The 576,716-nt window shown below is 34.6% G+C and overlaps 2 protein-coding genes across 4 annotated transcripts in view; both read left to right on the forward strand.

Moving 5' to 3' along the window:
- Window positions 1-5,337: 5,337 nt before the first annotated feature.
- On the forward strand, window positions 5,338-354,507 carry LOC149785045 (MAM and LDL-receptor class A domain-containing protein 2-like). The gene is made up of 172 exons (XM_089931272.1): window positions 5,338-5,477; window positions 6,745-6,903; window positions 9,900-10,159; window positions 13,504-13,594; window positions 16,207-16,368; window positions 17,532-17,788; window positions 18,411-18,501; window positions 21,728-21,865; window positions 26,953-27,212; window positions 28,166-28,250; window positions 29,395-29,487; window positions 34,370-34,510; window positions 37,432-37,694; window positions 39,026-39,110; window positions 40,967-41,158; window positions 42,892-43,046; window positions 44,726-44,836; window positions 51,447-51,537; window positions 54,840-55,148; window positions 56,777-56,956; window positions 59,537-59,746; window positions 62,692-62,960; window positions 65,000-65,084; window positions 65,797-65,967; window positions 68,077-68,274; window positions 69,845-70,000; window positions 71,350-71,493; window positions 74,950-75,209; window positions 76,804-76,891; window positions 79,680-79,802; window positions 80,564-80,704; window positions 83,331-83,596; window positions 87,148-87,235; window positions 88,268-88,435; window positions 90,031-90,287; window positions 92,661-92,751; window positions 93,116-93,259; window positions 95,722-95,987; window positions 97,827-97,998; window positions 103,690-103,830; window positions 104,424-104,683; window positions 107,909-107,993; window positions 109,688-109,843; window positions 111,258-111,409; window positions 112,606-112,722; window positions 114,873-114,963; window positions 115,692-115,832; window positions 117,120-117,461; window positions 121,559-121,630; window positions 122,556-122,693; window positions 124,788-125,044; window positions 127,170-127,257; window positions 128,154-128,309; window positions 128,838-129,032; window positions 132,219-132,377; window positions 133,896-134,033; window positions 137,160-137,416; window positions 141,969-142,131; window positions 145,084-145,218; window positions 145,796-146,061; window positions 146,694-146,781; window positions 147,616-147,783; window positions 148,982-149,250; window positions 152,239-152,326; window positions 155,024-155,161; window positions 157,117-157,280; window positions 158,115-158,307; window positions 160,753-160,824; window positions 161,265-161,417; window positions 162,617-162,964; window positions 164,439-164,585; window positions 165,421-165,677; window positions 166,997-167,237; window positions 168,403-168,537; window positions 169,022-169,146; window positions 169,966-170,050; window positions 173,155-173,232; window positions 174,479-174,625; window positions 176,502-176,662; window positions 177,766-177,961; window positions 180,111-180,257; window positions 181,640-181,899; window positions 183,826-183,916; window positions 186,997-187,137; window positions 188,244-188,506; window positions 189,085-189,169; window positions 190,394-190,465; window positions 191,107-191,253; window positions 191,837-192,099; window positions 192,626-192,716; window positions 197,009-197,152; window positions 198,026-198,379; window positions 200,386-200,526; window positions 201,569-201,822; window positions 204,025-204,109; window positions 205,325-205,417; window positions 206,636-206,779; window positions 209,106-209,374; window positions 210,999-211,092; window positions 212,380-212,807; window positions 215,095-215,185; window positions 217,726-218,150; window positions 220,564-220,681; window positions 224,061-224,201; window positions 225,246-225,502; window positions 226,915-227,023; window positions 227,652-227,789; window positions 229,510-229,766; window positions 231,974-232,202; window positions 233,287-233,412; window positions 235,680-235,943; window positions 239,779-239,925; window positions 241,101-241,357; window positions 243,070-243,160; window positions 245,587-245,727; window positions 247,232-247,488; window positions 248,557-248,785; window positions 249,912-250,186; window positions 251,331-251,418; window positions 253,261-253,377; window positions 255,229-255,375; window positions 255,930-256,055; window positions 258,490-258,620; window positions 261,483-261,567; window positions 263,507-263,626; window positions 264,347-264,496; window positions 265,006-265,124; window positions 267,051-267,215; window positions 269,938-270,031; window positions 271,099-271,254; window positions 272,059-272,193; window positions 273,583-273,714; window positions 277,190-277,323; window positions 277,793-277,907; window positions 279,214-279,348; window positions 282,033-282,295; window positions 284,530-284,620; window positions 285,440-285,574; window positions 286,960-287,213; window positions 288,523-288,751; window positions 290,380-290,502; window positions 292,708-292,835; window positions 293,405-293,540; window positions 295,592-295,744; window positions 296,640-296,801; window positions 298,250-298,374; window positions 299,155-299,245; window positions 300,452-300,592; window positions 302,206-302,462; window positions 305,630-306,852; window positions 309,628-319,088; window positions 319,860-320,482; window positions 322,057-322,225; window positions 323,619-323,716; window positions 325,840-326,016; window positions 326,298-326,385; window positions 328,099-328,251; window positions 329,151-329,291; window positions 330,075-330,422; window positions 330,782-330,907; window positions 335,415-335,585; window positions 338,465-338,610; window positions 339,174-339,375; window positions 340,260-340,424; window positions 343,620-343,886; window positions 345,019-345,138; window positions 346,053-346,122; window positions 348,068-348,147; window positions 350,308-350,404; window positions 350,776-350,851; window positions 351,750-351,806; window positions 354,190-354,507. Exons 1-172 carry the CDS (start codon window positions 5,429-5,431, stop codon window positions 354,274-354,276), a joined length of 38,931 nt encoding a protein of 12,976 aa, XP_089787398.1. The 5' UTR covers window positions 5,338-5,428; the 3' UTR covers window positions 354,277-354,507.
- A 34,659-nt stretch (window positions 354,508-389,166) lies between these two features.
- Window positions 389,167-576,716, forward strand: part of LOC149785046 (GATOR complex protein Iml1-like) — a 219,312-nt gene continuing 31,762 nt past the window's right edge. For 2 of the 3 annotated variants that reach the window (XM_089978764.1, XM_089978765.1), the window contains exons 1-36: window positions 389,167-389,402; window positions 395,850-395,937; window positions 399,151-399,200; window positions 403,469-403,554; window positions 408,802-408,885; window positions 411,551-411,600; window positions 414,725-414,794; window positions 419,996-420,136; window positions 422,111-422,180; window positions 423,487-423,559; window positions 428,433-428,620; window positions 431,309-431,443; window positions 433,406-433,467; window positions 435,464-435,537; window positions 441,010-441,088; window positions 446,827-446,869; window positions 451,354-451,468; window positions 455,123-455,370; window positions 459,985-460,203; window positions 466,402-466,502; window positions 481,583-481,659; window positions 486,937-487,061; window positions 489,172-489,270; window positions 509,535-509,648; window positions 527,293-527,437; window positions 529,910-530,003; window positions 536,396-536,542; window positions 538,084-538,169; window positions 548,002-548,176; window positions 548,703-548,788; window positions 553,014-553,131; window positions 554,779-554,852; window positions 556,756-556,824; window positions 563,422-563,554; window positions 565,661-565,769; window positions 570,425-570,709. In XM_089978764.1, coding sequence (XP_089834890.1) covers window positions 389,351-389,402; window positions 395,850-395,937; window positions 399,151-399,200; window positions 403,469-403,554; window positions 408,802-408,885; window positions 411,551-411,600; window positions 414,725-414,794; window positions 419,996-420,136; window positions 422,111-422,180; window positions 423,487-423,559; window positions 428,433-428,620; window positions 431,309-431,443; window positions 433,406-433,467; window positions 435,464-435,537; window positions 441,010-441,088; window positions 446,827-446,869; window positions 451,354-451,468; window positions 455,123-455,370; window positions 459,985-460,203; window positions 466,402-466,502; window positions 481,583-481,659; window positions 486,937-487,061; window positions 489,172-489,270; window positions 509,535-509,648; window positions 527,293-527,437; window positions 529,910-530,003; window positions 536,396-536,542; window positions 538,084-538,169; window positions 548,002-548,176; window positions 548,703-548,788; window positions 553,014-553,131; window positions 554,779-554,852; window positions 556,756-556,824; window positions 563,422-563,554; window positions 565,661-565,769; window positions 570,425-570,709 — 3,964 coding nt within the window. In that variant the 5' untranslated portion in view covers window positions 389,167-389,350. The remainder of the gene's footprint in view (window positions 389,403-395,849; window positions 395,938-399,150; window positions 399,201-403,468; window positions 403,555-408,801; window positions 408,886-411,550; window positions 411,601-414,724; window positions 414,795-419,995; window positions 420,137-422,110; window positions 422,181-423,486; window positions 423,560-428,432; window positions 428,621-431,308; window positions 431,444-433,405; window positions 433,468-435,463; window positions 435,538-441,009; window positions 441,089-446,826; window positions 446,870-451,353; window positions 451,469-455,122; window positions 455,371-459,984; window positions 460,204-466,401; window positions 466,503-481,582; window positions 481,660-486,936; window positions 487,062-489,171; window positions 489,271-509,534; window positions 509,649-527,292; window positions 527,438-529,909; window positions 530,004-536,395; window positions 536,543-538,083; window positions 538,170-548,001; window positions 548,177-548,702; window positions 548,789-553,013; window positions 553,132-554,778; window positions 554,853-556,755; window positions 556,825-563,421; window positions 563,555-565,660; window positions 565,770-570,424; window positions 570,710-576,716) is intronic. The other variant, XM_089978767.1, reaches the window with a different exon arrangement.

Here is a 576,716-nt window from a genome sequence, read left to right on the forward strand (position 1 = left end):
TCAAACCTTCTTTCCTATTAATTGGATTTATGTTTTTATTGAATCGTTGCAGACTGACATTTGAAAGCTGACGTGATGTTTGAATTGTACCTTACTCCTTCTTCGTACTGTACCGTTTTAAATAACCGTGTTATCACGACCTATTTCTATTATCATCCTTAAATGTGATCTGTACATCTACATCTTATCTACACATTTCAAATTATATTTCAAGTGTTTGAAATCTACAAATCAACATTTGTATTATCCTGTATGGGTTTTTCTTATATAACATACCTACATTTGATCGCAGTTTTATTTCATGTAAACTCCTAAACAAATACACGTTATCTCTTAATGCAGACATTGTTGATTTTATGTTAAGCTCACATTAGCAGATAGGAGAGGCGACTTTTATCTCACTTGTGATATTAAATCATGCATACCTCTATGTATGGTCATGGCATGGTTGCAATCACATGATGATGATGACGATGATGATGATGGTGATGGTGATGATGATGTTGTTGATGATGATGATCATCATCATTTATCATTATTATTATTATTATTGCCATACTTTAGTGGAACAATATTGTGACACCTTCGGTCCTTCCGTCTCTCATAAATATATCTCCTCATATACGGCAGAAATTCATGAACTTGATTAATAGATTGCCATATCCTAATTTTCTCTGAGAGAGGAATGCTGACATATTTTATATATAATGGTGTAACTATAATGTCATTTTTGAAAAACAGTCAGTTACATTGACAGTTTGGAATGTTTTCATGGCAAGCGTTTTAAATAAATTACGGTATATAAATGGAATGGCATATGTATGTATTGTATGTATGTATGTATGTATGTATGTATGTATGTGCGTGAATTAACAAATTAATTTGTTAAAATAGTTTTCCAAAATCTGGTTGCCCAGGAAATACCTCTAGTGATTTGATTAAAAATCTTTAATTACAATGGTGAGTCCTCCATTGTCCGTAATTTATCTTTGGATTTCTTGTAAGTTATGTAAAAATAATGACTCCTCTTTTCATTTAATATATACTGCCCACTTATTACTTTTGCATCATAGCAAAAATTATCATTATTATTATTATAAATTATTATTAACTACAGGTGAGCTTCTACAATATTTTCGGTGTTGTATTTGTGTCAGTGTTTCATACACTGTGTGTTTTACATTCATTACAGTGTGTGTATTTATGACTAAGTCAAAGAAAGTCACAGTGACTTACTTGCTTCGCTTCAGTGGTCATGTTCACCTTGTACATTTTGACCAGTTACGGAACATCTGTTGCTGGTACTGTCATCAAACTTGATATGTGCTTGCATTCTAAAAAGCACTACACAATGATATAAAAGGTCGGTCAATGTGACATACTTTGTTCAGGCTCCATTCATCATGTCATCTTTGTATGCTTATGGCAGTTATTATTATTATTATTATTATTTTATTGTTGTTGTTATTATTATTATTATTATATTTATTATTAATAGTAGTAGTAGTAGTGGCAGAAGCAGCAGCAGCAGTAGTAGTTGCAGTTGTTGTATCGTTTTCGTTATTATTATTATTATAATTATTATTATCATTGTTGTTGTTGTTGTCGTTGTTGTTGTTGATATTGTTGCTGCTGGTGCTGGTGCTTTTGACCGCCTGTTTGTGCACAAGCGTATTCAAACTCCACTGTAATACAAACATTTATCATTTGATTGAAATCAAATTTGATGTGAAACTTCCAATTGCCGAAAGCTCGGATGAATTTGCAGATTGTGCTTTTAATGTTAAAAGTTGTTGTCCCTGATTCTCTCAGAATATGAATTAGAATAGCTCGCGAGCACTAGCAGTAACTTTTTAAATTTTTTTTATTTTAACCAATCTGTTGTGACGGTGTATCTCAATAAATACTCAATGAGTTTGGCGATGAGGCGATTTCACTGGTATCGTTTAGAGCAGGGGTGTCCAAACCTTTTGCAAAGAGGGACAGTTTTGATAAAGTGAAGATGCCCGGGGGCCAATCGTTCCTTCTGATTTTTTTTTAACCCCAAAAGTTATATGCAAATATACACTGTTATAGAACAATAAATGAATTTAAAAAAAAAACAGCTGTGGAGGAGCATCATCAGGGTCCAAGGAGAAGGAAGAAGATAAAAGCAACATGTCCTTTTCAATAACTGCAAAATCCTGAAAGTGTTTGTTGAATTCCACAGAAAGAGATGCGATAGCTGTTGCATAACTCTTCATTTGCACACCGATGTTGTCCTGTGGGAAACTGTCAATTACCTCTTTCAAAGCTGGGAAGTGCGCGGTGCAGGGCTCTGTTTGGGACAAGTGTCTTTGGACAAGTTGCTGCTTCGTTCCAAATTCCTTGACGTGAGCGTAAAGCTGGCTCACCACTGCATCTCGTCCTTGAAGATTAACATTCAGCCCATTCAGATGCTTCGTTATGTCAACCAAAAAAGACAAATCTGCCAGCCATACAGGATCGGACAGTTCCATCTGTTGCCCCTTTTCACACAAAAAATGTCTTATTATTGAGCGGAGAAGGGTTCGCATGTTAGAGGGACATAAATAATACATTATATGACCGAAGCTGCGGACCGTATGAAATCTTACCGTGGGCCGTGATTGGCTCGAGGGCCGGACTTTGGACACCCCTGGTTTAGAGTTAAAGCCTTTTTATACTCAGAATAGCCATCCAAATAACGTGTGAGTAATACATCACGCACGCGTTTTACTTTATCTAAGTCCAATTCACTGTCGAGCTTACAAGGTCTCGAAGGAATTCAATGATGGCCGGATTTTGACCATATTTTAAAGAGTTGAGGCCCTTGAGCTACATAGAATGTGAATTTCACTGGCTTATAAACATCAATTACACCCGTTGAATTTATTTCCATTAACTGTGAAGAGTCACCTTAAAAAGGTCTCAGATAAGTTAGAATTGACTATTTCTTAAAGAGTTATGGCCCTTGATTAACTTATAATAATCATTGCTATAATTTGTAAATATTAGCACTGAGTTCAACAAAATTCGTAGCGACACTTTACTTCAATAAACTATAGGATTTGTTTAAAGCTGGCCAGGTTTTCATCATAAATGACAGAGTTAATGCTCTCGAACTATTTATCTTTCATGTCCAATTTGGTTGATTGGATTATATTTTACAGAGTTATTGCCCTTGAACCCGTTATCGGAATTCACATTTATTATTTGCTTTAACCCATGAATTTGGTTGTGTACAAGAGTTATGACCCTTGAACAACTATAAAAGTCATTCCACGGGCCTGCGCAAACTTTAGCATTCACTTTTTGGTTCTTTTGAACCATGTTTGCTAATAATTTTTCTTCGCGAAGAAATTAGTTCCATAATTACAAGATTTTTACCTTGTTTTACAGAGTTATGACTCTTGACTGACTTGGAATAGCAATGCATTCCGGTGTCTTTAAAAAAAATCAAACATACGCGTCTTTTGTTTCATTTTAACCACATTACCTGAAAGCTTTACATCAACAAGAAATAAGGGCACCGGGTGGCCGAGTGGTGTTTTACCGATCACCTCTGTCCGCATGAGTTCGAGCCTCGGGCTCCAACCTCTTATATGAGAAAGCTTGCCACTAGCTTTCCGTGGGTAGGTGTTTTATTCCCGGGTTCTTCCTCCACAAGTTATACTGGTCGCCATGCTTAGCCTATCGTGTGCTGAAAACTGTCGTTGAACCCTCTACAACAACATCAACAAGTTATCAAATATGTTTCATGATCAGCCGAATTTGACAATAGTTTGCAATGTTCTTGATGAACTTAAAGTAACAAATTTGCATGTGAAAACTAGAATTTATGCTTGTATTTAGGGTTTATTATTAGCAATGGATAATGTGTATGTGTGTATGTGTGTATGCGATTTGTATTTGTTAACCTAGCTTTAAAAAGAATTCAGTCACATCGCTACGATGTCTCCAGTGTGGTCATTTATAGTGATGTCTAGCACCGGGGCATCATGCCGCAGACGTGTAGCATTATGTCCCACGCTGTCACATTATTTCACCAGGCTGACCAGTCCAACCTCTCAGTGCCGAGCGCCATGCAAGGAGGCAGATGTTAGTACCATCTTTATAAGACTTTGGTATGACTCGGTCGGGCTTCGAACCCGCGACTCCCGTATCCGAGGCGAACGCTCTAACCATTTATGCCACCGAAGCGGTTCAATGAATAATGGACGGTAACAATTTCAAGAAAAATTGTTACTTGTTGCCCATGACAGACTCGGTATTACCCTCAACTCGTGGTCTGCAGCCTTTAAGTGGGAGACGGCAAGAATCAGCGTTCGTGTTAGTAGTAACTTGTTATTATTGTTATAATTGTTTCCATAATCGTCTTAGTTTCATAAGACCCTGTTTCATAACAAATAGAGGACTTATCATTTGCAGCCATCAGCATCACAAATTTTGCACCCGGTTGAGATAGCTGATACACACTATCTTTGTGAACGAGGAGACAGTATTACGGACAGGTACCACGAGATATACCATATACCGTATATTTCAACTTGAGTAAACACTTTTAGATATGATATATTAGAAAATACATTCCAAATATACCGTATATGTCAACCTGAAAGTACACTTTAAAATATTGTAACTTGGAACTTGGAAGATATTTTCCCAAAGTTCCTGAAATAAAAGATCACGAAGCTATCCTTCCTTACTCGCTTATAAAACGAGTCCAACTTCAAACTGCACAGACCAAATCCCCCCTCGCATAATGCGCCGGCACATCTGGATCTGTACAGTTTGTTAGCACTAATCAGCAGAACAAAATAACATAGATCCTGATCGGCAATGATCTTTGTTGTTTTCAGTCGTCTTATAAGCGAGTACAAACGGTAACAATGTAATCCATGTCATAGAGACTACATTTGTTCTTTAGTTTCGTTTCTCTTTTCATTTGTTTCATACCGGCCTGTGTTGTATTCCAAATATCGTGCAAACTCGTTTTCTTAGGTAACATTGAAGAAAATGAACTTTTTTCAAAGCATTGTAAAAAATTTTTTAATAAAAGTTATATATGAATGAAACTGATTTCAAATGTATTAAATTTTCTTGAGGAGTGTTATTTTAGCCTTATGTACTATGTATCGGTCAAACACATCGTTGAAGAGGCCACAATATGTATATCGGGGTGAAATGTTCAATATAATCAGTACTGGTACTTATTGCACTGATATTGCTTGACTTTGATCGTGCAAAGATGTACCGACTTACATGTACGAAATCTAAGATTAACGCCGGTTAAAAGGTGCGAGGTCCACCCCTCTCTATCAGTTTCTACCCGATCAGCTTGCTGACCGTGTTTACGAGACTAAATAGTATACGAGTTAAAAAAAATTCTCTACAACAATTGCATGATTGATTGACTTGGAACGGACTTATGAAGCCAACATTATTGGCTTTTGTGCTCTTGGTGGCGGATTTTTCTGGTAGGTTTTTTGATATTTAATTGTATTTAATATTTGTTAAAAAGATTTGTCGACTCTATTAATTTAAAAGGAAGTAAAACAAAATGAGCATATTTGTCTTTAATTAATATATATATATATATATATATATATATATATATATATATATATATATATATATATATATATATATATATTACCGCGTAAAAATGAAATACGTCGCATGTTACTGTTCTTTCATCGAAGTTTCGTTGTTATAAAAAGAGTAATGTTGTATTTTTTTTTCTCACCACACAAATGATAATCATTTTTGTTTACTCAATTACTAAGCAAAATATTAACAAAGACACCACGCCTCACAGTTATGTATTGTTCACCGTGACTAAAGAAATGAAGGAAGGAAGGAATGGATAAACATGAATGAATGAAATGACTAATTACAACTGTCATATATATTCAGTGCATGTGGTTCGGTAGATTTCTTATAATAGGAATTTAATAGGTCTGAAAGTGTGAGATGTAAAGATTAGCAAATTCGTATGAAAATCGTGATTACAAATGGTGTTTGATCCTCCACCTTTTCATGACGGATAAATACTTTTTAAACACGTGCATGCTTAGAAGTAGCTTGAAATTGGTTTTGACACGTAACTGGTTTGCGTTTTGTTCAAAGATTTTTTCAAACTCTAGAATATACATACATTTATCTCGAGTTATTTATTGTCCAGGGTTAAATTGTGATCTCTCTCTCTCTCTCTCTGCATTTGCGCATGTGACAAGGACTACGATGTTAATAATAACTTATCTACTGTACGTTCTGCTTATTACAGTATGGACCGTTTCTAACCTCATAGGTTATGCGAGCGAGCGAATATTGCAAAATGATGTAATTTTTTACAGAAGAAAATGACTGAAAAGTGTGCCACTGTGGTGCAGTGTCAATCGCAAAGGTCTGACCCTCGAGTGTATTATCCTGCCCATAGGAAGTTAGGCCGATAAATCAGCCATTCACCCGTGATAATATTGATTTTCGGGATGAGGCACAACATCGTCCATCAGTATCAACAAAGATTTGTGGGGTTGATTTATCGGACTAGGTAGTATGCCCATTCTGTTATTCACAGAGGAAGCTGGGCTTTGATCCGAATGAAACTGTAACGACTTAGTTTTGTTGCCAATGGCGCTTCGCCAACGGAGGAAGTATTAACTCGCAGGTGCAGTCGCTTGCAACCAATTGTTTTTGCTTATTTTAATTATCTGAAATTATTGTGTCTTTGTTTTTCTTTAGCCACCAAAGCACAGAATTTAAACTGCAATTTCGACGGCAACAACCTGTGCAGTTGGCAGCAGGTTACAGGAACCGACAAATTAAACTGGCAACTTCAGAAGGGATCTACAGCTACCCCTAATACCGGACCCACTTTCGACCATACACAGAACAACACACGTAAGTTACCGCGCGATTGTTCAAATTATTTTCAAAGGATATACACTCCGCAAATATTTTCAGTTTCTCCGACTGTTAATGGTTTTTAAAAAAAATATTCCTAGACGATATATTCGATGAAGTTTTACAAGTCCATTAAAAAGTGAATTTAAACTAGGCCTATATGACATCTTCGTTCCCAAAGTGGGTAACTTCAACGTCTTTTGTACTGTGATAGTAATGTTGATGACTATGTGATTATCTACACCAGGAACACATCTGTTCCTCAAAATAGGTAGCAGCTTTCGTTGAGCAACTAACAATGGTGTATCTTGTTTTTTTCATATTTTTGATGACTGCCATCGTTGCCTATCGTGTATCAAAGGGGCTCGTATCGTTGCTTACAATTGACCTGTCATACATGTACTATATAATAACTGTACCTATTATATAGCACATGTATGACAGGTCATTTGTAAGCAACGAGCCATTGTGTCGTGTATTAGGTTTGTACATGTATCGGTCAGTTTCTTGTAGACTATTACATGTACAGTCATAAAACTGGATTGATATTTATGTCATGGAGGGTACTACTCAGCTCTGGCAAAAGTAGGTCTAAGTGACCTACTTTATGTTCATTTTTTCACACAAGTTTCTCTGACAAATGTGCTTATAGTTATGAAATTTGAAGGGTGTATTCTTCATGAAGGCACTAATAATGGGTAAAAAGTATGTCATGGTGACCTACTTTTCACACTACAGTGATTGTACTAAAGTATTGCATTTAGCATGTTTCTTCAATACATATATAGTCATTCAATTTGATTGGTGAATTAACTGTAGATAATACTACTAACCTAATTTTCATGCTCCAGTGATTTTATTAACTTTTGGCATTTTGTTCAATTTCTTTGATACTTGTATGGGGTGGGGGCCAAGTGGTCTAAAGCACTCACCTAACTGATCACTGACATTACATCTGTTGTCGTGGGTTTGATACTCTGGCTTAGCCAATGTGGGTATGTGAGAAAGCTGCCAGTAACTTCCCTTCAGTCTGTGGTTCTTAAGAGGGTTTTCCTGGGATCTTCCTCCACAGTTATTTTTAGCCTATCTTATGCTGAGAAATGGTATTAAACCCAACAAAAAACAACTGACACTTGTATATATAGTCATGACACATGTTTGGGTTATTCATCTTGCATGATGTGACATTTCTGTGACATTACATATGGTTGGGGTGGGGTGCTCCCAATATTTAGTTAAACTATTATCCAGGCTCTATTTTGTTGGAAGTTAAATTTAATGAAAGATAGATGTAAAGCTCCAAGCCAACAGTCAGTCCACTTTCTCCAGACTCCTTCTCCTCCTCCACTTCTCCCCCATGACTACACTTCTGTCGACTTCGACTGTCTCAGCTACAGTCTCAGTTCCATCTCCAACTCTTGAAGACTTGGGGCCCAATGGAACCGGAAGTTCTCTGTCCCCTAGAAAGCTTCCTGTGAAAACACAGGGATGGTACAATCTTTTCCTAAGCCCTCTTATCTCACACTACACACAACCTATCATCAGATAACGGCTATTCAATTTCTTAGGTCATGCATTCATTCACATCGAGATACCCATAAGATCTTGTATGGTAAAACAAACAGCATAATACAGCATGGTATCAGTTACTTCTTATACATACATCAATAAATTCCGTCACATTAGTTCATATTCCTAATCCCGTTACACTAAACAATATTACAATAATCAGACACATTTCTTTACCTTACAACTCATACAAAGTACACAAATATTCAAATATCTATGCTCTGATATATGCATATGTCCATAGTAACTAACCTTACATACTTCAACCATGTTTCCAAATTCACAATTCAAGCATGTCTAAATTCTAACATGACAAATTAATAAAGGCACTGTTTACTATAAGTAACCAAATATCGAATTACAAAATTAATTCTGACCACAAGCTGACAATCTTCATAATTCTGTCTCACTTCTAATAATTCTCCATGTAAGACTCAAATACGCATGTAAATGAAACATACAAAGGTAATTCTACATACTAAACGATCCTAGTAATTAAGTGTACATACAAAAATAATTACCATTATGGTGCTATAATATTCTGCAAAATTGAGCAAATAACCTAATGACCTGTTTGAAGCTTTTTCTTTCCTTAGAATCTACCTCTAAGTTTTCCCACCAAATTACGAGTGGCTTCTTCTTGGAGTAAACCCTATTGATCAGCAATCTGTCCAGGCAAATTCTAAATTACTCTTTACGATTTAGAAGGTATCAAACTTAGCAGATAATGTCCCTCTTACTGTGTGTCAATATGGGGACGGATAAGAACATGCCCCATTCACCCTGTGGACTTTCTTTGATCCAGGAACCGTAACCATTAACATATTGGTGTGCTATCAGCAAGCCTTTGTTCAGTGGCGCGAGTGGTTTCCTTCACTGACTCAAGTTTTCCCATCTCTGGATGGTCATGGTAACCTTGTGTAAGAGTTCAACACTAACCCCCATGGCAATCTTTAGAGATCAAACACAAGGCTGCTTTAAACTTCCCAAGACAGGTAGATTATAGCTTATACATGACTTTATAGCGGGGGCTTAGCAAATGTGACACATGATGATATTCCCAATAGGCAAAAGCAGGTCACAATAACATACTTTTTTTCCTCTAGTAACTTTGGTAAGTTCGTGGATTATCCATGTATTTTGTGCATCCAGGTACTTTGAGTTGATCCTTTATGTGCATGAAAACTTGACCTATAGTCTTGTGAATATTTCACTTAAGTATGTTCTTCTCAGATGTCAGATTTTGTAAATGTCTTTGCTTTAGATGACATTTGTTAGTCAGCACATTCACATTTCCTTTGCTTTAATGAAAATAATACTTCTTGAGTAAAGTTTAATAATTTCAAATACTAATAATTTCAAAGACTTTAATAATTTCAATGACACTTTGCTTTCTATACTGTGTTAATTTTATTTTCTCTTAGAGGGATATTACATTTACCTGGAGTCATCATCAGGTAGTAATGGTTTCACAGCTCAGTTGATCAGTCCCGCAGTCTATGTGAATTGGAGGCAGACAAGCTGTCTATCCTTCTGGTACCACATGTACGGACAAGATATCAACACCCTGAATGTCTACTTGAAGCAAATGACACGTCTGGGACAGGCAGTGTGGACACGCTCTGGGACGCAGGGAAATCAGTGGAGACAGGCCCTCATTGTCATCAATAGCACAATGGCACAGGTTTCATGTGTTGATTTATTGTCTTATTACATTACAGTTCTTTATATTTTCTATTAAAAGATAGTCTTTTGATCTCTTAATTTCCCCTCAGTGCTTGGATAATTATTGGCATGTTTGATGTCAATATACTCCATGCATTTGATGAATAATAGATATTTAGGAAAATGATTTTTTGAAAAAAAACTTTATTAACCAAATTCGATATGTACAGTTATTGACCACCCAACTGTACAGACCCTGATTTGTTATACATAATGAACCAGTACATCAGGCTCCAAATTGGTTGATGGAAATCATGAGTTAGCCAAATGTATAAATCAGTGGTTCTTAACCTTTTTGGGTGGCAACACAAGTTAGGTTTGTGGTCTTAGCCTCCTGACCCATCAAATGCTTAAAAAAGACTTTGGATGGAAATTTTAAATTAAGGTTGATTTTGGCAATGCACTCAAAACAGCAGGGTAACCCAGTTTTGGGTCATGAACCATGGGCTAAGAACTACTGGCATGTAAATGTTAAACTTAAGATGCATTATGTGACATCAGATCTTGGTTTGTTTTATTTGCAGTTGAGATATATTAAGTGTACTGTGTTACCTAATACTCATACAAGGAATCATGTTATATGGAAGCACATAGTTTGAGACCATTTGGTCTGTAGATGACATATTTTTACCATTATAACGTCTCTGCTATTTGGATCTACCATAAGTGCTTGCTTATGGGTTGAGTCAAACTGCAGACAGTAAAGATTCTGATCAGTCAAAGCATTATGCACCCGAAGATCAGAGTCTATGTTGTTTGTTCTACTGATTACTTCTAACAAACTACCTGGTACACAGTTCCAGATCTGCTGGTGCATTATGTAATGGCAGATCTGGGACTGTGCAATTTGCAGTTGGACTCGTTTTAGGAGCAAGTATGGATGGCACTTGGTGGTTGTTGCTTGAGGTCCTTAACTTTGATCATAAATCCAGTTTTACTAAAGTGCTTTTTTTTAAAGACAAAAAATATTGAACATGAATATGTATTAATGAAGTAAATTTGAATCACTGCTCATTAGTAACCCATATAAAGCACTGTCTAGGTGATGCTGCTGGTGTTGGTGTCATTTGTCACTTTTTATGATAGGTGGCAGGTGTTGAATCTATCCTACAGAGATAAATAAGTCAAAAAAGTTGGTATTGGAGCTAGGAATAGGGCTGTGAAAAACAGTGTGTGGGTAGACCATTTTCCAGTTTATTGCCAGATTGATTTTTAAAATTTGTTAAAGGGCCCAGGAGGGCAATGTGGTCTAAGGCACTTGCCTTTACAAATCTTGCACATCTCACCTTTGTTCATACGAGTTTGAGTCTTAGCTTAACCATCATGGGTATGTGAGAGAGCATGTCCATTGGTAGCCATGGGTCAGTGGTTCTTCCCTGTTTTTTCTCAACTAAATATACTGGCCACCATGTATATCTTATAAGGTGTTTAAAAATGATGCTAAACCCCACAAAAGAAACCAATAAAAAAGTTCTAAAGGGTAAGAGTTATCTTTCTTTGCATATGATAATGGAGAAGGAGGAGCAATACTTTTTCTCCTGGACTAAGTATATAAATTTTATAAAAAAATTTTTTGCATTATTGTATATCTGAATTTGATTCAGATCAGGAAGTGTAAAATATCTTAAACTTGTGTCAAGTTGTATGCTTATCCTTGAAATTTGTGTCTCTTAGTGGATATGATAGATTTTACCCTATTACACCATGTAATGCATGTTGGTTGTAGGTTTGCTGGTTTCATGCATGTTTTTTTTTGTCTTCTGTCCTCCAGAATTTGACCTTGTGCATCAATCACATGCTATTGTTATCACTAATAAATAAAAAGTATGCCTCCAGCTTTTCTTTAGTAGATGTATATCAATGTTTTGTTGGCACTTGTAATGGCCAATGTCACTAAAGGTGATCAAAACTGTAAGATGGCATTGAATACCATGTTATCTAGTAATGAAAGATTAGATTTCAATATTAGTGGTATTTGGCCATAATGTAATGTAAAAATGTTGTGGAATCCAGATTTTGGAGTGTGGGGGACACAGCGTCCCCTGCCCTTGGGATCCTAAGTGCAAAACTGTACTGGGGAAAAAATTATTGACAAAAGGCTCATAAGAACTGTAATCAGCAGGGCATCCTGTTTTTGTTGTCATACTTGAATACAAGTAATTTTGAAGGTAATATTGAAAAATTGCCCCACCCTTGAATTTGATTACATGTTCTGATTTAGAAGCTCACAGTAGGCACTTTGTGCAGTGTTCTTGCTTTTATTAAAGTTAGAATTTTGTTCTTTAGGCATGAAACTTACTTGTACACACACATTAATTATCTGTACAGGGCAGTTGCAAAAACTGTTGCACTACACAAACTTATGGGAAAAACAACCCAGATGTTAGGACAATTTACAAATACAGATTGTTTTTATAAAAGACTCTATAATTAACGCATGACATGAAGTCATGATAACAGTTCTATTGTATACATGTACTTCTCAATGAGCAATAGATAGGAAGGAACTTGACTTAATAAATTCCATATTTTATAACCACACTTTTTGGCCTTCTTATAATCAAAAGGGATGTCAACATTTGAATTTTCATTCTTGTGGACCTATGTTATTTCAGTAGTTTATTTTGATGCATCATAACACAGACAGGGACATAGTTGTACCTCATCCATCCCCGTGTTCTTCCATTTGAGTTTTGTGTTGAGGTCAGCATGGTTTGGACTTTTGTTCTATCATGTTCCATGAATACACGAAGCCACAGTGGAATCGCAGTTACGGTATTGGGATTGTAACTTTAGAGGCGTGGGTCCGATTCCTAATGTTAGATGAACCCACATTGGCTGTAGTGGTGCCTCCTTGTATGATATAACCTTCAAAGTGTTGTTATGCTGTAAAAATTCAAACTAATGAATGCATCTTCAGTTTTCTTTTACATTTTCTTGGCACAGCATATAGTGTTACACTTACCAATCAATCAGATTGGTTAGGTTTTGCATTTAGGTCAGTTTTTTGGGGCACTGTGCTGAGGCATCTGCATAAAATAAAAAATGTTTCAGTTATTACAGTATTTATTACTGGAATATGATAAGACATTGCATATTATTTTTATAAAAAATTGCTATCAAAACAAGGGTCTGGAATTATCATGGGAAAGAACTCTCAACTGAAAATATGGCAGAATTGTGCAACATTGGGGAATGGGATTTTTATCAAGTGCAGGGCTAATTTCAGTGTTAATTTCAAGATACAATAGCTGCTAACTTAGCATTCTGCTGGCCATTCAAATGAGATGATAATTATTGCAGGTTGTCATAGAAGCTGTAAAAGGACGTGGTGACCGTGGTGATATAGCTGTGGATGACATCACATATACCCAAGGAGCCTGTCCACAACCTGGTAAGTTTAGGGTTGCTTATTGAGCCATCAGTATGTAGCAGGCTGGCAATGCCAGCAAAGTTACCATTAGGGGTTAAGATGGAAAGGGCTTTGTGTTTAAGGATATCATGTGTTAAAGTGGGTGATCATGTCTTAGAGTGGCAGATTGTGTTTAGAGTGGCTGATTGTGTCTTAAAGTGGCAGATCACATTTGAAAGTGGGATCTCATGTCTTAAAGTAAGTGATCATGTGTTAAATTGGACTTTATGCCTTAAAGTGGCAGATCATGCGTTAAAGAGGTACATATATGTTAAAATGGGGGATCATGTGTTAAAGTGGTAGATCGTGTCTTAGAGTGGCAGATCGTGTCTTAGAGTGAAAGATTGTGTCTTAAAGTGGCAGATTGTGTCTTAGAGTGGCAGATTGTGTCTTAGAATGGCAGATTGTATCTTAGAGTGGCAGATTGTGTCTTAGAGTGGCAGATTGTGTCTTAAAGTGGCAGATTGTATCTTAGAGTGGCAGATTGTATCTTAGAGTGGCAGATTGTGTCTTAAAGTGGCAGATTGTGTCTTAAAGTGGCAGATTGTGTCTTAAAGTGGCAGATCCCATTTGAAAGTGGGATCTCATGTCTTAAAGTAAGTGATCATGTGTTAAATTGGACTTTATGCCTTGAAGTGGCAGATCATGTGTCAAAGAGGTACATCATATGTTAAAATGGGGGATCATGTGTTAAAGTGGTATATCATATCTTAGAGTGGCAGATCGTGTCTTAGAGTGAAAGATTGTGTCTTAAAGTGGCAGATTGTGTCTTAGAGTGGCAGATCATGTCTTAAAGTGGCAGATTGTGTCTTAGAGTGGCAGATTGTGTCTTAGAGTGGCAGATCATGTCTTAAAGTGGCAGATTGTGTCTTAGAGTGGCAGATTGTGTCTTAGAGTGGCAGATTGTATCTTAGAGTGGCAGATTGTGTCTTAAAGTGGCAGATCATGTCTTAGAGTGGCAGATTGTGTTTAGAGTGGCAGATTGTGTCTTAAAGTGGCAGATTGTGTCTTAGAGTGGCAGATTGTGTCTTAGAGTGGCAGATTGTGTCTTAAAGTGGCAGATTGTGTCTTAAAGTGGCAGATTGTGTCTTAGAGTGGCAGATTGTGTCTTAAAGTGGCAGATTGTGTCTTAGAGTGGCAGATTGTGTCTTAAAATGGCAGATTGTATCTTAGAGTGGCAGATTGTGTCTTAGAGTGGCAAATCACATTTGAAAGTGGGATCTCATGTCTTAAAGTAAGTGATCATGTGTTAAATTGGACTTTATGCCTTAAAGTGGCAGATCATGTGTTAAAGAGGTACATATATGTTAAAATGGGGGATCATGTGTTAAAGTGGGAGGTCATATGTTGAAGTCAACATCTTGGATAGCTCCCATTTCCTCTGTATGGCATAGCCAGTAATGTGTATAAAGTGCTGTGAAAAACCAACCCACCATTTGATAATATTTTTGAAATATAGAAACTGGTAACCTTGTACATGACTGTGCAGTTGGTTAGTTTTTTTCTTAAAGTATGGATGATTTTCACATCAAATGGGACATCACTAGGGACAACAAATGGAACATCACTAGGGACATCAAATGGAACATCATTAGGGACATCAAATGGAACATCACTAGGGACATCAAATGGAACATCACTAGGGGCATCATATTGGGCTTCACTAGGGAGATCAAATGGGGGCATCACTAGGGACATCAAATGGAACATCACTAGGGACATCAAAATGGAACATCGCTAGGGACATCAAATGAAACATCACTAGGGGCATCAAATTGGGCATCACTAGGGACATTAAATGGGGCATCACTAGGGGCATCACTAGGGACATCAAAATGGAACATGAGTAGGGGCATCAAACTGGGCATAACTAGGGGCATCAAATGGGGCATCATTAGAAAAAAGTCAAAGCTAATGAGAATTGGCTGTAGTGCATATTTCACTTATCTGTCATGTTTATAATCATGTCAAAGTCACTTGGTAGCACATGTCAGTTAGATACTTGAAAACTACACTGGTATTATTTTCCTTCACTCTCCATCTGTAATGAGGTCATCATTGCAGGACTATTGAACAACTCTAATGTGTTAAGAGACTTGAGTTAATTAAGCACCTCAATCATTAGGATGAATTGGTTCAGTTGAGAGAATACTCACTTGGTCAGAATGGCTGATTCTGAAACAAGTGAGTTTATGCATTATTGAAGACAGAAAATTAAAGAAGCTGCAAGTGTTAACAAACATGTAATTTTTGAGAATTGATAATAAGTATATTGAATACTGAAATACATTTTATTGTGATTTAAAATTTTAAAAATGAGGAATGTAATATTGTAAGATATTTTATCAGGGTAATTAAAAAGACTTATTTAGGATACAAAGAATCAGTTGAATCTTGCTCATTTATTTATCATGTGGAACATATTTTTGCATGGTCATTGATGTGGGTGGGAGTGATACTACTTATGCATGTGAAGGACACTGGCCAGTTTACTGAGATACCCTTGTATTTACAAGTAATATATAGGTTATTCATCTAATGTGATATTTCAATTTCACAAGACTTTACAAGTTTCTTTTTGCTCTTTTTTACAGGAACCAGCTCAGCAGGGTCTGTCTCATGTGACTTTGAGAACTCAGATCTCTGTGGCTACACCCAGGATAAAGCAGATAACTTCGATTGGACAAGGAAAAATGGTGGCACTGCAACTGGAGGAACTGGGCCTGATAGTGATCACACTTACAGAACCGCAGCAGGTAATAAGGACAGAGATTGTTTTATGTCTCTACTGCTTGCAGTGATGGCATCTTGGTTTGGTTATGTCCCTTTATCCATCCAGTTGTCAATTCATCCCAAAAAGAGCTCACTGGAAAGATTGAGTTAAAAAAAAGTCTCTATTTAGACAAAGTTTGACAGGAACATTTTATAGACATGTAGATGGCCTGACTAGATTTTCAAGTCATTGCAGCATTTGTTCAGTTTTGTTAAACACATCAAAAACTTTTGGACTGAGAAATGAAGTTGGTTGTTATATGTTATCAATAAAATTTCTTTCCTGTATTAATACCTAATATGTTTTATCTTGTGGTACAGAAATATGACAGTACATTTTTTTGTACCATGCAATAACATATCCAGTATTAACTCATTTGCAGTAACATATATTCAGTATTAACTCATATGCAAGTACATATATCCAGTATTAACTGATGTGCAATAACACATATCCACTTTTAACTGATGTTCAGTAACACATATCCAGTATGAACTCATATGTACTAACATATATCCAGTATGAACACATATGCACTAACATATATCCAGTATGAATTACATATGCAATAATATATATCCAGTATGAACTACATATGCAATAATATATATCCAGTATGAACTACATATGCAATAATATATATCCAGTATTAACTACATATGCAATAATATATATCCAGTATTAACTACATATGCAATAATATATATCCAGTATTAACTCATACAGTGGCAAGATCTGTATCCTTTTAAGTATGAATGCAGTTGATCACATGACTGCCTTGTTATTCACATTAATAAACAAAATTTGTAATTTCTGACATATTGCATTGCACACATGTAATGTTACCTCATGAATGTTTGAGGCATGTGCTCAGAAGTCAGTTCTTTAAAATGCTTTTACTGTTTGAATAAAATTGATATTATTTTCATGTGATAAACATTGTCTTACAATGCACTCATTTAAAATGAATTTTGTGTAACTTAGACCTGCAAAGATATAAATAATTTAACCCATTTAATAAATATAATTTGAAATCAGCACACATTTAAAATCCTCTGTAATTTATTTGTTAAGTATACAGTAGGTTCGATTCCATTCAGTGGGTACAATAATTAATTTCATGTTACCTTTTTTCCTTTTATTCAGGGCACTATATGTACATAGAGGCCACTGGTGTCCGACCAAATGCCATTGCCCGACTAGTTTCTCCATCAGTAACCAGTAGCAACAGTAAATGCCTGCAGTTCTGGTACAACATGCATGGGCAGCATATCAACAGACTCAGTGTCTATGCCAAATCAAATAGTGGACTTGGTAATGCCCTGTGGTCATTGTCTGCCAACCAAGGATTGGGGTGGCAAGTGGCACAAGTACCCATCAGTGGAGGATCTGACAGTTATCAGGTATAGTTGAATAATGATGATGAAGATGATTATGTGGGTGGGATGAAGGGTGAGTTAAATCTTCTTAGATTTGAGTCAGGAAGGGGGATATATATATATATATATATATATATATATATATATATATATATATATATATATATATATAAAGAGAGAGAGAGAGCTGTCAGTGCATAGTAAGCCATTTGGGTGATAATTGTGGGGCATCTCTTGGCTTACTGTCAGTTACTATATTCAGGAAAATGTTAATTGTGTTAGTGAAATGTAATTTTAAAAAAAATCTCATTGTTGATATGATATCAAGCATTTTTTTAAAGTATTATTATGTAATTCTTCCTCACATAATTTAGAAAAATGTGCTTGTCAAAATGTGTGAGTCATAGAACTAATATATTTACTTATAAACTTACATACTTACATTATCACTTACAGAAATAATCAAGGGAAAAATATTTATTTTATTTAATCAATTGAGCAATTAATTAATTGCTTAAAAGTTTAATCAGTCAAATAGCTAATTAATCATACAGTACCAGAAAGGATGCATTCATTGTTAATGATCATTGTGAGAGTACTCTCTTGATCTCTGAAGTACATCTGTTCATTATTATGAATATTTTAGGTTGTTTTTGAAGCCCTTCGTGGCAATGGTGATGTTGGAGACATTGCAATTGATGATGTAACATTGAAAGATGGAGGATGCCCCAGTCCAGGTTTGTTCATGTTATGTAATGCTGGTACTTAATACTTACAGCATTGTCTGTTATATGCCATATAAAATTAAAATACTCATCTTTCTGCTTATTTCCATTTGCATTGAAAGATTATTTTATGAATCATTTTTTTCTAACCTGTGAAGCATAATTGAGATGTAGGTATCACTTTTCCAGTGATGTTGATATAGGTGTATGTGTCAACATTATGATTTTGCAGCTCAGTTTTTCTGACACTGTTGCTTGTACATTCATGAAACTTGATGGATATATTCTTCTTGGATTGAGTCACTTGAAAAGGTCACTGTGATCTGCTTTATATGCTCCATTCACTTTGCTAGGTACACCACTCCCTCGATAACTTGTGCCCTGATAACTTGCAAACCCACTTATAATGCGGGGTCATGCGTGGATCACATTTTTTAAACCAGAAAATACCCCAAAAATGTATCACTATTTGTTGAACTTGAAGAAAATGGCGATCAAAATTGGTAACAGAAACTTTGATATATCGCTCATTTTATTGTCAAAAACAGTAAATAGGACCTGGACATTTTAATCAACACTATGAAATATAAAATTTAAAAATAGGTCAAATAGTTTTTTACATTTTCTTTTCAAATGACATTCCTAGTACAACACAATTAATGATATGTAAGGAAATTTCGATAATGAAAATGTCACTTATGCCGAGTGGAGGCAGTACTTTAATAAATAAACACAAATTAAATAATTTTATCAATTGAAATTTGTATTCTGGTTCTATCTTTTAGTTCCTTTTAAGTGTAATCATCATAAATGCAACGTGTCCTCTTGTAATAAAATGTGTCAATCTACTGTAACAGCTATATCCACGAGCATTTCTCTGAGAACCTAATTAAGTGCCGACCGTGTTTTGATAACTGACTTCCAGAAGTATTTGTTGTATTGTTGCACTGAATTAAAACTCCTTTGTATTATCACGCTAATCATGTCTTTTGAATCAAATAAAGGAGGTGGAATAAAAGAAAAGTTAAAAGGGACAAAATTCCTACAAACTTAAAATTTAGCGGCCCCGGTCGTATGTCGGGTGAACTCACTTCATTTGATCAATCGAACACTTAAAAATGTTATTGTGTATGTAACATGAACTACCTTAAATTAACTGACTCTTTCATAACTGTGATTAAAGATAACAAGGCAGCCAATAAAATAAAATAAAGAGTTTGATTTCACAGACATGGATCATTGTGGGAAAGCAAGATTCAGATAATTCTTGAAACGGCACATAGAGATATCCTCAAGGATAATAAGAAGTTTCATTATTACTTTCAATATTGTACTAATTGAACAATACAAAAATTTGAGTTTTAACTTAGATGATTGTCTCATGAAATAAATGTCACGTGTTTTTGAAGAAAAGGAATCTTGTTTGATGGTGTATCAACAGTTAGTCTAGTTCCATGCAGTGTGGACTCCCAATTTGGCAGGATAATATTAAACACCACTACAGGAACCAGACTCGTCAAGAAAACAAAAAGCAGTGACATAATACACAGATTTTCTATGCGTACACATGATGGTTGTTGAAACCAGTTGGAACAATCTTTCACATGTTGGACATTTTGAAAATAAATTTTATTTAAACAGAATAACAAACAGCTTCATTAGAAAAAGCGCGTTGTTAAAAATTATTATCGACGTGATTGTAAAATGAGGATTCAGTCAATAAACAGCCCAGTTCCCTAACGCCACTCCCCCATATGGTTTTCTCGATGTCAAAGCAATTTTTAAAAAAATTTACAGGTCCCTCAGTAACTTGCGCTTTGCTTTTATTGCTGTCTATGCTTGTGGACTCCATTGTGCGCGATTTATCGAGGGAGAGGTGTATATGGATTATGCCATGACACAAGGAGAGGAAATATGACATTCAGTTTAATTTTTTTCATGCACTCTTATTATTCACCGTTTTGGGTGAATAAAAATTAAAATAAAAACTAAATTATGATTTTTGGCTCATTTTTGAGTATGAAAATGTATCATCTTTTCTCACTACAATCTGCTGTCTCCATCATATCACTTTACTCCCTCCAAAGTTGACTCAGAAATAGTACGACAATTGAAAGGCTGTATTTGCACATTTCTGTTAGTCTTAGAGTCTGGAATAATAATTACCCCCAAGGTTGACTTGAGTTTTATGGAGAAGAGCTGATGATTACTGAGAGGACTGGACGGACATTACTAGAACTCTTATGATCAATATTAAATATATAAAGTTTGATTTAATCAACTATTCACATTTTTCCATTCTGCACACCCTTAGGGATAAATATTTTAGACTATATTTAGTCCTTTATATCAAATTCTCCCAAAATGACTTGCATAAAATCTTTCCAGTTTTCAGATCAAATGCTTTCCAGTCTATCCTGCATGCTTTATTGAAAATCTACGTGCGAAAATACAGGATTGATCAGATTTTTTAAAAACAGACTGATTTGTAATAAGTAATAGAACAATGGCTTTGGCCACATGTTGAAGACTGATATGTAATAAGTAATAGAACAATGGCTCTGGCCACATGTTGAAGATTGTGATTTGTAATAAGTAATAGAACAATGGCTCTGGCCACATGTTGAAGACTGTGATTTGTAAGAAGTAATAGAACAATGGCTCTGGCCACATTTTGAAAACTTTGATTTGTAATAAGTAATACAACAATGGCTCTGGCCACATGTTGAAGATTGAAGGCATAAATGGTAACAAAATAGTCTGAAATAAAATTCTGTTTTCTAATCTCCATTTATTTTACAAGATGAAAATGTCAAATTTTTGGAAGTTTGCCAAATGTTAAACATTTGAGCATGAAACTATTCTGATCAAAACGGTGTCACTTTGTGACCCTCGAGAAATATGCCCTAAAATTTCATAATTATTTGATTCATCTTGCAGTCAGATATGTTGCAATAATTTCATATATATAGATTATTAATATTTGTTGCCTACAGAAGATTAGAAACAATACATTGTTAGCTGTAAGCATTGTATATGTTACTAAGATCACACAGTTAATGAGGGAGAGAGAGAGAGAGAGGGAGAGACATATTATTTAATCTTTGGTCTAGCACCTACATGAAAGCTAGCCAGAATAGTGCTTTTGCAGCATTCTATTTCTTTTTATTTTCAGCTTTTAAGTATTGTTTATAAAATCTTAGTATGTATTTTCATTGTCTCAATTTTCATCATACAGGTGTCTGTGACTTTGAGCAAGGTTTCTGCACATGGACAAATGATAGAAGTGATGACTTTGACTGGATACGACAATCTGGTGACACCCCATCAGTGGGGACTGGCCCAAGTACTGACCACACTTTACAGAATCGAGGAGGTACACATATGTTGTGAGAGATAATGTCTTTCTGACACTGACTCCTGACTTGTTTGCATACTTAATGCCACTGACTCCTAACACTAAAGTGTACTGTAAACTCATTTGTTTTTATAGGTTTAAATTTTATGGTTTTGCAAAATTTATATTTAAGTAACTACTAAAATTCATGGATTGGATGAGAGTGTCTTGTTCATTTCACAAATTATGATCTTTTTGTTTGTGCCTTAAATTTCATTGCTTGTGGCAGCTGCGTAATCCACCAAAATGGGTACCCCGAAATAAGGTGAATTCTTAGTATCACATTTTATTTGGCATACAACTTCACTGAGTACATGACTCCCCTTGGACATGATGCCATTCCATAGCAGGCAAACTTCCAAGCATATACTTTTCCAAACTGATAGTGGAGTTTATTGGAAAAGTAGACAATTTCTGAATTACTTGCACTTTGAAATACCCCTGGTGTACACTGTCTTTTTGGGGGGACAGTAACAACCAATCTGCTTAGTGTTGCTCATATATATATATATATATATATATATATATATATATATATATATATATATATATATATATGTCCATTCATGCCCTATATTAAGTGTAGTGTCAAATTTGATTTACTTTCTTCTTTGGTAAATTGTGGGCTTGATAAAAAAGGGGTCTGTCATTAACGTATTTGTCATTATAAAATAAAGAAAAAACATTTTAACAACTTTTAATAAAAATAATTAACTGAATTTGACACAATTTAATTAAAAATAGCATTGCATTAAAGTCTTTAAAATTTTACTAATGATCTGCCATCAGTTATGGCTAGGGTACACAAATTAGAAAACCTTTCTATTGACTTCATTTCTTAAAAATAATGAAGTAGATTTTTACCAGATTTCACAGAAAGCATCCACACTAAATCCACTGAATGATACTGATTCACCTAAAAATGTGGCCACCATTACTAAGAATAGAGCACAACTTTATAGGATTTTTTTGTTTTACCCCACACAAAAAATGCTCAGCATAATTTGAGGAGCTGTGGTGGCTGTTGGACTCATGATCAGAAGGGTATGATTTTGAATTTACTTGTCTCATTATGATGTAACCTTTAATGTGTTGCTGTGCTGTACAAAAACTCGAACCAATTTGCAGAATGTGACCAAATCAGACAGGAAATATGTTGGTATAAAGATCTTTAAAGTTAATGCAAATGATGCTGATTTGCTTTTAAATATAGCCACCATTATTACAAAAATAAAAATCATGAAATGACTTCTCAAAAAGACTGTTTGATTCTATTTGACCAAATTTGATAGGAAACATTTATTTGAAAGTTTAGTAAAATATACTTAGAAGGAAACTGCATATTGAGTTTGCATTGATTTTGGTTCATACTTAAAGGAGACCAGAAACCAATGGAAATATAGAATAATAATAAAAGTACTATGGCAGAAAACCTTATGGCAGTATCATCTGCGACCGTAATGCCAATATTTAAATATTGGCCTATCTTCTTGGAACTGAATTTCCGTTACCTCATATGCAAAATTTCCATGCCTATTCGGTTACTTTCGGGATGTGACGTCATAGTAGCGACTCCAGCAGCTCAAGTGGGAGTTGCCAGAGCAAAACAATACCGTTTTGCGTTGCTTACGGGTGTAATAGAACATTAAGAAAAGCCTGTTGACATAAAAAAAATTCTTTTCCGAAAGATAAAGGCATAATGAAAGAATGGGTACATTATTACAAACGAGTTGATTTCAAAGCAACACCATACAGCACTATGTGCTCGTTACATTTCTGAAAGGAATGTTACGAGAGGTATCATGAAAAAATAGCAGCTCAAAGATACGCAAATGCTAGGCCTAGACTAAAAGTTGGCTCTGTTCCAGACATAACTTTGGACATTTTAAATCCTGGGAAAAGTGTTAAATGTGTGAGTTCCGACAATAGGCAGAAGGATGAGTAAGTGACCACAAAATGCAACAATCAATCCACATATCTTTCATCTAAAAACAGCAGTGCTAAAAACAAATCTGATAGCCCGACACCCTGGGCCCCTTCTGGTTTTAGTTCCGACCCATCCTGTATTCAAAGTGAGGTGCCCGTCAGGCTTGTCGAAACAAAAATTGTCTGCCTGAGAAAACTTTGATTGCGCTGGTGAAATGAGTAAATGTATTTTCAAGATGTTGACATACATGCCTTAACACGGCACAATCTAAATCAAATCACCACTGTCCTCGGTGAAATTTAGATTTGATTTTAATCAAATGGAAGCTTTGCTAAAAATAAGATTCTAAACCTGTCGTGTTTCGAGAAAACACAATTTTCAATAATCGTATAAAAATTAAAAATTTTAAAAAAAATGCATTGTATACATGTAGTATGCATAAACGGTAATCTGTAATAATTGGAGCTGATATAAAACTATTCCTTGGGCAGTTTAAAAAGCAGCGATTAAAAAAAAGAGGTCAAAGATTCACATTAACTGTCTGACAATAGAACGGGGGGGGGGGGACTATTGACCCCCTCCCCCTTGCCCCAATGTGCGACCGCTCATTTGACGTGCCTTTTCTCCCTTATTATTCGCCCATGACAAAACCCTTTTGCATATTCTGGTCAGTTCTGGCTAAATTGCAAAATAGCTAAAGTTTTGATTTAAGTACGCAAACGATAAAGCCGGTGTGACTAATGAACATAATCCTTATCCTTGCATTGATCTTGTGAAAAGGACTGCCCTTCGGACATACTTCAAAGTAACCATGTTTGACAGTGTATGTGTATGCATAAGCACCAGCAATTGATTACCAAATAAATGATGCCTATTTTGTTGTTACTTGCGATGCCATGGACTTCATTTTAACAGTTCAAATCTGCAGTCACAAGCTACTGTACTTGTGGCAACTGTTTTTCTCACGTTTTATGCCCCACCTTATTTCCTTAGGTTTAAGTCTTAATGCATGTAACACTGTTTGCTGAATAAAATATTTATTCAGAATTAGTTCTTTAGGGCCACATATACTGCATGGTATATATTGTTTTATTCCTTGTAATTTAATCATGATAATTAAACTTTTCATATACGGTAGAGGAATGTCAGGTGTTAACTGGCCGAGTTTCTTTGGCGGAAATGGAGATGCGATTTTGTTTGCAGAGAAAATTTCAAAGTGATCATTCATTTAAACTAATTGGTGACAATTTGATTCTTTTAATTTTTTTAATACTATAGTACTGTTGTAGTTGTTTAAAAAATCTGAAATTTACTTGAATAATGTTTAATCTTCACGTTCTATTTACTGAAGAAGAAAAAAAGAAGAAAAAAACTGTTGTATCATATTAATTATTTCGTCCAGTGCCGGTTTAGACGTGTGTGCGTGTGATTTGAATTTTTAATGTAGCTTTAACAATTTTTCAGTCATATCGCTACGATGTCTGCAGTGTGGCAGTTTAGACTGTGGATTGCATACGTTATATTTAAAAATGGTTTGGTGTTAGGTTTTTTGCTTCTGACAAATGAAAATTGACAGACATAATGTAATAGTCGGGACTTCGCTGCGCAAAATTGAGAGATATTACGAGATCGGGAGGTAGATGAGGAAATACCCCCAAAATCGGGAGGTTTTTCTCCCGGCTTGAGAGTTGACAGGTATGAACTGTCTGGGCTTGTGGAATTTCATTCAGGACTTTTGTTTATTTAAGTTACCAGCCCGGGGCCTGTGCCTAACAAATTTCTTTTAGCACTTACCAGTACAGTACATAAACTATTATATCAGACTGCAGATTCAACTTTTGAATGTGCAACCCAAATCTGGTCTCCTGTCTGCCTTGCTCGCCAATGTTTATGTTTGTATTCGAGGACTGGCTAGTATAGCGTCACGGTACCACGTGATCTGTCATCTCATCAAAACTCGGAAAAACTCGGCAATTTACGGAATCGTGGTATCTTCCACGCAATATAATCACTACCCGCTTACAATATTTAATTTATAAACATTGCAGTCGAATTAAAATTTGTAGAGAATTACATACGTAAAAGGAAAATTTTGATTTCTAGTCTCCTTTAAGTGAACTTAAAAACGTAAATTACAGCATGAAAGAAATTTAAGAAAAAATGCATTATGTATTTATTGTGATTGTTGTTTTAAATCTGTACATGAATTCATTAAAATAGTGATCAATATCTGTAATTTGCATACAACCAATCAGAAGAAGGCTTGTTGTTTCATGACAATCTGTCATTTGCATACAGCCAATCAGAAAATGGCTTGTTGTTTCCTGATAATCTTATGTTAGGAAAATCACCATTGTAGAGCTTCTGTCAAAAGATAAAGTCAAATAAAATCCATCTAAATGTACATAAACTGCTAAATAATTTTCTGTTGGTTTAATTTGTGTGCCAGTGGATATTTGCTGATACCAATGTATGGGAATAGTACCAACCAAATTAGTGATCTTTGTTTAAGATAAATACTGTATACATCATTGCCTATCAGAAGACCCCTTCTGACCAATCCGATTGATCAGACCCTAACAAAATTCTTTGGTTCATAACATTATGAACTGAAAAATTTTCACTGGTACAACATTTTGGACCTGTCATGGATAAAATAAATTGCCATCAAAATATAGTTGAATATACATGTCGAATATGCATACAATAGAGAAAATTTGAAAAATTTGCTTTTACAACCATTCCACAGATTTTTAGGAAATCTTTTCATAACTGTTTTCATAAAACATTCTATTAACCTAGGCTTCCTGGCCCAATTTACTTGCGTTCAGCTATGAGGCAAATGTCAGCATTGCAGGTGTGTGCTCAGGTCCACCAACTTAGGCTTCTTCCTTTTTTAGACTGGACTGTATCTTGGAAAATGTTAGTTGATGGGGACAAGTTTTTACTTCATTATAGTTAAACATACAAATTGAATCATACATTTTGATCCTCTGTGGACATGTACCTTTTACAGAGAGGTTCAAAATTTAAAGGAAATGTAGACATCATGTACCTAGTTGTCCTAAAGAGGTGTTCTTAATTGGAGGAGTCTGATAAACAAGGAAGCCATTTTTAAGGCATTTTGCTCTCTTTTCAGGACATTACATTTATATTGAAGCAGACAGCCCCCGCAGACCAAATGACAAGGCAAGGATTATCAGTGAAGTTTTCCAAGGGAGCTTAATGCCACAGTGTCTTTCCTTCTGGTACAGTATGTATGGCACTGATATTGGAAGCCTGAAAGTATACCTCCTTGTCAGAGGAGTTCAAAAGCTTGTGTGGATTCTCTCAGGTAATCAACAGAATCAATGGATTCAGGGAAGAGTTCCAATCCTTTGGCAGACAGACAACTACCAGGTATCATTAATATATATATATATATATATATATGCATGTGTGTGTGTGTGTGTGTGTGTGTGTATGTATGTATGTATGTAAATTAAAATAGTACAAGATGAGGTATGCAAGGTCCATTTCAGTTTTTCCTGTTAGATCAAAATACCATAAATCAATAAATCATTATATTTTAGCATATTAACCTCAAGACGACTATAAAACCCTACAGTACAGTAGAATGCCAGTTATCCATGTTGTTCACTCGTATGAACTCCCACCATATATCAGAAAATGTATATCTTTCCATATGGATTAATAATTTTCCAAATTTAAATCTTGGTTTTCCATGGGTCAAACTTTTACTTAGTATATTTTTCCTGGTACTCAGCATAATACATAAATGAAAAGCTTTATCAGAAGAATGTAGGGGTTACCAGGCACATAAAGAATTTTTATAAAATCTAACAATTTATTTTTTATATATAATGATGTCTGCACTTAAGAAAAAGACAATAATATTTTTTTGAATTATTAAACACTTAAGAGGAATCACTATGACAAAACCCTGCAGAACAAAAAAACCTTAGTTTACCCCCCCAGCTAAATGAATTAAAATAATAAAAGAATGAAAATGTTCTTTGGTATTTTATAGATATAAGAAGACCACTAAATTAATATGAGTGGTTTTGTTGGAGAGGTTGTAGTGGAAAAACAACAATTCTTAAATAGCGATCAAAGTCCAAGATTTCAGCTGCATTTTTATTTACAAAGATTCATGTAGTGCTTAAATGTATAACGATCAATTAGCATAATTACATGCACACAGAACAACATTGTCAGTTTAGTACATGATGAAACATGCATATAGTTTTTCCAACAGAAGTATTTTTTGGTTTTTGGAAGTCATTTGTGTACAAGAGAAGTTTTGTTTCATTTTTGATTCTATTGATGCACATTCACGTTTCTTTCTTTAGATCATTTTTGAAGGTGTACGTGGCAATGGCATCAAGGGTGATATCGCACTTGATGACATCAGAGTGGCGAATGGATTATGTGGCTGTGAGTATTTAAGATATATGATAGATAAAGATTATCATAAATCTTCATTTCTAACTGGGAGAATTTAGAATAAATACCACATGATGGCACATAAAAAAGTGATTATATATGGTTGTTAGGGGATATTTCCTAAACAACAATTATTTATCCTTCCAATTGTAATTTTCTTTTTTGCTTGGTAATTTATTTTGGGCATGGTGGAATATGAATCTCTACATATCTATGGCACAGTATCCAGACTCTTTTGCCATTTGTATTTCTAACAATAGCAACAAACCCTACTAATATTAATAACAAAGTTCCATGACCTTTCAAGTTAGTTTTATCTGTCAACAACTGCAAAGTTTAGTTAAATGACTAGAGTTTATAGTAGTAATCTCCCTTTTTACATTATTTTGCTGATGGTAATAATGGAAGAAAATGCTTTAAAAATGAAATCACAATAATTCCACAAGTAATATTTCAATTTCAGATATTAAAATAAATTCTCTTGTGATGGTATGAAGGAAAGAAAAGTTAGAATAATATTATAAAGATTATATGAGGTGGTCTGTTTATGATAGTACATTGGACCATAAATAAAGCAGCATATCGGGGTTGTTTTCTTCCATCTGATCTTATAAACATTAGTATCACTTCAGTTTATCTTCCAGCTCATCAGTATTTTCATTACTTTGATTTTTTTATCTTGCTGCAAATTAGTTCACGATCCTCATACTGTTTCTAATATTTGATACCTCACAATTTATTTTTAAACAAAACAATTTCCTAAATTGCATAGTGCTTTCACTAGATCAGTAATTCAATCCACGTGCATAAGAACCTGGTTTAAAATCCATACTTCATTTATTGTAATTTCTCTCTGTCCAAATGAGTTTTGGGGAACAAATCTTCTGTAATTTTTGGAAGGGTTCATTGGCTTACCACAACAGTGGTGGCTCTTATGTTATCCTTGTCTGTCTTACATTTAAACTTTGCATTTGTTAAATTTCTAGACTCTGTGGTGGAGCATCAGTGTTCCTTAAATGCATTTCTAGCATTGAAGAGAAACTTAGAAAATAAGAATACAGTTCAACACTTTGTATAATGCTTTTTTGAAAGAATATACCTATGACTAACAGCCATATTTGATTTTTTTCCCCAGATTCTCCAGGTAATGCACAGCCTTCTCAAATTACCATTCAAACAACCAGGCCATCAGCTGCAACAAGTCGAGTAACAACTGCTGTACCTTCAAGTAAGCTTGTATTATTGCATCATGTTACTCATGATTGCATGTATTTATCAAATGAATGTTGGTGTTTTAAAACATAGTAACAAATGTAAGGAGGGAAATAATGGTGGTTTTATGGATTTGAAGACGCTTAGATTAAATGATGGTTGATTAGTTATATGGATCATGAGCAATAAAAGCTTAAGCGATGGTCTGTTGACCATTGTCTGTTGACCATTGTCTGTTGACCATTGCCTGTCAGTCCATTAGCACAAGTTTATTATCACTGTACCTCCAAACTACTTGCAGGATTGCCAAGAAATTTAGTACGCATATTTGCCCCATGGTCAAATATGTCCTCAATGAAAATGGTGCTGCCTGGAAATCTAAGATAGTAGCGATCTTGAAAATCTTGCTATCACTACTGCTCCTGAATGGATGGGCATATCAAAATGGGGTTTTATCTGACGGACTTCTTATGATATCTGGTTGGTTCTAAATAAAAATAGTGCCCCTGTAATGTCCAGTATGGCCGCCACAACAGCAATCTAGAAAATGTTCTTATTGCTACTACTTCTTGAAAGTTACATTGACATGGGGTTTTTACAAGAAGACTTCTTATGATGTCTAGTTGATCCTAAATGAAAATGGTGCCTATCTGATATCTAATATGGCCACCAAAGCAACCATTTTTAAAATCTTGATATCACCACTCCTCAATTGGGGCTTTCGCTAAAGGTGGCGCTCACCAGATAATATGTACTTTTGAGAGAGTGACGTATGTAAGGTGAAGTAGTTCACATTTAAAACATGCACAGTGGAGAGAACGTTTGCATACCTCTATGCTACATTAATGTAATGCGGATGATATTTCTTTTGGATATTGTACTTTTGGAAATTTTACATGATTTAAGCACACTGCTAACTAAAATGACTGCTCCCTTGTGTTAAAATATCAGTCTGAATTAGTCTAAAGTACACTATACATAGCAGCTATTAAAATAGGGAAAATGAATTTTGCCAGACTAGACAATACCAGCTTCTGAAAGTGCAATGAATGAATTACCAAATATATAAAATGTAAAAAAAGTTATCGGCTCTTTTTTATACAATTGACCTCTGAAGTTCAGGAAGTGAAAATGACCAAGTAGAGCTAGCACTTTTTTGAAAGGTGCACATTTGAAGTAAGGCCAAGCTGTATGCTCTATAACCCATAGTACACCCATCAATCATACACCAAAATAAAGGGAATTAAAGGTTTTTTGCATTATACCTAAGATATACAAGGTCTTTTTTAAATAGCCAGTATAACCAGTGAAGAAAGCCGGGGACATTCTTTTTCTTTAAATTCCTAACCCTATGCAAAATGCGAAACTGTATAGCGCCACTTTAAAGAAAATAAAAAAATGTTTGCAATTATTTTTTTTAATTTTCATATAATTATGTATGATGTTCTGAATAAAATGGTACATTCATATTGCATTTAAGCATGAAAATAAGCTAATTATGATCATTTTTCTCTTGCTTACATAATTTGCCATGAGGTATGTTTGTGTGAGTAGTGACCTTAATTATGGGGAAATTAGAAGACTTAGAATATAGGAATAGAGTCAACTTAAATTTAAAACTGTTGCAATAAGTGACAGAAATATATGGTGAAAACGTTTCTTTTCATTTATTTGCAATGAAATAAAAAAATAAATGAATAGAAAGTGAATTCGCTTCTTCCATATTAAACAATAGGCAAATATTTTACACTTTGACCTTTGACCTTTATGAAGCTGATGAGTTACCTCCCTTTTCTAATTGTAAAATTCATTGTTGATATCTCAGAAATAATTCTGGCTAGTTTCATGTTCCTGTCATTCAGCATAACATTGGTTGCTATGTTTACAAAATGTAATGTGCATTCTTAAAATAGCTCACTTTTATCATGGGGGGGGGGTAGGCTGGACTTGTTAGAGACTCTGACACTCATAAATACTGTTCTGTGGGGAAAAAGGCAGGAGAATTATTCATAAGGATTGTTTCGATGCTTGCGACTTAAATGTTTCAGCCATATAAACATAATTAAATCATAAAAAATAATACCTACATCTTCTTTATGGTGGCGCTCACCAGATAGTATGTACTTTTGAGAGAGTGACGTATGTAAGGTGAAGTAGTTCACATTTAAAACATGCACAGTGGAGAGAACGTTTGCATACCTCTATGCTACATTAATGTAATGTGGATGATATTTCTTTTGGATATTGTACTTTTGGAAATTTTACATGATTTAAGCACACTGCTAACTAAAATGACTGCTCCCTTGTGTTAAAATATCAGTCTGAATTAGTCTAAAGTACACTATACATAGCAGCTATTAAAATAGGGAAAATGAATTTTGCCAGACTAGACAATACCAGCTTCTGAAAGTGCAATGAATGAATTACCAAATATATAAAATGTAAAAAAAGTTATCGGCTCCTTTTTATACAATTGACCTCTGAAGTTCAGGAAGTGAAAATGACCAAGTAGAGCTAGCACTTTTTTGAAAGGTGCACATTTGAAGTAAGGCCAAGCTGTATACTCTATAACCCATAGTACACCCATCAATCATACACCAAAATAAAGGGAATTAAAGGTTCTTTGCATTATACCTAAGATATACAAGGTCTTTTTTAAATAGCCAGTATAACCAGTGAAGAAAGCCGGGGACATTCTTTTTCTTTAAATTCCTAACCCTATGCAAAATGCGAAACTGTATAGCGCCACCAAAAGAATTTGTAATGATGTCTGGTTGGGCCTAAATGATAATAGTGCCAATCGAATGTTCAATATGGCCACCACAGTGGCCATCTTGAAATCTTGTTATTGCTTCTCCTCCACCTGCCAAGCATTACATTTTGAATGTAAGTCTCAATGAAATTACCCTTAAATTGTGGACTTACTGAATAGTAGCAAAAATGCAATATAATAATCTTGTGATTAAATCCAGATATTGGATTGTCCATATTTGATCTGTGTTCAGACTTAGATTCAGTGGAGTTGGTCAGGGGAACCAGACTGACATGACATGAGTATCAGAAATGCTGGAATCAGTCTGTGTTCTTAACGTAAAATGAATTCCTGATCAGGATTATGTTTCTAGCATTTTATCAAAATGTCGTCCAGCAACCAAAAGCAATGTTGAAGACGTAATTGACAATCAGCTTCTTAACATGTTCAAACAATAGCACAGAAATATGAGATGGAATTTTCAGATTATTGGGACAAGAAAATAGGAGAGGCAGCAATTAAATTTTTTGGATATCAGGTGTTGATTTGATTGTGTCTCATGGCTGGATAGATGATTATCATTGCCACATGAAATTGTTAAAAAGTTAATGATTATGTCCAGTTGAGAGATCTAGCAAATAGCCATTGAGTTCTGTGGGGTTTGGAACTGCAGTTGTAATAAATAAGGCCTCAATGTCCTTTACAAATTTTATGTTTTACATTATGTTTGCCTTCACTGCATCATATCATACTTCTGAGTTTTTCAGATGCATGTTTTCTAAATTGACAATAGCAGTACATTATACTTTTTTTCCATCTCACTGAAAATTTATCTAATTTACGGAAAAAATGTCATAAGCCTTACTGAGGTCTTGTTGAGGTTAGCAGATCTTCTTATGAACAGAAAAGTAATATTGCCATGTTTTTCTTTTACCAGAAGACTATTTATGATGTCTATAGTTAGTCCTAAATGAAAATGGTGCTGTGTGTACATTCAAAATGGCTGCAGTAGTGGTCATCTTTAAATTAATTGTATGGCTACTCCTGAATGGATAGCTGTATCAAGATTGGGTTTTTACTAAATTACTTATTATGATGTCTAGCTGGACCTAAATGAAAAATGGTGCTGCAGAAAAATCCAATATGGCAGCCACAATGGCCATCTCAAAACTCTTGTTATCTTTACTTATGAACTAATGGTCATATCAACATAGGGTTTTCACTGAAAGACTTCTTATGATGTATTGTTGGTCATAAATGAAAATGGTGCCAATCTGACTTCCAGTATGGCTGCCACAATGGTCATCTTGAAAATGTTGTTATTGCTACATCTAGATGGCTGGTCATATTGATAATATGCTTTCACCAAAAGACTTGTCCAGTTGGACCTAAATGGAACTCGTGCCAATCTGATATTCAGTAATGCCACAATGTCAGTCATCTTGTTACTCCTTCAGAATGGAACTTTGCATCAACATGGGTTTCCACCAGAACACTTCTTATGATGTCCTGTCATTCTAAATAAAATTAGTGCCAATATGACATCCAGTATGTCCACCAGCAGGTATTTTGAAAATGTTGTTATTGCTGAAGAATATCAGAGATGGTTTCAATACTTAGCAGTCAAAAGGAAAAAGTGATCTTGTCTGGAATTATTTGAAATTCAGTAGAATGTCATTTCCTTCTAGGGACTCTTGTTACATTTTTTAAATGATCAGTGAAAATCAGATTAGTGGAGCCTTAATTGTCCATTTATCAGACAAAATAGCATGACTACTTTCTTGCTGCTGTTGTGTTTAATCAACTCTGACTTTATTAATCTGACTAGTTTATCCATTTGCATCTTTTCATATATTTCATATATTTAGGTTCTTGATGCTTTTCATCTTTAAAATTGGTAGGAGGTAAAAGCTGCCAGCGGGGAATAGGCAAATATTATTGTGTGGATTATGGCAGTCTTTGGGGGTGGGGGGTATTTGCTAATTTTTTGACTTTCTACATGGCTTAATGTTGAATAAAAAACCCATGAATGTTCACGTGTGTGTATAAAGAAATGCATATGTAAATGTTTAGAAAAAATCCACTGAAAGAGGTTGGAAATGTTTGTGGTTGGAATGTTCTAACTATTGTTGAATTTATCCAACAGACAAACCAACTGTGTCCTGTGATTTTGAATCTGGCTTCTGTGGATGGACCCAGTTGTATAATGACCAGTTTGACTGGATAAGAATCAGAGGTTCCACTCAGACGACTAATACTGGACCCTCCTTTGATCATACCACTGGAAGTAAGCACTTCTTATTTTGTATGGCTTCAAAAAATCTAGCAAACATGTATTTTTGCTAATATCTTATAACCACGTCTGTTTGCTAATATCTTACAACCATGTCTTGTTGCTACCTCAAATAATGAAAAAAATGCTCTGATATTGCATATTTAAAAGTTTTTCAAAACCTGCATATATATTTTTGTCAAAGTTTAAAAATATTGAAGAGTATCCATTTCAGCAGGTGTATTTTCAGTGTGACCAAACAGATGGCTTGGCCTAAGTTACAATTCAGTTATTTGGGGATCAGTTCATCTAAAGTCTCAAGAGGAATCTATTCATTTTTGTCATAACCAAGGTCACCATACACCAGAACAACAATTAAAGGTGAAACAATTATTTGATCCCTGTGCCAAAACACATCATGTGTGAGTATGCTCCAGAGGACCCAGCACATTATTGGAAGAAGAAGAAGAAGAAAGTGGGATTAGTAATTCTGACAATGAATATGTGGTTTGATATTTAAGATATAGTCAAATTCTGCCATTTAAAGTAATTGGGTTGGATTCTTCACTTTCCAAAATGAGGCCATGGATTTCATTCAACACTTTTGCAAGTTAATTCTGCCATTCAAAGTAACTGGGTTGGATTCTCCACTTACATTAACTGATTCATACTAAACCACTGTCCACAAACATTCACAAAGTTGTTAATTCTTCAAAATTTCATGTTTAAACCACTTTTTTATATATAAAAAGTATCTGCCACCTACTCAAATATTGTAAGTAAAAAGTGACTTTTTTTTGTTTGTCTGTCTCTAACTTGCTGCCAAAAAGGACTATATCTTTTTCATAAAGCTTAACAAAACATTTGTAAGTTGAAGATTCAGCTGTTAGGTTCAAGTTAGTCTAATTTAGAGGTAACAGTCTAATTTAGGGATAACAGTCTAATTTAGAGGTAACAGTCTAATTTAGAGGTAACAGTCTAATTTAGGGATAACAGTTTAATATTTGACAATTCTAACATGACCTAGTTCATCTCCTTTTAATACAAACGTAAGAAGGACTTTATCTAACAGTAGATTCGTCTTTGAATATATATGTCACCAGTAGTAATGCTCAGTGTAACAAAACATCCGTTTAAAAAGAAAAATATCTGCTTTCAGTGTTGAATGTTTTTTGAATAATTGCCTCATGATGGTATTTGGCGAGTATTTAAAACTGCAACATTAACAAGTATTTATCTGTTGAAATAGATACAAATTTCAGAGTTAATATTTCTTAATTTGATGGTTTCAGCAGTCTTACTTACTGTCATGAAATATGTTGGAACAATGTCAGTACAATTGATATTTGCAGCAGTTAAATCAATAGTCCTAACATACAAAAAATTGTTACTGGCTCTCTCATGCATTTTTAGACACATGATTTGGTTGATAATAAAATTTAAGTTTGAATAATTCTGTGATGCTATAAATGTTAATATGTCCCAAAACCATCAACATTTCCTACTTTTCACTGTGAATGTTAGTTTTGAAATTTATGATACTCAGCCAGTCATATACAGTGGTTCCCCTCTTATATGCCCACCCTTTCTGCACCAGGAAAGTGGCCTTATAAGATGGGTGGCCATTCCAGAGGGGGACTATATTTTTTGTGATTAATATATATAATGTACATAGTAAGAAAGCTACTTACTTCAAAGTACACAATATCTTCATTTAATATCTTCGTTTAAAGGTAACATTAATTATTAAAAGGTTCTTCTTGTTATAAAAATAGACTTGTTTCGACTGAATATACATTAATAGTTCTTATTCTTGGCATTAGAGTGATATGCAAGTGGGTATTATTGTCATGCACATTGTAAAACCATTCAAAAACGTCATTTAAATCTTGGTGCATACATAGATCTCTTTCCATTTGCTCCATTTTCCCATTGCTGCTGAATAACTTCCTTATTGGTTATGATGTTGTTTATTTGAGTGTTTTTCAACATAAAATTGTTTTATTCCAGTCTTTTCTAATAAAATTGTTTGGCAAGTCCCCTCACCCAATGCCATCGAGTAGAATAATCGACTTTCCTCTAAAATAATACATCTCCATTTACCGGATGACATGTTAATGTTTGGTAATTATTTATTCAGATGTTGCTAACTGTATGAGATTTAATTATGCAGATGAAACTTTTGTTGAGTGGGTTAATTTGTCTGTGTGTGTGTTAATGCACAAAATCTATTTTTAGCCTATGCTGACCCTGTTATGATCTTGACCATTACGTCTGGTTGTAATCATCAAAGAGAAGAACTCGACAGATGCGTGAAGCCCCAAAATCTGTCATAACATTGTTGATCCCATTTCCTGTAAATGTTGGCTTTTATAGACAATGATATAATATTAATCCTACTGTTACATGTACATTAGTCAACACTTCTTTCAGTAATGCAAACTTGACATTGGGAGACATGTATCGATGCTAGAGATAATCTGATTACTGACCTTACGTCATGATATGAATTAACTATTGGTTCTGGACATATTTGAAATAAAAGTGTCTGCTTGTTAGGGGAACATTTTACATTTTTGTACTAATATGCTGGCCGCTGGTCATGTTAGAGGGGTGGCCATTCTTGAGGGGTATTTTTGAATACAAACTTGTTGATGCCAAGAGATTCTGGCTGTAAGAAGCGGTTGGCCGCTGGTCAAGGGGCCTGTTCAAGACGGAGACTACTGTAATGTGTTACATTTGATATACAGTCGTACCTGCTTTAAAGGTAACAGCTAAGAAGCAGTCACAGCTTTTAACTACCATTTTTGAGTTTTCTTCAACCAAAATTATTGTAAAGCTCAAATAAACATACATTTTCTTAAGATTCCATTGTTTTTACTTCTAAGGGGTGTCTGTATAAGATGTATTTTAGAGTTAACCTTTTTTGTTTTCAGATGGCTACTACATTTACACAGAAGTGTCAAATAGACGTGCAAATCAGACTACTCGTATCCAGAGCCCCCTAATAACCCCTGCACTTGGTCAAGTTAGCTGCCTGTCTTTCTGGTATCACATGTATGGTGACAATATTGGCACCTTTAATCTGTATCAGCAGACGAGGCCACGGCTGGATTCGCCACTATGGACACGCTCTGGATCCAAGGGGAATCAATGGCTGAATGCTCAAGTGACCTTAACCACAAATGTGCCCTACAATGTATGTATGTTATGTGATTAGTTCATTGACATGAGAATATTTTGTTGCTTCAACCATCTATAGCACTAAATTTCTTGATTTCATTTTTTACAAATGTGGCCTACGATGGAGGTATGTAATGTGATCAACACCACATTTAAATTAGTATATTTTGTTGCTTCACCCATTTATAGCACTAAATTTCTTGATTTCAATTTTTCATACAGCTATTTCATCTGCTAGAAACTATCTGTATCAACTGTTTCTATGCTAAATGTTTGCCTACATAATGAAGATTAACATACAGAATGTTTTACTCAGTGCATTTTTCTTCTTCAAAAAATATCACTGGATCATAATACCTTTGAAATTTTCTGTGTAAAAATGCAGTGGTTCAAAATTACAGCTGCTGTAACAGTTGTTAATAATTTTGTGACTACAATATGAGCACCACTATCCTTGTAGGTCATGGCCAAGAATATTGTCCAGTTGTTAGCTCTAGATATTAAGCTGTGTTATTATTGGGTTTAATGTGTAAAATGTATCAATTATTACATTAAGACATGACAATATTGTGTTAGTGGTGTTGGTGGTGGCATCAACCATATTAAATTTTTTTTTTGTAAACCCATAACTCAAAAACTGCTTGTAGAAAGTTGTTGCTTGTTATACCTAAGAAGGGAATTTTTTGGCATCAAAGTGAATTTCTCTCTATAAGGTGAAGAAGTGGAAGTGGTTAGAGACCCTGTCTCAATTACTTCATATTTTGATAGAAATCAATAAACATTGTCTCTGAAGTATACTTTTATCTATCAAGTATTGCATACATAGTTGACTTTCTTTAATACAAGCACCTGTCTAGGTCATGCAACTGTGTCTGTCTCATTCATTTCAGATTACTGTCCATGGGTATGAATTAGGACTTTCTTTAATACAAGCATCATGCCTAGGTCATGCAACTGTGTCTGTCTCATTCATTTCAGATTACTGTCCATGAGTACAAATTAGGAAACTTTTGTGATCCCAACTCTATAACCAAATGTACACACTTTGCATGACAAGGTTAAGATGTAACCCGCATTGGCCTCACAATCTCTCCCTACTCGCTACCCAAGATGACTCTTGGGTCATAACTTAGAGAATTTAGAGAATTTTGGATTGTCACTCAAAAATTATTCATAAATCATATACACTTGTCATAAGAATTATAATTAATTTGCACAGATAGCTTTGGTTTTTGGATCTGTCTTTACCCTTTGTGTACTAGGGTTAGGGTTAGAATTAGGGAATATGTAGGGGCAGAACAGGTGATGGTCTCAGCAATATTGTATGTTATTATTGTTCCTTTGCAGTTGGTCTTTGAGGGAGTTGTAGGCAATGGTTACCGTGGAGATATTGGACTGGATGATATTAAATTTACAAATGGATCATGTTCTGGTAAGGAATTCTTATCTACAAGTTTTAAAGACATTTTCAGAGTTGACATTTTCAAAAAATGTTTGTGTTTTTATATTCCAATAATATGAGAAAATACTCCATTGCATTTTGGAATGAAATGTCAGTGCACTTATTTATAAAAAGCAGTAATATTTAAAACAAAACAAACATACCAATTTTTGTCAGTTTATCTCTCTGTCACTGTCTTTGCTTTGTTGTCTTGTCCTTTTCTCCTTTTTTGTGGCCTTTTCCTCTTTTTGTTCCTTCCTTCTTTTCATCCTTTCATCTTCCTCTTCTTATTTATGTCCTCATCCTCCCTCTCCTTTTTTATATTAGCACCATTCCAAAATTTCAAAAATATCTCTTGCCAAATGTTCAAATTTATTTTCAGTCACCTTTCTTTTTGAAAATGTAACTTTAAATTTGTTTTTTTATACACAACTGCCTGCCTTATTTTTAAATTTCAGTTCAGTGAATAAGTTTTATTTTCATACTTGCTGCATGTGAAGTGCATCAGGGATGACTAATGCCTTAGTGAACTCAGAGACTAATATGTAACCTGACCATCCAAAAGAGCCAATGGTTGGGTTTCTTGAACTAGTCATGAGCCTTATGTAGAAGGCTGGTTATTTCTCCATTATCTTAAGACCTATGAGACATGTTGAATTTAAAACTACCATCCAAGAATTCAGATTTTGATAATTATGTCCATAACAATGCAGGACTGAGCAAATCATATAGTCAGACATTAAAAAGAAGTGAAATTTTTGGTCAGGCTAGTGAGAACATCGTTTAAGGGTCTTTTCCAGGACATGTAAGATTCTATCAGTATGGAAAAAGTGCTGTTTCACAGCTAATGTGCAAATTAATCTAAATTAAGTCAGTTGCTTTCACAGTTAAATTACATAAGTAAAATGACTACATTTTTCAATACAAGCTGATTATCGGCCAAAATAGCTGTCACCAGCACTCATAGAAACACCTGCCAACATTGACATATAGAGCTCTAAGTCACACTGGCATTGTTGTGACTGGCAGCTGCACTTCTTGGTAAAGATCAGAAGTGTCACTTAGCTACTTGGCTCTACAGAGATGCTGTCACTTAACTACTTGGCTCTACAGAGATGTTGTCCCTTAGCTACTTGACTCTGCAGAGATGTTGTCACTTAGCTACTTGACTCTGCAGAGATGTTGTCACTTAGCTACTTGACTCTGCAGAGATGTTGTCCCTTAGCTACTTGGTTCTACAGAGATGCTGGCCTAGACTAATAACTAATTGTGTCATACCTTATATAACCATGTACAAAAAGTACTTTACTAATTATGACAAGGAGTAGACCCCAGATAAAAGCAATGCATAAGGTTTTCTCTGTATTTTGCATAATTACCATGTGCTTTACAGTGTAATACATGAGAATATATATAGTGAGTCCAATTAGATCCCGTGGAGATTAGGAAGTAATATACATGCAATATTTGGATTATGCTGAAAATCTATGCTTAACTGATGTTGTCAAGAGTTTGATTGAAATGAAATTGATAAATTACATTCAGATATTTTGTGTGTATCTTTCAAGCCAGATTTTTTATGAGACAAATTTTGAAAATGCTTGATTGGCCCTGTAACTTGGACTGATTTTGAAGTGTTGGTTAGCACTCATAAGATTGCACTGACAAGCAACGGAATATCAACACATTTACTAGGAGTTATTCTAAACCTTTGCTAAGCCTATGAACAAGTAATAAAGTCATCATGTTTTTGTTTAAATTACAATCCAGTAATTATCATTTAAAAGTACATGATTTTTCAAATCACTATTTCTTTGTGCAGTCAGTATTCAGTTCCTTTCCTTCAGGCCAGACAATTACAGGGGGAACAACTCCACAACCTGGTACATCAGTGTTGCACCGGTGTGATTTTGAAGACAAAAACATTTGTGGCTACACCCAGGATGTAACAGATACTTTCAACTGGAGCAGAAACTTTGGTGCCACAACAACATCTGGAACAGGGCCTGCTAGTGATCACACATATGGAACTACTAGAGGTTGGTAATGTCACTGTATAATACAATATTAGTCACTGATGTTGAAAAACAGAGGTTGCAGTATAATATGTTTTACGGTACATACCTTTTGCTAATTTCTTTGTTAATAAGTAATGATGATCTGGACTTTTTCTCATCCCAACCTATTGCTACCTTAACAAACACTGCATTTGAAAAAATGAAGAGAGTGATTTATTGTCAAATTTAGCTCTTACATGTCTCAACTTGAGAGGAAAATACAGTGTGAAAAAATTAATTGTTTACAGTTCTAATGGCTTCATCTACACACAAGCATCCAAAATCAAAGAAAGAAAGTACATCATTAACTGAGTCATGACATTTATTATATTCTGTGCTACAGGACTGTCAATGTACTACTTTATTATTTGAAATATCAGTATTGTAAACAATGTCTCTCTTTATAAAACATAGTGGTTTAGCTAGTGTCAAACATTCTCACTTTATTTACAGAGTCTGCAGGAAGTAAATTTTTTGTTTCAGAACAAAAAACAAACAAATGGAGGCATGCAAAATTAATTATCTTCATTGTAACAGTTGACAGTTTAACTAGTTTAAATTAGGCAGTAGAAATATAATATTCTATTAATTTTAAATATATGCATTGAGTTCGACATGTAGAAACATAATATTCTATTCATTTTAAATAAATGTTTATTGGGTTATACACATAAAAACGTTCTATTTATTTGGAACAAATTTTCATTGAGTTTGGCACAGAAAAATAATATTCTATTTATTTTAAGTACATTTTCATTGAGTTTTACATGTAGGAATAGAATATTCTATTCGTTTTGAAAACATTTTCATTGAGTTCTACATCTAGAAACATAATATTCTATTCACTTTGAAACATTTTCATTGAGTTCTACATGTAGAAACATAATATTCTATTCACTTTGAAACATTTTCATTGCATTCTACATCTAGAAACATACTCTATTCATTTTGAGCACATTTTCATTGAGTTCTACATCTAGAAACATACTCTATTCGTTTTGAGCACATCTTCATTGAGTTCTACATCTAGAAACAAACTTTATTCATTTTGAGCACATTTTCATTGAGTTGTACATCTAGAAACATACTCTTCATTTTGAGCACATTTCATTGAGTTCTACTTCTAGAAACATACTTTATTCATTTTGAGCACATTTTCATTGAGTTCTACATGTGGGAACATAATATTCTATTCATTTTGAGCACATTTTCATTGAGTTCTACATCTAGAAACGTACTCTATTCATTTTGAGCACATTTGCATTGAGTTCTACATCTAGAAACAAACTCTTCATTTTGAGCACATTTTCATTGAGTTCTGCATCTAGAAACAAACTATTCATTTTGAGCATTTATGCATTGAGTTCTACATCTAGAAACAAACTATTGATTTTGAGCACATTTGCATTGAGTTCTACATCTAGAAACAAACTATTGATTTTGAACACATTTGCATTGAGTTCTACATCTAGAAACAAACTATTGATTTTGAGCACATTTGCATTGAGTTCTACATCTAGAAACAAACTATTGATTTTGAGCACATTTGCATTGAGTTCTACGCATTACATTATACATCTTGTGCTTAAGCATTTTTTATTCTCATTTTCTGTTACAGTCATCAAATTAAATATTTGTGTATATGATATGTAGAGCTTTCATTCTGTGTGAACTTTATGGAAATTATTCAGTAATATCTATCTTATTCCCTTCAGGTTATTACATGTACATCGAGACTTCTCAACCACGTAGACCAGGTGACATAGCCAGACTTATCTCCCCTAGGTACATTGATCCAAGTATGCTGTGCCTACAGTTCTACTACCATATGTATGGAGATGGCATTGGCACTCTCAATGTATATGCCATGGTAAGTTTACAATGATGAATTCATATATCATGGAGATGGCATTGGTACTCTCAATGTATATGCCATGGTAAGTTTACAATGATGAACTCATAACATGGAGATGGCATTGGCACTCTCAATGTATATGCCATGGTAAGTTTACAATGATGAATTCATATATCGTGGAGTTGGCATTGGTACTCTCAATGTATATGCCATGGTAAGTTTACAATGATGAATTCATGTAACATGGAGATGGCATTGGCACTCTCAATGTATATGCCATGGTAAGTTTACAATGATGAACTCATAACATGGAGATGGCATTGGCACTCTCAATGTATATGCCATGGTAAGTTTACAATGATGAATTCATGTAACATGGAGATGGCATTGGCACTCTCAATGTATATGGCATGGTAAGTTTATAATGATAATTTCATCTAACATGGAGATGGCATTGGCACTCACAATGTATATGCCATGGTAAGTTTATAATGATGATTTCATTTAACATGGAGATGGCATTGGCACTCACAATGTATATGCCATGGTAAGTTTACAATGATGAACTCATAACATGGAGATGGCATTGGCACTCACAATGTATATGCCATGGTAAGTTTACAATGATGAACTCATAACATGGAGATGGCATTGGCACTCACAATGTATATGCCATGGTAAGTTTACAATGATGATTTCATCTAACATGGAGATGGCATTGGCACTCACAATGTATATGCCATGGTAAGTTTACAATGATGAACTCATAACATGGAGATGGCATTGGCACTCACAATGTATATGCCATGGTAAGTTTATAATGATGAGCTCATATAACATTTTGTGTCAGTGATTGCAGTTTCTTTCCTTTTTAGGAGACCAATTGCAGTAGAAGCCTTGTTAGTGCAGACAAAGTTAATAGAATGTCTCAGTATATGAACAGCAATGGCTTGGAATAGATTGCCTCTGTAAAGTGATTTATTTATCCAAAATTCCAATTAATCCTAATGAAATGTTTGATATAAAATTCTTCATACCTGTATTTCAGTACCAACATTTAAGTCTAGAATCCAGCAATCTGATTGGATGAAATTAAATTTTGAATTAAAATTGACCAATCACGTGTCTTAAGCCTAGACTAAATAGTCAAATTGGAGTCAGGTTAATAAAGTTTCACAGTACATAGAATTAAGTTTGGTTGATCTGGATAGAATTGTTGTTACTGATAGCATAGAGTTATCTTGATTGTTGGGTAAAAATGGGATGTTCCATGGTTTTGTGTAAATGGATTGATGGATAAATGTGGGATATTTAAAAAAAAAATATTAAGTTACAGTTCATCATATTGCATAAAGTGATTGTTGGGTAAATGTGAGATACATTTTTTTAATATTGAGTTACAGTCAGTAAATGATTTCATTCGCTGTAATTTTCACAATATTAACAGCAAAATAATCTTATAACTATTCTGACTGCTGTAGAGATAAAGAGTGTAGTAATCAACATTGTACATAGAAGCAAATTGACATACTTTACTTATTCAGTATTTAATCTTTTTAAAAAATATTTGAACATACAAACTAGGTCACTATTATATTTTAACATGCAAAGTAGGTCACTACACATGCTGCTTCTATAACAAGCAATATATAATATTTAAGAAAGGTATAATGAAGATTTTTGTTATTTTTTAGGATCGAAACAACCGTGGAAGACCAATTTTCACTCAGCATGGTAACCAGGGCAACAGATGGCTTGTTGGTAGAGTTACAATTCCCCAAACAACAGCAACAAGAGGCTACCAGGTGATTTTCTTCAAGCCAATGTTTCTGACAATTTATTTTGTGTAAAGTAGTGATATTTGATAAGGAAAATCCACCAACTAACAAAAGCTATTATGTTTAAGAAGGAAAATGTACATTTTGCTTCTTAAATATCAAGGAATACTGCTGAATTGTATATATTTTTGGCAGCAAAACAACATGGTTATGGTTATACCATACATGTGATTCTACAGGCAGTAGGACAAAATACTGTTTCAAAGGCCATCTACTGCACATACCATTTTATAGTCGAAATCTGTATTTAAAAAATAAAAGATATTTAAAAAAAGATATTTAAAAAATATTATTTTAAATATAACAGTTTTTTTTGCATGTTCTATGCACACATTACAGAAACCAGTTGGAACATGGCTTTTCATTGCCCAGAAATGTTATGCCAGTACAAAAGGATGTGGAGTAGTAATTGGCTTAATAAGGTTAACATGTGTACACAACAAGTTAGTAATTGATTACCTTATTGTTGTAATCTGGAGAGTTTATTTCAAATAAAAGTAACAGAGATCAATAGGACAGGTCACTATTATTTTTGCCCAAGTTATTGTTGATCTAAAATAGACACATCAATATTCATCATCACAATCAAAAGAAAAAGATATGATCAGGATGAAAAGTTTAATATGTAAAGGACCATAAGTTTTAAGAGCAAGTGATCCTACTAGTCCTGATAGCTGAGTCATAACATAATATTGAATGCAATGTTTTATGACTTATTTCAAATTTACCAACAGAAGAAAAAACTTTTGTCTGTTCATGTCGACCGTGTGGGATGTAATGAACATATACATTCCTCAAAAGCTGAAACTGTGGTAAATAGCAACACTGTTAATACTGAGTTGCAGAGTATCAACAAGGAATATGTAACTGTGACAATGATATTTATGTATACCCATCAATACACATACCTACAACAATGATATTTAGGTGTACCCATCAATACATGTAACTGTGACAATGACATACAGGTATACCCATCAATACATGTACGTACAACAATGATATTTAGGCATACCCATCAATACATATACCTGTAACAATGACATATAGGTATACCCATCAATACATATAACTGTGACAATGATATTTAGGCATACCCATCAACACATATACCTGTGACACTGACATATAGGTATACCCATCAAAACATATCACTGTGACAATGATATTTAGGCATACCCATCAACACATATACCTGTGACATTGACATATAGGTATACCCATCAAAACATGTACCTACAACAATGTTATTTAGATATACCCATCAATACATGTACCTACGACAATGATATTTAGATATACCCATCAATACATGTACCTATAACAATGATATGTAAGTATTCCCATCAATACATGTACCTACAACAATGATATTTAGATATACCCATCAGTACATGTACCTATAACAATGATATGTAAGTATTCCCATCAATACATGTACCTACGACAATAATATTTAGATATACCCATCAATACATGTACCTATAACAATGATATGTAAGTATTCCCATCAATACATGTACCTACGACAATGATATTTTGATATACCCATCAATACATGTACCTATAACAATGATATGTAAGTATTCCCATCAATACATGTACCTATAACAATGATATTTAGATATACCCATCAGTACATACACCTATGACTGATATTTAGATATACCCATCAATATATGTACCTATGACAATGATATTTAAGCATTCCCATCAATACATGTACCTATGACAATGATTTATAGGTATACCCATCAATACTTGTACCTGTGACAATGATTTATAGGTATACCCATCAATATATGTACCTTTTCTGCACTGAGCACTTGTTCTAAACCACTTATATTATCAGGTACCTGAAGCTTAACATTTTAGAGAGAAAACATGTCACCAAGATGCAGCACGGGTGTTTGATGTTTCACGGATTAAAAACTAAGAATAATTAAGAAAAAATGTAATACTTGTAAATATCTACAATTAACTGTATCTATGGTTTAAATATATTTATAATAATAATAATAATAATAATAATAATTCTGGCATAGATATGGGTATTTCAGTGTTTGTTTAACTTTTCATTATTTTTTTATGCAAGAAATGCCAAACTCTTGTGGATGCAGTGATCTTAACTTACAACTTTGATTAAAATGATTGTAAATATTTACAACTGCTGAACAGTTGCTAAAAACTTTAATATTGCCATGCCAGCTCCCTCTGCCAACTATCTCCCCATGCTGCATTCAATAAAATCAAATGTCCACATCAGAAATTTTCCAGACCAGGTAATAAATATATGTTGATGAGTTTATGTCACATATAAGAATGGGCTTTGTCAGATTATTATTTTTAAACTGGGTCTATTCCATGTTTACTAATTTACAGATCTAGTTTTGAGTTGCACTGAAAACTCATATTGGACTCAAGTGAATATCCTTAAATTGCACGATTGCAAGTTCAGACATGAAGCTTTAGGTTATTTTCTTTGAACATTTAAAGGATGTCAGTTCCTTTCTTTATAAATCAGGCATTTTTCATTTAAAAAATGAATGGAATTTATGCATATTTAAATTTCTCTGGTAAAACAAAGCAATAATTACTAACATCAGTGTGTTTCAGTTATTGCCGAATCACAGCAGTTTTGCCCTTAGAAGTAGTATAATTCTACTTGAGGTGCCTGCAAGAAGTGGTATTATTCTTCCTAATGCACCCTCAGAAGTGGTATAATTCTGCCTAATGCTCATTCAGAAGTGGCATAATTCTACATAAAGTGCCCTCAGAAGTGTTATAATTCTATTTCAAGTGCCCTCAGAAGTATAATTCTACCTAATGTGCCATAGAAGTGGTATAATTCTACTTCAAGTGCCCTCAGAAATGGTATAATTCTACTTCAAGTGCCCTCAGAGATGACATAGTTCTACCTAATTCTACATAAAGTGATAGAGAAAGTGCACTTTGTATTATTTAATGGTTCAAGGAGAACACTGTTATTTTACTTGCACATGTTTGACGCATAAAAGGAACTAATTTTTTTGTTATTATATTCTTACAGATAGTGTTTGAAGGCATTGAAGGGAGTAATTTTTCTGTTATTTTATTCATACAGATAGTGTTTGAAGGCATTGAAGGGAATAATTTTTCTATTATATTCATACAGATAGTGTTTGAAGGCATTGAAGGGAATAATTTTTCTGTTATTTTATTCATACAGATAGTGTTTGAAGGCATTGAAGGGAATAATTTTTCTGTTATTTTATTCATACAGATAGCGTTTCAAGGCATTGAAGGGAATAATTTTTCTGTTATTATATTCATACAGATAGTGTTTGAAGGCATTGAAGGGAATAATTTTTCTGTTATTTTATTCATACAGATAGTGTTTGAAGGCATTGAAGGGAATAATTTTTCTGTTATTTTATTCATACAGATAGCGTTTCAAGGCATTGAAGGGAATAATTTTTCTGTTATTATATTCATATAGATAGTGTTTGAAGGCATTGAAGGGAATAATTTTTCTGTTATTTTATTCATACAGATAGTGTTTGAAGGCATTGAAGGGAATAATTTTTCTATTATATTCATACAGATAGCGTTTGAAGGCATTGAAGGGAATAATTTTTCTGTTATATTCATACAGATAGTGTTTGAAGGCATTGATGGGAATAATTTTTCTGTTATTTTATTCATACAGATAGTGTTTGAAGGCATTGAAGGGAATAATTTTTCTGTTATTATATTCATACAGATAGTGTTTGAAGGCATTGAAGGGAATACATTTTCTGTTATTATATTCATACAGATAGTGTTTGAAGGCACTGAAGGGAATAATTTTTCTGTTATTATATTCATACAGATAGTGTTTGAAGGCACTGAAGGGAATAATTTTTCTATTATATTCATACAGATAGTGTTTGAAGGCATTGAAGGGAATAATTTTTCTATTATATTCATACAGATAGTATTTGAAGGCATTGAAGGGAATAATTTTTCTGTTATTATATTCATACAGATAGCGTTTCAAGGCATTGAAGGGAATAATTTTTCTGTTATTTTATTCATACAGATAGTGTTTGAAGGCACTGAAGGGAATAATTTTTCTATTATATTCATACAGATAGTGTTTGAAGGCATTGAAGGGAATACTTTTTCTGTTATTATATTCATACAGATAGTGTTTGAAGGCATTGAAGGGAATAATTTTTCTGTTATTTTATTCATACAGATAGTGTTTGAAGGCACTGAAGGGAATAATTTTTCTGTTATTTTATTCTTACAGATAGTGTTTGAAGGCATTGAAGGGAATAATTTTTCTGTTATTTTATTCATACAGATAGTGTTTGAAGGCATTGAAGGGAATAATTTTTCTTTTATTTTATTCTTACAGATAGTGTTTGAAGTCATTGAAGGGAATAATTTTTCTGTTATTTTATTCATACAGATAGTGTTTGAAGGCACTGAAGGGAATAATTTTTCTGTTATTTTATTCATACAGATAGCGTTTCAAGGCATTGAAGGGAATAATTTTTCTGTTATTATATTCATATAGATAGTGTTTGAAGGCATTGAAGGGAATAATTTTTCTGTTATTTTATTCATACAGATAGTGTTTGAAGGCATTGAAGGGAATAATTTTTCTATTATATTCATACAGATAGCGTTTGAAGGCATTGAAGGGAATAATTTTTCTGTTATATTCATACAGATAGTGTTTGAAGGCATTGATGGGAATAATTTTTCTGTTATTTTATTCATACAGATAGTGTTTGAAGGCATTGAAGGGAATAATTTTTCTGTTATTATATTCATACAGATAGTGTTTGAAGGCATTGAAGGGAATACATTTTCTGTTATTATATTCATACAGATAGTGTTTGAAGGCACTGAAGGGAATAATTTTTCTGTTATTATATTCATACAGATAGTGTTTGAAGGCACTGAAGGGAATAATTTTTCTATTATATTCATACAGATAGTGTTTGAAGGCATTGAAGGGAATAATTTTTCTATTATATTCATACAGATAGTATTTGAAGGCATTGAAGGGAATAATTTTTCTGTTATTATATTCATACAGATAGCGTTTCAAGGCATTGAAGGGAATAATTTTTCTGTTATTTTATTCATACAGATAGTGTTTGAAGGCACTGAAGGGAATAATTTTTCTATTATATTCATACAGATAGTGTTTGAAGGCATTGAAGGGAATACTTTTTCTGTTATTATATTCATACAGATAGTGTTTGAAGGCATTGAAGGGAATAATTTTTCTGTTATTTTATTCATACAGATAGTGTTTGAAGGCACTGAAGGGAATAATTTTTCTGTTATTTTATTCTTACAGATAGTGTTTGAAGGCATTGAAGGGAATAATTTTTCTGTTATTTTATTCATACAGATAGTGTTTGAAGGCATTGAAGGGAATAATTTTTCTTTTATTTTATTCTTACAGATAGTGTTTGAAGGCATTGAAGGGAATAATTTTTCTGTTATTTTATTCATACAGATAGTGTTTGAAGGCACTGAAGGGAATAATTTTTCTGTTATTTTATTCATACAGAGAGTGTTTGAAGGCATTGAAGGGAATAATTTTTCTGTTATTTTATTCATACAGATAGTGTTTGAAGGCATTGAAGGGAATAGTTTTTCTGTTATTTTATTCATACAGATAGCGTTTCAAGGCATTGAAGGGAATAATTTTTCTGCTATTATATTCATATAGATAGTGTTTGAAGGCATTGAAGGAAATAATTTTTCTGTTATTTTATTCATACAGATAGCGTTTCAAGGCATTGAAGGGATTAATTTTTCTGTTATTATATTCATACAGATAGTGTTTGAAGGCATTGAGGGGAATAATTTTTCTGTTATTTTATTCATACAGATAGTGTTTGAAAGCATTGAAAGGAATAATTTTTCTGTTATTTTATTCATGCAGATAGTGTTTGAAGGCATTGAAGGGAATAATTTTTCTGTTATTTTATTCATACAGATAGTGTTTGAAGGCATTGAGGGGAATAATTTTTCTGTTATTATATTCATATAGATAGTGTTTGAAGGCATTGAAGGGAATAATTTTTCTGTTATTATATTCATACAGATAGTGTTTGAAGGTATTGAAGGGAATAATTTTTCTGTTATTTTATTCATACAGATAGTGTTTGAAGGCATTGAAGGGAATAATTTTTCTGTTATTATATTCATACAGATAGTGTTTGAAGGCATTGAAGGGAATGATTTTTCTGTTATTATATTCATACAGATAGTGTTTGAAGGCATTGAAGGGAATAATTTTTCTGTTATTTTATTCATACAGATAATGTTTGAAGGCATTGAAGGGAATGATTTTTCTGTTATTATATTCATATAGATAGTGTTTGAAGGCATTGAAGGGAATAATTTTTCTGTTATTTTATTCATACAGATAGTGTTTGAAGGCATTGAAGGGAATGATTTTTCTGTTATTTTATTCATACAGATAGTGTTTGAAGGCATTGAAGGGAATAATTTTTCTGTTATTATATTTATACAGATAGTGTTTGAAGGCATTGAAGGGAATAATTTTTCTATTATATGCATACAGATAGTGTTTGAAGGCATTAAAGGGAATAATTTTCGTGGGGATATTGCCATTGATGACATATCTTTCTCATCTGGATCTTGTGGAGCACCAGGTAAGTGGAATATTTTTGTCTTGCCTGCTTTAGCAAAAGGAAACATAGGTATTGTTTTTTTTTCTGGTTGACATGGCATCACCATCTGTATTTTCAGTGTCAAGCTTTGATGTTAAAGTCTTTTATTTAAGTTTTTGCAAGTCAGATAAAATGATGTTACGTCATGAAGTACAGGTAAAGTCTTGTTTCTCTAAACCCTTGGCATAATTTTGTGATCCATTTCTTACATATCATCCGAACACTGGTAGGAGAGCTTAGCAAGTGAAATTATCTGATACAAGTTCAGTAAATCATATCCCCAGATCTGTGTTGATACTGATGGAGAATTTGTGGGTAAATCATACCCCAGATCTGTGTTGATGCTGATGGATGATTTGTGTGTAAATTAGACCCCCAAATGTGTGTTATCTTGATGGACATTTTGAGAGTATGATAACATCTATTCATAAAATTGAGGAACCATTTGCACACATACCTGTCTGGAACATATCAGTGTACATTTTAGACACACGTATTTCTTGTATCTCTTGAGTTACTGTTGGTTTGAAGCGTTCTTTTGGTAATATGTACATAATATTTTTGGATAAAATCCTATGCTTGACAGCTTGTTAAATCCATGTGGAATAACACAACTCTATGTCCAGTGGCCATTTTGAATTTCATGCTAGATGTGGCTGTTACTAAATACTGGTAAGTGTCTAAACTGTACGCAGGTTTGGTCCGGAAATATTTGCATGTGGCAAAATGCAGTTTTAATGAACAGGTGTCATGATAGCCAGAAATCGTCAGTCAGTATCGACACAGATTTTGGGGTCTGTTTTTGTTAGACTGTTCTGTTCCCAGCAACTCTACTATGATTACAAGTCAGTTTATTATCTTGCCAGTATCACTTTTCTGTCAGTTTTGTGTTTCAGTTTCTTTAAAGTTGTATATCTTCTACATCAATTTTTGCAGTAAGTTACTATATCCCCAAAGTCAGTTTCCCTCAATCCTAGGGCTTTCTGTTGTGCCTATATTGGAAGCATTGTCCTTTTGAATGTCAAGACCTTGTGTCAAATGTGTCAAATACACAGTACCTGTATATGACAGATCTTACTCCATGTTAGGGTTGTTTAAAGTTCATTATATTCTATGTCAGTCACTAATATTGGACTGTCAAAAATTTCAGATAATTAGCTGATTTAAGCTTTTTTTCTGAAGATAAACTTATAAAATTCTGCTTAGATGTAAGGGGTGATGGTGGTATTTGAGCTATTTTATGACAGTTTTCAGCTTTTTTCCATATCACTTGATTTCATATCTGCTATATACAACTACAACTTTGGAATGTTGTTACAATATGCCTGAAGTTTGTATCCTATGATTCCAGTGTTTTCTGCTATTCCTGTGTAGAAGGGAGGATTGCCTTGTGAACATTAAGATTATGTCAGAGTTGTTTAAATTCACTTATCTTTTTCATCAATTGTTGTATTCAACTGAAATATTGTTTGTAATGTCATCTTATGCTCAAAATGTTACCCCGTGGCACTAGGTTTCATGTTTCACCTGCTCAGGTAGAAATGTGCATTATCATAATGCCATTCAAAGGCATGGCATAATGTTCCATTAAACCTTGTTATGGAAATGGTAGATCCACTGTTGTGCTTATTTATAAATATAGCAGAGTTTTAAATTTACCTAAGTGCTGTCATTGAATTATTTCACAAATTCAGTAATTTCATGAACATTGATTGATTAATTGATTGATTGATCGATCTCTGTTCAGTGGCATATCAGTGGATGACTGATTATGTTCAGTACCAAGGCAATGGGATTTTAAACCAGTAATCAACTGATGGTGTGCCAAAGTCATAATATAACATTATAATTCATAATGAAATAGCATACTAAGTCATGATGATATAGAATACTAAGTCATAATGAAATAGCATACTGAGTCATAATGATATAGCAAACTAATTCATGATGAAATAGCATACTAAGTCATAATGATATAGCATGCTAAGTCATAATGAAATAGCACACTGAGACATAATGATGTAGCATACTTAGTGATAATGATATATTATACTGAGTCATAAAAATATATTGTACTGAGTCATAACGAAATAGCACACTGTCATAATAAAATAGCATATTGAGTCATAATGATATAGCATACTAAGTCATCATGAAACAACATACTGAGTCATAATGATATAGCAAACTAATTCATGATGAAATAGCATACTAACTCATAATGATATAGCATACTAAGTCATAATGAAATGGCATACTGAATCATAATGATGTAGCATACTAAGTCATAATGAAATATCATACTGAGTCATAATGATATGGCATAATAAGTCATAATGATATAGTATACTGAGTCATAATGAAGTAGCATACTAAGTCAAAATATAGCATATTAAGTCATAATGAAATAGCATACTGAGTTATAATGATATAGCATACTAAGTCATAATGAAATAGCATATTGTCATAATGATATAGCATATTAAGTCATAATGATATGGCATACTAAGTCATAATGAAATGGCATACTAAGTTACACACAGTTGCTAATTAAATGATTAAATGAATGAAATGCCAGAAGACCAAAAGCTAATTTACTGGAAAACTGGAAATTCTTGGGGAATTAATATTTGTACTGTATTCTGTATTTTTCACATGAAAAGCCATTGGTGGAAGGTATGGCATGGGGAGCCAGTCTCCAAAACGTTCTGAAAAGATGAGGATGTCATTTTATTGGTTAAAACATCATTATAAATAAAATTTGATGATGTATTCAAACGATGATGGTTTTGTGTTTTCCTAAAGTCACATATGGGCTTTCAGTAGATTTCTGGTATCTTAGGTTTTGATTCCCAGTGGAAAATATTATATCATCCTGCATGTGTAGGTAGCTGATCATAGTTTAATGTAAAGTCCAGATGTAATAAAACCCTGGCTTCACCCCACCAATAGCTGAAAAATAAATTGTCTATAATTTTGGAAGGGACTTTGCAATACTCTTTGTAGTATATATTTTATCTGATTATATAATAAAAGGAGTTTACCATATCTTACCCTAGCAGCAAATTGTTTTTCTTGCACCAGTAAATTTGTTTTTGTTGAAATTCTTCTAAATAGCAATTTGCTAGCCATATATTTTGCTGCTTAAACATAGTTCTTCATTTTCAAAACTTGGAAAAAGGTACAAGATTTTGTGTTTGTTAAATTGGTTTTCACTAGAATTGTGCCACTTGATTATTTGCTTAAAAAAGATGAGAAAATCATGAATCATATTTTTTCTACAGGTGATTGTGACTTTGAAAATGGACTTTGTACCTGGCAAAACAGTGTAACTGGTGATAATTTCGACTGGACACAGGGAAGTGGTTCCACACCAACTATTGGCACTGGACCACAAAATGACCACACCCTGGGCACTACTTTGGGTCATTACATGTACATTGAAACCTCTGCACCACGTCGAGTAGGTGACAAAGCATGGCTGGTTAGTCAGTTGTTCAACTCACCAAGTAATGGAGGAGGGTGCATACGATTCTGGTACAACATGAATGGACAGACAATAGACACTCTGAATTTAAAACTCAGAGTGCTCGGTGAGTTATTCTAAATTAAAGCATCATTGTGTCTTATAGCTTATTTCATTTTTCATGATTTATTAATAACATTTATGTTCAGCTTTTAACTCTCTTGGTCCAACGTCCATTATGCACCATGTTTTTTTAAAATCGGTTCAGGGTACAAACAGACATGAGGGTGCGTGTGTACTCTAACAATTTGAATAGAATGTATATTCAACTGAAATTGAATACATTGAAATAATTAGCTGTTGAATAGAATGTATATTGAATGAATACAAATTGTAATCATTGGTTATTGAATAGAATGTATATTCAACTGAAATTGAATACATCAGAATTGTTGGCTGTTGAATAGGATGTATATTGAATGAATACAAATTGAAATCATTTGCTGTTGAATAGGATGTATATTGAATGAATACAAATTGAAATCATTCGCTATTGAAAAGGATGTATATTATATGAATACAAATAGAAATCATTGGATATTGAATAGTATGTATATTGAATGAATACAAACTGAAATCATTGGCTGTTGAATAGAATGTATATTGAATGAATATAAATTGAAATCATTGGCTATTGAATAGGATGTATATTGAACTGAAACTGAATACACATTTAAATCATTATCTATTGAATAGATTGTATTCTGAAATGAAATTGAATACACAATGAAATCATGAGCTATTGATGATTATGATCATATTGAGAAAAAACACATACCAGCATCCTTCATAGACAACCATGATCGGATAAGATGTTTGTGTACAGCAGTAGTCAAGTCAGTAAGTCCTAATGCATGCAAGGTAGTCTCCAACAGTATAGGCAAGTCAGACTGTGTCTCTGTTTTTCCACCGCAACTGGAGAATCACTCAGTATATCAAGAATTACTTGTAATGATTCCATACACATTAGCATAGTGTTACAGAAATACAAACTTATTTGAAAGGGAAACAATCAAGAATGAATTCTCTAGCCTGATTTCTTCCCAGGCATATTTGGTTTGAATGGCAATTATAGATTATAGGTGCATAAAACTTGTGTGAATTCATTGTGACATCACTCATTGTACATCTCAAGATCCCACTATAAACACCGAAGGCAATCTAACAGTCAAATCATCTTGCTAAAGTCACATCCCAAGATTCCTGCTTTAAACACCGATAGCAACCTAACAGTCAAATCATCTTGCTAAAGTCACTGAATGGCAATAAATATAGGGTGTATATAATTATTTACTCAAAACTGTTTTCAGATGCAGTACATACACGTGTAAGCAAATTCAGACATCATATTAAAAAAAGTATGATGATATTTAGTGGAAATCGGGCGAATGTGATATTAATGATCATTTAGGTCTTCTATACTCCTCATCAACACTCATTGGCCATATGTGATGATTATTTTTTTACATATTCTTTTCTATACTTTGAAGAAAAAAATATTTTGTATGAGCAAAAAGTATATAACACATATATGATACATCACTATAAACTGCCACACTGCAGACATCGTAGCGATATGACTGAAAAATTGTTAAAGCTACGTTAAAAATCCAAATCACACACACATATGATACATGATGACATTAATTTCAGCAATGTAATGTATTACATCATGCTGATGATATATGTTTGCAGGTCAGTCCGATTACATCATCTGGCAACAGAAGAACAATCAAGGAACACAATGGCTTCAAGGTCAGGCACCTTTCAGCACAAACAAAAATTACCAGATCGTGTTTGAAGGTATTCGTGGCCAGAACTTCACTGGGGATATTGCTATAGATGACATCTCCTTCTCTAACTCATTATGTGGATGTAAGTGAAGATTTTCTTAATTTTTTATACAGTTTTTATTAAAACACAGTTAAGCCAACTTCAGTGAACACTTCCACATAAAATATAATTGCTCTCATGAAGTAGAAGATCTATCTTTCTTATCTTTATGATTATTGAAAGAGAAACCAAGGACTTTTTATTGCTTCTCAAGTGTCTTTTATAGACAGGTTTGACTATAGTATTACAGAAAGGTGAGAATAGATATAACAAGTTCTTCAGTATATGTTATAACTAATTTTTTTCTTCTTTCTTCAATTTAAGGTGAGAAAATTAAGATGACCCCATTGTCATATTTCTCTGAAAAATGTGGAGTTTTTGCAAGATGTAGTAGATAACAGCCATCATTTGGATTTGTTGCGGAAAATGGACACAGTTGATGAAATTGATCTTTGTCTTGTTTACAGATACCTTTGAATCTGTTGCACTAAACACCTTGAATGCTTTTCTCAGTGATTGGGGTTTGAAATATATGGCTACACATACATGTATAATGTACATTTGTTATGGACTGTGCACCTGTAAAAAAAACTCAACATAAACAGCCTTGTGTGCATAGTATTTAATAATTGTATCCAATATATGAAGTTAGTATAAAGGTGGCAAAATTAAATTGTACAGCAATTAGAGACTCTTCATTTAAATCCAAATTTAATATTGTAATATTTACAGTAAGAATACACTGGAAAGATGTGCATCCAAAATGTCATTAAGTAAAACATGTTAAAGGTTTTTGATTTGAGACTCTAACTGCAGAACTGTATCTGATCAAGATTATTAAGAAATCTCCCACTTAGTCTTGCCTAATGATCCACATCGTTGATAGGATCAGATCACTGTGATCAGATACCAAAAGCTTTTAGTTTACTATGAGTCTGATGATAAACATTTTTCGTAATATCTGTTCATGGTGTGATTACCCTGATGATGATGATGATGATGATGAGTTATTTTGATTATGACATTTTTGTTCATAAATTTTGTTGGAGGGGTAAGAGTACGTTTTTTGTCAGAAATCATTAATTTTAGGGGAACCCTATGTGAATTTTCTTTGCAGTTTATATTTATCATCTACCCCCTACTATATAGACTTCATTATCTACAGTATGATCTCATTTGTCATCTGCAGTATTAACTCTTTATATGTAAACTACAGTATATTCTGCAGCATAAATTGTGTCTGTTCTCTGAACTATCAGTTATCAAAATTTACTATAGTGTGTTTTTTTTCTAATTAGGGGACCATTCTGTAGGAATAACACTTCGGTAAAATCATTCCTTCAACTACTTGTGCTTTGATAACTCACAAACCTGCTTATAATGATATCTGACTTGTGGAAGTATTTGTTGCATTGTTGCACTGAATCAAAAGCTGACCTCCTTGGCATTATCAAGTTAATTATATTTTTTTGTATCAAATAAAGGGGGTGGAATAAAAGAAAATTAAAAGGCATGCAAATTCTATCTGCATTAGAGCTAGTAGCCAAGTGGTGTGTCAGGTCAATTCATTTCAATTGATCTTTCGATATAAATGTTAATGTGTAGTTAAAACAATTAAACCACCTTAAATTAGCCAACTCATTCATAAATGTGATCAAATATAGCAGGGCAACCAAGCGAAATAAATACTTGGTGATATAAAAAGTTTCGTATTGTTCATTGTGGAGAAGCTGAGTTTCAGAGTTTGTAGTTATTTTAAAATTCCTGAATTGGCACTCAGAGACTTCCTCAAGAATGAAAAGAAATTTCACTATTATTGCAATGAAATCATGGGATCACTATTATTGCAATGAAATTTTGGGACCGGTATTATTGCAATGAAATCATGGGATCAGTATTTTAGAACAATTACAAAAGAGTTTCAACATTGATGGTTGTTTCATGAAATAAATGTCCTTAGTTCTTAAAAAAGGAATCTTGTTTGTTTGTGAATTGAATCAACTAGTTTGGTTCCATGCTTCCTATTCTCTCTGCATTTTGCTAATTTATAGCTTAGTGCAATGCAGGGAGCATATAAAGCTGATAACCAGACTAATCAACAACAACCAAACAATGTGATATAATACACAGTCTTTTCATGTACACAAGAAGGTTGTTGAAACCAGTTGGAATAATGTTAACAATCATTATGATGTTGAGCATCTTAAAAATCAAGGTAATTAAAATTTCATTAGATAAAGCGCTTTATTGACAATTATTCCCAATGCAATTATAAAATGAGTATTCAGCCATTAAACAGCTCAGTTGCAAACACCCCCTTCCTTATGGTTTTCTCAATTTCCAGCAGGTATGGCATCACTCCTTATTTTTTGGGAGGTCCCTCAGTAACTTATCCCTCACTTATAGTGTAGTCTATGATTCTTTACCCTATTGAGGGGGAGGTGTATCTTGAAGTAGTAAGTACATGTACAAATAGTAAGTTTGGAAATGCCTATGATCATAAAAACTTAATAAACATCAAAACTTTATTTTACAAAGTTTGCTAAATTATTAACAAAAGCAACAAAATATATCTTAAGTCGCTCCTTAAGGGATTCTGAATTTAATATTTTTTTTTGTAAGTGAATCCTCCCAATGCCACACCTCCAAGCCAGACAGTTGTCATTACGACACCCCCTGCTGCCTCTACTGGACCATTCAACTGCAACTTTGATCAGAATCTGTGTGGCTGGATGCAGGACACACAGGATACCAAGGCCTTTGACTGGATCAGACAACAGGGGTCAACAGCAACCGCCATGACAGGGCCTACTACAGATCACACTTCCTCACGTAAGTTGACATATAACCCTTACTGTGCTGATGTGCCCTTAAACCCTATTACATACATGCATGCACATTATTGGTTAGGCATTTATTAACTCTTCATTGATCCTCTGCAGTTTTACTCGGGTCTCTACCTACTATAATACACTTTGAATTGTCTGTAATATTGACTCTTTACAAACTGAATTATTGACTCACTACCCTCTGTAATATTGACTCTTTGCAAACAGAAATATTAACTTTGTACAAACTGAATTATTGACTCACTACCCTCTGTAATATTGACTCTTTACAAACTGAATTATTGACTCACTACCCTCTGTAATATTGACTCTTTGCAAACAGAAATATTGACTTTGTACAAACTGAATTATTGACTCACTACCCTCTGTAATATTGACTCTTTACAAACTGAATTATTGACTCACTACCCTCTGTAATATTGACTCTTTGCAAACAGAAATATTAACTTTGTACAAACTGAATTATTGACTCACTACCCTCTGTAATATTGACTCTGTACAAACTGTAATATTGACTCAACAACCTTCTACAGTATTAAGTTGCCACCAACTTTTTGCAGTATTTACTTGTTTACCTTCTGCAATATTGACTCATTATTTGTATTCAGTAATATTGCTTTGGCGTCTGTCTTCCTAATTATCTAATTTACATCTGTCTTTGCTGTTTTGTTTTGATGTCTGCCATCTTAAATATTGATTTAGCATCTGGAGTCTGTTATCTTGCACTAGTTTTTTTCTGGCCTAGACTTAGATGAAACAAATACAATATAGTAATATAAAGTAGTTATAGTGAACATAAAATATCTCAAAGTTCTACATTTCACAATGCTAAAATGGAACAACTGTGTGCTAACACTGTGGTACAGAACTAGTCCCTAGTAATTAGTTAACACTGTTAAATTATTAGTCCATAGCAGTGTCCTAATACCTTTACAGAACTAGTCCCTAACAACATGCTATCATTGTGGTACAAAACTAGCTCCTAACAACATGCTAACATTGGGGTACAGAACTAGTCCCTAACAACATGCTAACTTGGGGGTACAGAACTAGTCCATAACAACATGCAAACATAGGGGTACAGAACTTGTCCCTAACAACATGCTGACATTGGGGTATAGAACTAGTCCCTAACAACATGCTAACATGGGGGTACAGAACTAGTCCCTAACAACATGCTAACATTGGGGTACAGAACTAGTCCCTAACAACATGCTAATATTGGGGTACAGAACTAGTCCCTAACAACATGCTAACATGGGGGTACAGAACTAGTCCCTAACAACATGCAAACATAGGGGTACAGAACTAGTCCCTAACAACATGCTAAAATGGGGGTATAGAACTAGTCCCTAACAACATGCTAACATGGGGGTACAGAACTAGTCCCTAACAACATACTAACATTGGGGTACAGAACTAGTCCCTAACAACATGCTAATATTGGGGTATAGAACTAGTCCCCAAGAACATGCTAACATAGGGGTACAGAACTAGTCCCTAACAACATGCAAACATAGGGGTACAGAACTAGTCCCTAACAACATGCAAACATAGGGGTATAGAACTAGTCCCTAACAACATGCTAATATTGGGGTACATAACTAGTCCCTAACAACATGCCAGCATTGGGGTACAGAACTAGTCCCTAACAACATGCTAACATAGGGGTATAGAACTAGTCTTTCTTCAACATGGGTGTTGTGCAGCCTGCCAGCAATCTGCTTTTGGGATGCTTTCTCTCACATTAGGAATCTGTCCACTAATTGCAGCAGGAGTAGTTTGATTTGGACCTTGCTGACAGTTTGTATGTTGATTCTGATAAGCTTTTTAGTAAATGTTACTTGGCATAGACAAATTAAATTTGGCAAGTATTTTTGTATGTATGTTTAGATGGCCTGTTTTAAATTTTCAGGCTATAACAGCAAATTTAAAATCCATTTATAATTTTTTTTAATAGGACTTTGACATTTTAAAGCAAAATCATGATATCACTTTCTAGTAAAAGCAGCAGAAGGTAGACAGGTGAAATTTATTACACAAAATCTGTTGTTGGACATAGATGACCTGTTTAGATTTTCACAGTGAATTTATTAATCTTTTTTGTTGAATTCACTTTACTTTTTGACAAAAATCAACAGATTTTTTTTTATTTTACAGTTTGTTGTGCAGCTTGGGCATATGTGTTGTAGAACATAAATCTATTTTTTTATGCTAATAGTAACACCTGTCATCAGTAGGTGAATATATGTTTTCAAGTTTTGTTGTAAATTTATACATCTGTGCATCATTAGATTGTCATCAGACTATAAACAGTGTCCGTCATTATAACGTTGTCCATAGAGTATGCCATCTTATAGTGAGACTGACTTATAATGACATACATGACACAAACACAGTACTCCCTCATAATACCACTGTCCTTAGAGTATTCCATCTTATAGTGAGACTGACTTATAATGAAGTACTTGATACATGTACAGGACTCCCACTTTATAACACAGTCCATAGAGTATACCATCTTATAGTGAGACTGACTTATAATGACATACATAATACAAACACAGTACTCCCTCATAATACCACTGTCCTTAGAGTATTCCATCTTATAGTGAGACTCCTATTGTGAAGTACATGTTACATATACAGTACTCCTGCATTATAACACTTCATGCAAGCCAGTACCCCAAAATATATGGAATCATAAGTGAAATTTTTCAATTGTTTAACTGCTCAAATGTTGTTTTAATTTCATTAGCATGATATTTAATTTTGAATTAGCAACAAAGTAATGTTGTTAAATTTTAAAGATACAAGATTCCTACAGCAGTATTTGATGTTGGATACACTAGATTTATGAGATTAGAGAGATCTGTTTTTATTTGACTGCACAAATGTATGTCGCATCATCTTTTGTCCTCAATTTAGGTGGGTACTACATGTACATTGAGACATCTGCTCCAAGACAATTTGGGGACAAGGCACGACTCATCAGTCCTGATGTACAGCCTGGACCAGGTGGACAAAAATGTCTGACATTCTTCTACCACATGTATGGCCTGAATATATACAAGCTAAATGTTTACATAAAGAGAGGTCTGGCCTTACCCCCTACCCCATTCTGGAGTAAACAAGGCACCCAAGGGAATGCCTGGAGACAAACTACGCTGACAGTCACATCACCCACTGTTTTCAATGTAAGTTTATTGAGAATCATGAAGATTGTTATGCTCCACCACGACAGTGGTGGAACATTTAGTGTTACCTTTGTCCATCCATACGTCAGTGTCATTCACACCTTGGTTAGGTTTTGCATTTTGGTTATGTAAGGTGTTGTGGTGGACTATCCATGTTCAGTGAATTCATTTATAAATGTGTTCCCTGTTTAGCACACAGGAGAACAAAAGTATTACATTTGGCAGTGGTGTTGTTGGCACAATATCTTTTTCAAAAGTTTAATGTTATTATGCTAAAGATTTTTAGCCCTACTATTCTCAGAAGAGAAAAGCTATGCAGTTGCCTGTCATCCAGCCATCTGTTCATCTTTCATGTGTTCATTGGCACAAGTTTGTTATTGGTACTTCCCTTAAACTACTGGAAGGACTGTAATTAACTTTTACACACACATTCATCCCAAAGTCTTAATGGTCCTAAATGAAAATCATGACCCTCGGACATCCAATATTGGCATTACAAAGGCCATCTTAAGAATATTATTATTTCTACTTGTCCAGAATTGACAGTAACAGTGTTAAGGGATTTTCACTAGAAGACTTCTTGTGATGTTTTTTTTATCTTAACTGAAAATTATGCTGGTCTAACATCAAATATGGACATGAAATGTGGACTCCAGTGGTCAGCTTGAAGATCTTGTCACTAAACTTTCTGAATGGATATTCATATCACCATTTTGAACTAAGAGACTACTTGTAATATCTAGTTGATCCTAAATGATATTGGTACCTCTTAGACATCTAATATGGTCTCCATGGTGGAAAATCACTATTCCTCTAGAACAAATGGTCATATCAAGTTGGGTTATTCAGTAAAAGATTTCTTATGATGTTTAGTTGGTTCTAAATGAAAATGTTGTCCCTTGGACATCCAATATAACTACTATAGTGACCATCTCCAAACTCTAATGACTTCTTCATCTGACTTAATGGCTGTGGTGACATCTGGCTTTTACTAAAAATACAACTTCATATGATAATTAGTCGATTGTAAATAAATATGGTACCAATCAGACTGTCGAAATAGCTGCACAGTAAATTTATTTCAAGACTATTATGCCTCAAGGTCATTGAGAAAAATTGGACATCATTAAGGAAAACACATTCTCATTTCTTTTATCATACATCAGTTTATTTTGCATAAAACAAACATAAAGCAAAACATAGATATCTCTTTCACATCTGTGAAGGCAATAGTCGCTTCATCATTCACTTTTCATATTAAAGAATTGTGTCAAAACTTTTGTAAGTCAGACACAGTATGATGCATTGTAAAATAGTTACAGGTAAGACATGTCACAGAATATCATTTGCATTTGAGATATGGAGTTCCACAGAACATGGTTTGCTGGTGAGACATAATATCTCACAAGACATGGTGTACAGGCAGAAAGACTGTTTCTCATAAAATATAGTTGGATGCAAGACATAGTGTCCCATAGAACAGTGTACAGTCTAGTCAGTGTCCAGTATGACATATTTTGTATGCATGTCAGTGTCCCATAGAACAGTTTGCAGTCTAGTCAGTGTCCAAGAGGACATAGTTTGTAGCAAGACATAGTGTCCCATTGAACAGTTTGCAATCTAGTCAGTGTCCAACAGGACGTAGTCTGTATGCAAGACATAGTGTCCCATAAAACAGTTTGCAACAAGGTCAGTGACCAACAGGACATATTTTGTATGCAAGATATAGTGTTCCATAGAACAGTTTGCAACCTGGTTAGTGTCCAAAAGGACATAGTTTGTATGTAAGACATAGTGTCCCATAGAACAGTTTGCAGTCGGGTTAGTGTCCAACAGAACATAGCTTGTATGCATGATGTAGTGTTTCACAGAACCCATGTTGAAAGTCATTCTAAACTGATCTAATTTGTCTGACAGAACATTTCTAGTTTGTTGCATTAAGAGCAATAATTTTAAGCATACAAACATTTTTTGTACAACTTTATTAGCCTCTAAAAATGATACATTTTTTTATATTCAATTGCTACAAAATGTTTTAGGTTGTCTTTGAGGGGGTGAGAGGCACTGGTTACCAGGGAGATATTGCCATTGATGATGTCAGCATAGCAGATGGACCCTGCACAGGTACAGATTAAAATAAATGACATTGTTTTGAAAATCAGATTAAAGTCAATGACTGAAAATGTTTTGAAGATCTTTGATCACTCTCTCTCTCTCCACACATATACATTGATATATGTTGTGTTAATTTCTAATCAACAATATTCTAATGAACAACAACGAATTCCTGACTTATTTTTGTTCTGAGTGGATATTTCTTCTAAAATTTGGTGATTTTGTTATAAAGAATTTAATTAGCTTGTTATGTTTGAGATATTGTAGATCCATATGTGTTATACAATTTAAGGTGGTAAATTTAGATGGAATTTATTATGTGATTCCACTCAAAGTCTGCTAAATCACAAAACTTTCTCTACTCCTAAAATTTCCAGCTATACAGTATATATTTACTCCATATGCTTGTACAATTTCTAAGACATCTGTCCACATATGATACTATTTTGAGGACCTGTAGTGTTTTTATTGAAAGGTTTTGCTGTATTCTGTATTAGGCTATTGGTTGTGACAAGTGGCATGAATTCAGATATTCCTTGTAAAGTTAATAGTGTAACCAATATTATGATTGCTTGACCTGTTATATTGTTTCCAAAGACTAATATCTACTTTATAAAATGTCTTATATGTCACATAGCCAGGTGTGTAAAAACCTGTTACAGATGGATGATTAAACATGAACTGTATTTCCAAAATTATTATTTGTTGTTTTATTTTGCAGGTGGCCCTTCAAATGCTTCTACAGTTGTCACGAGCTGTGACTTTGAATCCTTGTCCATTTGTGGATTCTCACAGGACAGAACAGACAATTTTGACTGGCGACGAGATAGCGGTGGTACTTCCACTACCCTTACAGGCCCAACAACTGACCACACGCTGGGTACTGCTCAAGGTAATATCCTATTATTCATTGATTTTTTAGTTTTCATTTTTGTTTATTCCTCATCTTTGTTCTTGTCAATTCATTTAAACAATAGCAACAAAATGTACCAAATGCAAAAGTTAATGAGGTCACACGTGATACTTGCATCATCTGAAACATGCAGTATCTGTGTACCATGGTAACAGGATCATCACCTGGTGAACTTTCTTACGGAAGAGCATTAACAACGAGAAAAGGGTCAAAACTAACAATGAGCAATCAGCCATATTAAGTATGCAAACCTAGATGGAATCAACTGTCATAGGGGACATTGCTGCCTAACCCCCAATCCACTGGAAATGAATTGCATGATACCAGCTGCTACCAAAAGGTAAACTAAGGAGTTTAGCATCCTCCATTGCTTTTTTGCCATTGTTAGAGCTACACATGTGTTGCATAATGCAGGAGGCTTTGATGCACTAATTATGTTTTGGGGCTATTTCTGCAATTATGTCCATCTCACACCTCAATAGTTAATTTTTACTTTAAGTTGGTGGGGGGGGGGTCCTGCCATTTTTAGGTAGCCCAGTGTGTGTATGTTCCCCTGTACGTCGGAGCATGGCCTTTGGGCCTGTACGCCTTGGTATATAGAGTTTTTTGTTGATCTTAAAGATCCATTCTGTCATATGATATTGATGTTTGATGCCATTTTGGCTGCCAAGCAGCATGTCCTGTCAACCGTACCTACTGCCCAGTGACTGTAGATCAGTCAGTTAGGTATACAATCCTACATTCTGGCCAATGGAACTGGAATGTGGAAACATAAGGGGATCTTACTGATAGATCGGTATGTTTTACCATGTCTTTTGCATGGCAGGTACTGGAGCTGACTGGGACACTGTCCACCCAAACTGACCATTCAACTAGCAAGACAGCTGTCCATACCCGTAGGACAGATCTTTCCAGTTGTTCATGGCATTATACTGTGATAACTTCAGGTCCAATGGTGATGCCTCATCCATGCCTCCGGACATGGAAGTAGAGGTTGATGAGGATAATTTGCACAGAGTGTGAGGATAAACTTGAAGTCTTAATGCACTCACATCCAACATTGGAAAGCAATTTTTTATGTTTAAAGGTGTGGTGGAAGAAATTTATCAGGTTTTGTTGGTTTTTCATGCCCTCTACCCACTATGGCCAGTTAGGCCATTAAAATCAAGGTATCAGTAAACTCAGATTCTTCGGAGGAGAATTCATCCTGCCACCTTCATCTGCAATATTCAAAAAGTAAAGAAATTTCAGATCGTCTGTTTAGCAAGATCTGTGATCAGGGCAATTTAAATGCTTTCTTCTCAGATGCTTAATCACCAGAGACGTTTTCATCTTGCTGGTACAAAACTAATTCAGACACATTTAATACTAATCTTTGACTTTGGACAAGAATACTGAGGCTGTAAATTTAACTTCTTTATTCCTTAAAGTCAATAAAAAAAATGTAGTAGCCATGTCATTGATGTTATATTTAGTATCAGTTAGGTATTTTTTTGTCTTCAAAATTCACTGGTGAATCCAGAGGTTGTGTTGGTTTAATTGGGTCTAATGGTCATTTGGACTGGACTAACTAGATTCAGGTTTTGTCTCTGGAGGTAAAACCCTAATATAAAAACTGAAGAAGGCCGACACATTCTGTAGTGTCTCAGATAAAAATGTTGCAATCTAGCACGAGGCTTGAAGATATTGATATAAATTCATGAGCTGAAATCCTCATTAGCTAACCATAATCTTTTGAGGCATCAGGGTTTTTCAAAGTGTATAACTTAAGCCATAAGTTGGTGACACCTAATGGTGGCATGGGGAGGTAATTTGCAAAAGTTATTGCCCCTTGTCTAATTTTTAAGACAAAAAAGATGAATTTTGCTATCTTAGCTGGGCTGAATTTGAGGGTAGCAGGCTTATCTCAGGCAAGTATTCTTGGAGAAACATAATTTACTATAAAAATTTGCTTTTATGTAGATATGCAATGTTACATCTGCTACCTCCAAATAATTTAAATGTTTTTCAGGTTTAAAGAAAACAGCAGGATAGCTTAGATAGATATACTTTCTTTATATTGTATGTAATTTTTTTCATTTAAACCAGGCCACTATATGTATACTGAGGCATCTTTACCACAACAACCTGGTCAAAAAGCAAGACTGATTAGTCCCATATACAGTGGCCCATCTCAGACATCTTGTCTCAAATTCTGGTACAACATGTATGGTGTAAATATTGGCAGCCTCAATGTCTACATAATTCAGAGAGGCATACTTGGACAACCAGTGTGGAGCAGAACAGGTAGGTCACATATAGCAAAGTGTATTGTCTTTCATAGGTTCTGATGTGCTGTCACATAATGTGTCAGCAGATCTGGATCTGTGCAGTTTGGAGTTGGATTTGACTTATAAGTGAGTGCATATGGTAAGTTATTCAACTGGTTCTTAATTAATGGTTCAGATGCTTTTGTGATTTGGTCTCATATGTGGAGGAAACTGGAGAGGCTTATAGAACCAGTAACCCAGGCATGTCAAACTCATTTGCTATTACAGGCCAGATTTGATATAAATGTCCTTCACCTGGGCCATACGAATCATGATAATCATGCAAATCTGACACTAACAAGAGACTTGGTCAGTAGGCCAGACTAATGAGTCTGGTGGGCCGTTTGTTTGACACCCTTGCATTAACCTTTGATCTGCAGCTGCTATTTTTTGTGGCACTGTGTCCGTAAAATGATAAAATTATCATTTAGGTAAATTTCATGAAGTTAACGCTCATCATGATAAGCACACACCACTGATGTCATAAACCATGTCCATTTATGAATACTAGGACAGTTAACTCCCTTTGGAATGTGAGCTCTCCAATTAGGAGGTTCATTCTCTCTCCCAGCATGGTCACATCCAATCAGACGTGTGTAAGTTCCATTTCTGAGACTGATTTAAATCACAGCATTGAGAGGCAACAAGACAACAGACAGATGTGCTAAAGAACATAAGTTTATGCCAGTTTTTACCACAAAAGATTGGTGCACTTTTTAATGCACGTAAAGTTTTCACAGTAGATATGATATTAACCTTTAGATGTGTTGGAAACATGGATTGTACTTGAGACTTCTGTGGCGCAAAATGAGAATGCTACTATTTTAGAATCTAACCCCCAATCTGAGATGTAACTTGAATTATAATAGTTGTTGCTTTAGATTGTGCACTTCTGTTTTGATCTCACAATATATTTGTGTAAGCACTTTGGTATTGGCTTGATCTCACACTATATTGTGTAAGCACTTTGGGATAGGCTTGATCTCACACTATATTGTGTCTGCACTTCTGTGTTGAGAAAAGTTGAAGAAGAGATGGGAATGTTAAGAGAAAGGAGCAAGAGTCCATGGGTCATGTATTTATTTCTGTATCTTCCATGCTTTTGTCTTTTCTGCCATGAAACACCAGTATGTGTATACATGGTGAGGAATATTGTATCCTTGTTGTAACAGCTTTATCTTAAAAATTGTGAAACTAAGCTTTGATGTTGGATACATACATTTCATGTTTGTAAGGAAATTTGTTTTCTCAAGTTCTGCTTAAAATTTATAATTTTATAATATATAATTTTAACATTATTAAAGTACATATATTAATAAGTAAAATTTTATATAAATGTATAATTTGATATGGTGCAAAGAATTGGAGAGAATAAAAGTGATACATCAGCTTAAAGTCTGTATAACAGAATTTGGTTGAAAAAAACCCACAATATGCATGTTAAAATGTGCTAGATAATTCAAATTTGTGGATATGCACTGTGATAGTTATATAAAAGGATGCTCATTTTATGCAAAGTGTAGACAAATCTTTTCCTTATTTTTCAGGAAACCAAGGCCAGCAATGGTTCATTGCATCAGTAAACATACCTGCCACAAACAATCCATACCAAATTGCATTTGAGGGAGTGATTGGTAATGGTATTCATGGGGATATTGCCATAGACGATTACAGTCTCACAGCTGGGTCATGCCTAGTTAAAGGTAATTATGCATGCAGCCTGTGATTGGCAAGAAATAGGTATCATTTCCAAGATGGTGATGGCATTGTTGGAGATGTAGTCAAGGTGTAAATTCTTTGAAAGTCATATAACCTTTACAACAATGATTGCATTTAACCGGAACGTTAGTAAACTTACAGCCTGTCTAAACATGGTACCCTAAAATGCCTGAAGCTTCTGTCTTGTTTTTGTCAACAACAGTGTTCACCCAACCTATAAATTTCACTCTTCATTGTGTGTCAATATATTTCTTTTTGAATCACAATACATACTTTATGAAATACATTAATATGGGAAACTACAATACCTACAAATAATGATCTTGACATCTAAGTTGTACACAAGGAGCTGAGTAGTTTCTAAGGTTAATACAGGATTGAAATATTTTTAAAAGTATCACATGACAATAATCACAGAACTGATTGCTACAGCATATTAAATGTTCATTTTTGTTTAGTACGTTTTTATCACATGGTTTTATTCATTTTATTATCATTTAAAACAACCAACATTCTATAATGTAATGACTTCACTAATATTATCATATGAAACATTTGTTTGGATTGTAGTTATGTCTGAGGCATCCAAATGTACCTTCAAATCAAATACTAAACAGTTTGTATCCAGGTAGTGTCTGAGGCATCCAAACATATCTTCAAATCAAATACCAAACAGTTTGTTTGTATCCAGGTAGTGTCTGAGCATCCAAACATACCTTCAAATCAAATACTAAACAGTTTGTATCCTGGTAGTGTCTGAGGCATCCAAACATACCTTCAAATCAGATACTAAACAGTTTGTATCCTGGTAGTGTCTGAGGCATCCAAACATACCTTCAAATCAAATACTAAACAGTTTGTATCCTGGTAGTGTCTGAGGCATCCAAATGTACCTTGAAATCAAATACTAAGCAGTTTGTATCCTGGTAGTGTCTGGGGCATCCAAATTTAACTTTAAATCAAATACTAAACAGTTTGTATCCTGGTAGTGTCTGAGGCATCCAAATGTACCTTCAAATCAAATACCAGTTTGTTTGTATCCTGTTAGTGTCTGAGGCATCCAAACGTACCTTCAAATCAAATACCAAGTCATATGTTTGCATCATGATACTGTCTCTTCAAATTAAGTATTACAAAATTTATTTGCATCCTTCATGTGTCCAAGGGATACACATATCAAATACCACACAATTATGGTGTTTATTGAACAAATCCTGCAGTTCCTGATGTGGTACTTGTAGAAAAGTGTAGTCTTTTGCAAACCTTGGAAAATATTCAGTTTCTTTTGTTTATACAGTAGAATTCAGACTTGTATAAGAATGTTATTTTCCAGGGCAGTGTGATTTTGAAAACAACACATTCTGCACTTGGACTAATGACCACCTGAATGACCAGTTTGATTGGGTAATACAACTAGGAACAACATTACCCTGGCAGGTCGGACCTTCCACTGACCATACAAAGCAGAATGCTCAAGGTAAGGTGATAACCAGTGTTATTTGCAGGATTTTCACAGGCTTGTTGTGTGTAACCTTGTTATGCAGTCATGGTTCATTACAGCTATCATATAAAATATGCACCTCTTTTGTTCAAGACTTTTATTATTTTTATTGTTGTTGTTAATGTTATTATTTTATTATTATTATTATTATTATTATTATAATTATAAGTATTATTCCCCCTTCCAATATGTAAGAGCCATTGCTGTCACTGTTTTTCTTCCTGCTCTCTGTAAACATCTTGTTTCTGGTGAAACTTGGTACACATATTGGACTACTGGTCCAAAAATGTGCCTTTAACTATTCACAATATTGCTTTTGTCCAGTTTTTCTGTCCATCTGTCCATCCATCCATTATTCACACTTTTCCTTCTAGAACATAATTCTTAAATGTTCCACATATCCCTATAAAACTTGGTAAATGTGGCTAATGCTTCAGATGTGCCTCTTCAGTTTCAGTATATTTTTGGTTCACATTTCTCTCAGTCCATTCATCTATCATCAATACTTTTGTTTCTGGAGAACAACTATCAAATTGTCCAAGATACTCTTGGGAAACAAGGGCAGAACTTTAAAACCATGTAAAATATCTGCTTTGCACTTGGCACAGTCAAACCTGTTGTGAGCGACCACGTGTCATTTCCAACCATAATCATAATACACGGATCAATTTTATTATATAAATGCTCTGTCATGAGCAACCACCTGCTGAATGTGCCCAGTGACCACGATGTCTTGGCAAAAAATGAATTTTGCCACTGCTATGAACAACCACATCACAAAAATGGGGATAAAGTCCACCGACCTTTATTTAATCCCTGTAACAATTATCGCTTACACTGTTCTAACCTCCCCACCACCACAAAAAAAATAGGCTGGGTACTTATTTTAGGTATGCTTATGGTGTTTATATTTTCTATTGTAAACCAGACTGAAGTACATGTAGATTATTCCAACCTTAAGCTTGGTTCCTGGCCTCTCATTGCTAACACCCATATGTATGAGTAAGACCCAGTATTCCTATGAACAACCTTATCACGAGAATAGAGACAGACATTACTGATCTTTATGTAATCATTTGTAACAACGTCTGCTTGAATAGTAAAGATTGCTATGATAAAAAACAAACATAAAACCCCCCACAAAAAATGGAGTCTGGCTACTGGTTTGTATATAGTGAGAGATGGTACAATCTGTAAACCAGGCTAATGTACATGTTGCAAATTGCCATTGTAGTTTTGACATGGTTGCATATATTGTTTTTTCTTTCGAGTTAATCTGTACTGCCTGAGGGTGAAAAAGGTCTTTGTCTATTAAACCAGCAAGTGAGAATCATTTGGGGGATTCGATTAAAAGTGTTAAAAGGCTTGTGATGTTTGTTGTTTTTTTTCCCCCGATGTTATAGTGATTACATCCGAGTCACAAAGCTGTCATCTATTCAAGTTGGTGCAACTGGATTACACACTTTGTTTATGGAGTTAATCCCTGTATGTCTTCTTTGAATTAAGTCGATGACTTTTGTCTCTGAGTAAATAATTCTGTTTCTAGATGAGATAACTGTTTCTTTTTATTTCATTAATTGTTAGATATGCAGTGTACATATATTTTTCATATTTCCCCAATCCGAGTCAAAACCGTCATTACAGTCGATATTATAACTGAGCACCTATAATGTTAACACCTTGTACCTTAATAACAATGGAAGTACCTCCAGTTGAAAGAGACAAATTTTGTTGCTGGAGAAAAAAATTATTGTAACTGAAAGAAGTGAAAAAGAGCAGACCACTTGTAAAATAGTGGTTTAAACATTGGTAAAACAAATTTAGGGTATTGTAAAAAAAAAGGAGTCAACCAGAAATGATTTAATATGCTAATACATGTACATGTGATCTTCAGATGTGAGTATATCTTTGTTGCTACATAATTTTGTTTTCAGATGAATGTATACAATATTTTAGCAAGAACTATTAATTAAGAATAGAATATGTATTCAGTGATTGTAGTTATTTTTCTTTAAATTTTTCTGAAACTGGACCTTGGAATCTGGTCTTTTTCGTACAAACCTTTTATGAGAGACCATTTTTTGTTGGCAGAACGGGTGTTCTCTTATGACAGGTTTTACTATACCTGTCATATTTCTTATGTTTTTTATTCTCATTTTCATTTGTTTGTTTGTTCATCTATTCACGCATCATGCACGCATTATCCTGTTAATAGTCTTACTCATTAGAATATCAACTTCTACAACAATTCAGTTTTTCTTCTTCAGAATTTAAACATGTACTTCACTAACACTTTTGGATATATGGAAAACACAACTGAAGTCAGACTAAACATAGTAGAGTCATACCAGTTTTAATTCCTATATGTTTAGTAAAATCTATCAGTTAGTCAAAGTTTCTCTGTTTGATAACTTTCACTTTGGCTTGGTTGCCATTTACTTGATTCATGTCCATGAGGATGACAGATAAGGTGCTGTAAATCGACAGTTGTCATAGGGTCAGTCATTTGTGATTGGTCTTCAATGTAAATCAGAATACGATAGCATCATTATCTTTCTGCAGATTTATTAAATCATTGTGATATAAAATTTATAAGATTTTCTCACTGTTAGTATTGTCTATATTCTTATCAGAATGAATCATTTACAAAATAATTGTAAATTTCTTTGCTAATAGCATATAAATGAAACCATGATCCATGTAAAATTTGTGGCATATACCACCTTTTTCCTGCTCAAGTTCAAATGTATTTGAAATATGAATGTATGTTTCAAAACAAAGCAATTTCATTTTCTTTCAAATGCAATTGAAAGATAATAAAATGGCACTAAAATAACTGCCATGTAAAGTTAACCCTAAACAGGAATTTCCATTTCTGGTTTAAATTTGACAATTCATCTCATTTAAAAGGAATTTGGGCAAAGGCTGAAGAGGGGATTTGTTGCTTTCTGTTTCAGTTTAATCTAATTCTTTGCTTGCCCCTCACAAAATATTTTTACCATTTAATCAGGAATTAGTGAAAACCATACAGTAGCCAGTTACATATGTCAACTATTGAAGTGACTTGATGACTGTCTGATAATGAGACACTTGCAAATGCAAACCTTTAACTTCAAGCATTTTTCTCTATTTCCTCCCCAAGCCTTGCAAAATAAGTACTGTCAAATCAGAAATATTTGTGGATAAAATTGTATGGTTTGGAAGACAACTTGTGATTTTGGAGAAAATCAGTTTCATGGGGTCAAAAAAATTGTTTACCTTAATACCATTTTTAAAAAAATTGTGGTGGATTGAATTTTATAGATAATTATTACTTTTAACAAAAACAGGAAACAAAACCCTTCATGAAAAACTCTGATTTTACAGTATTTTGTAATGCTTTGCTGTGATTCTACTGAGATGCTGCCACTGCAAATAATTTTTTCTTCTCAGGACGTTATGCAGTTATCAGAGCTTCAGATTTGAGAAAACCAGGGGACCGAGCCTGGCTTGTGAGTGAGAGTTTATCCCCATCTGCTCCAAACTGCTTCAAGTTCTGGTATGACATGTATGGTGACAATGTTGGGACATTAAGGATTTGGGTTCAGCCACAAGGAGTCAATCCAATCCCTATCTGGGAGCTCTCTGGATCCCAGGGACAGACATGGTTACAGGGAATTATCCAAATACCAAATCAGACATCCCCTTACAAGGTATATGTTGTTTATCTGTATTTCTTTCCTTTTGACAGATTGTATAAATTTTGGGAGGTGGGTTTACTTATTGAATTAGATTTTCAGCTTGCGAGACAAATGTACCATATATACTTGCTTATAAGTCAAGTCAGACTGTAAACAAAAAAGATCCTGATCTGCCATTGCATGAAGCACCTGCAGATCAGGGTCTGTATTGTTTGTTCTACTGATTACATTGCAGACAACTTCACAGACCCAGATCTGCAAACACATTATGTGATAGCAGGTCTGAGTCTGTGCAGTTTGCAATTGGACTTAACTTACAAGCAAGTGTATATGGTATTGTGAACTGCTTGAAGAAACTATGAGGACATGCCACCCGAGGAAATCTTGGAGTCTTTAAGGGAATGCATCTGTAGCTCAAAATTTAGTCATGTTTTAAGGAATTCTGTCAAGTCATTTTGACATTTTTCAGACTTTACATTTTGTTGGCACTTGTTTGCCACTTTTCTGCTGAGGTACTATATGCATACCTTCATATGTAATTTTAATTAATCTACATTTTATCTTGTTTGTTGGACCTCTCAGATTTTGTTTTGATCAGTCCTCCATTTTTTCATGCAAAATTTGTTAATCTTAAAGGCCTAATTGAACAGTCCCCACCATCTGACATTTTTTAAAGAAAAAGATTTAAATTTGTAATCAGTTTTAACCAAACATTTGCTCCCTGCAACAAAAGCTTTTATCCCCAAAGAATATTCCATATGAGCAAAGTAGCTGAAACTGAAATTTTTTACAATATTTTCTTAATTAGTTTGAGAGGTAAGTGATGTTTAAGTTGTTACATAAACTTAGTTTTCATATAAATTTGGACCAGAGTTGTTCCATGTTAGCTGATTCATGACTGCTGACAGTGTTGATCCACGTTAACTAATTCGTAACCCCATTGGAGTTACATGATAGCACTGTTTTCCTGTGCAGCATTTCATTAAAGCTCTCATTATTATGCACATTGTTATAACACAATTCCAAATATAACATGGTACTATGCACATTGTTATAACACAATTCCAAATATAACATGGTACTATGCACATTGTTATAACACAATTCCAAATATAACATGGTACTATGCACATTATTATAACACAATTCCAAATATAACATGGTACTATGCACATTATTATAACACGATTCCAAATATAACATTTTACTGCTATGGACCATATTGACCAATATTAAACCATTGTATTTGAATCGGTTTGTCAAATGTGTGGTATCATAGATCAAAATAACATGAAGCTTAGTATTATATCTTCTGATTCCTTTTTTAGACATTATATCCCAAAATGTGATCATTCCTTCTATTCATTTGTTGATTATGTGGTTGTCACTATAGTGCAGTTCAATTTATAATGCTATTCTCATAATACCACAGTTTGGTACATAATGTGCCTGGCTGTTATGCCTTATGAGGCGCATTATGGAATGTGAAATTTAGGACGTGTCGGTTAATAAGCTGCAAGAGACATTGGTATTTTGGGTGGATAACTAGGTGGCAGTGGAGTAAAATGGCACTAGTTACTGACTGATGTTCTATAAATATTTCCAGATCATCATTGAAGGTGTTAAAGGGCGTGGCTTTTCAGGATATATTGGAATAGATGACCAGAACTCTGATACTTCAAATCCATGTAACCGTAAGTTTTCTTCATAAAGGTACTTTATTTTGATGGTTTGATTTATGAACCTTTGGTGACCTAACCATAAATTGTGAAAATTTAGTACTATATAAACTGATGAAAATTGCTGGCTTTCAGATTTATAAAAAAATGGCTTTGGTTTTGTGGACATCTGTTTTTGACTATATTTAAATACAAACAAAATTTTAAATGTGTTAATAGGATAGGAATTTTATTAAGTGGGGTGAATATTATTAAGTGTATCTGTCTGAAGTTGCTTATGGTGAGTGGCATATTGTATTATATGTCCACAGTTACTGGCAGAATGTCAAACTTGTTATCCAGGGTTTATGGGTTAGATACCAGCTAGGCAAGCCTAGGTTGAATTGACTGCTGGTGTGCCCTTAGAATGGCACTTAGTTCCCATTTCCTCCCTATGATACAGTCAATAATGTCCTTAGAATGGCACATAGTTCCAATTTCCTTCATATGATAGTCAATAATGTCCTTAGAATGGTATTTAGTTCCAATTTCCTTCATGTGATACAGTCAATAATGTCCTTAGAATGGCATTTAGTTCCAATTTCTTCATGTGATACAGTCAGTAATGTCCTTAGAATGGCATTTAGTTTCAATTTCCTTCATGTGATACAGTCAATAATGTCCTTAGAATGGCATTTAGTTCCAATTTCCTTCATATGATAGTCAATAATGTTCTTAGAATGGCATTTAGTTCCAATTTCCTCCATGTGATACAGTCAATAATGTCCTTAGAATGGCAGTTAGTTCCAATTTCCTTCATGTGATAGTAAATAATGTCCTTAGAATGGCACATAGTTCCAATTTCCTTCATATGATACAGTCAATAATGTTCTTAGAATGGCATTTAGTTCCAATTTCCTCCATGTGATACAGTCAATAATGTCCTTAGAATGGCAGTTAGTTCCAATTTCCTTCATGTGATAGTCAATAATGTCCTTAGAATGGCACATAGTTCCAATTTCCTTCATATGATACAGTCAATAATGACCTCAGAATGGCATTTAGTTCCAGTTTCCTTCATATGATAGTCAATAATGTTCTTAGAATGGCATTTAGTTCCCATTTCCTTCATGTGATACAGTCAATAATGTCCTTAGAATGGTATTTAGTTCCAATTTCCTTCATATGATAGTCAGTAATGTCCTTAGAATGGCACATAGTTCAAATTTCCTTCATATGATACAGTCAATAATGACCTTAGAATGGCATTTAGTTCCCATTTCCTCCAAATGATACAGTCAATAATGTTCTTAGAATGGCATTTAGTTCCCATTTCCTTCATGTGATACAGTCAATAATGTCCTTAGAATGGCATTTAGTTCCAATTTCCTTCATATGATAGTCAATAATGTTCTTAGAATGGCATTTAGTTCCCATTTCCTCCATGTGATACAGTCAATAATGTTCTTAGAATGGCATTTAGTTTCCATTTCCTCCATATGATACAGTCAGTAATATCCTTAGAATGGCACTTAGTTCCCAATTCCTCCATATGGTACAGTCAATAATATCCTTAGAATGGCACTTAGTTCCCAATTCCTCCATATGATACAGTCAATAATGACCTTAGAATGGCACTTAGTTTCCATTTCCTCCATATAGTTCAGTCAATAATGTTCTTAGAATGGCACTTAATTCCCAATTCCTCCACGTGATACAGTCAATAATGTGCTCAAAGTGTTGGTACAAACCAACCAACAAAAACTGTCCTGTAACTGTAGAAACATTTTATAGTGCTGCAGCTACATGTGCAAACTTTGCACTTTGAACCCAGACTTTCCTCATCCAAGGCTGACCGCTCCGGTGGCCTAGTGGTTAGAGCATACACCTTGGATGCGGGAGGTCATGGGTTCAATCCCGGTTGAGAGGTTAGTGTTAGGACTGGTTGGCCTTGTGTCAGGATAATGTGACTGGGTGGGACATCATGCTACATGTCTACGGCATGATGCCCCAGTGCTAGACATCACTATACACTATCACACTGCAGACATGGTAGCGATATGACTGAATTTTTTTTAAAGCTACGTTAAAAATCCAAATCACACACACACACATCCAAGGCTGCTTTGTACCTATATGGTCCTTGACTTGATTTTTAGATCAGTGGATGTCCATCCAGGATCAATGGTTTTCAGTTGCAGTTGCTGCACAAGACCACACAATGCTAACATTCAGCAGGGTTCATATGCATCCTTGTAGATCCTGAAGTACTGGATTTTGGCTCTTTTAAATTCAAGGCTTTGAAATCCTTGACATTTTGTTTTAGGTTTAAAGTCCTTGAAATAATTATTTCCTTCAGATATTATTTTGGACTATTTTTTGGTCAAATGGTACTTGGTATATTGGTATGATTAGCTGACTCACGATTTTGCTCTGTTGTGTATCTGATCTCTGATGTTCATGAAAATGTTCTTGAACTTCATTTGAGGGGAGTATACAACACCTGATTCAAGTTGTCAAGATTATATTATAAAGGTTCTGAGAACTTGTTGTGCAATCAGCATAAAATAATAAAGTTTACAAGAACTTGGCAGTACTTTGTGGTGATGTTGTGTGACAGGATTTAATTTTTGTGTCATGGTCTTACACATAATACATGTCAGTGTTGTGCAATCAATCATTTGATTACGAATGTCCTAGAGAGTGTCTGGTTTGCTCATAAATTGCTAGAAATAGTAGTATCTAGACATTTGTTAATTATTGTATTACTGTAAATATGTATTCTAATCTCAATCAATATAACACGTTTCTTCAATATTCTCAGGACAACCAGCTAGTTCCCTGCCCACTGTGACCCAAGCACCTGCCTCTACAATTTTGACAACTGCAGCAACCACTCCTCGGCCCACTACTTCAACAACAAGGGCAACAACAGTTAAACCAACAGGTAAGCAAAGGGACACCAACAGGATTTACTGTTAAATCTGTCTTTTATTGGTCATTTTAACTTGGTAGGTGTTTGGGTAGGTGGGGGCAGTGGTGATTTTTAAACAAGATTTCACTCCTCAATATTCTCAAAGGGATGTATTTGTTTATCTCTTAATGCATGACAACATACTTGTGTTTGAGTAATTGTTTTCTCATTTATGCATACAGATTTTTGTTTCCGTCAGCATGTGCTTCTTTCAAATAAATATTGAATTGATACTTAATTTTTCTATTAAAATAGTTATCTTGTATGGAATTTGTTATTTTCATAGTTATCTTTCCATGAAAGATACAAAAATATGAATGTTTTTTTAAATTCTTTACTCTGCACAGTGATTCACAGCAGACATCATTTATGTTTTTGAAACAGAGTATGTGTCAGCAGTATCAGGGAAATTGTATTCCAAACTAGCAAAGTAAGCTTTCGGAATTGCTGCCTTTACTTTTCATATTATGTAGATGTGGAATGTGATTATCCCTGTGCCAACATCTTGGCAAGTCAGTGTTTGGAAATTGATTGATATTTAATATTTCATTGCTATATGATCTCCTCAGTAGTAATGGAGATGATCTTGGTCCTATGGTCTTCCTGGTCATATGACTTTAATTATCACCTATAATCCTTTAAGTACCATGCTTCGCTGGAATTGCAGTTGAACATGAGCTCACATGTAACTCTTGCTTAGATTTGTACTTAATTTCTGCTGTTTTTTTCTTCAGGTGGAACAGGTGTGGCATGTGACTTCACATATGACACATGTGGCTGGATCCAGGAAAAAACTGACCAGTTCGACTGGACACGAAATCAAGGGAGAAGTGGGACCTTTGGTACTGGACCTTCTGGAGACCATACCACTGGCAGTAAGTTTTGAAAATTAGTTGGCTACATCAGTGGTAAGCCATTTTGTTTGTAATATTGAGGACCCATGTTTGATATCAGGACAGGGTTTGACACAAAATTGGGAAGCTTTGTAAAATTGGTTGCCCAGTAGATATTTCTGGTTGCCCAGTATTTTACTGCAATTGTCCATATTGCTGTAATTAATTATTCATCATTATTGTATTCCTATAAATCATATGTGAAAATGTTTTCTTGAATAAATATTGTTCAGACAAAATTGTTCTGTAACTTTTGTCGTATACATAAAACATACAATACTTGTAGCTCAGCATCAGTCCTGCTAATGTAAAGTGTCACATAATTAATCTGGTTGAGATGAGCAAATAAAAGATAATCTAATGATTTCCATTTTTAAATGGTGTTTTAAAGTCCAATAAATTAAAAAACGTACAGTCCAGTAAAACTTTTATCATAATCATTTTTTAATAATAATTTTTTTGTTGCCTGACTGGGGTTTCATGCTGGAAAAATGTTTGTTTATTATCATTTTATATAATTTTTTGTGTGTGAATGATTGACTTTAATTCCCCCAGCCAAATACTTAATTCCTATGTATACCAAAGGCTTTGTTATAACATGTTTATCACCTGATGTGCTGATAAACAATGGCAGTCATTTAGATAAGAAAGTTGTAACAACATTGGTGATGGGTAATGAAAGCATCATCAAAATCAGTAGATAACAAAGGCCTAACAAAGATGCCAGGTAACCAAGGCATGATAATCACATGTCATAATAGTCAGTAGATAACAAAGGCCTAACAAAGATGCCAGGTAATCAAGGCATGATAATCACATGTCATCATAATCAGTAGATAACAAAGGCCTAATAAAGGTGCCTGGTAACAAAAGCTTAATAATCACATATCATAATAGTCAGTAGGTAATAAAGGCCTAACAGAGATGCCAGGTAACAAAGGCATGATAATCATGTGACATAATAGCCAGTAGATAACAAAGGCCTAACAAAGATGCCAGGTAACAAAAGCATAATAATCACGTGTCATCATGATCAGTAGATAACAAAGGCCTAATAAAGGTGCCTGGTAACAAAAGCTTAATAATCACATATAATAGTCATTAGATAACAAAGGCCTAACAAAGATGCCAGGTAACAAAGGCATGATAATCATATGACATAATAGTAGATAACAAAGGCCTAACAAAGATGCCAGGTAACAAAAGCATAATAATCACGTGTTAATAGACAGTAGAGAACAAAGGCCTAATAAATGAAGGGAAGATTCTCATTGGTCAGAACATAATAATGTGATCAGACTCAATTGCGTTTATTTCTGTATAAACTGTACGGAGAACTACTTTATACTAACTTCTATAAATAAAGTCACATGCAAGATAACTAACGTACACACTGAATGCCTTTAAAGCAAAATAACAATGGTGGGTTTATATTTTATTCAGAAAACTGAATAAATTTATTTGACAGAACAAAATAACACATCTTTGCTTTTTTCTGAATATAAATAATTATTTTTTTGACTACATTTGAAAAAGAAAAGCTGGGAAACCCAAAATCTGCCAAGAACATTGGGGCTACAGCACTTTCACTGCAGCTTGTTACAAATGAATTTAAAACTATAGGTAAATGGATATAGGGATTGGGAGGAGTGGGGTTCAAAGACTAACATTATAAAAATTGGCTTCACAGTCCTGTAATGTAAGACACTGATCTTGATAGTTACCATGTGGAGTGGGTGGGAGATTCGCTACCCTCCATAGTAACTGTTAGTGTTGATGTCTTGCACTGTTTGACTGTTGGACCCCCATCACTATAACCATTTACCCATCATCTTAATTTCATTTGTAATTAGCCCCCGTAGGTAACCTAAACTGTTAATAAACAGGAAAATAGATTTAAAGATGCGAAAATTGGTTACTCACATGTCTGGACAACACTTATTCACAAGTCACAATGAACTCATGATTGCATCAGATCCAATAGTCATTCATATATCAAACAAAACAACACATCCTCTGCTTTGAATATTGAATTTCTACTCAGAAAAAATATGCTAATTTAGAAAAAAGATTAAGACCATACTTTGGAAAGTTCAAAACCTTAGATCGCGTACCATTGGTAGAAGTTTTTGTTTGATATTGATGTAGCTATTACGTTGCAGATGGAGAATTCCCTGTTCTATAAATAGCTACATAGCATGCGCCTCCACAGAAATTCATATGTTTAAACAGGCTCTTAAACTGATAGGAAATATCTTCAAAAAGTAAGTAAATAAATTAAAAAATAAAATTATAAATAATTGCAATTATAAGGTTTAACATTTTTTCTGAGTTTATCATGGTATAAACTGTCAATTTAATGTTTTTTCTGAGTTTATCATAGTATAAACTGTCAGTTGCTGACTCACACAGCTTACATAATATCCTCTGGGTGTTATTTGCTGTGTGATTTGGCAGCTGACAGTTTATACCACAATAAACTCAGAAAAAACAACATTAAACTCTTAAATGACCTTATCTATACCCAGTACTGGAGAATATTGAATAGAAACAACAGTGCAAAAGTTTAAAGTATATTTAATAATCCTGGCTTTCTTTTTTAATGTAGGTGGTTACTACATGTATGTGCAAACATACAATGTAAGAAACGTTATCGAGAGGGCACAACTTGTCAGTCCTACCATCCAGATAGCAAATGGTCAGTACAAGTGCTTTAGCTTCTGGTACAACATGTTTGGTGACCGTGTTGCTTCCCTCAATGTATATGCCAAGGCAAATGGACTGCTGAACAACATAATTTGGACCAGATCTGGGACTCAGGGCAGTGTTTGGAAGCAAGCCCAGGTTACCATCAACAGACCTGGATCCATTAATGTAAGCAATAATATTTGAAATTTCTGTAGGAAAATGGTGAGGGTAAAGCAGTCCAACTTTGCATCTAACCTTGTGTCATTCCTCTGTTAAACTTAAGATGATTATTCCTTGGGCCATGATGAGTGTTAGGAATGGATTTAGTAACCACTGACAAAATCAACCACATCACCAGATTCAGATCAACACAGTTTTGGGGCAATGTGATGATTCTGCTGTCGGGGTTGTGAATCCTGGCTTTGCATGTACTAGGGTAAAGTGTTTGTGGATCTGTAGTCTGTCCTACAGTAAAGTGTTTGCCCATCAGTAGGCTGTACTAGGGTAAAGTGTTTGTCCATCTGCAGGCTGTGCTAGGGTAAAGTGTTTGTCCATTTGCAGGCTGTGTTAGGGTAAAGTGTTTGTCCATCTGCAGGCTGTTTTAGGGTAAATTGTTTGTCCATCTGCAGGCTGTTTTAGGGTAAAGTGTTTGTCCATGTGTAGGCTGTGCCATAGTAAAGTGTTTGTCCATCTGTAGTCTGTCCTGTGGTAAAGTGTTTGTCTATTTGTAGTCTGTCCTCTGGTAAAGTGTTTGTCTATCTGTAGTCTGTTCTATGGTAAAGCGTTTGTCCATCTGCAAGCTGTGCTAGAGTAGAGTGTTTACCCATCTGCAGGCTGTGCTAGGGTAAAGTGTTTGTCCATCTGCAGCCTGTGCGTGGGTAAAGTCTTTGTCCATCTGCAGACTGTGCTGGGGTAAAGTCTTTGTCCATCTGCAGGCCGTGCTGGGGTAAAGTGTTTGTCCATCTGGAGGCTGTGCTAGAGTGCTAGGGTAAAGTGTTTGTCCATCTGCAGGCTGTGCTAGGGTAAAGTGTTTGTCCATCTGCAGGCTGTGCTAGGGTAGAGTGTTTGTCCATATGCAGGCTGTGCTAGGGTAAAGTGTTTGTCCATCTGCAGGCTGTGCTAGGGCAAAGTGTTTGTCCATCTGCAGGCTGTGCTAGAGTAAAGTGTTTGTCCATATGCAGGCTGTGCTAGGGCAAAGTGTTTGTTCATCTGCAGGCTGTGCCAAAGTGTTTGTCCATCTGCAGGCTGTGCTTGGGTAAAGTGTTTGTCCATCTGCAGGCTGTGCTGGGGTAAAGTGTTTGTCCATCTGCAGGCTGTGCTTGGGTAAAGTGTTTGTCCATCTGCAGGCTGTGCTGGGATAAAGTGTTTGTCCATCTGCAGGCTGTGCTAGGGTAAAGTATTTGTTCATCTGCGGGCTGTGCTAGAGTAAAGTGTTTGTCCATCTGCAGGCTGTGCTAGGGTAAAGTGTTTGTCCATCTGCAGGCTGTGCTAGGGCAAGTGTTTGTCTATCTGCAGGCTGTGCTAAAGTGTTTGTCCATCTGCAGACTGTGCTGCGGTAAAGTGTTTGTCCATCTGCAGGCTGTGCTAGGGCAGAGTGTTTGTCCATCTGCAGGCTGTGCTAAAGTATTTGTCCATCTGCAGACTGTGCTAGGGTAAAGTGTTTGTCCATCTGCAAACTGTGCTGGGATAAAGTGTTTGTCCATCTGCAGGCTGTCCCAGAGTAAAGTGTTTGCCCATCTGCAGGCTGTCCTAGAGTAAAGTGTTTATCCATCTGCAGGCTGTGCTAGGGTAGAGTGTTTATCCATCTGCAGGATGTACTAGGGCAAAGTGTTTGTCCATCTGCAGGCTGTGCTAGAGTAAAGTGTTTGTCCATCTGCAGGCTGTGCTATGGTAAAGTGTTTGTCCATCTGCAGGCTGTGCTTGGGTAAAGTCTTTGTCCATCTGCAGACTGTGCTGGGATAAAGTGTTTGTCCATCTGCGGGCTGTGCTAGGGTAAAGTATTTGTCCATCTGCAGGCTGTGCTAGAGTAAAGTGTTTGTCCATCTGCAGGCTGTGCTAGGGCAAAGTGTTTGTCCATATGCACACAGTGCTAGGGTAAAGTGTTTGTCCATCTGCAGACTGTGCTGGGATAAAATGTTTGTCCATCTGCAGGCTGTGCTAGGGTAAAGTGTTTGTCCATCTGCAGGCTGTACTAGGGCAAAGTGTTTGTCCATATGCAGGCTGTGCTAGGGCAAAGTGTTTGTCCATATGCATGCTGTGCTAGGGTAAAATGTTTGCCCATCTGCAGGCTGTGCTAGTGAAAAGTGTTTGCCCATCTATCAGCTGTGCTTGAGTATATTTGAGGGAAAAGAGTGAATTCTTTATGGTTGTTCTCTTCTTTTATCTATAATGTAAAGCATACACTGTTTAATCTTTCTAAATATTCAGATAAAGCATCTATAATTCGACATCTCAGGAAGGAGGAGGTTAGAGGAGTAGTAGATACACTTCTGTACCACATTTGCATTGGGGAGAAAGTTGGTATCAACTGAAATACCAAAATGATGTGAGTGGTGTCAGCCATGATGTGGTGTGGTGTCAAAATGATGTGAGTGGTATCCGCCATGATGTAGTGTGGTGTCAAAATGATGTGAGTGGTATCAGCCATGATGTGGTGTGGTGTTAAAATGATGTGAATGCTGTCAGCCATGAGGTGGTGTGGTCTCAAAATGATGTGAGTGATGTCAGCCATAATCCACTGACATAACTATGGACCCATAAAGAGGCTGGCTAATGGCAAGGGGTGGGTGGGAGCTGTCATAAAAAGGGCAAAATATGAAGTGGAATTCGACTCATTTGAAATTCCATTATCTTTTAAAATTGACAAAATGTGTCTACTCCATATTTGAATGTAATTTTGATGATGAAAACTGACACTTTAAGAACAATACTAAGATCATGTATGTTACAGTTATTTTACTGGAGATATCTTACCTTTAATGTCAAATTTTTGCTGTTTTAGTATGAAATTAAAGGAGGTGGGGGTTGATTGCATTTACCACACATTCCTTGGTAATATTTTTCTGTTGGAATCACTCTCAAATTAGCCGTCAGTGGACATCTGCAATTATGCTAATGTTTTACTTGCCTCTTATCTTGTTGTTTTAACATAGGTGAGATATAGCTATTATTCATTACAACAAGTATCAGCATTGTTGTAAACAATGGTTAAGTTTCAAAGTTTTAATGTATGGACACATAAGTGCCAACCACAGCAAGGCATAGCAACATTTATTCCATTTAGCCTGTAGGATCAGTAAGCCCTTCTCTTTGTTATGCTGACCCTCAGACAAAGTAAAAGTCATGGATAATTAAATTTCTTGTTAAGTTTTTAGTTAATATCACAAAACACAGGAAGGGATATCTATAACCATAACCACAGAATCTGTAAGCACTGTTATTTTCATATTTATACACTTCTGCCCTCCATCTGACCTCTATTTAAGATCAAGGTAATTATACAATTTTGGTATAATGTTCTTGTAAATTTATTATTTATCTTAAAGTGATAGGTCCCAAAACTGTTATCATACTTGAACTGTACATGCATATCTTTACTCTCTTACCATCCTTCTAACTCTCAGGCAGGGTCAAGGTCATTTGAAAATCAAAAATATTGTATCAGGGAAGGGAGTAGGTAAAACATTCCTTGGAATTTGTTGTTTACTTACAAGCTTATGATATTTTGTCCATTGCAGATTGTGTTGGAAGGTTTGCATGGTTCAGGATACAGAGGAATCATTGCCATAGATGATGCCAATATTACAGACGGACAGTGTGGCAGTGGTATGTTTCACATTTTCATAATATATATACCATATAAACTTGCTTGTAATGCAAATAACAAAGATCCTGAGCTGCTGTAGCATAATGCCTGCAGATCAGGGTCTATGTTGTGTGATCTACTGATAACTCCATCTAAACTGCACAGACCCTGATGTGGGTCTGTGCAGTTTGCAGTTGGACTCAACTTATAAGCAAGTATATATGGTACTAATATACATTAGATGAATCTTACAGTATCATCATACAGGCATAGAGGATATTTTCTTTATCGTGTGAATAATGGATATATTTCATAGAAGATATTTTCTTGTTTTTTTTTGTAAAGAAAAATCCTTATATTATATTAATAAACAATATATTTTGTACTGTAGGTGAAAATACTAGAGTTCTTAACCCACAAGATGTACTATATCTGTTATTCAGTTGGAAGAAACATGTTTTCTTTTTGTTTTATGCTTGTATGTTTTGGCTAGATAAACTGTATTACAGATGAAGTATCAGATTTTTTATGGTAATGTCAGCTGTTTATTGTCTGTGTTATGCCATTTATTTTGTGTATATTTGCCTGGAAAACAGTAAGATAATTATCTCTCCTAAATCAATATATAACAAGCACATTTTAAAAACAAAAATAAGAAAAAATTAAATAAAAAATTAAGTGCATCGTGTGATTTGAGCCTGTTTCTTCTGTATGACAGGTTTATATAACAATGACTAGACCTAGCATTTGTCAAAATGGCAGATGAATTTCTTTGATCATAATGTTATCAACGTGTATTAACTTTACTGTAGAAATTTTTCATTACTTTCGTTGCTTTAGCACAGAAACTAATGAGTCATTGCGAAGGATTTCCATCACATGTTAAAATGACTGGTATGAGTCTTTTGTTTTTAATAAGGTTTTTGATATTGTATTTAAGACTTTCAGAAATACAAATTCAGGTCACCAGTGTTATGTTAATAGTCATGCTGAAATTTCACAAAACATATCATGGTACCTGTTCAACAAATACGACATTCTTTGCTCCACAGGTCAGCAATCATTTAACATCTTATCGTTGTCCTGCAATTTTGAATCAGCTGATATCTGTAGCTACAGTCAGGATGCCACAGATGATTTTTCATGGACTCGTAACCAGGGACAAACCAATACCACCAATATGGGACCTTTTGCAGACCACACAACCGGTACCAGGACAGGTAAAAGATCCAATGTACAACATGATATTTAAGTTTATTTAATGTTTACAGATTTTTTTTGCATTTTTGTGCAAAATTAATTGTTAAAAAATGAATAAGATCATGCATTATGTTTGTTAGTAAATAATTTTTGTAAACAAAACAATTTAAAGTTAACGTTAGATTGTATTTGCCATAAGAGAAATTTGAGTTCATGTTATACAGTAGTAATTGTTCCTGAGGAAGAAAAATTTCAGTTAATACATATGCTACAGTTTATCATGGCACTCAATATATTTTGCTATGGAGTAGTCATAAATTTCAATTCACATCATTGGTATATTTTGCCCATGAGTTTCAGTATGAGTTCATGTCATATAGTTTAATTTACTCCCAAGTAGTTCAGAATATTTCAGTTCATGTTGTATGGATTAATTTATCCCAAGTAGTTCAAAATATTTAAGTTTATGTCATTTTCCCTGTTCATATATTTCTTATATGTTGTCTATTTTCACTGAAATTGTATGAGACAATCCATCTTGCCAATTATTTTTTGGACCAAAGTTTGTATTTTGGGCAACTTTTTTTGGTACCTGGATGATGGAAAAAAATGTGCCAGTGGGATAGGTATATTTTGATGGATTCATCTATTTGTGAATTAAAGGTATCTCTGAAGAAAATGTTCATCTGTGAGAAGGTATATGAGATACATTCCTTTTCAAAAGGGACCGGGGTCATTCGTTATTTAAAACTTGTCTGTAAAATCAGGCAAGGTTTCACTTTCAGTTGTATGTGGCTTCTTTGATTTCCTATTCATCATAGGCTTTTCACATGTTAGCTGATGGCCTTTTGGTCTAGAAATAATTTTTAAAGTGTGAACAAATATTTTCAAGTGAACTTAGACAAGTTGTCTGAGGAAAGAGTCAGTTGTTTTTTACAGACCTATGTAAATTGTAAGTTAGTAGTGAAATTATTGTTTTTCATGGTGCACAAAACAAACTAAAATTGGTGATTATTGAAGTCAATGATGATTTAATTAATATTATGAAGTAAATTGAGGAGAATACGGTAATCTTGTGTGGAACATAAATTTGGGAGAGAATAACATACATCTGTATTTTATAATTTTGTTGAATAGTGCACATTAAACATTATTGATATTAATAATGATGATGATGATGATGATGATAACAATAATGAAGTTTGGTTCATGGTATTGTTTCAAAAACAAATTTTTAAAGGTGAACCTGTGTACAGTAGTCAGCTGTGTGCAATGGCCAATTTAGCCTTTTCCCATGGGTGTCTACTGTTAACAGGTTTGACCTTATTTGTAATTTCATGCCTCTTTATATGTTGATGTACTTTGATGAGTGGGTCACTGTTATCTACTTTTCACTTGTGTCATTGGCTTCTAATAGGGAATTGTGTTTCGAAAACACATCTTTAGTTCACTTAAATATTGGTATATGAAGATTTTAGACTGAGTTAAATGTGAACATTTAATTTAATAATTCAGATAAGTCAGTTTTGAATAATACATCTTAGCATGGCAGGCATGGCGTCATATTGTTGTAAAGAACTTTGGGTATCATGCATTTTGTTTTCTATGTACCCAGGTTATTACATGTACATTGAGACGTCCAGTCCAAGGCGGCCAGGACAGAAGGCTCGCCTCCAATCTCCCCAGTTGACTACCACCACTAAAAGCTGCATCACATTTTACTATCACATATATGGGACTGCAATTGGTACTCTGAATTTATATGCCAAGCAGGGAGGAAACCTTGGGGGTCCAATATGGAGTCGTAGAGGAACTCAACAGAATCGGTGGATTGTGGCCCAAGTCACACTGAACCCCATGAACTCATTCCAGGTATTTCCCAATCACAAGTCAAATATTGGACATTAAATAAACCCCAAAACAATACAAATAACATATATAAGAAAACAAGATTAATTCTTGCTTAGGAATATATATGATTGCTAAGGTCAGTGACTGTACATAAATTGTACAGAATATTTATGAATTGGGATCTGAAGTCATAAATATCTTTAATTTCAATAATATATAAGTGGCAAATATCCAAATAATGGATTATTTTATTCAGTATCAATAGTGATAACAAGTCAGAAGTCACTTACAGTAATGACACTTCATTAAATCAAATGAAAAGTACGCCTAAAAAGAATTTATATCTTTCAGTGAAAAACAAGAGAATATTATGAATGCTTATTTGATATAAAATCAGAATTGTTTTAATTATTTCCATCTTTTGCCAGTCTTGGAAGAAAAATGCTGCTAGTGAACTTGTTTCACAGGTTTTATCTGAAACAAACATACATGTAATAAACTATTCAGATCATGAAAATTGGTTTTCATCTTCTGACAAAACTCACATGCTTTGTTTGATAAATTTACAAGAGTCAATTATCTTTTATACTTCAATGTTTGTGCTGTATACTTAGTGTGATGTCTTGGCAAATATAAGGTATGAAATATTTTTATGTTTATGAAATGAGCTTAAGAAATATTACAAATATTATGTGATCATTTAATCTTGTAATATTCTACTACAAACAGTTTGTATCAGCAAGTATATATAATAAAATTCATGTTTAGGTTTCCTGTATGAAATAAGGAGAGTTTTTGCTATTGTCTTGGTGTTGTTAGTCCCTTACAGTTAAGCTAATAAGCTGATAATAGAACAAAATGTTGTTATTTCCATTGCAGCCAGCTTTATGTTTGGGTTTTTTAGGGAACTTAGGGTAATCCTCACATCATTAGGGTCCTGCATCAAGATGTGCAATATATACAATATATACTTGCTTATAAGTCGATTTAAACTGCAAACAACAAAGATCTTGATATTTCTTAGTATAGTATGCCTGCACATCAGGGTAAATGTTTTTAGTTCTACCAATTACTTCTACCAAACTGCACAGACCCAGATCTGCCAGCACATTATGCAATGGCAGAGCTAGATCTGTACAGTTTACAGCTGGACTTGACTTACAGTTGTGTATATATGGTTGTAGCCATCTTTTCCATCTGTCCATTACTTCACACTTCTTGTAACGAGACTGGTTCTTTAACCCTTATATTTAATTTGATGCCATTTGGTAATGAAATGCTGTTGCATGTAGATGTGTGTTTTTTAAAGGTTTTGTCTTACTGGTCCAGTTTTGCCCTTTTCTTTCAATATTACCTCTCCAGTACATCAGATCCTTGTAACCAGTATACTAAGGGAACCATTCTGCATATTCTATGCAAATGTGTGTGGCCTTTGTCTCATGTAGCGTATGGAGCATTAATAGGATGTTCCTGATGTTGTAAATCATTCCCAAATGAATATTGAATACAAAAACCTACATCTTTAACACTGAAAAGAAAAAGTAGATTTCATTTATTTACTTTTTTAACACTAACGGCTTTTTTGTTGAGAATAGCTTATTCACAGAATCAGACGTGCATACAGGCAGTCTTGGTTGCCTCTCAGACAACTTTTGTTTTTATTTCAAAATGATCCTTACATGACTAGGTATTGTGTAGTCAAAATGTATATATGTATGTATGTTTGTATGTATGTATGTGTGTGTGTCTATATATATATATATATATATATATATATATATATATATATATATATATGATTTAAGGCACATCAGCACAATCATGACTATAATTCTGATTGATAGTTCTAAAAACATAAAGTGAAAAATTTTGAACAACTTTGGTACTAATATACATTACATGAACTTTAGGGAGATAAGCCCTTCTAAATAAACTTAAATATGTAGTGCTTAAGTATGAAATGCAAAAATCTTATAAAGGTAAAACTATAATGGTTGAAAATTGCTAAAATCTTCAGGATTATCATATATCATCAAAGTTCTAGTGACTATGGCACCAGTGCTGGTTAAGAAAAACATTATTCCAAAAGGAAGAGTTGAAGTCTCAGTGGTGACGTGCAACATTGAAATTTATTGTTAATGTTTTTTGTTGAAATTTTTGCAGATCTGATACAGGTATGGCATCCTGGAGTGGGGTTACACATTATTGCACATATAGATGTTTAGATATCACATTTTGCAGAACCCTTGTTTTGTGATGGTTTCTTTGTAACACATGTGCATGAAACCTTGTCCCATTTTTATTTGGCTTTGGTATTTATTAATATTTTGTTCTGAAACAGAATTATTTTGAATGAAGATCAAATTTTTTAGCAGATATTGGCACTTTTTTCAGCTTGTGTTTGAAGGCATCGTTGGTAATGGATTTACTGGAGATATTGCAATAGATGATATCCAGGCCACCTCGGGAGACTGTGGAAACCCAGGTGAGTACATTATTTTCATCATCTTTGACTGATCTAGGTATAGAAATGGAAACATAATTTATCTTTGTAACATCAGCTTTTTTTACATCACTGCCTCTTTGTATATATGTTTAATAGTGTGTCGGTGTGCAAGAATTCTTGGGTATGTTTCTTAAATATTTTGCCAGATTTTTTTTAATGACATATGGTACAATATTATTAATTGCAAAAGTTAGAAAAGCAGTGCTATGCTTCATTAGTATTCGGCAGCTTGTTATGTAATATTTTGTATCACGTGTTGATCAGCCATATAAACTCTGCAGGACAATAAAATATCAAGGTACCGATTAAATGTTCTTAATTTACACAAGTTTAAATTTTTCAGGATTCTGTAATTTTGACCAGAAAACTCTGTGCACCTGGACCAACATAAACATTGGAGATGATTTTGACTGGACAATAAATCACTTGGGCACTCCAAGTGCTGGAACTGGCCCAGTGTATGACCATACCCAGGGAAACACAAATGGTAAATTAATCATAATGCATCTCTTACCTATCTTTTCCTGGTCCATTCTTCATTGTGTTGTGTATATATTCATGTCTTTTTATCTTTAAATCTAAATCTAACTATAAATCTCTCTCTCTCTCTCTATATATATATATATATACTCTCTCTCTCTCTCTATATATATATGTATTTGTGTATATATATATGTATATATATATATATATATATATGTATTTGTGTATATATATATATATATATATATATATATATATATATATATATCACACAGATGTAATTGGGGTGGGGTATTGCAGTCAGCTTATTTGTCATTGAGTGTGTCACACTTTTATTACTGAATATAACTTGAACCATTTCAGACATCATCAAGAAACTTGGTATGTTTTTGTATCATGACTATAGACATTATGTCCTGTAAAAGAATGGAATATGTCTAATCAGCATTTTATCTCAGAGTCATACCAATTTTCATTACAAAGTGCCTGTCACACTCTTTTATGGTTAGTATTTCCAGAACTATGGAGATATCTTTATGTTCTAATGACATCAGTATGACTGTCCTATACAAGATTTGGCTTTGTTAGATTAGTATTTTTAGAGTTATCTCCCCATTTTGTTTGTTTCAAAAATTGTATTTACAATTCATATCTTGTAGGGGCATTCTATATAAACTCACTGAGAGATCTAGTTTCATTTATCCACAGGGCTGTGTAAAATTATCATCAATTGTACTGTGTTTTATTCCTTTTCTCTTTACCTTTTCATATATTTTAAATCAGTCTGGTGGTCACAGTCTCTTATTCCTTTCTTATGGTTCATATCAGTCTGGTGGTCACAGTCTCTTTTTCCTTTCTTATGGTTTTATATCAGTCTGGTGGTCACAGCCTGTTATTCCTTTCTTATGGTTTTATATCAGTCTGGTGGTCACAGTCTCTTATTCCTTTCTTATGGTTTTATATCAGTCTGGTCATCACAGTCTGTTATTCCTTTCCTGCTTTTATATCAGACTCCCCAATTTTTCCTACCTTTTTCAGAATGGCTCTTCTATCCCTAGTATTCTTTCATTTTAATGTCTGTACTTGCTTATAAGTTGAGTCAAACTACAATCAGCAAAGATCATGATCTGCTGAGGTATAATGTTCCTGCAGATCAAGGTCTATGTTGTTTGCTCTAATGATTACTCCTAACAAACTGCACAGACCCAGATCTGAGTGCACATTATGTGACAGCAGATATGGGTCTGTGCAGTTTGCAGTTGTACTTGTCTTATAAGTGACAATGCAGATGACACAACATTGTCAGACATCCAAAACACAAAGCATGAACTCTAAATTTCTTTACAGAATGCCCTAAACAAACTGGAAAACTGGTGCACATGCAATGGCATGGTAGTAAATACTGGTAAAACTAAAATATTATTTATCTCAACACGGCAAAAAAGGACAAATCTTGATAGTGATAAACTATGTCTGATATGGAAGGATAACAATTTGCTAATGGTCTGTCATGATAGACTACTTGGTGTTCTGGTAGATAATAACCTATCATGGACTGAACATATCAAACATATCAGTAAAAAAAGTCAATTCAAGTTTACGGCTTCTCAGTAGGATAAGACATTTTCTCCCAGAGAGGCACAGAAAACTATTTTATAACAGTTACATACAACCCAATTTAGACTACTGTAATACAGTATGGGATAATTAAAATGATGAAAACATAGCAAAGCTGGCACATCTTCAGAAAAGAGCATTGGGGCTAATATCAATCCAGAAAGAAAGCAAGGAAAATTTAGCTGGTAGGTTAAAAATATTACCTATTAAAGACCGAATCAGTTTGAGAAAAGCCAGATTAATGTACAGGATATCCCATAATGGTGCTCCTGAATATTTACAATCACTATTCCTGTATAGGCTACCTGGTAATACTCCCCACCTGCGATCCATGTCTACCAAACAGTACAAAATTCCCAAACCAAATAAGGAGTTATTTAAAAAAAGTTTCCAATACTCTGGAACTCTGCTCTGGAATAGTATTCCAGTTGAGATTAGAAATGCCCAGTCTATTTCCTTCTTCCAAACCCATAATATCCAGTGGCTTCAGAGATGCAGCTAAAAATAAATAAATTCCTTTGTATGAGGGCCTCAAGGGTAGATTAGTTCTTAGCTAATTGTGTTACCCTCATTAAATAAGGTCATTAGTAGTAGTAGTAGTAGTAGTAGTACATATGGTATGTTGAAAAGTAATTAAACAATACATGAACAGAAGTAACAAAGTGAATTCAGATGTGGTTTTTGTAACATGGAGCTGGGTGTTTAAGAAGTTAGAGGCAACCTACTTATTTGCAAATGGTGGCCAGAAAGACTGATTTTAGTACAAATTTTGATTTCCAGATGTACTTCTCCTGAGCAAATAATATACACTTGAACCCTTTAATTCTATGTTTTGTCATTTTTTTAAAGGTTTTTATGTATACATTGAAGCCAGCTCTCCCAGAACCAAAGGACAAAAAGCATGGTTGCAGAGTGCTAGGATGTCCCCAACAGGATCTGACTACATGTGTTTCCACTTCTGGTATCACATGTTTGGTGGACAGATGGGAACACTGAATGTGTATATCAACCAAAACACATCATTACCTGGTAACTTGATGTGGCAACTTTCTGGAAACCAGGCAAATAGCTGGCAATCGGCACAGTTTCCAGTTCAAAGTTCGACATCATTCTCAGTAAGTTTGGTTTGGAAGGCATTTTTATCTCTGATTGTACCATGGATACAGACAATTTTAATTAGGAAAAAAATGTGACAGTCAAAAGTTAATACATTAATTACAGCATCCTACAAAAGGTACACATTTAGATGAAATTCATGAGATGTATCAAAGTTTGTTAAACAAGAAGTAAAATTATTCTACAAGTTTCAGCAATTCAATTTAAAATTAACACAGCTGTAAGATTTTTACTTGACAAGAAAACTGATTTTATTTCACCAAACGGCAGAATAGTGTGGTGAAATGACTTTAAAATGCATTTTGATGCCTCAGTTACTTTCCTTTGTCTTATTTGGTATAAGTTATGTAAAAAAATTAATTATTAAGTATATGGATCGAAATATACAGTAGTCATGTGATAAAGAGAATTTATTCATAAACTGTTATAGATATGAGCTTACTTTTATTGATTATATTCTACGATCACATTATCATTTGGAAGATAATCTCAAAATAATTTACTTTATGATGGGAAGCACAGGAAATTATCATGTTAAAGACTTTAAGAATTTTATCTGGTTTAGGTTTGGAAATAATTTTTCATACTTTGTCAAAAGTATTGGAAAAAACACAGTTGTTGCCAAAGTTCATTTTATTGGCACAAAATAGAGCTGGATACCCCAAAAAATTTGTACCGCAATATTTCTGAGTGTATCTACCATGGTATACCGCAATTATAATAAGACCCAACAATTTAATGTCATGAGACACTGGGACTGACACTATTTTAAAGAAAAATTCCATTTGTCATTTGTTCAAAAAATATTTTACTGTGATTTATAGCAAAAATAACACATTATTATATTCTTTATATTATTTGAAGAAAACCCAATAATTATCATGAGATAAAGAAAAGAAAATAGCCCCCATTCACAATTAAATTGAATTTACTATGTGTATATTATAAGTTGTAACCGAACAACCAACTAAAGTGGAATGATTAAGCTTACACTGTAGCTGACACCATATTAAAGACATTGTGCTGACATTCAAGAGCTTGCTGATAAATATAGGAAGTGTTGACACCAAAGCATACAATTTACTTGCTACACTTTTTTGATATAATCAGCAGGGAAACTTTGAATGGGATGCCTCACCAGGGCAAGATACTTATCAGGATGGGCCAGTAAACATAAAACACACTGACTCAGCAAACAAGAAATATTTAGTGGAATTGTAAAATTAAATAAAATTCAAACAGAAAATACTTGCTTACCTGAATATCTTAAGCTGATTGTCTGTCTGTCTTACACGTCCATTAACATATGCTAGTAAATAAGTGGTCTATTTTTGTTTTTAATCCAAATTTTTTTTTATATCTTCCACAAATCCCATTTGGCTACCATGTTGGCATATTTGACACATGTCAAATATGTGATTAAAGTTTCATGAATATAAGTATATTTGCAGTATTCAGAATTAATTTGTGACAAACACAACTGGTTTTTGTTGTTGAGAAATTCATAATTTGTTGAAATATTTTGCCATGTGAAAAAAGTGTGCTGTTAATATCATTAATTTTGTAACTAGATTACTTGGGAATTTCGTTATGTTCCTTAATGACGGAAAGTACCAGTACAATCTAAATGTATCATCGTATGTATTACCAGAAAAATACCATGATAAACCAGTATATCAGTAATACTGCGCATATTTAGCACAAAGTGCTCTTTGTATAAGAATTCCAGTGTGATTGGTCACTGGTCTTGCTGGCTAGTAACATTATCTCTTTTCTTTATTACATCAAAGAAGAACCCACAAAATAATTTTTACATTAACTTTATTTTTTTTTACCAGGTTGTCTTTGAAGGAGTAGTTGGGTCTGGTTTTCTGGGAGATATTGCCATTGATGACCTGTCCTTCACAAATGGGAGATGTGCCCTGACACCATTCCAGGCTCGCCCTGTCTCGAACACCATGTCCACTACTGTTACAACAATGTCTACTACCACTATCACTGCAACATCACGTAAGTTAAAAATTTAAGTTAAAAAAGTTTTAAAATTTAAATGCAACACAAAATTACAAGCATCACTTAGGCTACGATAATATTCCAGGTTACTGTAGGACATTTAGTTGCAAACACTTTGTAAGTTCCCCAAAAAATCATTCAAATTATATTCAGCCTAAAAATAAGTCTTGTTTAAATGATAGACTTAAATCTACAGTGTAACAGAATATGTCGACAAATACTATGAATCACTTAGAGCTGAACTTTGACTTGACACCTGCACTAAAGAAATTGACATTGGTGGGAGAGTATGATGTCATCCTTGTTCCACTGCATATCTTTCTATCTCTGTGTCTTTGTATCCAATGGTTTGTCACATCTTGGTTACGTTTGGCATTGGTCACTTTTCAGGCACTGTGGTAGGGCATATGTGTTCCATGAACACATTTCTAGTTCACTGTTTTGCCAGTTCACACATATTTAAAATATAATATCATCAATGTTTTCCCCTTTTCTTGGTACCAAACCTGCCCCTTTTGAGGCCAAGGTGGTCACATAATTACTATTTGGAGTCATTGTTATTACAGATTTTAGTTTCAGTTTCTTTGGTCACTTCACCAATTCACTTCATGTATTGTTTGTAATACCATCACCAACCAGTGTATATGGTAATTGATTTTGATTTTGTTTTGTTGATTTTAACAGCATTTTTATCAATTATTGGCTATATCATGCCAAAGAAATGGGAACTAAATGCCTTCCCGAAATACACACCAGGGTAGTCCGTCTGGGCTGGACTGGGCATTTATCAAACCTGTAACCTTTGGATTATGAGTCTGATGCTCAACTAACTGAACTACTGTTTATCATGAGTCTAATGCTCAACTAACTGAACTACTGTTTATCATGAGTCTAATGCTTTACTAACTGAGCTACTCTGGATTATGATGCTCTATTAAATGATTACAGTGGATCATTTGTCAGGTGCTTTATTAACTGATTACTGAGGATCATTTGTCAGATGCTCTGTTAACTGAGTACTGTGGATCATTTGTTGGATGCTCTACTGAGTACTGTGGATCATTTGTCAATGCTCTCTTAACTGAATACTGTGGATTTTGATGCTCTGTTAACTGAGTACTGTGGATCATTTGTCAGATGCTCTATTAACTGAGTACTGTGGATCATTTGTCAGATTCTGTACTGAGTATTGTGGATTATGATGCTCTATTAACTGAGTACTGTGGATCATTTATCAGATGCTCTATTAACTGAGTACTGTGGATCTTTTGTCACATGCTCTATTAACTGAGTACTGTGGATCTTTTGTCAGATGCTCTATTAACTGAATACTGTGGATCATTTGCCAGATGTTCTATTAACTGAGTACTGTGGATCTTTTGTCAGATGCTCTATTAACTGAGTACTGTGGATCATTTGTAAGATTCTCTACTGAGTATTGTGGATTATGATGCTCTATTAACTGAGTAATGTGGATCATTTGTCAGATGCTGTATTAACTGAGTACTGTGGATCATGTCAGATGCTTTATTAATTGAGTACTGTGGATCATGTCAGATTCTCTACTGAGTATTGTGGATAATGTTGCTCTATTAACTGAGTACTGTGGATCATTTGTCAGATGCTTTATTAATTGAGTACTGTGGATCATTTGTCAAATGCTCTATTAATTGAGTACTGTGGATCATGTCAGATGCTCTATTAACTGAGTACTGTGGATCATATGTCAGATGCTCTATTAATTGAGTACTGTGGATCATTTGTCAGATACTCTACTAACTGAGCTACTGTGGCTCAAAATTTGATAATTGAAATATAGATCATGTACATGCATATTAAAATTAATATTTGTACATATACCTATTTCCCTGGCAGATTTATAGTAAATTCACCCAGTCTTTTAAAAGGATTATAGAAAAATCACCACTGCTGTACATTTAAAATGGGTTGACTTATGCACAGATCAACTATAAGCAAGTATATACAGTATATTGAGGATAGATTTTGGCTAAGGCATGTGGTTACAGTATTTTTAATTGCTTATATTTCCATAAAAAATTTCTCAGTTGATTTTTATTTTAGATATAAATGTTATCTTATACTTCCCTTTTCTCAGTACTGGTTGTGTTCGTAGGTGGAGCAATGAATTAGTGATGCAATTTATAATACAGAAATGTACATTTTTTACTTCACTTCATGTATACTTCTCCCTTGTTAACTTGCTACTGAGATGGAGTTCATCTATATCTAACTCAATAAAACACCAGCGAAAGAAAGGGTGCAAGATAGTGAGAGACCTTCTTGGTTAACAGTTGTGGAGGGGAGTGGGATACCAACAACTTTCATTGAAAATTATGATCCAAATAAATCTACACAAATATTCATCTAATGGAATTTAATCTTAATGGATCTAAGACCTGAAGAATTCAGTTAAGGTCAATACATTCATTTCAGACTTTAATAAAGATCAAATTGACATGCAGTACTCACAAATTTATGAATTGGTAAAGTTGGAGATGCTTCCGTTTTCAGTTCTTAGCACGAGTATCCATTGTAAGCAAATACTCACAAATTAAAGCTTCATAGCTAGAATTACAATTATAAACTGCAAGAGCTGAATTGATAGATATGTTTACTGGTGTTTCCTTAGGGTGGTGTTTTTAACTTTTAACATACACATCTTCATCAATAGGTCATGGGATGAAAGGAGTGCAGCTCCTTGTTTCATGTACTAATAGACACAGTATGCAAATGGCAGTCACACTGTTTTTGAACACCACACCCAGATGAGATAAAAATGACCTAAAACTAGAGAAAGGACAAAAATATGTGTATTTTTTTTAGAAAAGTTATTTTTTTAAATATCTGCAGATTTTGAAGAATAGGCTGAAGATAAGCTAAATGCAGACCAATGGAGCTTCCTATGGTGTGTGATTTTCACAAGAAATTAGTATTTCACTTTAACATTGGGGGGCTGAGTGGTCTAAATTGCTCACCTTTAGTGATAACCTCTGTCCACATGGGTTTGGGTCTTGGGCTCAGCCAGCGTGGGTATGTGAGAAAGCTGCCACTAGCTTCCCATGGGTCATTAGCTCTTACTGGGGTTTCCCGGGGTTCTTTCTCCACCAGTTATACTGGTTGCATTATATGGCCTATCATGCACTGAGAAATGGTGTTCAACCTCAAAACAATCAACAAACATTAATGTCTCTACCATTAATGTCTTGTAATTAGCTTGAAAGACTCAATCAGATGTGTCATTGTATCAAAGAACAATTCAGTCCTCAGCAGTTGTCAAAATACCAGCCTTGCTGCCAAGTAAGTTAGTGATTTTCACTATAATTGGCTGGAGGCAGTTAATCTGTGAATTAGTTTCTCTTTTCTTTCCATTAATATAAAATGATAATAGAACATTAGAACCATAAAATTTATGACTACTGGATGACCACTGGCTGTTTGCAAAACAGAATCTTATTTAGTGTTTATCTAGTTCTATATTTTTGTAACCAGATTTTAAGCAAAAAGGATCAAAGATCTCGTCACATTATAACCACATTATATCGTCACATACTCCCCTTCTCTCAGTACCACTCCCGTGGCCAGAGGGTCAATAATTATTACGGGGAAACATTTTGGTTAAAGTTTTTTATCTTCAGTTATGTTTCTGTAATCAATTCACTTTATGTTTACAAATAAACATCATCATACATGACACATGGACTTACTAATTGGACTACTAAGTTAAGTTCCTGGGTTATTATATGGGGCCACTTTGTAGGACTTCTTTTGTTTAAAGAGTTTGATTTAATCTCATGTTTTGATTTAATTTCATGTTTTGATTTAATCTCATGTTTTGTTGACATTTTATTGAAGTCGTTACAGATTTGGAATATCATATGATCCTCAATTTTTTATTTGTTGATTTACTTCTCTTTTCCCCATGGCAGGCCCTGAGATCAAGAAGTATAACACCTTTTGGTGAATTATTTTTTTAAAATATTAATAAACCCAGAAACAGACTCCATTTACTTGGTTGTTAAAATATTATTTGATCCCATACATCCTTTTCTCCTGCAACATTGTTGCCCAAGGGTCATGTTCCTGAGTGGGACCAATGGGTCAAAAAGTAATGCACATTTTGATTAATTTTATTGTTGACCCCATGTTAGTGAGAAGTAAGACATAGCAATTAGTTTTCAGCTGTGTAATTGGTATCAAAAGTTCGTCAAGGGTTTGTTAAAGTTTGACATTATTTTTATTATTATTGGCTTAATATGTAGCTTCTAGCCTTGTCTTTATTACGTATATTATTATTAGAGTAAAACATGATCACATTCACACCTGTTGTCTTGTACCACTTATCTTATTGGGTATCTTTTCTTAGACATGGTCAAAAGTATGATCCCTTTTGGTTATAATTTTGGATTTGCACATAGTTTACACCTTATTTACAATTAATTAGAACATCATATATTTCCCTTCATGTAGCAAACTACCTGTGTTGTCTAAACTTTAATTAGTTGGGGTCATGCAGTTATGCCCTTTGATATATCGACAAGTCATCTCAAGGACACATCAGTTCTTTCTTAAAACTCAGTTATTCTTCTTTTCTTTTTTAGTTTGGTAAGATAAAATATTTCTGTGTTTGGAAAATAAAAATGATATAAATACACATGTTTACAGCAATTTTGATGTTGTTGATTATGGTACATATATATGATCCACTGATGAGGTCTTGAGATGTAAATTTGACTGGGCACATCATCAGCGATAATATATCCTTTGTATTGTTTTTTATGTGCCCACCATAAAGCAATGTATATTAGGTAGATTTTATTGGTTTGCCTGTTTTCTGCACAGTAACTCACATTGTTCACCACCTATAGATACCCAGTTTTGTGGATGGCTTGCACTTGGAGTGACTTTATTGATTTGTGGGTCAAAAGGGTCATTGATCAAGGCATTGAAAGAAGAAAAATGGTGTCCTCAAAGTAACATTGGTTCTACATCAAAGACTTGGATAAAAATTTGTGGATATCTTAACACTTGTGATAAGAAAGTATAGCCCCTTGATTTTGGAGTTAGAAGGTCAAAGATCAAGGTCACTGAAAGTAGAAAGGTGGTTTCTACACAATCATTTCAGTTTGAAATAAATAACTGAAAACCAGGACTGGTGCTGTTTATGGTTCTCTTGTTTATTTTTAGAAGTCTAATTTAAGCTTAGACATTAAAGGTAGAATTAAATGACCAAAAACCAATGTTTTGCGACATTATCTTGGCTTTTTAAAATTTCATTAAAGGACAATCAAAGGTTGACCACGATGCTTTATTAGGCAAGCTAAAGGAAAGATTATGACAAAATACTAATATACATAAATTGCACAAAGGATTTAAATGATGCTCTTGAACATCCTATTTAAAATTAGTATAGTTACAGGAAGTGCATATCATGCAGGATATAAAGTAATACAGACAATAAGTACTTTTCATTATTGTTGTGAAATGTGCTTTTGGAATCAATTTACAGTGGTAAGAAAATGCCATTTACTTAATCAGTTCTATTTGGGGGTTGCTTTCATTGAGCCTCTTGTTGTAGTATTAGAATGATAGTCATATATAAAATACTTTTTCTAAAGATTGTGATAACACTGCTGAAATTCCTTCGATTTCTTTCTTTTCTTTTTACAGAGACTGGCACTTTTAATTGCAACTTCGAGAGCAATGTTTGTGGATGGACCCAGGCTACAGATGATACCTTTGATTGGACACGTTTTAGAGGGAGCACAGCCACTTTAAACACTGGACCATCAAATGACCACACCACTGGACGTAAGCTCCTAGCAAAGAAATTCTACGCACTTCCCACCCCCAAACCCAATCCAGAAGTTATCAAAGCATCCAGACAATATAATATCAGCAGGGCAGAGTCCCTGCTAGACTTTACATTTTAAGGTTAAATAAATAATTACCATTTATACTTGCTTATAAGTCCAACTGCAAATTGCACAGATCCAGATCTGCCATCCCATAATGTGCTGGCGGATCTGACTTTGTGCAGTTTGTTAGGAGTAATCAATTGAACAAACAAAATATTGCCTGGTTTCAGGCGCATTAGGATATGGCAAATCAGGATTTTTGTTGTTTGCAGTTTGACTTGACTTATAAATTAGTATGTATGGTAGTTGCATAGAATTATGGGGAAGTGGAAGGAATATAGGGTGAAGTAATTAATAATCCCAAAAATGAGAACTTAAACATCAATTAGCACACATATATTTTCATATATATATCATTCTCTTGTTGGTTTGTCAGTCTTTATCTATACATGGATTTGTTTACCCACCCATGCATGTACCTGCATATCTAAATCTATGTTTGCAAATATAATGTTTAAACTACACAAAATTTCACTTTCTTATTAGATGGATATTACATGTACATTGAGACCTCAGCTCCACGCCACAATGGGGATAAAGCCCGACTCGTTAGCCCTCGTCAACAGCCCCAGGGTGCTACCTGTCTCCAATTCTGGTACCATATGTATGGGGCCCACATTAACACCCTCAATGTTTACCTACAATCTGGGGCCAATCTTGGGAATCCTGTTTGGACCCGAAGAGGAACTCAAGGGAACCAATGGATACAGGCTGCGGTCGATATAAATTCATTAAGACCTTACAATGTAAGTCATTGCGGAGACAAATTTCTAACAGATTTATCACAAAAGCATATAAGTCAGTTATCAGGAAAAATCATTAAGAACACAGAGTCATTAATACACTTTTTGTAAAATATGGAATGCTGAGAGACTATATTGTTAGTCTGAGTGTCCCATTGTTTCAAGATTTTTCATGTCATAAATGGGAGACTGAGCATGTCCTGTAAGTGTGGACAAGTGTTTTGAGTGACTGATGTTTAAGTTGCAAAGGTTTACTGTACATTGGAAACATATCATTAATTATAGAAATCTTTCTCATGAATGTAAAAGAAATTATGACCTGTAGAAGAATTGCATTTGATATTCATATCCAATTTTATAAATTCATAAATTACTTAGAACACTGCAGTGGCTCTGTGGTTAGTGTGCCAGGACCATGAGCAGAAGATCTGGCCAGGTTTACAGTTATGTCATGACCCTGTGCAATGCACTTTACTTCCACTGCCTCATCGTGATGTAACATTTAACGTGTTTATGTGCCATTAAACACCAAACAAGCAAAGCAGAGAGGGAGCATCATTGAATTACTATGGGATGTCTTTTTCAATTTTCTTTTGTGTCCATGTTCAGAAACTGATTTTCATGCAGCAAACATTATTTTTCCATATTAAACTCTTTTGTTGACACCTCATGATGTCAAAATATAAGGTATAGGCATAATGACCAAATTGTGATTACCTGTTATTTGAATCGAGTCAGCTTTTTTGTGCCCCAGAAAAGCAGAGGACATAGTATCTATCCATTTGTCTATCACACTGTTGTTTCTGCTGTATAACTTCAAATCTCTTTGAGATTAAGGATTTGGTATATGAATACATCATCATTAGAAGGTGTACCGTATACCACAGGTAGATTGGTATATGAATACATCATCATTAGAAAGTGTACCGTATACCACAGGTAGAGTCCTCTTTTTAAGGTTAAGTCACCTTTCAGTATCTTAAGTTCTCTTTCACTCTTTCCTTTCAACTTTCAATAATGTTTATAATTTTAAAGCCATTCGAGATTAATAAATGAAAATTGGTATTTTGTTACATCATCATCATTTGAAGGTCTGTAACAGACAATATTGTGGGTCATCAATTTCAAGGTCAGAACTTAACATTTTATATTTTTTCTTACACTTTTCATTCTGCTACATAACTTCAGTGCTGTTTCAGATTAAAGAATACAACTTTGTTTACTTATCATCAAAAGAAAGTAAATTGTGTACCACATTAGGGATTCTTTTTTCAAGGTTAAGGTCACGTGCCAATAGTTTGATTTTTCCATTACACTTTCCTTTTGCCTTAAGAGCAGCATGAGATTAGGGATGAAGCATGGTGTGCTTATACATTATCATTAGAAGGTGTGCTGCCACATTGAGATCAAATTGCCATGGTCATTGTCGTGATTTTAATAAAAATTATGTCATATTTTCCTTTCTTGTCTATAAATTTAGAGCTGTTAGAGATTAAGCAGACATGATTTTTCTCCATTAGAAAGCAGAATTCTGCTTTTGTCCTGACTGGAATCAGATTTTTCTTGATATAGTCGATTTTTTTATATCATCTCCAATCTGGTTTTTTAAAAAACTGTCTGTCTGGTCACATTCCACAATGACCTTTGTAAAGTATTCATTCCATGTATTAGTTAGCACAAGAGTCGTGTAAAGACTATTCTGATTGGTAAAAAGTTTAAATTCATCCAGTGAATCTTCGTGTAATGGAAATTGATGGCAATGGAAAGATGAAGCATGCTTGCAAAACATGTCATCCTGAGTTGTTGAGAGAGACCATGACACAAAAAAAGTTTAGTTAAAGGTTTAAAAAACATGGAAATGGGAATGACTGGAGGGAAAAGTTGATGGAAATTTAATTGGTCAGTTTATAAAAAAACTGAACACTAGAGGACCCGCATCTTGTGATCTCTGCAAGAAAGATCTGAATTAATGGCAATCGTGGTTGGAAGAGTTTGGAACAGCACCTATAAAAGAAGCTGCATACAGAAAAATTGAAGCTCAGAAGGCATCTGGAAGAAGTGCAATTAATTACTATAAAAATAAAGATTTCTTGCATGTGAGAACAGGTGTAGCCCTCTGTCAGAATATGCTTGAAAGGAAAAAGGCTTCCGTTGTGAAGGAAAAGAAACAATTGCACATTGAACCAAAAAAGTCAGTGGTGACAAAATGGAAGGCTAAAAAATTCTTAGGCAAAGCCGCAAAAAGAGCTTGACTGGCATATTAACAGGTTGTGTCCAGTGTTGAAAAAGACAAGTGAATGTATGGGATTATTTGTATATAGTTGATGTACTTCGGTGTTTATTTTACAGATTTGTTTTGAAAAGAGAGAAGTATAATATGTTTGCTGCAAAAATAGACAAATTACTGTAACTTGATTATGATGTGAACACTGACATGCACATGAAATAACTTCAGCATCAGTTGTATTAAAGAACAAATTCATGTGACGATAAATATTGTGAAATTATTGAAGTCAAGTTGAACATTTTTGGAAAGTTTATTAGTTTTTCAAATGATTATTTTGTTTTATATTATGTTCATAAGTTGCACCAGGAGCATTTTTTTATGATTGTAAAATGCGTTTTTGACTGGGGGATGAAGGCCCCCTGGTACCATGGATCAGGGGCACTGCCCCTCGAGACCCCATTGGGGAAGGACCCCCACACCCCTCTTAAAAAAATTCTGCTGTTTTTTTAATGGAAGTCCAAAATCATGTCTGATTAAGGGATGAAACAAAGAATACTTATGTATCATTATGAGAATGTGTATTGTGTGCCATATTGGGAAGCCTGTTTTCAAGGTCAAGGTCACATGAAACAAGGTGTACTTATGTATCATCAGACCTATCGTGAAGGCTGTTTCTAAACCTGTAAATAGAAGCATTAGAAATATTTTATCCAAATTTCTTTTTACAAGTTAAAACCTTTTTAAACAAAATTATGTCAGAATTATGCATGTTAAAAAATAACTTATTACAGCAGACAAATATGGTCCTTATAGAAGGTCCTACTTCTGATTGCTTGTGATAAATCATTCTCTTCATGGCATCATTTAAACATGAGAGTTGTATAAATGTTGAATTAATAAACCTGTGTGAATACTGGTATGGATTGGAGCTGGTTAGACCCATATTTCATGAAGTATATTGAAAATCATCAATTATTCTGATATGCATTTTCCTTTTTTAGGTTGTCTTTGAAGGAGTCCGTGGGATCAACATTGCTGGTGATATTGCTATTGATGATATTTCCATGACGGCTGGATCATGTTCAGGTAGAAAGCTAAACATGATGCAGAATTTATTAGCATATTGTCTTTGCTTGAGTTATATATAGCCTTTGCCTTAGTTATATATAACCTTTGCCTTAGTTATATATAGCTTTTGCCTTAGTTATATATAGCCTTTGCCTTAGTTATATATAGCCTTTGCCTTAGTTATATTTAGCCTTTGCCTTAGTTATATATAGCCTTTGCCTTAGTTATATTTTGCCATTGCCTTAGTTATATATAACCTTTTCTATGTCCAATTTCTTTAACAGTCTCTAGTAACAGTCATGGTCATTTATGTCAGTAAATTCAAAATTCAAAATGCATTTCCATTTTCATAGCTGTTCTGTGACTGACCATTTTAGTGTACATTTGTGTTACATGTGAAGATTTTTGGATCATATAAAACCAAAAAAGCATACATATTAATAGATGTGAATGTTTTCACCTAAGACTACCACAACTTGATTCCATCTCCCTTTATAGAGAGGATTTTCATTTCCATGAATGTTTTAGCAGCTTCATTGTTATTTGTGTTGTTGTTACTACTTTTGCCTCGCTGTTGGAATTGTTACTCTTTTTGTCTTGCTGTTTGTATTGTTGTTTTCACTCTTTCTGTTTTGTTGTTTGTATTGTTATTGTTGCTCTTTTTTCCTCTTGTTTGTATTGTTAATGTTGTTATTCTTTTTACCTTGCTATTTGTATAGTTGTTTTTACTCCATTTATCTTGTGGGGAGCTGTGGTGGCCCAGTGGTTAGTGCGTAGGACTCACAATGGAAAGGGTGCAGGTTCAAATCTTACCATAGAACCAGCTTGGGTTAGCTACTATAGTTTGTCCTTGGGCAAAGTTCTTTACTCCGAATGCCTTGGCACTAAATAACCTGATTGTATTAGCTGTACCATTGAACACCAAACCAAACCAAACCAAACCTTTTGTCTTTTTGCTTGTAGCTGGTGGCTTTATTGCTTATATTCCAGATGTAACATTTCCCGTTTCTTGAGTCATTTGTCTTCCATTGTGTGATGGAGATGATAAATATCATTATTTGGTAGTTTCCTGCTGCATTGAAGGTTAATAGAAATACAGTTGTTCCTCATAATAAAAGCCCTCAGTATATCACTGTCCTTATAATGGATTCCTGTACACAAGCACTCCAGGTATTGGCGGGCTTTACAAGCAACTCTGCCTTCATTAATTACTGCAGTTTTGGTTTGATGTTTTGTAGAATCAAACATCTCATATTGAGAGACATAAGAGCATTAGATCTTACTAAAAATTAACCCTTTTCGTTATTTTTAAAGATTGATGTGTGTAGAAAACAAAAACATACGTAAGATTTAAAGTGTATTTGCTTGACAAAACATGCGTAAGATTTAAAGTGTATTTGCTTTTACAAAACATACATAGAATTTAAAGTGTATTTGCTTAACAACAAATTACAATGACCATCATCAGCTCTTGTGTTATGTTTCTTTATCTGCTAAATCTTAAAATATCATTGAGTGTTTGGTTGTTTTGAGTCATTGAAAGTTGCAAGAAAGAGACATCTTTGTGCTTTTATTGAGCAAGTCATTTGAGCATTGCCAAGCATTTGAGTGATTCATTTTTAAGTATTGAAATTGTGCAGTGTTCTATAACATCGTTTGTGTGTTCTTTATACCACAGTTGTTGATCATCCTACATTTTTTTTAATTGATAGCTGGAGTGCAGTCATCAAACTGTCACTTTGAGAGCGCAAATCTGTGTGGCTACATTAATGACCTAACAGACAACTTTAACTGGACTTGGCAGGCAGGGAGCACAGCAACTTTTGGTACTGGACCCTCATCAGATCACACCAGTGGAACAGCCTCAGGTTTGTACAGAATAAATTACTGGTTATAAATAAGTACAGTCACAATGACTCTTGATGGAGATGAGTGATCTGATAAATTAGGGATACAACAGATTTGATAAATTAGGGATACAACAGATTTGATAAATTAGAGATACAACAGATTTGATAAATTAGGGATACAACAGAGTTTTTATTATATGCACCTTTAAATTATTTTAATAAAATCTAGTCTCATTTATTTATAATATCTGTATTTGACAATACCATTTTTACGATATAATTAGGATTTATTTTGTAAAAGTCATTAATAAATTGAATCTTTTTATATGAATCATCTGCATCAGTGATTTATATCAGATGAATGAGATTGGACTGTATTTAGTTTATCCAAACCAACACAAAGTCTCTAAATATCTGATATGTTTGTAAATAAGTTTGTCTTGAAAATAACCCTTTCAATTCCTATGAGGCCCCCAAAATAAGTGTGTTGTTATTGATGGTTATCATTGGACATGATATTTTAATATCAGTAATGCATTAACTGTTGCAGTAATCTCTAGATTATCTTTCCAGGGCAGGAATTACCGTTCTTTTTATGAAAAAACATTCCATCCTACCATGAGATGGAAAGTTTTGGAAAGTTCAGAACCAAAAGAACACAGACTGTACCTCATCATCATGTTAATTTGATATGAAATTTGTGATAGATGTTGAACACAATTGATTTTGGTATTTTCATGAACACTGTGTTTATAGAGATGATCTTATGCAGGTGTTCATTTGATTTTTAATTTGCGATACAAGTTGAACAAAATTGTTCTATAACCAGATCAGAGATAACTACACCTGTTCACTCGCATACTTCGTTATGAAAAGTTAATTTTTTCATTTGACAGTTAACAAATATTGACTGGCACAAGTGTTAATTATGTACTGAAAATGTATGCCTATTTAAATTTGTGTATGTTATGTAGTACAACTAGCTGATGAACATTAGACATGAAATACTTGTCTAACATATCTTTGTGTCCGTGGTAACAGTGCATAGTACATTTTCTAGCAGTACTACTGGTCTACAGTCTGTGTATATATGTTTGACCATGACAGAAATTTGGTGACAGGTTAATTACAGGCTATAAGCTGCTTACATATTTTATCATTGAGAAAGTTTTATCAGTTTTATGTCAAATAAAGCTATGCATTAATAAGATTATATTTCTCACATAAAGTTATGGACTATGCATTAGTCATTGAAATTGCAAAGTGTTTTGCTACAGTGTGGCAATTAGTGTGTATGACATGATATCATTATGCAAGCTGCAAACACCAAAGAGTTATGCTACAGTGTGATAAGCAATTTCTGTGATATTATGTCATTTGTTAATAAAACGGAGAATTACATGATAAATTTCTTTCTTCTCATTTACTTCAGGTCATTACATGTACATTGAAACCTCTGATCCAAGAAAACCTGGTGATATTGCTCGACTCATTTCTGTCACTAATCCTGCCAATGTATCCCCACTGTGCCTGCAGTTCTACTACCACATGTATGGGCCTGGCATCGGTACACTGAATGTCAGGGTATGTTTTCAACTTTGCAGATATTTGCTATATAGAATTAGTCTTCACACTTATTAAATCAGAAATTTTGTATTGTTGCTTCTGAAGTTGCCTTCAGTAGCATCTTTAAATTGTGGAAAAAAGATTTTGAATTGTTCAGTTTTTAATTCCATGGAAGCTTTATTCATTTTTTCAGTCCAACCATAGCTTTTCTTTATGGCCTCAAGTGTAATAAATCTAATCTAATATCACAGTATAATAAACATAATCCAGTATCAAAGTGTAATAATCCTATTCCAATATTAAAGTGTAATAATCCTAATCTAATATCAAAGTGTAATAATCCTAATCCAATATCAAAGTGTAATAATCCTAATCCAGTATCAAAGTGTAATAATCCTAATCCAGTATTAAAGTGTAATAATCCTAATCCAATATCAAAGTGTAATAATCCTAATCTAATATCAAAGTGTAATAATCCTAATCCAATATCAAAGTGTAATAATCCTAATCCAGTATTAAAGTGTAATAATCCTAATCCAATATCAAAGTGTAATAATCCTAATCCAGTATTAAAGTGTAATAATCCTAATCTAATATCAAAGTGTAATAATCCTAATCTAATATCAAAGTGTAATAATCCTAATCCAGTATCAAAGTGTAATAATCCTATTCCAATATTAAAGTGTAATAATCCTAATCTAATATCAAAGTGTAATAATCCTAATCTAATATCAAAGTGTAATAATCCTAATCCAATATCAAAGTGTAATAATCCTAATCCAGTATTAAAGTGTAATAATCCTAATCCAATATCAAAGTTAAATAATCCTAATCCAGGATAAAAATGTAATAAACCTAATCCAGTATAAAAATGTAATAAACCTAATCCAGTATCAAAGTGTAATAAACCTAATCTAATGTCGAAGCATAATAAACCTAATCCAATATACAAGCAAAAATAGGAAGATCGTGCATGTTTTCAGTCAGGAACTTACAGGTACTGTAAATAATTTTCAGCAGCATGACACTTTTTTTAATGTGCTGAATTCACTATGTTTCCAATAAAAAATCCTTGCAAATAACAGATTCTTGATACTAAATGATTTTGAATTAAATCATATTTTCATGATTATCCATTACTATCATATTTACAAAAACATTTAGCTCACTAAAATTGTGTGATCTGCAGATTTTGTATATTTTTTATGCTCCAGCTGAAGGTGAACAATGGCCTTGGTTCTCCCATCTGGAGCCTGTCCAGAGATCAGGGTAATCAGTGGAGTCTGGCTCAAGTCAGTCTGCAATCCAGCACCATCTCACAGCCTTATCAGGTTAGTAGTGTAATTTAACAGAACATTTCTCATTTCCTACTTTTAATTAGAGGTATACTGTATTCTATGTAATACCCCTAATATGCATTTAGGAAATTTTCTGTCTGAGAGGTTTAAAAGTTCACCATTAAAGGCATATGTTAATGATATCATAAACAAATAAACAATGTCCCTATCATGTTCATGTTCCTTCTGCAAGAATTAATTCCCATTGTGTTGGGTGATCTTCACATTTAAGGTGAATTGTTTCTTCCTATGTTGTTGTGCTAAATGAAGCATGTGTCAGGTTTGTTTTTGAGACCGGTTTAATCCATTCCATTGTAAAGAGACATTAGCTGTATACATAGGTAAATTTCTAATGAGACATATCAGCCAGCAAACCTGTATTGGAATGATGTGTGCTCTCAATTATTCATAAGAGTTATCAACTTATTGCAGTATACTTGTCTGCAGCACATGAGTACACATATAGATGATTGTTATAAACTGGTATTTCTTGCTGATCTTGAGTTACAGTCATATGAAGCATAAAGAGGGGTGTGGGCTTATCAGTGAAAGCATGTATCAATTATAGTATGTCTGCCTTTGGTGATCTGTACATCATATTTCTCTATCAAATGTAATGTTCAACAACTGACTGCTCTGGTGGCCTAGTGATTATAGTGTCCAGCTGCTTTGCTAGGAGCTCAGCATTAAGAGGTTAGTTTTAGGACTGGTCGGCCTGGTGTCAGGATAATGTGACTGGGTGGGACATCATGCTGCATGTCTGCGGCATGATGATCCCAGTGCTAGTCAAAACTATGAACTGCCACATCACAGACATCATAGTGATATGACTGAAAAATTGTTAACGCTACATTAAAAATCCAAAACACACACACACACTGTTCAACTACTTGTAAATCCACATGGTATAGCACAAACAAGCCTCCAGTTGCCAATTAAAATTAATGTGCTCCATGGGCAGATAATTGTCTGTTTCATCACTATCAGTGAACCAGAAAGATGCAGCTTCATTCATTTGGTCATGTGACTGGAGCATATGTGAATTTGTCATGTTACTCTCACGTCTTACCTGTCTTTCATGTGACTATTATCGTGGTTCAGCAATGCATCCAACTACCAAATGGATGGAGTAATTTGACACAGTAACCCAAATTTCTTAGAACACTGTCTAAAGTATCTTCAAATTATCTCTGTGTTCACTCATATGTTGTGGACAAATCTATCTGCAGAAAATTGCAAGGTTTTATGAATACTTGAGATCATATCCCAAACCACACAACATACCAGTACAGGTTTGGGGGCTGATGTATCAGAATAGTAAATTCCAAGAAAGTCCTAATGTTTTGGGTGTGTTTTAATAGTCACTTTCCTCCAGAGAGGTATGTCAAGATTGAGAAATGCATGTACACTCAATTAATTGTCTTTTGTGTGTGAGCTTATTGATGAATGCATGTGCAGGTATAATGTCAAATGTGTCGAATAATGCTTTACTTTTGTAAACTGAGTGCCATATTTACTCCTGTACAAAATGTTGGCAACTGTGAACATGATAGGCCTAGATCTGTGATGGCATCATGTGATGGCAACTCACAGTCAATGCCATTTGCTTGAAAGTTGGCACATAAAGCATAAACTTCTGAGCAGGAGTTTAAGCTTGAGAATTTGTGTCAACTAGTCACAAATGAGTTTACTTTTGTAACATAATTTATTTTTGGTTCTGAGTGAAAATTCGGACTTCTGAGCTGTGTGATCTCCATGCCAGAAGATTAACTAATAGGATATACACTAATCTGTTGGCCATTTTATTTGGATCCAGGCTATTTACAGTTGGTTTGAGGGAGGATAACATAAGTTACAATGCTGTGAATGCGTTGCTAGTATAGTGGATATTTGCAATACAGAAACCACAAACATTGTTCCCAAATCTTAAAATACATAAATTTCTATCCCCATTCTCACACATTACAGAAAATTTAATCCAGATATTGTGAAGTGCTAAACTCTGTTTTGCCCTGAAAGAGATGCCACTCTCATTTGATAAAGTCTTTCTGCCTCTGAAAAAGCTGCCCAACTTGAGAAATTGTTCCAACATGTCTAAAAGATATACTGGAGCTGCTATTTTAAATTTGTCTTTCTACTTTTAGATTGTGTTTGAAGGTATTCGAGGTATCAACTTCCAGGGAGACATTGCAATTGATGATGTGAATGTCACTTCTGGCTTATGCCCATCACCAGGTTGGTTTTGCTAGTTATTTATTCATTCATCATCTTTTGAAATTTGATTGATTGACATGAGCAAGAATATTAAAAGTGAAAGCTTTCAGTGTTTAAAAGTCTATCTGCTGATCATGAATGAAAATTCAGTGATATCAGTGTTCTAAAATGTCAGCAATTAAAATTTTAACATCAATTTAAATTTAAATGACTTAGCTGCTTTTTTACTTACATTGTAAATAGCAAGACATGCAACTTTTCTGTTGCTAATGGTAACAGATGTCATCAACAATGTTAAGGTACTGTGTTGAAGTTTTTGAAAGTCATATATCTTCTATGAGTAACTTTATTCGGTAAGTCTATAGCCACATTAAAATTACATGCTTTGCTGATTTGACATTGTGTTCCACATGTATTGTTTCATTCTGGTGCTAAACCTTTAATATAATAGTGTCAGGGATTTGTCATCACAAGGACACCCATGTTTTCATTCCTTGCATTCTTCTTGGATAGTTCTGGATCAGGACTCAGAATTGTGTCCAACTCCATTGCTGATTATATTTTTATTTGGATTCTGAAATATTTGGATAAACTGAGTATAGATTAACATCAACTGAGTGTGAATTAACATAAACTGAGTATGGATTAATATAAACTGAGTATGGATTAAAAAGGCTTTGAAAATAATCCCAGTTTTAATACTGTCCTTGAAAAATAAGTTGAGAAATATTACAATTTGTTCCTTGTAGGTTCCTGTTCATTTGAGAATGGTCGATGTACATGGACTAATGCTCGGATTGGTGATGATTTTGACTGGCAAGATGGAACCGGATCTACCAGCACCATAAATACAGGGCCCAATAATGACCACACTCTGCAGAATGCACAGGGTTAGTACACATTACATAAATAGCCATCAAGTTGTACTGCATCATATCATGTTCCATGAGCACCTCTCTTGTTAAACCTTTACCTGATAGCATCTATTATTGTGTAGGCTGTTGCTGTTATTAAACCTTTACCTCACAGCAGCTGTTATTGTGTAGGCTGTTGCTGTTCTTAACTCTTTTCCAGATAACAGCTGTTGTTGTGTAGGCTGTTATTAACCCTGTACCCCATATCAGCTGTTGTTTTGTAGGCTGTTGCTGTTATTAACCATTTACCTTGCATCAGCTGTTATTGTGTAGGCTGTTGCTGTTCTTAACTCTTTACCTCACATCAGCTGTTACTGTGTAGGCTGTTGCTGTTATTAACCCTTTACCTTACAGCAGCTGTTATTGTGTAGGTTGTTGCTGAAATTAGTCAAGCTGACCTTTCTCAGTCTCTCAGTATACCTGTTCATTGTCTATGTCTGTATCACAAACACATCTGAATTTGGTAATTATCAAAGTCATTGTTGCCTGCAGTTATATTGGATCTTGTATCAGACTTATTCAAGCTTATGTTGCCATAATTCTAATCATCAGATCTAGAGAAAGTACTGAATGAAGTCCACAACCTCCATTTTAAATAAGGGAGAATCTGAATAGATACCTTCAACAGTAGATTATGACTATTTCTTAAATAGCAGCCACATGATGTGATGCCATTGTCACTTTCCTTGATGCCGATAGTTTCTATAGCAACCTGCTCAGAATTGCTGCCGGTGGACAAAGGCATCAAAATAAACTTCCTCTCAAATGCACTTATGTGAGATAAAGGGTTAATCTGTTTCCTAAATTATGCTCTTTATTAAACATACATATATATTTCCAATATATGGAGTCGGACACAAGATTGAGGGATAGGATAATGCTGCCTTTATTTCACAGTTGTGTGCTGTAATTGCACATTGGCAGTTTTTTTAGATACTGTTTCTGTTTCTAGACTTTGGCTTCTCTGAGCCGCTTGAAGTGTGTATCCAGGAAATTTCTGGCATCCTAATGTTATACATATAATATACCTTCTAGCTCAGTCCTTCTGAATTGACTTCATTCCAAGAACTTGGATCTGAAAATAGATACATTTGATTTTCACTTTGTATATTTGGTTGGGGGTTAATTACCTACCCACATACCCAACTGAAACATGTTGGGTTTGAGCCAATGATTGTTCCTTACCATGTTTTAGAAAATTTAAATATGTATTTTATTCTTGACATGGTAGTTCTTATCACTTGCTGTTTCCTTTTCCCCTAGGACATTACCAATATATCGAGGCCTCAGCTCCAAGGATTGCAGGAAACAAAGCATGGTTAGTGAGTCAAATATTTGGACCAACAACTGGCCGCTGTTTCAGCTTCTGGTATAACATGTATGGGCAGCACATAGGAACCCTCAGTGTCTACATACAGTTGCAGAATGGTGGCAATCAGACTGTATGGAGCCTCAGGGGTGACCAAGGCAACCAATGGTACAATGGACAGACCCCTATCCAATCAACAGCACCATATCAGATCATCATTGAGGGTGTAAGAGGGGCAGGTTATGCTGGAGATATTGCTATTGATGACCTCTCCTTCCTTCCCTCTATTTGTGGAGGTATATTAATTGTGTTAATTAGATTTTTGTTTGTACATTATTTTAATTAAGTATACAGCCCTATTTGCTGCTATTTATTTGTGCATGTTTAATTCTTGCTATGTAAAGGTCCTCTCTGTGTTCACTTACCTGTTACATCAGTAGTCTGTATGATGTTGAACTATCCCAGTTTAGTTGTTTTTAGAGTGCTGTCTAATTATATGATACTCTAGCAGGTATATGACAGGTTAGCTCATTTGTATTGGGATCATTGCTTTTGGAACCAGTAGGTAGGTTGTTCTTGAACAAGGAACATTTACTGTAATAGTAGTGGCAACAGTATGGCCAGCAGATTGACCATAGCCAGTAGAATGCTCTAGGGATTGCCAGTGTGGCATAGCATGGAGTATTGCCAAAGTTGCCAGGATGGCACAGTGTAAACCCTGTGGTTACTATGCCTTCAGTTATTAAAGCATATATGCCTAGTGTGGCACAGGGTGTATATAGTGGCAACAGAAATGTGTGCCAACAGATATTTAATACAATGGTCAGTGCTTTCTAAACTTGATCTAGGTAAATTGTGATGGCTACATGCACTTGTTAATTTAAAGGTATGTATCAGGATTACAGTAACCCAACATAGCTTTTTGTATATTTATTCACGATTTGGTTCATGTGAAAAATATTGTGTACCTTGTCATTTCAAACTTAAAATAAGCTTATCCTTCTTAAGATGAGCCCTGAAAGTTTGAGTGTGCCCATTACCTATGAGAGAACCTATTGCATCATGTACACTGGATATCCATTATACCACATATTTATCCATCAGTCAGTTTGTTCCTCAGTTCGGACATTCATTAAAATTGGAACAAATAGGTAGGGGTTCTAACTCTAGACAAGCATTTGACCAATCGATCCATCGAACCCAGTGCACTCAGACCATTACTGTGACATATTTGTCCTGCTTTTTGAGGACACCCCTTTTTGTTTTAATTATCCATACAATAAATGGGCAGGGGCTGTAACTCTAGACAAGCATTCGACCATTCGATCCATCTAACCCAGTGCACTCAGACCATTACTGTGACATATTTGTCCTGCTTTTTGAGGACACCTCTTTTTGTTTTAATTATCCATACAATAAATGGGCAGGGGCTGTAATTCTAGACACACATTCGACCAATCGATCCATCTAACCCAGTGCACTCAGACCATTACTGTGACATATTTGTCCTGCTTTTTGAGGACACCCCTTTTTGTTTTAATTATTCATACAACACAAACCTTCCTACTGAGGCCAAAGTCAAATTCCTGATTAATGTGATGTATCTTTATATATACTCTTTGACAGCTGCATTCTCTCTGGCAACTGCATACTCTGACAGCTGCATACTCTGATAGCTACATACTCTGACAGCTACATACTCTGGCAGCTGCATACTCTGACAGCTGCATACCCTGACAGTTACACACTCTGACAGCTACATACTCTCTGGCAACTGCATACTCTGACAGCTACATACTCTAGCAACTGCATACTCTGACAGCTACATACTCTCTGGTACCTGGTATTATCACTTTATATCATATGGGAAAAATTCACAAACTGGTTAGTAGGTTAGAATATAGGACCTCCTTGACTGGTGCTCTGTGATTTAAGCTGCACTTGCTTCATTTCTGTGACACATTGCTACTCACATACTTTCAAAGAGGTGTGGGATGTTTCACAGCTTGCACTGAAGGTATATGGATAGGTACAGCATTAGATGTGTGATAGCCAAGTGTGGGATGGTGCACAGCTTGCACTGTAGGTATATGGATAGGTACAGCATTAGATGTGTGATAGCCAAGTGTGGGATGGTGCACAGCTTGCACTGTAGGTATATGGATAGGTACAGCATTAGATGTGTGATAGCCAAGTGTGGGATGGTGCACAGCTTGCACTGTAGGTATATGGATAGGTACAGCATTAGATATGTGATATTCTTGAACTTCTACTACACTCTTGAAGTTAGAAACTGTAAATTTTGGTCAGTGACAGATTGTATCAAATCTTTGAGAGTGTTAATCATGCTTTTGGGGTGGGACTGGTAGTGGTGTTGTGTCTTATGTTTGAAACAATAAAGCTTCCCTCTGCATATTCAGTTGTAGGCCATGAGAAATTTGTAGAAGTTCAAATTGATTTGGCTATTTGCAGTGCATGGAAAGTGTTTTGGTCCAAATAAGCCCATGAAATTATTGTGCAGTATTCTCTTTACTGATTGGCTGCAATCGTGGGAAAACTTTTTTATCCTGCCATCTGGAATTTTTTGTTGTCATTGAAAATTTAGACTGCTATTTGTTTAATTCAACTTACAAAAGGGAATTGGGAAAAAATGGTCTCATCTGTTTCAATAATGCCAATTTACCCCCACAGGGATTTGTTATGTCATTTCTAACATATCATAACATGAAAAATGGCAAAACCCGCAAGACAAGAACAAAAACAACAAGTAGAATTATTGGTATTACTTAGATAATAACAAGGGTGGCATTGGGGATGGATGGACGGTATATCTGAAGCATGGAATCCACCCTATATACAAGCCTGGTTTAAGTGTGAACTTGATGAAGTAAATAACTCACCTTTGTTCACAGAAGAATATAGACACATACCAGTCTCACCAACTGACAGAATTTTATCCAACCACAGATCATATTTATGTGGTAAATATGTGTTGCAAGTCTGACTCAAAAAGAGATTTGTTTATGTCTTCTGTACACTCTAAAGTTCCAAATCAGATACTGAAAATATTAGGTCACAAATACATTACAGTAAATATGTGTATTTCTGCATCCAGTAGTCTTCTTTTCACTAAAATATTGCATCAGTGGAATGTTTTGCTGTGATGTAGAATTTCAACGTAAACACTGTTACTGTGTTGTGTTGGCAAGTCACATGCATTGGACATTTTGTGTTGACAAATGTTTTGTCTTTTGTAAAATGTTCTGTTTATTTGGATGGATGCTTATTCATTAATTTATTGTTATCAAAAATGTATAATATACTTTTACTATTTCAACTTCGTTTGGGACTGATTTTTATGTACAACAAATGAAAGGTATAACATCTGTCAGAGTGAACAATATTATCCGTTCTTCTTTCTATCTAAATAATTTCTACCGAAATAAAACTAAATAATTTCTCCTGAATAAAACTGTGTGATCAAAAGAATCTCAAATGGGTAATGATTTAATATTAAATTTATGACAGTCGTTAAATAATGCCCATCTTTTGCTTGCCAAGGCTCACAAAAGCAGGATGTTATTCAACTAATTTCCTAAATTCAATATTAAATCGTTACCCATTTGAGAGCCTCTGTTTATTAACTATCTTTCATACAGTGTTCATAAAATGATAAATTAATAACAGTTTCATATAAGTACCATATGTCAGAGTTGGATCTGATCTGGTCTGACCACAAAAGATACTTGTCTCCATAGAAAAATTAATATAAATCACATTTGAAACTGACCATTTCATTGGAAGAAGGGGGACATAATACTTTCAAGTTTAATTGGGACTTTGCAGGTAATACAACAGTAATAAATGCTTCTGAACAGCTTTATCAACACAAATGAGCTGCGCAAACACAAGAATGTGTTTATTATTGTCATTCAAGTGATCTCAGTGCCACTGTTCACAAACTTGTAAATAATTTTTAATACAGATGGCTTAAACATTCTCATTCAAGGCAATGATATGTAATAACTTTTGTTCCTCAACATGCATCTAACATATTTTTGATTAACCTATAGCTTAAATGGAATTGGATTGTTCCACTTTGTGAACTTTACCTATGCACATTTTCCCCTTCCAGTAGTCTTCAAAGGAGTTAAGACATTTCCCTATCTGTTGTCAGCCAGTTAAGTAATTCATTTTCTGTGCTAATTAGTAATTGTTGTTTTCCCTAATTTGGAAATTTGGCCATTTAAGGGATAGGCCAATTAAATTAATACTACTTATATAATAATAATAATAATAATAATAATAATAATAATAATAATAATAATAACCATGATTATATGTGATATCATTATCATATAGGAGGTGACTGTGATACTATTTTCTTTTACAGTCCAGCCAGCTGCTGCATTTATTGGAAATTTGACAGCAATTAATGTGACAACAACAACAACCACCGCACCGAGTAAGTAGAACAAATGCCTTGAAATACAGAGTAAAATATATAGCAAGATGGACATCCTAGGAATACATGCTAAATTATCTTTGAGGTTTTATTAGATACAACTTTTTGTGCCAATAATTGAATATTGTCTGAAGTGTGCAATATTTCTCCATACTGCACAACTAACAACCATGTTTGCAGTAAAACACATTTGAATACTTGGTTGCATTATTTGCATTTGGTTGTGTGAATGGAATTAACAGAAATGAAATTAATTTAAAGGGATAATGAAAACTTTTTCTGAGTGAAACTGCGCACCTTACGTCATGTGATATTGCACAGATACTTGTTTATAGTTTCACAACACAAATGTAGTGACCTATAACTGTTGATCAATTTTTTTTTGCAATTTAAGTTTTAACATTGGTTGCACAACAAGTTCTAACTATTTATACCAGGAGTCAGCAACCTATGGCACACTTGCCACGAGATGGCAAGTCAAGAGATTTTGTGTGGCACATGAAGGGCAGCCAAAATCTTGATTTTAACAGTGTTACTCTCTTATGGTGGCATACACTCATTCCTTTTGTAATTAGTCTGGAAAAAAGTGGCATGCTATGTAAAATAGATTGCCAACTCCTGATTTAGACACACACCCATTAGGGCATGATGTTATTTTTGAGGTTGAGGTAATCATAAACCCTTAGATATGTCGGATTGCCAATTAAACCAGGAACCACATAGATGCTATCAGTTACATTGCAAGTGGACTAAACAGGCCCCTTAATTTATAGTCATTATCTCCATTCAGTTATTAAGTACATATGTGCATGCATACATGCAAGCATGCACACACACACAGAGACACACACACCCAGACAGACAGACACACACATGCATTAGCTGATGGACATGTCAGCATTTACTGTGGTACTTTCTATTTCAGTCACGGGACAGCTGTTCTGTAACTTTGACAGCTCACCATGTGGATGGACACAGGATCAAACAGATAACTTTGACTGGACTAGACTCAGAGGAGCCACTAGTACTGTACTTACAGGACCAAATACAGACCATGGAGGAAGTAAGTCATTCCTTAGTTATATTGCTTGCATAAGCAGTTAGTTAGACATCAGTATATTTTTATTCTGGAGCTAAGTCGGGCATATTATTTTGGTTTTAAACTGCACTTTATTTTGACTTTGCTGAAAAAATAGAAGCTCAATACTTTTCACAAGAATATACCAAGGCAGCTGAACTGGGATGGTCAGGGTGGCTATTGCATATTATTGTATAGCACTGTCTGTCCATCCATTAATGTTTGTCTGGCCAATAACTTTGCATGCCTTGATGAGATCTAGATGAGATAATTTTCAGATATATATATATATATATATATATATATATATATATATATATATATATATATGTGTGTGTGTGTGTGTGTGTGTGTGTGTGTTTGTGTGTATGTATATATATATGTATATATCATAAATAGATGGTGTACCATGTACCATAACTGGGTCACTAGCTTAGAGGTCAGGGTTATGGCAAGGGAAAATGTAATTTTATGACTGGTTCCTCTATCAGGGCTGTAACAAGATAATGTCATTAAACTTTGTTTGGATAGACATCATCACTACAACATGTGTCATGTAATGTAGTCATGTCACCTACCCCAAGGTCAGGGTCACAGCTGGGGAAAATTTAATTCATTGTCAGGCTTCCTTGTAATGGATTCAGTTTATAAAAAACTGAAGATATTTTAATGAGACATTGCTTTGATGTAAATCAAGACTGGTCTGTGGCATACCACACTTACACCCCTACTTAATTGTCAAGGTCCTGGAAAATGTAATTCTGTGACCTATTTCCTCGTTGGGCTGTTACTTTGAATCTCAGAAGATATTTTCATTAAGCTTTGACCAGATATACATAATGAATAGACATTACAGTTTTTTCCTGGGTCTGACTCCCCACCTTAAGGTCAAGGTTACAGTAAAGAAAAATGTAATACTGTGACCTGTTTCTTTGTGTACTCTTTTCTGTGCCTGGTCCATAAGTTTTGAATTTAAGTAGATATTGTGAAACTTGGCATGGATACATATAATAAGTGGATAGTGTATCACACCGCTGACAGTCAGCTTAAAGGTCAAATCAAGGGTCAAGGGAAATGTCACCAGATGGGTTATCATGTCATTTGTAGTATTTTTATCTGAGCATATTGCTGGTGTGGGTATAAACATTTTTTAAAATTTGCATTTGTCTCCATTTCTTTGAAACTGTTGATGTACAGTGGTGAAACTTGATGAGTGCCTTTATCTTGAGAAGTGCTACTCAGTGCTTGCAAAACTAAGTCACAATAAACAACTTTTCAGGTAAAGATTTGGGCTAGAATAATGAGTGGGTTAAAGATAGAGTTCAAGATGATCCAGAATTGAGGAAAGCATGGCATAACAATGAGTTACCTCACTATCCTATTAGGTTTTGACATGGTTGCAGCAGATTGACAGCCTGACTGATACAGTATGATGTAATTGACAGTCAGACTGATATAGTATCATGTAATTGACAGCCTGACTGATACAGCATGATGTAATTGACAGTCTGACTGATACAGCATGATGTAATTGACAGCCTGACTGATACAGCATGATGTAATTGACAGTCTGACTAATACAGTGATACAGTATGATGTAATTGACAGCCTGACTGATACAGCATGATGTAATTGACAGTCTGACTGATACAGCATGATGTAATTGACAGTCTGACTGATACAGCATGATGTAATTGACAGTCTGACTGATACAGCATGATGTAATTGACAGCCTGACTGATACAGCATGATGTAATTGACAGTCTGACTGATACAGTGATACAGTATGATGTAATTGACAGCCTGACTGATACAGTACGATGTAATTGAATGCTTCACATAAATCTGAATGTTTCAAAGAAATCCATGTAGTAGCATCTCCAAATCTTCATTAGTTAGATCTGAGTTTTAACACTGTTGTCAGCATTTGCTTCAGCTACAATCAATATAGTCATTTATCTTTATCAATGTGAGTTCATAATTTTGTTAGTAGAAATTTTTATTGTAATGCCATCACTTTGAAGTTGAAAAATGTACCACTGCAAAATACTTGCTTTCCTCATAAAATAATTTTTATAGGTGGCTACTATTACTACATTGAAACATCCTTCCCACGTCATGCTGGAGAAAAGGCACGTCTCATTAGCCCACTGCAACAGCCTGGCTTACTCTGCTTTTCATTCTGGTACAACATGTATGGAGGGAACATAGGCGATCTAAATGTGTACCTCAAAGTTCGACCTGATCTTGGCTCACCCATTTTCACTAAGCATGGCACACAGGGACAAAAATGGATTCAGGGATTCATTGATATCAATCCTGCAGTTCCATTCCAGGTATGTGTGTATTTATGGAGTTCATGCCATTAAAGAATCTATCAATTCAGTTTTGTTCATCTACCTCAGCTTTGTGAAAAGGGCATTATATAGGTTTCCCTCTTTTTTGTCTCTCCAGTCATTAAATGTCATAATCCATCTTCCCTGTCTAGGCTGTGACTCTGCTTTCAGTATGAACCATTCAGGTCAAATATTTCATATTCTCTGTAATGAAATGTGCTGAATAATTTCTTATTTTGGGAGGTATAGAAAGTGGAAATTTAAAGTTTTCACATAAATTTAACAAATTTAAGATTCTCCTTATCACTTAGTAAAACCTATATTTCTTTGAGTGTTTTAAATTTTGCATTGGTTTAAGTAGAAAATTCTGATGGAAGGTTCCCATGGTGTCATGTAATGTTTTGTCATATCACAGTGTGATGTAATTATCTTGTATGCTGTAATGATGAGATTGTGACTTTCCAATGTGATGTAATTGCCTTATATACTGTCATGTGATTGCAACATCACCTTGCGATATAATTATCTTGTATGCTGTCAGTATGTTATTTGACATAACAATGCGATGAAATTACATTATTTGCTGTCATGATATGATTATGTGATCACATTGTGATGTTATTATATTATATGTTGTCATGATGTGATTGTGACATCACAATGAGATCTAATTACCTTGGATGTTCTCATCATGTGATTTAGGTCACATTGTGATATAATTATCATGTATGTTCTCATGATATGATTGCTATATCACAGATGTAATTACTGATCATGATGTGATTGTGATATTGCAATGATGTAATTATATTGTGTCCTGTTATGTGATTTCAACATCACAGTGTGATGTAATTACTTTGCATGCTGTAAAAACGTGACTGATATCACAAAATGATGTAATTACATTGTATATTTTCATGATGTGATTGCAACCATACTGTGTGATATTACTTTGTATGCTTTCATAATGTGACTTTTTACATCAAAATGGGATGTAATTACCTTTTATGCTGTCATGATGTGACATCATAGTGTGAGATAATTATCTTATATGCTCTCATGTGATTCTGATATCACAGTGGATGTATTTACTGGTCATGATGTGATTGTAATAACATTGCACAATGTAATTACATTGGATGCTGTCATGATGCAGTGTCACACAAGGCAAATGTACAAAAAATAACATTTGATAAATTTGAACATTGTTTAAGTAACTCATTCTGTATATTTTGAAATTAAATTGAAATCAAAATGTTTTATGTTCAAACTCTTTTTGAAATGCAATTTCCATTATGTACTGTTTGAATTTTTTATTTTAGAAAATCCCTTACAATGTGCACTTTGAGATATGCATGTGTAAAAGCTTATGTCATGAAATGTAATTTATGATGGAAACTTTACTTTTTGATTTTAAAATTTAGTATGTTTTAAATTATTAGTATGTATTAAATTTTCCAAAGCAGATGAACTTGATGCAAAAAAATTCATAACTTTATTTCTTCACAGTCCTTTACAGGGACCATCTTATACTTGCTTATAGGTCAACCCCAACTGCAAACTGCAAAGACCCAGATTTGCTGTTGCATAATGTGCTGCAGATCTGGGTTAGTCCAGTTAGGAATAATCTGTTGAACAAACAATAGAGACCCTGATCTGCAGGTGCATTATGCAATAGCAGAGCAGTATCTATATTTATTTACAGTTAGACTCTATTTATGAGTGAGTATATATGGTGGTAATTATTGCAAATTAACTTTATTAATGAGCTATCAGTTTGAAGGTATCATTGTTACTCAAACCATGACTTGAACAAGCTGAAGAAGAAAAAAAATTTCAACATGAAGTAATAAAAGCCCCTATTTCTTCAGAGGTATTTTCAGAAAATTTAAAAAACTTAAAAAAGCAGAATTTTCAGAAAAATTACAATCCGTGATGTCAGTAACAAATGAATGAATTTTGTATGAAGCATTGGCAAAAACATCAGTAAGTGGAAGTATTAAAGGCTTTTCGTTGATCAATTCTGACTTAAGCATCAGTAGAAATTTATTACATTATTATTAGTATTATTATTATTATTAATATTATTATTATTATTACTATTATTATTATTATCTAATTTTAGATTATCATTGAAGGAATAGTAGGCAATGGATACATGGGTGACATAGCCATTGATGATGTGAATATTGTTTCTGGACGATGTCCACAAGGTAATGATTTATTACAATATCTTTGCTTTGAGAAACATGCAGTATGTAGGATTCAAAATATTCATCTGCCAGTGTGGAGTTATTTTGTACAACAAAACTGGGTTGCTGAGTCCTACTTTTCAGGGTTCTTATGCATTTTCTAAAGTGTCATGCACAAAAGCTCAGTGTGACCTATATTTTTCTTGGTTTATTCAGCATTTCAGAAGATTTCTTAGTTCACAATAGCAGGGCTCCGAGTGGCCGAGTGATCTAAAGCACTCTTCTTTACAGATCACTGCCATCTCACCTCTGTCTGTGTGGGTTCAAGTCTCAGATTTGGCCAATGTCGGTATGTGAGAAAGCTTGCCAGTAGCTTCTCGTGGGTCGGTGGTTCTTTCTGGGGCTTTCCCGGGTTCTTCCTCCACCATTAATACTGGCCGCCATGTATAGCCTATTGTGTGCTGAAAAATGGCGTTAAACCCCACACCAACAACAACAGTTCACAATAGCTTTTATGTTTTTGAGCTGCTGCCCACCAACAACCTGGTTTCAAATACTTACACAGGAAAATCAGTCTAAAATTAGTGGAAATTTCTGTGTATAGGATATCTGCTCATTATTGACAAAATGTATTAACCCTTTCCTTAATTTCACTAAATATTTATCAGCTTATAAGGACATCTGTTTTTGTCTCTTGATTGTTAACAGACATGTTTCATTATTATCTGTATGATGTAGCCAGTATTATGTTAAAAGTGCCATTAAAATCCAATCAACCAAACCAACTTAATTTTTACAAATTTGTGAAATTATCCAAAAGAGCATGGGCATGTATTCTAGTGCTTTTGTTATGTAGACATGTTTTGTGGTTTAATAAAAATTAAAAATTACAAAATGTTCCACATGTTCAATTTCAGTTGCAGATACTAGCTGCAATTTTGAAGACCCTAATATTTGTGGATACATTCAGGACACAATGGATACACCCAATTTTGATTGGACTAGAGGGTCTGGTCAAACCTTAACTCAGGGTACTGGGCCCAACAATGATCACACTTATTCCACACCGAGAGGTAAAATGTAGCTTCATTTCTAATATTTTTTTCCACACTGATATTTGCCTCTTCTGGTAATAGTAATGCTTATTTTTAGCTATCACTTTTCCATTGCTGATAACATCAATTTTGAGATCTGTCTTACATTTTTGAAGGTCATATATCTTCTATATTATTTGCTGTATTCAGATAAAACTTTATATACTGTTTCAGTAAATTGTGTTCCTTGATATGCTTTGATTTCATGTGATCAAGCAGAAAGCTGCATAGTCATAATACTTGTCACATCTGAGATACCATGTTCTGTGGAACCCATGTTCAGTTACGTACCCTGTAATTTGGAGACAACATAAATATGAGAAAGTATAATTAATAATACATAGACATTAAATTCTTGATCAAAATAGTGTTGATTGGAGTTGAAATAAATATAAATGCAATTAATGGAAGATAACCTTTTCCTTTAACATGTCTTAAGCTGTAAGGTTATTTAGAGGCAAAAAGAAGAAAAAATCCATTTTCTGAAACCAACATTTCAAATTTTAGGTCACTACATGTATATAGAGACATCTGCTCCTCGTATGCCAGGGGACACAGCTAGAATTTCCTCCCCTTCTTATGCCACTCCTGCTGACCAGTGTTTACAGTTCTGGTACAATATGTATGGTGCATCAACAGGGACATTAAATGTGTATCTCAGTACAAGTGGCAACCGTGGAAACCCAGTCTTCACAAAACAAGGTAGCTTATAGAAATCATGTGGCATGTTGATGTACTCTTTTCTATACAATCTGTACAAACAATTTAGAGACTAAAGTTTGGTAATGAACAGCAATGTGCAAACTTTTGCAGTGGTGTTACCTTGGCTATATTGGCAGAAATATTTGTGCAAAATTAAAGACTGCTAAAAATATGAATGTAATTGACCAAAAGATGTAATTTATTATTCAATATATGCACAATATAATCCACCATTAATTTCATTTTGAGGGACTGGACACATTTTTTAATCATACCTAGGTTATCCAATTTTTATGTGCAAAGAAATTGTTTATTTTCCATGTGCTTTTAAAGAAGAGGCAGGAATTATATGATCCTACCCATTGGGACAGAAGAGGCAGGAATTATATGATCCTACCCATTGGGACAGGAGAGGCAGGAATTATATGATCCCCTCCATTGGGACAGGAAAAGGTATCAATTATATGATCCAACCCATTGGGAAGGAAAAGGCAGGAATGATATGATCCTACCAATTGAGAGATGAAAAGGCAGGAATTATATGATCCTACCCATTGGGACATGAACAGATGAAAAGGCAGGAATTATATGATCCTACCCATTGGGACATGAACAGATGAAAAGGCAGGAATTATATGATCCTACCCATTGGGACATGAACAGATGACAAGGCAGGAATTATATGATCCTACCCATTGGGACATGAACTGATGAAAAGGCAGGAATTATTTGATCTTACCCATTGGGACAGGCAAAGGCAGGAATTACATGATCACATCCAATGGGACATGAACAGATGAAAAGGCAGGAATTATGTGATCTTACCCATTGGGACATGCATGCATTTATGCTTATTGTTGCACAACAACTCCAACACAATTCCAGATAGAGACTTTTCACCATAATGTATGTTTAGGGATGATCTCAAAATGTGCACAATGTATTTTTAGAATTTTAGGTTACAAGGCGATTGTAACCTTTATGATTCAGTTACCTTATGATTGTCATCTTCCTCATGTACATGATATAATTCTGTAAAAAATATAAAAATATGAAATTAGCAGAAAACTTGGGTGTTTTAATGCTGTACAAGTCCTCATACACCAGTCAAGTTAGAGATGTTAAATTTTGGGATATGATTGGGAATGCACCGTAAATGTTCACAGCAGTTTAAGAATTTACATTGATCACTGAGAGTAGCTTGAGGGTGGGAACACTTTTGCATCAATAATTTCATATCAAACATTTAGGAATGTCAGGTGTTTAAATTGTTATGCAGGACTGCGGCTCAGAAGCTGGGGTTGAAGTGTACATGTGCCCATTGATTTTGGATTTTGAAACAGCCTGGAAGTGTGATTTGTGGTTGGGGGTTATTTTAAGAAAATAGATCTGAAAGTATGAGACCAATTTATGATTTTAAGACCTAATCAACAAAGATTATTCTGTGGAAGAAGTAGCCCCTTCTCTAATCCATAATTTTAAGACCTAATGTGACCTCATGAACAACAATTATTGTGTGGAAGAAGTAGCCCTTTTCTAATCCATGATTTTAAGACCTAATGAGACCTAGTGAACAACAATTATTGTGTGGAAGAAGTAGCCCCTTCTCTAATCCATAATTTTAAGACCTAATGAGACCTCATGAACAACAATTATTGTGTGGAAGAAGTAGCCCTTTTCTAATCCATGATTTTAAGACCTAATGAAACCTCATGGACAACAATTAATTTGTGGAAGAAGTAGCCCCTTCCCTAATCCATGATTTTAAGACCTAATGAGACCTAATGAACAAAAATTATTGTGTGGAAGAAGTAGCCCCTTCCCTAATCCATGATTTTAAGACCTAATGAGACCTCATGAACAACAATTATTGTGTGGAAGAAGTAGCCCCTTTCCCCAATCCATGATTTTATGACTTAACCCTTTAAGCCCCGATCCCGTCTGTAGGCGTGATCCGGTTTCTGCATTCAATGGCCGATCCCGCCTGTAGTCGTGATTTTTTTACTGCATTCAATGGCCGATCCTGTCTCCAAGCGTGATGAATGTGTGTTAGATTCAACGTCTCTGATTGGTTAGAAATGGGTTTATTCCAAGAACTAACAACTATTAAACCAATCAGAAATGATTTTACTTTCATTTGCAGAAATTTGAATTGTTCAGAAGCTAAGGGCTCCTGTTTTGAAAGCGGTTTAACTACACGTGTTGTGGTCATGAAAAATCGTAAATGATGGCGGACGTAAGAGTGATTTTTGATGAGAGCAAAAATGAGGAGTTTCTCGGGTTTGATTTTGAAAATACTGAGCAAGCTGATGAAAGATATGTTCGGCAGTTGGATATTTTGTGAGATTTCAATTCGGACATAGAAGTTTCTGAGATTGAATCGTCCGAAGATGAGGATGCTGACAGCGATGATGATCGAGTTCTTGCGGATAAACGTTGCACATAATTTTGTAAATTCTGTATAAATAAGTCATGAAAGACTTGGACAAATAGGGAAAAATAATACATCACTGTGTAGACAAATTCATTTGCAATAAATGGTGAAACTTTCTTGGATTTTAATTGGATATAAGCAGAGAAATTAAGGTAAGAGTGAATGCATGTGTATGATGTTTACAAAATTTTTCAAACAGGTAAAAGCTCTGGGGCACACGCAGCTAGACACAGCTTAGAGCAGCAGTGATACTGATAACGGGTCTGGGGCTGAATGAGTTAATGAACAATGATTATTCTGTGGCAATAGTAGACCCTTTAGGCATTCCATGATTTTAAGACCTAATGGACAATGATTCTTCTGTGAAAAAAGTCCCTTTCCTCAGTCCATGAACTTAAAACATAATATTATGTTAAAAAAGATCTTTTCCTAGTACACGAATGTATGTACAAGCAAGAAATTTAATATTTAGCAAAACTGCAAAACTTTATACCCACAGATCTAAGAGGGTGCACAGTAAATGGAATACGTATGTTCGTATAAGGCTGAATGGCACACCCGCAGAATACCAGGTATATGGTGCTGATTAAAGATGAAAAATTGAACAAAAAAAAATCTTTCAGGAGATAAAGGTTACCAAATAAGCATAAACAAAAACACATGCACACATGTGCATGCATGCATAAGTGGGTTAACAGGATTTTGAGAGACAGGATCATCACATGGTTAACTTATTCTTCACCATGTTTCAGGTAACCAAGGTAACAGGTGGATACGAGGTGAGGTCACTATTTCTGCCAGTGTTAGCCCATACCAGGTGGTGTTCGAAGGGATCCGTGGCAGCTCCTATCTGGGAGACATTGCCATTGATGACATCACCATAAAACAGGGAGGATGTGGTGGTACCTCAGGTAAGCATGTGCACAGTATAAAAAAACACAATACATCTCAAGTTGTTCTTTACAGTATTTCATCAGCCGTGAACATTATCTGTAAAGTTTGTTCCTAGGCTTTTCTTAGTTTATAGCTTCCTTAAAACATTTTACAACTGGAGAATGGACTTATCATAAAAATATTGATTATCACAGGAGAATTATGGTAACTTTGAAGGTATACAAACAAAACAAAAATTCAACATATTTATGCATATGTCTTAAGTGAGCTGATTATGTTATGGCAATGTATGACTGTAGATTTACTTACTGTGTTATGGCATTGTATGTCTGTATGTCTGTAGATTTACCTATTGTGTTATGGCATTGTATGTCTGTCTGTAGATTTACTTACTGTGTTATGGCATTGTATGTCTGTCTGTAGATTTACTTATTGTGTTATGGCATTGTATGTCTGTATATGTACTTTTCCAGTCCATTTGATTGTAAGCCTTGGAGAGATTTTAATGAAACTTTGTATTTCCTTGTCCAGTCCATTTTATTGCAAGCCTTGGAGAGATTTCAATGAAACTTTGTATTTCCTTGTCCAGTCCATTTTACTGCAAGCCTTGGAGAGATTTCAATGAAACTTTGTATTTACTTGTCCAGTCCATTTTATTGCAAGCCTTGAAGAGATTTTAATGAAACTTTGTTTGTTTTACTTGTCCAGTCCATTTTATTGCAAGCCTTGGAGAGATTTCAATGAAACTTTGTATTTCCTTGTCCAGTCCATTTTACTGCAAGCCTTGGAGAGATTTCAATGAAACTTTGTATTTACTTGTCCAGTTCATTTTATTGCAAGCCTTGAAGAGATTTTAATGAAACTTTGTTTGTTTTACTTGTCCAGTCCATTTTATTGCAAGCCTTGGAGAGATTTCAATGAAACTTTGTATTTCCTTGTCCAGTCCATTTTACTGCAAGCCTTGGAGAGATTTCAATGAAACTTTGTATTTACTTGTCCAGTCCATTTTATTGCAAGCCATGGAGAGATTTCAATGAAATTTTGTTTGTATTGGAGAGATTTCAATGAAACTTTGTTTGTATTTACTTGTCCAGTCCATTTTATTGCAAGCCATGGAGAGATTTTAATGAAGCTTTGTTTGTATTGGAGAGATTTCAATGAAACTTTGTTTGTATTTACTTGTCCAGTCCATTTTATTGTAAACTTTGGAGAGATTTCAATGAAACTTTGTATTTACTTGTCCAGTCCAATTTATTGCAAGCCTTAAAGAGATTTCAATGAAACTTTGTATTTACTTGTCCAGTCCATTTTATTGCAAGCCTTGAAGAGATTTCAATGAAACTTTGTTTTTACTTGTCCAGTCCATTTTATTGCAAGCCTTGGAGAGATTTCATTGAAACTTTGTTTGTATTTACTTGTCCAGTCCATTTTATTGCAAACCTTGGAGAGATTTTGATAGATATATCATTGTCTGAAAATCTTGAATTTGTTATGTTTGGTTTTCATATAAAAAAATTTAAATGCATTACTTGAAGGTGGATGTAACTTTGAGCAGGATCTTTGCTCATGGAGTAATGTTCCAGACGATGACTTTGACTGGCAGACAGGAAAAGGCTCCACTACTACCACAGGAACTGGACCCTCCAGTGACCATACACAAGGAAACAACAATGGTAAGTCAACCTATAACTGTGGATTCATGGAAACAGGGCTAAAAATGAGGGTTTTTGTTACAGTCTTTACCAACCTATAGTCACTGTATCAAGCTTAAGCTAATCCTGGTTATCTTGGCAGCTAATTGGTTAATTTGCATGCATCCCTACAATTTCATTGGGGACATTGTGATGCCCTGTATGTGTCCATTTATCTGTCTTGATAAATAGATTCCCAGTGTGATAACCATCTGAGAAAGGTTTATCTTTTGGGCCTTTATTTCTGGGAGGTGGTCAGAGGTCCAGTATTGGGCCTCCAACTCCATCTCTGGGAGGTGGTCAGAGGTCCAGTATTGGGCCTCCAACTCCATCTCTGGGAGGTGGTCAAAGGTTCAGTATGCAAAAATTGCTATTAGAGTGACATTTTATAGCAGTCCAACATCATATTAGTTCGGACATACAATTTTACTCTTGTCCATCCTTCCCTCTGTTTGTCTGTATGTCTGTCTCTTCATCATTCTGTCTATCACACCTTGATTAGGTTTTGCTTATATGTCAGGGTTGATGTATGATGATGGGGCATCCCATGTATTTCATGTTTGAATAGTTCATTTATCAAACTACATTCATGCAATTATAGCAGGAGAGAGCACATAATGTATGTAATGGAATTTTAATTACAGATCTGGGTTCCTTTGCATTGCTTATGTTTCCTTACCAGGTAAAATCTTGTCACAATGCCTTATTTTATATTCTTATGGTTCATAGTAATACATTTTCTTTTCTTCACTGCTTGCCAATGAATATTCAAAGCATAGGATGCCCCACCACCATACATCAAACTCTGTTGTAGAATGTCAGTGATAGTCATGTGATATTCTTTTCAAATCAAAGTTGAAAGCAGTGCTTGGTGGGGTGCATCCATAATGTGACAGGACATGGACTAACCCTATCATCATTTACAGGGATGGAAGATTAGTTGATATTAACTTGACACAGTTCAATAACTGTTTGATCTTCCATTTGAAGAATTACCCTTTTAGGAACATAATTAATGGAAATATTCATAAATAAGAAATAGTTTATTATAATGTGAACACACCCATGTCTGTAAGATAGATTCTTCCTAGAAAAAAATACTGTTCCATTATAAAATCTGTGTACCTTTAGGCACTTTGGTATTGATTACAGATAATATTTTTTTATCATGTAGCAATGTGATGGTTCAGCTTCAGAAAGGTTGGGGCAATGATCCATGGAATTTAGTTAAGCCTTCAACGAAATTATTTACCTTATCAAATTATGCAGTGCTTTTTTGGTTCATGTGGACCAACAAATGTGTGAAAAGCTAAACATTCTTGACTTTTACTGTTGAAAAAAAATGATGCACATGTGCCAAGATTTTATATTGTCATAAAATGATCAAAACCATGATGTATATGACTGATATTAAACAGATTTGACTGTGGCTTGGTAGATATGTTTGCCTCTTCACAAGGAAGAAACCTTTTGATTTTGGGTTATGTTGACTGTCATTCTCTTTAAATAAAGTCATTATTATTATTATTATTATTATTATTATTATTATTATTATTTTTATTATTATTATTATTATTATTTTTATTATTATTATTATTATTATTAAAGGGTCACTGTTGCTAAACACATATTTCGCCTTTGCATATAATTTGCAGATAATAACTTCAGTTCTTGACAACAGAATTCAGTGAAACTTTAGTACAATTTTCCTTCTTAGCCTTGGAAAAAGAATTGTATCAATTTTGTGATCAGTAACTGCAAGGTCAAAGTTGCTGTCACCAAAAATGTGTTTGATCACTGTGCTTGATTTGCAGACAATAACTTTAGCACTACATAATGCAGTCGTACGTTCGTCCCCTTTTTATTTGGGAAAATGTATGTTTATTGTCAAAGTTGATATTACTTAAAATAGATTTGTCCTTTGCAGGTCAGAATTTAAGTTCTCTTTAGTCAGTTTCAATGAATACCTGGCGCATATATTATAATCCTTGTACCTAAAAAAGAGCCCTATCAATTTGGGAGTTGACAAATGATCTTCAAGGTCATTGTTACTAAAATAAGTTTTTGTACTTGTATTTAATTTTTGGACAGTAACTGAACCTCTTAGATTGAAAGGAAACTTGGTACATCTGTTTCCTTTTACCTTAAAAAAATGATATGCTCAGTTCTTGAGAAATTGGATGCCAGGAACAAATACCAAATTGCAAATGGATGGCAACTGCCAAGGAGTACTTTTGGAACCATGTCTTTTCTTGTGTACTCAGAATATGTTAAAAAAAAAAACCATTGAAACCTGGCTTATGTTGGTTGAGGATACCTGAACATGATTTTGTTTGAAGCATTCACTGATATAGCCCTGCTTGTAATGTTAGTCTCTGTCAGGCAACTTTGTTTTTAACACTTTTAAGGTTTTTCAAGGATGGCATTATAGTGGAACTCTCATAACTTTTAATCATATGTATGTTACCAAGATTTAATCCAACACAATGGATCAGACATTTCTATTTCTCAGCCAGTAGGAGGCTGACACCTTCTGATGCATGTAATAAAAATTTAGAGTATTTTATGATACAGAAAACCTTGATATTGCATGCACATGCACAGCACATGTGCCTAAAATTAGCTTAGTGTATTAGGAACTACTTTGTAAACAAACCGTGTACACTCATGTAGTAGACGCTTTAGTTTTTTTTTTGCATAGTTTTTTTTTTATAATTAAGCTTTTGGTAGAATAAAAAAATAAGTATATAATAAAAGGTTACTGAATTTGTATGAAAAAATATGAACTAGTTTTCTCAGACTAATAGTGTACTCCTGAAGGCCATGCAGAATTATTCTGAAAAACTCATTCATATTTTCCCATACAAATACAGTAAGCTATAATAATATCAATGAATCTCATACATGCTTACCATTAGTTGATGATATGGTGGGTGAAATTCTTTGGTGATGATAATATCTATGTTTATTGACTTGTGTGATAAAGTAATATGGAGCATTTACTTCATTGAATTGTCAAAATTTTGTACCTTGGAAAATCAGGTAATTTATGGATTAGTATAAAATTAAAGATTAATATCTGTTAAATTACATTTTATCTTTATTCAGGAACTTATCTCTTCATTGAGACATCTGCACCTCGCAAACCTGGTGATCGAGCTGTCCTGCAGAGTGCTACATTCCCTGCCAGTTCACAGCAGACAGTTTCCTTCTATTACAACATGTATGGTAATAACGTTGGCACTCTGCGGGTGAAAGTTAAGCCCCAGAATCAAAACTCCAGCACAGTGTGGGAACTCTCGGGTAATCAGGGTCCAGGATGGAAACAAGCAGTAGTACCAGTCAGCAATCCCAACCCATATCAGGTTGGAATATACTCAAGTACCAGGCAACTCTGCTTTTGTTTTTGTCTTGCCCACAGTTGGAGATAGTGAGATGTCGGTAGAAATTTTCTTATGGTGGCAGCAATGGTCTTAAGGGCATCAAGAATTTTTAGTATTTTGTGTTAATAAATATTGTTAAAGTCTTTTAAAATAATTTACAAGAAACATACATATGAGCATAATTTGTGGTTCCATAGTGCTCCACAGATCCCAAGTTGACAGAATTGTGGTTTTTATAAGGTCTGGAAATATTGAAATTTTATAGTGATAATCTTGGTCTGAAAAACTGAAGTTCTCCATTCTCTTTTTTGCCTCATAAAATCATCTTCTCTTGGTTTCCGTGCATAAAGCACATTAGTGTAAATGATTTCCATGGATGCGATGCCAACCTTTTACAGGTTAAGTCCTACTGGATGTTGATACACATTTAAACCTGAATCATAAATTGAGTTACGAGGTGAAAAATTGCAAACACCATTCCCATATTACCATTGCAACGTGTCACTTTGGTCAGAATGTGAACAAACTGGTTGCCAGTTTGTATAGTAAAGTCCATATTTGTAGTTAATTTTGTGTAAATTTATCCTGCTTATAATGATCAAATTACTCAGTTCCATCATTTATTCATTGCTGTTTAAATGTCCTGAGCATAGTGGTCACTGGTTCATTGTGGTCACTCATATGATACTAAATATGTATGATTTCTGTATATAAAGAACATGTTTACATAAATCTGTGCATCATTTATATCACGACTGTTAAGAATATGTGGTAAAAAATTTTGGTTTAGGTTAATCCATACTGTCCCTTCATCCTTCATATTTTTCACTCTGTGAATGTATTGTAAATGTTTTTGGTTTAGGTTAATCCATACTGTCCCTTCATCCTTCATATTTTTCACTCTGTGAATGTATCGTAAATGTTTTTGGTTTAGGTTAATCCATACTGTCCCTTCATCCTTCATATTTTTCACTCTGTGAATGTATCGTAAATGTTTTTGGTTTAGGTTAATCCATACTGTCCCTTCATCCTTCATATTTTTCACTCTGTGAATGTATCGTAAATGTTTTTGGTTTAGGTTAATCCATACTGTCCCTTCATCCTTCATATTTTTCACTCTGTGAATGTATCGTAAATGTTTTTGGTTTAGGTTAATCCATACTGTCCCTTCATCCTTCATATTTTTCACTCTGTGAATGTATCGTAAATGTTTTTGGTTTAGGTTAATCCATACTGTCCCTTCATCCTTCATATTTTTCACTCTGTGAATGTATCGTAAATGTTTTTGGTTTAGGTTAATCCATACTGTCCCTTCATCCTTCATATTTTTCACTCTGTGAATGTATCGTAAATGTTTTTGGTTTAGGTTAATCCATACTGTCCCTTCATCCTTCATATTTTTCACTCTGTGAATGTATCGTAAATGTTTTTGGTTTAGGTTAATCCATACTGTCCCTTCATCCTTCATATTTTTCACTCTGTGAATGTATCGTAAATGTTTTTGGTTTAGGTTAATCCATACTGTCCCTTCATCCTTCATATTTTTCACTCTGTGAATGTATCGTAAATGTTTTTGGTTTAGGTTAATCCATACTGTCCCTTCATCCTTCATATTTTTCACTCTGTGAATGTATCGTAAATGTTTTTGGTTTAGGTTAATCCATACTGTCCCTTCATCCTTCATATTTTTCACTCTGTGAATGTATCGTAAATGTTTTTGGTTTAGGTTAATCCATACTGTCCCTTCATCCTTCATATTTTTCACTCTGTGAATGTATCGTAAATGTTTTTGGTTTAGGTTAATCCATACTGTCCCTTCATCCTTCATATTTTTCACTCTGTGAATGTATCGTAAATGTTTTTGGTTTAGGTTAATCCATACTGTCCCTTCATCCTTCATATTTTTCACTCTGTGAATGTATCGTAAATGTTTTTGGTTTAGGTTAATCCATACTGTCTCTTCATCCTTCATATTTTTCACTCTGTGAATGTATCGTAAATGTTTTTGGTTAAGATTAATCCTTATTCTCTTTTCATCCTTCATATTTTTTTTTCTCTCTCTCACTCTCAGTCTGCACAGCTATGCAGCCTTTTTTACGAAGACTACATGTCAATAGCAGACATTCTTGACTATCCACCAGAGTGACTATTGTAGACAGACTTCATCTGTTTGAGACATTCTTGACTATCCACCAGAGTGACTATTGTAGACAGACTTGACTTCATCTGTTGAGATATTCTTGACTATCCACCAGAGTGACTCTTGTAGACAGGCTTGACTTCATCTGTTTGAGATATTCTTGACCAGTCCCCAGGGTGGATATTATACACAGGCTTGGCTTCATCTGTAGGGGACATTCTTTTCCAGTCTCCAGGGTGACTGTTGCACAGGTTTGACTATATCTGTGGGGGACATTATTGACCAGTCCCCAGAGTAACTATTGTACACAGGCTTGACTTCATCTCTTGGAGACAATCTCAGCCAGTCCCCAAGGTTACTCTCATATACAGGCTTGACTGTATCTGCATAGGACATTCTTAACCAGTCCTCAGGGTAACTATTGAGCACAGGCATGACTTTATATGTAGGGGATGTTCTTGACCAGTCCCCTGGGTGACTATCATACAGTGAGTTCTTTCAGTCAGAATGATGTTAAAAAACATTAAGCATTACAAATGTTATAGTTGCTCTAAAGAGATGCTACATCAGTATTTTCCTCTGCTACATTTTTGTTGTATTTAGGGCTCATATCCAATCCAAACATGATGTCTGTTTTCATAATTCTGATTTGAACATATTCAGTTCAAACACCACCATCAGATTGCCAGTGAAATTCACAAACTCTCAGTACCATGCTAAGAGTGAAATTGAAACATAGGAGATACAAATAGTTTATTTGCTTTGAAAACATCCAAAAGAGAGTTTGATTACAGTATGTCTTCCAAAAAAAGACTAGGGAGTTTGACTATATTTTCTTACTTTCTGAGTTATACTGTTCCTTCGCCCTTTGAGCATGACAGTACATTGAATTGAATAGTTTACTCTCTTTGGTGGCAAAGGAGAATTTCCATGTTCAGCACTTCATTACAATGCCGTCAGTGGGATCTATAGAGTATATCCCCTTATAATGAGAGCACCTTAGATTGAAGTAGATGATAACATAATTTTAATAAAACAGGAATGGTGTTATCATTAAGGGTCTTGCAGTGAAGGTGTGCTGTACTTCTTTGTTATGTATCGGGTTAAATCAGTAGGTATTCACTATTTATGTTTGAAAAGATTATGGTCAATCAAGGCTCAAAATTTAATTTTTAAGATCACTTGCCAACTTTGTCAAGTTTTTACAGAACCTTTTTACCAGGACCAATACATTATTTGCCTATGTTAGGTCAAAATATTAAAAGAAATATATGATTGTTTTGAAAATAAATAAACATAAATAAAATAAAACAAAATATATTTAAAGCCTTAAATCATAAAGGTATTACTTTCATTTAGTATAGATTCCTGAACAGAATAGTTAGTAATTGTCATCAAAATCAAGGCACTCATAATTAATTAGAAATTATATTTAACACTTGATCCTTTTGTATTCTCAGTTTGTAAATTCTCTACCTTCTCCCTCTATTTCTTTCTCATTTGATGCCTAAAACCCATTTAAAAAACTGCCTTTGATGATATTTCTCTGCATTCTCATTACATGTAAGCAGTTGTACATCAGTCTGAATGTGGTAAATATGAATACCTGAGGTTTGAGTCTGAATGTGGTAAATAAGAAACATGAGGTTTGAGTCTGACTGAATGTGGTAAAATATGAATACCTGAGGTTTGAGTCAGTCTGAATGTTGTAAATAAGAATACATGAGGTTTGAGTCAGTCTGAATGTTGTAAATAAGAATACATGAGGTTTGAGTCAGTCTGAATGTTGTAAATAAGAATACATGAGGTTTGAGTCAGTCTTAATGTTGTAAATAAGAATACATGAGGTTTGAGTCAGTCTGAATGTTGTAAATAAGAATACATGAGGTTTGAGAGATAGATTAAATAGGCTACTTGTGTGGCAAATCTGCTAGTTTGGGATAATAGATGTTAATTAAATTAACTAGTTTAAATAGAGTAATGTAGTAAATATATTTGATGCATATATTTATAAGCATGAGTCTGATGTGTAAGCATCTGTCACATTGGAATGAATCAAAATGGCTGCATGGATTACATGTAGACTTGGCCCTTGTTTGAAGTAAATAATGGAATTCAGTAGAATGATTGTAATTGCCATGAAGAATACATAGGAAAAATGGAGTGAAATGCAAATTTACTTCATCCCACTAGTGGAGTTATCATTTCTGCAATATCTTCTTCCCATATTGATCAGTAGTGATCAAAAATCACTTGCCTGGTTGACAAAACTTTTTTAGATTTCATATACCCTCGCCTTAGTTTCCCTTGCCATTTGCAATCAGGTAACTGTTAATTTTGAACCCTGACCATGTTTAACACTCGTGCATTATTTTGGATTATAATTTTTTGTAGGTCATGATGGAGGGTGTTCGAGGTAATGGTTACCAGGGCGACATTGCACTGGATGACATAGCTTTCACCCCAGGACAAAGCAGTATCCTACCAATCAATGCTGTTCCCAGTGGAGTCACCACCCAACCACCAATTGTTACCACTACTCCAGTCGTCATTCCAGGTACAAAATAAAACTACAATGAAGTGACTATTTTGGTACCAATTTTTCTGGATTTTGTGGACACTCCTAAACTACAAATTTAAATCTTAAGAACATTGATTCTTGCAAGGAAATGATAGGACCCCTTCTTAAATTCATAAAATTACCTGTTATCCACTAAAATTCATTTTTAATAACCATAACCTATTCAGCAGCTAAACAGTCACAAATTTAATTATATTGGCGAAACATTGTTGGGGTTAATGAAACATAAAATTTGCATTGGTATATATACTGATATATGTGTTAGCAAATCTGAACTAGATATAGAAGTCATCATAAATATTAATACTTTTTATCTTGCCTTATGAATTAGAAGAGCTCTGTTTTACAACCCTGGCATCAACAGCTGCACATATAAAAGCATATCAACCATTCTTACTTCCTAGATCCTAGGCAACAGTTTGGAGTGGATTTCATTGTACTTACCCCAGTGGTGGGGACTTGTACATTTTTTATAAGGTTTTCATGGCATATATAACACATTATTGGCTATATCATGCAGATGAAATTCCAACTAAGTGCCTTTCCTAAGAACACAGCATATCATCCAACCTCAGCTGGCCCATGTGTTTGTTGAACCCATGACCCTTAAAACCTTAAAATAAATTCTGACACTCTACCAACTGCACTGCCATGGCACCCAACTCCAACTTTGTACTTGAACGTTATTTGTATTTTTTTGGTCAAGTTTTTGCATTGAGCTCACTACCTTATAGGAACTTTTGCAGCCTGTTTGCAAACTGTTACACCTCTAACCATACAATTTGGTGAGGAGATGCAGGTTGAGGAGTACTACACCGTCATCATATAAGTAGATCACTGTGACCCATATTTTATGCTTCTTGGACTTTGGTTGATTGTGTTCAATTTATGTCTCAATCACTGTTCCATCTAGAATCTTCAAACAAGATGATAAGCATCTCTTTTAGTACTTCACCCTTGAAACAAAATGGTAAATGTGACCTACATTTAACATTTTACTGGCTTTTTTGTTCATATTTGGCATTTAGTTCATTGCATGCTGTATACATTCTAGAATCATGAAACTTGGGAAGGGGATGCATCTTGATGAGTATTGCGTCTTCATTTTTATGTGGGTCATTATGGCCCATATTTTATGCTTCATATACTTGGGTTAAATTTTGTGTTTGAGCATTTCTGATGCACTGTTCGAGCTAGAATCATCAGATCAATGATGATGTGCATCTCTGTTAGCACCACATATTTATAACAAAAGAAGTTTTATGTGACCTACATTTCACTGGCTATGGTTAGGTTCTTGCATTGGCTCATAATCACCTGAGATTTGTGCATGCTATATGCACACTATTCAACTTAGAATCATGAAACATGATGAGGGGGTGCATCTTTGTAAGTACTATGCTTTTCATTAAGATGAGGTCTTAATTCCCATATTGCATGCCATGCAGAAGTGGCTTCATTTAAACATTGTATTTTAAATGTATTTCTTTGGAGCTGTTTATGTTAGAATCACAAAACTTAATAAATAGAGGCATTTCTGTGGGTTACGACCAAAGAAGCTCACTGTGACCTATAAATATCATTAAAATTTTATATTATTATTGAGAGCTTGAAGGTGTTGTAGCAAGATAGATACTTATTAATATGGCAAAAACTGTGGAAAGTTTTTAGAATTCATGACTTATAGTTATGTAATTTGCTGAAAGTGCAATTGGTATTGATTGTTGATACATGTATTAATGTATAGGTACATAAAAGTACAGCATATCTGGAATTGAATTTGCTCAGATTGGCAAAACAAATATAAACGATATCTGGTAAAATGGGTAAAATTTCTGTTTATCATTTTATTTATTTATTTATTCTTTCATCCCTTGACATTGTGGTTGTTTCAGCTCCATTGTCATATTATGGCATTTCCAACTCTCTTAAAGAAGTCAGACTTATCCCTGACCCTTGGACAACTCACTTTGCTAGGCCTACCCCAGATGCAAACTTAAATTTGTTTGATCACCAATGACCAATCAGATTCTGACTACATTACATGATCATATCATCTGAACCAGTTGTGCTAGCTGAAGAAAAGATTATTTTGATGTAACTTCCTGTCAACTGCCTGGACTTGTGTCACATGACTTAAAAAAGCTGCTCTATCAGCTGAGTGGTATGTAAACTTCATGTTGATAACACATGGTTACTTATTGAACCATATATAAACCCAATGTTGACAACATGTTACATATTGAGCCATTGTGCATTGGTCCAGTTATCTGATGAGTTATAATGCTAATGAAACTGGTGAGGGACATGGGGGGATCACACCATCACAAGAGCAGATTCAAGGAAATGACTCTACCTTCCCTTATGCATCTTGATATAGTTGAATTATGGTGGCTTGCAGTTTCTTATTATTGTCAGATATCCGCATGTTATATTCCTATAGAACAATACTCCTTTTTGTTTCAGAAAAAGAGATTTTCAGTGCTGTTGAAATCACCAAATCTATAGTTTTGGCAAATTTATTCAGATTATTTTCAATATTGTTACATTAGTTACCATTATTGTCCCATAACAAACCCATGCATAATTACAAGCTAGCATCCACTTGACCAAATAATGATTAAGAATGCTTTATCCAAACAGAAGACCACCTTACCGCCATCCCCACCACCCTTTCAGCTTACTTTATGTACTTAAAAAGATGCACCATGCCATATATACTCAATTATAAGACAAGTCCAACTGCAAACTGCACAGACCCAGATCTGCTGCCCATAATGCGATGGCAGATCAGGGTCTTTGCAGTTAGGAGTGATCAGTAGAACCAACAACATAGACCATGATCTGCAGGTGCATTATGCTATGGCAGATCAGGATATTTGTTGTTTGCAGTTTGATTACCCTTTTAATGATATACTTCTATTTCAGCTGGTTTCAACTGCAACTTTGATCTGAGCTTTTGCAGCTGGCAGCAGGATAGAACAGATAATTTTGATTGGACTCGGTATCACGGCAGTACAACCACAGTCAACACAGGACCCTCACAAGATCATACCTCTGGAAGTAAGTATGGGATTTATTCAATTTAATTTAATTATTTAATGTTCATTTTACATGTTTAGGTAACTACTAACAATCTATATTGTGTAAGGTGATTTTTGAGGTGGAAAAAAGCTGAACTATAAAGCAGTATTGATTGCCCAGCATGAAGAGTCAATGTAGGGACTGCATAAGTATAAAACAAATATGCTGACCACTGGAATATCCAGTTGTTATGGTTATCATATACATGAGATTGTGGTTCCCAATACTTGTTAAAAAGTTTTGTAAAACTCCTCATTTGCTTAAATTTCCTAAATCCCATGATCGATTCATATTATAATTGTCATCAATCATTATGAACCTAAGGAAATTCATTCTTTGACATGTTTCATTTTCTTTTACCTTATGGATCATGATCTTGGTCAAAGAAAATTTGCATTTAGTCTGGTCGTCTTTTATTTTTCCTTGAGTTTATTGTGTAAATTGTGTGAGGAGAAAGATAGAGATGCTTTTCATCTAATACCAACATTTGCCTTGCTGTGCATAGGAAAATATTTATTATGTCCTATTCTGTAAATGTTTCCTTTCATCATTTCAGATGGTTACTATGTATATATTGAGACCTCAGCACCACAGCGACCGGGTGATAAAGCAAGGCTGATAAGTCCCCGTATCAATGCTGGTGCCCAGTGTTTGACCTTCTACTATCACATGTATGGAGCACACATCAATACCCTGAATGTGTATTTTGCCCAGAACACCAACCTGGGTGCACCAGTGTGGACCAGAAGTGGGACGCAAGGAAATCAATGGATTAAGGGCACAGTACAGATCCCAGGTGGTGGAAATACAGCTATCACAAATGTAAGAAATATCCTCCCAATAAAACAGACTATGAGATTATAAAATTATGGAATTCCATACCATCTTATGTAAAGTCAGCTTTCAGAAAGCATCTTAGTCAACATCTACAGAAGTAATTGCTTGTATGATTTTGTTTAAGTCAGTACTCTTATAAACATTTATTATAACATGTACTCACCTATAATATTTTACATTACTCTTTGTATGAATCTTGTATGTACTTATGTGATGGCAGATAAGGGTCCATGATCTTTGCAGTTGGACTTGTATACAAATATATATGGTATCTGTAACCAATTTGAAAATTATTGCACTCATTTAAAATATTTTTCTAGAATGGAATAATAACTCATTTAAGAGAGATGGAGATACAACATATTAAAGAACTCAATGACACATCTAGAAACACACTGAAGCATCCATTTTTTGCTTTGGATATCACAATTAAATATCAGAGCAAGTCAAATCTCTTTTGAGAAGAAAAACTCTTCCTTCCTTTTTACTTGTAAATAAATATAAATGTCATTGTAATTTAGCAGAGTTAGTACCAGTGATTACACAAGATATTCAGACCATTCTCTGTCTTTCAAGACAATTCTTTTTCTTTATCAGAGAACCATTTTAAATTTCAGGTGGTGTTTGAGGCAACTCGAGGCATCAGTTACCTGGGAGACATTGCTGTTGATGATGTAATGCTGACACCAGGACAGTGCATACAAGGTATGTAGTTTGTTTCATTCTCTGTTTCATACATTATCCTATGCATTGGTACCACTGTGTGTAACAAAAGTAATTCTTTAATACTTTAAGGACAAGAAATGATAAATCTTTTGACATCTCTCTCTCTCTCTCTCTCTCATGCTGTGGCGAGCAGAAGTAGGGGAGCAGACTGGAAGGCTTACTCCAGATATACAGGACGTTAGTACAGTTAAAATTTTCCTTTGGCTTGTTTCATGTACTGACCAGCTTGCAAATCATCCTGACCTAGGTACACTTCCTAAAGGATGAACTTTTACCAGAGTGATACCTTGCCAGTGAGAGTGTAACCCATTCTCTTGTTGAGTGTATCAACTGAAGTTTGTTGATGTGAATTGAATTAACAAACTTTCTGATGATGTACCACCAGTGAAAATATTTAACCTTTTGAAGAAGTGCAATTTATATGATAAAAGTTGACCCTTGTCTTTTTCTCGTCATGTATTACTTTTTTTTATATGAATTTGAATTTTCTCACCTTTATCATTTATTTTTTAGGAGGATATATGTATGTTCATGTTTAAGGGTTTATCTTTCTAAAATGTAATAAATTTTACCTTTATATATTTGGAGTTTAGTTTTTAATCAGCAGAATATATCCAGTATTGTACTTACTTTCTGTTAAATCCAACATCCCACATGCATATACACACACACACACACACACACACACACACACACACACACACACACACACACACACACACACACACACACACACACACACACGCGCGCGCGCGTCTGTTTTCCCTGTATATAGAGAGACACATTTTAAGGTACTTTTGGGGTTGATTTTAGGTACAGCAGCTCCAGGCACTAGTAACATAAATTGTGACTTTGAGATCACTCAGATGTGTGGATATACACAGGATATGACCGATAATTTTGATTGGACTAGGAACAGCCAGGGAACAACAACATTGTTAACAGGACCTGACTCAGATCACACCTATGGGACTGCTTCTGGTAAGCTTTAATTATTGCTTAGGGGATTTAATCCCTGATTGTCACACCTACCCACCAACTTTAGGCACAATCACTCCTTTTTAATTATCACTGCATATCCATCAATTTGATATTGATGAAACTATGGATGAATTTGAATGCCAGTGTTCTATTTCATTTAAACAGAGTTATAGCCCTTGAGTGCCCCCCCCCATCATTTATGCACAGTAATTCCCATAATTATTATTGCTTTTCAAACATTTGACACGAGTATGAACATCAGAATTCTGCATCTTTGTTTATCAGAGTTATAGCTCTTGATTGATTGACACACTTACTTCACCCAATGACTCCCATATTTTCTTTTTGGATTTTATATTCATGAAACAGCTTAGTTAAATTGTATTTTTGGTTTCTGCATCATAATTTAAAGCAGTGATGTTGAACTCGCATTCATTTGTTTTTTGGAAAATGTGTCAGTAACCATGTTCATGTCTCAAAGAAATCATTTTGCATTATGTTATTATGACCTCATCTGGGTTTAATTACCAGTTTTCCATTTCATTAGTAAATGTCTTCCTTTACAAATGTACTCATGCTATTATATCACCATCATTATGTAAGCAAGGTAAGTATGTACATTTTTGGATGAGCAAAATAGATGCAGGGCACGTAAAAATGTCACTTGCCCTCCACAATAAGTAGCAAACTGAACAATTTTGTGGCCCAGTTTGTTAAAACAATTTTTTGCTAAATTGATAATGATAAAATATTAGATATCACTTTTATGAAAATATTTCGTAGTTAATGTTCCACATTTTCTGGATATGTGAAAAATTGCTGGTGACAGGTGTTGATTTGCTCTTTGAGCATTTAAACTAGCTTATCTATTAACAGAGTTATGATCGTTTGTTAGCTGCTTATATTATTTCTAACTTAGCTTCACTGCAGTTCCCACAATTATTGTAATTATATTAGTTTTTGTATCCCAGTGCTTTTCATAGTATATTGGAAATGGGGGGGATCATTATATATATATATATATATAGAGAGAGAGAGAGAGAGAGAGAGAGAGAGAGAGAGAGAGTCCCTAAGGTTTATTGGCATCCTTTTATGATGACTTGACTTGGAGGTAGGTGAGAGAAAGTGGAGGAGTGCAGGGATATTTTTTGTACACAAGCCAAGTTTACATTTCAGTCTGTTCTGAATGTATTTTCAGGCCATTACATGTACACAGAGGCATCTGCACCTAGACGAAGTGGTGACATTGCCAGATTATGGTCTCCCATAACAACACCAGCAGCTGGCTCATGTCTTTCCTTCTGGTATAACATGTATGGCAGCACAATAGGCACACTTAACATCTACACTGCACAGAACTCTACTGGTTCCCCTGCACTGGGCAATCCTGTATGGTACAAGACGGGCAACCAGGGCAATGTGTGGAGAAATGCATTAGTTGCCCTGCCAAATCTACAGCAGTTTAGTGTAAGTGAAAGTCTGTAATTTACAAAGTATTCATGCTCCCTGAGTACAACACCCTTCAATATACCATTGCCCTCATATTCTGTTTGTATGTCATGGATCACGTTCAGTGGTCATTCACCATAACACCCCTCAGTATACCGCTGCTCTCATGTAATGTTGGTATAGTCATGGATCCTATTGGTTACATTTTGTTCTGATGTTCATTTATATTTCTCAGGAATTTAGTTCTTAGCTGTTGAGAATCAGTCAAAATGTAGTTTCACATCAGAACATTTTCTATATTTGTTTTTATATGTACTGTTATGGTACAGCGATAGGGGAACATAATTCATTATAATGTGACATCATTTATAAGACTGGTTACGCTTACTGGGTTTCATAAATAGCATTGTATAAAGAGGGAGCTTTATAATTTAGTAATTAATTTTTTCATTGTATTGAGATGAAATGGTTTTTTATATAGGACATGTATACTTGACTCATGCATAACTCTGGAATGGTAAACCTTGTCCGGAGTGCATACCTCTGACATTGGAGCAGATTCTTCAGGAGTGTATCCGTCTTGTAAACCAGAAATTTTTTTATGTGAATTTGATAAAGGACCTATATTATGATGCATCATTGGAGAAAATCTATGACTATTTTGATGGAATTTAGTTTATATAAATTTTTTGACCAAGTCTTGTATTTTAAGGATTTTATACTTGTTACCTGTATATTTTATTTTATATACCACTTATTTTATATACCGTTTATTTTATATACTGTTTACAAGAGTTTTAACATCATCACCTTTTATCGGATCTTGTTCAAATTTACTTAGATGGAGATATCTTCTTGAAATTTTTGTATCCTTCATTATAATTACATTTTTCGAACTATGAACTTTTAATTGGCACCATGTGGCCAGTGTTGAGCAGATATGACATTAAATCCTTTTTCATATGTGCGTACATACATACATACATACATACATACATACAGTTGATAAATATAGCATGACTTGATCATGTGGGAGCTTAGTCATTTTTAAATGATATAAAATAAACACACCACTCCCTCAATAACTCGTGCCTGATAACTCACGAGCCCACTTACTATGAGGGTTTGGGAGAATATCCCATTTTTTAAACAAGAAAATACCCCAAAAATTGATCCCTATTTTTTGAACTTGAAGAAAATCCCAATCAAAATTGGTAACGGAAACTTTGAAATATCAAATTTAAAAATAGGTCATAGAATTTTTTATATTTTCTTTCCAAACGACATTCCTAGTACACTGCAATTAACAATATGTAAGGAAAGTTTGATCAATGAAAATGTCACTTACGCCGAGTGGAGGCAGTACTCTAATAAATAGATACAAATTAAATTAAAAAAATTAATTCAAATTTGTGTTCTTTTTCTATCTTTTAGTTCCTTTTAAGTGTAATCATCAAAAATGCAATGTGTTCTCTTGTAAAAAAAATGTAAAATGGGTCAGTCTACTGTAACATCTATATCCGCGAGCATTTCTCTGAGAACAAAGTGCCAACTGTGTTTTAATAACTGACTTGAGGAAGTATTTGTTGCATTGTTGCACTGAATTAAAAGCTGGCCTCCTTTGTATTATCATGCTAATTATGTCTTTTGAATAAAATAAAGGAGGTGGAATAAAAGAAAAGTTAAAAGGCATGAAAATCCTACAAACTTAAAATCTAACGTCCCTGGTCGCATGTCAGGTGAACTCACTTCATTTGATCAATCAGACACTGTTTTAAATGTTATTGTGTATGTAACATAAACTATCTTAAATTAACTGACTCTTTCACAACTGTGATCAAAGATAGCAAGGCAGCCAAGCAAAATGAATACTTCATAAAATAAAGAGCTTGGTTTCACAGATACGGACCAATTTGGGCAAGCAAGTTTCAGAGAATTCAGAGAACTGGCACTTAGAGATATCCTCAAGGATAAGAAGTTTCATTATTACTTCCAATTAAGTCATGACATCAATATTGTACTAATTGAACAAATTGAGTTTGACGTAGATGATTGTGTCACGAAATAAATGTCATGTGTTTTGAATAAAAAGAATCTTGTTTGGTGGTGTATGAACAGTTAGTCTAGTTCCCTGCACTAGGGACTCCCGATTTGGCAGGTTACTATTAAACACCATTAGGGGAACCAGACTCATCAAGAAAACGAAAAGCAGCAACATAATACACAGATTTTTTGTGTACACATGATGGTTGTTGAAACCAGTTGGAACGATCTTTCACATGTTGGACATTTTGATAATAAATGTTATTTTAAATGAATAATGAACAACTTCATTAGCAAAAGCGCGTTATTAAAAATTGTTATTGATGTGATTGTACAATGAGGATTCATTCATTAAACAGCACAGTTCCTAACATTGCCCCCCCTTCCCCACCCGGTTTTCTTGTTGTGAAAGAAAATTTTAAAAAAATTTGGAGGTCCCTTGGTAACATGCGCCCTTGCTTATAGTGCAGTCTATGTTTGTGGACCGCATTGTGCACAAGTTATTGAGGGAGAGGTGTGTCAAATAAATCAATGTAGACTAAGTGTAATATTGGCATACTAGAATTCATTTATGTTTTCATTGGTATATGCTTTCCCAATTTTGCAAAAATTTATATTTTGAATGGTACATAAATTTGTAAATTTGGGCAGTGTTTCAAATTTTTATATAGAAAAATGATTGTATATGAATTTTCCTTGGGAAAATGATTGTTTATGGACTGGGGCTGGGTTCCAAATATTTCCTAGAAAAATAATTGTTTATGGACTATGGGTAGGGTTTTGGATGTTTCCATAAAAAAATGATTGTTTATGGATTGGGGCTGGGTTCCAATTGTTTCCACAGAAAGATTGTTTGTTGGATCTCTACATTTATGGCCCAGAGTGACCTTGAAATTTGCTAAAATTGATAATCCATAATGATAATAATAAATTCACAAAATTTCATACAATTTTCTTATCCAGGTGGTTTTTGAGGGAGTCATTGGTGGACCTGTATACTCTGACATGGCTATTGATGACATCAAAGTGCTACCATCATGCCCTACCCAAGGTAACAATTTTATTACATGAAGAAGCTGTTCCAGACTCTACCACAGGTCTCAGACATGGACAAAATGAAAATAATGAAAAAGTCAGTAAAACGTCTGGTGGTAATTAGACTAGCATCTATCAGTCATTTTCATAAGGTACATGTACTAATTCTTAGTCTAGAGCATTTAGGAGTGGAGAGTAAATTCTTTTAAACTGGAATGATCTGCATGCACATGTTAAATTGAGCAAAAATAAATACAAATACAACATCATCATTTACATTGCAGTTTCACCGCCCTTTGGCTTTAGTACCATCTGTGCTCACTTATAAGATGAGTCCAAATGCAGACTGCACAGACCCAGATTTGCCATCACATAATGCACATGCAGATCTGGGTCTGTGCAGTTTGTTAGGAGTAATCAGAAGAACAAACAGCATAGACCCTGATCTGCAGGTGCATTATGCCAAGGCACATCAGGATCTTTATTGTTGCAGTTTGACTTGACTTATAAGCAAGTACAGATGGTATTATCCTTCCATTCTTTACTAATTTTATTAAACTATTTAGAAAAGATTTGTTTCTTTTAGAAAGCTAAGCTATGGAATTTCACTGAAGAACAGAATTTATTCCACTCTGTTTAAAAAAAAATTATTTGACAACAAGCAAAATTGCTACATTTAAAATACATTATTCTTAATTGATGGTCATTTTTGGACAGATTGGATGATAAAGTTTTAAGTGACCATGTCCTCAAACAAGCGTCAGAGGATGATAATAATGTAGGTTTATTGTTGCTAATGTCTCTTCTATTTAATTATGGCCTAGGCTACACATATTTTTGTCTATAGATCTAATATGCACTGACACTGCCATACAGTGTAGTTGAAAAAAACAACATGATGTGAGAGACACATGAAATGTCTACACATCATGGGCAGTTGTTAAGTTATAATTATGGGCACATTATGTCTTAAGTCCAGCATATCAAGTTAACAGTCATTTTGGACTCATTTGACAAATATGGATATTTAGGGTTGCTGACACACATGCACACGTGTGCGTGTGCACACACACACACACATGTGCACACACACATGCATGCATGTTTGCATGCACACACACACTGTATAGTAACAGCTGTCATTGCCTGAATGCTGCTTCTTGTGTCAGCTGTCATGATGCTTTCTTGTACAGTACATCTAAGGGAGCGTTAAGACAGCTCTCACAATGGTAGCTACAAGCAGCTGTGACTTTGAGCATGGAGAACTGCAGGGTACCATGAAAATGCTAAAAATAACATTTATTCTATGTAGAATTAGTTGCCTTAATGTAGAACTGATTTAGAAAAGAAATATATTGTTAGGGTCCATTCACTTACGTTATAAGTACCAACAAGTGTATCTGTGTTAAATTTATAATATAACAGCAGATTTTATTTAATAAAGTTTTTGATCCATAGGATTAGGCACCTTTGTGCTTGAATTTTTAACATTAATGGTTAAATCCAAAATGTTGATACTTTAGCTAAATTAAAAAATACAAGTGATAAAATCTCAGTGTAAGAGGAGAGTTTAATGTTTTTTAATATTCCTGTCATTAGATGGGCATATTGAATTGTCTGTTACTAATTCTGTGTCCACATAAGGAGTCAGGGAGACCAACATGTACACTTACCAAATAAAAAATCATGGTCAGCAACTCAGTTTTCATGCATTAAGAATGAATAAAATGTGTAAATGTAATCATGCAGTTATTATAATATTTTTCACTTTAGAAATGGTACTTGACCAGTGAAAGTTTAAATCTCTGAAGATGGCTCCCCCAAAATTGTTAAATTTTCTTGATACAGGTGCTCTCAAATATGAAATTTGCTTTAAAAAAGGGAGCCCAAATTAGAATAAATACATTAGTTAAAGTGAGGCCATTTCCAGTAAGGATTCAAAATAAGTACAGAGAAAAATTTAAACCAGATTAGAACAAACATTTGCCCAGAGACATAATGGAGCCCTGTTCCTTGCTTTTTCAAAAGTCACAGGTAAAGGTCACCATGGTTAAAATGTTTAAGAGACCTGGTTTGGATTTTACCCAAAAACTGATTATGGATTTACACTTAAAGCTAGAATCTAGTGATCTGATTGGCTGGAGTCCTGGTCTGACTCAAAATTGATCAATCAAATTTCTAAAGTCTAGTCATATATCTTTAAGATTTAATTGGTGAATTGGAGCCAGATCATTAATTTGACATGGCAAATTTAGCTATTATTTGTTTATAAGCTATTATTTTATTCAGTTTGAATCTACATTTTTCTCAGGTGATGTGCTACTCCATAATGTAAATTGTAGAGTACTATTCTTCAGGTGTGTCATGTTGGATGTAGATTGGCCAAATTTTATCAGAGTTAAATTTGGATTGTCAAATTTCATCAGAGTTAATTTCAATAACAAATTAATTTTTTTAGGGAGAGAAAAGGTTACATGGGAATTTTACAGAATACTGAAAATATTTTGCTTTCACTATGTCCAAAATATTTTGCTTTCATTGTATCCAAATGTTAATAATTGATCAGTCATGTAAGTATCAAACAACTCTTCATTCATTATGGATAGATAATCAAACATTTAATTATGCATCAAAGAATGGAACTTTTTAAATATGTTATTTAAGCTTAAGCTTCTGTTGCCACACATCAGCCTCTTTTTCCTTCTCTTTTTAGGCAACTGTGACTTTGAGAAAGATTTGTGTGGATGGTCCAATTCTAAGACTGATAACTTTGACTGGATCCGCATGAATGGTGTGTACGTTGGTCCAGCCTCCCACCCTAGAGGAGATCACACTTTGGGATTGGGAAGAGGTCAGTACATTGTTATGTATATCCATGAATTCTGTGCTGTCAAACTGTTGATTTGTTATGCCTCATGTTATCAATGGTAGGACGTATAGTATTACACTTGTCCATCCATTAGTCCATCCAGTTGGCATATCTTAGTTAAGTTTTGCCATTTTTTGGTCAGTTTTCAGGCAGTGGTGGGATATTTTTGTTCCATGAATGCATTTCATGTTTTTCAACTCACCTGAACCAAAGGCTGATTGTATAACTCTGCATCCATCAGGTGTCATTCATCTGTCAACCATTGCTTGTTGCCAACATGGATGACATATTTATGATGAAACTTGGACCGTAAGCTTATTTAATCAAGATCTCAAAGGAGCTTGATAATGAGTAATAATAATGCATATTCATGATCTGATCTTGTATCTGATTGGCTGAGCTTTTTTCCATTTTGGAGGTTATACATTTTTATGTAGTTATTCTCAACTTTGGAATATAGACTTGTATCATCAAAATCTTAGATGAATTCAGTAATGAGCAAGATTGACATGGCTGATTGGCTGAGCTTGTTTTCTTTTTGGAGGCCATATATTTGATCTGATTAGGATTAAGCTTGGAATATGAGATTATCTCATCATGATCTTGGATGATTTTGATAATTAGTGAACTTGCATATTAATAACGTTGATCTTATATCTGATTAGCTGATTTTATTACCACTCTTTATGCTGTTTTTCATGTTCAATTTTCATCCAAATGGAATATAGATTTCCATTACCATGATCTGCATAATTTATGCAAGGGGTGAGTTTCAAGGATATTAATGGAGTTATTCTGTGGCTGATTTGATGAGCTTGCCTCTACGCTGTAGGTCTTTTTATGGTTAGATTGTGATCAAATATGAATTAAATTTACATTGTCCAGAGCTGGGAAAAGTTTTATTTTGAGTTAGATCCATTCATATTAATGAGATAATCATGCATCTATTTCCTGAGCATTTTTCCAATCTAGAGGCTTTTTTTATCATAGGATTTCATCAAACTTGGTAACTGGGCTATATCATCAAGATCAAAGAGGATCATGATTATGAGAGAGAATCATGCATATTAATGATATGATCTTGAATCAGATTGGCTGAACTTTTTAGCACTCTGGAGATGTTATTTCTCATGCAAAATTTTGTAAGATTGTTATATAGCTTCATATCATGAAATGATATAAAGTTTGAGGTAAGAGTATTTATTTACATAGGGTTGTATACTTACAACACCTTACTGCATTAGCCTGCTTAGTAAATTGGTTCACTCTTAAGTTATGTAAGTCCGTTGAGCAATATTAGCCCCACATGGACCTCTTGTTTGTCATCATATGGTGTCATTGACATGAGATTTCACAAAACCATTTCATAGTTTTTATATTAGGTGTCTCTACTATCAACCTATGTTGACATATGACACATTGCATAGAAGTAAAATAGACATCCAGATATTCTTGAAAGTAATGTCTCTACAGGTTCATGCAGTTTATAAAATAAAATCTGTGATTTTTTTTCTCATATTAATAAGTCTTAGTTTTGTGTTCATTCATGTAAAAGTTGTGAAACTTGGTGAAAAAGTTGTATCTTTTCTTGCCGATTCTAGTTCCAAAAACAAAATTATTAAACTTTGTGCTTGTACATTCCAGCTTGTACATTCCACTTAAACTGAGTTTTTGTGTTGGATCTAATCTGTGTTGGATCTAAAGATTAATCATAATTAAAACTGGTGTGAAATTGCAAACTTGTATTGCATTAGTGGGATCAAGTTTTGCCTAAAGTAAATTGTTGTGAGATTGTCTTTAGTTTAGATTCCTCTGAATATTTAAGATTTATCTAAATATTTTTCACATAAAATCACTCACCATATTCTATTAAAGATAAACCAAACATGGATATGTTTAGATTTTATATATTTCATGTATATTTTCCATACCTTTAGGTACCTACCTGTATTTTGGTGACCTAAGTCCCAGACAGACTGGCATAAAAGCCCAGTTGGTATCCCCGTCTCTTCGGGCTACAAGTAGCTCCGGTGTATGTATCAAGTTTTGGGTGGCCTTCTCTGGAGGAAATATTGGAGTTCTGAGGGGATATGTAATGACGGTTAGTTAAATAAATATTTTTTTAATTGTAAAATGATGCTCATGCACTTCTGTTGAGGGTCTGGTAATAACCCATCACCCGTTCTTGTGCAAATGTTAATTTTTTGTTGTTTTTTAATGAAAACATCGTCTAGTTATCAAACATGATCATCAAGCTCTTTGGGATATTTAGGAGGTAAACCTCCTGGGTTTCTCATAGGATAAATGCTGTATTCTCAAATGTATACCGAAGATTTTTTCATTTCTGAAATGATTAGTGTTTAGCAACTTGTTGATTTTGTTGTGAAAGGTTAAGGTACTGATTAAGAAGAAACCATTCCCTTCCTTTAGGAAATATTCACTAGATCGTATTTCTAATGGAAATTTCAGAACTATTAATGGAGTGATGACAGTAAACTAACTAAAGTTCAGACATAAAAAATATTGCTATTGTGCCATTTTTATGCTTTATTGTGTTTTCAATTGCAATTAAATATATAAAACTTAGATGTATTTTTGTTAAACCTTGTTGATTTTTGTTTTTGCCTATGTACAGGCATTCCCTTACTAATACATATATTGCAATGGGAAAAATTGCTTTGCTGTATATATTTTCTTCATACATTATACTTTTAGCACATGAATCCCCAATGTTAAATGGTGTATACCTGTACAGGTAATGCGACAAATGTGGTGTGAAAACTTTGTATTAGCTATATAGTGCTAATGCTGGAAGCTGGACCATGCCATGTAAATGCCACAGTGTTATTTGTACACCAGCAAAACTAATGAATGGAGTAAACAAAACATCAAAGACAAATATTTTCACTTGATTTTAAACCTTTTTACTGCACAGGGTAATGTGACAACACTGTTATGGAGTCTTGGATATGTGCCAACTGGTGCAAACCCAGGAGACTGGTATCAGGCCCAATTCCCAGTCTACAGTTCAAGTGATTACTATGTAATATTTGAAGTGTCACCCTACTCCAGCACAAGAGGTTATGTTGCTTTTGATGATGTCATGATTAGTACTGGAAATTGTGACGGTAAGAATTCATATACAGTTCATTCATATAGTAACTTTTAAGTATCTATTGTTTGTGGGAGGGGCAAAGTGGTCTAACTTTGTACATACACATACATGTAGATTTGTTGTTGTTAGTTCGTGCATTTAGCTTAGGTTTTGTGTACCTTATATACATAGCATTTTACCTGGAATCATGAAGCTTGACGAGAGAATGCATCTTGATGCTACATCCTTATTACAAAAGTAGGTTACCCATATTTCAGGCTTCATTGACACGATAATGATAATTCATTTTTATAATAGTTGTTAGAGATTACTAAACCTATGTAATCACTGATTAGATTTACATTTATGTTATTTTATTATATAATATTTATATATATATATATATATATATATATATATATATATATATATATATATATATATATATATCTGTGTGTGTGTGTGTGTAAGTACAGATAGATACTGATTGTAATGGATGTGAAACTTTTTATAGCAAGCATGTAAGGACTTTAAATATTCACTTAAACAGATATTTGAGAAAATGTGCAAAATAAGCATGGACTGTTCAGTAACATATATTTTAATGGTCAAACACTTGGTTCAAGAGATTTATTGATCTAAAGTTTTTGAAAATCATATATCTTTTGCTTTTTAAGTTGCTTAAGCATTGGACTCATAATCCAAGGCTTGTGGGTTCAGTACCTGTCCAGATGACCTTTGGTTGGTTGTCTCATTGTTTCCTTAGAAAAGGCACTTTATTTCTCATTTCCTGTATGATATAGAAGTCAATAAAGTGTTGCAAGTGTCAACCAACAACTAACCAACAATCTGTGTCAGTTGATGTATCCATAAAATGAAATAAAATGTATCTGTTATGTGCTATGACACACATGAGTTGTAGTCTGTCACTGTCACCAAATTGGCCATGAGGGGTAGACTGGTTTTATGACACACATGAGTTGTAGTCTGTCACTGTCACCAAATTGGCCATGAGGGGTAGACTGGTTTTATGACACACATGAGTTGTAGTCTGTCACTGTCACCAAATTGGCCATGAGGGGTAGACTGCTTTCATGTATCTACTGCAATAAGATGTATTTTGTGTACAGTTTAGATCTGGAAAAAAATGACAAGGAGATATAAAAAAAAAATCTTCTGGAGTGGCATATAGGATTCCTGACTTTGAAATTAATGAAAGCATTGGGTAATTTTGTTACAGAAAAAATAAAACTAACTTCAGTCTGAACACAAGAAACCCACAGAAACACTCAGAATATATGAAAATGTTAAATAATTTAATAACTTAAGACTGAATCAGTCTGTATCTGAAGATCAAAACTGCTTTTTTGTTAATGTACCAAGTACAAACAAGTTATGGCATTTTTGTTATTTATATTTTATATGTTTTTTTAATTAATTTTTTTTATATCTCAGTGTAATAATGCTATGTTTTTCATTATTCAAAATGTGCATCCCCAATTTGTTGTGTCTTAATCTAATTTTAGCAACCCAGGGGGTGCAAAAAAAACCTTGTTGTAGAAAGTAGCGGGAACACTGAATTTTTCCCATTGTGTCTTAATTATTTATAAACATCTCATCCTAATTATTTAATAATATTTTCAGATTACTTATCAATCTTCACTTTTGCATTGATTTCCTATTGAACAAATGTAATTGACTGGTAAATACCTCCTGAAGGGTGAACCTTAATCAGAGTGCATACATTGCCGGTGATTAATCTAAGACTTTTTGAGGGTAAGCTGTTTATGTAACAAACTGTGACCACACGTTTCAAGCAGTTTATGTGCTACCTTTATATTTTTATTTTATATACAGTGTTCAGAATATGCATTTTATCTGGTTGTACATATATTTGTAAGTGTTTATCTTCCTAAATTTGTACACAGTTCATTAGTGGATTTTTCAGACATTATTCATTGTTGGCAGGGCCAGTGCAAGGTAGAAAATAGTGCCCCCTCCCCCATCATTGAAATATTTAGTGATAAGAAATTGATGTAAGTTGGGCCAAAAGAAAGATCTTCAAATGGAGGGGAAAAAATGGTTTTGTTTTAATTTAGCTCCCTTGTATGATTTTTGCATCCATTTTCTTCTTGATTTGGTGCCCCTCTGAAAATGGTTCCCCATACAAGCGTACTGCTTGCAAGTAGCTTGTACTGACCCTGATAGGAGCATCATATAACCACAATTGTGCTGAGGTGCCTAACAATGCTATTACATACATATGTATGTATATACATACCTACATACATACATACATACATACATACATACATACATACATACATAAATACATACATACATACATACATACATACATACATACATACATACATACATACACACACAGACACACACAGACACACACACACACACACACACACACACACAGAGCATCTGCTAGATTGAAAATAAATCAACAATTACATGTAATTTACAGTGCAACCAGTAGAGGCAATGACTGGAGTCAGTCTCCCTCCGCCTAGCACAACTCCAGGAGGAGTCACACCAGGTATGTTAACTCTTGAAATGCTCTTTACATACCCTTGTAGATATTACTTAGGTGAAATCTGTTTGAGTGCAAATTAAGTTTGCCAACAATCACATATGTTGAGTAACTTCGTTTCAATTACCAATACTGCTTTTACAGAATTTCCAGAGTAAAGAAAAAAATCATAAACTGTTAAAACTTTATGTCAATTGCACAACAAGTTCCTGCAATTGACAGAATGTAATCAAGATAACTACTGATGGCATTGAAGAGCCAGAGAAAACCAGGAACTTTGGATGGTTGACCACTTTACTTACATTAGCATCATCTGCTTATTAGTTTGGACCTTGGTCTACTGATTGCAGTGACATATCCAATTGCTCCCTGTTGCATTCTGGCAACAAAAAAATGGAGCTGGCCAGCAAGAAAAAGTCGATCATCTCCATGTTTCTTCTTTTCAGCCCTGATTGGTGCATCACCATACGATTGTGACTTCCAGGTAGGCTTCTGTACCTGGACACAGGCACAGGATGACCAGTTCGATTGGACACGATATCGGTCTCACACAGATACAGTAGGCACTGGACCAGACAATGACCACACCTATGGCAACTGTAAGAACTTGATTTTTGTAGATTTTTTATTACATAACATTATCTGATAAATTAAGTGCAGTGTTCTATTTTCCTTTGAAAAATGATGTGGGTTTTTATATCCAACAGAGTTTTGAAATAAATTTCTGCAAAATGATAACATGGGTTATTAAATATGCTATCTACAGTTATAAAAGTAATTTTAAAATTTAGCGTACCTTATTTGTTTATATGTTTGAATTGAATGGAACAAATGTGTAACATTGCACCCCAACCTGACCCCAAAAAATAAAACCAACTTTTTTAATTTTGTCATCCTCACCAAATACAAGCATTTTAATTGTATTAAGTAAAATGCTATATGTTATTGTGAATTTTATTTTCATAAAATGAAAATGAGAAAGTGATGAAGAAACGTTTTATAAAAACATGTTGCCAAAAATCATTAATTCATTTGGTTGCATTAAAAAAAATTCATTCATAATAGTTTTTGTGCTTTTGCAAAAAGTTATTTTATTCCTGGTAATAAATTTTATGGATTTGTCAAGGGGTCCTGCTATTTCCATGGACAGAATACTGTTCATTTGGTGCTAAAATTTTTGTTACCAAGAATTAATAGTGGATTTATTTTGTGATGACAAACCCATTTCATTTACATGATGATAGTCGAGGCAGTAATGTTGTTTTTTTTGTTGCCCAACCATGTATAGCATTGGAGCAATTCAATGTATCAGGCACACGGAAAGTGCATTTGTGTTCCTTGAACACATTTCAGGCCACTTGCTTTTAGTTTTGTACTATCTCTGAAATTACATTTACAAATGAATGAAATGAAAATTACTGTAAATTATAACTAGTTAGCATTATTTAATATTTAGCAGATTTTGCATTGTATGCAATGATAAGATAATTAATTGGCAGTATGCATACTGAGTAACTATGATAAAATTGTATGTAACGAAAAGCTTTTAAACACTTTTTTTGTTATTAAACATTAAAAGTATTTCACTCAGTGCAGTTTTGTGATCATCAGTATGTTTTTTAAGAAAAAAAGTTTTGTTACTAATATGCAGTAATATAACTGGATCTGAATACCTTCCATGATGTTACCCCTGTCTGTCCATCTTGATGGTTAATGTTTACATTTCCGTTACTAGGTGGGACATTTGTGTTTTATGAACACATTTCATGATTCTTTTAAATTTTCTTTGTAACTGCAGCATCAGGATACTACATTTACATCGAGTCCTCGCTCCCACGTGTAGCAAATGACAAAGCCAGGCTGGTGAGTGCAGCCATCATGGCATCGTCACATAAATGTCTTCACTTCTGGTATCACATGTATGGGACTCATGTAAACACATTAAATGTCTATCTGAAGTCTGGAGGGAACCTTGGGACTCCTGTTTGGACCCACACTGGCACACTTGACAACAAGTGGTACAATGCAAATGTGGATATTTCCATGCCAAATAGCTACCAAATCGTGTTTGAAGGTGTCCGAGGAACAAGTTACAGAGGGGATATTGCACTGGATGATGTATATGTTACTGATGGTTCTTGTCAGGGTATGTATTTACAGCTCATCACTTCAGAATGTGTGTGTGTCTGTGTGTGTGTGTGTCTGTGTGTATGTGTGTGTGTGTGTGTGTGTACATTTAATGTTGACATGCACCAGTGCATGTCATAGAAAGAAGATCTGGATAGATAGTTAACTTATATAGTAAATCCACTGCCACTGGATCTGATTTATACTCAAGTATACACAGTAACTAGAGTATACACAGTAACTAGAGTATGCACAATAACTAGAGTATGCACAGTAAATAGAGTATATATAGTAACTAGATTATATATAGTAACTAGAGTATACACAGTAACTAGAGTATGCACAGTGAGTAGAGTATATATAGTAACTAGAGTATATATAGTATAGTAACTAGAGTATATATAGTAACTAGAGTATACACAGTAACTAGAGTATGCACAGTAAGCAGAGTATATATAGTAACTAGAGTATATATAGTAACTAGAGTATAGACAGTAACTAGAGTATGCACAGTAACTAGAGTATGCACAGTAACTAGAGTATACACAGTAACTTGAGTATATATAGTAACTAGAGTATATATAGTAACTAGAGTATATATAGTAACTAGTCTATACACAATAACTAGAGTATACTCAGTAACTTGAGTATATATAGTAACTAGAGTATATGTAGTAACTAGAGTATACACAGTTACTAGAGTATACACAGTAAGTAGAGTATATATATAGTAACTTGAGTATATATAGTAACTAGAGTATACACAGAAACTAGAGTATACACAGTAGGTTTATTACTCAAGTTGAAAGATTTTATAAAAATGGGATCTGGTGGTGGACTAACAAATAATTTTTTCAACAAACTGAATGCTAATTTGATACATTACTTAAAGGTCTGTTATGCAGTGATTGTGGATTTGAATTGATTAAAATTCTTGTAAAAATTGATGGGTAGATTTTTTTTATGTGGCACATTAAGTCAAAAAATTGAATATTAATACATTTGTAAATATGTCTTATAATTTCTTAATCAAGAATGTTCTAAATTTGTTCTTGTTCTTCGGTTTTTAAGGTATGAAATTGTATTGAAATTTTTTAAAATCAAAACGAAACATTAATATAGGATTGTTGTTGTTGTTGTAGGGTTTAACGCCATTTTTCAGCACACAATAGATTATACATGGCGGCCAGTAATAATGGTGGAGGAAGAACCCGGGAAAACCCCGGAAAGAACCACTGACCCACGAGAAGCTACTGGCAAGCTTTCTCACATACCCATGTTGGCTGAATCCGAGACTCGAACCCAAACAGACAGAGGTGAGATGGCAGTGATCCGTAACAGAGAGCGCTTTAGACCACTTGGCCACTTGGGGCCCCAATATAGGTTTGTGGATGATATGCATAAATACAAAAAAGAAATAAATATAAACATTATAAAATAAGATATAACCTGACAGAATTGTTCATATCGTTTTATTTTCTTGATTCTTCCAGCTGGATCAGTTTGTACATTTGAGAATAGTCAAATCTGTGGCTACATACAGGATCGGACAGATAATTTTGATTGGACAAAGCATTCTGGGTCTACTTCATCAGCTGGCACAGGGCCAGTTAATGACCATACATATGGCACACCTAGTGGTAATATCAGACATTCACAGCACACATTGGACAGCATGTTGAGTTATTATTGATTCTCCTAATTTTTGGAGTAACAAGTTATGAAGAATTTCTTTTTGATAAAGTTTTGTAAAAACATGAATGATCCACCTCACACATTCAGACACCGACACAAATATCTGTATGTGTTTAAATTAATGTTTCATGTTATTGCAGCTTTCCCCTCATTATAACACAGTAATTGGGATCTATAACTACTGAATGTCATGTACTGAACCATGGTATAGCAAGAATGATTAAAAAATTGATTATTTCTTGTGCGTGTTTTGGTTGTGGGATGGGAAACAAACAAAATGCCATTAAAAGTATAGTAATAAGTTAGTTAATGTAAATTAAGTATATTTTTCACTTCATGATATTTGTCCATGTTTTCCAGTAATAATAGTTGAAAAGGAAATATAGATATAATACTAAGCTTCATGTTGTTTTCTTTCAAACAATATTGTAATACATTTGATAAACCAATTCAGATATCATCATTTTATTTTGGTCATGGGGTCCATAATGTTGTATCTGGAACCATGTTATAATGAAGGATGTTATAACAAGGTAGAATTGTATGTTTTGACCTCCAAAATAGCATGGTGAAACCCAGGTATTACTTTCCCATTGCAGTGTAAGAACACAGATGAGACATTGAGTTCCACAGAATATTTTTATTGGTTTTCCAAAATCAGTGTAATCATTTTGTGTGGCACATTATTGATCATCTACATCTGTTTAACATTCTTGTTAAAAATGATTACAATATTTTGCTCAATTTATTGGCTTGAATAAAGGCACTTTATCCTTTCAGGTTCCTACATGTACACTGAGGCTTCAAGTCCCCAGAGACCCGGACAAAAAGCTCGTCTAATTGGAACAACAAACCCAAAAACTAACGGTGCCTGTTTGCAATTCTATTACAACATGTATGGCATAACCATGGGAACACTGAATGTGTATGCAATGACCAGTAACAGGGTGGTCAATCCAATTTGGACCAGATCAGGTAACCAGGGCAACATGTGGCTCAAAGCACAGGTCACAGTTACCTCTCAAGTTCCATGGCAAGTAAGTATAATCTTGTACTACCCTGCCCATTCCTGTTTACTACGGCAACCTAAATGTACTGTAATTACCCAAGTATCATTCACTTTCAGCTGCAGATATTGTAGACCTTGACCTTTTGTTGCATACTGTAATGGTAGATCTTTGACTCTGGTACTAACAGTCAGGTGCATGTTGTCAGGTGCATGTTGCACAAGAGCAAATAGAGTTACATCAGGCATGGCCTAACGAGTAATTTACATTAATTTTGAGGATACATTTTTCATGGAATTATGCATCTGTACACCAGAAGTGTATGTAATTTTATATGTCACCTACATTTTGTGTGTTGAAATATATCTCTTTTTTATTTTTTTTACATGGAAGTTTGAGCTTAAAGTAGGAACATTTTTTGAAATAAGTGAGTTTTTGTATCTTTACTGATATGTTGTCACTGATAGTTATGTTCCTTTGAAATAAGTTATTGTCATGATGCAGGATTGGTGAATGATTAAAAGAGTAGATGTGAATAGTCATGTACGTCAGAATTTGAGGGGGTATACATAATGTCTTATACCATTTTAGCAGTTATGAAACACTAATTATGTCACTCATTTAGGTGAAAAGTTACAAAAGTTTAGGTGTTTTAAATAATGTGGAGAATAGCTGTGATTTTATGATATTAAAATACTTTGGGTTTTGAATTTCCATAATTAATGAAGATGACTTTGTTTCAGTAAATATAATCAGTTCAGCAGTATAGCCTCTTAAATTTTGAATGCATTGGAGATTTCATGTCAGGTGGTTTCGGCATTCTTATACAGCATTGCAATTTTGTTCTTCAAATTCACAGATTTGATCTGTTGTAGAGATAATTAGATATTGACATATTAAGTTTAGATTACAAGTATTTTATGAAGTACAACCTGGCCTGCAAATAATAAAACTCTTGAACTTGAGCTTCTACCAGTCACAAATGATGTTACATTTAAAAGGTTATTTCTGATTGGCTAATAGTGGAATCTGAATCGCAGATTCCGGCTTGTGACAGGCTAAAGGCCAGCATTTGGCTCTGAATATTGTAAAACTTCCTTAAGTTGGACACAGATCAGACCAAGAAGAACCTGTCAGTCTACAGAGCTTCCATTATTAATACAGCAACCTTTTGGGAATCAAACTCTTTGTCCATTCAGTGAAAGAAAATGGGTTACAGAAGAGTCAGTTTGGGGAACTTTCACTGTATTGTAATAATAATAATCATTGTCATCATCATCGTCATCATCATCATCATCATTTCACCTCAGAAGAATTAGCCTCACCTGAGAAATGAAAACCTTTTTCAGCCGGTGTTTGAAGGAATAATAGGTTCAGGTTACCAGAGTGACATCGCCATTGATGATGTTCAGATTCAAGATGGTGCCTGTTCTTCGGGACCAGGAGGAGGTGACTGCAACTTTGAGAAGGATATGTGCACCTGGACAAATACACAAAATGGAGACAATTTTGATTGGCTTCGAAAGACTGGTTTAACTAGCACACAAGGCACAGGCCCTGATTTTGATCACACCATTGGAAATTTCCTTGGTATGCAATGTTACATACAAAATCTATCATACATCATTAGCAAAGTTAGAATGATTGCTAGAATTTTTTTTTAATCCATTAGTGAAGCATGTGAAAGGAAATTGCTATTGATTTGTTCTGTTGAACTTTAAAATTTACGAAAATGTGTCTGATAATTATTGGTATAAAATCAGTCACTGAATTGACAACTGGTACATTATTAAAAGAAAGGAAGAGGCTGTACATTTCTATTCATACATGACTATCAATCTCTGTAGAGTGGACAGTATGAAGATGGTGTATCCAGTAATATATAGGAATTTTAAGTTATGTAATTAGGGTGATGGAACAGGCTTCTAGTCCAGATGAAATTGCACTAAAAGGACCATTTCAGAACTTTTTGTCACATCATTTCAAACTGACTTAAACATGGACACAATAGTTATGGGTTGTGGTAAAAAATTTGGTACTGAATGTTGGATTTTCATTTTTGAGCCAAACATGTTGCTTGTTTTCTCTACCCACATGTGAAATAAATCTTTTCATACATATGATATTCCAAACATGTATGTGGATGTGTTTTTTGATTAGATACAAAAAGGTGATACTGTAATTTTTTTAATTCCTGGTACACCAGTTTTGTGTTGCCCAAGACCATGAGTTTAAAGACCCAATCAGCATGGTCCATTTCTGAAGACCATGAATTTAAAGACCCAATAAGCATGGTCCATTTCTGAAGACGATGAATTTAAAGACCCAATAAGCATGGTCCATTTCTGAAGACCATGAATTTAAAGACCCAATAAGCATGGTCCATTTCTGGAGATCATGAATTTAAAGACCCAATAAGCATGGTCCATTTCTGAAGACCATAGAACTTTCTTTGCCAGAATCATTTGCAGTAAATTTATCTACCATGAAAAAAGAAAGTTTATTCAGTCTCTCTCTTTTTCCTTTTTTTGTTGTTGTTCTTATAAGACCATCACATTGTCACTCACAAAAATAATTCTTAGTGAGGCTATTTTGATATAATGACATTTACTTTGTGTAGCTCAGGACATTAACGTTAATTCATGTAAAACAAACTGAACGTAAGTTATAAATTATCATGTACATTTTTCAGTGTTTTCCAATATGAGGTCAACTTGAATTTGAAATTAAAGATACATTTTTGATCATGATCCAGGTCACTATTTGTATATCGAAACCTCAGCCCCACGAGTTGCTGGTGATAAGGCATGGTTAGTCAGCCAGAATTTCAACCCCTTCCAAGGCCCAAGTTGTATGCAGTTTTGGTACCATATGTATGGCATAGGCATTGGTGAGTTTACAGTTTAATTCATAATCAGCCTCTGACATCACTTTGCCCTACCCATTGTTGAGAACATCCAAATTTACTTTTTAAACAATTTTTATCCATGTTGGTAAACATGTAGCTCCCATATATATATTTAACAGTAAATGCAAAACTATAATCCTGAAGTAGAGTAGGTTCTTATACAGATAGATGTTTCTACTTGATCTTTCCCTTCCTTCCAGCCATCAATTTTTGTATACAATGGTTGGAGTTTGGGCGTTTAGAGAGAGAGAGAGAGAGAGAGAGATGGGGGGAGGGGGCAGGCATATAAAGAAACACAGATGAGTGCAGTCAGATTTGAGTTTGAAAGACAGTTTGAATTGACTATATTTTAGCATTGTAACATTGGTAATATGTATTTATATATAACATTTGCAATTTATTAATTCACATTTGGTGATTGGTACAGATCTAACACAGAGTAAATGTGGTATACAATTAATTCCAGGGACCCTGAATGTGTACGTGAACTCTTCAGGCTCAGCCACACTGATCTGGACCCAGACTGGGAATAAGGGCAATAACTGGCTTCAAGGGCAGTTTCCAATTCCTAGTGCCACATATACATTCCAGGTAAGTGACATGAACGTGGTAGGTAATTTTCAGGATAATTTTGTAGGATGCACACCACAATAAATTGGTGCTTTCCATATTGAACCCCAAACATTTTTAACATGCAGTAGTACAAATTTATTTGATTTTAATTTGGCTGAAGCAAGCATAAAATGTTGATTGAAGGTAATGATTTTCTTTGCAAAAAATATCCAGATAGCTTGCATGTGTTGTCAGTAGATTTGTCTGGTGTAAGAATATCCCAAAAAATCTTGGATGTTTCTTAGCTGTTTAAATTTGTTTTCACCTTTTGATTTCAGTGGCAGGCAAACACAAGTGTCATATTCCTTGACTCACATAACCTAATTATGCTTTTTAATATCTGCTGCATATATTTGAAGAAAATTGAATGATATGTAATGACCTCTGGAAAACACAATAATTGTATATGAGACCTTCAAGTTTTGGTATTACATCCAAAAATAATGGATAATACAGAATACTTTAATGATCTGGAACTATCCTCAGATCTGTTTCACTTCTATTATATTTATAAAGAGTCTCATAGATTGATGGCATTCTGAATTCTTTAAATTCTCAAAGTTGTATCCGACTTCCTGGACATAGGAGTTTTTGTTAGTAGTTGAGGCATTATGTGTTTTACAAATACATATTTAGATGTCAGACAGTATGCAGTTGTGTCATACATTAAGTAAAATGGGATCAAACAAAAAGAAATTTAAATGAAATGAAGAAATTTAGATTACTAGTTGTTTCAATTGATGATGTATCATTTTCTAAAAGTTTTTGTCAAAATTGAAAATGATTCTTTTATTCCAGATCAAATTTGAAGGGATCAGAGGGCAAACTTTCACTGGTGATATTGCCATCGATGATATTTCCTTTACCCGGTCAGCTTGTGGCTGTAAGTAATGCTTTTAATGTTTCTTGGATTTGTATCTAGTGAGGCATGTAAATTTCACTGCAGTTATATAGATATTTGCTGCAATGGTGTTGTTAACAATGTCAGTATTTTTGCGTTTTTAGTTCACTTGGCAAATATGGTCATACAGTCTATTAGGTTAAACAGTCTATAAATAGTCTATTAGGTCAAACAAGCTATTAAGTCAATAATGTCATACAGTCTGTTAGGTTAAACAGTCTATAAAGAGTCTGTTAGGTCAAACAGGCTATTAGGTCAGACAGGCTATTAGGTCAAACAGTCAATAAGGTCAAACAGTCTGTTAGGTTAAACAGTCTGTAAATAATCTATTAGGTCAAATAGGCTATTTGGTCAAACAGTCTTTCAGCTCAAACAGTCTATTAGATCAAACAGGCCTATAGTATGGTATTTCATCTGTTGTGTTGAAAAATGTTTGACTGAATACACCCTGTCATGAAGCTCTTACAGATTTGATCAGATGATACAGATCTGCCATCAGATCTGGCTCCAGTACTCAAGATGATGCTGATCTGCGATCATATCAGGTCTCCAGTACTCAAGATGATGCTGATCTGCAATCATATCAGGTCTCCAGTACTCAAGATGATGCAGATCTGCCATAAGATTTGACCTCCAGTACTAAAGATGATGCAGATCTACCATAAGATTTGACCTTCAGTACTAAAGATGATGCAGATCTGCCATCAGATCTGGTCTCCAGTACTCAAGATGGTACTGATCTGCAATCATATCAGGTCTCCAGTACTCAAGATGATGCAGATCTGCCATAAGATTTGACCTCCAGTACTAAAGATGATGCAGATCTACCATAAGATTTGACCTCCAGTACTCAAGATGATACTGATCTGCGATCATATCAGGTCTCCAGTACTAAAGATGGTACTGATCTGCAATCATATCAGGTCTCCAGTATTCAAGATGATGCTGATCTGCCATAAGATTTGATCTCCAGTACTCAAGATGATGCTGATCTGCCATAAGATTTGATCTCCAGTACTCAAGATGATGCTGATCTGCCATCAGATCTGGTCTCCAGTACTCAAGATGGTACTGATCTGCAATCATATCAGGTCTCCAGTATTCAAGATGATGCTGATCTGCCATAAGATTTGATCTCCAGTACTCAAGATGATGCTGATCTGCCATCATATCAGGTATCCAGTACTACTCATAATAAAACTCTAAACCATTTCTCCTCAACAACTGCTTGACAGAATTTGACCAAAATTGACAGAAGGCATCCATGTCTGAAGTCCATTTAAATTGGATCATGTGAAGCCAGTCTTCCATAAGAAATGGCCATCAAGTCTTAAGTTATAAAAATCTTTAAATAACTTGTCAAAACTTCTCAACAATGTTTCACCAGATTTCACACAAGAACTTGCACATAGAAATTTATAGAAATTATGCCATGGTGTCAACAAATATTTTTTTGACAAAACAACAAAAACTTCAAAATAAAACATGTTTTGGAGATAGCTGAGAGCTGATCATAGACAAGACCCATTGTTCTATGGAATCCTTTTATGAACATTTCTTAATTATTGGATAAATTATCACTGGACCAGTTTTGACTAAATTTTACTGTGAGAATTCTGGTGTAAGGGCTGTTTAAATATATACAATTGATGCTGATCCACCATCAAATATGGCCACTATTACTCTCAGAATAAAAAACCATTAATCAGATTTATAGAAATTGTTCAGCAAAATATATAACATTTGTCCCAATGATGCCACAGTCTTAGACATCACAATAAACTGCCACACTGCAGACATCATCCAAGAGCTCAAAAGTTGACCAACCAAATTTGATCAAGTTTGACAGAAAGCATGAAGGCAAACAGTACTTTAAGTTTATACAAATGATGCCAATCTGATATTATTTAGGACTGCCATTATTAAATAGAAAGAACTTTCATATACCTGTTTCTCAAACCCATGCAGCAGAATGTGACCAGGTTTGATAGAAACATCTGGTTTGAAGGGCTTTCAGGTTTAAATAAATGATGCCAGCCCACCATCAGTATAATTTTTTGGCATCAATGCCATTTTTTTATTCACCATATAAAAGACTACTTGTCATTAATTGTTCAACAGAATTAAAGCAAATTTTCTAGAAAGCATCGATGCAAGAAGTTTGTACAAATGAATTTGATTTACCATCAAATGTGACCACTGTTGCCAAACAATAGAAAAACCTTTAAATTATTTTCTTTTTTTTTAAAACGCTCAGCAAAATTTGACAGCTTTTGACAGAAAGCATTTAAGCATAAAGGCCTTGACAAATGATTCTGATGTACCAGCAAATATTGCTGAAGATGGAAAATACACAAAAATTTAAACAGTTGTTTACATTATATATTATGTAGGAAGAAATTTCTACAGAAAGTATCTTACTGGCTTAGATTTTTTGGTCAAATCCCCCTGCATTTTAGGTATTGGGTAGGTGTCAGACAGGTGGGAGATCTTATAGCTACCTGAACCTCTTATTTATTGAAACAAAGCATGTTAGTACTTATGTATTTGTGTACATGTTTGATTGATAAATTTACCTTCCTGTGTTCTTTTTTAAAATAGGACAACATAGAGGTAGCCTGTTTGCTTTATGGAATTAATATATTAAATTCTTAATCACCATAAAGTAATAAATGTAAGTAATATTTTTATGGTTAACAGAAAGAAGAAAATCATCTAAGTATTTTGCCTTTTATTATTATTTCACTTTGAAATTCAGTTTAGGAAAGTTCCTAAATTTCCTTTATATTATTAATATGTAAAGGTGAACTTTGTAATTTTCAATTTTAGCTTTTGTTGGTAACAAACAATAAATAGAAATGATCGAATTATGGATAGAGGAATGGATATACTGGATGGATAAATTTAGTCAAGAGATATAGGAATGAATAGGGAGGATGGATGGATAAATTTGGTTGGATACATTTGATCAGAGATATATGAATGGAAAGACAGGATAGAAAAATTTGGTCTGAGATCAATATACATACACAGATGCTGAAAGATTTAACTTCACATTTGAAATCATTTCTCAATTATTTTAACAGATCTGCCACCACTTGCCAACCCATCAGTTGCACCAACACAGAATACAACTGTAGGGACAACAACTCGTGCACCATTTGGTAAGTAATATGTATAAATCTCTAAAATATCCGTTTGGTAAGTAATATGCATAGATTTTGTTAAATATCAGTGTTTTATTTCTGCTATGCAAGAACTTAAAGCATCTTAAAGAATTATTAATTGACTAGATACATAGTAATTTTTATTGTGAAGAAATTAGGAAAATTAAAATAATAACTAACCATCTTGTATCAGTAATCATGTATCTACAGAGGTTGAAGATACTTACTGTCTCAGTGGTGCAAAGCATTTCTGTTCATTTCCTTCACTTCCATGCTACCCATTCTATTCATGTAGGTTCATCGAACTGAACAAAATATGAGGTTCCAACACATCTATACAGTCTTTGTTTCTTTAAAATAAAATATTTCATTTATTTTGCATGTAAGAATTTAAACAAACATGCCATATTTTTGTCCTGCTTGTAAATGGCAAGGCATTGGTTTAATTTTTTCAGAAGCAATGATAATGTCATCAGCAGGTGCTGTCTCTAATTGTTTTGAAAACAACATATCCTCTAATCAGTTTCTGTGTTCAAATTTGCTAACACATTTTAAACTGAGAGAATTTTATTTACATTAAAAGGTTATCTCTGTATCTAAATATATTTCAGTTTTAGTTTTCTTTTAGCTAGATTTCAGATTTTGAGTTTAAGTGTGAACTAAAATTGAGAATTTTGTAAATATGGGATTAGTTCCTTCAAACATTTGTTTATAACATAGAAACGTAAGTATATAAAAAATGTACTATGTGGCAACCTGAGGCAAGTTAAAAATGCTGCTGTGCAAGTGATATATTCTGGTACTTGCCCAAAATTTATGTCAAAAATGAGTACTAAAAATCTGTATTATTTGATAAAGTTTATAAAATCTGTGATTTGGGCAAGCAGAAAAACTGGATTTTTCCAGCGCTGAGAACAAAAGTCAGGATCAAAAGTTCACTTGTCTGCTTGTCTTTGTAAGTGCTATTTGGGTAGGACAAGTAAATTTTTCCAAAGTAAACAATACAAAGTAAAAGTACATTTTTTTTGCAGGATGAGTAGCATTTTTTGAAAGTTTTTAAATGCCACATTTGGATAGGTTTGGGATCATACCATGATGGAGCAGTGGAGGTATACCGTTCTTGTGAATTCTTGTAATTAATTGTGTTAAGTTTTGTTTTTATTTTTATTTCCATCTAAAAAATTTCAACTGATTTCATTCACTGAATGTACACTCACTTATGTGATTATCTTTTTTTTCTTAGTTTCCCAGTCACAGTGGGACTGCTCCTTTGAAAACAATCTCTGCACATGGACACAGGATTTGTCCGACAACTTTGATTGGACAAGAGCCCAGGGACCCACAGGAACAGCTCAAATTGGCCCTATAACTGATCATACCCTTGGAACAGGTTTATGAAAGAATTTTCTCATCTTTTTGTATGAATCGTTTAACTGCAAAAATTGAGTGGTGATTCATGGTGTTTTAAGATCTCTCTTATATATGGAACTCCCTCAATATAAAGCCTTTCATTATAACACAGATCCTTTTATATGGTAGTTATGTTCATGACTCCCATTTCATCATGTAAATGTAGCAATGATATGTATGATAGATTTTATTATAAAACTGTCTCATGTATTGGACTATAGTAAAATTCATATTGGTCATGTAGGCATTCAACACCAATTATTTCAATAATGGGTGTCATTTTGGGGAACTGGATTTACTTGGATCCTCATACATCTGTGTTCCTCTGGAACTTCATTATTTACATGCCAAATGAAGTACATATGGCAAAATCAATGTTAAAATACATGGACATTTTTGGACGAGATCAATATAAAGGTGTGATCCAGTACAATCTGGATTGAAAGTCATGTGCTACACATAATGATAAACAAATTCATACTACCCTGTATTATGATGATTAGACTCAACATCCTCTTTTCTTGACCCATTTTAGACTCAACATCCTCTTTTCTTGACCCAGTTTACACTCAACATCTTTTCTTGACCCAGTTTAGACTCAACATCCTCTTTTCTTGACCCAGTTTACACTCAACATCTTCTTTTCTTGACCTAGTTTAGACCAACATCCTCTTCTCTTGACCCAGTTTAGTACCTGGCAACCACTGTAAAAGTCCATAATGATCGATAATTTTTTGTCTGCAAGTTTCTTTGTAACAGTTAAGGTGCCGATCATTCAATAATTAGGATTATATACACTCTGGGTAAGCAAAAATAGTATCCTATTTTAAAACAACAAGTTATTTTTAATTTAAGATGAGTTAATGTGCATACACGACCTGTATTGCTTTCACCATTACACTACTTGTGCAGATTCTAATGTTACAGCCATTTTACTTGGAGATGAGCAGTCTTTGATACACCTGTCACTGAGAACTTTAATTGCTACTTTTTTTTCCTTTGTTGAAAGATTTTTGTGGAGTATAGTTTTAATTAACACTAAGTTTTATAGTTATTGAACTTGCTTTATACCAAAAAATCAATTTAAGCACAGTAGACATACACATTTTTGTATATTAAATACAGTATCCTGATTTTATGAAAATGGGCAAATGACAACATGAAAATTATAATGATACAGTGTAAAATTTGTCATATAATTTGATTAAAATCAGATCGCCACTGTCCTACTTGAAGATCTGACAGTGACTGCTTAGGGGTCATGTTCTGGTGACCTTTGAATTAGCCAATGGAAATGCATCTTTCAGAAATCTGTGACAGAATCAAATCATTCTGCACACATTGATGTTCATCGGCCATACTGCTCATTCTCTCAAATGCATTTTAAGTTTTGCTGAATATTTGTAAATTGTAATATGCTTTCTTTTGAGTTAAGTCTGATTCAAATATGTTGTGTTAAAAATATTCCAGCATAACATACCAGCTAGATCTTAAGTTTTCTTCGTTGATTCAAAGTCAAATAAATTTGTCGTACTTCAGTCAAAGTGAAAATTAATAGCCCCTATTGAACATACGGGTGAATACAAACAATTTTGCATGTTACAAATAAAATTTGTAAATAGACTGCTTTTAGAAAATGTAATTCAGTCTGTGTGATGACAATTTTGACCAGAACAGATTTTTCATTTCATTATCATTATCTTCATCATCATCATTGTTGTTGCCAGCATCAGTGGTATGACATAAAAATGTTTCATTCTTGTCAGCCATATTGTTATTGTCATTGTTATTGACATCATTGCCTTCCTATTCTTTTTCCTCTAATTTCAATTTGTTCTGTTTCTTCATTCCTACAGCACAAGGTTGGTATGTATACACTGATGCATCCAACCCACGGAGGCCTGGTGATTTGGCACGCCTCATTTCAGCCAGTATACCAGCTAGGCAACCCAACTGTCTGCAGTTCTGGTACAACATGTATGGGCCAAATATCAACACTCTTAGAGTATACCTCAAGGTGAAGTTCAGACATCATTCATGTTGCCATCCACCCACTTTGTCTCAGTAGAAGAGGACATCATACTTTTAGCATGTCTGTCCATTTTTCCTTCGTCTGTCCATCCATATACAATGGTTCTTGAACAATCAGGCAAGGGGTAAAAGAATATTGGCTGTTAAAAGGAGCTAAAATGTAGAGATAAAATAAGAAGAGAAAATTAAGTGTAGGCTTGGTATGGGAGGTAATTAAATAAGGGAAGCAATCATAATAGTAAGATGAGATTATACCTTTCAGTCAGTCTGACTGTATGTTTTCAAAGCTAATACTTAGAAATATCAAGGCATACATGAAATATTTTTCATTTATTCATATTCATATGTAGATAACTTGGACAAAGTCTACACTCTTTGGGTAAATTTGTATGTGATTATGAACCTTCAGAGACGTAAAATGTTACTTTTCTGTTTAACGATCATTGAGATGATGCTGAGAATTTTAAGGTGGCTGTAGCTCTGTGAGTAGGTAACTGTGACCTTAACTTTATGCTTTACTGTCTTGTTCCTTTTTAGTTTCAGCACAGATTTCTGGCATTTATTGGGATCAAACCACTAATTCATTTTCCGTAGGCATTGCTGTTAATGTTTGAGAAAATAAAACTATTTTGTGCACTAGATGATCCAGCATACAACATGTGTACTTCTTGATTAAAGTAAGCGGACTTTGAGAAGGCTAAAAATTTAGTGCTTCACTGCATTTTCTTGAGATAAAAGTCTCTGGACCAAGGTAGTTAACATAATCATCAGTTTCATACAGGGTAGGCATAAGAAAATTTTGTCATGCCAGGAAAAAAAAGTGGTGCACATGCACAGATAGAATATATGTAAAAGTTGAAAGCACTGATAAAAGTCTTGGAGAATTAAAATAGAAAAATTCCGCACAGATATTACGACTAGTGCCCCAGTTTTCAAGTATTAGGTATAGTATCTAGTTTTCTCCACTTCAATGATGGTACCCTTTTCAATTAATAATTTGTAGTTTGATTTCTCTGAAGTCTGAAGGTGCCTGACTAAATATTACCTGTCCATGAAAGCAAGCTGATCAGTAATAATATCTTGTTACAGATGGGGTTTATATTGGGCATTCCATTTTGGAGGAGGACAGGAACTCAAGGTCAGCAGTGGAATTTTGCCCAAGTGTCCTTAGCAGCTCAAGTCTCCAATTTTAACATCATATTTGAGGGAGTTGTGGGAACAGGTTACCGAGGTGCTATTGCCATTGATGATGTTAAAGTTGTGCCAGGAATATGTCCTAGTTCAGGTAAGTCTTGTTTTGCACTGTATGTTATGAGTATAACATCATTCCTCTCAGCCTCAGCATAGTGTACTTGCATAGCCATGGCATAGTGTACTGAGACAGCCATAGCATAATATACTGGGACAGCATGAGCATAGTGTACTGGCACAGCCATGGCATAGTGTACTGAGACAGCCATAGCATAATATACTGGGACAGCATGAGCATAGTGTACTGGCACAGCCATGACATAGTGTACTGAGACAGCCATATCATAATATACTGGGACAGCATGAGCATAGTGTACTGGCACAGCCATGGCATAGTGTACTGAGACAGCCATAGCATAATATACTGGGACAGCATGAGCATAGTGTACTGGCACATCCATGACATAGTGTACTGAGACAGCCATAGCATAATATACTGGGACAGCATGAGCATCGTGTACTGGCACAGCCATGGCATAGTGTACTGAGACAGCCATAGCATAATATACTGGGACAGCATGAGCATAGTGTACTGGCACAGCCATGACATAGTGTACTGAGACAGCCATAACATAGTATACTGGGATAGTATGTGCATAGTGTATTGGCACATTTACAGCATAGTCTACTGGCACAACCATTGCATAGTGTACTAGCACAACTATGATATAGTGTACTGGCACAGCCATGGCATTGTGTACTAGCACAGCCATTGCATAGTGTACTACACAGTGATGATATAGTGTACTGGCACAGCAATGATATTGTGTACTGGCACAGCCATTACATAGTGTATTGGTACAGCCATGGCATAGTGTACTGGCAGATATTGATCTATTTTAGACTCCTTCAATCTGACTCTTGTGTCTGACATTATGAGATCTGCAGTAGATTTGTACTGTAACCACTTAGTGATAAGGGGCAGTAATTTGGCCAGTATAGTTGTCAAGCAGCCACTCACAGAAAAGGGCTGTAATTGTTTACATTTGAGCTGTCCAGTAACCACTCACAGAAAAGAGCAATAATTTTACAGTTGAGCTGTACAGCAATCACTAATTGCAAAGGGCAGTAATTTTGACAGTTGAGCTGTACAGCAACCACTCACTGAAAAGGGCAGTATGTTTGACAGTTAAGTTGTATAGCAATCACTCACTGAAAAGGGCAGTAATTTTGACAGTGAGCTGTACATCAGTCACTCACAGAAAAGGGCAGTAATTTTGACAGTTGAGCTGTACAGCAATCACTGACTGAAAGGGGCAGTAATTTTGACAGTTGAGCTGTACAGCAGCAATCATGTATGAAAGGGCAGCATGTTTGACAGTTAAGCTGTACAGCAACATCTTACAGAATGGGGCAGTAATTTTGACAGTTGAGCTGTACAGCATCAAATTACTGAAAGAGAGAATAATTTTGGCAATATTTTTATACAGCAGTCTCACAAAAAAGAATTCAATTTGATACTAAATGTTGAAGATAATTATATAATTATCGAAAGGTCATGGGTTCAATACCTGCCCAGATTTCCTATTGGCTGCCTCATTGTGTCCTTGAGAAAGGCTCTTGGATCATATTTCCTTGGCATGTTACTGCTAATAATGTGGTAAAAGTGCCTTTTAAAACTTCCAAAACAAAAACAAAACAAATATTTGTCATGTCCAATCAGATGATGTGTTATATTTGTCATGTTCAATCAAATGATGTGTTATATTTGCCATGTCCAATCAAATGATGTGTTATAGTTGTCATGTCATTCAAATGATGTGTTATATTTGTCATGCCCATCAAGTGATGTTTATATTTGTCATGCTAGCCTTAACGGATAGAGAGACAAGTCTGCTTGTGGCAGTTGTGGTTTCATCATTGTTATCAGAGATTTTGTATTAAGGTTTTTAATTCACATGTTTGAAAATCTTATAACAGTATATCTCCCATGATATTGCCTTGGTCAGCCTAGTAAATGTTCTGAAAACAAGAGGTGGGTTTATATTCATAAAATAGAAACTTAGAATTTTTTGTAGAAGAGGGGTCTGGGCACATTTTTTAGCATGGATTTATGTTGGAACAATTATAAGATACATTATAGTACCAGTGTCATGTGAGATATGGTTTATCATGGAACAGTTGTGCATATATTTCTCTGAAACAGTATAATGTATAACAAACCTTTTTATTGACATTGACAGGTGACCCATTGGCCTGCACCTTTGACAGTGGTATCTGTGGCTGGTCACAAGATAGGTCAGACAATTTTGATTGGACAATACAAAAGGGTGGCACACCATCTTTTAACACTGGGCCGACTTCAGATCATACACTGCAAACCACTGCTGGTAATTTACCTCTGCAAACATATTCTGTGCTTTAAAAGTTTTATAAATCACAAAGTTTAAATAGCATAAAATTTTTCTAAATTTTGCAACATATTTTTTGGCAGATATCTGATTGTTAATATAATATTATACAAGCTTTTCAGATTTTATTTTTTTAAATAAAAATTTCATTAATATGTAAAATTTGCAAACATTTTGTATTATTGAAATCTTGTCACTTAAAGTAATCAATAACTTATAAAGTATGGTCATGGCAATGATTCTGGAAGGTGAAAATTATTTTCATGGTACCGATAACTCACCCCAAATTAGTTTTCAGCTTTATTGTTGATTTTTGTTTAAATAAAAGCTTACAAGTATGAATTTAAAAAAATGTTGTGATTTTTATGATATATTTCCTGTTAAAAGCTGTTGCTGAAGGAATTCATTTGTTTACTGTACTCATCTTTTCATAGTACAGTGGGACATTAAAATTGGACTGTCTTTGCATTCTTCTTATCTTCCGTGTGTCCTTCTATTCATCTGTTCCACTTGTATTTCTTCACAATAAGTCCTTTGATTATTTTTAGATTTCAACTGAATTTGACTTGTGGCTAAATATTGATAAGACCTTGGCTGAGTTGGATGGTTGTCATCTTTCTATGTACCCATTTATGCAGAGTTATAGCCCCTGATTGTCATACCCATCCACATTCATTTCTGCATAGAAACTCCCTTAATTATTATTGGCTTTCTATTTGTGAGATCTTAGCCGAGTTCAACTGTCCACCTTCTGTGTCTAGCAGAGTTATAGCCCCTGGTTGGCAGACCCACCACTTTCTTCCCTGCACAATAAATCCCTTGATTATTCTTTGAGTTCAACCTAAGTTTGTTTGCTGCTTGATAGTAATGAAACCTTGATTGTATTCAGTTGTCAGCATTCTACATCATCGTTTAGTGGAGTTATAAGCCCAGATTGTCAGACCCATGCTCTTTTGTTTCGGCACAGTTAGTTCCTAAATTATTATTAAATTTCAACCTCGTGTGGTATGTAGCTTGATATTGATGAGATCTTAGCCAAGTTCAGTTGTCAACCTTCTGCATCATCATGTTGCAGTTGCAGCATCAGATTGTCAGTCTCAACCATTTTCTTTCCCAGCACAATAAACTCCTTGATTATTATTTGATTTGAACCAAAGTTTGTAAACTGCTTATTATTAGTGAGATGTTGGTTGAGTTTGATTGTCATTGTTTAGTAGATTTATAGTCCACGAGTCCATATTTTTGTGTACAAAACTACCTTAATTCTTATTAGATTTTTATATAAAAAGTTTAAAAAGGAACTAATTTTTTTAATAAATAATTAGAGACACATGATTTTCTAAAATATTGATTAATTGTAGGACAGTACGTTTACATTGAGTCAAGTGCTCCTCGTCAACGTGGGGATAGAGCCCTACTTGTCAGTCCACAGGTTACCCAGACTGCACCCCAGTGTATGAGCTTTTATTATCACATGATGGGCCAGAATATTGGATCGCTGAATGTCTACATCAAAACCGGCCTTGCCCTTCCATCTAGTCCTGTCTGGACCAGGTCGTTTCACCAGAGCAATGATTGGATACTAGGACAGACAACAATTCAGTCATCACTACCATACCGGGTAAGTGTCTGTACAAGTCTCTGGGGTGCAAAATTTTGTTGTCTGGCATCCTAAGACCCATGTTAGTATTTTCCTCCAGTAACAATGCCAAGGATTTACTAGATATTACAAATGGTTAACCCTAGTTTGTTTAAAAGGTGTTATATGACAGATCCATTTGAAGGTTACAACATTACATCATATGATAAATTCTGATGAAATATTTACTAAGATCTGTGCTACCGGTGCCATATGGTCTTCATTTAACTTTTGAAGGCTAGTTGCAGCAGAAGTATATTTAAATGTGATGTGTGCTTCTAGTAGCCATGCATTATAATTAGCCTCTAAGTGTCATTATGTTCATACTAGAGGTTGTTTTAAAACTAGTAGGTCAGTATTAAATCGCCAATTAACTATATCACTTATTATTTTGTTCTATAACATGTTAAGGGGTGCCACCTTATAAGATTTTTTCAAATAATTTAATGGATTTATCATTGGGAAAAGCTTTCTTTAACTAGATGAAATTCTCTGTTTGTTCAACATGTATTCCCCACTGTAAATTAAATTGTCTCAATCTATAAAGACCCTATATGTTTCCACTATCTTGGCATTTCTTACAGATTGACTCAAGTGATTGACATGAACTTTTATCCTTCATAGTGAATGGATCATAAAGTAATTAGAAGATATTCTAGTCTAGGAGAATCATTGATTATTTTTGGTAGCCCATTTTCTATCATTCCCTTCCCTTAATTTTACACCTGTCTACAATAGCAAAGGCAGGCATCACTAAAGGCATTGTACTCTCACTTCTGTTATCACATACATTTATCATCATAGACATTTGTGAGAATTGAATGTCATTATTGCATATTCAGAAATATCTTTAATTGTAAGAGTATGGTGCCTGATGGGATACATTTAAACGTATAAATATGGTGCCAGGTGGTATACACTTTAAAACTGTAAGAGTATGGTGCCAGATAGTATACATTTAACTGTAATAATATGGTGCCAGATTGGATACATTTGACTGAGAGTATCGTGGCAGATGATATACCTTTAACTGTAATAATATGGTGCCAAATTTTATGCATTTTAACTGTAAGAGTATTGTGCCAGATGGTATCTTTAAGAGTACATACAGTATACATTTAACTGCAAGAATATATTGACAGACAGTTTACTTTTAACTGTGCAAACAGAGTGCCAGACAATATACATTTAAATGTAAGAGTATGGTACTAGATGGTATACATTTGAGAGTATGTTGCCAGACAATATACATTTAAATGTAAGAGTATGGTACTAGATGGTATACATTTGAGAGTATGTTGCCAGACAACATACATTTAAATGTAAGACTATGATTCTAGATGGCATACATTTAAGAGTATGTTGTCAGACAATATACATTTAAATGTAAGAGTATGGTACTAGATGGTATACATTTAAGAGTATGTTGCCAGACAATATACATTTAAATGTAAGAGTATGGTACTAGATGGTATACATTTAAGAGTATGTTGCCAGACAATATACATTTAAATGTAAGAGTATGGTACTAGATGGTATACATTTAAGAGTATGTTGCCAGACAATATACATTTAAATGTAAGAGTATGGTACTAGATGGTATACATTTAAGAGTATGTTACCAGACAACATACATTTAAATGTAAGAGTATGGTACTAGATGGTATACATTTGAGAGTATGTTGTCTGACAATATACATTTAAATGTAAGAGTATGGTACTAGATGGTATAAATTTAAGAGTATGTTGCCAGACAATATACATTTAATAGATCATAAATTCAGCAATTTTTTTATCACTCTTATGTTGCATGTACTAATGTTTTCTGTTTTTAAATTTAGTGGCTTTCGAAGGATAATTTAAAGCATTATGGGAAACGAAGAGATAACTCTCTTGTTTGTTTCATAGGTTGTATTTGAGGGAGTTGTTGGAAATGGTTACCTAGGAGATATTGCACTTGATGACATAAGCACAGCAAATGGACCTTGTCCAAGCCCAGGTCAGATTTTTCTCTAACTTGTACTGATTTTCCTGATACAGTGAAGATTAGCTAATCCAGAATCCATTTATCCATATGCTTTATTATCCCAATTTTTTTTTACATCAGCTTCTGGCTTTATTAGATATGTACTTTTAGAGTTATCTCCACATTTTTTAAAAAATTGTATTGATTGTTCGTATCTTGCAAAGTGTATTCTGCAAGCTGTTGCTTACTGGCAGATCTAGTTCCACCTTGCTTGTACCTTTTCTTTTGAAAGCTAACAAGTCTGTATGAAAAGCAGCAAAATCATTTTGCTTTCAAGTTTCATTTGGTTTAATGAATTGACACAAATTTTGTGACCAGATGTCTTTATTGCTACAAAAGACCATAATTATGTTGATCATATCCCACCATTTATACATGAAAATATAATCTATAATCCTTTGTCAAAAAGCAGGAAATTTCTTGAAAAATCAGGTATTTTTGTGGGCATAGAAGCCATTCTAATTTGTTTCAATATAATGTCATATTTTTTTGTATGTTTTAATGCTCATTTTTAATTGCTTGTATTAGCAAATAAAATTAAGTTTATTCTTTATTTTCCCCTTGTCAGTAATCTGGGGAAGGGACGTAGCATTTGTTTGTTCATTATTCTGTCCTCAGTATCTCAGAATTCATCTATTCTTGTGAAATTTGTGTGGGATCTATCTAGGGCTGATATGTGAAATTTGTGTAGGATCTATCTAGGGCTGAATATGTGAAATTTGTGTAGGATCTATCATGACTGAATATGTGAAATTTGTGTAGGATCTATCAAGGGCTGAATATGTGAAATTTTTGTAGGATCTATCTAGGGCTGAATATGTGAAATTTGTGTAGGATCTATCTAGGGCTGAATATGTGAAATTTGTGTAGGATCTGTCTGTGGCTGAATATGTGAAATTTATGTAGGATCTATCTAGGGCTGAATATGTGAAATTTGTGTAGTAGGATCTATCTAGGGCTGAATATGTGAAATTTGTGTAGTAGGATTTATCTAGGGCTGAATATGTGAAATTTGTGTAGGATCTGTCTAGGGCTGAATATGTGAAATTTGTTGTGTAGGATCTATCTAGGGCTGAATATGTGAAATTTGTTGTGTAGGATCTATCAAGGGCTGAATATGAGAAATTTATGTAGGATCTATCTGTGGCTGAATATGTGAAATTTGTGTAGTAGGATTTATCTAGGGCTGAATATGTGAAATTTGTGTAGGATCTATCTAGGGCTGAATATGTGAAATTTGTTGTGTAGGATCTATCTAGGGCTGAATATGTGAAATTTGTTGTGTAGGATCTATCTAGGGCTGAATATGAGAAATTTATGTAGGATCTATCTAGGGCTGAATATGTGAAATTTGTGTAGAACCTGTCTAGGGCTGAATGTGTGAAATTTTTGTAGCAGGATTTATCTAGGGCTGAATATGTGAAATTTGTGGTGTAGGATCTATCTAGGGCTGAATATGTGAAATTTGTGTAGGATCTATCTAGGGCTGAATATGTGAAATTTTTGTAGGCTCTATCTAGGGCTGAATGTGTAAAATTTGTGTAGGATCTATTTAGGGCTGAATATGTGAAATTTGTGTAGTAGGATCTGTCTGTGGCTGAATATGTGAAATTTGTGTAGTAGGATCTATCTAGGGCTGAATATGTGAAATTTATGTAGGATCTATCTAGGGCTGAATATGTGAAATTTGTGTAGGATCTGTCTGTGGCTGAATATGTGAAATTTGTGTAGGATCTATCTAGGGCTGAATATGTGAAATTTGTGTAGTAGGATCTATCTTGGGCTGAATATGTGAAATTTGTGTAGTAGGATTTATCTAGGGCTGAATATGTGAAATTTGTGTAGGATCTGTCTAGGGCTGAATATGTGAAATTTGTTGTGTAGGATCTATCTAGGGCTGAATATGTGAAATTTGTTGTGTAGGATCTATCTAGGGCTGAATATGAGAAATTTATGTAGGATCTATCTGTGGCTGAATATGTGAAATTTGTGTAGTAGGATTTATCTAGGGCTGAATATGTGAAATTTGTGTAGGATCTATCTAGGGCTGAATATGTGAAATTTGTTGTGTAGGATCTATCTAGGGCTGAATATGTGAAATTTGTTGTGTAGGATCTATCTAGGGCTGAATATGAGAAATTTATGTAGGATCTATCTAGGGCTGAATATGTGAAATTTGTGTAGAACCTGTCTAGGGCTGAATGTGTGAAATTTTTGTAGCAGGATTTATCTAGGGCTGAATATGTGAAATTTGTGGTGTAGGATCTATCTAGGGCTGAATATGTGAAATTTGTGTAGGATCTATCTAGGGCTGAATATGTGAAATTTTTGTAGGCTCTATCTAGGGCTGAATGTGTAAAATTTGTGTAGGATCTATTTAGGGCTGAATATGTGAAATTTGTGTAGTAGGATCTGTCTGTGGCTGAATATGTGAAATTTGTGTAGTAGGATCTATCTAGGGCTGAATATGTGAAATTTATGTAGGATCTATCTAGGGCTGAATATGTGAAATTTGTCTAGTAGGATCTATCTAGGGCTGAAAATGTGCTCTGTTTCTGAAAGCAGATTATTTTCAGATCATGCAGAATTTTAGTTTTCTACAAGAAGATCTGACTCATACCCCCCAAATGTTTTTTTAGTTTGTTAAGGATTTTACTCAGAACTTAGGGTATGTCCTGTTTCAGTTGTGGTGGGGGAAAAAACAGCTTCACACTATACTTTAAAAATGAGTATTCAGTTCTTGCTTAATATGACTTAAAGTTTTAGTTTGAGTTAAAGACTGGATTACACAGACTTGTAATACATTTGGAACAGACTTCAGGGAGAGTATATTTATCATTTCTGTTTAATTTTCCCAAAAATTTACAAGGAAATCTCTAAGTTTTCTTTTCTTTTCGTTTTTTGGTCAAATTTTACACTTCTAGGGTTTTCCTGAGGATTACGTAACACATGTACGTCTCCTTTATGCTTAAAATACATTGATGATCCTTTTTTCTCATAATTCAAGTTAAAGTGCTATAATATTATAAATAGTAATACTGAACTCTTTGTAGGCAATTGTAACTTTGAAAGTGGATTTTGCACATGGATAAATGTAAATGGCTCTGATGATTTTGATTGGATGATGGGACAAGGTCAAACACCCACTGTCTTCACAGGACCGAGCACAGACCACACTCTGGCTACCTCTGCAGGTAAATGGTAGAATTTTTTAAATATTTTCCACAGGTGAATGATAGCATTTTGTTTATCTTTCCTGCTTTAGTACTGTATATACTTGCTTAACAAGTCGAGTCAAGCTTCAATAAACAAAAACCCTTATCTGATGTAGCACAATATGCCTGCAGATCAGGGTCTATGTTGTTTGTTCTACTGATTAATCCTAACAATGTGCACAGACCCAGATCTGATGGTATCTTATTCGACAGCAGATTTGTATCTGTGCAGTTCGCAGTTGGTAGATAGTAAAATGTTAGTTTCACTTTTCTGGGTTGAAAGTTTATGAAAGATATACAGTGGTTCCCATTCCTGAGGGCCTCTTAAGAAGAGGCTATATCATAATCAGAGATTACCTACCTTGGTACCAAAATAGTATATCTGTGTCATTTTGTCTTTCTCAAGAGAGATTACCCCTTTTTTAAGGCCAGTTATTTAGTGCAGAATGTTTGGTCATATAAAGTGGAGAACCACTGTGTAACATTCATTACACAAACTATTAATGAGATTCATTTCTATGGAATTGTTGTTTCACCTATCTCCCTATACTATTTTTGTTTCTTTAAATTGAGGTACATATATTTACCACACATTAAAGAAAGAATGTAATATTTCTTGCAAAAAAATTTAATTGAAATAATTTAATGTTGGACATCAAAATAACCAAGAATTTGGATTTAAAATAGTGCCTACTTTTACTGACCTTTGCTTGAAAACTCATAGATGATAAAACACTTTCCAACAGATGGAGTTTCATTGATTTTCATGCTTTTGAATTGACCATTTTTATATACAGATTATTTCCAAAAATTGTATACAAATCATATCCAAAAACTGCATACAAATCATGTCCAAAAATGGATACAAATCATGCCCATAAATTGTGTACAAATTATGTCCAACAATTGGATATAAATCATGTACAGATATTAACTAGTGATTAAAATATCCTCACTTTTTCTTGCTTAATCCTTCTATTGTGAATGTGACACCAAAGCACCTGTCAAATATGTAATGCCTTTTGTTTGTCATTGTTTTTCTTCCATTATTGAAACCTTTTGTCCTCATTTCTCTATATTTCTAGGTCACTATTTATTCATTGAGTCATCAGCACCACGCAGACCAGGTGACAGAGCTGACCTTCAAAGCATGCTTTTCCAACCCACGTCTCCTAAGTGTCTAAATTTCTGGTTCCATATGTATGGCCAAGATCTTGGTTCTCTGTCAGTCATGATCCGCCCTGCAAATACCAGCAGTACCACACTACTATGGCAGATGAGCCAGACCAGTCTAGGAGACAGCTGGAATTTAGGCCGTGTGATGTTCTCTAGCCGTCAGCCCTTCTATGTATGTATTTGAAAACTTAAATATTTTGTGTTGAATATTAATTTGTCAGAAATCATGTAAGTTTATCACCCTAATTTACATTAGCACCATAAGTTTTACACTTGAAAGTTCAGGAAAGTTGTGGAATTAAAACTGGCTGATGAAGATTATGCCTTAGCAAAATAAAAATGTGTGCTACATAAATTTTACATGGAACAAGCAAGAAATCAACATTGAACAAAAACAGTGCCTTCGTAGTCATTTCTTGATGGACTTCAGCACGTCCTATGGTGGTGAAGATGACTGTAGGAAGTGTCATTAAGATTTAATGCTTTAAATAAATTGTTGGATACACATTTTTAAGTATTCTTATTTTTATGTTCTGATTAAAAAATGTTAAAGCTGCTTTTCCTATTTCTCATCAGTAGGGGTTGGCATCATGGAAAATTCTGTTCATCAGGCATGGCAGTCTTGTTTCAGCTCAGAAACTATGATCCCTTGAATGAAATTTCCCTGCCATATACCACTACATAGGATAAGTTCTATTCATCTGTCCTTTATTCTACAAGAATATTTACAAAAATATCATTGTCTTGCAGCTTATAGTTGAAGGAGTCAGAGGTCAAGGGTACAGAGGTGACATTGGTTTGGATGACATAACCATCACAGATCAGTATTGTACAAGTAAGTTAAAAAGACTTTATTCTTTTGGTTGGTTTTACAATTTTTAAATGATTTTTTAGTGTACCTATAGGCGTAATTGTAGAATTTTTCTTTGAAGTAAGGAAAACAGAGGCTGTTTGGCATTGCATTTGTTGGCATGGTTATTGAATCTTAAAGAAATACATGTGCTTAAAGCTTCAGTCTATCCTGCCCTAAGTCTGCAAGTTAGAACATACTGAACAGTGCCCACATAGGTCAGGTCCAACTGCAAACTGCACAGACCCAAATCTGCCATTGCATAATGTATAAGTAGATCTGGGTCTATACAGTTCAAGGAGTAACCTGTGGAGCTAACAACATAGACCATGATCTGCTAGCACATTATGATGGCAGATTAGGCTCTATGTTTTTAGCAGTTAGATCAAACTTATAATTGAGCACATGTGGTAGTTTTTACAACTTTTTATCATAAGTCATAATATTGTAGTATTATTCATTTTTTGTGCAATTTTAGTAAATACAATACATTATTTGCCTGATCTTTTTGAGATCCAACAGTTAATGAAGTTTGTAACATTTACGGTAAAATAGATTTTTGTAAATTTAGTTTCCTTGCAAATTTTTTAAGACTCTTTGATTTGCAATAACTCTAATATATTGCTGGCATTATTGCAATTGCATATTTGTGAAAAGTAATACATTTATTTAGATGCCTTTCTATTTGTAAAACGATCTTTTTCGGCACAATAAAAATTATTTGATATTTATATATTAAAGTACTGCCTCCAATAGGCAAAAGTGACATTATCATTGACTGAAATTTCATTGAATCTCATTTTTTAAAGTGTAGTAAGAATGCCGTTTGGAAAGAAAATATAACTAATTATACGACTTCTTATTAAAAGTTGATAATTTCATGATGTTCATTAAAATTTCCAGGTCCTATCTACCGTTTTCAACGATAACATGAGTGACATATTAAAGTTTCAGTTACGAATTTTCTTCACATTCAACAACTTTTTGTATTTTCTGGCAAAAATAGGATCCATGCCTGACCCTGCATTTTAAGCAGATTCATGAGTTATCAGGGTGCGAGCTGTTAAGGGAGTGGTGTATTGTGATTTACAGGCAAGACATTGTTCCTCAGAACCCTTGACTGGTGGATACTTAATTCTTGAGTAATATAATTTTGATTTTTGTTTCACATTCTCACTTTGCTTAAAATACAATGTCTATATTTTACAGCACTGCCACAACAGGCATCGGTTGGAATACCTTCAACTTTCTTCCCTCCAACATCAACTAATCCTGGACTGGGTAGGTCTTCTGAAATCTCGTCTGTTTCTGGGTGCAAATATTTGTATCAAAGCCTGACAAACATATAAGACTAATTAAGTTTAAGAAACATCTTAATTACTTAATTAATGTTCTTATACTGTTATGATTAGTTTTCATAGAGCATGAGACAATCTTAATTCTGATTGTTACATAAATTGGCAGGTAGTACAAATGTTACTATATTTTGTGACTGGCATTTTGTTTATTAATACTCCATCCATTGCCACCTGACACCTACATGGACCCCAACTACAGTATTTTTATGAAAATTTAAACACAGTTACAAGTTCAGCATTTTGAGAATGAGGAGTTTATTATATTTATAAATTGTTTTTCTTACTTTCTAATTAATCAGGTTTCTTTGAGATATTACTATTTATTTGTTTCAAAGGTTGTCCTATATTTAATTATTATCTTAGAGATCAATTAGTAAACTTTATTCTTGAAGATTATTTTATTCCTCTTTTATCTTTTATTTATTACCAATTTGGTCAAATTATTGAAGTAAATGTTTGTTGTAAAGTTAAAATTGCATTTGGTATAGTTCTACTTCTTGTCATGAAAAATTATATTAAAAGAAAGAGTACTGTTCCTATTGATTTTCTTTCTTTCAAATGCAGTGACTTCTTCTCCCTATGACTGTGATTTTGAGCAAGGCATCTGCACCTACAACCAGTCTAGAGATGATAATTTTGATTGGACAAGAGCAAGTGGACCAACATCATCTGCTCAGACTGGGCCTTCAGTTGACCACACCAAGGGAACTGGTGAGCATGATTTCACATTTACATTTTTGTCACATCTGCATCAGTAATTAGTTTTCACGTTTTTCATAGTAGTAATGGCAACAGTGTTGCAATTTTTGAGATTGTTGGCAAAAACGTTAAGATTTTTTGGTAACATTTTTACATCTATACATGCTGTCATGAAGATTATAAATGTATTTATCTTAAAACCACACACACACACACACACACACACACACACGTCATTTTGACCTTTTATATTCCTGTGACTACATTATGTTTTGGGACTATGAATGGGGATAGCAGGAAGGATATTACATTGTGAAGAATTCTTTTCTTGCTATTAGAAACTTAACATAAAATGATCAAAATATAGCCAGCATTGTTCTGACATGCTGTTAAAACCTTAATGCATAATGCATGCTACAAAACCAGTTTGACTTTCAAGATACATTGGTTATAAGAAATGGATTCATGTTGAGAATTCAACTGAACCGATTTGTCAGTAAATTTGAGTGTAGCTTTAAGATGAAATACATGTGCCTTGCCAAGTAGTTATAATAGCCTTTATGTTGCTATTCTTGATTCCATCTTGCCACTGCAGGCCAAGGATATTATGTGTACATTGAAACCTCATTTCCACGCCGACCCAATGACACGGCTAGACTTGAATCACAAGTGATAGGCGCAACAGGTGGAGCTTGCCTACGGTTCTGGTACCACATGTATGGCACTGATGTAAACACTCTTAATGTTTACACAAAAATTGGCAACAGTCTTGGAACTCCAATCTGGTCACATACTGGCACGCTGGATGATCGATGGTACCAGGCTGTAATTGGCATCCAGATTTCTCAGTCATTCAAGGTATGTAGCTCATTCAATGTGTGTAGCAGACTGTTAAACAAGTGTGTAAGATGTAGCAAATTTATCTAACAAATTACTATTCTTGTCACTGGTATTGCTATAGAGGATGTATAGATGGTTAACACTTGAGGGGGTTAAATCTAATTAGAAGATGTATAGATGGTTAACACTTTAAGGGAGTTAAATCCAATTAGAAGATGTATAGATGGTTAACACTTTAAAGGGAATTCAATCTAATTAGAAGAGAAAATTTTTAGAATTTCATTAGAGTGAAAGTCTAGGTTGATTTATCAGTAAAAGAAATGTCATAAATTCTTTTTTAGTACTCTATCTTCTGCTTACGAGCCATGTACATTTTATATTTCTTGAATAATACACTTTAATCTACCTGCCTTGTCATGCTATAATCCAGATGTGTTGCAATGTCATAAAGCTACACAGCAAGCTGAATCAATCCTCTTTTAAAACATCCTGTATTATAAAGATATAAAATACATTTTCTCTTAACCATATTTGTTTCTTACAGCTTGTGTTTGAGGGAGTACGAGGTCTGAATTTCAGAGGCGATATTGCTATTGATGATATCAGCTACTCCTTCCAGCCATGTGGACAATCAGGTACCTTAATTGGAAATATCTAAGAAAAGAAAAAAAAAGAAAATTTCTTCTGTCATTATAAACATATTGTACTTTGATGTTCCATCAGTATATGTTTCTCAGACTTTTAATTCAGATAAATCATTATATTTCATTGTAATTAGGAAAACAGTTATTGGCAGACAAAATAATAATTACAGTTTCTTCTTGGCCATTGGCCCAAAAATAATATGTTGTTCACATAATAGGCTGTCGAATCCCTTTTATTACCACTGTATGTCATGGGGAGGGGTAATATAACTATTGCAGTGTCCTTTTATTACCAATGTATGTAATTGGGAGGGGTAATATAACTATTGCAGTGTCCTTTTATTACCACTGTATGTCATGGGGAGAGGTAATATAACTATTGCAGTGTCTTTTTATTACCACTGTATGTGATGGGGAGGGGTAATATAACTATTGCAGTGTCTTTTTATTACCACTGTATGTAATGGGGAGGGGTAATATAACTATTGCAGTGTCCTTTTCTTACCACTGTATGTCATGGGGAGGGGTAATATAACTATTGCAGTGTCCTTTTATTACCACTGTATGTAATGGGGAGGGGTAGATTAACTATTGCAGTGTCCTTTTATTACCATTGTATGTCATGGGGAGGGGTAATATAACTATTGCAGTGTCCTTTTATTACCACAGTATGTCATGGGGAGGGGTAATATAACTATTGCAGTGTCCTTTTATTACCACTGTATGTCATGGGGAGGGATAATATAACTATTGCAGTGTCTTTTTATTACCACTGTATGTAATGGGGAGGGGTAATATAACTATTGCAGTGTCTTTTTATTACCACTGTATGTAATGGGGAGGGGTAATATAACTATTGCAGTGTCCTTTTATTACCACAGTATGTCATGGGGAGGGGTAATATAACTATTGCAGTGTCCTTTTATTACCACAGTATGTCATGGGGAGGGGTAATATAACTATTGCAGTGTCCTTTTATTACCACTGCATGTAATGGGGAAGGGTAATATAACTATTGCAGTGTCCTTTTATTACCACTGTATGTAATGGGGAGGGGTAAATTAACTATTGCAGTGTCCTTTTATTACCACTGTATGTAATGGGAGGGGTAAATTAACTATTGCAGTGTCCTTTTATTACCACTGTATGTCATGGGGAGGGGTAATATAACTATTGCAGTGTCTTTTTATTACCACTGTATGTAATGGGGAGGGGTAATATAACTATTGCAGTGTCCTTTTATTACCACAGTATGTCATGGGGAGGGGTAATATAACTATTGCAGTGTCCTTTTATTACCACTGTATGTAATGGGGAGGGGTAATATAACTATTGCAGTGTCCTTTTATTACCACTGTATGTAATGGGGAGGGGTAAATTAACTATTGCAGTGTCCTTTAATTACCACTGTATGTAATGGGAGGGGTAAATTAACTATTGCAGTGTCCTTTTATTACCAATGTATGTAATTGGGAAGGGTAATATAACTATTGCAGTGTCCTTTTATTACCACTGTATGTAACGGGGAGGGGTAAATTAACTATTGCAGTGTCCTTTTATTACCACTGTATGTAATTGGGAGAGGTAATATAACTATTGCAGTGTCCTTTTATTACCACTGTATGTCATGGGGAGGGGTAAATTAACTATTGCAGTGTCCTTTTATTACCACTGTATGTAATGGGGAGGGGTAAATTAACTATTGCAGTGTCCTTTTATTACCACTGTATATAATTGGGAAGGGTAATATAACTATTGCAGTGTCCTTTTATTACCACTGTATGTCATGGGGAAGGGTAATATAACTATTGCAGTGCCCTTTTATTACCACTGTATGTAATGGGGAGGGGTAAATTAACTATTGCAGTGTCATTTTATTACCACTGTATATAATTGGGAAGGGTAATATGACTATTGCAGTGTCCTTTTATTACCACTGTATGTCATGGGGAAGGGTAATATAACTATTGCAGTGCCCTTTTATTACCACTGTATATAATTGGGAAGGGTAATATAACTATTGCAGTGTCCTTTTATTACCACTGTATATAATTGGGAAGGGTAATATGACTATTGCAGTGTCCTTTTATTACCACTGTATGTCATGGGGAAGGGTAATATAACTATTGCAGTGCCCTTTTATTACCACTGTATGTAATTGGGAAGGGTAATATAACTATTGCAGTGTTCTTTTATTACCACAGTATATAATGGGAGAGGTAATATAACTATTGCAGTGTCCTTTTATTACCACTGTATATAATTGGGAAGGGTAATATGACTATTGCAGTGTCCTTTTATTACCACTGTATGTCATGGGGAAGGGTAATATAACTATTGCAGTGTCCTTTTATTACCACTGTATGTAATTGGGAAGGGTAATATAACTATTGCAGTGTTCTTTTATTACCACAGTATATAATGGGGAGAGGTAATATAACTATTGCAGTGTCCTTTTATTACCACTGTATATAATTGGGAAGGGTAATATAACTATTGCAGTGTCCTTTTATTACCACTGTATGTAATTGGGAAGAGTAATATAACTATTGCAGTGTCCTTTTATTACCACTGTATGTCATGGGGAGGGCTAATATAACTATTGTTGTTGTTGTTGTTGTTGTTGTGGGGTTTAACGCCATTTTTCAGCACGCGATAGGCTATACATGGCGGCCAGTATTAATGGTGGAGGAAGAACCCGGTAAAACCCCGGAAAGAACCACCGACCCACAAGAAGCTACTGGCAAGCTTTCTCACATACCCACATTGGCTGAATCCTAGACTCGAACCGCCGCAGACAGAGGTGAGATGGCAGTGATCCGTAACGAAGAGCGCTTTAGACCACTCGGCCACTCGGGGATTGCATTGTCCTTTTATTACCACTGTATGTCATGGGGAGGGCTAATATAACTATTGCATTGTCCTTTTATTACCACTGTATGTCATGGGAAGGGGTAAATTAACTATTGCAGTGAACTTTTATTACCACTGTATGTAATGGGGAGGGGTAATATAATTATTGCAGTGTCCTTTTATTACCACTGTATGTAATGGGGAGGGGTAATATAACTATTGCAGTGTCCTTTTATTACTACTGTATGTAATGGGGAGGGGTAGACTAACTATTGCAGTGTCCTTTTATTACCACTGTATGTAATTGGGAGGGGTAATATAACTATTGCAGTGTCCTTTTATTACCACTGTATGTAATGGGGAGGGGTAATATAACTATTGCAGTGTCCTTTTATTGCCACTGTATGTAAAATTGGGAGGGGTAATATAACTATTGCAGTGTCCTTTTATTACCACTGTATGTCATGGGGTGAAGTAATATAACTATTGCAGTGTCTCCATTTGTAGGTGATGGATAGGTTATTGAGGTCTCAATTTGTAGATAATGGATACATTGTTGAGGCCGGTCTCCATTTGTAGGTAACAAGTTGTTGAGGTAAGTCTCTATTTGTAGGTGATGGATAGGTTGTTGAGGTCTCCATTTGTAGATAACAATTAAGTTGTCACGGTCAGTCTCAATTTGTAGGTGATGGATAGGTTGTTGAGATCAGTCTTCATTTGTAGGTGGTGGATAGGGTTGTTGAGTCTCCATTTGTAGGTAACAGTTAGGTTGTCAAGGTCAGTCTCCATTTGTAGGTGATAGGTTGTTGAGATCTCCATTTGTAGGTGATGGATAAACTGTTGAGATCAATCTCCATTTGTTGGTGATGGATAGGTTGTTGAGGTCTCCAAAAGCTTACAAACTCAGGACTAATGTCTTATTTTGTATTTTGCTCTTTTAATAAAATATTTTGTAATCATATTTTATTGTCAAATCCACCTTAGTGAATGCTGAATATGGTGATCAATATGTCATCAATATGTGTCTCTATGTCTGTCTGCCTGTACATCCATAGATCCATACACACCCTAGATTAAGGTTACTGTTAAAGTACTTGATATTAAGGTCAATCTTAAAGTACTTTAGATAAAGTTTAATGTGTGAAGGTACTTTAGATTAAGGTCAGTGTTTGAGTACATTTGATTAAGGTCATTGTTAAAGTAATTTAGATAAAAGCCAGTGCTAAAGTACTTTTGATTAAGGTGATGGTTAAAGTACTTTTGATGAAGGTGATTGTTAAAGAAATTATGATTAACATGATTGTTAAAGTACTTTTGATGGAGGTAAATTGTAAGGTTTTGTTGTTTCTAGCTAAATAAAAGGTTAATTTAAAAAAAAGTTAGTTTCTTGATAATAAATGTTTCACTGTAATTTCTCTCTAATATTTCAGCATATAGTTGTGACTTTGAGACAGCTAACATCTGTGGCTACACCCAGAGCAAGTTGGATATTTTTGACTGGACACGCAACATTGGCTTGACTGTCAGTGTTGGAACTGGACCCAATAATGACCACACCTATGGTACCAGTCAAGGTACAACTATTTTTCCACAAAATGTTGTTTCTAAAGCTATTCAAATTTTGTTTTTTCTCAGGTTGTCAAAGATGCACCTTTCTATCTGAACTGTATATCAATAAAAACAAATTTTGTTTTATGGTCTTTTTGTTGTATGAGACTTGTATAAAGTGGTATACTCCATGCCTTCAATGGACAGCACTATAATGAGGGAAAACTGTAATGATTTTATAACAGCCTACCACCATGCATTTAACTTTTTGTGTTAAATAAGTGTGAAAGCTAATTGTATTGAATGCAGCAAAACTGGGAGAATTTGCCTACATATATTTTTATTCACATACTTTATTGCACATTCTTGACTCAAAATCTTCATGTGGAATCAATAAATAAAATATAAAATATAATATGAAAAACAGAAAGCCTCACATTTCAGTTTGTAATAATTGGGACGGTTCCCACTGATAAATGTGGCACATTTTTTTGAATGATTAAAGTTTTAATGCAATCCTCATAATGTGGCATTTATCAGTAATCACCTGATGTTATAAATTGTCTAAAAGGCATATAAAAAACATTTATTAAATAAACTATTCATGGACCAAAGCTTGTATTTTATTATTCTTAGTTTGTTTAAAATGCTTCAGTTCTTCTAAAAATATTTTTCAGTCTCATTTATAATTCATGGCACTTACAATTCAAATTTATTAAAGAATTTATTAGGATTTTAGACATATTTTATTTGTTAAGAAACTTAAAAGGTTAAATGATGGATGCAAGATTTATATTTCTTTTCGATTTTGTTCAACCTTAAACATTAAGTGACCAGTATACAGCTCTGGTCATTTGGGTTATAAACAATTATTATTCGAGTTTTCTGTCTGGTGGCAGGGCATTACATGTACATTGAGGCAAGTGCTCCAAGAAGACAAGGGGATAATGCCCAGCTGATAAGTCCATCTTTCTCCTCTCCGTACGGTGCATGCTTGAACTTCTACTACAGCATGAATGGATTACAAATTGGACGATTGATAATCTCACAAGTCACCAACACATTACCCAAACGAACATTCCAAGTCTGGTCCAAATCAGGCAACCAGGGCACAGCATGGAATCTTGGGCAGGCATCTCTTCAACCCCTCGCCAACTACTCCATCATCTTTGAAGGATTTGTGGGTAATGGTTATCTGGGTGACATTGCCATTGATGATGTCTCCATAACAACCGGAAATTGTGCCTTGCCTGGTAAGTAATGTAGTTGAAAATAATAATTCATGCATTTAATATGTGCTAATGCTGGAGACAAATGTTTTGCAATAAGATCTATTTCGGCCATAAGAAAATTTAAATGTTGAATGAAGGAACAACAATACTCAGAGATCACTCAGTTTCAGAGGTAATTATTATGCCTTTGGTGTATCAATATAGCAGGCAATGTGTATCAGGTATGTCCACCTGTCAAGCCCAGCCAGATTCCTTTTCACTCAGTAAGTTTTGATGGTATTTGTGAGTTTAAACGAAAGTTAAAATGTGGCTTTAGATTAAGAAGGTCCAGGTCAGGTTTGACTTTTTGACAGAATTTTCTAGACTTCTGTTTGAAGTTGAACTTTGTCCTTTAATTGTCCTAAAATTGGACAGAAACTTATGGGGCATCATTTTATATCAGCAAGGATAATAATTCTGTAGCTATTACAATCAGACCTCATTTGATCTCTTGACAACAAAACATGAGAACCAGGTTATATAAAATTCTTGCTTGCAAATATGGCAAATATATTTCAACTATTGTATATTTATTTCATTTACGTTCTTCACTGATTAGATCAATTATATTGCATTGCACATGTAGCTTACTGTATCTTTTTGTAAACCCCTATCTTTATTACTTTCATATAATTTTTCCTGTTCTTTTTTGTGTGTGTGTGTTCATTTATACATTTGTGTGTTAACATGTAAGACATTTCTAAATATCTTTGACTCAAATTCATTTACACTCATAAAAACTGGTATGTAGATGCATCTTCAGAAGAATAACTCTGCCATATGAAAACTAGGTCAGTTTGACATACTTTCATGCTTGGGTGACTTTTGTTATTTTTAGTTATTCATTCATTACATCCACAGTAACTTAGAGCATACTAACCTAACTGGAATATGGATGCACCTCACTAAGAGTGTTCCATTATATAAAAACTAAGCCACTGTGACCTGTATTTCATGCTTTCCTGACTTGGGTTAAATTTTTTGATTTAGGTTGATTTTTCAACCTTTGTTGCATGCTAGAGTTATCAAACTAGATAATTGTATCATTATTAGTATCACAACCTTACAACATAAGGTCATGGACTTACATTCACATTTTACAGGTGTAGTTTTGCATTTAGCTTATGACCACAGAGTTTTAGTTTGCACAATGCATATATGCTGTTGCACCTGGAATCATGAAACCTGGTGAGGGAATGCATCTACACCCTTATCACAAAATGTAGGTCCCTGTGGCCTATATTTAATGATTAAATGACTCTTGTATAAAAAAAATGCATGATGTTTTTTTTAAAGGCCAACTCATGCAAGATTCATCAAACTGTATGAATGTATGCTTCAGCAAATGAAGTCAGTGACCTACATTTCACATTTTACTGATTTGAGTTACGTTTTTGCATTCAGCTGACCTCAGAGGTTTTTTGCATAATATTTGCATACTGTTTTACATGGATTCCTAAAATGTAATGAGGGGATGCATCTTGACAAGTATTACACAAAAGTAGGATAGTGTGACCCATATTTCATGCTTTACTGACTTTGGTTACATTTTGTGTTTTAACTGTTTATGCTTGATTATTAGGCTAAATGATTGTAGATATCTCGGTTAGTACCACACTCATACATGGAAGGTTATGGTGACCAACATTGCTTATTTTACAGACTTAGGTTAATTATTTTGTTTAGCTCATGACTTCATAGGTTTTTGCATGCTGTGTACGTACTATCCTGTCTTGAATCCTGAAACCTGGTGTGTGAGACACATTTTGATGAGTACTACTCCTTCATTACAGAAATAGATCATTATGACACATATTATGCTTCACTGTTTTGGATTAGATTTTGTTACAAGAGTAACTCAAAGATACCAACATCATATTGTATTTAAATAGTGATTTTAATTTTGTTTAAAGGTTTGTGTCATAGCAAGTTTTTCAAATGAATGATTATGTATTCAGTTCACAAAAATAACATGCTTATATCTTTAGGTAACTGTAACTTTGATAGTGGGACATACTGTACATGGACAAATCTCCGGAATGATAACTTTGACTGGATCCTGAATAGTGGTTCAACAAGCAGCCAATTCACAGGGCCATCAACAGACCACACACGAGGGGACAGTACAGGTGGGTGTCATGGTTTGCACAGGTCTTGAAAAACTTTAGAGAATTCGAAAAATGTAGGATAAACCTTGAAAAGTACTTCTATTTACTTGACAACCTTTTAAAAGTCCCTGAATTTTGCTAAAGTTTGTATTGTTACTATTAAGTGTTTCATTTTTTGTCTATATTTTTACTTTCAGGGAAAACTGAGCATTAATAACCATTCAAATCCTTCAATTTATCACACATATACTTGAGTCACTTTTCTCATTCAAGAAGAGTGGAAGATGATACATTACCAATATCATAGGCTGTACATGCAATGTAGGTTCACAGTGTGAAAAATAGAATGTACATAACAACAACAAAAAAACAGTTGATCAGATTATAAATAAGATTTTAGGATTTAAGATTGAAGAGATGAGAAAGATGCAGATAATTTGTGAGAAAATCAAATATTTTTGGTTATTAATGCTATTAAATATGACCCACTGCCACTATTAGGAAATATGGCAGGTATGCAGCAGAAAAGCTTTTAAACACAGTACGGCCTAATATCATTAATTTAGCTTACTTGATGTGGTGTTTAGGCAATATGCTATAGGTAAACACTCTTAAAATGTAGGGGTCCATAATGTCAAATAATTTTATATATATAAAAGACAACTTTCATTTATTTCATCAGTAAACAGCGAAACCTCTCAAGACGAAGCACTTGGAGTTTTGGTGGCTCAGTTGGTAAAGCATTAAGCTGATAATACAAGGGTTGCACGTTCAGTACCTGCCTAGGCCAGCTCAGGTTGGCTTTCTTGATGTTTCCTTGGGAAAGGCATGTGGCTTCCATTTCCTTAGCCTGTTTTTGCCAGTATTGTGTTGAAAGTGCTGTTTAAGAAGGAAGTCAACAAAACCAACAGCCACAAGCCAATGAAACAAAACTAAAATTTGGTTTTGAGTTAATTTTTTTGAAAGAAAAGAAATTTGTGGTCAGTAGACCATTTTATTTTTAAGATGATTTTGGTTTTTATGAAGTTTCATTCATGAGAATATTCACTGCATCTCTCTACAGGTAAATACATCTTCATCGAGACGAGTGCACCACGTGTGCCTGGAGATGTCGCCCGCATTCAAAGTCAACAGTTTGATGCCACATTGGGAAGCTGCATGAATTTCTGGGCCCATATGTTTGGAACAGGTATTGGCAGTCTCAACGTGTACCTTGTGAATGGTTCCACGAACTACACCCTTTGGCACCTCAGTGGTGACCATCAGGATAACTGGCTGTTTGGACAAGCAGGAATTAGAAGTTCAACCCCATATAGGGTAAGAATATAGTATTTCTCCTTTCTCTCAGACATGTCCAGGGACCAGTGTTACAAAACTGCAAAAAAGGAATAGTGGGTTAACCAGTGGACAATGTTTTCTAGTAATAAAAATGTTTGCCAGTTTCAAGCAATAGTGGCAATGGACTTCTCTTAGCATATCAAGATTACAGTAACACAAAATTTTGGCAAGTATCAAACAAGTTTAAAGAAATTGTATCAAGGAAGTTTTAATTATAAAAGTATCATTTAAAGGCAAACAGTTTATTTTCACAAATATACTCACTTTTCAGAACTGAAAAAATGTAATGAACTAAACTAATTTGTATTCAAATTTAGTGTTTATATAATTTGATCGTGGAAGAATGAGGATAAATAGAACTTACAGAGAACATGGATGTAGTCTAGATCACATCTTATAAACAATAAAGATGGGACATGGAAAGTTAAATTTGTTTTGTGGCAAATTCTACAGCACAGGCAAACCAGAGTCTAGTCTCCTGGGTACATTCAACTACATTGAAGCTTTATTAATATGGACACATTTGTTTCCTTTTTCTTTAGGATTAATCAGTCATCCCTCATATAGAACAATCACAGAGATGAAGTGGTTATTGCGCTAGTCACATGTAGACACATACCTGACTCATGTACACCTCCTGAGTCTTAAATCTGGACCAGATTGCATACCCAGCCAGTGTCCACTGACAGTGGGGGACATTTTTGTAGACCTGATTGTATACCCTGCAGTGTCCACTGACAGTGGGGGACATTTTTATAGACCCGATTGTATACACTGCTAGTGTCCACTGATAGTGGAAAACATTTTGTGAATCCGATTGTATACCTTGCCAGTGTCCACTGATAGTGGGACATATTATTGGGGACCATATTGTGTACACTGCCAGTGTCCACTGACAGTGGGGGACATTTTTGTAGACCTGATTGTATACCCTGCTAGTGACCACTGACAGTGGGGGACATTTTTATAGACCCGATTGTATACACTGCTAGTGTCCACTGACAGTGGAAAACATTTTGTGAATCCGATTGTATACCTTGCCAGTGTCCACTGATAGTGGGACATATTATTGGGGACCATGTTGTGTACCTGCCAGTATCCACTGAAAGTGGAACACATTTTTTGGACCTGATTGTATACCCTGCCAGTGACCACTTGTTGAATTTATCAGCTTCAACCCTGTGAGACAGTTTTTTTGTGTTCATCTTAATTACTTGTCAGACAGTATTTTTATGTGAACTGAATTACATGTGAGATTATTTTTATGTGAACTGAATTACATGTGAGATTAATATTATGTGAACTGAATACATGTGAGATTATTTTTTATGTGAACTGAATTACATGTGAGATTATATTTTATGTGAAATTAGGAACATATGATCATGCACTACCAGGAAAAATGTTTGACTTTAGGGAATGAAGTTTATGTAAATATAATTGGCCCAATATTTAAAGGCATTTATATTTTTTACTTCCATCCTTTATTTTATATACATTTAATAGAATTGTAACATCTTTAGCTTTATATTTTATCTAGTAGTACTTCATATTTATGTTTATTTTGAAGGGTCTATATTCATTAAGTTTTGTGTGCATTTCTTTATATTTACTTTTTCAGGACTTTACTTTTAATCACCATCATTTAGCATTATTTTACTGATGTGACATGAAATGCCATACATACTTACACATACATAAATACATACATACATACTAATTTATTTTTAAAAAATGTAATAGGATAATTGCTTTGTCTAAATGGGATCATTGGAATATACAGAACTTGAGTTCTTTGTGCAGGGGATAATTGTGCAAGACCCTATATCTTAAAATGCTTTGCATGCTTAAGGATATGGAATGTGTCTGTTATGCTTGCCTGCCTGTAACAAGAGAAGACTAAGGAAGGCAGGAGCCATGTCGCCTCAGTGGATAATATACCAGACTTGTAAAGAAAAGGTGCCGAATCCAAACAACCCATTAGGATCAAAATGGGTTGTTTCCTGTGATGTGTCCTTAGGTAAGGTATTTACTCCAATCACCTCAGCACTAAATAACTCAGTTGTGTTGTAAAACACAAGACAAAACCAAAACTGAATTACATAATAACCTACTGGTAGAAATAATGGGTAATTATTTTAGTTTGAAATTAAGTTTTGTTTCATCCTGTGTTATATTTAGGTGATAATTGAGGGCATTCGTGGCAGTGATTACACTGGAGATATTGCGGTTGATGACATCAGCTTCACCAACACATATTGCAATGGTAAGACTATTTACAAAATTCATTGTAAACACATTAACCCCTGTCAACAAGTTAATGTGGCAGGAGGTAGTAGCCAACTGCCGAGCTCTGTAGCGTCACGGTCATGCATGATACACTAAAGTGATTGGTATTATAGAAAGGTAGACAGATGTAGCTCTACAATGATACCAATTAATCTGGAAGTTCTACTTGCACTATAAAATACAGAGGGAAAAACCTCATTTTATGGACCTGATTTTTTTTTACCCAAAATTCGCCAACGGTCGGAATCCAATTTTTTGTTCAGATTTTATACTTTTTGGTCTCGTATCAAAGGTAGACCAGTATGAACTGCAGTCAGATAAGATGGGCATTTAGAATAAAAAGTGGTATTGAATCGAAAATAATGGGTCTGTTAATCAAAAAAAAAAAGAACTCCAACTTTTACCCTTCTGCTCATGCGCGAGGCAAAAAGCCAATGAAAAACAATGTTTCTAACACAACTAGGCATTAGGTTATTGGAAAATCACCTGGAAGTTGATGTCTTAGGATGTATTCAGAAATTCAGAAATAGCTTTAAAAATGTGTTTCCTACTCGAATTTCAGGTGAAAACAACAAAAACCTCCAGGGGTTAATGTGTTAAATACAGAAATCTTGAATACCGGTACTCAGAATTTAGAATCTCAAACCAGTCTAATTGTTAATTGTTTTTTATGACTATTTATAATAAATATATTTTTGTATGGTTGTTGTGCTTTAATTATGTTTATGATGAAATATCAAGGTTATCATAAATTGTTCCTATAGAAAAAAATCAAATGTTTGTGTCATTATACACATATCATGAATTCAGGATCAGGATATGTGTTTATTCATATTGCTACACTGGTGTTGAAACACTGATTGATCTTTTTTGAAAGAATGAACTGTTTAACTTGGAAAGTTCCATTTGTCTTGATTACTAGATCAGTAAATTATTTACTTTAGTTTGGATATTAGTACCATATATACTTGCTTTTAGGTCAAGTCCAACTACAAACAGCATAGACCCAACTCTGCCATCTTATAATGCACTGGCAGATCAGGATGTATGTTGTTTGTTCTACTGATTACTCCCAAACAAACTGAATGGACCCAGAACTGCCAGTGCATTATGTGATGGCAGAATTGGGTCTGTGCAGTTTGCAGTTGGGTATGACTTATAAGTGAGTATATATGGTATTTGATATTTTCAGTGAGACCACTTGAAGCCAGTCCTGCTATCAGTTTCACAACGCAGTCAACAGTCACTAGTGCAGTCTCATATACGACCCCAGGATCAACACCAAGTGAGTCACAAGGATTGTGTCAGTTTTTGTATTCATTTCCTTTGCATATGAAATGTCAAAAATAAATGTGGTAAAACCAGTTTGACTCACAATGCAGAATATATACAAGTCTGACTAATAGTATATAGACTACAGGCTTCTGAAATCTATACATTGTTTATTCAACGACTATAACATATGCTCACCCTTATTGAAATTAATCTACAACCAAAATTAGGGTAACTTTTGAAGTTAAAAGAACTTAAACATTGTAAAGAATTTTGTGCAGTGTAGGCCGCAGAAGGCATCTTGATTTAATCCTGTCTGTACATCTGTCCAAAGAAGCCTGTTAGCAAAATTGTGCAAAATCCAGTCTATATAGACAAATAAAATTTGGCTATCTTATTTATATGCATATGGAGATGGCTTGATTAGACTTTGAGTAGTTGCAACAGCAACAAAAATCAGTGCCTTTTTCTTAATATTTTGGACTTTATTTAACGCAAAAGAACCTTGTTAGCACAATAAAGCAAATCCACTTGAAGCATACAAGTGAAATTTTTAAGGTATATTATTTTGTTTTACAAGCACAAATCCATTTGCACTATAGTTTGGTTTTACACTGGCAAGAATTTGAAATTTAAGGACAGGTATTATTGAAGAATTGGAATATTGTCTCATTCCATGATTACTTGATTACCTTATATGCATGCTTATTAGATGAGTCCAACTCTAGAAAACAAAAATCCTAATCTGTCATAGCATGATGCACCTACAGATTAGGGTCTGTGTTATTTGTTCTACTGATTACTCCTAACAAACATCACTGACCCAGCTCTTCCAGTGCATGTTGTGATGGCAGATCTGGGTCTATGCAGTTTGCAGCTGGACTCATGTTATAAGCGAGTGCATACAGTAATATTTACACGAAGACAATATAGAAATCCCTTACACAGTAACAATAGAATATACAAGTAGTGAAATAATCACAGAACTAGTATGAAGATGCTTTCACATGACAGGATTCTATGTTGTCAAATTTAAAAAAGGAATATTTAAATTTAGATTATAAAATATTTCCTGTTTAGAAAATCTAAGTTTAAATTCTTATAGAGTGAGAGAGAAAAGTATTAAAGCTGTAAAGATAAAAATGCATGAAACCACTATTTGTCTTAAACTGGAGCAGTGTTTTCAAAATCTGGCTAAATGTATCTCCACCCTCTGCATGTTTGATTCCAGCACCTACTCTGTATGACTGTGACTTTGAGCAGAATTTGTGCTTGTGGACTCAGATGACAGGAGACAACTTTGATTGGACACGAGCCCAGGGTCCTACAGGAACAGTTCTAACTGGTCCCACCAGAGACCACACAAAAGGAACACGTAAGTAAAGACTCTAGATTTTGTATAATATCTTACTGATACCTCCAAAATTTGTGACAATAAATATAAATTTTAAAAAATTACAAATAATATTTAAGATCATTATATTTTTAACCTCCCCCAAGTGACTATTAAGTAGAAATGATTATTGTTGATGCAAAATATATGGTGTCATTATGGGAGAACAGACTGATTAACACTGGGCTATTACCAAATTTATAATTCTTTTATAAACATGTGTATTGAATATTTCTTAGCAGCAATGATTATGATTTATAAAGTTTTATTGCAGTATATTACTATTCACTCTGTATGCAGTTAAAGTCTGGTTTCATTTACTTTTACTGAAGGTCTCTGCATTGCTCCCTCATTGTCAAGAACTAGATATCCCTCATTGTAAAGGACTTTATGTTGCTTCCTTATTGTAATGCCTTCCTTGAGAGCCATGAAAGTGTACTGCGTTATAAGCGGAGCTCCTTGTTATGTTACATGCATTATTGGGTATTAGTACACAAAATACATGATGGGTTGTTGTTTGGGTATTAGTACACCAAATACAAACATAGGGCATTGTAGGGTATTATCCCTTTACCTCATGCAAGCGCCTTTGGACACCTCTACTCCATTTGCATGGAAGCGCCTTTTGATGCCTTTTGATGCCTCTACTCCATTCGCATGGAAGCACCTTTTGACGCCTGCTGTAAACATCAGCCATTTTAAGCCGGTTTTCATAGTGCCACCTTCAGGGAAACCCCTATTAGATACTACATTCATTTCTGCGAATGACAATTATGTCAGATCACGTGGTCACTGTTTATGCTCTGGTCGATATCTGCTATTTAAAGTAACTGGGTCGTAATCTCCACTCTCCAAATTGGAGGTCGCGGATTTCATTCAATACTTACAAAGTTTTCACGATTAGAATCACAACTATGAAAGATTCAATAACTTACATAAAGGCTCTGATATTGATGTAAGCAGCAATTAGTTTTTATAAATTATCAAATTCAGATGACTTAGGGATGTAGATGCAGATGAAAAACTTTTAAATTTCAGGTATGAGAAATGGCAGCTGTGGTTGGTCACACAGCCTCACTGACATGACGGTGAATGAGTTCTCTCAAGATTTTAAAGCACATAAAAAATTCTTCCATGAAAAATAATTACATAGCTATAACAATCAGACTTTACTCTTAAATTTTTCGACACATAATAGATGTGTACCAAAAAAGTAAAATGGTTAAAATTGTTGTTAAACATAACATACACTACATTGCTTAACAGTTAACAGGCAGGCATATGGAGTCAAATAGGTAACAGGTGTTCTATTTATAGCATGCTGCACTTTGTAACTCTGCTCTTTGAGGTAAAGGGTTAATACACAAAATACAAAAATAAGGCATTATAGGGTATAAGTACACCAATACAAACATAGGGCATTATAGGGTATTAGTACACAAAATACAAAAATAGGCATAAATGGGTATTAATACACAAAATACAAAAATAGGCCATTATAGGGTATTAATACACACAATACAAAATAGGCCATTATGGGGTATTAGTACACACAATACAAAATAGGGCATTATGGGGTATTAATACACGCAATACAAAATAGGCCATTATAGGGTATTAGTACACAAAATATAAAATAGGCCATTATAGGGTATTATTACACACAATACAAAATAGGTCATTATGGGGTATTAGTACACAAAATACAAAATAGGCCATTATAGGGTAGTAATACACACAATACAAAATAGAGCATTATGGGGTGTTAGTACACAAAATAAAAAAATAGGGCATTATTGGGTATTAGTAAACAGTACAAAATAGACCATTATAGGGTATTAATACACAAAATACAAAAATAGAGCTGTATAGGGAATTAGTAAATAAAATGTAAAAATAGGGCACAAATACACAAATTTCAAAATAAGGCATACAGTAATAATGCACAACATTTCAGAATAGGGCATTATAGGGTGTTAATACACAAAATACAAAAATAGGCCATTATAGGGTATTATTACACAAAATACAAAAATAGGGCATTCACTGAAATGAAGCCTCATTTTATTTGGTTCTCATTAGCCAAAAATTAAAATTAAGTGAAAGAAAACCAGTAGTAGAACAAATGAAATTTATCCAAATTAAAGAAATCCATGCCCATACCTATGTTATATAAAGGGGTCCAGTATACTAAGGGACTTTACAGTGAATTTCAAAGGTATATTCATAAATTTAAAAAAAATCTAATTTAGCTGTTTGGCAAGTGATCTTCATTTATTTAGATGGCTCTTATTATATTTTTTTGTAGCGCAAGGCTGGTACATTTACATTGAGACCTCTTTTCCAAGGATTCCAAATGACACAGCCCGCCTGATCAGCCCAATGATAAATGATGGACAGCCCCACTGTCTCAGTTTCTGGTACCACATGTATGGTACCCATATCAATGCCCTGAATGTCTATGTGAAGAACACAGGGGCAACAATATTGGGCACCAAAATATTCAGTAGGCAAGGCAACCAGGGCAATGTATGGAAACAAGGGGAGATAACAATACAGCCTGTAGCAGGATACCAGGTTATATGCTAATGAGTTTGTTTTTTTTAACAGATTTATTTATAGTCTTACCTGTGACTGGTATGAAATAGGTAAAATTTTCTGGAAGGTGCAGTGGCAGCATCAGTATTGAGATTCTGCATTATAGGTTATATATCTTGTAAATCATCGGTTGAATTCAGTTTCCTGTCTCACCTGCTTAAGCAGAAAGCTACATCATCATGATGTGGTGTTCAAAAGGGAGGCAACCGAATTCTGCAGAACCTTTGTTTATCCTGTAACAATGGTCAAAATATTATGTAGATTCATGAGATTTGCTTGAGTAGTAATTTATTATCAATTTTCTACCCAAGAAGGAACCAGAATTTTACTGTCAAATGCCAGAGTAAGAAAATGGTGCTGTCATTTTCTGATTCCATATTACCATAGGCTTGAACTACTTTTTCCTTGAGGTTTTGTGCTTACAGCTGAATAAGCATGAATACCTATACCCTATCCTAGCTTAGCATACTCTGTATCATCAAGTTCCAAGAATTTGTTCAAGCCCGCTGTAATAACTTTCAAAATAATGCTTTCATTCCAATGCCAAGTCCCCATCAGAGTCTCTCACCATATCCACCAGAAACAGTTCAAATGCTATCAGCTGGGCCTCAGATCCTCTCCTGCTTGTTCAGCTGGTGATATCTTCTGTGATGCCTAATTTGACAGCTGAATAATAGCTATAAAACACATACATGGGTCTGCTGTCCCCATGCATACAAAAACTCATTATAAATACTAATAATAGTGAAAATGAGTGACAATTGTTACACCTGAGTTACAAATGAGTGTTACACCTGAGTTATGAATGAGTGTTGTTACATGGGCATCATTCATAAAAACTGATACTCAGTGGTATATCAGATGTAAAAAAAATGAAAGTCATTTATGTCTTAAAATGAATTTCTTATCAGGAGAGTTGACATGTCAAGCAGTTTTCTTTTTTACAATTATGTTTATTGGGATTTTATTAATTTATCTGAAACTTGATTGGTATATAACAAAAATATCGTTATCATAGTAATTTGATTTGATTGCTAAATCACATCTTGTATTCAGCATAAAAAAATCCATGTCTCGCAATGATCCAGATTTTCTGATGCTGACAACTCATTGTGATCTAGCAATCAAGATTGCATTACTGTGATAATTATATATATATATATATATATATATATATATATATATATATATATATATATATATATATATATATATATATATCTATATATACCAATAACATTATAGCAGCAGTAATTATGTACATCATATGTTTAAACCTTTGACCTTGTTCTTTTACTGGCAACCTTGTTTTGACCTTGTTCTTTTACTGGCAACCTTGTTTTCTTGTCTTTCTTTATAAACAGTATTACAGCACAAGATGGTAGGATACAGAATGTCATTGTTTTTTGCTGAAAATACAGGATTTAAAGTATTTGAAACAGGAATTTAAATTCATATTGTGTCTGTCATGATTGTCTCACCTGTGTGAGTATGGTATAACTTAGGTATCACTGTTTTCAGTACAACATTACAAAAGGACATGGTTGTGATACTGAGATGATGAGAACACTTGGTGTGTTTAATGCAATATTTTCATTTTTAGATTATCTTTGAGGGTGTCAGAGGCATCAGTTACCGTGGAGACATTGCTTTGGATGATATTCGCTTGCCTGTTGGACCTTGTGTAATAAATTCAGGTGAGAATATTATGATTATTACAAATACAATCATACCTTTGTTATGGACATGCTCTTTTAAGATCCCGTGTCAGTGATCTACATCATCACTTTTTGTGTGGAATTTGTAACACAGTATGGCAACACACGGATAAGATATTGTCCATCCAACCATAATGTGCATCATATTATTTGTCTGTTGTAACATCTTTCTAAAAAAAAAACAAGCATAGCACAAAAGTAGTAAAACCCACTTTTGTAATCTCTTTAGACTTTAAAATTTCTAAGATAGAATTAATCAAAGATTAGTGATCCATTGGAAGTATTTTAGAAACTTTATTATTTTTACCTAAGATATGTTGTTTGTGTCCACATAATGTCCATCACACTCAAAATTGGTTTTCGGACTGGTTTTATCATCTAGCTGGTCATTATACCCTCATTGTCTAGGATCCTTTTTCACCAGTGAAAAAAGGAATATGGATGCATCTCAAGGAGAGTAACTCAACCATGACAAAACTATGCCACTGTGACCTAATTTTCAAGCTGAAGTGGTGTTTGTATTTTCAGTCATTTTGTCAAATCCACTTTACCTATAAACCTATTACGTCTTGACTGATCAAACATTTTTTTGACTCCATATGGATGAAACTTTGTGTGTTGATGCATTTTCATGAATAGTATCTGGCAGTAATATTTCTTTTCTCCACATGGTGGCTTAGTTGTTAGCTTGGACTCATAACCAGTGGGTACCCAGTTTAAACCCTCACCACACCAATCTTAGATTGGTGTTGTGACATAACTCTGGAAGTCACTTAAGTGCATTACCTTGGCATCAGTCCACCATACCACCCTGTATATTGTTGGCCTTTGAAGATTTGTTTCTATTATCAAAAGGGAATTGTGTTGTGATACAATTAAACACCTTGTTTATTTATAGACAATGATTATAATTATTATTGTTACACCCAAGACATTTTTATAAATATATCTATCATGTATCTACAAGTTTAAAATGTCCAACAATTTCCTTTTAATTTCCTTATGAAATGTTTAAAATTCGTTGATCTCCGTTTGGTCTGATGAGATCTTTTCATTTGGCCATATAAATTTACATGATGTGACCTGTAGGGTAGAAATAATGGGATATCCCTGTGGATGAAAACTATTTATCCTTATATATTTTTGAATGCTGGATTGAACTCGAAACCACATATGTATGTAGCAAGTGCTTTCACATGCTCTTTCAGAGCACATGAACCATAATTGTGATATCACCATTATCAATACGCTGTCATTATTCTCCAGGTAACCCAACCAAATGTGACTTTGAAAACTCTCAACTATGTGGATATGCTCAAGACCATACTGACAATTTTGACTGGACATGGTTCAGTGGTTCCACAAGCACTGTTGGCACTGGACCAAGTTCTGACCACACCCAGGGAACAAATACAGGGCACTATGTCTACATCGAAACATCAGCACCACGCCAGCCAAATGATACTGCACGATTGATGAGTCCAACCTACCATTATCAAGGTGACAGTAATGGAATGTGCCTGGCATTTTGGTACCACATGTATGGTCCTGAGATAAACACCTTGAATGTGTATGTGGCACCAGGAGGCATGGCTGCCACCAGTAGAGGTCCTGTTGTATGGACCAGGTCTTTTGATCAGGGCAACCAGTGGCGCAGGGGGCAAGTCACTATTCAGCCCAGTGGTGACTACCAGGTAACAGTTTTTCGAATTAACTTATTAAAACTAATAAAGGAAAAGCATAATGACTGCATTATCATTACATTCTGATTCCAGTTCCTGTTCTCTGCAGCAGTAAAATTTACAGATAAATACAGATCTGATTGCACATACAGGATTCAAAGTTGCACATGCATACACCAATCAGATTAATGAAGTTTCAGGTAAACACCAATCAGATTAGTGAAGTTTCAGGTATACACCAATCAGATTAATGAAGATACATGTGTTCACCAGCCAGATTAATGAAGATACATGTGTTCACCAATCAGATTAATGAAGATACATGTGTTCAACAATCAGATTAATGAAGATTCATATATACCACAATCAGATTAATGAAGATACATGTGTTCACCAACCATATTAATGAAGATACATGTGTTCACCAATAAGATTAATGAAGATTCATGTATACAACAATCAGATTACTGAAGATACATGTATACAACAATCAGATTACTGAAGATTCATATATACAACAATGAGATTACTGAAGATTCATATATACAACAATGAGATTACTGAAGATTCATATATACAACAATCAGATTACTGAAGATTCATATATACAGCAATCAGATTACTGAAGATTCATATATACACCAATCATATTAATGAAGATTCATGTGTACACCAATCAGATTAATGAAGATCATGTATATACACCGTCACATTAGTGAAGATTCATGTATACAACAATCAGATTAATGAAGATTCATGTATACAACTATCAGATTAATGAAGATTCATGTATACACAAATCAGATTAATGAAGATTCAAGTATACACCAATCAGATTGATGAAGATTCATGTGTACACCAATCAGATTAATGAAGATTCAGGTACACACCAATCAGATTAATGAAGATTCATATATACATCAATTAAATTAATGAAGATTCATGTATATACACCACTTAAATTAATGAAGATTCATGTGTACACCAATCAGATTATTGAAGATCCATGTGTATACCAATCAGATTAATGAAGATTCATGTATATACCAATCAGATTGATGAAGATTCATGTATACACCAATCAGATTGATGAAGATTCATGTGTACACTAATCAGATTAATGAAGATTCATGTATATACCAATCAGATTAATGAAGATTCATATATACATCAATTAAATTAATGAAGATTCATGTATATACACCACTTAAATTAATGAAGATTCATATGTACACCAATCAGATTATTGAAGATCCATGTATACACCAATCAGATTAATGAAGATTCATGTATATACCAATCAGATTGATGAAGATTCATGTATACACCAATCAGATTAATGAAAATTCATGTATACAACAATCAGATTAATGAAGATTCATATATGCACCAATCAGATTAATGAAGATTCATGTATACACCAATCAGATTAATGAAGATTCTTCATTTTGAAAAAGAGTTTTGATACTTGATGACCAGATAATTAACTTCAGTGTTTGTAACTAGCATTGCCATACATCCCCGAGACATAGTTAAATGCATTGCTGAGTGAATTGCCTATTACTTGTGAAATTAGCTTCATGTTTCACAGGATTCATGAAGTTTGAAAATTGATTACATTCTGCATGAAAGGCTGTAGCTGCAAGTTATGAAATTTTAAACAATTTATCATGGTCATAATTAGATGAAAATGTTTTTTCATGGTCATAATTAGATGACCATGTTTTTTTTCAAGGTCATAATTAGATGACCAGGCTTTATCATGGTCACAAATAAATGACCAAGCTTTATCATGATCATAATTAGATGACCAGGAATTAAAGATATTACAGCAACTTTGAAATTCATATTAAAGCATTTTTTTACTTTTGACTTGTTTAGAAATCTTATAGGCATATTTGTATTTATGTGTAGATGACCTGATTAGATTTTCAAGACATAATCATTTTCAAATTTTGTTTGCAGTTTTTGCCACAAATCCTTTTAGCAGATAAGCAAAGAACTTTTTAAAAATATTGTGGTTCATTATCACATCTACATCTAAATCTCTGGGTTGAGTTTTATGGAACTTTGTGGCTATGCTGTCCCTGTGGTAGCCACATGTAAGTGGAGTGTTCTCCTTGGTTTTTTCCCCTATGGTCACTGGAAGCAATGAAAGGTCACTTATATTAAAATTGGAAATACAATGACATTTTCAAATTATTTCTGACCAAACTTTATTATGCAATCAGAGCTGGTAGCCTGGTGATTTGCAATGGTGAGCCTTAGCAGTTACTGTGGTTTCTGTTTTCTTTTCTAGCTTGTGTTTGAAGGCATCAGAGGAAATGGTTACCGTGGTGACATTGCTATTGATGATGTATCAGTTGCCCCTGGAGCTTGCACTGATCCTGGTGAGATTTGTACCCTTGTTAATTGTTTTGTTTATTTCTAAAAGTTAATTTTTTCTGGTAGTGATTTGATAATGGCATGCACAGGTGTATGCCTTTACTTTTAGGTCTGTAATTTGGATGCCATTATCTCTACAGGCGTAAAAGTTGATTTGAATGCAGCCTGAAGAGTAGAGCACCACATTACTAAAGTATGTCATTGTGATCTACTTTTCAAGCTCAGTTTACCAAGTACACTTTTATGCCTTGGTCAGTTTTTGGGGATTCTGTTGCTTGTACAGCCATGAAACTTTTTGTGTTCATACATCCTAAAAGCAACACATCACCATACCAAAAGTATTTAACTGTGACCTTCTTTGTATGTGCCACTGATCATGCACATCTGTTATGTTTAGAACACTGTTGCTTGTATAGTGATGAAAATATATCTCTGGGTGCTTTCTGATGTGTACTATTCCACCATACCAGAAGTAGGCCACAGTGACTTTTTCATGTTATGATGAATATGTACATTTCTTACATTCTGATCATTTCTTGGATACTGTCCCTGGTAGTCTTCAAATGTACATGCACATACATCCAGATTGGCACTACACCAACATACCAGAGATAGATCACTGTGACCAACTTTTGAACACTAGTGATTATGTGCACTTTATGCACTGACATAATTTTGTGGGATAATGATGCTAATGTTCAGTCATGAAACTAATGTGTATGCATGCTGAGACAGGTTACACTAATGTATTAAATTTTAGCTATGACTGCTGCATTGAGGCGTCACCTGTAAATAGCTCCTGAACCCCACTGACTCATATATGCAGTGTTGATAAGCCTAGTTTACTACCCCAGTGTTGCTTAATTGTGTATAGTTCAGCAGTACACAAAACCCCAGTGTCACATCTATATGGATGTGACCACTATGTTAACTAAACATCGATTGGTTGAAAGTACAGATGTTTACATATTTTTGATTATCATAACCAATGAGAGCACTATTTATGCAACATTCTGATACAAGTTTGAAAGCTGAGAGGTTAAATTTAGACTCACTGTAAAGGCTTTTCTGTACTTTATGAAACGTGTAGTTGAGATAAACAAAGATGGATTTCAATTCAGATATGAGCAACTTTAAAGGGTTCAGAGCAAGTGATATCGAAGAGTTTAATGGATCATTCTTAGAAAATGGATCATATATTGATGTTAGTCCCATTTCAACACCAGAAGTAAGTGAATTTTAATCGGATGACAAGGCAGACATAGTCCCACTTGCACAATGGAGTGATGACCTTGCTGTGTTCACCATCAATGATTTTGTTTCTCAAGTTTTTTCCTGAATGTCTGGTGGAAAAGCTTGTGAAAGAAACAAACAATTATGCCAAGAAAATGGAGACCAAAAGCAAGACCTGAAATGGTATGAAATCAGTAGGTCATTACAACCTACTTTGTATACTGAATATGCATATGTTGGAATGTTTATTGGGTTTTTTTGGACCTTGTTGCTTGTACTGTCATCAGGCTGGATAGAATCATATAGCCTAAGAAATAGAGCATCACCATAATAAAGAAAAGAGTAACTGTGACCTACATCATCCATCAGATATTCAGAGATAATATATTATTTACCTTATTTATGCTCTGATGAAAGCAGTAACAAGATACAGTATGACTCCACCATAGCACGCCCTGTTATAACATGAATTCAGATATATCATGGTCATAGTGGTGCTCCCGAAATGTCATATACATGCATTTCTCTTGTACATCGTTCTCTAATAAAATAAACTATTATATATGCCTTCTCTGTTTTCACTACAGGCATATTTCTCATTTAATATGCATGAATTTAAGATGGTAACTGTGCCGATAAAGCATGTATTTTACCACCTGCATTTATTACCTACCCCCCAGAATTTTTTTGGGGGGTATATGCATCATTTTCTTCAGCTAACTGACCTGGTTGCTTATAACATGGTTCGGTCTATAACACGGTTGTGTTCTATGGCTCCCAACTACTGTGTTATAACGGGGTCACACTGTATGGGCATAGTTTTCAGAATTTTAAAACATGTTCATCCATATGATTTATCTCTCCAATTTCAAATCCTATTTCTTTATCTGTATAACTTTATAAGTTGACTCACATATCTTTAAATATTTGCCTTCCAAAAATAAAGATAAATATGCATGTTTTATATTGGTGTCAAGTTAAGATGATTGGTAATATTTTGTAACAAAAGAAAACTCTTAAACAGCTAATTCACATTATGGTATTTTGTTATTTATGTGTGTACAGACAATGGCCGTTTACATTTTTATCTTTGAAAAAATTCACAAAATTTGTCTTGTCTTTTTTAGATCAATGCATAAATAATTGTGTATTCTTAACTTAGGGTTACTCTTTTGCCTAGATATGTACAGATTATTTCTTCATTGTTATTGCAAGTTTAACTAAAACAGTAGACCTAAGTACAGTTGAGAGTAAATTTTGTTCTCTTTCAAATTATGAAAGAAAATTTAGTTATCCATTTTTTTTTCTTCAGGATATTGTGATTTTGAAAAGGACACTTGTTCATGGACCAACACACAGATTGGTGATGATTTTGATTGGCTGAGAAAGAAGGGACAGACATTGAGTCAGTTCACTGGTCCAAGCATTGACCACACCCAAGGCACTGCCCAGGGCTACTACATGTACATTGAAACAAGTGCCCCGAGGGTTAATGGTAACAAAGCTCGATTGTATAGTGAAGTTTTCCCACCCACCAATAACACTCGCTGCTTCAGTTTTTACTACCACATGTATGGATCTGACATAGGGGCCCTAAATGTCTACATTTTGACCAACAATTCTGTGGACACATTTTCTGCTGAAGCCCTTGCTTGGAGCCTGACTTCAGACTATGGAGATCAGTGGAATCCAGGACAGTTCAATATCACTCAAGTGTATACATCTATACCATGGCAGGTGAGTGTGACACTAAACATTTTGTTATGGACAAATTCTTGTTTGTGATTAATCAATATATGTTATATAGAATCCTGTTATGATGCTTTTCCTTATTAAGATGAACAAGAACCCATGCATATTTTGACTTTAATTACCCTTCCTTTATATTATTTAATAAAGCCAGAACTCAACTTGTTATTTTGATTGTTATGGATGATTGTTGGTGAATTTTTAGGTATTTAACTATGTGGAAATTGGGATATTTTATATAGTTATGGGTCCAAAAAGTCAAATTCACAAGAAAAAGTTATGGATTGTTGTGCATTTTCTTACGCAATCACTAGTTAAATAACTGTCGCCAGGGTTATTAGAAAGAAAAGTATGAGAAAAAGTACACAGCCACAAATTGTTCATGGAATGTCAGCTGAATTGGTAGTTAAAAATTCATCAGATTTGTACAGGTTGAAGGTCATAGACTCCCTGTATCAGATACACCAAGAAAATTGTATGTCGGTGAAAGATGTTTTCTTTATGTCACAGTTATTGAGATCACATTAAGCCTTCACAGCTGATTCCATAGCTGGGGTCAAGATTCCAGTATTATAAATTTGGCATAATGGTTTTAGATTTATCATGCGCATTTATTTCCTAAACCCCTTGATAGATACTGATCACAAATATCATTAATCATTATGAAGCTAAGAATTCATTAAGGTCACTTCAGGATCCAGGGCAAATTCTAAAAAAGGTATTATTTAGGTTTTGTTTTAAGTATTTTCTTATGCTTATGTTTCCTAAACCCTTTAATGGATTTTCTGTACACTTGACATCAATCATTATGAAGCTTAGGCAATTCATTCTGCACCACATGTTCTCAACTCTTTGATCCAAAGATCAAGGTCACAGTCATAAAAAAATTTGCATTAAGATTTATTTTCATTTGCTTTTATTTCCTAAACTCCTAGATGCATTTTCTTTATTCATTGATGAGTCAGCATGAAGCTAAGACAATTCATTCTGTGACATACTTGTTCATTATTTGACCTTGGGTTCAAGGTCACAAGTTTTAAATTGATGCTTTTATCATGGGGTTCTTGTCATTGAATTTATCATTTTCAGTCCTAGGACAGTTATTGCAATTTTAGAAATTTTACAAGCATATTTCTTCTTTATTATTTAGTATTAGAAAGAATTAGCAACCATGTCTTTTTATGTCAGAGTTCCTAGTACAATGATACATGAGGTAACAAGTGACTTAATTTTGACCATGTGATACATGAGGTAGCAAGTTACATCATTTTGATGATGTGATACTTGGGAGAATAAGTGATATCATTTTGACAACATGATACATAAGGTAACAAGTGATATTTTGACTAAATGATACATGATGTAACAAGTCACATCATTTTGACAGTATGATGCATAAGGCAACAAATGACATTTTGACAGCATGATACATGATGTAATAAGTGACATCATTTTGACAGTATGATGCATAAGGCAACAAATGACATTTTGACAGCATGATACATGATGTAATAAGTGACATCATTTTGACAGTATGATGCATAAGGCAACAAATGACATTTTGACAGCATGATACATGATGTAATAAGTGACATCATTTTGACAGCATGATGCATAAGGCAACAAATGACATTTTGACAGCATGATACATGATGTAACAAGTCACATCATTTTGACAGTATGATGCATAAGGCAACAAATGACATTTTGACAGCATGATACATGATGTAACAAGTCACATCATTTTGACAGTATGATGCATAAGGCAACAAATGACATTTTGACAGCATGATACATGATGTAATAAGTGACATCATTTTGATGATATGATACTGTAATAATCACTTCATTACAGAATGCACAGTAAGCACTGATTTTACAACAGCAGGCTTCCCTCAGTTATCACTACTGCAATCTGTAAAATAAAGGTACTTAAATCTTGTCAGTGCTTCACAGACGACACAAAATCAAGAATGGTTTTAAGACATGACTGATATATTTATTATTCCATTGCCATGTTTATACATATATACTTTTCATTCATATGTCCCATTTATCATTTTTGTAAAGTAATAATTAATTTAAAGCCATTTCCATCTAAGCTTAACAATAACTTGAGAAAATGGGTAGGAAGGTCACTGAAACCAACTTTTCGTTTGGTTTAGGAATCATACTATGAACAAGCAGGTTAAACTTACCCATCCATAGATTATTTTCATACTGGCAGATCAGGTTCTATGTTGTTTGTTCAACAGATTACTCCTAAAAAACTAGACTGAACCAGATCTGCTGGTACATTATGTGATGGCAGATCAGGGTCTGTGCATTTTGCATCTGGAGTCAACTTATAAGTTAGTATATATGGGATGTTTTTTTATTTGCATTAAATGTCCATTTTCAGATCATCTTTGAAGGTGTTCGGGGTAAGGGTTACAGAGGAGACATTGCCATTGATGACACATCCTTAACTGATGGCTCATGTGATGTGCAACCAAGCGAAGCATATCCAGGACAAAGTGGTATGTCAATCAATCAATCTTCAGCAGATTAGTCAACTACTGTAAAACATGTATATATCATAGCGGCAAAATTTTAGCACAAGATCATGCAAATAAATTCCATAAAATTTTATCACAGACTTATCTTACATTAGTAATATAGCTTGCCATTTCAAAGTATGTCTTTTAGGATGCAGTTTATATATTTAAGATTTACTAATAATAGCTGTGGTATGGTATTATTAGATGACCGAATGAATAAATCACTGCTGTGGATGATTATTGTTCAACATAATTGTTCAAGTTACATCCAATCATGCAAAACTACACTGCACCAACTTCTAAACTCTTGAGAACTTGTAGTGCAATCAGCATAAAATAAGGTTTGAATATTCAATTTTATGTATTTATTTCAAGCATTAGCAGTGAGTAGTTTTATTGCAGTCAAATTGAACATTACTCTGGAATCAGAAATAGCATTCTTCTCCAGATACATTACCTGATCATAATTTTGGGGAGAACATCCTCCAGGCTCAGTTTGTTTGACAAGGTGGAACTTAACATTAACTTAATTTGCAAGTAGTATATCCTTGAGGCTAAGATTTGACAAGGTGGGACTTACATTATCATCATTTTTTGGGAGAATATCATTGAGGCTTAGTTTTGACAAGTTGGGGTTTGCATTAACTTAATTTGCTGAGAGAACATCCTCCAGGCTCAGTTTGACAAAGTGGGATTCACATTACCAGTTAAACAGGCTACCTTTCCAGGTCACTTGTTAGCTGCATAGTGATGAGGGTTACACTGCTTCCACTGGATTTGTGGGAACAAACATTTCTTCTTAAGAAAGCATTGCTTCACAAATATGTGATAATCCCAGCCCATATCTTACATGAATCTGTGATAATCCCAGCCCATATCTCACATGAATCTGTGATAATCCCAGCCCATATCTCACACGAGACTCAGATATGTCATGTCCAGCTGCAAACAGCATAGATCCAGATCTACCATAACATAATGTGCCTGCATATCAGAATTGATGTTGTTTGTTCTACTGGTTACTCCTAACAAATTGCACAAACCCAGATCTGCTGGCACATTATGCGATGACAGATCTGGGTCTGTGCAGTTTGAAGTTGGACTCAGTTTATGAGTGAGTAGATCAGAGTTTATACCATTTGTTCTACTGATTAGACCTAACAAACTGCACAGACCCAAAGCTGCAAGCACATTGTAGAATAGCAAATCTGGGTCTATGGATGTAACTCCCTCCAACTCTTTCCTTTGTTCCTAACATATAATTGGTTAATTTACTGGAAAAGGTAACCAGTTTTTGGGATAAAATGTGTTTCTTTGACAATACTTACCTGGTCTTAATCCTATCTACTAAGCCCTCTATTTAGTTGCAGTCTTGAAAGAGTGTGCATTTCACTTGACTCATATTTGATTGATGGGTTTCAGCACCAATCCATCTCATCTGATGAAGATTTAACACTATGATTATTTAAATGCCAATAGTCATTGACAGCATCTTTTTCTTCACTTGGGAAGGTTGGATTTGTGAGGTAGTTATTGTTTTCCTAACATACATGATCAAGAAATCATTATCAAGGAAACATATTTACTCCAAAAATTGGTATTTCTTATTTTTCAGCAACATTTATTTTACTTGATTTTATTCCAAAATTTGCAAGATTTTAGCTTGTTTACAATTTGAATAGAGCTCTTGAAATGTTTCCGCTTTTGCAGTGTTAGAATAGTCTGCTATAAATTTAATTGGAATAAAATGTAGAAGATTCCTTCTTTTTGGAAATGTAACCATAACTACAATACTCAGTCTTGGCATATTTGAATTGACTATGGCCTACTGTTAAAGCAGAGAAGTTGTACTTGCTCATTTGGATAAGACTTTCATCGTAATCTTATAAGCAGAGTTTTTATGCAAGAAATATTATTAAATAATCTTTTACCACTGTCAGGTTAATACAGAAAATTACATTAAAATCAGATGAAAAATAGAGAAGTACTAGCAGTAGGAATTTGTATTCATGTATGTTATTTAGAAGAAGCTTGGTGGTTGGTAGTTGAATGGCACAACATCAGGCTATTGTTACAGATGTAATTGTATGACTGTTCGATTGTGGATTGCAGCAGGATTAGTAAGCAGTTTGTTGAAATTTCATTTATGCTGTAATTTACTGGCAGGCAACAAATTTTACTTCATCTAATAGATGTTTACCAATAAGGTCACTAGTAGACCATTTTACCAGGAAAATGGGCAACCTGGCAGTTTCTTCTACATGTGGCCACCAAAATTGGCTATTTTCAGCAAGTCACAATGAGGTAAAATCAAATTTTAAATTACAAATTTAGATACTGACAGACAGGTTAGTGCATTTTTTATTTGTATATGTTTTGTAACAGATTTTTGAGATTCAAAGAATTTATTTGAACTTGAAAATACCGCATAAAATTAATATTGAATTTATCAACATACCACAAATATGGCTGTTGATGATATCACCCAGTATTTATCTATATAAGGTCCGATTTATTGCATGAGGATGTAATTAAGTGACTTGAAATGTTACAACCAGTCTACTGTATCATTTTATTTTGACCATATGCTTGTGTATTATACTCAGTCAACTGCAATCAGCATATCCTGATCTTATGTGGCATGATTTGCTGGCAGAACAGGGTCTACCCAGGTTGCTCTACCTAATGATTTTAAGCATATAACATACACCTTGATCTACCTGTAATATCATGTACTGGCAGAACAGGGTCTACCCAGGCTGCTCTACCTAATGATTTTAATCTCATCACATACATTCTGATCTACCTATAACATCATGTACTGGCTGAACAGGTTCTACCCAGGTGACTCTACAGTGATTTCAAGCACATCACATACACCCTGATCTACCTGTGTACTGGCAGAACATGTTCTATTCAGGCTGATCTCCCTAATGATATTAAGCACATCACATACACCCTGATGTACCTATAACATCATGTACTGATAGAACAGGTTCTACACTGGTTGCTCTTCATACTAATTTTAATCACATCAGATACACCCTGATGTACCTATAACATCATGTACTGACAGAACAGGTTCTACCCTGGTGGCTCTATATAGTGAGTTCAAGCACATCACATACTCCCAGATCATTTGTAGCATAATGTGCTGGCATAACAGGGTCAACAATTTTGGTGCTTCCTACTGATTTTAAGCACAGCCCAGAAGCCCTGATCTGCTTAAGCAATGTTAGGCCTGAGTCAGTATTGTTTATTCTTGGGTGCTCTTTGAAGATGGATAGATAGAGTAGTTATTGCATTTTCATTTCTTTTATAAACATAAAAGTTATCTTTTGCTTCCCTGTCATTTCAGGTCAGACCATTGTTGACTGTAACTTTGACACTGACATCTGCAGCTGGCAGCAGAGTTTGAATGACCAGTTCAACTGGACACGTAACTCAGGAAGCACAAGTTCACCTGACACAGGACCAATTGGAGATCAGTCAGGAAATGGTCAGTAGAACAAAGAAATGTCAATTAATCACATACTTTTAATTCTTTTACAGGTAATTTCATGGCTCAGCAAAAAACAAACATTTGCACTTTAATTTTGCACATTGGTGAAGAAATTTTATTGTTCCCACATAGATGTTATTTTGCTATTGGTATCCCACACAGAGTTCACACTAACAGTCCAATTTGTTTGTTTCATAATGGTATAATGTTGAAAACTGTGTGATGTCATATTGTGGTTTGACATGATGCCTAGAAGCAGGGTTCATTCTAGATTCAGAGATATAGTTCCTATGATCTCCTTATATTTTCTAAAGGTCAAGATCAGGTTTTGATGGGCCAATATATTGTGTCATTTCTTTTTGTTTTAATTGCATGTTTATGCATGTTTCAATAATTTTACAACATGAAATGTATAATATTGAATGTTAATAAATTAGCACAAGTTTGGCTCTTTGAAAAATTAGCACAAGTTTTTCCATTAGCACAACTATTCCTAAAAGATTTGGAGGATTGCCATGAAACTTAGCACAAAGATTTATGCCATGGTCTAATGGGTTCTATATGATAATGATGCCATTTAAACATCCAGTACCATAGTGGCCATCTTAAGAATCTTGTTGTTGCTACACCTCTTGAATGGATGGTCATATCACAATGGGGTTTTCACTAAAGGTTGTTAAAATGGCCTTTTGGTTTTGAATAAAAATGGTGCAAATCATACATCTTCATATAGCAATCATGGCAGCCATCTTGATAATCTTGTTATCGCCACCTGTTCTGAGTAGCTCATCATATCAACATAGGGTTTTCACCTAAAGACTTCTAATAGTGTCTCGCTGGTCCTAGAAGAAAATGGTGCCAGTATTTGATCCAAATGGTCACCATAATGGCCAATTTGAAAATAATGTTATTGCTGAAAAATATCAGAGATGGTTTTAACAGTGCAGTTAGAAATTCATTTTAGCAAGTAGAGCTCAGTCTCTTCAAGGAAATTTCATATCAGGTTATTTTTAAGCTCAATAACTGCTTGTTTATTTCCAGGTTATTACATGTACATAGAGGCATCACAACGCAATCCCCGTGACAAGGCAGTTCTAGAATCCCCTATTGTACCTCCCACTTCCCAGCAGGGTAATTGTTTCTCCTTCTGGTACCACATGTACGGCTCTGAGATTGGCACCCTTAATGTGTACACAGTCAGCAGCTCACAAAGACAGTTAAGATGGACGAAATCAGGAACACAAGGAAACCTTTGGCTTCAATCCAGCTTTAACATAATTAGTTCAACAGACTTCAAGGTATAGTTGTAAAGCTTAACCTAGTAACAATGATGTTAATTAAAATGTATTCCATTTTAATTATGAATTATGATGAACAGAATTCTGGTCAAAGAAAATTTTATCTTTAAAACAAATAATTCAGCTTCTGTTTCCAACAGCAATTTACTGTAAACAAAAACAATCATTATTTGGATGTAAAATCTTGCCAATAGTTATCATCTACACTCACTTATAAGTCAGGTCCTACTGCAAACAGCATAGACCCAGATCTGCAGTCACATAATGCAGATCAGGGTCTGTGTTATTTGTTCATCTGATTACTCCGAGCATTCAGCATAGACCTGGGTCTGTGCAATTTGTGATTGGACCTGACTTTATAAGTGTTATCAGCTATCTTTGCTACAAATGACAAACCAAACCAACACTGCTGAAGAAAAGTACCTTACTCAAAAGCACTCACATTGGCTGTTTAAATACACAGATGAGGCAAAGTACCTTGCTCAAAAGCACTCACAATGGCTGTTTAAATACACAGATGAGGCAAAGTACCATGCTCAAGAGCACTCACAAAAGCTGTTTAATAAGATGCTTGCATGAAATTGAGATCCACTGGCTGCCATTCTGATTCTCTACTGACTGAGCTATCCAACTCCTCTAAAATTCAAATCGGTGTATCACATGAGGAGAAATCAGCAGTGCTTTATGTTGTACAAATTTTGTACTTAGACAAGTACACAGTCTGCTCTCTTTTATTGATGAAGTCCTTGGCATTGAATTTTGTTGGATTAACTTTCATGTTATATAAATATGACTTGAAGGTCATGTTATATACAATGAATGTGACTTGAATATTTGGAACAGTATCATTAATTAGGTAAATATGTGTGCAAGTATATAAAAATTTAATAAAGATAGTGCAGGTTGCTAATGAGGATCTCTGAGTGTAAGAGAAACTGTAATGCTCCCTGATAATAATTACAAATTGATTATCTTGATCACAAAGCAAAATAACAGCTTATCTAATATTATATCATAGAGACTAAACAAAACAGCACAGATAACGTTTATTTTTTAATCATTTTTTTTTATATAAAAAAAATATGTTGGTCAGAATATGAGACTCTAAGATAGACCTGTAGTAATTGCTCCGAAAAACTGTTTCCTGATATTTATTTTCATATATACCACTGCTGGTTAAATGGATGTTTAATAAAGTTGTGTGGACTGAGGGTGTTCTGCTGCAGTCAGAAAAATCCAAGGTGTTCCACATGAATGACAATCTTCACAGTTAAAAACATTAACTCATCATTGTCTTGCATTGATGGCCAAATTGTGACTTTGGAAAACCAATAATAAGATTTCTTACCTAAGTCAGAGAATAGAATGTTTCAGTCTTTGTTTAACCCTATCCTGTTATGGTCATTTTCCAGATCCAGTTCGAAGGTGTAACTGCAGCAGGGTGGAGGGGAGACATAGCAATAGATGAGGTGCACTATGAAACAGTGCCTTGCTCAAACTCCACATATGTCCAGCCATCAAGTAAGTTCTACAGTGTATACCTTTAGATTTTTTTTCTTCTCCTAGTTGTAATGTTAAAAACATTGTGGCCAGGTATTGAAATTTAAAGCCTAAGTCACATATGAATAATTCCTACATGTCCTAATAATGTTCACACACAAACATGTATACACAAAAAATAGACCAAGTCACAGTAAAGGGAGACAATCCCCAGAAGATATCATTTTTGGGGTCAGAAAGATGTATATATTTGGTCAGATGCAATAAACATATTGTATCACATCATAATGGCAGAATGTTTTTGTGAATGAAAATTGCCTCAGTCTTGATTGTGGCTAATTTAAGAATGGCATGTTGTATTCATTTTATAGTGAATATGCTTTAGTTTTGTTGTTCAGAGACACCTGTCTTGAAAGACTTCTTCCAGAAAAAAACAAAAACATCATTGTCCGTCAAGACTGGGAATGCTTCATCAGAGGTCATTACATGACATGTAACATGGTTGATCCATGCACAGAAAGTCTGCCCCATCTGTTGTAAAACTTGACTCAACATTTCAATAACAAATGAATTGATAAATGCAGCTTTTGAATAGTCAGAATATTTTTAAGTACCATCTATCTCATGTTATTTTATTGTTTTTCTTCAGAAATTTGCAATTTTGAGAATGGATTTTGTGGTTGGACACAAGATCAGACAGATGACTTTGATTGGACAAGGAACACCAGGACTACAGCTAGCAGTGGCACTGGACCCTCATATGACCATACCACTGGTTCTGGTACAGGTAGGTTAGATAAGTATTGATACTTAGTTCTTTTTTATACATGCTTTAAGATGGTGGTAAAAAGGATTCACATTATCAATCTGTCCATGCATCTTTCCTGTAAACTCTTATTTCAATACATCCTTTGATGGTAAACCTGCAATATCAGTGCATCTTGGAATGTAGGTGTGTCACACAACTAAACAAGGCTGGCAGCTGGTTCCTATAGAATTATTTCAAAATAGTTATGGAGCTGTGCTGGCTCAGTGGTTAATGTTCCCAATTCAAGTTTCAAGTTTGTTAGCCACAGCTTTGTATTTTAGTCATCATAGATCAAACAAAAGCATCCAGAGTGCATGTCAGGCTACTTTTGATACTTGTTCTGTGCCATGTTGACTCCATTTGATCTTGCCACACAATTGACACCTGTTCAATTGCAGAGATCCTTTAAAGAGATTTTAAAAACTGTATGATGAAAGTGACTCTTACAGAGCACAAGCTCAGCTCTACAAAAAAATGGTCCAAGTTTGTGAATTGTCTGTCATCTACTGTGTAATTTAGATGTCATAATGTTAAGTAATATGGTTTTCATTAAACAAAGATGGACTAAATTTAAGTTGTCAATTTATTTGTGACATATTCAGCTTGATAATACAATTGTATTCATTCTACAACTGGTTTTGTCCATCTACCTATCTCTCTGTCTGTGTATCTAGCTGTCTGTCTGCCTATCTATGTATCTATCTGTCTTTCTATGTCAGGCTGTAGATCTATCTGTCTGTCTGTCTGTCTGTCTGTTCATTGATCCATCCAGTTTGGCTTGTTTATTTTACCTAAATGCAACTCCAACTCACTGAGTGCACATCACCCCTTGCTGATGGGTTTGATTTGAAAAGTACACCTCAACTTATAGGAGGAGCCGAAAGAAATTAGCTTTTTATAGCCATATAAAGAGGGTGGGGTGGGGATGGCAGCTTATAATCAAATATATATGGCATGTTGCTGATTGAATTTTTTCCACTCTATGACTTGCACAAAGATGATAAATTGAATTTTTCCACTCTGTGACTTACACAAAGATGATAAATTGAATTTTTCCACTCTGTGACTTACACAAAGTAGATAAATTGAATTTTTCCACTCTGTGACTTACACAAAGATGATAAATTGAATTTTTCCACTCTATGACTTATAAAGGGATAAATGTATTCTAAAGCAGAATAGTGGTTTTGATTTTTGTCAGGCTGTGTCAAATAATTTCATCAATTTATTTTTACTGCTCTTTATGAAAATGTTATTTTCTAAGGTTGTTTACATGTAGACATTTCCATTTCATCATTTAATTGTTTTTTTTCTTCTGATGATAAGCCCATGCTTGATGATAAGTCCACCCTATGTTTATAAAATTTTGGCAAATATTCATTCAGAATATCTTTGATAATAAATATATCCTCTATATGTTGAAAAATTTATTCAACTGACTGACTGGTTGTATCCTAGGAAAAATGCTGAAAAACTATGTCATAATAACGACTTGATGGCATACTTCATTTTCTAGCACTGTGATTCATACAGGTACTGAATGACATAATGCCGATGTTATAATGGACACTGAGTGACATTGTAATGGGTTCGTAATAGTGAACTGAATATACCCTTTTCAGTTACACAGTAGATGTATATTTGTAACCAGCGAACATTCTCATATAATTTTTAACTGTCTTATGATCCTTCCTTTCAGGATACTACATCTACACAGAAGCCTCTGCTCCCAGAGCCCAGGGTGACAAAGCTAGGTTACAAAGCCCTGTTTACCCATCTACCTCAGGAGACTGCCTTCAGTTCTGGTTCCACATGTATGGTAGCACCATGGGAACACTCAATGTGTACACTATGTCAAATGGTCAGCTGGGCAGCCCTGTTTGGAGTCAGAGTGGTGACAGTGGGGACAAATGGATTGTTGCACAAGTCACAATCACAAGTCCTACTAAATTCCAGGTACTGTTTCATAGCTAACGAAACATCCACATCCAGTGATATTTGAGTTGGTATCTGTGTTTGACCAAATATGCAATATATTGATACCTCAGGTGGGGGTGGAATTAGGGAAGGCAAGGTGAAAGAATAAGGTGGTATCATAAGGTCAATAAGTATGTTAGAAAAACAAAACACATTTTTTCTGTTAAATCTGTTCCCTTGAAAATATTTCAATATAAAGTCAGTAAAATTGGGCTTCAAAATGCTGTTAAAAATGTATGTATTATAGCAGGGGTGCTGATAATTAAAGGATATTGCATGTGTACAATGAAACCTGTAGAAGAGTGGGGTTGACCGTACTGTGTGATATCTGGAGTGGATGAAATGTTTTGCATGTGGCCCATTCAGCCATGCCAAAAATAACAGGTCCACCAGAAAAATGTGACAGTATGCATACTCTAATTTATAATTAGTATCAGTTAATAGATCTCATAACATAATGAGAAAACTTACAGAAATTACAAATAAATGTGTTCTTTTAAGTCTGTACTCATCTTCATTCATGATTTCATTAGTGATGTGCATAAAAGATGCTTTAGATGAGGTCACTGCAAAATGTTGGATGATTCCATAATGTTTTGACTCATCCTTTTTCAGTAGTGCATATTTCTTGCCAGTGATATTTATGGGCAAATATTCCTCAATTACTTCCTATGTCAGGTCTGTTGGACAAAATCAGAGTGTATAATAATCCTGGTAATTCGGATTTGTATGCATTCAGATATGCTAATTATTCCCAATTTATTGGAATTATTGCAAATGTTAAGTAAAAATTCCACATTCTAGATTATATTGATGAAATTCAGGAAGGTCAGAATTTTATGAGATGAAATTTGTAACAAGACTTTTCGGTGGTCACAGGGAGGAAAAAACATTCTGAAGTACCTGTATGGCAGGATATTTAGAATAGTGTTTCTCAGAGTAAAAATAAGAACGTAAGAAATAGAATGTATTAGACAAGAAACCAATAGATTAGATATATATATAGAAAAAATATGTTGGCAAAGAAGAGAAATTAATTTTTTTGGTAATTTATGAGGAAAACTAATGTTATGATAAATTTTTGGAATTGGAAGAATAGATGCAAGATTTGTTTTGATTGGACTATAATTGTTAATGTGTACAGGTATGTAAAGTCTCATAGGAAGATGCAATATGAGTGTATAGAACACTGATTAGTATATAATACACTCAGTTGTATATAGTACATTCATTTGCATATAGTAACTCATTTGTACATAGCACATTCATTTGTATCTAGTTCATTCATTTGTATATAGTACATTCATTTGTATATAATACACTCAGTTGTATATAGTACACTCAGTTGTATATAATACACTCAGTTGTATATAATACACTCAGTTGTATGTAGTACACTCAGTTGTATATAACACACTCAGTTGTATATAGTACACTCAGATGCATATATAGTACACTCAGTTGCATATATAGTACACTCAAGATGAGTTTATACCTGCATTTGTTTCTATTTTTTATTGACAGTCTCAATTGAAATTGTGAAATGGATTGTACAAAAGTTCAATTGTAATTTGCTCCAATATCATGACTGGTATAAGAGGTATCATTATAATTGAGTTTACAAAGAGTTTACATGGACTCCTGCACAGAAATGGCAACCAGGTGGGTTTCTACCTGCAGGTACTAAGACCAGGAACATATCCTAGCATGTATATTACAGCTGGAACACCTCTTGCTTATCAACTCATCCATCATGGATGTGATCTGTTATTATTTGTCATGTAGACTATTGTAGCATGATGCTGTGACATAACATGCTTATTTTTCCAAGTTATTTCTTTTGAAGTATATTGTGTAGGAGAAACAAAGCTTATAAAAATAATTATTGCAGAAAAATACTAGTTTTTAATATACTAGAGTAATTTGTTTCTTTTAACAAATTAATATATATTCTGGATAGGTTGCCTCTGTTCAGAAATGTAATAACAATGTTCATGGGTTGCCATCTTGGCCAGAATGTGCTGCTGCTAATGGTGAAGATGATTATCTTTTTGAAGATCCTTTTTATGAATTTATTCATTTATGATAGGAAGACATAAAATGGATACAGGTGAAGAACAACAACCACTGTCATTTCTTAAAACCCATTTACTTGTACTTGTTAACCCTAAGATTGTAAATTACAGGTTGTCTTTGAGGGTGTACGGGGAGTCAGCTACCTGAGTGACATGGCCATAGATGATGTGAAGATCACACCTGGTGCTTGTCCCCTGCCAGCTTCCTGCAACTTTGAGAATGATTTCTGTACCTACAGCAACATTCAAGGTGACCAATTTGACTGGACAAGGGCTAATGGCAATACTCCAACTCTGATGACTGGACCTCATAATGACCACACAACTAACTCACCAGCAGGTATGTTATTAAGTTAGACTTTCAGTTGAGGTGCTCATTTATCAAAGTGATGGAGATATTGCTAATGGTGCTTATGATTGGACCTAATTTAAAATGTGCCTGATACTGTTGGTGAAAGGATAAAATTTGTCTTTAGAGGAAGACATTTTTTTAGAATTTGTGCCTAGGTTGCAGCTAAATGCTGTGTATAAAAACATTTTTGAAATGCATCTTGTCCTGCAGATTTATATCGATCAATGTGAAACTTGGTAATATTATGATCTTCACCTGAAGATGCACATTCTGACAAATCATTACTTCTGCAATTATGTTAGAGCTAGTTCTGTTTTTACTTGGATTGTAGTGTATGACCATGTTGTAATGCTATTAGTCTCAGTTTTCAGTGTATTGACATGAAACTTTATACGGTCATCATTTTTCACAGTTTAAGATAGTATGATTTCCTTTATTTGGACTGCAGCTGAATGCACTGTAAGACAGAATCTTGTGAATGCAACATGTTTTGCACTTTAATGAATTTATGGTATGGCCCTTCATCTGTTGTGCATCATTCATTCACATTTATTTATAGCTTCTCTTAAAACTGCTTGACCAATTTGCACATCATTCTAAAGGGAGAATTCCAGCATCACTGTCTTTCATATTTGTTCATTTGAGGCTGATATGTTATAAACCTATAATTTCTTCTTAAAAACTGCTTAACAGAATTTGATCAAATTTTATATATAAGGCATCCTAGCATGAATGTCTTTCTAATTATTTCAAATGATGCTGCATTGCCTTCAAATATGGCCACCCTTACTAAAAATAGAAATTCCTTAAAATTTGTCACAAACACCACTTAATAGAATTTGACCAAATTTAGCAAAATTCATCCCAGTTTTATAATAATGATGCCAGTTGGTCATTGATCTCCCGAATCAGCAGTACCCTGTAAAGGACTATTAAACATGGTTGTCCATATAATTGACTGTTTATTGTAATCTTATTTATAAGCAGGTTCAATTATATTTTCAAAATATATATGAAGAACAGATAATGCTTTTAATTCCAATGATCGTGCAACAATTTTGCTGTGTTTAAGGGTACTATGTATTCATCGAGACGAGTTCCCCAATCCAGACAGGAGATCGTGCCTGGCTGCAGAGTGGATATGTTCAACCCACCACAGGCTCTTGTCTTACATTCTGGTACAGCATGTATGGCACTGGTAAGAATTCCAGTTTTATCTGTATCTCATCTGTTTCCATTGTTTAAAATGGTACAACTTTTGAAATGTTAGATCATGTTCTAAATTATATACGCTAAATTGTGGGTAATAATTTTAAAATAAGCATATCAAAAATAAGTAAGTAAGCATGAGCCCTCATTTTCTTGTTAGCTGCAAAGCCAAGTGAGCTTTTGATAAAATAATGTAACATTTTCATTCTGTCATCCTTCCATCAACTGTGAACATTTGCTATTATCAGCTTCTAAAAAAAACACTGGACCAATTTCAACCAGATTTTGCATCTTGGCATAAAGTCCTTTAAATTAATACAAATGATGCCATGCTGCATCTTGGCATAAAGTCCTTTAAATTAATACAAATGATGCCAAGCTGCATCTTGGCATAAAGTCCTTTAAATTAATACAAATGATGCCAAGCTGCATCTTTGCATAAAGTCCTTTAAATTAATCCAAATGATGCCAAGCTGCATCTTGGCATAAAGTCCTTTAAATTAATACAAATGATGCCAAGCTGCATCTTGGCATAAAGTCCTTTACATTAATACAAATGATGCCAAGCTGCATCTTGGCATAAAGTCCTTTAAATTAATACAAAATGATGCCAAGCTGTATCTTGGCATAATGTCCTTTAATACAAATGATGTATCGGATATGGCTACCATTACTTAAATAAGAGAAACATATAAACTTTTTAAAAAACACCCAACATAATTTAAACTAAATTTGTCATAATCATCCTGGTATTAAGATATTTCAAGTTTATACAAATGATAGCGATCAGCCATTTAATATGATCACTCCTAACTATAAGTTAAAAGGTCATTAATGACTTCTTGCCAAAAGCACTAAACATAATTACATAATATTCAGACCTTCTCCTTATCCAGATTTACTTGGGATCATCCTGAATTTTTGCTTAAATCTGAAAATTCCGATTTTCAAATTTTTTACCCAAACTTCTGCTATTTAAAACTGCCCCCTCAAAACTACATTTTGATTCATGATGGCTGTGCCTCCTTCAAAGAGATCAAAAGTGATGCAAATGTTTCACCAGTACACTCTAGTCATACCATGAAAATCTGTCATATTTCCATTTTCATCTTTTATGCTGATACTTAGTGTGTTAATTGAATTAACACTAAATATCAGCATAAAAGATGAAAATGGAAAAATGACAGATTTTCACAGAAAACTGTAGCATATGTTTTTCGCATTAAGTAAATAGCATACCCTTAGATCTGTATTACAGACCTGGACCAGACTTTGTGGATGTCTTGGATTTAAAGTAAGGAGGAAGCCAATTGATTTTGATATAAAGATGTCAAAGTCACTGTGACCAACAGAAGGAAATGATTTCCTGCACAGTAACATTGTATCTGTTACTCTCTTTAAAAAAAGTCATTATTATTATCATTATTATTATTATAGATCTACATCACTGACCCGGACTATAAAAGTCTGTTGATCTTGGGGTGATAATGTCATCTGTCAATGTCACTGGTTGAAAAAAATGAAAAATGATTTTTGCACAAAGTTTAGTTTTCAAGTATGTATCTTCATGAAAGTTTGTTGATGGTTACACTTTGGGTAAGAAAGAAGAAACCTATTAAATTTGGAGTCAATAGGTCAAAAGTCAATGTTACTAAAAGAGGAGAAATATATCTGGCCTTATAAACTTTAGTTCAAGTTCAAGAATCTTTACCAAGTTTTTATGGTGGACTTGAACTTAATAGATGAAAGAGGCCTGTTGATTTTGGTGTCAAATGTCAAGGACATTGCAACTGAAAGAAGAAAAATGGCTTTTGTATAATAATTTTGCTTTAAGGCCAAGTACCTTAACCATACTTCATGGAGAGTTTGCACTTAAACTATGGAAGAGTCTTATTTTGATGTGAAAAGTTCCTGGTCAATGTCAGTTAAAAGAAAAATAGATTTGGAGAATAATTGTTCATCTGGAGCATGTTTTTTTACCAAATTTTATGAAAGGCTTGCACTTATGGTAATAAAGAAACCTATAGATTTTGGAGTCTGAAAGTCAAAGGCCTAGGTTATGGAAAGTCTAATAAAGAAATAATGGATTCTGCACATCGAGTTTAGTTCAAATTTACAAACTTGACCAAGGCCCATTGGTGAATTATCTCAGTGGCGACATATACTCTACTAGAGACATGCATAAAAGACCATTAAACATGAGGCAGGCATTTAATGTATCTTTTGTTATTATTGTGAAGTAAATATTTATTTCAGGTATTGGTACCCTCAATGTTTATCTTATCACCACAAATTATGGCAACAAGACACTCTTCAACAGTACAGGAAACAAGGGTGACTTATGGCTGAATGGACAGGCAGATGTCATTTCAACTGTGCCATTTTTGATCCGATTTGAAGGAATCAAGGGACCAAACTACATGGGAGACATAGCACTGGATGACATCAGTCTAAAGCCTGGAATCTGTTCACTGCAACCACTCATTGGCTCAACTCCACTTACACCATATACTACAGCCAGTGAGTACAACAATGTTCATAATTTGTAGAGTTGCTGAAAGTAGATATATGCTTCTGCATGCATGAATGGATTTGTGTATACATACATTTATAATCTGGTTGGAGTGCATAAAATACATTGTTAGCTCTTATATGTTGAGTGGCAAGTCCTCTTGATGGGGACAGAAGGATAGTGCATGGTACGTGGTAGGTCTACATGCTGGGGACAGAAGGGTGGAGCATGTTGAATGGTAAGTCCATGAGATGGGGACAGAAGGGTGAAGCATGGTGAATGGTAAGTCCATGTGATTGGGACAGAAGGGTGGAGCATGGTGAGTGGTGAGTCTACAAGATGGGGACAGAAGGGTGGAGCATGGTGAACATTAAGTCCATGAGATGGGGACAGAAGGTGGAGCATGGTGACTGATAACTCCATGTGATTGGGACAGAAGGGTGGAGCATGGTGACTGATAACTCCATGTGATTGGGACAGAAGGGTGGAGCATGGTGAACGGTAGGTCCATGAGATGAGGAGAGAAGGGTGAAGCATGGTGAATGGTAAGTCCATGTGATGGAGACAGAAGTGTGGAGTATGGTGAATGGTAACTCCATATGATGGGGACAGAAGGGTGAGCATGGTGAATGGTAAGTCCATGTGATGGAGACAGAAGTGTGGAGTATGGTGAATGGTAAGTCCATGAGATGAGGACAGAAGGGTGAAGCATGGTGAATGGTAAGACTATGTGATGGAGACAGAAGTGTGGAGTATGGTGAATGGTAACTCCATATGATGGGGACAGAAGGGTGAGCATGGTGAATGGTAAGTCCATGTGATGGAGACAGAAGTGTGGAGTATGGTGAATGGTAAGTCCATGAGATGAGGACAGAAGGGTGAAGCATGGTGAATGGTAAGACTATGTGATGGAGACAGAAGTGTGGAGTATGGTGAATGGTAACTCCATATGATGGGGACAGAAGGGTGAGCATGGTGAATGGTCGAGCATGCATGACCAAGAAAAGCATGGATGTAATGCAGCATTACAGTGGATTGGATGGCTCTTTTGGTTGTGTTAAAGTATTGAGCATAATCATACTAGAAATTGATAATGTTTATAAATATTCAAAATTACTATAGTGCCCATGCTTGTAAAGCAGTCACCATTTTGTAAACATATCGTGCAGAATAAGTTCCATTTATGTAAAAGACATTGTGTATTTACTGAGGTTGATAAATGGAAAAAAGGTTGCAGGTGTCATTGCAACACCCCAAAACACTATTGCAAATGGTTATTAGGTGCAGCCTCCATCGTTACTGCAGAAACAACAACCATACTTGAAATCCTTGATCTGCATTGAAACCTCTCAAAAGACTTGGTATCTTTGTGATTATTTTTCCGCATGGAATCCTTCCAAAGCCTTGTATTTGACAATCTGTTATAATATCCCAGGTCTTAAAGAAAGACTATTTATTCATACAGCCAGAACAAATATTCTGTATTGTTGACTGCAAAGTCACATTTGCATGAAAGGTTATGAAAAAGCAGATATTGTGGTCAAAGTTGCCCATTGGTCACTTGTTTCTGAATTGAAGAACCTTTAGTGACCTTAAATTATTTTAATTCAGATATTATATCTACTTGGTAAAATATATTGAATGAAAATAACATAAGCAAGATTCACAACATCAAGCACATCATTGGGGAATATCATCATTCATATTTAACAAATTAGTAATGAGATAATATAATGTTGCTCACACATAGGGCACAAATCCCGGACCCATACATAACTTATGAAGAATTAACGTAACCAGCATGTATACCATGCTCATTTATATTGACAGAGTAGCACATACTTGTCAAATGTATTGATTTTCCACAATGTGAGACAAAAGTTTTTCCATGTCATCGCAATGAAGGTTTTTTGATGATGTACCACAAGAGAAGATATTGGACTTTCTAAAAAAAATGCAGTTTTCTATAACAGTTTTTGATTCTGTATTTTAAGAGGTTTTCTTTGCTTGCCTTTATTTTTATTTCTTGTCCCTATAAAGAATGTTAGCATTTTTACCTTTTATCTTCATGTAAGGGTACATTCTTAGTTAAGATTTGTTAGCAAGCTCTTTAACCTTTTTTAGTTTTACTATCCTTCTTTTATTCTGCACCATATAGCCATGGTTGTACTAATGTGTCACTTAACCTTACACATACATGCTGACACAAACTGTTGAAAAATATGGGTCATCTTCAGTCTCCACTTGAATATATTGGTTAATTGGTTCAGCTGAATTCTAAGCATGAATCCATTTTTTATAACCAGTACCTCAATATCACTATTAAATCAGTCAAGTTTATGGTGAGAGTTACCTCCTCCTCCTTGTCATGATCAGAAAGATCTAGATCCTCAAGGTGACCCATCTAGCATGGTTTTAGATTACATGGATAATTAATATCTTACATCAATTTGTTATTCCCAAAGCAACATAATTTATGAATTAAACCTTTTCATATTTCTGATATGACACATGTTGTAACATCAGACAAATTGTAAGCCAATTGTGTGTGGTATAAAATGACATTTAAGTGAGAACACACAAATTGCTTTTAAGTGAGAACACACAAATGACATTTAAGTGAGAACACATAAATGACATTTAAGTGAAAACACATAAATGACAATTAAGAGAGAACACATAAATGACAATTAAGAGAGAAATCACCAATGACATTAAAGAGAGGACACATAAATGACATTTAAGTGAGAACACATAAATGACATTTAAGTGAGAACACATAAATGACTATTAAGAGAGAAATCACCAATGACATTAAAGTGAGAATCCACCAATGACATTTAAGTGAGAACACAAATGATGTTAAAGTGAGAACACAAATGACATTTAAGTGAGAGCACACAAATGACAATTAAGAGAGAACACATAAATGACAATTAAGAGAGAACACACAAATGACAATTAAGAGAGAACACATAAATGACATTTAAGTGAGAACACACAAATGACAATTAAGAGAGAACACATAAATGACTTTTAAATGAGAACACACAAATGACAATTAAGAGAGAACACACAAATGACATTTAAATGAGAACGTGAATGATGTTTAAGTGAGAACACACAAGTTACATTTAAGTCAGAATGCACAAATGACAATTAAGAGAGAATGCAAGATCTTTTAGCAAACACTTGCATTATGTTATCTATACTTTTTTAAATATTATGAGGATTATGTTACCCTTCCCATCCAGACCTGCTTGCATGTGTAAATTTGTACAATATCAACACCGTCTAAGGTAGAGACTTAAAAAATACTTGAATATTATTGAATGTGGTCTGTTTATGTGAACAATATTTTTTGAAAACTTTCACCCATTTCTGGTCGGATGTTGTTGACAGAGGTACATGAGACATTTTGCTGTTGACTTTTTGTACTGCAGTAACTCTCATTTTGTAGTTGTTTCATAAAAATGTATAAAACTCCTGATTTAAATGGAGTATTCAGCAAAGAAAGGCTTTTAAAAAATAGAAGTTATTTAAAATTATCTTACAAACTTCAGTATAAAGTGCTTATGTACTTTTTCTATTTATTCTTACCATGCATCTGTTTTGAAACTTTCAAGAAGCATTCGGTGATAATTGAAACAATTGTAAAGACCAGAAATATTGAAATGACAATCTTTACATGTAGCTGATGGTTATAAAATAAAAATAAAGGTCATAAATTGACAACCCCAAAAATCGGGTTCAGGTTCATAGGGCCAATTAATTGTTATGAGAAAGAAAAGTTTAAAAACATACTCCACAAAGTTATTCAGGGCAGTCATCTTTAATTTTCAGCACCAGTCACCCAATGTGACTTTGAAAGCTCTTTCTGTGGTTGGACACAGGATCAAAGTGACCAGTTTGACTGGACGAGACAGTCAGGTGGAACATCAACGGTTGGGACTGGACCATCATTTGATCACACAACACAGAGCCAGTTAGGTGAGTTATTACGAATTTTCAGTTTGACATGATTTATTGTCTTATGTTCCTTTTTTTCCTATGCATGCCTCCTAAAGGGTGAACCTTGATTAGACTGACTAACTTGCCATTGTCAAATGACAGTAGAACACTTTATTCTCAGGTGTATCTAGTTTTACCCAGTGATATAGTGTGTCAACTTTTACCCAGTGATAGAGTGTGCCAACTTTTACCCAGTGATAAAGTGTATCAATTTTGACCCAGTGATAGAGTGTGCCAACTTTTACCCAGTGATATAGTGTGTCAACTTTTACCCAGTGATAGAGTGTGCCAACTTTTACCCAGTGATAAAGTGTATCAACTTTGACCCAGTGATAGTGTGACAACTTTTACCCAATGATAGTGTGTCAACTTTTACCCAGTGATAAAGTGTGTCAACTTCTACCCAGTGATAGAGTGTGTCAGCTTTTACCCAGCAATAGAGTGTGACAACTTTTACCCAGTGATAGAGAAGTTTTTTGGAAGTTAATAAAGAAGCATTATTATGGTCTACAAATAGAGAAATCTTGGAATTTTTTACCAAATGTGCAAAAGAAGTCTTGAAAGTATATTTTAAAGTTTTTGTATGTATTTTTATCTTCTGTTTTAATTACCATTTCAAAATTTTAAAAAATATTTGACCTTATTTTGTATCTTGTAGTACTATATATTTTCATTTATATGGAAGGGTTTATCATCCTGAAATTTTTTTTGGGTGATATTTTGTAGAATTTGTTATTGGCACTTAATGGCCAGGATTGTGCTGATGTGCTGTTAAACCCTATATGTACATATACAAATAAGCAAAACCAGTCAGCAACTAGAAGTGTAACACTTGAAAAATTAACATAAACTGATTTACTTTTTGTTTTGTATGTTTTGGAAGGGAAAAAGTAATTACTTATCCCAAGATAGGCATTGCTGGGACACTTATCAAATGTTCTATTGTATACTTAGCTAGATACTGTTTCATGTTATCTATTAACTGAAATTGGTTAAAAAATTTAAAATTCTTTTATTTTATCAATAAAATTTAAAATTCTTTTATTTTATCAATAAATGGGTATATTGATACAACCCTTTTAAAATTTAAGAATGAATGTAACAATATCCACAAGATTGAAACTTTTATGTTTATGAGGACCTATACATTTCAGGGCACTATATTTATATCGAAACATCAAGCCCAAGAGTGCCCAATGACACAGCACGCATTTTAAGTCCAAGTGTCAGCACTTTAGGCCCAACCTGTGTGGTTTTCTGGTACCACATGTATGGAGCAGATGTCAACAGGCTAAACATGTACATCACAAGTGGTGCAAATCTAGGGCAGCCATATTGGACCAAGATTGGCACCCAGGGTGACAGGTGGTTGGAAGCACAGGTGGAGATGCCACCACAAAGTGGCTCAAAGGTGGGTGATGGCAATGCAGTGATAAGTGTTTTTATCCTCTTCCATTAGGCAAACCAAGATTTTGGATTTCTGCACATTCTGTTCTTAAATAATTGTGGGGATACATCATTGTGATCTGGCAGTGGACAGGTCATTTAATAAAGGATTATATTTTGTGCTGGTACACTGTTTACCCTAACACTCAATAAAAAATACTACCTTAATGGTAGATATAATTAAAGATTATTTGTTATCTATCAAAAGAAAACTTAAATGAAATCAACCCTGGGTATTTAAACAGAATGCTCTTTATTAGTTCGCATTTACTGAGCCATTTTGAAAAGTTTTCATATTATAATTCTTTTATTTGTATAATGTTGCCGTGCATTTGAACACTGAACTTACTTATTTTTTAGGATGTATGAAGCTTGAAAACTGAATTTGAACCATTGCAAAGCAAAGACCAGTCATGAATAGTGTGTGACCAATTTTCAAGCTTCATGATTTTAGAAACAATGTCAATCAATGCAGTTAAACCTGCCTTGACAAATTACTGTTATGAAAAACCACCTGTGTTGACAGACCAGATATTGCACAGATTTGATTATATTTTGTTATAATCTGTAATGAGGGACCACCTGTCTTAAGAGAGCATTCTTTTTTGTCAGAAGAAGTGATCTTTTAAGACAGGTTCCTCAGTGGTAATAAAATAATAATGAATCTGAAGTAATAAATAATAAACTATATTGTAACCATGGTGTACAAATATTGTCAAAACAAACAAGAAGGCCGCATGAATAAAGATGTAGTGCTATGAACCAGTAACTTCTATTTTTCTACATCACATAATGATTTTAACCAATCTAACTGATTGTTACAAAGGATTTGTAATTATAACTTCATAATAGAGCATTCCATAAGCATTGTTTTTAAAGGATTTTTGTTTCAATACATGATGTCTTAAATTTTTTTATTAACTAGACCTCAGATTCTCTGTGTTACCAAATTTTTCTTCTGATTGGGAATTCTGAATGAATTTGTAAAATCTCAGTTTTAGGAGATGATTTGAGAATTCTAGTGAAACCTAGGAATGGTTAATAAATGCAGCAATGAACAAGTTCAATATCATTGTTTTGATCTTGTGTATTAGTGAAAATATAAAAATTCATGAGTCATGCCATAACTGTTATATCCAAATTTATGTTGTAACAGTGCTTGTTAAAGAGTGGTTTTCCTGTATTTTGATCTTTTGTATGCATCTTTTGCAGTGCTCTCTCACTATACCAGTATCCAGGGAGCCATAACAAAACATATACTATAGCTAATAATGCTTGATACTGGGTACATTATAAACAAGGTTATGTAATAATTGGTAAGGTTTTGTAATAATTGGTAAGGTTATGTAATAATTGGTAAGGTTTTTGCACAAAGACAAAACATGATTGCATAGGATTTTATGTGAAATGTCATTGTCATGAGAAATAATAAAATGGAAACTATAATTAAGGAAAATAAATTTAGCAGCATTTAAAAAAGAAATCGCTAAATAATTTGGTCTATTACCATACTGGTGTTATAAGATGAAAAGCATTACACAGAGGGATTTTATAGTGAGGGAATATTTTATTTATTTCTGCAGGAATTCAGTTTTCCCAGCTTTTGTGGCTGCTTGTTTTTATAAAATATATGTTGATATAGTATCATTCAGACAGAAACATTTCTTTTTTTTGCAGATTGTTTTTGAAGGAGTCCGCGGTCTCAGTGACCGAGGTGACATTGCACTTGATGACATCAGTATTCTTAATGGACCATGCCCACCTCCAAGTGAGTTACGGAAGATGGCTTGAATAGTTCATTTTTTTCTCAAGTTTATACAGTCTTTCTCCGCTTTCTTTCAATTTATGCTTTGCAATACTGAGGTTGCATTATGATATCTGTGTTTTTCAATACTGGGGTTGCATTACAATATGTACAGTGATGTGCCTCATACAGGTATTTTTTGATCCTGTTAAATAATGTCAAGTAAGATACTCTTTTTCAACTTGTGTTAAATAATCTGGGTATTATACATAATCTGTTTTTATAGAAGGTCTAAAGAGAGAATTGCTTTGTACTATGATCTGTACTCGCTTATAAGTCAAGTCCAACTGCAAACAACAATGATCCTGATCTGCCATGGCATAATGCACCCGCAGATCAAGTTCTTTTGTTTCTTTTACTGATTACTGCTGACAAACTGTACAAACCCAGATTTACCAGCATTTTATGAGTCATCAGATGTGGGTCTGTGAAGTTTGCAGTTTGACTCATAAACGAGTACATACAGTTATTGAGTTTGCCTTCTGTCAAGAAAGCATTATTATTAGAATGGTTATATTAGTCTTGAAACTTCAAATATTTGCCCAGGGGTGGAGGGGGTGCCATGATTATGATTTCTTCTGACATTTTGGTCTTTGCACAATGTAACATTACTCATTTTATTGACAGAAAGTCAACAAATTATCTGTTAGGCATGGATTTGTAATGAAAAACATAAACAAAACAAATAAATAGAAATGTTCAAAATATGACTTGTTTACATTTTACAGCTTCTCCGTCTGATTGAGTAAGGCAACTGGTGCTATAACTAGTGTCTCACAGATGGGATAATTGAAAAGAAGAAAGCTGATAAGATCTATCATACTTCTAACAGAAGAGGAATTTAGCAATTTAATTATCATTTTCTCCATTTTACTTCTTGCATATCATGACACTTGATTTGCAAGTTTTATTACATGATTTACTGTCAGTCTTGTGATGCAATATGCACCAATATATCTGGTAGTAGTTCAGCAATCAATGCCATATGTCATAGCAGAAAATATCCCAATGTCAATATGTATCAGTGAATCAGTGAATCATTACACCTTGTAAAAGACGGTCAGTTTGTCATTTGTCATTATTTTTATTGATTTTGCATACCAGTTTCTAAGCAGTCCAGAGTGTATCATGTGATGGCCTGATCCATAATTTCCCAATCACCTACTGTTACCAAACTTTATAAATAGCTTGCATTTGGTGTATGGAAGAAGCTTATCACTTTTGGGGTCAAAGGTCAAGGTCATCATGACTGAAAAGAAAAGAAATGGTTTCTGCACAATAACATTAGTTAACCTTACAGACCTGGACCAAACTTTGTTAATGGCTTGCACTCTGAGTAGGAAATAAGACTAAAACTTTGGGTAAGAAAGATGTCTGTCAATTTTGGTGTAGAAAGGCAATGGTCACTGTGACGGAAAAAAGATAAATAGTTTATATACAGTAACATTAGTTCTACATTACAGACAAGGACTAAACTTCTTTGTTGCTGGCTTGCACAAAGTAAGGTAGAAGTCAGTGTATTTGGGGATCATTATTTTGAAAGTCAAGTTCATTGACGAAAAATGAAGACTGGTTTGTGCACAAAAATTTCAGTTCTTCACCATGTATGTGTAAGAAGGTAGATGGCTTACATTTTGAATAAGAAAAAATCCTATTGATTTCGTTGTCAAAAGATCAAAAGTCAAGATCTCTGTGACTAGAAGAAGAAAACTATAGATTTTGGGGTCGGAAAGTCATAGTCATGTTAAGTCTGATAAAAAACAAGGTTTCTGCACCAGAAGTTTAAGACCACAGACCTTTCTCAAACTTCAACATTATTGGGACCTCTTGGCCAGTAATCTGCAGAACAAACCATAACTTACTAGAGTATATAAAGGAGACTTTAATATGTAGGGTGGGTGCATAATGTACCATCCCCATTATCCCCATTTTGTAGTTAACTACTTTGATCCATCAATCCATCACTCTGTAACATATTTTGTAAACCACTAAGTGGAGATTCATCTGTCTTGGTAGATATTTAATTACATAATATTCACCTCCAAGAAGGGTATTATTTGTGAATGCCTCCCTTGGGGTCTATGGTCATTGCCTGTCATGAATCATGCCAAGGAGGGGGAGGCAGTTTCCACTTGCAGGCAGTAAGTTGTAAGGAAAATACAGCATATTCAGTCTGAATAATCTTTATTTCCACCAATTTTTGGTCCATAGAATAAGCTAAATTATCTGCCTTAAATTAGATTGTTACATATTTCAAACTAATATCCAATTTGGTTGAAACTTTTGTACCCCATTAAAAACAGATATCACAGATTCTACTGTACTTGCAATAACTGTTTTTCAGTTGTGATAAAAATAGTTTAAGACTCTGTGTGTTTCTATGTGTACAGCTGCATGCGATTTTGAGGAAGCAGACCTATGTGGTTATCAACAAGATCCCAATGATAACTTTGATTGGACCAGAAATGCAGGAGCTACAGTTACAACTGGCACTGGACCAAGTGCAGACCACACCTATGGAACACTAGATGGTAAGATAAAGAAAACCAGTTTCACTATTCTTTGGTCAATATTTTGATGGCTGTTAAGTTTATATTAGTCAGCTACACGTATTTGACTACCATGTAACTATCACATATTTGGAATGGTTCTTTTCTGGTTCTAAACTACAAGTTTAGGAAACAGTCTCATGTTTCAGCTCCCACATTCTGTATGTGATTCAAAGTGCTTGAAAAAGCATGATATCCATTCATTTATCTGATGCTATTATCTGTGCCTAAATACCTTAGTCATCAGTACTGGGTAAGTCATCTGTTGCCTAGATACATAAGTCATTGGTGCTGGGTAAGTTATCTAGTGCTTAAATCTCTAAGTTACCAGTACTGGGTAAATCATCTGGTGCCTAGATGCCTAAGTTATCAGTACTGAGTAAGTTATCTGGTGCCTAAATGCCTAAGTTATCAATACTGGGTAAGTTATCTGGTGTCTAAATACTTAAGTCATTGGTGCTGGGTAAATCATATGGGCCTAAATGCCTAAGTTATCAGTACTGGTTAAGTTATCTGGAGCCTTAATGCCTAATTTATCAGTACTGAGTAAATTATCTGGTGCCTAAATACCTAAGTCATTGGTTAAGAGTAAATTATAGTTGTAATGTTTTGTCTTGTGATTGCAACAATTTATACTGGGATAGAACACAATTCACTTGTATGAATGTTACACAAATCCTGATTACTCTAGAGTAGCTGTCTCTATCATTCACTTGAACATCACTCTTCAGCAGACTTGCACACTTACATGTATGTGCATAAATCTCAATTACAAGGTTGTAGTTGGAATATGCAGCAGAAAGTGTGGAGATTTGTGATCACACAATTCATTACAGTTGCTTTATTGTTACTTCTTATAAGCAATGAAGCAAAATAAGTGAAATAAATTAAGTAGCAATATGGAATTATTTCATTGATTATCATGGACCTTTGTAAGAAGGGGTCAGGTGGCCTCGTAAGAGATGACAATGTTGGAAGGGGTCAGGTGGCCTCATAAGAGATGACCTTTGTAAAAAGGGGCTCAGGAGATTAGAATAAGCCTGATAAATCCTCCTGCATATTATACGAGGTGATTAATGGAGGCAACCCTTTTCTTATGAGATGCTTTTTGTGATGATGCTCAAGATAGTCTTGAACTTTTTAAATGTGTTGGTTATGTAAAAAAAATGTTTACTTTGTATTTGAAGGATTTTGCCCATTTTATGCCAGTGTTTTGTACCGTATGTCTTTCTTTTCAACTCTAAACTTACTCAATAGTGTATGGCCATGTTTGTGCTGAGGTGCTGTTAAACCTTGTACATACATGTATGCATGCATGCACCATCTATCTGACAATCCATTCATCCATCCATCCATAAATTCACCAATAATATCACCATCAATGTCAGTTTGCATTATATGGTTGGTCAGGCATACATACATACATACATACATACATATGCAAAGGTAGCCACTGTATTAGGAACTCTTTTGATTATTTTTCCAGGACACTACATGTACATTGAGACATCAGCTCCCAGACAACCCAATGACAAGGCCAGATTTATCAGCAAGGTGTATCCTGCCACTAATGGGCAGTGTCTGACCTTCTGGTACCACATGTATGGTTACAGCATTGGCACTCTTAATGTCTATATCAGCCACTTCAACCGCCTTGACAGTCCAGTATGGAGTCTGTATGGTAACCAAGGAAACCAGTGGCGCAAGGCTCAAGTCACAATTCAGTCACCTTCACAATATCAGGTAGAGTACTTTTTATAGTCTAAAGTTGTTTATTTGATGCAACAAAAATCAGCTTTATTGATGTAACAAGTAAGAGCTTGATTAATGTAACAAGAATCAACTTATTGATGTAACAAGAATGAGTCTTATTGATGTAACAAGAATGAGCCTTATTGATGTAACAAGGAAGAGCTTTATTGATGTAACAAGAATGAGCCTTATTGATGTAACAAGAATCAGCTTTATTGATGTAATAAGAATGAGTCTTATTGATGTAACAAGAATCAACTTATTGATGTAACAAGAATGAGTCTTATTGATGTAACAAGAATGAGCCTTATTGATGTAACAAGGAAGAGCTTTATTGATGTAACAAAAATGAGCCTTATTGATGTAACAAGAATCAGCTTTATTGATGTAATAAGAATGAGTCTTATTGATGTAACAAGAATGAGCCTTATTGATGTATCAAGAATGAGTCTTATTGATGTAACAAGAATGAGCTTTATTGATGTAACAAGGAAGAGATTTATTGATGTAACAAGAATGAGCCTTATTGATGTAACAAGAATCAGCTTTATTGATGTAATAAGATTGAGTCTTATTGATGTAACAAGAATCAGATTGATTTTTTGGACTTAGTCATTCCATCTACATGGTTTGGAGGCGGGTAGTTTTTTTTTTTTAAAATAGTTGAGAAAACCAGCTTTACAGGTATTTCTTCTTGCCTGTTATTTTGATGGTATATTGTTACCCCTTTATAACACCATTCATTAAAGCCATAGTTATCTTCATTGTAAGAGGGGGAGTCTTATATTAAGGGATATTCCAAGAAGGTTGTGTCAAGAAGGTGCTTTAAAACTAAAATATACAATTTATAAAGTGTTGTGAGACTACATTAAAATTAGTTTTTATAAGTTAAGAACGAAATTAAAGTAAAATAAATAAAGTAGATAAATAAAGTAGTAAAAAAACAAATTTAACTAATTTAATGTGGTCTAAGACCATATCCTTTATTATATGGGGTGGCAGCTTACGGAGGGGTTTTATAATGAAACACCTCTGACTTTATGTTTATCATTTTTTTAGGTTGTCTTTGAAGGTGTATGTGGCAGTAGTTTCCTGGGTGACATTGCTATTGATGATGTGTCAGTGGCAATTGGAACCTGCCCAGGAGTAGGGACATGCGATTTTGAGACAGACCTTTGTGGTTGGACACAGAGCCATAATGATATATTTGACTGGACAAGACACAGAGGTCAGGCTTCCTTCACCTCAACTGGACCAGCTGTAGATCACACATTTGGAACAACCACAGGTACTATGGTCACTTAGAACATGTTGTGCCTTTTCTTTTTGTAATCCAGGAAAGAAGTCTTGGATATGTTTGAAGAGGTCACTATTGAGTGTATGTCTACTTGGATAAAATTATGTCACAAGACATCACAAATTTATTAGAACATTTGCTCTGCCATTTATCTTCAGAACCAAATCATTCATGGTCTAAAAATGTCATTAATTTCTCTAAGTTTAAAATTCAAAAAGGACTTAACATTTGCTTGTTGTGATTCATTAAAGTCATCAGAATACTTTAGGAATAGTATACTTTCTATAATGGAATACTTTAGGAATAGTATACTTTCTATAATGGAATACTTTAGGAATAGTATACTTTCTATAATGGAATACTTTAGGAATAGTATACTTTCTATAATGGAATACTTTAGGAATAGTATACTTTCTATAATGGAATATTTTAGGAATAGTATACTTTCTATAATGGAATACTTTAGGAATAGTATACTTTCTATAATGGAATACTTTAGGAATAGTATACTTTCTATAATGGAATATTTTAGGAATAGTATACTTTCTATAATGGAATACTTTAGGAATAGTATACTTTCTATAATGGAATACTTTAGAAATAGTATACTTTTTATAATGGAATACTTTGAGAATAGTATACTTTCTATAATGGAATACTTTAGGAATAGTATACTTTCTATAATGGAATTGAAATGTTTCAGGCAAGCTTTTGTACTGTATCTGAGGTGCTTTTTGTTTTGAAAAAGTCATGAGATATTCTAAATGTTGACATTTTAATATCAAAATAATTATATTAATATTATAATTAATTAATTAATTAATTAATTAATTAATTAATTAATTTGCTGCCACCTCTGCTAGATGACCATAAATAAATCAATAGTATGCAATGTTAGAAACATTAAATCTACAACCAGGAGCTTAATAAAACTCTGTATATATCTTTGTCAACCAGTTTATCCAGTCTTGTACCTAAACTAATTAGAAACCTATCATTTAGGTATTGCCATGCCTTTTATTATACAGTAATGTGTATTGTTAAATGTATTTAGATTTCCAAAAGATGTAAAAATACAGTTATTCAGAAATTACAATAAATGCATTTTTTGCAACAGGTACCTACATCTTAATTGAATCAACTGCCCCTCGTCAGCCTGGAGATAATGCCATCCTCGTGTCCCAGCAGATATCCAACAACAATAATGGCAACCAAAAGTCCTGCTTCGTCTTCTGGTATTTCATGTTTGGGGCAGATGTAGGGTCTCTCAACATAAGTGTCAAAGTTCACAATATGGACACAAAAACACTACTTTGGTCAAAGTCAGGAGACCAGGGAAGAATATGGAGCCGAGGACAAATAGAAATTGACCAGCAGCCAGATAACTTTGAGGTAACTGAGAAGTGTCATTGGTTGTAATATGTGCATAAGTATCATTATGATTGCCTTTTATTATCATTAATACATATAATCTGTCATCTTTATTAAAAATAATAATTACTTTATTTAAAGAGGATAACACATTTAGCTGAAATACTTGTATACCTTGAGGCCCTCATTACAAAGAACTTATTTATATACAAATATGCATATATACACACACTTATGTGTACATATACAAATATGCACATATACACATATTCATGTATACATATACAAATGTGCATATATACACACATGTATACATATACAAATGTGCATATATACACACATGTATACATATACAAATATGCACATGTATACACACATGTATACATATACAAATATGCATATATACACACATGTATACATATACAAATATGCATATATACACACATGTATACATATACAAATATGCACAAATACACATGCACACATATACAAATGTGCATATACACACACTTGTATACATATATAAATATGTACAAATACACACACTCATGCACACATACAAATGTTCATATATACACACATGTATACATATATAAATATGCATACACACACACTCATGTATACATATACATCATAGCATGTACATGTATGGACAACTATATATTTACTTTATTTCCTTGTTTCACCAGATGGATACACACCCATACATAATGAACCCTCATAGTCAGTATACCTGCAGTATGCAATGAGTGACATATAGATGGGTAGTATATTTAATGATGCCTAGAGGCAATCATGAATACAAATACAGTTGTTTTCATTCTACTTTTAATTATGTCTCTGAAGCCACTGGATTGTCTTTCTTTCTCTTGTCATATATATTATTTCTCATCAGCATTGTTGTTGTTATTATTAGTTTACTGTAGCTTAGGTGAAACTAAGTAAAACAACACTAAGTCAAACAAGGTCCAAGGGACTGAGACTAAAATGATGAAATTTAAAATATCTCTGCATGATTTGACAACTCTGGAGAAATTGGTAACAAATGCATGAATTTGTATTTAAAAAAATTTAAATTTCTTATGATGAGAAAAATACAGTATTGAAAAAATCAAAGGTTTCAAATTATTCAGCTTTATGATGTGTCATTTTAAATGTTTTTTAGTTGATGGTGGAAGCAAATGTTGGTGCTGGTTACCGTGGTGACATTGCATTGGATGATTTCCGTCTTGACAACTTCCCATGTATTGGAGGTAATTGTGTTTAATTTCTGAAAAGTATTGATGTTAAAAAAAGAATATCTTAAAAATAATAACTATATAATTTTTGCACATTTTGTGAAATTTTGAGGAAAAAATTGAAAGGACTCTTTCCCATACAATATGATATTGCATTTACTCTATATACTCTTTCCCATACAATATGATATTGTGTTTACTCTGTATACTCTTTCCCATACAATATGATATTGTGTTTACTCTATATACTCTTTCCCATACAATATGATATTGTGTTTACTCTATATACTCTTTCCCATACAATATGATATTGCGTTTACTCTGTATACTCATAAGTAGATTCCAGTTGCAGACTGAACAAACTCAGATCTACCATTGCAAAATGCATCAGGTCTGGGTCTATACAGTTTAATTATTAGGAGTTAGGAGAAATCATTAGAACAAGCAATATGTACCCTAATCTGCCAGTTCATTTATGTGACAGCAGGTCAGGATCTATGATGTTTTCAGTTGACTTGACTTATAAGCGATTACATACAGTATACCAAACTTGTGGAAAATGAATAACAATTAAAGCATGGGAGGATGCTGCATTGCAATTTTTTAAAAAGTATTTTCACTGATAGTACATTTTTCTGTCCTCCATAGGATAAAATATCATGTTACAGTATCAATCTGTTTATCTGTCTCTCAATCTGTCTGTGTGATCTTATTGTGTGTCTGGGATCTTTAATATCATTGTTACTGCAGTCTGTCCATGTGTAATTTGCTATAGCAGCCATTAGTTTTCAATTTGTTTCCAACTCATTCACTCCTCTGGAAAAGTTTGAACTGCAAACTGATGGGTAAATCATATATGACATCAGCTTACACCAAAATTCGAGGAGGCTTTCTGATGCATAGAAGGGTTTCCATAAGTGAGCTTTCTCAACACAGGTGAACTTAATCATTTGGAAGTGAACATGAGATCTGCTCAGTGCTCACCATTTTTATGAAATCCATAATAGAACTTTAATAATAAGGACAAACAGCAACACTTGGACTTTAGAAATGTCATACTTGCAGCAAAATAGGACTTCTTGACATTTATTGATATTAATCCAAGAAAGAACATATTAAGCCTCTGCAAAATCTAAAAGCAGATTGATATTTATTTGCATGCTTCAAAACAGAAATATGGATGTTTAAAGAAATTTGTTATAATCCACCATTCATATTTAATTTTTTTAGCGCTAGAAATACAACAGGGTGTAATGATTTGTAATTATTCATGGCAAATACTTTCTAGAGTGAAAGTATTGGTCTTTCTGAATGCTGAAAAAAAATAAAGAAAAATGAAGCTGAATGAAATGAGGTTGGAAAGAAAGTGCCTGACAGCTTGGAACAGTTTTGATAAGTTTCTGTCAGATCTTGGTAATAAGCAATATTTAATAACCTGCCAAAAATAATGAGTAAAAATATTTCAGAAATTTCACTAGTACAGGTTTGTTTTTTATGTGAGTAGAATTTTTATAAAAACTGCTGAAAACTGAAAATTCAGCAGTGTTAAGTGTCAAGGACAACAAGGCAAGCATCCTTTATCATGCTTTTTTGTGACTGTGTTGTGGTTGATTCTGAAAGCACAAATACATTTTTACTATCTGTTTCTGCCAGTTCCTGCATGCTCAAAATATAAGCAGACATGGTGAAGTATCTTTTTCAGAAAAACTGGAAAGGTCAGCCTATTCAGCTGCATTGAAATAGATGTTAGGCATGAAAAAATTATTTTGACATAAGTTTTGGTGTTGTAAAACAAATATTGTCCAAAAAAAAACAGTACATATGGTGTGTTACTTCCAATTAATATTTTCTTGGCAGAAATCAACAATAACCAGACATTCTTCTGCCAGGATCAAAGCAACAGCACCTTGCCCATTACAAAAGTGTGTGACTTCAAGACAGACTGCGTTAATGGCCAGGATGAATCTGATTGTGGTAAGAAAATATCTTGCACTCATTATGCCCATGAAAAATTGTCCCTTACTGTAAAGTCCCTTAGTATACCACTGCCTCCTCTTGTAATGCTGGTCATATGGTCATAGATTCCATTAAATTGTTTGGATTTTTGTTGTTGAGGCAACATTAGTGAGAAATGAGACACAGTAGTCACTTTTCTGGTGATGGCACTGTCATCTCATTGTTATCATTTTGATACAGTTTTGTTTGAAGTTTTCCAGCAGTGCTTTGATTGGTGAGAGAGACAGATATCAAATGAGGAGGGGAGAAAGAGAGATGAAAGTTGAAAAAATAAGTTTTTCTGTCTTATATAGTACAGAAAGTTTAACAGCAGTCATGTATATTCATGAAATCTATACTTGATAGATTTATTAGGGAGACATAAGGGCAACAAATACTGAGAAGAACATGATAGGGTCAAAGAGATACAGTTCTGTGTCAGCTTTTCTAACTTTAAAATATATAAACTACACTGAGATTGCAACCTGCATTTGAATGCACACTATTTTTTTTTAATTCTGTCCCATAATTATCATCATTTGTTTTCTTCTGTTTTTTTTCTTTCTTACAAGCTGAAAAAGCACTGCCTTTAATCTTCTTTGAATTGATATTGATTTTACAAACTGAAAAAAACACTACCTTTAAACTTCTTTGCATTCATACAGATTTTACAAGCTTAAAATTCACTTTAAACGTCTTTCTTATAATATTTTTTTTACTCAATAATATGTATCTTGATCCATGCAGTAACATAAAAACTTATTTCCAAATCATTGCAGTTATTTTTAATATACCATATATACCCATGTACAAGTTGAGTCCATCACCAGATAACATAGATTATGATTTGCTTTTGAACAATGCACAAGCAGATCAAAGCTTGTGTTGTTTGTTACTGATTATTCCAAACAAACTGCATAGACCCAGATCTGCTGGCACCTTATGTGTCTCGGCTGATCTGGGTTTATGCAGTTTGGCTCAACCTATAAGCGAGTGTATTCTATTTTTCTAATACAATTCAGAAACATATTCTAGTCATGGAAATACAGAATAATTACAGATATTCATGTAATGCATACTCAAAAAATGCAGAAGGTGTTATTTTCTCTCCAGATACATATATGCCATTAATAAAGTAATAAATCTAAATTAATGGTCTTAATTACTTGATGACTAATTGGATTATATGTTAGTGCAATCTGATGCAGAAAGTGAAGTCTACAATCATTGAATATTTCTATCTATAGATATCAAATGATATGTAAAATCATGTGATTAACTGATTTGTTTGTTCTACTGCTGCGGATACATTTTCTTTTGTGGCTTTGGGAAAATGACATCTTGGGTGGTACTTCAATTTGTGGCTTTTGGGAAAATGACATCCTTGTTGGCGCTTAAATTTGTGGTTTTCAGAAAATGATATTTTGGGTGGTACTTCAGTTTATGGTTTGGGGAAAATTACATCTTGGGTGGTACTTCAGTTTTTGGTTTTGGCAAAATGACGTCTTGGGCAGTACTTCATTTTGTGGTTTGGGGAAATGATATCATGGGTGGTACTTCAGTTTATGGATGGGGAAAATTACATCATGGGTGCTACTTCAGTTTGTGGATGGGAAAAGTGGTCTTTTTGTTCTGCACAAAAAACTTTATTCATTGAGTCTTCAAAAATTATGGTTTGTATTAACCCAGAAATCCACCAAATTTGTTACCCTGCTAAAATTAATACCCCATGAAAATTAGTGAACTGGCTGTATATGAAAACAAAAACATGTAGAAAAGTTCCCAGTTGACAGTGAGCATGTGCAACAAAAGAATTTTAAATTTTCCCAGGTGACTGTGACTTTGAGCAAGACACTTGTGCCTGGGGTGATATTAGCATTGGTACCCAGAGCTGGCAGACAGGAAACAATCAGTCAACATCCACCTCCAGCATGGGCACAGGACCATCATATGACCACACACTTGGAAATGAACGAGGTGGGTAATTCAGATGGTTCAGTATATGTTAATTTTAGACTACCTTATGTACTCACTTATAAGTTGAGTCAGATGGCAAACAACAAAGAACCTAATCTGCCATAGCATAATGTGCCTGTGGATAATGGTCTGTGTTGTTTGTTATACTGATTACTTCAACTCCACAGATCCAGATCTACCAGTACATTATGCAACATCAGATCTGGGTCTGTGCAGTTTGCAGTTGGGCTTTCTTATAAGTGAGCATATATGGGCAGAAATATGCCTTCTAATTCTACTTCAACAAATGTTATTCATGGGCTGGAATATGGTATGCCTTTATTCTGCCTGTAAATTTTGACCAATCAGAATGGATTTCTCTATGCCAGATAAATACATCTAATAGATTCTACTATCCTTATAAGGCTTCCTCACTGAAAAAACTGAATTATATGTAAAGGAAAGAAAAAAATCCTTCTCTGACCTAAATGGATTTGATTCAACCAGAATACCTCATTTTCTAGACTAATTATTACATAATAAAAATAAAAATGATAATAATATCAATTTTACAGGTCACTATATGTATGTGGATGGGGCTACTGGAACAGTGAACAGTAATGCTGAGTTACAAGGCCCACTTCTCCATCACTCAAGTTCCACGTGTCAGATGCAGTTTTACTACCACATGAGTGGGGCAGGTATGTGTATCTGATTTTACTACCACATGAGTGGGGCAGGTATGTGTGTCTGATTTTACTACCAAATGAGTGGGGCAGGTATGCATGTCTGATTTCACTACCATATGAATGGGGCAGGTATGTGTGTCTGATTTTACTACCACATGAGTGGGGCAGGTATGTGTGTCTGATTTTACTACCACATGAATGGGGCAGGTATGTGTGTCTGATTTCACTTCCACATGAGTGGGGCAGGTATGTGTGTCTGATTTCACTACCACATGAGTGGGGCAGGGCAGGTATGTGTGTCTGATTTCACTACCACATGAGTGGGGCAGGTATGTGTGTCTGATTTCACTACCACATGAGTGGGGCAGGTATGTGTGTCTGATTTCACTTCCACATGAGTGGGGCAGGTATGTGTATCTGATTTTACTACCACATGAGTGGGACAGGTATGTGTGTCTGATATCACTTCCACATGAATGGGGCAGGTATGCATGTCTGATTTCACTACCATATGAGTGGGGCAGGTATGCATGTCTGATTTCACTTAAGCTTTGATAATGCCTTATAAAAGTTGTCACCCACTAAACTAAGAATTGAACATTTGAAATGAGCTTGTAATAAGAATGATCTTAAATTGCTAAAATTGCAAAAAGTCATTGGGCTGGTTGAATGAAAAAAATGCAAAACCTTTGTTTCAAAGTGATTAGATTCATCTACAGGACACTAAATTCCATTGTTTTTTGGTGGGGTTTAGAGGTTTTCTTTGTGGGTACATGAATCTTTTGGTAATATAAAACCATTTTTAACTCACATGGCTATATGGCACTGATTCAAGAAAGTGGAACTTTGGCAGAGCTGATGTTAGTGAAAAAATATTATTCTGGAGAAGAGATATCCAAAAGACAATACCTCTGAGCAGTGCAAATTGTACATAACAACCATAAAGAACCGTTTCCCAACATGTTTAGATTTGCAGTGCATGTGCCCCTTCAGACAGCTATGTATGTGCCCCTTCAGACAGCTGACTCTGAAAGTGGGTTCTCAGCACTGAACAATATTCATGCACAGATAATGAACGGATTAAGCTAAGAAACAATAAATGGAATAATGTGTATACAACTTGAGGAGACATCTTTTGAAGAGTTTTATTTAAGTAGAGGTCTAGCAGAGAAGAGTGAAGAAAGAGAGATGGATATTTAAGTCTTGAGTAAATGTTGAGCTTTTGAAATATTGACCATTTCCTCCTTCCTCCCTTTTTTCAGCTACTCTTCCTTTATTTTACTGACAAGGGAAGCTCCCATCTTTTGTTAAAAGCCTAGCAACATCTCTGCAGCCCCATGGCTTTAACTTTTCTGTACAATTATTTGGGAATAAAAGTCCTGTGCAAAGATCCCTCCAACTCCAGGGGTTTATGATTTGACCCATACTGCATTCTGTCAAATAAGTATTAATGCTTATAAAGAAAGGAGACTTCCCAAATACAATATTGATCAGTCATTTATTGGTAAATGATATGGCAGATGGAAAGATGCTGCCATCAGTATGAAAATTCATGAACTTTCCAGCTATTGCAAAGAAGCTGTGGGAAAGGTGATTACATGGCTGACAATGATGCAATATATAGGTGAAATTTTGAGGTTAAAAAGTGAATCACATGTTACTGCTAACAGTCATCTTCCATGGGTGCTGCCTGATAAAAAAATTAACAATTTGAGGTGATGGTGATGAGACAGATAGCAAAATTAATCAGTTCCTGAAACTTTGTGGTTAAGACAACACAATAATTAGTGTGTGGGTAAACAGAAATACAAAAAGACATGCTGATGTTCAGAATGGGATATTACTGATTCTCTCTCTCTCCATGTTACACATGTCAATCAGCATTAAGAGCTTAGCATTAGGACTGGTCGGCCTGGTGTCAGGATAATGTGACTGGGTGGTACATCATGCTACATGTCTGCGGCATGATGCCCCAGTGCTGAACATCACTATAAACTGCCACACTGCAGACATTGTAGCCGTATCTAAATCACACACACACACATAAATACCAGCATTATCATTTGACTGATGAAGTCTGGTTGGTTTGTACCTAATATTCTATTCAGTATTACCTTGTTGATATGAGTCATAAACAGAGTTATATTAGATTTAATGAATTCAGAGGGAGGAAACATTTTCAGTTGTGGATCTTGTCTAAATCATTCCATCTGAAATCTGGCTTTGATTAAAGACTGGTTAATTTTGGTCCCCATAAGGTTGTTGTAATACTAATAAAATCTCCATTTCCTGGCCACCTTTTTAAAATGACAAAAATTTTGGTCTTAATGGTGTCCAGATAAAAGTTATTTTGCTGTATTTGCAGTATATAGTTTAAATGTATTCTATCTTTTCTGGGATATATGTTTAAGTTTATTTTACAAAATTTAACTTTCTTTATTTGCAGGCATTGGTGCATTGAAAGTGGCAATAAATGAGGGTGGCAGAGATACAGTGATATGGGAACAGGACAACGCTCAAGGATCACGATGGGTTAGGGCCCTTGTGGACATTGGAGAAGTAACCAGACCTTTCCAAGTGAGTTTTAACTTTTTAGTTTGCCTGCATGAAAATGCAGGAGAGTTTATGCATACCCCAAGCATAATAGTCTTTGTTGGTGGCATAGGCGTTAACAAATGTTCACCTTTGTGTTTAGGTCACTGACTCAGCATTTGGTTACATATTCCTGAAACTTTATATCTAAATATGTTGTGAGGTGTACTACACTGTCTTGCCAAAAGTGTCTCATTGTGAACAACTTTTCATGTTAAATTGATAATAAACACATTTTAATTTAGGTCAGTTTCTGGGAATTTATTGCCTTACAGCGATGAAAATAGATAAGGCATGCATCATGAGGAGCACTATCTAAAAAAGTAGGTCATGCTAATCTATTTTTTAAAATTCTTGTGAACATGTACACTTTTGGCAATCATGTTAGTTTTTGAGACTGTTGCTTGTTATATTATGAAAATTGATATGTTCATGGAATGTAAGGAGTATTACACCATGATATCAAAACACTGGTCACTATGATCTACTTTTCATGCATCAGTGGTAATATACAGCTTGTATGTTTAGATCACTTTCCATGACACTTGCTTGTACATCATAAAACTGCACACATGATTCTTCTTGACGCATATTCCACATCTTTACCAAAAGCACACTTCTGAGTTTCAGTGACAATATTGCATTTTTATCTCACATGTCCAAAAACTGGTATAACCCTATGATTGTCATGAATCGTCATGCGGTATAACCCTATGATTGTCATGAATTGACATGATTGTCATGCGGTATAACCCTATGATTGTCATGAATTGTCATGTATTGGCATGCAGTGTACCCCTATGATTGTCATTAATTGTCATGCAGTATAACCCTATGATTGTCATTAATTGTCATGCAGTATAACCCTATGTTTGTCTTGCATTGTCATGATTGTCATGTGGTATAACCCTGTGATTGTAATGAATTGTCATGTGGTATAACCCTATGATTGTCTTGATTGTCATGTGGTATAACTCTATGATTGTCATGAATTGTCATGAGTATAGCCCTATGATTGTCGTGCAGTATAAGCGTGTTTGTCATGAATTGTCATGTGGTATAACCCTATCATTGACATGATTTGTTATGCAGTATAACCCTATGATTGTCATGCAGTATAACCCTGTGATTGTCATGTATTGTCATGATTGTCATGTGGTATAACCCTATGATTGTCATGTATTGTCATGATTGTCATGTGGTATACCCCTATGATTGTCATTAATTGTCATGCAGTATAATCATATGAGTCATTAATTTTCATGTGGTATAACCCTATGATTGTCTTGAATTGTCATGATTGTCATGTGGTATAACCCTATGATTGTCATGAATTGTTATGCAGTATAACCCTATGATTGTCATGCAGTATAACCCTATGATTGTCATGAATTTTCATGTGGTATAACCCTATGATTGTCATGCAGTATAACCCTATGATTGTCATGCAGTATAACCCTGTGATTGTCATGTATTGCCATGATTGTCATGCGATATAACCCTATGATTGTCATGTATTGTCCATCCATTCAGAAGGGAATTTGGAGTCTTCCATCTTAAACCCCCCCCCATTTTGCCATTAAAAAAGTGTGTTTTGAAGTGACAGACAAGGAAAGATGGCCATTTGAAGTGAAATTACCCACCTTTTTGTCAACATCAAACCTTTGTATAAAAAAATCCTGGAATTGCCTTTGTACTAAATTCTTATTGGACTATTGGGCAAACCCATACAGGTCTTTGAGAACCAAAGGTTGTTTTTGTTATTGTTTTTGTTTTGTACAAGCTAGCCATCATGGCAGTGAGTCTGGTTAACTCATTTCATTTGACCAGTTGAACACTGTTGTAAGTATTATTATATAGGTAACATACTTTAACATTAATTAGTGTTTTGTCTTGCTAATTTGCAAATGTGATCAGTGATAGCAAGAGAAGTGAAAGGAGTTCTTGATGCATGGAAAGTTTTGTTTCACATAAACAGTTCATTATGGAGAAGTGAGTTCCAAATTTTGTAGTGAACTTAAAATTCCAAATTGCCATTCAGAGGTTTTGCTCAATATGAGAAGAAATTTCACTATACTAATTACTGGCAAATTGAATTGAGGAATCAATATTTTACTAACAGAACAAATTTTTTTTAAATCCAGTTTTAGTGTTGATGTTTCAGGAATTAAATGTCCCTTCTTTTTTAAAAAGAAAATCTTGTTTTGTTTTGAGATGAAGACACTCACTTTAATGCTTATCACTTTTAATAAAGGGTGACATAGTCTTAAAGTCCCTTCACATCTGAGATTTTTTCCACAGGTTAGTAATTTAGTTTAAATAGACGTTATTCATTTATATCTGTGTCATCAGCTAATACATAGTGATATGTGGCTCTGCATGTTTTTGTCTATTTGGATCATATGTTTAACTCATCAAGTATATTTTTTATTGCAGGAAAGCTATTCCCCATCTTTCTGAAAGTGGTATTTGTCTGTCTATCTTGTCTTAACACTGCAGAGCTTCATTTGTATCTGAAAAGTCTCTTAAAGTAATGTCTAAACATTAGAAGACAAGAAAATATGATTTTGGCAAAATAAAACCTTGGTGTCCATGAACAAACTGTGTCCCAAAGGCATACATAAAATATGGTAATAAGTGTTCACTGCATATAACTGCATATAAGTCAAACTGCAAACAACGTATACCATGATCTGCCATCACATAATATGCCTGTAGATCAGGGTCTATGCTGTTTGTGTACTAATTATTTCTAACAAGCTGTACAGACCCAGATATGCAATGGTGGATCTGGGTTTCTGCAGTTTGTAGTTGGACTTGTCTTATAATGTGGTACTTTACTTTCAGCTGAAATTCCAAGGTCACAGATCATTTGCAGTGCGTGGTGATATTGCCATTGATGATGCCCAACTTATCAACTGCAACTTTCCAGGTAAATAAAATACACATTTATCATACAAGTAGTACCATTGTTACTTACTTGAAAGTCAATTTAAACTGCAAACTGCACCGACTCAGATCTGCCATTGCACAATGTGCCAACAATTCTGGATCTACATAGTTTTTATAGAAGTAATCAATAGAATCAACAATATAGACCCTACTCTCATACCCAATTATGCAGCAGCAAATTAGAGTGTGTTGTCTTCAGTTGAACTCCACTTTTAAGCAAGTATAACGGTACCCCTTTGAATAATAAGTGAGAGTAATAATTTAATGAATTCATGAAATATTGTTTAGAGTGCTCGTCTGTGATGGTGATGATTAGTGCAACATTGTAACTGTAACTGCAACAGTTGCCATGGAAAAACTAATTATCACATGACTGTGTTATATATGTTAATATACCCATATCACAATATTTGTTATATGCAATGTGTGATAACCTCATAATGTCATAAATAATGTCCTAACATCAATCAATATAAAGGCATAATGACCAAGGCATCCAAATATATTTCAGTTATTTCACTGTACTATGTTGAAGTTTGGTCCAAAACAAAGTTGGTTATTTCTTGTCATGTGATAAATAGAATCTTAAAGGTGTGTACATTTAGATTAAAATTTATTAAACTCATTTAATTATTTTCAACCTTTTGCTTACCAGAGCTTACAAATAATAGAAATTATGTGACATGTTGTTTAAATTTCATTTGAAAAGATCACAATTTTGAGATCCCTATTTACCATTATTTAAAACATTGTATTGTGTTTTAAATCATAAATATATTGCAGTATTAAAACTAGATTTTAAGGCTTGCATATATAATTGTAAATGATGATGATGACACCAACAATGATGAAGATCAAGATAATAATAATAATACATTCGAAGTTTTAGTATCCAAACATGATGGGGACATAGGAATGGTACAAAGATGAAGAGTTTGTATAATAAAGTCTGTTAACATTTATAATGTTGGTGGTAAATGGTGTTGATTTAGATAAACCAGATTGTTTATAATTATCCCTCATGTTGAATCTTTATCTATCTTGCATCGGTAAAGCTTGACCGAGATGTATGGAAGACTTTTAGTGATCATTGATTCAGGAGAGTATGCATGAAAAGCTATGTTGTGTGGGATGAAAAACTTGATCTGCCAGACTTTCCCAGATATGCATCCATGACAAATGGAGAGGGGAGGCATTATCAGAATTAGTAAATTTTTTTCACCATTGACAGAATATCCTTTTTTGGGGAAAGTGTTTGGAGCTTATTAATGCCAATAACCAAATATCAACAAGTAATTAACAAGATTTATTGCAAATTGTATCCAGTAGACATTATATTTAGCTGTCATTAAAAGCATGTCAGGTAGGGAAACAGTTGAAATTTGCAATTGAATTAATTGTGTATTATGATTCAGAATAAAGTTTTGATCCAGAAATTGGAACAGCATAGAAAAAAACACGAAAATTTATATATTGAATTGGGGCCTATTTTTTAGTCATAAGACATATTGGCATTATTTGCAAAATAACAGTAATAAGAAATGAACACAAATAAAAAAAATACAAATAATATTGGCAATATCATTATGTAAAGACCAAAATATTTTTTTCATTGTATCCGATAACTATCAAAATTTATTTGCATATTTCAAGGAAGTTGTCAGGTATGAGAGGGCGGAATGCAAAATTAAATGGAGACACTTCTTTTTAGGTAAGATGATCCATTTCTGTATCAAAAATTTATCAATAGCAATATGTTTAGTTATCATATATTTTGACACAAAAGGTCAGAAGTATATAACGGGAAAAGCCTGTAAGCACATAACACACAAAATTAGATTAACAGCTTATTGTATTTTTTGGCATGTTGACTTTTTGTCATTTGAAACATGTAAAACTCTTTCTTTTTGATTGTTTAGCTCCACAACCATCATGTCCAACCTCACAATTCCAATGTGGTACAGGAGCATGTGTGCCACAGAGTGCCCTCTGTGACTTCAGCGATGATTGTGGTGATCATAGTGATGAAGCCAATTGTGGTATGGATATTTTCTCCGTCATAATGCAAAATATTTGTTTTCTCTTATCTCTGTAATCCGAATTAGCAGTGCTCCATATAATATTTGGCTCATGGGGGCATGGTTCTCCTCAATTTTGTATCCAAGGAATATTAATCACAAGTGGAAGAATTAAATATTTTTTCCATATGAGTGAGAGAGAGAGAGAATGCTTTTCTGAGCACATAACAGTCTTAGGAACAGCAAAACCTAGCATTTGGTTGGCTAGAACATACAAAAGCATGAACTGTATGCAGGGCTGCATTAATTATAGCAAGTTGAGGGGTGCTGATATTAAGAGATGACAGACCATAACGTTTCTTTTAAAAGTGTAATCGGTACATTTTATATTAAATCTTAGAATATTTTTATTTTTATTATGCACGATCTGTACTAATAATCTCTTTATTTGAAGCACTGCACAGGTATCACTTTCAAGTAGTGATGGTGGTGAGAGCAACAGCATCAACAATATGTAAGACACAGGACAAATTTATATAGTATATTTCAATACTGACATTCTTTAGAAAGATCTTTAGGGCCAAAATATTAAATGCTTATAATTATGGTTGTGATATTCTTGAAAAGATGTTAATGACTTTTTTATATAAAATCTCATTTATGATTTATTTTTCAATGAGTGAGAACAATTGAGAAAAATAATAAACATTTGTAAAAAAAATTTTATTTTGAATGGTTTAGGTAACTATCCTTCCCGGTGTGACTTTGAGAGCAGTCTGTGTACTTGGTCACAAGACCACAGTGACAACTTTGATTGGACACGAGCTTCTGACAAGACAGCCACATTTGGAACAGGACCCTCCAGGGACCATACTCAAGGCACTGCTTCAGGTATGTTATTCATGAGTCACCAGACTATTTGTATAGTCTTCCTAGTAGTTGATCATCTACTGACAAATGCTGATTATCAAGTAGTGTATCTTATACAGACAAATACGGAATGAAACCAATATGAAATTTATTTCACCAATAAGTCTCAGTATTTCACACTTAGTATATAAAAAGCACATTATATTTATTTTTGTATATTGGACATGTACAAATTTTAAATTTGCTTCTAAGAATGGAATTTTAGAATGAAACTTTTGGAATTGAATAATCAACAAATTTGAAGATGAGATATAGTCCTTTGACCAACAAAAGGGATAATTACATTTAAAGATGTTGTATACTTTTTATTGACTAAATTAATTATGCTGTAAAAACAATTCTTGGCCCACATATTTTCTTGTTTCACACAGTACCTTATCAGTACATATTTCATGTTAATATTTGTTTCACAGTACCTTATCAGTACATATTTCTTGTTGATATTTTACTATTTTCCTTTCTGCTCTAAGGACATTACCTGTATATTGAGACGTCTGCCCCACAGAGACCTGGTGACAAAGCCAGAGTGATTAGTCAGATCTTCTTACCAACCACTTCACACAAGAGGGCTGCCACTGGACAGTGCACAGTAAGCATGTGTATAAAATTAATCAGCTAGTTCAAATTAAAGTGTGTTTATTCTATATTAATTTTGCAAGAAATTAAGACAGCTGTGCAAATAAATCTTGATTGATTTCAGAACAAGTTGAGACAACTTTACTAGGAAATCTTGATAGATTTCACAACAGACAATTGTGTAAGGAAACCTTGATTTCACAACAAATTGAGACATCTGTACTTGGATGTCTTGATTGATCTCACAATTAATTGAAAACAACTGTACAAGGAAGTCTTGATTAATTTTAAAATTTGAGACAACTGTACTAGGAAGTCTTGATTGATTTCACAGCAGAGTAAGACAACTGTACAAAGAAGTCTTGATTGCTTTCAAAACAAACTGAGACAACTGTAGTAGGGATTCTTGATTGATTTTACAACAAACTGAGACAACTGTACTTGGATGTCTTGACTGATCTCACAACTAATTGAAACAACTGCACTAGGAAATTTTGATTGATTTCACAACAAATTGAGACGGTTTTATTTTTCTTGATTTCACAACAAACTCAGTTATACAAAGAAGTTTTGATGGATCTCACAACAAACTGAGACATCTGTACTTGGATGTCTTGATTGATATCACAGCAAACTGAAACAACTGTATTAGGAAGTCTTGATTGATTTCACAGCAAATTGAAACAACTATACAAGGAAGTCTTGATTGCTTTCACAACAACCTGAGACAACTGTAGTAGGGAGTCTTGATTGATTCACAACAAAATTGAGACAACTGAAGCTTGAAATCTTAAGTGATTTCACAACAAATTGAGACAGTTGTACAAGGAAATTTTTTTTGATTTCACAACAAAATGAGACAACTACACAAAGAAATTTGATTGATTTCACATTAAACAGAGACAATTGTACTAAGAAGTCTTGATTGATTTCACAACAAATTGAGACAACTCTACTATGAAATCTTGATTTCACAACAAGTTGAGACAGCTGTACCTGGCGATCATATTTGATTTCACAATAATTTAAGACAACTGTACGAGGATAACTTGTTTTTTTAACAACAATTTGATGAATTTCAACTAAATTTAGCAGGGAGCACAAGACATAAAAGTCATCTGGTTTATACAGATGTATTAGGTTGCTGTTACTTAAAACAGAATAATCTTTTAAAGACTTTCCCACTGACAGCTGCATTTGATGGAATTTTAAAGCATCCAGGCATGAAGATCTTTCATGGTTGTACAATTGATAATGATTCACCATCCAGTACAGCTGCTGTTATTGAGACCATATAAACTTGAAAATTACCTCTTTTAAGAAACAATGCAACAGAATTTAATCAAATTTGAATGAGAGCATCCTTCCATGAATGCCTTTCCATTTCACAATACCGATCAGCCATTCCATATGGTCATTGTTACTAAAATTAGAAAAACATTGAGGTCACCTCTCAAGAACACACAGTAGCTAATTCAGTAGAGCAACATACTCAGATACTGATGGTTGTGGGATCAGTAACACCCAGATCAGCCTGGTTCAGCTGCCTCCATTAGGAAAGTGATTTAGCACCCATTTCCTTGGCATGACGTGTTAGAAGTACCATTAAAACTAACTAACCATCCAAAAGTACTTAAAAGAAACTGACTTAATTTGTATGAGGGCTTCATGTCATTTTTAGTTTTGTATAAGTGAGAGTAGATTACTTAGTACAATGGCTAGTCTCTTATGAGGCTTTAATTTGTGAAAAATAATAATGAGAAATTGAAATTTACAAAGGAAAACTTGAAACTTGGATTTTAACAAATCAGCATGAGGGAATATAATTTGTATCAAATTTAAACTATATTTATTCTTCAGGATATATATTTGAAGAGATAAAGTTTGTAAAGATTTATCTATTATCTTTTGATTGGTTACTCTTCTCTTGCAATTCCAGTTCCGAATGTTCTACCACATGTTTGGACCAACAATTGGCTCTTTGAACGTTTATACCAGAAACTCTATTGGTGGACCGCTGAAGAAAATCTGGACCAAATCTGGGAACAATGGTGATTTCTTTGAAAGAGCAGACATTCAGATCTTTGAGACACAGAACTTCCAGGTAAAATGACTTCACATTCTTCGAGTATAGATACGAGTAAACATCCCCTTATGCAAGGTCAGTAATAATAAATGCTGACAGTGCATTATGTTCAATGGGGTGTTAATTAAAATTTGTTTCAAAACTTATTGCTGCACACAATATGCACTAATTTGGCCTGTATAGTAAACATAATTGTAATCATTATGTACATTTTTCAGCTTTATTTCAGAATGTAATCAGTCAAATATCATCTAAACATCGACTGTTTTTACTCTATTTACCTAAAACAAATCAAAGATGGTTAGAAAGACAGTTGTAGTGTTGATTTGTGTATAGAACTAGTTGTAATAATGTTGTATGTTTGAAGACACTTTTTTACTTTCAAAAGAACATCATGACATGTTTAAACTGAAGTACAGTGCTCCCTTATTATAACACCATTTATGGAAGCCATTAAAGTGCCCAAGATTAAATGAAAGGAAAAAATAGGTCTTTAAAAAAAATATCTTTTAATGATGTTAACATTATTATAATCTATTTTCATTAACTATGAGCTAAATTTTAATGAATTAAGTAGCAATAATACAAATTAATGTTACCTGTTAAATAGGAATCATGGCCCTATACATGTTATAAGAGGGGCACAATTATAATGATGTTCTTTAAGGGATCATTGTACTCTAGGATATAATGAAAGGTATAACAGTACCATAGGATATAATGAAAGGTATACCACCAATACCATAGGATATAATGAAAGGTATACCAATACCATAGGATATAATGAAAGGTATAGCAGTACCATAGGATATAATGAAAGGTATAGCAGTACCATAGGATATAATGAAAGGTATACCAATACCATAGGATATAATGAAAGGTATACCAATACCATAGGATATAATGAAAGGTATAACAGTACCATAGGATATAATGAAAGGTATACCAGTACCATAGGATATAATGAAAGGTATACCAATACCATAGGATATAATGAAAGGTATACCAATACCATAGGATATAATGAAAGGTATACCAATACCATAGGATATAATGAAAGGTATACCAGTACCATAGGATATAATGAAAGGTATAACAGTACCATAGCATATAATGAAAGGTATACCAATACCATAGGATATAATGAAAGGTATACCAATACCATAGGATATAATGAAAGGTATAACAGTACCATAGGATATAATGAAAGGTATAACAGTACCATAGGATATAATGAAAGGTATACCAGTACCATAGGATATAATGAAAGGTATACCAATACCATAGGATATAATGAAAGGTATACCAATACCATAGGATATAATGAAAGGTATACCAATACCATAGGATATAATGAAAGGTATACCAATACCAATGGATATAATGAAAGGTATAGCAGTACCATAGGATATAATGAAAGGTATAACAGTACCATAGGATATGATGAAAGGTTTACCAATATCATAGGATATAATGAAAGGTGTAACAGTACCATAGGATATGATGAAAGGTATAACAATACCATAGGATATGTTGAAAGGTATAACAGTACCATAGGATATGAAAGGTACAATGATACCATAGGATATGTTGAAATGTATAACAGTACCATAGGATATGAAAGGTACAGTGATACCATAGGATATGATGAAAGGTGTAACAGTACTGTAGGATATGTTGAAAGGTATTACAGTACCATAGCATATGATGAAAGGTATAACAATGCCATAGGACATGTTGAAAGGTATAACAATTACTTCATAATTTCTGAAGAATATGATAAATTTCTCACATAGACCAGTCCTATTTAAATCACTTTCCATAAGGCATGGTACTGTTATGAATCCATAATGCTGATTTTTAAATCCTTCAATGCAAGGAATTATTATGTCTTCTTTTAAATTTCCTATTTGAACCAAATCTGTGAATTTATGTTTCTTGCAAATATTCTCTTATGTTGAGAACAAGTTTTTATTATTCAGTCATAGAGTCTTTATAGCTATGGCAACATTTTTTGTTCAGTGCCAAAGAATGCACCCAATGTTTCTGTTATTTGGGTTAAATGGTATATGCAGCAAGTCCCACTTATGTACTTGTCCTATTTGTACCCAAAATATATCCCTCTTTTATTTTGTAATCACACAGTACCCTGACAACAGTCTGGACAAGTTGTAAACAACAGTACCCTGACAACAGTCTGGATTTGTTGTAATCACACATTGCCCTGACAAAAGTCGGGATTTGTGGTAAACACATTACCCTGACAACAAAGGATGTGCTGTAATCACAGAGTACCCTGACATCAGTCTGGATGTGTGGTAAACACACAGTGCCCTGATGACAGTCTGGATTTGTTCTAAACACACAGTACCCTGACAAAAGTCTGGATTTGTTATAAACACACAGTACCCTGACAAAAGCCTGGATGTGTGGTAAACACACAGTACCCTGACAAAAGTCTGGATTTGTTGTAAACACACAGTACCCTGACAAAAGTCTGGATTTGTGGTAAACACACAGTACCCTGACAGTAGTCTGGACATGTTGTAACACAGTTCTCTGACAGTAGTCTGGACATGTTGTAAACAACAGTTCCCTGACAGTAGGCTGGACATGTAAACAACAGTTCCCTGACAGTAGGCTGGACATGTTGTGACACACAATACCCTGGCAACAGTCTGGACATGTCAAATTTTAATTGGATTAATTTCATTACAGCTTTGACTCTTTCAACTTACAGGTTTTAATTGAGGGTGTGGTAGGAAATGGTTACCAAGGAGATATTGCTATTGATGATCTGTCAATGACTTCAGACTGTCAGCTCTCACCCAGCCGTAAGTGTTGTATATTTTTAGAAAAATTATCAAGAATGAAATACTGATGTAATTTAAGAGAGATCAACATTTCTTAACTTTGGAAAACACCATATTTATCCAGTGTCAGGTTCAGCCTTGATGATAAACCTACCCCCATGGTAACAGTAGTTTGGCATGTATTCACTTAGGATTAGTAATCCCACCCCCAACTTCGTTTTCAATTTATTAGACTGTCCCCCAGGTCTTAAATACTTTAGTAGTAGGGCATTTTCAATGACATTCCTTAAAACATCATAGTGACTTTATTGTTCTTGTAATAGAATAGTTTGAGTCACAAGGTTATATATATGCCTTTAAATTTCTAATTATTAATACAGTGAAAATTTTCTAAAGCAGCCCGTCAGCATCCTGGTTTCCTGCATAGACTGGCCCAGTGTGATCAGTCTGATACTAAATAAACCTTCCTATACTGGCCACCTCTTTAAAAAGTCCAAACATTTGTAGTCACAACAGTGTTCATTTTAGGGAAGTTTGACTGTAGTTGATGTGAGACAGGGATTTAATGGAAAACACTAAAAACCTTTGCAGAAACAGTATTTTGAAGGCTTCGTTGCTGATAGAGAAACTGATGATTTTGTACCCCATAAACTAAAGACATTTAATTTGATTTATCACATGACTACTGTTTTAAATAGGTTAATATATCTATTGTAATTTTCCTACTTGTAGCATATAATAATACTTCATTATATATGACATCATGATGTCATAAAATGCAAAAGTGTAGATCTTCAGCTTTTAACTTGAAGGACTAGATTTTTTTCTTTTATTTAAAAAGGTTTCGTTTCCTAAAGCTTTTGGAACTTTTGACTTTACATTTTTAGAACTAAACTTCTAGTCACGAATGTATGGTCAAGATGATATGTTGCTAAACCCGACAAATATTGTAGGTATCCATTCATGGGAAATTGAACCAACTTGATCTAAAACATAAATTTCAGACCCCTAGTAGGGCATTTGCTTGCCCTTTTAATTTTATTGTGTAGATTATGCTATTACATTTGTATGGTAACTCAATTATACAGAGGTTCTACCAACTGGGACTCAAGGACCACCTACCACTCCCAATCCTTGTAGCTCCAACTTCTTCCAGTGTGCTGACGCCAGTAAATGTATCCCACAATCCCAAGTATGTGACTTCCAGCCACAGTGCTCTGACAACTCAGATGAGGCCGCCTGTGGTGAGTATGGGGTCTAAAGTTATGACCTCTTGTCAAATGTTTTGTAAAATCATTAGCTTGCTTTAAACTAATATATGCAGCAAAGAAATTAAAATTTAATTTAAAAAAGAACAGTCTTTGTAGAGTCAGGAGGGAATTCAGCCCTGTGATTTAATAATAATAATAATTACTATTATTGTTGTTGTTGCTATTATTATTATTATTATTATTATTATTATATTATTATTATTGTTGTTGTTGTTGTTCATATACATGTATTTTAATATTTCAAGAGAATGTTATTTTGACATTATAGAAGAGACCTTAGCTTCCTTGAAATTTTATATCTTTTGGTCTAAGTTTATGTATTTGTAATCTGTTTGAAATTTCACAAGTTGTAGCAAGAGAAAAGAAAACTGTAATTTGTGTTTTAATCTTATAGTCATAAAATGGTATTTCACTTAGTTCACTGACAAGAAACTGCATGCATGCATATATTGTAAATAATAAATCGCAACATTAAAATCTGCATTTCTAATATTATATCATATCTCAGGGAATCTTCCAGTTTAAGCTATTACTTGAAAATAAGTCTTTCACATGTTTTATGGCTGTTATTATTTGATCATCTAAACATTCTGAAGGTCAGTCTTTAGTGTATTGGAAACAAACTCAGTTTACATATTCAATAGGTTTATCATAATGGAGGGTTCTTCTCTCTCGAACTCTGAAACTCTAATTTGAAAAAATAACTGGACATGAAATTAGTATTTTGTCATCAATTCCTTGTCTCTTTTTCCATTACATGAATATTTGTTTCTTCAGGTGCCTGTAACTTTGAGAGTGGCCAGTGTGGCTGGACAGATGTCAGTTCTGGACGCTATGACTTCAAGATCTATCAGGCCCAGGCTGCAGGTGATTCTGGACCAAGCTCTGACAACACCCTTGGAACGTCTCAAGGTTGGTAGAGCTACCAACCATGTAGTAAATATTTTATGGGGACATGAAATGGTAGATAAAGGTGTCTTTTTAAATTTTGGTGAGTTGGATGTTAGTTGTTGTTGCCGTTGTTAAGGGCTTAATGCCATTTTTTAGCACATGATATTCTATACATGGCAGCCAGTATATCTGGTGGAGGAAGAACTCAGGAAAGAACTACCAAATGATGGGAAGCTTCTGGCAAGTTTTCTCACATGCCCACATTAGCCAAGTTCAAGACTCGAACCCACATGGACAGAAGTGAGATTTCAGTGACCTGTAAAGGTGAGCACCTCAGACTATTTGGCGTTGGGGCCCCAATTGGCCGAGTGGTCTAAAGTGCTCTCCATTACGGATCACAGCCATCTCACCTCTGTCTGCATGGGTTTGAGTCTCGGATTCGGCCAATGTGGGTATGTGAGAAAGCTTGCCACTAGCTTATAGAGGGTCAGTGGTTCTTTCTGGGGATTTCCCAGGTTCTTCCTCCACCATTAATACTGGCCACCATGTATAGCCTATCATGTGCTGAAAAATGTCATTAAACCCTACAACAACAACAAATCAGACTATTTGGCCATCTGGGGCCTCTTAGATTTTAGTGATTGCCAATCAAGGGATGTTATAATATATAAGGTAATAAATACATTTTAATGGAATTTTATTTGATGCTGATAGTTATGAGATACTGATTTATTACTAATATTTTTCCACTGTTAAAAATACATGCTGTATTGTACTTAATTGATCAGTGAAATTTAACAGAAATAGAATGGATCTGCCCAAAAGGAACAGTTGTGTGTTGGCCCTTATCAAAATCAAGCTAATAACACCATTTCCAATTAGCAAAGGATCATGGAAAATGTAATCAGACAATGTTACATTGGTGATTGGATTCAAGTAATTGTGATGACATTAATCTCTGGAGTGAAATTTAGTGTTATTTTAGAGTTGATTCCATGATGCTTTTGTATTTTAAGAAATATCCATTTTTAACGATCAGTTCACATAATTTTTAGACACTCATGAACATACATTTCTCGTAGGGAGTAGTTCTTTAATGCTTTATCTCTTCTTGCACATACTGGTAGGTGGGTGAGTATTATTCATTGTTAATGCATCTGGTAAATCACTATATGTTGGTATAAAAGGTAAGTCACTTAATCTGTCTTTTAGAAACAAAATCCCGTCATTAATAAATTGCCTTGTTACTTGTCACATTTTTTTTGTCTTTTGATGTCTCTCACTGTATATTTTGCATGAAATGTACAGAGTGATATACTTTTCACCAACCAAATATCCACAGTATTATGACAAACCTTATCTGCTGATGAGATTGATTATTCTAATGGTGCAGTTGTTTCTTTCATGCAGGACACTACATGCTGGTAGAAGGTTCATCAGGTGTGTTCTTTACTCGAGCTTACATGGAGACCCCAATTCTTGGTGCCACTGGGCCAAGCTGTGTCCTGCAGTTCTACTACCACATGTTTGGAATCAATGCAGGTTGGTCATACAACGTGCTGTTAATGCTGTGATGCTATTTTCTCTTGAGAAAAATGAACAGTAATCAGTAACAGTATTTACTTACTGTGGAAACTTATTTCAGATAATGATTGATCATTATGATTTAGCTAAATGCAATTAAACCCCAACTTAAAACTGAAGTATTACTTAGTCCCAGTATTTAGACACTGGTTGGCTTAATTTGCTTTGTGTTGGAAAGGTATTGCTCATCTCAAACCATAAATTCAGCCATCTGATAGCATGTGAAAAAATATAATTTCTGTTTTTATACATCCACCATAAGGCATAGCTTACTCTGTTATGATATTTTACATCCATCCATCCATCATTCTGTTATCAATTGTATTTTTGTACAGTAAATCAAGTTGTCCACAATCAGTTAGTTACCAAATGGTGTGGATGGCTTACATATGGTCTAAGGAAGACTCCTACTGATTTTTGGAGGTCAAAAGCTCAAAGGTCAAGGTTACTTTTATAGATGTGTTTTCCATCATATATGGTTATCAAAACTTTATGGATGGTTTGCACTTGGGGGTAAGAAAGAAACCTAATGATTTGGGGGCTAGAAAGTCAGTAGAGCAAGGTCATTGTGACTGAACAATAACATTAGCTCTACATCACATACCTGAACCAAACTTGATGGATGGCTTGCATTTGGGGTAAGAAGACAGCTTATTGATTTTAAAGTAAAAAGATTTAAGATCAAGACCACTGTATGTAAAAGAAGAAACGTCTTTGCACACAACAAATGTCAGCTATCTTCATAGAGCACTATAAAACATGGAGTAGGTTCATAATATTCCAAAATGTCACTCTTTTTTATGAATGTAAAGAGGGATGAGGATTTATTTGTAAAATTATTGTTTCCACTACTAGAAATCTGCAGAAATATATGTCCATTTGATCTACATATTTAAATAGAGTGTTGGGAGTCAATGAGGGGTACATTTTTAACAGACCATACAACATTTATAGACTATTTCAATAGCTTTTGGTTGCCTGCTGTTATGGTCATATTGTGACTTCACCATGCGCTGGCTGTTCAAAGCAGGTTGCATTTCACTATGTTATCTTCTTTAAGAGGAGAACTCACTCTTTGCAGTATTTCTTCATTCTCTAGTAAAAAAAATTAAAGAATTTTAGATATTTCATCTAGATCTGTCCTTGCATGTTGTGTATTCTGTATTTTGCTTTTGGTTTTTGTGGGTTTTAATGGTACTTTCAATACAGTATTGGCTTTATCTTGCTGAGGAAATGGTAGCTTAGTGCCTTTTCCAAGGACCCACTGAGGCATCTGACCCAGGCTGGCCTGGCCAGGTATTGAACCTGCAACCCTTGGATCAGAAGTGCAGTGTTCTGCCAAGTTACTGTTACTTCCATCGTTTATTTTTTTAAAACCATTTCTCTTCCAGTTAAGTCTGGAAAACAATTCAGGAGCTCCTATTATACATATCTATTTTGGTATGTATTTGTGAGATAGGATTTTACAGCATTTTAGCACAACAGTGGGCCAATTAAAGGTAAAGTTTGAAAGAGAACACCCTAAATAAAGTCCCAAATTTAGCAATGGACTCTGAGGGAGACTGTTCTCAACTGTTTTACCCTCATTAAATAAAGACTATTATTATTACAGTGGTACACTTTGCATATAGAGTTTTCAAGTTTATGTTTTTTTTTGTTGGTATGTTAACATGTTAACATATCACTTTCTATGAATTTGATTGGTCCAAGCCTGTGAAATCTTTGTGCAGTATTCTCATTATTGACTGACTGTCACTGTAGGATTTTTCCTCACTCCCTCTCCTGGAACTACTTTATTTTGCTATTACTATTAACTACATGGTGGCTGTCTTTCCAACTGGTTGCTAAATGGACACCTAGAAAAGATGTGACTGTCACAAAACATGCAGTGGTGAATACATTTGTCAGAATATGGCCCATTTATTCTACATAGAATTCTAGAATATGAGTTAACCTCTGGTCGTTTGCGTAGTTCAGATGAAAATGTGGGAGAACCAGAAATATGTATTATGCTTTACAACACAAACATACTGAGTCTATGCAGTTAAACACCCAACAGTCTGTTGTTATGCAGACAGTTACCTTTATATTGATGATTCCACACAGTATGAATCTTGCACCACAACCCAAGGACAAACTAAAATGTCAGCCTATAGGAGTAGTTCATCTTACCAGTTTGATGAAATGAGCGGCAACATATGCTGGTCTCCAAACTGAGAGAAAGTTATCTATCAACAGCATTCTTCCATATCATATACCCAGATTAAAAACCACTAAATCTGGGAATCACTAAAGCCATATGAATACAAATCAGGAATGCCATATATCTTATCCTCCTTACTCAGCAGCGCCTTTAGATTTACAATTTCCAGTAATCATCCCTTAATATGAATCTTTAACAACTAGAATGATATTTCTTCTGCCATATCCAGTGCGATATCTGTGGAGAATGTCCATGGTAGAATGTACACTTTTTGGTGGAGACATTGTAAACAGTCTCATCTAAATCCATGTAGATGGTCCCCAGAAACTCCAGCTGAGGTGGCCAAGTTAACTTTGTGACATCACACAGGAAATTCCATCAGAGATCCAGTGTTGAAAAATGATGCCTGTGTGAAATGTTCTGTTTTTATGGAGAGACATTTGCTTTGAATTAAAATTTATAAATGAAAAATCTACTTCTAAATGTTATTGGTTATTGAGTTGTGTCATTTTTCTTCAGCTTGAGTGTGTGTGTGTGTGATCTGGATTGTTAACATAGCTTTAACATATCACTACAATGTCTGCAGCATGGCAGTTTATAGTGATGTCTAGCACTGGGGCATCATGCCACAGACATGTAGCATGATGTCCCACCCAGTCACATTATCCTGACACCAGGTTGACCAGTCCTAACACTAGCATCTTAATGCTGAGCGCCAGGCAAAACAGCTATTAGTACCATTTTTATAAGTCTTTGGTATGACTAGGCCAGGGATAGAACCCACGACCTCCTGCATCCAAGGCAGACGTTCTAACAACTAGGCCACCAGAGCAGTCACTCTTCATCTTGCATCTGGCACTATTTTGTTCACATGCAAGAATTGATAGATGCTGCATCTGAGCAAGAATTAAATGGGCCAGAAATCATTAGTTCTTCTTTTCATCTAGACTCTCTCCTTTAAAAAAGAACCTTTAGTATTTAATGATTTGATATTGAAGTTTTAAGCTTGTTGAATAATATCCAGCCTTTGACTTTCCAAACAAGGCTTGCATAAACTGGGAATTATTCATAACTTTAATATTAATCATTGCCCCATTTAAATACTGTACTTGTTATTATTATTATTGTTATTGTTGTTGCTGCTGCTTTTGGAAACAAGCTTTTCTTTGTGGTGTTACATTGTAACTTGAAACTTATTTTAAATGATAAAATCTTTATTTTTTTCTGTAGGCAATATGAGAGTACTTATTGTGAATAGCCAGAAAGCTGCAGACAAAACCTATGTATTCACGCAAACTGGTAACCATGGCAACAGCTGGCAACAAGCCCAAGTTGATATTGGACAACTCCAACCTGGTTACAAGGTAAGTTTTAATACAGTTTCACAGTTTTGAAAATGTATAATGTGTGTGCTCTTATGTTTTTTGTATACAAATTTATATATTGTGCAAATGATCTATTCAGTATATCGTCTTGAGTGAGTTGAGTGAGTTGGTGTGAAATTTCATGATACTATTGTGTAATATGACGCAAGTCACAGTTGCAATTAGGCCTTATTGATGTTGTAAAAGGAAGTAAATAATGTTTGTACTTCAATGTTTTTTTCTAAGCCATTTCTAAATATTGTTGTAAAAATCTTTGATCCGTCCTGTCAGCTTACATAAGAAAATGTAGAGGTTATAGTATTGTAGTTTTAATAGAACTTTAATTAAAGTATGGAAAAGATTTTGTTTCAATCTTGATTGACTAGTTTTTGTGCAATTAGGAAAGGTTTTCCTATGATGGCATGACTTAAAGCAGATTGTTGAATTATCAATTTATTTGTTATTTTAGATACAGTTTGAAGCCCTTCCCAACAAAGTGGCTCCAGGTGATAGCAGGGCTGACATTGCTGTGGATGACATATCCTACATTAACTGTAGTCCAGTCCAGATCTACAATAATTCCAGTTAGTATTTACACTTTGTATGCCTTGTTGACTAAATGCATTGCATTTCTTCTGGGGGTCATAACTGCTAATAATTGTCAAATGCAATCAGTGAACACAGAACATGGTGATGTGGAACTACTAACCAATAACTGCAGTTTATAAAAAGAATTAGTCAAAATATTTGTATGGGGAAAGATGTCACTTGTGCAAATGGTGTCACAAACTAGTATATAAAGAGACAGATGTTTTATTACTCTATGGCCACAAACTAAGTAACAGAAAGAAGCAAAACTAACAAGTTTTTTTAAAACTTCACAAAGCAAAGAATTTTATTTTCAAAGTCATAAATGAAAATGTGAGAGAAACTACAGTATTATGATGTGAATCCAGAATAATCCTGGCTAAGTTCTATGAAAGTCAATCAATGAATTTAATGAATGAAAAGTTCTGTATAAATTTCAAAACAGGAAATGTACTGGTCTGCTAAGAATTGTAACATCATCAAGATAGCATTGTCCAGAACTCTTTTGAATAATTCACAACAGTTCCAGAATGAATATTATAGTCCAAATAATTAGCAGTTTCTGTTTTTACTGAACAGTCCAAACAAATGTTTTTCCTCTCAAATAATTTCTAAGTACAACATGAAACATGTCTGCAGACTAACAACAGGAACACAAGAAATGAGAATAACTCCAAAATAGGAATGAATCTGATTGATCAGTCCCCCCCCCCTTGTATACACCTAATATTATGACTCTTTTTTTCACAATATACCCCACATGACAGATGACACTACCCGTTTTCTGTCAAGCTTGCCTATTCATGTGACTCATTTTGTGTCAAGCTTGTCTATTCATGTGACCTAGCTCAACCAATTGGAAGTTACTAAATTCTCCTAGAAACATAGAAACCACATCAGCTAATGAGAAATTAATCGAAATGTGCCATAAGGTCAGTTTGCTAGGATTATTATTAATAATTGTTAACACTTACATAAGCATCTATTTATAGACCCAATGTAATACTGTGCTCTTAACAGACTCATGTCATGTAGGCAAAGTTCACTAAAAATATTCTGTACAATGTACAGCCATGAATTATTATAATAAAAATTAGATAAAATCATATATCAGGATTTACAAAAAATATAGATATACATAACAGATTGTACTAGTTACTGGTCCATGATTTTGGCTTGGCAGTTTTGGGTGGGTACAAACAAATTCTTAAACAGATAAAAGTGTTTCATACCAGACCAGTCCATACTTTGTTAGCAGTATTAGTAGCACATACATTGTTTTCTTGTTTGTGCACATTTCAGATGTGAACTGTACATTTGAGAATGGTTTGTGTGGATTCCATCAGGTGTCTACAGATGACTTTGACTGGACACTGACCAACATTGCATCCCCATCTGCTGGCACTGGACCTGACAGGGACCACACAACTGGAGCAGGTAATGTATATTACATTTTTAGAAAAATTAATAATTACCATATTGTCTACATTTTAATACATGTTTAATTCATGTATTTAGAGTATACATTAGAGTTACGTTCCTCATTATACCTATTCTGAGTCATACAATCATACCATAGTGTAAGTGGTCCCTCATTATAACTCTGTTCATGCAAATCATACAAGTGTACCATGGTATAAGTGATCCCTTATTATAACTCTATTCATGCAAGTCATAAAAGTGTTCCATGGTATAAGTGATCCCTCATTATAACTTTGCTCATGTAAGTCATACAAATGTACCATGGTATAAGTGGTCCCTCATTATAACTTTGCTCATGTATGCCATACAAGTGTACTTTGGTATAAGTGGTCCCTCATTATAACTCTGCTCATGTACATCAATCAAGTGTACCATGGTATAAGTGGTCCCTTATAACTCTGCTTATGCACGTCATACAAGTGTACTTTGGTGTAAGTGGTCCCTCATTATAACTCTACTCTTGGGAGTCATACAAAATTTACTTTAGTATAAATGGTCTCTTATTACAACTCTACTATGGGAGTCATATAAGTGTACTGTGGTGTAAGTGGTTCCTCGTTATAACTGTATACATGGGAGTCATAAGTGTAACATGGTGTAAGTGGTCCCTCATTATAAGTCTGCTTATGAGAGTCATACAAATCTACTGTGGTGTATGTCATTCCTCATTAATACTTTATTTGGTGAGTTATACATGTGTTGAGACTCATAATCATACCCAAGTTGCATGTGTGACTGTGCTATTCATGAGTGTGGGCCCTGGGTGACAGAGTGATCTAAGATACTCACTTTTGCAGATGACTCACACATCTCACCTGTCTGTGTGATTTCATGTCTCAGTTCATCCAACAGGGGGTATATGACAAAACTTGCAATAGCTGCATGGGGGTTGGTGGTTTTCACGGGTTCTTCTTCCACCAAATATACTGATTGCCTTGTATCACCTATCACATATTAAACAATGGTGTTAAAACAGACAAAACCAAACCAAACTATACAGAAGTGACAATTTATGGCCAGGGATCACTGCAATTACAGGTAAAAATATTGATCATAGTTTTCTGCTTTCTCAACATTCTGCAGAACCATAATAAGAACAGCAAGTTTTTTGTACAGGAAATTTAAGGAAAAAATAGTTTGATTTCTTTGGATTGATGGTGTTTGTAAATGGAGAAATTATGAAAACTAACAGACAGTCAACGTGTCAGCCCAATACTTTTTGTCATATGGTTGACAGGTTTTTTAAAACAAAGCAGTCTTAATTGGTCAGATGCTGGCATAAGGTTTTAAATAGTATTCAGTTTGTATTTTGTATTTAAGTTGGAATTAAATGAGACTTTCTGTGCTTTATTCAATGTTATTTTCATATGTGACAGTTGTTTTAAACTCTACTGGTCATGGGACTAGAAATAATCTATGTAACAACCTTTCATCCAGCATCTGTTAGCACAAGTTTTTTGTTGCTACTCCTAAGCTACTGGGAGAATTGCCACCAACCTTCAAAGACATATTCATCCCAAGGTCTTCTTGGTCCTAAATGAAAATGATGACCCTCAGACATTCAGTATGGCTGGTACAGCAGCCATTTTGAAATCAAATTATTGCTACAACTCCTCTGCAAATGGTCATATCAACATGGGATTTTAACTAAAAGACTACTTGTAATGTCTAGTTGTTTCTGATTGAAATGGCACTACACTGACACCCTGTATGTATACCATGGTGGACATTTTGAACAAATTGTTATCACTGCTCCATCCAAATAGATGGTCATATTTAAATTGGGTTTTCACTGAAAGACATCTTATGATCTCTAGTTGGTCCTTAATGAACATGGTGCCAATTGTGACCATCTCATAAATACAGTAACTGCTACTCATGAACAAAAGATGGTCACATTTACATGGGGCTTTCACTAAATGACTTATTGTGATGTCTAATTGGTCCTGAATAAAAATCATACCTGTCAAATGTCCTCCTTGTTGACCATCTTGAAAATCTCATGCTTGCCATTCCTAAAGGGATGGTCATATCAACATGTGTTTATTTTCTACAAGATGATGTCTAGATGGTGCTAAATGAAAATGGTACACATCAGATATGCCTTATTTTGATAATGGTGGTATCAATGTTCATGTTGAAATAGAGTTTTCACCAAAAGTCTTTCATTTTCCTACATGAAATAGTACTGATCTGATGTCCGTGTTATTTTATTCTCCAGCATCGACATGGGATTTTGACAAAAAGACTTAGGATTTAGACATGTTATTGATAATAGTGTCAGTCAAACCTCCAACATAACTATCAGCTTTGCTCTTTTTGGATGAATGTTTATATAAACGTGTGGTTTTGCTAAAGACATCAAATTATGTATATTGTTTGTAGATGAAATGATGTTGATCAGACATAACAATATGGCCATGGTAGCAAGCTTGTAAATCGTGCCATTGGTACTTCTTGAATGTATCAGCATGGGGTTTTAACTTAAATGCCTTTCGATAATAACATATGGGGAGTGTCAGTCTCTTCAATGGAAGCTTGTTTTGTTTTCTCAACATTTTATGTGCAGAGAGAGAGATACAGAGAGAGAGAAATACAATTTTGAGATGCATATAATTTTGAGATTAAAATAATTGCAGGCTTCTACATTTACATTGAGACATCATCACCTAGGCACATGGGCGAGCGAGCAGCCATTACATCAGGAATCCAGAAACCAACAGGACCAACTGGACAGTGTCTTTCTTTCTGGTACCACATGTTTGGTGCCCACATAAATACCCTGAATGTGTATACTGTGGATACTTCAGGCAACCAAGTTATGATCTGGACCAGGTCCAAAACCCAAGGAAATGTCTGGAGGAATGGATTTAGAACAATTAAAATGCAGACTCCATACCAGGTCAGTATAGATGGTTATGTTATGATAACTATTTTGTCAACTGATTTATTATCACACATATGGAAACACGATGAGACGTGTTGTCTCACCTGTATAAAGAATTGTGGGACCTGGATTGTCTCATCATTGTAACCATGGTAAGACATGGATTGTCTCATCTGTGTAACAGGGTTCACACATCTTGAAAAGTTTTTGACTTTTGATGGTTACATTGAAAAGTGCCTAAATTTCAGTTTGGCTTCCAAAAGTACTGGAAAAGTGCTTAAAAATAATCAGTATTTCTTCAAATGTGCTTAGATTTAGAGACAAATGTGCCACAATGAAAAATATTGTTACACTTATATAAATATAGACATATGTTCAAACAGGATTGCCATGAGTGCTTTGCCTATGGGTAAGGCCTAGTGACTACAAAAATTTCCATGCCTTGTGTTTGTCAGAAGATGGATCAACAGAGGCTCAGGTTACAATAGTTCTGCTAGGTCCCAAATTTTAGTGAGGATGAGGACAATACATTAGACTTACCCATCAATCAAAGAAGTCCCAAAATGGTGTTTCTATCCCAGAATGAGTAGATAATTGATTATAGAATACATTAATATTTTTTTAATCAATTAAACTACAAGAAATGTCATAGAACTAGCACAAAATGTCCAATCACCAGGGTCTATTACTCTGTTGAAAATGTCAATTCATTTGACTTTATCTGTAAAGTACCCACAATATAACAAGGATTTTCAGAACCACTGTAATCTCAGGGAAATCAATGAACAAAATTGCTAAGAAGTCCCAAAGCAAGAGTGGAAAGCATAAAAAAAATAAAGTAATGACAGTATGGATGAATTTATAATATTTTTTGCTTAAACTTGAAAAAACTCAGTCATGAGTCTAAAACTCTGGCAAATGAGACTGCTATCTCCCAAACTGATGAAGATGACTTCACTTCTACCTATATGCTCCACTGAACTTAAATTTCTTCTTATAGGCCTAGTTGAAGAAAAAATATTCAACAATTGTTTAAGAATGAAACACCTAATTCTGAAATTTCTCTGGACACTAAAACCATTAACAACATTCTTCCTAAACTTATCTACAGTCATTCATAGTGCTTGAAAATTACATTTTTGTCTTTGAAAAGTTCTTGAATTTCCTGATGAAATATCAGTATGAACAATATATAAGCAGGGTGTAGCAGGATTCACTTTTCTGCCAATGGCTGTACTGGGGGCATCAACATTTAAGTGAAGTTTTATATACATGTTTTTTAAAGTCAGATGCAGGTTAAACATTGGATTTTGAGAACAGCTTTTTTATTTGTTTATTTATTTACCAATTCATTTTTATATCATTTTTTGCCAGTATTAGAAGATGGTATTAGTATGAGCAAGATCTATACATATTTGTATGGTGTAATCTTGTATCTGATTGGCTGACGTTGTTACCATGCTGACACAGAATTTTATATTGGATTTTTCTCTAATTTTGTGAATATGCTTCTTTTGTCATGGTCTTATACAGTTGTCATAACAAGATTGACAGAGCTTGTTACTTCTCTTGCAATTATATTTCACATCTGGTTTTGATAAAACTTAATAAATTAGTTTTTATCATCAAGACCTTGGATGAGTTTGATTCTGGTCTTGAACCACATGTTATAATTATGCCTTTATCTCTGGAAAGGTTTTTTTTCTTTTTAGACCATAAAATCTGCATCATAAAAAGACTGGGAGATATTTTACATATGGTGTTATGATTTTGCAGTGCTACAGAAAGCCTGTGTAGTGAAATGGTCAACTAAGTTTTATATGTGAAATTGACAAGTAATGTTTAATTTACATTTCTAATATCTATTATTTGTCACAGAGATCTGTCATTTTTCTGGTGACTATTTTTATTTTTGCTTTTACAATGCTATTTTTTTATATTCAATCTATGATTTGTTACTATATTATTATTTTCTAGTCAAACATTAGGTTTGTTACTATGTTATTATTTTCTATTCAGATTTAAGTTTTGTTATTATGTTAGTATTTTCAGTATGAACTAGAGATCTGTTACTATGCTATTTTCTATTCTAACTACAGATCTGCTACTATGCTTTTTTTTATTATTAAACTATAGGTCTTTCACTTTTCTTGCTATTTTATATTCAAGCTTCAGATCTGTTACTATGCTATTATTTTCTAGTCATGCTACATATCAGTTGACTGGTTTATTTTGCATGTATTCAACAGATAACATTTGAAGGTGTAGTGGGTTCCAGCTGGCAAGGCGATATAGCCCTGGATGATACCTCACTCAGACCTGGACCATGTCCATCAACAAGTTAGTTAATAACAACAAAAAACCTCATTGGTAGTTTAATATACTCATCTCTCATGACTTTGCTACATGCATTTAAAATGGCATGCATCTGTCATATTTGACATCGTTGACAGATTTTGACATACTAATAATAATAATAGTGTCTTCATTTATAATTGACCCATTTAGTTAAGTATATTTTATTTCCTTTGAGGCCCTTTACTATTAACAAATTTTATAATATATAAAAACTTGTGGACCAGTACATTCTTTCTCCCTCTCTTTCTCTCTCTTTCTCTCACCTGTCCTTAATTCTACATCATTAAGGGTAGTTTAAACTGCAATCAAAGACAAAGTGCTTATTCTATCCATCATGTAGGCAAATTAAATATCTGTATATGATAGGGAAATAATACAGTATTTCCCAAATGAATGAGAACATCACCTGGTAGTTGCCTCACCTAGGAATCAGTTACTGCCTGTCACTTTCAGTTTAACCATTTTGGTGACTAATGTAAATAAATGCATTAGATGGCAATAGGATTGGTCGAATTGTTTCTTGCAGTTTGTACTCCCTCTCATGTTCTTTCTTTCTTTCTTTTCTTTCTCTTTCTCTCTCTCTGTCTCTGTTTCTCTCTCTCTCTCTCTCTCTCTCTCTCTCTCTCTTATAGGAGACAAAGACAGAACAAGTTTGACTCTATCCTGTGTACAAATTGATGACATTTCAAATCAGACCAGATTAGGTCTCCATTTCCACTTGCGGATTGTTTTATGTCAATTTATAAAAAATATTTTGAGTTATAAATTAAGGCCATTAGTAAAATCATTTTCCGTTATCAGGATTCTGTGACTTTGAGGCTGATTTGTGTGACTGGGTGCAGGACACTTCAGACGAGTTTGACTGGGTACGACACAATGGAACCATATCTCAGGGGATAGGACCACAATATGATCACACTACGGGAAGTACACAAGGTACTTTGTCTATAAATGCCTTATACATACACTGCCTATTTATAGCTATATCTATATCTATCTGTCTACATAACTGTCTAGCTACCTATTTACCTACCTATTTACCTGTCTATCTACTTTGCTATTTGTCTACATACCTGTTGACCTGTCTAATGCAGGCTGTCATCAGTGGTGATCATTGGTAAATTTATACTATTTCTAATAACACTTATGTATGTATGTATGTATGTATGTCTGTGTGTATGTATGTATGTATGTATGTATGTATGTATGTATGTATGTATGTCCATCCATATAATGCAGACTGACATTGATGGTGATATTGTTAGTGAATTTACACCAATCATTCGGTTACTAACTATAAGCAGACACCTGCTTTGTTGAATGGCCACATTGTGGCAACAGAATGTATCAGCTTTATTTCAAGGATGAATAAAATCCATTTGTTCCTAATTGAAGTGTCATGGGTTGCTATTGTCACTCACTAGAAGGTATCAACTCTTCATTTACAAAACTCTCGGGAAGAAAGCAAATTGGCCAGATTTCCTCTCATCTTAAATAATGATTTGGAGAAAGAAACTGCCATGATAAAAAGGTATTAAAAACATCACTTTGATATTTTTATTTCACTACTGTTATTATTGGATAAAATACAAAAAACATGAACTTGCCGTATGTTTAGTGTTTTTTAATTTAAAAATGCGATATTGTCATTCTTATTGACCACTTTCATTGGTCGTCAGTTGATGCATAACCAGGTACATTATTTTTCTAAGATCTATAAGTTTGAAGTGGGTCTTTTTAGATATAATTTTACTCATTGAAAGTTCTTTTGTTGAAAATTCTTTTTAAAAAGTAAAAAATATAGTTTAATTTTAAAAAAAAAATGTTATCATGAAATCAACTGCATGATTTGTGTAATGTGTTATACACATAATGTTTGTCAGCTTCAGCTTTTTCCTAGTGGTGTCACATTTCAGTTATAATGAAATTCAGCCATAATTTACTAAATAATTAACAGGAAAAGATGCTGCTAAGTGGTCCAGTAAAGCAGAGATTTGGAACTCAATTTCTTTCTTCACCTTTTCTTTCTTCCTTGATTTGGCTAGAATATTTTCAAATTTGGCAGTGCCTATTTTAATAAATTTAAATATGAAAGTGACACCTTTGACTCTTTCAAACAATTCAGAGTAATTTTCAGACAAATATCATGAAACCAAATTCAAGAGATTGTTCCTTGCATTGATTGTTTGCAATTACTGCCCTGTTATTAAAAATATTTTATTCAGCTTGTCATAACATGCAACAGCCTGTTTATCCTGTCTTTGTAAAAGCTAAATAGATTAGATTCACACTTGCAGCAAACCTATTTTTCTCTTTTCTAGGTTACTATATGTATGTCATGGCATCACCCCCAAGCCTTCCTGGAGACTTGTCTCGTTTAATTAGTGCCACATACACAGGTGGATCTCCACAGTGTCTGCAGTTCTGGTACCACATGTGGGGAGAGGACACTGGCACCCTTAATGTCTACCTGAAGGATGACAATGGACAGCAGAATGTTTGGAACAGGAATGGACAGCAAGTCAACCTCTGGCTCTATGCTACAGTTAACCTGAATCCGACAGCAACATTCCAGGTTAGGATTTAATTAAGCTGCTTTTATTATTATGTTAATTATGCAACCTATTTCATTTACTCTGGCAAAATGCTAATGCAGCTTAGCTAGTGTATTACAACTGTTCCTTTATCCAAATTACAGTATATGAGCTGGGATAAATCCAGGAGCCTGAATAAAACTTTTTTCAAAAAGTTGGGGATTTGCTAATAACTGGACAATAGCACTTGGTAAATATTTGTCAAAATTGTTTATAAACATGGGATGGTGATTATCAAGTGTTTATTCTCAAAGAAATACTATATTTATAGTTACTGCTAGTTTTCACTTTAAGAAAGCAGGCTTTATCTAATCATATCATATTGAATTTAACCTGTGTCTTTGCTTTATTCCAATGTTATCAACTTTCTTGGAGATTTTAATTTAGGTTATGTTATCTAAGCATCAGGAATAAAGGTTTGAAGTCATGCACCATATTTGATTTTAATCAGCAGAGTTCTGGGTTTCTAAAAAAGCTGGTTTTGGCTTTGGTGTCCTTTTTTGACATTGAGGCCTGAATCTTATATTAGTCTCACCTTTATCTAATGTTGTATCATTAAAATTCCTTGATTCATTAGATTGTCTGCATTCTTATTGCCCATATTTTTACACTTTTGGGATTATGTCATGATCTGTCATACCTATCAGTCCATCTGTTTGTGTTTCCATCAGTGTGAATGCTAGTCATTTTATAATACTGATTGAGAGACAGTGATCATATCGGGCTTAAAGAGAGGGTTGCCATATCATATCGGGCTTAAAGAGAGGGTTACCATATCATATTGGGCTTCAAGAGAGGGTTACCATTTTCTATCTGGCTTAAAGAGAGGGTTATCATATTGAGCTTAAGAAGAGAGTGATTATATCTGGCTTAATGAGAGGATGAATAATTGACAACTAAGATTTATAATTCTAAAATGAGTCCTAGGAGGAAGCATGCACCTGCATTCATATGTGTGTGCATGCGTGTAAAAAAGATGCTTTTAGTTTCATGTGTGGTATAGAGTGTTAACATGATCTTTCCTTAAAAATGTAGCAGTTGACCTATTAAAAGATACATCAAGAAATTACTGAAAAATTGCTAATAAAAAAGAAAGTGTAAAAATATTTTACTTTTTCATTATTTTTAGTTTTACTGATCATAATTTCTTTCATAATAATTAACTAATAATAATTTGTTGAAAAGCGGTTAGTTCAACTGTTATTGAGAACAAAATGAAAAGAGACAAGTTTAAATTTTTCATGGCATGTTTCAATCTTGACTGTATGTACTATCTTTATGATGTTGTAGGTAATATTTGAAGGCGTGGTAGGCAAAGGTTTCCGTGGTGATGTTGCCATTGATGATATTCGAGTAATGCAAGGAGCATGTCCACCACCAGGAAACTGTGATTTTGAGACTGATATGTGTGCCTTCACTAACACACAAGGAGATGATTTTGACTGGTTGCGTAGTGCTGGAGCAACACTGACACCAAACACTGGGCCATCTGTTGATCATACTACAAACTCAGACAGTGGTATGCATTTATGTTTATAACTAAGAAAGTGGTATGCGTTTATGTGTATAACTAAGATAGTGGTATGCATTTATGTGTATAACTAAGACAGTGATATGCATTTATGTGTATATCTTGGGTTGTGGTATGCATTTATGTGTATAACTAAGACAGTGATATACACTTATGTGTATATCTTGGGTTGTGGTATACATTTATGTGTATGACTAAGACAGTGGTATGCATTTATGTGTATGACTAAGACAGTGATATGCATTTATGTGTATAACTAAGACAGTGATATGCATTTATGTGTATAACTAAGACAGTGGTATGCATTTATGTGTATGACTAAGACAGTGATATGCATTTATGTGTATAACTAAGACAGTGATATGCATTTATGTGTATAACTAAGACAGTGGTATGCATTTATGTGTATAACTAAGACAGTGATATGCATTTATGTGTATATCTTGGGTTGTGGTATACATTTATCTGTATAACTCAGACAGTGGTATGCATTTATATGTATAACTAAGACAGTGATATGCATTTATTGTAACTCGGACAGTGGTGTGCATTTATGTGTATAACTAAGACAGTGATATGCATTTATTTGTATAACTCGGACAGTGGTGTGCATTTATGTGTATAACTCGGACAGTGGTATGCATTTATGTGCATTTCTCGGATAGTGGTATGCATTTTTGTGTATAACTAAGACAGTGATATGCATTTATGTATATATCTTGGGTTGTGGTATGCATTTATGTGTATAACTCGGACAGTGATATGCATTTATGTTTATAACTCAGTGATATGCATTTATGTGTATAACTCAGTGGTATGCATTTATGTGTGTATAACTCTGACAGTGGTATGCATTTATGTGTTTTTCTCGGATAGTGGTATGCATTTATGTGTATAACTAAGACAGTGGTATGCATTTATGCATACAACTTGGGTTGTGGTATGCATTTATGTGTATTTCTTGGGTTGTAGTATTCATTTATGTGTATTTCTTGGGTTGTGGTGTGCATTTATGTGTATAATTCCTGTGTACAATTTTAGAAATGTCATTAATGGTCTCTGCCAATTTTAATATATGAATTTTCATGTGGATTCATTTCAGTCTAGCATTATTAGGCAATGTCTTGTCTTAGCAGATTGAACAAATATAAACTGTACAATATATCAACCATAAGAAAGTGGAAGTAATTGTAATCAGTTGATTTTTTCCTATCAGCACCTTTCTGAAGTGAAATACTCTTAAGTGTAGAATATGATAATAGTAGAAACTTGTTTCTTAAAATATTAATGAAGAATAATAGGCAATGAAAATATTAATTTTAAATATTACAACTAATTATATATATATAAAAATATATATATATATATATATATATATATATATATATATATATATATATATATATATATATATATATATATATATATATATATATATATGACAGCTAGAGGGGGATAGGAGAAAGTATCCTAACAAATCTCTATCTACACCTATTTATACATAATATTAAACAAGTTTGACTAATTTAGGGATTCACACTATTATTTGTTTTCTAAGGAAGACCTTTTTTTATAATGTTGGCATTCAGTCCTTACATTTTGGGTACATATTTTAGGGTTCTACATGTACATTGAGGCTTCGGGTAGAAATTCTGGACAACGAGCTTGGATGTACAGCCAGTACTTCCCACCAACCACAGCTACCTGTCTCTCCTTCTGGTACCACATGTATGGAACAGGTAGGACCTTGGTATTAGTAGGAGAGTGAAAGGAACAAATTAGCAACTAGTGGCCATGGCTGCCAAAGTTTAAACATAGGTAATGAATATATATATGAATTGATGCTACACCTCTCAAGTTCCAATTTGCCACAGTTCTCCTGCCTTTGGATCCCTCCACCTCTTTTAGAGTGTTCCATATGCTACCAGGAAATCATGAAAAAGTTGGGAGAAAGAATAGGTTTGTATCTTGCCAGGAAAAGCCCTTATTTTTGCAAATATTGCTAAAAATCAAAACTGTTAACCACCACTTGATCACAGAAAAAATACATAACTTGGTTATAACTGATCTGATCACAAGGTCTTAAGGGTATTTGTGGGACTTTGCAAAACTCTTCAGTCAGTGGAGGTACAATTGCTGTATGGCTGATTTGGATGTTTGCCAAAGCATACTTTTATATTCCATCCAGGTGCTCAGGTGATTGGATTGGTCTTGGATTGGTTACCCATAGTCATCTCCATATCAGTATAATTTCTAGGTAGATAGATGAATACTAATCTAGCATCACATTGTGCCAACAGGTTATGAGATGTGATCTTAATAAGTTTAAGAGGAAATAGCTTGTCTTCCTCAGTTCCACTTTCTATATATAAAGTTAATAAACATGTCTTTTTTATTTGGTAATTTGTACTGAGAATGCAAGGCAGACACTTTAATTTATGTTTTCATAATTGAACTTTTTGTGTGCCATTTTCTTCATAAGGTTTTTATCCTGATGACAATATAATTACTTAAATAAGTAAGGATTTTTCAGATATGCACATTTAGGAAATAGGTGAAAGGTGCACATCTGGAGTAAGGCCAAGCTGTATACTCTATAACCCATATTACACCCATCAATCATGCACCAAAATAAAGGGTATTAAAGGCTCTTTGAACTTTACATAGCATATACAAGGTCTTTTTTAAATAGCCATTTTAACCAGTGTGGAAAGCTGGGGGGGAGGAATTCTTTTTCTTTAAAATTCTAACCCTATGCAAAATACGAAACTGTAGAATGCCACCAATACTAATACAGTTCAAGCATCACAGTAACACAGATCAGCATTACATTAGCACATATCAAGCATAACAATAGCATAGATCAAGCATAACAGTAACACACATCAGCATCACAATATCACAGATTAAGCATAAAAACACAGATCAAGGATCACAATAAAACAGATGAAGCATCACAAAAGCACAGATCAAGCATAATAATAACAGATCAAGCATCACCTTAACACAGACCAAACTTAATAATAATACAGATCAAGCATCACAGTAACAGATCAGCATCACAATAGCACAGATCAAACATTAAGGTGGTGCTCCACAGTTTTGTATTTTGCATAGAGGGTTAGAATTTTAAAGAAAAAGAATTTCACCGGCTTTCCTCACTGGTTATACTGGCTATTTACAAGTAACCTTGTTAATCTTAAGTATAATTCAAAGAACCTTTAATTTTCTTTATTTTGATGTATGATTGATGTGTGTAATATGGGTTATAGAGTATACAGCTTGGCCTTACTCAAGATGTGCACGTTCAAAAAAGCACTAGCTCCACTTGGTCATTTTCACTTCCTGAAATTCAGAAGTAAATTGTATAAAAAAGAGCTCATAACTTTTTTTTTACATTTTATATATTTGGTATTTCATTAATTGCACTTTCAGAAGCTGGTATTGTCTAGTCTAGCAAAATTCATTTTCCCTATTTTAATAGCTGCTGTGGATAGTGTACTTTAGACTAATTCAGGCTGATTTTTTAGCACAAGGGAGCAGTCATTTTAGTTAGCAGTGTGCTTAGATCATGTACCATTTTCAAAAGTACAATATCCAAAGAAATATCATCCACATTACATTAATGTAGCATATAGGTATGCCAACATTCTCTCCATTGTGCATGTTTTAAATGCAAACAACTTCACCTTACATACGTCACTCACTCGAAAGTACAGAATAACTGGTGAGTGCCCCAATAATAACAGATCAAGCATCACAGTAACATGGATCATCATCACAATGGCACAGACCAAGTGTAATAATAACACAGATCAAGCGTCACAGTAACACAGATCAAGCATAATAACAGATCAAGCATACAGTAACACAGATCAGCAGCACAATAACACAGACCAACATAATAATAACAGATCAAGACTAATTGAACATTTTTCTTTTAGATACTGGTACTCTTAGAATATATAAACCAACACCTGCAGGCACAACTTTGCTATGGCAACTGACTGGTAACCAAGGCAATGTCTGGCTAAATCAGCAAATAACAATCAACAGCACATCTAATTACCAGGTATTATATGTTTTCCTAATATTTTATCATTATACCTGTCTGCAATTTGCTATAACATGAAAAGTAAATTTATAAAGTTGTGCAAGTCTGTGTAGGACAATTTGTTGCATTACCATTTCTTGTGATCTGGATTTTAGATTTTTTTTCTCTTTTCGTTGTATCCATAACCCATTATTCTTAATCGGTCTAATATTTTGAATTCTGACACATTCATACAACTGCCCCCATTTGATTGATTTACAGCCACACCCACAGCGTGATCCTTTTGGTAAATGATGAATAATACTTACAAGTTCTCACCTAATACTTTTCATGTTTGTCTTATGTTATCAAGAAATTCTGTGGGATTTTTATGTGGGATTGGTGAGGGTTGGGTCTGACTTGTGTTTATTTTAGAATTTTGCATCCTTTTAATATTTTGATGGGAGAGTCAACTTAGCTGGCTTGGATATTAAAACGCATTTGAAATTTCAGCAAGGGGTTGGGGACTGAGTGCTTTGTAGTATACATGTCTTCTGATACCCCTGGTTTCACAGAAGTCCTCTCATGATCTTTTCTTTTTCTCCAAGATCACATTTGATGGTCAAGTTGGCAGTGGCATTGCAGGAGATATTGCCATAGATGACATTTCATTCACACCTGGTGTTTGCACCAACTCCACTACTCCTGCTACTACTATGACAACACCTACAACACCATCATACCGTAAGTAATACACTTTTTCTGACAATTGTTTTGTCACATTGTGTTGAATGTGAGGTTTTACTGCTCTCAGCCATTTAGATAAAATGACACATAGTGTCAGTGCTTCCATTGATTCTGTCCACCTATCTACCAATCATACTTTCAGTTCTGCTCCTGAATTAAAGTCATCTCAGATTATGGAATGAAATTGGGATGTTTATAGAGCGTTGCTAGAAGGTGTGTTGCATTGTGGGTCCTATCAATGTTGTCAAGTGTTTTGTCTTCTAGCACACTCTCCTTTTGATGTACAACTTTAAAGCAGTTTGAGATTACGGAATGAAATCGGCATGTTTATAGAGCGTTGCTAGAAGGTGTGTTGCATTGTGGGTCCTATCACTGTCATCAAGTGTTTTGTCTTGTAGCACTCTCTCCTTTAGAACAACTTTAAAGCATATACATCATTACCAAATTGGGGTTATCTTCTAGGTCAATGTCAGATTGGGATTTTATACTTTCATATTTTTCCATCATAATTTATAAACCATTTGGCATGGGTTAAGTTGTACATCATCAATACAAGGTGTGTTGTGTAATGCATCATAAAGGCTGACTTCCTTTCTTCAGTGCACATTCATCCATGTCTGTGTTTGGTGCTACCAATGACAATTGTTGCTAAAAGCAGTAAAAAGTGTAAGATGACAGTTAACATCCATTTTCTAATTTAAAACCACATGCCTGGCAATCAAAACATTAAAGGTTTGTTGTAGTCTGTCAAGTTGCAATGTAAAGTCTTCGTTGGCTGCTAGTGTGACTTATTTTCAAGCTGGAAGGCACATTTACTGCAGTGAAGATTTAATTTATGTCAAGCTTGAATTAGTGGAAAATGGAACTAAATTTGTGCAAATACACAATTTGTCATTTATTCAACATACATGTATTCTGAATTTAATAAGATAAATAATCCAGAAAAAATGGGAATTATTGTTATCAATGCTGGTAGATAATGATTAAACACTAAAATTGAATGAGGGCGAGATCAGGAATGGAAAAGTCCGTAGTGCAGGTCATTTCAAGTTAATCAGATATTTAAACATAATGATGTTTTTATGAGTTACTTGAGCATTTGATGCAACCTTTATAAAAAAAATATAAAGGTCTGAGGAAAAGATGATATTAAAATGCAGATGACACTGTTAACTGACTAAGCAAATAAGAATATATAAATGTTTTTAACACTGCTGTTGCATCAATTTGCTATCTACTAATTTCATTTGAGCCTTTCAAGTGTCTTGTGTCCTTCAGATTTGGCGGATGGGAGACAGTATCCTCTGCTCAAGTGATTCTTTTATGACTTTAATAAACATTCCACAAAATAATGTATTAGACATGCACAATGATACATAGGGCAGCTATAAAATGTTATGGCAGTATAGAAATGTATCACATGTACAAAAGGATGCATAGGGCACCTATAAAATATTATGGCAGTGTAGAAATGTATCACGCATACACAAGGATGCATAGGGCACCTATACAATGGTATGGCAGTGTAGAAATGTATCAGATGAACACAAGGATGCATAGGGCACCTACAGAATATTTGTGCAGTGTAGAAATGTATCAGACGTACACAACAATGCATAGGGCACCTATAAAATATTTTGGCAGTTGGGTGATTGTTTGCTACCTGGAAAACAATGCTTGAAATGAGAAGCGAATTTGTTTCTTTCATCAATAGGAATGGTTGAGTTTATACATAAAGATTTATGGAACCATATTAATTGATGAAATTGAATGACGCCCTGGATACCTTTAGCATAAGTGTCATGTATTTTGTTTCAGTTCAGTTGCTGTTGACAAGTTTTATATTGGGCTTTAACATTACGTATTTTAGTAATTGATCATTAACTGCAATATTTCTTAAATTATTCTGATTAATTGAGTGTTTAATTGCAGTTGTTAGTTAATTTATAATTTGATAGTTTGTATTTATATATTCAAATGTTATTGGTATTATTAACTACATAATGTGTACCTATTTGTATTTACTGTATTTCTTTTTCTTTTTTCAGCTCCATCTCCCTATGACTGTAACTTTGAGCAGAACACCTTATGTAGCTGGATACAGGATGGAAGTGACCAGTTTGACTGGACAATTAACAAAGGATCCACGTCATCACTGAATACTGGTGCAGACTTTGACCACACCACTCTCAGTCAAAATGGTAACCAAAACTACTCTGTTATGTAAAAACCCATCAACAATTATTATTATTATTATTATTAATGATTTGTGTAGTGTTATTGAAGTGTGAGACAAGAAAGACATCTATTGAATTTTTGTCAAAATGTCAAAGGTCACGGTTATAGGGATTAAATAAAGGCACATTTATTTCCACAAAACTATTTAAGTTCTGTATTACATGTCTCAAAGCAAACTTTGAAGATGACTTTCATTTTAGACAATCAAGACACCTATAGATTTGGGGGTTCAAAGGTCAAGATCATATACACTGAAAAAGAGAAAAATGGTTTCTACAAAGTAACTTGAGTTCTGGGTCTTTTGCCTTTACCAAATTTTGAAGATGGCTTGGTTTAAAGACAAGAGCAACTCGTGATTTCAAATTTAAGAGTCGAGTATCCAACCATTCAAACTTTTTTTGACATAGAGAAGTATTAAAATACATGGCAGGTGTATCATGTGCTAATTTTAGTACTCCTATTTTCCAGAAGTTCTCATGGATAACTTTTCATACCAGAAAATCCAGGAAATAAATGTTCAGTTTTTCCTCTCTGCAAGAAAACAACAATCTTATAAGAGATGTGTTCTCTGATGAGGGGAACAAAGTGGAAAAAAATAAATGACCTTGGTTCAAAATATGGCATCATCACATGTAGAAGTGGCCTGTCTCTCTACTGAGAGGACTATATAAATGTATTGACCAGGAGCTGATCCATGATTTTTTCAAAATGGTTTGATTTTTAGAAGAGACAGACCAACTTTATATTGCCAACTTTCTCTATATTTTACTTAAAATGAACTATTAATTTACCAAAAAGGGGTATGGAGTCTCCAAAAATACGTTTGAATGTATTGACATGTATGTTTCTTTTCTGTAGGTCATTACATATACATTGAGACTTCATCTCCACAGAGACCAAATGACACAGCACGATTAATTAGCACCAGCGTGAACCTGGATGTTGGAGGAAAATGCCTCAAATTCTGGTATCACATGTATGGTGCTGACATCTACCTGCTGAATGTTTATGCTAAGCAAGGTATGCCATTATCATACCTTTTTCAATTAAAATGTTTTGATTATTTTCAAGATATATCTACCTTGTATGCTTTGAACAAACACTTGAATTTTTAGGAAATGGTCAGGAATTATCACCAATTTATTGCAAAGAATGATAGTGACATTTGTTTACATTTATTTTTAATTTTGAAGGATGATAGCTCATTTCTTTTACTCTCTAGGCATTAAATTGTGCTCTTTTATGTTTTAAAGGACTTTTCTAAATAATATTTTATGTACCCATTTGGTGAAATATATATGTGACCATCCTGAAATATCAAGCTGAATTATTCACATTTTTTGTATATAGTACATATAATTCATTTCAGCTTCAAAGAACATGAATAAACCCAATTTCCATATTACAGTCACATTTACACAGTGGCATTTCAGCTTCAAGGAGTATGAAGTTACCCAATTTCCATATTGCAGTCACATTTACACAGTGGCATTTCAGCTTCAAGGAGTATGAATTTACCCACTTTCCATATTGCAGTCACATTTACACAGTGGCATTTCAGCTTCAAGGAGTATGAATTTACCCAGTTTCCATATTACAGTCACATTTACACAGTGGCATTTCAGCTTCAAGGAGTATGAATTTATCCAGTTTCCATATTGCAGTCACATTTACACAGTGGCATTTCAGCTTCAATGAGTATGAATTTCCCCAGTTTCCATATTACAGTCACATTTACACAATGCCATTTCAGCTTCAAGGAGTATGAATTTACCCAGTTTCCCTATTACAGTCACATTTACACAGTGGCATTTCAGCTTCAAGGAGTATGAATTTCCCAGTTTCCATATTACAGTGACATTTACACTTTGTCATTTCTGAATTTACATTGTGTCATTACAGCTTCAAGGAACATGAATAGACCCAGTTTACATATTATAATTTTGCACTGTGTCATTTCAGCTTCAAGGAACATGAACTGACCCAAGTTCCACCTTACATTCACATTTACATTGTTTTTTCAGCATCAAGGAATAACAATTGACCCATTTCCACTTTACAGTCACATTTACACTGTACTATTTCAGCCTTAAGAAACATTAATTAACCCATTTCCACAGTACAGTCACATTTACACTGCCATTTCAGCGTTAAGAAACATTAATTGACCCAGTTTCCACATTACAGTCCCATTTATACTGTGTCATTTCAGCTTCAAAGAACACAAATTAGCACACTGTTCACATTACAGTCCCATTTACACTGTCATTTAGCTTCAACGAACACAAATTAGCACACTGTTCACATTACAGTCTCATTTACACTGTGTCATTTGCCACCTAATTTGATTATAATTAATTAAAGATTTTTAGAAAGGATGTTTTTAATATTTATTCTTATAAAATGCAATAGAAAGTCTAAATGAAACCAAGATCTTGATAGTCAGTGCTTCCATCACTTCATTACAGGTGGAAATCTTGGCAGTCCAGTATGGCAGAGGAGGGGCACAAAGGGCAACAAATGGATATTTGGAGATGTATATATAACACCACAGACCTTACTTCCACCTGTCCAGGGGACAGTCAACATTCAGGTTTCCCCCACTTTTGTGTTTAAAATTCTTTAAAGCCTATATTTTATTTATTTTATGTTGATTACACAATTATTACATCATCTCCAAGCTACACATTATTAGTTCTTTAAAATTTATTATCTTTTCATAAATTGACTTTATTGATTTTTAAAAAATTCTGAACTGTATTATGTTCAAGAAAGTTTCTAATTACTATATTTGATGAGGTGCCATTCATACTTTTCATTCTTTGCTTTTAACCATATATGTTGTCATTATGAATATGAAGTTTTGTCTGTCATTTCATTGTTTCCATGTCTGGTCATTTTTTAATCAACATTTCCCAAAAATTCTTGTTTGACTCTCACTACATCAGACTACCTTCTATCACATATGATTTATTGGCATTCACATCTTTAATAATATACACGCTAGTCTGACAGTCCTGGATCTACCATTGCATAATGGGCTGGCATATCTGGGTCAATGCAGTTTGTTAGGAGTAAGGAATTGAACAAACTAAAAATAACCCTGATCTTCTGGCACATTATGTTAAAGGAGATCAGGGTCTATCTTGTTTGAAGTGGGACTCAACTTGTAATTGAATTCAGTACTTGACTTCTTCAGAAGAAGCTAGAGAAAATCAAATTAAATATGTAGGTTGAATAAATGTGGAGCTAATTTAATTTCCTTTCCTTAAACATGGAGATTTTTTGGTAGGTCCATATTGAAGATGATAATATCATTTTTAGTTATGAATCTAGTATATTAATATGGTGCTGCTGTCTTTTAATTTTTCAGTTTGTGTTTGAGGGTGTAGTTGGGAATGGTTACCGTGGTGACATAGGCTTGGATGATATATCTGTTAATGATGGAAACTGTCCTCCAACAGGTAAATATATAAGTGAAGAGCAAAGCAATCAAGAAAATGATATTGCTGCAGCCAGAGAAGTGGACTGAAAGTTGACAGCTTCATTTACAAAATATTAAATGTCCTGAACTGTTTCCTTGTAATTGCCAGGACTGTGAACTGTCATGTGATTGCTAGGGCTTAGTTATGTAAGTTTAAGATTTTGGGAAATGGGTGGGAGAGACTTTGTAACAGTTAACAGACTAGCTTTATTTGGCCCTTGCCAACTCCACTTACTATAAAGTAAGAAACTTTAAATGCAATACACATCCTATGTTTCACTAATGAAGGCTTACCATATGTACTTGCTTATAAGATATGTCCAACTGCAAACTGCAGAGACCCAAAATCTCCTGTCACATAATTCTCTGATAGATCTGGGTCTATGCAGTTTGTTGGTAGTAATCAGTAGAACAATCAACATAGACCCTGATCACAGGCACATTGTGCTACGGCATATCATGACCTATGTTGTTTGCAGTTGGACTTGACTTATAAGTGAGTATAGAGTATAATCACTTTAAAACACTTTGACACTCAATATAAGGCTGTCCAGATGGGCCATCAAATGATACCACACTGTAAGTAAAGTTGTCTTACACTGGTAGGTTCAGTGTAAGGCTGCCCAGATGGGCTATCAAATGATACCTCACTGTAAGTAAAGTTGTCTTACACTGGTAGGTTCAATGTAAGGCTGTCCAGTTGGGCCATCAAATGATACCACACTGTAAGTAAAGTTGTCTTACACTGGTAGGTTCAATGTTGAAATTATATTAATCAAAAAATCATGCAATGAAATCCATAGCCTTACCCATTTTATATGAGTGGCTTTACTATATTGAAGTCCATTATTGTGAGGGCAACTCTAATTTGAATTTGTCAGATGCTGCTCATAAGGTTTATGATTTTATTTTGCCTGCATTAGCAGATATCAAGGCAGGTATGACTTTGTGTTGTTACTAGTAGTATTGACTTTCACCTAATCAAATATTCAGATTTTTTGGTCTGAATTTTAAAAAATCATAGAAAGTACATAGTGTTCTTCAAACCCACGTTGAAAAATGATGTTAGCAGTTTTTTTGTTTCTCCACCTGTAAAGATTGTCAAAATCAATCCTTAATTTCCCATGGGAATGAATTGCTTGCATGACCATTCATTTAGTCTCTACGGCATGTATAAAAATTTCAGATGATTGTGATTTTGAAAGCCCAGACATCTGCCAGTACCAGCAGGATCAGACCGATGACTTTGATTGGACCAGAGACTTTGGTGGAACCAGCACTGCCGACACAGGACCATCTGTTGATCATACCTATGGAACCCAAAATGGTATGTAAATGAGACCTTTTCTGTTCTCTATAGACTTTCAGATCAGCTAGAAAGGTGAACACATTTACTTGACATGTATTTGGAGAGGGGGTAACATATTTGTACATTACTTATGAGGGAGAGGAGAATTTAGTCCTGTGAAAAATGAAAAACCATCAACCTGCAAAGAATACAGAACTGTACTTAAAAGTTTCTAAAGCATACACATGGTTTCATAATAAATTACATTTTTATATCATAGAGATATGGACACTTCAATTTAACACACACAACCCAAAAGTGCTACACTCTATCATGAATTTCACAAATACAAACCAAAAGTGCCATACCTTATCAGGAATTTTATGGATGTGACCAAACAGTACTACACTGTATCATGATTTTGATGGATATGACCGAACAGTACTCCACTGTATCATGAATTTGATGGAAATGACCAAACAGTACTACACTGTATCATGAATTTCACAGATACAACCCAAAAGTGCCATACTATATCAGGAATTTGATGGATGAGACCAAACAGTACTACACTGTATCATGAATTTGATGAATGGGACCAAACAGTACTACACTCTGTCATTAATTTGATGGATATGACCAAACAGTACAGGGGCCCCAAGTGGCCAAGTGGTCTAAAGCGCTAACCATTACAGATCACTGCCGTTTGACCTCTTTCTGCATGGGTTCGAGTCTCGGGTTCGGCTAATGTGGGTATGTGAGAAAGCTTGTCAATAGCTTCTCATGGGTCGGTGGTTCTTTCAGGGGTTTTCCCAGGTTCTTCCTCCACCATTAATACTGGCTGCCATGTATAGCCTATATTGTGCTGAACAATTGTGTTAAACCCTTCAACAATAACAACCAAACAGTACAACACTATTATGAATTTCACATGTAACCCAAAAGTGCTACACTATTTTTTAAATTTCACAGATAGAACCAAGTGATGCTACACTCTGCATCATGCATTTTATGGATATTACCTAAAACTGTTAAATGTGTCATGAATTTCACAGATGTGACACAAACATGTTACACTGTATCATGAATTTCACTGATATAAGCAAAATGTGCTACACTGTGTGATGAATTTATGTTAAAAGTGAGATATCAGTATAAAGCAGTTGTTCATTGTATCCTGTATTAATTTGTATTCATAAAACTTAAACTTCAGTAATTGATTTAGTTTTTAATTTTCCTATGTTACTGTAAGATTACTGTCCTTGTTTTCTGCTTCCATTTACCGATTACTACTTGGTAATATAACTAGCATGTTTTCATAACAGTCATAGAAATTGGTGTTGACCCACCAGTCATTTATTGAAAAACATTCAATAGTTGTGGACAGAATTCAAAACAGATGCAGAGTTTAATATCAGAATAGTATTGGCTTTTCATTTTCAATGGCTTACCATTTTGTTCCACCCTACCCATGCAAAGAATGTGAAATGAGCATATAATGTTTGCCATGTTCATCCATCATTCTGTTGTTTCAACCATACATCACACCATGTTTGATTATGACAGAAAAAGAGGGGCAATTGGGCATTTTTGTTCTTTGAACAAAATTTGGGTGTTAACACATTTATAATTGTGATGTCACTTTGCTGCAGGTTACTACATGTACATTGAGACTTCAAGTCCTCGTCTACCTGGCCAGAAAGCACGCCTGATTAGCCAGTCTTATCCAGCCACCACAGGCCGCTGCCTCAATTTCTACTACCACATGTATGGTGCAGGCATAGGAACATTGAATATTTTGCTTAAACGACAGGGACAGTTGAGTCCACCTATTTGGACACGATCAAGGGACCAAGGAAATACCTGGAGAGCTGGTCAAGTTACACTCAACAGTAACACTCCCTACCAGGTAACATTGTATGCATTACTACCTTAATCCTGATCTGTATGATAATTTAAATTTATTTTAGGTCATAGAAATGTTTTTGCTCCAAAATCTGTAGAAAGGGGCATATAGAGTTGTACATGTCCATCTTTAATGACACATTAAGTCACACCACGTCTATCACAAATTGTGTTTCTGCTTGATAATGTTTGAAGGACTGCATGGATTTATACCAAATTTTATGTAAGACTTTAAGAGGTTGAGTTTGATTTTTCAACATTATGTGATTAAAATTTAGAATTAAGGCACCTGTTTGACTTACAGATTTGCCGTTCCATTGCATCTATTGGCAGGTGCATTTGTTTCACATGGACACATTTCTAGTTGTTGTAACGAGTTGTCCCACTTTACAAGACAGAGGCACCTAATTTATACAACCTGTTGAGTTTGTACCAAAAAACCACAGATACCTCTGCTTGAAACAAATACATTGTGTTAAATAATGGGTAATTCATGGTTATATACAGAAATGTAGATGCTTCATTGAGAAGACGTGAAAGAATTTGATTATTTTCTCTGCCATGTAAACTTTACCAGCAATGGAATATAACAACTCCATTTACACCATTTCTGTGTTAACATCATGGAGAAGTAAGCAAGAAGAAGCATGAATGAATTTATTTAACGAAAACTTAAATTGGTGGGGTCTTTTAAATTCACTCACATAAGGATGAAAAATAAAATATTTACATATGTCATTTTTGCCCCCTCCCACCTTCTTGAAGAAATTTGGCAGACATATGATCCATGTTTTTTCCAGATGTCCATCCATAACACTTTCCACCTCCACTTCCTTTCAAGCAATTAGAGGTTGTAGGCATTCACTATCTCAGTAATGGGTGTCATGTTTTAGAATTTAATTACATATACCTTTAAATGGCAATTTTTTACTTTGTTTGGATTATTATACATCCATAATGTTATGGAAGATCATTCTTTATATGCCCTGTGAAATACATATAGTAAAAATCAATGTCAAGGTATGTAGACATTTTTGGATGAGGTCAACCTTAATGTGTGATCCAGTACAAACTGGATTGAATGTTGCATATTTTGATGTCACAATGAAAGCTGCACATATTGAAAAAGTTTTGTACTACACTGTTATTTGTTATGATAGAACCAATGTAATAAACATCCATAGTGATCAACAATAACAGCTTTTTGATGACATTTTTAGAATATGCAACTGTGTGGACTGGATAGATTTTAGTAAATCTTTATAAGTATTACATTTTAGAACAACAATGGATAATTTACTTAATTTGAATAAATGCACCTACATGACTGCACTGACATATACTTTACATATATGCTTTTTAGTTTAATGGCCTCATATGTACTGTATCAGTCAAGGATTTATTTCTAAGGTCATTGTCACTGATCAGGTGTCTCCACCCCTTTCTGCACATTTCCTATAATGCTGTTTACCTGGTTACAGTGAATGTCTGCCTAGTAACTTAACAGCTCTGTGTTAAGGGACCACTCCTGTGGCCTAGTGGTTAGAGCATCTGCCTTGGATGCAATATGTTGTCTGTTCAAACCCCAGCCAAGTCATACCAAAGACTTACAAAAATGGTACTCACAGCTGCCTTGCTTGGCGCTCAGCATTAAGAGGTTAGTGTTAGGACTGGTTGGCCTGGTGTCAGGATAATGCGACTGGGTGGGACATGATGCTACATGTCTGCAGCATGATGCCCCAGTGCTAGACATCACTATAAACTGCCACACTGCAGAAATCGTAGTGATATGACTGAATTTTGTAAAAATCTACATTAAAAATCCAAATCACACAGATACACACACACACACACACACACACACACACACACACTGTCTTAAGGTCATAGTCAGTTTTAGGATTGTGAACTTCCTGACCTCTCCATCTCCAGGTGGGGGACACAAAGTCACTGAATTTGCTTTGTTGGTTTAAACTGGCTTAAAGTGTATAATATATAGGTTATTGAATTTGTATTGAAAAAATTATTAATGTGGCTTTTTTCTGTTGTCATGGGTCTGTGCACAGGCTCATCAGACATTGCCAAAATAGTTTGTCCTCACAAAATTATAAATTAAAATTCAGTAAGCAATTGTACTGTTCCATTCCATGTACTACACACACTCAGCTGCATATAGCTCCTGTTTACTTAGATCTGCTGTTACATAATGTGTCCCCAAATTTGTTTTTTTGTTTTTTTTTTTGTTTTGGGGGTTTAACACCATTTCTCAGCACAAGATAGGCTATACATGAAAGCCAGCGTAACTGATGAGAAGAACCTGTGGAAAATCCCAGTAAGAACCACTGACCCATGGGAAGCTACTGGCAGCTTTCTCACATACCCACACTGGCCACACCAGAGTCTCGAACTGATGTGGAGGTGATATGAATGACAGTGATTGGTGAAGGAGAGCACTTTATACCACTTGGCCACATGGGGACACTGGGGTCTACACTGTCCTCATGAAATCTTGAAGTAGAAAGAACATATAATTGAACAGCATAGACCCTGATCTATCAGTGCATTGTGCAGAGGCAGATCTGGGCCTGTTATACTGTTCGCATGAAATATGGGAGTAAAAAGAGAACATCATAGACCCTAATTTGTTGGTGCATTGTACAGTGGCAGACCTAGGTCTACACTGTCCACATGAAGTATAAGAGTAAAAAGCAAGCAGCGTAGACTCTGATCTGTCAGTATGTTGTGCAGTGTCAGATCTAGGTCTACAATGTCTACAGTTGGATGCATATTTTATATGAATAAATATGTTTTGTAGTGCATTATAATTTTTTGCAAGTACATGCAAATAGTTTTGTTGATTGTCTTATATTAAGATCTATTTTAACTCTGCACAGACTTGTGCCCTAAAAATAGGGCAAATTAGCCTAGTTTTCATCAAAATTGTGCACCGTGTATATGAATTCTATTACATTGTCTTGTTTCATTTAAGAATTGCCACTTCCTTGCATATTATTAGTGATTTCCAGTTCGCCCCAAAATTAAATATTATGGCATATAGATCTAAGAAAATTGACCATGTTATATTTTTTTTTCCCCTGAGTACATTAGATAAATTTCACCAGCAAAAACCCAGCTGCATATTTTTACTTTATTTCATTTCATCCCAACCAGATTGTCTTTGAAGCCATACGTGGTCAGACCTATACTGGAGACATAGCCATTGATGACATTCTAGTCCAAAATGGACCTTGCCCACCACCAGGTAGTTGTGATTTTGAGACTGGCTACTGCACATGGAGCAATGACAACACCGGAGATGATTTCGACTGGACCAGGTTCAAAGGGTCGACAATGACTGTAAACACAGGACCTAGTACAGATCATACCCTCGGAAATGCACAAGGTTATTATATCTACATTGAATCCTCAGCTCCAAGGAATCCTGGTGACAAGGCTCGGCTCCGATCACAGGTGTTCCCATCAACACCAGGCAGCTGTCTGAATTTCTGGTACAACATGTATGGCAGGACCACAGGCAATTTGGCTATATACATGCAAACTCAGAGCCCCTCACCACAGTTCACTCAGATCTTCACACTCTCAGGGGATCAAGGAAATGCTTGGAAGCAAGGGCAAGTTGACCTTCAGAGTCAAGCTCAGTTTACAATTATTTTTGAAGGAGTAGTTGGTAATGGTTACCAAGGTGACATTGCTCTTGATGATATTTCTCTGGTAACTGGCCCATGTTCAGCAATAGCCACTGCATCACCTACGTTTAACTGTGGGGACTCCCAGCAGACAAGTATCCCTGGAAACAAGGTGTGTGATTTTAAACAAGACTGTTCAAATGGAGCTGATGAATCGCAGTGTGGAAAATGCAACTTTGATAACAGTAGCATTGGTCTTTGTGGGTGGACTGATAATAGTATTGGATCCTACCAATGGAGACGTCACAGAAATGGTACCGAGACTGTTAACACAGGTCCTTCAGCCGACCATACCACAGGAAATCCAACAGGCTATTATATGTATGTGGATGCCAGTGATGGTACATATAACTCCAAAGCAACTCTTTCAAGTCCAAACCTTTACCAAGCTGCTGCAACATGCCAGCTGTCCTTCTTTTACCACATGTATGGCTTTTCCGTCGGAACACTGTCAGTGGCCACTGTAGTTGGATCCCGAACAACAACCATTTGGAGACAGTCTGGAAATCAAGGCAACATGTGGAAACAGGCCATGGTGAACATCGGCCGGATCAGTGGACCATTCCAGATCCTTATACAGGCAACAAGAAGCTTTTCTGTTGTTGGGGATATTGCCATAGATGATACAACCTTCCTTAATTGTGACACACCACCAATTCAAGCCTTTTGTTCAGCAGACCAGTTCAGGTACAGCATGGCTTAATTATGATTTTTTCTTCTACATTTTCTCATGATAACAATGGGACATACAAATTAGCCACATTGTCCTTTGGGCATGACAAGTGTAAGGAATGAACTTTTGTAGTGAGAGCAAATGAAGCATGAGTGGCCTTGAAACTTGAAATATAATTTAAACTATAATATTTTTGTATCAATATTTTAGCAAAATCTTTTTTTAGCCTGTTAGCAGCAAACAATTGTTTGAGTTATCAGTAGGAAACATTTAGTGAAATACCAGAGGGCAAATATGGAAATTGTCAGTAATAATGGTTTTTCATAGTTCATATTCTTCATACAAAAATGTAACAACCATTTCTATACATTGTAAACAACAACAAAACAAACTGTAGTCACTAATAAGGCATTTATCAAAGTTCAGAAAACATCAGTCACTGCAGACAGTTAGCAGTTTTCAAATAAAACCATAAATCGTTGATCAGATTTTAATTAACAGACAATACCCACAGACATATTCTGTTAGTTTCACAACACTATTTAATAACCCTTACCTTCATTAAACAGTTCTCACAAAAAATTTGTGGAACAAGCCCGTTGCCATAGAAAATCTTCATTACATACTGTATATCTATTCAGCGCATAATTTTAATATGGAGAGAATTATATAGTAGTCTTTTTAGCAAATAATTTTAATGAGTAGAAAATTTTCTCAAAAATGAGCTTCAGTATAAATTTGCAAAATATGTAATGCTCAGTAATATTTCTGATATACTGTAGATTCATTAGGTAGCATGGATGAACATATTTCTGTTAAACCTGTGCATCATCAAGGAATCTGATCTAAATACATATCATGATATAGGAAAATAACAAAATAATACATATTCATATACACCTCTCCCTCAATAACTCGTGCACAATGGGGTCCACAAACATAGACTGCACAGTAAGTGAGGCACGAGTTACAGAGGGACCTCCAAAAATTGAAAAAAATCGCTTTGACATAGAGAAAACTGGGGGTGGGGAGCAGTGTTAGGGAACTGGGCTGTTTATTGACTGAATCCTCATTTTACAATCACATCAATAATAATTTTTACTATTGTGCTTTTTCTAATGAAATTGTTCGTTATCGTGTTTAAATAACATTTATTTTCAAAATGTCCAACATATGAAAGATCGTTCCATCTGGTTTCAACAACCATCACGTGTACGCGAAAAAATCTGTGTATTACAAGAGCAGGGAACTAGACTACCTGTTGATACACCACCAAATAAGATTCATTTTTGTCAAAAACACGTGACATTTATTTCGTGAGACAATTGTCTACGTCAAAACTCAATTTTTGTATTGTTCAGTTAGTACAATATTGATGTCGTGATTTCATTGGAAGTAATAATGAAACTTCTTATCATCCTTGAGGATATCTATGTGCCAGTTCAGGAATTCTCTGAAACTTGCTTACCCACAATGGTCTGTATCTGTGAAATCAAGCTCTTTAATTTACGAAGTATTCATTTTGCTTGGCTGCCTTGTTATCTTTGATCACAGTTATGAAAGAGTCGGTTAATTTAAAGTAGTTTATGTTACATAATAACATTTATAAGTGTTCGATTGATCAAATAGAGTTCATATGACTGGGGCTGCTCGATTTTAAGTTTGTAGGATTTTTGTGCCTGTTAACATTTATTTTATTCCACCTCCTTTTTTTATATTCAAAAGACATATTTAACTTGATGATACAAAGGAGGCCAGCTTTTAATTCAGTGCACCAATACAATAAATACTTCTGGAAGTCAGTTATCAAAACACAGTTGGCATTTAATTAGGTTCTCAGAGAAATGCTCACAGACATAGCTGTTATGGTAGATTGACACATTTTACATTTAATTACTAGAGGACACATTGCATTTGTGACTATTACACTTAAAAGGAACTAAAAGATAGAACTGGAACACAAATTACAGTTGATAAAAAAATTATTTAATTTGTATTTATTTATTAAAGTACTGTCTGCAGTCGGCATAAGCGACATTTTCATTGATCAAAATTTCCTTAAATATCATTAAATGCAGTGTACAAGGAATGTCGTTTGGAAAGAAAATGTAAAATATTGTATGACCTATCTTTGAATTTGTTATTTCATAGTGTTTATTAAAATTTCCAGGTCCTATCTACCATTTTTGACAATAAAATGAGTGATACAGCAAAGTTTCCATTACCATTTTTTATCTTGATTTTCTTCAAGTTCAATAAATAGGGATCAGGGCACGAGTTATCGAGGGAGTGGCATAAATAGCAAAATAATACATATCCATATAAATAATAAAATAATACATATTCATATAAATAACAAAATAATACATATCCATATAAATAACAAAATAATACATATCCACATAAATAACAAAATAATACATATCCATATAAACAAAATAATACATATTCATATAAATAACAAAAATTCCAAAACTAGAAGATTTCTTAGACTGTAGTTAACCTTTTTTTAAAAAAAAATATTTGTAAATATGAAGGATTATCACAACTCTTGGCTTAGAATGATATTAGATGTAGGTGAAATTCTAATAGAATATCATTATTCAAAAAATTTGCTAAGTATATACAGCTGCTTTTAATATATTAATAGTAAATTATATCTCCAGATCAAATCTATATTTTCTATTGTTGTATTGTTGTGTTAGGAATAGAAAAGAGCAGGAACGTTTTTTATGTGATGCTTTTCTAAAAATAATGTATACAAGTGTATGGTAATCTTTTCTTTGCAGGTGCAGTGATGGTTCTTGTATTGATGTGAGCAGACTCTGCGACTATACCTATGACTGTGGTGACAATAGTGATGAAACTGTAGTTGTTTGTACCAACTATACAGGCTGCACATTTGAAGCCTCTCTCTGTTTTTTCAACCAGGATCAAACTGATAACTTTGATTGGTCAAGAGGTAGTGGACCAACACCAACCACAGGTACTGGACCATCAAGAGACCACTCAACTGGATTATTAACTGGACACTATCTCTTTACTGAGTCCTCTGCACCTCGCAAAGTTGGTGATTCAGCACGTCTTCTTACTCCAGTGTTTGGACCTACATCAGGAAGTTGCAGAATGGTGTTCTATTATAATATGAATGGCATTACAGTTGGCAGCCTCAATGTGTACATGAGATCCCAGTCTGGTGCAATCACTAATCTGTGGACAAAAACTGGAAACAGAGATGATGTCTGGGCCAGAGCTTACATCAACCTGTCCAGCCTGCAACCATTTCAGGTTATCATTGAAGGAGTGATAGGAACTGGTGCATATGGAGATATCGCTATTGATGATTTCACATTTAGTGCTGGATGTATCAAGTCCTCTGTTACCTTTTCATCTAACTTCACAATTCCACCATCTGGAGTTACACCGAGCCCCAACTGTGGACCTAGCAACTTCCAGTGCGCGAGTGGAAGCTGCATTTCAAATCAGAAGGTGTGTGACTGGTCTAATGATTGCCTTGATGGATCTGATGAAGCCCATTGTGGACCATGTAACTTTGAAAATGACCTTTGTGGCTGGAATGATCTCAGTTTTGGCCGTTACAACTGGACCAGAACCATAGGATCCACCAGTCTAGGACCTGCTGCTACTGACCACACAAAAGGTACAAGCCAGGGCTACTATGCCTATGTGGAAGGTTCAAAAGCTGGTGTGTTTTTCAGCAATGCCATCCTATCCAGCCCAGCCTTGCCAGCATCCTCCAATACTTGTGAAATGAACTTTTTCTACTACATGAATGGACCACAAGTGGGATCTCTGATGGTATTGGTAGATATCCAGGGGATAAGGACTACACTTTGGACCAGACGTGGCTCACAGGGTCCTGGTTGGCAGCAGGCAACAATTTATGTCGGTCAGCAAATGGGAGCCATCAGACAAGGCTTCCACCTTCGCATGCAGGTCCTTCCAGTTCGTTCATTTGGATTTATAAGCAATGATGATGTGGCTATTGATGATATATCTTTTAGAAACTGCAAACCAGGTGTTTTACCTCCAAATATTAGTTGCACATTTGACCAGAATTTCTGTAATTGGCAGAGCCCAGGTGACAATGTGTTTAACTGGATCCGAAATAAAGGCAGTACATTATCAGCAGGAACTGGTCCCTCAGATGATCATACATCTGGTGCTGGGTTCTATGCATACATTGAGACCTCATCACCTCGTCATCCTGGAGACATTGCAAGGCTTAAGAGTCCCATCTTGTCTCCAACACCACCTGAAGGTCTCTGCATGTCCTTCTGGTATTACATGTTTGGACCTACTATTGGTCAGTTGAATATTTACTTACAGAATAATGCAAATAGAACTCTATTCTGGTCTAAGCTTGGCCCTCAAGGAGACACATGGATTCAGGCACAAAGGACAATATTTTCTCCAATTGACTATCAGATCACAATTGAAGGGGTTGTTGGCAATGGCTACCAGGGAGACATAGCTATAGATGACATTACCACCATATCAGGTCCATGCCCACCAGAACCATTCTGTGACTTCCAAGATGGATTTTGCAGTTGGACACAGTCACAGGACGATAACATGGATTGGATAAGAGACCAAAATGGCACAGCAACTGCTGGAACTGGACCTCCATTTGATCATACCTATCAGTCGGATTCTGGATATTACATCTACATTGAAACATCTGCACCCTCCAGGCCAGGTGACAGGGCCATTTTAGTCAGCCCAAAGTATGATGCATCCACCACTAGATGCTTCCAGTTCTGGTACCACATGTATGGCACCACAATCGGACAACTGCTTATCCTTCAGCAAGACAATGGTTCAAGTATCCCCAGAACTATTTGGACTAAGTCTGGTAATCAAGGAAATATATGGCGCAGAGGAATGATCACTCTTACTGCTTTTGGTCAGCAACCATACCAAGTACTGGTTGAAGGTGTGAAGGGAAGGTTGTATACAGGAGATATTGCACTAGATGATCTTCAAATTACTGATGGCCCTTGTCCGCTGACTGGGTTCTGTGATTTTGAAAAAGACACTTGTAGCTGGACAAATGCCATTGTTGGAGATGACTTTAATTGGTTGAGAGATTATGGTGGAACCCCAACCATAGGAACAGGTCCACAAGTGGATCACACAACTGGCACAGCCAATGGCTACTACATGTACATAGAAACTTCAGGTGCGAATCGTAGAATTGGAGAGAAAGCATGGCTAGTGAGTGACTACCTCACTCCAACATCATCCATAGGTCCTTTGACTGGACGATGTCTTCTATTCTGGTACCACATGTATGGAACTGGAATTGGGTCCTTGAATGTTTACACACAAATTGGACAACAGACCCCTGACTTTAGATGGGGATTGAGGGGAAATCAGGGAAATGTATGGAGTTATGCCCAAGTCAATATCTCATCTCCACTGCTATATGTTGTCATTTTTGAGGGTGTTTATGGTGGAAATTATACAGGAGACATTGCCATAGATGATGTTACCATCTCAAATTCTGATTGTTCTGCACTTCCCCCATCATCATCAAGCATAACTCTCTTTACTCCCACACCAACTTACCCTCCGTCTGCATTTGACTGTAACTTTGAAAATGGTCTTTGCGCATGGTCACAAGATACATTGGATAACTTTGACTGGAAGAACAACATAGGAACCACCTCATTTGTCAAAACTAAACCCCAAACGGATCACACACTAAAGAATGTCAATGGTAATTACTTGTACATTGAAGTCTCTGGCACCCAACCCAACCAGACAGCCAGACTTCTTAGCCCTATTCAGATCATTGGAACATCAGGGCTTTGTTTCAAATTCTGGTACAACATGTATGGAGCCCAAGTAAGTACCTTGAACATCTATAGCCAGCAGGGAACCTCAAAAACACTAGTATGGACTAGGTCAGGTAACCAAGGACTCGGCTGGCACTATAGTCAAGTACAAATTACATCAGCTGGACAGCTCAGCCTTGTTATTGAAGGCTTGTCAGGAACTAATTTTGATGGAGATATTGCAATTGATGATCTATCATCTAACTCAGGATCTTGTCCTCCAGAACCTTTCTGTGACTTTGAGAATGGCATGTGTGGCTATGCTCAGGATACAACAGATAACTTTGATTGGACCCTTTTCAGTGGAGACACTGCAACCTCTGGTACAGGTCCTAGTGCTGACCATACATACAACACCAACAAGGGACATTATCTGTATGTAGAATCTTCATCTCCACAACATTCAGGTGACAAAGCTAGACTGGACAGTTCAGTTTATCAACCAACCACTGGTTCTTGTCTGAAGTTTTGGTACAGCATGAATGGAAGGACTATTGGACAACTGAACATCTACAAGAAAGCCCCAGGGACAATTGCAAGAACACAAATCTGGACGCTATCAGGAAATCAAGGCATCAGTTGGCAGATGGGACAAGTAACAGTCAGTAGTGCTACAAACTTTCAGATCACATTTGAGGGAGTCATTGGAAATGGTTACCAGGGAGACATAGCAATAGATGATATTTCTATGATACCTGGAGCCTGTCCAAGTTTAGGCAGTTGTGATTTTGAACAGGATCTCTGCACTTGGCAAAATGTGAATCATGGAGATGACTTTGACTGGGAGAGGGCACAAGGGTCAGTAGCTGTCAACATGGGAATAACTGCAGATCATACTTTAAACAGTCCATATGGAACCTATTTGTACATTGACGCATCCAGTCCACGCAAGCAAGGAGACAAGGCCTGGCTGATCTCTACTGCCTTCCAGAATGGAACAAACTTCTGCTTAAACTTTTGGTATAACATGAATGGACCTGCCATGGGGACTTTAAATGTTAACATCTACCCATTTATTGGAACCCAAAAGAACATCTGGTTAATAAATGGTGATCAAGGACAAGGCTGGCATAAAGGATTTGTTCAAATCATGGGCCCAGATAATAACTTCCGCATAGTATTTGAGGCTCTTCGAGGTTCCAGCAACCAGAGTGATATTGCAATTGATGATATTGTTTTAACACCAGGTCTGTGCTCACCATCAGCAACAGATACACCAAACCCTTGTGCTCTTCAGTGTAACAATGGACAGTGTATTCCACAAAATAAGGTGTGTGACTTCATCTCTGATTGTAGTGGTAGTGAGGATGAACTGCCTTGTGGATACAATTGTAACTTTGAAAATGGTACCTGTAAATGGCATAATGCTAATAATGGAACCTTCCAATGGATAAAGAACCGTGGTGCCACTCCAACTGCTAATACAGGACCTTCCTACGACCACACCACACTTGGACCCACGGGCTATTACATGTACATTAAAGCTAGCAATGGTCGTATATTTTCCACAGCAAACTTTGAAAGTCCACTTCTTCAACAAGCTTCAGCAACGTGTCAGATGACATTCTGGTACCACATGTATGGCTCAGGTATTGGAAATCTTAAAGTATACCACAAGATGGGGTCTAGCAGGACAGTTTTGTATGAACTGTCAGGAAACCAAGGCAACATCTGGCGTCAAGCTACAGTGCCAATTGGACGTATTAGATCTCTTTTCTCAATCATTATTTCAGCAAGTCGCTCCTTCAGTGTCCTTGGAGATATAGCTATTGACGATATATCTTTCCAGGGCTGTTCATACCCCCCACCAGGAGCTGGTTGTGGATCTTTTGCATCCTTTACCTGCAACAATGGAAGGTGCATCCCACAGAATCGTGTCTGTGATCTTACGGATGATTGTGGTGATATGACAGATGAGAACAATACTATATGCAGAGGATATCAGCAATGTAGCTTTGAGAATGGTCTCTGCAACTGGATTCAGTTGACTGATGATGATTTTGACTGGACTCTGCATGCTGGCAGCACATTAACAATTGGAACTGGACCAGGTCATGACCACACCCTGAACTCTATTGCAGGACATTATCTCTATATTGAGACCTCAGCTCCCAGAAGACCTGGACAGAAAGCAAGGTTAGCCAGTACATTCTTCCAGGCTTCAACAGGAATTCCTTACTGCACTCTCAGATTCTATTATCACATGTATGGCAAGGATGTGAATGAGCTAGATGTGTACATAAGAACGCAGGTTGGTGGTTCTTTGACTCGACTCTTTAGACGGCAAGGAGCAGTTGGAAATTACTTTGAAAGAGCAGAAGTTCCCATATCCTCATCACAGCCCTTCCAAATCATTATTGAGGCATCTGTAGGAAACTCCTACCAAGGAGACATTGCAATTGATGATTTGACTCTGACAAATACATGCCAGCAATATACAGGATCCATATCTACCGTCTTTTCAGTTCAACCAACCAGCTCTACTATAAATCCATGTGGTTCTAATCAGTGGCAGTGTGCAAACCAGCAATGCATTGGTGCAACACAATTATGTGACTTTATCAACGACTGTACAGATGGCTCTGATGAAAGTAGCTGTGGGCAGTGTAACTTTGAAACTGGTCTTTGTGGCTGGACAGACTCAAGCTATGGCCTGTACCAATGGGAGAGGCACAATGGTAGTACTCCAGCTCCAATGACAGGACCCATCAATGATAACACATATGGAACTAACAGAGTTGGAAACTATATGTTTGTTGACTCCTCTAAAGGATCATTCTATGGACGAGCCTCTCTTGTGTCTCCAGTCTATGGAAATCTTGGTACAAACTGTGAAATTGACTTTGCTTACCACAAGAAGGGGGATCAGGGTGGCACATTGAGTCTGTATCTAGTCCCTCCATCAGTTCGTCCAACTGATACTGTCAGTCAGCAACGGATTTTGCTGTGGAGCCTTACAGGTGATCATGGTGACAGCTGGCAAATGATGAGTGTAGGCATTGGCAGCCGCATTCCTGGTTATAGACTTGTTTTTGAGGCTCTCCACTACATAAGATCAGGAGACATGGCCATTGATGATATATCATTCAAAAGTTGTGCCCTTGGGTCAAATACAACATCTTGTGCACCAAATCAGTTTGCGTGCTCACGGGGATCCTGTGTTGATCAGTCTCTGTTATGTGACTTTGCCAATGACTGTGGAGATTGGGCAGACGAAATGTTCTGCAGCAAGTATGTAGAAAGATGCAACTTTGAAACTGACCTCTGCAACTGGATTCAGGATGACTTTGATACCTTTGATTGGTCATGGAACCAGGGTCAAACTGCAACAGTGGGAACAGGGCCACGACTTGATCATTCTTATAGAAATGCAACTGGTCATTACTTCTATATTGAAACCTCATCACCGAGAAAAATGGGTGACTTTGCCAGAATCAAAAGCCCAGTCTTTGCAGCTACAAGCACAGGAACTTGCCGAATTCGGTTCTTCTATCACATGTATGGCATCAATATTTATCAGCTGAATGTTTACACAGAGCAATATGAACAAGGACCTCTATCAAACATATTTAATATGCAAGGAAACCAAGCTGACCAGTGGAAGAGGGCAGAAGTAACTCTCAGCAGTCAAATACCATTTAGAGTTGTCATCGAGGGAGTTTGTGGAAATGGTTATCAAGGAGATATAGCAATTGATGATGTTTCTTTCACACCAGATTGTCAGGTGTTGATAGATGCCATTTTGCCTGCTGTTTTTACAACTCCTTCACCAGTGTGTGGTGCAGGCAAACAAGCCTGCAATAATGGTCAGTGTATCAGCAGCACTGCAGTATGTAACTTCATCCAGGACTGTAGTGATGGAAGTGATGAGACAGGTTGTCCAAGGACATGTGACTTTGAAACTGGTAACTTCTGTGGCTGGACAAACAATGGTACCTTGGCATCCTATGCATGGTCTGTGATGTCAAATGGCAATCCCACTGCTGGGTCTGGTCCTAGCAATGATCATACCTCCAACATAGCTACCGGAAAATATGCTATCATACAATCAGTCACTGGAGGTGGGTTCACATCCCGACATGGAAGATTAGTAAGTCCACTCTATCAACAAGCTGGAAAGACATGCAACTTCACATTCTGGTACAATGTTCATGGCAGAGCCATCCGTAGTTTGTCTGTCTACATACGAAGAGGAGCACGGGAGAGTGCACTCCTACAACTAGTCAGCACAGATTTGCTTAAACAACAGGACACCTGGAGAATGGCAGTGGTCTCTCTGCCTGTATGTGCCTCTTCATTCCAGATTATCATTGATGCAATGTCCACCCCATTCTTCTTTGCTAATGTCAGTAGTTTCATTGCTGTGGATGATCTTCAGTTCCAGAACTGTGAGTACCCACCATCATCTGGACAGCAGTGCTTGCTTGGTCAGTACCAATGTGCTAGTGGACACTGTGTGCCACAGAACCTCAAATGTGACTTCCAGCCAGATTGTTGTGATAGTTCTGATGAAAAGAAGTCTGTTTGCAGTGCCTACAGCCGATGTGATTTTGAGTTTGGATTGTGTGGTTGGCAACAGGATACAGCTCATGATGTGTTTGATTGGAGGCGCAATCGTGGTCCTACTTCCTCGCTGGGTACAGGCCCTGATCAGGACCACACAAGTCAATCACCCTCCGGCTATTACCTCTACATTGAGTCCTCACAACCTCAAAAGCCAAATGACAATGCTAGACTTATATACAACCTTCCTCTACCCACAGGTCCTTGTGCACTCCGTCTCTGGTACCACATGTATGGCTCAAACATAGGATCTTTGAATATCTACATGAATACATTTGACAGAGGCCTCATTATGCTGTCCAATACAACTGGTGAGCAAGGAAACCAATGGGTGAGGCTAGAAGTTGCCCTCAGCAGCAACACTCCATTCCAAGTAATCATTGAAGGAGTGATTGGCAATGGCTACAAAGGAGATATTTCTATTGATGATGCTTCCTTCACTCCAGGATGTGGTATAGCTTCATCTAATATACCTGGTAACCCAACACCCACCCCATGTCCATCTGGACAGTGTCCAACCTTTTGTGACTTTGAACAGGATCAGTGTGGCTGGCAAGAGACTGTTGTGGATGGATTTGACTGGACTAGGGGAAGTGGAATTGAGACAATGGGAATGAGGAACATGGCACCACAAACTGACTACTCTCGAGGTAATCAGAATGGCTACTACATGTATGTACAGGACACAACTAATGGAAATACCACAAACAAAATTGCAGATTTGCAGAGTGGAACGTACAGTACTGCCAGCTCTGAATGTAAATTCAAATTTGCTTACTACTCTGATGGAACAGATGTTGGATCATTATACCTCAAACTGAGCAATGCTGGTCAAAGCAGCACAGGTCAGTCAAGCTTGGTGACCCTATGGAGAAGTGAGGGTATCTCTGGACCCCAATGGCAAACTATTACTGTTGGAATTGGCAGGCCCCAGAATGGCTTCAAGCTCTTGTTTGAGAAAATAGCAGGAAATTACCATGGTCAGACTGCAATTGATGAAGTCAGATTCTTGGATTGTTCCTTACCACAACCCATGACAAATTGCCTGTCATCACAATACCAGTGTCACAATAATATCTGTATCAATCGTAACTTACTTTGTGATCTAACTAACAACTGTGGCGACAATTCGGATGAAACATTCGGAGAATGTACTAAGTTCCATCAATATACATTTGAATCTGGAATTGGAGATTTAATGCAGGGTAATAGTTCTGTGGAAGACAACTTTGATTGGGTTGTCACTAGTGGAACTGGTCAGTTCACATACACTGGACCAATTTGGGACCATACGCTGGGAAATGCTGCTGGACAGTATATCTACATAGATGCCACTAACCGTCAATATCACAGTACTGCATGGATCCTTACCAGACCATTCTATCGTACTTCTGGCCGAGAGTGCAGACTACGTTTCTTCCTCTTCATGTATGGCAAATATGCCAACCAGCTGAATGTATACTACAGGATATATAACTCAGGACCTCCTACACAAGCTTTGTACTCAGTCACTGGTGATCAAAGTTTATACTGGCAACGTGTTGATCTGCAGGTCAATGTGTCCAGCAGTTTCCAGATCATAATCGAAGGCAAAGTTGGTGATCAGATGAAGGGTCAAATCTCCATTGATGACCTGACAATTACACCTGGGTGTGCTTACTCACCAGATCAACTTCCTCCAGCTCCACCAACATTGTCACCACCTATTACTTCTAGTACTAGCAAGTGTGGCTTTGCATGCAGGAACACTGGTGTTTGCATCAGCATGGACAAAGTCTGTGACTTCTGGCAGGATTGTACAGACAATTCAGATGAGGCTTCATGTGGTAAGAATATAAACTTTATCCTTATTAGTTCTTATTAAATTTTTTATAAATGTTAGAATAGTCAATTACAGTATCAGACCTTATATTGTTGCCACTGAAAGACATGTTGAAATGATCTCTAAAGTGTGATGGCATGTTAGGAGACAGGGTGACTTTGTCAGAATGATGTGTTATGGCGTGTAGGTAACAAAAGGCTGCATACCTTATAGGTAACAAGGGCCTGTTTATCATATGTAGGTTACAAGGGCCTATTTACCATGTGTAGGTAACATAGGCCTGTTTACCTTATGTAGTTAACAAGGGCCTGTTTATCATATGTAGGTTATAAGGGCCTGTTTACCTTGTGTAGGTAACAAAGGCCTGTTAGTCTTGTATCTGCTACTCAACATAAAGGCAGGAACTGCTAGTTCAGGTCAGTGATTTTCTTTAAGAATTGGTTTGGGAAACAAAATAACCTCCTAGATATGATGCTGTAGTACATGTGTTGATAAAACAATCTGCACATTTTTATAGATAACATTTCTGTGTTAAGAGGGTTAAAATTATTTCCAAATTTCAAATTTTGTGAATTTAATTAGTTGACAGTACATCATCAACTAAGATTTGCATATATATATATATATATATATATATATATATATATATATATATATATATATATATATATATATATATATATCTATCTGTGTGTGTGTGTGTGTGTGTGTGTGTGTGTGTGTACATCGTTACTTATCAGAATTTGATGTAACTTTAAAACTTTATCCTTCACAGTTCAAACCAGATGTGGTTTTGATGATGGACAAACTTGTGGCTGGTCCATCAGTTCAGCAACAGGCAGAGCACCAGATCAGACCTACAAGTGGAAGATAGACCAGGCCATGTCTGCAGCTGATAATAACTATAGGCCTTCAGTCGATCACACACAGAACAATGTTAATGGCTGGTATGCATGGGCTGATAGTTCCCCTGGCAATTTCTCTGATACAACTGAGCTCTATTCATCAACAATAAAACGCACCGGCCCACAATGTAAGATTAGTCTTTACTATTACATGGATGGTGTAGCGGTGGATGCACTAAGAGTTTACATCATGGAATTAGGACAGAAATCGACACTTTGGGGTGTAAGCGGTGGGCATGGACAGAAATGGCAGCAAGCTAGCGTATTCATTGGCCCACACACCAATGTTGTTGTTGCCATTCAAGCTCGTCGTGGAGTCAACTATCAAGGAGATATCAGCATAGATGACCTTGAATTTGTGGATTGTAAACCACCAGTGGTGATTCCTGCAGGCTGCACAGACCAACTATACACCTGTAGTAACAAATATTGCATAAACCCAACTCTAAAGTGTGACTATGCTGATGATTGTGGTGACCAATCAGATGAACCTGTAAGTTCCAGTTATCATGTATAGCTAACTGCAAAATACCCATAATGCACTGAAACTTCACATTTCTTTTTTGAGTTAACAATATCAACCCTGATCTGTAAATGCAGTGTTGAAGGCATATTTGGGTCTATGTTGTCAGCAGTTTGATGCAGGTTATGAATATAAAGATGGTATCATATCAAGAAAAATTAAATCAGTGTACATTGTGCAGATCAGCAATCTTTTTTATATTTAGGATTCCGCATTCAGATATCTTTATTTTAATACAGTTACAAAACTTGAAGGTGCATTACATGAATGTGAATGAGTGTAAAACCTAAACTTTTCAAATTCTTAAATTTTATTTACGGCTATACCAGGACCTACCATGGAATTTCATCTCAGATAGTTCCATTGAAAATAATATTCAAAGTATATCAAAGGAACTGGCTTAAAATGTCTTGTCCCAGATAATTCCAATAATAGTTATTCAATGTAATGCTGTCACAGGAACTGTTGTCTTTCCAGACAACTCTAGTAATTGGTAGAAAGCACATCGATAACATTAGATTTAAACTCAAACCTCAAGTTCTAAAACTCGTTGAACAATGACTCAAATTTAAGCTCAAAATAAAATCTTGAACTTTCATTAAACCAAAATGTTTTCCTCCACCACTTATGGGGGAATTATTTTCTGACATTACATCCTGTGATGGAGAACAACTGTATCCGGAAACAATTAAGTGATTGAAAGTCCACATGTGTGAATTTGCAGCCTGTATTAAAGTTCAGAATCCATTAGTCTGATAGGTGGTTGATTTGGCCATGATTTGCTGACAAGAAGTGATGGCTAGAAAAAATAATTGATTCAGTTAATCAGTAGTAGAGCAATTCAGCTCCATATCTGCATACAATTACCAATTAGCATACAAGGACCAATTAGCATACAAAGACCAGTTAACATACAAGGACCAGTTAGCATACAAGGACCAATTAGCATACAAGGACCAATCAACATACAAGGACCAATTAGCATACAAAGACCAATTAGCATACAAGGACCAATTAGCATACAAAGACCAATTAACATACAAGGACCAATCAACATACAAGGACCAATTAGCATACAAAGACCAGTTAGCATACAAGGACCAATTAGCATACAAGGACCAATCAACATACAAGGACCAATTAGCATACAAAGACCAATTAACATACAAAGACCACTTAACATACAAGGACCAGTTAGCATACAAGGACTAATTAGCATACAATGACCAATTAACATACAAGGACCAATTAACGTACAAGGACCAATTAACATACAAGGACCAATTAGCATATAAGGACCGATTATCATACAAAGACCAATTAACATACAAAGACCAGTTAGCATAACTGAATTCATTCATTGTGTGTGGCCAGAAATCCAAACTTTCTTTAAGGTGGAGCACACAAAATTGCTGCTGTATAGTTGTTCTCTATTAATGCCAAAAATTATATAATAAATAGTGGTGGAGAATTACTCTGAGACTACATATGTATTTCATACATATCATGAATGTTTATAAATTATTTTGAACTGTTATTTGCAGAGTGTACAGTGCGATTTGACCTACAAGGGTAGATGTGATTTTGAGCATGGCATTTCATCCTTCTGGTCCAATGATATTGATGATAACTTTGACTGGACTTTATCTGAGGGAGCCACTCCAATTGTTGGCACTGGACCAAGTGTTGATCATACCACCAGAACAGAAAATGGTTTGACCATTTTTTTCCTCCAGTCATTTTATTTTCTGGGGTGGGTGGGGCAACAAATATTTCAACAAGTTTTGGAAGTCTTTCATCCTTGGCTATCCCCAGAGAAATAATACTTTTTATATTGAATCAGTTTAACAGAAAATTTGATACAGATACAAAGGGATGGGCCCATAGCTATTGATACTACCACAGTTTTCTTTCCTCAGTCTTTACTAATATTGTGACAGAACAGGCATTAAACAGGCATTGAACAACTAAAACATCATGATTTATTTTCTATTGGCTATCGAAAGATGCATTTCTTTGACCTAATTACCAATCCAGTAAAATATATACATTTAGGGGAGTTGTTGTTTTGGGTTTAACTCATTAACCCCTGGAGGTTTTTGTCATTTTCACCTGAAATTCAAGTAGGGAACACATTTTGAAAGATATTTCTGAATACATCCTAACACATCAACTTCCAGGTGATTTTCAAATAACATAATGCCTAGTTGTGTTAGAAACATCGTTTTTCATTGGCTATTTGGCTCGCGCATGAGCAGAAGGGTAAAAGTTGGAGTGTTTTGTGGGTTTTTTTTGCTTAATGGACCCATTATTTTTCATATCAAGGCCACTCTTTATTCCAAATGCCCATCTTATCCTAATTTTTGCAAATGTTCATCTGTATGTTTGCAGTTCATACTGGTCTGCCTTAGATCCGAGACCAAAAAGTATGAAATCCCGACACGAAATCGGATTCTGGCCACGGGCAAATTTGGGTGGAAAAAAATCGGGTCCAAAAAATTAGGTTTTTCCCTCTCTATTTTGTAGTGCAAATAGAACTTCCAGATTATTTGGTATCATTGTAGAACTACATCTGTCTACCTTTCTATAATACCACCCACTTTAGTCTATCTTACATGACCTTGATGCTACAGAGCTCGGCAGTAGGCTACTACCTCCTGCCACGTAAAGTCGTTGGCAGGGGTTAATGAGTTAATGCCATTTCTCAGTACAAGATAGGCTATACATGGCAGCCAGCATAACTGGTGGAGGAGGAACTCTGGAAAATCCTGGTAAGAACCACTGACCCACGGGAAGCTACTGGCAAGTTTTCTCACCCAAATTGATCGAGCCTGAGACTCTAACCCACATGGACAGAGGTAAGATGGTAGTGATCAGTAAAGGCGAGCACTTTAGACCACTCGGCCACCCAGTCCTCTAGGGGTGATAAAACTATATCACATTTTTTTGTACAGCACCATAGATTAATCATTAGGAATTATGCTTATTCTCTACAAAAAGTTTATGATTATGTTTAAAAATGTTGTAAAAATATTTGCTGGTAAATAAGGCAGCATAGAAATCCATATATAGTGGCAAATATGTAAACTGTATATCTTAACTCCAGGTGCGTACCTGTACACCCCAAGTGGACCTCCACGCAAGATGGGAGATATAGCTAGACTGTCCTCTCTGACCATAAAGGGATCTTCACACGACTGCGTGGTCAGTATGAACTGAGATAAATTTCATGGCTTTTTCAGTGGGATATAGATTTTAAATTTCTGATAGTGATGTTGCATTTATTTACTTGAAACAGAACAATAATGAAATTTGAGAGGTACATTTATCTTGTGACAAACTTCTAAACAAAGTTGGAAACATAATTACTTTTTAATTTTTGGCTAATTATGTAAATATGTTTTCTTTATATTCTTTTCTATTATGATGCTAGTGCTGAAAATTGATATTAAGTGTATTTAATTTCTCCAGAGTAACATACTCAGAGGAAGGTTATATGAATGTGACATAATTTTGATATCACATTTAACAATATGGCAGGTCAAGCATATCAGTTTTCTGTCCGTGATAGTCACAGCAGCACAATATTAACAATATTAAAATGTTAAAGCTTTATGTTAAAATTTGCAAGTCAGAAAGGGGAGTGTGGTGGGCATATATTTTCACAGGTTTCAAGTGAAACAGTCTGCTGTCTGCAGAATCATTTTCAAAATAATGCATTATTCAGATTGGTTTCTTTACTAAAGATTTCCTACCATCAGCTTATTTTGAGTGGTTATGTATCTTGTATTATCCCAAGATGGTTGCTAGCAAGATTGGGCCAAAAATACTCAGTGTAAACTACTGAAATTTGATGGGCGTTTTTTAACAAATATGTAGAGTCTGTTCAGACTTTTATGGCACTAAATCACTTTTTTCTGTTCTTTTGACCCACCACTAACACTGTTATGGTATATAAAGTTACCTTTGTCCATTCAGTTATCTGTCATCTCTTGGCAAATTATGCATTTAGGTTATTTCAGTTACATTGGTATGGACATCTGTGTTCCATGAACATATTTCTCCTTTGTCCAGTTTGGCAGCATATGTGTTTATAAGGAATTATTTTCAAACTGCAAGAAATCCATGAAAATTCTTATATTCAGATAATTTTGATGACAAGTTTTCAAGTATGGAAGAAATATAAAAATACATTATTCTTATCAAATATATTTGGAAAAGGAAACAATTAAATGTATTCTAGCATTCCATATTAAGAAAACAAAACAAAAGAAAGTTTTATTGTAAAATCTGCAACTGTAATGAGCCTGAAATTTCTAATAATAAAAGAAATTTCTTTAAAGAATATAATTGGAGGGACATTCATAAAAAGCTTGAAGCCAGAGGAGAGCAATATTTATTCAGTTCTGATAAAATCAAATGAGCAGTTCATGGGAACCATTAAAATGACTTGCATTATGAGGTCAGCTTAATCTGGGGTATTTTCCTAAAGGCTGTTTACTATTGCAATTTAACACAAAAATAGGAAATTAATGACGTGTAAACTAAATACAACTGGCTCTCAAGAACTAAAAATGCATTCAAATGCAATAGATTAAGCAGCAGAAAAATCAGATTTATGTCAATACCCTTGTTATGGTTATGAGTGGAGTAGCAATGTGCTGGCGAGGGTGGTGGTGGTGAGGAACCACCATGTGATTTAGCAGTGTGCTAAGGGGCATTTATGGTGAGGTACCACAGTGCACATGATTTAGAAGTGTGTTTATGTTATTACTATGAAAGCTGTTTAAAAAATTTGTCTTTTTTTATCATCACTTCATAAGGGTGCTGTGAAAGGGAATGTTTTGTTATTAACTAATCAGGTTTTTCAAACATTTTAACTGGCAATCATTAGAACTGGATTAACAGACTGCACAAGTAATAACTGCCCATAAATTACTTCCTACTTTTAAAACTTCATAGACATCTATATTGATTCTTGTTTGAAAAGACAGTAATCATATTTGTGATACAGATTAATATTTCAAAACTAATACCCATTTAATTTGGCTTACATAACTTTCAGTACTTGTATAGCTTGCATTACTTTTCACAATGGAGGCCTATGACAATTAGAGCTGTCAAAAGTTGTGGTCTGAATTTTGTGTTGCTTTCTAAATCAATCCTAAAAAGCTAGTTCAGATCCAAGCTTCTTTTTTTAAAATACAAATAAAATACATCAATTTCAATGCAGGTTAAGAATGGTGCATTTGCTAGATATTGCATTTTATCAAGTAGGCAAAAATTTATGATCAAATCATTAGCGTTACGCTGCACTTGGGTTTCAGCTGAGGCTGTGGTACCACATGTGGGGTTCAGACATTGGATATCTGACTGTTCTGAAAAGATACGACTACACACAGACTGGACTCTACCCATTGACATCCTTATCCGGTAACCATGGTGATTTTTGGTACAGAACCTCATTTGACCTCATGAGTGATGGTAGTTCAGTAGATTTCCAGGTGAGAAAAGTTTTCTTTTCATGTTTAAATAATTAATTAATTAAAATTAATAAATAAATAAATACTTGAGTATGTAAATGTTTTCTATGCCATCAACCTTTTGATGTATTATTTATGAATTCATTTATCAATTTTCCTCATGTAAAAATCTAAATATTTAAGCAAGTTAAGAATGTTTTGATATTTAGTAATCTTTACATATTTTGCCTCTTTGACTAGGTTTACATCAGATATGTCAAATGGTACTTTTTAAATAAATATGAATATTTTTGTTCATCTAGATTGTAATCCAGGGAATTATAGGCAATGGTAGCCATAGTAACATTGCCATTGATGACCTGTCTCTCACTCCAGGATGTGAAGTAGGAGGTATAGTTTTTAAAACTTTTTTCCATTACTTCTAGGGGGAAACACACAAATTTGTTAAATAAGACATTGCTATAGGTGTTACATTGAGTATAATTTTTGACTAAGTCTGAATTTCATCTACTGAATTTAAGACTAGACATAAAATTTAAGTTTATGAACTGATTGGCTGATAACCAATCAGATATCTTAAGTCTGGACTTAATTTAAGATTCATGTTAATGAAATTGAGTCCAGGAAATAAGTACCTGTTTAACTTTACTCTAGACTACTGTATTGAAGGTAATTTGTCATGCCCTCTAATTCAGTAAAACTCAACAATAATTTAAACATTCATTTTTCCTAAAAAGAGATTTTTTTTCATGTTAAAAAATATGCAGTTTTCCTGTATAAGATTAGCATAAAATTCTAATATTTTACCCCACCCCCATGCTTACATTTAAAGCAGTAAGAATTTAATATAAAGTATATCCAAAACTACCAGCAGTCTGATATTTAAAGTCAAACTTGAGAATGACACTAGCATGAGAATGTGTGTGTGTGTGATTTGGATTTTTAACATAGCTTTTTAAAAAATTTCAGTCATATCGCTACATTGTCTGTAATGTGGCAGTTTATAGTGATGTCTAGCACTGGGGCATCATGCCGCAGACATGTAGCATGATGTCCCACCCAGTCACATTATCCTGACACTAGGCTGACCAGTCCTAACATTAACCTCTTAATGTTGAGTGCCTAGCGAGGCAGTTGTTAGTATCATTTTTGTAAGTCTTTGGTATGGCTCGGCTGGGGATCGAACTCACAACCTCCCACATCCAAGGGGGACATTCTAACCACTAAGCCACCAGAGCAGTCTACTAGCATGGGAAGACAGTCTGATATTTAAATTCAAACTTTAGAATGACACTAGCATCAGAAGACAGTCTGATATTTAAAGTCAAACTTTAGAATGACACTAGCATCAGAAGACAGTCTGATATTTAAAGTCAAACTTTAGAATGACACTAGCATGGGAAATTAGTCTGATATTTAAAGGCAAACTGTAGAATGACACTAGCATGGGAAGACAGTCTGATCTTTAAAGTCAAACTGTAGAAAGACATTAGCATGGGAAGAAAACATTATGGATACATAGCTCATGTCCCTAAATTGCATTTTGCAATATATTTTGTAAAAAACATTTTAAACTAATTTTGTTGACTGCTTGTATATGAGACAATTTTTGTCACTTGTATAGTTCTCATGCTTATTCCATTTGTTATGATAGTAATTTAGTATATTTGTGTCTTTATGCCACCAGCTCTTAAATAAAGATCATATTTTCTGAAAATAGTTGGTAAAATAAATGTAGTTTTAGTACTTTTGCTTTTGTATTTTCTTTTCAGAAACCACATTATTTCTCTTTATTATTAACTTCTCCACTTTTATGCCCCAATTAGTTATAATAAAGATAATCAAAAGTTTTTGAAAATCCACTCGATGGTTTACTAGTAAAAGGAAGTTTTAAAAGGTGTGAGGAAGTTTCTTTCACTTCAGGCATGCAGTTTGTTTATTGATATTGCTTCATTTTTTTGCTATAAAACTAGCACCTGTGATTGGACTTCGTTCATCGATGTATTTGTTAAATTGCATGCTTGATTTAATAAACCTGGGTTCATCAAAGTATGTAATAAATTACACACTTAATTTGATAAACTTCATTGTTTCTTATATCAGGAGCCATCCCTGGTCAACCAACACTACCAGCCACGACCCAAGGAAAATGTGGCACAAACGCCTTTAGCTGCCAAAACACAAAGTGCTACTCTAAATTTCAACAGTGTGATTTCATTAATGACTGTGGAGACAATACTGACGAGGTTTCATGTGGTATGTATCATTAACCAATATTTTTCATGCAAATTATCTACAGCACTTGACACCTAGATGATTTTGATAGTTAAATTACTTTCTCATAGTCAGGACAGCTCAACTGACACTTGACACCCAGGTGATTTTGACAGCTAAATTACTTTCTCATAGTGAGGACAGCTGAAATGACACTTGACACCTAGGTGACTTTGACAGTTAAATTACTTTCTCATAGTGAGGACAGCTCAAATGACACTTGACGCCTAGGTGATTTTGACAGTTAAATTACTTTCTCATATTGAGGACAGCTCAACTGACACTTGACACCTAGGTGATTTTGACAGTTAAATTACTTTCTCATAGTGAGGACAGCTCAAATGACACTTGACACCTAGGTGATTTTGACATTAAAATGACTTTCTTATAGTAAGTGCAGCTGGTCCAAAATTAATAAGTTTCCCAAAATCAGTTTCAGACACTGGTGCTTACTCATCTTGAATGAATAAATACTAACATTGGACATTTGCAATATATTCACTATTCAAACTTCTTTAGCTTCTTAAACTACAAATGCTTTCCCAAGTTTTGAGTAATGTGATATTAAATTATTGATATCTGAGGTGGTGAAGTAGGTAATTAAAGGATTCAAAATTCCCCATTTCTATCATGTCCAGATTACTGTCAATCACTAACTAGTCAGCATTTTAAAAATTCCAGATTACTGTCAATCACTAACTAGTCAGCATTTTAAAAATTCTGCAAATTCATTTATATTAAAATTATATGATGAAAGGATCATAATGTATACGGTACATGCACCAAAAATGACTACCTGGACAGACAGTTTGTATCTGCAGTTAGAAATCTGTGTCCACCCTTTCATAATCACCATTTACACCAGTAGTTATTCAATGCAGGAACATCATGCAACTTTGAGAATGGAAACTGTGGTTGGCAGAATACAAATAATGACAACATTGACTGGACTACCATTGCGGCAACTGCTGGATCAGGCAACATGGGTCCAAGTGTCGATCATTCACTCAACAGTCCTGCAGGTCAGTCATATAATAACATTTTTGTCTCACCAGGAAATGATGAGGCATACCCAGTAGGTGTCCTTTTTTCAGAGGTGATGGGGATGACTTAGTTCTCAAATTTAAACAGTTTAATTTTCAAACTTCCTGTGTCTTCCATGTCCATTTTTGTTGTCAGCGGAATATGTTACAAGTGTGTGTCTGTGTGTGTGTGTGTCTGTGTGTGTGTGTGTCTGTGTGTGTGGTGAATGTTCTTGACATGAATACTCATTGGTTTAGTGATTGGCAATACAAGATCTATAGATATACAGAAAACCATAATTGCCACTATGCTAAGGCCATAAGGCCTGTTGCATATTAGAAGAGACTTTAAACCTAGTTCTATTTGGATTACAGATTTATCACACTGATGAATTATATTATATTCATGCATGGCCAGATTTCATCACAAATACTTCCTTTCAGCAGAGTACCATCCTAAATTATATCCCTGTAGGAGAACAGGAAGAAAGCAATAATAGATTTGGTGTTCCAATGACTTAACATAATAATCTTTTATGTTCAGATCTGCTTTTTAAAAAAAAAAACAATAACTGAAACAATAATTCAGATGTTTTAAAAAATGTGTAAAATTCTTTTAAAGTCTCAGTTCAGTTTAGAAAAAAGTTTATATCATTGGGATGCATTAATTACCTAGAATAAGTTAGAATCAACAATTAATATGTTCTTTCATCTGTCAGTACATTATTTTCAATACATGAACCACAAACATCATTACACATGATTTCAATTTGTGTATTTCAGGGCACTACATAATGGTCCAAAACAGGGCAAATGTACAAAGAGGAAACAAAGCCATCTTGTCAACAAGCGAGTACCGTGAGTCAGGTCCAAACTGTAACTTGGCATTCTGGTACTACATGTCGGGAGCAAGTGTTGGGACACTTAGTGTTGTCCTAAAATCTACTGCAGGCATCCCGAATACAATTTGGACAAAGTCTGGTGACCAGGGCAAGTCGTGGCTGAACACCACAGTTAATATAGGTGCCTTCCAGCATTTCTCCATCTCACTAGAGGCCACAGAAGGAACATCTATTAGCGGAGTGGAAGCCATTGTTGTTGATGATATCAGCTTTTTAGGATGTTCAGCAAGTGAGTGATAAAATAAAGAATGTTTTTTACTCCTGTTTAAGTACTTCTGGGTCCTTCTCAATCAGTTTGTTCTCATTTATTCCAAAATGCTTGATTATTGCTCCATTACTGTTTTATTATCCAATGTAATATTATTGTGTCAGGGTGTTTTTGTCCATTAATAAATGTTAATTTAGTGTCAACTTGCAAATTGTGCTGATGAAACAGCTGTAATTTGTTATGGTATAAGGGCAACAATTTAATACAATTAAAATTATTTATATTTAAAATAAGAAAATTATAGTAAATCTTAAGTGAAACTTCTGAATAAAGGTGGAATATTTTATGTAAAGTTGACTTTTTATTTAATACTATTTCAGCCACTATTATAAAATCATGTGATGTCAACCAATTCATGTGCAACAACCAACTTGAGTGTATTGCCAGGCAATATCACTGTGACGGACGTGCAGACTGCAACGATGGATCAGATGAAGACAGTTGCAGTAAGTTTTGATGGATGTAGGAGTTTTTGCTTACTGCTTTAGCATAGTAATACATGTATATAGGTATAGCAAGTAGTGGTCTGGTTGTGACAACAATGACACCATCATCAACTTTGAGAAACGATTCTATTCTAATGATAAAATGATTGCAAGTTATGATAAGTAAGAGTACATAATTGCAGCCCTCTCGGGTTCTGCAAAATCATTGTTACAGTAAGGATACATAATTGCAACGTTAACTGATGAGACATCACATTCTGTGGAATCTTGGTAACACAAAGTAAGGATATATAATTAATAGTTAAATAATGAGACATCACGTTCTGTGGAATCTTGGTAACATAAAGTAAGGATATATAATTAATAGTTAAATAATGAGAGATCACGTTCTGTGGAATCTTGGTAACATAAAGTAAGGATACATAATTCAATAGTTAATTAATGAGACATCACGTTCTGTGGAATCTTGGTAACACAAAGAAAGGATACATAATTCAATAGTTAATTAATGAGACATCACGTTCTGTGGAATCTTGGTAACATAAAGTAAGGATACATAATTCAATAGTTAATTAATGAGACATCACGTTCTGTGGAATCTTGGTAACACAAAGAAAGGATACATAATTCAATAGTTAATTAATGAGACATCACGTTCTGTGGAATCTTGGTAACACAAAGTAAGGATATATAATTAATAGTTAAATAATGAGACATCATGTTCTGTGGAATCTTGGTAACACAAAGAAAGGATACATAATTCAATAGTTAATTAATGAGACATCACGTTCTGTGGAATCTTGGTAACACAAAGTAAGGATACATAATTCAATAGTTAATTAATGAGACATCACGTTCTGTGGAATCTTGGTAACATAAAGTAAGGATACATAATTCAATAGTTAATTAATGAGACATCACGTTCTGTGGAATCTTGGTAACATAAAGAAAGGATACATAATTCAATAGTTAATTAATGAGACATCACGTTCTGTGGAATCTTGGTAACATAAAGTAAGGATACATAATTCAATAGTTAATTAATGAGACATCACGTTCTGTGGAATCTTGGTAACACAAAGAAAGGATACATAATTCAATAGTTAATTAATGAGACATCACGTTCTGTGGAATCTTGGTAACATAAAGTAAGGATACATAATTCAATAGTTAATTAATGAGACATCACGTTCTGTGGAATCTTGGTAACACAAAGAAAGGATACATAATTCAATAGTTAATTAATGAGACATCACGTTCTGTGGAATCTTGGTAACACAAAGTAAGGATATATAATTAATAGTTAAATAATGAGACATCACGTTCTGTGGAATCTTGGTAACACAAAGAAAGGATACATAATTCAATAGTTAATTAATGAGACATCACGTTCTGTGGAATCTTGGTAACACAAAGTAAGGATATATAATTCAATAGTTAATTAATGAGACATCACGTTCTGTGGAATCTTGGTAACACAAAGTAAGGATACATAATTCAATAGTTAATTAATGAGACATCACGTTCTGTGGAATCTTGGTAACACAAAGAAAGGATACATAATTCAATAGTTAATTAATGAGACATCACGTTCTGTGGAATCTTGGTAACACAAAGTAAGGATACATAATTCAATAGTTAATTAATGAGACATCACGTTCTGTAGAATCTTGGTAACACAAAGTAAGGATACATAATTCAGTAGTTAATTAATGAGACATCACGTTCTGTGGAATCTTGGTAACACAGAGTAAGGATACATAATTGCAGAGTTAACTGATGAGACACCAGGTTCTGTGGAATCTTGGAAAGACAAAGTAAGGATACATAATTGCATAGTTAACTGATGAGACACTGGGTTCTTCAGATTCTTGGTTAGATAAATAAGTGTAAATAATTACATTGTTGATATATGAGACACTGGGTTCTGCAGGTTCTTGGTTAGACAAATAAGTGTAAATAATTACATTGTTGACATATGAGACACTGGGTTCTGCAGATTCTTGGTTACACAGATAAGTGTAAATAATTACATCGTTCATAAATGAGAAACTGGGTTCTGCAGATTCTTGGTTAGACAAATAAGTGTAAATAATTACATCGTTCATAAATGAGACACTGAGTTCTGCAGATTCTTGGTTACACAAATAAGTGTAAATAATTACATCGCTCATAAATGAGACACTGGGTTCTGCAGATTCTTGGTTACACAAATAAGTGTAAATAATTACATCGTTCATAAATGAGACACTGGGTTCTGCAGATTCTTGGTTAGACAAATAAGTGTAAATAATTACATCATTCATAAATGAGACACTGGGTTCTGCAGATTCTTGGTTACACAAATAAGTGTAAATAATTACATCGCTCATAAATGAGACACTGGGTTCTGCAGATTCTTGGTTAGACAAATAAGTGTAAATAATTACATCACTCATAAATGAGACACTGGGTTCTGCAGATTCTTGGTTAGACAAATAAGTGTAAATAATTACATCGTTCATAAATGAGACACTGGGTTTTGCAGATTCTTGGTTACACAAATAAGTGTAAATAATTACATCGTTCATAAATGAGACACTGGGTTCTGCAGATTCTTGGTTACACAGATAAGTGTAAATAATTACATCGCTCATAAATGAGACACTGGGTTCTGCAGATTCTTGGTTAGACAAATAAGTATAAATAATTACATCGTTCATAAATGAGACACTGGGTTCTGCAGATTCTTGGTTACACAAATAAGTGTAAATAATTACATCATTCATAAATGAGACACTGGGTTCTTCAGATTCTTTACTACACAAAAGTAAGGGTACATAATGGCATACTTCATAGATGAGACAATGGATTCCGCAGAATATTTTATTACACAAAGCAAGGCTGCATTACTGCCACCTATTACACAAAGCAAGGCTGCATTACTGCTACCTGTTACACAAAGCAAGGCTGCATTACTGCTGTAACTTGTTATACAAAACAAGGCTGCATTACTGCTGTAACCTGTTATACAAAGCAAGGCTGCATTACTACTGCAACCTGTTACACAAAGCAAGGCTGCATTACTGCTGTAACCTGTTATACAAAGCAAGGCTGCATTACTACTGCAACCTGTTATCAAAGCAAGGCTGCATTACTGTTGTAACCTTTGCATAAAACAAGGCTGCATTACTGCTACCTATTACAAAAAGCAAGGCTGCATTACTGCTACCTGTTATACAAAGCAAGGCTGCATTACTACTGCAACCCGTTACACAAAGCAAGGCTGCATTACTGCTGTAACCTGTTATACAAAGCAAGGCTGCATTACTACTGCAACCTGTTATCAAAGCAAGGCTGCATTACTGTTGTAACCTTTACATAAAACAAGGCTGCATTACTGCTACCTATTACACAAAGCAAGGCTGCATTACTGCTACCTGTTATACAAAGCAAGGCTGCATTACTACTGCAACATGTTACACAAAGCAAGGCTGCATTACTGCTGCCTGTTACAGCATGGCTGGATTACTGCTGCCTGTTACACACAGCATGGCTGGATTACTGCTGCCTGTTACAGCATGGCTGGATTACTGTTACACAAAGCACAACTCCATTACTTCTACTTGTCTCTGCTTGAGTATTTGGTTATTTGAACTATTACATTTTCATCTTCCACAGAAAACCCAAGTAACATTGATTTGGTTAGATTCACTGCAGTATATAAACTGCACTATATTTTTATTTTCTTTGGAAATAAATGTCTTTATTCTCTCTAAAATTTTAGAACCAAGACCTATGCTGTCCAAAAATATATAGAATTTCTCAAGATATTGTAGACATTTTTATTATATGCTGCAATTTGATGACTTTTGTGATGCAAATATCAAAAAGATATGTTTATAACAAATTTCACAAATTTGCAGCATTTTAATTTTGAATCCATCACTTATGAATTTCTTCGTAAATCTAGTTGTATATGTTATCTATCCTTCACTATATCCATCATTCTGTCTATCTATCTATCTGTCTGTCTGTCTGTCTGTATATCTATCTATCTATCTATCAAATGTTAAACATCATCAGTTGGGATGAAAAATTTCAGCTGCTTTATCAAGGTGTCCAGTGCAGAGAGGTTTGATAAGCATGAGATTGTGTTATTGATTTTGCCAGTCTGCAGAGGATGTCTGTTTGCAGAGGGGCCAGTTTAAAGAAGCTTCTCTGTGTCTGTCTGCCTATCAATCCATTCATCCATTTATCTATCTACTTATTTATTCATCTGTCTACCCACTCATTTATCTATTTGTCCATCTATTAATGTTTGTTTGTTATGTCTTGTTTTCTATGTCATACTGGTTAAATGCACATTAGGGTTTTTGTTAAATTGTTTTTCTAAATAATGCCGACTATAAATAATTCTTGTCTTATCTTTAATCCATTCAGATACATAGACAACGTGATTAATGGCTGTAAGGAAAATTGTAATTAGCAGATGGTTAATTAATGCATATTTTACATGTGTTTGCAGTACCTAACCCAGGAGACTGTAGCTTTGACATCAATAGCCAAGGTTTACCATGGACCTCGATTTGCACTTGCTGGCAAAATCGACAAGATGATGATTCAGATTGGCTAGTTGCATCCTCGCGCATGCGTCCAGGAACAGGGCCAGACGTAGACCACAAAGCCACTGTCAATGGTATGTTTGATCTCACAAGTCATATGGTAGCTAGTGAAAGATTTCTTAAGGATCCTACAGGGCCAGCAATATACTCCATATTCAGTACAAACATTCCCTTATTCCCATGCAAAAGACTTCTAATTATGTAAATGAATGCTAATGATGTAAATAAAATGCTAATTATGCAGACAAAATGTAGAAGAACTCATTGACATTGTGATGCATTTGTTGTAAACTTGAATGATCATGAAAGTGGAATAAATAAACATAATGAACAATTATGCTTTCAGATCAAATGTATTTCTCCTGTGACAATCTTATGAAGTCTGTATAATAAGTTTTGTGAAAAGGAGTTAGGGGCTTTTTGTATAACTGAATTGGATAAAATATGAGACAGTTGTCATCTGGTGGTTATTATCATTGAGTTTTGACTGATTATATAAGATTTACAGCACATTGATAGATTGATGTTTTCGTAGGCTATAGCAATGCAATACATGTACATTCTTTCCCAATGCAGTGATAATGTTACTACATCATACTAAACATTTAATAAACTTTACATAACATGAGAGCTGATGTAATAAGAATCTATGTATAATGAGTTTTGAATTCCCCTGAATTTCATTTTCATTTTTTTCTAGGTTATGATCCAAGTATAACCAGTAAACTTTTCATGTCTCCTGAACCATCTAATATATACAAAGTATACTTTATATTGATGCTTCTATATACCACCAAAAATACTGTTACACTTGTATGTCCATCCTCTTGTCTGTCAGTCTATATAAGTTTTACATTAAGTTACTTTCTCTGGTATTGTTGTAGGGCATTTGTGTTAACTCATTTTTAGTAATACATGCTGTTGAAAACATTTTTTCACTGCTGGATGTAATGTTGGCTAGTAAAATCAGTCTGCTTGGATTTGCACAGTGCTTTAGTTTTCACATTTCAGTGGAAAAAGAAACAGCTCTCTGTTACACCTTTAGAAAACTAAAATTGAAAGCTATACTTAAAAATTGAAAACTATACTTGAAGTTGTTTTTTCTTTTCTTGCCTGGTCCACAGTGGTAAATGAAATTCATTGCCATTAGTACCTTACAAACATCAAATATAAGATCCTGTGATATTCTTGCCACCATTGTAACAAGATAACCAGGTTGAATTTTGGATTTATAACAGAACACTTTTGATGGTGATGCAAATACAATGTTTAATGATGAATGACTTCAATGAGAAAAGAATTATGATTAATATGTGTGTGTATAAGATCCAGATATTGGACAAATTAACATAATTCACACGAACCTAATAATGCAACAAAAGAAAATACAAATAAATGACCTTACACAGTATGGGACAAAGGTGAATGATTCACATTAATTTTACATGACGAAAAGAATGATGTCTTTTACCCAAATAGTAAAAATTAATTCACTCAAATAGTGACAAATGAGGTATTTTACTCAAATAGTAAAATGATTAAAACATACGGACAGATATCATATGAAATATCTTTACAATCCCAAAACACTGGGTATTACAAATCCCAAAATTAGCCCACAGCTAAAAGATTACATGTATGGAATTACACACTCTGTCACCAGCACATTTGGCTACCAGTCACACTGGTCAATCAAGCAGTCAGTATTCCAGGTAGTCACCAACCACCATTTAGTTCCTTGGTCAATCAAGCAATCAGTGCCCACCAATTGATCTGCAATGCATGATCACCTGCAAATCAACCATCATCACTGTTCACTCAGCTCTACAGTTGCTATGGTTCAGCTTTAAAGCTGCTATGGTCAACTTCTATGGGTAGCTCTACAGCTGGTACCATGTCGACTCCAATGAGCTCTACAGCTGTGACTCTGATCAGCTGAAAATACATTTAACACCATGTACTATGCATGACATGGGCATATATGATAAAACATAATAACGTTATATACGGTAAGCTATACAGATTACATTATCGGCACAATAATTACAGAACAATCAACAGGTTCAGAAGTTAACCTACCCGTGCCCAATGAGAATCCTACAGTACTAAACGTTTCTTAAAATGCAACTTTTTATTGCTAATATAAATCTCTTGCTATGTCACAACCAAGAATAGAAAATATTTGCATTATACTATGTAAGCCGAAGCTACATAGAAATTATACAAAAATAAATGTGGTAGTACAATAGTTATAACTTACACACAAGAAATTAATAAATAACTCACATACCTCTACAGCTGAAGATGTGCAAGTCCTTAAAGTATACCGCTCACTGACAAGACGTTCCATAATATGTAGATTTAGTCTTGCAGTGAGGCATTTAAACACAGATGATGCCACTATACATCATCTGTGCACTGGAAGAATTTGGTTCTTCCCATCAAAAGCACTTCACACGAGCAGCATAAGATGAACCAAATTCACTGTTTCAAAATATTGTACAATATACATAAATCACTCTCAGGTATTTTTGTACACAAAACACAAAACCAGAGTACATGTATTTAATATATAAAAGGATTTATACGATTCTGTGACAACCATTATGTTTATAGAATGATGCTGATGTGATGTATCAACTATCTAGTCTCATATTTTCTTCGTATTGCACATGGTCATATAAGGTATATGCACAATGACCAAGGTGATCCAAAATGTTATGCAGAGTAACTTGACAACACTATTTGCAGTTTTTTGTATAAAATCAGTGGTTTTATCATGTGATAAATAGAATGACATTTTTGCTCATTATAAAATAAAATTTATTGAACTTGTCCAAAAAAAAAAATCATTTACCTGCCAAGGTTTTCAAAAGATCAGAATTGATTTACTTATTTTCTCATTAAATTGACTTGAACACAAACTATCAGACATGATTTGTTTTCCTTGCAGGACAATTCTTATATATTGATAGCTCTCAAATGAGGTCTGGTGAAGTTGCTGATATTCAAGCCTGCACTTTCCCAGCCAGTCGCAACGTCTGCTACCTACGTTTCTGGTACTACATGTATGGTGCAGAGCGAATGGGACCACTCAGGGTAAAACTAATACTTTTAAACAAAAACATGAGACTTTATATTATATCTATAAAATGTAGAAAATCTTACTCTGCTTTAAAATTTACAGTGATAATATCTTTATAATGGAAATTAGTGATACAGTTTTTTGTCTCATTTTTATGCATATATCCTTTTCTTGAATTATGCTGTATATCTGGTATTTTCTTCTTCAAAAATGTGCTTCCAAACTGATCACATCATTGTAACTATGGTTATGATCAGTCACCTGACCAGTGTCATCTCATGGGATCATGAGGCACTTAAGTGGGAAGTGAAATTAACATATTGACTATTACATTTGTGATAATCCATTGCTACACATTTCCTTAACCTGTAAAAGCAAATATTTTGGCAGCATTTATATTGAGGTAGTCACACTAGCCACAAAAATCATTCACTTTATTTCTGAAATTATTTTTTATTATTTTAAAAAACAAACAAAATTTCATTCTGAGGGAATTCTCCAAAACATAGTAGAAATAAGAAGATTTTGAAAAATCTTTTCATATGCATGCATTTCAAATATTTTTATCAACATGCAGGTTTACACACAGAATGTGAATGGTGATCGCAACTTAATATGGTCACTTAGTGATAATCAGGGACCAAAATGGAAGTATGCCAATATTCTTCTTGGAGAGAACACCAATTTTACTGTCATATTTGAGGCAACACGAGGCAGCTCAGACCTTGATGACATTGCTATTGATGATGTGTCATTTACACCAGAATGTGCCACTGGATGTGAGTAGATTACTTTATATGCAGAATTATTTTAGCGTAAGAATATCATTTTCTTAGTAAATCTAGATTTACATAGTGTCCAATAGTAAAAATAGTTTTATAAACTGAAATAAACCTTAAGATGTTAAAAAGTATTTTGAACTTGCTACTTGGATGATTGACAACATTTGTTTGTCACGAAATAAATTTTCCCAAAATATTTAGCTCCACTGGTCATAGACTAAAATAGCTAATGCTGTGTCCAGTTGTTCATTGTCCATCATCAGTCCATCAGTTTTCTATCCTTTTGCATATGTTTGTTATCTCTGTTCCTACTAAATTGATTGAAGGATTGACATGGAACTTGATATCTTGCGCCTTGGTCATCCAGTACGACTTCTTATAATGTCTAATTGGTCAAGAATGTAGATGGTGCTAATCAGACACTACGGCCATGGTGGCCATCTTTAAATGTCCGATATAGGTACTTCTCCAAAAATGAATCACTCTGACCTGTAAATATCTCTGTAAATCTATTATAATGACCAGTCACATGACCTAAATGGCATATCATTGGATCCCTTAGGGTGTTGATGGTTAAATGAGATCTGTAACAAATAGCTCTCATGCACTGTAATCTTTCATTTTGGTGGATGGACATGTTATTTGCAAGTAAGGCAAAGGGTTATAAAATACAATCTGTATTTTGGATATATCAGTCAACATACAATAGTTATCATCTACAATTCATTTATATCTGTACATGACATGCTCTGGCCATTGCCATAATGTGTGTAACTGCACTTTTTCTAAATAAAACGCTTAAAATTTCTTTTAAAAAAATATAATTGACCCATATGTTATTTATCCATACACTATACATAATAAATATATTTTATTTCCAGTGCCTCCTGTCACACCTACTGGCATGCTCTGTGACACCATGTCATTCTTCTGCCAACAACGCAAGCAGTGTCTACCCAACACATGGAAGTGTGATGGCACCTGGGACTGTCCAGATGGTAGTGATGAAACTAACTGCCCAACTACACCAACTCAATCAACTGGAGGTATTTATAAAATGTGTCTGTGTCTGTAATGATTCATGGTCAAAGAACCAACTGCCATAATTCTTGTAACTTTGTATATTTTTTATAAATTTTCCTGCATCATCAATCCATAAAAATTATAATTAAATGTATAATATATTTTTTAGCTCTGCTGGTCATTGGTCAGAAGAACTTATGGGATGGTGTGTTGTCCCTCCATTAACAAAAATATGTTATCACTACTCCTCCTAAGCTACTTTGAGGATTGCCATGAAACTTTACAAATACATTCATTCTATGGTCTATTTGGTCCTAAATGAAAATGGTGATGTTCAGATATTCACTATGGCTGCCACAGCAACCATCTTGAAATTTTTGTTATTGCTACTCCTCCTGAATGGATGGTCACATTAATCTGGGGATTTCACTAAAAGACTTCTTATGATGTTTTGTTGATCCTCATTGAAAATGGGACTGATCTGATGTCCAGTATGGCCACCACAGTGGCTGTCTTAAATATTATTGCTAATCTTCCTGAATGAAAAGTTATATTGCTATTGGGTTTCACCAGAAGACTTCGTATGATGCATAGTTGGTCCTAAATGAAAATAGTGTCATTTAGATGTCAGTATATCAACTACATCAACATTTTAGGCAGCTTTGAAAAAAACTATGTCTGATTATAGATGCATCAACTGACCAGTGTACTGTCTGCTAAGTATATGTTTGATGTAATCTCATATGAAAAACATAAGTGTGTTAACCTTTTGTAAAATTTTAACTGTGGCATTAAATAATGAAACAAGGGATTAAATCACCAAATTTTAATTGTGCAAAAAGGCTTTTGCTCATTTAATTATAACAGGGTAACTGTACACCTTGTTCATACTTTGATCTGCCATTCTATTATCTGTATTGACAAGAAAATATAATGATTGATGCATATAAGCTCATGTTTTCACTTAACTTCAGCAACAAACACATAATGTGTGAGGAATATTAATTACATCTTTCAGACAAAAACTCAGTCACTGTACTTTATTGCATGCTCCTTGGTCTACATCTAGGTCACTCTGACCTATATTTAATGTTCCAATGACCTACACTGACCTTTGCATTTGGTTTAATATCTTGGACACTTTGCATGATACCCAGATGTATTGCAAAGATCACTATATCATTTAGACAAGTCATACAAAGCTTTGAAATCCAGCCATACCACCATTTGCAGTTTTCTTGTGTTCTGCGTTGTGAACGTTTTTCAAAGAATCTAACACAACTGGGTGTCTGTAAGGAGGCAACCGTCATTAGGCAGGATTACCCAGTCTTATGACAGGCTAAGTCATTAGGCAGGATTACCCAGTCTTATGACAGGCTAAGTCATTAGGCAGGATTACCCAGTCTAATGACCGGCTAAGTCATTAGGCAGGATTACCCAGTCTTATGACAGGCTAAGTCATTAGGCAGGATTACCCAGTCTTATGACAGGCTAGTAATTAGGCAGGATTACCCAGTCGTATGACAGGCTAGTAATTAGACAGGATTAACCAGTCTTATGACAGGCTAAGTTGCAATGTGCTTTCTTGGAGTCAATTTTGCAATTTCTAGGGTCATCACTACAGTCTCATTCATGTAACCTGACATTAATCTTCAGTGGCAGCTAATCACATATTGCCCTCGTGTTGTTTAATCTAATGAGTAACACCTGTGTGGTGTTTTATTCAAAGTGCCTTTTTGTAAACTATTAGGGTATAGGATAACAATTTTATCAATACCTTGACATGGTTTTGAAGGTTTCATTATATCAGTTTATGATAAAAGAAACATTCAATCAAATTATTTCAACAGTTATAATGAAAATGATTTTTTACTACTTGTGGATTAAATCTGGGTGTTCCACATAAATTGCTTATCTGCCACTTCAGCTTTAACAAATATATTTTGCACATAATAGTATCTGATAGATCCTGACCAACGTGATGTCACAGATCCTGACCAAAGTGACATCACAGTTTGACATTTCAGTAGATCATTGATCAGAGTGGTGTCAAAGATTAACATCTCAGTAGTCAGATGACCAGAGTGACATCACAGTTTGACATTTCAATAGACCATTGATCAGAGTGATGTCAAAGTTTAACATCTCAGTAGTCCAATGACCAGAGTGACATCACAGTTTGACATTTCAATAGACCATTGACGAAAGTGATGTCACAGTTCAAAGTTTAAGTAGACCATTAAACTGAACATGGTCATTGAGAGCAAATAGGTATAATGGCATGAATGTATTGTATTCCATGCATGCAGCTCCTATTGTATAAGTAGATTAGACTTCTTTGAATACTCATATAAAATTATAATATTCTTACTTTACACCACCTATAAATGGCAATTTGGACTAAAATAATGTGCTCAAATTAAATGTGTGTGTGTGTGTGAGCTGCATTTTTAATGTAGCTTTAAAACAATCAGTCATATCACTATAGTGTCTGCAGTGTGACAGTTTATAGTGATGTCTAGCATGGGGCATAATGCTGCAGACATGTAACATGATGTCCCAACCAGTCACGTTATCCTGACATCAGGCCGACCAGTCCTAACACTAACCTCTTGATGCTGAGCACCATGCGAGCAGTTGTTAGTACCATTTTTGTAAGTCTTTGGTATGACTCGGCTGGGAATTGAACCCACAACCTCCCTCATCAGAGGCAGATGCTCTAACCACTAGGCCACCAGAGCAGTCTCAAATTAAATATTGGTGTCTCTTTCATAGTTGTCAGAAACCCGGGATTGGTCATGCAGGTGTTTATAATTCCATTAAACCATGTTGACTTCAATTTGGTCTACTTTACGTTACTTCTCTTTCAGTTAAGGAATAGCCTCCCCATGTAGTGAAAAAAATAAAACATGTATTTTCAGTTTTAGCTGCAAATTATGACACAATAAAACTACATATTTTATTTTGCATAACTATGCAGTACTGTAAAAAAATTAATTGAAGTTATTTCTTTGATCATTTGTACTCAGAAAATGTCCTTTAGCTTAAAATGAAAATGCTATAAAGCAAAATACCTACTAAAGAGAGAAAAGTCTTCATGGAAAGGGAGGTTACTCATACCATGAAAAGAAGATTTGCTGAGTAGCAAGAAGGCTGAAGCTATCAAGGCTTCACTGTACTTAATAATTCATGCATTCTCTCTGTTGCATATTTTGCAGGACCCACACAGACTCAAGGTACACAGGGAAGTCAGCAAACACCCGGCATTACAGCACCAGCAACCACAATCAGCACTCTGCCTCCCAAAACATTACCTTCCAATACTCTGCCTTCCACCACAATTCCAGTGACACTGCCCCATCAAAATGCATGCCCAATGGGTAGCTTTTCATGTGCTAGCAAGCAGTGTGTAGCTGGAATTCTTGTTTGTGATGGTGTGAAAGATTGTACAGACGGCACAGATGAGACTCATCCTGTCTGCAATAGTAAGTTTAAGCTTATTGTGTTTTTTGGTGATAAGACCAGGAGGTCTTATATTTGGATATAGTATGTTATGATTTAGATTTGCTGAATTTAGATTTAGATGGAGATGTGCATATACCATATACATTTATACTAATTTATAAATTGAGTCCAACTGCAAACTGCACAGACCCAGATCTTCTGTTGCAGAATGTGCAGACAGATCTGGGTCTGTACAGTTTATTAGGAGTAATCAGTAGAACAAATAACACAGACCCTGATCTGCAAGTGTATCATACTATGTTACATCTGGATCTTTGTTATTTACAGTTTGACTCAACTTTTAAGTGAGTATATATGGTAATTGAACCGTGATTTTTCATTAGATATTTATTGTGGGTCTAATTCTTGCAAAAAATAAGCATAGAATATTTATTGTGTAGGATATGTAGATTCAGTTCATGTTCTCAGCAACATTAATTGTAGTGGCAACAGCTATTTTTATACATGTTCTCAGCAATATTGATTGTAGTGGTAATAGCTATTTTTATACATGTTCTCAGCAATATTGATTGTAGTGGCAATAGCTATTTTTTATACATGTTCTCAGCCATATTGATTGTAGTGCAATAGCTATTTTTATACATGTTAACCAATATTTGAAGTGAAAACAATTACTTTGGGTTCTTGATTAAGATGTGAAAACCTCAGTACTTTGGAAATGAATATATAATCCTGATTTTAGCAAAAATGTAGCATACATTTTTTAAGGTCCCAAAATTTTAATTAACACAGTGTTCTTTACCATTTGTCTTGAGATGTTAAAACTGTACACATAGTGGTTATGCATAAATATAAGTCAAATTTTGAAGTCCTTGCCTTTTCTCAAGATCCACTATATTTTGGTTTATGTAACAAAAATGCAGTTTGCTTTATATTTATGTAATATTTTCCACAGTAAATTAACTTTTTTCTCAAAACCTTTGATAAGTTCATATAACTGAAATTTAAATTTCATCTTGTATGTTTTTAAAAAGTCTACTGGCATCACACACATGCAAACATAAACCCCATTAAATGTGAAATACTGGTATGTGGCTTAATGTCCCTGCAGTTGCTACAGTGTCTGTGTATTATACATTTCTTTCTTTATAGATCTATGTAGACAAGGATATTTCTACTGTTTCAAATTGCGCCAGTGTTTCCCAGTTACCAGTCTCTGTGATGGACAGAATGACTGTGGTGATCAATCAGATGAACAGATTTGTTCCCAAGGTAGGTTCAGAAATCTTATTGGTCAGTTTTAATTTGTTCCCAAGGTAGGTTCAGAAATCTAATTGGTCAGTTTTAATTTGTTCCCAAGGTAGGTTCAGAAATCTTATTGGTCAGTTTTAATTTGTTCCCAAGGTAGGTTCAGAAATCTAATTGGTCAGTTTTAATTTGTTCCCAAGGTAGGTTCAGAAATCTAATTGGTCAGTTTTAATTTGAGATTAAGGTTCATCTAATTATATTCATCTAATTATATTGCAAAATGAGACTTTAATAATTTTGATTGGTCAGTTTTAAAGTTAAACTAAATTTCATCCAGTCATCACAAAAATATTAAAAGGAAAAGACTTTGATAAATATTTTCTTTTAGATTTTATTTTTTTCTTTATTAAGATCCTGAAAATGTTTTTATATGTGCAAATGCTTGTATGACATAAATGTATGAAAGTGATATTTATTAAGTGTCTTTTATATATAGTATAAATAATACAAGATCTTGTGGTTGATTATTACATGTGTAACTAATTGCAATTAAGTTTTTTTTGTTATAATGAGCTTCTCATTGACCTTTGGAAAGAGAAAAATTCTTGAAAAGGAGAAATAATAAAAATTGCCTAAATTGGCTTCCTATGTAGTCATCGTCTCAGACAAACTGAGTATAATATTTTGATCCTGGTAATGCTTTTTTAATACTAATCAAACTTCTTGATACTGGACACCTTTTTCAAGAGGTCACAGTGTTTGGCACCAACAGTGTCATGTTTAGGGAAGTTTTACTATTAGGTTAAAATATTTTGAAAGGAAGGATTTAAAAACTATGAAGAGACTCTGAGTACTTGTTGAATTGTATGTTCGGTCTAAGTAAAGAAAGACAAAATTATAGATCAATCAAATGAAAGTTAAAAATTACCCAATTCCAGGCTGCCCTCCAAATTTCTGCCAGAACCAGGGACAGTGCACAGCACAAACAAGTGGACAAGCAAATTGCAGGTATGACTGATTTATACATCATTCCGATTAACTTGGTTCAGTTTATTTATTTTAGAAAGGAGAATGAGTTGTTTTAATTAGTAAAGAATACTTTGTCTTTTACAAAGCTTTAAAAATAAAAATTTAGAAGTATGCTTCCAATTAATACAGATGTTTACATGTAAATGGTCTGTTAAATTAGGACTTTACATATTAATATTACATGTAAAGGGTCTATTAAATTAGGAGTTGTACATATTAAATTAGGACTTGTACATATTACATGTAAATGGTCTATTAAATTAGGAGTTGTACATATTAAATTAGGACTTGTACATATTACATGTAAATGGTCTATTAAATTAGGACTTTACATATTAATATTACATGTAAAGGGTCTATTAAATTAGGACTTTACATATTAATATTACATGTAAAGGGTCTATTAAATTAGGACTTTACATATTAATATTACATGTAAAGGGTCTATTAAATTAGGACTTTACATATTAATATTACATGCAAAGGGTCTATTAAATTAGGACTTTACATATTAATATTACATGTAAATGGTCTATTAAATTAGGACTTTACATATTAATATTACATGTAAAGGGTCTATTAAATTAGGAGTTGTACATATTAAATTAGGACTTTACATATTAATATTACATGTAAATGGTCTATTAAATTAGGACTTTACATATTAATATTACATGTAAAGGGTCTATTAAATTAGGAGCTGTGCATATTAAATTATGACTTGTACATATTAGATGTAAATGGTCCATTAAATTAGGACTTTACATATTAATATCACATGTAAAGGGTCTATTAAATTAGGAGTTGTGCATATTAAATTATGACTTGTACATATTACATGTAAATGGTCTATTAAATTAGGAGTTGTACATATTAAATTAGGACTTGTACATATTACATGTAAATGGTCTATTAAATTAGGACTTTACATATTAATATTACATGTAAAGGGTCTATTAAATTAGGAGTTGTGCATATTAAATTATGACTTGTACATATTACATGTAAATGGTCTATTAAATTAGGAGTTGTACATATTAAATTAGGACTTGTACATATTACATGTAAATGGTCTATTAAATTAGGACTTTACGTATTAATATTACATGTAAAGGGTCTATTAAATTAGGAGTTGTGCATATTAAATTATGACTTGTACATATTACATGTAAATTGTCTATTAAATTAGGAGTTGTACATATTAAATTAGGACTTGTACATATTACATGTAATTGGTGTATTAAATTAGGACTTGTACATATTACATGTAAATGATGTATTAAATTAGGACTTATACATATTAATATTATATGTAAATGGTGTATTAAATTAGGACTTGTTCATAGTAAATGGTGTATTAAATTAAGACTTGTAGATATTGCATGTTAAGAAGCATCCACGTAGACCATGCTTTACTCTGTAAATATAAAGATCTGTATGTACATGTTTCTTTTCTCATTTTTTTTTCTTCATGGAGCATTTTCTTTGCAATGAGATACAACTGTTATGCTTCCTTTCAATGAGATACAACTGTTATGCTTCCTTGCAATGAGATACAACTGTTATGCTTCCTTGCAATAAGATACAACTATTATGCTTCCTTGCAATAAGATACAGCTATTATGCTTTCTTGCAATGAGATACAACTATTATGCTTCCTTGCAATGAGATACAGCTATTATGCTTTCTTGCAATGAGATACAACTATTATGCTTTCTTGCAATGAGATACAACTGTTATGCTTTCTTTCAGTGAGATATAACTGTCATAATCCTTGCAAATACAACTGTTTTGCTTCCTTTCAATGAGATATATCTGTTATGCATCCTTTCAATGAGATACAACTTTTATGCTCAAAATGAACTTTAAACTATCAGTATAGCTGCACAAGTTTAAGTCATTATCTTTTCTCTGTTCATTTTAGCTGCACCAAAGGCTATCAGGGCTTGAGGTGCCAGACACTGGCTGCAGCACAGAGATCAGTGGCACCAACCAGTAGTGGCTGTAAGTTGGATTACATTTCAACTCTCTCTCACTTTTGCTCTCTCTGTCTCTCTCTCTCTCTCTCTCTCTCTCTCTCTCTCTCTCTCTCCATTAAACCAGATATTCTCAGAACCAGATTTCATTCTGCCTTCTAGATTCGTGCTCATCTGGAAGCATCAAAAATCAGTCTTGCCAACATTTCAAATTTCTTTATTCCCAAATACCCCACCTACACACAACAGTTTAATCTTTGATGAGTGAATGCAGGGTGGCTTTATCTGCCCTTTCACCAATGTGACTAGGCAGCCAATAGTACAGAATACTTTGCTTAAATTACATGAGAAATTAAGGTTCTGTAAAATTTCAGGTATTATAGGATGTCTGGTTTTTTTATTATAGTTTTTCAGTGTGGAAACAGAATCTGAAAAGATGATGACATTTGTTTCTTGAGAGGTTCTGTGCAGTTTGTATATTTTTAGTATGGCAGTAATTTCTGTAGTAGAAGTGGGGGCTTTATCCTGGCATGTGTCTCAAGCTGGTACTCTGATGTGTTGCAATATTAGCTGCAATTTACTCTGACCCATATATATATATATATATATATATATATATATATATATATATATATATATATATATATATATATATATATATATCAGGGGTGCACAACCCCCAACCTGCAAACATCTTCTGTCCATCCCTCAAGGCAAATTAAAACAACACAGTAATCTGGCCCATGAACAGTAATATTATTAAAGAAATTAGTGTTTTCAGCCCTCGAGTGGTTTTAGAAAATGCAATCTGGCCCTTGGCCAACAGAGGTCGTCCACCTCTTATATATATATATATATATATATATATATATATATATATATATATATATATATATATATATATATATATATAGTGCAGTGTTTTACAGATTTTGATCTATAATGTAAGCTGAATCATCCCACATTAGTTACATTGTTACGATGAATACTTATGGTAAAATTAATATACATGTAACAAATTCTTCAGCTGTAATATATTTGCCATACACCTTGGCACGTATAGCTGTATGTCCGAAATACTGTAGTATCCTATTGTACTCAACTCTTAATAGTAGTCAGGTGGAAAACCAGCAAATGATACCTGTCTCCATCAGATTTGACTATTGTAATGATAAATAATATAGTTTAGAATGACTCTCTCTGCAAAAATGTCTTACCATAATCAGACTATGTTGTGATAAGTAGGCAGTGTGCATGAAGACCTTTCATGTTCAAGCAACCATCTATTCTCGGTTAAGTGTCTCAGAGTAGAATAATCGTTTAACAACATGTTAAGTACTACAGTTTTCTTCCCAATAGATGGAAATTATCCTGACATGGGTGTGTCTTTTAATCCAAGGCACCTGGCTTATTACAACATTTGTCTTAAACATTGTATGCCAGACAAGCAACATCAAATATGCATGAGCCTCATGTTACAAGATATTGTCAAATTTCTATGTATGTATATGTGTGTATGTAAGTATGTATTAGGGCCTAATGGTAAATCAGCACGATAATGGATATATGGTACTAATTAAAGGTACAGCTCCAAAAATGGCACATGTATATTTATATGTATTAGGAATATCTGTCTAATAATAAGCCCACCCCTCACTTTCTTTCAGATTTATTAGGCTGGCCCACCAGTCATGTCATCACAAAAATACTTTATCATTTAACTTTTCTTATGAAACTATTACAGCTGTATTATTTTGATAGAAGACTGGTTTGTTACAAATCTATGACTTTATATTGTTTCTATATGTCATGTCACATTGTCATAACTGATGTATCATGTCTCAGCGACTTGTAACTTAACAATGTAGTATTAATATGTATCATGTGACATTTTGTCATATTTCAGGTAGTATTGCTGTGCATTATGTCACATTGTGTTATAATGTATTTTGTCTTAGTTTGTATTATATCACATTGTGTCATAATGTATGTAGTCTTAGTATGTATTATATCACTGTATCATACCTTATGTAGTATTACTATGTATACTGTGTATTATATCACATTGTGTCATACCTTATGTAGTATTACTATGTATTATATCACATTGTGTCATAACTTAAGAGATGATGCTATGAAGCTAATCTGTAGGAAAAAACAAATTATAACATTGTGTTTAACCTTTCAGCTGGCTGGAAGATTGGAGTTGGAGTGGTTTTTGGAATCATTGCTTTTGTTCTGATTGCTGTTGGTATTTTCTTTTACATGAGAAACAGACAAGCAAAGTAAGTCAACATTTGATAATCTCTTGTCAGTCAATAATTAATTAGCCTTACTGCCATGTTACTTTGCTTGGTTTTATATTACAACATTATGGAAAGATCTTTATCTACCAAAATTTAATGCCCAAAAGTTACAACCTCCACCTATCAGGTCATACAGGGAAGTTTATTAAAAATAAGAGGGAAAGAAAGAAAATATTTATAACAATGATTCCATTATTCTCGTATTTTACTTTACTAATTATGTTTATTCTAAACTTTGTTTAATGTATGTAAAGCTAATAATTTAACCATCATGAAAACTACTGCTGCTGTTGCTACTACTACTACTACTACTATTATTATTATTATTATCAATATTATTATTATTGCAGTAGCTTATTACGGAACAGTGAAGGTGGTTTGAGTAACCCAGTATATGACAGCATGCATGGAGATGTGCCCGATGATGTAAGCTTATACTATGTGTTTTGCATGTGATAGATTTAGATTTTATTTAGTCTCTTTCTTGTGACAAATTAAGGCTTTGCTTAGTTCGAAGCATACAACATATTTAGGTCTCTTTGTCAGTATTATAAAAGAGTTTAGTTTTCTGTCCTTATACCCAATTTTAAATGTGACGCTAGCGATATATAATGTATGCCTTTACTAAATACATGTGTGACAGTTTATAGGGAGTGTGTCCACGGATACAAATTACCCACAAGACTGCACTGGCTGCAAGATGTTACAATATTATCTTTTCATGTACAACATGATTCTGTATTTCTGCAATGATAAATCAATGCTTGATGGTAAGCCCAGCCCCAGCTCTTACATTTAACCAGATTTATTATACCATATGTACTCGTTTATAAGAGAAGTCAAACTGCAAACTACACAGACCCAGGAGTAATCAGTAAAGCAAACAACATATAACCTTATCTGCAGGCACACTAGGCTATGGCAGATCACAATCTATGTTGTTTGTAGTTTGACTTGACTTATAAGCAAGTATAGAGGGTAAGAAATTTTTGTCTAGTGATAAGCCCACACGCTATTTCTCGTCACATTGTTTATGTGGACCCCCTGGACTTATCCTGGGCATGATTCTCTTAATTGGGGCTGTGGGACTTTTTTAGAGTATTACTGTATTTGTTTTTGTAAATAATTTTGGTGCAATTTATTAACAGTACACAGATAGGTACATGTGATAGCTGCGTTAATTGCTTTCTTCAGTAATCACTTTGAAATTGAGAAATATACCATGCAAGTGGATTTAAACTAAAATTAAAAAGAATTCAGTTCCTCAGATTTCATTTTTTTTTTGTAGAAAGTTTATTTACAGTTTATTTTTTCTCCTTTCCAGTTCCACATGAATGACATGGAAAGAGACCTCCATACTTTTGAATCTTCTGCAAGCAATGTAAGTGTTTTAATTAAATGTTTATTTTTCATCTGTTTTCAATGGATTTTTTATAATTTTACTTCAGACCAAATAAGGGTATAAACAAAAGTGATTTCTGATTCAATTTCACCTAAACAAAATCATTTGGAAATATGAATAAAAAGCATCTTCTGTTACTGTATGGTCAATAAAGAAAACAGTTCACCCAAAAAAACTGACTGTCTGGTAGATCAGATTGGAACTGAGACAATTTTATTAATAGTGAAACTAGTCTATAAAACTGATGTGACTTGTAAAACATTTTTGGGTGGTGCAGGGGTAGGGGCTAGACCTTAAGAAATGCAGCACCCCCTCATTGTAAGGTTCTTCATTATAACGTTATTCCTGCTACAAGATGAGGTTAGTCAATTTCATGAAGTGGTAGTAATATTATACCAGTATGTGTCTTGTACTTATGTTGTCAGGTAGTCTCACTGTATCACAATATACATGTACATCATTATAATGAGGGAATACTGTATAATGTCAACTGAGATTTGCCATTGCATCCTATATAGTCAGTTCAGATTTGATGCTGTTCATTCTACTCATGATTTTAAACACAAATTTTGACTAAGATCTGCCAATACATCACATATAGGCCAATCAGGGTTGATGCTGTTAATTCTACTCATGATTTGAGTAGACTGAGCTCTGCCATTGCATCATATATAGGTATCTCAGGGTTGATTTATTAATTCTACTCATGATTTGGGTAAACTGAGATCTGCCATTGCATCATATATAGGTATCTCAGGGTTGATGCTATTAATTCTACTCATGATTTTAAGAAGACTGAGATCTACCATTGCATCAAATATAGGCATATCAGGGTTGATGTTATTAATTCTACCCATGATTTTAAGAAGACTGAGATCTACCATTGCCTCATGTTTAGGCATATCAGGGTTGATGCTATTAATTCTACTCATGATTTCAATCAAACAACTTTAGACTGAGATCTGCCATCACATCACATATAGGCAGATCAGAGTTGATGCTCTGTACAATCAGTTGCACTGTATACCTGCATAAATATGGGTAAATATTATAACTAGTCCTTGTTACAACTATTCATTATAAATTTACTTGACTATACTATTCAACTATACTATTCATTATAAATTTATTTGACTATACTATTCAACTATACTATTCATTATAAATTTATTTGACTATACTATTCAACTATACTATTCATTATAAATTTATTTGACTATGCTATTCATTATAAATTTATTTGACTATACTATTCAACTATACTATTCATTATAAATTTATTTGACTATACTATTCAACTATACTATTCATTATAAATTTATTTGACTATACTATTCATTATAAATTTATTTGACTATACTATTCAACTATACTATTCATTATAAATTTATTTGACTATGCTATTCATTATAAATTTATTTGACTATACTATTCAACTATACTATTCATTATAAATTTATTTGACTATACTATTCATTTTACATTTACATGTATTTGACTATACTATTCCTATGCATCTTTAACTAAGGTCTATGAAATAAAAATAATTACACATGCCTAAATTTTATAAAACATCATACAGTCGCATGTTCTACATATCTATTTATAGACAGAGTATAATGAGGATAAGTTTAGACAATGCTGTGTGTATCATCCATGCAGTGTGTAACTTATTAAATATAAAGGTGTAACTTATTAATATAAAGTAAATTACATTATTTATTTTGTATCAGTACATGAACAAGACCTGTGAAAAAAATCAGTGTCACAGAATATAGTCAAATCTCACAGAATATTTTGTCAAGTCCATTAGTTTCAAGCTCTGGTATGCTTCTATACCTAGTCAAGAAAATCACGACTGATTACTGTATATACCCACTTATAAGTCGAGTCAAGTAACATACAGCAAAGATCCTGATCTGTCATAGCCTAATGCACCTGCAGATCAGGATCTATGTTGTTTGTTCTAACAATTTCTCCTAACATACTGCACAGACCCAGATCTGCCAGTGCATTATGCGATGGCAGATCTGGGTATTTACAGTTTGCATTTAGACTCATCTTATAAGCGAGTATATACGGTATGTATCATTTTCTTTTCCCTTATGGTCATGGGTTTATTCCTCCTACTTAGTGATTTAAATTTGCACCATATGATTTTTTGTTAAAATATTTGCTAAACCTTGGTATCAAAACTTGTATGTCAGAATATGTAAGGACAATACTAATTGATCATGCTTCACTGATGTGTATAACATATTAGAAGATATGTCTAATTGCAGATCTTATGGTAAATTTGTTTTGATCTCAGAATGTCATGGTGCATGCAAGACTGACAGGTCTTTGTATTTCATCTTTTCAGAAGATGACCTTCAATGCGTCATCCATAGAGAATCCTCTCTACTCTGATGCGACATCCATAGTAAACCCACTCTACTCTGAAGCTTGACCAGCCCTAATGTTTACCTCAGACCTGTTATCTGTGCAATAACTATACAAAAAAATCTGTGATACAACAACAAATCTGTTTGATTTTTATTCTAATTTAATTGCTATTTTAAAAAAAAATTGATATATACTATTGAGAGTATCTACCTATAAGAGTTCAAAAACTCAAACCAAGTGCAATATTTTGTCAACTGAAATTTCAATATTTTCATTAATAAAGTAATCAAATATATGCATCTACTTTCTCTTGTAATTTTGAACCCATGCTTAGAGGGATCCAGTGACTTTGGCTGTAACAAGGATTTTGTAGGCCCTTTACATTTTCAGTTTGCAGTTATTGTGGAGTAACACCGCATTGAGAATCACTGTTATATACCTGCTAGTTAGGACTGAGGTACTTGTCTTTTAGGGGGGTGGGGTGAAAAGCTTTCCAAAGTTGGCATTGGACAATGGAGCAGTTATTAAAGCACAAAGAATATTATTAGTTCCAGCTGTATTTCTTCACTTTGATTATATACAAAATAAAAAACTGACAATAACAGTCTAACAGACGGAAGACATTGGAAGTTGCCCATCTCACTGTATGTGTACATATCCAAGAAGATCAATAACAATAAAAGTTGAAATTTTCCTGGCATTAGAAATAACCTCTAGTTCTCCCTCGACTTAATATAAATTTGTTGTTGTTATGCTGCTCTTCAAGCAATGGAATATATGGTAAACAGCAAAATATTTTAATATTTCTCTCCTAATATTAAAAATATGATTTGGCTTATTAAATAATTAAATAATGATTATATATTGTTATGCAGTTGTTATTGTTGATATTACTGTTGGAAATCATAATATTAAGAAAAAGAATATTAATAACAACCACAATAAGGCTTAGAACAGAAAAGAAGTGAAATAAAATTAAAATAAATGGTAGCTACCACAAGAAAGCCTACCACAGATGTTGAGTATGTATTATACAATATGCACCAACAGGAAACTTTAGATACCATTGAGGGACAAAAGGGATACTGATACAGAAATTTAAGGTGCTTTGGTTCCCCTTTTCTTTGTTCCTTCAAACACATTTACCTGATCACATTAGCATTAAGAATGCTCTCTATTACTTTTGAATCCAGTGCTACCTGAATGATGTAAAAACATCCCCCTCTCTCTCTCTCTCTCTCTCTCTCTCTCTATATATATATAGAGAGAGAGAGAGAGAGAGAAGTAACTCTTACAGGTTAACTCCCATTGTTACCACTAGATTGTCACCAGCATTCCGGATGTAACCAGTTTAAACTTTAGCTTGCAGCTGTGAACATTGCTTCCAAGAATCTATTGAAACTTGAGTTTATTTGTATTTTTGCCATTTTTTCCAGCTGTAACTGTCATTTGATATCAATCAGTAAAACAATTTTCACTGGTGTAATTGTATCATGCTCTTAAATTTCTTTTTATTATGCTCTTCTCAGGTCACCTATTTCAATGATTTCTATAGTCAGACTGGTCGGTATTCACCAGTCACCAGTACGGTGACAAGGATAGGGTCGAAAACCCTTATTGCAAGGCTCCCTGTGCACCCTACTTCTGATTGGGAAACAGAGCACATACATCCAGTGGAAGGGGATCAGATTGACATCAACCAATTTCCACTAATGCTTGGAATCCCTATGAGATGTTGGGTCATCCCTTTCAGGGAAGTTACTTATCCTTCCTTTTCATACTTCAGGATCTTGGCATCAAGGTGGGGTTGATTATGCCAGTCAAAGCCTGTCATTACCCCCCTTACATTGTGGAGCTAAAAAAAGCTCTCTTCCCCTCATGTTCCCCAGGAAAGAAGAGAGGTATTCTTGTCTGCAATTAGGGACAGTCCTCTATGTTTCAGAACCAGGATCTGCTAATCCCCAGGTCTTCATCACATCTCAGAGACACATCTCCCTCACAGAGAGACATGGGTTCACAAATTAATGGCTGTCTGTAGCAAGAGTAAAATGAAGAGATCCTGGAGGTCCTGGTATATTCCCAGGAGTTTGACTCAAAGCAGACTGAGGTGGTGCATCCTCCTCTTTTGTAATCCTGCCCCCTTCCACCTGTTAACACAGGCAGCAAAGAAAGAGGAAATCTGGTCATTTGACAATGCAGTAAACGAGTTTGCCTTCTTCTATCTAGAGATTTGTGTTGAACTCTGCAGAAGACCTATTTTCCCTAGGAAGACTTCACTTGTGCCCTCTCCAGTTTCTCCTCTTGGCAAAATGAAAACAGCACAGCAACCCCTTAATAGCTCAGATTTTCTAGAACTGGATTTACATCACTTAAATTGGTGGGAGAATTGGGATAGGTTTTGGACTGGAGTCCCCATGCATGCATGTATTCCACTCCTATCGATTCACAGATGCATCAGATTCTGGATAAGGTACTCACTTGGGAGTTAGAATGAATAGTTCTTCAGGGTTCATGGTCCTAAGGTGGAATCTCCACATAAACAATCTTTAAATGAGAGCGTATTCTTTGCCCTACATGGGTGCATCAATGCAATACGAGGTCAATGTATGATTGTTTCCTCCAACAACATATCAGTTATAGAGTACCTCAGGCAACAAGGCAGCAGCCATGCCCCATTTTATGCAGAGGCATAAAATCTTTTGCTGGGCAACCTCGGAGGGGATTACTATCACTATAATTTTTGTCACACACATCCCTGGCAGGAAGAATATTCTATCTTATAGTCTGTCCAGGAAAGGTAAGGTAATCAGATGTGCAGCATACTCCCTGCTCAGACTGCAGTGGAGACCCATGGTGGATCTTGTTTGCAAGATGTGGAAATGCATGTTCAATTAAGCCTTTCCACACTTGAGGATGATTCCACATGTGCACAAAATTGTCAGAACCTCCACTGCTTACCTCATCTTGATAGTGCCTCTGTGGCCCCAATGATTGAGGTTCAGTCATCTTCCGGACCTGCTGATAGACCAGCCAATGTCAATGTCTCAGAGGAGGGACTATCTGTCTCAGCACAAGAGTTCCTTCCTACAAAAGAGGCCACTTTCACGCTTGGTTCATCTCAAGCAACCCATTCACAAGGACAAGTTTTGAAGCAAAGTTACTGAGTGTATAATTTAGGCTAGGAGACACTCCACGGTCATGATCTTTGATGTCAAGTAGAGAATCGTTTGCAATCGATGCAGAGGAAGCGCAGTATTTTGAGTTGTCCCTCACTGACCACAGTGGCTAATTTGTAAAGAATAACAATGCTCAGTTTCTATTATCAAGGGTGCCCATTGTGAACATAGCCATCAGAAAAAAATGGATACTGACAAGTACGGCCGGCCTAGACAGATGATGGATGGAAAAGAACTCTGTAACAATTTTAACTCCATACACGGTTGCCACCATACTACTTGCCAGCTCTTACATACCTGCAATCTGTGCAGGGCCAAAATGCATGTGGCAGCCGCCTGCCCAAACAATCCATTAAAAAGTTCTTGCAGCACTGGTACACGCAATGTCAATACCCCTCGCAAATCAGTGCCAGATGCAACAAATCTGACCCACTTTCTCAACACATGCTTCCAACCCCACTGATATTAACAGATTGCAGCATGAACTCCTTAATCATCCAGATCAGAACTTCATTCAATATTTGTCTTCTGGTCTAAACATGGTTTCAACACTATGGTGCAAAAAAACTAACTTGCCTACAAAAGAGTGCAAAAACTTGCTTTCTGCTTCTGAACAACTGTATATTGTGGATCAGTTATTGGCAAAGGAATGTGCCAAAGGTTTCATGCTTGGCCCTTTTCCCATCTCCACAATATCAAGAATACAGAGTCAGTCCTATCAGCATCGCAGAAGGTAAATATTAAAAAAAGAAGAGACTTATCATTGACCTGTCCTCTCCCCATGGTGATCATGCGCATACAAGTATCAATGAACTTATTGTCAAGGATAGATGTTCCCTAAGCTATGTCAAGATTGATGATGCCATTCGAATTATTCAGAGTTATGGTAAGGGAGCTATTATGTGCAAAACTGACAATTCAGATGATTTCAAACAGATTCCCATTGCATCTTCACAATGTTCTGCGTAAAATGGAGAGGACATTATTATGTTTGTGTTCGCCTCCCTTTCAGGTCACGTTCAAGTCCAAAATTGTTTGATACCTTATCTCAGGCGATTTGTTGGATAGCAAAACATAATTATGGTATTGATGTCATCTTGCACCTCCTTGATGACTTTCTTACAATAGATCCTCCTTCTGCATGTGGTGAGAGAACGATGGCTTTGTTGACTCTTATTTTCAGCAGATTGAAGATTCCTACAGCTCCAAGCAAGACCATTGGCCCATGTACAGTTACAGAATATTTGGGAATAATTTTGGACTCACAGCAAATGCAAGCACATTTACCGCGGAATAAAGTGGATCGTATTGTGAATTACATTACACAATTTCTTAACAAACGAAGTGTCCGCAAGCGAGAACTGCTCCAGTTACTGGGCCACTTGAATTCTGCTACTCGTGTTATCCTTCCAGGGCGTGCGTTTGTGTCATATCTCATACGACTATCTACCAAAGTCAGGGAACTCGATCATTACATAAACTTGGAGGCAAATTGCAGAGATGACCTATACATGTGGCACCACTTTTTAGCTTCATGGAATGGAGTTTCTGTGTTTCTTGATAATCAGTCCACTACATCGGATGATTTTGAATTATGCACGGATGCTTCATCCAATGTAGGGTATGGGGGTTATTTAAAAACTCACTGGTTTGCAGCTGCATCTGGGAGTTGTATCCTACTGTTGTGGCTGCCGTTATTTTGGGTGCAGAATGGGCAGGCAAACTCATAATATTTACATGCGATAATATGGCCACAGTGAATATACTTCAAAAGGGGAGATCAAAATGTATGCATATAATGAAATTAATGCGTAAACTTACATGGTGTGCAGCTTCTTGTAACTTTCATTTTTCTGCCAAACACATTCCAGGAATTATCAATACTAAGTGTCCGCAAGCAAGAACTGCTCCAGTTACTGGGCCACTTAAATTTTGCTACTCGTGTTATCCTACCAGGGCATGCGTTTGTGTCGTATCTCATAAGACTATCTACCAAAGTCATGGAACTCGATCCTCATGGAGATGTCCTGCTTTTTTTTTTTTATATGATACAAATGTCCTTCATCACTCCCTTGTTTTGGAGTGAAGTCAAATTCCTGCAAAACATATCCCCCTGCATATTCTTTGCACGAAATGTCGTAGCCACTGGTGGTACCTAATCGTCCTGCTGCTTCAAACAGTGTCAATTAAGATCTCAAGTAATTTTTCTGAGCAAAGTTATGTTCAAAGGGTCTGGTAAACAATGTCTATCTCGGGTGACTTTGTATCTTTACATATTGAAATGTTGGAACTCAAAAGGATTTTTATTTATAGCTCCGCTGAGGAATGCACTGCTGATGATGCCAATAAGTAAACATTTAGGCAGTTGACTGTAGAAAAAAAATGATCTTCAATCTTGGATCGAAGTACCGATGCAGTGATGAAGGTTTTGACTTCCACTCGTCACAGAGGATACATGGGTGTCATTCTGCTCAGAATTTGATTCATGTTGTTTCCAATTTTAAGGTCTGGCTTATGCGGTGCTTGTTCTGTACTAGTTAGCGTTAGCCGGCGAATGAAACACTGTACTTCTTCGATTCAGTCCCAGACGTATAAACAACCATTCAACAAATAGTTTTATCCTGCAACCACGTATCCAAGTGTAAATGCTCTATAATTTCTAAACTGCAGACTTGTTTATTTTTCTTTATGCAGCTGTTAAGTTCAATATTCGAGAATCATTATCTTCTGTCAATACTGTGTCGTTCAAGGCATCCAAAGTATCAGGTTTCCACATCTGGAAGAAGATAACCAATACAACTGTTGAAAAAAAATAACCCACAATTGTTTTTCTCCTTATTGCAAACTCAGATTTTCAATAGCTGCTCCACACAACGATTTGGCAAATAAAGATGATTTGATTTTAGGAATATGTTCTCCACACCAAACCTACAATGGTCGTTGTTTCTCTTTTGGAAAGATGAACTTTGAGAAGGAGATCATTAGTGTTTATCCTCATGATTGTGACATCTACATGTTTTCATAGTCGATAACCTGTGAAGCATTTTTATTTTTAATTCATTTCTTGACGTGTCAGACGGGTAATAGGAGAAGCTTGAAAAGGTGAGATCGGTTCATGTTTGACTTCTGTATTCCCTTGTTTCGTTTATTTTCTTCTGCTGCCAAAGGCCTGAACATTGGCTTTTTGATCAAATCAACGTTGTTGATGTAGGTGTCAGTTTGGGTATATTTTGCAGGTGGAGTTTGAAACTCCACTTGGAAATCGTCTCCTTTCCAACTCATCCCCTTGGATGCGTACATCATCATCATGTGAGCTGCTGGTTCTTTTTGTTTTTTTCTCAGAGTCATTTCGTCTAAAACTTGCTGATGAAACAGTTGAAGATGTTATAATGACTGTCCATTGCGCTGCAATTTTATCTTTCCTGACAAATATGTTTCACCAATCAATGAATTATTTTTGTTATAACTGTGACATCTTACTGAGAATAGGATTAGTAGGTAAATGTGGTATTTGTTTTGTGTACCAACCATGCAGTTCCACCAATCACTTGTAAGGAAATAAAGTTAATTTCGTCCTTCTATCTGACCCATGGGTATACGTGAGATGTCCGTCCGGGAAAAGGTATCTGTTTTAAGTTTATTGTTTATTTCATCACTCCTCCTAATGAGATCCAGCATTCGATCATACCATTACATTTCCCGTAGAAAGCTATGACTTGTTAAACGAGGATTTATTATTATGGCTAGTTGGCATTTTCTTTAAAAGATGCCGTCCTAATCGTTATTTAAGGTTCTGGGTAAAAGGACTTTAAAACGTTCAAATAATATTGATGCACAGTATCGATGATTTCATTAGGTGCTTTTCAATTATTTGTGTTTGCATCAGAGCATTAAATTTCCTAAGTACTGACAAAACATTTTAATGTTTAATGAAACGAGAAGGAATACCTTTGTTCCATTTTTTTGGAAGTCTCTTTGAGCGATGGTGTGAACTATGTGGCATCTTTGTTGAAGTTAAATTTTTGCAACACATTTCTTTGGACTTAAATTTGTCTTCGGTGATTGTTGAGGAATGGCGTGAACTTGACTTTAGGCATTAGTGGTGTTCTCAACAGATTAAATCTTGCCAGTTAGCTTTGTAACAAGCCATTTCTGTTTTGTACTGTTGTCTTAAGAGATCTGATCTCTTTGGCTGTAGATGTCAATGGAGTAGACGTTTGTTTAGAGATTGGTTTCCATTTTTGTCATCAAATGAGGAAATTCTTGTCTTAATAAGGTTTATATAGCATCATTATTAACGAAGGAGAAGAAGAGACGATTGCAGAGCAAAGTTTCTGTGAGTACACATGCGTTCTAACGGCAGTAGCTGTTTTGTGAAGGATTTTATTTTGTGGGAGAGGGTCTTTATCGAGTGTGAAACACCTATCCCCACTCAATGTTGTCTGTCTTTATGATTTTGCTGTTTTAGCTTTTGCATTAGGATATCATTTTAGAATTAAAATAAAAAAATGACACCTCCTAAACACCCACTTCCACCTGGTATCAAAATGTGTTATTTTGGGGTCTGGAAATCGATTCTTGGATCAGCCATTAATCATAAAACTATATTATGTTGTCAAAGTTCGCTCTTGGTCCGCGAGGCCCTATGTTGGTCTTGATTACAAGTTTAAGCACATGTACGGTAGAAAAGAATCATCATTTTCCCATTGCATTGATGAGGTAAGATGGGACGGTACGAGTTCATCGGTGGCAAAACGTGATATTTAATCGAATCTTCGTACTAGCGAATGTGTTCCTCGTCGATGTGTTCTGTCAAAATTTCATGGTAATCAGTGGGGAATCAAGCATATTTACGCACAATGATTCAACGAATACACACATATGTATATTTGATTTGTTCTTCTTGTAATGCGTCCACTTAGTACAGCAAGCAATTCGCACTGGTTCATCCTCCAAACAAACTGTCGAGTTGATTTAAAAGTTATTTATCCGATACATCGTACTCGTCAGGGCTATGCGTCACATTTCTAGATCTGTTTTGAAACATCAATCGTTGTTTTGCTCCTGCATTTCTATCATTTAGTATCCTTAGCTTTCTAAAATAAGTAATGAAACTAACGTATTGCTTTGGCTAAATATGGAATACCGACAACTGGACTGGATTTTGGTGTTATGATATCTAGCTTGTTCTCCATCGTTAACTTTTTTCAGTACACTAATTCACGCGCTTTGATAATAGTAGAAGTTTTATTCAAGGGATCAAACCTCTGCGATCCAGAAATAATTGTCAAAATTGTCCACAGCCACATCGTAAAATGTCCATATCGCAGCAAAAGTATTTTAACGTGTTTTCTTGAGCATCAGAAGGATCTGAAGAGTTGGTTTGGTGCCAGGCATAGAATACTTCCCGTTGTTTTGTCTGCATTCTGCCAGGGTCGTAGTACTGAACTGCTGGCAAATGCTGGAGCACGTAGTGTTGATTGGCATGGTATTAAAAAAGGGGTGCATAGAAACACCAGAACGCACCGAAACGCCGGAACACAGCAGAGTAGAAACACCGGAACGCACATCAGTTATATCGTATATACCATATCGTATATTGGTGGTGTATGTATAATTCATATTTGTGACATTTAACAGTAGTTATATAATAAATTAATATGTAATTTCTTTTCTGCAAGTGATGCAACATTAAACTAAAAAGAAGCTGGAAACTGCGCATTTTGGCGACAGTTCTTATAGTAACAAAATTTAATATTAACAGCGTGTAATGCAATTTATACATGAGTTTAATGTTTCAGCTCTTAATAATAAAAACATATTAATATTGATTTAATATTAATTTCTTAAGTTGATTATTATGTTGTGGTTATTATTTATTAATTTTTCTTATTATCTTAAGTTCCGAGATGTGTAAGAATTGTGCAACCCAGCATGCGAAACAGCTGTATAGTTTGAGTGTAACTATCACGAATTATGCGTGCAAATGGTCTAAATGCAAAGAAACATTCGAGTTTGGCGTGTCAATTCATTTCCGTCATTCGTTGACCTTTTTTAAAAATCTTCTGCTATTTGAAGAAGAGTATGGGATAGTGGTAGAAATGGGTTTAATACACAAAGACAAGATTTGGATCATATTTCAAAATGTATTTGTTACATATAACACACAAATGTTTCAAAATTAATATACAAATAAGGCTTGCCCACTCAGAAATAAAATAATATTAAATGTGGCAACAACATGAATAAACACATACCAAGTTATATCAATTAAATACAGCCTCATTGCCAAAAAAATGTATGAATCGTTGCGCAGTTTTACCCGACGAGCAGCATTAGCCAACATGTTGGCATATATATATATATATATATATATATATATATATATATATATATATATATATATATAACATTCACTAAAATATACAAAGTAATTAACACGTTGCCATGCTATATATTCCAAAGGAAAATTTACTAGTTTATACCTGTTTATATACAAAGCATCACATAACCTACCATCAATTTATGATATAATTCCTATTAATATTAACTTTAAAACTTATACAAATACGAACAAGAAAAGCGGGCATGCAAAGATACTAGTTTCACAGCAATCAAACATTAGATTGTTGTTTCATATAACACACAAATCTTTCAAAATTAATATACAAATAAGGCTTGTCCACTCAGAAATAAAATAATATTAAATGTAGCAACAACAGGAATAAACATGCTATTTACTCGTCTTAGTCTTTTGTTTCGTCACTGTTCGTTCGTTTATTTTTCGTTTTCTTTGTCCTGGTTTCTTTCCACGTGTCCTCGGAGCCACAATTTCTGAATGTCCGTCAGATGATGTCATGTATTTACTGTCTGTAACAATGAATCGTCTGAATTTTGTGTAGAGTTTATCTCATTTTTGGGTAGTCTGTGTCACCCAGTCCGTCTTCGAAATGTGAAACTGCCTGTAACTGTCAGCGAGTCTGTATTCACCAGTACCAATTATTGCACTTCTCAAGTCTTTGTACTGTCCGTCCACCAAGTCATTTAAATGAGATACAAATTCTGTCAGTGGCTTCGATTTCCACTCTACAATCTGCTTTAACACGTGGTTAACGGTCTCGCAGTTGTTGTTAGTCCATTCATCGTCGATCAGATCAAGTCGTGTAGGTCCGTTTACCTTCGTCATCAACTGATTTTTCAGTCTTGACTGAAAATAGTCAATAAATTTTGAGGAAATTTCCCGACAGAAAGACTTCAAGTTTTCACATTTCTCTTCAAAACAAATTGTGTCATCAGCGTCCATAATTCCTCCAAATCCATATATTTTGTCCAAAATAAGTTTGCGGTCTTTTTTGTCAACGGCGTCGTCTTTAAGTTTGCGCGTAGTGTTTTCGCGAAGGTGTCTGGTACATAAGACACGAGTAGAATCTGGAAATGCGGTCATTATGGCTTTGACCATTACCGTTTCGTCGTCGGTTCCAATCAGAAGTTTAGTCAAATCTATGTCTACTAATTTCATCTTCAAATGTTGGAAAAAGTGGCAGTAACTCTCAAAGTCGCTGTTGTCATGCACGAGGACCGGTCCTATATAAATTGGTGGCTGTCCTGTACGTTGTCTAATTACAGAAAGTTGTTTATAAGAAGTCACAGTCACATGCATGTCACAGAGGTTAAACGTTTTATCCACTCCTAAAACAGTCTGTCCAGTGCGGCAAATATTCTTTATGTCAGTTATTTGTTCATCGTCATAAAGTAAAATGCATGGCGTTTTTCCTTTAGTCCGTATTAGAGCTCCTACGAAAGGATGGCTTCGTGTAATTATATTCTCAAGCTGCTGAATATGGTCCGCGACAGTTTTTCTATGTCCGGTAGTATGTCTCTTAGATTTTTCATACTTCTTTATATCACGTAATTTCTGCATTCCAGTCGGTCGCGTCACTTCGTCATATTTCTTCTTTAGTTTTGCATATATCATTTGTGGTTTGTCTGTCTGTAACATGTCCTTTATTTCTGTCATTACAAAGTCGGGTGTGCGTAAGTATTCCGACACTAGATCTTTTGAATTTCCATGGGGAGCTAGACCAGGAAATGTGCCACTGTATTCAACTACAGCAAGTCGGCTGGTTAAACCCCCTTTCCCTAACCAAGTAACTCTTTTCTTATATAACTTATCCGCTTTTAGCGAAGTATAGTACCTATGGACCACAACAACTGTTTGATTCTGGTTGAGTGTCCATAGGTATGTATTTCCGCTCCATCTGCCCGTGTTCTCCTATAACTCTGGAATTATTACAGAATTGACCTTTGTAATAATATGTTTTCTTGAGATCACCGTTTGCACATAATAAATAATATGATTTCGGTGAGGTACCCAAAGCCGTGTTCCAACTACTGCAATCATCAGAAAAGCTACTCTTGGATTTCTTGTTGCGATTCACGATATTCGATCCGTTGTCAATAATAAAATATACATTTTCCTTTTTTCCGGTTGGGATTTTTTCTATGCAACTATCTGAAGATAAAAGAAAATTAACTACTTTGCTAGTATCTAAGAATTTTCCCAATTCTAGTCCTTCTTTTGCAGGATTGTCCTCATTCCCGTCCTCGTCCGTAAGATTTACGTTATCGTTGTGAGCGTATTTGTTTTTTTTCAGTCATGTCATCGTCGGCACTGCTGTTCAAATGAGTGCTAATCGATTATTGAGATCTGTAGATGAGACTGATATCTCAATTTCTCCATTCCTGTGTGAAGAATTAGACTTATTTAAATCTACCACTTCTATTTCAGATTGCAATTTAAGAATTGTAACAAAATGATTTGGCTTAAAAGACATAAGATTGTCAGGAAGCAACATCTGACTCCACATGATACAAATTTCAGGATCAGAAACTTTTACACCTCTACCCTGTACGATTCTAGTGTACGGCTCTGACGACATCTCTGGATGAAGTTGGGGGCAGATAATATGACCGAATTGGCATGTTTATTGTTGCACTCAGGGCATACATATGTACCATTTCAGGATACGAATTGATGACAACGGCATTATGGACAAGTTGTGAATAACTGCTTGTTACAATTCTATTATCTGAAAACAAGTCATGTAAATTATAATCACTGTTTTCACTGTAAGTTGTTTTGTTCAAAATAATTTCAATAGCCGTCTTCAACCTTAGCAGTTTGTGAAAATGTTCAGAGCCAGAAATGGCTAGGGATACTGCTCTATACAAACAGTTGCGTCTCCAACTACAGACAGTGGTATGTGTCGTGTTTCAAACGCCGGATTTAACATTCTAAGCAGTTCCGTTGCTACTGGATCACGGTTGCTGCTGTTGCCGCTCTGTGCGGTAGGCCTGATTTTGTGAATGTGTAGGAGCATCTCCTCCGATCTTGCTGCATTAATAAGGATTGCTGGCTTCCCATCATCCAAAGCTGACCGAATTCTGTTAAACAACGTTTAAGATTGTCATTGTCAAATTTAATACTAAAAAATATCATTCCAACTCAATATGAATCTTCAGTATTGTAAAAGTTATGCTTTATTTAAAACCTGAACAAGATATCCTCCTCCTTATCCTTACAATCTTCTGGTGTGCGTATTTAATTATGAAAATGACAATGCTAATTTAACGAATAGATATTATTTTATCAGCAGCCTTTGGTTATCATTGGACTTCAATACACTATTATAGTATTTTTGTGATATCTAATTGATCTTTTATTATATTTTTTAATTATATTTATGCTATATTGTGTGTATGCTATATTGTTTCCGTGTAGGGACAGCCACTTAATCAAATCATCCCTGTTTTAATATTATATTTTCTTATTGGATACAATCCATCCAATGATAATTTGTCATTGTTTACTTATTTTAAATTTAATTTGGAATTTGGGCGAGTAAACGGTGTACTATATTTAAAGGAAAAATAAACCCTATTGTTTTATATGCTTGCTGATGCGTGTCGTTTCTCGCATTAACATTATACTGAGACAGTCTGTACTTGAGTGAGGGTCCATACTTTATTTATTTAATTGTACTTGTCCCGACTCGAGCAGGCCGTCTCTTTAATTATTTAGAACACAAACCAACATATACTGCGCATTCTAATTAAAATACTTAAATACATTAAATACATTTAAGTAATATATATATATATATATATATATATATATATATATATATATATATATATATATATATATATATATATATATATATATGAGAAAACACAAACTATCATATCTTGCGCATTTATTTTTATCCTAAAATAATATATGCATAATATATGCATCTGCACAACGCCACGTGTGTGCGTTTGTAAAACCCGCGAAACGGGGACATCAGTGTGAATACACACCAACAGATCGGGTCACACCTCGAAACGGGGACGACCCCGTTTTGTAATGTCGGCTTAAATGGAATGCTGAGGCCGTATTAATTGATACAAACCTTAAAATAAGCATATCTGAGCATATCCCCATTTTGATGGTATTTTTTCAAATCATGCTATACACAAAAATACACACATCCCACTCGACTCAAAAACTCGGGTGTGTCAGTCGGAAAACTGCGTCCCCGTTTACGCGGGAAAAATTTCCTGATACCGGCAACGCTTCCGTGTTCTAAATAATCTTTCAAAAGAAATTGTCGTATCTTGAGAAATTGTGAGTCAGCGTATCTATAACAGTTCCCGCAACGATGTACCCCCTTTTCGCTCCAAGTGTCGTCCGTTGGGTCTAAAATTCAATCAACAAAATCAAAAAGAGTCACGAAATATCTTTTCACGTTCACGTGGAATCATGCTGCAATTGCGACCGTCATGAAATAACGGTTGTTGAACACACTTCTAGCAAGAGCGATGGGATACACATAAATTAGGAATGTGAATTCCAGTCTGTTGAAGGATTCAAACTCAAAAGATAAAACCACACGGTGGTCATGTTTTTTGTTGTTGTTTGTTTGGGTTTTTTTTAAATTTATTTTTTTATATTTTGTTATGGCTCCTGTTCAATAATTTCTTGCATTTGTTGTCATATCTTTGAATGTAACATTAATGATCTAAGTCGAAGACATCGTCACGAAAACGACATCTTTTATTTCCTTTAAAAACGCGTGACTTTTGTTTTTCGTTCAAACATGCTGTCCACAAGTGAAACACATTGCCAATAATTCGCAAGGAATTTATGCAGTTGGAATTGTTTTGTACGATGCAGCTAGTAATATGTTGAGCTGATGAATGTTCGCTTGCAAGTAAACTTTTTGTTGTTTACCATGAATGCGAGGTTAGAAGAACAACCACGACATCTCTCCACAATAAATATGCTGCTTCCGACTATTAAATCTATGATCACATTTGTTGCAATAATAACTGTATCCCAACATTCATGTGATGGTCGTAATAGCAAAGAAATGAGCTTGGTAATGATAAATGTGAATGTATATTCCGTGTGTAAAATACGGTCTTCGAAAGAGGAGATCTCTACGATCGACTTGAGGGTACACTTCCGACGTATAACGAGGCACCAACTGGTTTTGATTTTTGCATTTTAGGAACTTCAAAAGAATTTCTGCTTCTCTTTGTTGTTTGGGTCTGTCCAATTGACTAATGTTTTTCCATAGTGTTTACATTCTCCTTTATCGTTTTTATCTGGTTTCTCAGAGGAAAGGAGTACTCTTTTCATGAGGGTTGTTGATCCCAGTATGACTTAGTAAATTACCTCTCTTCCTGGGTGATTTAGTATTTGTTTCATTGGCAATCACTGGAGTAGTATCTCTTTTCCAAGAGATAAAAGAAAGCTATGAAAAGTTCCATTTTGGATTTAGAAGAAACAAAGTATGACCTTCACAACATTACTTGTAACTAACTTGAATGATTAAACCTTTTCCACATCCATGTTGTTGTTGTGGTATAGATAGGTACCGCCGTTTTCCACTGAGAGAGAGAGAGAGAGAGAGAGAGAGAGAGTGCCAGCAGCTCAAAAATATTTTCTTAATGAGTACAAACACTCCCTATAAACTACATTAGGTTTTGTCTTTTATGACAAAATATAAACAGAAAAGCCAACAAACTCATAACCTTTAGAGAAAAACATTGCTTCACACTATGTCAACTTTTGGTTTGGAAAAACATTTATTTCTCACGTTTTGTATGTCACAAAATTAATAGACATTGTCACAAAATTAACTGACATTGCCTAAGGCCAGTTTTGTGACAAAACGTATGTTGATTAATTGACAAATGAGTAGTTTCGCTAAGTAAAAGTATTAAAATCTTAAACCAAATACATTATTTCTTTAAAAAAAAATTATAAATTCTACTCAGGTTTTGTATAAATCAAATTCTGCTTTCGTTTGACGAAGTAGGAAAATAAGTCTGGTTCAACATCTCGTATGTGAAATTTTCATCAGTGTAAGATAAACAACATATGTTCCAAGGTAAAGGCCGAGGTCAAGACAGATCTGTGGTTGACAAAATAGTTAAATTTGTAAATAAAATAAAATAAAACAAAACAAAACAAAACTAAAACAACATTAAATAAAAACAAACAACAAAATAATAACAAAACAAAACAAACAACAAAACCGATGAATGAAAATGTCACTGAATTGACACGAAATATTTTTAAATACAAAGTGCTTTTAGTAACATTGTTTGCGGGTTTTTAGTGACAGTCTTAAATTTAGGATATAAAAATATGTTCTAAAGTCTACTTGGACTTCCTGCAGGATTTATAAAGGATATACGTTTGTTTTTGTAAATCGTAAGTCAGTTCCCTGTCCCTAAAGGCTAGTGTTTGTTCTTATTTCCACCTTGTATTTTCTCTTCTTAAACTCCATCTTTGATTTGATTGCTACGGTTCAATAAAGTATGAGGTGGTAAGGGAATGATAATTTTCTTTTAAAAGTGCATGGTAGGAAACATATAGAAGGGATAGAGATTTTACTTTGCTTATAAGGGGTTTATAAGGATGTCGAAGGGATATAGATAACAGGTATTCTGAATAGTAAATGTGGGGTATTGCTCGTATATAACTGGGAACTGAATAGTAAATCAATATGTATTTGTCAAAGTGTATGTTTGACATATGGCCATTGTTAATTTGGGATTTACCAAAGAGCCCTTAAAGGGCACACAGTGTAAACCTACAGCGTAATGTTAATTCCCGAAGAACCCTCAAGTGACATATATTACTACTAATGGGACATAAGAATTTAACTTGGGAATGGCATTCTGGATCTGTTTTTGGTCTCTAAAGGAAATGGCACTATGGAATATAAAGGGAATGCAACCTGGGAGTGGCACTCTGGATCTAATCGGGGATTTAACATGGGAATGGCACTCTAGGTCTAAATGGAAATGTAACATAGTAAGACTCTCTGCTTTAACCAGAAACTTAATGTTAACCTGTGAAGATAAATTGAGGGTTCTACTGGAAATGCATTGTTAACTTGGAGAGTGTTATTGACCGTTTCCATGCCGAAAAAGTCATAGCTTTCTACAGGAAATATAATAGTGATAGTTTAGATACTAACCAATACAACAACTTTCTGATTACTATCCAACACATACTTTTTGATATGCTATCCAGCATCTACTTGGAATATTTATCCAACACATATTTTACATGACTATCCAACACACCACTTTCCAGTTAATAACAAAGACACACTTTTGATAAACCTTTCAACACATCCTTTTTTATTATTAATATCAACACATTTCTTGATAACTACACGACACGCACTTTTGATATTCTATCCAACACCCACTGTTTTTAGCACCTACGTCTTGATTACCATCACACACACACCCTACATCAAACGAAAAGGGTAGAAGTGTTTATATATATGCTATACTTATAAACATATTATGAAATACAAGCAAGGGTAATGGTGTTAATATACATGTCATACCCGTAAGAATATGCTATCACACACGATGGGTAAGGGTTTTATGTTTTAGTTGGATTGTTAACATAGATATACACAAGCATATAAATACATTTAACGGTAATATGTAGTATCTCTGTTTTCTAGAGATCTTGAAAAGGGTCGTTAGAATTTGTTAACCAAAGAAGGTTAATGCTTACAGAACCACTTCACATATCTTTTCCGCAAGCTTGTCCTCAAAGACTCTGCTTAGAATAAGACCTTTTGGGGGCAATCTCGCCTCTACACACAGATTCGTCTCTTTTATATAATTGTATATCTTATCCTGTTAATGGTCCACGATGCCTTGACATATACCAGGAGGTCTGTACTGAAGAACATTCTTGAAACAATAGTCTATGACTCCACACCTTGTCGGGTTGACTTAAAAATAGGTGACACAATGGTCCAGTGTACCTGTATGCATAGTCTAGAACCGGATCGAAACTGATTTAAATGGTCCACTAGTGATAGTTCTATAAGAGTGTGTTGTATCCCTTACAATCAGAAGATATCGGACGCGTGACATCACTTTCAATATGTATGTGCACCAGCGTTCCTACTACATACAATTACGAAAGTGATTAATTACAATACATATGGCTGATAAAAACAAAGACGATATATTTGGAGTGCACCTGCGACTGATACATTAAATACTCGGGGTGATGGTACGACTACTACTTACCATTGCTCTTGTAGCAAATAGTATTCTCTTGGAAGAGGATGCCTTTAATTTGGCTTTGTGCGATTTCGTATGGTCTCCGCAAGAATTTTTACCGGCGGTAACAGCACAACTACCGCCATCTCCATCATTACTAGCAAATGATTTCAGAATGAGAGCCTTTTGCAACTTAGAAAGAAGAACAAATATTTGTTCAACAAGAACAACAACAACAAGAATCAAAAAGAACGCATAAAGAAGGAGATAAGATGACAGTTTTGAACAGTTAACAGAAATAAGAGATTTAAAGAAAAAGGTTTAGTTTGTTACAACACATTTTGTCAGAGTTAAAACACTCTAGAAAAATATATCAGACTTATTAGCCCAACCGAATAGAAAGAGATCATCACGATACGAGATTTCTAAACATTCTGTAACTACAGCCATGTCTGCCAACACCACTGAGACGAAAGCAGCAGTTACCACGACCACTACCACGGAATCAGCACCAGGAGTCATCTTCGCTAGACAAGGTTCCGATATGATAACCCTATTTACACCTTGGCAGATCGACCATGTATTTTTAGTGCTTTGTCCTGGCAATATCTTATTGTATTGCACGAGTTGCCTCCCTTATTATGTAATCCCATCTAATCAAAAGTGTGCAAAAGCGGTTCATGGTACATTGACTGGAAATGATGGAGGCAATCGACTTAAAAGGGATACTTTGTAAGTTTAACTTCGAAAGTATGACCACGTACCAGAGAGAAGCCAATATAGGTGTATTCGAGTGGAAAGTATTTGTACAAACACTGACCGACAGTGTGATGTGTGATTGGTATTTTTTAACGTAGCTTTAACAATTTTTCAGTCATATTGCTACGAAGTATGCAGTGTGGCAGTTTACAGTGATGTCTGGCACTGGGGCATCATGCCGCAGTCATGTAGCATGATATCCCACCCAGTCACATTATCCTGACACCAGGCCGACCAGTCCTAACACTAATCTCTTAATGCTGAGCGCCAAGAGAGGCAGCTGGTAGTACCATTTTTGTAAGTCTTTGGTATGACTCGGCCGGTGATCAAACTCACGACCTCTCGCATCCGAGGAGGACGCTCTAACCACTAAGCCACCGGAGCTGACCGGCAGTGGAAAATTGCTTATTTATCAGTCATTCAAGTTGTGTACCTTGTCTCGATCGTGTAAGAACAGTGTTCAAAGTTCAACAACTTACTTTTGATTGGATGCGGTGGATTGTCGCTGCATCTAATGAAATTCAGACACGAAGCACCGAAAGTCTGATAGATACGCCAAGGTGTAGATAGGGTTATCATATTGGAACCCTGAATAGCGAAGATGCACCAGGAGTAAGACTGTGCCGTGAAAACGAATTATTAGTTTTATATTTAATTGTTTCCATTAAAAGATCTTTAAAAACACTCAAACGGTCCTTTTCGAAAAAGAAGATACTCAATCCTTGCCAAGTCAAACAAAACTTTAATGCCTCCTTGATACAGTGTGTGTGTGTGTGTGTGTGTGTGTGTGTGAGAGAGAGAGAGAGGGGGGGGGGAGGGAGGGAGAGAGCAGATCCTGTCCGTACTGCAAGGGGAAAAAAGAAAGAACACAAAGAGGAACTTACATTTGTTTACTTTAAGTATATTCTAGTAAAATAAGAATCCCAATTAATTTCAAAACACCACAAAATTTCATTTTCTTCTTTCTTTCAAATGTCTTTGTTGTTTGAATATATTCACTGGCGTGGTTACTCTTCGTCGGTGTAAAAAGATTACCGGTTGGGGTCGGATTGTAACACAAAACACTAACGATGGTAATAAAAAATACAATGTTTATTTATGAATGATTCAATGGAAAAGATTATGTTCAGTTCGTGCGCATACAAGATCCAAATGTTAGATAGTTAACATAGTATGCATGAACCTGATAATGTAATGCAATGTAAATGAAATGTGAAAGGATACGTAAGAAAAGAACTTTAAAATAGTACAGAGATTTACGATTCAAAGTGATGTCACACAATGAAATCAAATGATTGGCGCTGACGTCGACACTTTTTACCCGAATAATAAATAATATGGTTCAGTGAAATATGATATGCTTTACTCAAATAGTAAAATGTTGCGTTTCACTCAAATAGTGAAATGTACGAGTTTTCATTCAAAGAATGAAATGCGAAATATCTACTCAGCCCCAACCATATGTCGGGAGGTTGATGAGCCACCACCAATGGTCACGCCTCCTAAAGATCCGTAAAATCTTTTGTTCTCTGCAAACCCTTTGGTCCAGAAGCATTGGTTCCTCACCAATTAACAATTTTAATCTTCTTCCGACCAACGTCCTCCCCGACGGCAGCTCACTGGGTATAGCAAAACCCATATTAGCCCACAGCTAAACGACACCTACAACCCGGTGTATATATGGAGATACAGCATATCACTACGTCCCCCTCCCCAGCACAACACTTGGCAACCAGTCAGTCAACCATCAGTCAATCACTGGTCAGTCAACCCACCAGTTTATCAGTGGTCAAACATTCAACCATCATCAACCAGTGAATCAGTTCTACAGCTAGTCGATTAATCACTCACTTCACCAATCACACAGCAGAAAATATATCCAAATCCGTGTACTACCAATGACAAGAGCATGTATAATAGCACGTAGTGACGTTGTGGACTGTAAACTTGAGTTAATTCTTTTATACTCGTTATATTATCGCGACAACTATACAAAGCGATAAACAAGTTCAGAAGTGAACCCGTGTCCGATAAGAATCTTATAGTACTAAACATCCCTTAAGAAAATACAACGTTATTGCGAATATATAACTCATTATGTTAAATCACGTACAAGTAAATTAGAAAATCGACTATAAGATTGCAATATACGAAACAAGTCAGAGTTACCCAAAAATAATACAAAAATAAACGTGCTAGTGCAATAATTATAACCAATAAAACAAACAGGAAACTAATACACAATTCACATACCTCTACAGCTGGAGATCGTGAGTCGTTAAAGTAGACTGTTCACTGATAAGACTTCTCGTAATGTGACATTTTGATCTACGGTGAAGTAATTTATACACCGACTATGTAACCCTACATCGTCTGTGCGCTTGAGGAATATTGGTTTTCCCATCGTAAGCACTTCGCTCGTGTAACATAGGATGAACCGAACTCACTGTTTCGAAATAATATGCGATATACATAAATCACCCTCGGGCAATGCTGTACACAAAAAAGAAACCCGACGACATGTATTTATTATAAATAAAACGTTAGATTTATACAATTCATTGACATTCGGTTTCTTCTACCTGTTTTGCTTTCTTGAATTTCATTACCGGTATGGGTTCTTCCATTATTTTCTGCTGCTTCTGAGAAGTGCTCTTTCTCCTTGTTGTGTTGTTTTGTTTTTTTTGAAGACGCTACCGGAAACACTCCCGATGCAGGCGGAGTTAATTCTGTCCTTATGCATATACTTTATATCCGCTTCAAGGGAAGGATAAATTCATTCCCAAACAGAAGCAAAAAATGCAGGGATTAGACCATCCACAGCGCGAAAAAAAAAATCTTTTTGACGTAGAATTTAAATTTTATCTTGACTTTCATTAATTTACCTCATTGAATCATGTGTCAAAGGTAACTCGGTCTTTCCTCCCAGTCATGTAATATTTTAGTTAAGCGAAAGAAATATATAAGCATACACGAGAATGCATTGAGTAATATCGTTGCCCATGTCGTTTTCTCATGTGATTAATATTTCTTTAATGGAACTTGATTATATTACATTGACGAAAGATTTTGCATAATTTAGTGCGAATCCTCAGGTTGTCTAAGACCTATAATACCGCCATAAGACTTATCAATCAAACCACAATATTAATTTTAAAGACTATCAGATTTCCTATCTGAATTTCTTCAAAAGCCTTCTATTTATTGTTATTCAATTTTTAAGCATATAAGGTTTTAAGTATTACCTTTTCATCTATTCCTACTTCTTATGAAACTCCCAGGATTTTTGGGACGATAATAATAATAATAATAATAATAATAATAATAATAATAATAAATAACAACAATAATAATAATAATAATAATAATAATAATAACCTTCGTATTTCAATCAGTTACCTAAAATGTCTTATCATTAGCAGGATCCTGTCAAGTCTCGCTTTGAGAAGAAATTGTGAGAAATTTACAGAAACCGAGGCATGGACAACAGTGCTACTTTTCAGAATCGCCATCCATTAGGTAAATTTGGGTACGCCATGGATGCTACCGTATCATTCTCTATTTCAATAAGATGTTGCAGTTAATTTTCACCTATTTACTTCTAAAAGTAAACAAAAAATACAAGGTCCAGTTAACTTTATACTTTCAGCATGGTTAAACGCTCAAGAATTAAATAGTGGCAATTAACATACATACATACATACATACATACATACATAGATAGGGACATACATACATACATACATGCATACATACATACATACATACATACATACATACATACATACATACATACATACATACATACATACATACATGCATACATACATACATACATACATACATACATACATACATACATACATATTGGCAAACCGCTCCGGTGGCCTAAGTGGTTTGAACGTCCGCCTCGGATGCGGCAGGTCGCATGCTCAAACCCCGGCCGAGTCATACCAAAGACTTAGAAAAATGTACTAACAGCTGGCTCGCTTGGCGCTCTGCATTAAAATGTTAGTGTTAGGACTGGTCGGCCTGGTGTCAGGATAATGTGACTGGGTGTGACATGATGCTACGTGTCTGCGGCATGATGGCCTTGTGCTAGACATCACTATAATGCACATGTCTGCGGCATGATACCTCTGATGCTACGTGTCTGCGGCATGATGCCCCTGTGCTAGACATCACTTCAATGCAAATTAGAAAATAAAACATGACGGCATAGAAATTCAGCTTGATACAGAAAAAATTATTTGTGACATTGCAAACACAAAAATTCGAAGATAGATATACACTACCCGTAGAGTACAAATTTATAAAGCAAATCCAACAGAGTATTTTCCAATCTTCGTTTTGGGTTCAGTCAAAGATACAGAAGTTAAAAAATTTGTATCTCTCTCACGTGTGGTTGAGAAAATTAGATCAGAAATAGCTGACGAATATGAGAAAAATTATTAACACGCGCGTGAGGCAGTTGAAAGTGAAAGTTAAAGTAGTAACAACGTCACTCAGGGGGATTTTGGAAGTGAAAGTGAGAATGAAAGTTATGGCAACTGGGGTCCCTGTCGTGGCTAGATTTATTCTTGACTTTGTCAACAACAAAAAATGGAATTTTTATATTTCTTTTTAGTTTCCTTATTTATGAAATTTTTACCAAGAATCAATAAAAACGATCATTGACAATCACTATGATCTTACATGTAAATTAATATTAAGAATTTCTTGTCTTAAATCAAGTAAGTGTCAGTTCTGGTCAGTAAGTTTGAAATTTATTCTTGATAATAACGGATTATGACAACGTAGATAAACAGGATTAATAGGCTCTAGTACGATCAAATTTCCAGGAGATACTTGAAGTGCAGATGTATATTAAATATATCCTTGCTGAGCCTGACTAGATTTTTCAAGATCTATCTGATAGATGCCATCAATTACGTCGCATACAGGATTAACTGCAATTGTTGAAGTTATATTAACAATTCCTGTGAAATATGACGGCCTTTACTGTAGGATTGTTATTATGTTTGAGAATTACTGATGGTGGGGCTACTTGTTTCCATAACTCAATAATTTGTGGAAAATATTCATTGATAATATTGTTGAGTTTTCTTTTTAGTCCATCGGTTTGAATCCTGGTATTACAAACGTTGTTAATTCTAGTTCAGTTAATATATAATAATCGAGAAATATTTCTTTATAAGTTTCTTTCACTCCTTTTCCAAAACCTTGTTCAATACCTGCATGAGTTATAATTTCAACACTTTTGGGATTAATATAGTCAAGGTCTGATACATCTTGCTTTAAATGTTGTATTGTTTCAATAATTTTCTTTTTTAGATCATCATTATGATACTCCAGAATATAATTTTTAAATATATTTACTAATGATGTAGACATAGTAATATGTTCATTTCAGTTAATGATTGGAATATTTCTTCATTAACAGCATAAAATTCTTCTACTGATTTGACCATAGAAGTAGAACAGAGATATTGAAGAGTAGGGTGTAATAGAGATTCTTCTTCTCGATATATTGAAATTGTTATTTTAAAAAATTAATTTGTGAGGAAATCATTTAAGTTTGTTTCTGGAGGTTTTCTATTTTCTGGAGGAACCTCAGGCCAGCCTAAAACAGATCGGATCGATGACTGATAAATACCTACAACATTATCTGGTGAATATATTTCTATCGCAGCTGATCGATTTAATTATGTGCTGGAATTCATCATGATTTGTTCGATTTGATAATTGCCTGTTAGAATTCTGACAACTTGCTAATCGGGAGTTCCATCATCTTTATTTTTATTCGCAAATACAAGCGAATTATTTGCTGGCAATCCACCGAATGAATTTGATCTGGTATTTGGCCTGCTATAATATACTCGTAATTGTACTAGCCCTATTTTTCCCCCGCTAGAATCGCAGTCGGAAAGTTAACGCTAAATTCAGGGTTATTGGAGCTTATTGATGTCATCGTTGTTTTTGACGGGGATGTATTAATTATGATTTGCTGGAGTAATTCATTCGGTGTTGACATTATTATTATTATTATTATTATTATTATCATCATCATCATCACCATTATTATTATTATTATTATTATTATTATTATTATTATTTAAATGAGGCGTGGATTCTATTACAGTCATTGCTTCCTTTTAGATTTTAATCATCTCCGTGAACTCAAAATCTGATATTTTTCCATCTCTATTGCTTGATGATAATAACGATGATAACTTGGAGTATGCTAGTATCGCTTTATGCAATTTTAGATTATAATCATGTAATTTTGCGTTTGTGCATATACATATTTTTTTGCGATGACCAGCAATTGTTGCTGCAGCTGAAACACAAACTGTTACAACTGTTGGTCCCATCGCTAGCGATGGTGTTATTGTTGATAATAATATACCGGTTCCAGCGATAAAAGCAGACACTGAATAAACAGTTATGTCAACAACAACTACAACAACAACAACAACTACACGTCTGCGATATTTTGTTATTTTTACTGTATATTGGTCACAGATATTTTTTTTTTTTTTTTTTATTTTTTTTTTTTTTTTTTTGCCGTTCACGTGCTTGATTATATCTGTAATGTTGCGCTGCTAATTCAAGATACCAACAGTAAATGAAGCCGAGTTTTTTTTTCTTCTTCGGGTTCCATAGCAAATGTTTCCTAGTCATTTTGCTCCAACATCAATAACATAAATCCAGGAGATCCACCTGATTGAGTCTGGAGTGGATAACGCCGTAAAATTGTGGTAGATATTGGAAATGTAATAACGCGAAGTACTGAGAGCCTGTATATACCCGTAACCTCAGCGTAATGTTTGATAGATTTATTTAGTGGTGACCATAATGCTTGTCCAGACGCTACTGTATGTACTATATTGTCGATAAAAAAGTTTATGTCGGAAAGGTTTAATATCGACTACTGGTGGTTTTCCACAAAATAAATCATCCACAATTCCATTTATTCTTTTACGAAAACCTAAAAATGTGTTCACATGATTAGTACAATCAGTTCTAAATGACGTCATTTCATTATTAACTGAAACTAACGAGTTCATCATTGAAAGGATTTTGTTTTTTTGTTGTTTTTTTTTTTTCATTTCACGTCATTGTCTGATTCTGGTTCTTCAACACCAGTAATTTTATTATTAGACATACTGAGAAAACCAGTCATTGTATCACCGGAATGTTGTACTCGACCACGAATACTATCTAATATCGATGACATAATAACACCGGGTTTAATTTTTCCATTACTATCAAACACAGCTATGCTATTTTCAGCTACTCCATTAATTGTAAGGATAATATCTTTCAATGAAAGTTTGCTTGTTTTTAATTTTCCTTGCTTATCTTGAAATAAAACCACTTCGTTTGGATCTACATTTGCAAGATTTAATAATTCAGATATTTCATCACTAATCTGTTTACTTATATTTTCATGAGTTATTCTGTCGGTTTTTTGTTTTCGTATAGAGGAAGATCATCAGTAAATATAAACCATTATGCTTTAAGATCTGTTTCAAACGACGCGTCTACTTGTGTAATCGTGCAACACTTTATGAGGTGGTAATGTTGACGACGACAGGGCGTCGAGTACAGAAATTTCTTCACTGTCATATATTGGCGGATCGGTTATTTTCTGTGTTGGCAATGGTGAATACCAAATTGGAGTTTTTATTGTGTTTATGTAATTTATAAATTCTTTTGTTGAGCCAGTCCATAAGAATCAAAATAAATAACTCCACGTGGATCAATTGCGTATGCCACCCAATGAGTACCAGGACCAGAACTATTATCGAGATTAATAATACCAGTTTCAATATTGTTTGGTTGTTTTGGTAATTGATCACGCATAAAAGCACCTATAAAAATTTATGTTTAATTTTTAGCAGCATCAAGTAAATCTAAATGTGACATTGGAAAGATTAATCAAGTGTTCCTGCAAGTCTCAGACCTAGGCCGTATCGATTAGTAGTTCCTGGAAGTCTTAGGCCTTTGTCGCATCTTTTTAAAATTCCTTTTGTTGTTATTATTTTTTTTTGTGCTGCTAATCCACCGGCAGCTCCACCAGGAAAAAGTGCAACTGCTTTTGCAACAGCTGAGACTGATGCGGCTATTAAACCTGGTATAGCTGCAAGAAGTGGAAATATTCCATCGGTTTTAATAGTCTTTCACTGAACCAGCTGAAAGATTAAGTCTAGCACCGGAATTCGAATGTTTGGCGCTATTAAAGTGTTTGAGTTGGCGTTCTGTTAATGATAATTTATTCTGATCGCCTTTGAGTTGTTCTTTTTTTAAGTGAAAATTTTAATCCACAATTGTTATTTGCTAGTGCTTGAATATTTTTTATCCGACCAGGAGTCAGAGTAATGCTAACATGATGATAAGATATTTTTTAAAATAAATAATAGGTTATTTTAAACTGAAAATGTTACATGTTTTCTATCGGTGCGTCAATAACTCGCATTCGCCCGGCAGTGCCTTCAAGTAACATTGCTTTATCGCTGAATACAAATGCAATTGCTCTATAATTAGCACCAAGGATGTTACACGAGCTCAAAAGTGAATATAAACCACAGATTGCTTGACGTTAAACGTCATATATGCACGTGCTACACGATTTTGGTCAAAATTTAACAATATATATTCAGAAAGTTCTTGATGACCATTTATCCGTAAAGAAACTTCACTATCTGCAAGTATGTCAAATATCATACGACTACGTTCTTGTGAATCGAGTCGATTAGTATAATGTAAGGCGATAAATATATGCCTCGATGCAGAAACTCCTTGTTGCGATGCAATATGCCATGTAAATAACCCAGCAACATTACTTTAAGTTCTGTCTGTGGTGATTGTCAACCATGATAGCAATGATTGTCCTCCTGAATTCATAAAACTAATTAACTTTTCTTCTTCAGCAATTGCTAGAGTCATTACTGGCATACACAATGCAAGTTTTGTTTGTCTTACAATACAATTGTGAACAGCAGCAGGACGCCAGCTTGCATTATTGCCAGAAGATTTTCGTACAAGTACAAATGTTTATCTCCAAAAATAACTACAAGATCCAAAAGATATGAGATAGTCGAATTGCACATGAAATAGCTTCTTCACCATTTAACATTGATCGACGTGTAGCAAAGACTAAATTGTAATTTTCGTTCATCGATCTCAGTTTCAGCTGCATTCATTCTTACGTTTGCATGTTCATGATGATTAGATGTATCTTTAATAAACAACACTGATGGACCAGCTGATTTTGTATAATCATTTGAATATCTTAAAAGACCAAGTATTGTTGTAGCAACATCAACGTTTTTTGAATTGTTTCAATATTTCTTCCATCAATCATGTACGTAGCGCTGTCAAACAACGCCATAATACCATTATCAACAAATCCAGGAGCATCACCGATTGCAACTCCTGCACCATCATCTTGAAAAAATTATACCTTCTACTTCAGTAAATGCTTCAGCAGGTAAAACATATATGCTTGTATCCTGAACTTGTATTTCAATTTACCACGCTGATCTGGGATACGTGCGTCATAAGAATATTATTGATAATCGCGAACATATTCATCTTTAAGAACTGGTGCGTTCATATCAAACGCTGGATCGGATATACGCTTAAACATTTTTATTATAATTATTATCGTCTATCACGAATACCAATTCCTGCAATTAATCTTGCTGTTATATTTTTTAGTTTTCTTTTGGTATAGCTACAGGCATAATTTTATTAGTCAATTCTGCAGGAATGACTTAATTATCAACCAATTCTGCTAGCTTTTTTATTAGCAGCTTGATTTATTATTTTACTAACATTTGCAGGCATAATTTCAGTACTGAGTAATTTTACTGGCTGTGGTTTTCTTCGTATTAATCAAGCTAATCTTTGATTACTGGAAATGTTTTACCGGCAACATTACCAACAGCACCGGTACCACGTGATATGTCGTCTCATCAAAACTCGGAAAAACTCGGCAATTTACGGAATCGTGGCATCTTCCATGCATTAAAATCACTACCCGCTTACGATATTTAATTTATAAACATGACAGTCGAGTTAAAATCTGTAGAGAATTACATACGTAAAAGGAAAATTTTGATTTCTAGTCTCCTTTAATATCATTTTAATTTTTCACTGAATATGAGCATTTGCCAAGGAATGCAGACAAGTTATTATCTCATAAGTCCTCATTAAATTAATTTAGTTGTATCAATTACTTCAGGGAAAAATTTATTTGTCATATTTCATATCACCAACTCCTTCTTTCCAAGAAGATTACTAAAAGGTCGAAAATGGCAACACCTATAAGTTCCTTTTTTTTCTTTTCATGTATCCCGTCCGCTAACAAAAACCATAAAAATGTCAATACAGAATCGGCAACAAGACTACTACTATTACTACTACTACTGCTACTTATTATTATTATTACTATTATTATTATTTCAAGAGATCAACGTTCAAATGCTAATATTCCATAATGATCCTCTTAAAGAAGTATACATACTACATTTGTCAATGCATTAGCTTAAATATTGTATCGTTAGCACGATCAGCCGCTAACTCGATGAGGTGACGATCCATCACAACAACACAGCCTCATTTGATCTACGTGAAGAGGTGCCTGCTAGCACAAAATGACAGCCGCGACCATGCAACAGTCATGTTCGCCGCAGTGGACATCATCCGGTGTGAGGGCCTTATCGTTTACACGCAGGAAACCAACGTTGTAACGGCTTTAACCGTTATCGACATCTGTAATTATTAATTTCGCCGCACCAAGAAAGAGCAGAGTAGAGCTATGTTGTGAAGCTAGCAAAATAGGCGCAGACATTGCCAAGGGGTATAAGCTATTGGTACAAGAGTACTTTCACTAAGACAGGGGCAGCGCGTACCAGTTCGGTCTATAAAAAGTCTCCTATTTCTCTGATTGTTCTCAACGAACTCCATGAATATTTCTTTTGTGAGTCAAACATTACCCTACATTTAAAATATCAAAGAATGATCTATGTCACTAAAAATATCTTGACATGATCGTTCTTTGACATTTTAAATGCATATATCGGCTAAACGAATTTCCGCTAAACTTTCCCATGTTGGAGCGGGTAAAAACAAGAGACTGTCAAAGAAGGGCTGAAATCAAAGTGTTTTCTAAGTAGTTCAGCTGTTGCAAAAATTTTTATGGAATCAATCCACTATCCACCTCACGCACATCTGTACAGTACATAGCCATTACCCATTAGGACACCCTTATTCCTCCGTTTCATCACGACTAATTTTTATCAAGACTTCTTTTGTGAGGCTAAAATATCATTTGCAATCTGATAGATCGGTCTTTACCGAATTCCTTTAAGGTGGGTTTCTTTCATATGTGAATTAAGACGTAATCTCTTTGTGAGGTTTCGTATAGTTCTCGTATAGTTATATGCTTAGTTCTCGAAACTGGCTAGATGAATTTTCTCAAAACATTCCAGCTGATGCAGGATATCCGTAACTAGAAACTGCCAAAGAGGGTTCTTGATAATAATCGTTTAAAAAACTTGTCGTATAATCGGTGATATCTCTGTATCCAGTTTGATATTGCTGGTACAGAAAGAACGCTCATATCTCTTCAGTTGCTGAAAAGTGTTAAGATTTTAGATATTTGTTTTAGATAAGCAATAGGCGGTAATCTTTTCCTTCCTGAATCAGAAATAAGGAATAACTAGCCAACTCGATGTGAATAAGGAATAAATACTCAATATAAAAAAAAGTTTCAATCGGGCAAAAGTAACTAGTTATTCCTAACTGAACCAGTAACTGATTACTTTTTCATTTTGGAATCGGTGACTGGTTACATCTTCCTTATTGAACCTGTGACTGGTTACTTATTGCTTTTTAAACCAGTGACTGGTTACTTGTCATTATTTAATCGGGGAAAACGGACCGAGTAACCATATTGATGTTAATCCTAAAGGGTCACTCCTATTTCTTTGAGTCCTTTCAAATAATTTAATGAAAACTTCCTTTGTGTGTAAGAAATATTGCTAGAGAAAAAGTTTCAAGGATGGGTCTATATCAAATTCGTTTAAGAGCGGTAATCTTGAGAGGTTTCGTATGGATCTCATATATTTATATATATTTCTTTGAAGTTATAGTAGTTATAGTTTTTATGATAAAACATAAAACAGTTCAGAAAGTAAATCAAAGTCTTTTCATTTTTAAAAAGGGGTTATTTTAACATAATTAAATCATCTTTTACACCACCTAGTGGACGTGATTCATATTTAGATTTTTATATTGACGCGATCACAAAAGTGATGTTAACTGGTAATCATCAAAAGCATAATAATAGTAATATTTCTAAGGACAAAATTAAATCTTTATATAATCTAGTGAATAACGACAGTATAGTGATTAAAGAGGCTGATAAAGCAAACACTAATATTATTATGAATCAAGAAGATTATGCTAAAGAAGTTGAAGGTCAATTAAATGATGAAAATTACAACAAACATATTAACGAACACCCGTCAATAGAAATTAAATAAAAAATATCATCATGCATTAATGAGATCGCTAACAATAATTATTCCGTATATGAGGAATTGTATACTTTCCCCCTTAACATACGTACACATCGATTCTACATATTACCCAAAACTCATAAAACATCCTGACATGATTTACCAATAAATTATCCAGGACGACCCATTATATCAGGTTGTAATTCATATACTGAAAACCTATCCAAATTTATTGACAGTTATTATGTATATTTGATTTAATTATATCTGATTTAATATATATTTATTTCAGTTTAATTTTTTGTCAGTTTAAAAAAATATATATTTTTCATTACTTGATACTGTAATGTAAATTTATTCACTAGAGATGATATCTTTGTTTAGAAAATAGTTTGGGCTTGACTTAGTTTATAAACACCAGGTGTTGATCTAAATTCTGACCTTGTTTCAGAATTTGTAGCAACATTCGTAAACAAGTTATATTTTAATTTAAAATGTTTGGTTGTTTCCAAGGTCATGATGAGGCTTTGTCTTTAAGTTATAAACAATTTTGTTCTTATTTCTTAGAGTAAAAAGATTGGTTTTCGTCAGGGTCACACTGGATAAACGTGATCTGTAACAAGTACTTGCTTTTATAAACTTCCAGAAGATGATCACGTGGCCCTTGTTTACGTTTTAGAAAGCCCATATAACCATTGTTTTGAAGAATTAATCTCAGTAGAAGCTGGGCTGTTAAACTGTTTTTTTGTATGTTATGCTGTTTGGATTTATTTCAGATTACATGGTTTGAAGTTATTTCAAATTACTTGGATTCAAAAGATTTAATTCTGTTATTTTTCTGAAAAATACGTGTGCTCATGTAATATTGTGGAACAAGAACAGTTTTTTTTTAAAGTAAAAATTTATTCAGCTATCAGAAACCGGAGTGATAATTCTTGTTTCTACAAGGAACTGTAGACTTCAACACTACAGATTGCAGCATACGTCATCGTCTTCCATCTTGGATTCTTCGTCGGGGTTCGAACGTGAAATCAGTTGAACATTTTGTTATTAGGATTACTAAAATTTTATTCTCGGATTATTTTTGGATTTGATCTATAAAACCGTAAGTTAAAATTTTTTCATTTTTACAGAATTTTTCTAGGGAAATAAATTATTGTAATTTTCAAAGCTTGTTGCTTTCACTCTTTCTTGTGTTACTATTTATTAGAGCCTAAACAAGTGACATAAGACAGTGTGTAACAACCTTTAATGAAATCACTTCCTTCATTCATTAAAGATACTACTGATTTCATTAAAAATTTGAAGTCTATTCCACAGCTATCTGATAACTCAATCCTGGTATCATTAGATGTAACATCACTATATACCAACATTCCGCATGCAGATGGTATTGAAGCGCGTAAATATTTTCTTGATAACAATCCTCATAATAGCACACTATCTAGTGAAGATATTTGTACAATAATAAAACTTATTTTGAAAAATAATTATTTTCAAATTAATAATACGAATTACATCCAAATAATGGGTACATCAATTGGTAGTCCTATGGCTCCATCATACGCTTCCCTTTTCATGGGTAAATTAGAAAAAGATTTTCTTCAAAACGAAAAGTTTAATCCATCCGTTTGGTTCAGATTTTTAGATGACATATGATCTGGAGCCATTCAACTGAAGAACTGAGAAAAAAAAATTATTGATCGCCTAAATCATTTTCACCTGACAATTAAATTTACTTATACTGCATCTAGTATGCATGTTTCATTTTTAGATGTAAATGTAATAAAAAATATTGATAACACTATCTTTACAAATATTCATATCAAGGAAACTAATACCCACCAATATGTGGACTATTCTTCATGTCATCCCATGCCATGTAAAAACGGTAGACCATATAACCAGGACAAAAGATACCGACGCATTATTTCAGATGATTGTCAATTAGAAAATTCGTTTAATAAATTGCAAACATATTTCCAAAATAGAAATTATCCTACATATATAATTGATTCTGCGCTGAATAGAGCCCGTAATCTTACTCAGCATGAGGCTTTAAACACAGCATAATGTAAAATAGAGAGAGATGTGATTCCTTTCACAATACAATATAATCCTTCATTACCTAATATAGGACGTATAATTAATAAATATTATAGTCTTCTAATTTCATCAAATAAAACCAGCGTAAAATCACTTTACAAAAATAAACCAATTCTCGCTTGTAAAAGACACAAGAATTTGCAACATTTTCTAATTAGAACTAAACAGACAGAAAATAAAAAAGACAATTTTGTCATCTAAATGTAACAGACACCGGTGCTCTCAATGTGCAAACATAAGAGAAAATACTTCTTTCAGTAGCGCTAATACAAAAGCGGTATTTTATCTGCGTAATAACGCTAATTGCATATCAACTGACGTGATTTATTTGATATCCTGTAAAAGAAAAGTAGCATGTAATATGTTGGGCAAACACTTCAACAAGTTTCTAAGAGAATGAATAATCATCGCTTTCATGTAAAAAATTATAGAGATCCTCAGTTTTCCTCTAATATTTCAACACACTTTAACACTAATAATCACTCTCTACTCGATTTTTCTTTCATGCCAATAGATATAGTGCATGGTTGTATGAATAGACTCATAAAAGAAACTCATTGGGTTCATAAGTTAGGTACTTTGTATCCTAATGGCCTTAATGCCAATGCACTATATAAAATTGTATATATTTTTTTGAATTGATATATTGTATATCCTTTATAATAATATAATTATGTGTATGACTGTTTGTCTCTATTTTATTCTAGTATATTTATATACCTTTTTCTTGACATCGGCTAGATGATTTTTCCCCCCAACATTTCCTACTTTTGTAGAAAATACAGAACAAGAAACTGCCAAAAGGGTTTCTGATAAAAATACATGATTCTGATTCTGGTGTTACCGCAAGAACGAGTAATTTATCAAGTAAATAAGATTATAAACCCTCTAATTGACGTAGGTCGCAATTACCATTTTCTGAAAATTCCATGTCATTTAATGGAATTTTCCATTCTGGAACATTCTGGGTTGCTAACAAGACAAAATCTGACCCTAAATGTATAATAAAGAATGTGGTAAACATCACGTACAATAGCTTTACCCATAGGGAATACCAATATCCTAGACCCAGACCCCAAATAAACATGTTTACCTCTATTGATAATGATCCTAATATTTAATTCACACTCATAGAGAAATATTAACTATGTATAAAGTTACTGGTCAGATACTCAATGAATTTAATTTTGGACAAGGTCAAGCACAAAATACAATTATATATAACATATAATCAAAAATAAATAAATAAAAACCGATACAAATTAAATATACATAGCACTATTAAGCTGGTAACTTATTTCTTATCAAAACGGTTACTGGTTATTTCGTCCTTTTTGACTCGGAAATACTGAATAAAGAAGCAACTTGATTTCAGTCTAATGTTTAATAGAGGGAATCTAGCCATATATTCGTCTGATCGAACTTACTGAATGTGGACGTTAAACGTGTGAATTAGGAAACAAAATATATGAAGAAAAGCATTAGACTCTTAGAGAAAAGTTATGTTCCATTTTTTCTTTCTTCTTTCGCTTTTTTGGAGTTGAGAGTATATTTATATATATATTTTGATGCAATTCTTTTCCATATTTTTCCATGAATGTGAAACAATGAAGCATATTTTAAAATTATATTTATAAATTACAAAGGATGTAATATATAACTGTCAAAACAAACAAAAGCTAAATCGGAAAAAAAAAAGAAAGTTAAAACTATTTCCACATCAGTTTTCTAACTCCGCAAAAGAGTTAACCGCTGTCTAGATATTTATACCCTCCCAAAATGGAGTTGATCATGGAGTAACGCCTTACCATAGGTGTTTATAGCTATTTGAAGGAAAATTTAAGCTGTAAAATGTGCTGTGGATATTAAAAAAATTACATTTGTATCTAAAGAATAATTTTAGTCAAAATAATGTTGTATAAATCAGAATGCAACTAGATCACAAAATGCGAATTCTCTGTGGTTGATAATGAAGACCTTTAAGCTAGTATGGCACTCGCGAAAGCTTCAAGGCAAACATGGTAAATTTCGATGTCGGAAAGTGTTATTGATCTTGTAACAAAAATAGTTTTAATAATGTTGACAGTATCATCCATAAATGTACAGGGTACGTAAAATTTCAAATTCGGTCACCAGCAGTGAGACCAGCTTGGCCACGAAGAAAATTCAGGCCTACGTGGAACAAGCTAGCGCGGAAGGACTTGTGTTGTTGCATATTTGTCCGTTACATACAATAATATGTAACAGTAATGCAAAATAGGCTGAACCTAGAAGCGATTGAGGCTTGTTGGACGTGTGTTCTTACTGATGTTGCATGACGTCATTGAAATCATAGTGTCTGTATCGTTGCTTACAGTTTACGTGTCATACATGTACTATATAATAATACAAGGGAGGATTCTTGTCTCCCATCTCGTGTGACCTATTTAAGAATAAACTGTGATATTTAAAGCTATATTTAGCATAGCTTAATAAGTTTAGTACCGATGTTTAGATCAGGGATTTGACTTTTGTATGCCTATCCAAAGTTTGTCTCACTCTGATATCTTTAAGGAATGCCAGGTCATTTCCCCAAGTTACAGCTAGGTATGGCCATGATCGCGACAACTAAATATGCAAGTGCATCTCACTGAATGAAATACTGTCCTTTCATTGGCCAAAGCAAAATGAAGCATTGTACCTATTAATAAATTATTTTCAGTTGGCTGATGAGAAGGCAGTATTTCTTACAGCACATTGCACTTGCATATTAAGCAGGTGACCGTGTGATCAAGGCCATGTCGAGTGGTACCATGAGAAAATGGTTTGGTATTTCTTTAAGATGTGATAGTAAACTAAACGTTGGATAAGTGTTCAAAGTCAAATGCCTGAGATGAACATCTATGCTATATTTATTACGCTATGTGAAATGTAGCTTGAAATATCAGAGTTTATTTCTTAAATAGGTTGTGTGATATACTAGATCTGTGACCGGTAAATTGTAAGCAATGGTAAGAACCCCTGTGATGGAAATGTGATTAATTGTACCACAGCACTAAGTGTTTCAGCAAAAATAAGCAATTAAGGAAGCAACTAATCACTCCAATAATCTAAATCTGTTATTTCAGTAAATAATAAAACTCAGTTTTAAAGCTGCTTGATAACTTAAATTGCTTGAAAACTTAAATTTTCTGCATCTTTTTATAACTTGAAATAAGGGCTCTCTTCCAGATTAAATATGCATGAAATTCTGAAAGGATGCACCCTTTCCCCTGTAATGCATTCCTGTGACATGCCTTAATTTTCCTTTGGACGCTCTCTATTTTATATTTTGTTCAGCCATGGTCAGTCTGCAGAATAGCTAAAGGCTGGACTTAAGTAAACAGGCATGAAGCCATTGTGATTAATTAACAGTTAATTCTTATCACTAATTAATCACTAATTTTTTGTGGAAAGGTCTACCTCTCAGAATGCTACTGTACTGCACTTAAAAGAAACTGGTTTTCCTTTGTGTTAGTAGGCACCTCTGATTGTTAGGCAACTAAACATTGCCCTATTTTGTTGTAATGTTATTTAGATTCAATTGACCTTAGGTGAGATGATAGATTGCTCTGCCTACCAAATCACGTAACATGATGCCCTGCTAACCTCTGACAAACATGCAGTATTTGGCCAAGAAATATGTTTCAGCTTAAGTGATATGTTGATTGAAAATGATTTGTATTATTCTTAGAAATGTAAAATTTCAAAGCTGCATAAATTATACTGCAGTAGACAATATTTATATTTGTAGTTCAAATTCGTATAGTAATAATCTAAGTGTGCTATTTCAGTAAATAATAAAACTCAGTTTTAAAGCTGCTTGATAACTTATTCTTGTACAAGGAAATTTGCTCCAAAAGATGCTAATGTATTTAGTATATAATCTTATCCTTAATAATTTTATCTCACTTGTGTTCATGTATTGGAAGGAAATTAATTAAAAATTAATACCAAAATAGTAAATAATTACTGTTTAGAAGTACATGTATACTGTTGTACATAATAATTTTAAAAGTTCTATTGTGTTCATCATATGGAAGTTGATCACTGATGTCTGTTAATGTAAACATGTAAATGCATGCTTAATATATCAGACAATAATTATTGAAACCATTGTTTTTGTATTTCTTTATTATTACATTTTTGTATCCCGCCTCCTTCAGCCCATTGAGAAAGTAAAGAGTCACTCAAGTGTCTGAAAGATCAAGACGATAAATCATTATTTATGGGACAACCCAACATTAAAGTGTACATTTTCAAACTTTAAAATATTGCAGTCTGGGGTTCAGTGCTTCTTGTACAAGAAATATAATATGCATCAAAGCCTGAAACGTTTATTTTTATGTATATTTTTCAATTTCAATTTTTGTTTTCTCCCCTTAAAGCCATCAACATGACATGCTTTTGTACAAATTTTTATGCAAACAAACATGTTGTAATTACCATCCATTGTTTCCATATTCTGCTGATCAGACACCTGACCACAAAAAAATTCTTTATCCATTGAAGTTTGTCTTTGTTTCAGGAAAGGAATAAATCTAATTCCTCCATTTAGATGATCTGGATATTGACAGTCATAATTACAATGCTTCCACTGCCTTCTTTTCACCCTTATAGATTGAGAAAACAACAAATCATTGCAAATATTTTAAATACTTATTATTCATTTTTGCCACAAGCAGTTTGTCAGAGGAAAATGGCAGACGTAAGCATGCCTGACAGTGTGTCTAATTTATGCTCGCTGATTGGTTAGTTGATCAGCATGATTGACAAGTGGCGATAGGTCAAGTGGTGATGATGCTAATCATAAGATTATAGTCATGAAAGTAATAGAAGCTTTTTCGGAGTTTGATTTGGACAGTGTAATCAAATCATTGATATAACACAATAATAATAGCTGTTATTTAAGTTCATGTAATTTGTACTAGGGCACTGCAGTATAGGTAGAAACATTTTAGAAGTGCAGAAAAGTGCCTCAACTTGTAAAAGTGATTCAGCAAAATTGTATACTTGGGAACTGGTCATGTGATGAAAATGACACTGAAGCCAACAGAAAGCAAAAGAATGAAAAGAAAACAGCAGTAAAATAATAGGCAAAAGTTCCATTTGACCGGTGGTATTTGAGTAAAGGTACCTAAAGCTTATGTGAATTCATCTTGACAACAGTCTAATCTGCAGTCTTGAGGTATTGTACATTTGCCAAGATTAATTTGTCTTTTCAATGGAGCCCAAGTTATATCCTACCGTTTTTCCTTAGGGCCAACTCTTAATGCATTTAACACTGTTTACTAATGAAGGCATTGTTTTGAATTAGTTTTTTGCTTATATGCTGTTTGATTTATATTTTCATTACTTTTTTGTTTCTTTTAATGATGTTAATTGATGATTTGATATATATGGTACAATGTAGTGCCAAGTGTTTACTCGTGTAAGTTTCATTGATGTAAATGGAGATGCTATTTTACTTGCAGAGAAAACTGCACAGCATTCTGAATGATCATTCTTGGGATTGTGACTAATTGTTGATGATTTTATTGTTGTGCTTATTTTGTGTTTTTTTATTGTTATATTATAAATGTACATGTATAATGTTTAAACTTAACATGTTATTTACTGAAAAATATTTTTGGTTTTGTGTGATATTATAAATGGTTAAGAAATCGATCCCTATATGTATTTAAAATAATGATAATGCATTGACTTATTTCCCTTTTGAAAAAGAGGGACTCCCTAGTTTATGCCTAGGACTGTCAGAAATAGGCTGGGAAATCCTTATTGACTGAGCATGTTACAATTTTGGAGGCCATATTCTTGATTCAGTTCTGATCCAATTTGGAATATGTGAAATCAGAATGATTATATAATGAAAGATGGCAGATGAGTTTAGTTGTTGTTGTTGTTGTTGTAGGGTTTAACGCCATATTTCAGCACACGATAGGCTATATATGGCAGCCAGTATTGATGGTGGAGGAAGAACCCGGGAAAACCCCGGAAAGAATCACCGACCCACGAGAAGCTACTGGCAAGCTTTCTCACATACCCACATTGGCTGAATCCGAGACTCGAACCCACGCAGACAGAGGTGAGATGGCAGTGATCCGTAACGGACAGAGCTTTAGACCACTCGGCCACTCGGGGCCCCAATGAGTTTAGTAATGAGCGAGATAATGAAGTAATCTTGTATCTAATTAGCTAAGCTTATTACCAGTCTGGAGACTAAATTCCAGTAAGATTTTACCACACTTTTGTTGACAGGTTTCATAATAAGTGAGATCTCTACATATAATAAGATACTTTGAATCAGATTGTCATTATTTGTTACCTCCCTTGATCAAGAGACTACTTTCTCATTGAGTATCTTTAAAATTTGGTAAATAGGTTTATATCATCAAGATTTTGGATGGTGTCAGTTATGAGCAAGAGACTTTGCATATTTAATGTACTTTTATCTTTAGAAAGAATTTTTATCAGGATATAGTACAATAGGAAATCTCAGCATAATATCAAGTTTGGCAGATAGTTTACATCAGTTTTGTTTCTACAATACTTCATAAGCCTGATTAGTGAAATAGCTAGTTGTTAAGTTAAATATATGTGAGGTGAGCAATATCAGGTTCACATACAGCTATTGTTCACCTTGATCTTTTATTTTTTATACATTTATATAAATCTTTACTTTTTATTTTTTATCTTGTAGTACTTCATGTTAATGTTTGTTTGGAAGGTTGTTTGTGCAGTTTTACATGTTTAGAACTGTACTTTCAATTGACACCATATGGCCATTATTGTGCTGATGTGCTGCTAAATGCTAATTCATCTTCATGCTATAAAGCAAAAATGCAAACCAGACTTTTAAAACATTTAATAAAATATGCATACATTGTAATATATCCACACACAAAATTAAGAGATAGTACCTGTGGAAGCATTTATTTAGATGTTTTTTGTTAGAAATGCTGTAAAATTGCAGGCTATAAGCAGTGTTGTAGTTCAGGATCAGAGTATCTTTACATGATTACAGATATTATTTTTTTATACAAGTAATACAGTTTTTTGATTTATCGAATGAGTTCTAGTTCCATTGTAAAGCTGCTTCCTACCCTAAATTAATTCCTGTGGTATATAAATAAGGTCGACAGTTTTTAGCCGTCTCACAGGTACAGTAGTTTTCAAACCACGTGGCCATTTTCCAAATGAAACTCATGGGGACATCAGGTTTCAGTTTTGCTGATGAAAAAGTTTTTACAGCACCTTTTCCTGATGAGGATAAATGTAAAATTGTGGACTTTTATATCAAAATAAAAATTAATGTTTTGGTAATTTCCAGGAGTGTTCTAGCAAATGCCTTCTCAGTGACAATGAAGATGAGAATATACCAATGACAATAATGTGGTTTTTAAGCGTCCATAAGATACAGATCATATGAATGTATGCTGTTCCTTATCATTTGAACCCAACACTCAGAGCAGACAACTTCTTACACATGGTTGAATTATGACAGTATTAAAGAACTCACTTATGTTTGCTTACAAGCCACTGATGTTATAGGTGAAATCAGCAACACTTTAGCTAAAACAGGAGTCTGGAAACAAGTCTGGGTACCTTCTACACTGTTCAGAGCACACTTCCTGAAGACTTATTCCATGAATCTCTCAGTCTCTTTGGCATGCTGTTATTTTTGTCAGAATTTTGTACTAATTTCTGTTGACTAATCTCATTGGTAGCCTTGCAGTTGGTACCAAAGAAATATAAAGTTGCCATTGGATAAAAATATATATAAATAATTACTCAGAAACGAAAGTATATATTGTACTTGATACTAAAAAGCAGTGGATTTTATGATGAATTATGGAGCTCATATTCCTCCAATAAACAAAATAAGTCTCCAAAGCTTGGTACTACTTTTCTAAATATGGTATGCAATAAAATGTAAGTGTTCTAAAATCATGTAAGGATTTTTAATAGGATAGTGTAAAACCATCCTGAGTGAAACTTATCAAAGAAAGTGTCAAATGAGCATGTAATTTTTTGATAAAAATGATAACTAGGCACTAACTATGGATTAACAGGTGTCTTAATCTCCTTGTGTGTTAAGTTTTTACCTATCTGGGTTCACCTAATCACAGTACAGTCAATTAAGTTTGTTTGATAGCTCACACACTACATGGTTGATACATTTACTTACATTGCATAAAAGAATCTAACAAAGGAGAATTTTGCTGACAACAAATTATGTACAGAGGATTGAGCTCTTTGAAATTTCTTGCATCCAGAATGAAAGGTATGTGTATTTTTAAATTGATTTCTGCATCCCAAGAACTCTCAGTGTTAGGTAACAGTTTTTGTTAATGGATTAAAATGTAGTTAGCAATATTTGTAACTGCTATTTCATTTTTAATTTTAACTCTGAACTTAAAATTTGATGGATACATTTTTTTGTTTTAAAGGTGATGACATTATTATTAATCCTAAAGACTTCCCAAATGTAGCAGTGGGTGATGTGCTGGAAATTCACCACCCTGAGGAAGATGACAGGTAGTACATGCACGAAAATGTAGAGATTATTTATATGAACAAATATTAACACATATATTATGAGCTAAATTAAACAGATGCACATTTACCTTGCTTGAAAAGAAGTCATTAAGGTTTACATAGCTGTAGCTATATGATACAGAAGTCATATGGTGCAAAAGTTGTTTTTTATTATTAGCTCTACTGGTTATAAGCCAGAAGAGGTTCTGGAATGGTCTGTTCTCCATTGTTCATTTGCCCATTGCAGAAGTTTGTTATTACTACTCCTCCTTAACTGATTGGCATGAAATGTCCAGTATGGCCACCACAGTTTTTTAGTTTTTGGTGAAATGTTTTATTGCTGCTTCTCATGCATGGATGGTTGTCATGGATGGTCATGTCAGCATCGGGTTTTCTCTAAGTCTTTTATGATCTCTAGTTAAATGAAAATGGAACTGATATAACATTGATCCAATATGGCCACATGGCAGCCACCTTAAAAATTTTATAACAACTCTACCTGAACAGAAAGTCATATTAACATGGTGTTTTCACCAGAATTCTTATGGTGTCTAGTTGTTCTTAAAAAAAAATGTTACCAATTTGACATACAATAAGGTCATCACACAGTGGCCATGTTACTTGTTATCACTACTTCTCTTGAATGGATGGTTGTGTTGACATGAGGTTTTCACTAAAAGACTTCTTTTGATGTCTGTTTGCCTTAAATCAAAATACTGCCAATATGATGTCTAAAATTGCTGTCAGAGCAACCAACTTGAAAATTGTGTAATAGCCAAATGATGTGAATGTAAAGTCATATCTTGTAAATAATGTTATCTCTTTATTTCATGCAAAAAGACTTCTTATGATACCTAGTTGGTCCTAAATGAAAATGGTGCTAGTCATAGATTCAATATGGCTGCTATGATGACTATCTTAAAATTGTTGTCACTACTCTCCCTATTAGTTGATCATTATAACATGAGTTCTTTGCTGAAATACTTTAATGAAGTCTGCTTTGACCTAAATGAAAATGGTGCCAAACTGACATTTAGTATGTGAACTGCAGCAGCTAATCTGAAAATCTAAATCTTGTAATTGCTGAAGAATATCAGATGGTTTCAGCTCTCAACAGTTACAAGGAATAAATGGTCTTATTTTGAATTCCTGGATATTCATTTTGTCCTCCAGTGTTTGATACAATTCTGAGTTGTTGACTTGTAGCTTACTTTCAATTCGCGATTTATTGTGTGGTTCCAGTTTTCATGGGTTTCATGGTTGCTTCAAACCAAGAATTGAAGAACCCAGCAAATATTTATGTCTTGAAACAATAGGACTAATTCCCCAAACCAGAAATTTATGCACTGATGAAAATATAATTTAAAAAAACTGAAAATTTGTGAATTCACAGTAATGCAGTGTATGACACATTGTTATTAGCACAGTTAGTCTTGCAGATTTGAAACTTGGTAAATAATATGGCTGTCAACTGAAGATGCACATGTCAACAAATTATTTTGCTGCAACATTTTTTGTTAGAGTTATTACCCATTTCATTTTGTAGCTTAAATCATGCAGTATAATACACAATCATATTGCCCCAACTAGTCCCACTATTTGTCTTGCACTTTCTTTATGGATTGCTGTCATATTATGGTTATTAACTAAAGATACACATATTGATAAATCTTTGAGTTTCAAGATTTTTGTAAGATTTGTTGCTCATTTTGACTTACTAATGGATGTGAATACAACTACTCTTACAGTATGTTGTGGGTTGCTTTGAAACTTAGTACATACTATGGTCATTGTCAGATGATATGCATGTTGACAAACCATTGTACTTATACTATTTTCAGAAGAGTTAATATTTGTTTATTTACTACAGATTTGTCTCCATTATGATGTAAGGTTGGATGTGGTAGGAAAGCTATATTTATATGAACAAGTTGTTCACAAGTCCTCTAGTTTATACATATATTTTTGAAATATGGGACTTTTATTTTTGAAAACCTTGTTTACATAATAAAGCATAAACCACTTGAGATAGACAAATTAAATTTAATAGGCTTATCTGTATTTTTATGGAGATGACCTGTTGATATTTTCAGGCCATTACTGCAACTTTTTATATTTATTTGGACCTAACCTTTTTTATTGAAAAACCTTAGTAGCACAATACTGTAATACCTTAATAGCACAATTAATCCAAACCCATTGATGAAGGTAACATATTCAAACAGTTTATTAAAACACTCTACCTTAGTAACACAATTAATCCAAACCCATTTATGAAGGTAACATATTCAAACAGTTTATTAAAATACTCTACCTTAGTAGCACAATTAATCCAAACACATTTATGAAGGTAACATATTCAAACAGTTTATTAAAATCCTCTACCTTAGTAGCACAATTAATCCAAACCCATTGATGAAGGTAACATATTCAAACAGTTTATTAAAATACTCTACCTTAGTAGCACAATTAATCCAAACCCAATTATGAAGGTAACATATTCAAACAGTTTATTAAAATACTCAACCTTAGTAGCACAATTAATCCAAACCCATTTATGAAGGTAACATATTCAAACAGTTTATTAAAATACTCTACCTTAGTAGCACAATTAATCCAAACCCATTTATGAAGGTAACATATTCAAACAGTTTATTAAAATCCTCTACCTTAGTAGCACAATTAATCCAAACCCATTTATGAAGGTAACATATTCAAACAGTTTATTAAAATACTCTACCTTAGTAGCACAATTAATCCAAACACATTTATGAAGGTAACATATTCAAACAGTTTATTAAAATCCTCTACCTTAGTAGCACAATTAATCCAAACCCATTTATGAAGGTAACATATTCAAAACGTTTAATACAATACTGTAATACCTTGGTAGCACAATTAATCCAAACCCATTTATGAAGGTACTATATTCAAATATTTTATTACAGTATTGTAAAACCTTTGTAGCACATTTAATCCAAACCCATTTATGAAGGTAACATATTAAAACAGGTTATTACAATACCATAATACCTTGGTAGCACAATTAATCCAAACCCATTTATGAAGGTAACATATTCAAATATTTTATTACAATATTGTAAAACCTTGGTAGCATAATTAATAAAATCCCATTTATAAAGGTAACATATTCAAACAGTTATTACAAAACTGTATACTCATACAAATATATTGCATATACTTTTATTTCAGCCGCTTGCTGCTGCAAATCAGTTTTCTCCCAGATGACTTCCAGCAAAAAGGTATGTGCCATGTTTATCAAGTAAGTCAATAAATTCAGTCACAGGTAAAGTTTTGAACTGTCAGTAAATTCATCATTTTCTCAGCATAGAATTTGACTGAAACAGTGAACTTATGTATGAAGATGTATATAAATTGATAGGAATAAAACATTCACTTATTTATGGGCATTGTTAGATTGATTACAGTCAAAGTTTGTGGATAAAATTTAAGGTCTCACTGGTACAAAGCATTTTGAAATGCAGCATTATAATCTCTTTGTTTCTAAAGCTAAAAGTGCTGCATTTGAAAACTTGAAGTAGGAAAGGATGTTAAAAAACCAGAAGGGCAAATAAATCACTTGCCTTTGAATTTTTAGCATGTTATATGTGGATTACTCTTTTTCTGCTTGGATTACTCTTTAAATCCACTTGGTTTACACGTTTTTGTCATCAGGGGTTGGCATGAATGCAGTGTTGTTAAATTTTCTGATTGTCTGGAAAATTTCATGAATATTCATAGTCATTAGTCATTATTAAATCTGGTCACATAATTTTCCAAATAAGCCATATGCTGCACACAAGTCACTGAACTTCTGATTTTGTACAGAAAGATTTAATTACCTGTAATTTTCTTTTCAACTTGTGTTAAAGTGTAAAGTAAATAAACAACACTAACATATATATTTAGAAAGATAAATTTATTGACTTTTATTTCAGATCTATTATTTTCTCATTCTTTAATGAAAACAGTAACATATGGAAACAGTATGGTGAGTGATCATGTAAAACTTACATTTCCAGAGTATATTTGCCCTTTCTAGGGGCTGCTAATGTTAGGAGAATAGAGGTCTTTAGGAGCATATACTGTATCCCGTCATTCACAGATCTTTCTAGGGTAATCAGAAAAGACACTTGGGGCCATGATTTTGAAATCATTAGACCAATTTTACACAGTTTTCAGGATCAAATGAATTTTTTTTTGAATTCTGAACACTTTTGAACTATTATTGATTGAGACAGGGGCCCCATTTTCTTGTTATTGCACTGGTTTCTTTCCATCATTGATCTTGCATCCATGATTTATTGATGAATTCCTTTGCACACATTGTCTTGGTGGACTTGGTTTCTATAATTGCCAGTTATGGATGTAAGAGCTGAAAACTAAATATAGTTTGAAGTATACAGGTATATGTGCTGTACATGTGTATTGTTGTGACTGAGGGTACATAGCAAATATAATATCTGACATGTAGTGATAAAGGTGTGCATCCTTTTCATTTGATGTCTATACTAGTTAGGTAAACTGTGTCGCTTACTTACAAGGGTTCCTTTCTGTATGACTCACTCTGTACATGTCCTTCGGATTTTATAATCTGACTGCAGTAGGTAGTCAGCTCATGCAAATATCGCTTTAGGACTCTTGTATGGGACAGTAAACACTGTTCATTAAGAATCATGTGAGAGACACACACTGGCTAGTAAACACTGTTCATTAAGAATCATGTGAGAGACACACACTGGCTAGTAAACACTGTTCATTAAGAATCATGTGAGAGACACACAATTGCTAATAAACACTGTTCATTAAGAATCATGTGAGAGACACACACTGGCTAGTAAACACTGTTCATTAAGAATCATGTGAGAGACACACTGGCTAGTAAACACTGTTCATTAAAAATCATGTGAGAGACACACACTGGCTAGTTAACACTGTTCATTAAGAATCATGCGAGAGACACACACTGGCTAGTAAACACTGTTCTTTAAGAACTTTGTGAGGGGCACACACTGGCTAGTAAACACTGTTCATTAAGAACCATGTGAGAGAGACACACTTGCTAGTAAACACTGTTCATTAAGAATCATGTGAGAGACACTCACTGTCTAGTAAACACTGTTCATTAAGAACTTTGTGAGGGGCACACACTGGCTATTAAACACTCATCCTTTATGACTGGTGTGCTGGGCATTTATTGGCTAGCAAACACTGTTCTGTTCATTGTGGCTGAGCCTTTTCCATGCACTGCACTATTATTTTTAGAGCCATCCATGTTAATTTAATCCATATGGTCCATAAATTCATTGTCTTTGTTTCAGCAAGATACAGTAGGTTAACACTGTTATACTGATTATATGTATTTTTGAAATGAAGATGGAAATTTTAGCTGAAAGGCTGTAAAGCCAGATGAGCTTATAATATGGTCCTTTGTCTTTTGGGAGCTGTGTGTTTATCAACAATTGCTATTTTAAACTTTTTTGAAAAAAATACTTGATCAGTTTTGACCAAATTTTCAAAGAGCATCATGGGTTAAAGGGCTTTAAAATTTATATGAATAGTGCCTATCAGCTGTCAGAAATGGCCTTCTGTTATTAAAAGCAGAAGAAAAACCCATGAAACTAGTTCCCAAAAACTGATGAAAAGAATTTCATCTAATATAATAGTAAGCATCCTGGCAACTCAAGGTTTTACAAATGCCTTTACTACAAAAGTATTGAATCATTTTTCAACAGTTTCTTATTTCCAAACCTTTACTCATGATCCACCAGAGCAAATTCAACTTGAATTAGATAATTCTGGCCTAAAGCCTATCAGATTTGTGCCAGTTGGTCCTATTTGCTCTCTGATAGGGCAACAATCACTATAAATATACAAAACCTATGAATGACTTCTCCAAAGCCTCTCAGCAGAATTTGATTATTTTTGGCAGAAAACCTCCTGGCCGGAAGACATTCCAAATTTATACAAGTGATGTCAGCTCACAATCAGATAGGATACCATTACTAAAATTGGAAAAACTTAAAATGAAACCCACCAATTAGATTTTGGCAAACATGACAGGAAAAATCACCTTGGCTTGAAGACCTTTCAGATTTACACAAATGATGCCATTCCACCATTAAATATTGTCACTGTCATTCAAAATACAAAAACATTCTAAAATAACTGCATGACAGAATTTGGGCAATTTTGACAGAAAGCATTCTGGCTTTAAAGTTTTTTAAACTGATGCTGATCAGATTTATGGCTATCATTACTGAAATTGAAAAACCTATAAAAGTGTCCTGGCTCATGGGGTCTTTGAAATGATCGTGATCTGCCATCAGATGTGGAAACAGAATACAGAACCTTGAGATACCTTAAAACAATTATTTTGTTAACATTAATACAATACCTGCAACTGTCACATTGCTGTTTTTCAAAGATGATAGTCCCCAGTCTAAGTCTAATATTCCATTCTCTGTTATTAATTGGAGGACCAGATTAAAAGCAAGTAACATGATCTCAGTCTGATTCCTTAGTCACATCCAACATACTTCCTCTTTTTCCTTGGACAGTTGCATACACATGTATGCCTGGCCCTTGAAGGTTTTCATTTTCACACTTGTCTTTTGACTTGTTCCTATTCAGATCCCATATCTTGGTTTTAACTGTGATAGCGATGATCATGATAGGTTTATTTGGACAGTTTAAACTTTACGGTTCTGTTTAGCTGAATCAAGAAGGAAAAGAAAGGGTCGTGACCTTTTTGCCCTTTAAAAGGTACTTCTTATATGTTATCAGCTGCCATCTTGAGATGAGTTGTTTAAACTATTAAAAGAGATTATTAGTCTCACTGAGAGAAAGGTCACTTTTATGAAAATTAAAGCCATGACCTCATAGCTATCACCTTTTTGAATTATTCATCGTTTGGCTGAAAGCTGCTTTCTGGCATTCTTTCTCCACTTTTTCATCATTTTACCTTCATTCAGTGGCACACAAGAGTGAGAGCATGCTTTGGATCCATTGGTATCAACCCAACAAGTTGTCAAGCCATCCTGGCCATCCAACTGACAAAAACTGAAAGGTCAGTTTATCTTAGGCCATCAGCCTCTCATCAGGCTGACAAATTCAGCAATGCAATAATAATTGCAGGTGATACACAACTTCTTTTTAAATGAAAATATTTTGGGGTTGTAAAACCAGTCTTAATTATGTAATGCTTATCTGCTACTAATGCAGTATTCCCCTTCCCACCTGGCTTTGGTGTCTTTAGTCCCTGTCCAAGTTAAAAGAAGAAGATATTCCTTGTGTGAGATATGACTAAGGAATCAGATTGGGACTGTGTTATTTTATCTTTCTGGTTCTGCCAAAAACTACAATTTTATACTATGGTCAATAGAACTGGAAGACATTTCAAGTAAATGCTTTATACTGACATAGATTTCTTGGCCATCTGCTCTTTCATTTGGCTGTTATGTGTCAGACATGTGAGCAATCTCAAACCCACTTTGAACTCTTGTTTCAGACACTATAAGCATAGAGCAAACCATTGCCACTGCATTCAAGTTTCACTGCTTCAAAGATGTCATTGTCAACAAAGTGGATCCAAAGGTAGGTGTTCATTATAATCCCATAGAAGAATTTTACTCTAAATGCATTCAAATATAGCATATATACAGTGAAGACATACTATTTGGAATTCCATTTCTGGCTTGGAGGGATTCATTCCTCAAAGCCTGTGGTTTACTGCCAATTGTTTGTTAATAAAAAAATATATGTGTCAAATAATAATATGATTTCTATGTTTACCTGTTCTGGTCGCTTGAATTTAAGGCTTGTCAGAGTATGCAAAGGGACATGATCCTGAAAGGAACTGAATTATCTGAGTGGATACCTCCCTTGGTGTAGTTTGATATCTTCTATACTTTATAAAGTACTTCAAATAATACAGAATAATGTCAATATGAAAAAGTCATCAGAGGTATTTGCTTTCATATCTGTTTCAAAATATACAGGATATCTTGCTAGCCAATATATCTGCTACTTAAATCTGTTATACAGGATATCTTGCTACTTAAATCTGTTATACAGGATATCTTGCTACTTAAATCTGTTATACAGTATATCTTGCTACTTAAATCTGTTATACAGTATATCTTGCTACTTAAATCTGTTATACATGTTATCTTGCTACTTAAATCTCTTATACAGGATATCTTGCTACTTAAATCTGTTATACAGGATATCTTGCTACTTAAATCTGTTATACAGTATGTCTTGCTACTTAAATCTGTTATACAGGATATCTTGCTACTTAAATCTGTTATACATGTTATCTTGCTACTTAAATTTCTTATACAGGATATCTTGCTAGCCAATATATCTGAGCATAAACTAAAAGGAAAATTTGATTGCTGTGAGTGAATAAGGGATATATTTCATCTTGTGCGTGAAAATACTGAGATTTCAACCACTCATTGAAATATTTGTTACTCGCTTGTTTCAAGCAAATATCCTCTATCCATTTAAAGATATGTTGAGTGAAGAAGAAGTGTCCTATCATTTTTATTTCTTTTCGGCTTCTTTAAGTGAACAAAGATTGGGAAACATGCATGCCTGTAGATGAGTCAGATTGGCTACTGTTTAATTTCCTTTTTTTTTTTACTATGGTGCACTAAGCTACGAGTAAGAGGAGATAATACTAGCATTTATCTTCTAGGATTTGATTTTTAAAAAGCAATAAAAAAAACACCAGTTCAGAATGGAAAGAAACTGTATGGACCTTAAATCGGAGTATTTTCCAATATGATGACCATTAACAAAATGAAGATTTACAATAGATTCTGACACAAAAATGGTTTTGGTTTGATTTGGTGTCTTATGGCAAAGCAACACAAGTAGGTTGTTTAGTGCTAAGGCTTTTGGAGTGAAGTGTCTTGCCATAAAAATGGTGACAAGTTCAGAGAGTTGCAGGGGTTATTCCATTTGGACTAAGATAATGTTATACCATGTGTAGTGCAATCAGAACACTCCCCAGTCCAACATGAATGTGTTCTGGCATTATTGTTTGTTCTTGCAGATTATAAAAATTGTATTGTCCTACCAAGTCTAGCTTTTCTAAGTCACTAATTTTCAAATAGATCAAAGAACTGATGTTGATCAGATATGTTGTGCTTATTGCAATAAAAAAAGCTCATGTATATAATTCATGTGGGAAAACACTGGTATTGCTGCATATATGACAGTTAAGTTTATCTTCCCACCTGAGAACTTCACCTGCACATTACATTCCTGACAAATGGCAGAATTATTGATTAATTTTACATATTTCTTGGATCATTTTATCTTTTTGTTGGACACCAGTTGATACAAGATTTAAGGGTCCTCATCTGGCAGGTGGGAAGTAACCTGCAGTTCAACCATTTGCTCAGCAGACTTATCTTTAAGAAATATATTTTTGACTTGAGCACAACAGACATTGAAATCCATACAATTCAATTAAACAAATTAAGGTTAAGTAAAGATTTTGTACTGTAGTATTAATAGAAATACTGCAAAAACAAGTTCATTGGCAGTGTACACATACTGGCATGATCTGTAATACAATATTCCCAAGTATTGGTTAAGTCACATACCTCTGCCAATCATAATATGTTATGAAAACAACCACTACCTAAAACTTCCAGCCCAGGGAAGCTGGAAAAAAAATAATTTGCATCTTTTTTACTTCTTTTAGCAAGCAAATGGCTGACAATAATTTACTTAACAAGATTGAAGTCAGGCAAGTGTGATCTCCCCTTGAATAGAAGGGAAGGCTCCAAAATTCCATTAGTTGCTAGTTACTACTTGAGCTCAACCCTGGTCAACAATATGTCATAAGATGCCTTTACAGATAACTTCCATTTTGTGCTTTTTTCTTTAGTTTGAGCTATCTTTAGAAGTTTTATGTTTCGGGGAAGGTACTCCATATGTATCCATGCTAATTTTTGAGAGCCAAGAAAAGCTTCAACAAGGATGTGAATGTAATCAGCATGACAACTGATAGTGTTTAATTTGCCAGCTTTATCATGTCTCAGTCACTCTAGGCAGAAAGATTGCCAGTTTGAAATAATGCCCAACAATCTTGTTATATTTGGTCCTCCCTCACATTTTTAACCCAGCTGTTGCCTGCCATGTCATAGCCAGATGATATCAGTACAGAAACTGGAAATTCACTTTCATTGACACTGTGTACCTGCTATGGGCTCTCAGTTTTGATCGGAATCTAGTCCCTATGTTATGTCACACTTCATAGCCACCTCCACATCCTAGGCCTTGATCTGCCTGGATAACATTTTCTAGAAGCCCAAGGTGAGCAGTGTTTTTTTAAAAGGCATGAAATCCCTTTTTTCACTCTTGCTTTATTTTGGATTCCTTGTTAACAAGGACAGTTCTGATTGATCAGGGCATACAGTTTAAAACGTCTTTGAATCAAGTATGTCCCCATCTAGAATGTGCCATAAAGATTGTCTCAGTGATGTCTTTCATCAGGTCTGAGGGTCAGCTTTCAACCAAAGAATTCATGTGCCTGTAGGGTTTTCTCATTTTGGGTCACTTGTTCATAGACCCATGCACATGATACTTTTGTCCCATGTGGGTGTATGAGAGAGAGAGAAACTTTGCCCACTACACCAAGTAATTTAAGTTTTGGACCACTGCAGTCCCATTACAGCAAATGGGAGATCCCTCAGCTTACAGAAGCATTCTTCTGCCATCAGAAATCATTATCTGCATGAATATCATCATGAACACTCTGTGCCCATTTGGTTTTTCCCCTTCTGGAACTCTTTGTGATAATGTTAAACACCAAGATCCTTTGATTTTGTCTCACATGTCCAATATCCAAAAGCCTGGGCAGTCAGTGTCTTTGGACTGAACTGGAATGGTCTTGATGAGTATGACTCTCTCCCAATCCATCTGCTTCCCAAGGTCATTCAGAAAGTGAGGGAATACGTGTGCAGACTGCTGAATCATCATTCTCTTGAGAGATTCGCAGAAAAAGTCTGCACACGTAGATTTTCTGTCCCAACTCTGAAATACTATGAAATGCTCAAACTGCATGCCTGACTTATATCAAGCACGAATTCAGAAAGAAATATTTCTGAAAACTAGTATTGGACAGAATTGCTTCAGGAAGAAGGCTTATCACACTGAAAGACTATGAAGGGAAATGGAATTTTCTTTCAGTGTTGCAGAGAAACACCTTTCCCTTAAAAGCCTCAGTGCCACAAATAGCTAATATTCTTCACAGGTGTTTCAAGAAGTTAGAACCAGTCTCAAATCTAGGGTTACCATTCCACAATTTCAGACACATTTGTCACAATGAAAGGCCATGGCTCTTTGTCAGAAATGAAGCTACCATGGGCTCTGATGTGGCTGAACAAGGCACTGTTCAAACCACTGTGTAGAGCCTCAGTGAATCATTTTTCTTTGAAGACCTGCTTCCTAGCCACTCAAACTATAGCAGGCAGGATCATTGAAGTCCATTCCTTTTTAGCACACACCAGCTGTTTGCAGTTCCATCACAGTAGTGATGGCCTTAGGTTTCATTGCTTAGAATGGGTTCTTGCTGATAGGAAATCAGTCTTTTGTCTTTAAACTGCTGTCATGTTTAGACTCTTTATTTTTCAACAGCATCTCAGTACCCCATTTGGGAACTCAGCATCTCAGTATCCCATTTGGACATTGAAATGTGACCTAAAGCAATCTGAGCTGATCATAAGACAGCAATCTCAAATGTTATTATTGCTCAGTTAATGACATGATGATATTTATGCTCAGGCTTTTTCAGCCAATTTTATCCGCTCAACTACAAGAATTAAACCCAGAAGTTCCATATCTGTTCAGAGATCAGGGAAGTTGCTGATAGTAAAGCATATGAGCAAAACTTCAAGCTAACTTATGCTAGTCTTAAGATGGTGGTCTGAAAATACATTATCCAGCTCTTAGCTTGAGATAGGGACCTTTCATCCCAAAGAGCTCAGTTCGACTTGCTTTTACCAATAGCAGCAGGACAGCAAGCAAATTTCCAGGTCATTCAGCAGCTTCATAATGATGCATGTTAATCTGTTTCTTGGAGTATAAAATGTTTGTTTCATAATGCTTATCCAATCATTATATGGGCACACCTTCCCTTTCTGCAATTACATTCAAGGAAGAGCACGTATTTTTTTGCTCTAGTAGTAACTACAAAATGGTGTAATTTTGTGCCAATCACATTATCCAGGGGAAGGTCACTCATCTGATACCCAAATTTGCAAGTAGACTGTATTTGACTTTTTTTGTACTTGTATTGCATCAGGCATAAAGATGTGGTTTACATCTTTTTATGTCTCATTAAGGCAGGTGTTAAAAAAAATTGTAGATGGCTAGCACATGGGGTATGGAAGAAGCCTATCGATTTTGGATGAAAAGGTTAACGTTCAAGGACACTGTGACTGTAAGAAGAAAAAAGGTTTCTAGAAACTAAAGTAGTTCTATATTACATCCTTGGATCAAATGTGGACCAAACATGGTGTTTTCTTGTATTGTCATTCCTTTGATAGACCATTTGAAATACAGTGGTTTAATTGGTTGTCATATTGTAAATATTGGTACCACATTACATCCAGAGTTGTGTTATAAAGTGCAGCATCATAGCAAGGGAAATCTGTATACCCTTTGTCCTTAGCATTCTGATTTTGATCAGAATTTTAGGCAATAATGATGGAAGATGTTGTACTTTCTTTTGAAAATCTAGATTTAGCACACTTTAAATGTTTTGTGAGTGAGCTAGGTTTGCCATAGTAGATAATTTTTCCCCATACTCTTTGACTTCAGAGTGTTGCCCTGGATCTGGTGGAACTGTTGTTTAAAGATCAGTACTTCAGTCGCAGTGACATGTGGAGGATGGGAAATAGTATGGTATGTAGTTAATGCTTTTTCCAGTTTCAGAAATATGAGAATTCAGTGTCAACATTGGAATATTCACAAAGGTGCACTTAAGACTTCTTAATGTTTCAGAGATGCTTCCAGGGCATACAAGTGCAGAGATCTTGCAAAATTTGTACAGATTCATTTGTGATAACCTGCAAATTAATTACAAGTCGAAAAATGTACTGTGCACAGTATACAATATTTACATTTAACTGTTCACTGAAAGTGCTTGTCACAACGTTATTCACGCTGTTGATAGAGGTCTCGTAGCACTTGTCGTGACATGTCTTTTTCTGGGGGTGGGGGACTTTACACATCTGGGTAAATCTGAATGGTTATTATACTAAATTTGATTGACATATTGGGTCCAGGAACAAGCATTCAGTCACAATTTTGACCGTGGCCAAATGAAGGAAATTATACAAATGTTTGTATAAAATACAGGCTACCTAGAAAACCCCAGATGGTTCATTTTCAGTATGGTCCATCTTTGGATGAAAATAACAAGTTCATTTGGCAATTACTGGCTGAGCTGATGATGACAATGATTTTAAAGTTTTGCAGTGTATCAGATTATTAGAGCTGGAAAGTGATGCTGGAAATACCACTGAGTGATTTTTGGTAAATGTTGCCAGATAATAGTGATGATGACAGTGATTTTTAAGTTTTAAATTATATGTGATTATTGGAGTTGGGAAAGTGTTTCAGGAAATAACAGCAAGTAATTTTTTAACCCAGTGATTTTGAATACGATTCCATTATAAATGCTGGATGGATAAAAATAGACAGCATACCAGTCCACCTCCTATTCAGTCATATTCTTAAATAAGCATAGAAATGGCAGAATACCAAGCCTAATTAAAACACAGGCATTTTAAAAATAGAAAGCAGTTTTCATTTCTTTTTTCAAATAATTTAGTCCAGTGGGATCTTATGCTAAAAAACTGTACAGCACTCTAAGGGCTCAGATAAATTAAAGAAGAATCAATTTTTAAAAAAAAAGTAAGGATATTTAGTTTGATCTAAGATCATGTCTGAACAAATATTGACAGAATTAAAACACTAATATAGCATTATGGAACAAATAAAAAAAAGCTAGCATAGTAGGCAGCAGATTATTGAGTCACGAATGATAAACTTTGACAGAGTTTAGACTGTGATAGTGGTTCTCAGTACAGAACATTATTCATAGGATTGTAAGAACAGATTAAGCTCAGAATCAATGAGGATACTAATGCTTATACAACTAAAGTGGATATCTTTTGAAGATTCTGACCTTAGCAGTGCTCTTATTGAGTGAAGAAGGAAGGAATAGAGATGGATATTAAAGTGTTTGGCAGGTTGGAACTGTGGCCATTACCCTCCCCTCCCTTTTATTTCCCCTGCTCCTTACTAATTTTGGTTACTGGGGGAAGGGAATGTACCCCTTGAAATAAAATCCTGGTAGCATCTCTGATTTTTGAATTAACATGCACAGAATATGTACAAAATAATTTCTGCTGTACATAGAATATTACAAGAATAAACAAAATACATAAACTGTCATGGCTAAATCTCTCTGATTGCACTAGGAAACTATAGTATGCTGTTGTTGTTGTTGTAGGTTTTAACGCCATTTTTCAGCACACGATAGGCTATACATGGTGGCCAGTATTAATAGTGGAGGAAGAACCCTGGAAATCCCCGGAAAGAACCACCGACCCTCGAGAAGCTACTGGCAAGCTTTCTCACATACCCACATTGGCCGAATCCGAGACTCGAACCTACGCAGACAGAGGTGAGATGGCAGTGATCCGTAACGGACAGCGCTTTAGACCACTTGGCCACTCGGGGCCCCTCTATAGTATGCTCATATGTTAACAAATCTTACTTTCACTCTCTATGAGAAGTCATTTCATCATGGATTAGGTGATGCAGAGATTCACTTATCTAGTTTCGTGAAGTTCTTAGATTAAATTCTAGATTCTGTAATGGGTATTAAATATTGGTTCCTTGTCTACGGCCAAATGTATTACAAATGTGTTTATTTAACAGTGAATGTTAATTTAAATGTATGTTATTAAAATTAAAAGACAAAGAAAGGGTCTTGTGTACTGTTAAAGAAAATTTATACTGTAAGCAATTAGAATTCCTGATCTGTGAATTTATCAAAATCAGGTAAAGGCAATATGTGATGAGTAATCTCCCTTGAAATTTTTAGGATGCTCACAACATTAAAAGAACTTGACAGATTTTAATTTAATAAGTATTAAACAGTCCTCTTTGTGACAGATTTTGATTTAATAAGCATTAAACGGTCCTCTTTGTGACAGATTTTGATTTAATAAGCATTAAACAGTCCTCTTTATATTATTTTTAAAATACAATATCACTTTTAGGATACAGAAATTACACTGTTGTGTGAGTATTGCTCATTATAATGCATGTGGCTCTGGTTTTAATCAGATTTTGCACTAATGTACTGCTTCCTCTTAAAAAGTTTTTATGTATAAAAGAAATTCAAAATTTCTCTGATCTTACCTAGTTTGAAAGAATTCATATACATGCTGTTTAACTTGGTTCCCCATCTATTGTTAATTGTCTTTTGATTCCAAATCAGTCTGATAGCAAAATGTATGTTACTCTATCAACTAATCTCTCATTTCTCTTTCAGAAAAACTCCAGTGTTTATTTGAATAAGTTAATAACATACAGTGGGATGAGGTATGACAGTTTTTTTAAATCAGTTTTTAAAATTCATTTTCACTATTTGTATACTTTTTATGTGCACAAAATTAGAAGTGATGAAGATGGAATGGAACTGACTGTGGGTTTGTTCCCACCCTAGAAAAGATTTGTAGAAAGCATCCTTGTATACATGTGTCATTGATAATAGTATACTTTCCCTATTGTCAATGTCAGCATCTGCATAGATCAAGCACATACGTACGTACATACGTTCGTACGTACAGTACATACATACACACACACACACACACATGCACACAGGTTCTAGGTAACAATTTGTAATGTGTTTAGCATTGAATTCATGTCCAAATAGGTTTTCTGTACCAAGTATACATACTATTATGACCAGAATTATAAAATTTGGTGGATTGATGCAACCTGATGAATAATAAAGCCACATCACAAAAGTAGTTCATTTTGACCCATAGTTTATACTTCAGTTCAGTCTCATTGTTTATCAAACTTGACGATTGTACACACCTCTATCAGGACTACACCCTTATTATGAATTGTACACACCTCTATCAGTACTACACCCTTATTATAAATTGTATACACCTCTATCAGGACTACACCTTTATTATGAATTGTACACACCTCTATCAGTACTACACCCTTATTATGAATTGTACACACCTCTATCAGGACTGCACCCTTATTATGAATTGTACACACCTCTATCAGGACAACACCCTTATTATGAATTGTACACACCTCTATCAGGACTACACCCTTATTATGAATTGTACACACCTCTATCAGGACAACACCCTTATTATGAATTGTACACACCTCTATCAGTACTACACCCTTATTATGAATTGTACACACCTCTATCAGGACTACACCCTTATTATGAATTGTACACACCTCTATCAGGACTACACCCTTATTATGAATTGTACACACCTCTATCAGGACTACACCCTTATTATGAATTGTACACACCTCTATCAGGACTACACCCTTATATGAAAGAAGTTCAGTAACATTTTTTTAATTATAGATTTTTATTACTTTTAAATTGGCTTAAGATTGAAAATCAAAATGTAAGGAGCCAATATTTTTTTGTCAAGATCATTGTACTTTGTACCTATATTCTGCATGATAATTAATGTTTACAATGGCTGCTTTAGACTACTGAAAGCTTCTGGGAGGTGAGCTACATTATCATTGATTATATTCTGATTTTACAGCCATTTGATATGAAGCATGAATAATTATATATCAGTGATTAAAAGAGTTGCAGATCAGTCACATTTGCCCATCTGCTTTTTAATTTGACATCTGTTTAAGATAAATAGGTGAAGCCTGGTATATTTTATATTGTCGCCAGAGGATATGTTGCATGGCACATTTGAGGTCATATACTTAAAGTTAAATGTCAATTTTTAAGGTTTCTTTTTTCTGCTTTATATTGTACAAATTGTTTAAGGTATTGGGATCAACGTAGTACACTTATTTTCAGCTTGATGACATCTTATGTATCACAATCAAAGTTTTATCTTCAAGGTCAAGGTCATTTATCACTTTTAACACTACTGGACATTGACCATAAGAGCTTTATGTAATGTCGTTTTTGGAGGATTGCCACATACATTCATCACAAGGTATAGTTAGCCCTAAATGAAAGGGGTTTTGCTCTGACATCCAATATGGCCACTACAGTAGCCATTTTGAAATTTTGTTATTGCTACACCTCCTGAATGGAGGGTAATAGCAAAAGTGTTTTCATTATATAAAAAACTTGAATAATGTCTAGTTCATTGTAATTAAAATGGTTTCAATATGACATAAATATGGCCACTATAGCATTGATCTTGAAAATCTTGTTACTGCTACTCCTCCTGATTGCAAGGTCACATCAACATAGGGTTTCCAGCAGATGATTTCTTATGTTATCTAGTTGGTTCTAAATTAAAATGGTTCTGATCTTACCTCCAATATTGCCACCATCGGGTTGTGACAAGAAGACTTCTTATGATATCTAGCTTGTTTTAAATTAAAATGGTGCTGGTGTTGCTTTCAATATGGCCACATTAGTAGCCACTTTGATAAAACTTGTTATTGGTACTATGCCTGCTTGGATGGTCATATAGACGGAATTTTCACCAAAAGACTTGTGTTGCTTGTTGGTCCTTAATAAAGATGATGCTGATCATCAGATATTCAAAATGGCTGCTTATATTCATATTTGTTTTCACCAAAAGTCTTCTAATTGTATCTAGTTGTTCCTAAATGAAAATGGTGCTGGTAGCACATCCAATATTGTCCTACATCAGTTAATTTGAAAATATTGTTATTGATCAGAAATATCAGAGATGGATTGAACAGTCAGTAGTTTACAAAAAGAAATGGTCTTCAGTTCCTGGAAAAATTTTCAGCCAGGAGAGTGTCATTCTCTTCAAGGACTCTTGTTTTAAATCCCATTTAAATATTTTTCCTTTAATGCCTTGAAAATAGAGATTTTAAATATAGCTAGTTTCCATGTTAGCCTAGTAACTATAAATCTCTGTCTGGTCATAGTCCCGTTTTGATAATTTAAACTATTGTGACCTCATTATGGTTGGTGGGGGGAAAATTCACTCAGTTTGCATACGTTTAAATTAATAAAGCCTATATTACTCACATTTTGTAATTTTTAATGACATCACGAATTCCATCTTAATGTTATATGAGGTATAGATGAAAGCTTGGGGCATCTGAATGTGCATGGAACTAATTTTAATTCACTACTTTGTAGATATATTAAATTAAATTTGGTATTTTTTAATCTTGTGATAATTTAATTCTTATATTGGCAATCATTTCAGAAGAAATTTGTGAAACTGCTTTAAGAGCTGTCTAAAATTCTTTATTTATGTTAGTTATCTCTCACTAACTTCCATTAGGTAAAATTTAAAAAAGAATGTCACTCCTATGATGTTTTCTTTACATGTATGCTTCTATGTCAATTTGTACATGTCAGTCAAGTCCACTTCCATGTTAGTTTGGTTATTCTCTGTGTCAGTTTGTACATGGCAGTTAATGTATACTTCTGTCAGTTTAATTATTCTCTTATTTGCTTTGTTCCACACAAATTTTCTTCTTTGCATTCCAGGGTGCATGTGAATGAGTTGTGGGCTAAAGGAGAGCGAGTTACTTGTGGAGTCATCACTGGTGATACAAGGGTAACCTCAACGAAATTATTAGTATTAACAATGAGTAATTCACTGTTTCTTTTAGGAAGCAGAGTGTTTCCATGACAGCATATACTGGGCATGATGTACAAAACTTATTGAATGCCACCTGGGTGCAAGTCATTGTAAAGTTTCTCCTTTGAATATGTTCCCAAGTCTCATTAAATTTGGAATATTATCCTACTACCTTGTGAACCCAGCCCTACTAAAAGACGAAAATTCGTTTTTACCTGTCCATTTCAATGGACAAAGGGCAATAACTCCCCTTGATTCTACCAGGTGTTGCCAGTTTTTAGCTTTCATTGCTGTACATACTACACATTGTACAATTTATCCTCTGACAATCCAGTCGTTTTTGTGTTCCTTTGGACCCATCCAATGTTCATTTTGGATTTATTGTCAGATTTATTGATCTACTGCAGGCTGTATGCATTGTTTTATAATTTCTGAGTATTTTGTCCCTTGTTGGGACTTCATCTTGTAAGAACACTGTCCCTCTGTGCTATTGATGACCTTATACAAGGTCATTGCGAGTTAGCATACCTTTGACTTTATTCGCTTACTCCATCCATTACAGAGCTGCTATAAGTGAAATTCTGAAGTGCTGCTTCATAATTATGTTTTATTTATATTTAATGCTGACTTTGATTGAATTGTGGTTTAATTATTAACTAAGTATTGTGCATAAGTTTAAAACAGGGCCATAGGTTTCTCATATGACACTTTCACTGATCTGTTAGTTACAAGTGTTTTAGTGACCTAGTAATTTCGATACATTACTAGTTTCTGCTTAATTTGTATTTTTTTGTCATTTAAATGATATATATGCAACAGCATGGAAGTCTACCATGACTATTGTTTTGTTTATACTATACCCTGTTTCTGATTTGCAGCATCTATAACACGCAGTCAGTCTAGGCTTCCATTTTAGGTATTTAGTCATGTACTGATTAACAATTTATGCTAGTAGCTAGTTATTTAAATACTAATTTGCTAATCAATGCTTTTTTTTATCTTCTTGTTTCATTCCAGGACAAATGTTTACTATACGCATGAAATGCACGTTCACAGCGATCGTCCTTTAGGTATTGAAAGGAAGGAAAGACCAAATAAATCAAGGAAGATAACCTATGGTTCATTGCTGGCAATACCAACTCATTGGGAAGTATTCCCCAATTTTAGGCAGCAGACAAGGCGTAAGTCCCCCTGCATGTCCGAGCATGTCCTTCAGGCCTGTAAGTTCGAGTGCATGTGGTTCATGTTGTATCTGTTGGATCCAACTCTAAATACTACCATTTCATTACTGACCGTCCCGCAGTCACCAGTCGTCCTGACATTGCCAACTGTCCAACTGACACTGGAAGTGCACGTGACACCAGTAGTCCAGCCAACACTGGCAGTCCTGCTGTCCCAGCATGGAGATCTTTTCAATGAAATGGTCCAGCCAGATAGTTCATACAGGGATCGTAGTGATAGATCCATCCATCTAGCCATGCCATCAGCATCTTATCATTACTGTACTGGAGATTTCAGTGAGAAATCTGTCTGTTCAGCCAGGCCTTTGGTGCGATCAGTACAAGTGATTGCCAGATTGCCAGCATCCAGGTTGACCACATGCTGTTTACACCTGTCCATTGGATATTAGATATTAAAACTACACCGTTGCCATCTGTCTAGCCATTTCAACATGGGGACCTTTTTGTCTAATCGGTCTAGTCAGCTATGATTTATGGGGATCTTGGTGACAGATCTGTCCGTCCAGCCATACTGTTGGTTACATGCCCTTTCTATGATGGAGATTTCAGTGTGAAATCTATCTGTCCAACCAGTCCTTTGGAGGGGCCTTCACCAGTGATATCCAAACTGTATTCTATACTGGCAGCTTCCAGGTCAACAATTCCCTGGGCAAACCAGCTGGCATGCCGGCAGTGCTGGTCTTCCATATGTTCACTGCTTGTCCACAAGGGAGGAATAGTGATGTTTGTCTGGGGATGGAATTGAGTCTTCCTACCACTTGGTTTGTCTTTTCTAGTGTCTGCCCTGGATGCGGGAGGTCGTGGGTTTGATCCCCTGTCGAGTCATACCAAAGACTTACAAAATTGGTACTAACAGCTGCCTCGCTCGGTGCTCAGCATTAAGAGGTTAGTGTTAGGACTGGTTGGCCTGCAATCAGGATAATGTGACTGTGTGGGACATCATGCTACATGTCTGCGGCATGATGCCCCAGTGCTAGACATCATTATAAACTGTCACACTGCAGATATCGTAGTGATATGACTGAAAAATTGTTAAAGCTATGTTAAAAATCCAAATCACACACACACACACACTTCTCTAGCACTGCAAGTAGACCCAGTTAGGCCTCAACGCACAGCGTGTGTGATGGAACTCCTTCAGATCCACCATTCTTCACATCTTACTCAGCTCCAACCATGAAATGGACTGAAGTTAGCTTTCAAGCCCCCATCAAGGACAATTTCTTTTTCCAGTTGTTGGCTACTTCAGAAGTCCTCTACCCTTATTGCTGTTCTTAAGATTTGGTAGATCTCATTTAGAACCGATCTCCTGGCACTTGACAAGAATGTAGTAACTGTTCATATGTACACTTTTCTGTTTCTTAGGGCAGACAAATCTACTCCATGCCCATCAGAGCTGGTTTGCGTGTGAGACAACAGCCAGGATTGCTATGGTCAATGACCAGAGTTGCTCAGCATACTATGGTGAATTCTTTGATGGGGGTCAGCTGATCAATTCTTGATACAGTGTGTTGTATGTGTGTGATCCACGTCTCTCCTACCTTATCATATCCTCCCTTTCCAGATGGCCCTGTTCAGGTTACCATTGGTTTGGTATAAGAATAGAGGAAGTTCAGAGGCAGGCAGCTTAGGAACTGCCCCTCTACCTTGCTGCTCAACCCACACAGGCATTTGGAACCACTCAGTCCCTGTCAATGTGAAGGGATGTTAAGCGGCCTCAAGACTGGACATCTCACTTACATGTGCAGCAACATTGATCCCTAGGAAGCATTTGTACGGTGGTGATGAGAAACTGATTTTCATTGGACCTGCCTCTTCCCTCAGAAGGGTGGAGGGGCTGAGGCAGGTCATTTGGAGGGGCTTCAGGTTTCATTCATCAGCAATCCCCTCTCCCTCTTGACAAATACACCATCAGATCAGGCGATGGATGCCTTTCTACAACAGGAGATAACAGTAGCTCATCCCCGCCAAATAAATATGAGGGCGTGGGAGCTTGTGCCAAGGCCACAATCCCTGGCATTTTTACTCATGGCTGTCTTATTTTGGAAAGCAAACAGCAAGTTGAGGCCCACCATTGACTGGAGTCACCTCACCCAATTCAAGATGGAGACTGTGAGGTCAATCTGCTCTTCGTCAGACAGGGTGAGAATGCCATTAGTCTTGATCTAACAGACATATTTCCATGCATGTTTCTCCATTTCACTTACCACCACACCATCCTTCAGTTCACCGTTCTTCCCTTTGGCCTCAACGTCAGCCCCTGGGCTTTCACTCAGATTATGGATAGTGTTGTCTCCCTGTTCTGGCCAACATCATCTACAAAAAAATGAAATATTATTATTATTATTATTATTATTATTATTTATGTGCTAGAGCAAAAACAATGATCTCATTTCCATATGGGCTTCCATTCCAAAGCTGGTTAATTTCTTTCTTTGACTTTCTAATGAGAATAAATTTAGCACCAGCTACTATTAAAGGCTATTGCTGCATAATTCCCAATCCCTTCAGACATCATAGGAGAGCAGATATATCCCATGACAAGGAGCTACTTGACTTGTTGGCAAGTTTTGATCTGAGCTGGCCCTAGATACTCATATTTGTTTCCTAGATGTAATCTCCCCTGGGTTCTTACATTGCTAAGTTCATTTAAGTTTGTGCATTTATATTTAAAATGATTTGGTTGTTTTAATGACACAGCAAGGTTTTTGGCCAAGAACCAGTTGTCATCAGTCATTTACTCTTTCTTATCATTTGATACTTCTAAAGATGCAAAACTCCAGGACCCAGTGCTTGATTTGAGGTGCTGATCCTAAATGCACTGAAATGTAAGGGCTGTCAGAGACTATACATTCCAATCAAGAAGGGATATTGTTCCCTCTCAAGCTTTGGTCTCTTGGTTCAGTTGGGCAATTTATTTGCTGTATTTGGAGATATCACAGATCAAATACACCTCTGAAGATATGAGAACATGAGATTAGAGCTGTCTGTTTGATCTTCGCATCTAAATTCAGTTTGACACATTATTGAGGTTACTGACTGGCTCAGTTTTGCTTTCGGGATATGGCTTAGAAGAGAAGAGCACTGAATCTAGTGTTCCCATTAGCTGTTGTTTAGATGCCCCACCAGACCTTGTTGATGCTAGCTCACAGGCAATGGTTTAAAATTTGAATTGGATTTGCCCTGAAATGTCCTTTGGTAAGGAAACCATATTTGTTTCTCCTTTCCCTCTGATTAAAGCTTTATGGTGATTACAAGTTGCATGATTCATAGTTATTTCTTGGTTGTGTTGCCCCTTTGTTAGGAAGTTGGTCTTGCACAGTCTCTGTGGATCCATATCATTATGACCTCCTAATGCATTACTAGGACAGAGATTGGTTGTTCTTTTGCTTTTCCTCCTCCCTTTTCCTATTCTCCTAATGTTAATGTGAACCAATAATGTATTTGATGGATAAAGGAAATTTGTACCATAAATTATATTTTGGTGAGTATACTAACCTGAGTACATTATGAATAAATCCTCATACACCTGCCTGCAATTCAAGCATCCATATTGATGTATTGTTCAAGCTTAAACTGATGGACATCTGGTATATTTCTAGTTTTCAGGCTGGGGAGTTATAACGGTATCTCTGCAAAGTTTATTCCATTAAACACAAACTATCATAAATGGTATGAGAATTTGTTTGGAGGACTTTGTGAGGTTGCTGGAGTCCATTTACTAGTGTTATGGTTATCAGGTAAGTATTATTGGAGAAACAGAATTTAATATGAAATTTTCTTTTTTGTATCTCAGAAGTAACTTGAAGTTAGTTTTACGGATTCTTTCCTATATACCAATATCCATTACTTGAAAATAAATTGTTTGTAGAGTTCTTGATTTATGGACAAGAAACAGTGATTATTGTTTTAACCAATTAATTGAATATCTTTTAGATTGTTTACCGATCCCCCACAGCTGTTGTACAAATCTCCATTCAGATGAGTTCAGAAATGTGGGACTTTGATGTCAATGGAGACCTCTACTTTGAGAAGGCAGTCAATGGATTTCTCACTGATCTCTTTGCAAAATGGAAGGTAATGTCCTTGTCATCCCCAAAGAAATTATAATCAGCTTCTTGTAGAACATTTTACCTTTTAACTCTTGTACTTCAGTGTAGAAATTATAATCAGCTTCTTGTAGAACATTTTACCTTTTAACTCTTGTACTTCCATGTAGAAATTATAATCAGCTTCTTGTAGAACATTTTACCTTTTAACTCTTGTACTTCCATGTAGAAATTATAATCAACTTCTTGTAGAACATTTTATCTTTCAACTCTTGTACTTCCATGTAGAAATTATAATCAGCTTCTTGTAGAACATTTTACCTTTCAGCTCTTGTCCTTCCATGTAGAAATTATAATCAGCTTCTTGTAGAACATTTTACCTTTCAACTCTTGTACTTCCATGTAGAAATTATAATCAGCTTCTTGTAGAACATTTTACCTTTCAGCTCTTGTACTTCAGTGTATTGAATATCGACATCAGATTTCTTGGAATTAAAATTTATTTGCTTGTTCAAAATGGCAAATAAAATTTTACAACATTTAAGCATATTTACTGTTGAGTCATTTAAATAACAATTAACAACTTGCTATATTTATTATTTCCTTCTTAAAGTTGGTCATAAATAATCCAGGTTTTTCCATGATAATTATCCTTTTTATATACCTACCAGTTTTCTACTCAGATATCAACCAGAAATTTTCTGTCAGATCCCAAAAGTTGGAAACAGATCCTGTATTACCATGCTCTGAACTGCTCTGGTGGCCTAGTTGTTACAGCATCTGCCTCAGATGCAGGAGGTAGTGTGTTTGAACCCTGGCCGAGTCATACCAAAGACTTCTAAAAATGGTACTAAAAGCTGCCTCGCTAGGTGCTCAGCATTAAGAGATTAGTGTGAGGACTGGTCTGCCTGGTGTCAGGATAATGTGACTGGGTGGGACATCATGTTACATGTCTGCAGCATGATGCCCCATTGCTAGACATCACTATAAACTGCCACACTGCAGACATCATAGCTGTGTGACTGAAAAATTGTTAAAGCTATGTTAAAAATCCAAATCACACACACACTCACTCACCATACTCTCAAATTAGGCCAGAACTGCTTTTTCCACAAAGTTTCCTAGTTGCAAGTGAACAGGCGTGAATAACTGCTGTAGAAATGTACAAATAGAAATGAGTAGCATTCTCTTTACTGAATCTGCATCATCAAGCTTGAACAGTTTGTCAAATCCGGCTGTAAATAAGTCAAAATAATGCCATCATTCTGATGCTGGAACCTGTCACAATGTCTTACCAGAAACATTTCAGACCCTGTCAGCTAGGCCATATGACCCTGCTGTCCCCATGCATCAAAAAACCATACATGCCAACCATTACACTTTTGGCTTAATCATTTTGCTTTTTTTCACCAAATTATATTTTACACTTGCTTGTCTATGGATTACATTTTTTTGGGTATGGTAAAAAATAAAAATAAAGCAATAAAAAGTTGTTTTTGTCATTTATAGTATCACCTCTTTAATTCTACTCCTATAAATTTGAGAATATTCTTAAAAGGGTGAATGTTGTATAAGAATAGGGCTAGAGTACTTACCTGCTATTTATAGGAACTATATATGACCCATTTCCAAGAAAACAGATGGGTTTCTTCAAATTTGAACTTTGCCTCACAGATTAATTATACTGATAAGCTAGTCAGTTAGTGCACCAGTATATCCTTTTAAAGAAAATGGTGCCACATGTTAAGCAAAATGCTTTACAGTGTGAGTTGTGGATGTTATATGACAAAAACTGTTAGAGTGGATGAATCTTTTCAAACTTCAAAATATGTCAGGTCAGAAAAAATTGGAAAATAATAAAAGTGAGCATTGTACAATGCATTTCTAAATTTTACTTTTGTCTTTCAAGAATATAATATAAAATTATAATGTGAGTGTAAGCACATAATGATCAGTAATGTTAACAAAATCCATATTTACATTCTTTTAATTGCATTTTCAGGAACAGAACTGCCTTCATGATGTGACCATAGTCCTGTTTTCTAGGACATTTTATGATGCTCAGTCCAGAGGTATGTGACAGACTTAACATGATGCATGTAAATGCTTTACATATGTATCTGTGTGATGATAGTTCTTTTCTTTAGTTACGATTTTGTATAATGTTGATTCCAGAAGTATTGAACTTACAGTGTTCAGTGTTAATCATACTTTGTATAATGTTGATTCCAAAAGTATGGTACTTACACAGTGTTCAGTGTTAATCATACTTTGTATAACATTGATTCCAGAAGTATGGTACTTACACATTCTACAGTGGTAATCATACTTAGTATAACATTGATTCCAAATGTAATGTACTTACACAGTGTTCAGTGGTAATCATAGTTTGTATAATGTTGATTCCAAAAGTATTGTACTTACACAGTGTTCAGTGGTAATCATACTTTGTATAACATTGATTCCAGATGTAATGTACTTACACAGTGTTCAGTGGTAATCATAGTTTGTATAACGTTGATTCCAAAAGTATTGTACTTACACAGTGTTCAGTGGTAATCATACTTTGTATAACATTGATTCTAAAAGTATTGTGTTTACACAGTGTACAGTCTTAATCATACTTTGTATAACATGATTCCAAAAGTATTGTACTTACACAGTATTCAGTATTAATCATACTTTTTATCACATTGATTCCAAAAGTATTGTACTTACAGTGTTCAAGGATAATCATACATTGTTTCTTCTTTTTAGGATACAATGTATTTAATTGTACAGGTTCAAGTTGGAAGGTTGAAAACAATCAGTAGAAATACTGGACATTTAAGTTAAATAATCATGGTTCAGTTTTCATGTGAATTTTTATCAGTGCTTGTTTAAGTATTAAAACTGTCATTTAGTTCATTCACACATGAAAAAGACATTATCTCATTGATTCCTTCTGTGTTTGAATGAAAAGTTCAGTTGAATATTAGAAGCATGACAGACTTTTACATCTCTGGGACAGAATTGCCATTTTCTTTAACATACTGTTGGGTTTCATGGAAATATGGAGTTTATTTATTGCAGGTAGATGTAAGTGAATGTAGATGTAGATGAAACATGAAGTGCCGGTAATTTTCTTTGTGTCTTTCTTTGCTTGAATGTAAAGATACCTCCATATGTTTATTGAATAAAAATGGTCATAGTCATAAAAAATATATCAGTAGATGTGGTTTTCTATTGTTTTTGTCATTACTGATACAAAACACAAGTTTTATTTAAAATGGAATTAATTTTAGTGTTTCCTTTTGTATCCTCTTGAATGCTGACATTTGCACATCTGATTAAACTCTTTAGTAGATGCTGATGCTTAGGTTTTGTTTATTGTTTCAGATGAATTTACACCTCATATGTTGGACTGTCTCCAGCAGGATTATCTTGGGCGCTTTTATGAAGATTTCTACAGGTTATTAAATGACTAATATTTCGTCAAAATTTCATTTTCAGATGTCTGTTTGATTGAGATCTAGGTAGAGAGATGGTCGGTTTTGGGGTTGTTTTGTTTTATATTGAATATCAGGTACACATTAGTCCAAATTTTAAATGAAGACGAATCATGTCACATATGAGCGGTATTGACCTAAATTTTTGGTTAGAATATTTCAGGAGAATAAAATTTACAGTTAGATGAACTAGGCCATGACTTTGTTTCTTTGGCGTACTGATACTTTGAATGTTAGATAGGAGAATTCACATATCAGTTTGTCAGTGTAACTTATATCCCAATTACACTGCATGCTACTGCAAAAGTAAAAGGCATTTTTTCACTATTTTCACTAAGATGTGTTCGGCTGGAACTCTGGCATTATTTTCCCCATGCGTTTAAAAAAGTACAGGGATATCATGATACAGTATGTTCATATATATGTCTTACATGTGTTGTATCCTTGAAATCCTTCTACATTGTTATAACTTGATATGATACATACAACTTGGGTCAATGATACTCTTTTTGATCTAGCTTGTAACAGAACATTTGGATATTTGGTCACACCCCTGTTGGATGGATTAGTTGGGTAGGAGTGATTTTACCTAAATTAAAAAAAAAAATCCAGAGTTAATTGTCTCATATATCCAAGAGTTGGCATGTGTGATGAGTGACCCAGTTGTCAATGCATATCAGATGTGCATCCTAGGATCAAGGCCATGGGTCTTGCCCATGGTCATAACATTGAAGCTATTGAGATCCCCACCTTGTAATCATAGATGCACTTACTGAACATGAAAAGAAAAGTGTATACATACAACTGAAATTGACCCCCTGTGTCTATTCCTAACCCCCAGGCTTTAGCTTGTGCCATAACTTGGAAACCTGTGAGATACCCACCCTTTAATCCTTCTTACTAGGTATGAAAAGACAAAGGCACATATTCTACTGAATTCCCCCTCCCCCATCCCCCCACCCCAAGTGCTTACTCTCGAGGATCTATCTTAGAGGTACAAACATCTGGGTAGATGTCAGAATGATGAAGTGTGTGGGGATATGTTTTACAAAAACAGAATTCAAGTAGTAATATGTGCCTGAAGCTAGGATATACTCAAGTTTCATGTCTTAAAAGCTGAAGCAAAAAGCAGCATTATCATAATGCTGTTCACAGTCAAGATACCATGTTTATCGCTGAGCCTTTTTTTAATATTGTTATACACAGTCCTCTTTGACAGAAACTTTTAGTCAAGTTTATAGTAAGGTGTACCTTTTAGCATTTCTAATTATCATCAATAGTTTATAGTAAGGTGTACCTTTTACCATTTCAAACTATCATCAATAGTTTATAGTAAGGTGTACCTTTTAGCATTTCTAATTATCATCAATAGTTTATAGTAAGGTGTACCTTTTAGCATTTCAAACTATCATCAATAGTTTATAGTTAGGTGTACCTTTTAGCATTTCTAATTATCATCAATAGTTTATAGTAAGGTACACCTTTTAGCATTTCAAACTATCATCAATAGTTTATAGTAAGGTGTACCTTTTAGCATTTCTAATTATCATCAATAGTTTATAGTAAGGTGTACCTTTTAGCATTTCTTATTATCATCAATAGTTTATAGTAAGGTGTACCTTTTAGCATTTCAAACTATCATCAATAGTTTATAGTAAGGTGTACCTTTTAGCATTTCTAATTATCATCAATAGTTTATAGTAAGGTGTACCTTTTAGCATTTCAAACTATCATCAATAGTTTATAGTAAGGTGTACCTTTTAGCATTTCTTATTATCATCAATAGTTTATAGTAAGGTGTACCTTTTAGCATTTCAAACTATCATCAATAGTTTATAGTAAGGTGTACCTTTTAGCATTTCAAACTATCATCAATAGTTTATAGTAAGGTGTACCTTTTAGCATTTCTTATTATCATCAATAGTTTATAGTAAGGTGTACCTTTTAGCATTTCAAACTATCATCAATAGTTTATAGTAAGGTGTACCTTTTAGCATTTCAAACTATCATCAATAGTTTATAGTAAGGTGTACCTTTTAGCATTTCTTATTATCATCAATAGTTTATAGTAAGGTGTACCTTTTAGCATTTCAAACTATCATCAATAGTTTATAGTAAGGGGTACCTTTTAGCATTTCTTATTATCATCAGTAGTTTATAGTAAGGTGTACCTTTTAGCATTTCTTATTATCATCAATAGTTTATAGTAAGGTGTACCTTTTAGCATTTCTAATTATCATCAATAGTTTATAGTAAGGTGTACCTTTTAGCATTTCTAATTATCATCAGTAGTTTATAGTAAGGTGTACCTTTTAGCATTTATACCTTTTAGCATTTCTAATTATCATCAATAGTTTATAGTAAGGTGTACCTTTTAGCATTTCTTATTATCATCAATAGTTTATAGTAAGGTGTACCTTTTAGCATTTCTAATTATCATCAATAGTTTATAGTAAGGTGTACCTTTTAGCATTTCAAACTATCATCAATAGTTTATAGTAAGGTGTACCCTTTAGCATTTCTTATTATCATCAATAGTTTATAGTAAGGTGTACCTTTTAGCATTTCTAATTATCATCAGTAGTTTATAGTAAGGTGTACCTTTTAGCATTTATACCTTTTAGCATTTCTAATTATCATCAATAGTTTATAGTAAGGTGTACCTTTTAGCATTTCTTATTATCATCAATAGTTTATAGTAAGGTGTACCTTTTAGCATTTCTAATTATCATCAATAGTTTATAGTAAGGTGTACCTTTTAGCATTTCTTATTATCATCAATAGTTTATAGTAAGGTGTACCTTTTAGCATTTCTTATTATCATCAGTAGTTTATAGTAAGGTGTACCTTTTAGCATTTCAAACTATCATCAATAGTTTATAGTAAGGTGTACCTTTTAGCATTTCTAATTATCATCAATAGTTTATAATAAGGTGTACCTTTTAGCATTTCTAATTATCATCAGTAGTTTATAGTAAGGTGTACCTTTTAGCATTTATACCTTTTAGCATTTCTAATTATCATCAATAGTTTATAGTAAGGTGTACCTTTTAGCATTTCTTATTATCATCAATAGTTTATAGTAAGGTGTACCTTTTAGCATTTCTAATTATCATCAATAGTTTATAGTAAGGTGTACCTTTTAGCATTTCAAACTATCATCAATAGTTTATAGTAAGGTGTACCTTTTAGCATTTCAAACTATCATCAATAGTTTATAGTAAGGTGTACCCTTTAGCATTTCTTATTATCATCAATAGTTTATAGTAAGGTGTACCTTTTAGCATTTCTAATTATCATCAATAGTTTATAGTAAGGTGTACCTTTTAGCATTTCTTATTATCATCAATAGTTTATAGTAAGGTGTACCCTTTAGCATTTCTTATTATCATCAATAGTTTATAGTAAGGTGTACCTTTTAGCATTTCTAATTATCATCAATAGTTTATAGTAAGGTGTACCTTTTAGCATTTCTTATTATCATCAATAGTTTATAGTAAGGTGTACCTTTTAGCATTTCTTATTATCATCAATAGTTTATAGTAAGGTGTACCTTTTAGCATTTCTAATTATCATCAATAGTTTATAGTAAGGTGTACCTTTTAGCATTTCTTATTATCATCAGTAGTTTATAGTAAGGTGTACCTTTTAGCATTTATACCTTTTAGCATTTCAAACTATCATCAATAGTTTATAGTAAGGTGTACCTTTTAGCATTTCTTATTATCATCAGTAGTTTATAGTAAGGTGTACCTTTTAGCATTTCAAACTATCATCAATAGTTTATAGTAAGGTGTACCTTTTAGCATTTCTAATTATCATCAATAGTTTATAGTAAGGTGTACCTTTTAGCATTTCTAATTATCATCAGTAGTTTATAGTAAGGTGTACCTTTTAGCATTTATACCTTTTAGCATTTCTAATTATCATCAATAGTTTATAGTAAGGTGTACCTTTTAGCATTTCTAATTATCATCAATAGTTTATAGTAAGGTGTACCTTTTAGCATTTTAAACTATCATCAATAGTTTATAGTAAGGTGTACCCTTTAGCATTTCTTATTATCATCAATAGTTTATAGTAAGGTGTACCTTTTAGCATTTCTAATTATCATCAATAGTTTATAGTAAGGTGTACCTTTTAGCATTTCTTATTATCATCAATAGTTTATAGTAAGGTGTACCCTTTAGCATTTCTTATTATCATCAATAGTTTATAGTAAGGTGTACCTTTTAGCATTTCTAATTATCATCAATAGTTTATAGTAAGGTGTACCTTTTAGCATTTCTTATTATCATCAGTAGTTTATAGTAAGGTGTACCTTTTAGCATTTATACCTTTTAGCATTTCAAACTATCATCAATAGTTTATAGTAAGGTGTACCTTTTAGCATTTATACCTTTTAGCATTTCTAATTATCATCAATAGTTTATAGTAAGGTGTACCTTTTAGCATTTCTTATTATCATCAATAGTTTATAGTAAGGTGTACCTTTTAGCATTTCTAATTATCATCAATAGTTTATATTAAGGTGTACCTTTTAGCATTTCTTATTATCATCAATAGTTTATAGTAAGGTGTACCTTTTAGTATTTGTACCTTTTAGCATTTCTTATTATCATCAATAGTTTATAGTAAGGTGTACCTTTTAGCATTTCTAATTATCATCAATAGTTTATAGTAAGGTGTACCTTTTAGCATTTCTAATTATCATCAATAGTTTATATGATGATTTGCAATTTTTTTATAAGTTCTGCAAACCATTTCAGAAAAAAGAGATCAGTAAAAAAAATAATATTTTAGCATAGTGTAGAATCTAATGTACTTTATTTTTAGGGTAGTTGTACAGAATGAGCGATATGAAGATTGGACAGGGACAATGAAGCAGCTGAAGAAACTGTTTAATGAATACCTGCAGCATGTTCTTCATCACCATGAGAACCAGGGCTGTACTGTGCCAAAAGCCAGGAATTCCACAGCTGCACAGGGCAACTTCTTAGAAACACTCAATATGTCACTTAATTGTAAGTCAAAAAATGTTTTTCTCACTGGGGCCCAAGGTGGTAGAGTAGTCTAATGCACTCATCTTTACCAGTCACTGCCATCTCACAACTGTCTTTGTGGGTTCAAGTCTCGGGCTCAGCCAATGTGGGTATGTAGGAATGCTTCCCAGTAGCTTCCCATGGGTCGGTGGCTCTTCTTGGGTCTTTTCATGGGCTCTTCCTCAGGAAGTTATACTGGCCATCATGTATAACCCATCTTGTGCTGAAAGACGGTGTTAAGACCACTAATGACCAACACTGTTCTCACTTTGTTTTGTTTCACTTGCATTGACAGAGTGAGAAGGTTTTTTTTTGGTTTCAAGTGGTTTTAATCACTCCATGCTAATAGCATTGTGTCTGTTATGTATTACCAAATATAGTTTTTACTGCATTACTAAAAACAAACATTTTGGTTTTAGCAAAAATAACAAGAAATGGTATATCCACTGGTCTTTCAGGTCAGTATTAAGTTGGGGAGACAACTTAAAATTAGATGACTAAACCCAATAGTTATCGCCCTTGGATATCTTATCACAGATGGTAGTAAGTCACAATCATTTCTGAAATAATTTATAAAATTATTAATATAACTTTGGTGTTCTTATGTAAATTAGCTTTGCTTTAACCCTCCAAACCATTGGTATTTGTAGTACTTTGAATTTGTGTAATAACATCAGAAGTGTTAAAGTTGTATTTTAAAATTTTCCAGTGTTATATACCATACATGAAAGCACAGTTTGCAGGAATGGCAGTATTCTGTAAAACCCTTGTGAAGTCCTTAGAATGTGAAATTTAAAAATAGTGTTTATGTCATCTGCACAATGTAACAAATATATTTTGTCAGGAACAGATTTATGCACCTTAGTCAAAATTAATTTAATAATTTCAAAGGTTCTTTGTTAAAATATATCTACCAGACCGGCAAAATTCCCTGAAGAATATCACATTGCACAATTTAGCTTGAGTTTTAATGAGAGAAAATAAAAGACCAGCAGATAAATTGAGAAAATCACCCATATCTTTTCTCTGAGATCTGTCATCCCAGAGAGGCCAGTTCAGCCTGGTATGACCTATATCCACAACTCAACAGGTTTCCGTTCCAGATTGATCGACAGCTTTCAAAGATATGGCTTCACAACTTCTGCTAGATTTGCAGGGTGGGTGGGATTTTTTCCATTTTGAAATCGTGCCCTGAAAGATGGAGTCTCCTTCAGTTGGGTTACCTAGAGGCTGTCTCAAAATACCTTAGGGGTAGATGGTATCTCCGGGGTAAGGGGATGTACCTCCATCCACCTCTTATCTATTCTCCTAAGGTATTATGATTGGGTAACATATTCAAAGAAGAAACCAATTTTTCCTAGTAAAATATGTTTCTTCAAAAATACTTACCCAATTATAATACACACACACCCTCCCAGCAGTTACATCCATAGGAAGCGTGCCCTCCACTCCAGCAATAACTGGGATATTCTTACAGTGTACCGCCAAGTACTATAATGTAAGGGGAGATCACTCTGCTCGACCACCAAATAGGTTGGCAGACAACTTTTAGCTCCGTTTAGCTAAAAGTAGTATCTGGGAGGGCTGAATTTGTAAGGTAATGGTAGTTCTCCTAAGGTATTATGATTGGATAAGTATTTTCAAAGAAACATATTTTACTAGGAAAAATTAGTTTCTTTGGATTATAATGTTGTTTATGCATTTAAAATAATTATCATGATAATCTTGAAAAATCATGATTTTGACCTGTTATTTTCTAAATTTTACAGAAATATGGTTTGCTCACAAAGTCTGTTTATATTACACCATACTGTTGGCTGCCTGGTAACGATGGTATTAGGAGTCCTGAATGGGCAGATAAAGCAGCCAACACTGCCCAGCAACTACCTATTTTTTAATGCAATATTAGATATAGTGATTTTGTACACTTGGCAAGTATGTATATTTCAACTTTACAAACAAGCTTTGGAATGTCAAATCCTGTTGTTGGGGAGTGGCGTCACTTATGTAGAAGAAATCGCAGATATTCGGCAGTAGTGTGCTGCCTGCGTATGCGACACACATGCCTGGCCTATATATACACCTCCATAATAGTTGGTCTCACCAGAGTGCATAATTTGCCTCTGACTGTCAGACAAAATTTTGTTGGGTGTGTTGACTTCCACGTTTGAAATAAAATTTTATATATGAGGTCACTTAAGCTTTTTGAGCATGTACCACCAGGGAAATCTTGGAATTTTCAAAAGAATTTTGTTATATTGCATAATGTTATTTTATGTGGGTTTTAACAGAATTTAAACATCTTTACCTTTTTCATTTTATCTTTTAGGACAACATATTTATATTAATTTGAATGGGTTCATCTTTCTAAAGTTTTTGGAATTATTACCTTTACATTTCTATAACTTTTAATTGACACTATATAGCCTGGATTTTGCCGATTATTTAACACCCTCCTCCCAAGTTATGTATATTTAATTTGCATTGTTAGTTTTTTTTAAATTTTTTTTTTACATTATATGCAGTGGATAATTGTATTTTGGACTTGACCTTGTCCAAAATGAGTTCATTTTCTAACTGGCCAGAATCATTGATTTTAAATCTATCTATTATATTAGTACATAATAACTCTTAGTTGATTGAAAGTTCATGTATTTGGCAAAATTGCAGTGTTTGAAAAGCCATACATTGACCGCAACTTTGATAGGACAGGAAAGGTATCCATTGTCATTACTCCTGGCGCTGGTGTGTTTGAGGTGGATAGAGAACTTACTAACATCACCAAACAGCGCACTATTGATTGTGGTAAGTACTTTTATAATGGTATTTACTGAAATTTAGAAATAAAACCTTCTTTTTATCCTTTCAGAGTCTTGTTTAAAAATATTTCTAAAAAAGAAGAAAACATACAGACATTTAAATTACAAAAATGTCATGGTCATGTTCTAGGAATTTTGCATTTGTTTTGACATGTAAACCGTTTTACAATGTATGTCTGATGATTAACACCAAAATTGGCAGATGAATCCAATTAAATCAGCCATCAGTAAAAGTTAATGTTTTGGCAACATTTAGAATTCTTATTTTTGGTAATGTATCAGTAAGCATTGTCTTTCATGTTAGGGAGAATTATCGTTAGAAATTATATGTTCCAAGAGAAGCTTTTCATGTTTGTAACGTGAAAAATACTTTGATTGGTGAATAGAAAACTCAGCAGAACGTGACCTCGCATTGGTGTCTGTTAGATCTCTGTTACGACAGATTTTCATTTTAATCTGATTGAATGACATGCATTTTTCACCAGAGGTTGGACTTTTTAGGCAAGAATATAAGCATCTCACACTAATCATCAGCATACACATAATAAGGATTGAAGTTTCTTTTTAAACTCCTTTTGATTTAGAAGATATCTTGATAAAAAATCAATTATTATATGTTGCGCAACATTCCTTTTTATCTCTACTGGTCATAGACCAGAAGAGATTATAAGATGATCTGTTGTCCATTGTCTGTTAATTCGTACATTAGGACAAGTTAGTTACCACTTGTCCTTGTAAACTATTTGAAGGAATGCCTTGAAATTTTACGTACACATTCATTCCATGGTCTTGTTGCTCCTAAATGAAAATGGTGTAGTTGAGATATCCAGAATGGCTGCCACAGTGATCATTTTGAAATTCTTGTCACTAATCCTCCTAATGGATTATCATATCAAGACGGGGTTTTCTCTAAAAGGCTTGTTTTGATGTCTAATTGGTGCGTAATGAAAATTATGCCAATCTGATGTCCCATATTGTGCCTAGCAGCCATCTTGAAAATCTTGTTGTAGTTACACTTCAAGAATTGAGTCATATTGACATGGTGTTTTCACCAGAAGACCTTATGATATCTTGTTATGCCTAATGCCATCTGATACGGCCACTGCAGTGATCAACTTCAAAATATTATTATAGCTACTCCTACTGAGGGGATGATACATCAACATGGAGTTTTCACTAAATGACTTCTTATGATATCTAGTCATCATAAATAAAAATGTTGCCAGTCTGATATCCAGTATGTCTGCAGTAGCAACCATCTTAAAAATCTTGTTATCACTACTCATTCAGGATGGAAAATCATGTTGACTTTTATTAGAAGGCTTTTTATGATGTCTAGTTAGTCATAAATAAAAATGGTCCCAGTATGACTTAAAATTTTTTTTTTATTGCTGAAGAATATCAGAGATGGTTTCAGCATTTAGTAGTTCAACAGAAGAAATGGTCTTATCTTAAAGTCTTGGAAATTTTATTTGGCCAGGAGATTCACGAGTCCCATATGAGGGATTCTGGTTATTCACTTGCAGCTGCAATAAAATGATAAAAAATGAACATGTTAAATATTTTTATATCAATTATGGAGCCTCAGTAGCTCAGGTGGAAGTGTCATGGGTTCCATGCCTGCTCAGGCTAGGCCAGGTCAGTTGGCTTCAACGTTGTGTCCTTGGGAAAGGCACTTAGTTCCCACTTCCTTGGCATGTTACAGCCAAAAAAGAAGCTGAAAGTGTCCATTAAAAACTTTATATCAGTGACGTTCATATTTTATTGCTACATCAATGACAGATTGATAATGGGTGAGAGAATGAATTTTAAAAATTTTGAAATTGTGCCTAGATAGTTGTTGATTTTTAGTTGTTGATTTTTGTTAATAATTGTATATTTACAGTTAAAAGTGTACTATTTTCTGAAATATACACAATACTAAAAATGAAATCATATACCTGAACAGGTGTTGGAAGTGATCTGGTTTGTATGGGAGAACAACCTCTACATGCTGCACCTCTTTTTAAGGTTAGTTATTTGACAGTTGACCTTTTAGAATGCTCAACCTACTAATTAGCATAGCTGTTTGTTAAAATCAGGGCTTTTTCTCCTTTAAAATGCCAAACTGATTTACTTAGGACTTTTAGTATATGGTAACAATTTCATGAAGTTACGAGGATTTGAAATTGTTTTTTTTAAAATTAAATTCTTCAAAACCTGTAACTTGATATATAGGTTACCCACAGGATTTCTGATTGACCTTTTGACCAACTCAGAACTTAGAGCAAAACACTTGGTAAGGTTAAAATTCACATCTAATTGATAAGATTGTTAAGTGGATCCACTGAATTTCTGTTATACTGTAATTGATTGGCTGTCATTTTACAACACTGATAGGTCACTTGATTTAATATGTAGGATAATGCTGTACTCATATCTAAACATATTAGATAACTTGGTACTGGGGCCATGTGAACTTCTAATAAGATCTTTTAGCTATTATATTCATGTCAACAATTTCTCTGCATTATTGACAGTCATTCAGATGTTTTTGGTCATAATTAGTACTGGCTTTCCTATTTTTTCAAATAGCATCCATCCATGGGATAAGGCAAAACTGGCTTTGTGCACTGGTGCCTTTTGTATGTAGATTAACTTTTAAAGCTTGCTTTTAGAACAAATACTATGCACTGAATTCCATTATTATTATTATTATTATTATTAGTAGTAGTAGTAGTATCAGCAGATTTAGTTTAGAGCACTATTCAAAATAATCATTCAGTGCATATCTGTTACTTTATCCCAGACCTGTGTTGTATGCTGGTTTTGTTAATCTTACTTACTTGAATCTATTTTGTAAATTAAACCATCACTGACTCGTTAGAAAATTCTTTTGATCTTTGTTTTGTGCATCATGACAAAGAAGTTTGGCTGCTTATTGACATGTGACCTTGAAACTAGAGGACTGACTTTTTGTTTGGCCAGATTTATAATTTGGTGTAGGAACTGCTGTGTACTTAAAACAATATCTGGATTAACCAGTTATTCAACTCACCAAAATCAAAAGACACTTGGCGTTTGCATGAGGCATGTGATAAATATTGAACGAAAAGCCTTATTTGGCTGTGCTTAGTAACATGTCAACCACAACTTTGCCTGCCTTTACAATCAAGTTTAAAAAAAATATTGAATGACCCTTTGACACTAATGACAAGGGATGTAACTCATATCTCTCCTCAAAGATGAATTTTTTTCATTCAGGAGAGCTTCATTTCATAGCAAATAGAAATATATACACTGGCACAAAAGTGGATCTCATTTTGGCTATTACGACATGCATGCTTTTCCCACCATCCAGCAAGTTTTTTGCTTTGACCTTCATCCAGAAATTGAAATACCACACTTACGAGTATGACACATTGACAACTTCGAGTTACACATTGACAACTTCAAGTTACATCGATTCATAGGATATGTCTTCATCTAAAAATGCCTTCCTTATGAAGCAAAAGTTTAGTTTGCATGTGCATAATGGTTACTGTTGTTGCATTCCATTGACTGCTTAATGCAGTGAGAAGCAATTATTTGGTTAGGAAACACTTTCCTACTGAAAGTTTGTGACTGCTATATGCATGACTTTTATATAGGAAGTTTACTAGGGGGGCTGGAATTAGAATAGCCAATGAGAAAAGGTGACCATAATATATAGGTTTGACTGTATTAACTGAAAATTAGTACTTTAGCACATTTGGAATTTATTAAATCTGAGTTCAATTTAAGCAGATTCTAGTATAATCTTGATTGTACAGTCACCTGTCTAAATCAGATACTTGTCTGAATCAAACACATTTGTCAGTAACCTGTCTAAATCAGTCATATGCATTAATCAGTCTCCTGTCTAAATTAGCCTTCTGTATAAACCAGTTAACTGTCTACATTAACTACCAGTAATCAAGACTGGTTTGATTGCAATATTTTAGAAATACAGTAGTTTTCAATTAATTTATTTTGTATTTTGTTCTAGTTTCACAGCAAAACTGCCCAGTCCAGTTTAGAGGTTGGAGATGACTATAACATCCCTCATTGGATGAACCACAGGTTAGTCAATGGTTGGATACTATAAAAGCTTTCTTATCATGGAACTCCTTTCTTGATGCAATTTTCATATCCTATAAACACATGTACAGTCACCTTTTTGACATTTTGAAATGCATTGGAGGGTCATGTAGCAAAGGTTCATGTAGGATTTGCTTACCTTTAAGGAATCGACAGTACTTTTGGATGTAATTATTGTTTTTATGTTTAAAGATGAAAAATGATTTCTTGTTCAAATACATTCCCTGATCACATTAACATTAGAGATATAAACATGCTACCTTCTGAATCAAGCCCTTCTATAAATATGGAAATGCCTTTGTCTATATCATATAAAGGGTAATATCTCTTGTCCTTTGCTACCACCAGGTGTCACTAGTTTGTAAACTTAGCTTCTGTGCAACAACATTGTACAAGACATCTCCCATCAATCCAAGCCAAATTTGTATTGCTGTTCAGATTTCAATCTTATGCCAGCAGACAACAGCTGAACCAGTTTAGGTGCCACCCTTGCAGAGAAGGTAATAAACCAACTTTCTCCACCCCTTGGTAGACCTGCCAACTCTTACGATTTTGCCATAAGTCTTACGAAAATTACCCTTAAAATACAGACTTATGGCATACTAGCAAAAACTACAGAAAAATGATCGTTGCAGAAAAATCCGGATGATTGGCTCATCCGTGTTTTATTTGGATCTGGGTTTCATCTTAGAATTAGTCAAATTAGTCAGGGAACCAGACTAACTGTACAGCAGCACCCCAGATGCTTTAAACTGCACCTGTTTGTTCATGCGAAGTGTCTGTATGATCAAACTGTTGATTGTAGAATTTTTAAAACTGGCATCCAGAAAGCAATGCATGTTTACAATGAAAGAAAAAATAAGCTTCTAGAAAAGTGTTAATAATCAACACAGAAGAATAAAAGGAGTATTCAGATTCTTGTGAATAAAAGCTGGGAAGGATACAGTTATGTTTATTGGACATCACCTGCCAATTTGAGTATGTCTCATGGCAGGATATATGATTGCCATCATCATGTGAAATGGAAAAGAATTTCCAAGAATTATTTCAAGTTGAGAGATAGCAACAAGCCATTGAGCTGCATAGGGTTTGGAACTAGAGTTTGTGCAACAGTACTAGTAGTAAATAAAGTCTATGCATACTTTACAACCTTTTCAGTTGAACATAATGTTTGTCATCAATGTGTCAAACTTTTAATTATGTTTTCCAACTTTACATTAGCAGTTATTGATATTTTGTTACACTGTACTAAAAACTGGTCAATCTTACAGAAAAAAATCAACTGCCTTACTGAGATGGACTCGTCAGGGTTGGCAGGTCTGCCTTGGCTCCTCTCTCTCACTGCTGACATAACACCTCATTGCTTGCAGTCTACTGGGGGGCATCAGACTTCTATAGTTTTGATCATGTTGGATCAACCGGTTGCTGCAAAATAAATGGGTAATCCAAGTCATTTCAGAGAGGTTTCAGAATTAATTTTTCAAACCCTCTCTTTCTTCCCCATCCCTTCTGACAGATGTGTTATCAGATTGGGAGAAGGCTGAAATTCTTCAGCAGGAGATCAGTTGCTAAATGAGGAATGGAGATTTTATAATTACCACAATTTCTGGGGTTCCTGTTCACTGCTGTTCTATACCAAATGGCTAACAGCAGGTTGAGGCAGACCATCGTCTTAAGTCATATCATCATATTCATTCTTCTGCTGAGATCAAGATGATGGAGATGGCAAGATCTGTATATACAGTGCATCATCTGAAGGGACAAGTATGCCATCAGTTTTGATCTTACAGATGTCTACTTTCATGTCACTAATCACCTGGCATTGTGAACATTTCTTTGGTTTGCTTACTGTGAAAAAGTTAACCAATTATGGATTGCATCATCACCCTGTACTGGCCAGCTTCCTCTATGGTATCAGTGGTATATCTGGATGATTGCCAAAAACATTGGTAAGTTCTATTCTCCCCAAGGGCAGAAGTGATCCCTTATCCCTTTTGAATCATCTTGGTTTTTTCATTTATTTGGAAAGGTCTGACTCTTCACCCATCCCAGTGTTTTGTCCACCTGGGGTATGGAGTTTATAACCCATCTCAATTCTAGTCTCCATCATGTCCATATCATACAGACATTCAAACTCTTAGATGGGAATTTCGGCAAGAGAGTTTTTGCAGCTCCTCTGCTTATTCAGTGCGCCAGCAGATTTGATCCCACTGGACCACCTTTATATGTGCCTATTACAAATGACTTTGCTGTACTCATTTGTACCTCTTTTTAAGCCCACTCAATGATAAGGTTAATATGAAGAATGAGGTAAGATGATTCCTACGTCAGTGCAATGACCACAGTTGGCTCATGATTGTAATTCCTCTGAGGAAACCCAACCAGAAGTAATGGCATGTACAGAAAAGGGAAGACGCCTGTTGATTTTGAGGTTCATGGTCAAAGGTCAAGATCAGAAGGGCTTCCAAGATAAAAAATATTTATTTGAAAATAATTAAAGTCCTGTGCCTTGTATTTGAGACAGGAAAGGTACACATCAGTTTTTGGATCACTAGGTCAGAAACTGAATGAAACCAAGACTAAAGGGAAGAAAAATGGTTTTAAAAGATACTTTGATATGGCAGGCCTAAAAGATACTTTTTATGGCCTGCTTATTGTTAGTTTTACAAGCCGTAGATCAGAAGAGCTTATGGGTTGTTCTATTGTCCATCATCACTCCATGAAACTTTACATCCATCCCATGTCTAGTTGCTCAAAAATGAAAATAGCATTGTTTGGACATCCAGTTGTGGTCATCTTTAAAATCCTGTTGCCACTACTCCTTCTTAATGGATGGTCGTATCAAAATGGTGTTTTCTTTACAAAATGTACAATGTCTGGTTGGTTCTAAATGAAAATGGGGCTGATCTGATATCCTATATGGCCACCACAGTTAAAATCTTGTTATCACTACTCCTCTGAAAAGAAAGTCATGTGGCAAGGAAGTTTTCACTAGAAGACTTTCTATGATGTATAGGTTGTCCTAAATGAAGATCCTGCTGATCTGATATCTAATTTGGGTACCACCATCTTCAAACTCTAGTTATTTCTACTTCTCTTGAACAGAAAATTTTATTGACATGAAAATGGTGTCCAGTATGATCACCACAGTGGCCAAATTGAAAATCTCGTTATTGCTAATCCTTCTGAATGGAGTTTCATGAGAAGACTTCTTGTGCAATATAGTTGGTCCAAAATGAAGATGGTATTGAGCTGATGTCCATGGATGGTCATTTCAACATGGGAGTTTTACTAAACAACTACTTATGATGTTCAGTTTTTCCTCAATTTTGACCTTCAGTATGACTGCAACAGTGGCCCTCTTGAAAATCTTGCTATCACTATTTCTTCTCAGTGACTGGTTATATCAGCATGGGATTTTCTCTGAAAGACTTCTTATAATTGTCTAGTTGGATGCATGTGAAAATTATGCCGATCTGACTTCTAATATGACTGCCACAATGGCTATCTTGAAAATCTTGCTATCACTACTTTTCCTAGATGGCTGGTCATATTGACATTGTCTTTTCTCCAAAAGACTTCTTAAGATGTCTAGTTGGTCCAGAATGGAAATGGTACAAATCTGATGTCAGATATGGCCATCAAGGCATCCATCTTGAAATCTTTTTATTGTTACTCTATCAAAATGGAAAGTCATATGAACATGGGGTTTCCACCAGAATGCCTCATTGGTCCTCAGTGAAAATGGTGCCAAGCTGAAATCCTCTATGTCCAACACAGAAGCTAATTTGAAAATCTATTCATTGCTGCAGAATATCAAAAATGTGTTAAACACTCATCAATTAAAAAGAAGAATTGATCTATTTTTAAATCCCTGGAAATTTTTAAGCCATTCGAGTGTCAGACCCTTGGAGGGGCTTGTGTTTTGACTAGGCTCATTTCTATCATCTAGTAGAGGTGGGGCACAGGTGAGGCAGGGGTATATATATATATATATATATATATATATATATATATATATATATATATATATATATATATATATATATATATATGTGTATATATATATATATATATATATATATATATATATATATATATATATATATATATATATATATATGAGCTAATTGCTATATCTATAGCTATGTTTTTTGTAACTCGTGGTACATGATTTTATTTAATTTTTAAAACTTTTATTTATGGTTGTAAATAGTACAGAATGTCTTTTTGTTAGATTTTGCCTATGTGATCTGAATCTGTTCAGAGCATAAAATTACATAGGATTTATAAATAGATGCTGATATATATGTTGATAGTTACTAATAATAATCTTAATAATATGACTTAATGATGCCTTTGGCTTAATTTTTCATTGCCTGATGGGGTTTAGATGATTCTAGAAGAATTCATTAACTTCCCATTGGTTGGGCTAGGTCATATGAATAGGCAGGTTTGAGGCAAAATGGTATTCATTGAGTAGAAAGATTTTTCACATGGGGTATATTGTGAAATATATTTACAGTAGAAGGTGTATATAAGGAAAGAACTTAGCACTCAGATTCTTTCTAATTTTGGAGTCATCATTTCTTGTGTTCCTATTCTAAGTCTGCAGATGCGTTTTATGTTGTACATATATATTATTTGAGGAAAACATTTGTTTGGACTGTTCAGTGGAAATAGAAAGTGTTCATTATTTGGACTAATACATTATTTGGAGCTGATTTGAATTATTCGAAGGAGTTCTGGATGACACCATCTTGACAACAGCATGATTTTAAGTGGTCCAGTACATTTCTGGTTTTTAAATTTATACAGAACTTTTCAGTCATTTAGGACTTTCATAGAACTTTATCAGGATTATTCTGGATTCACTTCATATGTTCCTCTCACATTTTCAGTTCTAACTTTGATAATTAAATTCTTTGTTTTACAAAACTTGGTTTTGCTTCTTTCTGTTACTTTGTTTATGACCATAGAGTTTTAACACCATGGCTTTAGTTTTCATAATGTAAGCAATCCACAGCAGTGAAAGAAATTGTTTGACCAATTACTCATACATTTGATTATTAGGCAGATGTCAGTCAGGTGAACAGGCCCTTGTTTTTCAATTTTGTTTTCAGCAGGAATATTGATGTTTTTAAAATGGAATAGTACTCCAATTTGGCCCCCCCCTCAACAATTTAAAAAAAAGTGAAACTGTTATCCTGGCCATTCACACAGTATCTCGGGTTTATCCAGTTGTGAATTTTAAACAATGATTGATTGGCATCTGTACATTGATTTGAAATCTGCTTTGTACACAGTGAGAAACCCCATCCTCAAGAGCTAGTTGAAAATGTGAACTTGAGACTTTGAAGTTGAAGAGCCAGTTGTAAAATGATGCAGACATAAATTAGGTATAATGTGATTGATTTATATTTATAACAGTACTTTTAAAAATATTATTTTCAGTTTTTACACATCTAAGAACCAGGCTCAATCTTACTGCAACGGAACTTTTGTACCCAGAATTAAACTGCCACCACAGATGGTAAGTTTTTCTTTAATATGAGTACTAATTAACTACCAGACAGTTATCAGTTTAAATGATAGAGATATTGCTTGACTAAAACAACCTGTATTTGAAATTGTTAAGTGGAATATTAATTATGGCCTTGTATAGTCAGGAAAGATGTGTTACTGTGTTGCTTGCATGATATGAATAAGACTATAATTTTGGGGAGAAATAGGCTTTAATTGTTTAATGATGCAGTTCTTAACCTTTTTGTTCAGCTACTCAGATTAGGTTTGTGGTGTTAGCCTTACCACCCATCAAATGCTAAAAACAACTTGTGTAGAAATTTCAAATTATTAGGTTGATCTTGGCGACCCACTCAAAAGAGCATGGTGACACAGTTTTGGGTCATGATCCTTGGGTTATGAACCATTGATTTAATGAAAAGTCAATCCCCAGATTACTAGTCAGGCTATATAATCTTAAGTGCTTCAAAATTTTAACTTTTTTTTATACTAGCTGAGAATTGCTGTTTTGCTAACATTGTACACTAGCCAGACATTTCATGCATATTTTTTATGCTGTAAAATACTTTATTTTCGTAGGTTTCAAATTTCAAGGTTTGGGTAAAAAAGGTACATATTCATCGGTATCTAATTTCGTGGATCATTTACAAAAAAAACAATGATGTCCTTGTGTAAGTTTACTATAGTTCATTTGACTCAGCATTATCCATGTCTTTAGCTCAGTGAATTTTCACATCAGTGTCTTTAAATATAGATAAAATTACAAAATTTGTTTCGCACACAAAATGTTTCAACACCATTTGTATCAACAAACAGCATAACACTTGCCACACATTACTTGCTAAAACAGGCAACTCTGTTCACATCAAATTCTTTAATGCTGCCATAACCTGTGGAAGAATCTATTTGATTATTAAGGAGTGATTGGCTTTCCTATTCAGCCATAACATGGTTTCCTCCCTTTGATTTCTTTGCTGTATCATAGACTGACTCTTCCAGAACTCAGGACAAACATGGCAGATTACATGTAAACAGACCAGTCTTTTTCAGCTTGTATTGTTTGAATGGCTGTATGTCAGTATGAATCATGTTTAAATCATTCATACTAATTTGGTAATTTTACGTAGCGTATACACTCAGGTATGAGCCGAATAATTTAAGAAAAAATAAAGGCCTGGAAGAAGGGGGGTGTCGGCTTATCTGCAGGCAAATGTCTAAACTTGACAGTGTTTAGGTCTTTTTGTTGACTACTGTAATGGCTGTAAATCTTGGGACATGAAGCAATAATATTTTTCGTGTCCTAAGACATAGACATGTAAAAAAAGTAACTTTCGGTGATGCGACAACTATTAAACTGTAATAAAGTACTATGATTGATTTTGTTATTATTTTGCATGTGCATATTTTCTGATTTTTCCAACACGAAGTTGAATAAAGGTAAATACAGACTTCATAATTCGCGGGCCAGTTGAGTTTACCAGGGAGACAATGCTGAACTATAATGTACAGTACTTACACAGTGCAAAGCATGCATAGCATCACTTAAATCCTTATTTATTCCCAAACATATTACATGCAGATTTTGCTTTATTCATTGTTTTGACCAAATTGCATTCTTCCAGATAACATTTCAGCTAGTCCTTAATAGCTGTTTCATTTATGTTGAATCACGTGCTCATGAATTACTCATTTTCAATGATATAAGCAATTTTACAAATTGAGGTAATATTTTTAAAAAGGTATGCACGTTTAATTGTACAAGGCATGTAACCATCATAATTTAAATGTTCACAAGGATTGGTAATAATGAAGTCAAAAATTCTCATATAGATAAACTAAGATCAACATTAATCACTTTTAGTTTTGTGTTTAAGCTGAACAAACATCATAACTTTCCACACAATGGAAAGCTTGATGTTTTGCCGTCTCCAGTGTTGATAGTTGGCAAATTTGTCCTTCATTTTGTAACAGCAGTACAGGTCAGTTAATCATTAAAACCCTGAAACTGGCTCATGATAAGAGGGAATTTTGACTGGTAACTATACCAGTACATTTATGTGTAATTGCCTTTTATTCGATAATATTAGCATGATTACCACAATTTTGTAAAACGGGGTGTAAGGCATACCTATGAACTTTTTAAAAGCCATGTAGCGGCACTGAATTAAAAAATAGAGATTGGGACCTAAAATCGGGAGGTTTTTTGTGTCATTTTTAAAGCCTTGTTTTCACTAAATATTAATCGATCTTGCTGATCCAATATGCGTGAAATTTGCAAAAAGACTTGCCATTTCTCCCTGTGACATGCCCTATTTTCGCACAAAATCAAAGACATAATGTAATAATAAGGAGTTCTCTGCAAAAATCGGAAGATATTATGAAATCAGGAAGTAGGCAAGGAGCGACCCCAATAATTGGGAGTTTTTTTTCTCCCAGCGTGAAAATTGACATGTATGGTGTAAGGTCACTTACATCAAAGCAAACTACAACTCAGCTTTTACGTTATTAGCATTGAACAGTATTGTACATGTGGTGGCGCCATTATGTAAATATGTTCATTATCCTAATTGCTAGTGTCAAATTGAACCGTATTGTTTGTTCATTGTGTTGTCATACTGGGATTACATTTTAATGAGTTAGTTATTTACAGTTTCAGAGCAAAGTAAAAGTGTAATTACCGGTGCACTGATATAAAATGTCCAAGCAATAATGCATAAACAAACAATAATCAAGTCAAAAGGGAGAGGTAGTGTTACAGCAACTTGCGATTGCTAAATTCTTGTCATCGTTCGATCAAACTATACACAAAACTAAATCAGGCAGAAACGATAAGAAAACAGAAAATTAAATAAATTACTTTTCAAACAAGTTTATACCATTTCTTTTTAATAATCTTGCATGCCAACCTTGAGATAAGTATGCATGTAATTTTTTTAAATATAAATTTGCCTAAATAAATGCATTTAGAACTTACCTTGTGCACATTGAGATGTCTCAGGTTGTAGGTCGGCTTATATGCGGGTCATGCACTTTTTAGTGTTTATACTTGTTCAGTTTGGGGGTCGGCTTATACGTGAATGGGCTTATACGTGAGTATATACGGTACCTCTTTCAAGTTGCTAAAAGTTATCATTTGTGATGCTGTGTGGAATGAACTATAGTATACTGGCATTCATTTCTATTTGCGAGCAAACAGTTTTGATCAGTACTACAATAATTTAGCAGAGTAATTAGTTTATTCATTGCTAACATCTGGCATAAATGTGGAGATCGTAAAACAATGCTGACATATTTTTCCACATGTCTGAGCTAATACATTTAATACCACTGTTGTAATCTTAAGTAATTAGATTCTCATTGGTTCTTAAAGATGGCTATCAAAGCATAAGGTTCTCACTGTTTAGGGATTAGGTGCTTGAACAAAGCCAGTGGCTGTAAACCTCTTTTGTTCAAAACAATCTTTGCCATATATAAGTAGTTCTGCCAAAAGTGAATTTTATCGCAAAAATTCAAATCAAAATGTCACTGACACAGTGGTTAAAGACTTGCATCCACTTACTTAGAATAATCAAAAGCTGATAGTAATCTTTCATGTTTCCAAAGCGCATCATGGATAAAGGCTGATGTCTCACTTAAAGAAGAATGGGATTGTAACAATGTTTATGCCAGCAACATACACATAACTTGCAACCCCTCAATATAACTCTTAACCTTTATAAGGAGGAACTCAGATTCTGATTCCACTAGTGGAATTCAATAAATGAAGTGGCGGATAGTTTAGATTACATTCAAATCAGGTCTCAGTTGACCTGAAAACATCTACCATGTTTATTTATTTAGCGGTTAGTTGTTTAAACATCTATTTCTAGATGGGAAATATCAAACACAGTAAATCAGCTTTTATTACTATAATGTACTTCAGGTGGAGTCATTGCAGTCTTAAATGAGTTTTCATGTTCATGAAATTTTGCATTAAAATGAAATCATAGTCAGTTTCAGTGTTCCTTGTCATGAATGTTCATATCCCAATGTATATTTACATTCTCAGTTCTACAGATAGCTGTGGTATTAAAATAAAGTAAGAAACAGGTGATGCTTTTCCATTGCTTATGATGGGGGGGGGGATGACTGTTGGCTTGGTTTATATTTTGTTGTGACTTTAAATTCATGGTATGGCGCACCTGTGAAAACCATAAAAATGGAACCCCATGATTTTAAAGTGTTTCTCAGTAATTATATGGTATTCTTGGCAAATAACTTAAATGTTAACTTGCCCAGCACACTTCTTAGCTTGCCCCAGATTGTTCAACAAGTAAATTTCTATCATGTTTCTAATTATAAAGGAAGCAGCAAAATTAGAAAAGAAGCATTAGTAATATGAAATTTGAAATATATGGTACTGTATAAAATTTACTTTTCTCAATAGATTCTGTAAGATACAGTTAAGTCTGTTATAGAATGCAAATGATTTAGTTTGGTGTTTTATGACACAGCAACACGAGTTGGTTATTTAGTACAAGGTAACTGGAGTAAAGTTCCTTGCCCTAGGACACAAAATAGCAGCCAATGGATGGTAGGATTGAAACCTTCACCCTTTTGGTAGCGAGTCCATCATGCAACAACTTGGCCACTGTGGCTTCTGTCTCCATTGGTCCCCTAAAACATGCAGTTAAGCTCATTATGCGGATGACAACATTTTACTCCAGTTGTATATTCATTAAATAACCTACTTGTTTTGTTGTGCTGTAAAGCACCAAATCAAACTAAACAGATTTAAGAACAAAATAAAAGATAAACCCACCTTCAATTGTTAAAATAAAAACCAACCAGTAGATACTTACAGGAGTATATTTACCTGATCCTGTGTGTATGAACTGATAGTTACAAATTCAGTTTTTTTTCAAAGAACACTTATAGTTTGGAATGTTTACCACAATTATCAATGACTAGCAAATTTTCAGTAAACCAAATGGATAACTTTTCAAAATTAGTGCAGCCATACTTTACATTTTTGTAAAAATGTTGCTGTGTGGCATGTCATTGTTGTTATGACATAGTACGCAATTATTTACAAAGACAAGAAGATAGGTCAGCTAAAGTATATAAATAGGTCTGACATTTAGTTCTGACAGGTTTATTTTTTTATCTGTATTAGCAATATTAATGTATGGTTTATTTTTTATCTGCATTAGCAACAATAATGTTTGGTTTGTTTTTTATCTGTATTAGCAATATTAATGTGTTTGTATTTTTTATCTGTATTAGCAATATTAATGTGTGGTTTGTTTTTTATCTGTATTAGCAATATTAATGTGTGGTTTGTTTTTTATCTGTATTAGCAATATTAATGTGTGGTTTGTTTTTTTATCTGTATTAGCAATATTAATGTGTGGTTTGTTTTTTTTATCTGTATTAGCAATATTAATGTGTGGTTGTTTTTTTATCTGTATTAGCAATATTAATGTGTGGTTTGTTTTTTTATCTGTATTAGCAATATTAATGTGTGGTTGTTTTTTTTATCTGTATTAGCAATATTAATGTGTGGTTTAATTTTTATCTGTATTAGCAATATTAATGTGTGGTTTATTTTTTATCTGTATCAGCAATATTAATGTGTGGTTTCTTTCAGTACTTTGTATCTGTATTAGCAATATTAATGTGTGGTTTGTTCACTACTTTCTCAGAGATGTCATTATTGGGATATTTGTATTTTATCATTTACTATGTATTTGTTTACTTTCTTTGCAGTTGGAGAAAAGAAATGGTTTCAAGAAAAACAAAGCAGAAACAGGTTTGATTATATCACTTTACTCAGATGCAAAATCAGACAGGTCTTTGTCAAATTATTCCTGTTTCTTTCTATGTGTCTTTGCAAAATCTGCTATTGTCAGTTATTTTCTGTCCATTCCTTTTACCTTGCCCATGTTTGTTTTTGTAGGCAAAGGTGTACTCTTTATACATATTATTGTAGTCATTGAGATATACGAGGCCATTTAGTAACCCAATGAGCTTGCCCAGACCTTTTAGTCTAGCAACAATGTGCACACCCAACTATGAGCTGACCACAACAGTTGGACTTTATATGCCCTCCACTGACATTTGGGGGCTTAACCAACTCTGTCTGGTGTCCCAATGGACAGAATGGTTTCAGCTGGTGTAAGATGTGAATCAGGATGAATGTCAAGGTCAAGAGGGAGTACAGTTGAGGTATGCAGGGCGACTTACTAACCAATCTGGATGCTTCAGACATTTTAGTCAGTGGTATATGCAACCAACCATGAGACTGGATTTGATTCCCAACAACAACCAAATTTGTATTCTCTCTTTTTGCATCTTTATTTTTTTTCATGCTGTCTGGCTTTCCGTTTGTGTTTATATTTTTGTCTTATTTTTTTTGTCTCTCTTACAATTCCTCCATTGAATACATTTTCTGATTAATTTTAGCAAGTAAGCTCTGTAACATCTTGAATCCAGCAATCCTGGAAATGTAAGACTTTAGTGTATATGCTATATAAACAATAGAAACTCTCACCCATTACTGTCCCTAAACACCACTAGGTGATGTTCTATCAACCAGATGCTTACAAGTTAACTTTGCTTGGTAAGATCAACATTGTATTATTTCAACCTATCCATCTAGAAAATTGGTATAGTATTGTGTATTAATGTATTTGCTGCATGGTGCAACTGTTATTTATTATTTTTAAGTCAGTATTTGTGCCAATATTTTTGCAGTTTTTGGTTTTGTGCTCCAACGTAGTATCTTTGGTGCTCATTGTTTGTTATTTATTTGTGCAAACTTCTGGTATATTTTACTTGTTTAAGTAACAAGTGTTGTTATTGTTATATGTGAAAACTTTGGGTTATTTTCCGATATTTTTGTTGTTACTGTCATTTCAGTTTGAATGATGATGACAAAATGCACCAACCAAAGATATTTAAGTTAGTGAGGACACACGCGATGTGTCTCAATTGTACAGAGTATCCGTTCATTTCTGCCTGCATTGTCTGTGCAGTGTGGTCAGAAAGGATGTAATACTTGGTTTTGCAAAAAGGCTTAAAGAACAAAGAGAGATGGATGAAGTCTTGATGAATGGAATGCAGCATTGTGAGTCTTTACATGGAGATGTCATTAAAATTTGGTGTGTGGAGTATGCCATGATGGTTTTCCATGCCCCATTTCAGAATTGATGGGTACGATGCCTGCAGTGACTGTTATGTCTGGGCAAGCCTAAATGATGGAACAAGGGGTTTCAGAGATGACGGCCTGGCATCCTTCCCAGATGCTGCTGGAATCACGGATGCCTAAACTGGCAAAAAAAAGTGATTATGCATTTGCTTGCCTCTGGGTTATTTATGTCCCAATGTTCATCACAAATCTCCAGTAGTGACTTGAAGCAATGGGCAAGTGCTTGGAGTCAGTGGGTAGTTGTCCTCCCATATTTTGGTAGACCAGTGGGCTTAAGTTTCCCTGTGTTCAGGCATTGTCTTTAGGCTATTTGTTTTACATTGATGGCCTTTCCTTCCATCCCATATGCCACTATCTGACTGTCAACCATCCAGTCCAGTCATCTAGCTGGACATACTTTTTGACCAGTGACCAGAGGTCCATTACAGCAGCAAGATGTGATGTATACTGGTTAACTGTTCAGTGGTATGCAGAATGAAACAGGGATCTGTAGAGTTGATACCAATTTGCTGCACATTTTGCCCAGGTGATTTCCAAGCTGACCGACCAGCTGGCCGCCAAGACAGCTGACCAGCCAACCACAGAATTGATGGTCCGTTTACAAGTCCAGTATACTTTCTGGCCATGTTTCTCACCCAGATGCCAGCAGGCCAGTTATTTTTCATTGTGTGAATTTTGGGCAGATACTGTGCTGCACACACAGATGATGACAGACACCACATAACCTTGATTAGTGAGTATTCTAAGACCCTGTTTGGAGCAATCAGAGTTTAGCTTTAAAATGGCCATGGAGTAAATTTACTGAGCTTTTCTGATTTCAGAGTGCCTGCTGCCACCATCTGTGAACCAAGACTATATGGTTAATGCTTTAGTAGACTTGGATGATCTGTCTGACAAGATATGGGACCTGGGGAACTTGGGGTTCTTTTCAGAAAGCCAGCTACCAAGCAGTGTTTTGGTGATGCAGATATTGAATGCTTTTGGACATGTATAGTACTGTTTTATAAGGTGGATTTTAAAGTTTTCCATGCCACCTCCAAATTAGTGAAAAATATGTGGTAACTTCATCAGTGCTTCATATGGCATCACTAGCTGTTTTTTGCCTTGCTGAAAATATGGAAGTGATCATGTAAGGGAGTCCATGCAACATATTTCCAAGATAATTAACAGGGACAAGCACCAATTGGTTGCTAATGCCCTTACAACTTTGGCAGCTTTGGATCTAGTGAGATGAGCTACATGTCTAATATTGAATTGAATTTCTGTACAACAACATTATAAAGGAGTTTGTTGTTGATATCACATTACTATTGGACTTCTGATGTCATCATTTGAGATTTGACTAGTAATGCAAATGGCGAGTACTGGGTCAGGCTTCATCTATGCCTTAGTTTCATCTTGTCTCTCAGTGGATTAACGACATAACGATTGTAATACTTGCCATTTCTGGGAAAATAAATCAGTTTCCTATCAATTTCATGCAGGTATGAGTTGATATAACAAGCTTAAATTTGTTTAGTCCCGCTGGTAGGTGAGTACCACATGTCACCACTGCATGGTGGCATCAAATTCCAAATTTTCTGTATGCAGTTACAGTGACCCCACACAGCAACATAAATGTACAAATATGAAAAATGGGGTGGGAATATTCGGAGGAAACTCGGATTAGAAACAGACTGCTATTTGTTTTAAGCGAAACTTATAGTCCAAATTGTTGAATCTCTGAGCTGAAATGAAAAATTGTCATCCCTTGTATTACATAATACAAAACGATACGAGCCCCTGTATCAATACAGGTTTGGGGACTTGTTTAATGAGTTACAAGAAGACAAGTTGAAATTACAGAAAATTCAGTCCTTGTTTATACACCAGTATGTAAATTTGAAGGTCTTTTGTCAAAATTTAAATCAACCCTTTGAAAATGTTTTTTAAATGATGGATGGATTAGGTTGTTTGAAAAATCATGTTTGGGATTTTATTGGCACAGATAAATTCAAGGTTAAACTCTTTTCATTACAAGACAAGATTCTGTTTATATGCAGCAAAATAGAGTTAGAATTTTTATTCTGTACATTGAAATGACTTTACATAACACTTTATTGAAATACAATCAAAATTGTTTCGTGTGATACATTTTGTGGTTTTGTACATGATCATCTTTTCTCACTTTGATGTTTTTGGAGAGCCTTGAAAGAGAAACATCTTTAGATTTAGAAAATGCATGTTTTATAATCTAAAATGTTCTTTAATTCCATTCAGTAATAGTCATGTGTGAAACTTGAAAAAAGTAATTTCATCCTGGAAATGACCTGGAAATTTATCTTTAGAAAAGCATCGGAACCATGTCAATCAGATCACTTATATATTCATATTTCATTACACTTAAGGTTAAAATAATATAAAACTAATAACAAATAGAGAAGCAGTGTTTGTTTCATGCTTCATAACTATGAGAAGTGAAATTATCTTTCTCATTGTATTTATTTCATTTGTCCAAGACTGTTTCAAAACCTGGTACATGAATTGTCTACTTTCATAGGATGAATATTGTAGATACAATATGGCATTTTGCATGGTTTTCCTTCTGAATAAAATATTATTCATCAGATGATGAGATTAAAATGTTTTCTTGTTAAATACATAGTTTACAATTAAATGTCCATTAATTTTGTCAGTACTGTCAATGTCTTGCATTGTGGAATGTATGGTACTGCATATTGTCGTGGACTTTGGCTCTTTCCCTTTTCTTGTAATATTATGATGTAATGTCAATTATTTTTCACCAGAATAAAATCCAGAGTCTTGAAACAAATGTTCAGATTTGTTAATATTCTAAATTTGACAATAGTGTATGAATTTATGCAGCAAAATAAAAATGATTTCTCAATTTTCTACTTGTGTTTTAAATGTTTCAGAATCATACAGGTTTTACTGTAATACTCTCATATGGTCCCATACCATGTATTCATGTGACACATGAAGACCAATAAAATTGCAAAAAATTTATAAGAGGTGGGGTATAATCTTTTAACCTATCAATAGATATTTAGGTTATTAAATTGATATGCATGTATTTGACATTTCAGGGTTGCTATCCGCTTCATCTTGCGAATCTGATGATGATAACTTTACCTTTGTGGACTATGATGAATTTGATGCGCAGGTCTTCAAACTGCCAGCCAAAACCATACCAAGCCTTGGGTACGATGCCAGAAGACTTATTCTAGTGTTTATTATAATTTTGCCATTCAGTGTCATGTAATGTTTAGATATAGGAAATTACTGTAAAAGATGGAGAAACAGACAGAATTCATTAATTTATTTATTTTGTTTTGTTTCCTCAAAATTGAATTCTGTTTCCTATTGTATTTGTGGTTTTGCTTCTGCTCTGATTCAGGAAAGAGGTAATTTAACTCAAAAAGAAAATTATATATATATATATATATATATATATATATATATATATATATATATATATATATATATATATATATATATATAGACACACACATTGAAACCCTGCTGTAAAGTAAAATTTGGATATAGCATGGTTCTGGGAATAACACTTGTAAGTACTGCAAAGCTTTAGTGCCAAAAGTACCAGATTTTAATTGTTTAATTTGGCAGGATGTGTTGTATTCTTGAAGGAGAAAAAACATCTTGCCTTTTTTTTGAAAGACATTAATTCCTTAAAAAGCTGATCATTGTTAATCTAATTATTATTAAATATCAATTAGAAAGACATCAAATCCTCTTTTTGTCTTCTTCAGTGCATCCGGTAAGCAATCATTTCTACTTCCAACATAGAGAAGTTGCTCAGTCATTTGGTATACACAGCCATGCCCCTTGTCATTGTAATGCTAATACTGTATGTAGAATTGTACTTATGTCGATCATTGACTGGAACAGAACCATTTAAGTTGTAGGGGGTGGAGGAGTTTGCATTTACATTCCAACAGTATACTCTCAGATTTTGTAATGCAAAGTAATAGTTATAACCATGAATTTCAATGAATATAGGATTACCTTTGTCTTTGAGAGAATAACTCTACTGTTTTTATGGCCCTCACTCTTTATCCATGAAATCTAATGGTTTAGTCCCAACATTCATCCAGCCAGTTATATACACTCGTTAAATTGTTCTTCTCAGGTATATTACAAGGTGAATACCTTTGATCTCCTATATGAATTTTGATCTCCTGTATGAATTAATGTTAAATTTGTTTTAATCGATATACGAGTTTCATTTTAGAAACTCCCTATGTCTGATTTATGCATTTTATTGTCTGCCAAAAATCAGTCTCTTTGGAAATGTCCAGTAAATATGAATGTTTTGGAAAATTCATTGTTTCATAAGTGTGAGTGTATTAGCAAGAAATTAAGTATTTGGATGGAATCTAGCAGATACAGGTCATTATGAAGTGTCTGTGTAAGTTTAAAAGTGCTTCAACTACAGCATGAATAATTGTAAATGAACAAATGGAGTCATTTTGTGTATGTTGGTGAAGGGGGCAGGAATGGACAGTATAATTCACCAGTTGATTGACTGTGATGATTGACAGCATGGCTAAGTCGCATGGTTATAAAGGCTGTTTTTTTTCCTTCAAAGCTTTCATGGAGTTGTGGCTAATACATTCAACAGCCTTATGCTGCATGATTGATGTTGATGATTGGCATGCATTTAATTAGATAGGTAAATGTAACCTTAATGATTGATGCTGACGATTGTCATGCATTTAATTAGATAGGTAAATTTAACCTTAATGATTGATATTGATGATTACAATGTGCTTAATCAGGCAGATAAATTAGTTGATTTATAAATTTGGGTGAAAAACCTTTTATTTTGACCACTGCATTGTTTGGTGCTTGGTTATATATGCTGAGTAAAAATATGCTGACTCTTGTTTACCTTGAATGATTGTAAACAGGAAGACAATCAAATAAAACTTGTTGGCCTTATCGGTGTTGGTTCAGTAAAAATAAGCTAACATCATCAAAGTGCTGCCATTGGCTCTTGTTTACCTTGGACTAAATGATGATTGTAAACAGGATATACTGAAGACAAACAAATAAAACTTGTTGGCCTTATCGGTGTTGGTTCAGTAAAAATAAGCTAACATCATCAAAGTGCTGCCATTGGCTCTTGTTTTCCTTGGACTAAATGATGATTGTAGACAGGATGTACTGAAGACAATCAAATAAAACTTGTTGGACTTATTGTTATTGGTTCAGTAAAAATAAATTAACATCAAAGTGCTGCCATTGGCTCTTGTTTACCTTGGACTAAGTGATGATTGTAAACAGGATATACTGAAGACAATCAAATAAAACTTGTTGGCCTTATCGTTGTTGGTTCAGTAAAAATAAGCTGACATCAAAGTGCTGCCATTGGCTATTGTCACAGATGAAATTAACATTTACAAATAGAAACCTTTAACACCTTTATTTATACAGTAATTGACATGGTTTCTTCTACAAGAATACAACATATCTTCCCACGTTATTAAATCAAACACGTATGGCATTAAAACTTTCTAGTACTTTTTAAGTAAATTGGTGAAATTCTTTTGAAATTTTGTGAGTCATGCTGTGATCATGTTACATACAAATTCATGTTGTATCAAAGTGTGCTATTAGAGAATTTCACACAAAGTATCTATATTACATGCTTTTGCATTATTGAAGCCCAAATCAAAGAATATATTCCATTATATCCTTTTAAGAAAATCAGGAAACGTTTCTCTTTTAAACTATTTAAATTTTGGCAAAGCAGATATTTTAATTTGCAAATAGTGTTCTTGTCAGTTTAAAATATCCCAATTAAAATGCCTGAGAGTGTTATTGCAAAATCAAATACCCGAGGGTGTCATTGCTAAATTGAAATAGAGCGAGTTCTTGGCAAATTAAAATATGTGATTTGGTGCATTTAGAAAGTTTGCTAATAGTTATATAATTTTGTAACATGTATTTCAGTCTACTGATTGCTACTTTCTTATTTGGTTCACCTGTTCCCAATATGTACAATGAGGTCAGAAATCTTTCCGTTTGTATCTGATATGCAGTCTTGTGTGTGTGTGTATTAGTGTGCGTGTGTTTACTTACAGTTGATCTCTTTATTAATAAAAACTTGAAAGTTTCCAGAGCATGATTTACAGATTCCAGGTGGCTTTTAACTTTGCTACGATATAAAGAGGAGGATTATTTTGTTTTGTTATTGGTTGTCAAACATGGCTGAAAAGTGCCACCTACTTGACAGCTCAGTAGCTAAATTATTGTGTCTGCCTTTGTTATGTGAAATATAATCATAACTAAAACTGGTTGATAGTGTCTTGCAGTTTTGCGAAAAACTAGTGGTATTTAGTTAAGTAATAGTTTAAAACATAGATGAATATTTTTGCATATAACCCAGTTCACATTAATAATCATCAAAATTACATAAACTTGAGAGGTTATCATATTTTATAGGTCTAATTTTACTATTGTTAAGATAACTCTGCAAAGGCTTATACACCACTGTGCAGGCTTGTAGATTTTGAATAAGCTTGATGCATCCTCCTGCATGTTGTAAGGGGTGACTATTGGAACCAGGAGCTGCAGTTGCTCAGTGATTAGAATGCAAGACATGCAACTGAATGGGTTTGGGTTCAAATCCTACCATCAGATCAGTCAGGAGCAGCTACCATTGCATGCCCTTACAACACCAAACCAAGTAATAGCTTACATGCATGAAGTCAGTTATCTGATAAGATAAGCACATGATGTTAGATTAGGTTTTGAAAAATTTCTCACTCTCCATATTTTTACTGAATCAGAGATTTAAAATTGGTATTCTTTTTTTATAAAAAAACACAGATTTTCTCGAAGTACAAGCTTATATCAACATGTACAACATGGAGGAAAGAAACATCCCAGAACCCTCAAGGAAGCACGCTTGATGCACACACCCAGGTCAAGGCATGTCTCAGATGACACATGCTCCTTTATGTTGGAAAAATCAGAAAGGAAGTCTGGTTTGGCAACCTCTCCAGCAATATCTATACCATCTCAATCCAGTAGTGGTGATGATTTGTCCTCGTCTCTTGGCTGTTATCCTGTGTTAGGTAATTTTTATCACCATACATGATACAACACAAAGTAGATTTTCAGGTACATAAACAAGTTTAGAAAAATATCATCTACTTTTCTGCCAAATTTGTGTACTGATGTGAAGCTGTATTATGCTGTATACAGAGATGGTTGCATATGTCCAAAAGTCACCAGCCAAAGCAGAAAGCTTGTTCACTTAAGCATTTCATATACTGTATCTATTGGCTTATAAAAAAGTTCGAACTGCAAACAACACAGACTTTAATCTACCATGACATAATGCTCCCTCTACTGATAAGTCCTTATAAACTGCATAGACATTATACAATGGCAGATCTGGGTCTATCTATTTGCAGTTGGATCTGACTTACAAGCAAGTGTTACAGTATTCTTGGTTTCAACAAATTTGCTAATTCTATTCATACCTTAACCATGTGATCGTTCTTACATGTTTTCACCCATTGTTCATGTACATTTCTGGACTTGCGCAATGTATATGTATATATTAAAGTCAGGAGAAAGATTTATTAGTTTTCTGAAATGAAACCTTGTAGCATTCTTATTAGGCTTGAAGTTTGTATGTTTTCATTAGTGCAATTCTGAATCAGTTTTTATGAGGTATCCTGTCTTTTATTGTTTTAATATCGGTATTGTATATATTTTCAACTATATATGTTAATCTGACCTAATTTTAGTTAATATTGCCTCCTTTTTAAGTATTTTGTTTAAGTGTAAGTAACTTATTAATTCTCTGTGTGGAGTCAAGACTCCCCCTTAACTCTAGTAATCTTTCTGTTGCTTACAATTCATTATATTGCAGCAGTAATATTTTTTCATTATGTTACCTGATTATAATTCCTTTGAGAATTAATAATACATCACAAATCCAGCCCTTATAGGCTAAAACTTTTTATTTAAAAAGCTAAGAGTTATCTACCCAGCTGAATGGCAGTTAGGTAGTGATTTCCCCTTGATACATGGATTGGAGCCAAATCCTATGAATACTTCAGTTACTATTTCTGTTTGTGCTGAGTAGCATGCTCTTTAAAGACAGAGGCCTTGCAATCTATGTACAAGTTAGTTGAAGTTTTTTACCTTAAAGCAAGTTGGAGAAGTATTCTCTTTGAAGGGAAGTATATACCATCTTAAATTTTCCCACTTTTCTTTTCTTTCTTTCTACAATGACAAACTTTCTGGCTTTTCACTATCATCACTTTGATATCCTCACACACTTAGATGCCATTAGTATGTACCTGCATGGGTCACTAGTGCATACCTCACATTGCTATAGCTATATTTAAATATGTGCAGGTCTGTTGTGTAATATAGAAAACTCTTGTAATATTGCTGTATAATTTCTACTATGGACAGATACATATGGGTAAGTTTTCTATATTAATCAAATCCTTGCATACACTTCATAGGTATATACAAGATGCATTAATGCTTTTACCTGTTTAGGCCTCTACCTGTATTGGCAGCCACATGCACCTTTTACAGGTAATTGTAGCTCTGCATGTACACTTTCAGAGTTAATTAAGCAGGATGCATACTGCGCTTCACCAAAATATATATATATATATATATATATATATATATATATATATATATATATATATATATATATATACACACATAAACTTGAAAGCTTATATATAGTCTGCTGTATTTTGTCTTAAAGATTTTAAGCATTTAAAGCATGAGCAAGACCAGATGTAAGTTTTGTAAACTTTTGAAGCATGGAACTACACACCTACTTTACACATATAGGTTGCCAGTCTTCAAATACATGTCAAACTAAAGCTGGCCTAAGCAGATATAATCTCGCACAGCAGTATGGACTGATTCTATGGATCAAATATCCCATAACCCATCTCAACACACACAACGGTACAATATCATGAAAGATAAAATGGCCCAGTTCTGTCAAAACTGGACTATGCCATAAGTCTCTGATCACAACTAGTCACTACCAGAGTCAATCTTACCATGTAAGCCAAAAGACAGAAGTTCTTGGTGCAGTTTGTTTATACCACAAGACACTTTCATGGATCAGCCAGAGGTTGCTCAATGTACCTGGTGTCCAGTTTATTGCTCCAGTACACTCAGGATAAGGAGTCACTGTATTCTCTTGCCTTTGTCACTCAAAGGGACCACTCCCTTATGGATCAGTTCCCAATCAAGATGTTCTGGTCCACTCTTTTAGACAATATTCTCAGTTTCATCTTAGATTGCACAGGATGCATGACTTTCACCAAGACATGACAAGGTACATTCACAAGCTCCATTGTCTTTGCAAGATCTCACTGACAAGAGATGGGGCCCCGAGCGGTCTAAAGCGTTCTCTGTTACGGATCACTGCCATCTCACCTCTGTCTGCGTGTGTTTGAGTCTCGGATTCGGCTAATGTGGGTATGTGAGAGCTTGCCAGTAGTTTCTCGTTGGTCGGTGGTTCTTTCCGGGTTTTTTCCGGCTTCTTCCTCCACCAATAATACTGGCCACCATGTATAGCCTATTGTGTGCTGAAAAATGGCATTAAACACTACAACAACAACAACAACAACAACAACAACATCTGACTAGAGAAAACTTGGTGTTCCAAGCATCAATCGAAGAAGTCTTTTACTTGTTTACCATTAGAGTTTTGTTCTTCTCCTCCTCCATCGACAACTTGGCCCAGAGTTCCAGCATGCTGATTAACAAAGTTTGAATGATGGGCCCAACTACTCTGTTCAGTATCTTGTATAGTGCAACAATGCACCCAGCTTTTTTCATGGTCAGTTGTGACACAGTACCTAGTTAATATGGGCTCTTCTTGGGGGGGAAATGGTCTTGCAGATCCGATACATGTTCATAGCCATGGTTTTGAGAATCGGTGTGGATAAAAGCAGAGAGAAGGAGATTGTTGATCTGATATCACATATTGTGAACCCACATCTGTACACAGACTGGGAAGAGACATACAATTAGTGGAAACATTATAGTATTATGATGAATCCATGCTGCTCTATGGCTAGTTAGTGCCTTTGTGCCCAGTTGCTATAATCGCCCAAAGGCAGCCACTATCATGATATGCCCCTATTTATTATGGATCTCTGTAGACTCAGTACCTTCAGAGATCCATCTCCATCCAATGCCATCAGTGACCAATGTCATCAGTGACCAATGTCAAATGGCTACTGGATTCTCCATTACATCTTTTCTGGCAATGTTCAATCCCTTCTGACCAGAAATGACAGTTACCAGTAAGTGCTATGAACCTGGCCCCAAAAAAGAAAACAGTGGCTCAGTTGCATCAAGACTGAATGTGGCCATCTGATGAGGACTCATACTACCATCACATATTCTAAGACCTGCTTTCTATTTGAACTGACAACAGGAGGCAGAATCTGTGAGATACATGCATTATCAATTATCATTTAACCTGAACTACTTGCAGTTCCAACAGGAAGGGTCAGTGCAACTCAGAATGGACCCTGCTTTTATTGCCAGGAACAGGCTATCGCTCATTGGAAATCAGTCATTTGTGGTTTATACCCTGGCTACGCAGGACTCTCGAGGTCATCTGCAGGAGAGTGAAGTGGTACCTGAAAAAAAACCTGAACTGTTGCATCAAGGAAGATACCTCACAGAGATGGAAAGTATGACACTTTCTTTCATCCTGGGTAACATGGGTTCTTTAATCTGCATATTGAAAAATAACCCAACGTCAAATGAAATGCATTTCAGCTCATGAAGTTAGGGCAGTATAACAAGCATTGCAGTAAAATAATTCCCTAGCTGACATTATTCATGCCAGGTCAGAGTCTTTCTCCAGCTTTTTCTTTGGAAATGTTGCATCCCAAAAAGAATCAGCTAGACCTGGTAGTGCCTATAGGCATGGTGCAACATGTAACCTTCCCGGTTTATTCGGCAGTCTCTAAAGAAAGCAGCTTTAGAACTTCTGCTGGATTTGCTGTAGCGAAATTTTTCCCTTATAGAATCCGTGCCCCAGCATATGGAGTCATTTCTCCAGCCAGGTTATTAGGGACCATAGATTGCCTCTCTGGGGTAAAAGAATATAACTCCCTCTAACTCATACCTATTCTCCTTTGTATTATGATTGGGTGATGTATTTGAAGAAGAACCTATTATAATACTTACCCAATCATAATACACATACTCCCTCCCAGCCTCTGTGCAGTTACATCCATCTAGACAGCATGCACTCTGCTATAACAGTAACTGAAGAATTAATGGGATTTAGCACCAATCTATAACAGTAACTGAAGAATTAATGGGATTTAGCACCAATCTATAACAGTAACTGAAGAATTAATGGGATTTAGCACCAATCTATAACAGTAACTGAAGAATTAATGGGATTTAGCACCAATCTATAACAGTAACTGAAGAATTAATGGGATTTAGCACCAATCTCTATATCAGAGGAGATCACTATCCCCTATGTGGGCAGATAACTTGAGCTTCTTAGCTAAAAAGTTGTAGCATGCAAATGCTGGGTTTGTGGGTTAGTAGTAGTAGTCCTAATGTAATATGATCTGGTAAGCATTATTGAAGAAACCTATTTTGCATGAAAAAAATTGTTTTAGTTGCCTATTTTCAAAACAAGCATTTTGATTCTTCAGAGAAAAAGAACTATAAAGACCTGGCTGATTCAGACAGTGAGGATTTTCTGCCTAAAAGATCCATTGTAGGAAGTGCTGGGTCCCCATTGGGTCATCACTCCAAAAGGCACCACATGATGCTAAAGAAACGCAGGGCACTTATCAATCCATTTGCTCCATCTCGCATGCAGTTCAAAATGACCTCCAATCGCAGAAGATGGGTACATGCATTTCCAAGAGGTAAATTCACTGAATGACCCTGTGTACATGTGTATTTTGTTGAAGGATCCTCATTAGAATTCAGTAGGTGGTTACTTTAAATAGCCATGCTTAAATTAATTTTATCAAACCATTGAATGCCTTTAGGTTTATGATTACTTTGATTCAGTAATGCATCTGTTCTGCATCTTTCCAGCATTCCTATTATGTCCATCAGCAGTAGCCACACAATTGCAATCTTATAGCATCCTTCTAGCATCCATCAGCAAAAGCCACACAATTGCAACTTTATAGCATCCTTCTAGCATCCATTAGCAATTGCCACACAGTTGCAACCTTACAGCATCCGTCTAGCATCCTTCAACAAATAGCCACACAATTGCAACTTTACAGCATCCCTCTAACATCCATCAGCAATAGCCACACAGCTTCAATGAATTTATTTATTTACAAGAGTATACATTTTTAAGTTTTTTAAAAGTACCCATACAGTTTGTTCATAAATTTATGGATTGGATTAGGGCCCTTTTGTTTTTAAAGAAGGATCTTTGATCATTGGCCTTATAATTCATGGTTTGTAGGAGTCAAGAAAATTCACTGAAATTTGTACCTGATAAATAATGTGAATTCACATTATTCTGTTTTTCAAATAACCAGTTATAAAACAAGGCATGTAGTTGTTGTTGTTGTTGTGGGGTTTAACGCCATATTTCAGCACATGATAGGCTATGCATGGCGGCCAGTGTTAATGGTGGAGGAAGAACCCGGGAAGAACCACCGACCCACGAGAAGCTACTGGCGAGCTTTCTCACATACCCACGTTAGCTGAATCCTAGACTTGAACCCATGCAGATAGAGGTGAGATGGCAGTTATCCGTAACAGAGAGCGCTTTAGACCACTCGGCCACTTGGGGCTCCGAAGTCATGAAGTAAAATTGAATGGTATAATATGGCAATCTTAAGTTTTCATCCCAAAACATGGATGGCATGGTTGTTTTCATGTTCTTATGATAGTCTGCATAGTATATAGTAATCCTCACGTATACCTATCCTTCCATCTGGCATAGAATCTCATTAGCACAACTAGTCACACAGGTATTGATTGTTATGAAATTTGATAAATGTTATGGTCATTATTTGAAGAATTGCATGTCAACAAATCACTTTTGTTCAGCAAATTTTTGAATTATTTACCTTTTGTCTTGTAACACAGTTTCACTAATGTTACTGGTGCCAGTTATATGCACACGATATGGTGAATCATATTACGCTGTAATTTTGTCCATCTGTCTGTTGACAGTATTGTTTCTGTACAATAGTTCAGGTTGCCTGCTATCTTCAGTTATCAAATTTTATGGAATGCTCACATTTCGCTAAGGAAGAACCCTGTCAATTTAGGGTTCCAAAACTAAAAGGTTAACCTCACTGTGACTGAAAGAAGAAAAATGGTTCCTGCCTATAATATTATTCATACCTGGACTTTATTGATGGCTTGTACTTTTGGTACAGAAGAATCCTGTTTATTTTGGGATCAGGTCAGTGGCAAAGGCCGCTGTGAAAGAAACAAGAAAAATGGCTTCTGCACAATAACATTTGTTGTACTTCACTGATATGGGCCAAACTTTGTGGATGACTTGCAAATGGAATAAAGAAGAAGACCATCAAGTTTGGGATCAAGCAGTCAAATGTCAAGGTCACTGACTGAAGGAAGACATGTAGTGTTTGCACACAAATTTCATTTACCAATATAGTGAACCATTAAGCATATGGTGTGCATATAATGTGTCATTCATGGTAAACTTGTTGGTGGATCACCATAAAACTGAACATATTATGCTTATTATTTGAAGCTGCACATATAATCAAATCACTGTTTGTGGAATTTCTAACGAGTTATCGCCCTTTTCAACTTGCAGCTGAAGGCATTATCTTACAGAAATATATGAATGCAGCTAAGACATTTTTATGATGTCTAGATTGACCTGAATGAAAACGGTTCCTTTCTGATATCCAATATGGTCACCATAGCAGCTGTCTTGAAAACATTGTTATTGCTACTGCTTTTGAATAGAAAATCATATCAACATGGGGTTTTCTTCAGAAGCCTGATTACAATAGCTAGCTGGTTCTGAATGAAAATGGTTGCAATCTGTCTTCAGATACGGCAGCCATCTCCTAAATGGAATGTCATGTCGACAAATTATTTTTTTGCTAGAAGACTTCTTAGAGTATTTGGTCAATCCTGAATGAAAATTATGCCAATCTTACATCCAATATGGCCACCATGGCAGCCATCATGTAAATCTTATGGTTACTTGTCTGGAATTGATGGTTGTATTGACAGTGGGTTTTCACCCGAAGATTACTGGTTGGTCCTAAATGAAAATGGTGCACCAGGCATCCAATATGGCTGCTACAATGAACATCTTGAAAATATTGTTCCTAATTCACCTGAGTGGATAGTCATGTTGGCATGGGGATTTCACTAGAAGTCTTCAGTTGGTGCCTATTTTTTTAAAATCAAAATGATGCTGATCTGACGTTCATTAAGGCTGTCACAGTGGTTGATTTGAAAATCTTTTTTCTTCAGAATATCAGATATGGTTTCAATACTCAGCAATTGAAACGAAGAACTGGTTTTATCTTGAATGCCTGGAAATTCTTTTGTTTTTTTAGAGCAACAGTCCTTTCAAGGACTCTATTTTTTTGGAGTTATTGCCCTTTGGGTTCTGCAGCTAAATGCAGTGTATGACAAAAACTTGTGAGCACAACTTGTCTTGCTGTTTTTATTTCTGCTGGTTATTGAACAGAGGAGCTTATGGGATGGCCTGTTGTCCGTCATTCATACACTGTCTATCATATGTCTGCTTGTCTGTTAGCTACTCCTTAGCTAGTAAACCTTCATCCCAAGGTCTAACTGATCCTGAATGAAAATGTTTCTGTTCAAAGTGGCCATCTTGAAAATTTTATCACTGGTCCTCATCAATGAATAGTCTTATCAACTTCATGTTTTCACTTAAAGGCTACTCCTGGTATCTTTTGTTGGCTAGTTGGTCTGGTGTCTTTTGTTGTCTCATTGGTCTGGTGTCATTTGTTGTCTAGTTTGTCCAAAATGAAAATGGTGCTAATCAGATGCCTAGTGTTTCTGTCATGGCAGCCATCTTGAATATCTTGTCATTGCTACTCATACTAAATGGAAAGTTATATCAACATGGAATTTTTGTCAGAGAGCTAATTTTGATATCTAATTGGTCCCGAATGAAATTGGTACTTCTTGGACATTCATTATGGCCATCATAGTGTCCATCATGAAAACACTGTTATCACACAGACTGTCATATCATCATAGGGTTTCCATGAAAAGACTCCGTATGATATCTGGTTTGTCCTAAATGAAAATTGTTAGATCTGACATCCAATATGGCCACCGCAGCAGCCAACTTGAAAATCTTGTTGTCACTACTTCACCTAGAGTGGAAGTCATCTTGAAAATATTCCTGCCACTTCTGCTAAAAGAGAAAGACATTTTGCAGCAGCAAATTTCAAAATATTTTATCACTGAGAATATCAGCAAAAGTCAATAATTAAAAGGAAGAGATGGTCTTAAACTGGATTCATAGGGAAAAATTTTCCTTCTAGAGCTGCAGTTCCTTAGAGGAACTCTTTTTTTGTCCTCTTCACTATTGACTCAAATTCATCATGGGATTGGGATGGCAGGTAGTCTATATTTATTATCAGTCCTCTGGTTGTTATATACCATATTGTCTGGCATATAAGTCAATGTGGAGTATAATTCGAATTTGCTGATTTGTTCATTTTTTGTTCTTCTTTCACATATAAGTTGATGTGGAGTGTAAAGCGGAGCCAGATAAAGACCATGGCTCAGTTGTTTTTGCTAGTGACATCCAAATTCATGAATATTAATTGTTCTACTCTAGATTAATTGGGAAACTTCAGTCAACAATGTTAACATGAAGTTTCCACCTGTTCAGTTTGGAGAGGGGGGGATTTCATAGAGATTGTCATCTATATTGTTTAGTTACCTGACAGTTGTTATGTTCCTCACACTACCATATTCCATTATCAATTAACATCTCTGAATAAACAGTTAATTCTTGTTTTAAGAATGATTTCTGTTGTTACAATTATCTCATGGCTATGCAGTGTTATTTACATGCTAATTAAATATGCCTAGAGCTTTGGTCAAGTTATTCCAGTTGATACCTGTTTGAGGGCAAGATTCAACAGACAAGATCAAATTAGTGAGGCCACAGTTTGTATAGGGAATGAGGCTACCATAGGGAAATCAGAAATGGAAAGAAAATTAACAAAATTCAGACAGAAAAACAGGAAAGTCAAATAAAAATAAGAAAATAAAATACCTTTAAATGTCTTGAATATATCTGTGAATTACTACAGGAAAATTACACAAATGAGAAGAGAGACAGCATAATTTCTTGTGGTTCTCAATCCACTTGAGATCGTAAATCAAGTAATTGATATGGACATATGATAGATAACTAAGGGATTACCAGTAATGTGTATTACCCAAAGCTAAAATGCAAAACTAAAAATGGATCATTGCTGATCTACGATACATCTATCTCTGTTCTTAATTTTAACCTATATTATAGGCATTCTGTAGTGATTATATGACGGTATCATAAAGATATGATAATTATATGAGGTATTTTATTAATATTCGTAATATATTCAAGTTGTTAATGTGGATTACATCCCTTTGTTGGATCAGTTAAATCATTGACAAAAGATGTACCAGTAATTGCATAAGTGCATCAAAATAAATTACTCGTAAATCAAATATCAATGGTCCTATGGGTAACATGTAATCAGAAAGAATGAGGTATGGTTAAAAAAAAGAATAAAGCAAAAACTGTTCATCTTTATTTTTTTAGGAATAAACAGTTTTCTTTGTATAAGTATGCGAGTGTGATGAATTGTGGTCTCTTTAATTGGTTTTTTAAAACTTGTTGGAGAAATCAGAAAATGTAGGTACATACAAAGGCATAAAAAATAATGATAACAATTATAATATAAAGACAGTCATGTTCATTTTTAACAGTTTATTGAATAAGAATTGATTGAACTGTTTTCAATTTAGTTATATTTACTTATCTTGGTATTACTAGTACTTAAAATAATTTCAATGACATAGTCCATGTACAAGTCAGTTTGGTGTATAAGACAAAGCCCAGACTTCAGGTAAACATTTATTCACTTGTAGGTTGAAAAGTGTGGTACTATTGTGAATAAATGTTTTGGTGGGTATCAATTTTCATGGGTTTGGCAACATTGCATCATGATTGGATTTAAACAAAGTGGATCCTAGTGTCTTCAGTGGTGTATCCTTTTTATTGGTGAGCCCACATCAGTTGGAAGAGCGACATAGTCACATTTCCAATGGCAGCAGTGATGGCATGAAGAGTTTGTGCAAGTTTTAGCTAAAGTATTTCATCTGCAAATATTTCCTAAACCTTTTGATTGATTGTCTTCATGATAGACATGAATCATTATGAAGCCAAGACAATTCAGTCAGGAACTTGCTTTCTTGCTTATTTTATCTTCCGGTCAAAGTAAGTCATTGGAAAATTTGCAGTAAGGTTTTGGCTAGTTTTTTCATTCACTTTTATATATCCTTTGACCGATTTCCTTCATGCGTTGGATGATCCAATATTCTGTAATACACTAGCTCATTGCCTTGACATTGGGATCAATGGTACAGTGATAGAAATTTGCATTAAGTTTTGGTTAATGGCTTTTGTTTGGTTATGTTTTCAAAACCACTTGATGAATATTCTTCATGATGTGGATGAATCATTATGACACTAAGATAATTCGTTACACTTGATTGATTTTCTTCATGCTTTGGATAAATCATTATTACACTAAGATAACTAATTATATATGATTGATTTTCTTCTTGATGTGGATGAATCATTACGAAGCTAGTACGTTACACTTGATTGATTTTCTTCATGCTTTGGATAAATCATTACAAAACTAAGATAATTCATTCCACATTTTACATTGGTGCTTTAATTATGGGCCCAGCATGCAGATCCTTGACATCATGTTGGCTTTTTTGCTTTGTGGTTGGTAGTAAATGCAAAATAAAAATTGGTACTGAATGAAAAATTATAATGAAATCATTGAATATGCATGACTAATTATTTTAGTTGCTTTTAATTGTTACTATAGACCCTCAAGGAGCTGCAGTACAGACTCATCATTTCCATAACTACAGTTACCGAGACAGCAGTGCATTTAACATGTCCTCTAGCTTGAGGGAGGTTGCAGAGGTAATTAATTTTGGTCAGCTGTGTTAACACATTGTAAAACATAAGTATTTGTTTTAGTTCACTTGAGTTTTTGGTATTGTGCTGTGTCTAGCATGTGCCGTGTATCATCTGTGACATGTATTCATTGTCTGTTTTTTTGTCTGTCAACATTTGCTATTTATCAGTCAAATATATTACCGAATCACATTAACATCAAGACTTAGTTCAGCTAACTCAAGAATCCAGCCCTCCTGTTGACTTGAAAAGTCTATCTATACAGGTATCAACCTACTTGTGTGATTTCAACTGATGTGAATTTTGTGTTAAGGTGATTTTATATGAATTTTTTGTCAGTTTAAAAAAAATAAAGACTGAAAAATAATCAAACTACTTTTGAAAAAGCAACTATTGCCCAAGGCATGGATTAGCTGTACTTTGTAGAAGACAAAGGGAAGTAACTTTTGCAGATTACTTTCCCTTATCCCACTAGATGGTACTCCATATACCAGATATTGTCAGTTTTTAACTTTCAGTGCAAACTGGCATAGTAAGTGAAATGATCATACTATGTAGTGTTTACCACATTTTGAGTTTTTTATTGAAATTTTAGATATTTTGTGCAAAATTGGTAACTCCATATTACAGCTACATGGTACCATAGTACAGTTGTTCTTGTTCATAGGTTCACCTATTCACATATATTATTTCTTTATTCGTATATATTTATAATATATTTATAATATTTTCAGTATATATTCAATTAGTTTCATTCTGTACTTGTTAAAATCAGTTGGTTTGGTTTTTTTTCCCATTTGCAGACTATTGGTGATTTAGATGTCTAACGGAATATACATTCATATTTTTTATATTTGATAGACATTATCACACATTCTATTACGTCTGGTGTGTTTTATTCTTTTTCTATTTAGATAGTCAGCAACAACATGGTTATTAAATGTATATGTATGGTTCAAGGTCATTCGAAAAGAGCTCAAGGGCAGGAAAAAAAACGGAATAAAAGGGTTCAATCCAAATCTAGTGATAAAGACATTTTATGTTTACACCCTCCCTCTGACTCATTATCTAGTTTAGGGCGATAGAGGATTGCCTCCCCACCCATCTGATAAATTGCATTACATCCTGCAGATGGATGCCATCAGAGATCAAGAATTGAGTGTGATCAGTATGATTTGTAAAGTTTTTGTCAACAAGAATGTCGACAAGCGACTGTTTCATACATATCTAGGCAACACATTATGAATAAGTCCAGCTCCCCTCTGGGACATAAAATCAGTGATGAAGCCTGGTGTATGGTTGTTTTAAAAAAAAATTATTAACATGTGCAGCCAGCATCATTCTTGGGGTAATTTATTTTACCTCTGTGGCTTTCTACCAACCAGCTAGCCAGCAAGCTGACCACAGTAATTATATTTGATGTCCTGGCTGTGAACAGAACTGTCCAGCCATTCAGACACAGTGGATATGGTACAGGTTCAGTTTTTAAACATCGTTCATCCATATCATCGGTGATGATCTCTTATGCTGACTTTGCTGCCTGGACCAGCAAGCCAGTTATCAGTCCTTCTGGCCATATGATTCACCCTACCACACCCATAATGCTGGTTCATTGCGCACAAAAGCAGCATTTGAACCAGCCAAGCAAGCCAGCCTGCCCCAGCCGTAACTCACAGCCAACCCAGCCAGTCATTTCAAACCATCAGTTGCATTATCCTAGTATTGGAGAGAACTTCTTCCCAAGAAAGAAGAAAACAATTACCATGGCAAGAGTTCCTTCAGCTTTGCTGCCTCTTCAAAGCAGCAGTGAATCTCATGAATCTCTGCCACCTCTACTTGCACCCTTTGCAGATGGTCCTTCTGTCTCAATGGCATCCATTTTCCATGCACCCTTTGCAGATGGTCCTTCTGTCTCAATGGCATCCATTTTCCATGCACCCTTTGCAGATAGTCCTTCTGTCTCAATGGCATCCATTTTCCATGCACCCTTTGCAGATGGTCCTTTTGTCTCAGTGGCATCCATTTTCCATGCACCCTTTGCAGATGGTTCTTCTGTCTCAATGGCATCCATTTTCCATGCACCCTTTGCAGATAGTCCTACTCTCTCAGTGGCATCCTTTTTCCATGCACCCGTTGGAGATAGTCCTTCTGTCTCAATGGCATCCATTGTCCATGCACCCATTGCAGATAGTCCGTCTGTCTCAATGGCATCCATTTCCCATGCACCCATTGCAGATGGTCCTTCTGTCTCAATGGCATCCATTTTCCATGCACCCTTTGCAGCTGGCCCTTCCTGATTTAAAGGCAGAACAGAGAATGGCTAGTATCAGGAATTCTGTTGAAAGGCCCACGACCAGAGGTCAAAAGAGAACTCTTTTATATCAACATCTTGGAAATAAAAGCAATCCTCCAAGCCTTGGGATTGGAAAACAGCCTTAATAATATCTGATAATTCATTGGTGGTTAATTACCTCTGGAAATTAGATGGACAGAGTGGTGTTCCCAACATCAATTAAATATTCAGGTATGACACATTCTGGACAAGCTTAATGTTTTGGCCAATTCCAGACCTGCCAACCCGTACGATTTTGCCATAATGCTTTAGGAAATGACCCTTGAAATATGGATTTGCTAAATAAAAGTGCAGATTACATAAATACAGTTGTTTTCAGTAAAATCTGTTTGCTGGCTTATCCATGTTTGCTTTGGATCCAGGTTTCATATTAGATAGTTGAGTTGGTTAGGGAACCAGACTTACTTTACTCGAATAACTCAGATTCTTTAAAGTGCACATATTTTGTGATGTAATACATCTGCATGATCAGGATGGTGTTTATTAGAATGTTTCTAAAAATGGTGTCCAACAAGCAATATATTTTCAGGGCAGCCTCTTAAAATTATATATATATATATATATATATATATATATATATATATATATATATATATATATATATATATATATATATATATATATATATATACAGTAGTTCCCCTCTTATAAGGCCACCCCAATGCATCAGGGAAGTGGCCTTATAATGAGGGTGGCCTTTCTAGAGGGGGATGACAAATGCGAATAGTAAATACATATGAAGAAAGTCACAAGTACATTTAATTCTAAAACATTTAATGTTTTCATTAAAAATCACATGCATGTTGTGAAATAAATGTTAAACAAACTGTGTCATCATTTTCAAAAGAATGCTATGAATAACCATTGATATAGTTTTAAAACTGTCTTTATAATTATGTTACAGATAACATCATCTGTCACTTTGTTGGTAACAGTCTAAAAAACAAACCAGTCTCGTCACAATTAAAAATATCCTTGCTGTCGTTTCCCCTGCATATATCGTTTAGTCTTTTGTTCCAATCTTCGACAACTTAATTATTAACATCAGCTGATTCTCCACTAAGGACAGAACACTTAATATTGTGTCGCACTTGAAATCTGTGCAACCATCCGTTACTTGCGGTAAAGTCGTCATATCAATTCAACTGACAAAATTGTTGCTTTTTCTTGTCATTCAAATCAGGATACAAACATCTCCTGGCTCAAACAATCTTCCTTTCTCCATCCATTTCACCTTCCCACTTCTGCAGAATTGTTTCATTATCTTTCACGATATTGTTTATCTGAGTCTTCCCGACATTAGTTTTCTGCAAGGATCCTCGACACCCCACCCCACCCCCACCCCCGTCAGTTGAATTATTTTCACTTTCTCTTCCAAACTGATAATTTTTCTTTTCCTCGATGACATGTTGTTCTTTTTGCAGTAAGTTATTCTTGTTGCCAACTACAATACTGATAAAACAATTTTGTAAGCATCTAAACAAATTGCCATGTGTTTTTAAAGGAAGTGATCTTGTCACGTGATTTGTTAGTCGCAGTCTGGTACCCTATTGTTTTTATACATTTCTGTACACTAAGTGAGAGAAGCCAAAACGGCTTCGATATGTACCATTAACATTACGCAGATTTGACCTCGCGGCCGTTGTGATTTGCAATTTTGACAATTATTGTCAGTAGTATTGCCACTAATTATCAAAGTGAACAAGCTCAACATCTTACTAAGGGAAGCCATAAAGGCTGTCAAACCATTTTCCTGCTAACTTGGGTATTGTACAGCGATACTGCCACTTCTCAGTTGTTACTACTGTTCAATAATTGTAATCTTAACAATTATCAGAATGACTAAACCGGACATCTTTTGATAACACAGCAGTAAGGCTAATTGGATTACATGTACTTACCCTTTTGTATGGATTAAAATTTGAGTCTTTCTTGGTTTTTATGGAATAAATTTGGCTTCTCGTGAGGCGTAAATGATATAATATTAACCTTAGTGGTAAATGTACTATACTGAACACTTCTTTCAGTAACGGAAACCTGACATCGGGAAACAGAAATCAGATTACTTAACACACATTATGAATAAAATACTGGTTCTGGATACATATTCAGATAAAATGAGGCCGTTTGTGAGGGGTAAATTTTATATTATTGCACTAATATGCTGGCTGCTGGTCACGTTAGCCGGGTGGCCTTTCGCGAGGGGTACTTTTGAACACAAACTTGTCGGTGTCAGTGGATTCTGGCCGTAAGGAGCAGGTGGCCGCTGGTCAGGGGGGCTGTTCAAGAGGGGAACTACCATATATATATATATATATATATATATATATATATATATATATATATATATATATATATATAAAATATGAGAAAGATGTGTGCTGTCACCATGTGAAATTTAAATTTTCGTTAAGGATTATGTTAAGTTAAAGATGTCAGGAAGCTATCGGTCTTCATAGGGTTTGGAACCACAGTTTGTGAAACTGTACTGGAGATAATTAAGGTCCAAGTATACTTCATACATTTTTTAGTTGAACACAAAGTTAACTGTCACTGCATGTGTCTTGAATCACAATTCTGGACTTTTAAATGCATGTTTTCCATCTTGACAGTAGCAGTACATGATGTTTTGTTACACCTTACTGAAAACTGGTATAACTTACAAGAAAAGAAATTGACTGATTTACTGAGATCTTCTTAGTGTTGGCAGGTCTGCAGTTGTCTGTCAAGGAGCGGCCAGCTACTGCTGACAGCGTGGTTTCTACTGTCAAGTGTGCAACCTGTGAGGTCGACTGATAGTAAACTTGTTTGCAACAAAGTGGAACAACAAGCTGCCTGCCTTCATGTCCCCTTTCCAGATTAGAATACATGGGCTGTTGATGCTCTTTCAATCAACAGGGAGGGAATCTGGCCCTTTGCCTTCCCACCAGCGGTTCTGATTCCAAAGGTAATCAAGAAAATAATGAGCGTAGATGGCAAAATAATCCTGATTGCCTCTTTCTCATGGGACAAGTCATGGATCACTGATCTGCTTGATTTGCAACTCGAGTGCTTTTCAAGCATCCGTAGTCTCTAATCTTTCACACATATCCAGAGAAACTTTGATTTCTTGCATGGCTCTTGTCTGGCTGACCTTGCGCAGGAAAAACTTCCACTCTTAAAGCTAGATGACCCTACACTTTAAAAGTATATAAGGGGAAATGGCACGTTTTATATGACAGATGTTGTGCAAATGATGTCACACAACTGTATGCCTACATTCCCCAGCTAACTTCTTTTTCTCTTTGAAAGTAAGAAGTTAGCACTGATAACATTGAAACATTATGACACCATGGACTTCTTGATATTAGTCGCAGCAAAGATCTCTCAGACTTGCTAACAATTTTTTAAATCTATGCTGACCATGCTCGTTAACCCTGCTTCCAGAGGCGAATCTTATTGTGGATCTTGACGTGGCTCAACTATGCTGAATTCTATCCTTTTTCCTGATGAAGCCACTATCGTCCAAGACATGCTTCAAACTACTCTTTGCTTCAGAATCAAGAATAAGTGAATTCCATGCTACCTACATTTTCTTTCCAATCTGCAGTGATTTTAATGAATCAAGTTTTATCTATTAAAACAGGCTTCTGTCTACTGGCAACCAGAAAATAATTGTATGGCCCCTCTTGTCGATTGATTCTTCAAGAAAGGCAATGTTAGAGGACTCAGTATGCAATTTCCCATTTAATCTGAAGTGCACAAAGTCCATCTGGACTGGATGCCAGAGGCTTTTGCTTCCACTAAAATCAGGGAAACAGGACATATCCCCACAAGTTTTATTGTCCTGGCTAAAGGAAGTCATCCCATTAGCATACACTGACCTCTCACAGGAACAGGTATGTCTGGTGAGGAATTTTGTTAATGAAATACAGTCTGTTTCTGTGAACATTGCCTTTAAATGCAGTGTCTCAATTAAAAATATAATGGAATCAGTCAATTGGAATGCCCAGTCAATTAGTTTCCTCTTCCTGTTTGCATGACATGGCCTCACAAAACACTGAGTTGTATCTATCCAGACAGTCACCAGACCATGACTCTACTGAAGCTACTGTGTCCTCGAGTAGGACCTGTCAACTTTTGTTGATTTCTCCCAAAAAAGCTTTTTTTAAATATTATTAATGAAGTGCAGGAGTCCACAGCCTAGTTACTTGCACATGGATGTACACATATTTGACTGTGTCAGCTATCATTAGGAGAGTTTAACCCATAAAGGTAGTGAGTTCAACAGTTGCTGTTAAGTAGATGTTAAATGCTCAGCATTTCTTAATCCTCTTACATATTATCCATACGTTAATATGATTGGGTAATGTATTTGACGGAGAAAGGAAAAATTATTTTTTGTTTCTTTGAAAATACTTACATAATCACAATGCTATAAACTCCTTCTGAAATCACCTCACAATGTGATCATCTTGTCTCAGACATTGTTTAAGTTAGAACATGATATCTGGTAAATTGATCACCACCTAGCGGGGTATGGTTAGGTAATTTGTAAGAGTTACTTCCCTTTGCATATACAAATGTATAAGGGGGCAGGGTCCAGTTTTTATGTACAAATTTAATGCCGCAATCAGTGACCTAGTATAAAAAATCATAAAAATCAAATACACAAGTGAGGTCAAAAAGGTCCATATTTTTAGATACCTATATTAAAACAGAGCATAAGAATAGTATTCACTTGACCAGAGAAGTCAATGGCAGTTCATAGCAGAAGAGGTTTATGCACCCCAACCCCTATTTTATACCTGCATTTTTCACATCCAAATGCCATTTTTGACAGCATGTAGTACTCACAGTGCAAACGCAAGCCCTTTCCCTGGATGAAACTTTTGAAAAACATTGTCTACTAAATAGTTTGATGCAATTCAGAATAGTTGTCATCCAAGCCGTTTTTGAGATACTCGGCTTGCCTTGAACCCACGTGTCTACTGCTATGGGAGGCTAGCTCTTCTTCCTAGCCAACTATTGGTATTACACTATCAACATACTGCAGAGCAACTATGGAAGGTGTACATGACTGACATCAATTTCAAGAACAACACAAGCCCAAAACACCTAGTTCACAAATATATCCATATCTATAAATAGTAAACAATAATAGCTGAAAAAGTCACACCATAGCCTTAAGTTAAGAAATTTGCCAGGGGCCAAATTACGAAACTGGACCCTGCCACCTTAAGGATTTGGCTCAAAATGGTTTATGTCAAAAGTTGTGTACATATCACATATTTAGACATTATCTAGTACAATGGTATAAAGGAAAACTTTTTGTGCACAAAACTAAAAATGGTATTATGCTTTTAAAAAAGTTACCTCTTTGCGGCAAAAAGCACTGCATTATTTACATTGTGAATTATGACTGACTGCATTTCTTGAAAGATTTCAAATTGATTGCAACCTACAATGCTCTTGGTCTTTGTTTACCACCATAGCATCAGTACAAAATCAAAATTCCTTTACAATGTTTCATGAATGTCAAGAAGAGATCGGGAAGTTATACATTTTAGGAGGGAATAACAGAAATGCTATGTTAGGTGTCAGTGACAGAAGTGAAAAGTTTCTCTAAACTCTTCTAGCAAACTTAAAGAAATCACACATTTAAGTAAATCATGAACTTTAGAAGTACTCTTAGACTGATATAAAAGAAGTGGTTCCTAACTTTTCATTATCATTCTGGAGATGCTAATAGCAACATCAGTGTTGTGTGAGTGTATATTGGGGGGCGGGGGTAATCGCAACACAAGTCTAGCTAGTCTGGAAAAGTCAAAGTTTAATCAATTAACATTAGACAATGCTGAAATATTGATATACTGATGTGTAGGACCCTAAAACTTACAAGGAGTGACATATCAAATAAATTCATTGATACATAGCCAATGAAATTGACCATACATATACAAATTACTCAATACAGTTTAACAGAGAAATTTCTTCTCAGACACTAATTTACTTACAACTGACTTTAATGTTTTCTGGAGTTTACAAAATCATAGTAAATAATAAGATAAGGTATAGAACAAATATTTATAGTGGAAAATCCAGTTCAAGGTAAAAAGCATATCACCGGCTTGGCTTTTGATAAGCACGTACCATAAAACAACTCCTGCAGAAGCTAAGTCAATCCGCCAAAGTCACTCTCTTGTGCACTTAGATCAGAATGACTATCTGGATGAGATTGAAGCTATTGTTTCTTTCAGCATGACTAACCAATTAATCCTAATCTCTCACTATGCAAACTGACACCTGCAAAAAGAAAAGAAACAAGTGATACTGATGTACTTTTAACATTCAGTGAAAACATAAGACTTTCAGAGGAGAAACTGTATGTGCATTGTCAAATGTATGAAGCTGCCACTTAACTTTAAGCTTTTCCCCCTTTGTTAACTGAACCTAGAAATTTCAAGATATATACATAACACTGAAACATTTTCTACTATCACCCAAGTGTGAGATATGAATCTCTTATGTCAACTTCAGAGTGGGGTCATGAAGGTAGAAACTATGTCGGTGTGCTAAAACTTTCATTCTTCTCACCAAAATATACCAAGTAATATGCCATATGCATCATTATTTCTAAGACTGTTCCACTGGTGACATTCAATATTCACAACAGTATGTTTATGTATGATTCCTCTGAATTCTATCTGCTCCTGTGGAGTTAAATTACTTTAAAGAATACATGTTGACATGCTATGCAATTGTTTAGGTGTGTCTGTATTGAAATGTGAATAGTATTCATAAAAATAGAGGTGCAAAACCTTGACAGCTACAGAAAGTGCAAGACTATACATTATGGTTACCAATTTGTTCCCATATTTAGTAAGTTATATCCAAAATATGCTACTTTGTCATGATGTAAACAGTCCTCACATGGAGGTACAAAACACAGTTACCTCCCTCTCCAAAGAGCATCACATACAACACTATGTAATATATGGAAAAAGGAAGGAGATATAATAAAGCTAATGCATAAAAATTATTTAAATATACACAAAGAAACAGAAAAGTGTAATAGATGTGGCTGACTGCACCATCAAAAAATGATCAATTTTCCTTAAGGGGGCAGGGTCCAGTTTTTATGTACAAATTTAATGCCGCAATCAGTGACCTAGTATAAAAAATCATAAAAATCAAATACACAAGTGAGGTCAAAAAGGTCCATATTTTTAGATACCTATATTAAAACAGAGCATAAGAATAGTATTCACTTGACCAGAGAAGTCAATGGCAGTTCATAGCAGAAGAGATTTATGCACCCCAACCCCTATTTTATACCTGCATTTTTCACATCCAAATGCCATTTTTGACAGCATGTAGTACTCACAGTGCAAACGCAAGCCCTTTCCCTGGATGAAACTTTTGAAAAACATTGTCTACTAAATAGTTTGATGCAATTCAGAATAGTTGTCATCCAAGCCGTTTTTGAGATACTCGGCTTGCCTTGAACCCACGTGTCTACTGCTATGGGAGGCTAGCTCTTCTTCCTAGCCAACTATTGGTATTACACTATCAACATACTGCAGAGCAACTATGGAAGGTGTACATGACTGACATCAATTTCAAGAACAACACAAGCCCAAAACACCTAGTTCACAAATATATCCATATCTATAAATAGTAAACAATAATAGCTGAAAAAGTCACACCATAGCCTTAAGTTAAGAAATTTGCCAGGGGCCAAATTACGAAACTGGACCCTGCCACCTAAACAGATTTATTCAAGTCTATGGAAGGGCTCGATTGTGGAGGTAGCAGAAGTAATTCCTAATGTTAATATAATTGGGTAATTACTTTCAGAGAAGTATAATGTACTGTAAAATTACCCTGTTAGCGTTTTCTCCAAAGCCACTGGCATTAAGCTTCTTGACATAAACGCCATTCAGGTTTCTACAGATAATGCCAGTTTACCATTAAATATGGCTACTAAGTAGAAAACATTTAAACAGTTTCTTTGTACAGAATTTTGCCAAATTCGACAGAAAGCATTCTTACCAGAAGGCCTTTCAAATCAGTACACATAAAGTCCATATAGGTGTCGTTACTAAAAATGTAAAACAGTTAAACAACTTCTCAGAAACCACAAAACAGAATTAAATCAAACTGACAAATAACATCAATGCATGGAGGTCTTACAAGTTTTTAGTATATATGATGCTGATCCAACACCAGATATGACTGATATTATTAAAAATAGAAAATGAACCAACCACTCAAGTTTCCTGAGTAAAAACCTTTTAGTTTTGCCCAAATGATGCTGTTACACTATTCAGTATGTCTTTGTTGCTGAAAAATAGAAATGCCTTTAAACAATTTCATTTTAAAACTGGTCCACAGAATTTGTCAGAAAGCATCCTGTCATTAGGTCTTTAAAGTTTGCACAAATCAATCTATTTTAATATCCAGTATGGCTGTCATTGCAAAAAATATAGAAAGCCTTCAAATATCAGAAAGCGTTAAACTACTGTATTTACTGTATATATTGGGACACAATAAAATAATTATTTGTTTTCCTGTCCCAGAACTTATGGTGAAACTTTTTTCACCTAAGTCATATGTCCTAAGACTTAAGAAACAAACTAAATTTGAATTGAATTTGTGCTCCCTCCCACTGCACATTGCAATAAAATAGATAAAACACTTGTATGATAATAAAATAAAAGAAACTAACCTTGTATTGTTATCATTTTTTTGTCATTTTTATTTCATCATGAGCATTCAAGAATAAAATATATCCATGAACTCTGTATATGTATCATAGGCTTCCTTACTGTAGCATGTGTTGCTTATGTCCGATAATGCACAACACATTGTTCATTGACATGAACGTTGAGAAACAGATCGTGTTTGATTGTACTCAAAGGTTTAAATATGTTACCTGACTGAAAACTGGATCCAACAAAATTGAAAATAAGTGGGAAAGAATCAACCGATCACTTGAAGACAACTGCCATTCATGCATGATACAGTGTTAGGTGCAAAATAACCAAGACTGAATTATATCCAGGTCAACTATATGACAGTAGCTTACAAATAAAAATCATTATTTGAAAACACATTTGCCAGAGTGCAAGTGACAATCTTTTTGCTAGTATGGGTTACAAAAAGCATTAAAGCAAGTTATTGTTGTGTATACTATTTACCCACAGACATCATTTCCCATTTATATTAATTATAAATACAGATGCCAAGCACATAGAAGCCTGGGTGGTGAATAAACACAACTGGCAGTGAGCAGTAAACTCATTGTCTGAACTTACCAACAGGACATCAAAGACAAGGTTATTTTTATTACAAAGGAAGTCGACTTGACTACTTTGAAGCCGTGCTTTTTTTGTTGTTTGTTTTTGTTAAAAGGATATTAATACAAAGGTTATTTTATTACAAAGCAGGCCATCCTTGTGAACTGACTTTGGATTCTTTTAAGTGTGCTGATCATTTTTTGTTCTTTTGAAAGGATGTCAATGCAAAGGTTATTTTATTACAAAGCAATCTGACCGCAAAAGCCGACTTTGGATTCATTTAAGTGTGCCAATTTTTTTTGCATGCATATATAAAGACGCCCAAGATAAGGAAGCCAACTTTAGTTCCTATTCACCAGTATTCATGGGAATTTTGAAAATCAAACAGTGGAACAATTTTTAAAGTGACACTAGAGTTCCTACGTGCACGGACATTGACGACCCAGCATCGCCCAGAAGATTTGGAGAAAATAGAATCATTTGATGAATTTGTGAAGGCAGAAAAGAAGAAGATGATTTCACCAACAAAATGATCATTAACATGGATGAAATTCTAGTATATTTTAATCTCATTCCTGAACAGACTGATGATAAGATTGGGGGGGGGGGTTAAAAGTGAGAGAATTAGCACAACTGGTGCAGATTTGTAAAAGTCTGACCTTAGTCCTTGCAGTTTCCGCTTCAGGTGATTTATTGCCTCTAATGATAATTTTTCAAGGCATGAAAAAGCTATAAAAAATATTCATGTACTGAAAGAATGGATTGTAAGTGTGCAGGAGAAGGGTTGTGTAGATGAGATGATGTTGCAGTGGATTAAAGAGTTTTATCTCAAGTACTGAGTTTTATATTTTGTAAAATAAAATTTCAGTTAGAGTGCATTTTCCAACATTTAATATTCGAATGATTTAAAAGGGGTCCTAAAACTTAGACTTGTAAAGATGATGTGTCCCAAAACATACAGTGCACACACAAAATTACTTTAAAAATTACTTTATGGTGTCCCAACATATACAGAGTCCCAACATTTATGGTAACCCAGATTTCTTGGCCAACTGCTCTTGCATTTCGGACTTGTTTCTTTTTATAATTGCATTTGCACTGTCAACAGTGTTAATATATTTTGTTGAAACTTTTGAAAGTCAAATATGTCGTTGTGCTATAATTGAATGCATAGTTCCTTCAAAGGTTTGAGGTGAAGATTGAACAACAGTTCATTTTATATAAGGAGCCATGGTGGCACAGTGGCTCGTGTGCAACTGAATAATCAGTCTGGATCAGCTAGCATGGTGTGTCCTTGTGCAAGGCATTTGTTGCAGTAATTTCCTATATGACTATCTCATTTTGTTTCAGATTTTTTTATTGACCTAATTTTCAATTTGTATTGTCTTAATTAATCACCATCTCTTAGATTTCAAGAGATGGATATACATTTTAATTACATCAAAGTTTCTCTCACATTTTAACATATCTGTGAATCTGATTGGTTGAACATCAAAACTTGCAGCATTGCAACAAATGTGGAACATTTACTCAAAAGTACAATTTCTGTCATCCATGACTACCATAAATGCAGACATGGTTAAGACTGTATTAATAAACACTATCATCAGGAAAAAAATGCTGGAATGTGTACAATATCTTTGCTATTTTGCATTATTTTGATCCATAGCTATATATTTACAACAATCAATTGTTCAGAAAAGGTTAAATATTCCAGCATTTTACAAGTGATCACCTTTAAAAATAAAAGGACCAAATGTTATGTAAACACTATCTTTCTTATGAAGAACTGTGCACATTTTCTACTAAAATTCATAAGCTGCAACCAGCAGGGTGTATTTAATTAAAAGAAATAGCACGTTCAGCTGTAACAGAGCTTTGCTATTTTAGTTAAGTAGGCATTGTAGATGAAAAGGTGCTTAAATATTTGTTTTGAAATAACTGATGGTTTTGTCATTCATAATATCAACCAGAGGTATATTGGAAGAATCCTTCCAATAAAATGCTCACTCCCTTTCCTGGATCCAGGAAGATTCACTCCATTAAAATCCTCACTCCTTTTACTGGATCCTGGTGGTAATCTAATATCTTCCTCACATTTATTGAAATAAATACAGAACATTTCAAAAGAAATATTTTAATTTTTTAATAAAACAATATATAAGATTTAAAAAAATCAGATTTTGAAATGTTTGTTTTGAGACAGATTGAAGCTTTCTTACTGAAGATTATTAAGCAGCTGCAATTATTTGAAAGGGGATAATTTCTTTTTACAAACTTTTAAAAAGGTATTTTGTTTTATCTTTATTTTCAATACTTAATATTAGGACCCTTGAGTGTGACACTGTTAACATTTAAAATTTACCATATGTACTCACTTAATATTAGGACCCTTGAGTGTGACACTGTTAACATTTAAAATTTACCATATGTACTCACTTAATATCAGGACCCTTGAGTGTGACACTGTTAACATTTAAAATTTACCATATGTACTCACTTAATATAAGGACCCTTGAGTGTGACACTGTTAACATTTAAAATTTACCATATGTACTCACTTAATATCAGGACCCTTGAGTGTGACACTGTTAACATTTAAAATTTACCATATGTACTCACGTAATATCAGGACCCTTGAGTGTGACACTGTTAACATTTAAAATTTACCATGTGTACTCACTTAATATCAGGACCCATGAGTGTGACACTGTTAACATTTAAAATTTACCTATGTACTCACTTAATATTAGGACCCTTGAGTGTGACACTGTTAACATTTAAAATTTACCATATGTACTCACTTAATATTAAGACCCTTGAGTGTGACACTGTTAATATTTAAAATTTACCATATGTACTCACTTAATATTAGGACCCTTGAGTGTGACACTGTTAACATTTAAAATTTACCATATGTACTCACTTAATATTAGGACCCTTGAGTGTGACACTGTTAACATTTAAAATTTACCATATATACTCACTTAATATTAGGACCCTTGAGTGTGACACTGTTAACATATTTAAAATTTACCATATGTACTCACTTATAATTGGAGGCAAACTGCAAACAACAAAGATCCAGCAGACCAGGGTCTACATTGTTTGCTCTACTGATAACTAACTGCAAAGACCCAGATTTGATAGCTCATTGTGTGATGGCAGATCAGAGTCTGTGCACTTTGCAGTTAGACATGACTTATAAGTGAGTATGTATGGTATGTTAATGCCTTCAAGGTAAATATTGTAAATTTTCTACTTAAAAGTCAGTTACACATAATTGTGTAACATATCTAATCTTAGAATCCAATGCATCAAAACAGTCCCATTTCGTTTCAGACTTACAATTAAGGTGTACATGATAGTCCATCATCTAATCATGCTACATGTATACTTGTATTCATTTGAATTAATTTTCATGAGCAAAACTATTTGTGGTTTTATTTTAGCTGGAAGTAAAGACACCTATAACAGTAAAGAAAAAGTTGGCTTCAAGTACAAAGGAAAGTGCTTTGGATTTTCAAGTGTAAGTTATAAGTAAATGCATTTATGTGCACTTTTATTATTCCTCACCTTTCACCAAAAATAGCAAGATGTGCCATATATATCAGTGTACAAGTCAGATCACACTGCCAAACTTCATAGACTCTTGTCTGGCATTGCATGATGTGCCATATATATCTGTGTACAAGTCAGATCACACTGCCAAACTTCATAGACTCTTGTCTGACATTGCATGATGTGCCATATATATCTGTGTACAAGTCAGATCACACTGCCAAACTTCATAGACTCTTGTCTGACATTGCATGATGTGCCAGCAGATTTCTGTCAGTGCAGTTTGTATAGAGAAATCATTAATGGTAAAATGTATATTTCTGTCTGTCCATCCATCTGTCCATCCATGTACCATATTTTTATTCTGCTTCAGATATATAACCTGATTATAATACATTAGAAAATTTACCAGCATGCGAATCCTGCCTTCCCAAGCTAAATAAGACTTTAAGTCCATCTTTTGGCTTGTTTTAGCAACAAAATGTCTAAAATGGCATCACTTTGCTGATATAAAAGTCAGATGAGTGGTTTCACCTTGGAGAAAGGTATTTGTGCCAAATGCTGTAATTTTCCAGTTACTACTTCCACTTGTGCCTAGTCAGTGCACATTCTTAAGAGGTCTCGTAGAAATCTAACATGTAATCAAAATTGTCTCCTCCTGTGGTGATTAGTACTTGCAATGAACTCCACTTTTAATGCATTTCATTCCAAGTAAATGGTTGCATATTTTTAGTAGTCAGATCATTTCTGTCATTTTGTCCATTATTTATTACATTTTCTTGCATCCACTTCACTGCAAATTTTGCACAGTACTTGACTGATTTTGCCAGGTGAGTATGAACTTAAAGTATGTTTTTTATTATTATTTTTGTAAATTTTGAAAAATTCTTTCTTTTCAGAGTGTGTTGAAATTGGGTTCTCTAACTCATGCTTGCCTCCCAACCCCTTTCCAATTTTCCTGAGGTATATTCAAGGGGATGGGGGAACAATGGGCACTGCTGATATGTGTCACTGTGCCAAGTTTGTTTAAAGTGCTGGACTTAGTATTTTCTTCTTTTTTCCCCAGAGTTAGATTTGAAGAATAAAAAAAATATTAACTGTAACAAAAAATAATAGTAAGAGGAACAAACGAGGAGCTATGATAGTCAGTTCAAATGGTCTCTTGAACCACACAGTAGGGAGCTCTTGTGCCGCAGATCCCACTGGAGCAGGACCTTAAGACTCCCCATTGAATTTTCTTATTTTTGTATAAATGCCCCAAGATGTGAAATCCTTTGTTTTACTTTCGCCTCACCTTGGCTTGTTTGTTAACATGGGCATATACTATCCCATCCAATCTCACCATTGCACCCACTATGGTATCTAGTTTAAAGCCAACTTAACTGCATCTGTCATCCTCCACAAGATGTGTTAAAAATCATATTGTTAGTGACCGCCATTTGTTCATAGAATTTCCATGCCTCTTGTGGTATGGAATCGCCTCATCCTGGGCTTTCTGTGTATATGAACACTGCAGAAGACTCATACCCTAGTGGCAGCAGAAACTTTGCCCACTCGACCAAGCAGTCCCAGTTTCAGTCATCTTGAGGTTACATCTCAGCATATGGGAGGACCTCACTGGGCTTGCATTGAGCATCCTGTTGCAGGATCAAATGCCAGAAGTTATGATCTGTGCAGACTCCATCATGATGGCATGGGTTCATAACACCAGCCCTCCTCTCAAGTAGTCAGCAGGGTGTGGCCTTTTTGAAGAGTGCTCATTACACATCAGTTTCCTTGCGATAAAAGGCCTTAGTGAATTCCCTTTAATCATAGTAGGAAAACGATCTGCAAAAGGTGTTGTTATTCTCTATGACAACTCAGCTGTCATCAATTGCATCAGGTGTTATGGGTTAAGCAAGACCTTAGACCTCTTCTGATTTGGTTTTCTCTGGTGGTGTCATCATCATCGAATCCCTATTCAAGTCTGCCACATCCCAGACAGGCTCAAACAGATTTAACTAAATAGTTCATTCCCTCCCCTTGAGTCAAGCCTCTCATGGACCTTTTTGAAATGTGGTGGAAGATAAATCTGCTGACTGCATTTCTCTTAAATAAATATCTAAAAGCATTAGCAGTCAGTGCTCTTTTCCAGGACTGGAATGGTCTTGCCCATAAAAGCCTTAGTAAGAGTTGTAGCTTACTTCAGCTTTTGGCTTTTTGTGAAGTTAGCCCATTACAGTCAAGGGTTATCATAACATGATTTCAGACATGTTTTGATACCATTAAGTTGAGGCCAGATTGGAGACTTCTCTGACTTTGTTAATATTGACCTGTATTGATTGAAGACTTTGGCCCTTTGAAATTAAATCTTTCACCACTGTTTTCCATTGATCTTTAATCCCATTGAGTCTTGAGAGGAAATTTTGCTTGTTCCTATCACTCAAAGAAAGAACTCGTGATATTTTCCTGAAGCAGCAATGCAACAGGATACCTTCCAGTGTCATTTAACAGCTTTGTAATGATGGTGGCTGCTCTGCTTTCTCAGGAATTACAGGAGTGAAAAATATGATCTCCAGATCATGTCCATACATAAACCAGTTGACCACATTTGCCCATTTCACACAACTCAAAGCCACTTCATGTACTTTATGAAATGGGAGGTGGGGCCAACTCAGGGGTAAAGGGATACAGCTCCTTCCTTCTCTTGCCTTTTCTTTTGATGTATTATGATTTTTTTGAGTACAACATATTTTTTTGATCATACTTGCCAAGTCATAACATGGCCACAAATTCCATGCCCTCCAAGCAGTTAAGTTCCTGGAATAGTGTGCACATCTGTGCCAGTAGTAACTAACAAATTGATGGGATGAGGCACTAATCCCACTCGCCAAGGGGAGACCACTCATCAGACATTCATCTTGGCAAGCAGATGTCTTTATAGCACTTTTATTGCTTAAACAGGTCAGACGATGTGGTGAATGTCTTGTTTTGAGTAATGTAATTCAATTTAAATGTGACTTTTTAAAATGTTAAAAAGTTTTGAATTGTTGTCAAGAAATATTGAAAGTCATTTTGTGTAATTTGTGAAAAAAGACTTCCGATGGAGTTCAGTTTTTGTCCCTGCATTTAACAGAACAAGGAATCAAGAGTTACTCTGTCTTTATACTCTAGTCATTCTTCAGCACTAAATGAACATTTTGGTCCTGCTGAGTTTGAACACCGCTCTGGTGGTCTAGTGGTTAGAGTGTCTGCCTCGGATGCGGGAGGTCGTGGGTTCGATCCCGGGCCGAGTCATACCAAAGACTTACAAAAAAGGTACTAACAGCTCCCTCGCTTGGCACTCAGCATTAAGAGGTTAGTGTTAGGACTGGTCAGCCTGGTGTCAGGATAATGTGACTGGGTGGGACATCATGCTACATGTCTGCGGCATAATGCCCCAGTGCTAGACATCACTATAAACTGCCACATTGCAGACATCGTAGCGATATGACCAAAAAATTGTTAAAGCTACGTGAAAAATCCAAATCACATCACATCATCTACTGAGTTTGAAGAGAAAATGCATTCATATGACTTTTAGTTTGAATCCAGAAAATGTATTCAAGACCCTAAAATATCATTTTGTTACATATGGCTGGCTGAGTACACAGTATTGTAAATGAAGTGCGATTTTTGGTTGAGAGGAAGCTTGTCAATAAGGACCCCCCCCAAAAAAAATACTTTGATGGTGTTATTAACTTGGACAAATATTAATTTTCTCTCCAAATGCTTGTTTGTTTCAGCCCTAGTTATATCCAAGATTTGCTTACTTGGTACTCATTATTTGTTATATCGCAGGATTCTTTAACATTTGAAATTGACCTAAGACAGTGTTGGTAATAATAATGTTTCAGACGATTGACAGAATGTTTTTGCCCTAATACAGAAAGATACCCCAATTTAATTGTATTTTTTATCAATCCCAGTTGACTTTAAAGGATAAACACTGAGTTCATCATTTTGTCATGACTGAGTAAACATAGTAGCTTTGATTGGTTTATAGCCTTTGGCAACATGATCATTGTAGCAGATTGACATTGATCAATTTGTCGCATTCAAGCCTACATTATTCTGACATTTTTCCACTGCAGAATTTTTCAGTCTTGACCTCATTTTGTTTCTTATTGAGGACCTGGGTGGCAGAGTGGTCTAAGGTGTTTGCCTTTACATATCACTCACACATCTCACCTGTGTTTGCATGAGTTTGAGTCTAGGCTCAAGCAATATGGGTATATGAGAAAGCTTTCCAGTAGCTTCCCTTGGGTTGGTAGTTCTACCGAGGGTCTTCTTGAGTTCTTCCTCAACTAAATATACTGGCTGCCATGTGTAGTTTATCATGTGCTGAAAAAGGCATTGAACCCCACAAAGCCAAAGCCTTGTTTAATTATGAGATAACCCCCTGTGGGCTCTGGGATGCAGAACACTAAGTTTCTGATACTCTCTCCTGCACAGATACGGGAGGTTACAGGTTTGAACCCCACCTGAGTCTTACCAAAGACTTATAAAAATGGTACTCACAGCTGCTTCGCTTGGTGCTCAGCATTAAGAGGTTAGTGTTAGGACTGGTCGGCCTGGTGTCAGGATAATGTGACTGGGTGGGACATCATGCTACATGTCTGCCACATGATACCCCAGTGCTAGACATCACTGAACTGTCACACTGCAGATATTGTAGCGATATGACCTGAAAATTGTTAAAGCTGCATTAAAAATCCAAAACACACACACACTGTCCGGCATGTCATAAGAAGCATGTAATGGAGCAATGAGCCATGTTGGCTCAGTGGTTGGTATATTGGACTTGCAACCAAAGAGGTATTGGTTGGAATCCTACTTTGGATCAACCTGGGCCAGCTACCATGATGTGTTTTTGAACCTGGCATTTTAACTCCAGTTTAGATGTTGAATAACTTATTGTGCTGCTGTGCTGTAAAACACCAAACAAAATCAAATTATCTATGTTCTATATTTTGTTTTGTTTTGTTCAAAGTTGACATGCTTAATAGGTAATGGCCAGCTTAAAACCTGTGTTCTTACATGGCACCATTTGGTAGTAATTGTGTTGAGATACTATTAATACCTATGCATACATATTCTTTTGGTTTACTTGAGAGAAAACTTAGTCACTGTTGTCTTCCATATTTGTAGTTTTTTCTTCTTTCAAAGTGCATAATCAGCGCATATTTCAAAACAACTTTGAAACAACTGCTTCATTTGTTTTTAGGACTGAGGAATCAGGGGAGGTAACTGGTACTCACCAGTATAGTGCATCACCAAGTGTCAGCAGTTTTCAGATGTCTTCGCCACGTTCGTCAGGATCTCAGGAATTATCAAAATATGGCTCACCAGGTAGACATGATAATAAATTTGTGCAAATTTGTGTTTTCATGTGTGGTACAGTTGTTCCTTATTATAGATCCACTCAATATACCGCTTCCCCTCTTACAGTGTATGTATAGTCATGGACCTATTGAAAATTGGTGCTCAATTTATTTAACCTTATTTGAGTTCTTTTTCACTAATGAGAACCGGACATAATGTGGCTTCACTTCATGAATAATTTCTATTATGACATCCTTGTTCGTATATACCACAGTTCACCATGATGACACATCCTTGTTAGAAAATAGTTCAGTTCAGTTTCATGGCAAATCCTTGTCGAAAGTGACCTTACTTGTATCGTGAATAAATGTTACATCTCCTATGAACAGTGTTCTAATGAAAAAGCACTATACTTGAGTGATAAGTGTATCAGTTTTATTGTTCATCACAAGTTAATAAACAATTGTAACTGGAATGCACATTAAATGCATTGAGATAGAAAGGTTTATTAACCAGAGCCAGTTTAAAATGACTTCTGTAGGGCTGCCTTTGACGCTTCTTTAGACTATATGGACTAATCCCAGATTTTGGTTTTTTCCCCATATTGTCAGTGATGAGAATGATTACATTCAAAACAAATGAAAATGCCGTTAAAGTGTCACTTGCCAGCAGTCTGAGTCTTCATATTATGATGAAGGTTAAATCTGATTTTCACCATTTTATGGAGAATATTTTTATATGAGTTTTGTCCCCTGTTCGACTTAACTTTTTCATAAAATTTTGTTTATACTTAGAAACGTTTGAAGGAATTGAGGGATTAAAATCATCTTGCTTTTCACTTTAAAGACCTTCATCAAGTTCAGTTTTCATCATTTTCCAGCAGAATTGTAACAAGTCATGGGCCGTGATTGACTTAGAACTTGGTCCCTTCAGTTTCTGTTCAGTAACTTTTACAGTAATTCATGGAGTCATGATCCCTGTTGGGTTTGCCCTTTCATTACATGATATTGACAGGAGCATCTGTGGCATAGGGACACATTTCTGGTTTATATTTTAAAAAATGGCATAAAGATGAATTCCTTTCAGTATGTATAGGCATACATCCATAATTTATTCCAAAACTAGCTTTGATGATTCTGTTTGACTTAGTTTATGCCAATTGATTCTGAATGTTAATCATGTATGTTTTAATTTTCTGGATTATATGCTATTGATTGACTTTCATAAGTTACATTCTTATTATGATGTCCACTCTAACTTTAAAGCACTGGGAGGATTGGGGGAAGAAGCATACATGTTAATTGCCAATAACCAAAAGTTAAACTTTGATGTATTTTACTTTGATTATGAAACAAAGTTTAACCAAGGTTATGAAGATTGTTTCCTGTTGTCACATTTACATTCACTGTGCAACATGAGAAGTGCCATGTACATCATGTTATCATTGTGTACCCAAGTAACTTGAAAAAAGAACCATTTTGGGTGGTATTTGGGTTTTACTTTCTCATTCTTCACATTAAGGTGTGAATGGCTATTGAAGGTGAAATTCAGTACATCCAGGTCATATGGTATAAAGATCATTTGGAGAGACTGGAAAGGTATAAAGATCATTGGGAGAGACTGGACAGGTATAAAGATCATTGGGAGAGATTGGACAGTACAAAGATCATATGGAGAGATTGGGCAGGTATAAAGATCATATGGAGAGATTGGGCAGGTATAAAGATCATTGGGAGTGATTGGACAGAGATAAAGATCATTGGGAAAGATTGGACAGGTATAAAGATCATTGGGAGAGATTGGACAGGTATAAGGATCATTGGGAGAGATTGGACAGGTATAAAGATCATTGGGAGAGATTGGACAGGTATAAATATTGAGAGAGATTGGACAGGTATAAAGATCATTGGGAGAGACTGGACGGGTATAAATATCATTGGAAGAGATTGGACAGGTATAAAGATCATTTGGAGAGATTCAGATAATTTTTGTATGCTGCATTTACAACTTTGCTATGTGGCAAAATACCAATGATAAAATTATAGTCCTTAAAGAAAATGACATGATATCCATAACACAAATAGAATTATAATCCTTTCCTGACTCTGGTTACATTCAAGGGATAATTGTTTTTCAGGCAAAACCTTTCTCATCCATCAGTCTGTATTGCAAGGTCAGAGGTCATGGTTGTGGGGCCCAACAGGGGAACAGATGTGGAGCCCAGACATGACTACAGGTTAGTAGGTCATATATTAGCTTGGAAAAATGGTATAATGGAACTGATGACATTTGTCATCTTTGCTTGTTAGACATTGTGAAACCTGTTTATAATGGGAAGATTAAGAAAGAGAAAGATTATAAGCAGACTATTTTCAAATATAACCAGACTGTGTGTATGGTGGGTGGGTGGGTCTGAACCCAATGTTAAAGCTGCTAAACATACATGATCTTTTTTATTGCATATTTAATCAGTCTTGCATTGACCTGAGAAATGTACACACACTGTCATGTTGTCTTAGTACTATTCCTGTTACAAGGTCAAAGTAGTTTTACAAATAGACTCCCGATGGCCTCCTAACAGAAGTTGAATTGCCATCTTTTTTCATATAATGGCAGGAGGTTTGCTTAAAGTCACCAATCAGTCAGTTCCAGATTATATTTACTTGACCTGGGCATTCTTATATCACTTAATTTAACTGACCTCCGTCTTCCAAAATTAAAAAGCAACTTTTTTGCATCAGCCTGCCACAGCATCATCTTGGCACTGATCTTTCTTTTGTTGACTTGGAATATTCACGTGACAAAAGCTTCGATCACACAAGAATAATATAGTTTTATGTTAAAAGGGAAGAATTTGACTTTACAGAATTACATTACATTTTCAAAACTTTACTTTTTAATTAACAGTTTATGCAGTATTGTACTGACATTCCATTGAACCCTGTACATATATACACACACAGACACAGACACACACACATTTACAATTGTTGGACAATAATGGTGTTGCTCACTAGGATTAATTTATAGGTGTCTAGGTCTGGTTCTTGTTGGACAATCAATAGAGGTGTCACCAACTAAGCTTGTTTAGTTCTTATGTTTTCTTAATTTTTTGAAAGCACTTTGTCCCCAAAGCACAAGTCATAAAAGATGTGAAATCTTATTTCTTGGACTTCTAAAAATCATATAAGTCGGTGATTGATCTATCATATATACTGTAGACATTACTTCAGTCCATCACATCATGTGGATTTAGTTCACTTTATTGAATCAATCCTGGCTTCTGCATTATAATCCACATAGATAAAAGCATATACATATGTATACCAGTATTGAATATCAACCATTCTTTCTTCCTCTTTATAGGCAACAGCTTGGAGTGGGTTTTATTTCTCAAGCTCTATTCATGATATGACCATCAAACCATATGATTATACATTTCTGTCTGTACATACCTTTACTTCAGATCAAAGTCAGTGACCTACATTTCACATTTTACTGGCTTAGGTGAAGTTTTGCTTTGAGCTCATGACAAAATAGATTTTTAGCACCTTATATATACATATATTTCTGAAAGCTGGTGTGTGAATGTATCTTGATGAGTACAACATTATCATTATAGATGTAGGTCACTGTGACCAGTAATTTATGCTTCATTGACCTTGGTTAAATTCTGTGTTTTAAGTTTATTGCTGAAGCCCAGTTTAACCTAGAATCATCAGACTAGATGATTGTATGTATTTCTGTTAGTACCACACCTGTACCACAAATGTATGTGACCGTGACCTACATTTCACATTATACTGGTTTAGGTTAAGTGTTTGCTTTAAGCTCATGACTGAATGGATTTTAGCACCCAGTAGATAGCTATATACTTTTATACCAAGATTCATGAACTTTACTGGGAAGATGGTTATTATACTATCATCACATAAGTGTGTCACTTTAACACATATTTTACATTTTATTGACTTTCATTCAGTTGGGCATTTTTAGTGTTCATGATGTACTCCATGAACAGTTTGATTTTATACATCTTAATACCACACCCATATCAGAAAAGGTCACTGTGACCTAAATTTCACATTTTACAGGCTCAAGTTGTTGCATTGAACTCATCACTGCATAGATTATTGGCATGTTCTGTGGATACTGTCTTATATAAATCGTGAAACTTGATGATGCATCTTTATGAGCATTAGTAGGTCAGTATTTTGTGTTTGATGTTCATTTATAAGGATTGTTCATGCTGTATTTGTGAAAATTGATGATAATATGCATTTCTCTAATATTACCACACTCTTACAACAAAAGAGGCTTATTGTAACCTATATTTTATCTGGACATACATTGGTTAAGCTTTTGTATTTAGTTAATGACCACATCATTTTTGGGGTTGTATGGATACAATAGTCATGAAAGTTGGCAACTTAACGCATCATCTTAATAAGTTCTGTATCCTGTGGCCTATACAGACCTGCCAACTCTTACAATTTTGCCATAAGTCTTACGAAAATTACCCTTAAAATATGAACTTATGGCATACTAGCAAAAACTATGGAAAAATGTTCATTGCTGAAAACTCCAGATAATTGGTTCATCCATGTTTTAATTGGATCCAGGTTTCATCTTAGAATTAGTGAAATTAGTCAAGGAACCATACTAACTTTACAGCAGCACCCCATATGCTTTAAACTGCACCTAATTGTTCATGCGAGGCCTCTGCATGATCAAACTTGATTGTAGAATTTTTTTTAATGGCACCCAGAAAGCCATGTATGTTTATGACAGAAGGGAAAATAAGCTTTTGAAAAGTGTTAATAATCAACACAGAAGAATAAAAAGGAGTGTTCAGATTCTTGTGAATTAAAGCTGGAAAGGATAGTTTCATTTATTGGATATCACATGCCAATTTGAGTATGTCTCGTGGCGGAAAATATGATTGATGTCATTATGTGAAATGGGAAAGAATTTACCAAGAATTATGTCAAGTTGAAAGATAGCAACAAGCCATTGAGCTGCATAGGATTTGGAACTAGAGTTTGTGCAACTGTACTAGTGGTAAATAAAGTCTACGCATACTTTACAAACTTTTCAGTTGAACATAATGTTTATCATTGATGTGTCAAACTTCTAATTACATTTTCCAGCTTTAAAATAGCAGTTGTTGATATGTTGTTACACCAATACTGAAAACTGGTCAATCTTACGGAAAAAAATCAACTGCCTTACTGAGACAGATTCGTCAGGGTTGGCAGGTCTACCTATATTTCATTCTTAGTGACTTTGTTCAGAATTTTTATCACACACACATGCATGCACACACACAAACACACACACATACAGGACTTGTTAATGTAGTGTAGTTTTTTAAATAAAGCATTATGCAGGTATCAAACAAAGCATAGCTATTCAGATTTGTTAAATTACTGTTCACCTTTTAATACGTAATTATTACAGCATTACTGGCATCATGAAACCAGTCTGGAACTGCTATATGATTCATTTAAAGGTTGACTTGGCTTCAGTTCCTCGTGGTCTTTGATGGTGAATAAAAGTCTGTGAGACTGATATTAAGTCTGCTTGTTCTCTTTGACTAAACTTTTATTGCAGATAACATCTTCAAGTTTATTCTCCAGATTTACCAAGATTTTTTGGGGCAAGACATTTTGTGACAGTACAGTGGGTGAAATTAAGGGCAAAGTGAAAAACAGCTGGGTAAATAAAATATTTTACCTGCCAGAAATGGGGACCTAGGGCAAGGTGAAAAACAGTTGTGTAAATAAAATATTTTACCAACCAGAAATGGGGATCTAGCCAAGTATACCCCAGTTGTTAAGCTCATAAATATATTGGAATCTTTTTCTTACCCAGAATTGTTATTATCAGGTTTCACTGAAGTTTACATCTGACCCATTTGCCTTGCCTATAATTAAGGGAGACCTATTAGCATCTTTAACAAGAGTTGAGTACAGACATATACTGTCATGGACTTTTCTTTATGTTTCAGTCTTCTTGTTTTCACATGGTTTTATTTTCAGATTTTGTTCATATATTTCCGAGTCTGATATATCCTTGCACAGCTCCCAAGACCAAGTTTGATCGACAAAATATGCTGTACATTAACAAGGATCAAGCAGTCAATTGACCAGTATATTTTTATTCTATTTATCGGATATAAAGTATTAATGCTTTACTTGTAAATGCATACAGTATTCGGATTGATATGGAATCAGAAAATTATAGCGATTTGAAATTTATAGTCACCATACATACTTCAGCTTGTACATACATATTGAAACATACTTTTTTTTCTTTCCTTATGTTATTTTTGGATTCATTTTTGTTGCATTGAATTCAGACACATCATGATCAGTGCCAACAGACTTAAGTATATGTATTTCTTTGCATATCTTCAGTTGAATTATTATACATTCACTATTATGGATGCAGTGAGATTAGTTGGCAAGCAATGTATTAAAGCATTGATTATTCATGCCGTATTTGTATTCAAGATAGTTTTCTGCTTAAAGTAAAGCATTAATTTATTAAATATGTAATCAGTGTTTTTTCCTATTTATTATTGAATATGCATTGATTTAAGATGGAAACTGTGCAGTACTTAGATTTATGCCCACTCTTGTATTCACCCTCCCCCCACCTCCACCCAATTTGTTGAGACAAGGAGAAACATGCATCAGTTTCATCAGTTGTCTGACTTGTTGCAGTATTGTATGATATGGCACTGTGAGAGTACGGTGGGTGAAATTTAGGGCAAGGTGAAAAACAGTTGGGTAAATAAAATATTTTACCTATCAGAAATGGGGACCAGTTGTTAAGCTCATAAATATATTGGAATGTTTTTCTTACACAGTTGTCTGACTTGTTGCTCTACTGTATGATATGGCACTTTATGGACCTCAGCCATCACGTTAAGGCAGGGTTTCACTGTGTAATAAAAGCAAAATGCCTTATCTGCTGGCATATCATGATGGTAGGTTTGGAGTTAATGCTGTTCATCGCAGGATACTCATTTCGACTTGTCAATCCATCTGTATTTCCTCCTTTAGCAGTTAATGACAACACAAAGAAATGGTGCAGACATGAGAATGACAAGGATGTGGCATACACTTACATATACATACCAACCTTGTACATACATAAATAGGAACATAATTTTGGTATTATCCATCATACCATATCAACATCACCTAATAAGGAATGGTCCAGTAATGTGATGACTGTTACAGTCTCCCACGTTAGGGAGAAAGGTGATATGGTTGTCCACTTTTGGATAAGTGGTCTTACCAGGTAAATTCATTGGATCAAAATATGCAATCAATTAAGAAGACATTAATGTACATGTTTAAGGTCAAGATTTTCCATTTTATGTGTGGAATCTTGATGGTGTTATCTACAGATAAATAGCTCATTTATATATTATTCAACTCAGCATATATATGAGGATTGAGGACTTGGATAAATATTACATCAAAACTATGAACAGTTATATAATTGCATAATTATAGCTGTGAAATCAAATTACCTGTGAAGTAACTCAGCAGGGTAATTTTTACTTCATTCCTTCATCATTGTGTCCTTGTTTGGTCATTTTTGAAAAAAAATAAAATAAATAAAACAACCAACTAGTAAACAAACAAACAAACAGTGTAAAATTCGTCTAAGCATCCTGCAGAAAATATTGCAGCTGATATCATGAAATTTCTGTAGACTTTGTGGTCATTCAAAACATGTGTATGAAATTCCCAAATAGAATATCAAAATTATTGATAATGTGTGATGAGAATAGATCGCTCATTCTACGTTTATGAACTCGAGATGAGCATATGAGCATCGGTGTCTGATGTATTGCAGTGTTGATGTATCATACTGTGTGGAGTGACCAGAAACCTGGCTAAAATTTGCAGTGTTGACAATTTTCATGTATCATATTGTGTGGAGTGACCAGAAACCTGGCTAAAATTTGCAATGTTGACAATTTTGATGTATCATACTGTGTGGAATGACCAGAAACCTGGTTCAGATTTGGGTCAGTTTAAGCTTTTTGTTTGACCTTGGTATTTTCCACAAAATGATGGGTTTAACACAGTGATCTATATTTTTAAATTTTTGAAAGAATGAATTGTTAAAGCATATATACTTAAAAAAATTATTCGCATATTCATTAATGTTGTTCCATGCATATATATATAAAGTATACATTTCAAGCTACATTTATGAAGAACTCTTTCTCTCTCTCTTTACAATCATTTTTGCACAGAAAGCTATACAATCTTATTAAAAATAATCTTTTAGACAATTTATTCTCAGGCATATGACATAATTTGAAAAGGAAATTGAGCTTTGTTTTATCAATTTCAGCAACACTTCTGTTCAGTCCAAACATACTGTCACACCTGTTCTTACATGAAAATTCTTGAATGTGCTGAAATACATCAAATTTTTTAGCGTCTTTCAATCCAGTCTTTTGTTACATACCTGTTTAATCTTACATGGCTGATCTTGCATAAGATACTGTATGCAATTTCATATCGCACCTTCTGTATTGCACACCTAAAATTCCGTATCACACACCCAGCCTGGAACTAATTTTACAAGTTAAAATATTAAATAGTCTGTTTATAAAATAACAGGAATGATTTATTGCTATACATTTTAAATTATTAAAAAATTCCAGCACCGTTTGTCATTTTAAGCAATATGCAGTTACATTGGTGAAAATGGTCTCAACCTGATAGCCTCAACATTTCTACACCATATCAAACTTGTCCTTTCCACCCACTCAAACAAACACATGTGTAGTTATCTCTGTTGATAATGGAATATAATGATTTTTTTCTCCTTTGAACAATCCTTTTCACTTTTGCTACACAGATTATATTAGAACTCATAGGGTTGGATACATGTTCAGTAGTTAAGGAAATCACAATAAAGTTTTACTAATTTTCTACTTGGTTTTCAATAGAAGACTTATTGTGATATCTGGTCCTGAATGAAAATGGTGCTGAGCTGAAATCCATTATTGCTACCATGGCAGTCATCATGAAAATCTTGTTATTCCTTCTGAATGGAAGGTCATATCAACATGCGGATTTCACCAGAAGACTTCTTATGATGTCTAGTTGGTTTAGTTGTCCTGAATGAAAATCGTTTCATTAAAAATCCAGTAGGGTCTCTACAGTGGTCATGGCAGCCATCTTGAAAATCTTGCTTTTTATTCTTGAATCTGATTGGCTAAGCCACATTGATGATTTGATTTTGGTCATACTTGGAATCCATGCTTCTGTCATCAAAATCTTACATATTTTCATTGATTAGTGAGATTGATGCATACTAAGGAGGTAATCTTGCATCTGACTGACTGTACTTGTTGCGTCCCTTGAAATCATATTTATAATTTGACTGACTGGGATTGTTACCTCTCTTGATATCATAATTTCTAATTGAATATCTTAGACACTTTGATTATGAGCAGGAAACTGTATTCCAAGTGTACCACTTTTACCATTTCTAGAGTCGACATTGATCACTGAATCTCTTGCACTTGCGTTTGATATTCTTTTGGGCCAAGAACAAAAATTCATCTTTACAGTATTCACATTATAAATGAGAATCCCACATAATATTTGCCTGTCAGTTTGATAAAATCCAAGACTTTGTACTGAAAGTTATTCTTTTTTTCTTTTTCCAAAAAGTAACAATTTCAGTTATTTTATAAAATTAAAATTAGCACTGTAGCTCATCATTCGCCATTGTATGGTTTACTGTCAGATTAATAAAATAAGGTGGTAGTGGAGATCATGTAAGTCTTTCTGACTTTTTCCGTATCCAATAGAAAGAATTTTATTTTTAAATTGTGAAACAAGTCTTATGGATTAAGTAGAGAAAATATCAGTGTGCATGAACCCTATACATATGGCGCTCATAAATGATAAATGGCTTGACTGCAGTAACAACAAAGTGTTGTAATGGCAAACTGTATCAAAGTCAGTTGATGCCAGTTATGAATTATACATCAAAGATATCTTAAATATAATTTATACAGTATGATCTTTAATTAATGATGATATATTATCCAGGTTTCCTAGACCTGTCACATGCATAGAACTGAAATAATGCAAGTCTTGGAAATATTAACATTTGAAAATGTTATAGATTGCAACAGTTGCCATATTATTGTCTCATGTTGAAAGTGGACTATCAGTTATAATTATTACTAATAAAAGAGTTGGCATGAATTACAACTAATTAATACTTATTATTAATAAGTTAGAAGTAAGTATAAGTAATTACCATTTATTATTAATTACTTAATAGTTTTTAATTTGTTATTATAGCTAAACAAGCAATTATTTTATTTATCACTAATTGATTATTAATTTTGGTTATGTAATGGAATTCAAGTAATGGTTATCAATTAACATGACAAAGTTGGAAAAGAACACTCCATTATTTCAAATAGATGTAAAGTCCAAATAATAACGATTCAGTTGTTTGTCTCTTACAACATTAATTGGAAACAAGTTGAATGATATTTTGTGTTGCTTGCATTGACTGGCATAATTTATTATTAAACAGTTTTTGTACATTTCATATCAGATGTACAAGAATTGAATATTCTGTTTACCACATATAGTTAAGCAAATTGAATTATGCAGTGACTTTGATATATAGCAATACAAAATGTATTCCACAGGGTCTGGAGTGATTTTGTAGTTTTAATTTTCTTCAACAAACTATTGTTTTGTTTGAGAGATTGATTTCCATCTCTGTGTCTGATGAATTGTTATGCCCATACGATATTATTGGGTGTAATTCTCCATTAAGGCCGATTGTAGCAAACCTCAGCTGTTCTCATATGTTGCAAAAGTGCATTCAAAAATTCTCAAAATGCTCAGGTGCAGTGATTTATGTGCAGATTCTCAAAATGTTCAGGTGCAGTGATTTGTGTGCAGATTCTCAAAATGCTCAGTTGCAGTGATTTGTGTGTAAATTCTCAAAATGCTCAGGTGCAATGATTTGTGTGTAAATTCTCAAAATGTTCAGGTGCAGTGATTTATGTGTAAATTTTCAAAATGCTTGGGTGCAATGATTTGTGTGTAAATTTTCAAAATGCTCGGTTGCAATGATTTGTGTGTAAATTCTCAAAATGCTCAGGTGCAATGATTTGTGTGTAAATTTTCAAAATGCTCAGGTGCAATCATTTGTGTGTAAATTCTCAAAATGCTCAGGTGCAGTGATTTATTTGCAAAGTCTCATAATGCTTGGGTGCAATGATTTGTGTATAAATTCTGAAAATGTTCAGGGGCAGTGATTTGTGTGTAAATTCTCAAAATGCACAGGTGCAGTGATTTGTGTGTAAATTCTCAAAATGCTCAGGTGCAATGATTTGTTTGTAAATTCTCAAAATGCACAGGTGCAGTGATTTGTGTGTAAATTCTCAAAATTCTCAGGTGCAGTAATTTGTGTGTAAATTCTCAAAATGCTTAGGTGCAATGATTTGTGTGTAAATTCCCATAATGCTCATGTGCAGTGATTTGTGTGCAAATTCGCAAAATGCTCAGGTGCAGTGATTTATGTGTAAGTTCTCAAAATGCTCAGAAACAAGTGGTTTGTGTTCAAAAATGTCATTAGACAAAGTGGATCAAATGTGCATGTTGTTGAGAATTTGAAAGCAGAACATTTTCAGGGAATATAAACCTCGGAGCTTTTAATAAAAAAAATATGTGCACTATATATACAATGCACACTATTAATTTTGAAATGAATTAATTATGGGAGAGAAATTCAAAAATAATTACCTCTTGTCAAGCCAATATGGCAAACTTTTCTCTGTGTCAGTACATATCTCTGATGTAAATTGTTACTCCAGAATATTGCATTTAATGTTACCTTTCTTTGTCCATTTGTTCATATTAACATGTGCATGGCTATCTATACTTAGTTCCCACCAAGTAACTTGAAAGTGGATTTGGATCCCCAGTCTTGCATATTAGATTGATACAGTGTATCTAAGGTTTGTAGGTCAGATTCGATCTTTTGATACGACCTGTAGAATGACTGTGTATATAATGAAATTAAATTTTGTACATTTATGTCAGTGGTTTCCAAACTTTTTCGACTACCCCCCACCCTTGGTTATCCACAGTGCCCCCCTGCCATAACCCATAACAAATATTATTCAGCATTAGCGCCCCCTCAGTAAACGCACCACCCACTTTGGGAACCACTGATTTATTTCATTGATAACTGTCATACAATAGTCTTGAACAATAAACGTCAGTGTTTAATTGGGTTGTAATTCTCTTATGTGTAGAGAAGCATGCATCATTCATTTTTGAGGGGTGTGTATGAAAATGGCAGGGTCATGCATTGAATTAATGCCAAATTGAAACTGAAAAAATTTGATGAGTATGAAGTTTAAAAACATGTTTTAGAAAAGTTTAAACAATAATTTTACTAAATAACAGCTTTTTCAATTTCCCATAAATACAGAAAAGCTTGTGTTATGACCCTAGTGTCATTGGCATCAGCATCTGCGTCTGCATTTGCTTGTGTTATGACCCTAGTGTCATTGGCATTGACATCTGTGTCTGCATTTGCTTGTGTTATGACCCTAGTGTCATTGGCATCAGCATCTGTGTCTGCATTTGCTTGTGTTATGACACTAGTGTCATTGGCATCAGCATCTGTGTCTGCATTTGCTTGTGTTATGACCCAAGGGTCATTGGCATCGGCACCTGTGTCTGCATTTGTGGAGGTAGGCACAAGGTAAAAGTTTGTGTTTACAGTTTTGATTATGGAAAAACTGGGTCTTTAATTTTCACTGACCCATTTTGGGGGGCAACTTTAGGGGAAAATGTTTGGGTTAAAGTTTTTATTTAAAGTTTTGTTCTGTCTAGGCAGCAGGTTTAATTTTGTGTTTAAGGTTTGTTCTGTTAGACAGCAGGTTGAAGTTTGTGTTCTGGTTTAGTTTAATATTAGTTTGTAGGCATGAGCTATTTGAGTGTTAAATAACATGGGCCTGACCTTATTTAATACTTTAGGTATAAAGTTTTAGGTTGAAGTTTGTATTTAATGCTTGGGGTTTTTTTTGGTAGCTATTTAAAATCTACTTCTGTGTTAAAAAGAATGTGATTGGCTTTATTACAAACTTTTTTTTATCCAATTTTACTGATTTGTTTGGCAGTTTTATTGGAAAAAGTTTTTATTTACAATTTGTTCATTGTAGACAGCTTTTGTACCAAAATGATACATATTACCTTGTAGGCCTTGTACCAAAATGATGCATCTTACCTTGTAGGTTTAGTTGAATTTTCTTTTGGGTTTTTTAATTTCTTATTGGAAGAAACTATGTGTTTGAATTTCACTTAAGTTTCTTAAAATAATGAGTCAGATTTTATTCAATGATTTTGTTATAAACAATAATAATAATAATAATAATAATAACAACATGTCTGTGGATGATGCCCCAGTGCTACACATCACTATAAACTGCCACACTGCAGACATCATAGTGATGTGTCTGAAAAATTGTTAAAGCTACGTTAAAAATCCAAATCACACACACATAAACCAGTTTTACTGATTGTTTTGGCAATTTATGACAAAATAGTTTTAGGTTAATGTCTGTGTTTAAGGTTTAGTTTATTGCGTGGACTGTGTACGAGGTATGTGAAAATTGCTTATTATATTTGTAGACCCTATGTTTTTTCTTCATAAAGTCCCTCCTATATTCAGCAGCCCTTCCACCTTTTTGTGGAATTTCCATCATGACTTTTCAGTTTGCCATTTGAAAAACCTTGTTAATCTTGTTATACCATTGTTGTGCAAATTATAAGAACAGTTTGAATCTGAAGTTTCAATTTAAGGTTTGCTGTGTTTTTAGGCAGCAGGTTAAAGTTTGTGTTGAAGGTTTTCCTGATATATATATACAAAATCTTATGGTGAATAACAGTCCTTTCAAGTGCACTGGATCCAGCAAGGGATCACACGTGTCAGGGATTGATTAAGATAAATGCAATAAGCTGACAACAAACAGTGCAAAAGTAGTATCTAACTAGTGGAAAACACTAGAAATCGATGAGCCATAATGACATCTGTTGTTTGATGTAAATTTATACAAGTGCAAATTATATCCTGATATTTCATTGTTATAGTAGTAATTATATGCTATTAAGCAAATTTAGAGAATTATTTAAAAGAAAATGTGTCAGCTGCAAAAGATAATTTTATTTGTGCTTACCTGTCTTTTTCTAGTCTTCTTGGTTTAAGCCGCTTGGTTTAAATTTTCTAAGGCAGCTTATCGAGTAAAATTCCTTTTTCTTTCCTGCATTCAGATCTCCATTTGGGGTTGTAACATTGAACATTGAAACCAAGTGGTTTAAACCAAAAAGACTAGAAAAAGACATCCATGCACAAATAAAATTAGGGTTCATTGATTTCTAGGTCAATAAGAGTGTTTTCCAGCATCGGCAACGGGTTGAAATAGGCTAGTTAAACGTAGTGGATTTAAAGGTTTAATTCCTGTAGAAACAGTCATGTAAAATTTTACAAACACAATGGTTTTTGTGTTTTATTTGCCTTGTCTATGTTTTGTACATGCCTTTGAAAAAGACTCATTTAGAGTCAAAAGCACTCAGGCTAGTTAGATACTAGTTTTGCAATGTTCGATGTCAGTTTATTGCATTTATATATACAGTTGAACCCGGTTATGTCGCCGGCCTAGGGGTTTGCCAAAAAGCGTCGAGATAACCGATGATCGAGATAAATGAAAACCAATATGGCGGCAATATATTAACATGTGCTTGAAATTTCTTTATGTACATGATGTGCGTTAATAAATGAGAATGTACATGCACGTGTTTTTGGAGGTTTTTTTTACAGAACAGCGTTGCCGCGATTTGTTTGATGAAGCGATCGGCATGCTATAAAAATGTACATACATGTTTGCTAACAACAAAAGGCATATGTGCACTAACTAACAGCAGAGATTTACCAGTATACAATACAAACCACCGTCGATTCTCGATACAAACCTTTATTATATTCTCCAACATTGCAAACACAAAGATAGCTCACAAAATCACAAAAAACGTGCGGGGTGTAGTTCGTTTTTACAAAAAGCTAACCAGTGTCAAAATTAAATTCGCGAGTCATTTCACTCTGACACAGCTCTGAAAAGTATTGTACACGCGGTTACTATCAAAAGACCGTGTTCTTGCAAAATGGGATCTCCATTCCCACGAAAGAAACTTACACGAGTCAACACCTGGCAATATTGGACCGTATATATTACTGTAGCATAAGTTAACACCCAATATAGGGATTCTTTCACTCCTGTATTTTGAGAAATAAATAATTATTTTTAATTATGCAAAACTTGTTTATTTGTTGTTTGCTATTTCTTCTTGCGGAGTTTAAGTCTCTGTAACCGTAACTTTTATCTGTTCTGTTCGCGTCTTCAGAAGTCGGCCAGTTGTAGGTATAGTACGGTAGCATGATTGACTGTCACAGCATATAGTACTCGGCCCAGATGTCAGCATAAGCAGATTATGATGTAACAATGCACTGCTAAGATGGGGTTGTCGTTACAAACAAAGTGATTGGTCATGGGGATCGAGATAACTGACGTTAAGTGGCAAATTTGGCCTTCTTTTGTGCTCGAGATATTAGGGTTCGGCGACATAAAAGAATCAACATAACTGATGAGAAAATGCTAAGACAAAGAGAGAATTTGGCGGTTCCACTTCAAAAACGTCGACTTAATAGGGTTGGCGAGTTAACCGAGGTTGAGATAAGTGGGTTCGACTCTATATCTATATATATATATATATATATATATATATATATATATATATATATATATATATATATATATATATATATATATATATATTCAGGAATTGTACATTTCTTCCTCTCCCATTATGGTCATGTCCATTAAAGCATGTACAAGATCTCTTTTTGAGACAATTTAACCCACAAATTTAGAAAATTAATAATTCAACAGACATGTTATGGTTGATTCGAAGAAAATCATGTTCCATGTTGATTTCAACAGCTATTGGGTACATCCCACAAATAACTGTTTGGATCAAGGTATGTACATTTGGAAATTGATTTTCACTGGTATTTGAATATGTGGACTGAATTAAGTTGGTTTGTTTTGGTATTTTACAGCACAGCAGTACAAAGAGGGTATTTAGTGTAGAGGCAGTTGGAGCAAGTGCATTGTCCTAGGACACACCTTGTTAGCTTCCTTGAGCTGATCCTGTGGTAGGATTCAAACCTACATTCTTTTCATTTTGAGTTGGGCACACTAAACACTGAGCCACCTTGGCTCATTGGGCTGGATGGAAGTGGGTCCTACTGTTTCCACCAGCAAATAGTTCTTCATTGTGTCTTTGATATGGTGGTTTGTAGGAGCTGCAAAATCTATGACACTTGGCTACCAATGAAAAATAGTAAATTCACAGTGGATTGGGTAAATTAAAAAAAAGGTAATACCTCTCATTCATGGCTATTACTTTGTAACCTAGTTTTCAAACGTTTTGAGAGATGGATTCACAGTAGCAGCAGCACAGTACCATATTGTGTCAATATGATGTAGCCTTGGCTATCAGAACTTCAGTAATTGGTAGTAAAACCTGCCAATTTAGAGCACTTTGAGACTAAAGCAGTATTAAGTCATGGTTGGTCTCAGTAGGGAGGATCAGTTCTAAAAATATAACTGGTGAGAGCTTGGGGTGATTGGGACTGAATTCGGTGATCAAAGTTCTGAATTGGAGTTTGGTTGCACTTGAGAAAATGATACTGCATTGTTCAAAACTTGGAAAGTGGAATTTATACTGTGTAAAAAATTTTGTTTCATCTGAATCAACAAATTTCCCTCAGCATCATACTGAAAATCAAATTTAGATAGATTTTGTTAATATTGTACAAGTCACATGCCAGATTATTTTTCAGTCCGTGTACATGTATTATATACAAATACAGATATAATTATAAGAACTCCCAATTATCCTAACTGTACTTAATTGCCCCAGCTAGTTCTGGCAATCAGGGTTTTATTGTAAATACGTACACTCAAAGGTATATTTAGAGGGTGTCTGAGGTGTTAGTACCATCCCACAATTTAACAGGATTAGAAGTGTACCACAAAAATCATGAAAAACCTAAACTTTCATTTTGACTTTACAAACCCAAAAGAAGTCTTAAACGAAGGAGACCTAAATAAAAGGAAAAAACAAACCTAAAAATTAAAAAAAAAATGATAATTGACTTTATTCCAACCCCACAAAAAAATTCTTTTTTGCAAATGGTTTTTCATAAGGCTAGCCTAGCAGTTGAGAAAGCATGTGAATTTCTTTGCACTTGCAGGTGTTTGTATTTTAATTATTTATGAATATTCACTTTATCTTTCTGTTTTTTAAGAAACGAGCTTGAAGCATACTTTACACAATTTTTAATGCTAAGCTCAGCATGGAGATATCATTATAACTGCTTTATTTTGAACTTCAAAAAAAAAATAGAAGTTTTAAGACCTTGAAAAGAAAACTAACTTGAAATAACCTCAAATTTGATAATTTAATTTCAGTTCTAACCCTGATGTAAAATAATAGCACTGCACTATTTAGGGAAAAGAACTGATGAAGTTGGGTGTTTTGAGCACAGTGAACTTCCCTTTTCATCATCAGAATGAAACCACTTGAGCAGTAATTTTTCTGGATCTACTTGTTCTTAATATGGCCAAAAAGAGAACTTTCCAAGACTGTTTACAACACCTGCAGAGATTAATATTTTCTTAATACACTGGTCAACAGTGAAATCATTACTGACTTGAAAAGGCCCTAATCTGTAGTATTTTGGTGTGCCGAACACGAATATAACCGTGAAAAATTTGTATTGGCTCTCGTTTTGAAGATATTCATATACCTCATTTTCTATGTTTCACTGTGTAAATTTCTCCAGTAGGACTGCAGCAACATCCGGAATAATGATGTAACATTGCATAATACCATCATGCTCACATCATCCACAGTTGATTGCATCATTTTCTGATGCAATGCAATACTAATGCCATGCGGCTGCTGAAGTAAGTTGACGTTAGCAGTGTACTATACATGTGTAGACCTATTATACTAATGCCAGGCGGCTGCTGAAGCTGACGTAAGCAGTGTACTATATAAAGCCCAATCAGATAGGTTCAGCATTTAAAATATTTTAGACGTTGTGCGAGACAGTTCAAGCTACTGTTACATAAAACTTATTATTTTATCCATTTACGTACAATAAAGAACAGTAATGCCTCGAAAGTGTGTTAATACCGCGGACAATTTTTGCTATATTTGTGGGGAAGTGACATTTGCCAACCAGAAGAAAAGTATCAATTCTCAAGTGAAGAAGGCATATCATCTTTACTTCGGATGCAAGGTTGGTGACCAAGACAAGCCTTGGGCTCTGCATATATGCTGTGCTACATGTACAACACAGCTTTCACAGTGGTTGAATTGCAAAAGGTCATCAATGCCGTTTGCAGTCCCAATGGTGTGGAGAGAGCCAAGCAACCACCTAAATGACTGTTACTTCTGCTTGGTTCCTCCTCTTTCCGGCGGAATAACGAAGCGAAAGAAGTCAAGAATAGTCTACCCAAACATTCCGTCTGCATTGAGACCAGTTCCACATGGTGAGGGACTTCCTATTCCAGAACCTCCAGCAGAATATTCTCTTGATTCATCTGACGAAGACAAAGGTGAGTCGACCTGTTCTTCTCCTGGTCCATCAGCATGCAGTGATCCAGATTTTCACTGTGGTGCATCATCAACCCCACACAGAATAACACAGGAAGAACTAAATGACCTGATTCGTGATTTGGACTTATCAAAGAACAAGGCAGAATTGCTAGGATCAAGACTCCAACAATGGAATCTTCTAGAAGAAGATGTCACAATTACTGCATATCGAAAGCGCCACCAGCAATTGGAGCCTTTCTTCAGAAAGGAAAGTAATCTGATATTCTGTTCCGATATTGAGGGCCTCATGAATGCTTTAAAAATCACTCGTGACCCACAAGAATGGAGACTATTTGTGGACTCTTCGAAACTGAGTCTCAAGGCTGTGCTTTTGCACAATGGAAACATTCTTCCATCTATTCCAGTAGCGTATGCTGTCCACATGAAAGAGACATACGATAACTTAAGGCAGCTACTGAATTCCATTGAGTATAACAAGTACAGCTGGCACCTCTGTGGTGATTTGAAGGTAGTTGCCCTTTTAATGGGACTGCAGCAAGGATATACAAAATACATGTGTTTCTTATGCGAGTGGGATAGCCGAGCAAGGAAAATGCACTACATGAGGAAGGAATGGACTCACAGGCAGAATGTAGCCATTGGAGAGAAGAATATCCAACACCCAGCTCTGGTTGAGGCTCAAAAAATCTTGCTACCACCCCTTCACATCAAACTAGGTTTGATGAAGAACTTCGTGAAAGCCACTGACCGGACTTTGCCAGCATTCCGATACCTGCATGCAAAATTCCCTCGACTCAGCGAAGCAAAGATTAAAGAGGGAGTTTTTGTGGGTCCTCAGATTCGAGAGCTTTTCAAAGATGACCGGTTCAACAACTTGCTGGAAGGTGACGCGAAACAAGCATGGAATGCTTTTCGCCTAGTTTCTACAAACTTCCTCGGAAATGTTAGGGCAGAAAACTATAAGGAACTAGTAGAAGACATGTTGATGAAGTATAAGAAACTTGGCTGCAATATGTCTCTAAAGATTCACTTCCTTCATTCCCATTTGGATTTCTTTCCTAGCAACTGTGGTATTGTTAGTGATGAACACGGCGAACGTTTTCATCAAGATATCGCAACAATGGAACAAAGATACCAGGGAAAATGGTCCACTACAATGCTGGCTGACTACTGCTGGACACTCCTCAGAGATGCTCCCGAACAGCTGTACAAGAGACAGGCGAAGAAAACTAAGATGTAGTCAATGACTTGATTTTTTATAGGTCGGCTATTACAGTTGACCTTTTACTATTGGAATGCATTTCGTTATGTAAACATTAATTTCTTGCAGATTACAAAAAAACTAGAGCCAATTTTGCAATTTGACTGTCATATTCGTGTTCAGCACATAAAAATTGATAAGAATTGACTAATTTTATTTCAGTAACATGACTTTTGTAAAAATTTGTTGTCCAGTGATATAATAAACTGATAATTATCATATTTTCAAGCAGATGGCAAAATATGGATAGAAAGGGCAAAACATGTATACTAAGGGCATCCTTGTAAATAAGCATACTGTTTTTAAAAAAAATTGTAGATAGCAAAAATAAGCATACAAGTCTGTAGAAGAAAGTCAAATTCTGATAGGTTCAATTTGCTCTTGAGGTTATTTTGTTTCTTACTATGTAATAAGTATGACTGTTTTTATTTACCTTGTTCTGTTACCGCCTTTTCCTTTATGCTCTCTTCCTTTCTCAGAACAAGCACATGGTCACATAGTGTTACGCACAGTGCTGTAAAGTCAGTTGAAAAGTATAAATATTGAAACATTATTATTGTTCTGCATTTCACAGTAAATAAATGCATATAAAAAGTAAGTACAATCTTTACTAAATTAAAAAGTAATTGTTATCTCATTTTATAGTAGTCTTCATACATCCGATGCACAATCAGGTACTTTGCCTCTACCTGGGTGCATTTAGTGTTTCCCCTTCTGAAGCCTTCACGTTGTGGCAAATGAACTATCACTTTATACCAGACTTACAAAAATGGTTCTTCAGTATGCCACCAAACTATTTTCATGTTCATCTAACCCCACATAGGATGAAGTGTTTAGACCCAAATGCCAAACCTTGTACATTCAGAAATCAGACATCATTCCACCATTTGGCATGAATTCATCCTCACTTAGAAACAGTAAAAATCGTTCTTTGAAATATTGCAAAATTCTGTATTCACAAATCACCACTATGATTATCAAAAGCTCTCTTCATAATCTTTGATCTTTGCAAATGCAAAACATCAACAGCAAAACCTCTCCTTTTACAGAGTAAATTTAATGAAATCAGAGCCATACATACCATGTATACAGACAGTTTGAAAGATGGAGACCAAGTTGAACTGCCATTACAACACACCATGGCACCATCTTTAGCTGGTTTCTGGATAAAACCTAAGTTTTTACTGCAAAATTACAGCCATACGTATAAAACTTTGAACTACATTGAAGACTCACAAATAGCAAATTTCATCAGATTTTCAGATTTTCTTTCCACATTGAAAGCCTTACAGACTCGTTAATATCACAGATATTACAGAAACATGATTTCCTCATCATCCTCATGGAAAAGTATTATGTACTTTTTCCGACAATTCACATTGGTATGAAAGGAAGTGAAAGGCAGATAAGAATTCAAAGCTGCGCTGCAGTTGCTCATTTCTGAATTGAAGATTCCATATGCATACTTTAAATATTATATAAATCAACATGTTTGTGATACTTGGCAAAATGTGTGGAATGAGAACTTCCAAATACAAACTTAAGAACATCATACTTTCCATTGATGAGTTGTATCTCATGCATAGAACAAAGTGCAGAGACGAGGCAGTATTGTGCCGATTGTGTATTTGACACACATAACAGACTCATGCATACCTACTGAAGGGTGAACCTCGAGCAGAATACGTGCCATACCAGAGTCCACTGCCAGTGGAACACATTTTTGTCCAGTTTGGAAACTGAATGATGATGTACCATCCAAGAAAATCTTGGATATTTTGAGGGAATGCAGTTTATATAACAGATTTTGACTAAATCTTTTCAGGATATTACATGTTAACTTTATCTTTTATTTTTGTATATATTTTGCAGAATCTGAACATTGTTATGTTTTATTCTTTTTCTTATTGTACTTCATGTTAACTTCACATTTATTTAGAAGGATGTATATTCATAGAGTTTTTGTGTTATTCATTTTTATATTTTTCAAGCATTAAACTTTATTTGGTACCATATAGTCAAAATTGTGCTGAGTTGCCATAAAGTGTTATTACATGCATGCATACATATATAGTGTTAATACAAAGTTTCTTTAATTACTATCTAAGTAGATCGGTTTAAAATGCCCAGAATTAAAAACTAGATTAAAACTGGAAAGTGTTATTGCTTTAAGATGTGATCTGTAAATTATCAGACAATCGAGCATGAGTTTCAGGCATGCAGATTTGTCATATATAGACACATTTAAAATTTACATCAGACCTAACCATGGAAGTATTTTATAACTAAATGAATTGTGCATGTGTATGTATTTCTGTTTTCTCCCACTTCCACATTAAATTTTATGTTGATACACTGTACTTATCCGCCACACTTTAAAAAAATTATTGCACTTAACCAGCCAAAGTAACATTCCACACAAGATTGCCTGTGCTTCATGATGTAACATGATGTGATTTTCAGGACAGGATTGGCGACCCCTTGAATGTGATGATTCTCATGTTGCGGAGTCAAGACTTATCAAGCCTCTACTAACTGCTGATTTTGACAATACACAAATGTTCTGTGCCGGCATAAGTATGAATTGTGTTTTACATTTCAGATTACTAACTCTATTTTGTTGTAGAATCAGCTTCTTCTGTACAGATTTGCTCCACATTTGCTTTGCTTTTGGACTTTTTCTTGCATGTAGCAAGAGTGGTTTTTCATTTTGTATTAACTTTTAGTTAATGTCTGCACATACTGATGTACTCTGCACACAGCTCGGCTTAAAGACAGGGTTTTCAGACCACCAAGTTAGTCCTTTACAGGTGTGAGGTCAAGCCTGACCAATAAAAAAAGAACGGCACTTAATTGACTAATCAGGTGCCTGTTTAAAGGTCTATTTACTGTCAGAGCCAAAGAGAAAATGACAGTTTAGTTCAATTTTTTATACCTGAACACTGTCTTTAAAAAAAATGCTGTTAACTGGCTATCATTCTAACATTTGCATTTGCGTCTGCATTCACAGTGTGGTCAATTTTAGCAGATTTCCTAGTTTTAGGAAAGCTAATAAAAAGTTTCAATCTTATATTAATGCATGAGAACTACAATAAGAGAGGGAGAGAGGGGGTATTATATAATACTTGAATAAAATAGGTGTGGCTTTTTATATGCTCTCAAGGTGAGTGATGTTACATATTTTAGTTATGTTATAGATATGTTCATTCTTCTGTTCGTTAACTATTTGCTTTGGGTTGTCAAATATATGGTACAAAGAGTTCTGTTGATTTTGTGGGTCAAAATGTCAAAAATCATGGTCACTGTGTTCCACAAAAGCATAATGTTTTTGTGCAGTTATTTGAAGTTCTCCCTCACATGTCTTTATCAAATTCAGCAAGTTGGTTGCTCAGTAAGATAAAAAGAAGCCTAACAAGTATGGTAGGGATGTTAGATCTTCAGACATTAAGGTCACTGTGACCCAAAAAAGTTCAAATAATTTTCATACAATAACCTGAATTTTGCTATTTTTGTTAAAGTATAAACGATGCTTTTCTCATCCATTCAGTTTCTCCAAAATGTTTTTAGAACCCTTAATGAAACATCTGCCTTTTTTCATTTTTTTTTCTTCAGTGAAGTTAAAGCATCTATTTCAGAGCTGAGAAAATTCTAATGATTCTTACTTGACAGTTTCCTGAATGTTTTTTTTTAGTGTTGATAGGTACAGCTTTTACCTCTGCTGTTCATACACCAGAGGAGCCTGTCCTGTTATGCTACTCCAGAATGAAATATTTTCATTGGATTTTCACTAGGAGACCATTGACCATCTCATAAATCTTACTAAATGACTTATGATGTATGGTTGTCCTAAATAAAATGGTACTGCTAAGGCATTCAGTATGGCTTCCACAGTCGCCATGTTGATGATCTTGTTATCACTACTCCAGAATGAATTGGTTCCAGTGGAAAATTTCTCATGATGTCTAGTTCATCATAAATGAAAATGGTTGTTGTTGTTGTTGTAGGGTTTAACGCTATTTTTTAGCACAAGATAGGCTATACATGACGGCCAGTATTAATGGTGGAGGAAGAACTCTGGGAAAACCCCGGAAAGAACCCATGCAGACAGAGGTGAGATGGCAGTAATCAGTAATGGTGAGCGCTTTAGACCACACGGTCACTCTGGGCCCCAAAGAAAATAGTATTGATTTGACTTCCATTATGATGTCAATAATGGCCTAACTAGAAAATCTACTAGCTTAATCTCATCATTGTGGTTTCACCAAAAGACTTCTTATAAGTAGTGTCCAGTTAGTCTTAAATGGAAATGGTACCAATATTATATACAATATGGCTGCCATAGTTAATACCTTGAAAACCTTGCTATTGTTAAAAGTGGAAAGTCATGTCAACATGGGTTTACCTTATGATGTCTTGTTGGTTCTGAATGAAAATAGTGCCAATCCAACATCCAACACAGCTTTAATTTAAAAATCTTGTTATTGCTGAAGAATATCAGAGATGGTGTAAACATTCAGCAGTTAAAGGAAGAAATGGTCTTATCTTGAATTAGTGGAACTACTTTCTGGCATACATTTTGGCCTTTAGAGCATAAGTCCCATTGAGATGCTTGTTTCTTGTTTCATTCTTGCTACTTGTATGATTTATAACAATGATGAAATTCAAATTCCTGGAATCATGGGTAAAGAAGTCTGTCTCCGCGGTTGAGATGGAATGGCAGGAATGAGAACTTTTTTAATGTTAGTCAGATGATTTTCACATAAAAAATTTGTTGCAGAGAGAGAAAGTTTGATGTAATTCATATTCAGCTTCAAAATGAATTTATCCTTTTATGTTTCTGGAGCTATATTTAGGTTACAGTTGTCACTCTAGATTGATATCATCATAAACTGCATGATGGGGCAGTGTGTATTTGCTTTTGTCCCACTTCAATGTATATTGTACATTAGAAGTAGGTCACTTCAGTGCATATTGTACATCAGAAGTAGGTCACTTCAGTGTATATTGTGCATTAGAAGTAGGTCACTTCAGTGTATATTGTACATCAGAAGTAGGTCACTTTAGTGTATATTGTACATTAGAAGTAGGTCACTTCAGTGTATATTGTACATTAGAAGTAGGTCACTTCAGTGTATATTGTGCATTAGAAGTAGGTCACTTCAATGTATATTGTACATTAGAAGTAAGTCACTTCAGTGTATATTGTACATTAGAAGTAGGTCACTTCAGTGTATATTGTGCATTAGAAGTAGGTCACTTTAATGTATATTGTACATTAGAAGTAGGTCACTGGATATTCATACTGAAAACAATTTTCTGTTCAAGTTTTCTGTGTCTTGGATGGTGTTTTATAAATACGGATATGACAGATAATACAGACATGTAGTTATTGTTATGAAATATGTTGTAAATAGCCCAGTTTTATTTGTGGTTCCATGTGCATGTGATGTTGAAAAAAAGCAGTCAAACACCGGAAGTTTTTATTATATTAAGTCTTATAGATAAATGTATGCACTTAGGCATTATTTTTAATTATAGGTCTGTAGTACACTGCTTTTCAATCAAGTTTTGCCATTATTTTGGATTATAAAGTCACTCTTAATTATCGTTATCATCATTGTCTTCTTAAATCACTCACATTAAATTATTAATCACAACTTGAAATTACTTCTGCATTTGTTCAGGAAAAAATGGCTGCGTCATTTTTAATCTCTTATTGACATGAATTTTGTTATGCCTGCAGAGCTTAAGTTGACAATGAAGTGATAACAATGGGTTTGTAGCTTTGCTTTCAGTGTTTTTTTTTTTTTGTGCAGTAACAGCTTCATATTTGCATTCTACACGAGAAGAATAACTCCCTTGCCAAAGAAGTTTGTTGCAATCTACCTTGCATTCTCTAGTTATCTCTGTGGCAGGGCCCATTTTCTTTGACCGCTACGTCCAGTCATAAAATTGGACATTTACTAGTATATGCGTTGCAGGATTTTTTTTTGTTATGGCACAGCATCTCTTGTAGTTTTAAGTTGAAACCTCCCTAACCTCTAATGTATGTGATAAGCAATGCAACTTCATGAGGTTTACACCTCCCTAACAAAAGTTATGTGTTCAGATACAGCTTATGAGGTTTAAGCCTCATTATCCTAAGTTCTTTTTCCAGCTGTGAGACATAATTGGAAAAGAGCCTTCATTTCATATTGCTTCATTTGGAAAATTTCTGTATTCAGTGCTTGCATGCATGCTGAATAATATGAATGTTAATCTTGTGCATTTGAAAGGCTCGTTTTTATAAGAAAGTGCCTCTGTTTTGCAGAAGTCTGTTTAAATGACAAAAGAAAATTTTTCCCTTTGAAGTCTATTATTTTGAGATTTCATTAAAACATATACAAAGATAAATTATACATAGTTTTTCAACATTGAACTCTGTGGATGGTTACACTTGGGATTAGGAAGAATGCTAATGGGTTTGGTGTCAAATGTCATGGTTACTATGACTGAAAGATGAAAAAGGGTTTCTGCACAGTAACTCAAGTTGTTCACCATCTACAGTTATCATACTTTGTGGATGACTTGCACTTGGGCTAAGCAGGAACCCTTTGGGTTTCAGAGTTAAAAACTGAAAGTTCAAGGTCAGTGTGACTGAAAGAAGAAAAATGGTTTCCGTACAATTACAAGAGCTCTCTGCCATCTTCAGTTAATAAACTTGGTTCATGACTTACACTGGAAAAGGAAGAACCCTGCCAATTTTAGGGTCAAAGGTCAAGGACACTGTGACTGCATTACATAAGAAAAAGCATTTTTGCACAATAACAAGTTTTCAGTGATCTGCACTTACTAAATTTTGTGGAAGGCTTGGAAGGTAGAAAAGAAATATATATAATTCTGGAATCCAAAGATAGCTGGGTCAGCATGAAACTCGGGCAGTGTTTTGGCCATCTGAAGGTGCACATATTGAAGAAAAAAGCTTTTTAGAGTTATTGCTCTTTTTTATTTGGAGTCATATGTATTGTATGACAGAATCTTGTGAATGCGTATAATCTCACAGTTAACAGTGGAATGACAAGAAACTTTGTACCTGTTATGAGCATCATTTGTTGATGCGTATATTTAGAAATTACAGTTCTTCAACAATTTTTAGCTCATCTGGTCATCTCCCTCTGAGTGTTCTTATCAGTATGGGGGTTTCATTAAAAAATATGCCTAGTTGGTCTTAAATAAAATGGTGCTGATCTGACATCTTTTATAGCCACCATGGCAGCCATATTAAAAATCGTTCTGTTTCTACTCATGCTTGTATCAGCATGGGGTTTTGGGGCCCCGAGAGGCAGAGTGATCTAAGGTGATCACCATTATGGATCACTGCTGTCTCATGTCTGTCTGCGTGGATTCGAGTTTTGGGCTCGGCCAATGTTGGTACGTGAGAAAGCTTGCCGGTAGCTTGTCGTGGGTTGGTGGTTCTTTCCTGTTTTTTTTCCCAGTTCTTCCTCCACCACTGATACTGGCTGCCATGTATACCAGTAACCTATCTTGTGCTGAATAATGGTTTTAAACCCTACAACAATAACAACAACAACAACATCATGGGGTTTTCACCAGAAGACTTATGACAATGTCTAGTTGGTCCTGATTGAAAATGGTGCTGCCATGACATCCAATATGGCCATATAGAAAAGCTTGTTACCAGTACTCCTCCTGGCTGAATGGTCATACTAATATGGGTTTCCATGAAAAGACTTCTTATGATGTCTGGTTTGTCCTAAATAAAACTGAGATGATCTGACATCTGTTATTGTCACCACAGGAGCTGTCTTGAAAACCTTGCTACTCCTCCTGAATGAAATATCAGCAATGTTTTTTTTTGCTAGAAGACTTCTTATGGTTCAAGCTGATCTTAAATTAAAACTCTATTATCACATCTACAATATTGCCACTGTAGTGGCTATCTTGAAATTCTAATCACTACTCCTCTTAGTTAAATCAACATTCCTTTTTCACAAGAAGACATTTTATAATGTCTTGTTTGTACTAAATAAAATTGATACTAATCTGAAGCTCCAGTATGGCAACTATTTCAGCCATCTTGAAAATCTTGTTATTGCTACTCCTTCTAAATGGCAAGTCATATCACCATGGTTTGTACCAGAAGACTAAATTTTATATCTATTTTGTCCACAGTAAAGATATTTAAAATGTTGTCACAAATTCTCCTGAAGGGATGGTCATGTCTGCATGGGGTTTTCACATAAAAGTTTTCTAATAGTGCCTTGTTTACCCCTAATGAAAATGCTGCCAATCTTACATTCAGTATGGTTGCCATACGGGCAGATTTGAAAATGTTATTGCACAAGAATATCAGAGACGATTTCAACATTCAGCAGTTTAAAAAAAGAAATGTCTCTTGAACTTGAAATCATGGAAATTCTTTTCAAACTTTAGAGGATCAGACCTGTTTTGGGACTCTTATTGTCCATTTTGTTGTACAACTGGATGCATTGTACGAAATAATCTTGCAAATACAACTGGTCCTGCAGTTTTGTATGGATCACTATCAGCGGTTAAAACTTCACTCACCTAACCTGACATGGCAGTTTAACATTCTGGTGGTCAAGTGAATTTTCGAATTCTGAGCTGACCAATATGACTGAAAGAAAGATTTTTTTCTGCATAATGACTTTAATTCTAGACCACATAACTTGACCTGAGTTTGTGATTGGCTGGCAGTTAAGGTTGGGAAGAGACCTGTGAGTTGAGATTTTAAAAAGTCAAAGGTCAAGGTTATTGTGGCTCAATGAGTTCCTTGACCAAACTTTTGTGTATTGCTCACACTTAGGGTAGTAATAAAGCAGCCTGTGTATTCAGGAGTATAAAGGTTAGAGGTCACAGCCATGATAAGTCAGAGAAGAAAATAGTTTCTACACATTAAGTTTATTGTATTGCGTGCCTGAATATAGGACTGTTAAACATGATGCAGACATTTAATGTGCCATTCGTGGTACTCTTGTTGTTTGAGTTATCACTGTTTTTTATACTTTGAACTGGATGGCCATCTTGAAAATCATTTTGTGGCTATATTTGCTAAAAGACTTTCCATGTTTTATTGTGTCTGAAAGAATTGCTAGCAATCTGACATCCAGGATGGTTGTCGCAATGCCCATCTTGAAAACCTTGTCATTGCTGTTCCTTCTCAGATGATTATCATATTGACACTAGAAGATTTCTTTTCATCCTTGATGATACTAAATTAAAATGTTACTCCTCTTGAAAGTTTGTTTTGACTACTTCTACTGAAAATATGGTTGTGTTGATATGGTGTTTCACTGAAAGACCTTTTGTGATATTTAGTTGGTTTTAGATGGAATTGTTATTGATCTGACATTCAATATGGTCACAATAGTGGCCATATTGGAAATTTTGTTGCTGCTCCTTCTCAACAGATGGGTTTTTCACTTAAAGACTTCTAATGATTTCTGTTTCATCCAGAATTAAAATGGAGCCCTTAAGGATGTGACACAATGACAGTGATGTAAATTTCGTTATCTTTGATTCTGAATGGATGGTCAACATTAGTATTAAAATGATGCTGATCTGTTGCACAGTGTTGCCACCATGGAAAATTGTGTTACAGCTCTTCTACCTAAATGGATGGTTACATTGACATCAAGTTTTCAGTAAGTGGTTTCTTATGATGCTAAGTATTTCTAAATGAAAAAGGCACCAATATAGCATCCATTAAGGTCACTACTATGGTGTTATATATATTTGATTTAATTTATATTTGATTAATTTAATTGTTTGTTTATTAGTTTTAATTTTTTAAATTCCTTTACATGTTTGTGTAATGTAACTTCATTTACTGGATTTTACATTTTCCAGAAAATCAGTTCAGTTTTATTTGACCTGACTGTTTTTCATAAACAACTAATAGTAGAAACCTTGTATCTAATGCTGACCTAGTTCCTGATCATGATTCGGAATCAGTAAGAGTTGAAGTAAACAACGTTTAAAAAAAAATACTATCTCAGAGTAGATTCATGAAGTGAAATTGAGGCTGTACTGGGAGTATGTGATGTTAGGCATGTAAAAAGCTTCTATCTTGTTCTAGAAACATCATGTGACCCTCATACGGGAATCTGTTTTGCGTCTTAAATTAGTGTATAACTGTTTTCTAGAGAATTTGGGCAGTCAGGCTTTAAACTGGATTCCATGAGATTATTTTTCCCTGGAAATACTTGTGCTCTAAATTAATTCTTGGACAAAGACAGCTATCGAAATTTACGTGGAATTCAAACACTGGATTAATACTTTCTTTGATTCATCAAAGAACTGTGACCACAGCATAAGTCATTGCCTTCCATTTTGGATTTCATCGGGATTTGAACTCAGTTTCATTAGGACATTTCATTATTAGGACTTCTATTTTTTAATTCTTGGATTATATTTGGATTTGATTCGTAGAACCATAAGTTCTTTTTCTCATTTTTACCTTGTTTTTATAGGGAAATAAATTATTTGTTAATTTTACAAATCTTGTATTCACTCTTTTCTTGTTACCTTTTGTAAGAGCCTAAACATAACAATGAGAGGCCCCGAGTGGCCTAGTGGTCTAAAGCGCTTTCTGTTACAGATCATTGCCATCTCACCTCTGTCTGCATTGGTTCGAGTCTCGGATTTGGCCAATGTGGATATGTGAAAAAGCTTGCCAGTAGCTTCTCGTGGGTCAGTGGTTCTTTCCGGGGTTTTCCTGGGTTCTTCCTCCACGATTAATACTGGCCGTCATGTATAGCCTATCATGTGCTGAAAAATGGCATTAAACCACACAACACCAACAACACCATAACAATGGTCATCTTGAAAATATTGTTATTCCTGAAGTTTTAACTCCAAGACTATCAATTTTTACTAACTGCAGATGGTATTCATTTGACCTCATACATTTTTTAAAATCATGTTGTCACTATTTCTACTGACCAAAATGACATGGGGTTCACTAAAGACTTGTCATGTCTGGCTGCTTTTTAATGAGGATCATGCCAGTTTAATATCCAATATACCCAGCATGGTATTCATTGTGAAACTCTTGTCATAGCTACTTTTCCTAAGCACATGGTCAAGGTGAGATGGGGTTGTCACTTAAAGATTTCTAATTGATGTCCATAACTGCCATAGTCCCAGATACTGTTGTTTGTTTTTTTTTAGACTCAAAAAGTGTGTTTTGAAGGCCAAAGGGGAGGTTAATGCATGGGACTAAAAAAAAATGATGTCATCCAAGTGAGCATAAGCTAGTTTTTTCATATAAGCTGATAGAAAATAATGGAAACTTCAAATCTGTGGTGGTCAAGAGTCGTGGATGTCTCGTTTGCTGCTGGAAAAACTTTGGGGCAAAGATTCCTAATTAATTGTGTTTTTCTAAACATGACTTTCTTGGGGGATTTGGGAGTTCAAGACTATTTTTTGTGTGACATGGCATGTTATGTCAGGTATGGTTGTCTCATGGGTCCTGAATGAAAATGGTGGCCATCTTGAATACTTCTCTTGAACAGATTCATGTATCATCATGTGGTTTTCACTAAAAGATTTTGTATGATATATGGTTGATAATTAACAGAAATGTTGTTGATTACGTTAAACCTCCAATATGGTTGCCATGGTGGCCATCTTGAAAATTTTCTTATTGCTTCTTCATGTTGACATTCAGTTTCCACTAAATGGCTTCTTATTTGGTCCTGAATGAAAATGGCGATGATTAGACTGTCAGTATGCCATCATGGCAGCAGTCATGAAAATTGTATCACTACTTCAAAACAGTTGCAGTGACATACACTGATAAACTTCTTATGATAAGTAGTTAGTTTTAAATGAAAAGGGTTCCACCATGACCATTTATATGGTTGCCATGTTCTTGAAACAATAACTACTTCTTGGTTGAAAAGTTTAAAACATTGTCAAATACTTCTTAACAGTTGGTCATGTAGACATAAGGTTTTTACTATAGGAATTTTTAAGATATCTAATGGGTCCAAATTAAATATGGCACTTATCAGTTCTCCAATTTAGTGTCTTTGGTGGACATAATCTTGTTAGAACTACTTCTGAATGGGGTTTTCACTATGGGACTTCTAACAATATATAGTTGGTCCAGAATGAAAATTTTGCTGGTCATGCCTCCAGTATTGCTGCCATGATAGCCAAGGTAACCTTGTTACAGAGGTTTCATTTGAACAGATGATCACATGGACAGGTATTTTTTCTTCATAAAGGACTTTTTAGTTTGCCTGAAATGTCAATGATACTATCAGATTGCTATCATGATGACCGTTGGATAACTATTTTTTACAGACATTTTTTACTGATAGATTTAACCAAGAATTTGCACGAATATTTGCTGTACCTTTATTTTTTTAAAAGTATTATCAGGGAAGCCTTTTTTAGTAATACCCACTAACCCTGTACTGCGTAACAGTATATTGTGATAAGTATTCCCTTTGAAAAACATGCCTTCAGCAGTGGTAGAAAAAAATATCTGATTTACTGGTAGGTACAATTTTGTGACGTTCTGTGATATGCATTTATCAAGTACATCAGTATGTAAGACATGACATACTAACACCAGCCTTGGTCATCTAGATTCCCACCTATCATTTCTTTTGTCACCTAGGTGTCACCTGCATGACAAGCTTTGGGATGCAATGATTATGCATAATAATGAATTGGTAGTAATTGTCAAGCCTGCCTTTGCAGAAGATTTACAGTGTAATTACTTAAATGTCTGCAAGTGTGTGTGTCCTTCTGTTTATCTGCAGATCCATCAGTCGATTCACACACTAGATTAACGTCAGTGTTAAAGTTTTTACATGTGGACAGCTTCTCATCTGGCTGTAGGATCATTTTATTTGTTTGTTGGATAAATCTTGAAGTGAACAACATTAGTTTACTAAAAGGTATGTGGCAGGTTTGACATGCAAGCCATGGTAAACTTCTTGTGGCAGCTGGTAATATTTTCAGATTACTACAAATATTATATTTGGTTTGGGGCAGTTATTTTTTTCCAGACCGCAATGTTTTATTACTTGGCAACAAGTGTTTTCTTGCTGAGAAACCAATGCATATCCACTAATTTGTATTCTCACGTTTCAGCTAAAATGATGTGGCAGAATCGAGTAGAACACAACCATCCAACAGCATTTGAAAAATATGAATTAACAGACAGGCGAGAGACTCATCTTGTCAGTGTTTTTCAGTATCATGATAGTTAACTTCAGCATACCTGCCAAGGCATAGCATGTCACATGAAAAGTACAATTGTGAACTACTGATCACAACAAGAAAACTGTGTTTGGAAAAACACAAATTCCCAAAAATGCATTTATGACCATGGGAAAAAAAGAAGGGAGGCATATTTTCTAATGCTTCAAAGGAATATTCCAATGGATAGTTTTAGAGTTTATTACTGGCTTGAATAACATGTACACAAGCAACACACAAGTTTTATTGCACAGTTTATCTAGTAGAATGCACAGCAGGTGCCATTGAAATGACATCCTGTTGACAAACAAGATAAATCTACAGCATAAGTAACTGGTGGATTGCGGTTAAGAGTACTTGTTTGGTACACTCATGCAGGAAATTAAAATCACCTAAAAATCAAGAAATAATATTTATCTCATGACTGTTGTGTTATTTTTTTGTTAATCTACCAACATTATAATTTGTATATATGTAACAAGTGTAATAAATGCCTTATGACATAACAAATGAAGTCATAGTGTCATTGAAAGGAAAGGGGTAATGATCACAGTATCAGAATATATTTCCAAGTCATTTCACTATCCCATTCTGTAGTTTGGTTAAATAAAATCAGTATTTTTTGTCATGCAATAAATAGAATCTTACAAACAATAGAAATTATTCAACTCCTTCCATAATTTGAGTGGAGTATTCATGTATGATCCTCTATGTAGCAAATTATAGCAAATACCTGACTGTGGACACTGATAATGAAATAAAACAAGATAAATTAGGTACAGTAAAATTCAAATAGAAAGCACTGTCAGTAATAGAGTCATAATCATAAAGCATGTCATAGTGACTATTGACATTTTTTTGTGTAAAATTCATTATAGTTTTATTCAGGTATTGTAATCACTAAATGGTATACAAATCCTTTTTTCTCATAAATTAAAATTTTGAAAAATGAGAGTGAATCCCTCACCACTACTGTCTTGAAAGTTGGTAGGTATGCTACAGGGATATAAAAGGATAACTAACTTTTACATGAATACAATGACCTGATTGCTATAACTTGTGAGCTTATATTTGCATAAGCTGGCTTCTGCTTTGTATTGTTTATTCATTATCATACGTTTGTCACCATTTGCAATATTCAATTTCTGTCCCAAAACTGCTAGACTAAAGTCAAGTAGATTTAAAAAAATTAAAAAAAGTTTCTGCCATGGAGGCCTTTCAGATAGTTACAAATGATTCCAGTCTGCCATATGCAGTGATGATGCCAGTCTGCCATATGTTGTGATGCCAGTTTGCCATATGTAATGTTGCCAATCTGCCATATGAAATGATGCCAGTTTGCCATTTTGTAATGATGCCAGTCTGCCATATGTAATGTTGCCTAAAACAAAAAAATAATGTTTCAGTTATTTATTCTAAAAAAATCACTGGAACTAGTTGGACAGAATTTGACATAATGCTTTATGGTGCTGGGCCCTTTTGTACAACTGTAAATTTGCATCATATATGGCTTCTGTTAGTTAAAGAAATCTTAAAGTACATGTACCAGTATGTTTTGATAGTATGTTGCATAGATATGCTGTGTGTGTCTTTCAAAAGGAATTCTAGATGCACTGCATTTTGATTGTTTACTTGGATCCAAGATGATCTTTTGGAATGGAAATATTTATCCCGCCCAAGTCTATGGCATGCTAAGTACCTGTCTGTTATTGATACACTTTTCTATATTTAGCTTTATTGTCCCTTTGACCTTGAAAAATGAGGCTAGCAATGTAAGAATCATTTCAGTACAAAATGCTCATACAGGGTAATTGTTTCAGTATTTTCAGTCAAAATGTCTTGAGAACGTTTTAAATCAATTCTGTTAAGAGATAAAAGGAAAAATGACCTGATACATTTTAAATTCAGATTACTTCTTTTAAAGTGATTTAGAATTGGCTGATGATCTTAAAAAGAAATACGATGATCAATACGTCAAAATTTATGTCCATATGACCCAAACCCTCCATCATTATTCTCACTCATTTCTCCATTGCTTGCTGTTAGCTTGCAGGTGTGGCAAAACTTTTAAAAAACACTGCAGTGCCTAATTACAGACTTGTTTATAGACAAGGTCTAGTAACAAAGAAATGAATCTTTTATTGGATTGTTTACATCTGCTTCATACATGTGCTAAATTTAATATTATGCTTGAAAGAAGATGTGTTACTAAATGTGTATAAAAAAATGAATGTTGTGTTGAAAGAATTTCACAAATGGGTATAGTGAAATATTTAGATAGAATTCTTAAACAGTGGAATTGTTTTGTGCATCTTATTAACACCAAAACAAAGACAAAAACATCTAATATTCTCTTTGTCAAACAGTCTGCTCTAATTATTTGCAAATGAAATTAGTTTTCATCATAGCTGCCTTTCTTACTAATCTGGTATGTACTAAAATATTTTTAAATGCTTGCTTCATGGCCTAGATTTGTTGGGGTACCAGAAAGGGATTCACTTTCTTTCTATGTCCTGCACAAAATACTACTAGTTTGTAAACTGACTTGCCAGATCTGCCGGATTTGGTTTGGTTTGGAGTTTTATGGTACATCATTCTTTTAGGGTTATATGATGCTGATGCAAGTAGAATAATGTATCTCTTGACTGAGAATATGCCACAGTAGCCAGTATAGGTGGATCCAGTATTGGGAATCAAACCTGCACCCTTCTGGCCACAATTCTGATACTGTGCCTGCTGAGTCACCATGGCAACAAACCATATAGACACTGATCAGATAATATTTAATAATGTGAGATCTGGGTCGATATCATTTGTAGTTAGGCATATGTAACACTTGATATTACTAATATATTTCTGTTTAGCTAAGCACTATTTGCAGTGATGCTTTTCATATGCTTACTTACCTACAATTGCTAGACTGCTATTTGTGGATATTTCATAACTGGGTAAGTTCTATCTTAGGTATCATATTAGTTTCGCACAAAAATGCAAAGTGTTGGTCAACTTATAATAACTGGTACATAGCCTTCATTCAGGTAATATGCTTTACGTTCACTGGGCTAAAGACAATGGTGCAGTCTTGAATGGCTGTTCTATTTAAATACATGTATGTTTAATTTGGTGAGCAAAGGCACTGATTCTTTTGGCATTGCACATTTGTATGTTGTGGCTTTGAGGGATTTCAGTCTCCCCATGCATATAGCATGCTGTCAGTTCCACCATATTGCCATCTCTTGTTATTGCTACTCCTTCTGATCAGATTTTCATCTCACATAGTTTTTTTGCTTAAAAACATTTTATGATGTCTAGTTGGTTCTACATAGAAATTATATCTAACTGTTGTCTAATACAGCCACCATAGAGAACATCTTGAAAATATTGTTATAGCTACTCCATAATGGATATCAAATCAAGGTGGAGTTCTAACTAAAAGACTTCTAATTATGTCTGAGTTGTCCTAATTGAATATGGTGACATCTGGAATCCAGTTTGGCATGGTGGCACACTAATAAATCTTATTGTAGGTTCTCTTAAACAGATGCCATATCAAGATGGGATTTTCGTTAAAAGACTGCCTCATGGTATATTGCTGGTCTGAAATAAAAATTTAGCTGATTTGAAATTTATCACTGCTGCCATTGCAGCCATTTTGAAAATCTTGTAGCTATTTGTCCTGAAGGGAAAGCCATAGCAGCATGGGATTTTCACTTTCAGACTGCTTCAGATATGTAGTTATCTAATATTCAGTGGCAATGTCTCTGCTGATAAATTTGAATGCATTATGATGTAGTGCCATTATCATAATACACAATATCTGCTACTGTTAATAAGATAAGCAGCAGTTGGTTTTATCTTTGTTCATTACAACTTATTTATTACACACAAGTTTCTTGAAACATAGTATAATGGTCTATTTACAGATAGTGATCTACTATAAAAACTGCCTCCAATAAAAATTGAAATTCCCCTATTGCATAAATGGAGGCTGGCAAGGTCGCCTTCTGTGTGAAAATCCAGGAGAAATCACTTTAATAGATAGATTTTCTTGTATAAAAATAATGCTGATCCAGCTGTGATGGCCATTCAGAAAAATGTTATTTGACATGTCCAGTTCTGATCGTCATAGCAACATAGGTTTTTTTTTCTTAAACACAACAGCAGGATGTTGCTGGTTCTGAATAAAAATTGTTCTCATCTGACCTTCAACATGACACCGTAGTGGCCATCATGAATATGTTATCACTAACCCTTTTGAATGAATTGTGTTTGAGTTTTTGCTAAAACACTGCTTGCAATATTTGATTGGTTCTGAATGAAAATGGTATAGATCAAACTTAATTCACCTTGGGGTCAAGTCAGAGGTCATTACTTACATATTTCTACTTTGTTGGGCGTATGAACACAGTGACTTGTGCACATACAAATGAATTTGACCAGAATTTGTATTTAGTTGCATTCAAATAAACAAGCTGATTAGCAGCACTCTGACATTGATTTTAATGTCAAAGGTTTTGACCATGGGGTTAGATGTACAGGTTTGTGAGCAACTTAACATAAACTTGTTTAAAAGAATCAAACCTAGTTTGTAGACATCTAAAGGATATATTTAATGGTGCCAGTTCAGTAAATTTGGATTTGTTCCTAAAAACATGTTAATTATTTTAGCTAAACCTAGCTTGTCTGAGACAGGTACAATGACTGTTATATCCATGATTTCAGTCCAGAATCAAAGGCCATCATAATTGTACTGTACTGACAGGTGTCTCTTGAAAAAATGTTAACTCAGACATGTAAGAAATTATTTGTTATTGCATTTTGTATGTTGGTTTTTCTCAAGAGTATCAGATGTTTCAGTAATCAAAAGTTGAAAGATTGTAAATTCAAAAGAAACAGATTAGAAGTGGATTTCTGGAAATTGTTTGGCCAGTACATTATCTGTCCCTTTGAGGCATTTTTGTTGCTATTTCCTCTCCTTTATTAGCATATAGCAAGAGATAAGTGGTGACATTGTCAGTTTTAAAAGTTTGTCAGTATTTTATGTTTAATTTTAAAAAGTTAAAATATTTCATTGCTCTGTTTTGTAAGAAAGGTTAAAACAAGAAATTTGTAATGCTGAAAGGCTGGAGTCATTAGATCCAGCTCAATGCTAATATTATATACATATATCAGGGCTTTCCTTTTCAGCTGGTAGCCAGGTGATTTACCTGGCTACTTTTACTTAACACAATGGAGGTACCCCTCCATCTACTTTGGTAACTCACCCTCCAATTTTAAATCTCCTGGAAGGCCCAGACACACACACACACACACTGAAAAATATCTCAGATATTTAAAGCTTTATTTTAATTGGTTTCTGTCTTATTTTGGCGAGTAAAATTACTGTTTCTTTTCCAACTGTTTTGTCTTTGTGCATGCTAATCTGATGTTTCAAAATTAATGATTATGTTTAGAGTACTGTATACTCGTATCACTTGATTGTTCCTTGTTAAATGTTGTGACTTCACTTTTATTTTTACTTCACATTTTCTTAGTAAGATACATGTAGACTGTTAGAAAGTAGCTGAAGCTAATTGAGCTACCATCATTAAATAAACAGTTTATTATTGTTATTATTATTATTATTATTATTATTATTAATATAGCTTACACAAGTACATATTAATTGCATGATTTAATAAAGTTTAAAAAAAGCATTGCAAACTTCTTTGACCCCTTAAATTATTTCATTGTATCCATAAGTATACTTTATGCACTAACTATACTTTATTAAATCTCTTGTATCTGTGTTTGTACTATGTTATGAGGCCATGGGTGGGTGAGTGGTCTTAATCTCACCTCTATCCATGTGGGTTTGAGTTTCAGGTTCAATTAGTATGGGTATGTGAGAAAGCTTGTCAGTAGCTTCCCATGGGTCAGTAGTTCTTATGGGAATTTTCCCCAGCTTCTTCCTGCAAAAGTTATATTAGCTGCCATGTATAGCCTATCTTGTGCTTAAAAATGGTGTTAAACCCCAAAGCAGCAACAACTAATTGTATTTTAGTGTGTACTGCAATTATGCATGATAGAACTAATCTGTGCTTGAAGGTGCTTTGTCCACTATGAAAAGTCAGTACTGGAACATCTCTTAATAATTTTTGCATCTTACATTATGTGATACTGAACATTCCTTGTTAGTTGTGCAGAATGTCAGTAATTAGAAGTAATTTAGACCAAGCTCAGTTGACACTGTATTTTGACCAGTCCTGATTGCATGGAGTGTGCATTAGCTCTGGCTGATAAGCAACTTGCTTTAGTTTTATTTCAAATAATCAATAAAGACTAGTAGATCAAATGTTTGGACAGATTGGTAGCTACTGCATTGTTTTGTGACATTCTCTTCTTAGATAGAAACTGGTGAACATTATTGCAATAATAGCTTTTTCACATGAGAAAATGCCCACATTTCTTAATCTTTTGAGTAATAATAATTGGTGTGTAATAATGCAATTACTAATTTTATAAAGAAAAAATGTTTGATCATTAGGAAGAAAGATTTTTATATAAACTTTTTGCTTCATTTGTTTTCATTTGTTGAGTATGAAGAAGATTTAAAATAACAGTTAGAAGCTGTGTTCATTAATATTCTAGCTGTTTATGTATTAAAAAATAGAAACTTTTGCTTGTTTCCGTATTGATCCCATCTGATATAATTTTATGTTGTTTAGCTTCCAGTTCAATTAGGGATAAAGCCAAGATACCCAAATTTAGTTTGCAGCCATTTTCTGGTATGGTTTGTAGCATTTTTGCAATGCTTCCATACACACCAAGGTGACTTTGCTTAGATAATTAGATGTCTGATGTATGATTCTATCAGAAATTCACATTGCTAATGTTTTATTCCTTTAAAATTTCAGACTTTTAGTGGTGAAAATAGTATATTAAAGTACTTACTGTAGATATGATTATTTTGTGCCTAAACTGCTTTATATTTCTCATACAGGTGTGGATTGGAAGTCTCTGACAATCCCTGCATCTCTCCCTATCACAACAGACTATTTTCCTGAGAAAAGGAGTCTACAGACTGACTATGTAGTCTCTGACTACAGTCTCTTACCTGATGACATCAGCAGTGATTACTTCATGAAGTAGGTAGTATGAATTTCAAGAACTGAAGGAAACTATTAAGTAGCGATTTTGGAATAGGTTCCAGAACAAAGGAACTTGGATTGCTCCTCATAAAAAAACACACCATGCTACATCATAGGCACCACTTTATTATTGAGGTACCATAATAACTGTAATGGCTGTATACCTCTTAATAAGCACACCCCTCCTTTGGTAAAAACTTCCATAACAATAAAGACTTGGTAGCACCTGTCTTTGTAAAGACTTGGTAGCACCTGTGATTGATCCTTGTATGTCTCATGGGAAGGAGGGGGCAGGACCATATTAAATGTTTTTGATGATTATTTTTCATTGTTCTTTGTTTTTAATGACTTGATTTAGTTGATTGATTGTCTGTAGGCATCATATCACAGGAGTCCACTATAATTTGCTGCTTCACAAGTGTGACGTTTATGGTTTTGATTAAAGACAATTAACGGTAATGTATGAATTATGATTAACAACCAGGATCAACCAGGATCCACTATTTGTTTACTTATTATACAAAATATTAAAGGGTTTGTATGAATTCGTAAATTCAAAGGAAGCCTGCAACAAAACAAAAACTTATCATTGTTGCATATTTTGTAAATTGGATTAAAGATTGTGGGGCCAAAAAAAAAAGTATGTGTAGTTCTGATTACCTGACCAACTCAATTTTTTTTCCTGCTGACACTGCATTTGAGTGGGGGTGGGGTGAGAAGAAAAAAAAATTAACAAAGGGATGTAACTATGTACAGAGTTAAATTTAAGATGTGAAAGATACTTATTTTCTTGTTTATTCTTCATTCTTCATTTGAATCCATGGGCCCTCCACCAATTTGTGTACTGACCTACCTACCTTAAATTTTTTTTCATTGTAATCAGAACCACACATATTTTTTAATATGGCCTGGCTAATTGGTCAGATTTTTATGTGACAAGCAAGCGAAATTAAACAAAGGAGAAAAAAAAGAATAACATCTGTGGGTGTTTACTGGTAAGTATATATTGCTTTTATTTTCTTATAATTCTGAACAACCCACATCTATATTATGTATTGTGTTGCCTGTAGTACAATAAAATCTTTGATTTAATTTGTATATGTCACATTTATAACCAAGATATATTTTGTAAGTTACATTTCCAGAGTGATCTACCAGTGCAAATATGAGCTACAGCTCTAGCTTGCAAAGGCAGAGCTAGCTTTGTTTTCACAATTGATAATTCCTTTTTGCATTCAGTGTTTGAAAACAAATAAATGAAAAATTTAAGTCTTGGCAACCAGACCCACACTTACAATATTAGGCAGTTTCTTAAGTCATACAACACAATAATCATTCTTTACATGTATTTTAATGAACGGACATTACTTACCATGTTTCATTTATTTTTATTTCAGTCTACACTAAACTGCAAGCATATTAAAAAGTACAACTTTTAATGTGAAGCAACTGAAGTCATTTTTGAATCTTCTTTAAATGTGATCTAAAAAAGAAATAAGCAACACTGCTACCATAGATAATGTAACAACAAAGTGCTTCAAATTCTTCATTCCACTCTTCAGTTTCAGTACTTGCAACTTTTCTTTCCACCCTACAGCTTCAATACTTGCATGAATTTGCATTCAAAGGCATTGTCTCTTGTTCATCTAAACAATATCAGGTTGACAAGAGTTTCTTGTTTTGACTATAATTTTTGTAAACATGTAAAAGCTTCGGCTCTTCAAGGGGAGGAAAAATTTGCAGAAACTTGGTAAAACATTTACCTGTCCAAAAATGTATTTTACATCAGTATCAGAGAGTAACACTTTCGATAAGTTTCACTTTATAAATAGTATAGGTTAAATATATCATCCTGGAAATATTCATAATTCATAAAACTAGAAAATGGGTTATTAATAATCATACCAACAGCGGAAGGATTCAGTTATTTTGACTTATTAAAGCAATCAGAAAATAGAAATACTAATTGGCACCATTTTCTACAAGGTGATGTGGGTACAATTCAAACTCAGTTGTTAATTGAATGGTTCATGAAAAAAATCAGTGAAGAATTTTTAGATGATAACAGAATACCAGACATAAAAGTTCTGTTAAAGGAATATCATAAATTTAAAATGGCTTTTCATTACAGCTCCCTGTCATTTGCTTTAGATTTTCTAACCACCCAAAAGTGAAATTACTGTACCTGACCAAAGTAATGAAATATTGCAGTTAATATCAGAGGGTATCATTGACTCATGTGCTAAAGGGAGGTTACTGAGACAACAAAAGCATCACTCTGGGAGTTGGCGGAGTAACATTATCTTTATAAATAATTGTTAAGGTTTTGGTCAGGGGTTATTCCTTATGGTCATAAGACCCGAAGTCTTGAAGGATAATCAGTAAGTACTTGGATAAATTGAATGACTACTAAAACATTGTCAGATTCATATATACACTGTCACCACACTCTTTCTCTCTGTATTTCAGTCCCCCAGTAACAGAAGATGAGAAAGTGTATAGAAAGGTTCCATTGAACACATATGATGTGTTCAAGGAGCTGGTGTCACAAAGACTTGCACAGGTAGGTGCCTTGATGAATTAAACAGTTCAACATTGACTGCGCTTTTTATCCATGATAAGCAAAGGGGTCCCAACTTGTATCATACCTGACAACCTCCCAAAGTCCAGAGGACCAGCCTAGTGTATATCATACCTATCAACCTCCCTGACAATATTGGTGGGGGTGAGTGTGCGTGACTCAAAAAGTGTTTTGAGGGTGGGGTGTGGAGCTGTACACATGATCCAAAAATCAATGGCGTACAAGAGAATAAGTTTTCTGCTCATATAAAAGAAAATGTTTGTGAATTCAAACTCAGTAGAAGAACAGAAAATGTTTACTTTGAAACGTTAAATAGACTTTCAAACAGAAATGGTTCATAGAGTTAGCATCAACACCCACATACCATTTTACTTGACCTATACTGCTAGCCCTCTATGGGTTAACTCCCTTGCAGGTATGATATGTATGTGTGTGTGTGTATGTGAGAGAGAGAGAGAGAGAGAGACAGAGACTGATTGATGAGAACATTTAAAGGTCTTACAAAATTGTTTCAGGGTGTAACTTTTCTTCAGTGTGTCCACATTCCAGTGCATTTGGCCCACTCAGTGTTTTGTAAACAGTTATTTGTAAACATTTGGTTTTGTTGTATTTAGACATAAAACAATGGTAATCCTTTGGGTTTTTTTCAGAGGGAGAGAGACTACACATCAATTCACAAATCAAGCCAATTCTACCTCTTATAAATCAGAACATTTCCACACATCAATGGACAAATTCTACCTCATACATCAGAATATTTCCACATACTTAAAGGGACAGTGTTTGATTATCAAGATCTTTATCACAATATCACTTTCATCATCCCATAAGCAATGATCTTGTCAGAGACCAAATTCAGGCAACTCCATCTTTTACGATTTTTGCTCATATTCTAAACATTTCTGATGCAGCACTTTTTCATTGCCTGTTATCTGCCACTCAGTTCACAACAAAGTTAAATTATGATACATAGAGGATACCTTCTTTTACCTCATTAATACTGGATATATTTGTGTGGTACCAAAAACACAATATTTTAATGAGTGGCAAAGCCTCAAGTTAAAATATAGTTTCCCGTACCACAAGATAAAATATATCTATATCCGGTATTAATAAAACAAAAGAAAATTATCTTTTTATTATATACCAGACTTGCTCCAAAATCTTAGTTTGGAAGATTAAGCTCTCTCTTTGGCACAGCATGCTCACCCCCACCCCCTTATTGTAAATTGACCTCATTTTCAAAGCCAGATCATGACATAAAAAGCAGTAGGATTGAGTTGACTTAATCTGTCAGCGACAATTACATTTTTATCATTTTGTAAACTATTTGACCTTATCTGAAAACAATGTTTGTCCAGTATAGCAATACATCAGCAGGTTTTGTCATTGTTGTCAAGGAAATAAAGAGAAATAATTTCAGAGAGACACGATGGCGTCTGGTCAGATTACTTTATCAAAGTCTGAAATGTTTCTGTTTATTTGTTGTAGCTCACAAAGTACTCATTTTTGTTGTTGTTGCAGATACAACTTTTGTAGTCACACACAATCAGGTGTCATGTGGCATGATGGAAATCTGATATTTTCACATGTGAAAATATAAGGATATATTCATATGAGAAAATGTAAGGATATATTTTTCACATGTGAAAATTTAGCAATAAAAAATATCTTTTTACCCATAAGTCTCTTTATTTCACTTCAGTATATAATAAAATTACTTATTTTTATGACTGTTCCAGTGGCATAGTGGTTAGAGCATCTGTCTCGGATGCAGGAGGACATGGGTTCGATCCCTGGCCGAGTCATAACAAAGACTTACAAAAATGGTACTAACAGCTGCCTCGCTTGGAACTTAGCATTAAGAGGTTAGTGTTAGGACTGGTTGGGCCTGGTGTCAGGATAATGTCACTGGGTGGGACATCATGCTACATGCCTGCAGCATGATGCCCCAGTGCTAGACATCACTTTAAACTGTCACACTGCAGACATCGTTGCGATATGACTGAAACATTGTTAAAGCTACGTTAAAAATCCAAATCACACACACACACTTATTTTTACATCTAATTAATATCATTTATCATATGTAACTTACAAGTTTGAAAGCATGTACTAAGTTAAAGTATGGTTTTCAGTTTTGAGAGGATCATTGTAGCAATTATTGGTTTTACCAGGGTTAGCATGAGGCCATAGCTTGACAGTTTCTGATATGATCTCAGCAATGTTTAACTCGCCTGACCTTGACGTCCTTTGTATTTCATGTTTCATTCATCATCTGTACAGCATTCCTCAACAATTGCTATTTTCAGCTTCTCAGAAAACTGCAAGAGCAGACTGACTTAACAGTGCAGACTGAATATTCCTTCCTCAGTAATTTGATGGCTAGAAAGAAATAGAACATGATCCCAGTCTGATGCATTAGTCATATCCAAAATATGGAATAGCTTCCTCTTTTTCCTCGGACTCGCATGCTAATTCACATCTCAGGATGCTCCACAAAATTTAGTCTCATTTTTGTCTTTTGGCCTCTTTTCTGCCAAATATATCCTTTTTGTTGTTTTAGTCAATTTCTCCCCATACCATTGCTTTAACAGTGGAAGGAAGGAAGGTCCTGCTTCTTCATCTCAAGATAACTCCTCCATTTCCAGGAGGGGTCTTGGTCACTTCCTGGCTTAAGGCAGTCCACTCCTCCAGTGCAGGAAAGGGAGTGGTTCAGACATTGCCAACAAGCCTCAGATCACTGACACTTGAACCAATGCTGTCAGCTGTTGTGAGGGAGATGTCCTTGGCTCCACTCATGGGAGGGAAATTGCCAGTGCCTGATAGGTATGAGCTGCACCTTCCCAAAGGTAGGGAAGAGAAGTAATCTTGCTTCTATCACCGACTAGTCACCAGCTGCCAGTCACTGGGCACTGGACTTTGAGCATTTGGACACTGCATTTTGATTGATAGTTTGGGGACACAATTAAGTCAGTACCCCCCTTTCTCCATGTTACCGTTTTAACTCTTTTAAAATGGGTGTTGCCCTTTGTTTACCTATCTAGGAAAGGGGAGCTCCTTCCCATTTGTAGACCCCCATTTCTTTTCACCAGTCCAACTGGTTTATCTAAGGGAAGAGGTGTACACCCTTCTTCAGAAATCTGGGTTTCTATTCCTGGATCTTTTTTTGTGTTGAAAGATGGTGTTGTGACTCCTCAATCTTTCTGCCATGAACAAATTTCTTCAGGAAGAATATTTCAAAGTGGAGACTACCAACTCAGTCAGGAATGCAATAAACTTGTGACTGGGCTGTCTTCTTGCATCTTCGTGATGCATACTCTCACTTCCCCTGCCTGCAGGAAATACCTCGTAGGTTTTATGTGAGTCAGGGGATATTTCAGTTTTTATCTCTTCCGTTCAGCTTCACCAATGCCCCAAGAGCTTTGACCAGGATGATGTGGATAATGGTGGTTCGGTTGTGGCCATTACACCATTTTTTAATTTTGTACACATTTTTTAACGATTTGGACATAATGAACCAAAATCCTCATGAAGTAGACAGATGCAATTTGGCAGGCATTTTTGTATTCATATACAGTCAAACCCACTTATCTCGACCTCGGTTATCTCGACAACCCGCTTATGTCGAGCGTTTTGGTCCGGTCCCGAAAAAATTCTTCTTTGTTATGCTATTTTTTACCCGCTTATCTCGACCTCTGTTAAGTCGATAACCCGGTTATGTCGGGCATAAGTTTCGGTCCGAAGTAACATGTGGACCCGCTTAATTCGACGAAATGCAACTTTTTAACGTCAATCTCAGAGAAATTGTACAAGAAATAGTCAGCAAAAGCGATCGATTTTCAGGCACAATTTTGGTCCGTTATGGCAGTAGTCACATGTTTATTTCATATTCTTTCTATTTTTGGTTCGTAAGAGTAGCTTAATTGATTAGTTTATTAAGAATATATCATGTTCACTACATAAAATATTCAAGGATTCACAAAGACAAGAGTGTGTACAAATTACAATGTAACTTTATTTTACGAAAACGCAGAATCTTAGATGTCAGCTACATGTGTATTTTATCATTTCCCTTTTATTTCTTAAGGTACATTTCAGATATGAATTATGTTCCGAAGTACATGTATACAAGAAACAACAATCAAGGAGATACAAGTAATGAAATATTATGTACATGTACACATTAATAATCAATGTGCAGACGGAAAAGTGCTGATCGGCTGAATATTCAGGTCATGAAATTGCTCCATATGCACGTAATATCATGACGATTTATTGTATAGCATTTGATGACAAAATAGCCAAACATGTCAGCAATATTTTCAAAATATCTAGGAATTATAAACTGAACATAATGAAGTGGAAATACAAAAATATACGGTAAAATTACCTACACGTACATGTACAATAAACGCATACTATATATGAATAAAAAAATGAATACTTTTTTCATTTTGAATCTATACATCTATAAAACACACAAGTACATAAACATATCATAATGTGCACTACATTATTTTTGTAGAAAATATGAAGTAATATCAGTCTGCTTTTGTTTACTCCGGTGCTGATTTGTAACGAACGATTCAAAAGCACTTACGTTTTCATACATATGCTCGGCACCGTCGACACTTGCCACAAACAATTTCATTTTTTTAATGCATTCAGCCATTTCACTGTAGCTTGGGATAGTGATAGGCTGATCATCATCATCATCATCATCATCTTGCTTGCATGATTGTATCTGCTTCGTTGTCACCGATTGGATTATTTCCTCATCAGTAAGTTCACCATAGGCATTGGCATCATCATCCACGTGAACATAATTAGAAAATTCATCCCGAGCAATGCCTATGGAGTCCGCAATCTCATCAGCCATCGCTTCAAGACCTATTTCTGATTGAGGCTCTTTAATTTCTTGTGCAATTAAACACTGCTGGTGAAATTCTTCATCAGAAATTTCCGTATTTGATATCCTGCCGGTAAGTTCAAAGAATTAGTTTACTGCTCGCTACCGGATGTGTTTATTCACCACCCGCGCATCTATTTATTTGCCATCTGGAATCATAATTGATACAAACTCGCATTGATGCCTGCGGGGTAAGTAGTCTACTCAACATTAACTTGCTTTAATAAATACTCTTTGTAACCCATGCTAGCGAAAGGAGTGTCATTTGCACTCACAGTCAATGTACATGTACATGTACATGTATTTTCAAAAACATTTATTGATCTTTATCTGCGAGATACTGTCATATATTAACCTGGATATAATACAATCTTGGTTATTTTGCACCTAACACCGCGTTATGCGTGAATGGCGGGTGCCTGAAAGCAATCGGTGGATGTTTCTCTCTCACTCTCTCGTTTGTGATTTTCTTTGATCCATTTTTCAATCTGATAACATATTCAAACCTCTGAGTACAACCAAACATGATTTGTTTTTCAATATTCACATCAATTATAAAAATGCGTTGTGTGTTATCTGACATAAGTGATGCACACTACAGTAATGGATGCATACGCTACATGTGATATAAGGAGTTCATAGATATATTTTTTCTTTAATAAATTACTTATGATGATAAAAAAGGAATAAATGATAACAACACCAGGTTAGTTCATTTCATTTTATTATCAATTAAGCGTTTTGTTTATTTTATTGTAACATGCAGTGGGAGGGGATTCCAGTAAACACCAGCAAGAGACAGGAGTAATGCTCAAGGACATTTTTAAAATTACCGGTTTTTATGAACCCGGATATCTCGGGACCCGGTTATGTCGACGATTTTTTTACACCCCCGACGTAATCGAGATAACCGGGTTTGACTGTATAAATGACCTGCTTAGATTTCAGGTTGTTTTTGCAATTTATCAAGTATTTCACATTTCTGAACTTGTTTAATGTAACCTTATGTGATGAAGACCTACTTGTACAATTTTCGTGCCACTATAGCAGTTTTGCCAATTTTTTTTTTAAATTTCTGGACTTTTTTGAATTCAGTGAGCATATGTGACTCACACACACAGATCTAGTATTCATCAGAATTACTGAAGATAAAAAATTCTGTATTTGAGCATGAGATTGCATTTTATGTTGAAAAAATGGCAATAGTGGTTTAGGCCTTAATCATCATTAGACTTGTTAAAACTTTAACATGTTTTTTTGTTGTTGTTGGAATATATGTTTAAGAACATGGTCATATTTGGAGAATATTCAAGTGTTTTATTTTTACTTCATTATTATGCCTGTCATATTTCTATGCCATACCATGAGTATGGATGGAGTTTCTCAGGCACTGCAGTGGTTGCATTCATGTTATATGAACAAATTTCAAGTTCTGCTTAAAACGTTGCATTTTCAATATCAGGGATTTCAGTTGATTTTGATGCCTAATACTCCAGCTGCAAGTAGCAACACTTTCAGTACAGTGGGCTCCATAAGCAGTGCTAACCAGCTAAGTTCCAGTCCACAACCATCAGGCCTTGTTAGGGGTATGCCAGTAGCAGAACAAACAGTAAGTAGTAAAACCAACCAATAACAACATTAACCTGCTTAATTATGAGAGTTAGCATTTAGCCTAATTCGGTCTGATCAGAGAATGAGGAAGCGGAGGATTCTGCTCCATATAAATGTGTTTGTTTATTTAACTCTGGATCAAAAGCAGGGCCTCAAGTAGCAATTAGCGCCATTGTTTCCCATGAGATCAAGATACTTAGTATATGCGATAGAGCAGTAAATATTTTTTCTGTATCCCGAATTATGTATTGAATGTTTAGGAAGCTGTCAGTATTTTCCAGTGATGGAAATATCCATTAATGACAAATAATCTGAAAAAAATCTCTTCAGTTAATTTGCATCAATAGGAATCACATGAATTTAATTTATTTTCATGTAATTTGGATCAAAAACTAAGCAGTACAGGAAATATCTGACTGCACAAAGACATCTTACTTGCCGCTTGATTAAAGCTTGAGTCAGATGTATCTCTAACATTGTCAGCACTTGCACCTGCAAAATTATCACATGTCTATTGGCAATTAAATAAATTTTCTTCATTCTATGTTACAAAACTGGCTAATTTTTTGTTTGTTTATACCTTCTAGATAGAGTGTCATGTTAATTAAGCAAACACTAACGAATTGTCTTCCATCATGAAATTTGATTGTTACAACTGTACTAATGGAAGCAAAGTTCTGTGTTACAGACTCTAGATCAGTCTATACATGTGGCCATTTATTACACTTTTATCATGAACTGCAGTTAGAATATCAGATTTCGGATACGTTCATAAACACTTCAGTGTACTTTTATTGCTGCATTGAGTGTAAATTGGCTTACTTAAAGTGGAGGGATTGTAAAGTATTGCATACAAGTGCAATGTTATTCAAGCCCATATGTGATGTTACTACTACTATATCCAGTAAGTTCAATTTCTTAAAACATTTTTAAAAATGGCTGGCCATTTCCTGTACACCAGAGCAGTGTTATCACAAATTTACAATTACTATTTAAAATAATGTTTTTAAATTCTAATGTTTTCTTTCTTATCCTCTTGTCCTCATTATTTACATGTGGCACTATTAAGCTAAATTAATCCACTAAAATTCCTGCCATATTTATAACTGCTATTTAAAGACAAATTTGCTTTGAAATGTCATTGTAGTCTAAAATTAATATTAAATGCTTTCCCCCTTGAAGCAGACTAGTCAAATGCAAGATCAGACAAGTCAAATGCAGGATCAGGCAAGTCAAAATTTATGATCAGACAAGTCAGATGCAAGATCAGACAAGTACAATGCAAGATCTCTGTGAATCATTATTTAACACTGAGTGCCTGATAATACTAGTCTGTCTAGCACCTATATTGTACGAAAGAATGAACAGTTGCTATAACTGTTATTTGCAGAAATAAATTGGAGTCAGAACATTGAGAAACATGTCAAAGTATTAGGTCCACTGAACAATATTGAAATTAGGAAGATAATAGATTAATAAATTGATATTGCTTTTGTACTGTAAAATATAGACTTACTCTCACTGTTTCCCAAATTGCAGGAGAAGTACTACCTTAGCATTGGTAGGATATTTCATCAGGTATCCCTTGTAAACAGAACCATCACTGTGACACGCTTCAGACCCAGGTAAGCTTCAGTTTACATGACATGATTGTTTTGCAAAATTATTGAAATGACCTCCCCAGCAAAATAAATGTGTTCTTTTAGTCATGCTTTTATAATTCCACACCATTCTTTTCTCTGTCATTCCAAACAGTAAAGGCTCAAATAATGTTTCAGGGCTGTTCCATTTAAACATATATATAGGAAAGGCAGTTTGTTAGCTCTACTGGTCATAGACCTAAAAACATATGGAATGGCTTGTTCATTGTCTGAAGTCCATATGTCCACTTGCACAAGTTTATTATTGCTACACCTTGCAAACTATTTGGAGAATTGCCATGAAACTTTTCATGCATTTTCATCACAAAGCCTATTTGGTCCTTTTTGAAAATGGTGCTGCTCAAACATCCAATATAGCAACCACAGCAGCCATCTTAAAAACCTTGTTATTACTACTCATCCTGAAGGGATGCTCATATCAACATATCGTTTTTACTAAAAGACTTCTTATGATACCTAGTTGGTTCTAAATGAAAATGTTGCTGATCTGATGTCCAGTATGGCCACAACAGCAGCCATACTGAAAATCCTGTTATCGCTGAACCATTAGAATAAAAGGTCATATCAACATTTGATTTTCACCCAAAGACTTAGATGGGCCAAAATGAAAATAGTTCTACATGGATATCTAGTATGGCCACCACAGCAGCCATTTTGAAAAATTTGTTATTGCTACTTCTTCTGAATGGGTTGTCATATCAATATTGGGTTTTCACTTAAAGACTGTTTATGATGTCAAGTTGGTTCTAAATGAAAACCTTGATGATTTGTAATCCAATATGACTACCATGGCAGCCATCTTGAAAAATATTGTTATTGATAATCCACCTGAATTTAAAGTCATCTTAACATATTAGCACTGAGTTTCACCAAAAGACTTCTTATGACATCTAGTTGTTACTAAATAAAGATGGTGCTGATCAGACATTCAGTATGGCTACCACAGCAGACAGCTGGAAGATCTTGTTTTTGCTGCTTCTCCGGAACAGAAAACCATATCAGCATGGTGTTTTTACTGTAAGATTTCATCTAGTGCCTAGTTTGTCTTAAATAAATCTTATACTGATCTGATATCTAATATGACAGCCACAGCTGCCATCTTGGGCTATTCTGATGGTAGAATTTGAACCCACATGTTTCTGGCAGCAAGACAGCATGCTAACCACTAAGCCTCTGATTCCATTATTCTATATCCCCAAGCTTTAAGGCATGTCAGCGCAATGCTGGCTATATGATGCTGATTAAGAGTAATCAAAGGAAATGTAAATATAAAGAATTGCTAAAAAAACATGTTGGAAGATAAGGCCTTTCCAAAAACATAAACATTAAGTACTAAAAGATAAATGGTATAGATGATCCATAAAATCTAAAAGTAAATTAGAAATATCTCTTGGACAGTAAATGGATGATATGGAGATCATCTATTTGGTACAGTGGACAAAACACTTTGTGACAACATCGCACAGAACTGATATAGAAATTGTTCTTTTTTGTGTGTGTTGTACTTCTATCACATTATATGCTATATTCTGCAAAGGAATTAGGAGTTAAGTGCCTTAAGTACTCACTGAAGCAGCAGACACATGTTGACATCTGGGCAAACATCAAACCTGCAACCCTTGGATAATGAGTCTGACACTGTACCATTTTAGCCATTTCTTATAGTTATCCTTTTAATATTTTATAAGATTCAAGATCTATAATTAATATTGAGCTACAAAATTAGCTGTAGTAACACTTACCGTATTTACCGCATATGTTGGGACACGATAAAATAATTATTTTTTTTCCAGTCCCAGAACTTAAGGTGAAACATTTTTTCATTTTAGTCATATGTCCCAAGACTTAAGAAATGAAATAAATTTGTATTGCATTTGTGCTTGCCCCCCCTGCACGTTGCAATAAAATAGATAAATAAAATGCTTAATTGATAATAAAAAGAAAGAAACTAACCTTGTGTTGTTATCATTTATTCCTTTTTTCAACATGAGCATTAAAGAATAAAATATTTCCATGAAATCCGTATAAGTGACGTAGGCTTCCATACTGTAGCGTATATCAATTATGTCCGATACTACACACCACGTAGTTCATTAACAAAATAATTGAGAAACAATTGTGTGTAGTTGTGCTCGAAGGTTTGAACATGTTATCCAACTGAAAACTGGAGCCAACAAAATTGCAAACAAGAGGGAAATAGTCAACCGATATCTTGAAGATGACATACACGCATGACACGGTGTTGGGTGGAAAATAATCAAGATTGAATTATATCCAGGTCTAATGTATGACAGTATGTGGCAAATAAAAATCATTTGAAAACACATTCACTTGAGTGCAAGTGACAATCTTTTCACCAGCTCGGGTTACAAAATTATCCTTATTATTTACCCGCAGACATCAATGCTCCTTTGTATTAATTGTAACCACATATGTCAAGCACGTAGAAGCCCTGGTGGTGAATAAACACGACTGGCAGCAAGCATTTAACTCCTTCTTTGAACCTACCGACATGACATCAAAGACAAAAGGTTATTTTTATTGCAAAGCAAGCCGATCTCAGAAGCGATTTTCGTTACTTTTTTTTGTAAAGAATATCAATACAAATGTTATTTTATTGCAAAGCAAGCTGACATCGGAAGCTGACTACGGATTCTGTGAAGTGAGCTGATTTTTTTGTTGTTAATATACAAAGACGGCCGAGATGCGGAAGTAAACTTGGGTTCATTTTCAACTGTATTCACAGGAAAATAAATTGAAACAATGGAACAGATTTTAAAGTGACATAATATAGTGCTTTGTGCACAGATGTCTATGTCCCAGCAATATTTGGAGAAAATAAAATCATGTGATGAATTCATGAAGGCCAGAAGAGAAACAAATGAGAGGGAAATAATCAACTGATATATTGAAGACAACTGCCATTCATGCATGGCATGGTGTTAGGTGCAGAATAGCCAAGATTAATTTATATCCAGGTCTACTGTATGACAGTATCTCGCAAATAAAAATCATTACTTGAAAACACATTCACTTGAGTGCAAGTGACAATCTTTTCACCAGCTTGGGTTACAAAAGTATCCTTACTATTTACCCATAGACATCAATGCTCCTTTGTATTAAGTATTACTACAGATGCCAAGCACATAGAAGCCCTGGTGGTAAATAAACACAACTGGCAGCCAGCAGTAAACTTCTTCTTTGAACTTACTGACAGGACATAAAAGACTAAGGTTATTTTTATTACAAAGCAAGCCAACGTCGGAAGCCGACTTTGGACTGTGAAGCTGAATTTTTTTTAAAGGATATCAATACAATGCTTATTTTATTGCAAAGCAAGCTGACCTCGGAAGCCGACTATGGATTCTTTTAAGTGTGCCGATTTTTTATTTTTTAGCTTTGAATATACTAAGACGGTCGAGATATGGAAGCTAATTTTGGTTCCTTTTCACCACTATTCACAAAAATTTTGAAAATAAAGTGAAATACTGGAACGGTTTTTAAAGTTACACAATGTAGTGCTTCGTGCGCGATCATCCAGAAGATTTGGAGAAAATAAAGTCACGTGATGAATTCGTGAAGGCCAGAAGAGAAAAGGGTCATTTCGCTGACAATATGACCATTAACATGGATGAAACTCTAGTGTACTTTGATCGCATTCCTGGATGGACTGACGATAAGATGGGCATCAAAAGTGTGAGAATTAGCAAGACTAGTTTCCGCTTCAGGTGGTGTGTTGCCTCTAACAATTTTTCACGATATGAGAACGCTTAAAAAAAATATTCATGTACCAAAAGAATAGATCGTACGTGTGTAGGAGAAGGGTTGTGTTGATGAGATGCTGCTGCAGTGGATTAAAGAGTTTTATCTAAGTACAAAGTTTTATATTTTTTAAAATAAAATTTCAGCTGGAGTGCAATTTCCGACATGTAATTTTCGAATGGGTTAAAAGGTGTCCCACAACTTACGACTCAAAAGAAACAATGTGTCCCAGAACATACAGTGCACATAAAAATTACTTTTAAAATTAATTTATTGTATCCCAACAAATACAGTGTCCCAACATATACAGTAAATACAGTATTCAGTAAATTTATTTACAGGCCACAAGCCAAAACTTAAGTTACATACAGCATAAATAATTGATGAAACTAAATAAACAAAAGGATTAACCAATGTGCTAAGGTGAATAGATAACAATAACTGGCTGGTATGCTTGGCTTTTGTGTGGGTTTTAATTTAATTTTAATAGCAGCAGCAAAGGATACAGACATTATCAATTACTGTACAATGAACTTATCCAGAAAATGCAAATAATTTAATAAGAGAAAAGACAAAGACTTTATTCACCCTGGTCATTACATATTGTAACTCCAGAGACAAACAATTTAAGGCAGTACCTGTCATGCTACATTGAAATCAGGGTGAGAAGATTTCTCATGATGCCATTATTTGCACTGTGCTAGTTTTTATGACACATAAACAAACAATACATACATTTGAAATATGTGCAATCCATGATTGCTAATCAATTAATGATGCAATGGTTATTGTTAATAGGGATTTTGATGACCACGACAATGCTGTAGTGGTGTGACTAGTACACAAGACTGGTTTACTGTCTGCTGTATGTAGATTTTTCTTGTAAATGAAAAGAATCCAGTAACCAGACTCAGCTTATTTCCAATAATTTTTTCACGCCTTAATTTCGAACAGTTTGCATTTCACCTGTAGACTTTTCTAGCAGTCTTGGTTACAAAAGATTATATCATTGTCTGTATTGTTTAAATCTGGTTTTGCAATAGTATCGTTCATTACAGGGCTGTGAAAACAATCATTGCCACTAGTTGTGTTTAGCATGTGTTCACTTGTAACACCACATTTATATAGTATAATCAATGTTTTTAGTTGTAAATGACAGGTGGTCACTTATAAGAGGTCCTTCAAATCAAGTTTTACTGTAAAATAGTTTGCTTTAAATAAAAGGTTTTAACTTAAGCTCTAAGGACACATTTTATGGTGTCTTTTAGTAATCAGATGTAAGATGGTGAATGAGATGCTTAAACATTTTGACCTCAAATTTGTTTGCATTTCTAAATCTATTCTTCAGTGTCATGATTCTTGTAACTTAAATTTCTGCCACCCAGTTTCAACAGAGTTTAATTTTTCACATTTGTCCTTCAAATATGTTCCCAATCACATTATGTTTGGAATATTAGCCTGCTACCTCACAAATCTAGCCCTATTAAAAGACAAAAATTGTCTTATCCTATGTCAGCTAGACAAGGGGCAGTAACTCTTGCCCATTACCTTCCCTTGATGGTATCACGGTACCAATTGTTTTTCCATATACCTCAATGCTAATGTTTTGTGAAATAAATATACTTTCTGTCCTACTTGGGCATGCATGTCACACGCTGTCATATAGAACAATGCTAGATTGTCAATTTGACAATGACATAACCAGGTACTCCATTGCATTTAAGAGAGATAACTCTACTGGAACTAGACAGGGGTAAGAGTTATCTAGTCACAACAAGCACATTTTCAGTCATGTGTACCATATTTTAAAAAAATCATAAAAAATACAAAATATGATCTAGATAGAAATTAACACAAACTCACATGTTGCCAAGAGGCTCAACTTTTTTTTAAGCCAAACAGAAAGTACAAGTCTTACATAATGCACCAATCACAGCTAGTTTTGTTCTTTAATTCTGAATACAATGTTCCATACACCTTAAGCTCCGCCCACCTGGACTTGCGCAATTGGTACCGTTATACCTATAGCAAACCTTAATTTTTCCAATAATCTGTGAAATAGTTCGGGACTGTATAAGTAACAAATATACTTAGTCTCACTTGTGAAAAACAATTTGATGAGGTACTAACCTATGTCTTATATGAATGTGTATAGAAATGTCATTGAGCTGTTTGAACTATTGTTTTCATACTTTTGCTTCACCATCAAAATCATCTTTTGAAATAAAATGAATTCTTTCAACTATGAGTTGTATCTTATTCATATCAGCAATTATTGAACTTCACATAGGTGATATGGGATAAATCACATTATATCATATTATGTAATAACTAGGTCAAAGGTCAATGTACCAAATAGTATGCACCTGTCCTACTTCAAAATGTACAATTCACCTAAAAGAAAGGAATTTATATTTGTTTGGTAGGTGCAGAACTTAACATCAGAGACAGGTGGACATGACCCAATCTTATTATAAAGTATAAGCTTTGACCACTTTACACTATCTACAGATACAAGAGGTCACTAACCACCAGTCCTCACACAAAGGTCCACCTACCCATCCTCTTTGTAACACAAATAGTAAGCTTTCCTCCTTTGTAATGTGAATAAAATTGTTTCAATAAGCCAGTCAGTCACCAAATATAGTAAATCGCAGCTTCTAAGTGGTTATGTTTGGATTGGGAGGTGAAATTAGGGGAATAAAATACAGAAAAATGCCAAATATAAACACTAAGTATAGCACATCAAATGGAGTTAAAAACAGGAGGAAAGTGTTTATCTAAAAGGGAGAGGTAGCTTATGATAAAGGAATTAAAGGTGGCAAAATCAGCAATGCGAAAAATGAGAAGTGAAAGTTTGATGACCTTACCTTGGACAAATATATGGGGCAGGGCCCAACAGGTCCAAGGACAGCCCAAAGGCAACTGTGCTATAACATCCCTTACAGGACCCAAATTTCAAGTGAAGTTGTGTTCATTTCCATCTAATATAAAAGGGTGAATAATTTAGATAATATAGATACATATAAAGTATATTTCTTCTACATAAGAATTTAATAATAATTGTCATAAGATAGAGAGAAACTTATCTCAGAGCCAAGCAGAACATACCTTATCAGTTTTTAAACTTGTAAACTTTACTGTGAGAAATTATCAAATTGCTTCTACTTACATTTGCATCAAGATTGAGGGCTAATATAATACTTCACAAATCTTCTCTTTATTTTCATAATCAGTCACTGAAAATGTGAGATTTTATTTCCTTGAAATGTTATGACTGGTGTAAGGGAGATAACTGAATGATATACATAAGGTGTGGTAACCTTGAATACATTATCCATGTAATATAGATGAGTTCATCAACAACCTGTATTAACTTCATTGCAATTAAATTATCTCAAAATACATTACTGACAAAGTGAGAACCTAACATTTAGACTCTTATGTTTAGTGGAGACCTCAAGAGTCATGTAATTTTAATTTCTAAGATGACGCAGCTCTTTCATATCACATAGTTCATATTTTCTACAATGCCGGCATGTAGAGTGCAGCCTTCCATAACCATGCAGATATCATCTCATGCCAATTTGGATTCTTGCGATGGGATGCAAAGTTTCAAGAACAGTGTGGATTTGAATGGAATGAATACGCACTGTGTGAATAAAATGGTTATCATTCTGTAATGTTGGACCAAACATGGAAATTCCACAGGAGCAGCTTGACAGAAAGAAATAGGATTAATTGAAAGTCAATAGTAGATTATAATTGGGCTTATACAAGTGCCAATGGGAAATGCTGACTTAAGGAAACTGTTCTTGTTTGTTGGTATTCACTGCTACTTCAACAAAAGGGAATGCAAGAGAACTGAACTAACTACATGAACAATTTCAAAGCAGGAGAGTGTAAAAAAAAAAGGGACAATTAGAGCAGGACAATTCAAATCAAAATGGGAAGGAATACCAAATCCTTAATAAATTACCTAAAAATTACTCATGCCAGAACATCCCACATGGTACAAGTGATCTATCTACAAGTGTACTTAGAATGTTCTCTATCCTGGTTTATGGCATGCCTTACAAGAACAAGATAGTTGTTTTTGTACACATGATTTTTCATCTTTTGCAGGTACAATAGCCAATATTTGGCCAAAATCAACTATATTATGTTTACATAACTTATTTTGTTGCATGCATTCCAATCTAGGAGGTAACGGCACATACATAAAGGCATCAGGTAACACAAGTCTATATCTATCATAGCTATAGTTATCAAAAGTCCCCATCCAAAGCCATCTTGTGCTATTTTCTAAAGATTTCATACATTTTATTCTTAAAGAACTTTCAATATTTGACCAAAAGTGTTCAGCATACATTTGTTTTCCTACATCAAACTAGTATAGTTCATAAATGCCGCCCACATGTATGCGTTTCTATGGAAACACTGTGAGGCTATTCTTTCCTTTAGGTATCACGGTACCAATTGTTTTTCCATATACCTCAATGCTAATGTTTTGTGAAATAAATATACTTTCTGTCCTACTTGGGCATGCATGTCACACGCTGTCATATAGAACAATGCTAGATTGTCAATTTGACAATGACATAACCAGGTACTCCATTGCATTTAAGAGAGATAACTCTACTGGAACTAGACAGGGGTAAGAGTTATCTAGTCACAACAAGCACATTTTCAGTCATGTGTACCATATTTTAAAAAAATCATAAAAAATACAAAATATGATCTAGATAGAAATTAACACAAACTCACATGTTGCCAAGAGGCTCAACTTTTTTTTAAGCCAAACAGAAAGTACAAGTCTTACATAATGCACCAATCACAGCTAGTTTTGTTCTTTAATTCTGAATACAATGTTCCATACACCTTAAGCTCCGCCCACCTGGACTTGCGCAATTGGTACCGTTATACCTGATACCACAATGGGTCACTAGTTTTTACTTCACTACTATACTGAGCAAATGTTGTACAGTTCATAAACCAGCAATCAGGCCATTTTTGAGTTCATCTAGGCCCATCTAATATTCCTTTTTGGATCTATTGTGAGGATTTATCAATCTACTGTTTTTCTACTTATTTTACAATTTTGGCAAAATTTGAGTGATTATGTCACCTTTCGGAACTTTGTCTTTTAAGACCCCCATCCTACTACGCTGTTGATGATCTTCTACAAAGTCATTATGAGTTAGTGTGAATTTGTCTTTTTGTTTTGGTTTACTCCATCTGTTACAGAGCTCTTATTAGAGAAATTCGAAAGTGCCTCTTGATAGTTTTTGCTTGGTTTATTTTTATTTCATGCTGTTTTGATAGACATTTGGTTTAATTTAAACTAAGTATTGTGCAAAAGTTCATAACAGGATCATAGGTTTCAGATATGACACTTTCACTTCTTTGTTAGTTATGACAATAATTTAGCAGCTTAATAGTTTCAAATACATTACTAGTGTTTGCTTTGATTTTTATTTTCTTGATCATATGTTAAGAGTCACAGGTCAGGTGAATACAGGCTGTGTTGCTTATGTAGTTTTGAGAACGGGTTATGGTTCACTTGGGGGAATTAAGCCATTCTTCACTAGAATGATACCCAAGGTAGAGGTCTGATGCTCAGCATCCCCTCCTCCTATTATTTATTCTCCTAACGTAATGAGATTGGGGAACATATATGAAGGAGAAAACACATTTTTAGGTAAATTATGTTTCTCTGAGAATACTTACCCAGCCACATTACTTCAAAACCCTCCCAACCACCCTGCCATATGAGCATCCTCATTAGTATCACGCTCTGCTAAAAACTAGCAGCACCTAGTGGCTAGCGGTGCCAAGGGGCAGTAATGGGTAAGAGTTACAGCCCTTTGTCTATTTGAAATTGGATAAGATGATTTTCATCTCTTAGTAGGGATGATTTATGAGTTAGCAGGCTAATATTCCTAACATAATGTGATTGGGTCAGTATTCTTGGAAAAGCATAATTTGCATAAAAATTTGCTTTTTAAAAAATGGTATTTTATTTATATTACAGACACCCCAATCCCCAGATGTGTTACAGTTACAGATACCGTTTCCAGGCCCCAGACTCGTACAGTTATGACAGCTCATGGAGCGAGTTCCGTAACGAGAAGCTTGAGAACTACAATTGGAACTACTTGGACCAGTACATCTGTACAAGAGGGGAGGGAGAATATGGACTGCTGGAGGTAATCATAGCTTGTTTGGGTTTTCTTTTGTTTTTGTTACATCAGCGACACTTAATTTTATAGTCCATCCCAGTTTTCCATTGCTAAAGTTAACAATGTATTATACAGGTAAAGCAACCATTTCTGCTACACAAAGGACTTTCTTTGATGGGATGAATTGCTTCAAAGGATATATATATATATATATATATATATATATATATATATATATATATATATATATATATATATATATATACTGGACAAAATTGGCCTTTCCCTTGAGTTTCCTTGTTGGGATGGATTGCTTAATACAGTTTCAGATGTCAAAGTTTTTGATGATAGATGTAACTACCAAGTTGCTTCTCAAAATTCCAGAGTTACAAGAAAACTAAGTTGTCATGTATTTGTAAGTAAGCCTGCAGATTTTGTATTAAATACTACTAGCAAATATTTACTTAAACTTGAGACCATACAAGAACATTTTCAGAGGAAATAAAGTTGATTTGAAATTGCACAGTATATGCATGCTTCTTCTCTTTTTCAGTCCTTAAAATTTTGGAGAAGTAGATTCTTTCTCTTACCATGCAACAATGCAGGCACAAAGAAGATCATCGAGGGGAAATGTCCTAGGTAAGGGTTGGTGATGCTCTTAAATTAAAAGAAAAAGGTATGCAGGTTTTATGCTACATATGACCTGATGTTTGTTTTTTTTTGTATTGATATAAATACATGAATTAAAAGTTTCTTTTGCATATCACTTGTGTGGATCAAGATACAATGATAAAATTCTAATTCATCCAAGTACATAACCTACTTTTGTCGCATGTATTGTTTCAGTAATTTATGTTATATCATTTCTCCGTATAATCCTTCTAATATGGGGTATTATGTGACCACATTATTTGTTTAGGCAGGTAGGCAGGTGGAAGCCCATTTTTTGTTTTTACTTAACATATACAATATACATTCACTTATAAGAGGAGTCCATCTCCAAACTGCATAAACCCATATCTGTTGTCACAACGCACCGGTAGATCTGGGTTTGTGCAGCTTGTTAGGAGTAATCACTAGAACAAACAGTATAGACCTTAATCTGCAGGCACAAATGCTATGGTGGAGATGATCTTTGCAGTATGACTTATAGGTGAGTGTATATGGTAAAACTGTACAATCAAGTGTATACTTGCAAATAAGCATTACATCACTGGTTTTATGGTATTTTCCTAGCAAAATTAAGTGTATCAGACCAATAGATTAGTATTATATTATAAACAAATTGACCAAGCATATAATTTTTTTTGAATGCATTGAAATTGTGTAAAACAAATTAATTTTAATGATTTAGTCCAAAGCATCTAGGTTATAGCTCTTGCAGTAAGCACAGCCCATTTTTTATGATGGTACATTCATTCAATATAAACAATGTTAAAGGGACAAGTTCCGGATGTTTGGTGCATGTTTTATTGTACTTGATCACTGTCAGAATTGTCATTCAGACTGAGATAAATCACTCACGCCCTGAATTAGACTTAGTCACAAAGCTGTTTGATTCATTCTGAAAGACTTGACTAATATCTTGATGATAACGACTCATTCTGGTATGGTAAGTTTTTGGTTTGCATTTTTGGGGGAATACCCATTGAATTTTAAAAAACTTACTTAGTTCCAAACCGTGGATTAAATTATCCATTTGATTGCATTATTATCTAGAGCTCTGGTGTGTAAGTAAGGATAAAGGAAACACAAAATTTACTCGTCTGGAGATTGGTCTGTGTCTTATTGAGTGATGAGTGACTGTCTGTTTACTTTGTTTTAATTCTGTCTTTTTTGTCTTATCTTTATTTCCTTTAAGGCAATCACCATGTAATGTTATGTATGATTAACTTTGGTCAGTTGAGTTGAAATATTGAAACTTTATACACTTTGCTGTCAATAAGCACATTTTCAAGTTAAAACTTTCTCAGCTTTAAAATACAAATGTATGCCATATATGCTCTCGTATAAGTCAGATCAGCTGCAGACTGTAAGACCCAGATCAGCTGTCACATAATGTGCCAACGGACCATGGCCTATGCAGTTTGTAAGGAGTAATTAGTAGAACAAACAAGAGATCAGGGTCTGTGTTGTTTGTAGTTTGGCTCATTTTTCATGTCATTATATACAGTACACATATTATCCAGGTACTATTGGAAAGATTTCAATGGAATTTTTAATGTGTCTGAGCTCAAGGAAGCAAACACAGAGTTCTTTGGCCTTTGTAGTTCTTTTTTCACGTAATAATTAAAAGGTTGTTTGACAGTTTCAGTGAAATATTAATCATTTTAGCTAAAGGTTCTCGTGAATAGATTGACAGAGGCATTAGGTGGAAGGTGAAGTTTACAATGACTGTAGTTAGAGTTTGACTTGGCATGTCATTATTAGCTCATCTGTCATTTGAACTTTTTGGTATTGTCTGTGTCTGTCATGTAGGATCCATCATCTGTCTGTCAGTAATTATTTGTTACTACTCTGGAAGTCATATGATATTTCTGAATTTGAACAGACTTCTAATTTGGGCTCAAATCATGAAGATTTTGGACAAGTTTGATAACTTTTGAAATCCATTCATATTAATTAGGTGATCTTTATATCTGTTTGCCTTAGATTGTTACCATTCTATAGTCCATATTTCTGATCCTATTTTGATCCGACTTGGAATATCAGCATGCATCATAAAGATCTCATACTAGTTAAATAATGAGCGAAATTCATACATGTTAACAAGGTGATCTCATATCAGATTGGCAGATCTTGCTATCATTCTGGGAGTTGCATTTCTGTTCCAGTTTTAATTCAGCTTGGAATGTGGCCTTTTGTATTCAAGATCTCGGTCAAGTTCAGTAATGAGCAAGATCCACACATCGTAATTATGTAAACTTGCTACAGTGGCTTAGCTAGTTACCACTGTAGAGACTGTATTTTGGATCCAGATTTGGTCAAACATGGTAAATATAATTTGAATCATCAAGATATTGGATAAGTACAGTTATGAGTGACATCTTCACATAATATTGATTTGATTTTGCATTTTATTGGCTGGGCTTAACAGCACTGTAATGACTATTTCTGGTAAGATTTTTATCAGATGTAAATAAGTTTATACCATCAAGATATTGAATTGAGTTTATTACTAATAGGATCTGCACATATTATGAGGTACTCTTGTGTCTCATTCGGCATTTTGCCACAGAAGATATATTTTTTTAAAAACCAGATTTTAATTAGATTTGATAAATAGGCTAGTATCGTCAAGATGTTGGATGAGTTTTCAATATGACCTTGATGTAGGCATATTTAAGAGGTGAGCGTACTTGTGAATGGCTGAGTTTTTACCACACTAGAGACTGTACTTTTGATAGGATTTTGATGAAACTTGGTAAGTTGGCTTATATCATCATCATCTCAGTTGGGAATATGATTATGAACAAAATCCAGACGTATTAATGACTTGATCTTACATAAAATTGGCTTGGTTTGTTGACACTTTAACTACTATGTTTCTTATAAGATTTTGATCAAACCTGTTAAGCAGTCTTATATTACTTATATGTTGGATGAATTTAATTACATGCGAGATCTATGCATTTTTCTGAGGTATTCATGTATCGAATTGGTTGAGTTTGTTACCTCCTTGGAGACCAAATTTTAATCAGATTTTAGTGTAACTTTGTAAATAAGTTTATATCATCGTGGTTTACGACTTGTTTTATATTAAGTGAAATCTGTGCATATTAATGGGATCTTTCATCTGATTAACAGAGCTTGTTATCTCTATAGACCTATTGACTATAGACGTACTGACTATATTTCTCAGGTTGATAAAATTTTGTAAATAGGTTTCCACCTTTAAGATTTTTAATGAGTTTGACTGTGTATGTTATGCCTTTAGCTTTGGAAAGAATTTTCGTCAGATTTTAGTCCAGTAACTAAAATCAGCATAATATAAAGTTTGAGAGATAGTTTACGTAGGGTTGTGCACATTCAGCACTAAATAAACATGTTTTGTAAAAATGGCTAGGTCATGATATGCCTGTAACTTATTAAACAGTCATGATTCATTAGCTTTATTCTTCATGCTCATGGAAAAAATATAAACACTGGGCAGTTTTATGCAGTTAATTTTCATGAAGTTTATTAAAAGACAAAGGTAGTCAGAAATAATCACAATTCCACAGATTTTCTTGATTGACTAATAGTAACTTAGGTGACTTTGTGTGTTTGCTAATCCTTGCAGCATTGCTGTGGGATACAGGCTGATTTGCATAGGTAGAATACACAAATGAGACAACACAGACTATTATTTTTTAAGTCAGTAGATTAAGGGTGAAGGACTATTTTTAAAAATAGAATTTGACTTTATGTTTCATTTCTGTTACAAGTTAAATTTAGTTAACAGATTCCGGTTAAATTTTATATTCGTGTTCCTCATAGCCCTAGGTAGAAATATATTGATTTGTATTCCCCATAGTGCAAGGTAAAACCACATTGATACATTCAAGGTCTACTCACAACAATTGTTTTTTTGCATTACATTTCCATACAGTATTTTTTTTTGTATGAAACTACCATATTGTTTGCACTGTAATGTCATCTGTAATACTTTTTGTCTGTCTGCTGCCCTGCACAATAGCTTTGCATAAATGTTAAGTTTAAGGAAGATACAAAGTTATCTACAAATTGGAGCAGATGGACTGCTTGCTTATATTGAAATCATAACTATTTTAGAGTGTTCTGTTGAAATACCTGCCAAAAACATGCATAATTGCTAATCATTTTGTTTACCATTGCTGTGGTAACCATTTTATGTTTATTCTAGAGGGGATGTCTATGAAGAAATGTCCAAGCAAGAGTTGAAGCAGATGACCTCTGGGTTTATTAGATATATAGAAATTCTGAATAAATTGCGGAAAGCTTTACCATCTAGGAAACAGAAGGTAACTTTTTGTGGTGCTTAATTTCTCAAGTTGCATTAAGTCGTTGTTAAATTATTTTTACATGAAAACTGTTGTAATGTCGATATGTGTAAGAATTTAATAGTCCTCATCTTACACTTATAAATGACTGCTCCAGTGGCCCAGTGTTTAGAGCATCCGCCTCGGATGTGGGAGGTTGTGGGTTTTGATCTCCGGAAAAATCATACCAAGACTTTCAAAAATGGTACTAACAGCTGCCTCACTTGGCGCTCAGCATTATTTGGTTAGTGTTAGGACGTTAGGACTGGTCAACCTGGTGTGAGGATAATGTGACTGGGTGGGACATGATGCTACATGTCTGTGGCATGATGCCCCAGTGCTAGACATCACTATAAACTGTCACACTGCAGACATTGTAGCGATATGACTGATTTTTTTTTAAAGCTACGTCAAAAATCCAAATCACACACACACACTTATAAATTATGACTCTATGAAGAAGTACAGAAAGTATCTTGTCTTTGCTATGTAGACCATAGTAAATCAGACTCGGGTATGTTATGTGTAGATTTTGACTTGTAAACCAGTCTCAGGACTGAAAACAAGGGAAGTAACCGTCCTTGATGTCTTGATGCCAAATTAAGTCTCTGTTGCGGAAAACCACTTTTCATCTTGCATGATTTTACTATTTGATTTTTTTTTTTAGAAAAGCAAAATTCATCAACCTTAATTCTTCATAAAATGCTGGCAGAATGGGATGGGTCTCTCTCTCTCTCTCTCAGAAAACAATAATTATATACATTTTAAGCTTTTATTTAGTATGAAAAGAAATGCCAATGATTTGTAACTTCTGGCAGCTAATATTAATATAATAATAATGATACTATTTCATATATTCACAACACTTACAGTAATAGCAACAGGGACACATAATATACATGATGATAAGCAAAAGCTTCAGAACAGAATTTTATCAATAATGGCTGGACCCCCCCCCCCCTTTTTGTAAAAGAAAATTCTCACTATCTGAGCATTGATATTGTGTGGAAATGTATAATAGCAGGAAATAAAATCATAATCATTTACTTTTCTTGCATCTGTAAATAATAGAGTTGTTTATTATTATTATTATTATTATTATTAAGTTTTGATATTTACCACATTAAAAATTATATAAATTTGGCAATATTAAATATAACAAAATGTAATTGCTGGAAATTAAATAATCCAATTATTAAATTAACTGTCACCTTTAGCATAAAATTATTTCTTGAATATTTGCTATATGAAATTGTTTAAAAGTTTTTACAGTTTATATGCATATAGCAGGCAATGAACAAAAATTCTCTAAGAAATTGAGTCTGGAAATATGTAGAAGCTTATGCTTTTTATAAGCCTGCAAATTGTGCAAGCTTGCAGATCCTTTTAAGAAAATCACCAGAAATGGTGCCATGCTTGTGCAAGCTTGCACAAGCTAACAAATATTTATTTGCAAGCTTATTTTGATGATACAAGCTTGCTGCAACCTTGTGGCAAGCTAGCGGAAAGCTAATCACAAGGATGCATTTTGGTTTATGTCTTGCCCTCTGTGGTGTAAAATAAGTCCTGATGTTATATATTGAAGAACATGTTACCTTGGTATAGTTTTTTTTCTTTATTTTTATGTAGCTTTCTGGTGATTCCAGTGTACAGAGTGGAGCAGATGGACATGCAGCCAAAGCCCCAGACCTGCATATAGATAGGTAATCATGCATGGGAATTCTATAATCACTGTGTTAAATTTGTTGTTAGGTATTTCATTGTCCAAGATTTTCTAATTTAAATTTTGATAATTAAAATCTGGCAATTACTAAATCATGTCAATAAATGTAGCTATAATTTTATTTTTAATATATACAAAAATAACTAGATTCAGTTATATAAAAAAGCATGGTAGATATCATGTACATTTGATACAAAGATAAAGAATTGGTTTTCACAATGCAAATTCCTGTAGAATGTATCCATGCCTGGATCACGTAGATGATTGAATTGTGAAAAGTAAATATAGAATTTTAATGATAAATAATTTAATAATAAAGATATTTTAGTGTCAAGAAAAATGAATTACATAAAAGGAAAATTAATCAGATTGATAAGTTTCTGCCAAAGGATAGCAGTAGGCAAATCATGTACTGGTACACCTCTTCATTTGTGACTCAACCGTAAACTGCCATTTGTATTTCAAATAAAAAAGTTCTGGTAACTTAAAGTGTTTTGCATTTATAATTATGAAGTCTAAGGGGAAAGAAAAGAAAGCAGACATACTTGCAAGAGGGAGAGGCTTCATAGAAGACTGATGCTTTTATAACACTTTTTATGCTACTCTGTTTGAATATTGCTGGCAATTTTATTTTCACACAAATTCGGTGAAGAACATTACAGAAAGTGATCTCAGTCTGAAATATATTTAAAAGACAGATTTACATTTATCAATGTTTAGGGAATCATTCAGTCCTTCACCATCACAAAACAATTCCTTGCTAAAATGAGACCACTCCAGTGGCCTAGTGGTTAGATCATCCACCTCAGATGTGGGAGGTCGCAGGTTCAAACCCCAGCCATGTCATAGCAATGATTTTTATAAAAATGGTACTAACAGCTGCCTTGCTAGGTGCTCAGCATTAAGAGGTTAGTGTTAGGACTGTTTGTCCTGGTATCAGGTTAATGTGACTGGGTGGGATATCATGATGCATGTCTGTGGCATGATGCCCCAGTGCTAGACATCACTATAAACTGCCACATTGCAGACATTGCAGTGATATGACTGAAAAGCTATGTTAAAAATCCAAATCACACACCTTACTAAAATTATAATCACAGTAAGATAGAATATAATCACAGTATGATCAATTTATAATCACAGTGTCATAAAATGATAGAGTCATATAGAATCATAACCATAATATGATAGAATTATACGCACAGTATGATAGAATTATAATCACAGTATGACAGAATTATAATCACAGTATTATAATCACAGTATGACAGAATTATAATCACAGTATGATAGTAATCACAGTATGACAGAATTATAATCACAGTATGATAGAATTATAATCACAGTATCATAGAATTATAATCACAGTATGACAGAATTATAATCGTAGTTTGATCGAATTATAATGGCAGTATGAGAAAATGATAATGATAGTATGTTAGAATTATAATCACATTATGACTGAATTGTAATCACAATATATTCAAATTATAATCACAGTATAATAGAATTATAATAACAGTATCAGAGAATTATAATCACAGTATGACATAGTTATTTACACAGTATAATATAATCATAATCACAGTATGACAGAATTGTTATCACCGTGTAATAGAATTATAATCACAATATGTTAATTATAATGACAGTGTAATAGAATTATAATTGCAATATGACAAAACTATAATCACAGTATGATAGAATTATGATGATCTAATTATAATCACTTATGAGAAAATGGTAATTAAATTATGTTAGATTTATAATCACAATATGAAAAAATGATAATGATGGTATGTTAGAATTATAATCAGATTTATTAAAGGAGTATAATCACAGTATGATATAATTCTAATTACAAGGTGTTGGTCATATTTCAGTACCAAAGAAGAGCCTTTGAATCAGTCCTCACCACTACAGAAAATTGCAGAGGCAATGTTAGATTCAAAGTAAGTTTAGTTTTTGTCGTATCTGCACATAACCTTCATTAAATTTCTTAACTTCTTAATCAATTAGGGATATATTGCTTGTTTTTCTTAAAACTCTATATATTATTATTTTTAATTCTACTGGTCATTGATATCCATATTTGCCAACCTATAAACGATACTTTTTTACCAGAAAATTTTAGCTTTGTCTTATACTCAGAATTGACTTGTATTTTGATTAAGTCATCTGAATCGTTTTATCATATGTCAAGTAATTTTTTGTGTGAAAAAAATCTCCAATAAATATGAAAAATGATGTGTAAAAAATATTTCATTTTGGGGAAGAGATCCTGGATTAAAAAGTATGGGACCCCACAGTATGAAGGATTATAAACAATTACATGATCATCAGTATTAAAAATGAATGTACATCAGATGTAATTGTGCTAAAGCAGCATGCACTAGTAATGTACTTTGTTTAAATTTGATTACATGCATGTGCATTAGAATTGACAAATTAGAAGATGAATAACCATGACAAAGTCAGATATTCCATCATATTTTTCTTCTTGCACCTAATGATCAAATAAAAATTATGCCCCATTATGAGAAAGATAGAGAAAGAAATGTCTTGATGATTATAATATGTATGGTTCACTTACCTGGTGACTGTAATCTTACTCTTGTACAAGTGCAGTACTCTGTTCCATTATCAAATAATACTACTGGGTAAGTAATGCCTTCTCGTTTTAGTTACCACTTCCATTGTCCAAGAAAGCACATGTCTTTGTAATAGTATTTACATGCAAATTAAATATTCTACAGTTGTAATCAGGTTTTCCAAGCTAACACCTGTTTGATGTAAAGATTTGGCAGACCAGATGAGATTAGTTGGGCTACCAGTAGGGAAATGAGACTACCCATAGGTTATTATGAATAAGGTACCACATAATGAAAGGAAATGCTGGTTACTCATGTAAATTTCTCAACAAGTGACATCTTTTTAACTTGCCGATATAACTGTTAGCAATTTGAAGTATGAGCAAAGATCAAAAACAATTGCCACCTATATACAAGAAGAATACATGCACTTTAAAAAAAATAATCTTATTTGTCGGGAATATAGAGGTCCTTGTACTTGCAAAGAAAATTAGCATGCGAAGTGGCCATTCTTGGGATTTAACATAAATGGAGTCTATATGGATATAAATATTGTGAATACTTAAACTGAAAGAGTAAGGTATGTATTTTCATAGTTTACACTTACTATATAATTTATCATTCTCTCTTTGATAAAAGCTTCAGCAAAACGGGGTCAATAAAGTATATTTAAAAAAACATCTGTCTTTCATATCGGGCAATGATATTTTATTTTGATCACGAACTGTGCATTTTAGCATTAATGCAATTTTCCTATTGCTGGTAATCTGAAATAGCATACAGTGATACCTTTAATATTTATGAAACTGGAAGTTACTATAGTTTAATTCCACACAGCATCACAAATTTATCTTATCTGTGTCTCTGTAAGTTTTAATGTCAGCATCATTATATGTAGCTAAAAGTACATAATACATTTAAAATACTTCATGTGAAACAAATTAGGTACTTTTAGTTGCATTCAATTATCCTTAACTCAAAGTTTATTGAGTTACAGATAGGATAAAATTTGTGATGCTGCATGGAACAAAGTGATAAAGACAAAGCCAAGTTATTAGTCTGGCCTCGTCTTATATTCAGCATCAACCTATATATAGATAAAGGATGGAAAATTTGCCAAATTTGCTCATTCAACTTATACTCCATATTGACTTATAGCTGGCAAAAGAGCTTTTGAGATGGTCTGTTGTCCACTGTCCAGCATCCACCTGTCAGTTAGAACAATTTTGTTATTACTACTCGACACACTAATTTTAGATTGCAATGAAACTTTACACATCTTATGGTTAGTTGATCCTTAGCTACTTGGAGGACTGTCATAAAAGTTTACACACACATTCATCCTATGGTCTAATTGATCCTGAATTAAAATGGCACTACTCAGACATACAGTATGGTCAAACAAATGTTGTCACTGCTGCTTCTCCTGAAGGGAAGGTTATATTGGAACAGGGTTTTCACCTCTAATGATGTCTTCTTGGTCTTAAATGAAAATGATGCTGATATGATGCTCAGTGTTGCTGCTGATGCCACAGCAGCCATCTTGAACTTGCTTTTGCTAATCCACTTGAATGGAAAGTCATATTGTCATGGTAATTTCACTAAATGACTTCTTATGGTGTTTAGTTGGTCAGAAATGAAAATGATGCCACTCTGTTATATAAAATTGATGACATTGGCCATCATGAAAATCTTGCTATTGCTACTTTTCCCGAATTGAAATTCATATCAGTATGGTGTTTTCATCAGACGACTTCTTTTGATAACTAGTCGCTGTTAAATAAATATCATACCTGTCTGTCATCGTATATGGCCACAATCGAAGCCATCTGGAAAATTTTGCTATTGCTTTTTCTCCACAACACAATGCGGTTTCTACCAAAAGACTCTTTATAATATAAGGTTTTGAATTTAAAAAATGGAGCTGCTGTGTGCCCCATCATTACTACCATGGTAGCCATTTTGAACATCTTGTTATTGACAGTCTGCCTAGATGGGTGGTCATATTGACATATGGTTTTGAGAAATGGACTTCTTTATCATAATTAGTTGGTTCAAAATTAAAATGTGCCTGGTGTGACTTTTTATATGACCACAGTGGCACCCATTTTGAAAATCTTGTTATCACTACTCATGAAGAATAGATGGTCGTATTCACATGGAGTGAATCTGTCTCTCTCTCTCTCTCTCTCTTTCTTTCTTTGTTTATAAAGTTATTAAATATGTTGGAAGGTTCTTGATTAGAGGCAGTGAGCCATATACATTACCCAATCACATCAACATTTTGGAAATCAACTTTTTATTATCTCAGTTTTTGAGACTTTGGCAACACTTCGATATTTCAGGCTGTTTAACTCATTACCCCCCCCCTTAAAATTCTTTTCATTTTCACTTGAACTGTTTCCAGGAGACTTTCATGTAATCTGATGCTTAGGTGTACAAAAGACATTTTCAGTTGGCTTTTTTGGCTCTGTATGGGCAGTAGGGGTGTGAATTTTACCTTTTTTATGCATATTGGACCCCAGATTTTCATTTCCTGGTCCCATTTTACTCCAAAATCTGAAACTTATCGTACTTTTTGCAAACGTTCAGATATGTCCTATTTAAATCTAAAGCCAAAAAGTCTGAAATCTAAACACAAATTCCAGTTCTGAAACCAGTCATATTTGGCCTGAAAATAATGTGGGGGCAGGCATGGATCACATTTTTTTCTAAAAAAATGCAGAAAGAAACAACCCTTATTTGTTGAGTTTGAAGGAAACTATGATCAAAATTGGTGTGTGTGTGTTTTGGATTTTTAACATATCTTTAACAATTTTTCAGTCATATTGCTATGATGTCTGCATTGTGGCAGTTTATAGTGATGTCTACCACTGGGGCATCATGCCACAGACATGTAGCATGATGTCCTACCCAGTCACATTATCCTGACACCAGGCCAACCAGTCCTAACACTAACCTCTTAATGTTGAGCGCCTACCGAGATAGCTGTTACTATGACTTTTATAATTCTTTGGTATGATTTGGCCGGGGTTTGAACCCACGTTCGAAGTGGATGCTCTAACCACTAGTCCACTGGAGTGGTCAAATTGGTAAATTAAACTGTGATTTATTACTATTTTATCATCAAAAACAGTAATTAGTGTCCAGAAATTTGAATCAACATCATGCAATTCTCAGCCTGTTATAAGAAGTCATATATTTTGTTACATTTTCTTTTTGCAAAAATATAGTCAGTACACTGTAAATAAAAACATCTAAAAATGTAAATCTGCTAATCAGTATATTTATTTGAAGAACTTTGATGCACAGTTAATTGATAAGAAATAGAAACTTATCCAATCTTGATTGGACAGGTAACTGTTTAATATGTTAAATAATTTGGGTTTCAAATTAACAGATGTATTAAGCAGTAGAATATTTACCTTGACACAATGATACACCTGTCTACTCTGTTAATTGGTGGGATATCTGATCCTAATTAAGATATTAAAGACTAATTTGTACTCGTAAAATTATATATATTTAAAGTTGAGATTACAAGAGGATAAGCCAAGCCAGGTGTTTGTTGCAACCTATAAACAGCATAATATTTAAAGGCAAGTGCTAGACCAGGTGTTATAGCAAATAGTTGCTGTATAATGGGTGATGATTAAACGTATAGTAATTACCTAACTATAGATATTGTGTTACCAAATGATCATGAAGCTTGACTGAATACAGAAATTAAGCAATTGTCTAATAATAAGAGTCATTTAGTTATATCTGAGTCTGCAACAGATCCACAGAATATAGAATATCTCTCTCTCTCTCACACACACACACATTTCAACACAGATACATGTATGATTAAATTTATTTCCATTAAACAGTGTATTACAGTAAAAACTGTTACAAGTGACCACCTGTCATTTCCGACCACAGTCGTAATGCACGGATCAATTTCATTACATAAATGCTCTGTTATGAGCGATCACCTGCTGAACGCGACCAGTGACCCTGATGTCTTGGCAAAATATGCATTTTGACACTGCTATGAACGACTGCATATTGAAACCACTGACCTTGACTTAATCCTTTGTAAGCACGAGAGCTCAGGATACATGTAGTATGCAAACAAAGTGCACATTAAATAACACTACAGTTGAACAACCATACAGCGAGATAAACACCACTAACCATCATTTAATCCTTTGTGCCAACGAACGCATAAATAGTAAAGATTGTTCTAATAAGGTGAGTTTTTTTTTAAATTGGCTAGCTACCAGTTTTGTGAAATTTACAAGTCCAGCATATGGTGTCATTTGTAAACTGCTGTAGACCAGACTAAAGTACATGTCACTAACCACCATTGTAGTGCTGAAGTCATGTGAATAGCCAGTGAGATTAATAATTTTATCATCAAAGGGAGTAATGATGGACATATGCAGTAAATTTAGGGGTTTGTATTCTTACTTTATCTTTGTGAAAACCCACACAATGCCGGTAGTCCTAATGTCCCAGTGAGAAATCGTTTGAAAGGGTTTCAGTGTAGGGTTGAGTACATCATTTGTCTTTCCAGTTAATCCGTAATGCCTGGGGAGTGAATGAGCTCTTTGTCTTTAATACTAGTTAGCGAGAATCATTTCCAGATTCTTTTTTTTTAAATTTCTTTTGTTAGTGTTTCACTGAGCCACCATCTGTCTACCCTGGTGCAGATGGTTGCAATCTTTGTTTTTTTAGGTATAACACTGATGATTTAAACTTCATCTCAAAATAAATTTATTGTTTCTTGATGAGTTAATTATGTCTTTTGGTTTCATTCATTGGTACATAATATGTATTTATTCCACATTTCCCCCAAACCTGATCAAAACCTGATCAAAACCGAAATACATCTAGGCATTATTATGTCAGCATGAATAACAGTGGCAGAACCTCCGCTGAAAAAAAGATAAAATCTAACACTGGAAGAAAGAATTAATGTAATTGGAAGAAGAGAAAAAGGGGAAACCGCTTGCAAAATAGCAGCCAGGTAAATCGAGTACTTCTCCAACTGCAGACAGTGATAGTGACAATCAGTCATCTGTTGGTGAAATTCTACCTCAGGTTATTTCACATTCTAGTCATAGAACATTTAAAGGAGATTAAAGAACATTCTTTACAACATGGCATTCCCAAATGTTTGCTTCTTTGCTCAGAAATGGAGATACACGTTCAGACCAAACAGCTGTGTAAAAAAATGTCAACAAAGAAATATAATGGATTTCCTAAAGAAAAGTGATTAAGTGCGTTGAATAATATATATACGTCATAGCTAACTGTGCAGCTTTTGTTACATTTGAAACAACTCTAAAATGTATGGCCATGTAAAGTTATCTCATGGATATGATAAATATTACCTTTGTTTATTTCACAAATCACATACATGTACATGTACTAATATATGTACATATTCATGTGATGTTCAAATATAAATTTGATCACGTTGTTTGAAAATGTATATCTTTATTATATAAAGTTATTTTGAGAGGAATGCATGCAATATTTAACAAGATTTATGAATAAGGGATATGATACATGTACAATGAGTATGGATATTTTTTCTTCTTCAACAATGCTAACTATTGACCCTGGAAACCAGTCCATTTTCACACACCTCTTATGAGAGACCACCTCTCTTGAGAGACCGCTTTTGATTGTCAGAAAGGGTGGTCTCTCATAACCGTTTTTACTGTATTGTGAATATTTAAAATTGTGTAAGTTTACCTATGAAACAAATAGAAATTAAAAATAAGTCATTAAGACTAGATTTATTGTAGAGATAGCATAATAATTTCTGCTTATGAATGTTTAATAAAATTAGTGATTAAATGGTAACCTGTCAAAACAGTATTTCATCTCAGTCCCAGACTGAAGTAGTTTAGACAAGTTTCACTTTTAAAAAAACTCTAGTATTTCAATTCTTTCAATTTTCAGTTTTGGTGTGCCCATGTTGGCAAAGCAGCAAGGAATATCTGAGCACACATTTATATCTGCGGATGCAGTTAATTGGTGCATACAGAATATACAAGGTGTCAGAACCATAAAATCTGCTGTCTCACTGTTGCAGGTAAAATTTTATCAATATTTGAACAACCTGAAAATTGGATGCTTCTGAAATATTGGTTAAATGATCAGTATTTAGATGATCTGAGTCATTGTACTGTTGTGTATCATAAGATCATTTTAAAATAACATTTCCAAGAATGTATCATCATGTTCCCAAATTAGCCACACTGTCAGGGTCATGAAATTTATCCACAGTACAAATTTATTTTGATCATGGCTAGTATCATTAGGCCAAATTATTCTGTCATCTACAAAGGAATACTACTGTGTTTCATGTTAATTTTTGTAACCGAAAAAAATAATTACTAATTTCAGTGTACAAAAAATTATATGTAAAATAAATAATTATCATTTGGTGTTACTGACCATGTACAAAAAATAATGGGATTGTACCTGAACAAGCTCTACAGAACACATGTTACTCGACAACCTAACGGTACAAACTACTGGTGCTAGATGCGAGCTTGATATTGAGAAAAAAGAAACAATAATCTGAAGTGAAAAAATCATACAGAGTGACAAAAATACTTCAGATAAACCACCATGACCCATTTTGACATAGGACCCTCTCTATCATACTATATAAGAGATATATAGTAGGATAGAGAGGGTCCTATGTCAGAAGTAAGAATGGGTCATGGGGGTAATCTGAGGTATTTTTGTTACTCAGTATGATTTTTTTCCCTTCAGATTATTGTTTCTTTTTTCTCAATATCAAGCTCGCGTTGAGCACCTGTGGTACAAATGTACAAAGTAAATGTATATTTTCTGTCTCATTCTGCTCTCAACTCAAGAATCTAGTTAAAATTAAAATAAAAGTACTCAGAGACTTTTGTTGTTATTAGATAACTTGAGAGAAAAGAGGATTATGTCTCTGTGTGCAAGCTCATCTGCATTTAGAGCATATGTAGCTGTTGTATAATGTTGGCAAAATGATTATGATAGTATGAACATGTATTAGTTATTTATTGGTAAATTATACACAATGTTATGAGACCACATTGTCAAGAAATTAAGTACACCTTGTCTTTTTACAATAATCTCATTATCAAATTGCAGTAAAAAATAGAGAACTTGAAATCATGTTTTAGTTGATGCATGCGAGCACGCATGCGTGTGAGAGAGTGAGGGAGAAAGATGAAACAAAATTTTGTCAGTGTACATGACCATATTTATTCAGGATGGTTTTTATTTGTAGCTTTTACAAAGAGAAAAAAGTCTGTTACCTGACATTGGTGATAATTGATTATCAATAAACACAGCTGAATCAACAATTCATTCCTGTTTTAGTAACGATGTACATTGTCACAACAACCATATGGCTATGCAGTGTTATTTACACGGTAATTAAACATGCTTAGTGCTTTGGTTATTCCAGTTGAAACCAGATTGAGTGCAAGAAACGACAGAAGAGGTCAAATCAAATCATTTTTGCAAATGTAAATCTTCTTAGTAGCAATTTTATGTCCAATAATTGAATGGATTTGTTTTAAAAAATTCAAAGTGATATGTATGAAAAATTATGATACATTTAAATAATTATTATCTGATAACTGGATTGTGTACAAAAAAATTAAAGGTTACAAAAAAATACATGAAATAGGGTACAATCCATTTTCATTGATTCTTCTTGGGGAAAAAATGATCAATTTGAAATTTTATTAATTTTCTTTAAACAGAATAAATCACAATATAAACAGAGTAAGTTCCAGCATTGCCATAAAGAGAACTCGTATGATATGATTTTATGTGCAGAATTCCTTTTGCTTATAATATGGCTTACTATAAATTTAATAAGAATGTTCATTAGTTTGCTTCTTTTTTTATATTTTCCTTTAATCATAGTTTTAGCTAAAATTAAATTTTTTAGGGTATTATAACTATTTAACAAAGTATCAATTCAAAAATTGAACACACTCAGGAAGTCAGGCTTGAAACAGTTTTTGAATTTTACAGAAATAATTCTGTTAATACAATATTGTTAGCTATTATACTGATGTGTGTCATCTGAGCAATCTCCCATTTTTCTTCATTTTGTTTACAAAGTAAAAATTATCTTCTTTATTTCCATTTTGTGGTGTTCATTGGTACTTATTTCTGATTTCAGTCAATGTTGGATGAATGCTTCATTCGCCATGCATCTGGAAATATTAATCACATGATGATCTATGGATTTTACATGTATCATTTCATCTTCAAGGACAAAAACAAAACAGGTCTGATTATCTGTTGATTGCTCAGTTTTTAAAATATTAAGCTGAGGTGATATCTATACGTAGTTATGAAGTGGGAGTCCCCCATTCTAATTTTCTGTATATTTATTACATACTTTGAGAATGAGTTGAAAAGGTTTGTTTGTTTGCTTTGTGTTTACCTTCACATAAACACATCAAAGGCTATATCTTGCTGAAACAGTTGAAGTTAAGTCCCTTATCAAAGGTGGCAGCTGAACCAGTTTGATATGGGCAGGATTCAAAGCTTGGTGCTACACACATACAAGTCACTGAGCCACGATGGTTGCTTGGGTGTAAGAGATATGGTCAAAGTTGTGAATAGTTTGTCTTGCTGGGTGGGGGTGGGCATCATGATTTGATCTTGTCGGGTATTTAAACCTTGAAATCCATGAAAATTGATATCCTTTTTAAAAAAATAGTCAATTTGCAGTATTTAAAAAAAGGCAAATTGAGTTCAATTTTCATTGTTAGCCTGTCTGTACAAAGTACAGGATAGCTTATGCTTTGACCCTGGTGTCAGTGGTGTTGGCAAATATAAACTGCAAGATGAAGTTTGAAATTTTTATTATGGTTTGTATGATGGGGTTAGGAATTTCATTTTTACCACTTTGAGTTCATTAGTATATGCCTGGCCACATTAATACTTCTTGAACCTATTTCTTTTGTTTGCATAATGTGCCTGACTTTATATAATAATGTTTTCCCCAGTTTTGCTGATGAGGAAGGGGATGCAATTTATGGGAAAAGTTTGTGTTTGAATTTTTGGTTAATGCTTGTATGAAGGAACTGTGCTTTTCATGCTTGTTTTTCTTTGTGCCTGCCCTTTTTAATGATTTGTAAAACCAGTTTTACTCAACGTTTTGTTTAATAGGTTAAAGTTTGCATTTATAATTTACTCTCTCTCTCTCTCACACTGAGGGAACTTGGCATTTAAATTTCACTGATGCGTGATAAAGAGCATGTGCCTGGCCTTATTCAGTACTCCCACAAATATCAAGGTCACATTTATTGAAAGAAGAATGGTTTCGTTACAAGAACTTAAGTTCTTCAACATCTACATTTACCAGACTGTTTGGTTAGCTTGCAACTTGGGATAAGGAAGAACATTTTTTATTTGGGGGCAAAAGGTCAGTAGTCGGTGGTTTTCCCTCAGTCACATTTGTTCTACATCAAAAGCAAACTTTGCGGATGGCTTGCACATGATGTAAGGAAGAAACCTATTGCTTTTGGGGTCAAAAGATCAAGGTTACTGTGACTGAAAGAAGAACTTTTTTCTGTGCAAATAGTTCATTTCTCAATCATGTATCTTCACTGAAGTTTGAAGAATAATTGCACATTGGGTAAGAAAGAATCCTATTGATTTTAGGGTCAAAAGATCAAAGATCAAGGGTCATTAACTGAAGGAAGAATATAGGTTTTTACATAATAAGTTTAGTTTTTAACCACTTACTCGACTAAAGCTTGTGGAGGGCTTGCACTTAAGATATGGAAGAGGCCTATTGATTTCTGCATCAAGAGGTCAGAGGGAGAGGTCATTGTGGCTTAAACAAAAATTGATTTACCAAAATAACTTTCGTTCTATAGTTGGTTTCTTGATAAAACTGTGGATCACTAGGACAATAAAGAAACCTATAGATTTGGGGGTCTGAATGCCAGAGATGAATGTCCTGAAGTAAGAAGAAAATAATTGTTTCTGAATATTAAGTTTAAATTTAGACTTCATATTTTAGCCAAAAGGTCATGTCAAAGTCATTGAGACCCATTGGTCATTATTATCCAGAGTCAGTTGTGCCTACTATGACCTTTTAAACACAAGTCAAACATAATGTGGTGTTCGTGGTAATTTTGCAATTTATTTGAAATTGTTTTATGTTAAAGTTTGTGTCTAACGATTTGTTCATTGCTTGTAGGAAGAAACTGTGGATTTCAATTTTAATTATGTATGTTAAATATTATGTGCCAAACCTTATTTAATTTCTGTTTTTGCCTTGTTTTACAAATTTCATATATTGCAGCTTTGTGGATCAAGTTAGTTAAAGTTTGCATTTAATGTTTGTTATATACAGGCAGCAGGTTAAAATGTGTGTCTAAGGTTTTGCAGGATTGGTTTGATTAGTGTTCTACAGCAGAACAACACTTTGAAAGTTATATCATATCAAAGCAGTAGAGTGAAGTACCTTATCAAAGGACACATCATGACAACTGATTTGTGCTGATCAAGTGGTGGAAGGCAAACCTGCACACATCTGGTCACAAGTCCAATGCCCTAACCACTGAACCATCATTTCATAACCTATGGAAGGAATGTGCTTTAAATTTCACTTGTTTGTTCTGATTGGCATTTTCTGACCCAAGTTGTTTAGTTTTTAATACATTTTTTATTTTTATTAAATTAATTTGAAAAATTTAAGAATACAGTTTTTTTCGTATGTCGTTGCTTTGCGAATAAAAAAATAAATGTGAAAGGGATTTACTGTTAGCCTCATTTGCCTGCCCCTCTGTCCATATTACTGTCCTTCTCTCCAGTGAATTGGGGTATAGTTTTGCATTATTTAGGTCACTTTTCAGGCACTCTCACTTAAAAGGTCTGGTTTTTGGTGCATAGATCCAACTTCAGGAGCTAGACTGTCATCACAAATGTAGGTCACTATGACCTATGTCACTATGACCTACATTTCACACATCACTTGTTTTTTTTTAAATTGGGCATATGGTCATTATGCCTTAACACTTGGAGTGTCATTCATGTGACTTTGTCTTGGGTCCATCATATCTGAGGACTGCATCATCACATCAAAAGTAGATCACTTTTACCAACATTTAGTGAATCACTCACTTTGAGATAAACTTTTAGGCCAGTTTCTCAAGCAATCTTAGAGACAGGATAATGTACCTTTGAGTGGATGCATTGTGTAAAACACCATCATTTGAAAATTAGGTCATTGTAACTTATATTTAATGTTTTACTGACTTTTATGAAAGATGTTTATTTAGAATCAGTGTCTTGTGCACTCTTGAAATTCCAAGTACATGTACATATATGCATCTGTTTATTGATCATAGTGAGGAGTATTCAGGAAAGTCCCCAATTAGAGCGGTTTGTGTATATTACCACGTTCACCTTGTACAATTTGCAGAAATTCTGATACAAAATGCCCCATTAATTGTTCTCTAAAAGTCTAGCTATATGGTAGGCACAGTTTTGTGATGCTAAACCTTCATTATGAAAATAGTTAAGTAGTTGCCTAGCACACTTAGATTTCCTTATGTATATCTGTATTTTTTGGTAATTTTTGTTCATGACTGAAAATTATAATGATTATCTATAAAGAAGATATTACATAGCTAATTTTTGTACGGTGGTATAAATTCTATTTTAAGATATTAATAGTGCATGTAGATTGCATAGGATCTATAAATAGGTGTTTACAATCATTAATAATACTATTAATAATAAACCTGTTTACTAGTTTGGGGTCATTTCTTATTGGATAGATCTGTCAGATTGGAAGAATGAAGTTTCCCATTGGATATGTTGATGAGGTGGGTTGTTTTATGATGTGGGGTATTTCCAAAATTTCATGTAGTTTGTAGGAGAAAATAAGTGAACTGAGTAGCTGATTTCATTTATAATTTGGGTTCTTATTTCATATGTTCTTGTGTTAATGCGAGTCTGCAGATGTATTTAATGTTGTGTTTAGATAATTTGAGAGGAGACATGTGTTAGGACTATTCATTGGAATTACAAAGTGTTCATTTGACTAAAATATTATTCTGAAACTATTGTGAATTATTTAAAGAAGTTCTGGACCATGCCATTGTGATATATCAGGACTGTATGCAGACCAGCACATTTGAAGATCTGAATTTCATTCAGAACACTCAATTCTTTTGGACTTGAACCAAACTTTCTTAGAATTATTTTGGACTCAATTCATAATATTGTTTCTCTTAAATTTTCATTTTGTGACATTGATAATTAAATGATATGTCAAGTTTTCCAAAATCTTGTTAGTTTTGCTTCGTTCTGTTACTTAGTTTATGGCCATAGAGTCATTGCACTTAGAAATCAGAGCAATTTTGTCATCAAATGTTAGTGGAGTTTTGGACCTGTGATAGAACATTTAGGATTATTTGATATTTAATTGACAATACTGTGTCTCTTAAAATTTCACTTTGTAACTTTGAGAAATAAATTGTTTGTTGATTGTACTAAACTTGTTGGTTTTTCTTCTTTCTGTTACATAGTTTGAAACCTAGAGTTGTAACACTGTTTTTAAAAAGATTTGGACAGATTTTTTTGTAGCAAAATTAAAATTTATTAAAATATCTGATAAACATTTGGTAAAATAGTATTTTCTCAACTTTAAATCTACTTTATGCACAAACCTTTTATTGTCCAAAGCTGGCAGTTGTTAAGCTGAGGACATAGTTTAGGTTCAGTATTGATGATTTTGCATGGCTTTGTTCAAACACATACACTGGTGATCTCTCAGAAAAGGTAGACAGACTTGATTGCTTAGGTTGTTAAATATATGAATGGTGCAGTTAAATCCTTGCTTATTATGTTGAATTCTTTGTATTTAGGAGTTAAATGAAGTCTCAGTATACTTGCATATTACTGTATTACAATCTAGATGGCAGTGCTTTTGGCGTGAATTCCCTGTTCCAAAATGAACAATGTGAGGTGGCAATCCTGCCAGTGAAAGAAGACTGGGAGGAGAACATTGGTCCTACTTCCAGCAACACCAGTTCCACTGGAATTAACACACCTCCACCCTCAACCCCAACTGCTGGGTTCTATCTCAGGAGTTCATCAGAGCAGAATGATGCACCAGAGTCCACCCAAGCAGAGAGTTTTGAGGACTGGAGAGTTCAAACTGGACTCCCAGTTGGCTATCAGACCTGGAGGCAACAGTCAGGTGAGAGTTATTCCTCGTTTCATCCCATCATATCTGAGGGCTTCAGACATGCTATGATGGTTATTATTTTTCCCTTCTTAAAAAATGGCAATAAATTCTTATAATTAGGAGGGTTTTACTTTTTTTACCCATGGTTTTATGTAGGAATACTTGTGTCCATCAAATTTGTATAAATGATGCAGATTTGCCATCAAATATGCCACTGTTACTAATAAGAAAACAACTTCTCCAAAGCTGTTGGATAGAATTTAACTAAACTGTATAGAAAGCATCCTGTCATGAGGACCTTTCAAATACTGATGGTGTGCCACAGTCAGATATAGTCACTCTTACTGAAACATTTTTAAATTGGCATCTCAGAAACTGTTAGATTTGACAAAAACACTCTGGTATTAAGAGCTATAAAAATGATGTTTGTTTTACCATCAGATATGGCTGCTTTTAGTAAAACTGGAAATTCATGTAAATGATTTCTGATAAAACAACTGCAGAATTTGACCAAATCTTTGGAAAGCATTCTGGCATGATGGGGTTTTAAATTTATACAACTGATGTCAAAATGTCATCAAATACCGTATTTACCGTATATGTTGGGACACCATAAATTAATTTTAAAAGTAATTTTTTTGTGCACTGTATGTTCAGGGACACATCATTTTTTTCGAGTCATAAGTTGTGGGACACCTTTTAAATCATTCGAAAATTACATGTCGGAAATTGCAATCCAACAGAAATTTTATTTTTTAAATATAAAATTGTACTGTAAAATGCATCCCAGCTTGAAGACCTCTCTGATTAATACAAATTATGCCATTCTGCCATCTAAAATGGCTACAGTTACTAAAAATACATTGCAATAAAGTATCCTGATGTATGGGGCATTTAAAAAAAATTAGTATTGGACATATGAAGCTGATGTAGGATCAAATATGGCTAAAGATGTAGAAACTTAAGAAACTTTGAAGCAGTTGTTTTCATAACATGTACAGTCAACATCAGTGAAATAATTTGAACAGAAAGCATCCTATTGACCAAAATTTTTTTTTATTTGGGCCTCTTATTGATCGGATTGCCATGTAACGTCATGGTCATCACCTGAAGATGCACATATCGATAATCACTAGATGAGCAATTTTAAGAGATGGCTCTTTTTGATTTGTAGCTGAATGCAGTGAACAATGTTAACTTGCAAATTAGGGGGCCCCTAGTGGCCGAGTGGTCTAAAGCACTCTCCATTACAGATCACTGCCATCTCACCTCTGTCTACGCTGGTTCGAGTCTCGGATTCAGCTAATGTGGTTATGTGAGAAAGCTTGCCAGTAATTTCTCGTGGGTTGGTGGTTCTTTCCAGGGTTTTCCCGGGTTCTTCCTCCACTATTAATACTGGCCATGTATAGCCTATCTTGTGCTGAAAAATGTTGTTAAACCCTACAACAACAACAACAACAAATGACGTTTCTGTGATTTTTCTTAAAAAGTTAATGCCCTTTTTAGACTAACTGTTGAATGTAGTGTATGACAGATCCTTGCGAATGCAGCTAATGTTAGATTTCAGCAGATCATCATAAAACTTAAAATATTTTGGTGTCATGAAATGTGGGAAATGGGCATCATCTGAAAATTCAGATACTGACAATTCACTGTACTACTGCAATTTTTACTGGAGTTACTGACCTTATTTTTTACTGGAGTTACTGACCTTATTTTTTACTGGAGTTACTGACCTTATTTTTTACTGGAGTTACTGACCTTATTTACCTGGATCCTGATGTAGTTCATGTCAAAATCCTGTGAATGTAAGTATGCTGATAGGAAGGGATATTGTTCACCCTTCCTCAAGTGGAAGTTTGTTATTTTTTGACATGTGAACTTTCTATCATAAGCTTTATATGTTGTTTGAAGATTTTTGTTAAAGTATTGTTATATGAACGTAGTCTTACAGATGCGTCACATTTTACAACAATGGTTGACATATGCAAACACTTAAGAGGAAATAGGTAAGTCTGATTATCAACCAGTTTATTAATCTAAGTAAAAAAATATAGCAAGATTTTGTGGAAATTTGATTTTTTTAATAATGTGTACGTAAGGGCAGTTTTACTGGAAGATTTCTTATATGTTTACACAATGAATTACTGAAAATAATTCAGATGGGAATTATTGGTAACATGATGAGATAATGGTTGTCACGGGTAAGCATGTTCTGCCTGGAACTACTTAAAATGTGTGAGCTATGTATTTATGCATGTTGCTTGCTGTCATAGTTAAACTTTATTATATCATTTCATATCATGTTGTATTAATTATGACATTATCTTTCATAAATATTTTTTTCTATTTATAATTGGTGCAGTATATTTATGTGCACAATGTGGAAAGAGTTTCCACAACTTTATTTTTCTTGCCAGTAAAGCACATACATAAAAATAAATGTTTCTCAGAAGGAAATCAAGCCCTCCAGCTAACAGACAGCCACATCTTTGAGTTTATTTTAGCAACCAAAATGCTAAATTTTCATCTGCATGCCACGATGGAAGTCAGATGAGAGTGGTCTTCACTTAGAGAGAGAGGGCTGGTGCCCGAATTCTGAATGTTGTCAGCTATTACTCTTGTTTGGAAGCATGCTCTTCATTCTCTCACTTAAGGTAAGTATACTCTAGCTTTTTTTCCCCAGCTTTTACTGTCTTTATTGATATTCCGCACGTTAGCCAGTACTACATTTTGACAGCAGACACCAACCAACCAGCTGCAGACTACACCAGCTCCAGCACTGTTTAGACGAGGCATGGGCAACTTGCTTCAGGGCACAGGCCAGATAAGTAATTTTAAGACCACACTATGTGATGTAAATTAATGGATAAAATGAGGTCATGGGCCATATCCAGCCAGTGGGATGCTTTTTCCCACCCCTAGTCTAGACCTATGCCTTTGACTTCCAGGACTGAGTACAATGATCTGGTTTCCCAGTCCAAGCTTCAAGACACATATCTGGCACTCAGTCAGTTCCAGCACAATACAAAAGCTCACCTTGACCATTCATGGACATTCCTTCACCTCATGTAGATTGGTGCTCTTTATGATGATCATTCCCTCAATAGCCAGTACTGGACTTAGGCACCAGAAATCAGCCAGTGCTGGACTACATTACCAGTTATAGCACAGCTTCAACCAATTCCATCTACCATCAGGACCAGGTATGGTAACCAGTCTTCCTGGTAATCCCAGGCCCAATGTCAAAACACAACATCAGATGCCTGATCATGGTTTGTCAAGTCCCAACTCTTGTCACAGATGTCTAGCATAGCAAACACAAATTTGTTGAAACTTTCTTCCACACTGACCAGTGCTGGACTCATCGTGATATAATAGGCATGTACCAGACTGTTCCATCAGCACTCTGTAACAGCCAGCACCAGCTATGGCATCTCTCTGTCCCAAGACACATGATACCCACCTTAAACCCATTTTGATGACAGCCAAATGAATGCCAGGAGATCACCATGTTCTAGCACTGATAAACTACCAGCTTTGTTCATCATCCCTCTTTTGCCACTTCAGTCATTGCTACATTCACATGAGGTTTCCTTAATGGTCTACTGATACATATTTGAAAAGACACACTTAGAAGTACCATTTTTCATCCTCAGTCCAATGTTGTCCAGAGAAGACCCAGTCTACCATGCATCATCTGAAATATTCTTCCAGCTTTTATACCCTCCGTGTTCCATCATTGTCTTCTTACAGAAGTCGCACTTGTGTCAGTCTCATAAAAACCTTAAAGTCCACCAATTTCAGAACAGCTTGTACATTCTGGTGGAGTCACTGACCTTTTGCACTGCTTTTATAAGCAAGTTCAAGACCTAAGTATGAACAGGCTATTTTTCACAATGATTACTCCAATCAACTTTAGCCCAACTTTTAACAAGATACACACACCAGACCTTTACATGGAAGTCTCAGCTATCAGCAAAGACAGTGTGTGCCTGGGAGTGTCAAAACCTTCCTCTTTTTTCATGGCCAGAAATCTCTTTTGACATGCAACAACCAGTTCACACCATCATAGTGATTGAAATCTATCTCGTCTTGACAGCATTGAATATATCACTTGTATTCCAGGTGTGTTGATTTTGTTTCATGACTGTCCTCAATGTATATGACTGTTGAGTGTCAGTAATCGTACTTATCCGAGTGTGAGTGTCAGTAATCGTACTTATCCAAGTGTGAGTGTCAGTAATCGTACTTATCCAAGTGTGTCAGTAATCGTACTTATCCAAGTGTGAGTGTCAGTAATTGTACTTATCCAAGTGTGAGTGTCAGTAATTGTACTTATCCAAGTGTGAGTGTCAGTAATCGTACTTATCCAAGTGTGAGTGTCAGTAATCATACTTATCCAAGTGTGAGTGTCAGTAATCGTACTTATCCAAGTGTGAGTGTCAGTAATCATACTTATCCAAGTGTGAGTGTCAGTAATCGTACTTATCCAAGTGTGAGTGTCAGTAATTGTACTTATCCAAGTGTGAGTGTCAGTAATCGTACTTATCCGAGTGTCAAGAACATCTAATGGGTCATCAGAATATTTAGTTATTGACCAAGGGATATCTTTCATTTCTTTAAGGAATAGATTTGCATTGAATCTTTTCATTATTTGATTCTCATTTGAAGCCAAATTATTTCCACACCATTTTCATCAAGATCATATAGTCATTTGAATGAAATGCTGTCCCTAATGTAAATGAGAAGTGCACCACCCTTCTGGTTAAGTCTGACTTTTCTTTGAAAACTGTACTCTGGAATTTTAAGTTCATCATCATGAAAAAGTTCATGTAAGAAGGTTTTACACAATTCTAAATTATCGAATGATGAGTTATTACCTGAAAGTTTAATTGTTTTCATCTTGTTTCATAAAAAGATAATGGAGGTTCAAATGGCAGATTTTGAGAGCTTTCTGCTTAGGCCACTGATTTTTTTAGACAGTATTGAGTTTTGATAATCTTGAGATCATTGGCATATAATATTATAGATAATATTTTCACTATCAGTATATAAACCATGATAATCCTCTAAAACTTCCCATCCATTGTGGTAGCTAAAACATCTGTCAAACTTAGTGATCAGAGTTTTGGATCACGGGTGGTACCATCTCAGAAACTGGAAGGACCTTGCCCACTTCACAGCAGGTTTCTTTGATGATGATCAAACCACCTGACCTCAAGATCTGAACTGACAGTATAAATAATCATCCTGCCCTCCTGTGTGAGCAAGGCTGGGCCCCATAAGGAGCACTTGTTGCTCATCAGTCTCCTGGAAATGAAGGATGTTGTGAACATTCTTCAATCATGACAGGAGATGCCATCTGAAAAGGGCATTCTCGTTCTGTTCCACCACTTGACTGTTATCATTTCCATCTGAACAAAGAGATATTAAATCTGCATTCTGTGTTAAATCCTCACTACATTTGCAGCATGGAGGAGCATGCTACCATAGTTACTGATAATTCACAGGACTGGGATGCCAATCCCTCTATCCAAGGGGAGATCACTCTTGTCTGAATTCCATCTTCACAGACAGACAGCCAGTTGATTTTGTAGCACACAATCCAAATGATGTGGCCAATGTCTTTTTAGCTTGAGAGGGATTGATTTGTTAGGTACCGGTAAAATGATGTGGTTCCCAACCTATTTTATTATAATGATTCCATCTTAACTTAAGAACAAATTTAATTGACCCCCACATGCTAATAGTTCTATTAGGCTCCCTTGGAAAAACTCAGTGCCCACATTTTGAGAACCACTGTTCTAATGTATTATGATAGGTAAGTATTATTCCATCAAACATTTTACTCCTAAAATTTGTTTAAAAAAAAGTTCTGACTGGACTATGTAAGCACAATATGCCTGAGAGATATTTAAATAGTTTATATAGCAATTTATTAGTTCTGTAATAAATTTTAATTTAGTTTTGTCATTTCCATCTGATTACACATGATGAATACACAATTCTGTTTTCC

This window comes from Sinohyriopsis cumingii, chromosome 13 (assembly GCF_028554795.1).
Source record: "Sinohyriopsis cumingii isolate HCF-2022 chromosome 13, ASM2855479v2, whole genome shotgun sequence".
Classification (NCBI taxonomy): Eukaryota; Metazoa; Mollusca; class Bivalvia; order Unionida; family Unionidae; genus Sinohyriopsis; species Sinohyriopsis cumingii.

Bases quoted from the DNA above. Each gene is read 5' to 3' on its own strand.
- LOC149785045 (XM_089931272.1), top strand. From the start codon at position 5,429: ATGAAGCCAACATTATTGGCTTTTGTGCTCTTGGTGGCGGATTTTTCT. The intron at 205,418-206,635 runs GTGAGTCACAAG...GTTTGATTCCAG, and splicing joins GACCCCAGGATCAACACCAA to CACCTACTCTGTATGACTGT. The intron at 243,161-245,586 runs GTGAGTTACGGA...CTATGTGTACAG, and splicing joins TGGACCATGCCCACCTCCAA to CTGCATGCGATTTTGAGGAA.